The following is a 535792-nucleotide window of genomic DNA, read 5'->3' on the forward strand; positions in this document are numbered from 1 at the left end:
TAGGAGAGAATCCAAACTTCCAAAACAAGTATGAAAGGCCCTGGGTGATCAGGCCCCAGTGTCCTCTTCTGACACACTTTCCATGCTGTCACTGAGTTGGGAAAAGGCCCTTCATCAGCCAGGCCTGTAATTCTTGTTTTAAAACCTTGCACTCTGAGTTTCCTACAGCTTAGCAAACCAGGAGTCTGTACGGTGTAGAGGTTAAGACGAGAAGCATCAGACAGACTTGGGTTCAAACACTGTCTACCACTTCCTGATATGACCTCCGTCAAAGGATTTAACTTCCCTGTAAAATGGGTACAATACTATTAGTCACTGCGCAGTTGTTCCAGCTGTTAACTCAGATAATGTAAAGAACGCACTCAGCCAAGTGTCTTGTATGCAGCGAACATTCAATAAATAGTTATCTTCATTATTGCAGCTCTCCTTACTAGCCTTATTAGTTTGTTACAGTATAGAAGACGCATGGAACAACCCCACCCCAAGGCCCCCGTCTCTGCCTGAGGATATGTTACGGACAGGATGCATTGAGCGTCACATCCCAAATTATATCTCCCTAAGCACAGTCTGCTGGAATGAAATCCAAGCCTTTTCCCATGCACTTGTCTATTCAGTGCATTCTAGGAGAGCTTAAGAAGTAACAGTAACACCCTGATTCATGAGCAGCCGAGTCTCAGCCTCCTTGCGCCCAGTCATCTGTTGCAAATCCCTTTTTACCCCTTTGCCCCTATTGACTCTGGCTTTTGGAGGTCTCTCTTAAAACCCTCCAGGAGAAAAGTCCCTTGTGTAAAATACCCAAAGCCCAGCTGCATTGTCTAGTCATGCATTAATTAAAACAACAAGCCAGGAATCAAAAAGTAATTTTTAATTAACGTTTTACTGCAGTTTCTCTCCAAGAACACCAAAGAGGAAACACAGAAGAACTTGTTAGATATTCTCCCTTCCCTTTCATTCATTTTCAATTATTCCCAAACCCTGCAGCTGTCCCAAAGTCTCTCAGCCTTCTCTCTAGAACTAGGCACATGCACACACATACAAACACACACACACATGGCGTGCACACACGCACGCACACAGTCCCGAAGAAGTACGCCAGAGCCAGCTTGCACTAGCTTGAAAGAGCCGATTGTTAAATTTTCAGGAATTTTGCCAGCTGGTTGTTAAACATATCCATTATTAAAAATTAAATTATATAAACTTGCAACAAAATAGATTATAAACAAAGGTGGTAAACATGCAATAGACCGAGGAAAAAAGGACATGCCAAAACGTGAGTGAATCTGAAAATAATTATGCTGAAGCCAGGCAAAAGAAGAGCACACAGTCTATGATTCCTTTTAGAGAAAACTACTCTGTGGAGACTAAAATGCAGATCAGAGGTTGCCTGAGGGTGGAGGTAAGGAAAAGTGGAGACAGAGAGATTGCAAAGGAGAATACGGAAATTCGGGGGAGTGATGGTTATGTTTATCCTCTTGACGGTGATGCCAGTTTCATAGGTGTATACGGGTGTCAAAACTTTTCACATTGTCTACTTCAAGCACGTGCAATTCATTGTAAGTCAGTAAGCTGTTAAATAAACATTCAAAATCCGTCACTTTCTAATTATTTTACTACATTTCACCTCTATGCACACTCTTGAGGTTTCTTGACATCTTCGCGTCTGTATTGTGGAAATACTATATAACAGTGCTTCTTGGCATCCCTTCCTATTCTGTGTTCAGCGACATCCTGTCAGGAGCTTGAAAATTAGCCATGGTAAGAGCTTTTACACCATGGAAATCAACAAGCATTACAAATCAGGGCTTGATTTTTTTGTTTGTTTGTTTTATTGAATAGTTAGATTTAAGAAAGTCATGGGAAAATGCTAATAATACAGATTAACTCTAAAGTGCACTGTACCTATAGTCATTACATTATGAATAGGCATAAAATTAAGAAAATGTTCTTTCAGTATTCAAAAACTATTATCTGACCCACCGATCCCTCACTCGCATCGCTGAGGAATGAGTAAAGTTAAATGTATTCTTTTTTGTTTCCCCTTCTTAGGTCTAACTTGTTAACATCAATGAACATATTAACCAACGTTTATGTCAGAAGTATATTCATTTGTCAATTGCAATGGGTACCAGAGTTCAGTGAAAATCAAAAGAAGCATTCTGTGAGAATCAATTGTTTATATAGAATTTATAAGAGAGGGTATACATATTTTATCATTATTTGTAAACTGTGTGCTACACAATAAAATCTATGATAAACTTATGTATGTAAGTGATGCACACATGGTGTTTTGGGTTTTTTTTTTTTCAATATTTTTTTCAACATTTACCAGCACTATGTCATCTTACTGTCATCACGATGTTTGCAAGATAAGGATTCCATATTCCGGTTTCCCCTGCTCTGTTTTCACCTTGGTTCTCTACGACGAAGCTTTATGATACAGCTTTCTTTCTTAGGTAGATTGAGGGCATTTTGTTGTTTCCATTTGTTTTTCTTTTTTCTTTTATCTGTCCATTTTTCCCAATCTCAGAAAATAAGAAAGGAGGACTCTGGACTGGCCAAATAAGCAAGAACCTTTCCTATTTAGAAAGGATTGCAACCACTTTAATATAGTCTGCTTTCTTTTCCTTTATTTCTGCCGCATGCGTATTTTTGGCCTCGTGCTTTAGAGCTGACAAGGTGCTTACATGCAACTGTGCTTGCTTTAACACAGCTAGCTGCACTCACTTCCGCATTTCCCCCTAAGCTGCCTCTCTGGGGTCCTGTTGTAAAAGCTTGCGTGCATTTGCTGAAGGCATGGCAAAGAGAAGTACAGGTGTTCATTGCATAACATCGACCGAGCTTGGAGGTAACAAAGACTTGACCATAAAATCATATCAACACTCCGATTACAGAGATAGAAACATTCCAAAGCCCTTCCTGCCAGGCCTGGAAAGACACAAGAATGAAAGTACTCATTTGTTGGGGTGGTAAAAATGCAGGAGCCCTTTTGTCCTGTGTTTTGAATTTGAATTCTATCAATGCTGCTATGACAGTGCTGTTTGCATAACTATATCAATAATGAGAGGATTTATTTACGTACAGCATATAAAGACTTTGCTTTGTTCCTCTGTGTCCCAAGGCACAAAGTGGAGGACAGACGTCCTCATACTCACCTGACTCTGCGACTGTTTCTCCCGTTCTGGTTCTCTCCTGTTTGCTCCATACACATCTCCTCACCTCCCTCCACAACCACAGCTTTTGTTGACTCTCCTGCCAGCGGCCTGAGCAGCTGTTTCCTGACCCCTCACGCTCTTCACAAGCTCACCCTCCTCCTGCCCCTTCTGTAAGCTCCTGAACACGTTCCATTTCCCTGCAGAGGCTGCACAGTCATCAGGAAACAAAGCTAATATACCCAATATGTAGTCTGCTACAGTTACAGAGGCATAAAGTAGGCAGGCTTCCCCATAGAGGATCTACTTAGAGACCTCCCCTTCAGGAAAACTTGCTCAGATCTCCCTCATTTCCCAAGATGGGACTGGAAGCCCTTTCTATGTCCTCTCTTGGAAGCCCACCTGTATACTTAACAAGTGTGCTATCTTTGCCCATTGACTTGTCTGTCTCCGCCCTATATTGGAATCACTTTGGTATCCCCACTTCTGGCACTTTTCTTACATGGAGGACATGCTCAGTATATGTTTGCTGAATGAATCAAAGAATGAAAGTCCTGTGCATCTGGATTGCTGAGGAAGTACCAGTTAGCTGAAAGGAAGAGAAATGCTGTCTCCTAGGGTTGCTGTGTACGGTTTGAGAGGTGGTGCACTTCAGAGATTTAGGAAGGCATGATTTATGTCATGTGAATTTGTCAGTGAATGGCACCCCCAGGAACCACATGGGTTCCACCCCGAAATTATCATTCCTTGAGGCAGAGACTGCTTTATTCACTTCAATTCTGCAAGCAACATCTAGCACAGTGCTCCATGTCCAATAGATTCAACTGGCTTTTAGGAGAAGGGATGTGCATATTCAAATGAATTATTTTGAAGATTTTATTTGTATATCTATTGAGAGAGTGAGAGAGTGCGTGAGCAGGGGAAGGGACAGAGGGAGAGGAAGAAAGAATCTGAAGCAGACTCCATCCATGCTGAACACAGAGCCTGACATGGAGCTCAGTCCCACAGCCCTGAGATCATGACTGGAACCAAAATCAAGAGTCAGATTCTCAATCAATGGAGCCACCCAGGAGCTCCTCAAATGAAATTTTTCATAAAGCTGTGGTAGTCAAAGAAACACCCTTCTCTGTGTTAAAGCTATTTTCATCTTTAGATCTATGGTGAACATTCAAAAATAATGTCTTTTCCTCCCTACAGGAATTCACTCATTGAACAGAGTTTCCTGAAATATCTACTATGTATACAAGTACTGCCCTGGACACTGAGGATACAGCAGTGAGCAAAACAAAGTCCCTGCCCTCGTGGAGCTTACACTTGAGTGAAGAACGACAATAAACGTATTAGCAAAAGAAATGTCTAATATGATGTCAGCTAGTAGGGACTGATATGAAGAAATAACAAGATATGATTAATGACAAGTTAGGGGACAGAAGGAAACTGGGAACAATTTGAGATAAGTTGGTAAGAGCAGAACTCTGTGAGGGAGTGCTATTCAAGCATCCCTAAAGAAATAATATAATAGGGGCGCCTGGGTGGCTCAGTGGGTTAAACATCTGCATTGGGCTCTCTGCTCAGCAGGGATCCTGCTTACTCTTTCCCCTGCCTGCCTCTCTGCCTACTTGTGATCTCTCTCTGTGTGTCAAATATATAAATAAAATTTTTTTAAAAGAAGATTCACATCTTTAAAAAAATAAATAATAATAATTAATAATAATATTAATAATAAATAAATAATAATAAAGAAAGTGAAGAAGAAAGTCATGCAGATATCCAGGTAAAGAAATGCTTACAAGGCTGAGGACAGAGCAAGTGGAAAGACCTCAGTGTGGGAATGAGTAAGCCTGGTGTGCTTGAGGAAGGGCAAAGAGGCCAGCAGGAGTGAGAAGAGTGAGAGAAGAAAAATTCCAGAAAATTCTCACATTCTGCTCTCCTCTTACTAGGTTCCATGGAGATCATGAAAGCCTTTCCGTTAAAAATCAGTTGTTCTCTTTTAAGAGTGACTCCTTACCTCAGGCTAGTGGTTTTTATCAACCATTCAAAGATTTTTTTTTTAAACAACTTTACATTCCAGAGCTATGTTTTTTAAAATTAAATCCTAGATATTTAAAAGGAAGGAAGTAGGAAGGAAGGAAGGAGGAAGAGAGGGAGGGAAGAAGACAGAAAGAGTTTCATTTCTCCAAGCAGTACAAACTTTTTTTTTTCCCTTAAGGAATATGAGTGTGGAGGCTACTGCTTCTCCATGTGCTCACTCCTATCCTGAATAAGCCATCATATTTTTGCTAATTATCATTTCAAAAATGGCCTTTTCCTGACCTTGCCCCAATTTGTGAGCATCTCCTGTGTTCTGGTTACTGGCAGTTTGACCAAAAAGCAAGATGGCAGAGGCAAGAAGGAACAAGAGTTTCAAAATGAAAAATAAAGAGGGATGAATTTCTAGGTCTTTGCTTCTCAAAGCATATAATATAAAAAGACAATTTGCCATTGCTCCTTACAAAGAGAACTTCATTAAATATTACACTTTTCATCTTAACAGGGCATTCCTTGTGTTCCTTATTAACTGAGTCAAATCTGACTGAAGCATTTCTTCTCTTATTCTAGGAGGCAGGCAAAGTAATATATTGAAGGTGCTATTGTACTCTAGAAGAGAATCTCTACACAGTTTTTTCCTACCATAAAAGACTGAGCAGTCTGGTTACGTGAAATCCTTGATAATCAGATGGGTTATGCTGAGAATATTCTTTTCTTAGTGTGGACCAAGTCATAACACTGGAAAAAACCCAGTCAATTTCATTTGATCGCTGTGAAAGTATTTCTCTCTTTCTCACACCCCATTCCCAGAAAATGATTGCTTATTCGGTCAGTTGAAATAGGAATCACATTCAGATTAGAGCTTCCAAAGTATCGAGGATAAAGCGTACTCAGTGACCTTGCAAATAGTGGTTGAAACACTAATTAGTCTTTCATAAAAGCTGGACAGGAAGTGATAAAGAACACACCTCTCCCTTTGCTAGCCTAGTCCTGTGAAAAATGTGTAGCTCAGAATTTGGGATGCGGAAGAGAAGGTGCCTGAATTTTGAAAAAGCTCCCCGGATAGCATGATGAGTCTCTTACAACATTTTTCTTCCTTCTTCTATTGTTCCTCTGTTTTACAGCTATATTTATGTTTATCAATTTATTATTTATTTATCAAAGTATTACTTCCTTTTTTTTTAGGGAGGGAAGGCATAAATGGTGGGAGGGGAGAGGTGAGGGGAGTGGAGAGGCAGAGGGAGAGAGAGAGAAAATCTCAGGCTCCACACTCAGCTAGAGCTCCAGCTGGGGCTCCATCTCGCCACCCTGAGATCATGGCCTGAGCCAAAATCAAGAGTCAGATGCTCAACCAACTGAATCTCCCAGGTGCCCCCAAGAAGTATTGCTTCTTTATCTCCTACTTTACCATCTCAAATTTTGAAAAGGTATTGTTTCTTTCTTCTCTTATTCTCCTTCTGTTTTATTACTTTCTTCAATATTTCTGCTTTTTCCTTTTATTCCTTCTCTCACAACTGATCCTAATACAGAATTCAAGTTTATTTTAAAATAATTACTGTTATCTCTGAAATTAAGTTCCTGTTCCTCATTCTTCCTTGTAAGATCAGAGTTTGGAGGAGAAATGAACTACCATTTATGAAAGACTTTGGTGCCTCGGCGCCTGGGTGGCTCAGTGGGTTAAAGCCTCTGCCTTCGGCTCAGGTCGTGATCCCGGGGTCCTGGGATGGAGCCTCATATCGGGCTCTCTGCTCGGCGGGGAGCCTGCTTCCTTCTCTCTCTGCTTGCTTCTCTGCCTACTTGTGATCTCTGTCTGTCAAATGAATAATAAAATCTTAAAAAAAAAAAAAAGAAAGAAAGAAAGACTTTGGTGTGCTTTAAAGGCATAAATTCATTTAATCATTTTAACAGCCAGTGGTAGATCAGATTATTGTTCAGAAATATTCACTTCCTCCCCCTCCCTCTCATGGGAAGTATATATTTCCTGCTCCAGAGATGGTGGGTTTGTGTATATGACTTACTTTGGCTTCTGTTGGGCAGGTGTACTTCCTCTACCCTTGGCTTTCATCTCAGTTATGTCACAAGTGTTGGCCAGTAGAGTGTTAGTAGATGTGATACAAGCAGAGACTTGATATACAAAAAAAAAATATTCTTGGGAAGACCTCTGGTGACAGGAGGATGAGGCTCTCGGAGAACAAAACCACTCCAACTTATATTAGCAGACTCCCAGCTGACCCCAGGGCTCTACAGATGCGGGACCTCAATAAAAGTTTATTGTATTGTCCCACTCAGATTCTGGAACTTTTGTTACCTAGCAATAGCTAACCAATACACCGTTCTATGAGGTAAGTAATAGTATCCCCCTTTCTTAAAAGAAGATTTTATTTATATATTTGTCAGAGACAGAGAGAGAGAGAGGGAGTGGCAACAGAGCAGGCAGTGGGAGAAGAAGGTTCCCTGCTGAGCAGTGAGCCCAATGAGAGACTCAATCCCAGGACCCTAAGATCATGACCTGAGCCAAAGGCAGAGCTTAACCGACTGAACCACCCAGGCATCCCAGTAGTATCCCTTTTTAACCAAAATGGAAACAGAGTGAGAAACAAGCCCATAGTCACACAGCTCATATGCTGCTGAGCCAGGATTCACACCAAAGTCTGTCTGATCTCGAATTTGGTGTTCCTTTACCTATAGCATATGCTTCTTCTTCAAACTTTATATTCCTCTTTCCATAAATCAAAATAAATTTGATTTCTGCCTTGCCAGGATCTCTTGGAGGATTTTTACTGAGCTCAATAACCCCGCCCCCAGAAAGTCTCTTCATTCTCCTGCCCAGAAATTCGACTTCCCAGAATCATAGTTCTCTTTTATTCTGTGAGTTCTCAGTGCAGCCCTCTGATAACAGGAATAAAAACCTAATAACTGGTGATTCCAAAAATGTAATTTTTATATGCATGTAATTTGTTTTTAAGCTCAGAATTGATCAGATATGAAGAGCAAGTACATAAGTGATGGATAATCATTTCCTCCCTCTTCTAGCCTCGAGGCAAGTGGATGATAAATTGGGAGTATTCAGAGTGGCGGGCTCTGATAACACAGTCCTCAGCTCTCTCGCGGCGGGAATTGGTGGTGTTAATGCTGAGTCACATGCCATTATTTTTCAGAACTGATAGTGCGTGGAGAAACACCTGAAAAATGAAGGAATAGGACAAATACAGGGCCCATTGTTTTTAAGAGGCCTGAAGACTCCCCTGGCTCTTTGAAATTGATCAGTTCTCATAAATATCTGAAAAGGTATTAGAAAAAGATAGTTTGCAACCATGCTGTAGTCAACTCAATTGCCAGCCAGAAGGGTATTCACTTTGCTAGTTTAACCCTCTGTGGTTGATCTTTAACTATCATCCCAGGGGGTTGCAAAAGTCTACAGAAAATACTGCGGTTGTTTGTAAATCTATCTTTGGGATATAATGTAGTGTTTCTCTGCCTGGGCACTGTTGACACTTTGGGGACTGCCCTGTGCTTTATAGATGTTTAGCAGTATACCTGGCCTCTTCCTGTTAAAGGTCAATGTCTCTACGTGTTGCCAAATGCCCCCTGGGAGTCTAAAACTTGCCCCTTATTGAGAACCTCTCAGGCACTCCCTCTACTTACATAAATGTGGTGTAACACACTATAATGGGATCTTCTTTCTTTCAGCCTGACTAGCCTCTGAGTATGTGCTTCGCAAGACTTGCCCACACTGATGTTACACAGATAGTCCGCCCTGCTCAAAGCCCCAGAGTCTCAACCTGTTCCCTCTGAGAAATCAACAGGGGCTGTCCCACAGGCATTCTTGAAGAGGGCTTCAGGCTCTGCTAACACAGGGTGCTTGCCACTCTTTCCTTCTCTGCCCCAGCCTCCCTACCTCCAACCCCTGCCCTGGGCATCTGGCTCTCCCTACCCCAGGAAGCCAACTGAGGACACCTTCCTGGGTTAGTGCTGTCAGCGCTTGTCAGGATATCAGTGCTGTCTCTGGGAACATTCAGAGACACCAGCCCTGCAGATGGCAGACTGATCACACCTTCCCTGGAGTGCTCACTGCCCCACAATCATTCTGGGCTTCCTGGAAGACAGACTCTGTGGACCATGCTGCATCATCTGGGCACCAAAAGAATCCTATTTGTGCCTTGCCTTCCTCCTTCCATTTCACAGACTCTGTCAGGAAAAGAGTCCTTTGGGCCCGGTGGTTCTCAAGCCATTAGGCCTGTGAGTTTCAAAGTTAGTGTGTATTAAGAATCACCTGACAAGGGTGCCTGGGTGCCTCAGTTGGTTAAGTGTCTGCCTTCAGCTCAGGTCATGATCCCAGGGTCCTGGGATCGAGGCCCAAATCGGGCTCCCTGCTTGGCGGAAAGCCTGCTTCTCCCTCTCCCACTCCCCATGCTTGTGTTCCCCCTCTCACTGTGTCTCTCTCTGTCAAATAAATAAATAAAATCTTTAAAAAAAAAAATCAGCTGAGAGGGGCGCCTGGGTGGCTCAGTTGGGTAAGCAATGGGCTTTTGATCTGGGCTCAGGTCACGATCTCAGGTCGTTGGATCACACCCTGCGAACGAGCCCCTCTGCTTCTTCTCCTGATTGCTCCCACTCAAATAAAGAAATAAATTTTTTTTTTTAAATTCACCTGAGAGATTTCCTTAAAAGGAAGACCCTGATTCCAGGAGATCGGGAGTGGGGCTGAAGGCCTTGTATTGCTTGCAAGCTCCCAGGTGGGAATGGCCCTGCATTGAGTTTTTAGTAAGTGTAAGAATCATCTGGGGTGCAGATTCCTATGCCCTGCCACCCATAGAGTCTGATTCAGAGGGTCTAAGTGGAACCCAGGCATCCATGCTGTCAACAACCTTCCCTAGGCAGTCCAGACTCCATACTTTGAGAAAGGCCTCATTGCTGTAGCCCTTATCTTAGAAGACTGAGAAATACATTCCAGGGGGTAGGTCTATCCATGAAGCTGTGGAACTAGTTCCACATGAAGGTCCTCCTCCTGGCTGTAAAATCTCTCCCCACAGGCAAATCCCCTTGTGCAAATAGCTGTCCGTGGCCAGCATAGGTCATCCGATACACCCAGGTAAGTCCAAGCCGCCAGCAGCTACCTAGATCGCATGCCTGCTGGGTCTCCAGCAGACTGGGAAGAGGGAAGGATTGGATCTCCTTCTATGTTAGGACACAAGGAGAGCCTTTTAAATGAGAGACACAATTACCAACCCATACAGAATGTCTGCACATTATCCAGCCATCTAGAAATGTAGAGTTGCAAAATCCTGGGCCTTGTGAATGTTGAGCCCACACCTCGGGGCCTTCTAAATGAGCAGTTCCATCTGACACAGAAGGTTAGAGATGTCCATTGCCTGGAACCTCTTCTGGTGTCTTAGACTTTCAAGGTCAAATATGTCTTTTGAGTATTTATGGCAAGGAAGATGGTTTGGAAGAACCTCCCTAGGTTAAAATCCACAGAGGCTTCCTTCTCTGGTGTTCATCAACAGAATTCCCTCTTGGTACCCTTTACCCCAAAAAACTTTCCCCTCAAAACAGGCTGGCAACATAAAGTGAAAAACAGAATAATTCCAGCAAAGGAGAGAGAAAGAGAGAGGCCCTAGGGTTTAAGAGAGAGAGTAAGTAGTACAGTTTTATAATAACACTTATATTTTTGTTAAGATTTATTTACTTATTTGAGAGAGAGAAACAGAGAGAGTGTGTGCAGGGGGAAAGAGAGAGAGAGAGAGACAAGTAGACTCCCCGCTGAGTGGGGAGACAGACACACGTCTCAGTCCCAGAACCCAGAGATCATGACCTGAGCCAAATTCAAGAGCTGGATGCTTAACCAACAGAGCCACCCAGGTGCCCCTTTGATACACTTATCTACCAGGGGCCCCCAGGATTGACAGTAGAAGTCAGCAGGACTGGGAGTGAATGTTAAGAACAAATAGTGAGAGCCTACTACGTACCAGCCATCCTGCATGCATTACCTCTTATCACCCTCATGAGGAAAATGAGATCCCATCACTCCCATTTTATGTATGAAGACATAAAGTTCAAAGAATTTCAGTGTAAAAGAAAAGGAAACTATATTCCTGGCCCACAGGAGCTGCCCTGTCAGCCCTGTGCAGCATCCACAGAAACTTCTACCTCGTTTAAGCCACTGTCACGTGGGGGTCTTTCTGTGATGGTAGCTGAAATGTATTAACTAACTAATATGACCAGATTCTGCACCCCAAGTTACTAGGATATATATAAATATAGCATTTAAATGCCAATGATTCAGAAGATTTCTTATCATTTTTCTGAGTGTTTGCCTTCATAGCCTTTTTGCGCATGAATTAAAAAGGTGAATTATTCACTGCTGTGACCTTTGATCCTTCTCTAAGCTCACCCCCACATCACCATTAGCAGCTAACACCAATAATGGCATCTATCAAGTTCTTCAATAAATACAGTATACAAAGCAATGTCCTGACAGATTTGGCAGGACCAGGCTAAATCTACCCAGGAAGAAAATGTCATTTTCTATTTTCATAATCGACTTTTGAGGAAACCTATCATATTACTATCCTTCTTTATGAGAGCTGTATTGCAAAGGATGAACTACTAAGCCAAAGCAGGTCGATAAATACGCCAGTATGGTTCATCTCAATTCCAGTTTTCTCCAGTTCTAACTTCAAAATAGATATCCATCCCATTGCACACTATTTTTATAAGAAGAAATGATCAACATTTTATATTTGAGGCTATGACCCAGCCTCCTAATCTTATACGAAATATGGATACAGTGACCATATAGCCCAGATCTTCCAGAGTCAAACCGATTTCAAGTGTTTTTCAATTGTCATCCTTGGGTCCTGGTCTGTGGTTCACTTCTGCACCAGAAAATGCATTCTTTTTTTTCCCATTTAAAATAACAAAATAGAGATACCTCCCAATCTGAAAATGTGTGATCTCACACTTTTTCTGGAATGAATTTGATTTGGATGACATGAAACCTTCTTGAATCTCCCTGGACTTCCAGTTCTGTCTTTTCTTTTCATTCCCAAGGGCTTTCACCAACTTCTACCACATCCCATTTCTATTATTTATGTAATCACTATTATGATAGTTGCTCACTTTTGCTTTAGTCTACGTATACATTGGTATGTGTCTGTCTCCTTGTTTAGACAACGAAAACAGGGGCCTATGCTATTTGCTTTTGTATCCCTATGTCAAACGCATAGGCTGGTGTATAACATTTGTTCAATAATCATGTATTTTAAATTAACAAAAATTAATATGGTTTGGCTCATAGATAAGTGCAGAAGTGGGGTTTCTGGACACTACAGAGAACATTGAGTCTATTTAAGTTGGATCACCCAGGCAACATGAGTGGCTTGGAGCGGGGGACTCGGGGAGGAAAGGAAATACCGTGTTAATGGAGAAGATGAAAAACGACAAATGTTACCTTCATCCAATTTTGTCTAGAGCTCATCATGTCCACAGCAATCACAGAGAGCTAAATTTAACAGCTGGAAGCGAGGTCAAGGGCCAGGGGCAGACTTAGTGGAATTAGAAATTAAATTCTGAAGGTGAAGAATAAAGAATAAATGCTCTACTGCTATGCTCTAAGAACATCCTCAAGAAAAATAAGCCCCATTAATTTAAAGAACAAGAAATACGGTTCAAAAGAAAGATTATCTCCCTACTCTATAAAAAGCTAATTGCTGGACACTCTTATTGACCAATAACGTGAGGTGAGATCATGGTATATTGTTCTTTTCAGAGCAAATGTTTTCTTGGGGCTTTTACCAGGAAACTGGGGACCTCACATGGGATGCTTAACAAATTAAATCAGGCAAAATTTCAAGGGTACTCAAAAGACTCTTTTTTTTTTTTTTTTTTCATTTTAATCCTCTAGCATAGGGGATGCACAGGAAGGGGAAATTTTCTTCAAGTGATGTAGGAGAGCTTGGATCTGGGCCCTCAGACCTCACTTCCTATAGTGCCCTCATCCATCAATCTGAATTCATGTACTGAGCAGACAAAACTCACCAAAAAAGTTAGATTATTCCAGAGTTTAAAAGAGGTCTGCAGTTTGCATATTTCTTGACTTATTCAAGAAATCCGGATGCTTCCCCCAAGTTCCGATTTTTGATCTGTGATTTTTATTTTTGCCTCGGTTGACAAAAGATGGTACATCCTCTCTTGGCATTCTGCACCCCCAACTTAGTCACCAGAAGCAGATGGCTATGAACATGTGATCAAACTTATATTTTTAATGATTTCTTTTTTTACAGAGTCAATATATCAATACATGAAAGCAGGCAGTCTGGTAGCCTAAAATAATAAGCACTACAAAAACTTCCGACGTTTGAAGTGGAAACTTTGCTCTTGTGCCTTCCCTCCACCTCTAAATGCTCAGCTGCTTCAGCCTATAAAAGTTTGCCTTCCTTTGTTCACGCTGTTCATTAAGCTGAGGGCAGCACTGTTACCAAGTCTGCTCTCGTATAAAAAACCAACCCTTTGCCCTGGCAGTTTGATGCGCGTAGATTAGAATGGAGGCTTTTCCCTCAATGGGTAGCCTCCACTATGTTTCCTTTTCCTTTAAAGTAACGATCATCAGCTACTCGCGGTTATCCAGGTTTTTCTTGACGCTGTTGCCCACTCAGCTTAATTAAGTCCTTTGTTGATATAAATAAGGTTTGGGTTTCACTGAGCTCAGCAAAAGGAAAAGCGAGTTTGGGAAAGTTCTTTAGTTGAAAACAAGAGAAATAGAATTAGATGAGCTCAAGCTCACCAAGGAGAGGGCTTTATTATAAGCTGGTACCATCTTGGAATCATGGAGGATGTCAAAGTAGCAAGATACACGGCCTCAGGAGAGAAGAATCTGGGAATCAGAAAGCCAAGAGGACAGATTGAGCAAAGGTGTCTTCCACATTCTCTCTCCACAAACCAGGCTTGTCTGCAGGTTCAGCCAAGAGACAGACTGTCTTCAGCCTTAATCCCAAGTGCCAGCGGGACTGGCAGGCTGGGATCAGATATCCAGCCAGGTCTAGTGGCCATTGCCAGAGATGGGCTCACACAGAAGAACCGTGGGGGCTGGAGGACCAGGTTTTAAGATTGGAGTCGGTCGTGGGGAAAATGGTGAATCACCATCTCATTGGCTGCTCTGACATTCCCGAAAGAGTCCACCAAAGAATATCATCTTGTGGGATGCCTGGGTGGCTCAGTCAGTTAAGCCACTGCCTTCAGCTCAGGTCATGATCCCGGGGTCCTGGGATCGAGTTCCATATCTGGCTCCTTCCTCAGCGGAGAACCTGCTTCTCTCTCTGCCTCTGCCTGTCACTCTGCCTACTTGTGTTCTCTCTCTCTCTCTCTCTCTCTCTCTCTCTCTGATAAATAAATAAATAAATAAATAAATAAATAAATAAAATCTTAAAACGAAAAAGAATATCCTCTTGTTTAAAAATGAAAACAAAAAAACACACTAATTCATTTCAACACTCTGTGATCCTGTAGAAGGTGTACAGTAGAAAGTTTGGCAACTGGAGTAGAAAATGAGGAATGCTGTAGCCCAGTGTTTCCCATCATACCAAAAGGACCTTTTCCAGCTTGTCCTAGGAAAATAATGAGAATTTTGGACAGCTATCTAGTTCCTCTTGAACCTTATTTTCATAATGTAAATGGATTTGCTATTTCATTTGAAAGATTCTGTTTTCCCACGGTGTCAAACAAAACATATTTTAATAGCATGTAAAGCCAAACAAATATGACTTACAAAAGTGTGTTGTTGGATTTTTATTTTCTTCAAATTTCAAAGAACTGAAGCACGATCAGTGTGTCTCAGCCCATAAATGTAATAAAGATAACATTTTGAGACCCCACCCTCCCCCAGTAGTCCATTTCTTTGCTATGTCCTTTTCTTTCCAAGCAGTTAGGTGGGTTTAGGCTCATTGCCTCAAGGAAGGGATGAGCTCTGGTGGCAAACTGCAACAATAAAGCTTTCTAGGTTTGGGTTTCCAAAATCCCAGGCTCTGTTTTGTGGGATGAGAGGATAGATGGAGACTATCTTCAGCATAGACCGAGAAATTCCACGGTTGGAAAAAGGCAAGAGGTAAGGGGAGATTGTTTAGTTGACCCTCAGACTTAGAAAATTCTTCTTGGTAGGTCCAAGGGAGAAATCTAGGGGACAGATCAAACATTTGGCAAAGAGCAAGTCCTTGAGATTATGCACTTGTACCCTTTTTCCCAGTCAGAGTCCCTATAGGCAGCAAGACTTAAGGTAGATTTGTAGGACCAGGGGATGGATCAGGGACCAGAGAACAGACCTGCTCTCTGCTGCCCATGTGAATGAAACTGCCTAGGGACATGGCATGGCCTACACAATGATCTGTGGCAAACCTGTCTTAGAGTCCTAGGAACTTTGATCCTACCTGATCTTAGAGACCCCACCCTAGCACAGAAGCAGCTGCGTGATTTTCATGCTCCAAAACATAGTGCCAAAGGAGTAAAGCAGCCATAGAAAGAAGTGACATCTCAGTGGTCATTTGCAAGGATTGACTTCTGAGACAGAATGATGAACATTTCAGAGGAAGTCTGTGCAGAAAGATGACTCAAAGACCAGATGCTCTCCAGATGTGTTTTGATAATACATAAGCCCCCAGGATTTAGATGCAATCTTGGGAAAGATGAAGAGAGATAATTCTGAGTTAAATGAGGTTAAGTTTCAGCCGCTCAGCTGAATGGGGGCTCAAAATAGAATTAAGTTGCATTGTAGGAGACAAAGTTCTATATAATGCACACTTGAATTTCTGAACTGGGATATACCTCCACTAAATAAATATATAGGAAAACAAGAAAACATAAGAAGTAATTTCAGCAGACCTTTTAGAAGGTCCTTCAATGTCACTGAGGCTCATAGTAGATTTTCTTATTTTCTGGCAGGTATTCACTTTCTCTCCCTCACCCCTGTGGAATTCCTCTGGCCTAGTGATGGTGGATATGGAGAATGGAATGTTAGTAGACACGATGCAAGTAGAGGCACAGGCACTTAAAAATATCCTTTCACTGTTTGGCCTGATCTTTGTGTTTTAGATGTTTATCATGAAGACCAAGTCTCAAAGGACACTTGTCCTAGAATGAGGAGATATGTGGAGCAGACCAGAATCCCACCCATGTCCCAGGGAGTATCCCAGCTGACTCCCATCCCATGAATGAGAAATAAATATTTGTTGTTGTAAGCCACTAAGATCTCTGGATTGTTTGTTATGCAGCTCAATACAGTAATAGCTGGCGAATACACATGAAAAAGTGTAGCCCTAGGAGATCAGCTGCTGCTCTGGTGATGCCACCAAACCATAGGTGTGTATGTGCTCAGAAGTAGATGTCTACTATCTCTCACCTTCTGATTTTATGGCAACTAGAGTAAACATCAATGGTTTACTCTACCCAGAGTTTCTCCCTCTTCTTCAGGGAAATTTATCCTCTTTCTCTTGGAAGTTTGTTCTCTCTCTCCTATGCAAATTGTGAAGCTCTACTGAAGACTGACAACCTAGAGGACCCAGGCCTCCTGGCCCCACTGATTAGTGCAATGATGGTTATGTGACCCAAACAGGAACAATCAGAGACTTTCCCCAGTGTTCTTTAGTGTCAGAGCTGTAGGTGGCCTTGGCCCTTCTCCTTACACTGACAATAAGAGAGGATGAAGCAAACACTCTAAGGGAAACAAAAGTACAAGATGAATTTATTTTTTTTAAATATTTTTTTGTTTATTTGAGAGAGAACGAGAATGAGTGCACATGAGCAAGTAGGGTGAGGGGCAGAAGGGCAGTGGGGAGGGAGAAAGGGGGAGGAAAAGGAGGCGGGATAGAGACAAGCAGCGTCTGCACTGAGCACAGAGCCCAAAGTGGGGCTCAATCCCATGACCCCGGGATCATGACCTGAGCTGAAATCAAGAGTCAGATGCTCAACTGAGCCACCCAGGCACCTGAAAGATAGTAATTTCTGAACAGATTCAAATCTTGCTTCTCATCCTACCTCATTACACACCCAATCATCTCTACAGTATTAGCCAATAAATTAACCGCTTTTGCCTAAGCAAGTTCAAGTTGGGTTTGACTAAGAATCCTGACAAACACCTTTCTGCTTTTGCTTCCACAGCTGTGACCATGGTCAACTGACTATCTTCAATGTCCCATCACAACTTCCATACTAGAGCCTTCTCTTTGTTGTCTCTCTGTTTCCACGCTGCCCACCTCTTGCTGTATGTCTGCATTTGTCTCATATTCCAGCATCCTCTGAGAAGCCAGCCATGACCGAGGATAGATCCAGTCTACCTCTGAGACTGCTGGTATTTGACCGTCTTTGACCCTGGACCCCATCACTACCCCAGTCCCGTAAGATCTGGATGGTGGGCAGAGGGGGTGCATGATACAAAGCATGGCCTCTCATATGAAAAGGCCTCTGCAGAAAGGGATTACGGGTGTGGCAGGCACTCTGGGGTTTCTCAGAGAGGAATAATACAACCACCTTTCTTGCCCTGTCCCCTTGCTACTGCTCTGGTTGATCCACACTTTTGCTACATATTATACAGACCGGGAGGGTTAGCTGGAAATGAAAATAGAAACAGGCATCTATTTAGAGGATAGTATGGTATGGGAAACTTTTCTGGAAAATAACTGATTTTGAGCTACAACAAAGCCACTGGGAAACTTCTTTTTAGCCTTCAACTCTTCCATTTCCTGGTACCATTTACCTCGCTCTGATTTAACTGAATTCATAGTCTGATCGTTCTCATTTCTAATATCCTCTTCCAAACAGAAGGCTGGAGATGAGATCATTTGTTCATTCATTTATTCAGCAAACATTAATTAAGTATTGAAACACAGTTACTTTGGTTTTTAAACTATTTCTAATTTGATTAATAGTTCACCAATCACATCTTTTTTTCTCTCCACTTTTTCATATTGAAAAATGCCAAACTCACAGAGAAGTTGCAAGAATAACCCAATGAGCACCTACATGCCCTTCACTTGGGCTCACCGATTAACTTTTGTTGATTGGACTATTACTTACAGTGGATTAGACTGGGGTCATAAAAATGAAAAAGACAAAGTGAACCCCAGAGAAGGTGGGCAAGTTCCAGGTCTGGTACCAGACTATATCCTGGACCTCTGATTCAGATAATCTGTGGTAGGGCTCAGGAAACAGAACATAATAATAAACTCAGCAGGCAACCATAAAAAAGCCAGGTTTGAGGCTACTGCACCAGCAGAAGAAAGAGAAAACAAAGAAAGAGGAACAATATGCCAAATTCAAGATATGAAAATGTTCTGTGAAGAATGAGGCTGGGAAACTTCAGGTGGGGCTAATTGAAATTTCTCTAGTGGAACTGGATGAGAGTAAAACAGCTGTCCTCAGATCTGGTTCTAGAAACCTCCATATCCACTCTGGTATCCTCCTCTGGCAAGTGTAATAATGGTGGGTATTATGCCCTCCAATTCCCATAGCTCTTGGGAATTTCTAGATTACCGATCAAGAGACTTTCTCATTTGTAGAAAGTAGTTAATGCATGTCCCTATTTCTTTTCCAGGTTGGTGGTATGAATCAAAGAAAAGAAAGCTTACAAACATCCTTTGTTGTCTAGCAAGTGATTTATACACACAGAATAATTATTATCACCCTCAGTCAGTGGATCCTTTTTTTTTTTTTTTTTTTTTGCATTCACACCCTCCATATGTCTGAGTGCTCCTTCTCCAGGCAGATTTGTCACAGAATGTGTGAAAAAAGCACAGAGTACATGCAAAGTTTTTATTAACCTCATTTCAGACATAGCTGGCAACTAATAGTCAAGCTATAAACTTGTATTGACTAATTAATTGATAGGCTTTTCCCAATCACATTAATCTCCCCTGGAGATGAGTTGTTTGGAGTTGTTTGACATATTTCTGGTCTTAGACCATTTCCCCTACTAAATATATGATCTCACAGTAACAAGGAGATATTGATTCCTTCTCAAAGAAGATATAAATCCGCCCTGGGGTGAATTGCTTGAAATTTCCTCATTTCATATGTACTAGGCTGGAACTCCTTGTAAACCATTGATTTGCGGATCAGATTGTCTCCATTGTTTTTGTTTCCCAGTTCTTCAGATCCCTCGCTGTGGACGGAATAATCAGGTTCAGTCTGATTATTTTCCTGCGCTGGGCAAGCTCTTCCTGGTGACAGTTGCTGCCGCTACGGTATCTTGCTCCAGAGCTTTTCAGAGTAAACCCGCCATCAAGGAGCCTGCGTGGGATCACTAACTGGTTTGCCTGACTTTCTTTGTTTCTTGTTCAGTATCCTCAAAAGGGGGACACACACTGGAAGCCTGCTGTGTGTAATTAAGAGATAATTGTAGCTGTCTCGGCATTTTGTGCTACTATACCATTAGCTTATTTGCCAGTGATGCCTAAATGTGGTTAGGATGACGATTTCGAAAATGAATAAAGAATACATTTTGAAGGATGAAATGTGCGATAATTTGAAAGAGCAGTTTACCTTGTCTTACTAAGACAGGCTACATTTTAGCTGGATGTTTTTAAATTAAGCTTGAAGCTTTTAAATTAAAGCTGTCTTGCTTTAGTTTCCAGGAGGGATTGTCATATTTATTGTCCTACTGTGTACAGCGTTGAAGTATATTATTTTTGTACCATACCTTTCCTTCATCAGAGATGTGTAATGCCACCCCTGGACAACTGAGTATGATTAAATGCATCCTAGGAGAATGAATAATGACTCCCAATGAATTTTGGAGCAAGCCTATTCAATTTCATGAACATCAGCTAGATGAAGAAATTATCTGGTATTATCCTGGGTGTGACTTTTCACCATTCTACTATAGGGTAAATGCTAGTGAGTTATTTGAGGGGAGAAACTCCTAAAACAATACGCTAAAAATGTTCCTCTTCTCCCTGGATAGTGGATGGATGATAAGTCAAAGAAAACGAGCCAAAATTTGGAGAGTGGCTTAGAGTTAAACAATGCATTTAATTTCTATTTCATTGCTGTTTCCGCCATGAATTCTCTGCCACTTATTTTTGGATTGGCCTCTTTTCAGTAAGGTTTTTAAAGGTCCTCAGTCAGTTCTAAAGGGTAAGACTGAGCTGTGCATGCAAATATACACCCCAGATGGGCATTTGGTGAAACTATGTTGCGGTCTGATGGAACCATGCAGACATGTTGCTTTCTCCTTGCTTAGGCCCTTCATATGAATCAGGAATGTGAAAAATTGACAATGAACTTCAGTTCGTATTGAATACAATTGTATATACTTATCTTTCCCTAATAGTGCTCATCTAAATAAGACCTTTTATTCAGTATGAACCTTTAGAGAGAATTGAAATGGCACTTACCTTAAAAAAAAAAAAAATGCAGAACTCTATTTGTATTTGCTGTTTTGCGATAGTTATACCCCTCCGCTATAGCAATGCTTACCATAAATAGCATAATCTTAGAATTGTTATTATCAAATATTTATCAAGTCCTTCACTGCATGCATAGATCACAAAGATTTATAGAGTTGATTAGAAACAGCCAGTGTGGGGCGCCTTGTTGGCTCAGTCGTTAAGCGTCTGCCTTCGGCTCTGGTCATGATCCCCAGGGTCCTGGGATCGAGCCAGGGTCCTGGGATCGAGCCCCACTTCGGGCTCTCTGCTCGGCTGGAAGCCTGTTTGTCCCTCTCCCACTCCCTCTGCTTGTGTTCCCTCTCTTGCTGTGTCTCTCTCTGTCAAATAAATAGATAAAATCTTCAGGAAAAAAAAAAGAAAAAAGGAAAGAAACAGCCAGTGTTCTCAATCGTTTACAATTGATTCAGAAGAATATAAAAGACACTATTCTCTTGAAGCTTAGAATGGCACAATCTATCATTCGGTATTTCTCCTCTCCCATTGTCCTTCTAGAATCTCCTGTCCTGAATGGGTTTTCCCGAAAGCTCTTGAGACAGGAATTTGGTGGAAGTAGTTTATTTGGGAGGTGATCACAGGATGCACACTGAGTGTGGAAGTGAGGCAGAAAGGGAGGAAACCAATAAGGGGTGTGTTAACAAGCATGTGACTTCTGTGGGCAATGGGGCCTCAATCCTGCTGGTGACCCGCCAAACACCTGCATTGAAAATGACTTAGAATTGTCTCTTCTCCCAAAAGGGTGAGGAAATGCGGATATTTGTCTCTACAGGGGTGAGGGTTGCTAGAGGGGTTAAATCCGAGGCACTGGGGGGTGTCTCCTCCTCACGTGTGTCCAGAGCAAACTCATTGACAGAGAGATGCCGGAGGGAAGAAACTGTTTCGCAAGCATAGGAATTCTCCACTGAAACTGCGGGGGACCTCTGTGGGCAGCCAAGAGAAGGTAAGTGAGGCAAGAATAGTGTGGACTGCATCTCCTTGTTCCATTTGGGTGAAAGTGAATCCTGGTCCAGAGCCAAAATCACAATACCTAGGATTGAAAACATTTTTACCACTATTTTAAAGTACCATGTACTTCAGTTGTACTAAAAATTATGTAGTGTCTAATTCAGTCTTGAAAAACTTATCCTGATATTGAAAACCTGGAAATGAACACCCATATCTGGATCACTTTTTTTAAGGTCTTGATTTATTTATTTTGAGACAGAGAGTATGCACAAGTGGGAGGGAAGGGCAGTGGCAGAGGAAGAGAGAACATCTCAAGCAGACTCCACGCTAAATGCAGAACCCGATGCGGGGCTCCATCGGGTAACCCTGAGATCACGACCTGAGCTGAAATCAAGAGTCAGTCACTTAACCAACTGGGAAATTCAGACGCCCTGGATCATTTTTTATCACAAGTGTGGTACATTGCTATTTTGCTGCTGTTGTCATTTTTTTTTTCCTTATAGGGCAATGGGTACCTAAGAGAAGAAATTATCCTTCTTGTGTAAGAAGACAATTATCTCAGGGTGCCTGGGTGGTTCAGTCAGTTAAGCTTCTGAGTCTTGGTTTCAGCTCGGGTCATTATCTCCAGGTTGTGGGATCGAGCCCCAAGTTGGGCTCCGAGCTCAGTGCACAGAGTCTTCTTGGATTCTTTCCCCACTCTGTCTCCCTCCCTCTCTTCCTCCCTTGTTCGGCTTTCTCTCTCTCAAATAAATAAATAAATAAAATCTTCAAAGGAAGCATTAAAAAAAGAAGACAATTATCTCAAAAGAATCAAAGTTTAATCCGTGCTAAACAAAAAAGTAGGTACTTCAATGTCACCAAGCAAATGCATATTACATTTCTGAGGTTATATCAGTGCCAAACAGGTTCGGTCAAATTCAATTTAAGAAGATTAAATTCAATAAAATCTATTTTTAGAGATTGTCTTCATGACAAGGAATAGCCAGTTTTAAGATTTTCCCCAATTTTCCATGTGGATGACCTAAAGATTCAGTACATTTTAAATGGGCAAAGGCAAGTCCAGGCTAGGGCAAAACTAGCAAATACACAGCATCATCACACCCTTCTGGAAATGAGGCAGGGCAGCAGTGTATAAAGTAAGTAAATACAAGCAAACAAATATAATGGTCTTTTCTAAGCACTTAAAAGGAAAGACTATTAGAGCCTGGTCATGTGAAGGAAGCAGAAGGGATAATGGGCAAATCAGGACAACACTGTTTTATCACTTAGTCCCAACAAAAAATACAAGGTAAAAAATGAGTCATTTGAGGAGAGTTTAAAGAATGCATTATTTATAAAAGTGTGGACAGGACAATGTAAACCACAATGGCTTCGGGCTAATAACAGAGAAGGGGCAGAGCCTGAAGGGGCAGGGAGAGAGAAATTACTAGAAATCAGCGAGAGAGAAAGAGATGATGTGTGAGCTACCAGAAAGGAGCTTTTTCAGTGTGTCAACACTGCGGACCCCACAGAGAGGATGTCAGGGGAATAAAGAACCCAACCTCACCCGCCAGGACTCACCATGGGGCAACCCCAACCAGAAGCCAGGGCCAGGAACCATGTGGATGTCACCCATCTGGGTCAGCCACCAGGAACAGAAGGCATGGTGGGGAGTGGATCTGGAGGGCAAAAGGTGATAGCCAGGACCACCATTATATGAAAAGGGTTTGTTCAATTCATATACAAGCTAGATAAGAGAGCTCACCACCCTTAAATACCTTGTTCTTTCTGAATTGTCCTGACACCAACTTCAGAGGCAGCAAGTAGGAGGTCACCATCCCATCAGGCAGTAAGATGTCCCCTAACATCATGTGAGAGAAAGGATACTCAGTCAAGGCAATGGCAGAGAATCTAAAATGTCAGGATCCCATTTATTATCCTGAAGAGGATGTGTAACTCCCCGAGTTCCATTAATTTGTGACACTCAAAAAGAAGAGTCCCCATAATCATAAATTAGCAGCATCCCCCCTGCATACCTGGACATTTGTAGAATTTGACCTTGTGCTTTAGAAGCTTTAAGAGTCTCCGTGGTGCTCCCAAGCATAATTGCATTAGGCTGGTAGCAACTGCCTATAAGGCCCTGGGGGGAATGAATGATGTTCTGTAACACAGCTCTGCATCAAGTTAATTAAGATTTTTTTTTTAAATACACGTAAGTGAAAGACGCCTAGAGTTCTCCCATTTCCAGAACTTTCTACTCATGGCTACCTCAGCATCTTGTTGTAGGAAGATGGGCAGTAGCTGACTCAGATGGATTCTCCTCACCTCTGCTGGGTTGTAGCAACTTTTCTCACCATGGCTTAAGAAAATCCTGTATGTGTGTACTTTGGGAGGCGGCAGGTAATACTAAGCCTCAGAGAACCCGTGAAGCTTGGGCTGTGACGGCAATTCCCTTGCTTGAGAGGCACTCTCTGTTAGATAAGACATCTAGCACTCCTTTCTCCTCTGCCATATGGTGCTGCCATATAATTTAAATTCAAAAAGCAGAATTTCATAGCCTGGGAATTGCAGTTGGTAGACACTTCTAATCACTTTACTGATATAAGTAGGTATAGAGAAACATGATAATTTAAGTGAAAACCATGCTTTCAGAATCTGATAGGCAAACCTCCAAAGCTAATGTTTTGTATCTTCTGCTTCAAAGAGAAGATCCAGTAAAAAAGATGCAAAGGGAACAGGCTAGACAAATTGATACTATTAGTAAGGTGACTTAAAAAAATTTTTTTTAATAAAAAAAAAAAAGCTGCTTTGCTGACCAACTGTATAGAACCCTTTAAAACAAGACCTATTATGGCAGGGTACTCAGATGAATAGAAAAAAGAAATCGATTAAGCTCTAATTCCTGCAGATAGTGTTAATATTAATAAAAATCATAATTGAGAAAAAGGAGATGGGTATGCAGCCAAGCTATTTGATAGAGGAGTTTTTACTGAACAGCAAAAGAATTCCAAGAAGCACTTACTAAAGATTAAGCAAATAACCTAGAATAGGTAGTGTTAAGAATTCTAGCTTATAATTCTTAGTGGAAGTTACAAGTCAACATACTTTAAAAACTATAATCAAATCCGAGAAGGCAAGTTCTAAGAAACACAAGGAGTTCCCTTTCCTTTAGGCTGAAAGGAAATGGAGCATGGAGATGCATAATTTGGCCCCATAGGAGATCTAAGGGAAAACTCAGTTGCCATTCTGAGCAACTGGGAGGGCAATGAAGAACTTGAGAGGACAAAGGAATAAAGGTGACTTTATAGTTCTTTGGGAGAATCCTCCTTTCTGTACCAATCAAGATTATTTTCAGTTGAAAAAAAAAAAAGAAGAAGAAGAAGAGAGAAAGGAAGGAAGGAAGGAAGGGAGGGAGGGAGGAAGGAAGAAAAGGGGAAGGGAGGGAGGGAAGAAGGAAGGAAGGAAGGAAAGAAGGAAGGAAGGAAGGAAGGAAGGAAGGAAGGAAGGAAGGAAGGAAGGAAGGGAGGGAGGGAAGGAAGAAGGAAAGTTATTAGCTTAAGTGGAAGGGGTGATGGCTTCAGGTATAGCTTGATCAAGAGTTCGCAAGGTATCATTGATACCTATTTCGATCTTTCAGCTCTGCTCCTCAGGACAGACTCTATTCTCAGTCAGGCTCTCCTTTTGTGGAGATAGGGCAGAGGAAAAAGTTCATTGTCCTCCCATAGCTGTTTCCCCCTTGCTCTTTTATAACAAAACCTCTAATCTGTGGCTGAACACACAGCCTCCTGAGATAAAGACTACATTTCCATGCCTCGAATGCAGTTAAACATAGCAGTGTGACTAAGTTCTGACCAATGGGATATAAGTAGAAGTGTCATGAACAATTTTTAGAAAGTGTCTTTGAAAGATCCCTTTTTACCCCTTCCTTCTCCTCACAGCCTGGAAGCTCAAGCAGCCAACTGGGACCAGCAGGTAGAGCCAAGATATCAAAGATTAGAACAAGAAAGAACTCTCTGACGACCTTGGAGCTACCATGTAGCCCTGAACTGCTTACCTCCACTTAATTTTATGTGAGAAAAATACATTTCTCTCTTGTTTAAATTACAGTATACTTGGGTTTTCTGTCTCACAGCAAAACCTAGTATTAATTAATACACATAGCAGATTGCTTACCACAGCTACTTGGGTATATGATGTGAAGCCCTGTAGCATACTATGCCTTCCTCTTTGTCAACAGCCTCAGAAAGAGTTTCATTTGAACATTTCTGCAGCTCTGATTGGGTCATGGGCCAATCCCGGAACCAATCAGAGCGGCCTGGGGCTCTGACAGGTGTAACAGATGTGCCCACTGCTGGAGCTGAGTGGAATTCTCTCCATCTGAACTGCACAGACTGAGATTCAGGACGGTTTCCCGGGGGGAAACAACAAATGTCCACTCTGCTTCCGAAGCCAGATTTCCCCCCTAATTTTCTGATTTCTATCAAAAATACAATCATTCTTCTAGGCTCACAACATTTTATACATAATCCATTACTTCTCAGTATAATCTATTCCATAACATCTCCCAGGAAACAAAAACAAAGAGACACATTACTGTTTGATGGTGTAATCTTTAGGGGGTAGGGTAAATGATAAATGTGTGCTCATGATTTTCGGAGAAAAACATTTTTTTTATTTTTTATTTTTTTTAGTAAGCTCTATGTCCAATGTGGGGCTCAAACTCACAACCCTCAGATCAAGAGTTACATGCTTTACTGAGAAAAATATTTTAATAACTATTACAAATGCAATGGTTAAATGTTCACAAAGCTAAAAAAATAACAGATCAGTATTCTTCAAAAATGTCAAGGGTATGAAGGACAAGAAGACTGAGTAACTGTCACAGATTAGAAGCAATTAAAAAGATGTGACAGCTGTGCACGGGTCTGTGGAGACTAGTCATGATCCCCCATCCCTGGTGGTCAATCCCATCCCCTTGACTTGTTTCTAACCAGTAGAATATGGCAAAGGTGACAGGATGTCATTGCTGTGACTATGTTATATTATATGACTCCACATTGCTCACTCAAGAGATCTCTCTTCCCATCTGCCCTTGAAGAAACAAATGGCCCCCTCAGGAGGCTTACCTGTAAGAGCAGAGGGCAGCGTCCAACCAACATCCAGCAAAAAGCCAGGGTCTTCAGTCCTACGGTCTCAAGGGAACGAATTCTGCCAACACTTGAGTGAGCTTGAACTCAGACTCATCCCGATCTAGCCTCCAAATGAGACTGCAGCCCAGCTGACAACCTACTTGCAGTCTTGTGAGACCCTAAGCAAAGGATCTAATGAAGGTGTGCCTAAGCTCCTAACCTATAGAAACTAGAAAATAATTAATGTATCGTTTAAAGTCACTAAATTTATAGCAATTTGTTGTGTAGCAATACCTAACTGTCTTAACTCCAGCTGCTATAACAAAATACTATAAACTGGGCAACTATCAACAGCAGAAATGTATTTTTCACAGTTTGGGGAGCTGCAAGTTCCAGATCATGGTGCCAGCAAGGTTGAGTTCTGATGAGAGCCCTCTTCCCGGTTGTAGATGGCTAACTTTTCACTGTGTCCTAGCAGGGAGAAAAGAGCAAGCTAGTTCCCTGGCCTTTGTTTATAATCCCATTCATGAGGTCTCCACCCTCATGATCTAATTTCTTCTCCCAAGGCCCCACCTCCAAATATTATCACACTGGGGTTTAGTCGGGGGTTGCGGGGGAGGGCGCCCACAAACATTCAGTTCATAACAACAATGGCTGCAACAACTAAATGCAATGTGGGATCCTGGAACAGAGAAAAGGGTGTTCATTGAAAAACTAGTGAAATTCAAATAAAGTTCATAGTTCTTAGTCAAGCACCAAAGTCAATTCCTTAGTGTTACACTTTGTATTATGATTATATATGATGCTAACATCAGGGGAAGCTGAGGAATGAGTACATGGGAACTCCTGACTACACATTCAGAATCTCCAGATAAAAAGTTAAAAACCAAATACAAACAAATGTAAAACTACACAAATTGGCTCTAAAACTTGTGAAAAATAAGCCTGGATTCTGTTAGCAATGGTGTAAGAATACCAAAATGTTCATCAAGATGAAAAGAAAATAACAACTTGACACTGTGTATCCCTGTCTGATGCCCAGATTTCACTCTTGCCCAAGCTCATCTGCTAATATCTAGGCCCGGGCAGCATTTCTCCCCTTGGCACACAAATCTCATTTTTGATCATTTGTTATCTCACAGCTATAGTTAGTTGAAGTTTTATTCTTAGTTGCTGTGATTATTTGGAAACAATATTTATATAAAATTCTACCCCCCAACTGTTCCTACTCCCTAGAATTCTCTTGTTTTTGTCTTTCTGATATTTTCTTGCATAATTCTATCATTTTCTTTCTTTCCCTTCCCTATGTCTTTCCTCTCCCTTCACAATCTCTTCCTTGAGTGGCTTAGAATTTCTAAGGGAGGCTAACAGGAACCACCAATATAAGAGAGACAAAAGGTGCTGGCATATTACTGGGTTTTTTTTTTTAATTTTTATTTTTTATAAACATATATTTTTATCCCCAGGGGTACAGGTCTGTGAATCGCCAGGTTTACACACTTCACAGCACTCACCATAGCACATACCCTCCCCAATGTCCATAACCCCACCCCCCTCTCCCAATCCCCCTCCCCCCATCAACCCTCAGTTTGTTTTCTGAGATTAAGAGTCACTTATGGTTTGTCTCCCTCCCAATCCCATCTTGTTTCATTTACTTTTCTCCTACCCCCTTAACCCCCCATGTTGCATCTCCTCTCCCTCATATCAGGGAGATCATATGACCGTTGTCTTTCTCTGATTGACTTATTTCGCTAAGCATGATACCCTCTAGTTCCATCCATGTCGTCGCAAATGGCAAGATTTCATTTCTTTTGATGGCTGCATAGTATTCCATTGTGTATATATACCACATCTTCTTTATCCATTCGTCTGTTGATGGACATCTAGGTTCTTTCCATAGTTTGGCTATTGTAGACATTGCTGCTATAAACATTCGGGTGCATGTGCCCCTTCAGATCACTACGTTTGTATCTTTAGGATAAATACCCAGTAGTGCAATTGCTGGGTCATAGGGTAGTTCTATTTTCAACATTTTGAGGAACCTCCATGCTGTTTTCCAGAGTGGTTGCACCAGCTTGCATTCCCACCAACAGTGTAGGAGGGTTCCCCTTTCTCCGCATCCTTGCCAGCATCTGTCATTTCCTGACTTGTTAATTTTAGCCATTCTGACTGGTGTGAGGTGATATCTCATTGTGGTTTTGATTTGTATTTCCCTGATGCCGAGAAATAGACCCTCAACTCTATGGTCAACTAATCTTCGACAAAGCAGGAAAGAATGTCCAATGGAAAAAAGACAACCTCTTCAATAAATGGTGTTGGGAAAATTGGACAGCCACATGCAGAAAAATGAAATTGGATCATTTCATTGCACCACACATGAAAATAGACTCAAAATGGATGAAGGACCTCAATGTGAGAAATCAAAATCCTTGAGGAGAACACAGGCAGCAACCTCTTCGACCTCAGCTGCAGCAACATCTTCCTAGGAACATCGCCAAAGGCAAGGGAAGCAAGGGCAAAAATGAACTATTGGGATTTCTCAAGATCAAAAGCTTTTGCACAGCAAAGGAAACAGTTAACAAAACCAAAAGACAACTGACAGAATGGCAGAAGATATTTGCAAACGACATATCAGATAAAGGGCTAGTGTCCAAAATCTATAAAGAACTTAGCAAACTCAACACCCAAAGAACGAATAATCCAATCAAGAAATGGGCAGAAGACATGAACAGACATTTCTGCAAAGAAGACATCCAGATGGCTAACAGACACAGGAAAAAGTGCTCCATATCACTCGGCATCAGGGAAATACAAATCAAAACCACAATGAGATATCATCACCTCACACCAGTCAGAATGGCTAAAATGAACAAGTCAGGAAATACTACTGTTTTTTAATACTTGGGACAATACACAGAACCCCCTCCCACACCTCAAAATTTTAACTGTGTGGTGCTTAGACTCCATCTAGAATTCATCACTTTTGTCTACTTGCATCTTTACAACGGCATCTCATCCCCAGGGTGAAATGTGCTGGAGCTGTATCTTCTTGACCCCAAGTGGGTTTTATAACCTCAAAGGAAGTTTGTAATCCACTTTTTAAAATGTAGATCAGGTATACAGCTTGGCAAAGGAAATGAATGTGGAGATCCAGAAACAGTTATTAAAAAACAGAGTTCATTTTTACAGGCTATTGTTTGGAAAATAAATAGCTCAACCTGGATCCCAAACAAAACTAGAATAATAATGTGCCATTGACTTGGTGAAAATGTCCCGTATCTGGTTGAGACGGGCTTGAATATTAATTGAATGAATTCCTTACTTTTATCCTGGTCTGTAGAGTTAATTAAAAACCTCTTAAACGTATTGGGAACTCTCAGGGCTATTTGTTTCTACTGACTCTGGGTATTATGAATTCCTGGATAGAGCTTAATGTCATCCATGTTTGGTCAGGGTCTACTCTATGATCTGTACGTACATGCTCTGCCTTCGAGATGCTTAACTATTCCTCCAAAATCACAGATCCTTCTTTTGAAATGGAGATGGAAGAAGGCATCTTCTAGTACTAAAGCCGAGCCACAAAACCATAATTATGTGTAAAGTACAAAATAAATCTCTTTTCTTTAAAGGGCACAAAGATGAATAAGGAAAAACAGAGAAGAATTAAATGAAGGTCCTGTTTATACTCCGAGAAGTTACTATTTGCTGTTCATTATTTTTGTTAAATAATGTACATAGAAAGAGAATTGAATTTCTGCTTTCGAAAGTACTTGCTTTTTTCAAGGAAATTTTAAAGTGCATTCAGAGTCTTAAGGATTTTCTGATCTATGCGACCTAGGAAGCTTGGGGACACATGGATGTCATTGAGTGCTCTGCAAAAACTGAGTTCAAGCAGAAATAAATTTAATTCACAATTAATGCTTCGGATTTGTTAGCAGGCCTGGGAAAGATTTTATTCTCACAAATATTGGGTCGTGTTCTCAATATTGAAATGAAAGGGAGTCACCGTGCGTTCCGTGAAGGCTGACAGGTGGGACAAAGCTGCTTTGACGGGTTGGACAAACCATCGGTGGTTGGTTTTCGGTCCCAGACTCCTCAAGGAGAGAGTGATGAGTTCCTGGTGCTTGAGAATCCTGTGCAGAGTCACTGAGAAATCACCTTCCCTGGAGAGATGCTCTAGGAAAGCAGGAATGAGTTCAAGAAGTATCAGGCTTCTCTGGACTGTTTTCAGGGCTCAGTAGCCAAGGAGAGACTGAATATATTTCTTGTGCGTGTGTGTGACATGGGAGGAAGATAAATAGAGTGTGTATCTTTAATCTTGGCTTTATTTCTTGATTCACGAACGTTCGAAACCGTGTACAAATACATTCCATTGTCTACAGGATGCATGAGGAGGGATTATCAAGATGGAATTTCTTATGTGGCTTGTCAGACTTGTTGCTTTACATTTTGTACTTTGCACACAAGTGTGCACACATGCACTCACTTTCGCCAATCAAGACCACACAGCTTACCCTCTTTCAACTGAGCTTGACCTTTGAGTTGTTTTTTTCAGGAGCGGTTTGAGGTTTGCTCTGTTATCCTTCTCTTGTGGCTGCCTTTGTGACCCTAGGGCCCATGTTTCCACATCTTCTGACTGAAGTTACATCTCGCAGCTGAGAAAGCTTTACTCAGTGAAGCACAATTTAACTGAGCACTCCTGCTCTTAAGTGCTATCCTCATGCTATAAAGCAATGAACTCATTTAATCTTCATAACCCTGTTATGCAGACCCTGTTGTTAATATCGTTATTATTTCCTTTAACAAATGGACAAAACTGAGACACAGAGAGTTTGAATAACTCATCCAAAGACAAGCAGCAAGTAAAGAGAGCCAGGATACAATCTCAGGAAGTCTGGATCTGAGCCCCCCTCTCCTAATCACTACACCACTCTCACCACTGTGTTGTTTTTCATGTTTTCTATAAGGAAAATCTTGAACAATCGGTTCTTTGAAACAGTGAAATAAAATGTAACTAGGCAAAAAAGTCTATAGCTAAACGCAAAAGAAATTATGGTCTAATGGACAGAATTCCTGTTTTATGGCCAAAAAGATCTGGGATTGTCTCCATAGAAGTGATACTAGCTGCTCACTGAATACCCAAGTGCCCCCTACATTTTCTAGGCCTCCAGTAATTGGGAAGGCCATGGGACAAGTTCTGACTATTGGCTGTGAGAGTCATGCAGGCCACACTGCCACACTGAAAAATTTAATTCTTCAGTCCCATGTGTGACTCTGCAGGTCTCTCTCTGTTCACCTGTCATGGTGGTGGAGAAAGTCAGTTGATCCAGATGCTGTAGTTCTATGAGAGTAAAGCCTCAGCCAGCCTAGGTCTGCTAGCAATCGCACAGAGCAGCGTCCTTCCTAAACCCACTTGGACGTGAATCATGAGGGAGACATAAACCTTCATTCTAGGAAGCCACTGAGAATTCAGACTAATCTGTTTCTGATATTATCTAATGAATACAGTCTACAAGTTTTACCAGGTTTTCTATGTATTCATGGAAAGGTGGCAGACCTCTCTGAGCCTTGCTTCTTTATTTTTTAAATATAAACACTAATGCTTTTTTTTTGAAGATTGACATGAAGATTAAATGAGGGTGTCTTGGTGTGCTTGGTAAATAGGACTTGTTCAATAAATGGTTGCTATTGTCATTATTCAGTATTATGTTACATAAAAGTAACAGAAAAGCTCAACTGACACAGTGTGTAAGGAACATGAAGGACATTTTCTTAGCAGCGCTTATCATTGGATTCCTATAAATTGCTTATAAGTATAAAACAACTGAAGAATATTACTGGTACATATACACATAACAGGGTTGTAATGTGCACCCATTCTCTAAACACCTCTTGTTTTCACACCCATAATCCACACCACTGTTTATCAACTATAACCCAATTTCCCAGGGGAAACCTTCTCTTTCCCCTTTTCAGCCAAGTATGCTTCAGGTGGGGCTCCAGAATCAAGTTCCAGAATTAAGAATGGAACATGTGACTCGAGGTTAAGGCAATTATCAGTTTCCTGGTCATAGTGATTGGTTCAAGGATAGGAGCGCTGTCTGCTCAGAGCCACTGAGATGCAGTGAGAATGCTGGGAATCCTGCAAAAAAGATTATCACATTCTTTTCTCCTCTGAATGTGAGATGTGGAAATATTTGGAGAAGTGGCAGCTATTTTAAACTACAAGGGAAGAGCCTGTCTGCTTTATAGGAAACTACATGGAGGTGAATGGTACCAAATGGATATTAGTGATGGAGAAATGGGAGTCTAGTGACATTGTTCAACGCCCCCTGATCAAGCTGCACCTGAAACCAAAACAAACTCTGGGATTTTCAACTTTAGTGAGTTCATAAGTTATCTTTATTTCTATCCAGTTTGAAAATAGATTTTCTTTTTTCAGAAGTGTTACTTGGGTTGCCCAAAAGGAAAGTGTCTAATTCTGGCTAGTTGGTGTTAAAATTTGGATTGTACAACTTTATATGGTGTTCCTTCCCATTCTTAGAGTTCTATAGAGCTTTTTCTCTGTCATTCTTTCTGGATTCTGTACTGCCTTTATTGCCTCTAATTTCCATACTCTTGGATTCCAAACTCTTCTTTACCTAATGGTTGTGTCTATGATTAAATTAAGTTTAAACTAAGATTAAGAGTAAATAAAGTTTAGGCTTACACAACCTAAACGTTAAAACTCCTCATATAATTAAAATTTTTTAAAATGACAAGTTTACAACCAGAATATATTTCCTTTTTTCTCATTTAAAGCCTTGCATATAAGTAAAGCAGACACTCTTTAGAGGAGACATACATTTTGTTCAAGAAACATAGAACTTTAAATTAATATTACATTTCTTTATCTTAAAGAAGAGAATACATACAGCATATTGAAATTTATTTTCATGTTTGGCTCATAAATTTGCTGCATAGAGTTATATAAAGTACATTTTATGAACTATATGCTAATACCCAAACCACAATGTTATTTTTCATAGATTAGATTATTATTTTCAATTCGTCTTTCTCCTATAATATTATACATGCATTCTCTTTGCTTTTGAGGGTTTGCAATGATCTCAGGAGAGCTGGTCATACATGCAGACCCAGCTCATGGATGTTGGACTTGGCTGTAGGACTGATTTTGGTTAATGAAATATCAGCAGACATCACACAGTGGATTAACTGCGTTTGCATGATTTGTTTTGGTTCTTGAGCTTCTGACATCTGCTCTCAAAACAGATCTGAAGAGTGACTGAGTCCAAGGAAGCTGAAGAGACACATGGAAGAGACCTCGTCCTTCCTCATACCTGATGCTAAGCTCAGATGGCATCAGATAAGCCCAACAGAATCACAGACTAGTCACAGGCCCCTGAGTGAAACTAAATACTTGTCATAAGCCACTAAATGTTGATGCTGTTTGTTATGCAGCATTATTGTATCAGTAGCAGACTAATCACTATCATCCCAAATTATTATTTAAAAGTAATGTTCAAAATAACACTTCCCTTTCAAATGTTAAGGTGCTAAGTATTCTGTCTCTGATGATCTGTATTATCTTACAAACCTGAAACATATTTTGTGATCAAAACTTACTACTTCTGTCATGTGGTACTTAGTGTATTGAGTTGGAAGGCATTCATGTTATACTAGCAGTCACTAATAGTGAGTGGTGATCCTGGCTTGGCCACTAATAAAGTCTGTGTCTTTCACAAGTCACTTGGCCTTTCTGCACCTCTCAGTTATCTATAAAATGAGGGTTGAACTAGATTCTTTACAGGCAAAAATGTTAGGGTCATGGTCTTCAAATTCATTCACTTACATAAAAATTATATATAATGTTTCTTTTACATGCTAGTAGATTTTAGAATGTAAGAAAGTGAGAATTCAAACATAAGAATTCTGGGTACTTTTAATGTTCCTGAGTTTCCTATATAAATGAGACATAATAGTCTTCCTTCCTTTACCTGCAGTTTTGCTTCTCTATTATTTCAGTTGCTCACTGTCACCTGGGGTCCAAAAGCAGATGATACTCCTTCTGACATTTGGTCAGAAAGTCAACAGTAGCCTAACGCTGTATTACATGCCTACATCATTCACCTCACTGCATGTCATCACATAGGCTGTTTGTCATCTCACATCATCTTCCTAAGAAGGAGAATGAGCTCTGGACAATAAGATATTTTGAGAGAAAGTAAGACCACATTCAAGTAACTTTCATTACAGTGTATGGTTATAATTGTTCTATTTTATTCCTACTTGTGGTTAATCTCTTCCTGTGCCTAATTTATAAGTTGAACTTTATCATAGGTATGTATGCATAGAAAAATACATAGTATATATTTGGGGGTTTGGTACTACCCTCAGTTTTCAGACAACCCCTGGCGGGGGGCGGGGGGTGGTCGTGGAGCATATTCCCTGCAGCTAATGAGAAATTACTGTGTATGTGTTGGTAAATTTCTTGGATATAATCTGGCTGAATATTACCAGTTTAAGATTCTGTAATTTCAAAAATGTTTTGACTATTCTAGAGTAGCAAAAGTCACCTAAAAAATAATTTTATATATATAGATATAGATATATAGATAGATCACCTAGGTTGTACTCAGTACACATCTTAGTCAGCTTGCAGAATACCAAAAACCGGGTTACTAAAACAATAACAATTCATTTTCAACGTAGTTCTGGAGACTGAATGTCTAAGATCATGGTGCCGGAAGGGGTGGTTTCTGATGAGATCTCTCTCCTTCGATTACAGAAGGCTGCTTTCTCACCATGTCTTCTGAGATGTGATAGAGATATCTCTAACATCTCCTCCTCTTGGTGTAAGTACACCAAACCTACCTCATGATCTCATATAACCTTATTCACCCCCCAAAAGGCAAATATAATCCCATTGGGAGTTAGGGCTTCAACATGTGAATGTGGGGCTGACACGTTCAGTCCATAACAACACATACAGTGACAGAAGAATTTTGTAGAAAGAGCAGGGATTCTGGCTTCAAATATACAAGGTTTAGGATCAGACCTTGCTACTTCCTAGGGTATCTCTAAGTTGATTTCCATAGAAGAATGTCTTAAGATTTTATTCATTTATTTGTCAGAGAAAGAGACAGAGAGAGCACAAGCAGGCAGGGTGGCAGGCAGAGGCAGAAGGAGAAGCAGCCTCCCCGCTCAGCAAGGAGCCCGATGCGGGAATCAATCGGGATCATGACCCAAGCCAAAGGCAGCAGTTCAACCGACTGAGCCACCCAGGTGTCCCTCATAGAAGAATGTCTTATGGACAATTAAAACAAAACAAGGAAATCAGATATTTACTAGCTTCCATCTTTCTACAAGCAAGCCAATCCTTGGATTTGAAGGTGAAAAGTTGCTATTACCCTACCAAATGTTTCAAACCACCCTTCATGGAAAAGCATGGCCATTTCTGTACACAGCCAAGACCTGACATGCAAGGTCTACAGCTTGTTTTGGATAGGAGTGAACTCCAGACCCTCCCAATTCCTGCATTCTAAACTTGAGTTAAAAGCAACATTTTGAAATTCCATATGCATGCTCAGGTTATCCTACATAACAGACGGTGTTCTGGCTCACGTATGAGGTGCTGAACCTTCCCACCATCTCACCAAACACACACTACCACTCTGTCTGGAACAAAATTGCTGAACCCTACTTTGATCTCTTGATGATGCTCTCTTACCACCTCCTTCACTTTTAGCTTCATAGATTTGCTTGCGTAGACTGTTGCCTTTACACTCAGGTGTTTGTTTGTTTGTTTTCCTGGAAGGAATATAAAAGTATTCAGATTATAATTTTGTAGTCGACACAATTGGGAGGATGCAGTTAGCTTAAATGAAATCATATGTACAAAGACAGTATCTAGTCACAGACACCTTGAAATGTGCTTTAATTTGGTTGTAAACATTTTTGCAAGCAAGTAAACTTTCACATTGCAAACATAGGATTAGTGAAAACGCCCTGTTATGGCAAAGAACATTTGAGACACTTTCTGTGTTAGTTGTCTATAACCACAGGTGAATTTCTTAGCCTTTTAAAACCTCAATTTCCTTAAAAGTAAAATAACGCTGATAGTATCTATACTACAAAGCAATGGTTCTCAAACTTTGCTGTGCATCAAATCACCTGGGATGCTTATTGAAAATGCAGATGCTTGGGTCATGCCCCACATATACTGGGTATGGGGTACAAAAATCTGCATTTATAAAAGTACCCCAGGTGATTATATGTATTGTGGGGTCTTATTCTGAGAAATACTATTGTCAGAAGTAAATTACATCAGAAATTACCAACCACCTGTTCCCTTTCCTGTATGGGAGAAGTAATTACTATTTAGAACTCGTACTCATCCAAAAACTCAAATCTGAAATTAAGAGATGACGACTTGCTTTTGAGATCCACTAGATCAAAAAACAAACAAACAAACAAACAAATAAAAAAAAAACCCACAAGTAACAGTAACAAGTATGCATCTAGGTGCAAGTAAACTCAAACAAGATGAACTAGTCTGTATTAGAACAGACTGTGCAAGGTACAAGATTCAGGCCAGTTTCTCTGCTTTCTTTTAAGAGCCTTGGCATAACTGTCAGGGTTATAACCCCCTATAGTAGGTGACCATGTACAGAGGTGACCATGCACTGTAGCCATGTGACCCTACTACCTGAGCTGCAACGGACAAGAGCAGAGAAATGTGACTGGTCTAGATGTAACCAACAGCCTATGGAATGAGTGAGCCAGTACAACAGCCCAATAGGAGCACCTTACATGGGAGGATAACTTCTTTTTTTTAATCAATATGTAATTTATTATTGGTTTCAGGGGTACAGGTCTGTGATTCATCAGTCTTTTTTTTTTTAAGATTTTATTTATTTATTTGACGGGGAGGAGAGATCACAAGTAGGCAGAGAGGCAGGCAGAGAGAGCAGAGGAAAGCAGGCTCCCTGCTGAGCAGAGAGCCCGACACGTGGCTCGATCCCATGACCCCGAGATCTCAACCCGAGCCAAAGGCAGAGGCCCAACCCACTGAGCCACCCAGGCTCCCCCATCAGTCTTATATAATACCCAGTACTCATTACAATACATGCCCTCTTTAATATCCATCACCCAATTACTCCATCCTCTCACCCCCTTCCCTCCGGCAATTGTTTGTTTCCTATGATTAAGAGTCTCTCATGGTTTGTCTCTCTCTCTGATTTCGTCTTCTTTCATTTTTTCTTCTCCTCTCCTATGATCCTCTATCTCATTTCTTAAATTCCACGTATCAGTGAGATCATGTGATAATTGTCTTTCTCTGATTATCTTATTTCACTTAGCATAATACCCTCTAGTTCCATCCATGTCATTGCAAATGGCAAGATTTCATTCTTTTTGATGGCTGTGTGATATTCTTATATACATTATATATATAGTAGATATTAGATTTTTATTAATAATAAATTGTATATACCATGTCTTCTTTATCCATTCATCTGTCAATGGACACATCTGCGTTCTTTCCATAGTTTGGTTATTATGGACATTGCTACTATAAACATTGGGGTGCACGTGCCCCATCGGGAGGATAACTTCTTGACTCAGCAGATTGTCTCTCTCAGGGAGCTCCAATCTAAGCTGTATTTGAACATGAGAGAGATGCTGAAGCAATGCTCCCTCCATATCCAGGACCTTCAGGTCCCTCTCTACCACGTGCCTATGCTTCTGCCGCAGGCTTTCCCTTCAAATAACCAGAGAGCCTGAAGTGCCTAGAAGCTCATGCATTTCCTTGACCTTTAGCCAGTGACTGGCAGGTATAGAAGTAGCAATGCCCTGGGTGTTTGCCTCTTGTTTAGATGTCAGAGGCATAACTTACACTCCCAAGTTCCCCCACTGGAGTTATGCCGGGTGACCCTTCTCAGACTTTGCTAAGGCTATATCCTTGATGGACTTCGTCCCTTTCCTTGACTCTCTCACTCCCTTACCAATTTCTCTCTCCGGAGGGCACTACCATAATAAATTATACAAAAGTTCACCTCAGGGTCTGCTTCTGGGGAAACGGATCCAAGGCAGATGAGCAAAGATTTCACGAGAAACACAGACTTGTTCAACAGAGGGTTTTAAGTAGCAGCCCCAAAGCTGTAGGAGTCATAAGGAATCATGAGCAGTGAGCTTTTGAGAACAAGAATAGTGAGTGAGTTAGAGGGTAAAGACAGGAGAGGTAGTCACAATGGGAAACAACACAGAAGAGTGGAGTCAGCATACACACAGGGCCTGGTGTAGGAGTTGCTGAATGCAAGGAAGATGACAGGTCATTCTATTGGCCTAACAGAGTTTTGTTGAGCCACCACAATTGCTGTGTGTCCCAGAATAACTTCTTGTTTTCTGAGAGGTCTGGCTGTGCAGCTATGGAGATGTCTTCTTGTGTCTCTTACCCCTCTGTGCATCCTTTCAATAAATCCCATTAGCTGGGACCTCCAGTATATCTCTGCTTGTTGAAAACTAAGAGAGCCTAAGAAGCCCAAACTTTCAGAAATAAAATTAACACCCCAGTCATAAATGCATTTACAATGCTTTATATGTTCAGAATATTTTTAATGAGTATATCCCTTCAGCTCCTTTTAATTTTATTTTATTATCAAAATTATAATGTAGTTTTCAATTTTATAACTTCCAGCTAATGTACCTTCCATTCTCTGTTGTGTCACTAATTTAATAACCAATAAAATCTCTTCTAATTCCTTAGTTAATGAGTTTGTTTTCTGTAATTATTAAGTAGAATACATTGCTTCAGCATAATATTTATTGTACCTCCGTTTAAGTTAAACATTTGGGATATCAACAATTTACAACAGAAGGAAGTGAGAGTTTAAAAAAAATGTATACACAAATTCTGAAGCTCAGTACATATAAAATTCTCTTGTTAAGCAACAGAGAGCCCCTAGTTCAAGTTCCCTGTTTTTCTGACACCTCTAGGGTGAAATAATAGTATCTTCATATTTTATAAACTTCTTCTTTGAGCATTACTCTGACTTACTTCATGAGAACATAATTTAATAAATTCTCTTATAATGCAGTTATTGTGACTACTTGGATTAATATAAAAAATATCCCAAATGTATAAGATAGATGATAATACAGCATGAGAAACACTATAATTGTAATTGAAATACACTGAAAGAAAATATTATTTGCTAAAGTAACCTATTTACTCATCTATTCTTATAAGGCTGTTGGGGAGAGATGGACAGTTTAGCTACATATCAGGAAGGCATAGAATTTCATGACATAAAATGAAATGAAAAACCACCTTTCTACCAGAGGAGACGTTTGCTAACAGCGACTTTATCTTTAGAAAATTTCCACCTGAATTTCTTAATGCAGCATTAAAAAAAAATCCCTTTATTACTTTGAAAGTACTTTCATAAGGTACCTGATATAGAATAGATAATCTAGGAGATATGCTAAATTGAACAGCAGAAGAGTTTTGTGTGTGTGTGTGTTTTTTAAGAACAGATTTGCATGAATTCAGTATAGATGACCTCATTTTCTCAGCAACTGGCAAATAAAACTACACGTTAATGGTTTCCATAACATTGGAGCATACTACTTCAATAATTACACTTAAAGATATACAATCAGTGATGTCAATTCTGCCTCATTGAGGATGTGAAAAGATTGCCTTAAATATAAAACCAAATATCCTCGGCCTTACTCATAAGGGAAATGCAGATTAAAACTACCAATTTACACCTCACTTGTTGGCAAAAAGCCAAGAGTTTCTTACACACTCTGCTGGTGAGTTCCTAGGAAGGCCTTTCACACATTGTGGGAATGCAACCGATACAAGACTATATGGAGAACGATTTATCTACTGAAATCCCAAACATGCTTATACCAAATTTTACTTACAGTAATTTCTCCAGCCAACACTCTTACACTTGGGAACAATTACTTCTTTACAAGTCTATTCCTTGTATCCATGTTTGTAGTTGCACAAGATTGGAAACAGCCCAAACATCCACCACCATCAATTGATTATTGACTAAATGATTAAATGAGTATGGTACATCCATCCTTTGGAATATCATGAAGCGATAAAAAGGAATGAAAAATTTCAGGCAATAGTCAAAGGAATGAAATCCAACACACTAAGAGAATTGAATGTTTATTACCAGGTTCAATTGGTTAAACAGAGCTACTCTAGGTATTTCAGGAATAAAGGGTTTAATACTGATTACTTGTATGAATGTTGGAAAACCAAGGGGAACTAAGATCAGGGAAATTGCTGACAAAAAGTCATGGTCAGGGAAGTGAACATCGAAAACTTCAACCTGAAGGATTGAAGGAGGTAGTTCTCAAAAGCTTTCCAATCATCTCCAAAAAAACCTTCCTTACTCTGTCTTACTTGATGACAAGCAGTTCTCACAGCAGCTGAAAGGATGTTGTGAATCTTATGTTTGCTCATGCTTCTCCTTTTGTCTGAAGCCAACTCCCCCTCTTTTCTGTCTTCTAAATCTTGACTGGGCTCCTCTCAAACTCCAACATGGAACCATACATGGAAGAGGATCTGGGAAACACAGTTCTCAGCTTCTCCCAAGCAATGCAGAGGAGACCACGGAAGTGGATGAAAATGTGTTAACAGACAATGCAGCATAGAATGGAAAGACAGAAAGTGCTGAAGACATTTTTGAGCAGTGGAATCAATACCAGCAACTACCTTTCTCTGGACTTCATGGTAGAGAAGTCCTTCAGTCACCACATATTTATGAATGCCAATTACATGCCAGACTCTGGCTTTCCCTGCTATGCCCAGTGTTCAGGGCAAGGGTATGTGTCACACTGTTTCAGTTCCTTTAGGAAGAATAAACCTTCTCTTAGACCTGTGCCATTTCTGAGGCACATTATCTGCGCTTAAATCTTTTCTTGACCACACTGGGAAAAGCCAGGAGCTGAGGATCATTTTATCTTTTCTTTGTCTGACTTGGTTCTCTATGCGCTTTCGAAGCCAGACTTTTTTTTTTAATTAATTAATTTATTTTTTAAATTTTTTAAAATTTATTTTCAGCGTAACAGTGTTCATTGTTTTTTGCACCACACCCAGTGTTCCATGCAATCCGTGCCCTCTCCAATACCCATCACCTGGTTCCCCCAACCTCCCACCCCCCGCCCCTTCAAAACCCTCAGATTGTTTTTCAGAGTCCATAGTCTCTCATGGTTCACCTCCCCTTCCAATTTCCCTCAACTCCCTTCTCCTAACTCCCCATGTCCTCCATGCTATTTGTTATGCTCCACAAATAAGTGAAACCATATGATAATTGACTCTCTCTGCTTGACTTATTTCACTCAGCATAATCTCATCCAGTCCCATCCATGTTGATACAAAAGTTGGGTATTCATCCTTTCTGATGGAGGCATAATACTCCATAGTGTATATGGACCACATCTTCCTTATCCATTCGTCCGTTGAAGGGCATCTTGGTTCTTTCCACAGTTTGGCGACCGTGGCCATTTTTGCTATAAACAGTGGGGTACAGATGGTCCTTCTTTTCACTACATCTGTATCTTTGGGGTAAATACCCAGTAGTGCAATGACAGGGTCATAGGGTAGCTCTATTTTTAATTTCTTGAGGAATCTCCACACTGTTCTCCAAAGTGGCTGCACCAACTTGCATTCCCACCAACAGTGTAAGAGGGTTCCCCTTTCTCCACATCCCCTCCAACACATGTTGTTTCCTTCTAAAAAGAGTGGTTTACACTCCCTGCCTCCACATCCTTTGCTTCCAACCCCTCCTCACCTGCTGCCATCTGGTTTCTGCTCCCTACAACTTCACTAAAATTGACCTTGCTAAAGTAACTGGGGAATTGTGATTGCCAATACAAGGCACACTTTTCAGTGGTGTCATACATCACTTCTCTGCATTCTATGTCACTGCCGGTCGTACTTTATGCCTCTTTCTGGATTGCACTCTTCTGTTACCTCCCCCACCTATCCTTTCCTCTCTGGGCCCTACTATCCCCGTTTCAGCATCCAAAACACCAAGCAGGATCAAGAAGCTCAAGTGCAGTGAGGCAAAACAATATATTCGAGTTCATGCGCAAGCAAAGTCACTTTTCTATATTTGGGCTGGAAATTGAGAAGTCACCGTATTGCAATTTATTTTTATGGATTCCCTAGGGGCTCCTCCGTAATGCATTCCTCACAAAAGTAACCTCTGTAAGCTCAGATGTTGACACAGGTGGCCTGAGTTCCCTCTGCAACGTGTTTTTCACATTGCACTCTCTCGGTAATCTTTCCAAAACAGACAGCTGATGACACTCCATCTCATACACACCAAATTCTGCTTAAATCCCTTTTGGGTTTCTTCTTAGTCTTCCATTGAAACAAAACAAAAACACCTCTTAATATGACCTTACAATCTCTAGCCATTTACTGAACTCCTGTGTCACATTGTTTCGCTGTGCCGCAGCCATACTGGCCATTTTTGGGGTTCTTTGTACCCGCCTCCCCACACCTAAAGCAGGACCTTTGTATGTGCCTCTCTGTCTGGATAAGTCTTTCCTTTCTTCTTCCTCTGAATCATTTTATCCTTATCCCCGCTGCTGCTTCCCTGGGAAACATTCTCATCTTGTGCAGATCAAATCCCCCAGATGCCTCTCTTTGATAGCGTTTGTAGCATTGCATTTTGGTACTTAAAAATGTGACTTTATTCAGTGCCCATCTCCCTAGGAATGGCTGGTGACCTCTGTGAGGGAGGAACCACCTTTCTCATATTCCCTACTACATCCGTGCCCATACAGTACTTTGCATAAAGGAGTTCAATAAATACTTGTTGAATGCATTAGTGAGTAAGTGAATAAAGACCAAGAATAACAGGGTTTTTTCTACTGATTTATACTCACGGCTAAGCCGTGTTTGCTTATGATCCTTAACAATTTTTCAAAGTATTTTCAGATAATCTATCTCAGGTGGTATCAACAACTGACTTTCTAAGTAGAAGGGGTAACACATACAGGTGAGTCAGCCAATGCTACACAGCTTAGTAAGCAACAATGGGCAACTAGAACTGAGTCTTGTTACTTTTCAGACCAGGACTTTGGCAATTAAAACACCAAAAAGGAAGCAAGATAATGTATGACTTAATAGAAAGCATCTATACAAAAGATAGTAAAATAAATATCCAAATGAATTAAAATGAAAATATAAATTTTATTTTAGGTTGATAGAACTTTGGTTCATGGAACATGGGCCCAATACTCTAAATGCTGGCATTTTAGCGTGTACAGTTTGGCTCTGAGAAGAGGAGGTCACCTTTCTCCTACAGCAGGGCTCAGTTAATATTCTATGATAATTCTAACTAAAATTCAGATGTCCAATAAGCGTCAGCTTTAAATTGTTGGTGGGAAAGTCTACTTCTGGAAACCTTTCATCTTTTCCTTAATGAGACTATTTAGTTATTTTTGTTAGGAGACCAGAGAAAAGTTACTCAGGTTAAAAGAGTAGCTGTATCCATTAGTTTCAAAGACCAGTCTCAGACTAAGTATACTCATTCATTTATCTAACATTCTGAAGAGACCTACTGTTTAAACACAATTTCTAAATGCTTAAATTTGCTAGATGTGTTAAATTTCTTAATGGCTTTATAATTTTTTTCATAATATGCGAACACAGGCTTTAAAGTTCACGTTATTCACCTAAATAAAATGGACATTTACATGAAAAATGAATCGAATATGTATAGAATCAAAGGTCCATGTCCTTCACAGGGCGTATATTAGAGTAACTCTAGTCTCCTTGCTACCCCATTTATGTTTAAACTCATTCTGACTTGAATTTGGTCTCCCTGGTGGCACTTTCGGCGGGGCGGGGGAGGGGGGCAAGTAGAAAGTGGAGGAAGATATAAAAATACAACCTAGACGGGCAGAACTTGGTGGACAAGGATCTTCAGTCCGTTATTATTTACTAAAGAGACTTCAGTAACAGCTGACATAAAGTTTCACTCGTTAGGTGGACTGTATGCAGCCCAACTAACAATGAAGCCATGCATCGGCTCGTATTTCCAGTGAACAAACGATTTCTAATTTCCAATTAAAAAGAGACCAGAAGTGAAAAAAAGCGAAAGTCGCACTTTGCCTGCCCCCTAGGTAGGTCTTTTCGGAGCTAGGAGCCGGTTTTCTGCTCCGAAGAGTTTTCAGCGCCGGCAAAGTTGTTTTAACTCACAATATCGGGAGCAGCACACCCGGCACAGCCAGCAGGGTGGACCTAGGGGCCGCCACCGACACTAAACAGGCTGCGCAGACTGTGCCGGGCGACCTGGGCGGCAAACCCCGCCAGCCAGCCCCAAGCGCACAAGACTGGAGTAACGCGCCTGCGCGCTCAGTCACGTGACGGGGCGCTCAGCGCAAAGCGGGTTAAAAGTCACGACCGCCGCGAGCCCGCGAGCGCCCGGTGGGTCGGCGCGGCGCTGTTCGCCTTCTTTAGGACGATTCTGACGGAGGCTGCTCCGCCGTTCTCGATCATCTCCCGACCCCTCGTCCCGGCCCAGCTTCATGCAACGAGCAGAGCCGCCTAGCACCCTTCCTTGCCGACAACAGAGGCGCGCGAAACCGCGTCTTTCAACTGACAATGAAGCCGTAGCCGCGCAGCACGGCCGCCCGGGGCAAACCGGCGCGAGGAGGGAGTGGGAAGGAGTGGGGGAGAGCGGTTGGGCTACGCCCCGCCCCAGCTCGCGCCCCCATTGGTGGGCACCGTGGTTCTGGGCCCGCCCCCTAACGGACCTGTCGCATTGTGACAGGTGGAAGGGCCAGTTCCTGTTGGGTCGGGGGCGGAGTCAGAGGTAGCCTGAGCTCCGCCCGGACTCCAGGGGGCTCCTCCTCCTGCTCTTCACGGCGGGGCGGGCGACGGGTGTGAGGGGGGAATGTCATTGCTGTTCGGCGCTGTGGTGCCGCCTCCGTCTGCTGCTTCTTCTCTGGCGCCCTCGTCCCGTCGGCTTTCGCCGCTGCCGCAGCTGCACGGAGGATACGGATGGCTAGTGGGGCGCAAGGGCCATCCGAGTTGAGAGCGCGGCGGTCGCGGCCGCTGCTGAGGCAGAGACTCCCCGCCGCCGCCTCCACCCCCTGTCCCCCGGCCTCGCGGCGCTGAGGGCGGGAGCGCGCGGCGCTCTTCCCTCCTCCTCTTTTTTCTTCCTCCTCCTCCTCCTCCTCCGGGTCCCCGCCCAGCACCCCTCGCACCAGGCGGCGGCGGCGGCGGCGGCGGCGGCGAGGAGCGAGACCCGCCGCCGGGGCACAACATGGCGGAGCCCTCGGCCCCGGAGAGCAAGCACAAGTCGTCCCTCAACTCGTCCCCGTGGAGCGGCCTCATGGCCCTGGGGAACAGCCGGCATGGTCACCACGGGCCCGGGGCCCAGTGCGCGCACAAGGCGGCGGGCGGCGTGGCGCCGCCGAAGCCGGCCCCCGCGGGGCTGTCCGGGGGGCTGTCGCAGCCGGCCGGCTGGCAGTCGCTGCTCTCCTTCACCATCCTCTTCCTGGCCTGGCTTGCCGGCTTCAGCTCGCGCCTCTTCGCGGTCATTCGCTTCGAAAGCATCATTCACGAGTTCGACCCGTGGTAAGTGCCCCGCTGCCCCTCCCCCGCCCGCGGCCCGCGGAGAACCGGGACCGGCGCCTCTGCCCGCCGCGGCTCGTCCCGGACTTGGCGCCGCGCAGCCGCCGAGTCCGGCTCGCACCCCCGCCGAGGCGAGCGCGGCTCCAGGAGCTCCGGGCGCGCCCCCTGCCCGTGGGTGAAGTTTCCCCCTGGCAGCTGGAGGTGGGGTCCCCAAGTGGGACTTTGGCCCCCTTCCGGATAAGTGTGATGCCTCCCGGGAGGGCGAACGAAGCCCCTCGCAGCCCTCTTGCTTAGACCAGTCCGGAGTGGCCACGCCGGGAGCCGGCAGGGCGCTCCTCGGCCGACTCGTGGCGGACTCCCCGCCCCCCCCCCCCCCCCCCCCCCCCGCCCGTGGCTTTCGCGTTCTCTCATTTTTGCGGGCGCGTTTTTGCTGGTTGGGTTGGGATCGCCCAGGGGTTGCCCTGTTGCGGTTGGACGTGAGGCCAGATGTGCAGGAGCCCTGTCTACTCAGCCTCGCAGTTTTAGGTTTTTCGTGTTTCTCGGTTTTGCTCTCCTTATACAAGAAGGGAAAAAGAGTGTGAGGTCTTGTAGGAAAGGAAATAATATCCCTGAAAGTGATCTGAAAGCTGGGGACTCTTATTTATTTAACACTAGATATTTTCAGGAGTAGCTTTTTTCAAGGCCCCTGAGTGCACTCAGCACCTCACTGTTCCACAGTTATCTTGGGTTGCTTTTTAGAGCAAGAACATTACTCTGTTAGTCCAACTGTCACCCTCAGTATGTTGTGCACAATATCCGAAAGCATGGCATTAGTTCCTTTATTGGTCTCTGCAGGAACGTTTGTGGGTAAGAGAACAAACTATCACAGTGATGGGGAGCCTTAGGTTATAGTCCAGAAGTTACACATGGTATTCGCGACTGACCTGAATGTTTTAGGAAATTACCCTACTAAGAACGCTAGCTAATTTAGGCATTACGCTGGTTTGTGAATTATTGCTTTAATTTTTTCCCCAGCTTCCCTAGCCTTTTTGGTTTTGTTTGTTTTTTACCTTCTACCTGAGCCTATGCCTTTTAAACTGACTTAATTCATGTTGACCGACTTGTCAGCCTTGAGTTAATCTTACAGCCTTATAATAATTAGATCTAACTAAACTTTAAGATATTTATCATTTGAATACAGAAAGAATCTTCTTGAGAGCTGTTACTATATGGATGATAAATATTTGGGGAAGTGAATTACCCATATATTAAAATACTGGATTGAAGTTCTGTTAAGATAGAAAAATTGGTAGTGCAGCATCTATTGAACATGGCAGGGGCCTGCTCACCGAGAATTCATTTTAGGTAGACAGTTAATTACTGGGACATTCTTCGTGAAACGAAGAGGTTTTGATTTTTTTCTGACATTAAAAAATAACTTTATGTTATTTGGAATTACAGGAGAACATACTGTGAAGCCTTGGGAACTAGGTACAATGTTCTTAGTCTAGGTTTGAAACACTTAAGGAAATTAGATAAAAATGAAATTGGAACCGAAAAATGAAAACTGCTAATATTTTACAGAACAACAACGTAAAAAGAGAAAACTGTCTTTTTAGATTACAATAGCAGAAATGCATGGTGACTGAACATCAGGGATAGCAAAGGTTGTGAATAGTATTTCTAAGAGAGTATCGTTTTTACAAAGGCTGAATATTGTTTAATAGTAACTTTGAGGCTGCAATTAAGGATTTCAGAAAAATTCTCAACTGAATGGGAGACAATGTTATTATTTTTCCTTATTTTGAAGGAAGATTAGAAATCTGTGTCAAGTCAGCCCAGAATTACTATTGAAATTGAGTATTGTAACTATGAAGTTTTATCAAGTTACTTTACAGATAATATTCTTTTTTAAAGTATGACAAAGAATTAGAAGTTGATCTTTTTTTTAGGTTTCAGGAATATGCTTGGAGAGCATAACCGTTTTTTATCGACGTGAAAATTTGTTTCACTTCTATTTTTTTATGCATAGAAACACATTTCAGAAACACTGTCCTTTAGCTAAATGTATGAAATTTGAACTAAATTTAATTTGTATATGCTAATCTAAAGGTATATATATCTCTTCATTCATAAAATCTACTTTAGGTGCTTACTAATAGTTTTAATATTTACATTTTATTATATTTTATATATTGTGCATATCCTATAATGTAATATATTTTATATATTTTATTATATTCCTAATTAAATGCTTCTGTTCATAATATTAGGTAATTGTCATTAGTATTAAACAGTCCTTTTATAATAAAGGAATTGTCCCTATTCCTTACTGTGAACAGAGATTTGCCAAATATAAATTTGATGTCTTAAGTACAATTTGGGTTGACTTAATGAGAAAACTAGATTTTTTAAACAACAACAAAAAATCCTTTGCTCACTTTTGTTTTTGTTTTCATACCTCTTGAAGACCTCAGGTAGTTAGGTATCTCATTCTTATAATCCATTCTTGTTGAAAAATTTTGAAAAGGGTTAGATTGCCTATCATTACTACTCTGGATTTTTAAAGCAGTTTTCTTTCCAAGTTAATAAGAACACCAATGTTTTGATCTTTTAATCTAATACTCTAGTGTTATACTAGCTTGGGAGTCTCCCAGATTACTATTTTATAATGCAGCTATGACATGAATCTTTAATAATATTTAAATGTTTCTTTCAGATTTTATATCAACAAACCGATTTATTCTGGCCTTCTCTGTTCCCTTTTTTCATGTCTTTGTTACTGGCTTCATTTCTGAAGTCTTTTTAGTGAAAAGTTTACTTTTTCTGTTTGATTGTGAGTTATTTCTATGATTTACAGTAGTTCTTAAATTGCGTAAGACTCTAGTTAGTTGCCAGAGGTGACTCATTGTCACAAAGTTATACTTGTTTTTTAAATTTGTCACTCAATTTATTTTTTAAATCTTGCAGCTGTTATAAGGGGTGGTATATAATGTTGGATATTATATATTTATTGAATTTTAAAGTACACTATACATTTTTAGAACTTAGCAACATTTGTGGTATGATCTCCTCACCACTTCACTTTAGTAATTTCCTCCCTTATCAGTTGAGTAGATCAGATATGAGGAAGCAGTTCTAGAATATATTGTCTGTACTTGTCAAACATTTGGTTAAGCAACTATTTTAACAGCACCTAATTTTATCTTCTTTTTATCTGGAGCAAAATGTAGTTTCTACTTAATTTTGTTGTAACTATTAATACTTTTATATTAACCAGGTACCTTTTCCACCACTGTTATCTCATTGACTTACAGTGGCTTTTCCCATGGATGTGATGTGAAAGCTCCCTTTGTAAGGAGAGCTGCCCTTTTCCCTGCCTACACAGGTTGCAGTGGGTTCTCCCCAGAGCTCTAAAGAGAGAATTCTCTGAGCCTGAGTTTTGACTGCAAAACTGTAAAAGCTGTAAAAGGGCAGCAGATGTCTTTTTGCAGGGCAGAAAGCTGCAGTTTAGAATTGAAACTTGGAGTACAATTTTCCAAAGAAACTATGGTATAAATTGGTATAAATAGATTAATTAGTGCAAACATGTTTTCAAAGGATTGATAAACCTTTGGAACATAAGCTGTTTGTAAGCTGGGAACTAGTTCCTGTACTTTGCGGTCTCCACGTTTTTCTTCACTTTGCAGATGACAAAAAGAGGCTATTGACCTCAGTTCTGAAGAAGACAAAATGGATAACAAAACCAGTTTTAGAAAAAAAAAATCCCAAATCTTAAAAAGTTACTTTGTAGAATCATTAGCAACAGCAGTCCAGCTGCACTTCAGAACAGGTATACTGTCACTGGATTCATTGTAATTTACAGTTTTTCTAGCCTTGAGCTTAAAATCATTGTAAGTTACAAGAACACTTAGGGAGGAGGTGCAGGGAGTGTCTTGGCCTGCTGCACTGGATAATTGAATCGGACCTGCTCCCATCTGGTTTAAGTGTGATGTTCTTGTAGGTAGTAAACAGAGGTTTTATGAGGCGTACAGTATAGGTCCTGGGGTAGTTAGGATCTGTTAGTAAAGATTTTGGAACTTTTTCTTTTTGTTCCAGATTTTCATATTTTGCGGGCTAACTTGAGTAGACTGCAGATCTCTTACTGCCATGAATAGTTTGCAAAAAGTCAGCATTGATTGTAGAGGAAGCATTAGAAGCTCATTATGGGCTCTGACTCAGTTGTTAAAGAATATGAGGAAACTTATTGGCCTGTCTGTACTTAATCTACTATTGATTTTTTTGCTCTCTCTCTCTCTCTATATATATATAAGTGATGAGTACTTTGGGATATGAAAAATGTTAAAAAGTTCTCTTCGTTGTAATTTCTTAGTATTCATTAGTGCATACATGCTCTCAGAAAAAATGGAAAGATTAATATTCTTGAGTGACTGAATCATATTTGTTACTTGCTTACTTTAAAAACTTAAATGCTCTTAGAGACCATACTGCTATTAACCCAAATTATAAAAGCATCCCACAATTCAACCTATGTGTATGTTACGTTAAATTGTACATTATAAGAATTTCCAAATATACTGAAAAGTCAGAAGAATTTTATAGTGAACTCTCCTCTTCAACACCTACATTCTATAGTTAGTGTTTTAGTTTATTTGCTTTATCATATATTTCTATTACTGCTTTTGAATCCTGCTTGTAGACATTGATAGTGCCTCAAGAGTGTTATCTTTGTTCTCCAACTCCATAATTAAGAGGATCTCTTATTTCTGGACATTTTTTTTCTATAATACTTGAACTTAATGAGTATAAATACTGTTTCTGTATTACCCTCAATTGGACTGCAGGTTAGAATCAAGATTTAATCTTTCTAGGTTTTGGTTAATAACTTATCTGAGTACATCATAAGTCAATGCATGTCTGTTAAATGACTTGGCTTTGCCAAATCTGATGTCTCAGATGGAACTGTGAAGTGGTTAGAAGGATATTGATGTTGGTTTTACCGGACTTAATTTATGTGGAACACCTAAATTCTTTTTGGATTATTAGAAGCCTCTTATTGGTCAGCCTGTTGCTTACTCTGAGTCATATTTATGCTGTTTTATTGCCGTGTTTTGTCCAGATACTAGCTTAATTTATGTATAATTGCAAAAGTTACTTATTTCAGTCCCTACAATTAATAGGAAAAAATGAAAACATTTTCAAATAATAGAGAACCCCCGAAAACAATGTATGGGCCAAATTAATACTGTTGAAAGGGGAAAATGTGAATGGTTAACTTGCTACCCCATCTTAACTTCTTTACTTCCTTTACCTGATTCTGGTGGATATTTTTTGTTTTTAAATCACTTACTTTTTTCTGAATAAGTTTCTGTGTCCTCACTTGACCTAATTCTGACACAAATAATTTCCACGGACTTAGAAATTGATAGAAACTGTCAATACCATAGGATTTTAAAAAAAAAGTTTAGGTGGAGGTAAGGGTTGGAAGAGATAGGAGCAACTGCAGAGGCTGTCCTATTTTAGGTAAATGGAGGTAAACTAGCATTTGTTGACTTAGAATTTTAATTTCTTTGTAAAAACACTTTCAGAGTTTTAATTTTTTTTTTTTTTAATTTATCTGACAGAGATCACAGGTAGGCAGAGAGGCAGGCAGAGAGAGAGGAAGGAAAGCAGGCTCCTTGCTGAGCAGACAGCCTGAGGCGGGGCTCGATCCTAGGACCCTGGGACCATGACCTGAGCCAAAAGCAGAGGCTTTAACCCACTGAGCCACCCAGGGGCCCCGACCTTCAGAGTTTTAAATGAAAGGCATCTAAGCATACTTTGGAATATAACCTGCACATAGGTTGGTGAATGCCTTTATGTTGGTCAAGTTTATACTATTTTCAGAAATACACATTTCTAAAGAATTGTGACTGCTACACTAATTAAATTGATCATATCATTAGTGACCATTTTTTTCTTTCTGTGGAACTTAGTGTTGCAGGATAACTTTAATATGCGTTCTAAATGATAGTAGATGCTTAGTTTTTACAGTGTCTTACAACTTGATTTTAGATCTTAGAATTGAGATAAGGTAACATCTCTTCTGTAGATAAAAAAAAAATACTTCAATTTAGTATTCCCCCAAGAATTAAGTAATACAGTTCTGCTTGTCTCCAAAATCTATGTCCTTTTTACTGCATCCTCTGCCTTCAAGGCAGGCTTAAATGAAAGTGTCCTCCATTTAATTTATGTTTTTTAATCAGCTGCCCTGATTTAAGTCTTAACATATTGGCCTATCAGAATGCCTGGGCACAATCCATGCCCAGCTAACTAAGCTCACTAGTTGGATAATGGCTAATTACTTGTTTTGATGTAGGGAAGAGAGAAGAGTTGATGATGATTTAAAGATTTTATTTATTTATTTGAGATTGAGAGAGAGAGACAGAGAGAGAGCAGGAACTGGAGGGGTGGGGCAAAGGGAGAAGCAGGCTTTCCCTGAGCAGGGAGCCAGACCTGGGACTTGATCCCAGGAAGCTGGGATCATGACCTGAGCAAGCCAGGTGCCCCCCTGCCTTCAGGTTTTTAAACCTGAATGACTAGGGAGTTTTCAGGGATGGGACTTTTAAGGGGAATAGCTGAGTGAGAAAGAAAAGATGAATGAATCCAAGTGAATGTTGTTTTATTTAGATTTATTTTGTCTGTAAAAAGTTCATTATAATAAGGTTGGAAATATTAAGCCATTCCAGTTAAGGGAATTTTACAGGGTGGGAGTTTAGTAGATCCAGAATTCAATAGTCTACAGGGCTTCCAGAGTTTATGTTGGCTTGGCTTGTTATCAGGGCAAAGAATCTGACCAGTAAAGGGGGTGAAGTACTTTTTCTAAGGTTGCAGTTTGGCTAGATTCTCTTCTATTTTCTTTGTACCTTTGTTTGCATTACAGGCCGTTTTGTGAGAAGTTTGAAAATTGTTACTTGAGAAGATGAAGGGAAGTTTGTTTCTACCGTTCACTTTAAATTGACAGTATTGGAAATTGAAGTTTAGCTATGAAATGGTTTTTTGGTGTGTTTTTTTTTTTTTTTTTTAATTTTATTTGTTTGACAGAGAGCGAGCGAGAGAGAGCACAAGTAGGCAGATAGGCAGGCGAGGGGGAAGCAGGCATCCCACTGAGCAGAGAGCCCGTTGAAGGGGGTGGGGGCAGCTAGATCCCAGGACCCTGAGATCATGACCTGAGCTGAAGGCAGAGGCCCAACCCACTGAGCCACCCAGGCTCCCCTATAAAATGGTTTTTACGTGAAGTTTGACTTATTTAGAATTAGTGATACAAAATTTGTGTGCTTCGCTTATCTGTAATTTCATTGAGTTAATAGTTTTCGTGCTTTAGGTTTTCAATTTTTTTTTACTTTTTTTATTCATTCCTATTTGAAGGGAAGGACTCTTCATAAAATCATAAAGAAAACTTATGTTTATATTAATAAAGTATAAATGATTACTTTATAACTAAATTGGTAATGTTTCTTTTGAGGTTTTCTTTTAATTTCCTTTTTTATGCCCTACAGGTTTGTCAGCTGTTCTCCAGTAAAGACTTTTCTTCACCATGCAGTGTTCTTTTCTTTAGTGATATCTAGCAATCTTTCCAACCTACACATGACTTCAGATTAATTTGGTTTTTAAAACTTAAATTGTTGGATCTTTCTCTCCCATAGATAGATGAATAAATAATATTGTAGCATATGCTGTTTTCTATACTATTTTTAAGTTAAAATATAGTAATTCATAATTTCTAAAGTTCCTGTGTATGCACAGCTTAAATTATTGTTTGTTGCTGGCCAAGTGGGTGGACTAGAGTCTGTGAAAAGAATCACCACTGGGAAACTCACTTGTGACCACCATGTTTATTTCATCCTTATTCTTTTTTTTTAGATTGAAGTATAGATGACATTTAATAATTTCAGGTGTACAACATAATTATTTGGTATTTGTATACATTTTGAAATGATATTAAGGTGTTATTTGTCACCTTATATAAAGTTTTTTTTTCTTGTGATGAGAACTTTTAAGATCTACTCTCTTAGCAGATCGTGCCTATTCTTAAAATAACCAGTAATTTCCTTAAAGTAGAATAAATTCTATTTAAGTAGGTTTTATTATTAAGGTAAATTATTAAACCATCTTACTTGTATAATCCGCAAGAACAGTAATGGAGCACAGAATTATTGGAAGGCAGCACTCTTGAAGTTTTTGGGATGATATTTGAAAATGTCTTAAATGTTTATATAAGCATGAGGAAAATGTTCTGCAAAAGCTTTTGGTAAGAAAGTTTTTGGTTTCAGTCTTTTAAAAAAGTTTTTCTTTTATGGTGAAATATAACACATTCTATAAAGTATATAAACCTTATGTACAATGTAATGACTAATTATAAGATAAACACCCATGTGATCATCACCCAGATCAAGAAATAGAACGTTGCCACCACCTCAGAAGCCGTGATGTATGCTTGCCTCCCCTGCTCACCACTTGTATAGTAATTACATAATTGCTTTTCCTCACAGGTGGTGCAATTCTGTGTGCATTCCGAAATAATATAATTTAGTTTTGCCTATTTTAAAAATTGAGATATATGCATTTAGAGCTTTTGTGTCATTTTTTTTTTTCCTCAGCATTATGTTTAAGATTCATCTTCATTGATCAAAGGGTTGTGGAGAATATGTGGTAATAAGGTTTAGCAATCATTTGACTAACCAGGCTTACCCCACTGTGGAGGTTGCCTGCTCTTTCACAGCAGGAAGTACTTGTAGGAAAGGGAGAGATTCTTCTCTTCCCTTGAGATCAAAAATTATCTCAAGATGGATACTTTGAGCTAGAGTCAGCCTTGTCTCCAGATAACCTTGACAACTTTTCAAAAAGTACTAACTGGCCAAAGAGATTCAGTCTTTCAGCAGACAGAGACTATAAGGAAGGAGGGGCAGGGGGAGACATCACTGTCATTCAGGAGACAAATGATAAATAATCAGATAAATAAATATGATAAATAATAGTCCTGCAAAGGACTGGATTTTAAACTATAGCTTTTGCCAAGTATTGTTTACTTTAAAACATATTAAAATTTATATAAGGTAGGGAGTGGTTGTTAGTTCTTGAAAGAAAGGAGGAAAGCGAATGTTGGAAAGAGATCTGAACTGAAGGAATTTAGGAGAACCCTAAGAATGGGGTGTTTAATAATGTATTGGTATCTTTATAAAGGATAGCTCTGTATTCTTCCAGTCTTCTATGGCTACTACTGTTTTTCTTTACCCTGTTTTTCCTTTATTGATTTAGTAACTGTCTTGGTCTTCAGGAAGAATAGGAGAGGTTTGATAGTAGTTAAGTTCCTTTCAGAAACTGTCTTCAGGTGATAAAAAGTTTTTTTCAAAGAGTAACAGTCAGGCATTGAGTAATGTATACAATTGTCTAATCACTGTGTTGTACACCTGAAGCAAATGCAACATTGTATGTCAACTATACTTAAGTTAAAAGAACAATAAAGCAAATTATTTTCTATGTAGGATTCTACATGATTCTTTATATAGGAGCTTGAAATCTGTTGGGGTGTGGAAATTTGGCATTGTATGTTAGCGAATGATTAAGGATATTGGAAATGGGATTCTAGGCCATGACTGGCTAGCTGGATATCCTAGGAGAACTTTAAAGGAAGGAGATTTTAGTTCAGTGAGTATTTCTTCCAAGTAAGCTTTTCTTTTAATTAGAAAGCAGTTCTTAAGTGAAATAGTGAACAGGAATGTTCTCTAATGCATGTCTATTTATTGGTCAGAATGATTTTGATCAAATTTGATGGTATTTTTCTGCTGCCCATTAGTATGTAACTTATGCTACGTGAATGGATAACAGTTGTTTTCTTTTATAAACAAATAAAGCCTTGTCATAGTTAGTGCGGTGTTGAAGAATTTAAATCTAGGACTGCCTTTCTTCAAACTCCCAATTTAGTCAGCTAGTATTTCTACAGAATTCAAACTTAAAATATAAACCAAGCATCATAAGGAAGATATATACATACTTACTATTCCTTGTCCCCTATATCTCTTGTAATATGTGCCAGAGAGAAATATAAATGACTTTGAATTAGGCTGTATTTGGATAATGTTCCAACCTAATGATTTAAGCTTCTTTAATACCTCTAGTATTGTTCTTGTTTGAATTCCCCAGGGAAGTAGGGATATTTTTTTTTTTTGAAATGTATTAACTGTTAGGAAACATGCCAGGCATACTTCTTTCAGAAATAACAATCTAATATGGTTTATCTGCCTTGTGCGAGAGGTATAGATATAGGTTTTATTGATCCCAATATAGAACAAACTTACTTTGGTTAAATTTTGTTCAGGACTGTTCATTTAACTTAATAGGCTAGAGCTGTATTGAAGATTTTAACACCTGTAACTTAAAAAAACTCAAGGAGGTTTAAGTTATTTGTTCTTTGCCTAAAGTGGTAAAATACTGTTACAGTGATATGGTTCTTATTTCCCTCCCTAATTAATAATATTGATAACTTACTGTTACTATAGAGAGGTGAGATTGTTTAGGGTAAGAACATCATTTCTAATCATGCTAGAATATCCTACACTGTATTAGGAACGTAGTGGATTCAATTTATATTAACATGGATCCTTATCCTTAATGGTAACCACATTTTATGTTTCGGTGATGATAGTAATAGCACAGGAAGTCTCTGTTGTATATAGTTTGATAAACCTTGAATTTGACTGTGATGTCAGTAGAAACATGTGTAGTGATAGTGTGATCCCTAAGAAGCATATGTTTGGTCTTCATCCTTATTTCTGCCACAGAGCTCCTAAAACCTTTGTAATTATCTAAGTAATGAGAGCAAAAATTGGCATCTTTTGTTATGTTAATGCAGTGACTTTGGAAAGCCCTTAGGTCACCTAAGGATGGGAGCTGGTTGCTAATGGAACCTACCCTGTGATTAGAGGGTTGGAAGTTTAAGTCCTACCTTCTCACCACTGGGAAGGGCAAAGGGGCTGCAGGTTTAATCACCAGTGGCCCCAATAATTTAATTATGCCAATGTGATAGAGTCTTCATAAAAACCCCAGAGGACAGAGTTTGGGGAACTTTCGTATTTGTGAATATGAGGAGTTTTGGGGAGCGTTTGGTGTACTCGGAGAGAGCATGGAAGCCTCGTGCCCCTTCCACATAATCTTGCCTTATGAATCTCTTTTATCTGGCTGTTCCTGAGTTCTGTCCTTTTATAATAAATCTGTGATCTAGTAAGTTAAATATTTTCTCTCAGTACTGTGAGCAGCTCTACGAAATTAATTGAACCCAAGGGAGAGGGTCACTAGAATTTCTGGTCTGTAGCTAGTAGGCTAGAAGCACTGGTGACAACTTGGACTTGTGATTGGTTTGTGAAGTGGGAGATTGGGTTGCTGGGGAGGTCAGTCTTGTAGGACTGAACCTTTGTCGGATCTAACACTATCCTAGTTTCAGAATTAAGGTGATCTGTAGGATAGAGATGTCAGAGAAATGATTGTTGGTGTGGAAACTCACCACCCCCTCACTGGAATTGTTGGTGGATCTCTTAGTATGGAACATCATAATCTTACTCTCAATAAAGATGTCATTTTAATCTTATAGAGAAGGAAAAAATTGATGCAGAAAGGAAGTGATGATACTTCTAGAAGAAGGAAAGAATTGATGCAGTAAGGAAGTGATGCTTAAATGGAGAAATAATTTATGTGAGTGAGTGATTGCCATCTGCACTTGGTAAATGACTGGTTAGCTGGATAGCCTATGAGAACTTTAAGGGAGGGAGTATTTTAGTTCAATGAGTATTTCTTCTAAGTACAGGTAACTGTCTCAAGTTTTAACTCAACTGTTAAGGAATATTGAATAAGAAAAGACAGACCAGTTAATGCTGTTAACTTTTGAGCTGGTAAATAAAAAAGGACATGTCAGCAATAAAAGTAAGGTTTACAAGGTGGCATTTTGTTTGAATTTGAGAAATAGATCTTGATGTGGAGAAATAGTAAGATAGATATGAGCATTTGGGTATGTAGGCATTTAATTCATGCACATGATGAGTTTGGGTGGGTTGGATTAATAATCCATTTGGTTTCTTGGCTGTTGATTTAACTGTGATTACAGCATCCCTCACCCAAAAGTAGAGCATTCCAATGAAAACTTTAGTAAGCCAAAATGCATAAAATAAAGAACCATTAATTTATGTGGAAAAAATTGTTTTTGGTGTTCCCAGACCCCAAAAATAACCCTACACTTTTCTGATGCACAAGAGGCTTAGGCCTAAGGGACACACAAAATAAAGAGCTAAGGAATAGACAAACGCTTACAGATGCAGTTCAAAGCTGTGGTGGCTTGATGCTGAGTGTTGTTCTCAAGGGACAGAGCTTGATGGTGCCATTCTCTCGGCTCAGGGTGCAGGCTGCCTCCTTAATGTCATGCTGCAAAACAAATAGTGAACGCTGTTTTTCCTTTTGCCATTTTCTATAAAAATGAAAATCCTCTTTGATTCTTTCGGTTATTGAGAGTAGGTAACATAGGTTGGTGGTGAAGTTAAAGGCAAAGTGGCAGAAGGGGAACTTTGAAAAAGCAGGTGAAAGATAATCTGCATTGGTAATTAATTTGGAAATTAAGTGACACCTTAGGAAGCCATCACAGCTCTGACTGATTTCACTTAAACCTTCCTAGATAAGGTAGAAAAGGTTAGAGGATAATAAATAAAAATACTCATTGAGGTTTCAATCGCCTGTCTCCAGTAATATAGCTCTGCAGTAGAAATAGCTTTGTCTTTGTCTAATTACTGGGAAGATCTTTGAATATTGTAGATTCTGATAGTTGAATAAGCCAAAATATCAAGTCATTACCTTTTGTTTTCGTTATTATTTAAGTAATCTCTATAGCCCATGTGGGGCTCAAACTCACCACCTTGAGATCAAGAGTCCTATGCTCCTCAGACTGACCCAGCCAAGGTGCCCCAAGGCCTTGCCTTTTTTTTTTAAACTATGGATTGAACTCTAACAAAATGACTGGTCAGCTTTTTATACTTTTTTTTTAATTTTATTTTTTATAAACATATAATATATTTTTATCCCCAGGGGTACAGGTCTGTGAATCGCCAGGTTTACACACTTCACAGCACTCACCATAGCACATACCCTCCCCAATGTCCATAACCCCCCCAACCCCCCTCCCCCCATCAACCCTCAGTTTGTTTTCTGAGATTAAGAGTCACTTATGGTTTGTCTCCCTCCCAATCCCATCTTGTTTCATTTACTCTTCTCCTACCCCCTTAACCCCCCATGTTGCATCTCCTCTCCCTCATATCAGGGAGATCATATGACCATTGTCTTTCTCTGATTGACTTATTTCGCTAAGCATGATACCCTCTAGTTCCATCCATGTCGTCGCAAATGGCAAGATTTCATTTCTTTTGATGGCTGCATAGTATTCCATTGTGTATATATACCACATCTTCTTTATCCATTCGTCTGTTGATAGACATCTAGGTTCTTTCCATAGTTTGGCTATTGTAGACATTGCTGCTATAAACATTCGGGTGCATGTGCCCCTTAAGATCACTACGTTTGTATCTTTAGGATAAATACCCAGTAGTGCAATTGCTGGGTCATAGGGTAGTTCTATTTTCAACATTTTGAGGAAACTCCATGCTGTTTTCCAGAGTGGTTGCACAGCTTTTTATACTCTTTATACTATTCCATGTAATAATAGCAACATTCCTGTGAGTTCTAAAACTGATAGGTTGTAATGGTTTCGCCAGACGTTTTTGTGTACTTTTTAAAAAAAAAAACCTGTATCCATCAGTGTGTCTTTAAATCTGTTATAGTGAACAAGGTTCGTTGACTATATTGACAATTAAAATATTGCTTGTGTTTGGGGCGCCTGGGTGGCTCAGTGGGTTAAAGCCTCTGCCTTTGGCTCAGGTCTTGATCCCAGGGTCCTCCTTAGCAGGGAGCTTGCTTCCTCCTCTCTCTCTGCCTGCTTCTCTGACTACTTGTGATCTCTGTCTGTCAAATAAATAAAATCTTAAAAAAATATATTGTTTGTGTTTTTAATTTTTGAAAATTTAGTAAGTTTTATGGAAGTTTAATTTAATCCTAAATTCATTTTTACTCCACACCATAGCTAAAGAAAACTGTATTTTAATAGGCTAAGCAGCTTTCTGGCATTAGAAGGGATAGGATAATGAAACAATATGTGGTAGATTAAATAAATCTGATCTTAAATCTATAAAGGCCAGTTATTCATGGAAAGTAGAAAAATGAGCTTGAGAAGCAAGTAATTTTTTTTTTAAGATACATTTATTCATTTGAGGGGGAGATCACATGCAGGGGGAGGGGCAGAGAGAGAGGCTCCCCAAAAGGACTCCCCACCCAGTGTGGAGCCGAAAAAGGGCTGCAAACCACAGAAGGCTCCACCCCACAGTCCATGAGATCACCACCCCACCTGAAACCAAGAGTTCAACAATTAAGGGACTGAGTCACCCAGGTGCCCCGCAACTAAAATCTTTTTAAATCGTTTTTTGAAGGTTGTTAAAATGAGTGGGTCACTTCTTTAGAAAGGGAGATCATTCCTCTTGTTTAGTATACTTTATTTTGGTTATTTAATTTACCATATTTAAGTGTAATATAAACAGCATGTAAAACGGTTTTCCTTTTGAAGTAAAAATAATTCTAGATTTTTTAAAAGTTTATAATAAGTTCTTGTTATAATTGTTGGATATGAATTACAGCATAATATAAAGCTATAGAATTTTTATATAAATCAAACTATAATGGAAATGCAAATTACATTAAAGTAATATATATGTCATATTTGTAATTATGAACATAATGATAAACACCCATGTGAAACCCCTTCCCAACTATAGAACTAGGGCGTTAACAATTTCACATCCATCCATATTTCTTCTCTAGCCTGTCCTCCTGGTTTTCCTCTTAGCACTAAGAAAGCATTATCTGAGTGGTGTTTAACATCTCCTTTGTCATTATTAAAGTACATATATTTAGATATCTTTGTGTCTCTAGACAATGTATTGCTAAGTTTTGCTTTGGAGCTTTAAAAATAGTATTCTGTATATAATTTTCTTTGGTTTGTATTTATACATTTCCTAGTTGATGAATATTTAGGTTTCCAACTTTTTGGTTTTATGAATAATGCTACTATGAACACTAAAAACTATTTTCGGATGCATGCATATGTGTGGACGGTTGCTGGAGTGTATACCTCGGAATTTTGTGATAATTTTTGTTTCAATTCATAAAAATATAATATACCACCTCAAAACTTGGTGACAAAAAGCATTTCATTGTTTCACGATTCTGTGGGTGGAATGGGAGTTTTTTCTGCTTCGTGATTTCAGCTGTGATGCTGGGATGATTACAGTCATCTGGAGGCTCAACAGGCTACTATAAGCTGGGGCTATGAGTGCTATATGGCTTAAGAGTCCTCTGGAGTCTTGATTGCGAGCTCAGCTGCAGCTTTTAGCTCCTTCATGTGGCTGCTTGGGCTACCTCACAGCATGGCAGCTGAATTCTAAGAAAGAGCATTCCAAGAGCAAGAAAACTGCTTGTCCAATTAAGGGGTAGGCATGGAATGATCAGTGTCACTTCCAGTATATTTTATTGTTCAAAGTGGACACAGGCCTATCAGAGTCATACATACTGGTAGGGACAGAATTATTTCGGACAATCTTTGGAGACTGGTTACCGTATTGTGTGTATCATTTTTATTTCTTTCGTTCACAGAAGACTTTGTGCTTTTATGTTTGTGTCTTGGTCAGTTTTGTTTTTTTAACTCGGTTACTTTGTATTTGGGGGGAGGGATACTAAGTCTAGGTTAAATTTGTTGAAAATTTTAATGCTTTTTGTGGCTTAATGGTCCTTAAGCACTATAAGATATTTTATTACCCCTGTTTTACAGATAAGAAAAGGAAGTACTGCTTAGTGTGTTGAGAGAATATTTTGTGAAGTCAGAAGCCTCAGGTGATATTTTTGGTTTTAAAAACAGCAGGTACAAATGTGTACAATTATGAAATGGCATGATGCTCCATCCATCTACTTATTATACCCTTCCACTTCCAAAAGACTGAGGCTTGGAAAAACTTAGAAGTATTTTTTATCCACTTATGGCCTATTATAATATTTTTGGTAAAGTGCTAAGTGACTTGGCCAGAGTGACAGAACTAGTACATTCATCTCCCAAGTTTTTTCTAGCCCTATCTTGCCTATACCCACACTTGACAGTTTTTTCCCCACTAAATTATTCAGTTGGATCAGTTAGTCACTATCTGCCAACACATTTCAAAACTTGTGTTTTTGATAGCCGGACTAGTTCTTTTGAGGGTATGCTGGAGATCTCGGAAGACAGCGGTAAGGAATTGGCAGATATTTGAGATTTTCTTGGCTGATCCCACCTCCAAGCTTTATCGTGGAAATTAAGTTTCTTAAATGTTGTGGTCAGAATATTTTTTCAAAATAACAGAAGCCAGAGATTCACAACCAGTATTCAAATATTTGCTTTATGTACTTTAAAAAGCACACTTTCAGGCTTTGAGTGTAGTGAGTTGCTTTAAAACTGAAACTAATACGAACAATTCTGAATTCCATAATTCAAGGCTTTAAATAAAATGAGACAACTTTCTATTATGCCTGAACAAATACAAAATACACAGAAATAAACTTGTAGACACTTCCCAGCTCTCAAATTAGAAAGATTATTCTGTGTAAAAGTTCCCCATCATTATAGTTCTGTATGTTGAAGACCGACACTTCAGTACAGCTCTCTGGTGTAAAAGCAGTGCTTCAGGGAGCATGACTTATTTTCAAGTCCCTTCAGATTTCTTGGCTCTAAGATTCAAAGACAGAAATGAAAGTCATAATAATACTTCTGATTTTTTGGAGGAGTTCTTTGACAAGTAAAGGAATACAGAGCATCTTTAGACTTTGTCTCAGAAACCTTTTCTACCAGAGATACCAGACACTGTATGATCAAGCCTTTTACTCATTTTTATTCTTCCCTGCCCCAGATTCTTCCACTTTCAGTGTCATGCATTAGAATTAGTTACCTTCCTCAAGAAGTAAACTAAAGTATAATGTACTGGCAGTAATATTAATACAGTATTACCATGACAAAATATAGGTGTCAAGTGCAGTAATTTGGCAAAAAGCTAATGCCGGATTGCACCAGGTTGAACATAATGTTAACACCATTTGTAAAAAAGAAAAGGGGGATAGAAGAGGGTAAGTCCATTTAAAATTCAGTAAATGCATTTGCAACATTTGTAATTCTCAAAATAAACACATTTTAAAATAGAGTATACCCCAAACGTGATAATCTCTGAGGAGTTTAATACATGTTATTTTATAGAAATTGCTAAAGTTACTTTAGATATGTGAAGGATACCAAAGTTTTCATATAGTTCAGTATCTTCTCTTTCCTTCAACCCCTTTCAAATGAGAAGAGAAAACTGTTCATTCTTTCTTAGCCCCTTCTTGAGTTATGTTTTGCTGGTATTTTATGTTTGAAAAGTTACCGATTAAAAACTAAGTAAATGGAATAACTTCTGGTTTCTCTGGAACACAGAATGAACTTATGCCTAGAAGAGAACATAGGAATCATAAAAATTATTTGTTAAAGTGGTTGCCATAAACATGTTCTGCAGAATACATATCCCAGGAATTGCAGTTCAAAACAAATTCTGCTAATTTAAATTTGGAAAAACTGCAGATCCCATCCATTTGTTTATAATACATATTAGCATGTTAAAAGCTCAGATGTTCTTGAATACATTGTTAAATTTCTTTAATCCGGTGTTTACCATATTTAATTTAGGAATTACTATAGGATTTTTTAAAAAGAATTCGTGTTCCATACAATGGATACTTAATGGTTGTTAGTTGGAAATCTTATTTCTGTAGAATATGAATATATGTCCTGACTTAAATATATGTAATATACTACATATTTATATTTGTAATGCTTATTTGGAAATTTTATTTGTATAGTATAATGTAATTATATAATATCGATAAGATATATAATAAGTATAAATATGATAGGTTTATATATATGTTTGTTGGAGATCTTTTTTCTGTAATATATGAATGTGTGTCTGACCTAAATATGTATTACATATGCATGTATGTGTGCTATGTGGAGAGAAAGAGAATACATGCCAGGTGTGTGAAGCTCTTGCCTTTTGCCCAGGTGTTTTAGATTTCAGTATATATTGGATTTAACTAAGCAAAAAATAACATTGGATAGTTTTAATTTATCAAACCACTATCTTATTATTTTATTTCTTTTTTAAAATTTATTTATTTGAGAGAACGAATGCACTAGTGGGGAGAGGCACAGTGAGGGGAGAAAGAAAAAGAGAATCCCAAGGAGACTCTTACCTGAGTGCAGAGCCCATCATGGGACTTGAATCTCAGGATCCTGAGGTCATGACCTTAGCCAAAATCAAGAGTCAGATGCTTAACTGATGAGCCACTTAGGTACCCCAAATCTGCTATTTTATATGTGATCCTAGAATTTCTTCAGATTTTTTGAATGGCATTAAAATACTTTTATCAGTCTGTTACTTTTATGTAATTTTTTGGTGCTAACTTTTCTTTGTCCTTTCCTTTTTTCCAGTCAGTTTATTTAGTGCCCTTTATAAACAGTAGACTCTCATTTTTTGAATGAATACTTAAGAAAATTGATAGCTGTCACAGTCCGTTAAGGCAGTAAGAGAACTGTAACATGGATCTTGTTTTTTGTTTTTTAAGATTTTATTTATTTGACAGATACACAGCGAGAGAGGGAACACGAGCAGGGGAGTGAGAGAGGGAGAAGGCTTCCCGTGGAGCAAGAAGCCTGATTCGGGGCTCAATCCCAGAACCCTGAGATCATGACCTGAGCCGAAGGCAGAGGCTTAACCCACTGAGCCACCCAGGCACCACCCCCAATCTTGTTTTCAATTAATAATGTGTTTGGGAGAAGTTTTACTCTGTTCTTAGGAGTTCGATTATCTTTATTTGTAATGCATCTCATCTTAAGTGGGAAGGTACAGAGAGAAGCTCAAAAAAGTCTGCAGGACAGTATCCGCTTTGGAACAAACTTTTTTTTTTTTAAGATTTCATTTATTGTCAGAGACTGAGCACAGGCAGGGGATGCAGCAGGCAGAGGAAGAGGCAGTCTCCCTGCTGAGCAAGGAGCCCAATGTGGGACTGGATCTCAGGACCCTGGAATCATGACCTGAGCCAAAAGCAGATGCTTAATGGACTGAGCTACCCAGGTGTCCCAGCCATTGGTTTTGTTTTGTTTTGTTTTGTTTTTACCATATATTGCTCAAATAGAAAAAATAGGTAGTTTGTCCATCTGATAAATACAGCATGAACTCTGCTTTGAAGAGATCTTGAATCATTATGACTTATCCATCAGTTTTAAGAACAGAGAGGTTAGTGTGAGTAGTCTTAAGACCCAGTTGGAACTGGGGGCTCCTGGGTGGCTCAGTGGGTTAAAGCCCCTGCCTTCAGCTCAGGTCATGATCTCGGGGTCCTGGGATCGAGCCCCACATGGGGCTCTCCGCTCAGCAGGGAGCCTGCTTCCCCCTCTCTCTCTGCTTGCATCTCTGCCTGCTTGTGATCTCTCTCTGATTAAAAAAAAAAAAAAACAAACCCAGTTGGAACTGCTTGTATATAAATGAGTAGGTGATCTGGTGTCGTGGTAGTGGTCAATCTGTGTATTCATAGGTCTTTACAAACTTCAGAATTGACCTAGTAAAAGTAAAAGAGTAAAAAAAAAAAAAAAAAGACTTTATTCTGTATCATTAGTAGTTCTTTTAAATTTTCTTGTTTTGCTCTAGTTAATTAAACATTGATGAATCTCTTACCCTACTAGGCTTGAATATATCCTTGCATGAGTTTCCGTTGTTTAAGTAATAAAATTAGCAATGTGTTTAATGTGTTACCTAGATGGTATTTATATGTAGATGTGGTAGGACTGAGTTTAGATTGTTTGTTATAGTAGTTCTAATAAACTGGTGTTTTTTTCCTCCCAGGTGTACCTGCCTGTCAGTCTGGTATGCTTTTGTTTTTGATCCTGCCACTAGATGGCAGGAATAATAAATGGTAGATTGAAATGCCAACTTGAGCTGGTGGCCTTAGCTGCCTTTTTTTTTTTTTTTTTTAAGATTTATTTATTTATTTGATAGAGATCACAGGTAGGCAGAGAGGCAAGCGGAGAGAGAGGAGGACCAGGCTCTCCGCTGAGCAGAGAGCCCGATGTGGGGCTCAATCCCAGGACCCTGAGATCAAGACCTGAGCTGAAGGCAGGGGCTTTAACCCACTGAGCCACCCAGATGCCCCGGCCTTAGCTGCTTTGTACTTTACCTTTGTTGTTCTCTATTCCCAATAGTGCTGAATTTGGGGTATATATGAAGTCTCTCAACTAGTGGGATTTAGGTAAATCTGGTACTTTTGTAGCCTGAGAGTGTACCTAGTGACAGGGTAAAGGAGAAGGAACAGAAAACCTTTAATACTAGATATAATCACTGGTGTTCTAATACTTCGCTTTTTATTTCTATTTTTATTTTTTCTTTGTGGAATTCTGTCCTTTCTTGATTCTCTTACACTTACATAGGCATCCATAGTTGGTCATTTCTGTTGGTGGAACTAGTTGCCTTCTCCCTTATTAGGTGAATGTATGTTAACTTGGCCAATTTTGTAAAATGTTAATACTACACTTCGCAAACAGACTTGTTTGTTTGAGTCATAATTGACTATATGAATCTTTTCACAGAATGTATTATTTTCGAAGTAGCCTGCTGATAGCCTTTGAAAAGTAGAGTGATGGGCAATGTCTAGGGTGGTGGGAATGTAGCTTCCATGATTATGTTATGTAAGACTGTGTTGCTAGTTGACTTGTACCAGAGACTCCTTGCTAGCCTATGAAGTAAGCAGCCTTGTTGGAGGGGTCCCTGTACAAGGAATTGCAGGAAGCCTCTTAAGAGGCTCCAGCCAACAGCCAGCAAGAAACCAGGGCCCTTGGTCCCATAGCCTCAAGAAGATGTTCTGCCAGCAACCTAAGTGAGCTTGGAAGTCAGTTCATTCCATGAATGAGTCTCCAGATGAGAACCCAACACTGTTAACTCCTTGATACATGAAAAAAAGAAAATTTTTAAAGAAAATTAATATAGATACCTTTGATAAACCTTTCACATCCCTGAATGTTACCTATTTGCCAGGGTGTTGTAGGTACAATGGTATGAGCCCAAATAGACATGATTCTACTCTGAGGGAGAGATAGACTTGAAACCCTTAAGAATAATAAATATTCTGAAGACCTATGATGCCATAAGAGCATCTAATAAACATAAATACCTCTTTAGGACTTAACTGGTCTTTTTACAACTTACTCTTCCTAGGTGGTTTTCTCATTTTTTAGCATAATCTTGACATCACAAAACTTGATCTAGTTTTATTTCCTGTTAGTATTATGAAGATAACTTATGTGCATTTTTTCAGGCCTTGACATGCTCTTTCTTCTTTCTAAAACACTTCTGTTCTTTTCTGCCTTTTTGCTCAATAATCCATCCAGATTTAAGATAGATGTCAGTTAAGTTCCATGAGGGAGCTTTGTGAGGACATGTGTGTTCTGTTTCTCCAATACTTAGCACAGTGCATGTAGGCCCATTAAAAAAAAGAAAAAAAAAAAACAAGAAAAAACCTTGATAGGAAGTATGCATTACTGGTTGAGGTATTAAGTATTAATGGTACACCTACTTTGGAGAACTGTTTAATATTTTTAAATATATGTGTATTCTATAACCTAAGAGTAGTTATTGAGTGGAATGCTAAATATTTATTCAAAGAAAGTGGAATTGCTAAATATTTATCCAAAGAAATAAAAACATATGTCCTTAAGACAGAATTTATTGTATTCATGAAATGTAATACTACTCAGTAATAAAAAGAACAAACTGCTGCTACATGATGAATCTCAAAAATACGTTGAATGGGAAAAAAAAACACTTATTGAAAGTAGAATCTAAGATCTATATTTATTAATTTATTTTAAGGTTGTTGTTTTTTTTGAGAGAGCACGTGAGCAGTGCGGGGTGGGGGTAGGGAGAAGGAGAGAATCTCAGGCAGTCTCCCCACTGAGCAAAAAGCACAGAGCTCGATGTGGGTCTGGATCTCATGACCCTGAGATGATGACCTGAGCAGAACCAAGAGCCACTCAACTGACTGAGCCACGCAGGCACCCCTATGCTATATTTATATGAAATCTAAGAACAAAATGAATCTATGGTGAAAGAATTCAAAGTGTTTGGGAGGGAGAAGTGACAGAAAAGGTTCACATGGGAACTTTCTGGGTGATAGTTTTGGGTGATAGTTATGATAGATGGTATATATAAAATTGTCAAAACTCACTGAATCAAACATGTAAGATCAGTGTATATATATACATATATATATATATATATACAGATATATATATATATATACACACACACATATATATATATATATATAAAAAAGATTGTATTTTATTTATTTGACAGAGATCACAAGTAGGCAGAGAGGGAAGCAGAGAGAGAGGAAGGAAAGCAGGCTCCCTGCAGAGCAGAGAGCCCGATGTGGGGCTCGATCCCAGGACCCTGGGATCATGACCTGAGCCGAAGGCAGAGGCTTTAACCCACTGAGCCACCCAGGCGCCCCAAGATCAGTATATTTTAATGCTTAATATAAATTATTCTTTGGAAAAGTCTTAGATGTCCTTTTGTATCCCTTCTTTCCTTTCTCTGCTTGATTGCATTTATTACCTGTCCCTCCTGTCAGATTATCAAAGATTGTCAGCTTTATAAGGTCACAGACCAAATTTGCCTTGCTTCTTAGAATTGTGAACTTGTATGCATAATGCCCAGGCTTATCGACTCTGAGGAAAAAGTTATTTGTGAACTCTAATTTCTTCATAAGTTGGTATCTAAACTTTATGGTTGCATTTTCAAGAAAAATATTTGCATATTACAGAATCTTATATCCGGTGTTCTTTATGTAGCTCCTAGCTTTTTCTGCTCTAGGATGCACAAAAGACATCTGTTTAAGTGTTGGTAATCTTGCTCCAATTACAGCTTTGCCAACCACAGTTTGAGATATCACAGTGCTGTATTTATATACCAAAATTTAAAAATCCAATCTTTTTTTTTATAAATGTGACATTTTTTTATTCCTCTAAAACAAATGAAAACTAAATATTAATCCTGTTTTCTCCTGAATCTCTTTTTGTCATCTCTCCTTAATTTTTTGAGATTGGGCAAAAAAAGATAACCTATTATTTTACTTCTAGTACAGAAAGCCTTAGGTACCAGAGTAGTTTGAAAGAGAACCAGACAATTACATAGCACTTTGTCTAACTAGTGTTATCCTTTCTGGTGGTGGTATTATTTTTTTCCCTTATTAAAATAATATTGTTTTAAATGATTTAATGGCTGAAAAATAAGTATAGTCTTGATTTCCCAAAACTACTTCACTGGATCACCACTTTTCCAAACTATTGAACTATTTTCCAAACTATTGAACTGCTGTAACTCACAGCAGTTTTTCAGTGCTGGAAAGAAATGCCTTTCTAATATGACTTAATGTGTTGGGGATCTTCTAAAATTAAGTTTAAATTCTGCACAAGTTTTATGCACATTCTTCTGGTCAGAGAATCCATATTTTCATCAGATTCTCAGACTCTCACCCAGAAAAATTAAAAACCTATCTCAATCTCTGAGGGTTTTGTTGTTGTTGTTTGTGTTTTGTTTTTTGAGGCTTTTTTCATTGCCAGTCCCTGCTTTTGCCAACTTTTCAGAAACAACCAACTCTTAAGGTCGACAACTAATTCTTTCATGTTGAGTGTTTACCTGTACTGAACACTGTGAAAATATATTTGATGTCTCTGTTGGTTCTCTTCGTGTCTTCATTGTTGTTTTGACTGTTTTTATGACCTTTTTGGTTGTAGAACTAAATCATAATAACTGCCCTCTGTGCTTCTGTGTTCCAAACCATCCCAGATAGGAGTATGAGAATAATGAAAAAGAAATACTTCCTTTAGTAAACCTGATTTTTTTTTTTTTATATGGAATCTCTGGTCAGAAATGCCCGTTCTTACTTATTATACCAGTTTTGTGGGGAAAATGTATACTTGGCAAGATTTTTAGAAATCTCAAAATCTGAGACAGTGTGACTGCATACATATCTTATCTGTCACCTGATAACTTATTCTGTCCTGACTCCTATTTCTAATCTTGTTGCTTTTATCCTTGAGGTGGTACCTAGCTATAAAAACCTGTAAAAAGATAAAATAGCATAATTGCAAAAATTCAGAAAATTCATGTTAGAGTTGCTGCATTTTGATATCTGTATTCTATTTTATTTTAACAAATAGATTTTAGTATTGTAGCTAAAGAGCATGGATTTTTTTTTTTTTTTTTTTTTTAAAGTAAGCTCTACATCCAACTTGGAGCTTGAACTCATGACCCTGAGATGAAGAGTCACATGATCTACCGACTGAGCCAGCCTGGTGCTCCCTCCTATTTGGCTTTGATTCCTGGGAAATGAAGTTAGATTTAGTTTTTAAACTCATAGGCCCTTATGACCTACATTTTTGTGTGTTTTATGTAGTCTTGAATTTTTATATCTACACTTCTCTTGTCCTTTATCTTTCTTGTTACATTTATTACTTATTTTTGTGGAATAAGAAGAGGATAAATTAAGATGTCTTACAGATCTTAGGATTAAAAAAAAATTTATAGGCTTTGATTGCAAAAGCTTTTAGTACTAGTGGTACATTCAACATTTAACTCATTTTAATAAATATTTATTGTGTGATAACTACCAGGCACAGTACCAAGGATTAGGAATATATATAGGGGTCTCTGTTGTAGTGGAACTTATTTTCTGGCAAGTAATCATGGAAACAAAGATCTAGATAATTTCAGTTGTGATAAAGGCTATGAAAAAAAATAATATGGTAGCTAGTGTCTGGAATGTGGCTTTATGACTACCACTGTAGATATGGAAGTGAAGAGGCCTTTTTGAGGTGATATTTAAGCTAAGATCAAAATGACAAGGAGTTGGCTATCCCTGTGAGGATCTGAATTAAGAGCATCCCTCCAAGCAGGAACACCTTGGCACGTTGAAGGGGCAAAATAAGGCCCCCATTGCTAGGATATAGTGAGAAACATGGTATGGATAGTGTTAGGATAGGGCCAGATCAAGTGCTGAGATTGGTAATTATGGAAGTCAAATTCTTCATCAGAACTTAAAAAAAAAAAAAAAAAGAAGAAGTAGTGGAACAGAAATTCTTTTTGTTGCAGCAGAGGTTTTTCATTTCTGCATACAATACTGAATAGTTTTACGAGTGATGAAAGGCTTTAGAGGCCAGAACATAAAAAGGGACCCAAATGCATTGACTCCAGTATATGGAGTGTTCACACATGAAAATTTAATCAATTACACTATTTTTATTACCTTCTACCTGAATAGTATATTTTTATAGAAAGAATAATTTACCTTAGAGTGGGAGTTAAAATATTTTATACAACTCATAACCTCATATTAGCACTAACTCACTTAACTCAGGACATTTGCAGAAAATGTTTTAAAATTGGATCATATGTAAAATGTTCAGAGGCAGTTTAACAACATCTGTTGAACTTATTACATGTGAGGTACTGTGCTTGGTGCTAGGGGTAAGAAGAGTAATTAATTTATCTTTGCCTAGAGATCAAATCAAGTGAATAGCTTTGCTATTCATTAGTTGAATGACCTTGAGCAAGTTACTTAACCTCTTCATTTGTCTTCTCATCTGTGAATTGGGAATGACAGTAATACCTATATCAATAAGTTGTCATGAAGATTAAATTAAACAAATGAAGGTATTTAGAGCAGTGTATAATTCATAATTACTTATTAAATATTCACTGTTTGTTGTTATTATTTACTTAGGTTGGGACCTACTAATAGTAAATTAATGCTATTTAGTGTGTTGCTTTGAAAAAGGTAAAATGAAAAGTGCAAGATCAAGGTTTAAAGGGGGAAGTGCCAGTTCTTAATCTGAAAAGGATAGTTAAAGCTTAGAAAGTGGTGTCTTGAGTTAGGTCTTGAAAGATAGGTGTGGAAGGATACTAAAGGAGGATTTGCTCTTCAGGTAACAACAGCTTGTGCACAGATACGGAAGCATGAAAATCATCAATAGTATTTATTTAGTGAAAAACCTGAAGTTGAGGTATATAAGGTGAGAAAGAAGTAGGGAGGAGCCATTTCAGGATAAGGATAGGGAAGGGAGTCTTAAAAACATTAGGACTTTATCCTGTAGATTTTGGGAAACAGTTGAAGGATCGGTATAATCATTTTAGAAATTTTTCTATTGTGTGGGGGATGGATTCTAAAGTCAGAAGGAAATACCAGAAGCTAGGAAGTCTGTAAGAAGAAAAATGAAGTAGTCTAGATAAAATATGAAGAGAGTTTTAATGAGGGGAATTTAAGAGCTGGGTATAGGGAGTGAGGATTTTATGATTCCCATATAGATACCAGTGATAATGGTAACATTTTAACTAAGATAGAAAGCATCTTTTAAAAAAATTAATGTTTTTAGAGTAGGGGAGGTAGAGAATGAGAGAGAGAGAATCTTAAGCAGGCTCCACACCCAGCTCAGAGCCCTGCAGGGCTCTATCTCACTACCCTGAGATCATGACATCAGCCAAAATCAAGAGTTCGCTATTCAACCAACTGAGCCACTTAGGCACCCCAAGAGCTACTTTAATAGTAGAGGGCAGAGTAAATGATGAGTTCAATTTAGGTATGTTGAATATCCTATCTGTGGAGACGTCTACATAGTTGTTACTCAAGTAGGTGGTTCCATATATAGATTTAGAACTTAGAAAAAGGAATTGTGTACTTACCATACATTGTAGTCAAAGTTCAGGAAATGGACGAAGGAAAGAGGAGAGGTAATAGTGGAAAGAGAACAGTGAAGACCAAGCTTTGACATTGAGCATTTGGAGCAATTTGGAGCATCATGACTAAGAAAATCTGTCTCTGGAACTCAGTTTTTTTCATCCAAGGGATTTAAGGGCATGTGACACTTGTAAGAGAATGAATTTCAGACTCTTAGCTCTTTATATACTTTAAAACTGAAGTTTAGGCATCATGCTGATTTCCCCCCCCCCCCATATCATTGTAGTCATCCATCACCCATTTATAAGAGGAAAGCATATCACTCACCTGTTCTATATGTTGTTGCCCTGGTATGTGAAAATCCAGGGTTCCGAATGAAGGCACAATTCACAGTGTTAGTGTAGAAATACTGTGTTTTCTCTAAAGAGAACAAGTGAAAAATATGTTACTGAGGAAACTCCATGATTCTTTCTGACAATTTCAGAAGTTTGTTTACTGGATCATAATCTATAAAGATCAAACATAGCAAATTTATCTTTGCTACTGATTAATATATCTCTTAAGATATTTATGAGGGCAAGTAAAAAAATTATTCTAAAGCATGAGATAGAGCAGAAAAGTAAGTATTAAATGAGAAGAGAAAAAAGAACAGAGGTCAGCTTCAGGGATGGAAATTACAATATACATCTTGCAGTGCTTTGGTGAATTTTGTTTCATTTGAAATTTTGGTATTCAGATGGTCTTCCTTAGGACAGAGCCAACCTTTTATATAGTCAGCAAAGATTTTCTCATTTTAATAAAGCTGATCGTGGTTAAATAACGTTCTTTAGGAAATAATGTAGAATTCTAAAGTTAGTAAAATAGGCCTTTTCTGTAAAAACAGTACCTTCTTTAAAAAGACAGTGCTGGTGGGGCACCTGAGTGGCTCAGTGGGTTAAAGCCTCTGTCTTTGGCTCAGGTCATGATCCCAGGGTCCTGGGATCGAGCCCCACATCGGACGCTCTGCTCAGCAGGGAGCCTGCTTCCCCCTCTCTCTCTGCCTGCTTCTCTGCCTACTTGTGATCTGTCAAATAAATAACATCCTTAAAAATAAATAAATAGGGCGCCTGGGTGGCTCAGTGGGTTGAGCTGCTGCCTTCGGCTCAGGTCATGATCTCAGGGTCCTGGGATCGAGTCCCGCATCGGGCTCTCTGCTCAGCAGGGAGCCTGCTTCCCTCTCTCTCTCTCTCTGCCTGCCTCTCCATCTACTTGTGATCTCTGTCTGTCAAATAAATAAATAAAAAATCTTTAAAAAAAAAAAAAATAAATAAATAAATAAATAAAAGACAGTGCTTTTTCTTTTTGTGTTTTTGTACTGCAGTTTTTGCTGCAATAGCTGAAGAAATAGGAAAAGTATTTTTCTCTTAGGGAAGACCTAGACTGCTGCTAGGAAGGAAAGAGCCAAATTGAAATAGTTAAGTATTGGACATATGTAATAGAGAAGGTGAATTTCTATTGCTTCACTTAGGGTGGAGATTGTGTTTTTAGATAGATTATTAAAGTAATATATTACAGTAAGAGTGAAAGCCACAAGGAGCTTCAAATTAGCCACCTCTACAAAATTTTGGTGCTATTTTTCCTTCAGAAGGAGGGAGAATGACTTATCATAGATAAGCTGTTTTATAGACTTCATTTCTGAAGTGGGCATATGAATAATTTTCTGACTTGTTAGTAAAACAAGATTGTTTAAAGATTTAATGAAAAATGATGTAAAGAGTAAAATGGGATTTTAAAATTCAATAAAGAATGAGAAACAACCATATTTGAAATTCCTGTGGAATTAGAAAATACTTGATAACGGGAAAGAGGAGGAAATTCAAAACAACTTCTTTAAACTTTAAATCTCGTAAGTAGTCTGTTCAGTTCAAAATATTGTTGGATGGTGATAATAATGGAAGCTGTCTACCTCTTGGGAGATGTTGCAGTAATGGGCAATAGAAACAATAGAACTAACTTATTGTGTGTCTGTCTTGCATTCTTTCTTCTCATGAGAACTGAGACTTCGCTTTCTACCCAATAACTTTTTGATCCATGTGTATTATAAAAGTGAAACAGCCTGTTTAGGTCAAATAGGAATTCTTAGTTCTCTGTTTTATATCTTGTAAACAGTTTTAAAGCCACAAAGGAGAAAACTGTGTGAGAAAAATTACTTTCCTGTCCTTTCTCATTTGTTTTTGATACATTGCATATGCAGACATTATTTTCATGTTATCAGTAGACATTATCCCAGAGTAGTTGTTTAACGTTTATGTGGCAAGCTTGTCTATAAGGGAGGAGGAATTGGGGAAAATGTGCCTGTGTTGATAGTGGAAGAGGAAGAAGGGATTGCAAGTCTTTTAGAAAATTATGTGTGCCCGTGCTTACATATAACTTTTTAAGATGAGAGATAGATTTTGGAGGAAGTAAAGATTAGAAATTATTGCATACTAGGGCGCATAGGTGGCTCAGTCGGTTAAGCATCTGACCCTTGGTTTTGGCTCAGGCCATGTTTTTGGGTCCTGGGATCAAGCCCTGAGTTGGGCTCTGTGATGATCCTGGACTTAGCTTGAGATTCTTTACCGCTCCCACTCCCTCCACCTCTGCTCTTCCCCCTGCTTGTTTGCACGCCCTTTCTTTCTTAAGTAAATAATAAAATATTTTTAAAGAAAAATTACAGCATTCTGAGAAGAGTATGGTTATCTGGAGACACATAGTGGTTAAATCAATTAAACCACGCATATGAAGCATAAGAAAGGTGCAAAGGAGGGAAATTTGAGGCAGAGATAGGGACCACTTGCTTTGTATCTCCTTTGTGAGAGTGATATTTGTTGAAGAGTTTGATGAAAGCATTTTATAGATTGTGTATGATGGTGATAAGATGATGATGATGGTTATTATCAGCCAAACAGTACTTAATAACGTTTTCTGGCTATGATTTTCTTTTCTTTATCTAGACTTTGTGTGTGTGTTTGGGTGTGTTTCTTTTTAATTTTTTCCCCTTTTGAAATGTCCAGTTATTCCCATCCTTAACAGTCTCACAAATACCATATGACTCCACTTACACCTTGCTTAAAAAAGTCTCCACTCCTTCCTTCCTCTTTCTCTTCTTCCTGTTTTACTCTTTTATTTCATTCCTGTAGTTTCTTCCAAAGCTCTTGTTCAATCTATAATTACCTGGTTTGTGTTTGTTGCGCTTAAACTCCAGGAGAGCTGTGACTTTGCCTGTCCTTTTTAGTGCTCCATTCCTAGTGCCTAGCAGAAACCTGGTGCATATTGTTGCTCAAGAATTTAAAAAAAAAAAAAAAAGAAGGAAAGAAAGGAAGGAAGGAAAAGAAAAATTCGTCTTTCAAAAATGAAAACCATACTAATGCCCAGTATAGAGTAGCCACCTTTCGAGGCACATGCTGTTCTAGGCAGGAGTTTGGGGGAGGTTTTGAAACACATGGTATCAAATTGAGATGTGTTATCTATCCATAGAGGACAGCCCTGAGCCCTCACTTGGGAGTCCATGTATCCTTATTTTTGATAGGAACTTTAGTTAATCTGGTTTCTTATCTCCAAGCAAATTAAAAAAAAAAAAAATCACCGCTAGGGTGATTTGAGGCTTCTGTCTTCAGGGGACCGTGTTGAGATGTGATAATACTTGGTACAGTACTCCACCACCTCACTCTCCTTTTGCCCTGTCTCCCTCCTTTACCTCCCTCATTTGCTACTTGGATTTGTTGTTCTTTAGCACTGTCACTGATCAAAGCCGCTTTCCTCTCCTTTCTTTCCTCCTTTCTGTTTCTGATTGATTCTTCTGTTTCTTAGATTTTATTTGTAAAGGCTGAGCTAAACTAGACTTGTGTTGTCTTAAGAAAATTAGATTTGTGGACTGAACACTTTTGGGAGGTGGATCATCTTTGTCTCTCATCGCCTCTGTATTTAGACTGGTAACTTGTAGTTTGAATCTATTTTATAATCCTGGTTTCTAGATTTCTGACAGTTTCACTGTGTTTCCTAAAACTGTATCAGTCTTGTATCTGTAGGAAAAAGGTAGGAATTATTATAGCAGGCATTTATTGGAGACCATCATTTTAATGTGAGTGTTATGAAAGAGCAACATCGCTTGCCCTCACCGCCCTTCCCCAGAAATGTCAAATAGCAAACTTTAGTTAAAGATTTAATTATTTGTATGCATTTATTTGGTAGATAGTTTTAGAAAAGGAACATGGTTTAGGGAAAAGAATGGCAGAACTGGCCCTTGGAAAACTTGCGTTTTACTTTCAGTGCTGCCTTTAGTGCCTATCTTTGGGCTAGAACTTTGTCTTTTACTTCCTCCTTAAGAGGAGCTTTTATTTTTCTTAACTTTTCCAGTTCAAATTCTACACATATGTTTCAAAAGCTAGTGACAGTGGGTAAGTATTAGGTGCCTTGAGTTCGGTCATAACATTAAGGATAACAATATACTGTTCTTCTCCTTAATTTATTCTTAGGCATTTTCCAGTTATGTTAGTATTTTTTTAGGATACACTGCCATATTTTTGTAGAGAATTGGAAATGTTAATTAAACATACAAAACCCTTGCCCACCTCAGAGATTTCTGTTATTTCTTCTTCTTCTTCCCCTCCTCCTCCACCCCCCCCCCCAAAAAAGGTTTCTTCTCAAAGGTAGAAAAGCTATAGGTTAATTTTAGGACTGAGGCATACTTTTTTTTAAAACTTTAATATTAAGAGTGTATTGTATTTTGCTTCATAATCAGGAGATTTTGTTTTGTTTTGAGTGTACATTAGATATTTTACTTAGATGAAATAAATCCAAAGTCCAATGTACAAGTGGGTACATCAACAAAATTTATAGAAGGAAAATCCAGAGGCAGTGTCTTTTTCTTCATAAAGGTTTTTGGTACTAGTTTACAAATGGGATGGAATTTAGTGTTTGTTTTCATAATGAAACAATACAGTGTATGCTGGATAAACCTTAAACCAGCTTGTAAAATTCTTTTTAAGCTGTAATGTTTTGAATACAGCATTGTACTAATATCTACTAGAACCCAAGAAATACCACCTTTTCTTCATGAATAAGATTCCATCTCTTAATCTCATGTTACTACTTTAGGAGGTAGTCTCTTCTCCCTAAATCAAGTACATAAACTTTTCTTAACTTCTGAAGGGTTTTTTTGTGATGAAGAAGTAACACTGGGATTTGCAAGGATTTAAAAAATTAAACAGGGGCCTGGCTTCCAGAAGTAAGTTCTTTTTATTCCTATTTTCTTTTCATTGTTTCCTAGAGATACAGGGAAAGGCAGTTATAAAATGCAGCGCCTTTGAATAGCCAAAGGACACTTAGGTCTTACCTAAATATACATTGCAGAAGAAAACAAAATTAACATATCTTAGTTTTTGGGTAAAAGTGGATTTGCTAAAGACGTCTTTTAATTTGTAATATGGCTATTGCTCTTTATCACATTTAAAAATCACATTATACTCTTTCATCCCCACTTTTTTCTTACATTTTTTTTAAGATTTTTATTTATTTGACACAGAGATCACAGGCTGAACAGCAGAGGTAGAGGGAGAAGCAGGCTCCCCGCTGAGCAGAGAGAGCCCCATGCAGGGCTCCAGGCTCAATCCCAGGATCATGACCTGAGTGGGAGGCAGAGTCTTAACCCACTGAGCCACCCAGGCTCCCCTTTTCTTACATCTTTAAACCATCAGTTTGCTTGTTACTGGGAACTAGTAGAATTATCGATATGCTCCTTTCAGAAAGTAAAAATATCCAGATGAAAATTATTTTGTCTGTCTTAATAAAGTCATGTTTCCATACATTATTGGAATTGAAAATTGGCTCTAGAGATTGGGTTGAGAAAACTTGGGAGAGGCATTTATTATTTTTGCAAGAACTCATGAAAATGTTGCATAAACCTAAAAGTAAAACCATAGTGAACCTCATGTAGCTACCATCTGTACCTAATAGTTACCATTTTTGTCATACTTGTTTTAAAACTATTTTATTGAAGTTAAAATACTGAAAGTTACTTGACAATATAAATAAAGGAAGGGATACATGTAAAATCTGATAGTGTTCTGAGACTATTTTAAGATAGATGTTATTTTACCACTTGTGTTTCTTTTATTTCCATTTTATTTTGGTGATTTCTAACCTTTAATACATCATTTTTCAGTCTGTTTACCTAGTTTTACTTGGGGAGAACTATAATTTGGATATATGAGATTGTGTGTGTGATACTTTCCATAACAAAGTTTACATATATATGTATTGTGTATATTATGTATTCAGAGACTGTATTTTATTATTGCCTTTCCCTATATCCATAGGAAACAATGAAAAGTAAGAAAATAGGAATAAAGAACTTGCTTCTGGAAGCCACATACCTGTGTTTTTTTTAAATACATATATATGTGTTGTATTCCTTGTGTGTATAATTATGTAAATAATGTGTCTGTCTGTAATTTTATTACAATTAAATATATATCTGTGTGTATATGTAAACTACATGTATATACACACAATATCATGGACAATTTCAAACAACACAGAAGTTTGAAGTGCAGTAGCTTATTCCATTTTGGAATTTCATACTGTATGTCTTAACTATTTCAATTAACTTTGTTTACTTTGAATGAAATTAAAATTCTATTTTTCTGCTAACTGAAAAGATTGTCAGTTGTAAGGGCTAATAAATTGGATGGAACAAAATGGGAACAAACTATTACTTCTTACAACAGGGCTTTCAAAACCTGAAGTTTGCCAAGTAGTCTTTGACACATCTCTTTAACTGTCACAGGGAAGTTTATTGATTTTCAAATTTAGAGTCTGAAGGAATCTAGTGATAAATTATTAGAATTAATAAGCATTTCCAAGGTTTCTGGTTATAAAATCAATGTAAAAATATCAAGAGATTTCCTGTCAGTGTCAAACAGAATTTTTAAAAATTAAGTGAAGATACCATTAAAGATAGGAATAAATCTAAGCAAAGATGTACAAGACCTCTAAGGTTAAGTTGTACATTTTCTGGAGAGACATTAAAGAAGATTTAAATGAGATAAACTATAGGTTTGATGAGTCAGTTTTGTAAAGATATTAATTCTCCCCAACCTGCTGTGTAGAGTTAATGAACTTTCAGCCCAAAACCTCACTTTTTTTTTTTTTTTTGGTGGAATTGACAGGCTTATTTTAAAATTTATATAGAAATGCAAAAGGACAAAATAAACCACAGTTAAAAAAATGTTCTACCAGGTATCAAGATAACAATTTAAAGCTTCAGTAATGAAGGTTACATATTATTGATGTAAGGATAGACATAAAGACCACTTTAACGGTGTAGAGTCTAGAAACAGATCTGCACATTATGAACCTTTAATATACTATGGGGGTGGAATTGTAGAGCAATGGAGAAAAGATAGTTTTTGTTTTTTAAAGATTTTATTCATTTATTTGACAGAGACCACAAGTAGGCAGAGAGGCAGGCAGAGAGAGGAAGGGAAGCAGCCTTCCTGCTGAGCAGAGAGCCCGATGCACGGGGCCTCCATCCCAGGATACTGGGATCATGACCTGAGCCGAAGCGGAAGGTAGAGGCTTTAACCCACTGAGTTACCCAGGCTCCCCAAGGTAGTTGTTTTAATAAATGATGGTGGAATGATTCTTTATAAGGAGAAAATAAAAATAAAATTGAATCCCTATATCACACCATGTAAAATAACCTGTTGCAGGTATATTAAATAAGTAAGTTGAAACTGTAAGTTGACATAAAATAAAACAGTATCCTTATGACTCTGGGGTAGGAAAAGACTTTATTTTTAACCAGGAGGAAATCACTAACCCTATAGCAGAAAGTTGGTAAATTAGGTTTATGTCAGGAATTTCTGCTCTTTTAAATACCATTGCAAGTGAAAAGAGAAGCCACAGAATGAAAGATTACAGTTTATGAAAAATTTATCCAAATCACCTAGGAAAAAAATGTGCAAAGTATTTCAACACACACTTTACCCAAGAGGATATTTTAATGGCCAGTAAATATATGAAAAGTATTGAACCTCAGGAGTTATCATGGAAATGTCAAACATTGTTACCATTATTGGCAATATTTAAGTTTGGTAATCCTGTGTTGGTAATATTACTCAGCAGCAAGAACTCTCGGGTAGAGTGTCCCCTTTTTATTTATTTATTCCTGTAGTCATAGTTAATTTAGCTGTCACACAGGGCTTAGATTAGTTAAGTGGTGTGCTGTGTAGGGGGAAGGATGAGAATGGGGTACTTTATTATGGGTCTAAAAAAATAGTGACTAACATTGAATGTGCCCTGTGAAATGAGTGTACTGCCTTTTATAGTCCTGTTGTTTCACTTCCAAGAGGTAAGAGATGAAAGCCACAAGGGCATGCAGAAGAACATTCGTAGTGATGGGTTGGAAATTGAGTCAGAAAATGGTTAGAAAAACAAATGACAATTCAGGCAGGAGGAAGTTAACTGAATATCAAAGAGAATGTGTATGTAAGAATCCATAAGGGAGTTCTGGGAATCTTGCATACCAGGAGTAACTTGATCCTGGGGATAAAATGGGACTAAACACATTCTACTTATGTTTATGTTTATTTTTAAGTATCTTGACTAGGTTTTCAATAGCATCTTAATGAGCTTTCTTATTTGTTCTAACTTTTTAATTATGCCTTCAGGCTTGGGTCTCAGCAAATATATAGTTAAATCTGTCTTTGTCTTTAATTTGGGGATACCATTTAAAATTGGCTTTAGGTACCTATCAAGATAGCTTGATTGTATCTCACCCCCACTGAAAAACATAGTTATGAAATCAGTTATTCTTTTAACATTTTTGAGGCTACTGTGTGTTACATGCTGTACCAGATGTTGGAGACATAGTGGTATCCTAGTGGGAGTATTTATCTAGTAAGGTAAATATTAAGTTAACTAATGTGAAAATAGATCTGTGGCAAGTGCTAGGAAGCACACTGAACCGTTTCAGAACAGCATCCCTAGAAATGTGCTGAAGTTTGAAGGATGAGTTATTTAAGCTAAGAAGAGGGAGATACTAGTGATCCAGGGAGAGGGAATTAACAGTCTGAAGATCCTAGGAAGGAACAAAGTGAGTATGGAGAACTGATGGGTACAGCAGTCCCCCACTTTATCTGTGATTTCACTTTCTATGGTTTCAGTTAACTGGTCAACTGTAGATGATCCTCCTGTCAGAAAGTTAACAGTAGCCTAATGCTACTTCACAATGCCTACATCATTCACTTCACTTCTCCTCACATAGGCAGTTTATCATCTCACATCATTATATGAAGGATGAGTTCCGTACAATAAAATATTTTGACAGACCACATTCATTTTACTTTTATTATAATACATTGTTATAATTCTATTTTATTATTGTTAATCTCTAACTGTGCCTAATTTATAAGTTAAACTTTATCATCATAGGTATGTATTTGAGAAAATGTAGTATATATAGGGATTTGTACTCTCTGCAGTTTCAGACATTCACTGGGGGTCTTGGAATATACCCCTCACAGATAAGGGAGGGGCTACTATATATGGGAAGTAGGGAGATAGCAAGGTATGAAATAAGACTGTAGTGTTGTATAAAAGCTAGAGTGTGTGTGGCTTTATGTTAAGAAGTAGAGATTCCTTCCCTTAAAAAAATTTTAACTTGTGAGGGGAAACCTTTGAATAGTTTAGTAGAAGTTTGCAATATGATCATGTTTGTATTTTGAAAAGATGTTTTTTGTTGAGCTGAGTACAGATTGGAAATTTAGGAGATAGGCAAAATGGATCTAGGGAGATGAGTTGGAGACTACCACTATAATCTATTTAAGATGATAGCTTGGATTAGAGTGCTAGTGTCAGAATAGAAAGAGTGGACAGATTGTCCAGTTTGTTGGTGTATAATTGTTCATAGTAGTCTCTTAGGATCTTTGTATTTTTGTGGTATCAGTAATAGTGGATAAATTTCAGAGATATTTCAGAAGTAAAATGACAACTTGATTATGATTTGTGTATAGGATGTGAGAGGGAAGGAACTATCAAGGATGACATCTAGATTTTTGTCTTCAACTTAGATGGTAGAACACCCTGAAAGCAGTGTGTGTGTGTGTGTGTGTGTGTGTGTGTGTGTTTGGAGGAGTCTGATCATGAATGTAGTTGGATATTAAGTTTGAGATGCCTTGATGACATTGAAAGACAAAACCAAACCAAACCAAAAAAACTGATGTAGACAGGGAGAAAGATTGGTAAATTGTTGGGCATGCTGGTAATAATTACTGAAGAGACCCAGATGTAACTGACTCCTGGGGAGAGTTAGAGTTAATGAGAGGATCTTGGGTAAAGGAGGCTGCCTGTACAGAAATCAGGAAAAGGACTGGAGATGTGGGTTAAAAATCCAGAGACTTCTAATTATCCTTAGCATTCTGAAATTTATTGAGTTGTGTATGCGGTTTCTTTTTCCCAGTTAAGAGAAATGGGAAAACTTTCCGGATTAATTTTGTTTGTAATACTTTTTCCAGCTTTATTGAAATTTAATCAACAAAGTTGTATAAAATGACGATTTGATAGACCTACATTGTGAAATAACTACTGAAATCAATTTAATAAACACATGCATTTCCTCACGTTACTTTTGTTTAGATGAGGTTCCTGAAGATCTACTCAACAAATTTCAAGTATATAATATAGTATTATTAACTATAGTCATCAAGTTGTACATTAAATCCTTAGAATTTATTCATGTTATGACTGAAAGTTTGAACCTCTTGACCATCATCTCCCCAGTCGTCCCATTCCCACATCCCCTGGCAACCACTGTGTTAAACATTTTTTTTTTTTTTTAGTAGTCCACTTATAATTGATACCATATAGTATTTCTCTTTCTCTGTCTGGCTTATTTTTTCGTAATATAATACCCTCCAGTTTGATCGATGTTGTTACAAACCAAATGACAAGATTTCCTTCTGCTTTGTGGCAGATAAGAGTCCCTTATATATATTTACATTTTTTTCCCATTCATCCATTGACAGACATTTAGGTTGTTTCCATATCTTTGCTATTATGAAGAACGCTGCAGTAAACATGGGAGTGCAGATATCTCTTCCAGATACTGATTTTTTTCTTCAGGATTTATACCCAGAAATAGGGTTGCTGGTGGTTCCATTTTAATTTTTTGAGGAGCTTCCATACTGTTTTCCATAATGGACATCCCGATTTATATTCCCACCATCCCTGTACAAGGTTTCCTTTTCTCAAACCCTTGACATTTGTTACCTCTTATCTTTTTGATGATAGCCATCCTAATAGGTGTGAGGTGTATCTCATTGTGGCTTTGGTTTACATTTCCCGGGTAGATAGTGATGTCGAGCACCTTTTCATATGTCTATTGACCCTATGTATGTCTTTGGAGAAATGTCTGTTCAGCTCCATTATTAAATCAGATTTGTTTTTTATTTGAGGAGGTTTTTGTTGTTATTGAGTGGCATGGGTTCCTTATATATTTTAGAAATTAACCTCTTATTAGATATATGGTTTGCACATAAGTGACTCTTAATTTCACAAAACAAACTGAGGGTTGCTCAGGGGAGGGGGGTAGGGAGAGAGTGGTGGGGTTATGGACATTGGGGAGGATATGTGCTATGGTTAGTGCTGTGAAGTGTGTAAACCTGGCAAATGACAGACCTGTACCCCTGGGGCTAATAATACATTATATGGTTTTTTTTTTAATTATAAAAAGACATATGGTTTGCAATTTTTTTTTTATTCCATAGGTTGCCTTTTCATATTCTTTTTTTCTTTGCTTTGCACAAACTTTCTGGTTGGATACAGTCTTAGTTTTGTTGCTTGTGTTGCTTGTTTTTGGTGTCCCCCACCCCCCCACAAATAAATCATTGCCAAAGGCAGTGTTCAGGAACTTTTTTTCTGTTTTTTGTTTGTTTGTTTGTTTGTTTTAGAGTTTTATGGTTTTAGATGTTACCTGTAAGTCTGTAATGCATTTTGAGTTAATTTTTGTGTGTGATGTAAGGTAAGGGTCCACTTTTATTCTTTTACATACAATATCTAGGTTTTCCCAACACCGTTATTGAAGAGACTATTCTTTCCCCATTATTTGTTCTTGGTACCCTTGTCAAAGATTAGTTGACTCCATGTATGTGGGTTTATTTCTTGGTCCTGTTACTCTGGTTTGGTTTGTTTCTTTCTTTTTAATGCCAGTACCATACTGTCTTGATTACTGTTGCTTTGTAATAGAGTTTGAAATCAGGAAGAATGATTCCTCCATCTTTGTGATACCACCTTCTTTATCGAGACTGCTTTGGATAGTTAGTCTTTTGTGGTTCCATAAACATTTTTGGATTTTTTTTTTCTGTAAAAAATGTTTTGATTTTTATAGGGATTGCATCAAATTTGTAGATTGCTTTGGATACTGTGAACATTTTAACGATAATACTGGTTCAATCCAAGAACGTGGAGTATCTTTCTATTTACTTTGTCTTTCATTTTATAGTTTTCAGTGAACAGATCTTCCACTTTGGTTAAATTTATTCCTAAGTAGTATATTGACTTTAATGCTATTGTAAATGGGGTTGTTTCCTTAATTTCTCGTTGAGATATTTCACAGTTAATGCACAGAAATGCAACTGAGTTTTGAATGATGATTTTTTAGCCTGCATCTTTACTGAATTCTTTTTATTAGTTCTGACAGTTATTTGGTGGAGTCTGGGTTTTTCTGCATATAAGATTGTGTCTTCTGCAAACTGTTTTGCTGCTTCTTTCCCAATTTGGATGCCTTTTGTTTCTTTTTCTTGCCAGATTGCTTGGCTAAGACTTTAGCTTTGTGTTGAATAGTAGTGTAAGAGTGCTTTCCTTTGTCTTGCTCCTGATCTTAGAGGAAAATCTTTTAAACTTTCACCATCAAGTAGGTTGTTTAGCTATGGACTTGTCAGATAACGACCTTTATTATGTTAAGGTACCTTCCTTCTGCACCCAATTTGTTGAGAGTTTTTGTTGTGAAAGGAGGTTGAATTTTGCCAAATGCCTTTTCTGCATTTATTGAAATGATCATGTGATTTTTTTTCCTTCATTTTTGTTAATATGGTCTATCACATTGATTGCCATACATTGAACCATTCTTGACTGCCAAGGATCACCTGTTGATCACCTGTTGATGATGCTGTATGATCATGATGTATTGAAGAATGTGCTATTGAATTCGGTTTGCTAGTATTTTCTTGATTTTTACATGTATGTTCATCAGGGACATTGGCCTGTAATCTTGTATCCTGTCGTGCCCTCATCTGGCTTTGTTAGGACAGATCTGGTCTCAGGAAATGAGTTTGGAAGTGTTGTCTCTGATTTTTTGGAAGAGTTTGAGAAGGATTAGCATTAGTTATTCTTTGAATGTTTGGTAGAATTTGCCATTAAAGCCATCTTGTTGGGATTTTCTTTGGGGGATGCTTCTGATTACTGATTCAGTCTCCTTGTTATTGGTCTGTTTAGATTTTTTATTTCTTCTGGTTCAGTCTTGATGTAGGCTATATGTTTTTAATTATTCATTTCTTCTAGGTTGTCCGCTTTGTTGGTATATAATTGTTCATAGTAGTCTCTAATGATCCTTTGTATTTTTGTGGTATCAGTTATAATATCTCACCTTTCATTTCTGATTGTATTTATCTGAATCTTCTCTCTTTTAGTCTAGCCAAAGGTTTGTCAGTTTTGCCTATCTTTTCAAAAACACCAGTTCTTAGTTTGGTTGACCTTTCTTTTGTGTTTCTAGATTTTATTTCATTTATCATTGCTCTGATCTTTTTATTTCCTTTCTTCTGCTAACTTTGGGCATAGTTTATTCTTTTTCTAGTTCCTTGAGGTATAAAATTAGGTTATTTGAGATCTGTTTTTTTATTAATGTAGATGTTTATTACTCTAAACTTTCCTCTTAAATCTGCTTTTCATGCATTCTGTAAGTTTTGCTATGTTGCAATCTTATTGTGTTTATCTCAAGACATTTTTTATTGTCCCTTTTATTTCTCCTTTGACCTGTTGATTGTTCAGGACAATATTTTCAATTTCCACACATACGTGAATTTTCCACTTTTTTTTTTTTTTATTTCTAGAGTGTTACTATGGTGGCTGGAAAAGATACTTGATATAATTTCAGTCATCTTATATTTGTTAAGACTTGTTTTGTGACCTAACATATTTGTGAACTAACATATTCTGGAGAAAATTCTGTGCATGCCTAAGAATAATATGTGTTCTGCCACTGTCAGATGTAATGTTCTGTATTAATCTGCTGGATCCATTTGGTTTGAAGTGTGGTTCAAGTCCAGTATTGCCTTATCTCTCTTTATGTTCTATCCAGTATTGAAAGTAGATATCGAAGTCCCCCAATATTTATTGCATTGCTGTCTCTGCTTTTGGATCTGCTACATTTGCTTAATATATTTAAGTGCTCTAATGTTGAGTGTGTATATATTTACAGTTATTACATCCTTTCAGTCAGCTGTGGCTTGTCTTGGTCTCTGCAGATAGTCCTGTTTCTGCTTCCTATGGTATTCTTCCATTTGTTTTGATGGATAGCTTTCGTGTTGCTTACTTTTCTCCAGTGGGTGTGCTATTTTTGTTTTTGATGAAATTTATCTGAAAATGCTGTGCATTTCTTCTCATTTGTCTTTTGTCTTCCATTGACTAAATTTCTCATTCCTGAAGGTCATATTCTTGTTTTACATTGCTCTTATAGTTTATTTATACTTTATTCTCTTATGGTTCTAGTGCTATTATAATTTATTCTTTATTCCTATAATTTTTAGGGTTGTAGGATTGGAGGCAATCATGTCAAGTGTGCTCCTTTCATTTTGATACTGTCTTCTGTTAGTGGTTCTTAATCTTTTGAGAGTCATTGACTTGGACCATGTGGTGAATTGTGTGCCCTCACCTTTTTTTGTTCAAATGCATGACTGTGTACCACCACCTGTACTTTAAGCAATGGCCAAATGTTAATTTGAGCATTATTAATTTTGTAGGCGTGGCTTTTTTGAGGGGGAGGTCTTTGTTTTTGGTTTTATATAAGTGGTATAAGCCTATTCCTTGGAGAATAATGTCAGTTTCTATGAAAGAAATATGTATGTAGCCTTAGAGTTAAATATAAGGTTATTTACGTTTATAATAGAAAGATAGGGCTGTTTCTTTCTAGTGTGCAGACTTTCATAACATTTCCTTTTTTCCTCTTTCCTCTAGGTTTAACTATAGATCAACACATCATCTTGCATCTCATGGGTTCTATGAATTTTTAAATTGGTTTGATGAAAGAGCATGGTATCCACTAGGAAGAATAGTAGGTGGTACTGTAAGTATATCTGCAGTTATTTATGTTACTCATAACAGTTATGTTAATCATAAGTTTTATAGTTATTTTAGTAAATTATTAGTTGCTAAGGTGATGGAGATTCTTGAAACCTTTGTAGAGTTAACTAATACAATTTTCTGTGGCTGTTTAGTATTTAATATACTAAATCTCTTCTTGACACTCCCTTCTTCTCCCCCACCCCTTTCCCTATACTTATTTGGGTTATCTCACACTACCCATTATTTTTGGCAAGTGGAGTCTGGGAGGAGACATTTCTTATCACAGTACATCTTAAGGTTATTTGTGGTTTTGTTTTGTTCAATAGCAACTTTATTGAAAATAATACTTGCTGGAAGAAAATAGACATTTAGAAGAATCAGATAATTTTATTTATTTATTTTGGAGGGAATAGAGGGGGTAGACAGAAAGGGGGAGAGAGAATTTTAAGCAGGCTCCATGCCCAGTGCAGAGCCCAAAGCCCAGCTCGGTGTCACAGCCCCGAGACCATGACCTGAGCCGAAATCAGGAGTCAGACATTTAATCGACTTAGCCACCCAGGCACCCCCAGATAATTTTTAAATTTTAGGTCCTAAAGCTGCCCTAAGTTACTTTAGGTAATTGAGTACTGATCATAACTCATGGGGAGCTATTATATTCACAATATGACATAAGGGAAATATTTTTATGATCTGGAATGTAAGGAGAATGTTGAAGAGAAAGTACAAGATATCTTTTTTCTTTTTTAAAAGATTTTATTTATTTATTTTACAGAGAGAGAGAGATCACAAGTAGGCAGAGTGGCAGGCAGAGAGAGAGGGGGAAGCAGGCTCCCTGCTGAGCAGAGAGCCCCATGTGGGGCTCGATCCCAGGACCCTGAGATCATGACCTGAGCTGAAGGCAGAGGCTTAACCCACTGAGCCACCCAGGCACCCCGAGAAAGTACAAGATATCTTTAGGGAAATATGTGTTTAGTCTTATTTTTTCCTTGATATTTTGTCAAAGGTTTATCAATTTTATTAGATCTCTAAACCAAAGAAACTGGCTTTATTGATTATCTTTATTATGTGTTTGTCTTTTATTGTATTAATTTCAATTTATTTCCTTCCTTCCATTTTCTTGAGTTTATTTTGATGTTTTTCTGACTTCTTAATATAGTTTGCTCAATAACTGTTCTTTGTTATTAATCTCTTTATTTCAAAGCTATAAATTTCACACTAATCCCTGTTTTAGCTACATTTATAAAACCTAAGTTTTTGTTTTTTTTTTTAAGATTTTATTTATTTATTTGACAGAGACCACAAGCAGGCAGAGAGGCAGGCAGAGAGAGAGAGAAGGGGAAGCAGGCTCCCCGCTGCGCAGAGAGCCCAATGCGGGCTCGATCCCAGGCCCTGGGATCATGACCTGAGTTGAAGGCAGAGGCTTTAACCCACTGAGGCACCCAGGCGCCCCAAAGCCTAAGTTTTGATATATAATACTTTTTTTTAAAAGATTTTTATTTATTTATTTGATACTTATTTTTTAAGATTTTTATTTATTTATTTGACACAAGTAGGCAGAGAGGCAGGCAGAGAGAGGTGGAAGCAGGCTCCCCACTGAGCGGAGAGAGCCTGATGTGGGGTTTGATCCCAGGACCCTGGGATCATGACCTGAGCTAAAGGCAGAGGCTTTAACCCAGTGAGCTACCCAGGCGCCCCCCTATACTAGTACTTTTATTTTCATTCAAATTGAAATTTATTTCAGTTTCCATTATCATTCCTGCTGCTTCATGGATTATTTAGAATTGTGTTTAACTTTTAAACATAGGAGGACTTCCCAGTTATCTTTTTTTGCTTTATACTTATGGTTAGAGAACAAATTCTGTAGTTTCAGTCCTTTGAAATTTATTGAGACTTGAATTTGAAATTTATTGAGACTTGATTGGGGTATAGCATATAGCCACATTTTATAAATGTTCCCTCTCTGGAAAGAATATGTTCTCCATGATAGTAAAATATTGTTTCTAATCTGGGGACATTTTCTTATCCTTGGTGTAAACAGATACAGAAACAAGGAGAGGAGTCATGGTCTCCAGGGCAAATTAGAAAGGTATTGAGTGTTAAGAGATGTTGTGGTAGATGGCTATTATCTGCACTTCATCGTGCTCATCTTGTTATGTGCCTGATTATAATATTTGATGACTATAATTTGTTTCTGGTGTTTATAACTTTTTATTTTGAATTCTTCCTTACTGGGAGTTTGTTTTCTGAGACTCCTGGTGTCCTAGTATTTACGACCACTTCTATAAAAATCTTTCTCATTTGCTTTCACTAGAGCCCATAGGGGTTTCACTGGTTCTAGGACAGTTTTCAGAGGTTATTATTTCTTAGCTTGAAGTTTCTCACACCTGAGGTTGTTATAAATGTGGAGCCCATATTCACAAATGTATTGAATGAGTTTTTCTCATTTTGTTTCTATTCGAAGCTTTGGAAGTAAGACATAAAGTTCCTTACTACTTCCCTTGTGGATGGTTATAATCTGTCTAGTTTCATAAACAGGCCCTGGATTTGTGCTGGGAATTAGGCATTTTCTCTGATCCGTGTATTGAACAGTAACCCTACCAACCTCCAGCCCCTAAGGTGTGTATCCGGCCTGGAGTGGTTTTTTCCTCTTTTGGCATCGGTACCTACTTTGAATTCCCTCTTTATCTTTGGAGATTTCTCTTTCTTTTGAGCTTAAATATGGGTTTTTTTTGTTGTTGGGCAGGTTTTTTTGTATGTGTTTTGGCTATATTTTGTGTGTCAGCTTAGTCTGCCATCTTATCATGGATGTATTGACTACCTTTAGAGGTATTTTTGGATTTATTTTCATTTTCTTTGAATATGACTGTCAAAGCCATACACTGGAACCTGATATTATATGTGAAAAGGAACAAAATTTAATTTTTAAGAACTGTGATGATTGCCACACTTTACACCCTTCTTTAATTCGATTCTCCTTCCATGTAACTCAACGGGAATTGTGTGTCCATTTTGTGCCAAATCATTGTTCTGGGTGCTGAGGAAGATTTTCCTGCTCTTCCAGAGCTTATATTCTTGTGAGGGTGTTAATAGACAATAAAGTAAGTGACATAAAAAGTATGTGAAATAGTGATAAGTATGAAGGAGAAAAAGCAAGGGGAAAGGTCTAAAGACCATAGGGAGTTTGCAGTCTTAAATAGTATAGCTGGGAAAGGAAATTTACAACTTTTTTTGTAGTTCTGTGATGGAGAAAGGAAAGAATCTTTTAGGATTTAGATAAGGATGGAAATGTAATTACACATTTTAATCACCTGTGAATAGCTCAAAAATAATATCCTACTTGTTTTTCTCTGAATCCTCCTAATGTTTCTTCTTCCTCTTTTAGGATGAGGATAAGGAGTGTAACTGTTAACTGGCCTCTTCTGGTTTATTATTATTCTCTTCCATCCTTAAGTACCTTCAGTGGTATAAAAAAAAAACCTTCCAAGAGGCCCAAAATATTTCTTTGAATTCATCAGCTGACTAGGTTTTTCTTCCTAGCTAGAGTTTTTTACATCCCAAATCTTGGCTTTGAAAGGAGGGAAGATACATACGTAATATTGCACATAACTTTTATCTTTTTTTTTTCCTTATTCCCTTACATACATAAAAGTGTGGGCAAAAAATGTTAAAACCCCAAACTTAAGAGCAAGTTAGACTAAGACTCTGTTTTATAGTGACAAAATAGTTCATAGAATTAACAAGAAACTTGCCTACAGTTTTCCATTTCTAAACATTTTCATTTTTAATGATTCATTCTTTCTGATCTTCCTTTATTTAAATATCTGTCGCTCCATATATGAGCTTTTCCTTTGTATCCAATATAAAGGTTTAATTTTGTAGTGTAGGAGTATGGTGAAGAAGGCAAACTGTTTTGAGACCTTATCCTCAGACTTTTTACCGTAAAAAAAAAAAAATGAAAAAAATAAAAGAACTCATGTTAGTGTTTTGACCTACCTTATTTTATATGTAATTAAATTTTCCATTTTTATCTTCCTAGGTTTACCCAGGGTTGATGATAACAGCTGGCCTTATCCATTGGATTTTAAATACACTGAACATAACTGTTCATATAAGAGATGTATGTGTGTTCCTTGCACCGACTTTTAGCGGCCTTACATCTATATCTACTTTCCTGCTTACCAGAGAACTTTGGAACCAAGGAGCAGGACTTTTAGCTGCTTGTTTTATTGCTATTGTACCAGGTTACATTTCTCGGTCAGTAGCTGGCTCCTTTGATAATGAAGGCATTGCTATTTTTGCACTTCAGTTCACATACTACTTGTGGGTAAGTAACAATGTTTTACTTCCATTTAATATTCATGAACTTTGTATGGAGATGCGGTAGGTTGTACATATTTTTCCTTTATCAATTATAGTTCCCATACAGGGATCTGTTACTGTTCATAGTAAACTTAATAATGAATAACATTTTAAAATGTCTTGTACTGCTCCTGTGCGCACTCTCCCTCTCCTTGCTGCCCATGTGTATATGATCCATTTACATCAATTCTGTTATACCTGTTTTATAGATGATGATAATGTATCCTGACTTTATATGTTATATCTCCAAAAATGAGGCTGTCAAAAAGCCACCTAGCGATTTTGTTTCTTTTTGAGTGGGGAAAAGGGTCAAAAATACTTAGGAAAGTTGAAATGTGAGTTAATGGCTTGGGATTTTGAGTTCTGTTGCAAAACTAGCATTATTTTGCTGTTGCCAAGTTATTTCTTCCCAATCTATATACCTTTTATTGTCTTTTTGCATTAGCTAGTACTTCCAGCATGATGTTCAAAAGGAATGGTGAGGGGGGACATCCTTGCTTTGTTCTTGATCTTAGTGGGAATACTTTGAGCCTCTCAACATTCAGTATGATGTTAGCTGTAGATTTTTGGTAGATATGTATCAACTTGAGAAAGCTCCACTCTATTATTAGCTTGCTGATAGATTTTATCAGGAGTGGATGGGTTGTGTCAAGTGTTTTTTCTGTATTTATTGGTAATCCCCCCCTTTTTTTTATTTGATACATTAATTTTCAAATGTTGAATCAGCTTTTCGTACCAGAGATAAATCTCACTTGGTCATGACATATAATTTTTATAATACATTGCTGGATTTGATTTGCTATTATTTTGTTGAGGATTTTTACATTTATGTTCATAATATATATTGGTCTGTAGTTTTCTTACAATGTCTTTGCCTGGTTTTGATATTAGGGTAATACTGGTCTCATAGAATGAATTAGGAAAGTATTCACTTCTATTTTCTGAGAGATTATAGAGAATTGGTATAATTTCTTCCTTAAATGTTTGGTAGAATTCACCAGTGAACCCATCTTAGCCTGGTGCTTTCTATTTTGGAAGGTTATTATTAATTATGGGGTAAATTTCTTTAATAGATACAGGTTTGTTTAGATTGTCTCCTTGTGTGAGTTTTGGCAGATTTTGTCTTAAAAGGATTTGGTCCATTTCATTTAGGTTATCAAATTTGTGGACATAAGGTTGTTCTTAGTATTCCCCTTATTATCCTTTTAATAAACTGTCCATGGGATCAGTAGTAATATTACTTCTTTCATTTCTAATAGTAATTTATATCCTCTTTCTTTTCTTTGTCTAGAGTCTAATTAATTTTGTTGATCTTTCAAAGAACCAGTTTTTGGTTTCATTGATTTATCTCTATTATTTTCAGTTTTATTGATTTTCTTTGTAATTCTTTTTTCTTCTACTTCTTTTAGATTTAAATTGTCCTCTTTTTTTTTTTTTCCCCTTCTGGTTTCCTAAGATAGAAACTTAGGTTACTAATTTAGATCTTTCTTTTTTAATATATGCATTCAGTGCTATAAATTTCCCTATAAGCACTACTTTTTCTGTATGGCACAAATTTTAATAAATTGCATTTTTATTTTTATTTAGGTAATATTTTTAATTTTTTCTTGGGAGTTAATCTTTGACCTGTGTGTTACTTAGAAGTATGTTGTTTAATTCCAGTTTTTTAGTTATCTTTCTGTTACTAATTTTTTGGTTTGATTCCTTTGTGGGCTAAGAATGCACATTATTTGACTTTAGTTCTTTAAATTTGTTCAGATGTATTTTATGTCCCAGAATGTGGTTTATTTTGATGAATGTTTCATGTATGTGGCCTTGAGAAGAATGTATTATTTTCCTGGTTGTGAATGAAGTAGTTTGTAGATCCAGGATACCTAGTTTTTTGATGATTTTGAGTTCACCTATGTCCTTACTAATTATCTAGCTGCTGCTTCTGTCTGTTTCTGAGAGAGAGGTTTTGAAGTCTTCAAAGATAGTGGATTTATCTATTTCTCCTTGCATTTCTATCAGTTTTTTCCTTGCTTAGTTTGATGCTCTGTTGCTAGGTGTATAGACTTTAAGGGTTGTTGTTTCTTCTTGGAGAAATTAATCCCTTTGTCATTATGTATAATTATGTAATGCCTTTCTTATCCCTGATAATTTTACTTACTTTGAAGTCTGATCTGAAATTAATATAGCTACTCCTGCTTTCTTTCAATTAGTGTTAGCATGGTATATTTTTTTGCCATCTATTCATTTTTAAGCTATTATGTATCTTTATGTTTAAACGAGGTTTCTTGCAGACAACAAAAATTTGGGTCTTGTTTTTGATCTGTCAATTTGTTTTTTAATGGGTGCATTTAGACTATTGGCATGCAAAGTGATTATTGATATTGTTGGATTAATATTTATACTATATGTCTTCCTGTTTTCTTTTTGTTACCCTGCTCTTTGTTTCTTTTTTTGCCCTTCACTATTTCTCTGCCTCTTACAGTTTTAAGTGAACATTTTATAGGATTCTATTTTCTCTCCTTTCTTAGCGTGTCAGTTTTTGTTTTGTTTTTTACTGTTTTAATGGTTGTCCTAGAGTTTGCAGCATACATTTACAACTATTCCAAGTCACCTTTCAAAGAACACTGTACCACTTCACAGGTAGTTTGAGTACTTTATGATAACAAAATAATCCTAATTCCTCTGTCTTATTCCCTGTATCATTGCTGTCATTCATTTCATGCATATGTTATCATATATATGTAAGGTTATACTCACTAGCATGCATAATAGAATATGTAGTTGGTGTTATTTTCAAAAAACTTATGTGTTAGATCAATTAAGAATAAGAAATAGTTGTGTTTTTTCAAGATTTTATTAGAGAGAGAGATAGCATGAGCAGGGGGGGAGAGGCAGAGGGAGAAGAAGAAGCAGACTCCCCACTGAGCAGGGAGGCAGATGAGGGGCTCCATCTCAGGGTCCGGGAACAGGATGAAGGCAGATGCATTAACCAGCTGAGCCAGCACCCGGACACCCTGAAGTAGTTTTTATTTTTTACTTATTCCATCTTCAGTGCTCTTCCTTTCTTTATGTAGATCTCAGTTTTCTGATCTGTGTTATTTTCTTCTAAGAACTTTCAATGTTTATTGAAAGGCACGCCTACAGTCAACAAATTCTCTCAATTTTTGTTTGTCTGTAAAAGTCCTTATTTCTCCTTAAATTTTGAAGGATAATTTCACAGGGTACAGAATTCTGGGTTGGTGTTTTTCTTTCTCAGTTCTTTAAATATCTGATTCTGTTCTATTCTTGCTTGCTTGGTTGGTTTCTGAGTAGGCGTCATGTAATTTTTGTCCCTCTAGGTAAGGTGTCTTTCTTCTGGCTTTTTTTCAGAAATTTTTTTTAATTTTCTGTAGTTTGACAGAGATGTGCCTGGTACAGGGTAGTTAGATTTTTGGCATTTTTTCTTTAGTGCTTGAGTTTCCTGGATCTCTGGTTTGGTGTCTGACATTAGTTTGGGGAATTCTCTGTCATTGTTTCAAATACTCTATTCATTCTTTCTTTTCCTGATGTACTAGGTAAAAGGAATTATGAGATGGAAAGGGAAAGCATTCTGTACTTGTATGATTAGGTCTGAGTCTTTTAGTAAGCAGGATTGTGGACTTTGTAAGTGTGTTGCCGTCCTCCCCTCTGCCTCACTTAAGTAGACAGGGTTGGCTGGAGCTGACCGGAGTTGGATATTTCCCCTCCCCCACATACGTTCTCCAAGGACAGGCCCTGTTAAGAACAGAATGTTCAGACGTATTTCAAAATGGTTCCTTTCCCTTCCTTGTACTGGAAAGGGGATTTGTTTCTTATATTTACTTTAAGAACCTGATGGAGTTCCTGGAGGCAAACCCCACAGAATTGTGGGGGCCTTTGTACGAATGGGTTCACTCTGAACTTTTTAAAGTTTCCACACTGAGCTTCCAGCCTTTACTCAGACAGTTCAGGTTTCCCTATGTGCTGTGTCTCCCACTGTTTCCCATATCAGTTCCCACTGGTGTGACACTGTGTTTGCATGTATATCTCTAATCTTGAGGGCAGCAATTTGTCCTTTGTCATTTCCTCACAAATCCAGGAAGAGTTGTTGATTTTTCAATCTGTTCAGGTTTTTACTTTCTCTTAGGATAGAATGATTCCTTATATTTGGAACCAGAAACCAGAAGTATGTTGCCAAGTTACCTCAACTTAATGTTCTTTTTAACACGTAAAAGAATGTTACTTAGTACTCGCTTCAACTTAAAGCTTGCATTTGTTTTTTATTTTACTTGTAGCCTCTGCTCATACTTTTTCAATGTTGAAAACGGCCAAAAATTTTACATGTGAATACTTTTTTATGTGTTAAGTATATTTTTAGGTATCTAGGTGAATGGATGCATTATTTTTCTCTTTAATAATTACATCTTTTAAAATTACTTAGCTCTTGGGAATTTTTACTTTGGAAATTTCAGGGGAGAATGTTTTAGTCAACAATGTAGATGGTTGCTTGATTTCGAATTTCAGAAGAAAACACCCATGGAGATGAATATGATGACAAGCGGTAGGATGCTGCTAATGCTACTGTTTAAAAACAGTCTTAATTTTGTGCATAAAGGAAAAAACACAAAATTTGGAACATCTGTTTGAGGGCTTTTAACATATAATCTTTAAAATTTTCAAAGTATGTATGAATGTTGATAGATCTTTATAATATAATGACAAGTGGAAAAATAAGTTGAGGTGCAATATGTACAGTATGATATCTTTATTTAAATTTTAAACAGTACAAATCATACCATATGTTGTGAGTAAAAATATAGCATATATGTCCATCATGTACATCAACTTCATGGTAGTGGTTGTTCTCAATATAGTGTGAGTAAGTGATTTTTGAGGAAGGAGTTTTAAGGGACGTTCCACTATGCTGTTAAAATTTTTAATAAAATCATCTGAAGTAAATAAGTATTCTCATTTAGAAGTCTATTCTTGATTCTTCTATATATTTGAAACATTTTATAATTAAAAAAATAATATATCCTGGAGTGCCTGGGTGGCACAATGGATTAAGCATCTGATTCTTGGTTTTGGCTCAGGTGGTGATCTTTAGGATGTGGGATTGACCCCTGCATCGGGTTCTGCATTCACTGTAGAGTCAGTTTAAGAATCTCTCTCCCTCTACCCCTCCCCTCACCACACGCATCCTCTCTTTCTCTCAAATAAATACATTAATCTTAAAAAATAAATAAATAATATATCCTATTTGTTAGAAATTTGGAAACAGAAAAATAATGTACAGAAACTATCACCCAGATATTACCATTTGCATTTCATCACTTCTTTAATTTCTTTATATTTTTAAGAAACACTGAAGTGAAAAGAAAAACACAAAAGTGGTATTGTCTGTATAGTTTTGTATTTTATTTTTTAATTTTTTGGGGGAGAGCATGTGCAAGCAGAGGTAAGGAGGGGCAGAGGGAGAGAGAATCTTGAGCAGGTTCCACACCCAGTGCAGAGCCTGACATGGGACTTGATCTCACTACCGACCCTGAGATTATGACTTGAGCGAAATCCAGAGTCAGTCGCTTAACCAACTGAGCCACCCAGGTGCCCTTGTATTTCTTAGTTTTTTTGCTTTTTGTTGTTTTTTGACATATGAGTCTGAACCATAGCAAGAGTGCCTTAGCTGGTATTTTAATTACCTTTCAACATTTTAAAAATTTAACTTTTGGAAATTGAGACAAAACTCATATAACAAAAAAATCAGTATTTCATCCATTTTTAAAGTATGTAAGTTAGTGTTTTTTCATATCTTCTACTTATGTACAGAACATTTTATCACCCCGGAAGAAACTCGGTATTTTCCCAATTCCCCTTCCCTCCATTAATTTAATTTCTGCCCCTATAAACTTAACCAGTTCTAGATTTTTCGTATAAGTAAAACCCACGTAAAATATGTGACCTTTTATGTATGGCTTCCATTCACTTAGTATTATCATTCGTGTTGTTCACATGTATCAGTAATTCATTCCTTTTAATGGCTGAATGATGCATTATATGGGTATGCTGCATTTTATTTTATTTTATTTTATTTTATTTTATTTTATTTTATTTTTAGCCATCAGTTGTTGGGACAGTTGAGTTGTTCTTACATATTGATTATTATGAATAATGGTGCTAACAACATTGTGTACAAGTTTTTGTGTGGATGTATGTTTTCATTTCTCTTTAATACGTATGGAATTGTAGAGTTGTTTGGTTCACATGGTAACTTTGTGTAACTTTTTGAGAAACCTGAAGACTGTTTCCCTCAGTGGTTGTACCATGTGCATAGCATTCCTACCAACAATTTAGGAAGGTTATAATTTCTCTAAATCCTTGCCAATACTTTTTTCTGTGTTTGTGTGTTTTTAATATATCCCCTATTGGTATGAGGTCGTAACTCTTATTTTTATTATGGTAAAATACACATAAAATTTAACCATTTATAAGTACCTTAAATACATTCACCACTGCTACTATCCATCTCTATAACTTTTCATCTTAGGAAACTTGAAACTGTAATCCATTAAACAGTAATTCCCCGTTCTTCCCTCCCCTGTCCCGGACAATCACCATTCTGCTTTTGGTCTCTTTCGTTTTGATTACGCTGAGTATCTCATATAAGTTGAATCATACAGTTTTTGTCTTTTTGTCATTGGCTTATTTCACTTAGCGTAATATCATGTCCTCAGGGTTCATGCATGTTGTAAGCATATGTCAGAATTTCCTTCCTTTTTAAGGCAGAATAACATTCCACTTTGTTTAGATATACCACATTTTGTTTATGCATTCATCAGTTGATGGACACATGGGTTGCTTTTATATCTTAACAATTGTGAATGACATTGCTATGAACATAGGTGCACAAATATCTGTGAGATATTGTTTGCATTTCTTTGCAGTATCTACCCAGAAGTTCAATGCCAGATCATGTGATAATGCTGTTTTCTATTTTTTTAAGAACTACCTTTCTGTTCTCCATAGCCACTGTATCAATTTACATTCCCATCAGCAGTACACAAGGGTTCCAGTTTTTCTCACATCCTTATCAGCACCTGTTATTTTCTTTTTTTTTTTTTTTTTTTTTTTTGGATAGTAGCTATCTTAATGGGTACGGGTATGAGATGGTATCTCATTGTAGTTTTGGTTTGCACTTTCCTGGTACCTAATGATGTTGAGCATCTTTGCTTGTGGTTATTTGTATATCTGGAGAAATGTTTATTCAAGTCCTTTGCCCATTTTTGAATCAGGTTTTTCTTGTTGCCGTTGATCAGTTTTAGGAGTTCTCTATATATTCTCAATATGAATCCATTATTAGATACATCACTTCTGAATATTTTCTCTCATTCCATGAGTTGCCTTTTTATTATATTGTCTTGACAGTTTATAATTTTCCATGAAGTCCAATTTGTGAGTCTTTTCTTTTGCTGCTTTGCTTTTGGTGTCTTATCTGAGAAATCATTGCCAATTTAATGTGATGAAGCTTTTTGCCGTGTGTTTTCTTATAGGAGTTTTAGGTCTTACATTTAGATCTTTTTGAGTCAATCTTGTATATAGTGTTAGGTAAGGGTTCAACCTCATTATTTTGCACAGATGTCCAGCTTTCCCAGCACCATTTATTGAAGATTATCCTTTCCCCATTGAATGGTCTTAGCACCCTGGTTGAAAATCAGGAAGTATGTTTTCTCTAGCTTGAACTTTTTCAAGATACTTTTGGTTATTAGGGGTCTTTTGAGATGCTGTATGAATTATGGAATGGGTTTTTTACTTCTGCAAAAAACATCATTGGGATTTTGAATCTGAATACATCGACTTTGTAGATCACTTTGAGTAGTATTGTTATCTTAATACTGTCTTTCAATTCATGAATGAACATGGGATGTTTCCATTTATGTCTTTAATTTTGTATAGCAGTGTTCTAGAGTTTTCATTGTTAGAAGTCTTTCATTGTTAATTCATAAGTATTTTATTCTTGATGCTATTGAAATTGAATTTTTTCAGTAATTTCCTTTTCAGATTGTTCATTGTTGGTATAGAAATACAACTGCTATTTGTATATTGACTTTGTATCCTGCTTACTTAGCCAAATTCATTTATCGGGTCTGACTGCTTGTGTATGTGTGTAATCTAAGGTTTTCTACATATAAAATCATATTATGTACAAATAGGAATCATTTTACTTCTTTCTAATTTGGATGCCTTTCCTTTTTCTTGTCTGACTGCTCTGACTAAAACTTCAAGTACAGTTGACCCTTGAACAACACAGGTTTGAACTGTGTGGATTCACTTACGTGGATTTTTTTTTTTTTTTCAAGAGATAAAGTACAGCATATAAATGTATTTTCCTTATGATTTTTAAAATGCTTTCTTTGGCTTTATTGTAAGAATACATGGTAAAAACATGTAACATATTAAAATATGTTTCAATCAGCTGATTATGTTCAGGGTAAGGTTCCAGTCAATGGTAGGCTGTAGTAGTTAAGTTTTTTAGTGTCAAAAGTTGTATGCAAATTTGCAACTGTGTGGGGATCAGTGCCCCTAACCCCCCTGCATTGTTCAAGGGCCAACTGTATTATATTGACTAGAAGTGCAAAGGTAGGCCTTGTCCTCCTGATCTTTCAGGAAAAACTTCAGCCTTTCATCATTATGTTTGCTGTGGACTTTTCTATATATGGCTTTTACGTTATATGTTGTATATTAACAAAATGTTATAAGTGTGTATTAACACATATTTTGTATATTGATATTTTTAAAAATATTTTTAAAGATTAATTTAGAGCACATGTGCACATGTGCTTGTCGGGGGATGGGCAGAGGGAGAGAATCTTCAGGAAGACTCCCCACTGAGCACAGAGCCCAGTGTGGCCCAGTCCCACCACCCATAAGATAGTGAGATCAGTTGCTCAATGGACTAAGCCACCCAGGTGCCCCTTAAAATAGTTTTTATATATATTTCTCAGTTGGACCAAGGTATTCCTCTGGTACCTGCCTTAGGAAGGTCTCAAAGTACAGTATTCCTCAAGTCTTTGCATGTTTAGACGTGTTTTTCTATACTCTCATACTTGACATACTTGCTGCTGAATTTGTTTTTTAGTATTCTGTTGAGGATTTTTGCATCAGCGTTCATAGGTGATAACTGGTCAGTAGGTTTACTTGTAGTGTTTTTCTCTGGCCATTTACATTTAAAGTGCTTCCTGATAAGAAAGATCTTATTTCTAACATCTTGTTATTTATTTTTTACATGCCTACTAGCTTTTCTATCCCTAATTTTTTTTTTTTGGTAGTGAAATGTTTAAATATCTTTCTCATTTCCTTTTGGTATATATTATATTGCTGTTTTCTTTGTGGTTACCATGGGAGTTACATTTATCATTCTAATATTATAATACTCTTATTTCAGTTTATACTAGCTTATCTTCAGTAGCACATAAAAAAATCTCCTTACAACTGTGTTCCTACCCCTTTTGTCACAAAATTAGATTTTTATACATTGTGTGTGCAAAGACATAAACTAAGAATTCTTTTAGTTGTATTAGTCTCCTAAAGTATGTAGAAAACTAAATTTGGAATTATAAGTCAAAGTTAACATAATGCTAGCTTTTATACACTAATAATTTTTGTTTGGACATTTAGGGTCCTTTGTATTTCCATATGAATTTTGCATCAGGTTCTCCATTACAATATTCTTTTTAAGTGGCATAATTTTGTTTTATTAATTCAACAATACTTTTGTAGAACAGTGTGGACCTGGTGCTGTTTTATATGTTGATTATACAGAGTTAAATGAAGTTGATGAGCTGGTAGGGGCAATTATGAGTATCCTATTGCTTTTAAGAATGATAGTGTGAGGGACACCTGGGTGGCTCAGTGGATTAAGCCACTGCCTTCGGCTCAGGTCATGATCCCAGGGTCCTGGGAGCCTGCTTCTCTCTCCATCTCTGCCTGCTTGTGTGCTCTCTATCTCTCTTTCTCTCTGACAAATAAATAAATAAATAAAATCTTAAAGAGAAAACAAGAATGATAATGTGACAGAATGATAAAGCATACTCACTAAGGACTAAATTATTTTGCGAGGTTTTCCTTTGTTCTGTTTTTTCAAGCAACATATTTAAAATAGGTTTAAAGTAGAAGCAGCTCCAATATTTGAAATGAGTTGGTTTGGAGTTCTTACATAAGAACTCATTTTCTGACTTGGGGCAAATTGTTTGACAATTTACCTTCATTCACTTTTCTTACAAATGAAATATAAGAAACATTTTAGTTACAGAGTTTATTAATTACATTTATGTCAAATTCGATCTTTACCAGTTGAAAATAAACATAATAACAGCTCTGAATACTGTGAGAAGTTTTTTGGTAGCCAAATGACATGAAGTTGAAAACATTTTATGTCTAATCTCTAAAATGTAAATGTAAGTTGTCTACTACATTCCTCATTTGGTATGTTTCTTTTTAAACTGCTTAATGTCTCTTACAAGTTATGTCTTCAGAATTTTTTTAATGAAGTACTCTGTTTTCAAAGCACCATTTCCAAACATTTTTGAATATGCTTTTAGATTCGTGTCCTATAGTTTCTAAACTTTTTTTTTTTTTTTTTTGTCAGGGTCAAGTACTTAAGAGTAGAGTCTTTGGAGCCAAACTGCCATGGTCTGGTTTCCTCTTTCCTGGATTTCAGTTTTTATCACTAGGAGTTATTTAAACCACCCCCATGTCTATTAAATCAGCTATAAAATGGAAGTAATAATAGTATCTATGTTATATGCTTTAAATGAGTTAATGTGTAAAGCATTATAGGAACACAGAAGTTGATGAGTACATATTTGTTTTTACCTCTGTGTTAGCACTCACCAACGACAGAGCTGATGCAGATGAAATAGTACTGGGAACAATACATACTGTTGCCGCCTATAGAATTTTTTTTTTTTTTGATGGTTTTATCCTCTGCCTTTGTAATCAGTCCTCTCCTTAACCCATATTTCTTGCAACCGCAGATCTGATTTCTATCTACATATTTTTGGGAATTTGTTTTCCATAATGCCAAATTGTAGAAACATGCAGTAAAAGGTGGTTCTTTATGTATGGCTGACTTCACTTAGCATAAGACTTTTGAGAGTCATCCATGTTTTTGCATGTTTTAGTAGTTTGTTGCTTTTTATTGCTAATTAGTATGGTGTACTATATGGATATACTGTTTATTTTTCCCAATTTTTGGCATTTTTATGATGTAGTAGTTATAAGTATTTGCATACAGTTCTGCATATGAGCATATATTAGTATTCCTTTTGGACCGATGCCTAGGTGTGTAGGGGGGTTGCTGGTTTGTAATATAAGTACCTATTTAATTTTATAAGCAGCTGCCAAAACCGTTTTCCAGAGTGGCCATGTTATTTTTCATTCCTTCCACCAAAATATGAGGCATTGCATTTACTCTGCTTTTACCAGCATGTAATATGTTCAGATTTTTAAATTTCAGCCATTCGAGTAGGTATGTAGTGGTATCTCATGGTTTTAATTTGCTTCTCTCCAATGAGTAACATTGAGCATCTTTTCATGTGCTTATTTCGCATTCTGATTTTTCTTTGAAATGTCTCTTCAGACCTTTTGCCTGTGTTTTGCTTGGGTTGTTTTCTTATTATTGAGTTATAAGAGTTCTTTATATTTGGAAACAAGTTTTCTATCAGATGTATGTTTTGTAAACATTTGTTCCCAGTCTGTAGCTTGTCCTTTTATTTTTTTAACAATATTTTTCTAAGAACAGAAATTTTCTTGCCTCATTATACTGGTTGGAACCTCTAACAGTGTTCAGTAGAAGCAGTGAGAACTTTTTTATCCTTTCCTTCCTGATTTTAAAGGGAAAGCATTCAAACTTTCACCATTAAGTATGATGTTAGTTGTTTTTTATAGATGTCCTTTACCATAGCTTAAGGAAGTTTTCTTATATTTTCAATTTGAGAATACTTATCACGAATGGGTGTTAGATTTTGTCAATAGCTTTTTTGTATCTGTTGAGATGATCATATGGTTTTGTCCCTAATTATATTCAATATTTCTCTTCTTTGATACTGTTGACATTTGGGGACAGGCAGCTATTTCTTATGTTGCCAAGTGTTTAGTGTATCCCTTACATCCACACACTAGATGCCAGGAGTACTTTCTCCTTAGTCCACAGTTGGGAACCACTGCGTTGTTGTTGGTTTTTTTTTGTTTGTTTTTTGTTTTTTTCAGATGTTAAAACAACCTTGAATTCATGGAATCAATTCCACTTGTTCATGATACACAATCCTTTTTTTTTTTTTTATTGCTAGTTTTGTGTTGTTCATATTTTGTTAAGAATTTTTTTTTTTCCATCTCTTTCCACGAGGGATTATTAACATGTAGTTTTCTTTTCCTGTGATGTCTTTGTCTGTTTTTTTTTTTTTTTTTTTAAGATTTTATTTATTTACTTGAGAGAAAGCTTGCGCAAGAGCACAAGCAATGGGGAGGGGCAGAAGGAGAGGGAGAAATGGAGTTCAGCCCTGGGAGCTTGATCCCAGGACCCTGGGATCATGACCTGAGGCCAAGGCAGATGCTTAACTGACTGAGCTATGGAGGCTCCCCTGTCTGGCTTTGATCTCAGGGTTATACTGGGCTCTTAAAATATTTAGGGAAGTGTTTCTTCTCTGTTTTCTGAAAGTATCTTTATAGGATTGGTATTGTGTCTTCCATAACTGTTGATAATTTTCACCCAGTGAAACCATCTGAACCTGGGAAGATTTTTAATTACAAATTCATTTTTTATTTACATAATTCTGTTCTGATTTTGTTTCTTTATGAATAATTTGGTAAAATATTTCTTTTTTGAAAGTTTTCATGTATATGACCTGATTCATTGGCATAAATTATTCATCATACTCCTTTATAATTCTTTGAATTTCTATACAGTCTATAGTGATGTTACCTCTCTTATTCCTAGTATTGGTCATTTGTATCTTTTTTCTTGGTCAGTCTAGTTAAAAGTTTATTCGCCTTCTGGTTTTGTTTCTTTTTCTCTGTATTTGCTTTCTATTTCATTGAATTCTTGACTTTTATTATTCTATTTTGTATTTGGTTTGCTCCTTTATAGCTTCTTGGTGTTAAAGTCAAGTTGTTTTAGCTGTTTGTTTTTCTAATATGAAATTTAAATTACGCTTTTCATCAGTGCTTTAGCTATACTCCATATATTTCGGTATGTTGTGTTCTCATTGTCATGTAGTTAAAATATCTTTCTAATTCTTGATTCTTTGACCCATGGGTTCTTTAGAAGCATGTTTTTTAGTTTCCTAATATTTGGGAATTTCCCAGGCATTTTTTCCTCCTGATTTCTAGTTCCATTGTTGAAGAATTCTAATTCAGGAGTTTTAATATTAACATGTCAAAGACTGAGTTAAAAAAAAAAAAAAAACCCTATCCAAACCTACCATCGCTTGGCCTTCCTCTTCCCCACTGATGGGTTGTAGTGCTGCAAGATAGAAAACTAGGAGTTCTCAACTTTTTTCTCTACTACTCTCTAATTCTAGTAGTTCATCAAAAACATGTTCATTTGGCTTTGAACATAGCTTCTCCTCTATGTCTGCATTCCTGCCACTGTAAATTTGGACTTCAACACTCAGTCATATATACCATCCTCCCATCTTGTATTTCTGTTACCAACAGGTAATACAACAGGTTATAAATACAACAGGTTATAAGGACCTTATGCCACTCAGTGTCTATACTTACCATGTGGTCTCAGTCATACTGTGCTTTGACTTTAGTTCTTGCTTTTGTGTCTTACCTCTCCAGTTGGGTCATGACTTGAGTTATAATTTGTGTGTCCAGCATAGCCTTGCAGAGTTTTGTCTATTAGTAAATATAGCAGAATATGTTTGATTCCTTTTCTCATTCTCTCTCAGCCCACACAGTTGGTTTTAGGGTTTGAGGTAATTTTTAGGATATGGACTATACTTAGTATATTTTATAAGTATTTTTTGGTAATAGATTGTAGCAGGACTGGGCCCAGTCAGTCACAGTAGACTACATAAGGAGAGTTTTAGGAAAAGAAGTATTAACTATGATAGAAGAGTAATACAGAAGGAAATGCTATATGATATACTAGGGCTGAGGGAAGGTAGTCAAGGAAGGACAAACTTAGGATTCAGGTTTCATTAGAGAGAGTGTGGTTCCGCCCACCAGGCCCAGAGAACTTTGATGGTTAGCACAGCCTAGAGCTGCTTTGGAGCTGCATGACAGGTGATTGGCTACCCTCTGGAGTGAGGCATTCAGGAGTGGGGAGTTGGTAACCTATAGCATTGTGTGCAGTGGAAGTTTGGGTACCAGCAGGGGCAAGAAGCTTTTAGACTGTATTGTATAGGGCTTTTGGTTACCATGTCAAGAGGACTACAGAAAAGTTATTACTAGACCAAGGCTGCAGATTCATAGGAGGATCGTGTTCTGCTACATGGCCAGGGTCAGCACTACAAGATGTTCTCACACCCATACCACCAACACCAACGTACACCTGAAATGGTTGGAGAGCCTCTGCTACAGTGTTCCTTCAGCACCCTCTACGAGGAAACCTTAACATCATACTCACTTTGAAGGAGAAGTACTTAGTATTCTGTTGTTTATCATAGAATATATATTGAAGCGTGCATTTGGAGCTAAGACGCAATAAAATAACTGACACACAAATATAAAGCACTGAATGGTCATTTGCAAGTTTTCCCTGCCAACATTTGTCTTCTCTACCTTCAGTTCACTGAATAGCCTTTTTTTCTCAGTCGCTAGGTAGAATCATTTTTTTTTTTCTTCTTTGTTGATCTACCTGCCCTAGCCTTCTTGCCCCTGTTTTTGGGATTCCATTTTATTTCTGGAGCATCTCATCCTCTGAGAACACTATTTCTTCTAGTCTCCCCACTTAGAATTAGGCTTTTTTGGGACACCTGGGTGGCTCAGGTCATGATCCCAGGGTCCTGGGATCATCAAGCCCTGCGTCCTCAGGCTCCTGGCTCCCTCTGCCTACCACCCCCCCGCCATGTTCGTTTTCTCTCTCCCTCAAATAAATATAATCTTAAAAAAAAAAAAAAGAATTAGGCCTTTCTGAACATTCTTTTCATTCCCATTTCCCTGGTAGCTGTTTTCCTTTCTAAAAATCATCTTTGGTCTCTCTAATTTGTCTCTTGGTCTCTGATTTTGGTATTGGCACTTGGTTCCATCTCACTTCTCCACTCTCTAGAGATTGGCTATTATAAGAATAATTTCCAATCATCCCTGGAAATTTTTTTCACTTTTAAAATGTCAGTATTTTAATATACTACCTTCCCTATTTACATTTTAGCATAGATCAAACTAGTTTCAGTGGGGGAAAGGGGATGTGTTTTGTCACACATATACTACAGTGTTGAATTCAAAGCAATCTTTCATTACTCTAACAGAAGACAGCCTGATAATATATCTTTAAGCGCTGTAAACTAGGAATGTTTTCTCTTTCCTTCCTCTCCCCTCCTTTCATTCCTCGGGTGTGTGTTTGCTTTACAGTTCCCCCAAAGATTACATGTCACCTGTAGTTTGTTTTAATGTACTAGCAGAGTCCTTTTAAACGTAAATTCCTTGAAATCAGGTGTGTGTGTGTATATATATTTTAAATAAAGATGACATTTTTGCTCTTGGCATAAGTAAGTATTTAGAACTTGTGCATTTGAAACTTAAAATTCAGTTTTCTAAACCAAACCATTATTTTCAGAGGAGCATATAAACTTATCTGGGAATTATTTCTTAGGTTGGTTTTTTTTAGACAGTAGAGATTTGTCATTTTTTTGAGCCTTTCATTAATTGCAGGTTCCTTTTCTGATTCAGAGTCTTTGAGAATTTTACTGACATACCCTAGAAATTATTGTAGGACTATCAATTTCTTGAGGATATAGATTATTTATTGCTTATTGTTCTTGGTTATAGTGTATGAAAATTCCTGATGATAGGTTTTCAAAAATGGATGTTCATAATTAGAATTGTATGTAAGATATATATATTCAAATGATGAAAACTTACAGATTAAGGTGTTATGCCTAAGAAAACCAGTCACATATAAAAATGGAGATTTGCTGAATAAATTTATTTAGTTAAAATCTCAATTTGTTGATATTAATCATTTTAAAATAGAAAGTAAAGCAAATAGAAAAATATGATTTTTTTTTCTTTTAAGATGATTCTTTTTCCTGAAAACTGCATAAGAACAACAGAAAAATCAGGGCTATTTATAAAATGTCTGACTCTTGCCCAATGTTCTAAATACATATATTAAGTGGATCTGAATATCTGAATAACCATTGTACTTTCTTTAAGCATATAACTTTAGCTTTTTGTAGTACAAGTGTACTAAATATTTAACTTTGTTTATTTAGCAGGAACATTTATAAACATTTGCCTGTTTGTGTTTTAGGTAAAATCTGTAAAAACTGGGTCAGTTTTTTGGACAATGTGCTGCTGCTTATCGTATTTCTATATGGTAAGAATTCATATTTGAAACTATATGAGGTCTAGCAAGTATTTGGCAATTAGACCAATTCCTCTTCGTCATCATTTTCTTCTCATCTAGACTAGTTCTCCACTTCCTTTCTCCTGAAATCTTTAAGACGCTTAATGCATTCCTATTTATTACTGCCATCCTCTTCCCTACCTCCGTCCTTGGCGTGTGTATGGACTTTGTTTTAGTGGGAGAGCTAATATTCAACCCCTCAAATATAATATTTGCAGCAAGAAAAACAAAAATTTTCCTTTTCAGATGTTTAACTTTTTCTAAATAATGGTCCTATCCTCTAGGAACTATCTATATACATTTTACAATAGATTACTTAAGATTAGGAATCAAAATTAGGAATCAAATTACCAAAATTCATTCTCCTGCCTTTCCTCCCCACAGCACAGCCTATATAGTAGTTTTATGCTGAAAATTAGTGATAATTTTAGGTAAGCTTTTTTCCCATTTTTAAACAAATATCATGGAATATATGCATCCAAATTATCCATGCCCCTTTTAAAATGGTTAAAGCCTAAGACATATTCTGTGCTGTTGTACCCATTCTCTTTGAAGCTTACATTTGAATTTTGAAGGTAATTTGAAGTCCTTCAGTTAGGACCTGTGCTCAATCATAGTAACATTGTTTTTGGTGCGAAATAGCATGGGACTGAAGCACTAAACTGGTATTCCTATATGCATTGTACACTGAAGGTTGGTAGTTCATTACAAGTGGTCCTGAAACGTTTTAGACAAGGGTAGCATTGTTACAATATATATGTTAACATCTCTTCTCCTAATGTGACTTGGTAAAATGGTTCCTCTAAGCTTTTAATTATTAGTGCACACCTAAAATTTTTATCTTGACAAGAGCTTATTGCCTATTGAATGTACTCAGAAAAGTAATATTCTTGATTGAGAATAAACCTTATCTTTAGAATCTTTATTAATTTAGACCAGGACAGGGATGGCTGGCTGACTCAGTTGGTAGAGCATGTGACTCTTGATCTCAGGGTCATGGAGTTCAAGCCTCACTTTCCGCATATCGCTTACTTAAAAAAAAAATTAGACCAGAACATACTCAGTTATTCTGATTAAATAGAATCTTCTGATTTTATGATATATGCTAAATATTAAAATGGAATCTTGATTTGTAATCCATTAGTAGGAAGTAATTTCTACTCGAGGTAGCACTTTTATTTTGAATATCTCAAAACATATCCAGATTATCTGAGTGTTCCTCGTAATTCACTTGTTGGCTGGTGCTAACATTGATTGTTCTTATTCTCAGTCAAGCTTCTTGCAATGTAATTATCAAAAATGGGGGAAGTAAGATCCTTTTTTTTCTTTTAAAAATTTATGATCTATATCCAAAGAATCCTTACCCTCATGAAAAAGACTTTTTACTACCGATTGACAAATTATAATGTTCTTAGTGTTCTTATTTAATTTGACCATTTATCCAGTGAACATAGAATACCATGTTGGATTTATGGGATTGTGTTATTTTAATAATCAATAAAAATAAGTAGAAATAGTTTTTTTGTAAGTTATATAAATATTTTAAGCATATCTCAAAATTGTTAAGAATCGTATTTATGTCTGTTCATTATATGTTTAGATTGTCATGACAAATAAAACTTACCTAATTTTTTAAAGCAAACATCTTAAATTATTTAACTTTGCATTTCTTAACTCGTAGGTCTCTGCTTGGGGTGGCTATGTGTTCATTATCAACCTTATTCCACTGCATGTATTTGTGTTGTTACTGATGCAGAGATATAGCAAGAGAGTGTACATAGGTAAGTGATTTGACTTTTGAAATTTCGGCTTCTAAGAGATGTTTCATATACGTTCTTTTCATTGAACAGCCATTTCTGTTTGGCCATATTACTCATAAGAAGGTAAAAATAATTTTTTTTTTTTTTTTTTTGCATTGATAAGGTGGGTCGGCATTTTTACCCAGGTGCATTGCTACCAACTTTTCCTTGAGTTTTTCTTTTATTTTTGTAGAAATTAGTCTATACATACTAAATTTAATATTAGTTAGCCCAGCCTTTTTTGGGGGGTGGGAATGGGCATTCTATAATGAAATCATTTACATATACATATTATTCAAATTTGGCTTAGTCACTATGAGATTAAATATCCTCAAAATAAACAGTGTTATAAATTTTTGAAAGCCCTCTCTGTATAATATATGGCAGTATTAGTCTGTTTGGGATGCTAAAACAAAATACTACAGGCTAGGTAACATATAAACAACAGAAATTTCTCACAGTTCTGGAGACTGGAAAGTCCCAAGATTAAGGTACCAGAATGGTCACATTCTAGTGAGGGTTCCTTTCCTGGTTCATACCTGGTACCTTTTTGCTTTGTCCTTACGTGGTAGAAAGGCTGAGCTAGTTCTCTGAACTACTTTTAAAATGGTACTATTCCATGGAGCCCACAGTACCTTTATTACCTCCCAAAAGCTACCTCATAATACCATCATCTTGGGCATTAGTTTTAAACTTAAGAATTTGGTGGGGGGACACACTGATTCAGACAGTAGCATAGACTGAACCTTTTTTCTATGAACTTTATTTTCTCTCTGGGGTTTAAAACCTGTCTTCTGAATAAGATGCTTAATAGATGTTGTCTCATATCTTAGAGCTCATTTTCTATGACAGACAGAACTTTTATATGTAGAATTAATCAGAAAAGTTGTGGTCTGAACACAATGTCCTAGTAAAATAATACAATTCCATTATGGTAATGCTGTTGGTAAGCAGTAACACAAAGATATAAACTTATTTACTTAATTAAAGAAAAAAAATAGTAGTTTGGCATGATTAAACACTTAAACATAAGAGTTACCATATAAAAGTTTTAAACAGGAGCACTGTCCCAACTTCCCTTGAGTGTTAGCTCTAGGAACTAACTAAGGGTGAGAATTAAGAAACGATCTTGTATTTGATGGATAGGATTTCTCTGGTAACTTTACGAGAGTAAGTACACTATTAATACTGCTTTAGTTGGCTCTTGAAAATATTTCTTCTTTTCAGGGGGATAAAAAATACAGTAGTTTGGGGATACTATGTATGTGTGTGAAGTTAGATTAGTGAACGCCTCAGATAACTTGATGATATTCAGACTCTGTACCTCACCTTCCTTGTTCCTTAATCGCTTATTCCATTCATATAACTAAGAGTATATTAGGTAAGTTTTATGCTCTTTCATAGTTTGCTTCTAAATGGATGGAAAGTGATGGTATAGAACAATCAATTCTTTCTTTATCCTGAATGTATCAAGATTTAAGTTCAATTTAACCTAATGATCCTGAAAAATATGAAAGCATCATAAAATATATGTACAAGTTGTCCTCTCATTTTACCACATAACATTCTTTGTATTCTCTCTCCTTGTGAGCAGAAACATTTGGATAAAGAAATAATGATTGACAAATGGCAAACTCATAACCATACATTGATTGGGTTCTCAGTATCAAATTAAATGAAGTAAAAAATAAATCATTTGAAATAATTATGAAAATTATTTATCCCTTTCAGTAAATTTTTTCCATATGTCTTTAGAATATGTTGGTAAGCCAGAGAAAACTCAAGTTTGTTCACATGTGGAAAGGGGAGCACATGGAAGATAATATGGTTGTATAGGGTAGGTGTGGCACAGGAATGGAGTGAACTGGGTAGGTAAGGGAAAAGAAAAGCCCCTACTACTTGAAATTTGGGTGGGGAAGAATTGTTGTATAAAGTTAAATTTATTTTGTTAAGAAATATTTTGGACTTGGTATATGTAGCTATGTTGGAATGTGAATTATATAAAATTATGTTACAAGTAGGATTCTGATGTTTTAACAAGAAAAAAGAACACCCACATCTTATTTGCATTTATAGAAAGACTGGCTTGCAGGTATCACATAACGCTAATAAGATGTAAAATTATTTAAACTTTGTAAAAATTTATTACACTTTTTATCAAAGAAATTACTAAAGATATGGAGACATATTTAGGGGTGTTCACTATGATGGAAGTTATAATCGTGAAAATAGTTTAAATGCCCACTAGAGAAATTTTAATTTCTCTAGTGGACATTTAAATTACACTTAAATTATAGTGTTGCCATATATGAAATATTATGATATCATTAAAATTGGTATTTGATAATATAAGAAAATGTTAATAAAAAGCAGACAGCAAGGACTACTACTGATATTTTTTTCTTCATACTTTTCTCTGCTTTCCAGATTTTCTCTAATGAACATGTACTAAAGTCATAATAAACGAGACTTGCTCTTTCATTTATAGAAATGTGAATTTTATCTCTGATGGTTTATAATGGTCTTGTTAGACTAATAATTTAAGGAGAAGGAAGAAATTAATTTCTTAGTATTGATAAATGATTTTTAAATGTCACTGAGGAGTTTGTTTTATTGTCTGTTTTAGTGAAGTCATTTGAGTAAGGAGAGTAACAATCACATTTTTTGTAACAATTACTTTTTATATCCACAGTGTATTTTTATGGTAATATTTACTGATGGAATCATCCTATAACGAGTTAAGTATTATAGACATACTACATACTTTAGTTCTGTACAAATTATTCTAGGATTGTAAAGTTTGTGAGTGAAGAAAGGTAATCCTGCTATTGAGTTCATTAAAATTAAAACCAGAAGGGTGCCTGGCTGGCTCATTCCATGGAGCATGTAACTCTAGACCTCAGGGTGGTGAATTCAAGCCCCACATTAGGCATAGAGCTTACTTTAAAAAAACAAAACAAAATTTTTTTTAAAGACTTTATTTATTTGACAGAGCACAAGCAGAGGGAGCAGCAGGCAGAGGGACAAGAAGCAGGCTCCCCACTGAGCAGGGAGCCTGATGGCGGGACTTGATCCCAGGACCCCAAGACCATGACCCAAGCCAAAGGCAGATGCTTAACCGACTGAGCCACCCAGGTGCCCCCCCCCCAATTTTTTTGATTAAAAAGTAAAACCAGGGATGCCTGGTGGCTCAATTGGTTGGGTCATGATCCCTGGTCCTGGGATCAAGTCCCACATCAGGCTCCTTGCTTGACAGGGGGTCTGCTTCTCCCTCTGCCTCCCATTCCCCCTGGTTGTGCTCTCTTTCTCTGCAAATAAATAAAATCTTTAAAAAATAAAATAAAAAGTAAAACCCAAAATAGTAAAACCATAAATTTTAGGCATCATATTATACTTGGCATATATAAACAAAGCATACACTAAATAACAGAAGAACTTAAATATTGCATGTAAAAATTCTAGGATACAAAAGCTGGAAGCACTAGAATTTAGTTTGTCTAATTTTACCCTAGGAAATTTAAGCAAATTGGTTCACTAGAGAATTAAATGTTTAATAGATACTAAGTTTTGTGCTAGCCATTAAGATGCACAGATGATCAAAGATGGTCCTTTTCTAGGGATCTTATATTATACAACATAATTTCATTATTACAGTGTAATTCTAGCATATGAACAAAATGGAAATGAGAAGGAGTTTTAACTTTTGAGTTTCAGGAAAGTCTTGCCTTGTTAGGCTTTCCAATTGACTATGTCCTTCTGAAAGTTTTGGAGGTAAATCTTGATCTTGAGAGGAGGAAATAATATGGGAAATAGACTTAGAGAGAGTTTGTGATGATGTAACTATAAATGAGAGGTGCCGTATCAGGGTTAAGAGTATGAACTGCAAAGCCAAATTAACAGGATTCAATTCCTGGTCTAGTCACTTACTAGTGGTGCAACTTTGGGCAGATTACTTATTTCTTTATGTTCTAATGTCCTCACGTAAACAAATGGAGATAATGATTCCCACCTTGCGGAACTTTAAGATTAAATGAAAAGTGCTATTTAAGTGCTTGCCTCTGCTGTTGATATTTAAATTTATGAAGGAATAACTAGACAGGAAGAAAGAGTTCCAGAGGCTGAGAGGTGATGATAAAGACTGAGGGTATCTAAAGATTTTTTTTTTTTTAATGAAAATATACTTTCACTATATCTATTTTTGTTTATGAGAAAAATAGCAGAGAAATAACACTGGTATGTTACTTAAAATAACAAATAGCAACTAAAACACATTAATAGAGTGGTATGCTTATTTTTATTTATAATTTTAAAATTTAAGATAATATTGTATGTAACTGAGAAAGTCAAATATTACTACAAAGCTTATAAGCAAAATCACTTTTTTTTCCATGTTTTCCTTAATGGCTCACTCCCTAAATTCTTAAGTTGAGACAACCACTTTCGGTTCTTTCAGTTGTTTCTTTGGGTTTTTACCACTAATAAGCTTCTAAGGATTCTGGTCATCAGTTCCAACATGTGGGGGTGGTTTTCCTACACCATCAAACAGTTCTCTGATACTAGCTGAGTATCATAACACTCAGCTCAATTCTGATACTGTCTATCCTTAGGTAGTGTCAGATGTCACAGGTTAAGGGTTTAGTCCCACATGACTAGCCACTCTGCTTTATATGCCAGTCACAATTCCAGGTTGTTACTTGTGCTTTTGACCATATGGCTGTAAATCATAGGTTCCCATGATCCCCTCCTTGGTTTGATTAATTTACTAGAGTAATTATAAGATTGCAGATTTATTATAAAAGGATATAATTCAGGAACAGCCAGATGGAAGAGATGCATTGAGCCAGGTATGGGGAATGCCAGGCACTCCACTTTCCCCAGATCTCCACTTATTCAACCTGAAGTTTTTGGAACCCTGTCCTTTTGAAGTTTTATGGAGGCTTCATTACATAGTCATGATTGATTAAACCATTGGCCATTTGAATTTAATCTTTAACCTTTCACCCATACCTGGAGGTCAAGGGGTTGGGATTGAAATTCTGATCCACTAATGATGTGGTTGGTTCCCTTTGACAACCAGCCTTTATCCTTAGGTGAGATGCAAAAGTCACCCAGTAACATAATAAAAAACACCTTAATCATTCTCATCACTTAGGAAATTCCAGGTATTTGGGGGCTCTGTGCCAGGAACATTGGATCAAGACCAAATATATATTTCTTATAAAACATAGTAGCACAACTTGAAACTCCTATTTCTTGATTTTTATTTTCCAATTTTAGATGCTATCTGTTGATCATCTATTATTTCTACTCAGATTTAGCTGCCGTCCATTAATTTCTACTTAGACACAAATATACTTTCCTATCTCTGCTCCTGAATGCATTCTTGTCAAAAATAAAATCTGATGTCTGCTATAGGAAAGACTACCAATTTTATTTTTTTAAATATGTAGAATTCTTTGTTTTGGTAATGTCCCTTGAAAAACACTATGACAGGCTTTAATTTTGTTGGCTTGAGATCAGAAATGCCTCCCATTTGTTCATATGAAGTTTAATAGGTGAAGAATTTATGACATTGACTCTTTGTTGTTTGTACTAATACTTATCTTTATTAACATTTCCCATTCTAAAGCCTTGGGTTGTCTGCTGGAAAGAGGAATTAGGAGTGTTGCGAATTAACAAATACTACAGGGCAATAGCATACTGAGGTAGATGTATAGGGGTAATTGATGAAATAGAAGAGAAGTGACATTCCTCATCTTGCACATAACTTCTATTGTCCTGAAGGGTAATTTTCCCAAGAAATTAGAGTTACCTTCATTTTACAGTTAAATAAATGAAAACCCAGAAAAGAAAAAAATTACACCTGAACAAAGAATAGTTTTTTCTAAAATGCCATTTCTAAATCAGCTGAGAATTCGAAAAACAACCTAAGAATTATATTTCTTATACAGAAATGTTTTTTTTTTAATTGCCAATAACATTTTATGGGCTAGAAATGCTAAATATCAAAGTGGTGTCCTTGCCTTTTGTGCTGATACACAGTTATAGGTAATAAAATGTCTTTAAAAACCTACTCTAAGTAATTACTTATTACAAAATGACTCCTAAAAGGGATTCAGTATATAAATAAACTAAAATCATTTTGATAATTTAGATCTGAGATATTGAAATAATAAAAGGTTATACATTTTTATATTTGTGGCTGGTAAATATTTACCACATGAAAGATTACATTTATAGCCTATAAATAGATTTTTATAAGGAGTGAATATGTCTATATAACACTAAAGCATGATTTTCCCATGCTATCTAGAATGTTCAGTTTATCAGTGATGTTTTATCTTGCATTAATTGGTTTGCCTCTCTTCTTTATTGTACCTTCAAGAGAACATAAGCCAAGAGCAGACAGACAAACAGGAACTATCATAATTGCCCCTTCCCCCTAAATTTTTATATGAAGTCTTCATTTTAAAGTTAGAAATTGCAATATTAGTTCCATAAAGTGAGTTTTCCAGATGACTGTCCTGTAGTAGGCATTGAAACTAATTATTAGAAGAAAGAAAGGGGAAAATTTTCCTTAGACTAGTATATAATACTTAAGGATTCCTTTTACAACTTTCTCAGTGGGTACTTTAAAGTTTATTTGGGGGGAAAATTTTATACCTACATGTGCACTTGAAGATGCTTCTGCCATCTATATTGTTAATATGACTCATTATTTAGTTTTCAAAGGATTAGTCTTTTACTGTCTTCTTGTTTTAAGACCTAAGATCTATAGAACAAGAGTCTTAACTATGATTTAGCAGTAATCATTAGTTTAATCCAAAAGGTTTCTTCAGTGAATAGAAACAATGAATGTTCATTTTCTACAAACTGTATGGAAGCAGTAAATCATTTCATACTCTTATCTAGAAGAATAGATATTAGATTTCCTTTAAGGATCTGTTCTTACTGAATTTTGTTTCATAGTCCAGAAAATTTTTGTTTGTGTAGTATAAATTAACAGAGTCTTAGTCATATTAGTTATATAAATTTAGAAACCTAGTTAGTGATAGTAATTGACATTAAGAAAGAGCTACATTAAGAAGAACTTCAATTGCTTAGTTTTTTAGTAATAACATTGAACTGCATGGTTTAAATTCTTTGTTTTATTTTACTTAGTTTATGAGTGAATTAAGGTTACTGATATTTGTCTATTACTGCTTCTTTGCATATTAAGTTTAATAACTAATCTTAGCTTTAAAGGAGTTAATTATTTATCTAGGAACATCATCTGATACTTTTACATTATGTAAAAATTATATATATTTCATGAGTTCTTCATATAGTCTTTAAACACTTTATATTTTAATGTACTTAGGTAACTTATTAACCATTGGCAGAAATTAAATGAGTAATGTTTTCACATGACAGAAATAAAACTCAAACTCAGATGTATGTTTGTTTATTTTTCTCCTGTACTATCCTTGGTGTTATTTTAGGTATCAGTATGAAATATATATGCTGTTCTTAAAAGTTATATTGGGTGTCTCTCTGTCAAGTGTTTGGAACAAGTCATTGCTGCTTTTTGCAAATCGATCTTATAAAATATCTGTTTCAAAGGTTCATTCTCAGGGCGCCTGAGTGGCTCAGTCGGTTAAGCATCTGCCTTCAGTTCAGGTCATTATTGCAGGGTCCTGGGATCAAGCCCCATGTCAGACTCCCTGCTCAGTGGGGAGCCTGCTCTTCCCTCTCCTTCTCTCTCCGGGCTCGGCTGGTGCTCTCGCTCACTCTCTCAATCTCTAATGTCTATCTCTATCTCAAATAAATAAAATCTTAAAAAAAAAAGAAAAACAACCACAAAGATCCATTCTCTACATAGTTAATGATGAGCAGCATCTTTGGAAAAGAGAAATTTTCCTTATTATATATGTCTGTTAATCATTAATTCATATTTTTATGGGTTTTTTTTTTTCAGTTCTAAGCTTTAATTCATATCTTGTAAGTTTCTTACCATTCTTCATCCTGCTTATTTACCCAGGATTCACAGTAATCAAGTAATAAAATATCTTTATTAAAAGGCTTCAATAGTTTTATAGTCCTTCAATCATATTTGTTAATAAAGCAAAATTGGTTGGATTCTCAAATATTTCCCCATGGTGTTTCTTTTGGTTAATACTGTTTTGGTTGAGAGAGAAGCAGAATGGCAAAGGAATATTTTGTTAGACCTTTCCATTAAATATCAAACAGGAGATGAGGGAACTCAGAAATGCTAAGGTGATTTAATGGTGGATCATAGTTAGTGGAAATGCAATATTCATGAAACCTTTTCCAACTTTAAGTAAAAGGAAGTACAACAGTATTTTATAAGTCTAAACAGTACCATCGACTTAAGTCTTTGCTTTGTCAGGGAGAAGGTACTTAAAGGTTAGTTTGGTGAACGACGGGGGCTTCTTGAAAACTTAAAATTTTAATGGAGCTTGAATCAGAAGTTTCAGTACCTTTATTTTATAGAACAACTCACTTGTGTGCCTTAAGTAAAGGGCCGTAGTTTTCTATATAATTTTGTCCCTATCCCATACAGACCCTTAGATAAAGAATAAATAAAGTATTTTAACAGTAAAAGACATTTAGGCTCTGTTTAAAAGATTAGCATTTGACCCAAGTCAGAGAGATTTTCTTTGGCTAGAAATAACCAAACAGATTAGTATACCTTGTAGATACCTAATGACAATTTTTTCTGGAATTCTTCGAGCATATTGGGAATATCATATGCAGTAGTGAATGCCAGTAACTGTGCTTCCACAGGATGGCAGTGTGGTAACGTTTTCATGATGTAATAAATGATTTACAACATTATTGGCATTGTGCATTTTCTTAGAGTTCTCTACTTTGATGGTACGCTTTGTTCTTCTGGTTCAAAGGGTAAGAAAGGTAGGTTAGCATGGATGGATAGAAAGTTGTGATAGATATGGATAGTAAGTTATTTGAACAAGTTTCCTTAGAAAGTTCATGGGAAGAATTAGTGGGGAATGATTGCTATCTGTAGGTTTGTGTTGTGGTCTTCTAAGAACATTAGAGGATGGTAGAGATGGTGTCCACTGTCTTTTCAGTGCTGATGGCAAGAAGAGATCTCTCCCTCCTTGAAGTTTTTATAGAGCCAGGGTTTTTTCATTGATGTGCTTCATTGTATTGTAGTTATGTATGTCTCTGATTTTCCCAATTACATACCTAACTCTTAGAGGATAGAGTTGATCTTAATATAGAATGCCTTGACCATAATGACATAAAGTTTATATTTGAATGAATTAATTAGGTAATTTTTAAACACAGTGTTAGATGCTATTGTACAAAGCAACAAAATATGTTTTCACTTTAGTGAAAATTTTATTTATTTTTAAGAATTGAGAGTCACTTCACTATTTCTTTCTACCGAAGTATATCTAGTTCTTCTTTTCTATGTCTTAAAACATGGCTTTGTAAATGGAACTTAAAATGAGGTACAGAAATGTGTATTTAATTTTACACAGTCAAGGAGAAGGACAATATGAAACAATTTGAGTTTGTGATATTTTATATTACCTGGCAGGTAATCCTGACTTTTTTTTAATGGAAATACTTGTCTTTTTAATAAAAAATTCTGTGAGGAGGAACATATATCCCACTATGTAAACATCATAGGATCAGTGATCCAAAAAATATAAAAATAGAGAAAACATGAATCCAGTTCTCTTAGAAGAAAATGCTGCTCTTTGGATTTTTGTATATATCATTTACCAGCTTTGTATCACTGGTGCATATCTAATATGGATAAGGGCATTCAAAGGCAAAATATTGTTGAACTTAACTCTTTCTATTTATTCAGTTTTATTTGGCATTAACCAACGTTTACAAAGTAATACAAATAAAAGTCCTACCTGGTCTTTTAATGTTTTCTGAGATTGAGGTCCTTTTTCTTGAACAACTCTCCATCACTTTTATTAAATGGCTTGAATTCTAGTGTATCTTTTTTCTATATGAAGTTTTTTTCTTTACCAATGACCGTGTCTGTGGATTTGCATAAACTGAATTGAGACTATTATGAGGTTTATTCTTCTTTTTGAATAAGTCTGGAAATGAACTTGAATAGATCCCTGAGAGGAAACTTTGATAGTTCCCAAGCACGTGGTTGCTTACGCTTTTACATTGCCAAGCATAGTAATAGTCCAGTTTGAAGAGAGAGAATATGAATATGGATATGTTTATGTGTGCTCACCATACATTTTAGTAATTATTTCTGGAAAGTATGACTTAAAGAAGTAAATGGGCTAGAGACTTCCTACTTTTCATTTTTTTCTAAAACAAAAAACATACTACCTTGCAAATTAAAACCATAGAGACAAATGAAGATTTGTGTTTATCTGCACTCGGATGGGGGGAATGGGGAGCACTTGCTTAATGAGTGTGGGGTTTTCTTTTGGGGTGATGAGACATTTTGGGACTAGAGAGCCGTTTGTGAATGTACTAAATACCTCTAAAATACTCACTTTTAAATGATTATACATAAATATCACCTCAAGTTTTTTAAAAGGTTTTATTTTTTTATTCATCATGTGCTATTTATCATATTTAATCCAGATTCTGGGATAGTATTAAAACATTCAGTGTTCATTAGTGTTTATAAGAGAAGTCTAGCCTAAGGGGTGAAGATGCTATTCGGACATAAGTAGACTTAACTATAATTAAAATACGTAAATGACATAAGGTTTTCCCAGGCCTGGCCTTTCTAGTTGTGCCTTAGTGTGTTCAGTATTTGTCTAAGGTTTGATTTCTCAGTAATAAGTGTCTAATAAAAAGCCTGTTGGTCATAGAATCTTAGGTTCTTATTGTTAGGGTGGGGGTGATCTACAAATCTTTTTGTCCAAACCCCTCATTCTATAGTGAGAAAATTGAAAATTTTTTAAGTAGTTGTTCAAGATCAAGATCACTTGTTACCATTTTTTTCTGATTCTGCCTCAGTGACTCTGCCATGGCATCTACACAACACTGATAGAAACATGCTGATACTAGAAATCCCATTAACCAAATTGATTGACAGTTTAAGTCACATAATATAGAAATTCTGGTTCACTTGCCTTTTATGCATTTGTGTTCAGGTACCTCACTGAAGGTAATTCCTTCCATTATTAATACCTCTGGAATGTGCATTATTAGGTGGACTACTTTTGTAGTCTCCTCTAGACAACCAGTACTCCATTATCTTGAGCATATTGGAAACTTTCTTCACATACACTGGTCCTTCCTATTAAATTAACTTGAGCTTCTTACCTTTTCCTAACACTATAGTCCTCTCTTATCATACAGATTGGGAGACAGCTTAACATTTGAACCATTAGCCCATGGTTTACCTTCCATAAATGGGTTTCTTTTGAAACCAAATAAACATTCTTTCTCAGCTAAATTGGGGGAAAGAGAATTGTATGCTGAATGCTGAATAGTGTAGAATTTGGATAGATATACTTTTAACAGTTCTCTGCCGAACTACACCCGCCGTCTTCTTTCCTAATAGAATAGTTTATTTGCCAACAGCTATGGACTATGTTTCATAAAATGATGCAAATAAGCTCCCATTATAAATAGAATAATTTTCATATTGACTTACTTCAGTTGGGTTTTATCTTCATTTCTGAATAACTTCCGATTATAATGATTCCCAATTCTAACGTCTCTGTAATGAACTTAATCAAAATAGTGATCTGCGAACACCTAAATGCAAAACAAGTTATTACACAAATTCTAATCCCTCCCCATTTCCCTACATTTATGTTGATATAAGCCAAGAATACTATAGTATGCTTGATGCCAAGAGCAAATGGTTTTCCTTTATTAGACCCTAGTAAATTCAGAAACTAGTCTGTTCAATGGCTTGACTTTTGTATACTTTGTCCTTTTCTTCTTTTATGACAGAAAACTTAGTGGACAGACATGGGAGGGTTTTTTTGTTTCTTACTGAGAGGTAGTGTACAAAGTAAAGTGTTAGACTATAAAAAGGATGTGGAATACTTGAGAGTTTTGAGATGATAGCAGCTATTTGTATATGATGAGGATCAGTATTCTTTAGGTCATGCTTCAGAGTAATGCCAGTAGGAATAGCTTTTCATTAGTTATATATTTTATAGCTTCTGAGGTATGTCAGTTATTATTGATAGATTGAAAACTTGATTCCATTTTAGGAAAAGGAAAGCAGCACCAGTCTCCTAAACTATTCTAAATGATATTTTGCAAAGTAAAGTACTTTAAAGATTGGTAGAAAGAATTTTCATGATTTATAATATGCAATTAACTAGCAATTATATATCAAATAGAGCAGTCATTTCAAGATTCTGTTCTTAAAATAAGGTTCATTAAAACTTTGCTAAAAATATGAGCTATTTGTATACATTTACGTTTGAAGTACTTAATGGTAGTAGTAAATTATCCTTGTTTCCTATTTTGTCTTTATAGCATATAGCACTTTCTACATTGTGGGTTTAATATTATCCATGCAGATACCCTTTGTGGGATTCCAGCCAATCAGGACAAGTGAACACATGGCAGCTGCTGGTATGAAAAAATATCTGTTTTTCTTTTTCTAAAGAATATATGAATGCATAACCAGCCAGCCTTCAAAGGAATTAGTTTTTTTTCGTTTTCTTTTTAATTTTCATCTTACTGGTTTTAAAACATTGCCGCTATAAAATATGAAGTCATAGGTTTGGTTTTTTTTTAAACTTTCTGATACTGTGTTCCTAAATGTGCCTATGTTATTGCAAATCCATGTTATTTGCAAACACTAAATAACATACACTTGATTTAAACAAATATTAAACAGTGTATCTGTATATTGAGTTTCTGCATTTCAGTAAATTTAGATGGAGCATTTTATTTTTATGTCCCTTTCATCTCCCTAAAATATTTTATCTACTAACTGAAATTAATGGCTTTTATATTGATTATGAAACAATACAATTCCTTTCCATAGGAGTAGACTACTTTGCCATTATTAGTCTAGGTCACAATTAACAAGGTAATGGGAGACCTTTGAATAAAACTTTAACAAAGATTCTTAACACAAGGTCCATGACACCCACAGGACGTCTGCGGGTAGTAATTTTATTTGTAGCATTTTATAAATATTAGTATATTTAACTCTGATATGGTATTCCATAGCTTTTATCAGATTCTAAGTTAGAATCTTGAACTCCCTCCGCAAAAAAAGTTAAGAATCCACACCTTACTGTTACATAGCACTTTATGAATACTTTTACTTACATTTCTAATTTGATATTATAAAATTACCAAGTTGATTTTATATGCAAGAAATGTATATCCAGTTTTGAGTATATCCCCTTTATAGTAATGTGTATGAAGATACACAATCACCTAAAAACTTCAGTTGTATGGGTTATTATATTTTTGCTTATATTATGTCTGTTATATGGGTTATTATATTTTCTGAAGTCTAAATCTTTGATTATACTTAATCATTCTAAAATGGTTAAAATTCTAAAAAATAAATTTTTAAAAGAAAAATCAATATGCCATATGGATTTAGGATTCTCTCATGTCTTTTAGTTTTACACCTAGTGCTTTTTGTGTCATGTTTTATATATTTTAACAAAAAATACTTTTTGCTGTTACTGCTCTAATTTAGCATTCACCCTTACATTCAATAATTTAGAGTCTTATATAAGTGTGTAACTAAGATCACATCCTGTCACTCAATCATAAAGAGTAACTATCAGGATTCTCCTGATACAAGTCATTTGTATCCTTCAGTAAATCTTGGGTCTCTTTTTGTAATGACAGTTCTACTTTTTTTATCCCTAGAAAACATATCACTAAAATATGGGACAAGGGAGGAATGTAATGTGATAAATGGGCTCTAGTTACTGAAATGAGATTTTTCATATCTGGTCCATATGTGGGGATTCTGATCATTTTTAAAAATATATAGTAATTTCTTTGACAAATGAAATGTTGGTTAGATGAAATGACTAGTCCTTGATATGTTTGATACAGAGTATTCGAAGAAGCTCTTTAAATTAACCTTTTTAAGTATCTTTGGAAAAGTGCTTTGTTGATTATTTTTATCACCCTTTTCTTTAATTAGGTGTGTTTGCATTGCTGCAAGCTTATGCTTTCTTGCAGTATCTGAGAGACCGATTAACAAAACAAGAGTTCCAGACCCTTTTCTTTTTGGGTGTATCACTAGCTGCAGGTGCTGTGTTCCTTAGTGTCATCTATTTGACTTATACAGGTAGGTGTCATCACCTGTAGATTGTGAATCTTGTCTTTAGATTATTCCAAAAGGTAATTATTTTACAAATTTGGTACATTTTCTTTTTATCCTACTAGGTTAAATACTGTAGTTGTATTCCTTACAATATGAAAATAATAATCAGAGGTTCTAAAATCTGAATAGCACTACAAATTGTGATTTTTTTTAAACTATATCTTAATTTTAGTGCTTCAGTCCCAAATAAATACACTTTCAAGCATCCTTCTCTTGATAGGTGAATAGCCCCCAAAGTATATAAAATTCAGTTTCCATAGTTACCTACGATAAGCTTGCCCTACTCTGTGTGCATACACTCTTTCTCTTTCCAACTTTTAAACACTCAACCAAATCAGTTTCCATCTGCGTCTAGATTCCAAGTGACTTTCTAATCTGACTTCATTAGTTCCTGGAAACAAATCAGATTTCTCTCTAAAGGTCAAATTAATGTACTAGCCTAGCTCAAAATCAAGGATTAATTGACAAGAGTGAAGGCAAGAATGTTTAAAATCATTTTTGCACTTTATTTAAATTTGGCTACTGGATTAGATAATTTAGACATCTTTCCCCTTTGTAAATTATCAAATGTTATCTTAATGTCTTAGCTTTATTTAACTAGTGAACTGGAAGTTTAAAGAAGAATGGGAAAACTTCCTATAATTTTATCTGTCAACTTGTATTTCTCTGGAAATGTGATCTCCATAGATATTTGTTTTTATATGATTACTAACCTTACTTTATCTGACTGCCAGGTGTATGAAATATGTTGTCACCTACAAAAGAAAACTGAAATTCTTTTAATAGTAATTTACATTCGTTCCATAACAATCCGTTAACATAAACAATAAAAAGGCAGATTGATTTTCTCTACATTTTTCCTTCCAAGGTTACATTGCACCATGGAGTGGCAGGTTTTACTCATTGTGGGACACTGGGTAAGTGCAGATAAGTTATTTGTCCTAATATTATTTTAAAATACCTTTTTCCTCTGTTGCTGTATTATAGTATCTCTGTCAGTACTTGGGCAACATTTCTGAAGTACCTAGCATATGCTAGTTTAATAAATGTTGAATCATCCTTTGGAATTTATCTTTGTTTAAAATTCCTGTTTAGAGTGCACCTGTAGTATGATATATGTAAGTCATACCTTTCTGTTCTATGTGGTCAGCTCCTTATTTTAGTTCTGTTTGTCAAAACACTCTAGGTAACATTTGTACCCTTTTAATAATTGATTTTTAACCATTCCGTCTTTTAGTAGTACTTAATTTTTAATTCGTAAGGTTCTGTGTTATAAACACATAGTTTTTCTGTAGTTTTTCTAATGCCACATTATCTAAGTTCCTTGATATTTTTAGTCTATCAAATACATTAGAGGATATTTGTGCATTTTTAAAGAGTGCTACTGTAAAATGGAATGATTAGAAATTTTAGTTTTAAATGAGACAACTAGTTCAATAAAACTTTGTCCCTAAATGTTTTCCTGAGGATAAGAATGTAATCTGTTGATGACAGTTTATCTCTCTTGCCTCTTCCCACTGTTTTTCTTCTTTGTTACTCCCTATGTGGCCCAGTAAACCTGCCAATAAACAACTTACTAATTGGGCCTGCTTGGTGTGATACCAAAAAGGCTCATGCCCAGGTCTAATTAAGGGCATAAGCGGTTTATGTATAAATGACTGAAGCTAACATTTGGACACGTATTTCAAGAGATCAGCCTGTGGATCACCAAAAAGTTTGAGGAAGAACCCTGGTCATAGACAGTTATTCTTATTAGGTTAAATTATTAGGTCAAATTTTTATAAGTCATTCTTATTTAATTGACTATTTTGGAATCTCAGGGTATTTCAGGAACAATTTGTTCTCTCCTTTTGGTTTCCCTCACCTGCCTTTGTGCCATCTTGTTAAGAAAGGTATTGTGGCAATACAGGATAAGATATTTCTGCTAGTAATAAGTCTAAAAGATATGAAACTTGTTGATAACAAACGTAGGAAATGCTAATCAAAACTGCAGAAAATTCCTATTTGAACAAAGCTTTTGTATTAAAAGTCAGAGCCAACACTTTTATAACTGGCTTTTAGATAAGTCTTCCAATTTTAGGAGTGGCATATTGATTTTTGGTTTACCAGTGTGGACCAGATTTATTTCCATCTGTAGGTTACATTGGAATATACTTTTAAGCAAGAAGGGATGGGTGATAGGAACCATATTTACAGTCAAAGGAAATTTCTTCATCTAAAAGAGATTCCTGTTTTATTTAATTTTAAACAATATTAACTTTTTAAATGCCAGGTATGCAAAAATACACATTCCAATTATTGCATCAGTGTCTGAACATCAACCTACGACTTGGGTATCTTTCTTCTTTGATCTACATATTCTTGTGTGTACCTTCCCAGCAGGCCTATGGTTCTGCATTAAAAATATCAACGATGAAAGAGTTTTTGGTAAGAGATTTTTAATAAATACTTTGATTTGGAACAATTACTTACTTTCTTTATTGAGATTATCACTTTAAAGTTTTATCTTTTTTTGCTTGAGTCTATGCATATTCAAGATAAATTTCCTCTCATTTTGCGTGTTTTGTGAAGAAAAACTCAGTTTGTATTATATATACTCATTAAAGTGCTTTAAATTAACTTAGAGCAGTTATATAAAATTTTCATTTAATTGAGTATGTTTTCTGAGAGATTAATGTTACTTATAGTTTGTGACTGAAAATTGGAAATTATAACTTCGTTGACAACATAGTCTTTATTTTCTGAATTAGATATGTTTAAGTAGGAGGAAGTTCACAGCAGCATCCATTGTCCAAATTTCAGTGTAAAGTCATTTTGTAATGGAGTAAGAATCACTTTCAAGTTAACATCCTTTTCACTGATAAATTTATTTCCAACTAAGAAGGTGGTATTTTCAAACTATTTTAAAGCCAAATGTTTAAGATTTGACCTTCAAGATATAAGTAGACAAAATAAGCAGATACTAAAGACCTTTACATGAATAAGTCATCACAAGAAGTATCTGTTTAAATCTGAAACTTTAAAAAGATTTGTAACATACACACTTGAACTTGTACAAGTATGATGTTTGAACCATGAGCAACACTCAGGTTACTATTACAGAGTAAAGTCAGGAGAGAAAAATAGCACTTGTGTGAGTTATAACCAAGGATGACATTCATTTTTGTCTTGTTTATATAGATCAGTGACTTTGGATAAGGTCTTATTAATATTCTGTCACTCAGAAGAACTTAGTTTAAACATTTTCCCCCCTTATTAGTCAGCATTCCCAGTCCCAGGTATATATCCAAGAGAAGTAAGTGTGTATATCCAACAAAGGACATGTTTAAGAATGTACATAGCAACTTTATCCATTATAGCCCCTAATTAGAAACATTCCAAAGGTTATCAGCAGTGGAATAGATAAATAAATTCTAATGTACAATGTAATATATGACAACATTTAATAAAAGAATAGCATGGGTAAATAAAAGAAGCTAGTACAAAAGAGAACATTTTTATATAATTTCATTTTAAGAAGTTCAAGAATAAAGAAAAATGAATTCGTGCTTTAGAAGTTCAAATAGTGATTACCTTTTTTTATAGGGAGGAGGAAGGGCAGCTATTAACTGGGAAGAGGCATGTGGGTTCCTTCTGAGGGAGATATACAAATGTTCTATATTTTGATATGGGTAGTAATTACATAGGTGTGCACATATGTTGAAATTCATTAAGCTGTACACTTAAGAATACAGTATAATAAATCTGTGGTTAGAAAAAATTTAGTTTCAAATGATATAAGAGCTCTGATGACCATTGAAAGTCATACAGCCTTTAGCCAGAATTGGTGGAGCCTTCCCTGTGGTTAGCACATTATCTAGAAAGCTTTGACTGTTAAAAACTACTTTCACAAAAAGATTTTTTTAAGTCTCTTGGCAGTAACTTTCTAAGTTCCTCCTTTGGCTAATTATGTTATTCTCATCTCATTCCTACTTTAAAGCAGGCTTTATGCCAGATATTAGCATTGGCTTTTTATAGATTATTTGTTTTTGTAAACTTACTTTGCCTAATAATCTAATTCACCAAATATGTTTTCATCTATTAGCTATGGATTTTCAAATATGTGATGCTATTGACAAATACTAAATTGTCATCTTTCCCATAATAATTAAATTTGAATCATGATACATTAACCTAAAACTGTTGATAGGTAGTGTTTAGTCAAGTTGCCTTATAATTTCTGAGTATGACTATTAAATCAATTGGCCTGTATTATCAATTTAAAAATAATTAGCTCTTTATGAGATATTTGTCTCTTTTTAGTTTTGGTTTATAATGTAGTATTAAATACTGAGTTCAGTTTTCTGTAGACATTTTCTGAAGTGTTATAAGAGAACTTGTCTTTGCAGTTGCTCTGTATGCAATCAGTGCTGTCTATTTTGCTGGAGTGATGGTGCGGTTAATGCTGACTTTGACTCCGGTCGTCTGTATGCTATCTGCAATTGCCTTCTCGAATGTGTTTGAGCACTATTTGGGGGATGACATGAAAAGGGAAAACCCACCTGTGGAAGACAGCAGTGATGAGGATGATAAAAGAAACCCAGGAAATTTGTATGATAAGGTGGGAATCTAAATATAAGGCCTTTAAAATTTTTATGTGCTTTATTTTTCTACCATGGCAAGAACTATACATATTAAGAAAAATGATTAAGCATTTAGACAACCTGTGACATTTCTAATTGGTCTCTACTGTTTGAGTCAACATTTGGGTCGTCTTTGGTCTTTTAGCTTAGAAGAAGAAAATATAGTGTAATCAGAGAAGAAATTCTCTTTTCTTCTTGGTCAGGTTTTATCTGAAACCCCTCCACTTTTGAGAGTAAAACCTTCTGCTCTCCTTAGTTACACAAAATTTAGCACTATAAACCCTTCTGAGACGATGTGTACAAGCGTTAATCCTTTAGGTCCATATTCAGTGTAAACTTTTTAAATATTTTATTGAAAAGTAAAATAAAGGGAATAAATAGCTTTAGAAAAAAAAAAGAAGAAGCCTCTTGAGCACCTGGGTGACTCAGTTGGTTAAATGTCTGTCTTGATTTTGGCTTGGGTTGTGAGATAGAGCCCTCCATCAGGCTCCACACTAGGCATGAAGCCCACTTAAGATTCTCTCTCCCTCTAGCCCCTGCCTCATGCCCCCAGCTTGCACAAGTGTGTACACGTACTCTCTCTATCTTGTTCTCTAAAAAAAAAAAAAAAGCCTCTAGTTTGTTAGTAACAGGTGGCTGTCCAGTATAATGTAATTTACTTTTAACCTCTCACGTAACAGCAGGATTATATTTGGTGCAGGTGTAGAAAAAACTTGTAAGGGCACTTGTCTTTTTTTTTGTTTGTTTGTTTAGTCCCATGTTACTTATTTTCAAGAGGGGGGCAAAAAAGAACCTTTTATGAAAAAATATGGAATGTTTCATGAATTTGCATGTCATCCTTGTCCAGGGACCATGTTAAGCTTCACTATGAGTATTCACTAGGTTTTTAAATACCAAAAAGGAATGAAACTTCCCAGTATAAGTATTAAATTTGAAGTTCTTTCTTTCCTTATTATAGGTCCAATAGAATTCATGCGGATTTGTGTTAATAGAGCACATTCTTGCATTTGTGGTGATTATGTTTTGTGTTTTTGTTTTTTTTTAAACTGGCCTTGCAATCTAGAACTCTGACTCTTTTGGGATTTTGTTGTTGTTTTCAAAAATGTAATCTTAACAGGATTGTAATCTTAACCAAATAACAAGCCCGTTATTTTGAGGCTTTGGTAATTGAAAGATTACGATAATGCAGATTTTTCCTGTACTAAAATTACTACAAGTTTAAATTATAGGTGGACATTGCCATTTTCAGAATGATAAATTCAGATTTTAAAAGAAAAGGTTGCCAGAATGAGGCCAAAATAACCAGTTATCTCCTTTGTTTTGTTTTTTCCCTTTGTATTTAAGTAAAACATAAGGGCACCTGGGTTCAAAAGCTTTATACTAGAGGTATTTTACTTTGTGATCAGCTCCTGAATTGGGTTTAGTCCCAGAAATCCTTCTCATTCACTTTTGACTTTAAAATCTACCTTGATAATTTTTAGAAAACATTGTATCACCCACACAAGACTATCTGATGGTTATATATTTTCCTTCTCAAAGAATTAAATTGATTTAACATTCTTTCAACATTTTCCCTGAGTGCCTTAATGACACAAGTTAAATTATTAGTCTAACCAGTTTTTCTATGTTCAGGCAGGTAAAGTGAGGAAACATGTAACTGAACAGGAAAAAACTGAAGAAGGATTAGGTCCTAATATAAAAAGCATTGTCACCATGTTGATGCTGATGCTGTTGATGATGTTTGCAGTCCACTGTACCTGGGTCACAAGCAATGCCTACTCCAGTCCAAGTGTGGTCCTGGCATCCTATAATCATGATGGGTAAGAAAGTAAATTGGCAGAGCACCTGGGTGGCTCAGTCAGTTAAGCCTGCAGCTTTTGTCATGACCCTGGGGTCCTGGGAGTGAGCCCAGCATCGGGTTGGGCTCCCTGCTCAGTGGGGAGTCTGTTTCTCCCTCTCCCAATGCCTCTCCCTCTGCTTGTGCTCTCTCACTCTCTTTCTCAAATAAAAAAAGAAAAAGAAAATAACTTGGCTATAAAGGGAATTTTTTACCTATCCTTTTTTTCTATCTCAAAAGATAGAATTCAAAGATAGAATGATGTTTGTGAGACTCTGCATTTGAATCCACCATGTTTTTCTTTTACCTCTCTATGGACATTTCCGGCCCAGTCTAGTACACCAGAATCTGCTTTTTTTTTTTTTTTAAAGATTAGCCAAGTGATTTGTGTGCATATTACAGTTTAAAAAGCACTGTCTAGCTCTTAATGGCTCCCCCCACCCCTGTTGAGGATTTTAAAATGTGAAATTATTTAATGGCTTAGCACCTCAAGATTTTAAGTGATTCTCTTCACATTTAAGATCTTATTTAAAAGAATATTGTGATTCTTTTCAGCACCAGGAATATCTTAGATGATTTTAGAGAAGCTTACTTTTGGCTAAGGCAAAATACAGATGAACATGCCCGAGTGATGTCTTGGTGGGATTATGGCTATCAGATAGCTGGAATGGCTAATAGAACTACTTTGGTGGATAATAACACCTGGAATAATAGCCACATAGCACTGGTAAGAATTTGATAAGCAAAAGATGAAAAATTATAAATCTTTATAATTCTCAGTCTTTATATTTTGCTAAATCTTTGTATTTCACAATCAGGCTTCACTTTGTGTTTGAGTAGGGAAAATGTGGGTAAAAGTACTCTGCTGAATTCTCAAAATAATATTTCACTCATTTATTCAATAAAGTAAACTCAGGGTATGCTTATATACTTTGTTTTTAAGAATGGTATTATTTAAATATCATTCAGAAAAATAGGCTGATTTCTGGCACATCGCATGACAAATTTAGCTCACTGGAAAATCAGGCAAAATCTGAGACTTAACTATTGTTTAACTTGTATTTTCCATTTTTAAATTAAAATTATTTGCAAGTATGTAAAGCCAAATGTATTGCATTTTTATGGCCATGTAAATTATGTTCACTCTATTAAGTAAGTAATTTGCATAAATTAAGATAATCACCTCTCTGTTCTTTAAAGATTTTGAATAGATAATGGATGTTAAGCAAATGAGTTCTATTTGTGTTAGCATTGTAGCTAATCATCTGGTAGACCGAGAAGAAGAATATATTTGTATCAGTTAGATTGCTGGTCATCCTTGGCCTTGAAGTTATGAGAAATTGTATTTCTTTTAAGCTTGCCTGCTTTTATATTAAAATATTAATTCCATGGAGCTTAATTATTAGCACAACATTAGAACATATATTCAGATGTTGACATTCCTGCTATAATTGGTTGTAGTAAGTGAGGTGCTTATAGAACTTGGTAAATTTGTTGAATTCATAACAAATCATCTCTTAGAAAAGAATTCCATGTAAGTCGAACTCTTGTGGTGCATTCTGTCCAATATTCATTCATTTTTATTTTTAGTGTACTGTGGGACTAAATACACACATTCTCATTTTTCTATAGGTGGGAAAAGCTATGTCTTCAAATGAATCAGCAGCCTATAAAATCATGAGAAGTCTGGATGTAGATTATGTTTTGGTTATTTTTGGAGGAGTTATTGGCTATTCTGGTGATGACATCAACAAGTTTCTCTGGATGGTTAGGATAGCTGAAGGGGAACATCCAAAAGACATTCGGGTAAGAAACCTGACCATTCTACATGTGTGAGACAGCTGCCACTGTCCTTGTAATTGTCTTACCTTGCTAATTGTATCATATTTATTTTCATCATCTTATCCCCTAAGTTAGTCCCTTACTCTGACTTTACTATGTATTGAAATAGTAAAGCATTGAGCATTTTTCCAGGTTTAAAACTTTTGAAATTCACGGATACGACTGTTCTCTCCTGTGAAACTGTCCCCTCTCTAGACTCTTGCTTTTTACTCCTTCACAGCCTTTCAGTTCTGCCCTTTCTTTCCATTTACATTGCTTCTACTCTGATACTAACTAACCCTTATGATTATAAACCTGAAATGGGACAGTAACCTTGAGATTGTTCTCTTTGCCTCAGTCTTGTTTCCTGTCCCTAACATGACATTGATCATATCGTTGTCCAACTTAAAAGCCTTTAGTATATTAAGGGTTTTAAAATCAGAGAGATGGGAGTTAGAACTAAAACCCTGCCACTGTCAGCTTGGTGCTATGGGCAGTTTATTTTTGTCCAGTCAGCATTACATGCTTGAGGCATTAGGTCTCATTCTTGATTCTGGTGTTATAATGGTGACTAAGGTAGCACAGATTGTCACTAATGGACAGGCCAGGAGTAATTAATTTGTGGTGCTGTTATGAAAATTTGTAGGGATATAGATGAAGCTCAGTCTAGGGGTTGGTATGAAATAATCTCTACTGAAGCAGTGGTATAAAATCCAAACTCCTTTGCTTGAATGTAAAGCCCTTAATATTTTCCTTTATTTTTCTGGCCTCTCGTCCCTCTCAACTTTTTCCCATCCGTCAATCTACTCCAGCCTGTGAAGTTTGCCTTGTGGTTTCTTTCTTTGACTTATGTGATACCTGTGTTTATATACTCTTCTCTTTCTTGGAATACTTTCCCTACCACAGATTTATCCACTCTCCCAAAGCCCTTCTCTGGTGCATCTGTGTGTTTGTTTATCATCAGATCACATGCAGCCTGTCTCGTTCATAGATTCTAAGATCTTTCTCCCTCTCAGTTGTGAGCTCATAGAGGATGGGCACCCAGCATTGTGGTTACATGATGAAGGGACAAAAGACGAGAGTAAGATTCACCACTGATCCAGAATAAAAAAAACTTTTGGGAAAATGTATGTATGTGTGTCATATGACAGGGATGAAGTAAAGCTCCCAACTTTCTGTTCAGCTGTAAATGCTGTGATGGTTTCCCTTAACTGTGATTTTAAAACACTACTTCATTGTATTAAATTAATCTTAATTTTTCTAGTATGTGATTTCCATTTATGGGTTTGCTTTAGCAGTGTTAAAATTGTGACCTATGATCCAGTTTCCATGCTTTTGAGTATTTTTGAACTTTGAGAATAAGTATACATTCACATGATTCAAAAAATAAAAAACAGGGGCACCTGGGTGGCTCAGCTAGTTAAGTGTCTCAGAGTCCTGGGATCAAGCCCCTCATCTGGCTCCCTGCTCATTGGGAGTCAGAGAGTCTGCTTCTCCTTCTCCTTTTATCCCTCCCTACTCCCATACTCATGCTCTCATTCTCTCTTGTCCCAAATAAACTATTTTTATTTTTTTAAAGAGAGAGAATGAGCAGTGGAGGAGGAGTAGAGGGAGAGGAAGAAACCGGTTCCCTGCTGAGCAAGAAGTCCAACAACGAGGGGCTCGGCTTCATCCCAGGCCCCTGGGACCATGACCTGAGCAACCCAGGCATCCTATAAAATCTTTAAAAATAAATAAATAAAATATAAAGAGATATACAGTAAGAATTTATCCCCTCCCCCAAGGGAAAAAAAGTCCCATGTTTTATTATTTTCTTATGATTTTTATTTAAGCAGGTAACGAGTAGCAAAGTATATACTTTGTTTTTGCTTTTTTCACTTTGCCATATATCTGGGAGAACGTCCCATATTAGAATATGTGGAGAGCCTTCTTCATTCCTTTATTGTACATCTACACAGTGGTTGCTCAGTTGTGTCTGTGCACCATGATGTATTTAACCTTTCCCTCTTGATGGATATTTGGGTTATTTCCAGGTTTTTAGTCTTAATAAACAGAGGTATAACAAATAACTTTATATACTCATTATTTTGCCAATATATAAATATCTCTGTAGGATAAATTCCCAGACAAGAAATTTCTATCTGTATTTCCAAATTGACCCTCTTAGTGGTTAATCTATAAATTTTATGTAATTCCAATAAAAACTACCACAGTTTTTTTAGACATTCTCCTCCCCAACCAAAGAACTGATTATTTAGAGTTCATATGGAAAAATAAATAACTTTTAGGGAAACTATAAAAAGGTATAATTGGGTTGAGGATGGAGCAGTTAGTAAAGGGCTAGCCTACCTGGTATTAAACGATGCATTGGCACCATTCTTTTTAAATAATTGAGATTTTATAACATGGTTTATAATCTGCCCTCCCTCATCGAACAAAGTTCTTTTCTTGTGTTTTCTTAGACACTCTTGTTTATTTTTTATAAGTGATTTCTAGACCCAGCTTAAAAAAAAAAAAAAAAAAACCCTTGATAGTTTTTGCAGGTTTCTTTTAGAGGTCATGTTAAATTTATAAATTAATCTTTTAATACCATATTTTTTGAGATAACTAAATAATAGCTTTCTGAAGATCCTCAAGAGCTACTTCTTTATGAGGAAGTGAGAGGGGGGAACCTGGTAGCTTTGAATGTGTTAAATTGAACTGACACAGAAATTTTGATTTCTTTTCTTGTAGGAAAGTGACTATTTTACCCCACAAGGAGAATTCCGTGTGGACAAAGCAGGATCCCCCACGTTGTTGAATTGCCTTATGTATAAAATGTCGTACTACAGATTTGGAGAAATGCAGGTTGGTTACATCAGTTTTCCTATAATCTTTATTCAAAGGAATATTTTTAAAGTAGTCTTGTTTGCCTCCAGAAAACAGGATAATGAATGTTTTCGTTGTGTTGTATAGAAAAATATGCTATCTAAAGAGTCCACACACCCCCTTAAATTTAGATTTCTGAAACTACTATGTAAAAAGTTAGGGGGAAAATTTTTTTTAGAACAAAGATTTCTTTCCAAAATATTAATTAACATTAGGCTCAAATTCAGGCTCAAAGATGGCCTTTGCTTGCCATCTTAACTTTTGATCTCATGCTTTTGGAAGACATTTTTCTATTAAGGAGAGGTCTTCTAGGTAGGAAACCACATGATCTTTAAGTAGGCTACTTTGCTGTTCGGTGGTGAAAAGTCTGAAAGAGTCAAAATATATAGTCACTTCTGATACCCTCTCTATCTCTGTTCTGTTATCACAACTAGCTGGGACTATCTGGGTAAGAGTTTCCTAGAATATTAGAATGATGTGCATACAAAAGCTTAAGGGCCCCCAAAATTAGTGAATGTGTAAAGAGACTTTGTGGCAAAAAGAAAAGAGTGGACTTCCTGCCGTACTACCTGGATTTTAGCTCTGGCTCTGTCAGGTTATATAAACCTTAGACAAGTCACATCCTCCCTGGAGTCATTCTTTTCCTTGTCTGTATATAGTGGGTGTTGGACTGATGACTTGATTTCTGGGCTTCTTTGTAGCTCTTACATTATATGACTATAATATCAGGTTAGACCTTCATACTAAGATTTCATTACAAACCGCCTGATTTCATGTTGCTTTCTGGTTGATTACTAGAAGGTAGAGGAAAAATTGCTTGTTGAACTTTATATAGGAGTCAAGGTAATTATTATTCATTTGGAATTATACTCTGTAAGTGGCTTTTTTTCTGTTTCTGGTTTGTTTTTTTCTTTTTCTTTTTTTTTTTTTGGAAGTACAGTTGGCAACATAATACTGCATTTATTTCAGGTATACATTGTAGTAATTGGACAAGTTTAGACATTGTGTTCATAAGTGTAGCTACCATCTGTCACCATACAATGCTATTACACAACGACTGACTATATTTATATTCTGCAGGTGGCTTAAAAAAATAGACAGTAATTTTACTACAAGATTTAGGGTTTTGTTTGTATTTTGATTTTCTTTGAAGGTAACTCCATGGTCTCTAAACTCCTGTAAGAAAGAAGCACTTAACCCATGATAATTAGCTATCTCAGAAAATGGTTCAAAGATTATTTTTCTGGTCATAGTGATAGCATCAAAAGACTTTTTCTTGTGTGTGTCCTTTAAATTTATCAACAGTTTCAAATCATACTTCGGTCATGCATTCATTTTGATATCTTCCCTATTAAAGAATAATAAATGTTTAAGACATGAGTACAACTTTTCTATCTTATAGATAAGCAAGAACAAGTTATGCCCTCATTAGCATTTGTTTTTGTTTTAAAGTTGAATTTGCTCATGCTCTGTGTGAACATAAACTTAGTCTGAGAATTTCTTAAAATCTTCTCCCTTCTCCCCACTTTTTCCTTTTTTCATTCCTCATAAATCCTCCCGTGGTTTGGCTTTTCTAACTTCCTTTATAGTTTCCACTTTCTGGATGTAGTATCGCTGCTTACTTGTGCATTTATTTAGCAAATAATACTGGGGAGATAAAGCCACAGTCTGAATAAGATAAAGTCATCTTACAGCTTACATCCTGGTGGAGGATACAGGTAATTTTAAAAATACATAAAAAACTTTAGCAGTGAATGCTACAGAGTAAAAGATGAGGAAACAATGGAAGACACTTCTCAGTCACCAGTTTCAAGAAAATATTTCCCTGGTGTTTGGGCTGAGACCAAAGGATAGAGAGGAGCCAGCCTAGCAGAATGAAGGTGGATGAAGAACTTTCAGGCTGAAAGAGTAGACAGAGCAAGGCCTTGAAACAGAAAAGAAATCCCTTCTGTATGTTTCTCTCTGTATACCTATAATAAAGAGGGCTTTAATGGATTTCCTTTGGCTGGCTGTTTTGGTTTTTTATGCCCGTAGGCTGCTCATCTACTCTAAGGGTTCAGTGAAATTCTAATTCTGCTGTATTTAATTTCTCTCTTCCTATCTAGTTAGCAACATATGAGAAATGTTATGATATATTGCTCTGATTCTGTTTTCCTAGTTTAAAGGGAGAGAGTTTTGCTCTGATTTTAACATTTACTATCTTCTAATACTGAATGTTTTCCAGTATGGTTAACATCTCATACTAATGCCGCTTTTGCAGCTGGATTTTCGTACACCCCCAGGTTTTGATCGAACACGTAATGCTGAGATTGGAAACAAGGACATTAAGTTCAAACATTTGGAGGAAGCCTTTACATCAGAACACTGGCTTGTGAGAATATATAAAGTGAAAGCACCTGATAACAGGGAAACACTAGACCATAAACCTCGAGTCACCAACATTTTCCCAAAACAGAAGTATTTGTCAAAGAAGGTGGGTGCCAAGGGAAGTCATTAGTCGATAAAAGGATAACTCAGAGTTCATTGGTTTGTCTGAAAAAGTTACTTAAAATTACTAATAAATCTTCATTTGCCAGATCTTTGTAGACTATAGCTTATATACAAAGTAAGCAGCAGGCCTTTCTTTTAAAACTGAGCACTTGAGATAGCCCAAACAACAGCCTTTTCTGGATAGTATCATGATTATCGATGAACCAACCTGAGATTTTTCCAGAGGTATTCAGGCTTTAGTTTGGGTCATTCCCATTAGTAAGACTTACTTGAAAGTAAAATATACCTGTGGCCATCACTTTCTGAACTTTTGTTGAAAGTAAAAATGTGATTGGTTTCTCATCTTTTAGTCAAAGCAAATTTACATTGCATTGTCATATTCCATTCTTAGTATGTTGCTACAGTATTACTGAGTAAAAACTAAGTCTGAATTGGTAGTCTTGAATTTTAAAAAATCATCATAAGAATTATTTTTAAATGTAATTATCATGACAAAGGTAGACAGGAATTATGATGATGGGACTATTCTAGTCCTTTTGTAATAAATACTTAATAAGATATGAAGTATTTTATTGAAGGTCATTATTGCTCACTTAAGCCAAATAGATCTAATCTTTGCTATAATGGTCTACTAAAAATGAATATTTATATAGGTTGCTCTCTATATTAAGGTACTACCCTTATAATACTAATTATTAGACCCATTTCAGTTTTAAGTCTTGAAAGATGCTTAGGTTTACATTGCTTGGGTGAGGATTTTTTTTTTTTTAAATCATTAGAGCAGTTGTCTTTCTCTTTGAATTGCTTAAAATATATTCAAAGTACAGATCATTTATATAAATAGAAACTTTTTAAATTAATATTTTCTGTCAGGTATAAGTCACTGTATCTAGACTGATAAATTTAAATATATCACATGGAGCTGCCATGCATGTGTTAGTCATATCAAATTCACTGAACAGTATTTGCATCAAATGACAAATGATCTGGTTTTTCATAGTCATGTGGGCAGAGAAACTGGTGAGTCACATCAGTGCAGAAGTCAAAATAAATGCTGCTAGTCTCAAGGCACTTATTCCTAAGACATCTAAGCCCCGTTAAAGTCTACCCTTTCTGAGAAACAAGGCCGTTGAACTTGCTGATGATAGTGAATTTTCTAAATCTGACCTCTTTTGTCTTCCCGTGATTTCCCCCAAATCAGTAAATGAATCAATCAATAAAAATTACTTTCCCTTGTATGCCCAAAACCTATATTCTAGTAGCCAGCAACATGGGTTTTGAATCTCAGGTTTCCATGTCTTTATATTCTGTTTTATACTAGCACTAGAGGAATATTTGCTTTCCTCTCCCCACCCCAGTTTTTACTTTTTGGGACTGTGTAGTCATTTGAAAACTTACTTCTGCTACTACAAAGCTGACAAGGCTGAGGCACTAGGAATTGTATGTAGTCCAGGGCTGGAGAAAGATTTTTTGGCATGGGTTGTTGAGTTCTAGTTACATACTTACAGAGACCTGGGGCATTTTATAAGATCTTACAGAAAAGGTTTCATGTTAGAAATCTTTGAGTAATGATAAGGAAACTAACTCCTTGACCTGGTTTGAAGATTTTTAAATTGTGCCCTCTGAAATTTTTTACTTTTTTGCCTTTATAAATTAATAATAAAGTGGCATAAATTACGAACAAGTTAGCAGTAGCTAATTTTTATAACCTTAAGAAGGACTGCATTTGCCTGTATTCTTGTGCCTGTTAGAAAAAATTATAAATTGTTTTAAACTGACATCATAAATTACATGACATAGCATTTACCCTAAGTTTCTAAAACCACCTGTAAGAGTTGTATTTAAGTCTTCAGCCTCTAATAAGTGCTTTAAATTTCAAAGTGTTTGCTCTTTTCAGTATCTGTGGCTGTGTCAGAGTGGCAGACACATGGGTCTGTCTGATTAGTCTTCTAAGATTGTACCACAGCAAATACTTTTGCAGTAAGTTCTAACACACATTTGTAGTGATTTCTTACACCAGAAAACATCTGTTGAAAGTATTTTAATGGGATCCTGAAGTGTTTAGAAAAATGTTATTTTTTTTTAAATCTATGAAATTTTTTTCTTGGTGTTTGGTTTTGTTTTGTATTTCATTTTTTAAGTACTTAATTTTTACCTAAATTGGGAGACTATGCCAAGTAATTTTATTTCTTTCATTTTTGTAGATAGGTACCATCATCATCATTTTACACATAATGAAATTTCCTAAGTTATTTTGTATTTTTAATACACAGCTAATTCTTGGAGGCTAAAGCAGGAGCCACATTTAACATTTCCTGATTCCTTAGTCTAGTGTTACGTTCTGTTATGCCTGGAAATGTGAGTAATAATTATAGCTAAGCATTTAGAGGTTGAGAGGAGAGGAAAGAGTTCATTTACCCAATGGTAAGGAATATATGAAATACATTTGAGGAATACTGTGATAAGTGCTTTCATCCTAAAGCTAGGGACCTAGTCTAATTTACCTTGAATTTGTAAGCATACTTAGCATAGAGCTATTATTGATGCTCATTGATTGTTCAAGTCCAGCTATAGGATGAACTCTAAGGGCTTTATTAAGACAGTCTTCATAAAAATGCTATAAACCATGTGTGTAATATTTTTTTAATCTGTGGGAAACCTACACTAATATCATGTGTTCTGTTTTCTTTTTTAGACTACAAAAAGGAAGCGTGGCTACATTAAAAATAAGCTAGTTTTTAAGAAGGGCAAGAAAATATCTAAGAAGACTGTTTAAATACACTGTTCTGGTTCCTAACTTGAAGCAGTTGTCCTTGTGAGAACCGGTCTTTGCCTTTAGCTCATGTCATGTTTCACAACAGAGGGTACAGAACCATCACTGGTCCAGATTAATGTACAAAATTTTCTGGCAATGCCTGATTTAAAAAATAAAATTGGCTTATTGAGAACAGCTATTTTCTATTTGTAATGTGAAGCAAGACAGAGCACTGCTGTAAATGTCTAACAGCAGATTTTTTTTATTGGTACATATTATCCTTCAAATCTGCGAATTTGGACTAATTGCACCAAAGAACCCTCTAATTTGGTCCCTGGCACATGCATATTTGTCAATGTTTTTATTTTTTACAAGACCTACATTTTCTTTGAATTACCCAAATAGCAATATGTAAAATACAAATGACAAAATGTGATGTGAGTTTCTTGAACCAGTAAACTAGTACAGGTCAGAGAAAGAGGTATTAGAAAAATAATTATACTTCCTTGAACTATATTTATTTTCATGTTTCTCCAGTGCAAAGATTGTTTCATCAAATGTATATTTTCTGTTGCTTACTGTTTGCTCTGTCAAAGAAGAAGCTGCTGTTTCAAAGATGGACCTCCGAGTAACTAATTGATGCCAATAGTTTTTTATGTTGACACATTGCTGCTTTTAGCAGTTGTTTTCACCAGGTACTCAACAGAGCAGATCTCATGCATTGTTCGTTCATTCAAGGGCTAAATTTATATCCTTTGGAGGGCATGGCAACTGCACAGAATGTTGCTTACCAGGATGGGGTTTGGTATCACTGAGATTAGCACTATGTTTACATGCAGAAGATTAAGGAGAAAACCCTTAAAGTGGACAGGTATCCAAAGTTCCTTTTCTGTGACTCTTCAAAATGACAAAGGATTTGTAAACTTTGCCTGGATTTCTCTCATTTTATAATAGTTTCATCCATCACAATGATTTTATCCTCCACTCCATTTTTTTAAAACCCTAAAGCATTTGATGAAACACTCTTTAATGCTATATGCATTTTCTTACTTTTATTAAAAATGTGACAATTGTCAAAAAATGCACTAAAATATAAATGGAGATTGAACATGTTCATTTTCCAGCTTATAGGCAACTTTATATAGACTTGAAAATTTTCTCCAGTTGTTTAGTAAAAGTGAAAGAGAAAGGGTTTTTCCTGCCACAGGATATAACTTTTTTTTATATAAACAAGCATAACTTACCACTGCTTTTGGTGGAAAAGTACAGAATAGTATGTACCTTTTATGAAGAAAAGTGTAATTTACAATATTCAGTGAGAATGTTACTGCTGATTTTCTTTTCCAAAGTGTAGAATATTCTTTGATTTATAGAATTCATTTTTGACCCAGATGATGGTTCTTTTACAGACCAATAAAATGGCTGAACATTTTCACAAATAAAGTGTAACTAAATCTGGATTTCTGATACCTTGTCATTTGGGGGATATTATTTTACTTTGTTGCTTTAAAATTCAATGCAGAGAAGTTGTTGACTGTAGGGAAATAAAGTTAATTCAAATTTTGTGTTAAGTGTTGTCTTTCATAAAAATTTTATTTTTGAAAGGAGTTACAGAGTACTGAACACATAATTCCTTCCTTGTTCACTTTTACAAAGATTTTAGAGAGTATGTGTATAGTAGTCCTCCCTCTATGGCTTTCCTCAGTTTCAGTTTCCTGCAGTCAACTGTGATCCAGAAGCAAATGATCCTCCTTAATGATGCATCTTCAGAAGGTCAGTAGTAGCCTATCGCAGATCACAGTGCGTATTGTTCACCTCACATCATCTCATCACATAGGTATTTTATTATCTCACGTCATCATGAGAAGGGTGAGTACAATACAATAAGATCTTTTGAGAGAGAAACCACACATTAACTTTTATTACAGTAGGTTTTATCATTATTCTACTTTATTGTTAATCATTGTGCCTAATTTATATATTAAACTGTATTGTAGATATTATGTATAGGAAAATACAGAATATATAAGGTTGGGTACTGTCCGCATGTTTAGGCATCCACTGGCGGTCTTAGAACATGTCGCTCACAGATAAGGGGAGGACTATTGTAAGAACAAAGTGCTAGATTACTTCAACCTCAACCTACTGTTTTGTTTTTCCTTCTTTTTACTAGAGAATTAAAATCTCATTTTGACTTTTTATGAATAAGTGAAGGGGGGGAGATGCCTAGCCAAGTAGGAACTTCATCTCTTTTAAATGGAGATAAATGAGGATAGGTCTTTAACAAAAGCCCTGCTCCATAAATTATATAACCAGTCAAGTCTTTCATCGTAGAATTTTCTAATTAAAAGCAGAAATGATCTACTTTCTCAGTTTTAGGGAACACCATTTTGGTTCAGTGGTTCAGTAAAACACCATACTGTAACCCCATTTGTGGTTTTATTGTAGCACAAAAGTGAAATTATAACAGTTTAAATATATTGGAATATATAATAATTGGCTCAGAATATTCTTTAAATCTCTAAATTCATGTGTGATCACTAACACCGTACATCACAGAAGGAGGAGATCATAGCCTTGAAGTTTTAGGCTATAAAACGTCTTTTTTGTTTTTGTTCCACATTTTAGAATTGAACAAAGCTGAGTGCTTTGGAGTATAAATAAGGCAGTGAGACAGCAAATCCAGAGATAAAATTCAGTTTTCAAACTTACATTATTACCTACTTAAGTTTGCATTTGTGGAGATGTACTTCATTTGAGTCCCTAGGCCATGACCAAAAGGCCAGGGGGCTAAATAGTATAGAAGCATCTTCTAGAGTATTAGTTTTCATAGCCAAAGGGCCATAAGATGAGATTTGGAGCTATTGTACCTTATTCCCCTTTTTTAAAGTTTTGTTTGTGGCAAAAAATATATAACAATTTACTATCTCACATCTGTACATTTTTAAATGTACAGTTCAGTACTTTTGAGTTCTCTGTCATGCAACCAGTCTCAAGAATTAACGTCACCTGTCAGACATCTACCTTGCTGCCCATAATCCTCAGTTAAGGTAGGTGAAATAGTGGATAAATGGAGAGCTCAATAGCCATTGAAATTGAAATGGTGGGATATTGAGACAAACCATCCCTAAACAAATGATGATGTTTAATTTTCTTTTGAAGTAAACTTGTTACTGTGAAGTATAACACAAAAGAACACAAAATTGTATACCTTAGTGAATTACCACAAAATAAGCCACTTTGTAACCATTACCCAGATCAAGAGAATAGAACTGTGCCAGTACTCAAGAAGTTTCCTTATGCCCATTACACAGTCACTGGTCTGTCCCTCTCTCCTAGCTTTCATAGTAATTACGGATTTCTGGTTCTAATACTTCATATTTCTCTCTAAACATAAATACATACACATTTTAAACAATGCAAATGGAATCAAAGTATTTTTTATATTCAGTTTTTATGAAATTGATCCAGAGTGCTGCATGCAACTGCTTTATTTTCACTGTGATAAATAATACTCCTTGTGTGTGTGTCAGTTTCTCTACTGCGCTGCACACACATTCTATTGTTGGACATTTGCATTGTTTCCAGTTTGAGAATACTACAAATAATATAGGAATATCCTTTTACATCTCTTTCAGAGCATATATGCATACATTTTTTGGTGGTTATTTACCTAATAAAGTAGAATTTCTAAGTAGGATATGAAGGTTTTGGTAATTCTCACATCCTAATGAGCCTGTATTAATCTTTCTAATTTTTCCTTTCTGGTGGGTAATTTCTCATTTTGTTTAATTTGCCTTTTCTAGATTACTGGTGAGGACAGCCACTTGGAAATCATGAATTTAGTCCATTTTTCTGTTGGTTTTTCTTTTATTATTTGCCATAGTCCTTTATATATCTTGTATATAGGCCCTTCCTTGTTTGCATTGCAAACTGCTTAAGAATTTGTTTTAACGTAGCCTTATTTTTCAGGCTTTTGTGTGCCTGCAGCTTTCTATACCTTGTATAAAAAACCTTCTGAGATGTGAAGATAGTCTCTTATATTCTTTTCCAGAAAGTTTATCTTTTGTAACTAGCTTTGTAGTCTGCCAGGAATTCATTTGTTGAGTACAGTGTGAACTGTTTTGGGATGGTTTTGGGGTTTTTTTGCATATGTACACCTAATTATGCACCATTTCTTTAAAAAAAAAAATCCTTTTCCTACATCTCTGCAGTACTCCTATGTAGTATAAGTCAAGTGTCCAACAGTCTATTTCTGGAGTCTGTTACATAGAGTTCTTACTGACTTACTGTAGCCTTAAGATAATTAAGATACAGTAAGGCAAGTCCCTCTCCCATCCCAACCTTGTTCTTTAATCCTCCCTTGGCTGTTTATGGTCCTTTTCTTTTTTAATATAAATTTCAGAACCAGGTTGTTAACACCAAAAAAAAAAAAAAAAAAAAGGAAAAAAACCCTCTCACGATTTTGATTCAGCATTGAAACTGGAGAATAATCTGAACACCCTTAAAATATTGTGTCTTCTATGAACATGGGATATCCTTCAATTTATTTAGGGCTTGGTCATCTTTAATTTGTTTTCCTATTTTAAATAGGACTTGCACATTTTCATAAGTTTTATTACAGTGTATGTTTTTTGATGTCTTACAAATTTTTATTTTTGTCAGCATATAGAAAATACAGTTTTCTATGTTGAAGTCATACTCCACAACCTGTTGAATTCTAACAATTCAGATTATTATAAACCTGTGCCATCATAATTGAGGAATAATGGTAATTTTCTCTCTCCCTTTCTGGTGGTTATATTTCTTTTTCTTATGCTGCGCTGATAGGACATCTAGTATAGTACTGCATAGAAAAGGTAACATTTGTGTTTTGTCTCATCTCTTATGCGAAGTTTTGTTTTGTTTTCCCCAAGATTTTATTAGAGAAATCACTTGGGCACAAGTGGGTTGGAGAAAGAGAAGCAGGGAGCCTGACGGGCTCAGTCCCAGGACCCAGGGATCATAACCTGAGCCAAAGGTAGATGCTCAACTAACTGAGCCAGCCTCCCATTTTTTTTATTTTTTTAAAGATTTCATTTGTTTATTTGGGAGCTAGAGAAAGATAGCAACAGAGAGCATGAAGGAATACCAAGAGGGAGGAAAGGGAGAAGCAGGCTCCCCGCTGAGCAGGGAGCCCAGGGGCTGGGAACTCAGAGCTAGCTCAGATCCTGGAATCATGCATAACCTTTGCCCACGGTAGAAGCTTAACTAGCTGAACCTCCTAGGCTTCCCTCATATGGGAAGTTTTTGGTATTTTTGGTATTTTTCCATATGCTGAGTTTCCATCATGAATGAATCTTATCAAATGGGCTTTTTTCCCCCCTTCATTTACTGAGATGAGTGATTTTTCTCTTTTATTCTGTTAATACAGCGAATTAGAGACTTTTTGTTCACAGTTTTAAAACTAAATTTGCATGCTTGAAATTGATAGAATTTGCTAGTAAAACATCTGGGCCTAGATTTTTCTTTGTGCAAAGATTTTTAATTGCAGATTTAATTATTTTATAGACATAGGATTTTTTTTTACTTACACATAAAAACAAAACTGACATGTTTTGTTTAAATTGTTTTTCAAAGAATTTGTCCATTTCATCTAAATTTTCAAATAGGTTGACTATTGTTGCTCGTCACTGAATTTTAATGTTTGCACATTCTGTAATGATGTCCTTTTCATTCCTAACACTGGTTTTTTTTGTTGGTTATTTTTTCCCACCCCCTCACATCCCTGTGTGTTTGTTTCTCTCCTCTCCCTCAGTACCATGCTCATTTTCTTTGGCAGTTTTTAATTTTTGTTAAATTTTTTTGCTTTCCTTTCAGTTTATGGCTTTGCTGACACTTTCTACAGTTATGTTTTTTATTTGTGTCCATTTTTTTCTATTTCCTTGGACAGGAGGTGTTCTTTTTAATGTGTTGATTTCTTTTCCCACTATATGAATTTAAAGTTATAAATTTACTCCAAATATAGTTAAACTATATATATTAAACTATTCAGTTTAATGTATATTTTAATTTCCATTGTACTTTTCTTGAACCATGGGTTAGATGTACATTTCTTGATATTCAAATATGATTTTCTAGTTATCCTTTTATTATCCATTTCTACCTTAATTGCCTGTGGTCAGATTCTCTGATTTTTAACCCTTTGAAAATGGTTGAAATTTGCTCGCTGGCCCAACATATAGTCTATAGAGGTGTATGTATATATGTCCCTGAAATACACTTTCCAAGGATGATGTATTAAAATTGTAGGCTGTTAACAGATTTGCCTAAGCGTTCTTGAGCTGTCAACTTTTTCTTTGTGTGTTTTGAACCTATATTATTAGGTGTTACATACACTTGGAACTTTCTTGGTAAGTTGAACCTTCAATTTTTAGGGAATACCAGATTTTCAGTAACACTTTTTGTTACGACCTATTTTGTCTGATAATAGTATTATATCAGCTTTATAAAGATGATTGCATGATATATCTTTCTCGGCCTTATGTGTCTACTTCAGATTTGTTGAGGTTGTTGGTTTTCAACACCAAAGTTTAAAATTCTTAGTCCTCTCTTTAATTATTATTTGCTTCTCTGCCATTCTCTCTGCTGAGATTCTAAATATAGACACTATTTGGTTCTCTCCCTCCTTTTGCTTCTCCATTCTGTGTATTTTCTCCTTAAATTTCTCTCATTACTTATGGCTAATCTGATGTTAAACTCATTTATTGATTTATTTTATTTTTCCGTTTTTCAATTCTAGAATGTATCCCATCTGTTATGTTTACAGCTGACCCACTGACATTTTCAGTCTTTTATTTAACATAGTGGGCATAGTTGTTTTAAGCTTATATTGAATAAATCCACAGTCTAGAGCTCTGTGGATCTTGTTTCTATGTGTGGGATTTTTTTTCCTGTCTGTTGTTCATGTGACCTTATCCCCCCAATGTGCAGGAATTTTTCTGTGTTCTAAACATACTTTAAGAAATTGTATGAGGAAGTTCAAGGCCTAGTTTGTTTTCCCTTCTAGAGAGGATTTGGTTTCTGCCTAGTTATCTAGGAAACCAGCAAGCCAGAATTACCTTAATCCAATTCAAGAGATGAGATACAAAACTAGCTTGCCACCCCTAGGTAAGGGCTGGTTCATTGTTCCTAGACAGAAACTCTTCAAGGATCATACCCATGCAGATTTAAATATCAGCATTTATCCTCCTAGTTTTGTGAGGTTACTGAAATGATTGGTGTCTTCCAATTTCCAGGCGGAAATGGCCCCAAATGCCAAGCTTCTCTCAGGAGTTCCATCTTCCAGATTCTGGGCTGGTGATAATATCTTGGTTCTAAGAAGTCTTAAAGCAGATGTTATGTCTTGTCTAGCTTTTCTACTTGTTCTTAGCCAGAGAATTGGCCCAAACTCCCTAGTCTACCACAGTCAGAAGTAGAAATACTTAGAATATATGGAATTTTCTTGGAGAGTTATCCTCAAATCTTAAAAAGAACGTGGAGGTCTTTTGATTAGAATATCAAGTGTCTGCTTCTGTGAAATTTGTTTCAGTGAAAGCTGGAGATCAAATGGGAACCAGAGTGACTAAGTGTGACACAGTGCATTCCCTTATAACCTCAGCACACTATCTTAATTACTCAAGCTAGATAGATAAAACATCTTTTCTGTTTTTTGACAAAATGAGATGAACATGGATCAGAGCTCAGGCCCATATCCTGCTGAAGGAAATACTTTTTAAAATGCTTTTATGACCCTATCCACTGACAAAATGACTACAGTAGCAAACATTACAGAAGGCAAGACCACTTTCCATTTTGTATCTTTCAGTTTTATTAGAATTTACTTTTAGGTTTGTAATCTGTTACTTTTTGTATATGGCTTGAGGTGGAAGCCATGTGCAGACTATATACTAACTTTTCAGTAAGTCTTGAAATCAGGTAATGTGAGTTAGACCTTTGTGCAGTGGCCTTTTAATACTTAAGCCCTAGGACCACAAGCACACACTTGGTATTTTGGGCAACTATCATCGCCTAACCAACAACTGACATATCTAGAATTTGTGTAGTTCTTAAGAACAAAAGAACTCCAAATGCAGTATGTGTAAAGAACATACTATCAGGTTAGCTAAAATGTATAAAATAAGCGTTAGGATGTACAAAAAGTGTCCTGTATTGCTGGTGGGAACTTAAAACTGTTTAAACCACTCTGAAAATACACATTCCCCATTTCCCAGTAATTCTACTCCTAAGTCTGGCAAAAACAGCTGGTGGCAATATGTTCATATAAGGGAATAGTATAAAAAGAAAATGAATTACATTTATGAGGAATAACTGATCTTAATGTTAAAAAGATTATATAACATTTCATTTATATACAGTTCAAAAAAAACTAATACAGTGTTAAGGAATGTAATCTAGTATTAAAGCTATAAGGCAATGCAGGATGTGATTATTTTTTTTGTGTAGTGGTGGAAGGGATAATATGGGGGCCTTGATTACAAAATGGGTAAGTGAAGTGGTTCTGGAGTAATGACAGTGCTCCGTTTCTTGAGTTGGAGTGTGGTTTACACGTGTCTGCTTTATTACCCTGTACATTTGATTTTTTATTGTGCTTGTATTATACTGCACACAAAATGAGAGCAAGGTTGCAGACTAGGAACCTCCAGGCCCTCATTTCTTTTATATGAAAGCATTAAAAAAACAAAACCCACTAATTTTCCCAGAAAACCAGCAGTGGTTGATAGTACTGAATAAATTGTCCAGTCAAGACAAAGTCACATTCAAAATGTCATGTTTTTATTCAACCTTTCTCCACCCTTCACAGTGTGAAGCAGCCTCCCAGCTCCCATTGATCTTTCTCAAATAGGGAATAGGACAGACCTTATTTGCAACATTCTCATGTGTCTAGGGCTGCCTGAAAAACTGGTCTTGTTTTCACCTAACTTGGCTCAAGGAAAAGTGTTACAGGCTGGGGAAAGCTGCAGAAAGAGGGAGGCATGGCTTATAAAAGCTGCAAGGATACTACAGACTTGGAAATGACGGGGCAAGAAATTATGGGTCCAGGAACAAGAACAACTAAGGCCATGTATAAGAGGGGAATAAAAAAATAGCACATGGGCCCAGGGAAGACATGGCCAGAAAAGACCCGAGGTGGCCTTAAGTCTCCACCCTGGACTGATCCCAAGGTTCAGACACTGCAAGTTAGTGAAGGTCTTTCTGGCACAGAGCCAGTTTGAAAATACTGGAAAAGACTTATTTTTTCAGACGCCTAATTTTCACCAAAAAGATCACAAGGCATATAAAGAAACAAAAACATGGCTTATTCAAAGGAAGAACATAACGTGACAGGAAATCTCGTGTTAACAATCAGGCATCAGACATACTAAAGACTTTAAACAAACTGTCTTAAATACGCTAAAAGTAAAAACAGTCAAAACTGAAAACATGAACAAAGTATATCGACTTAGAGGAATTATCTTTTTAGAAAATCAAATTATGTGGCTGAAAAATGAAAAGTTGACTGGAGGTTTAACAACACTGGAACAGAAAAGTCAGGAAAACCAGTCAACTGAAATTACCTGGTCTCAGAACAAAAAAATTTTAGAAATCAGAAAACCACCTATGGGCCACCATTAAATGGAAAATATATTATGGGAGTCCCAGAAGGAAAAGAAAAAACTGCAACAAGTTTTGAAGAAACAGTGGCAGAAAATCCCCCAAATTTTAAGAAAGGAATCTACAAATTGAAGAAGCTCAGTGAACTCCCAAGTATGTTAAACCCAAGGGAACCCACAGACCACTGAGACATACAATCAAAAATAAAAGCACCAAAATGGGTTGCTATAAAAACAGTGCTAAAAGGAAATATATAGCTGTAGACACATTTGTAAAGATCTCATACCAACAATCTAGTTTTGAACCTTAGGGAATTAAGGAAAAAACTGTTGAAAGCCAAAAACAACATCTTGAAAGCAGCAAGAGAAGTGATTTATAACATAAAAGCCATTGGATTATCAGTGGATTTTTCATCAGAAACTTAGGAAGCAGTAGTACTGAATGAAAATAACTGTAAACCAAGAAATTTATACCTGTCAGCATTGCCCCTCAAAAATGGAGAAATTAAGAAATTTCCACATAACAAAAGTTGATTACCACTACCCTTGCCTACAAGAAATTAAGTCTTTTAAGTAGATACAGAAGGCTTTAGACAATTAACTCAAAGTGTACAAAACTATACAGGTAAATACACGGGCAAATATGAAAACCAGTATTATAATTTTGGTTCATAATTCCAGTCCTGGACTTGAAGTGCACAAAAATATTTTAGATCCGTGAATACACATATAAAGATGTAATTTGTGACATCAGTATTGGGTAGAACTGTAAAGGAGTAGAGTTTGGGACTGAAGTTGGTATTAATTTAAAATAGATGGTTATTACTTTAGGATGTTCTATGCAATCTCTCTAGTAACCACAAAAAAGACTAGAGAACACAGATAAAGGAAAATGAGAATGAAAATGTAGCACTACAAAAAAAGGAAGATAATTGAGGAAATGGGAGACAATGAAGTAAAGCATCCGGAAAACAAGAAAATGGCAAAGTAAGTCCTTATCTGTAATTAATTTTGATGATATTCCCCCATCAAAGGCCAATGCTGGCAGAATAGGCCCAATTATTATGCTGTCTACAAGAGACTCACTTAAGATCTATGGATACATACATTCAAAGTGAAAGGATGGGAAAATATTTCATGCAAACAGTAATCAGGATTGGCTATACTAATATCAGACAAAGTCAATCATAAGACACAAGGTCATTACATACTGATAAAAATTAATTTGCTACTATAACAAATATAGAAGCACCAAATATCAGAGCTCAAATATATGAAGCAAACATTTACAGAATGGAGGAAGAAACTGCCCTACAATAGGGGACTTCAATACCCCATGATCAATAATAAAACAACTATGCAGGGTCAATAAGGAAAGAAAAGACCTGAACTATTTTGTAAGGCCAGCTGGACCTAACAGGGCTTATACAGATGGTTCCACCCAGCAAGAACAGAATATTCATTTTCCCAAGTGTGTGAATGCAGTAACATTCTCCAGCACAGACCATGTGCTAGCTCACAAAACAAGCCAGTAAATTTTAAGACAAACCATACAAAGTACCTTTTCCAATTCAATGAAACTAGAAATCAACAGCAGAAGGAAAAATAGGTAACCCACATACATATGGAAATTAAACAACACACTCTCAACCAGTGGGTCAAAGAAGAGAAATTAGAACGTATCTCAAGATATAAAAATAAAAGCACCAAAATGGGATGCTACAAAAACAGTGCTAAAAGGAAATATATAGCTGAGGACACATTTGTCAAGATCTCATACCAACAATCTAGTTTTGAACCTTAAGGAATTAATAAAAATATCACAACCCACAGCTAGCAGAAGGAAGGAAATATTAAAAGATTAGAGCAGAAATAACTAGAGAAATACAAAAACGAAATTAAAAATTGGTTCTTTGAAAAGATCGACAAATGACAAAGCATTAGCTAGACTAAGAAAAAAAATCAAGTGAAAGTGGGGCCATTACAACCGATTTTTTATAAGTGAAAGGCTTATAAGAATAAACACTATGAAGAACAGTACTACATCAATAAATTGGATGACCTAGATGAATTATATAACAAAGGGAACAAATTCCTAGAAACATTACCTATCCAAGACTGAATCATAAAGAATCAAAATATGAAGAAATATCCAGAAAGAGATTGGATTGCAATTTAAAACTTTCCGAGAAAAACCAAGGACCATATGACTTCACTGGTAAATTCTACCAAACATCTAAAGAATTACCACCAATCTTCAACTTTCTTCCAAAAAAACTAAAAAGGGAACACTTCTTAATCCATTCTATGAAGGCAGTATCCTGGTACCTAAGCCAGAAAAGGACACTACAATAAGATTATAGATCAGTATCCCTTATGAATATTGATGCAAAAGATTCTCAGTAATAGCAAATTCAATAACATTAAAAATATTACATATGACAAAGTAGAATTCTCTGAATGCAAGAATGGTTCCAAATATGAAATCAATGTTATACACCACACTTTACCACAATGAAGGGAAAAACATATCTCGATAAACTGCAGGAAAACCGTCTGCCAAAATTCAACAAGTCTTTCATGATAAAAACAACAACTAGGAATAGGATGAAGTTATCTCAACATAATAAAGGCCATATATGAAAAAAGCAAACAATGAAAGATTAAAAGTTTTTCCTCTTAAAAGTCAAGATACCAGCTTTGCCATTTCCATTCACATACTCAAAGTTCTATGTAGAGCTATTAGGCAAAAAAAAGAAAAGTCATCCAGACTGAAAAAGAAGTAGTAAAACTTCATAAAAGATATGATTTTATATCTGGAAAACACCAAAGATTCCACACAAAATTGTTGGTATAAATACAGCAAAATTGCAGGATACAAAGTTAACACATTAAAATCAGTTGTTTCTGTATTCTAACAATGAACAAGCCATAAAAGAAATTAAGAAAACAATTCCATTTGCAATAGCATACAGTAAAATACTAAGCAATAAATTAAGGTAAGGCAAAAGTCTCGTATAGGCATACCTCAGAGATGCTGCACTTTCAGTTCCAGACTGCCACAACAAAGCATATCTCACTAAAGCAAATCAAATGAACTTCCTGGTTTTTCAGTGCATATAAAAGTTACATTATACTATAGTCTATTAAGTGTGCAACAGGATAGTGTCTAAAAAGCAGGGTACACACCTAAACTATACTTTTTGCTAGGGAAATGTTAATCATCTAAGCTTTCAGCAAGTCCTAGTTTTTTTTGTTTTGTTTTGTTTTTTGCTGGTGAAGATCTTGCCTTGATGCTGATATTGATGGCTGCTGACTGATCAGGATGGCAGTTGCTGCAGATTAGAGTGGCTGTGGCCAATTTCTTAAAATAAGACAACAATCAAGTTTGCTGCATTGATTCTCTCATGAACAATATTCTTTGTAGCATCTAATGCTATTTGATACCATTTTACCCACAGTAGAACACTTCAAAATTGCAGTCAATCCTCTCAAATCTTGCCACTGCTTTACCATCTAGGTTTATGATATTCTAAATCCTTTATTGTTATTCCAACAATTTTCACAGCATCTGCACCAGGTATAGGTTCCACCTCATGAAACCATAAGATTGTTTGCTCATCTGTAAGAAGGAATTTTTCATCCATTAAACTTTCTTCATGAAATTGCAGCAATCCAATCACAAATTCAGGCTCCACTTCTATTTCTAATTCTTTTGCTATTTCTACCACATCTGCAGTTACCGTCTGCTGAAATCTTGAACCCCTCAAAGTCATCCCATGAGGACTGGAATCAACTTTCAAACTCCCATGAGTGTTGATACTTTGACCTCTTCCTATGAATTATGAATGTTCTTAATGGTGTCTAGAACTGTGAATTCTTTCAAGGTTGTCAATGTACGATGTCCAGATCCATCAAAGGATTAACTATCTATAGCAGTTACAGCTTTACAAGATGTACTTCTTAATAAGACTTCAAAATTAAAATTAGTCTTTGATCCATGGGCTGCAGAATGGATGTTGTATGAGCAGACCGAAAAACAATATTTTGTGTATTTCCATCAGAGTTCTTGGGTAACCAGGTGTATTGTCAATGAGCAGTAACATTTTGAAAGGAATCTTTTTTTCTGAGTAGTTCTCAACAGTGGGCTTAAAATATTTAGTAAACCATGCTGTACTGACATGCTGTCATCTAGGCTTTGTTGTTCCATTGCTAGAGAATAAGCAGAGTAGATTTAGCATAATTCTTAAGAGCCCCAGAATTTTTAGAATAGTGAATGAGAATTGGCTTCAACTTAAATCACCAGCTACATTAGCTCCTAACAAAAGTCTCAGTCTGTCCTTTGAAGCCAGGCATTGCCTTCTCCTCTCTAGCTATGAAAGTCCCAGGTGGCATCTTCTTCCAATAGAAGTCTGTTTCATCTACATTGCAAATCTGTTGTTTAGTGTAGCCACCTTCAATTTCTTAGTTCCAGTCTTCTGGGTAATTTGCTGCAGCTTCTACATCAACATTTGCTGCTTCCCCTTGCACGTTAATGTTATGGCTTCAATTTCTTTCCTTAAATCTCATGAACCACTCTTTGCTGGCTTCAGACTTTTATTCTGCAGCTTCCTTACCTCTCAGCCTTCCTAGAAGAAGAGTTAGGGTCTTGCTCTGGATTAGGCTTTGGCTTAAGGGACAGTGTTGTGGCTGATTTGACCTCTCCAGACTACTAGAACTTTCTCCATATCAGCAATAAGGCTGTTTTGTTTTCTTATCATTTGTGTTCATTGGAGTAACTCTTCTAATTTCCTTTAAGAACATTTCCTTTGCATTCACAACTTGGCTAACTGGTGCAAGAGGCCTAGCTTTTGGCCTCTCTTGGTTTTCAACATGCTTTCCTTGCTAAACGTAATCACTTCTAGCTTCTATTTTAAAGTACGAGATGTGCACGACTCTTTCTTCCACTTCAACATTTAGAGGCCTGGGAGGTTATTAATTTTGATACTGTCTGTCTCAGAATAAGGAGGTCCAGGCAGAGGAAGACAGGCAGGGTGTCACATGGTTGGTGTAGCAGTCAGAACATACACAACTTTTAACATTTATCCAATGAGCTTGCTGCCTTACTGGGTGCAGTTCATGGCACACCCAAACAGTTACAATAGTAAGATCAGAGATAAGTGATCACAGATCACCATAACAATTAAAATAATGAAAAATATTAAAATATTGCAAAAATTACCAAAATGTGACACAGACATTAAAGTGAGCAAATGCTATTAGAAAAATGGTGCTGATAGCCCAACCTTAAGGAAGTCTGCCACAAACCTTCAACTATAAAAAAAGCGGTATCTGCAAAGCACAGTAAATACAATAAAATGAAAACTGAAAGCCACAAAATATTTCTGAAAAAACAGAAGATGAAATAAGTAAATGGGAAGATCACCTTTGTTTATGTATTACAAGACAATATTGTTAAGATGTCAATACTGTACAAGGTAATCTACAGAGTCAGTGCACAGCCTAACTTATCAAAATTCCAGTGATGTTTTTAACAAATCTAGAAAATCCCATCCTAAAATTCATATGGAATCTCAAGGGACCCCTAGTAGCCAAAACAATCTTAAAAAAGAAAAAAGTTGAAAGTCTCTCACTTCATATTTTCAAAATTTTCAAAAAGCTATAGTAATCAAAACAGTGTGCTACTGGCATAAACAGATATAGACCAGTGTAAGAGAATGAGGGGCCCAGGAATAAGCCCTTGCATCTTGATCAAATGCTTTTTGGTAAGGGTACCAATACCATTCAATGGAGAAAGGAGAGTCTTCCACAAATGGTCCTAGGAAAACCGGATATCCATATGCTAAATAATGAAGTTGGACCCTTACTTAATACAATATACAAAAATCAACTTAAAATGGATCAAGACCCTAAACATAAGAGCTTAAACTATAAAACTGTTAGAAGAAAACTTAGAGGAAAAGCTACATGGGGGCGCTTGGGTGGTTCAGTCAGTAAAGCCATCTGTCTTCAGCTCAGGTCGGCCCAGTGTCCGACTCCCTGCTCAGCGGGGAGAGTCTGCTTCTTCTTCTCCCTTTACCCCTTCCCCCACTCTTGCTCTCTCAAATAAAATTTAAAAAAGAAAAGGAAGAAAGCAAGGGAGGGAGGGAGGGAAGGAAAGGGAAGAAGGAAAGCTCCATAAAGTTAGATTTGTCAATGATTTCTTGGATGGAATAATACAAGCTACAAAAGAAAAAGTAGACAAATTGGACTCCACAAAAATTACTTTTGTATATCATGGACCCTTATCAACAGGGTAAAAAAATCAACCTACAGAATGGAAGAAGCATTATATATCTGACAAAATTATAAATCAGAAATTATATACCTAATAAAGACTATCCAGAATTTATAAAGAACTACAACTCAACACATAAAATCCAATTAGAAAAATGGGCAAATGACTTAAAAAGACATTTCTCCAAGGAAGATAGAGAAATGGCCAATAAGCACAAGAGAAGATACTCAATATCACTATCATTAGAGAAATGCAAATCAGAACCCCAACCAAATGGCACTTCACACCCTTTATGATCATTATTATAAAACAGAAAAACAAGTGTTGGGGAGGATGTGGAAAAATTCAAACCTTTATGCACTGCTGGTAGGACTACAAAATGATGGAGGCACTGTGGAAAGCAGTATGGCAGGTACTCCAAAGTTAAACATGGAATTTTCATGATATAGTACCTTTTCCTTCTGGATACGTATATCCCCAAAAGAACTGAAAGCAGGTATTACTCAGGTATTTGCACTCCCATGTTCACAGCAGCATTATTCACAATAGCCAAATGTTCACGGATAGGTAAAGAGATGAACAAAATATGGTATATATACATATGATGGAATAGGATTCAGTCCTAAAAAGAAGTTCTGGTGAGCTCTGAACACATTATGCCAAGTAAAATAAGCCAGACACAAAAGGATATGGGCAGAAGGATTCCATTATATGAGGCACTTATAGTAGTCCAATGGTGGTTGTTAAGGGTTGCAGAGATGGGGGGTAGGAAGGCAGAGTCTCTGTTTAATGTGCAGGGAGCTGCATTTTGGGAAGATGGAAACTATGTACACAGATGGTTGTGCTGGTTACACAACACTGGGAATGTATTTAATGCCAATGAACTGTATACTTAAAAATTGCCAAAATGGTAAATTCTATGTTACATACATATTTTGCCATGATGAAAGTATAAAACAAAATGTGAATTCAGCAAAAAAGAGCAGGAAAGCAAACAAATAGAGTAACTCACAACACAGATTGACCTATAAGCAAAATGTTAGCTCAGATAGGCAAAACCAAGCATGCTCTTTATAAATACACATAGCATGTATGGTAGTTAAAAAAAAAGTTATTCCAAGAATCAGGACAGTGGTAGTGTTATCTCTATGATCAAGGAGGGGGATACAATTTTGTAGGGACACAAATGTGGCATTTAAGGTACTAGCAAACTTGGGTATCTTCCCTTAAGCACTGAGTACATAAGTGTTTATTCTTGGAATTGTAATATATTTTATATAAATCCTCTGTATATATTTCACAATTTTTTAAAAAGGCAAATTGAACCCTCTCCCACCTAAAACAGAAAAGCAAGCAAACGTTGTCCATGTTTAATTTCCCAGATGGTTCACACTTTACCATAACGAAGACTGGAAAAATCTAAAACACTACAATGATTATTTTGCAGTCTTCTCTTTGAAGATTTTCTCCCTTGAAATAGCATCTATTCTGTTTTCCTTCTCAGAAATAAAATGGTTCCACACACTTTATTCTCCTAGATGTTTTAAGACTATGAACCTGAACAGGGCTACTATATTAGGACTTTGGCCGGTACTAACGTCTCACAAGCTAGAACATTCACTAGACAGGAGACAAATCTTCAAATGAACTTGTCAGAACATTTCCATAAATAATGTTTATCAGGTAGATTTTTTTTTTTTACTGTGTTTCAAACACTATTTTGATGTACATATGATTGCTGTTCACATCAAATTAGCAATATAACCAATAAAATCTGAGGTCATTCAGAACTACTAGTTCCAAATGAAATTTTGGATCCCTAAAAATAAAATAAAGACACACAGATAGGTATAGTACTTAATCGAAATATATTGTCTAATATCTACAAAGTGAACAATTGGTCTTAAGAAAGCAGACAAAAGGCACAAAAATCAGTATTACTACAGAGAAGCATTCATGCTACTGGATTTTTATAAATATTCTGAGTGGCACAGTAAAAAATAAATTAAGCATTGAGCAAAAAATCAAATACTTCATTTTTTTCCTTGCTTTATATTCTAGTCATATCTTGACCTCATTTGTAAAGGCTGAGGACTGAAATTCAACTGAAACCATGGAACGCTTTTGCAGTCTTTATGTGTGTGTCATTTAATCACAGTGGTTTTCTTGCTGAGTTTGGGTCAAACAAGAGAGGCGCACTTAAAAAAAAAAAAGAAGAAGAACCACAGACAGAAAATTCTTTTCTCTCTCCCCAAACTAAATACAAAATTGAGGCTGTGGTTGTGCAGTTTTTTATATGCATGTGTGTATTTAACTTCTAAAGCCCTTTTTCATCTGGGGCAAGGAGATGGGACGCTAATTCCAAGGTGGGCCTGCTTCTCCCAAAGATGCTCCCTCACGGAAGGCTCTGGCACAAACCCTTAATGGCTTCTTGCCCACTTGCCATTCAGTGGGAAACAGTTGCTCTTTCTTGAGGAAGGATAAAATGCTAAAGTGGGGAGGGAGGTGGGAATCACAAAAATAATTGTGAAGTGACAGCCACCTACACTTCCTCCAGGAATGAGCCACTTTCTACCATATGGACACCAACTGGGCCATGTCAGTTCACCTCTGTTTTGACAGGACTTGACTACACGAGAATACTTTTGTGAGTGCAAAACATTTTTGGCAAAGTGAAAAATAGAAAACTTCAAACCTCATTGATAAAAAGGAGCTCGTAATTACCCACTCAAATCTTGGTAAGTGCAGTATTTACATGTGTAATAATACCCAGCAGATATGTGTATATAGTGCACGTGTGTGAACATACAGTGTACTGAGAGCTCACACACAGACCGGTGCACACACACATGCCCCAAATGGCTCTTGAGTAAATTAAATCCTAGAGTGGTTTGGTGGTACATTTTCACAGTATATCATTTCCCTCTCAGGTACCATTTCTTGAATGATATCAACAGGTCTTAGTGAATACCAGGAGAACCCTGATACTGCACCACTTTAATTCCTACAAAAACAGGGCTCTTTCTGAAAGATCTGCACCACCACCCCATCAGTGTGCTTTCCAAAGCGGATTGAAGTACACCCAGCCGTCGCCCTGCAAGAGAAGGAAGGAGATATTTTATGACGACCTCTCAGCTGGGCAGGTGGGGGAAGCAAAGCTATTTCCCCAGCCTCTGCTCGGTTAGAAATGGAGGACCAAGCAAAGCAGGGCTCGGTTAGCATCTGTTCAGGACTGCCATTAATGCGTGTGGGGGCACCTTGTAGCTCCCAGCCATGCCACGCTGGTGGTTGCTTTATAGAGACCATAAATCTTCACATCTCGGCATTTCAGGAGGAAACCCCACAAAATAGCATAAAGGGGGGCTTTGTTGGTTTACATCACATAAGATTAGTTGGCCAGAAAAGCTCTTTGAAACAGTGGGGCAAGAGAAAAAAAGGGCTGGTCCAATGAACGGACAGGAGAGAGAAGGCAAGGCCTGCCTCTGAGGAATTTGCCCACACCCGGGATTTGCAGCCCACCGGCCTGGAGGGGAGGGCCCAACCCCGGCTCTCTGCAGCAGGAGGTGGCCACAGACCCACACACAAGACATGATACCAAGTATCAGGAAAAGCGCAAGAATCAAAATGGTATATACAATCTGGGGCTTACCTAGAAGGGGATGTACTGTTAATGGTAACAATTCTGGTATTGGGATGACTTTTATTCTTTATACTGCCTCCTACTTTCTGTTATGAACATACTGGCTCTTATTAAACCCAGGAAGAACTGTGGGGGGGGGTGGTTATTTTGTTGTCATCTCTGGGGTTTTTCTATGTCTAACTTTTCCCAGAAGCCAGGCAAACTAGTTGTCTCAGAGACACCAGATCCACCTCACAAAAGGATCCTTGACCGATTTTGTAATGGGTAATTTTGTGTATTAACTTGATTGGCCATAGTGCCCAGATTAAACAGGATCTCTGTGTCTGTGAGGCTGTTTCCAGACATGATAATAAGTGCCCTGCCAAGCTGATTTCCCTCCCTAGACTGGGTGAGCATGATCCAATCCAGGGCCTGAAAACAAAAAAAAGGCAAAGAAGGGAGGAATTCATCTTTTTTTTTTTTTTTCCTGCCTCACTTCTTGAATTGGGACAGCTCATCTCCTGCTTTGGGACTGGCATTTCTACCACTGGCTCCCCTGGTTCTCAGGCCTTTGCCCTCGAACTGAATTGCACCCCTGGCTTTCCCAGGGTCTACAGCTTGCAAATGGCAGATCCTGAGGCTTTCCAGCCTCCACAATCTCATGAGCCAAGTCCTCATAACAAATGTCTCTATATTCACATCTCCTGCTTCTGCTTGTGTTGTTTCTCTGGAGAAGCCTGGCTAATACAGAGTCACCTCACCTAGGCAAGGCCTCCAGACACTGTTCTCACTCAGGGCCTCCTAAGCAGTCTGCTCAAGCCGGCCTCCTGTCTGAACCAGAATCCAACCTTGAAGTCTCCGCTCCTGCCTGTGGGGAGAAGAGCAGCTCCTGTTCCTGACCAGAAGTCTACCTCAAAGTCCCTAGCTCTCCCTGTTGCCTTCCTGCTACACAGCGGAACCCTTCCTTGGAGCTGAAGTCAGACACTAGCAGCATCTGGGCCAAAGAAAGCCTAGACATCCTTCCATCGGCTCTCTGCGTTTCAACTTGTTAAAATTCCTGGCTACCATGTGAATACCCGATTTCTCACTTGTGAAGAACGGGACAGTCTGGGATTGCCTGGTGGTTACGTGGCCTCCACTCCCCTTAGGGACTTCTGGGTCTGCCCCAGTCCTCATGGGTCCTTGTCTCATTGATGCGGCCAGGATCCTGAGGGCCTGCATTGAAAACGGGGACTCCCACACTTTCGTTATTTCCAATTCTGTTCTCAGAAAGCTTCCCAACTGCTCTACAAACAACTTCAGAAGCGTAAGAAGCTCGGCGGGGCCGGTGGTACCTTGCCCGCTTGCTCAGGGGGTGGGCAGCCTGGTGACCAGTACTCTTTCAGTGTCACTTTCCTGGGGGACAGCAGCAGCCCTGAGGACACAGGACTCAGGCTGGCCTTTCCTAGCAGGTCCATCCCCTCTGGCTCATTCGAGGGCTTCACGGTTAACTTGTCACTAATAATAAAGTAGCAGGGACCATGTTTTTGGTTTTGTTTCTGTCTTTTAAAGAGGACAGCAGCCAGATCTCCACCCCATCCATACCTCGTGCTCCCTTTCAGGCTGATGAGCTACTCTGACGGAAGATGTCAGATGGGAAGTGTCAGGTGCTCAGTTCTGCCCCAGGAGGGCCGAGCTCAAAGCTGGAGCCAGAGCAGAACAGCCCCAAACCGCCCCAGGACCTCCCCTGCCCCATCCTCATCCATCCAAACGGCTGCAATGGCAAGACAAACCCATCTGCCCCTCACTTGGGACAAGTCCCCAAAGACAGGTGGCAGAGTTACCTCCTGGATAAAATACTTGGGCTGCCACGGTGTGTTGAGGTTCTCCCGTTTCCGTTCCTCCACCCGCTGCTTCTCCTCCAGGCGCCGCTTCTGCTCGGTGGCAGCATCGATGTCCCCCAGCCGCAGGTATCTGGTCACCTCCTGCCAGAGGTTCCTGGGGATGCACGCAGGAGAGGAAGTGGTCAGGCAGGGACAGCTGGCCTGACAAGGGCGGTTCCCAGAAAGAACTGAGGTGGGGAGGGCACTGGGGCAGGGGGAGTGCAGTCCAGGAGCCTCGAAGACCCCTAGAGCCAGGATGAGAATCCAGGGCCAACAGGTGCCCAAGTTTCCAGTCCCCTCTATGTCCCGGGCAGCAAGCCTCTCTCAGGGCTCTAAGGGTCTAGCAACTAAATCTAGTAACAGCAGTAGTAAGCAGTATTAATACGACCAGTATGACAACAACAATCACAGCAGACACACTGCATATCGTATATCTAACACTTTACATTCATATTAGCTCAAGTCATTGTCACAACCACCCAGGGGTATGGATGCTATATGACCATCCCCATTTTAAAGAGAAAGATAAGATCCACATAAAGGGATTAAAGGGATGGGCTCAAAGTCAGCAAGCTCATCAATACGAACCACAGCAGCTGATTCACAGAGGACCCCGCTATTAAGAAGTGTAGAGTGGGGTGAGTGGGCATCTGTGTTTATGAGGCAGGATCCATCAGGCCCCCCACATCCACATGGAAAATTACTTCTCTGCCTCACTCATTCATTCATCACAGAAGGCAGCCTAGACCAGCTTTCCCCCTCGGGAATGTCCAGGGACCATTCCTGATTCATATTCTGCTCTGGAGGAGGACAGGGACTGAGGATGTGCACATGCATCCCCTGTGTGCTTCTTCGTGTAAATGCATCAGGGCAATTTGGGATTTTTGCACAAAAGAAACTATCAGCATTCTCAACTGTGAGGACTCCCTCCCTGACTTTGGGGAAAAGATGCCTCTGCAGCCAGAAGCAAGCAGACATTCCAGAATTAGATCCACGGCCAGGGAGCGCTCCCACAATGGAGTACCCTTGGCCTCGTCCATGAGGGGGTCTGGAATGGCAGGAAGCACAGAGTGTTGGCATGATGAAGCCGAGAAAAGGCAGACTAGGCTGCCGGCCAAGTGGAGACAATGAGCAGCCCCTTCTGAGGGGAATCAGAACCAGCCAGGTGACAGGGGACGAGACCTGCACACCAGACCTGTTCGGAGCCCCACCGTACACAGCCCCAGGGAGAACAATGCTCTGACTCCCATTCTACCGTGGGAGAAACTTCTGGAACCAGACTCTAAAGCCAGGTCCAACAGACCAAAACAAGGAGGTCAGGGCAGGAAAGAGTGAGAGGCGGGTGCTGGGTCCAGTCATGGCCTTTTCATCACGCACACCCTGCACACTTATCTAAGCTGAGGGAGAAGCTGAACACAAGGACATCCACGGTGGGGGTGCTCTCGAGGGCAGGACCTCCCATGATGGTCTCATCATAAGCAAGTGGTCCCAAATTTAGAGGGCAGAGAACTCTAAAAGATGTTGGCAAACATTTTCTTCCAAGGGCCAGATAGCAAACATAGGAGGCTTTGCAGACCCTATGGTCTTGGTCGCAAGGGCTTAAATGCCATACAAAGGCATCCATAAATAAAATGTAAATTAATGATCAAAGCTGTGGTCCCCCAAAATTTTATAAAAATCAGCCATGGGCTAGATGTGGCACATGGGCCGTAGTTTGCTAACCTCCTGGACTAAAAAATTTAAAAGGGCATATTCTAAGAAGATTCTGCTTCTGTCCCTGCGAAAACATCCCTTTAAACGACTCCAGTAAAACCATACTGTGGAGTAGACATATTAATTTCGTGGATACTCCATAATCTACTTTAACCTTTTCCCTATTGTTGGGACAAGGTAGGTGGTTTCTTCGTTATTATTTAGTTTTCTTTTGAGAAAAAATACCCAACTGTATATTTAAAACCTTTTCTGAATTTAAGAATTCTCCTTCAGAAGAGAGCCCCAAGGATGGGATACAAAACTAAAGTGAATTCATGAGTTAGAAGCTACAGACCCACACCACTACAAGGCACATGCTCTCACTATAAGCTTCTGTCCCTGCAGAAAATCCAGAGTTGTCAGTTCGATCACATTCTTGCCATTACTGCATTTTTTTTTTAAATCATGTCGCTAATCTAATGAGAACAAAAGAGTATCTCATGGCTTCTAGGCACAGTTCTTAGATGACCAGCAACCCCTTATTTGACTCTACAATCAAGCAACAGACCACCTGAGCTGACGAACTCTTTTAGGATGAGCATTAAAAGTCTACTGTAGACCATCCTCAAACCCACCCCAATACTTACAGAAGAAGTAAGCTGAAAGCTACTAAGGATCTACTCCAAAGACACACGCAGTGAGAAATTCAAGTGACAATACTATTCGTGGTGCATTTCCGTTAGCTGAGCGCTCAGCGGCTACTTCTCTGTCCCCTGGGTCAGGAGCTGAGAAGAGCCAAGCCCAGAAGAAACACCCCGCCAGGCTCCCACCTGGACTCCATGGGCCCCTGCTTCTCCAGAGGTCTGATCTTCTTGGGGTACACTGGCAGTGTGGTTGTGTCGATGACCCTGGTCTCTCCGCTGTTATAGGTGAACTCTAAGGTACCGTTCCATTCCCCGTGGGCTTTACAAACAATGGTGTTGGTTGGGTTGTGCTTCACTTCGGCTGTGACCCTGAATAAACGAATGAATGAATGAGTCCAATGAACACGTTTTGCGAGATTATCAAAACAGAGGCTCACACTTCAAAAGCCGTACTCACAAGCAGAGATTCTTTTCCATAGGGTCGCGAGGGAGAGGGATTGTTTTTTGCCATTTTGCTTAAAGCCTGGCTCTGAAAATGTGACCTAATATTCTTGATCAGAGAAAGCAAGCATTGGTAGAACAACTGGTGAGATGTGAATGAAGTCTGCAACTTAGTTGATAGCAATGCAGCCATGTTAATTGCTTAATTTTGATACACACACAAAGGTGCTAAGCTTTTATTGGGGTGGAAATCGAGCAATTCAGTAGAAATGAAGTATACACTTCTCCCTAAAATAGCATCGAATACTGCTACATTTTACCCACCAAGAGGGCGTGAGAATAGGCCAAACAGGACTGCTCACAATCAGCCTGAGATCCCGTGGAAAAAGGAGGGAAATGCTCACGCTGGCATCCAAAAACTGAACGAAACCTCAGCTCACGGCACTGCACACCATCCCCCTGCCAGCCGCAGCTCCAAGGGCCCCCCTTTACAAGGGCCTTTGTGGAGCTCTGTGTCCTCCCCTGCTTCTCCTGCCTGGCCTGAGGGGGCTCCAGGTCTCCAGCCCCGGGAGAAAGCTGACCGCACCTCCCACTCCTTGAAGCGTGCAGTGCCAACAGGAGAGCCTGCTCGGAAGCGGCCAAGGGGAGGAAGGAACTAAGCTCCTCTCTTCCTAATGGCACAGCTCAGGCTGAACTTAGAGTTTCCAAACACACACTTGGAAGCTCCCTCCCTGTGAACACAGCCATGGCTCCTAGGTGCTGAGGCCAAGGCTTGCGGGGGGGAGTTTCGGGAATGTTCTGGCTGCATGTACTGGCAGGGTGCTGGTGGGGGGCTGGCAAAACTTTAACAACTGGCTCCCCAAAGGGCAAGACACCTGATCGGTAGCATCTATTATTGTCGGGGGTGCCCCCACAGCTGATCGCAAGCTCCTGACAGGGTCTGAGGGACAGCTTGTGCGAGCCAGAGTGCCAAACAGGCACTGCGGGCAGCCCCCTCCCCGGGTGACACCGGACATGTCGCATGAACGCTATACAGAACAACACCTCCCCAGAAAAAGGGCCAAGATGGGAGTTTGCTTAGATGGTGACCTGTAACTACAAGAACAACAACTTAAGGCTGCCCTCAAATAGCAGGCTTTCCCTTCAATTTCTTAGGATCAGTCTTCCCCAGCTTCTAAAGTGTCCTGATTTCGTAGATGATATGGGGTTCAGGATATTTCATGGAAATCAACTTAACATGAAATGAGCTCTCAGTCGGTTAAGCATCTGCCTCCGGCTCATGTCATGGTCCCAGGGTCCTGGGATTGAGCCCCACATTGGGCTCCCTGCTCAGCAGGGAGTCTGTTCTCCCTCTCCCTCAGCCACTCCCCCTGCTTTTGCTCTCTATCAAATAAAAGAGCAATCTTTTTTTTTTTTTTTTTTTTTAAGATTTTTGTCAGAGAGAGAGTGCACACAAGCAGGGGGAGCAGCAGGCAGAGCAGGCAGAGGAAGAAGCAGGCTTCCTGCCGAGCAGGGAGCCCCATCTAGGACTCAATCCCAGGACTCTGGGATCATGACCTGAGCTGAAGGCAGATGCCCAACCAAATGAGCCACCCAGTCATCCCAATAAATAGCAATTAAAAAAAAAAAAAAAAAAAGAGCTCTCAGGCAGTGTCTGAACTCACAGATGGAATTGTTTCAGAGCAGAGAAACGGGCTGTGTCCCCAGAAGGGAAAGGTTATCTTAAAAAATGGAAGCAGCTTTCATTCTCTGGTGTGGTTCCCAGGACTCTATCACCAAAGGATTTCACTGGAAGTGCAGATTGGGGAGGGCTTTAAAAAACTGCCATGTCGGGGCGTGGGTGGGAAAGAGGTGCCTCTTTTGAAAAAGATGTGTTCAGGGGGAGGAGTCAAGATGGCGGAGGAGTAGCAGGCTGAGATGACATCAGGTCTCAGGAGTTCAGCTAGATAGCTTATCAAACCATTCCGAACACCTACAAATCCAACAGGAGATAGAAGAGAAGAAGAGCAGCAACTCTAGAAACAGAAAATCGACCACTTTCTGAAAGGTAGGACCGGTGGAGAAGTGAATCCAGAGCGACGGGAAGATAGACTACGGGGGAGGGGCCGGCTCCCAGCAAGCGGCGGAGCAACGGGAACACAAAATCGGGACTTTTAAAAGTCTGTTCCGCTGAGACACATCGCTCCAGAGGCAAAGCCAGGGTGAAGCCCACACGGGGACAGCGTGGCCTCAGGTCCCACAGGGTCACAGAAGGATCAGGGGTGTCTGAGTATCGCAGAGCTCGCAGGTATTAGAACGGGGAAGCCGGCTACAGAGACGGAGCCGAGGAGTGAGCTCTCAGCTCAGGGTTACTTCAAACTGTGATCTGTGGCAAAGTCAGGACACTGCTCTTTGAGTAGGGACCTCACAAGATCCGGGGAGACCCCCGGAAGAGTACAGGGATCTGCTGGGTTTGGAGACTCCAAACGGGGCTGTGCGCCAGAGACAGAAACGCTCAGTCACAGGTGGGTGAGCTCAGAGCATGGATGGAGGCCAGAGAGACAGGAGTGATTGTCTGCTTTTCTCTGACGGCGCACTGAGGAGTGGGGCCCTGAGCTCTCGGCTCCTCCGGGCCGGAGACCGGGAGGCCACCATCTTCATTCCCGTCCTCCGGAACTCTACGGAAAGCGCTCAGGGAACAAAAGCTCCTGAAAGCAAACCCGAACGGATTACTCAGCCCGGCCCCTGGTAAGGGCGGTGCAATTCCTCCTGGGGCAAAGACACTGGAGAATCACTACAACAGGCCCCTCCCCCAGAAGATCAACAAGAAACCCAGCCAGGACCAAGTTCACCTACCAAGGAGAACAGCAGAATTCCAGAGGATGGGGAAAGCAAAGCATGGAATTCATAGCTTTCTCCCCATGATCCTTTAGTCTTACAAGAGTTAATTAAATTTGTTTAATTTTTTTTTCTTGTTCTGATTTTTTTTAACTTTTACTCTTTCCTCTTTTAACATTTTTTAACTAGGTTATCTTAACAATACTTTTCTTAAAAAAAATCTTTTTGAACCTTTATTATTATACTCATATTTTATCCTTCATTGTATCTATCTTTTGTATACACATAGGGTTTTTTCTTCTAAAAAATTTTTGGATACTTCTTCTAATAGATCAAAATGTACCCTAAATCTAGCACACAGTTTGTTCTAGTCTCCAACCTGAGAAAATTCTCTCCATGTTCATTTTCCTCCTTTTCCCAACCAACTTAACTCCTTTTTTAGAATTTTTTTAAAAATTTTCATCTTTAGAGTCATATTCCATCCCTTCATTGTGTTTACTTATTTTGGTGTGTGTGTGTGTGTGTGTGTGTGTGTGTGTGTGTATTTTTTTTTCTTTCTTTAAAATTTTGGGAGGTAGTTTCTTCTAAGAGACCAAAATACTCCCAAAATCAAGTGGGTGGCTCTGTTCTAGTCACCAGTCTAATATATATATTTTCTTTTTCTTTCTTTTTTAAAAAATTTTTTTAACTTCTTTTTACCCCCTTTCTTCTCCCCATGACTTGGGATCTCTTCTGATTTGGTTAACGCACATTTTTCTGGGGTCATTACCGCCCTTTTAGTATTTTATTCTCTCATTCATATATTCTTATCTGGATAAAATGACAAGGTGGAAAAACTCAACACAAAAAAAAGAACAGGAGGCAGTACCAAAGGCTAGGGACCAAATCAATATGGACATTGGTAATATGTCACATCTAGAGTTCAGAATGATGATTCTCAAGGTGCTAGCTGGGTTCAAAAAAGGCATGGAAGATATTAGAGAAACCATGTCTGGAGAAATAAAAGCCCTTTCTGGAGAAGTAAAAGAACTAAAATCTAACCAAGCTAAAATCAAAAAAGCTATTAATGAGGTACAATAAAAAATGGAGGCTTTTACTGCTAGGATAAATGAGGCAGAAGAGAGAATTAGTGATATAGAAGACGAAATGACAGAGGATAAAGAAGCTGAGCAAAAGAGAGACAAACAATTACTGGACCACGAGGGCAGAATTCGAAAGATAAGTGATACCGTAAGATGATACAATATTAGAATAACTGGGATTCCAGAAAAAGAAGAAAGAGAGAGGGGGGCAGAGGGTATATTGGAGCGGATTACTGTAGTATTGTAGAGAATTTCCCTAATATAGCAAAGGGAACAAGCATCAAAGTCCAGGAGGCACCGAGTACCCTCCTCAAAATCAGTAAGTATAGGTCCACACCCTGTCATCTAATAGTAAAACTCACAAGTCTTAGTGACAAAGAGAAAATCCTGAAAGCAGCCCGGGACAAGAAGTCTGTAACATAAAATGGTAAAAATACTAGATTGGCAGCAAACTTATCCACAGAGACCCAGCAGGCCAGAAAGAACTGGCATGATATATTCAGAGCACTAAATGAGAAAAACATGCAGCCAAGAAAACTATATCCAGCTAGCCTGTCATTGAACATAGAAGGAGAGATAAAAAGCTTCCAGGACAAACAAAAACTAAAAGTTTGTAAACACCAAACCAGCTCTACAAGAAACATTGAAAGGGTCCTCTAAGCAAAGAGAGAACCTAAAAGTAGTAGACCAGAAAGGAACAGAGGCAATATACAGTAACAGTCACCTTACAGGCAATACAACGTCACTAAATTCATATCTTTCAATAGTTACCCTGAATGTTAATGGGCTCAATGCCCCAATCAAAAGACACAGGGTATCAGAATGGATAAAAAACAAACAAACAAAAAAAACACAAAAAAACAAACAAAAAAAAACCACATCAATATGCTGTCTACAAGAAACTCATTTTAGACCCGAAGACACCTCCAGATTTTAAGTGAGGGGTGGAAAACAATTTACCATGCTAACGGACATCAAAGGAAAGCTGGGGTGGTGATCCTTTTATCAGATCAATTAGATTTTAAGCCAAAGACTATAATAAGAGATGAGGAAGGACACTATATCATACTCAAAGGGTCTGTCCAACAAGAAGATCTAACAATTTTAAATATCTATACCCCTAACATGGGAGCAACCAACTACATAAACAAATTAATAACAAGATCAAAGAAACACATCAACAATAATACAATAATAGTAGGGGACTTTAACACCCCCCTCACTGAAATGGACAGATCTTCCAAGCGAAAGATCAACAAGGAAATAAAGGCCTTAAATGACACACTGGACCAGATGGACATCACAGATATATTCAGAACATTCCATCCCAAAGCAACAGAACACACATTCTTCTCTAGTGCACATGGAACATTCTCCAGAAGAAATCACATCGGGTCACAAATCAGGTCTCAACTGGTACCAAAAGACTGGGGTCATTCCCTGGATATTTTCAGACCACAATGCTTTGAAACTAGAACTCAATCACAAGAGTAAAGTTGGAAAGGACCCAAATACATGGAGGCTAAAGAGCATCCTACTAAAGAATGAAAGGGTCAACCAGGAAATTAAAGAATTAAAAAAAAATTCATGGAAACAAATGATAATGAAAACAAATGGTTCAAAATCTGGGACACAGCAAAGGCAGACCTGAGAGGAAAATATATAGCAATACAAGCCTTTCTCAAGAAACAAGAAAGGTCTCAAATACACAACCTAACCCTACACCTAAAGGAGCTGGAGAAAGAACAACAAAGAAAGCCTAAACCCAGCAGGAGAAGAGAAATAATAAAGATCAGAACAGAAATCAATGAAATAGAAATAAAAAAAAAATAATAGAACAGATCAACAAAACTAGGAGCTGGTTCTTTGAAAGAATTAGTAAGACTAATAAACCCCTGGCCAGACTTATCAAAAAGAAAAGAGAAAGGACTCAAATAAATAAAATAATGAATGAAAGAGGAGAGATCACAACCAATACCAAAGAAATACAAACAATTGTAAGAACATGTTATGAGAAACTATATGCCAGCAAATTTGACAATCTGGAAGAAATGGATGCATTCCTAGAGACATATAAACTACCAAAACTGAACCAGGAAGAAAAAGAAAACCTGAACAGACCCATAACCAGTAAGGAGATTGAAGAAGTCATCAAAAATCTCCCAACAAACAAGAGCCCAGGGCCAGAAGGTTTCCCAGGGGAATTCCACCAAGCATTTGAAGAAGAATTAATTACTATTCTCCTAAAACTGTTCTGAAAATGGAAATGGAAGGAAAACTTCCAAACTCATTTTATGAGGCCAGCATTACCTTGATCCCAAAACAAGACAAAGACCCCATCAAAAAAGAGAGTTACAGACCAATATCCTTGATGAACACAGATGCTTAAGTTCTCACCAAGATACTAGCCAATAGGATCCAACAGTATATTAAAAGGATTATTCACCACGACCAAGTGGGATTTATTCCTGAACTACAAGGTTGGTCCAACATCCACAAATCAATCAATGTGATACAATACTTTAATAAAAGAAAGAACAAGAATCATATTACACTCTCAATAGATGCTAAAAAAGCATTTGACAAAATACAGCATCCTTTCTTGATCAAAACTCTTCAAAGTGTAGGGATAAAGGATACATACCTCAATATCATCAAAGCCAACTGTGAAAAAGCCACCTCGAATATCATTCTCAATGGGGAAAACCTGAGAGCTTTTCCGCTAAGGTCAGGAACCCAGCAGGGATGTCCATTATCACCACTGCTATTCAACACAGTACTAGAAGTTCTAGCCTCAGCAATCAGATGACATTTAATCAGAAATTAAAGGCATCCAAATTGGCAAGGAAGAAGTCAAACTATCACTCTTTGCAGATGATATGATACTTTATGTGGAAAACCGAAAAGACTCCACTCCAAAACTGCCAGAACTCATACAGGAATTCAGTAAAGTGTCAGGATATAAAATCAATGCACAGAAATCAATTGCATTTCTATATAGCAACAAGACAGAAGAAAGATAAATTAAGGAGTTGATCCCATTTACAATTGCACCCAAAACCATAAGATACCTAGGAATAAACCTAACCAAAGAGACTAAGAATCTATACTCAGAAAACTATAAAGTACTCATGAAAGAAACTGAGGAAGACACAAAGAAATGGAAAAATGTTCCATGCTCCTGGATTGGAAGAATAAATATTGTGAAAATGTCTACGCTACCTAAAGCAATCTACACGTTTAATGCAATCCCTATCAAAATACCATCCATTTTTCCCCAAAGAAATGGAACAAATAATCCTAAAATTTATATGGAACCAGAAAAGACCTCGAATACCCAGAGGAATGTTGAAAAGAAAGCCAAAGTTGGTGGCATCACAATTCCAGACTTCAAGCTCTATTACAAAGCTGTCATTATCAAGACAATATGGTACTGGCACAAAAACAGACATATAGATCAGTGGAACAGAATAGAGAGCCCAGAAATAGACCCTCAACTCTATGGTCAACTAATCTTCGACAAAGCAGGAAAGAATGTCCAATGGAAAAAAGAGTGTCTTCAACAAATGGTGTTGGGAAAATTGGACAGCCACGTGCAGAAAAATTAAACTAGACCACTTCCTTACACCATACACAAAAATAGACTCCAAATGGATGAAAGACCTCAATGTGAGAAAGGAATCCATCAAAATCCTTGAGGAGAACACAGGCAGCAACCTCTTCAACCTCAGCCACAGCAACTTCTTCCTAGAAACATCGCCAAAAGCAGGGGAAGTAAGGGCAAAAATGAACTGTTGGGACTTCATCAAGATAAAAAGCTTTTGTACAGCAAAGCAAACAGTCAACAAAACCAAAAGACAACTGACAGAATGGGAGAAGATATTTGCAAATGACATATCAGATAAAGGGCTAGTATCCAAAATCTATAAAGAACTTATCAAACTGAACACCCAAAGAACAAATAATCCAATCAAGAAATGGGCAGAAGACATGAACAGACATATCTGCAAAGAAGATACCCAGATGGCCAACAGACACTGAAAAAGTGCTCCATATCACTCGGCATCTGGGAAATACAAATCAAAACCACAATGAGATATCACCTCACACCAGTCAGAATGGCTAAAATTAACAAGTCAGGAAATGACAGATGCTGGCGAGGATGCGGAGAAAGGGGAACCCTCCTACACTGTTAGTGGGAATGCAAGCTGGTGCAGCCACTCTGGAAAACAGCATGGAGGTTCCTCAAAAAGTTGAAAATATAGCTACCCTACAACCCACAATCGCACTACTGGGTATTTACCCTAAAGATACAAATGTACTGATCCGAAGGGGCACATGCACCCGAATGTTTATAGCAGCAATGTCTACAATAGCCAAACTATGGAAAGAACCTAGATGTCCATCAACATATGAATAGATAAAGAAGAAGTAGTGTATGTATGTATATATATATATATATATATATATATACACACACACACACACAATGGAATACTATGCAGCAATCAAAAGAAATGAAATCTTGCCATTTGCAATGACGTGGATGGAACTAGAGGGTATTATGCTGAGTGAAATAAGTCAATCAGAGAAAGACAATTATCATATGATCTCCCTGATATGAGGAAGTTGAGAGGCAAAGTTGGAGGTTTGGTGGGTAGGGAAGGAAAAAATGAAACAAGATGGAATCGGGAGGGAGACAAACCGTAAGAGATTCTTAATCTCACAAAACAAACTGGGGGTTGCCGGGGGGAAGGAGGTCGGGAGAGGGGGGTGGGGTTATGGACATTGGGGAGGGTATGTGCTATGGTGAGTGCTGTGAAGTGTGTAAACCTGGGGATTCAAAGACCTGTACCCCTGGGCCTAATGATACATTATATGTTAGTAAAAAATTAAAAATTAAAAAAAAAAAAAAAAAGATGTGTTCACTCTATCTTGATTGCCAACTCCTCCCATGGTTGGAATACAAGCTCCCTCTGGAGGAGAGAAAGCCAGGGTATCCTGTGAAGGCAAACACACAGCCTCGGGGGCGGCGTCCTACCTGTGGACTTTCCCTCCGTAAAAAGGCTTCGTGTGGAATATGACTGTCGCCGAGTACCCCGTCTTGGCACAGCTGATGCTCACTTTGCCTCCGAGCTCCACCCAGGGGATGGTGAGAATGGACCTCGCGTAGGCACTGGGCAGGGTGAACACGTACTCCTCCCCATGTTCCAGGAGCCTCAGCACACCTCCAGGGAGAGAGGAGGAGAGAGTCAGGCACACAAGCTGAGGGCAGCTGGGGGTCAAAGACATGAAGATGACAAACCAAACACCTCCGGCAACAGATACCACATGTCCCGCCTCTGCAAAGGTGGGCTGCTCACTGACCACGTATGTATTTATCCCCTGCCCTCCTGCGTGCCAGACACCGCTGCGAATACAATAGTGAACAGACCCACTTGCTTCCTTCAAGGGGAAAAGGAAGGTTGACATTAATCACCGACTCTGATGAAAGGAGGGAGAAGGGCCCGGTGCCATGGAGGCCTCCAGAGAACAGAATTCTCCCTAAGGAAGGGCTGCTTGGACCCGGTAAGAGTTGTGAAGGAAAAGAGATGAGAGAAATAGTCCAGGCAGAGGGAAGAGGAGGTACAAAGGGCCTTGGTGGAAAGGAGACTGGTGAGCTGGGAAGGGTTGAGGGAAGGGCCCACGTGCAAAAGGGAGGGAGTAGGTGTAGGTGTGCAGGCTGGCCAATTCAGCAGGGCCCAGATCTTCTTTTAACCTTTGAAATAGCATGTAAAGAAGTTCTGCCTTCTTCTGAAAGCAGCACAGACCTTCACGGTTCTCATGAAGCTAGAGAACTGGACCCTGTATCAGCAGCCGGGCGCAGGCACTATCCACATGACCTCCCCACCTATAGATCAGGGGGTCTCCAACTCAGAGTCTAAGTGTCAGGTGTGGAGAGGTCTTAGTCCTCTGGAACAATGCAAAAGTGCGTGGGTTTGTCTACTTTCTAGGGAAAAGGGCCATGGGTTTCACCAAGCTCTCAAAAGCTGACATGAAAGCCTTGATTTAAACGCACAAACTCCCAGAGCCGGGAGTCTAGTTGTATCCTATTGTGTAGTTTATGTGCTGCACAACGTGCCCTCAAGGGCTGAAGTCCAGCCCTCACTCTGGCCCACCAGGCTGGGCACCCACACTCGAGGGGCAGCATTTCACTGCACCCTGAGGCCCATATAGGCCAGCAGAGGCCCCCGAACCAGGCTATGAGTTGACATGTGTTCTGTGCAAGGAACCTTCTCGGCCTCCCACTCCAGCCCTGGAGCTCAGGGACCTGCACGTGGCCTGGCCCTCTGTCCCAGCTCATTCCCCCAGCCATCTGCAGGTGCACGGTGCGTCCCAGGAAGGAATGTGCTGCCCTTCCGCCCACCTGGTGGCATCCCCACTCCCCCGATCCCGGGGTCAGTGGTGCCCGTGTGAGAGGGCACTTTCTGGCTGCCCGGCGTCCCTGGGGCGCTTCCCCATTATGTCCCTTAAGTTTCACAATGACCCCATTTAGCAGTACTTTTCATTTTTAAGTAAGGATGAGGAAGCTGAAACAGAGTTTAAGTAGTTTGGGCAGTGCTTCCCTCTGAGGCGAGACAAGCATCGGTATCAACTAGAGCTAGAATGTTCCCAGGAGAGACAGTGCATTTCTCTGATGTGCTGATGAGCTTGCCTGAGGTGCTGAGGACAGATGGGACTAAATCGTACAGTGGAGTCCTGAATGTTGAGTCGCCGGAGGCCCACTTGAAGGAGCGTATAACTATAATTTAATGTATCCTTGACCATCCCCTTACTCTCCGATGGGCTGCCGTCTGGAGATAGCCGACAAGGCTGGTCTGGAACCAGCAGAAACCCTCCCTGTTCACTCCAGGAAAGTCAGTTCCGCTGAGCCACAGAAACAGGGAGGGGGCCTGCTGTTCTGGGCTGACACACTCGCGTGCGCGTGCACATGTGTGTGAGTGGAGGGAGGCTTACGCAGGTGGGGCACACGCAGCAGCGGAGGTGGTGGGTCACTCACAGTCACGTGGGCAGGACTGGAGGACAGATATCGTGGCAGCATTTAAATCTCAATCTCTCTCCTTCCTTCCCCCCGCCCCCTGCCAGGAGTATAACCGAAGATATGCAACATAAATGCTATTTGTGCATTTACGTTATGCCAAATACGCTGAACATCAGAGCAGCCCTCCTCCCCACTTCCCCACCTTGCCTTAGCTCTTGTAACTGAATGAACCCAGCCCTGGGAAAGTCAAGCCCCCAGGCCAGCGAATGCTCTCCCGCGGATCCTTCTCCCTCCTCTTTGGGGCGGCCGGTAGACTCCCCAGATGCCCTGGGGGCCTTGCCCTGTGCGCCTACGGGGAGGGATGATGTGTCTGGCAAGAGAATTGCCCCTTGCTGGCTCAGTTCTTACAGGTTCTGAGCAGGACCCTTGGAGGAGAACAGTCGGGGCTGACACACGTTTTGTTTCAAAGCCCACTTTGTGTCTGACTTCCTTGTGTTTGGTTGCTGGAGGACATGGCCCAGAGCAGGTGGAAAATCACAGCTAATACCAGACAATAGGTAGGACGCCAACAGGCAAGGAGAATCAGAAGGAAAAGCTGAGGAGGGAGAGGGGTCACCTCAGACCTTCCTCCCTGGCCCAGTTCTACCCACAAGATTCCAGGTTCCCCGGGGCCAGCCACATTTGCAGGGTCTCTGGGTCTGTGGCAGCTGGGAGGGGACCCCTGGGTCCCCGCAGAGGAGGCTGTCCATCCCCAGGGGGCCTGCCTCCGAAGTCCCAGAGAAGAGGCTTCCCTGGCACCGCCCATCCCCAGACTCTGTGCTAACTAGCAACAGAAGCCTTCCCAGGTGGCCAACGTGTCCTCAAGGGCACCACCTCAGCTCTGACAGCTATAGCATCCCTGGGTGGTCAGCCCTTCCAGGCTTCAGGGGAAGTGCCCTGGGGGCTCACACCCTGCCACCCAGCCCGCCAGCAGCCTCTTCTCAGGCCAGGGCCACACATCCTGGGCTCCACGTGCCACACCTTCCTGGCCTCATTCGCCAACATCTACTTGGTGACATAGGGTTCTACAGCTGATACTCTCTTTACAACATATTCGCACGGATCCTAGGCCCCGCGTGTTCATAAAGGGCTAGAGGAGATGGAGATCTCTCAGGGGCCAGCGGCTGGTGGGGGGGAGGGGGTCCTTCCAAGCCCTCAGTCACTCATCAGCCTGGCAACTGTAACTTCTCTGTGCCTCAGTTTCCTCATCCGTGACACAGGGATGATGGCATCCATACCTCACAGGGCTGTGGTGAGGAGAAGAGGGTGATTCTAGAACTCAGCGAAAAGCCTCCGCCTGGCACACAGCTAGAATCTGGAGGTTTTATTTGCTAGCTACTCCTCCCCCTCTGCGGTGGCTCTCTTGGTGTGTGAACCCTGAGCTGGGGTATTTCCATTTGGGACTAAAGAGTGAATCACAAAGTGGCAGCGGGTCAGGCACATGATGGATGAAGAGAGAGGTGGGAGGCGTCCTCTTCCCACTCAGCTCTAGAAAAATGTCTTGCAGGGGCACCTGGGTGGCTCGGTCAGTTAAGCGTCTGACTCGTGATCTCAGAGTCCTGCGTTCAGCCTGTGCCGGCCTCCACCCTGGGTGTAGAGCCTACTTAAAAAAAAAAAAAAAAAGAAAGAAAGAAAAAGAAAAAAAGAAAAACCTCTTGCAAACCTGAAGTCCACAGACATCAGTGAGCCCCAACGTTGAGTTGATAGGAAAGCACTGGGGAGACCACATTCCTTTGGCTTTTCTCTAAAAATCCACAAATGTGTGCTTTCTTATTAATCACCTGCAATTATGCCTTCTCAGTCCTAACTCCTCTTCCAGGGCTGCATTTAAAAAAAAAAAAAAAAACAACCCTGTCCCTAATATGAATAAAAGACTGTATTAAAACCAGACTTACAGATGGGCTCACAAATGAAAGTCCCTTTCTAATTAGCCTAAGAGCTGAGAGAAGCCAAAAAAAGCCAAATAATCAATACTTCCACATCACAGTTAGTTTTCAAGCTGCAAGATTTCCATTTTAAATTCCACAGATTGATTCACCAATCAACATTAAGGCAACACATTAAGATTTCCAAACTGATACATCTGAAATAATTTCACACCTGCTCTCATTCTGAGGAACCCCAACTTTCCAGTAGGACATGGTCTCTGGGAAGCACCTTAGTGGCAGGAAGGAGCTCGGGCGGGGTCTGCAGGCCTGGCAGCATCGGGGCTCCCACTCACCAGGCCCATGCAGCATTCTCTTGCTAGAATGAGCTAGAACTAATTGCCTCTCCCCACAGACCCAATTAAGCTGTGCCATTTCCTGGGCTCTGGCCCTGGAGTTTTGGGAGGAGCAGGTTGTAAGTGCAGCTGAATATGCCTCAGCTTCCCCCCCCCCCGCCCCCCGCGAGAGTGGGTGATGAGTGGAAGGGCCTTGCTTCCCTGGAGAGAAAGCTGCGGGGGGTGGGGGGGCGCGGAACAGTGTGTTGTCAATTAGGGGTCTGAATGCAAGGGTGGAGGGACCTGGGAGGGGGGTCCCCCAACGAAGCACTGCATAACGGCATTTTGTCCTTGCCAAATATGGCACAGCCTCAAGGCAGTACTTTAAAAGATAAGCCCACGTATTTGCATATAAAAACTTACTTCCCGGTGGACCCATCCTAAGATCTAATTTTTAAGAAAGAGGGGGTAAAAAAAACCTTACTTCAGACCCAATCAACAAATGCATGCAATGTGCTAGATCAGTACGTGGATTTAGTGAGGGGGGGAAGGAAAATCTGGCTTCCCATTCCCCCAACGGACCTCTGAATACAGGAACCAGAACCTTTTGCTCCAAAATGTGGAGACACTTAAAAGTATTTTCTGGGGCATTGGGGAGGGCACCCGGGTGGCTCAGTTGGTTAAGCGTCTGCCTTCAGCTCAGGTCATGATCCCAGGGTTCTGGGAGGGAGCCCCACATCAGGCTCCCTGCTCAGCGGGAAGCCTGCTTCTCCCTCTCCGTGTTTTCTCTCTCTCAAATAAATAAAATTAATTTCTTTTTTAAATGGTATTTGCGAGGACACCAGGAATTAACAACACAGAAGAAAGAGTATGAGGACATAGCAAGAAGGATGACCCCATGCAAACCAAGGAAGAAGAAACCAAACCTGCTGACACCTTGATCTTGGAATTCTAGCTTCCAGAACTGTGAGAAAAAAAATTTCAGTTGTTTAAGCCAAAAAAAAAAAAAAAAAAGTATTTGCTAGGAAAAAATAAGGATCCTGGGTGTTACAGAGTGCACATTTAATTAATATGAATGGGGATGTAGCTTCTAGAAGGAATTGGGAAATTTAAGGCCTCACAAGCATGAGCCAGGGGTAGGTCCCCTGAACCCTCCCAGGTCCATCCACATCAGGAAAGCACTGGGTGGCCAGAAAGGGCTATATCCAGGGAGGACCCTTCCAGAGTGTCTCTCTAGAATTTTCTTCCCTGATTCACGCTCTGCTGAGAAGTTCTAAGTAGAATTCTCGAACAGGTAGAACTGGGAGCAGCAGATTCTAATTCTACTTGAGGGATGGCTCCAGTGAGGGTCTCAGGAGAGAGTGCTAGATGATCTCCCTCCCACTGCATTAAGAGCTTTGCCCAGCGTGCCCAGGGCTGTGCCAAGTGAATCCAAGGCCCCAGGCCCCATCCGCCCCCTGTTGGGAACAGGGGAGCAAATACCCTGAGACATCAGATGCCCCCACTCTGAGCCACTCTCACTCAACAACCACCACCAATAAGAGAAAGTGAAGGTGCTGGCTCACCTCGGTGCGGGAAGCAGGGGACACACTGGGGGTAAGAGGACCCACCTTTCTCAAGTAAAGTTCCAGAGGAGATGGATGTTGGTCACATAGGCTGCGGGGTGAAGGAAGGAGCCCCAGCCCAGGACAGAGCAGGGTAACAGAGCACCCAAGGAAGAGAGGAGAGAGGCGCATAATGTGCCGGAAGGGCCGAGCTAGCAAGACAACAGGACAGGCAACACGTCTGTACACAGCCTCCTCACCAGAGCCCACTCCTGAGGTAGACGGCTGGGGAGAGACAGAGTTTCATGGACTGAAGAACTCCCTAAATCCCTAGATTTGCAAATCTTCACCTTTATGGAAAATCTCCAGATCTCTGTCCAATGTCAAGAATCCTGACTCAGGGGCCCCGAGGCTGGGAGGTACCTGCCCGGTGCTCTCCTTTACAAATGTGTGACTTTGCCTTGGCCCTGGCATGGGGCAGCAGGCACGGTCTCTGAGCACAGGGGAATCCCCAGAAAGGCACTGGAATAAATCGCCCGTGTACCTGAAAGTGCATTTACCTTTATCAGAAGATCTTCTATTCATTGAGCACCTTACCCTGGCTAATGACAGACTGAAAGTATGTGTGGGGCAGAGGAGGGAGGAAGAGAAAAGAAAGGACTTGTCTGTGCCCCTGGGCCCTCCCTGCTCCCCCCTCATCAGTTCCAACAGCCCTGGGGATGGGTTCCAGCCATGTCCACTGTCCACGGACTCACACCTCACTCAGGGGAAAAGCCCGAGTCCTTGCAGACCCCCGAGCTAGCCTCCCGTGGCCCTCCTCTCTGACCTGTCCCCTCTCCTCCCGCCATCGCAGCCATAATGAAGTTCCCAGAACAGCCCTGTCTCACATGCTCACCCAGGGCCCCCGAGCCTCCTGCTCTCTCGGCCAGGAGCAGCCTTCCTCCAGCTGTCCACACGGCTCCTCTCTCACCCCTGGCAAGCATTTGCTCAAAGGCTGCCTTCTGGGGGCACCTGGGGGGCTCAGTCATTAAGTGTCTGCCTTCAGCTCAGGTCATGATCCCACAGGGTCCTGAGATCCAGCCCAGAATCGGGCTCCCTTGCTGGGCAGGAAGCCTCACCCTCTTCCCTCTCTCCCTGCTTGGGCTCTCTCTTGCTTTGTCAAATAAAAATAAAAAAATAAAAAATAAATTAAAAAAAAAAAAGGCTACATTCTTGTGGAGGTCTGTCCTATGAATAGCGGCAGCACGCCCTCGCTGGGCACCCCACTCCCTATCACCCCGTCCTGCTTTGTCTCGTCAGCACCAGTCCCGCGGCACGTTTCCTGCAGGTGCCTTGTTTTCTGTGACTCACGCCTCAGTCGTCAGCTGAGGGCAGGGCCTTCCATCTTGTCCCAGTCCCTGCGGTGTGCCTGCCACTGAAAACGGCGCTCTTCCTCTCACGAATGAACCAATAAGCGATCTGAACCACCCCATTAGCGTTAAGGGAGTAAACACACTTGAAACAGGTCTCTCGAGAAGGTGCCGCTGACGGACGTGGGTGGTGAGTGGACCTGAAGGTGTGAATGGGCTCCACACCCCACCTCCTCCCCCAAACCCGCATTTCACCCCCAAGTAATTCATCACACCGGAGACTTCGCATAAGGAATGAAAGAAAACGGGATGAGACTGGAATCTCCTGTACCCAGATTTTTGTTTCTTTTCTTTTTTTTTTTTTTTTATATTTTATTTATTTGACAGAGAGAAATCAACTAGGCAGAGAGGCAGGCAGAGAGAGAGGAGGAAGCAGGCTCCCTGCTGAGCAGAGAGCCCGATGCGGGGCTCGATCCCAGGACTCTGGGATCATAACCTGAGCCGAAGGCAGAGGCTTTAACCCACTGAGCCACCCAGGTGCCCCCCAGATTTTTGTTTCTAAATCAAAGGCCGTCCCAGCCGCCAGCGCATCCCATCTTGAGGCTCCCCTGCCCCAGCCCCACTGCTCCCCAGTCCCTCCCCGGTTTTCTTTTTCTGCACAGGACCTCACACCTTCCCACACAACCTACATAATTTTATTTACCAGGAAAACAGAAATAGAATGGAAGTTGAATGAGGACAGAGATTGCGGGGGGTGAGGGGGAGGGAGGGGTCTATTTTGTTCCTATAAGAATCCTTATCTCCTGACACAATGTCTGGCATCTAGTAGGTACTCAGTAAAAATGCCCTCAGTGAAGGAGACGTGTTCTCATCTCATGGGCTTTCGGAAACACTTCCAAGGAGTCGTGTACTCCCTGAAACTGAAGACTCAATTTTGCGTTGGGTTTTTTTCCTTTCCCCGAAAAGAGAATCCATAGTCTCAAAACCTCAAAGGAATCCATGACTCAGAGAAGTTGGAGAACCACGAACACAGACGCCTCAGTGTGACAAGTACTCTTACAGGTTTCTTCCAACAATGAATAAACTTCATTCACAGCTATTTGCTAAAATAGGAACGCAAGAGCCACACAGGGTGTGATTACATTGTTCTTGCTTCAGAAATCTCTAGCAGAAACCAGAGATTTGCCTTGGGAATGTTTACCAGCAGATTCGGAATAGGCAGTCTTGTTATTCTTCCTGTGAGCCAGAACACCAGAGAGAATGAACAAAAATGTGTCTTCACAGATTTGGAGCCAATTCTTAACATTCATGCAAAGCTGAGGGACACCTGGGTGGCTCAGTTGTTAAGCGTCTGCCTTCAGCTCAGGTCATGATCCTGGGATGGAGACCTGCATGGGGCTTCCTGCTCAGCGGGAAGCCTGCTTCTCCCTCTCCCACTCTCCCTGCTTGTGTTCCCTCTCTTGCTGTGTCTCTCTCTGTCAAATAAAACCTTTTTAAAAAATTCATGCAAAGCTGAAAATAAAAATAGTACAGGTGGGCCTCATAACACGTACAGTGTGGCAATGATCTAGGTGTATCCCACCTCACCTACAACCTGGGCCCCAGGGAAAAATTACCAGGGCCTTATCCCAAAATAACAAAACCTATCCCTCTTTACCACCTAGTCACCCCCAATGCCAAAACAAAATAAAAACAACTCCACACACACAGGCATCCATCATCTATCAGCTGTGCAAACATCACCATGTAAGAGCCAAGTTCCACCAAATGTATGATATGGCTTACCTTCCCCTATCATGGAGACCCCCACGGACATGCCCATGAACTTGCTTTTGGTCCATACATGAGTGTTGACACACAGTCTCTTTTCCTTGCACTCACAGTAGAAGCAGGAGATGGGGGGATGATGGGACACCTGCTCGGCCACAAACCTCAGTTTGTAGCTTTTGGAAGGGTCCTCAGCTGTCGGCTGTTCATGGCCAGCAGGAGAATGGGGGGCAGTCCTCTTTGGCTTGACCCTGTCTTTGGGAACCTCCCAGGAGCAGTGAAACGTCTCACCGATGATGGGGTTGTAGGGCTTCTTGGCCAGGGCCCCCTTGCGGCCCTCATGGAAGGCCGTGAGATAATATTCCACGAAGCAAATGACTCTCTCCTCTGGCGTGGCCCCGGCGGTGATGGCCAGCAGCAGGTCCGGATGGGCCATAAAGTCTGCATACATCTCCAGCAGGGATCGCTTCTCCAGGATGAACGTGGGAAGCACCACCTGTGTTAGCAGGGAGACAAAGACAGGAGACGCCGTGATTACGGAAGAGGCTGCAACCTCCACCTAGCAAACCCATCGTGGCTTCAGCCAGAGCACGGTTTCTTTGGACTCCTAGACAAACGACACATCAGGGGAAACTACGTCCAAGAAAACAAGATCGGAGACGTGGCTGCAGGGGTGGCATGGATGATGGGTGATGGATGCCAACCCGGTTTTGCGGTCGAGATGGTTCGGAGCGGCTCTCTGCTCAGCCGGGACTTGAACGGCGGTTTCTGCCTCCTGCTCCACTGCTCTCTGTCCTGGCACAAAACCCTCTTTTACTCCTCGTTACTTAGAGATGTGAAGAGAAGAGCTCGGAAGGACTTTGTACTCTCCTTTCTGACATCAGACACTACCAAGGGGTTTGCTCAGTGTGTCCCCACGAACACGGACACTGGGGGTTTGCGGGTGCCACATCAGAGGGGGTCCAGGCTGACCACCACACACCACCACTGAGAGGGTCTATTTGGAGATCTCTGTTACAAGAGTAGCATACAAATCCCGACATGATCAGGGCAGAGCAGGAGTGAGGAAGAGCCCCTGACCCAGGTCTCTGGGAGGGAAGGCCAGTTAGCGAGCCAGCAAATGTCCAGAGAGCTGCCACAGGGGAGAGGGGCTGTGCGTGAAGCCTGATCAGCAGGGCTGGGCCAGGAGAAATAAGCAGAGGTTACAAAGAAGTGGGCTGGCCCTTAATACAGAACCTTCTGGTAAGTGGACAGGCTGCACAGGGACTTTGGATTTAACAAGCCTTGGGAACAAACACCTCCAATCTAAACACTTCCATCTAAAAAGGAAAAGAAGCCACAAATGTCTCCATCTCCGGGCCTTCCCCAAACCACCCCATTTCCTGTCCCCTCCCTTCCCCGGCAGGGCCCCGTGATCATAAGGGAACCCGGGAGGGAAAGGGCAGAATTCCAAGGAGGGTGGTCAGCCCTGAGGGACTCGATTCCCATGAAGGGGGCTCCGTGGCCTTGGCTTGCATCCTTCTCTGCCCCTGCAGACTGGGGCTTCTCTGGCAACAATCCCAGCTCTGGACAAGGACAATTGTCAAGTGTGTTCTCGAGACTGAAATTATGAGGAAAGAACTGGCTACTGTTATTACCCTCTCGGTACAGACCTTTGAAAAGGGCAAGAACGTAAGACGGTTCCCCCCACTAGTATTTCTGAACTCAGAAGCCAAAGGATTAAAACGAAATAACAAGGAAAAAACTTCACTCGGCACCCCAAATCACTGAGCGCCAGAATGGAAAGGGACCCTCAGGGTGATGGAGTCCAATGCTCCAGTCTCACAGGTGAGGGGACAGAGACGAGGAGAGGTGAGGAAAGGCGCCACACAGGAAACTTGGGGTTCCCAACTGCCACCCAAATTCTTCCCATTACCCCTGACATATCACAAGTATCTGCTTCTGGCTAATGGCAGCATTTTCTTTCCCTCAGTGGACTAGGGAGGTAAGAGTTCACTGGACAGAACAACTGGGACAGCTGGGCCACCTCACCTACTTCCAGTGATTAATTAGTCGGGGGCAGAGGGTGCCTGAGTGACTCAGTCGTTTATGCCTCCAACTCTTGATTTATGCTCAGGTCATGATCTCAGGGTCCTGGAATCGAGCCCCCTCACTGGGCTCTGCTTCTCCCTCTGCCTCTGTTCCTCTCCCCCTCCAATTGCCGGTGCCCATGCTCTAAAATAAATTAACAAATCTTAAAAAAAAAAAAAATAAGTGGGAAGCAAGAAGTGGCCTACAGGAAAGAGGGGCCCATGAACCCCACCTTCTGGCCTATTCTACTCCTTCTGGAATGACTAGGCAATCCACCTGTCCAAAAATTACCGATTACCACAGGGAGGGAGATCATCCGCAATGAAGAAAGGCAAGCACGGCGCCCCCATCTGGAAAAGTGCGGCTATGGCTTCCCAACTGGCCTCCCTCCTGTCAGACCCGCCTTTCTTCCTTCTCCATGCCACAGCCAGGCCCATCTGTCTAGAATCTCTACAAGAGATAAATGAAGGGCACCTGGGTGGCTCAGTGGGTTAAGCCGCTGCCTTCGGCTCAGGTCATGATCTCAGGGTCCTGGGATCGAGTCCCGCATCGGGTTCTCTGCTCAGCAGGGAGCCTGCTTCCCTCTGTCTGTCTCTCTGCCTGCCTCTCTGCCTACTTGTGATCTCTGTCAAATAAATAAATAAAATCTTTAAAAAAAAAAAAAAAAAGAGAGATAAATGAAGTCTAGCCTGCCCCCTCCCACCTCCCTCTAGTGGGACATTATCCCTCACTTTCCACCTCCAGCCCTCCCCTTACACACCCCTCCCTACACACACACACACACACACACACACACACTCAAATCCTGTTTTCCTTTTTTCAGCCTCCTCCTGCCTTGTCCAAATGATGACCAGCTATTCCGCTCAAGGGTATCGTCTTCTGTGAAGCTTCTTCTGACGGCTCCTGCTTCCAAGACTAAACCAGCAACTCCCGCCTTCAGATCTTCACCACACCTCAAACATCTCCACCCTGGCATCCACAAGGCTTGTTGTAGCAGACAGCATCACGGGGGGTGGGGGGGACTTCTGGAGGGCTCAGTCAGTTAAGTGGCTGCCTTCAGCTCAGGTGATACCTGAGAACTTACCAATTTCCAAAGCGAGCCCTCCCCAGATGGCAGACCCAGGGAACGTGGTCTCACAGCCACCAGCAAGGCCAACCCCCCTGGATATATATTCTACACTTGAAAATGATACTGCAGCCTTGTCAGAGTTGGAAAAGGTACAATACCCAGAGAAATGGAGGAGGATGGATCGGCAGTGGAAGGACAATCTCTTCTTTCATCCCTTGTCGGTCTGTCTGTTTGGTGTTTGTGCAAAATACTAGATTTTTCTGATACTTTCAAAACCAGCACCCTGGGGCACCTGGGTGGCCTTCGGCTCTGGTCGTGATCTCAGGGTCCTGGGATCAGGCCCCGAATCAGGCTCTCTGCTCAGCGGGGAGCCTGCTTCCTCCTCTCTCTCTCTCTGCCTGCCTCTCTGCCTGCTTGTCTGTCAAATAAATAAATAAAATCTTAAAAAAAAAAAAAAACCAGCACCCTGAACATTTTAAGCATGATAATACGCTTTTCTCTAAAGCAGATTTCTATCCCTCATACGATCTTCCTGTCTTTTGTGTGTGTGTGTGTGTGTGTGTGTGTGTGTGCGCCTTTGCAAATAAGTCACTTTATCATCTGTGTCTTGGGCAGTGGACACTGGAGATACAGAGCCAAGAAGTGGCAGGTGCTAACTGGGCTATCTGCCTGCAATGGAGATGTGAGTGATGGTCCAGCTGTGCAGACCGACAGCATCCAAATGGCTGGGATTCCTACTGGAGAATTTATCGAGCCATCAATAAGGGCTGCCTTTTCTCCCATTAACGTAATTAAGACAATGAACTACTTTGGGGAAAGAGGAAAAAAAAAGATCTGCATTTGGGACTCAGAGAACAATTAATTACATTTAAACTTGTGTCAATCTAGAAGCAACTAATCTCCACGTTGGACTCTTAGAACTTCAAAATAATCAATCGCTGAGAGAGTCAGAGGGTCCAAAGAGAAAGTCGTAAGAGTCTCTTCCCCCGAACAGGGAACACAGCAGGCTTCTGCAAAGAAAGGCCAAGAGCTGGTGCAATTTTCTCCAAAGAAACATCCGTTCACTTAATAACCTTGAGAATCATCTATGTAACTCTGTCCTGAGCTTGGCAGACCCACCCAGTGCCAAGGAGCCGGCACAGATCCTTGGCTGAGACCACCCACCGAGACAGATCTCTGTAGTCCTTTAAGGGAGCCAGGGGAAGAACACGGAACTCCAACCTTACAAAATAAAGGGTGGATAATTCACATGCTAAAGGGTTCTTAGCCCACAGGACACTCCCCTGGTTTTCCTTAAAATGCCAGCTCCCAGAGTCCCAAAATAAAGCCCCATGTTGGGCTTCCTGCTCATTGAGGAGTCTGCTTCTCCCTCTCCCTCTGCCCCTCCCCCCACTCATGCTCTCTCTCGCTCGCTCTTATTAATAAATAAATAAAATCTTTAAGACAAAACAAAACAAGACTTGGAGAGAAGAGCCAAAGGCATCGGGAAGGCTAGTGGACACAACACTTGGAGGGAACAGGACACTGCAAATCCATAGCTACACCATTGGGGCTTCATTTCCAGGGGCAAACCCTGACTCTTCTGACCCTCCTCCTAAAAACCTCCCCGTTGGAAGGAGGAGCTGAAGTATAGCAACACTGATTCTTGCCATACCATGACTAAACCTGGAAATTTAGCCTACCGAAACCAAAGGAGAGAACCTGTATGCCCAAGATGTCTGGTCCCTCCTGCTAGGATAAAGAAGCCGCAGAGACAAACATGACCCATCACACTAGTAGCTGAGCACATCCAAGACTGTGTAGCAACTTCGTGGAAAGTTGCGCAGCCAGTCAAGAGTACACAGGCAAGGACAGTGTTCTCTTCCCCAAGCCCACCGGTGAGGGCATGGCTGTTTGCGTGGTGGGATCTGTGGGGTCAGATCCCACAAGAACTCCACCTGGTTTTACAAATGGTGCTACTGCAACAGTTCAAGTGATTCTTTCGGATCATAGAAATTTGCGAATTATCTCAGCCAGCCTCTCTCACAAAGAGAGAATCTTGTCTGCCGTAATTGCTGGTGGAAGCAGAAAGTGTTAGGGGTCCCTGGGAAAAGAAAGAGGAAGACCTAGCTTTCTTGACATTAGAAAGGTCATTTGAGGTGCCCCCCTCACCCCCCACTACCTAGTGAAAGAAGGTAGGACCTGCCCCTCTAAGACCAGGAGACAGCCTTAGTGTAGACAGTAAATCTGTGGTCAAACTCCCAGGGTGGATTCAGAGGTAAAAGTGGACTTGAGTAATCTTTGCAGGCCCTAAAGTCCCCTGGACTGGGTACACATTCTTGAGTCATCTTTGTGGGCTCTAAAGTCTCCCGGACTGGGTACACATTCTTGAGTTGTCTTTGTGGGCTCTAAAGTCCCCTGGGCACTCAGACACTGGCCCAAGAGGAGACAGAGATTTGGTGATGCTGACCCTTGCCGCCCTCCTGACTTTGACCTAAGCTCTGTCACCCTAAGATGACTTCCACCCCATTTCCATGCTGTCTTCACCAGTGTGCAATATGTATGCACCCTTGGTTTACAACTGCCCCAGATTCGTTGTTCGGGAAGACACTGCTTTGGGAAACATCCCTGGTGTTCTCCTTTACTTGTGGCAAGTAAAATCCTTCTTTCTCCTAGTCTTTGGCTTGATCATGTCTCTTGGCTTGACACTAAGAGGGGAACCCAGTTTCAGGTAACAATGGGATAGGCTCTGTGTACCTTCAGGAGAGGGACCTCCTCACCTGAGGAGAGCCCAATCCTCCTTCCCTTTGCCTTGCATGAGTTTTAACCACAATCTCTATCCCCCAGACTCCCACCTACTCTATGGACTCAGCTGGACCATCTGGAACAACACGAAATACACTGTTCTAGAAGATCTCCCTCTCACCTGATCCCGTAAAATTGGGAGTCTTGGCTAACTCCTCCCCCCACAGAGGAGTCCGGGTGGGTCACCTTGCTACCCACAACTGTGACCCTCCTCCACCTCAGTTCCCAGCATGCCACTCTCCACCCATTACCCCAGATGTCCCACCTCACTCCACCTCATCCCAGCCCCACCAAGACCAACAGACCAGCGACCCTGTTCTGTCCCCTACCTCGTTTCCTGCCATGTGGGCATGGAGTCCACGGCCCCGCCTTATACTTACCCCCTCTGATCCCAGCCCCCTGCCCCCAGGCTCTGCCACTTTCTCCCCCAGAACCTCAACTCTGCCATAATCCAGCTCCTCTCATTCTCTATGCCTCAACCTGCAGCTCCGCCTCCCTGGAGGGAACGAGACAACACACAGATGGGTCTCACTTTACGTCTGTGACCTAGAGCAAACTTAAGTGCCCCTGTGGGAGGGTATGGCCATCCTCCTACCTTCTAAGTTGCCCTGAGACCATCACTCCTTTCCTTGCTGCCGTGTCTGGCCTCCTCAAATCTCTCACAACCCTCCCTCCGTATCACACAATCCCCCTGCTTCTGTGGTCCCTGGGATAAGTGAAGCAGTGCACGGAGCGTGCCCACAATCGTCACAGAGCCAGCTCCCCTGCGGCACTCACCAGGCACCCCATAACACCTTCGTACGTCGGGTGCACATGCACGCAGAGCAGCCCCACGGAAGGTACAACTGTCCCGGGGTCACAGTAAGGAAACTGAGGCACTCAGGTTAGGGAACTCAGGCTCAGCCCTGACAGTCTGGCTCAGGGCCACCTGCTTCACCCTGGCTCTGCCTGCTCCCTGGAGGCAATGGCTGCACTGTCCTGTCCAAGGGGGACCCTCCGCCCATGCTCTGGACCCCCTGCCCTCCTCCTACTCAGGTTCCTGCAGCCACCACCCCTCTCCTCTCTATTCCCACCAGCACCGAGACACCTTCAGAAATGAAGCCTCCCAAGGCCAGGTCCCCCTCTGGCTTCCACCCAACTTTCTGCTCCCCTTTTACTATATTCAAAGCTCTTGAAACAGCCATCTTTCCTCTCCGCCATCACTGTTCTTCTTACTCTCCCTTGAAGCCACCCCATCAAACCTTGACAAAAACAAAAGCAACGGTCTGTTTCCAGGGCCAGTCTTTCTGGACACCCCGCAGCAGTTCCACACAGCCGACAGCTCTTCTCTCCCTGGAAGCATTCCCTTCCCGTGGCTCTGTGAACTCACACTCCTCTGGTTTCTGTCCTACCTTCCTGGCTGGCCCTCTCAACCTCCTTTCCAGGATCCTTCTCATGACCCAACCTCTACAAACTGGGGTATCACAGGACTCAGTCCTTAGACATTCCTTGTATCTTCACTCACTCCCCAGCAGGACTCATTCCCACCTCCTGGCTTCAAACATCCTCTGTTCCTTGTTTGTTCTCAGCCTTGTGCCTGAACCTCGCTCAGAACCCTCAGACTTCTATGCCAACTGCCTACACATCCTCTCTACTTGGATGCCCATCTCAGAACTAAGAGACCCATGAGGAATTCGTGCTATCCCCCAGCCTGCTCCTCCCATGGTCTTGCCCTACCGTGCAAGGGCGGTGGCCGTCAGGGGCACCACGTGAACCACGGCTCCTGCAAAGCACACTTGCTTTAATCAGTCCAGAGGCAGTGACACTGTGCCACTCTGGAGCCCAAGTTTTAAAAAGGTTCCTCTGCTGCACACTTGTCCTCCTGGGAACTTCGAGTCGCCCTGTAAGATGTCTGGCTTCCCAGCCAGAAAGACCATGTGGGAAAGACACACGGGTAGAGATCCTAAGACTTCATGGAGAGACAGAGAGAGGCCCAGCTGTCTCAGCCACGTCCAGCCCACCACCAACCTGCCAGCTGACCAGAGACATGCGAGTGACTATGGACCAGACAGACAGCAGGCCCACCCAGTCGAGCCCGGCCCAGCCCACATAGTGAGAACAAACAAAATGGCTATTTGAAGCGACGACTTTTGAGGTGGTTAATTCCTCAGCAATGGGTCACGGAGACAAACAGCAGTTCTAGTTTTTATTCCTGTAGGGGCTCAGGTCAGAATCCCAGAGTCATTCCTTACCCCTCTTTCACTCACGCTCCGCATCCAGGCCATACACAACCAGGACATCTGAATCCTGTGGGGACACCCAAAATCTGCCCCTACCACTCTGCCATCACCTCTCATTTCCTCTGTGTCTACCCCTCCCCCGCTGCCTGCAGCCCACTCGCCCGCACCCCTGTTCACCTTCCACAAGGGTCAAAACAATCCCTCACAAGTAGACTGTGTTTCTTCGTTCAAAACTCTCCAGTGGCCACCACGTCACTCAGTCCCAAGTCCTTACAGTGTTCTAGGAGCTCCCTCCATCGAGCCTTGCTCTGCTGTAGTCTTCTCTCTCTCTTCCTGTCTGCCTCCTCCCTCCCACGAGCTCCAGGAGGGATGCTGGAGGTTTGCTCACTGTTGCACTCCCAGTGTCTAGAACACTACCTGGCAGGTGCATGTCTCCATAAATATGTGAATGTACGAGTTACTGTCTTTGATATCCCTGAAGTGGAGGTTCAGAAGGTCACAGACCTCCAGTTCCACCCAGCATTCTGTGGTCCCTCTCCCTGGAGGCCAGGCAGAGCACAGTCCCTCCTCCTTTTATTTTTCGCCTACATCCAACTCTCTGAAGCTTTCTTGTTGCCCTCAACATCAAGTTCACCCTCCTTCACATGACCCACAAGGCTGCGCAGGATTTGGACACCGCTATCCACTTCAGGTTCAACTGGGCCCCTCACCAGCATGCGCTGGACTCCAGTCACACTGCCTCGTGCTCTCCGGCTTTGCCCATGCTGTTCCTTCTGCCAGGAATGCCCTCTCGCTCCTTCCACTAATGCCCATCAGCCTTTGGGCTCAACCTAAATATCCCTTCCTCAAAGAGCCCTTCTGTGGCCCGCCATCTTTCTGTGGTTCCTTCTCTCTCTCGTTTTCCCTTCTAGGCTACCCACAATTTGTGGAAATGGAGTCGGTAGTCACCAGCAACTTGGGGTTGCGGAAGTGTAGCTGAGGGGGAAAGGCAGCCAGGGTGCTTTTAGTGGGAGAACCAGCTGCATGTTTTGTGGGGGCAAAGTGAAAAATGAAAATGAAAATTCCCTTACTCAAAGTTATTAAGAATTTCAAGAGATGATGCCTGGGATGGCTCAGTCATGAAGCATCTGGCTTTGGCTAATGTCATGATCCTCGGGTCCTGGGATGGAGCCCTATGTAGGCTCCCTGCTCAGCAGGGAGTCTGCTTCTTCCCCTGCACAAACCACCCCCCCACGCCCAGCTCGTGTTCACACTCTCTCTCTCAGGTAAATAAATAAAAGTTTTTAAAAAAGAAAAGAAAAGAAATTCAAGAGAGCAACAGTAGAACATTCTATCGAGCACGGGCTGCCTCTGAGATGGGGGCTGTGGGACTCCACTGGTCACACACACATGAGACTGGCCCGGTCTGGGGACCACAGTTAATTAACTCGGGCACAACATCACATGGGATCCCCAGCCATGCTGGTGACCGGTGGATGGGTCAATCCTGGCCACCTCCTCAAAGATAGGGTGGTGTACTCGTTTTATGGAGAGTGACCAGAGCTCCATTCCTGAGTCAAGAAGAGCCAGGTGCCTGCTACGTTTGTTCCCTGCCAATCTGGTACAAACTCAACGTCATGACATGGGCAAACGCCAAGAAAAGAGAAGGGGATGGTGAGCAAAGAGAGACATTCCATCAACCTATCCACGATGCAATTGAAGGTTTACCTCTTCCTGTCACAAGCATTTCAGCTCATCAACTTTTCCCTTGGTTTTTGAATAATAGCTCCTTCCCAATAAATAAGTTAGTGCACCTCGGACTAGAAAAACTTTCCTTTCAAATAGCCAACTGAGTATTCGATAAACCTAACAGTTGCTCTTCTAGGAATAGACCGGGGCTCCCGAAATGCAAAGCAATTATATCCTAACAAAATAATAACAGGAGAGGCATGGCTCCTAGGATTTATTTTAAAACAAGAGAGCCATAATGTGAGGTCTCAGAGATGCTCAACCCACTGTAACGGAGCCCTCTTGCTATTTTATTGTGTTTCTCCACATCTGACCTGGATAATTTCAGTGTCTCTGACATTCTCCTTCCTAGATCATTCATGATTCTATGTCAATGTTTCACAAATATTTTTTCATATGATCCACAATGAAAATATGTTTTACGTTGTGACCCAGTACACACACATCCATAGAACTGAAATAAAAATTTCATGGGATGTACACGCGGAGATTTTCCATGGTGTTTTACTTCATTTTTGAGAAATGATCCTTCGACCCACTACATCGGTTTTACAACCTACTAAATGGGTCACGACCCACAGTTTGGAAATGTGGTTTTAGATCATACTAGCCTATATTACCACCCACATTCCTTCCACCAGATCTTAACTCAAGCTCTATCTGAAGTGTCCACAAATCCAAAAGAGTAAAAAAGTGGCTTTTAAAAAGGCAAGCATTTAGGGGCACCTGGGGGGCTCAGTCAGTTAAACATCCGACTCTTGATTTTGGCTCGGGTCGTGATCTCAGGGTCGTGGGATCAAGGCCTACATCAGGCTCCACACTCAGCCCCTCCCCTCCTATGCTCTGACTCTCTAAAATAAGTAAATCAATCTTTAAAATAAATCTATATAAATAAAAATTTAAATGATTCCTCTAGCAAAAAGGACAGGACCGTTCTAGAGCTAAAAGGCTGAATCGGAGGGAATGAGGCAGGATAACACAGACCAGGTCTTCATGGCACAGTGAGCACAGGGCTGAGAGCGGCAAAAGCAGGGAACCTTCTGAGGTCAGGCCTCCCCAGCATGGAGCCACCATTTTCTTTAGAGTGCTACAGTCTCCCAGAATATCAGACGCTCACATTTAAATGCAGAAAACATTCCACAGAAAAGGCTTTTCTGTCCTCTTGGAGGCTCCTGACTCCTTGGTCCCCCGTAAGTGGTCAGTCACCATTTTGTCATCTTCCTCTTCAAAGAATATCTCATACTCGCCCCTCCCCTCCCTCCTGGTTCTCTGGCCTCCAGCACAGTCGGAGATGAACCTGTGGTATCCAGACCCATCACGGCAGCCAAACAACCCAACCTCTCTGACAGCAGCTTCCACAGGGAAGTGCCTTCAGTGGCATGGACCATCTCAAGCATGTCCACCATTTTCTGGCTGGCCTTCAGATTCTAGAACCTCCATTTCCCAGCACACCCTCCCCCGGTCTTTCCCCAGTAGCTGTCCATCTACCATACCACACAGTCTCATCACACAGGAAGCACTCAGTAAGGTTAAGAGTGATGTCGCGCCTACTACGAGTTCAGCACTGGGCTGGGGCCCTGCTCGCTCCCTCCCATCTCACCGCACCCTCCCAGGGAGGCATCAGGATTCAGCATATGGCTAGAAATGTAACCAGGTGGGCACCAGCTCCCCACCCCGCCCCCTCCATGCCACCATGCAACCCTTCGGCTACATATAGAATTGCTTTCCTTGCTTGCCTCCAGAACGAAGCCATGGCTCGGGGTGAGGGAGGATCTCTAGGGACCCAACAACTCGCCATCAGTAGTCAGGATACCGGGTTCTCCTAATACTGCCCCCAGGAAGAATCCTGGCTGAGCACAACACCAGGAAGAGTCAGTTGCTCTTCTACCAAACAACAGGTCTGTTTTCTTGCAGGTGGGTAATGGGATCCGAGTTCCCAACAAGCTTGCCCTTTGGGGACCAGCCGTTAAAGCTAATGCCCATTGGCAGCAGGTTATGGCCAGGCTCACGGTGGCCTCGCTCCTGGCGCCGCCATTTTCCTTCCTCCAGTTGTTCTCTCTGGGGCCAACATGCCACATCTGTCTCTACATCTTCAATCTTCTCTAGAACACAGCAGGAAACAAGGAAATCTTATCTTGAATTTTCCCTATCATCTCCTGTGCTTCTTCAGATGCTAGGACAGCAGCTCCTCTAGAGAGTCCAACGCAACACTCATGCTCTGAGATGAGCACTGATACAAAAACACCCTTTCAAATTATCCCTTGGAATATCCATGCTCAGATGCCATTTTGGCCTTTTTCCCCACTCTACTTCCCCAGTCTCACCACGGTGATGAGAATGTGAATAGAAGAGGCTTGGGGAGGTGAGGGGAGACAGAACCCAAGCCACGGGCTGCAAACCCAGTGGGACATGCCAACCTACCTTGGTCAAATCCATTCCCAGTTTGAGCTGTGAAATGAGATGAAGAATTATACTCCGTTGATCCTCCATGACGCCCAGTTCTGTCTCTTCCTTATCTTCAGTGTCACTTTTTTCATCTTCGGACAAAACCAGTTCAGGGCCCGAGTTTGGCTAAAACAAGATCATCGAAAAAATCACCAGCTGGTCCAGCAGAAGTAGGGACCCATAAGCTCAGAAATGATTGAAGAGAAACAAAGTATTTCTCTGTAAGCCAGTCCTATTAGCCACAGGGTGGAAGAGGACTCTTTTGGGGTGTAGGTTCTTACTGGGGTTCTTTTTTAGTTCTTTCAGCTGTTGTGCATGCCCATTCATTTTCCCCATCATCCCCTATTACCAGACTTCCCCCCCTAAAAAGAAAATTTCCCACTCTTCAAAAAACTATATGGGTATGAGCTCCCTTACCTGGACTGTGCTCATATAATATTTTCCTTTTAATTTACACCACCCAGAAACACTTTATATCTAATGCAAACTTTTCTGTTACTAAGCAAAAGTCAGACACCCCTGGGACAGACCGAAATTACCTTAGTTATGAGAAAATTTACTCTGAGACTATTTCTACTCACATCAATTAATATCACTACACCAAGTGTGAAAAAAAAAAAAGCCTCAGAGCTGGCATTACTTTAGGAAGGGAGACAAAAATAAAAATTAAAGGAAAAACACAGAAATTTTATAATGCTGAAACTCATGCTAGCCAACAGACCTTGCTTTCCTCGATGCAAGTTTATTAATTCAATAGCTTGATTCTGATTTTTCCAATTACATAGTGAACAGGCAAGTTAATGAGCAGAATGTACAAGAGGGATTACGGAGCACAGCATTTTCCAAGACCCCAGTATCAAGAACTCCGGCCAAACATACACATGCTGGCCATTCCTTACCAACACTCAGTGGAAAAAATACAGGGCTCTTCTTCCCTGGGATAGGCATTTTAAAAATTTCCATCAAGATAGACATTTTCCATAGACATACTTCTCAAATTATTCTCAATCACCTCTGAATGACCCCAGTTCTGGAGAGACCACTGGGAAGACCTCAGTGAATCCCACAGTGGGTAGGCTTTCCCCCGGGCCAAGAGTTGCATTTTCCCCCATTGTGTGCCTCGTCTCCAACCTCATCGTAATGTGTGTTGTTTGACATCATTGGAAAATTGTGTTGCCAGAATATACTGAAATAACTAAGGACCCCGGGCCCCCATCCTGCTCCACAGGACACTCACCAGATGACTCTGGGGAGGGGAGAGCAGGCTGCCCTGGCTCTCTGCTAGGAAGTTGGAGAAGGAGGGGTTCCAAAGGCCACTCTGCCTCTCCTCCAGCTTCACCTCTTAGACACCCACCTGCTGTGTCTCAGTGCTGCTACCAGAATGGCTGAAAGGCTAGGAACAGTAGGGTCATCTTCGGACCAACCTGCCCCTCCTGACTCTTTTTTCTCCCTCCTCCGGAGTTCAGTTTTGAAGTGTACAGTGGTCTCATTTCACTGGGAGTTTACAGCACCAGTCAGACACCACTGAAGTCAGAAAGCTCAGACCCAGTCCCTTCCAAGGGCAAAGGTGCTGCTCTTGCCACTTCCTTTGTAGTGAGCTGGTGGGTAGTACTCTCTGTTAGTAGATTTTCCTTCAAGGCAGAGGTGGGGCAGCTGGGGAAAGAGAGGACTATGCCCTGGGCTTCTTGCTTTGGGAGGAAAAAGATAATCAAAAACAAATCAAGCTACCAGCATGTACCCACACTGGGGGAAGAGGGGACTGTGGCATGCCAAGTCCTTAACCGTCTCTACAGGAAAGGGAGCCACCATCTTGAGTACAATCAGTCCTACTTGAAATTAGTTGTTCTCACTGAGTACTGAATGCAGACTCAACAAATCAATTGCTCAAGTGAGGCGGCCAAAAGCTTTATGAAGCAGAACCATCCTTCCTTCAGAAGACGTGATCTCCCATTTGTCCACAGAGGAGCACGCAGGGAAATCTCCATTCTCCGAGCTCACCTTCTCACCTGCTGCAATGTGTTTACAGGACCACCTGAGACCACACTTCCTCCTGCTGTCTGCCTTACTTGGAAATTAAACCCAGCTTGTCCTGAGCTTCTTCAGGTGGCCAGGAAGTCTTTCTGCAAGATTCTGCCACGTGACTGATACGAAGTACACACATCAATGTGCACACAAACCTCCTTAGGTCTCCCGCTTCAACCCAACATTACATTTCCTCTATGTCAGTGATGCCTCTCAGAGACGCTTGCTCGAGCAGAGAGAATGAAGGCTGGTGCACAGGCCGCAGAAGCTGACTCACTCCAAGGCAACTGGAGGTCAGAGCTTGTGGGAGCCCTAAGGTCCTGGCAGGGGAAGAAAGGCCAGGAGGAGCCCGACACACATCACTGGATTGGATCCTCGGCAAACTTCCTCAGCTTAATCAAGGATCCACAGCACTTCTCTCTGCCAGAGCTTCTGAGAATGTGCCCTCCTTCTTACAGTATGATTTGCAAAAACCTCTCCTACCCAAAATCAAGTGAATAAACACGGTTAAAACAAGGGAGGTGGGTGCCTGGGTGGCTGGGTTGAGTGTTTGACTTTGGCTCAGGACATGATCGCAGGGTCCTGGGATCAAGCCCTACGTCTTCAGGCTCCCGGCTCAGCGGGGAGTCTGCTTCTCCCTGTGTCTCTGCCCCTCCCCCTGCTCATGCTCTCTCTTATAAAATCTTTAAAAAAAAAAAAAAAGTGGTTTAATTCATTACGTTGTTAGTGAATGTCTTAGAAGACACCCCCAATTCCAGTTCTAAAAGACTGGAACTCAGTCTTTTGCAGAAAGGCGAGGCCACCCTGCATTGTGGGTCAAAAATGAGGGCAAGAGGAAGGAAGACAGGAGTATCAAACTGGACAATCCCATGAGAAAGAGGTCAGCTGGCAACGTAAATACAGCTTGGTCAGCATCCACAAAGCACCCGCTGTTAACGGCGCTGCAAGAAATCCAGAATTTAGAACAAGGCTTTGTTGGCCTTTTAAAGGCAGAGAAACTTCCCTTTTCAGGTCAAGAGTTTGTAGATTCTGCTGTGAAATCCAAAACATCGATAAGGTCACGGGATCTATAGTCCATAATCAGGCCCACACGCCCCTTCCAGACCCTCACCCTCCCACTCGCAGCACTCTGCTTCTCTCCTGGGGGCCCCTGCAGGCTCACACCCTCCAGTCCCTTGGGATTTCTGCTTGTAAAGCCATGAGCACTGCCTCCAGGTGCTCCAAGGTGGCAGGACAGTGTTTCTCAATCTCAGAAGAAAACTGAAAATGAGAAATGGTTTTAGAAATGCTGGGAAAATTCACACCACTTACTAAGCCAGAAGAGTCATCAAATTCCCCCACCCCGCAGAGATCTCTGCAAATGAGCCAGCCTAGCCATAAAAACGAATGCCAACTTGTAAGACAAAAGGGAATCAGAATATGTTTTAAAGAGTAGCAGGCTTTGGAAAAAATGAGGTTTTTAATAAAAACAAAAATTGTGAGTCAATATTTCTACCCCATGAGCACCTTAGGGCTTACGGTGCTACTAAAAATCAAATGAGTCATGTCTACGAGCAAACAGGGGGAAGGACAAGTACATTTGAGGGACAGGAAATGGCTTCATGGCAGGCTGAGGCTTAGGGACACTCCTCCATGTGTCTACAACAGTGACTTGTGCCCCAGAGCAAGGGTTCTGAATCTGGGCACTATGGACACCCCTAAAGATATCTACCACTATCCTTCACATTTGAGGTGAAAATTGTACATCTGGGCATTTTCTGGAGCTGAGGCCCATGTTCACCTTGGATTCTTGGAAGGAGATGTGCCCCTGGGCTGACGTTGGGCCTCTCAGGGACCCAAGCATCTGAGATGGGCTCTCAGGGTGGGATGTGGTCTAACCAGATAGTCCCAGCATCTACAGACGTGTTCCTGCCTTCAAGCACAGACCCCTACTTCTTCTCTGGCTCGGGGAGAACATCCGTGAGGCACCAGCTGAGGGCCAGAACAAGAAGCAAAATGATGACTGGGTTCGGTTTACATGGGTTCCACAGTCCTCTCAAGGGGGCGGCGGTTCAGGGGAAACAATGAACTTCTCTTCCGCCCCTTCTTTTTAACACAAATCTTAATCCTGCAATACAAATGCAAATTCCAAGCGAGAGGGAAATTCCAATCCATTTTATTCAATACACACATGTAACTGAACTACAGTTTGGGTTAGTTCCAGGAAAAACCATAAACTAGACATTTCATCTTCAAGGCCCATTCATTTCCCTGTCACAGGCCCTGTTCCATCCCTGCACCCGCACCTATTCCCCCTTCCTCAGACAAGTGCATGCAACCCAGCCTTCTTTCTTCAAGACCATCTCTCCTTTCTTCACAGTCCTTCAGAGAAAGCAGAGGCCGGCATAAGCAATTTGATCTACTAATGTCCTCTTTATTCATAATAACTAATAACTAATATGCCTAATAACTTAGTGTCTAAACTCAAAGGTCTGAATCCTTAGATTTGAGGTATTATGAGAGAAGCCGAGGTGGCTACATGACCCGTTTCCTTGTGAACAGGGAGGAAGGCCATGCTAGAGCCCTTAAGTCACAGACATGCAGATAGGAGGGGTCCACGCTAGTGAAGCTTGAGATGGGTGCCCACTGCCATCTTTTGTCCAAATAAGTGTCCTAGAATAGGCTTTCCTAAGTAGATAATCTCTTCAACAGAAAACAAAACCCACTGAGCTCAAATGATCTGCAGCTATCTAAAAGTATACTCAGCCAAGGACAGAAAATAGAGGCAGCTAGAGATTGAACATCAAATTCTACTCCGTCAGCAAGCACGCCGCAGCCCAGTGCTTTGAGAGCCTGGCATCTCCCCCTACGCACTGGTACCTTGGCACAGAGACATGGGGTTAACTGAGCCACACCGAAGACCACAAGCATTGTCCAGATATCGTCTTTACGGGAGAAAGGGGAAAACCCAGCCATGTCAGAAAGAGTACCTGAGGGTCACAGAAAGCCAGAAGGTGGGGGCAAAGACCCAAAGCACCACCCTCAGATATCCACCCTCTAATGTGAGAAACGTCATGAGTACAGCCGCAGAGCAAAGGGGCAACCGGAAAATGGGCTGTCCTCCTACGTACCTTACCTCTCACCTCCGCGACTACACACGACACATGATAACATGCAAGACTGGCCACCAGCACAAGTATGCTTTTGTGCACCGCGGGAGAATAAAAGTCTACAGATGGTGGTTTGCTAGAAAATGAGAGGTTCTAGAAAAAAGAGGAATGTCAAGTTGAAACATTCAAGAGGCTAGAAGGGCAGAGAGATTGGGAGAGTAGGTAAATGGAAGAGAAAGGAGACAAATACAGTAAATACTGGAATACAAGCCTGGGGGTTTACACGTCTAAGAGTGTAAGTGTGCAGGGACCAACTACTGAAACTTATTTTTTTGTTCTAATGATAACAGCATTTCTGGTGTGGATGACGTTTATGGAATCCACAAAACCAAGTATTTCATCCCTTTTATCTCTAGTCATTTTTCTCATCTCAATATTTCTGGTATATTTGACCAAATTATCACAATCATTCCTTGATCCCCATTGTGTATGTACACATTAGTAATAGTTCACATCCTAATAAGTCCGATCTAACGGTCCAAGGTGCGGAAAACTGGCATAACCATATTCAAAAACCCAAACCAACTTCATACCCAAGGCGATAGCATCGGCATAGAGCAGGGCGTACAAAGATGGCCAGCAGTCCAGCAAGTTCACCCGGCATTTTTGTCCCTTATTCCCCAATAAGACAATTACATCGCAGACTATTAAGTGCAAGACACTATCACATGCTTAGAAAAATCATTTCCCCCAAGGACACACAGACATACAGTTTTGTCATATGAATGTAAAGTGGCTGCTGCTAATGACCTACTGTCCTTCCCACGCTTAGCACTGGTGGGATTTCTTCCCCAGAAGAGTCTCGTTTGTGCCTGTCTCCAATTCTCCAAAAGCAGGCCATCTTCGCTGAGCGGAGGGTCTCTTGGTTGAACAGACAGACGCTCTCCTCTGGTCAGAAGTCATGCCAAAGAGCTTGATGTCAGACATATGTCTTCCAATGATGTCTTGGACTCCTGACGCCCTTCGGCCCTGACGCAGGGCTAGGCTGCACACATGTACGATTTTCTATGCCAGGTGACCAACTGTGCCTTGAGGGCCACCACTGTAATTAGGGGACCTTATCTTGCCATTTGGAGGTAGGTACGATGAGGCCACTGTGCGAGGGGGGGAACCCGATGGATGAGATGGCTCTAATCCTTGACAGGTTCAAGTACAAGCATGTCCACACAGCAGACTGGTCCCTGCTGCCGTTTTGGAGATGCTGAGTTGGCTGCCACTGACATCACAATCCTTCTGCCGCCTCCCAGTGGATGCGCTGGCTTTCTGGCTCTAACCACACATACACACACATTTGCCACACTTGGCTCTCACAGACTGGAAGGACAGATGCTCTTCCTGAGCAAAGGGGCCGACCTGCAGAAAGGTTCATTTTCAATAAAACACACCCTGGAAAGTAGAAGGAAGTCACTTCTGGGAAGGGGGAGAGGACGGGGAGGGGCATTCATCATCAGCCAGGAAGATCAGGCACAATTATGCCAACAGGAAGCAACAAGTGATCCTTTAAAAAATATTTGAGAGAAGCGTTCATGGCAAACATCAGACCTTTTCTCATTCCCACGTAGCTGCTTGGAAACCATTTTGAAATGAAAGCAAAAAAGAAAGGAGATGAGAAGGTGCAAAGCAAACCTTAAAAAGTACCAAAAAAAAAAAAAACCAAGAAAGAAAGAAAAGAAAAGAAAAAAGAAAAGAAAAGCAGCAGCCGCAGCCGTGGTGAAGGGCAAGGGGATTATCGTTCGGCTGGGGCACTGGAAGCAAGTGTGCCAATGACCGTCTTGGTGGCCACATGCAGTCATCCGGAGGCCACATACCATGCTTCAGCTCCTCGGGCACCAGCGGCCACCAGGAAGAGTGGGATGGGCACATGCGTGACGAGAACGCCCAAGAGCCAAGCGCTGTGTCCCATGCTTTAGGACACTCTCTCAATCAGCAAGAGCCGGGAGCTTTGCAACCCAACCCAGCACTGAGTTACCAGCCCAGCCAAGAGCTCACCAAGACTGGGTGAGAGCAAAGCCGTGCCAGGCTGTGGGGCGCTGGTCCCCAAGGCCGGAGCTGCACGAATAGCACAGGCCACATTTCCAAACCACCCCCCCACCGCCACCACCGGAAGCTGGTGAGCACCAGGATCAAAATCTCGATCGAGAAGGAAAAGGAAGAGGGCACAAAACAGAGAACATAATTGCCGTGGCTCTGGGAGGCAGCGAAGCCAGGGGGATGGCCCCAATGGAACCCCAGAGTCCACTACCTTCCACCTGTCAGGCTCCGTCTCCTCATCCCTGAAATGGAGGAGGAACTATCCCACACCTCCGGCGGCCGCTGAGAGGCCTACAGAAGACAAAGCACGGAGAGCCCTGAACCCCGAGCCTGGCCCAGAGGTAAAGCTCAGTGAGCAGCCACCACGCTCGGGAGCCTGCAGCATATACACAGGGACTGGGTGGAACCAGCGGGCGCAGCGATCTAGAAGCCTCTGTTACAGCACCCGCATCCCCTTAGCCAGCCCTCCAGATGCTGTGTGACGCTGGCCCAGCTCCTCTGCTAGGTCATCCCCCGCAACAAGGACCCAGACGGCTCTGGGGCTGTAAAGATCCAGGGTGTCCTGCATAGCCCACGGCCTTGCCCATGAGGGAGCATCACTTCTAGAATCTTCTAGAATCACTTCTAGAATCCAGGGCTGCAGCAGGAAGGGATTCTGAGACATTCCAAAACAAATCTCAGCCAAGGATTACATGCAGATTGGAGAAGCACAGGGGACAAGTACAAAGCAGCAGAGTGCACATGAGCAGTGGGCTGCCATCTGCAGCTACTTGAGTTCTCTAGAAGGCCCAGGAGAGGGAGGGACGAACCTCGTGCCAGACCCATTCTAGCCTCCCTAGGTTCTGGTCTGAGGAAAAGCAAGGGCTTAAGACATAAAAGACCTCCTTCAGATGGGCAAAATATGGGGAGCAGGAGCCAGCATTTCAAGAATTGCCAGCCCCCCAAATGCCTTGAACACCCACACTAGATACTGAAGGATACTGAAGGATGCTTAAGATGCGGTGTCTGCATTTGACTGCCCCACTGCTTGTGGAGTGTACAGATCTCCCCTGGCTCCTACACCATTCCCGAGTGGAACCCGTAAGTTCCACCTCCTCCTTGGAGACTTTGTTCAACCACGCTTCCCAGCAGCAGAGCTGGTACCTCCCTCCTAACAAGGAATTCCTAGCTCCCTGCAGGTGCCCGATCTGGCTCTCATCACCTGGATTTATTGCGACTGCATATCTGCTTTCCCGTCGGAACTGGAATGTCAGAGCTCTCTCAGCAGAGGAACACTGATTATTCGGGCAGGCTACTTAGGGTTAAAGGTTGCCACAGACCTAGAAGCCACCTCTGATAGGGCACCTGGGTGGCTCGGTCGTTAAGCATCTGCCTTCAGCTCCGATCGTGATCCCAAGATCTAGGATCAAGCCCCTGCTTGGCAGGAAGCCTACTTCTCTCCTACTCCCCCTGCTTGTGTTCTCTCTCTTGCTGTGTCTCTCTCTGTCAAATAAATAAACAAAATCTTAAAAATAAAAAAGAAGCCACCTCTGGGATCTGGGAGAAAGAATGCTGTGATCAGTCAGTATCATCAGCCAAGAACTGAGGCACGGACTGCAGTGTCTCACGGTAGTCAGCTTACCCTAGCTGAAACTCCTTCGTGACAGTCTCCCATTAGAGCTCCTGTCTAATTCCAGTTTTTGGTAGCATCTCAAAACGAAGGCTGATTTTTATAACACACGCTCGGGAAGAAAACATGTTAAGGAATGAGTGAATGAAACTAAAGAAAAAAAAAATGGGGACAACCTGAACATGCAAGAACAGAATCCGGATTTAAAATGAGAAGGACAGGGGGTGCCTGGGGTGGTCAGTTGGTTAACTATGTGCCTTCAGCTCAGGTCATGGTCCTCGGATCGAGCTTCACATCAGGCTCCTTGCTCAGCGGGAAGCCTCTTTCTCCCTTGCCTTCAGCCCCTGCCCCACTCATAGCCTCCCTCTCTCATTCTCTAAAAAAAAAAAAAAAAAGAAGAAGAAAAAATCTTTAAAAAGAAAAGGACAGCCAGTCATAAAAGATCACATATGACATGGTTCCACTCTAGGAGACGTCCAGAACAGGCAGATGCATGCAGAAAGAAAGCAGGTTAGTGGTTGGCAGCGGCTGGGAGGATGGGCAGAATAAGGGGTGACAGCTGAAGGCTACACGGTTTCTTTTGGGGGTGAGGAAAATGTTCTAAAATTGACTGTAGTGATAGTGGGACTTATCTGCAAAAACAGTGAAACCCATGGAATGGTACATTTTAAATGAGAGAGGGGCACAGCATGTGAATTAGACCTCATAAAGCTGTTATGAAGAAAATGAAAATAAAAATATAAACAAAAGAACACACAATGCAAAGTCAAACAAGAGTAGAAAGAAGGTCGTGGCCTGGATGACCAGAGAGGCACACTCGGAGCTGTCACCAAACGGCAGTGCTCAGGGCAGCCAGAGGAAGGAGGGGACGATTTAAGAGAAGGAGCGGTACCGATGTCCAGGCACTTTGGCGGAGGTCGTACAGCACATGGCTTTAACCATATGGCTCAGACTCATTCCCTTGGGGAGCCCACCTGATGCCAGGGCTTTCCACCATTTATTCACTGATGACCTCTAATTTCTAGCTCAAGGTCAGCCTTGTCCTGGAACTCCACTTCCTGCATCACTGGCCTGCTCACCATCTGCCCCTTGAGCCACCTGCCGTAGACAGGATTATAGTGTCCCCAGAGGTCCATATCCTAATCCCGGGACCTGTGAATGTTACCTCCTGTGACAAAACAGGCCTTCTAGAGGTGATTAAGGGCCTTGAAACAAGGAGAGTGTCCTGGATTTTCCAGTGAAATCATAGGCATCCCGTAAACTGGAGACCCTTCCCTGACTGCAGTCAGAAGGGGGTGTGCCAACCAAAGGATGGTCCGCACGATGAAGACAGAGGAAGGAGCCACAGGCCAAAGAAAGCAGGCGTCCTCTAGAAGCCAGGAAAGGGAAGCACATGGATTCTCCCCTACAGCCCCCAGGAAGGGTCCCTCCTCTTCCTTCCTTAAGTAGGCACATCAGGCTCTCTGTGAGGCACGGTAGAGGAATACGAAAATGGTTGTAGTCCTCTTGGAACCCAAGGCCTTGCTGGGCAGACCGTGGTTTGGTTTTGGGGTCCCCCCATGGGATCACACGGTGAGCTATGACAGGGGCCCCGGGAAAGCAGTAAGATGGCGGCCGGCGGGTAAGGAAGCGAGCAAGCCCTGACGGCAGCAGGTAGAACCGGAAACAAACCTGGACTGGCCAGAAACGGCCTGCACATGGGAGTCACCAGTAGGCCACGGGCAGCATAACACAGTGCAGAAGATTCGTGCAGGCGGGCAGCATTCATGGGTGAGAAAGCCATCATCATCTCACCTTCCCTCCTCTCTCATCCAACACAGACCCAGGAAGTGCCCCACCAGCTTCCTGACTTCTCCACTTTGTTCACCACACTCCTGCCCCATCAACCAGACTTGAGACCTGCAGGTGCTTGGACACCTCCCAGCGCCCCACCATCCAGACACCTACCTGCCTGGTCAACACATCTCCCCCACCCTCATCTCTGCCATTGCACTGTAGACCTTAGACACTTAACTGTATGATCCTAACAGTGTGCAGACTCTTCTGCTCCTTCCTCTTACATGCTGCCTTGTGTTTTACCACTAGAATGTTCTTCCCCAAATACCCTCTTCTCTGTTCTAAAGTCTTCAATGCCATTCCACTGCCCGGAGAGGCCTACGATCCAGTCAGCCCAACATGTAAGTCCCTCCTCAACCTATCCCTTTCTCCCTTTCCTTCCGGCTCCTCACCAGAACTCCCTTCTGCCTAGACAATTGGCGGCATCCTTATGGCACCCACTAGCCTCTTACTGCCCAGGGTAATAGCCACTGGCCACACAATCAATTAAAAATAAATAAAATTTAAAATCCACTTCCCCAATGGCATTAGCCACACTTTAAGTATTCACCAGCCACACATGGCCAGTGGCTACCATATTGGTCAGCGTACAAACATTCCCGTCATTGCAGCCTATTGCGTTGGATAGCACTGCTCTATGCTTTTCATACCCTCCCCGTTCATTTCTCTGCCTTCTACCACTTGTTCTTTCTCTGCAAATACAGCTCCATGCTATGATACAGACTCCAGTGACTCTAGGTCAGGAACAATCCCTCCCTCGTCTACAACCCTATGGGTAAGCTTTGCCACGGTCACTCACAGGCCACTGCCAGGCCTATCTCTCCTTAACTCCTTGGTAATCTAAAGCTCACTGAAAAGAGGTCATTTTGGAAATCTGACAATTCCTAATAAAGCACAAAAGGACACTTTTATGAAAACTGTCACGTCAGAAACAAAATGATGAAGGAATGATGTCCTGGGGGGTAACCAAAAGGAATAAAAGGATTCTAGACCAAATAACTTAAAGGAATTCTACGATCTTATGATTTGCTTCTATTGTAACCATGGAGGGACACCAAGAATACAACTCTGACTTTCTCTAGCCACAGTTTAAATTATTATTGATTTTTGCTTCGTGCTGGGTGATGGATTTCTTCTGATTCTGCAGATGGTAAATACCTTTATTCAGAGAGTAAACGTAATGAGACTCGGGCCGATGGCACTATGTTAGAGAAGGCTTTCAGACTCTACACTTGACGCCACTAATTACTAGATTGCCTTGCTATTTCCACAAGTTCTGCACAGTTCTGCACCAGAATACTTGAAAGAGACAGAAGAAAGATGCAAAGTAATGAGGGCATGCAGAGCAGCTGTGAAAGAAGCTCTGACTCAGGCCTAGGGAATGTGTGGTTCCCGGACCTGTGGCCTTGGCATCACTAGGAACCAGACGACCAAGACTATCAAGAAAACCATCAGAGATAACCTAGTCTAGGGGCCCGTCCCAGACTTACAGACTCCAACTCTGGGGCCAACGAGTCCAGAACTGTAGATGTTTGGGGATTTTTTGGCTTCTGTTTTTTAACTGAAGTATAATTTATATATGGTGCAATAAGAGACCTTAGTGTATAGTACAACATGGGTTATGAGAAACCTATTGCTTTATACACAACTCATTTTTGTTTTGTTTTGTTTTACCATCTTAACTGTTCTTAAGTATCACCGTGTTACCTGTATTTATTCTGTTGTGCAACAGTTTTCTAGAAATTTTTCTTCTTCCAAACTGAAACCCTAAGCCCACTGGATAACTTCCCATTTCCTCCCCCACAGCCCCCCCCCCCCACCCAGAACAAGTATTCTGCCAAGCCCTCCAGGCGCTTCTGATGTGTTCCAGCATTGGAGAAGCACTGCTGTAAACACTGAAGGCCACAGGGGCTGCAGGGGACAGCACAGAAAAGCAAGCAGGCATGTGAGAAGCCTGGCACCCAGGGAAGACAGGCAGGAGATGGGACTACTGGCCCCTCTGGTTCTCCAAACCCAATCCTGAGTGCCTCTTGAGGACACAGCACCACCTTGGGCACAAGGGAACCCAAGCATGGACAGATGACAACTGTTTTTAAGAACCTGTGTAGGCACAAGCTGAAGAAACAAACCATCTTTTCTCAGCATTAGATCAGGTTCTGGAAATTCCACATGACAGCCCAAAAACGGAAATGGAAAGCTATAAACTTTGAAGGGAAGAGGGCGATGGTATCTTCATCAGTGGCCCCACCAGGCGGTCCTTTCATTCTGACGCTGAATTTCATCCGCCCATTTTAATCATTCATGCCTCTCATTTAGAAAATCCCAAATGATTCTTTCCCATGGAAATCTTGGAAGGGTATGATAACACAAAGGAAATAACCAGGGGCACTGCAAACCACAGAACAGTTTTGATTTACAAGTCATTAAAAGCATGAGGCATTTACTGTTCTTTGCAGGCAAAAAGGGCCTGCATCATGAATAATGGAAAAAGCAAAGTGCATCAAGGACTCCGCTGCAGACACTGTTCTCTGCAGGCCACACACACCCACGTTCACCAAGGATTTCCTGTGTCCCGAGGCACCTAACAGGATGTACACCACCGCATCCCAGCCCTCCAGGATCTAAATCATGCAAATCTACGCCATTTCACTCCAAAAGGCCGAGTTTCTGGATTATTATTTCCTGACTCTCAAAAGAGAACCAATGATTTAGTGCTCTAAGCACATCAGGAATTTTAGAAACAACGCAAAGCTTGGGCAATTTTGGACTTTTCCCTTAACTTAAAAAGAGCTCTAGTCTATTTCCATGACATCCAGATTTTGTAACTACTAACGAACAGAAAAGCATCCGGGAAAAACAGGTAGATAGTGTTTGTAGGGAAAAAAGAAAAAAAGAAAGAAACCAGAACAAAACCACCACAGCTCTTAATTCTATGATGAGGAAGCAGCAATGAGACACTATTAAAGCTACAATCTCCAAATCCCACTCAATACCTTCTGGCTCAAATAGCAGGCTTTTCCTTTGCTTCTTAATTTGCATTATGTATGTCCATTTCTCTAGCCACTGTGACCAAGGGTATTCAAAGGAAGTTTCTTTCTACTTTAATTCACATGTGAATTGATACTTAGGATCTAAGAGGGTAATTGTAACCGTTCATATTTTCCCCCATTATCCCCACCACCGTAAAATCCAAATGAGGCTTACTATGTCTTCTACTTGAAAAACTGTCACGTTATTGCACTCTGCATTGCCCCATTTTCAAATGCTTCATTCAGTGAAAACTTCAAAGGCAAATTTGTGAGACAGCTGTAGTCACCCTAGGGGACCATGAACACGTGCAGTGAGCACTATTAATGATCAGAACTGTGGGTTATCGTGTTTAGCACAAAAATAAGACAGTGAATTTTAAGGTGTACATGTACTCTGATGGGACCTACACTCTTCTAAATACTAAGCCCCTGTTTTTGTTGGTTGTTTTATTTTGTTTTCTTTTTAAGCTCACCCTGATGCAGTTTCCACTTCTATGTAACCCCAGCCCGCTACACGGCATCTTGAAGCTAGGATTTCTGTTACTCAGGTAGACGTTCTAACAAATGTTGTACTCTTGTACACTAAGTCTTCGTCCCATTCATAAAGCATGATCACAAAACAAACACTGCTCATGCAAGTTTAAAAATAACCCATGGTATGTGATGTTCTGCTGAAATTGATATTTAACTGGTTACTTTATCATGCCATCCATAATCTAAAGCCTTCAGAACTGAAAAAATGAACTTCTGATATTAAGGGCTCCATGGTTTTTGTTTGTTTGTTTTGTTTTAAAGATTTTATTTATTTGACAGAGAGACACAGCAAGAAAGGGAACACAAGCAGGGGGAATGGGAGAGGGAGAAGCAGGCTTCCTGCCAAGCAGGGAGCCCCATGCAGGGCTCGATCCCAGGACCCTGAGATCATGACCTGAGCCCAAGGCAGATGCTCAATGACTGAGCCACCCAGGTGCCCCTAAGTGCTTCGTTTTTGAGAGATGAACCACTGTAATTTTTTCCAGGTTAATTAGTATTCTGCATAAAACTGTCTTAAAAATCAGCAACGACAGACCCTGGATGGAGAGAGGGGGTCCAAACCAGAGCCAATGTCCACTGAGTCCATCTATATACATTTCCACATTTCCTTTAGGGCAAGGAGTAGCAGCAGGGAGGAGATGAGAGCGGGGATAGCAAGGGCTCCGTGTAGCCAATGTTCTTAATGAGAGGACCACTTGGTTCTTGCTAGAATCCTATTTCTAAGACAGACAAGCATCTGTCTCTACTCACGGGTATTCCGATAGCTACGGAACCTCCCCTCAAAGCAGCCAACACAAACACAGAGCACTATGCTGGTTCATCCCGGGGGTGTCCCTAGACAGCAACACACACAATTCTGGAGCCTCATTTGAAACTAACACTAGATTACGAAAGGATGTAAGGCAGAGTCTGACTCAACCCGATTCAAGCTAAGGGATCATCTTCACAGGAAAAGATTCTGCAGTAGTGACTGTAGCGGTAATTGCTGCCATTACTTCTTATCTCTGAAGTCACCCAAGACGTGGACAAAATACTGGGCCCACATTATGAAGAACTAATTGGCTTAATATAAAAAGAATGCTTATAAAATATTAATTAGAAAGTCCAGATGAATTGAAAAATGTGCAAAGGCTGTGAACAAGACACTTAAAACAAGAGAAACACAAATGGCTAAATGCGAAACACATTCTTCACTTCATTCATAGTATAAAAATAGAAAATTAAAATAAGACACCAATTTTCTCCTAAAATTAAAAACCGGAGGGGAGCCAGGCTGGCTTAGTCAGTGGAATGCATTGACTCTTGATCTCAGAGTCATGAGTTCAACTCCATGTTGGGCATAGAGCTTAAAGATAAATATTAAAAATAAAATAAAAACCGAAAAGAGGATGGGCACTTGATATTCATTTCTCATGGCAAAAGTATAGGAAAATAGTAGCCCTCACACACTGTTGTGGAAGTATAAATTTGTCTCAGTCTTTGAGAGCAATTTGGTAATACTTAGCAAAATCTTTTTTTTAAGATTTTATTTATTTGACAGAGAGAGATCACAAGTAGGCAGAGGCAGGCAGAGAGAAAGGAGGAAGCAGGCTCCCTGCTGAGCAGAGAGCCCGATGCGGAGCTCGATCCCAGGACCCTGGGATCATGACCCAAGCCGAAGGCAGAGGCTTTAATCCACTGAGCCATTCAGGCGCCCCCAGAATTTTTAATTCCCACATTTGTTGACTGAATTCCACTTAAATTCCACTGCTAGACAGTTCCGTTGTATGAGACATGGTTGCATTAAGTGTGAAAAATTTGAGCCGAGGGCCCCTAGGTGGCTCAGTCCGTTAAGCATCTGCCTTCAGCTCAGGTCATGATCCCAGGACCCCTGCTCAGCTGGGAGCCTGCTTCTCCCTCTCCCTCTGCCCCAACCCCTGCTGGTGCACGCATGCACACTTTCTCAAATAAATAAAAGTCTTTAAAAAAGGAAAAGAAAAATAGGAGCAGTACCTTATTTGTAAAAGAAAAACTGGACAACTAAATGTCTCTCATAAGGTCTGGTTAAATAAGGCACAGCGTTCCCTGAATCATGATACAATCCTAGGGTTGACTGTAGCTGTTAAAAGAGATACAATCTCTATACTGACATCGGAACATGTCAAAGATGTACCGTCCAATTAAAAAGCCACTTTACCTATACATTATCTGTAATTTCATAGTTGTTAAGAATTCCTAAAAGAATATATATACATACACATACATATATATGCATACACGTACATTTGCTGTCCACCTCACCTTACTTTTGCCCGGTGACCCGGGCCCAACCCGGGCTAGTTGATTTTAGAACTCCTCAAAGAGAACCCAGACAAGACACCAGCAACAAAACGGCCTTAATGATTATTAAATTAGCTACATCAGGAAAAGCCTATTTGAATGAGTCATTAATGAAAGCCCCTTGTAAATCTTGCCTCACCATACGAATGTATTTGTCGTCATTTACATGCAGACTACCCTTTTGAAAGACTAACAAAAGAGAAATGAATCTCCCTTGAGGAACCCAAGATAGCCCAGAAACATAAGCTCTTAGGCATCTCTCAAGACACTCATATCGCAGACAGGGATTCACAAAGAACAGTGTGAATAAGAGCTTACCACTGAGCACCTACTATGTACCAGGCATTGGGCTGAACACTGCAAGTACGTGATCTCATCTGTTTCTAACATGGATCTCCAGTTCTGGGCGCCTGGGTGGCTCAGTTGGTTGAGCCACCTGAGCCTTCAGCTCAGGTCGTGATCCTCGAGTCCCGGGATCGAGTCCCGTGTAGGGCTCTCAGCTCCACGGGAGTCTGCTTCTCTCTCTGACCTTCTCCTTGCTCATACTCTCTCTCACTGTCTCTCTCTCTCAAATAAATAAATACTAAAAAAAAAAAAAAAAGAATCTCCAGTTCTCCAGTATGTTGAATTTCATTTCCTAAAAGGTTATGGTCTCCTTTTCCTTCATGTGTCTGTCCTTCTCCCACTCTTCTAATACTTATTCACAATGAGGTCATTTGCTGGGATTAGCATAGCCAATAGAGAGAGCCAAATGGGACATCAGGACAGTCCAGTGTCCACTTAGCTGGCTGTAAGTGGAAGGCAGGGGTGGGGACAGAAATGATGGAGAAAAGGGGCTGGGGCTTTGGGGGAGGGATGGGAAAGCACTCTGTGGAAAGAGAAACAAGATGCCAGTGATGGGGTGTCACATGACACCTGACCACACTTGTCACCCCACAGAGCCCATCACATGACCCATGTTGCTTTAATATCCACAAGGGCCAGGGAGAGCTATGGCCCTGAGGTGAACTGGAGAGAGGATGGCCAGCCAACTGATTACTGGTAAAGTATGTTCACGTGTTAGAGACGTGGTCGTTTGAGTCTTGCATCCAGAGTCCAAAAAATCACAACCAGTTCTTTGTGCTACAGCTTTCTTATTCATGCAGACACACACACAATCTATATTCTGCCCGGTTAGTAACTCACACCTATCTTCATTACCAAAAACTTTAAAATTTACAATCTGGATTTAGCACCCAGTAAGCCCCCGCACTGTGTAGTACCACAAACCATCCACAAAATTCAATTCAAATTGCAAAAGGGATACAGAACTTACTGATTAATTCAGGTAAAGCCCAGAGTATATGTGAAAAAAGATTGTACTCTTTTCTTCCATAACATTCTTTCCCCCAAGATCATAAATCTCGGAGCGCTGACTTTCCATCTTAGGAAAGGGAACGTCATCTGAGGCAGTGGATAAATCACCTCGGAGAATAGTTATTCATTGTGGGCAAATAAAAATGTAAGCCAGGCAAATGGTGAAAAGCTCATTGCTCCTGGTATAATTTCATGGGCATAGGCCAGCAAAGGGAAAAGAGGAGTGGGTTGTGAAATCTGGGGCCACTTTATAGGAGGAGAGGAAACACCCCAAAAACCAGAATACTAAAAATCATCATACCACATCGCTGCAATCTCTTCAACTCTTCTCCTCTGGTTCAGATCTGATTTCCTCCCTTCGTGGCAACAGCAGTGATAGGAAAGCAGAGAGAGGAGGAAAAAACCCCTATGAAACTCGATAGGGTTTTAAGCCCCTTCATTCACTGGGTTCAAAGGGCTTAAACTTTTGACTACTGATGCAGAGTAGACTAGATTATACCACCCGGTACAGAATTTTTTCATATGGCTCCAGCTCACGCCTGTCAAATCCAACGTGGCTCCCTCCCCTCCCCAACACTCTGGGCGTGGGTGTTTATGTCACAAAGCCACACTGGCTGGGGGGGAGGGGAGAGAAGGGAGGCAACAGAGTGACCACTCCTAAGGCTACCCCCAAAGACCTGCTTATTTCAATGATGAAATCCTTTAAAAGTCCTCAGACACACCCTACCAGCCCCCTTGAAAGTAGATCTGGAACCTTCAGCTATATTCCACCTCTCTCTTATAAAAGCAACACCCTTGGCCACCTGGGTGGCTCAGTCGGTTAAGCATCTGATTCTATTTCAGCTCAAGTCGTGAGATCCAGCCCCACGTCGGGCTCTACACTCAGTGGGGAGTTTGCTTGAGATTCTCTCTTCCTCTCCCTCCAACCCTTCTCCGCTTCAAGATCTCGCTCTCTAAAAAACAAAACAAAACAACAAAAAACACCCAATCAAGAAAAAAACCTTAATTACCACCCACAAAAGGGGAGAGAGGAAGAGAAAGAGAAGTAGGATGGAAGGAGAAACAAGTTCTTGGAAAGGGAGGATAAACTGAAACGAATCCCCCAAAGCTGCAGAGGAAATCACACCGTCCTGCCTTGTAGTAGAAGAGCCCAATGATACCGCCAGAAACCGAGATCAAGGAGCCCTTGAAAAAATGCATACAGGGCTTAGTTCAGTGTGGTTGGTTATATTTGTTGTTGACATGTTAAGAAGAAAGGGCAGAAAAATGTAGAATTTTTTTTTTTTTTACAAGACCAAAAGGTGCTCTTAGCCATGGGAGGCAGAACAAACAGCCTTCTAGAATATCATAAAAGGGGGGTGGCTCAGTCGTTAAGCATCTGCCTTCTGCTCAGGTCATGATCCCAGGGTCCTGGGATCAAGCTCCGCATTGGGCTCCCTGCTCAGCGGGAAGCCTGCTTCTCCCTCTCCCACTCTCCCTGCTTGTGTTCCCTCTCTGGCTGTCTCTCTCTCCCTCTCTCTCTCTCTGTCAAATAAATAAAATCTTTAAAAAAAAAATACCATAAAAACATGTCTTCAACTTCCATGACATCTCACAGATGATCATCTTATTTGCTACAGGCCACAGATAGATTTGCAGTCACATACCCCCAGGACCTACATTGTCTTTTAATACTAACCTGGAAATGTCTCTTGGCTATAAACCATTTCTCCTGCTTCTCATCTCAAGACATTTAAAAAAAAAAATTCTAACTATTGTGAAATATGCAGGGAGTTAAGAAGCTGGGTATCTTAGTCTGCTCAGGCTGCCTTCACAAAATACCATGAACAAGGTGGTGTAAACAAGAGAATTTATTTTCTCACAGTTCTAGAGGCTGGCTGGAAGATGGAGAGCAGGTTACCAGCATGACTGGGTTCTGTGAGAGTGCCCTTCCTGGTTTGGGGGTCCTCACAGGGCAGAAAGAGAGATTTCTCCTCTTATAAGACTCCAGTCCTATTGGATTAGGATCCAGAATGAGGGCCCCACCCTTATGACCTCATTTACCTTAGCTGTGTCCTAAAGACACCACCTCCCTGATACTGTCATATCTGGGGTGATAGCTTCAACACATGAATTTGCAAGGGGAGGTGGGCACAATTCAGTTTCTACTACTAGGTTATGAAAATCTGCTAAACTAAGGAGTCCTCCATTCAATGTCCAGCACACAGTAACTCGATGTTTGATGAATGAAGAGACACCAGAGTAGACAGATAATTACTGTCTTACTATGCTGACACCCAAAGCAAACTTCAGAGGGACTAGTGTATTTCCACGCACAAATAAGAACTTGGAGCCTTCAGAGTCTTAGTAAGTCCTGAGGGCTAGTTAGCTAAGAGGCATATCTTGTACATTTTCCTGATGGATGGACTACTTTCCTTCAAGACCAAGAGCCAGAAGAGCAGAAGGAAAAAACCCTGATGATCAAGCCATGGCTCATTCCTAGTGTCAGAACCTACAGAGAATGCCCTCAGTGGTTATAGTAAGAGTTCCACATACGATCTCCACTACTACATTCTAGTACTTTGGCATAGGCGGTCAAGGCCAGTGGCTAGAAATGGACTGATGAGGTTGGTCCTGGAAAGGTCTAGGATGTTGGCCATTAATGAATCTTCTGTCACATCAGTGTATGTAACTCATATGCTACACAATAGGTTAAGCCTACTTCTACCGGGTATTCCAGAATCTCTAGGGAATGGTAGGGAATAGAGATGAGAACATGGAAGAAGCATATCCTTTAGTTAAGAACAGTACACATGGGCCATATCACTCACATTCATTCACCAAATATTTACAGAATGTCTATTAAGTGCCGAGTACTTTCCTGAATATTTTGGAATCTTCAAAGGAGAATCAAAGATAGGGTCTACCCTCAAAGAATTTGGCCTCTAAGATGAAATGGTTGGGTTAGAAAAGTCTTAGGAAGATGGAGATGATTTCTGCATGAAGAAAAGCTGTTTGGGGCAGACTGAGGGGTCCAACGGACACCATCTGTTACTGCCCTCTGTATCTGCAGATGCCCTCTTCTTCCTTGTTGAACAGAAAATCAATTTTGAGATTCCTAGGTCTTGAGATCCCTTTGACTCAGGTAAGGCACACTCTTCCACGGCCACAGACAGGGACTCACAATTACTCTGAAGCCATCAAGGAAATCCAGTTGCCATGTTGGAAATACCATGTTGCCATGTTGGAAATACCAACAGCAAGCTATAGATCTTGCGTGGGGACATGATCCAGTTTTAGTTACCATATAACAGGAGAAGTATATGGGGGCAGCGGTGGGGGAGCCACCCTTCCGACATAAAGAGTCTTGAAAACAATAAGTCTTTAGAAGAGCCTCCATTTCTTCCTACATTCTGAAGGATACCAGTGTGGGGATGTAATGCTTGGCACTGTAGCTGTCACACTGCAATCATGAAGTGACACATGTAAGGATAAAAAGCCAATAGCAAGAATAGAAGAAACCCACACATACACATGCATATTTAAGAAGAAGTAATCAACTTTTACATGATTAAAAACACATGAAATGTACCCTGTTGGCAAAGTTTTAGGTGTATAATATTATTAACTACACACATGTTGTTGCACAGATTTCTAGAACTTTCCCTTTTGCATGACTGGGATTCTAAACTCTTTGACTAGCATCTCTTCAGTTCTCCCTCCACCCCCCACCTCTCTGCCCCCAGCAACAAACAGTCTACTTCCTGTTTGAGACTGACTCCTCAGACACCTCATATCAACAGAATCATGCAGTATTTGTCCTGCGACCAGCTGACTTCACTCAGCATCATGGTCTCAAGGCTCATCCATGTTGCAGTAAGTGACAGGATTTTATTCTTTCTAAAGGCTGAATACCAGTGCATCAGATGTATATACCACATTTTCTTTATTCATTCCTTCACTAATGGTCATTTAGGTTGTTCATCTCTTGATTATTCTGAATAATCATCACTATCTGAGATCCTGGTTTTAATTCTTTTGGCTACATACACAAAATTGAGATATCTGGGTCATACAGTAGTTCTATTTTTAATTTTTTGAGGAACTTCCAGACGGTTTCCAGAAGCCTGTACCTTTGAGGCCCTCATGAGTTGCTATACCAAACATGTTAGTACTTATTGGCAGAATTCTCACTGTGTGAGAAGACTTTATTTATAACTTGAGCCACTAATTGTTGGATTCTCAGTTTTTGTAACTGAAAAGAACCCTACTAGATACAGGAGATGGTCTGGTGTACAGGAAAGGCATAGGCTTGGGAGAGAGGAAGTCCAGATACCCATCTTGTCTCCCACAGGCCAGTTGTATGGACTTTCGGCAAGAGTCAGCCACTCTAGTTGGAGTGCCATCCATTGGATGGCAACCAATGGAGAGTAGCCATTGGATCCCTAACGGTGCTTCTAAGATTAAGTGCTTCAGAGGCCATGATTCAAAGAGGGAAAAAGTCTGTTCTATAGGACCCAGGAAGGAGATACAATCAAACTTGTGACAGGATGGGGAGGGTGGTAGGGAGGGGAAATCTTATCACCCACAAACTTCCTTGTTACAAATTCTAACAAATGTGATCAACATTTCCTGTGTAATGACTGTTTGAAATTCAATTTTGCAGCATTATCATAGAATTCAATAAGGTGATTTTCAATTGCTGTAAGTCAGTGATAGCTGTCTCACTCCTTCATTAAATGGTTGGAATCAAATAAACAGGTGTCACGTATTTTGAACAAACGCATAAGGCCAAACATTTGTGTTAATTATTCAAAGGATCAAAACAACATATTACTTGATCTTCCAAAATTTATCACCATCCCATGCCTGATAAATACTCTCAGTCACTTCTACTCATACATTTATGTATTATAGAGATGAAGAGATGATAAAAATGGGCTGAGGGGATTATACTGGCCAGGTTTCAACTTGAATGTCAGAGGATGTCAAACTGCCAGCATCCTATGTCATTAAGTGGTTCAAAAGTTCAGTGCTAAAGTGACGAATCCACCAAGGGCATAGAAATTCTTCTTGAGGCAAAATTCAGCTGAATCTTTTATATCTGCCTCCCTTCTCTATCTGTAAAATAACCTCCTCCCTTGGGGGAGAGAGGGAGAGATTATGACATGCTTACTTAAAAATTCAATTTTGCAATTTTCTAACTGAAGCTCATTTGGCTACATGCTAGTGGTCAGTACTTAGGGGCATTATGAGAAGTCTCTCTGATCTTGCTAGATTGGGGGTGGGGGCGGTGTATAGGGCATGTGGTCTCTTGATAGCTTAGTTGCCACTGTAGTTCAGACAATTAACCAGGCAATGTTTATAAAGGAACAATCAACCCAGGAACTGACAGTGTGTTGTTGTTGTTGTTGTTGTTGTTGTTAAGATTTATTTCTTTTAGACTGGGGGAGAGGTGGGGAGCGGAGGGAGAGAATCTTCAAGCAGACTCCCCGCTGAGTGTGGAGCCAGATGCTGGGCTCAGCTACCACGACCCATAAGATCATGACCTGAGCGGAAACCGAGTCAGATGTTTAACTGACTGAGGCCCCCTTGGGGCCCCAATGACAGCATGTTCTTGAGGCACAAGCTTTAAAACCCTCGAGTTCAGGGTCTCCAATAGAGAGATAAATAGAACTGACCCTCCATCTTCTCCCTCCAGAACAGGGGTAGGTATCTGAGCACCAAATATTTGCCATATATGATTAATACAACATTATTTTAAATGCTTCCCTTTTTCTACCTTACCCACAGGGGATTTTAATAAGTTAAGTTTACCAAATACTCTTCAGCTGGTGAATGGATAAAAAACTCTGAATCCAATGGCTACTATTCAGCAATAAGAAGGCATGGACCACTGACCAATATAACAACATGGATGAAAGGCAAAAGCAAGCCACAGAACAAAAAGAAGCCCTACTAAAAAGGCTACATACTGTATGATTTCATTTACACAGCACTCCAGAAAAGGCAAAGCTGTATGGACAGAAAACAGAGGAGGACTTCTAAGGGCTTAACTATAAAGGAACACAAGGGAATTTTGGAAAGTGGCAGAATTACTCCATATTTTAATGTACTTAAAAGTGATAAAATCACATTTTAAAGGGGTGACTTTTATTATTTTTGAGTTACCCTCAATAAAACTTACTTTTAGAAATATTAAGGTTCTGTCCCTCTAGAATGGTAGGTATACATGGTCACGTTCACGATCGTCTCCATGTTGCCCTCCACCTTCTGATTCCAATGGCGCACTCACTCTTGATCCACAGCAGGAAATAGAAACCACACCAGGTATTTCAATGAGAAAGGGACTGGGTATGGGAATTAGGTGCTTACAGAATCTCTGAAAGGTATGGAGGAGCAAAGACCCCTTTAACTCCTTATTTCAAGGACACAGCACGGTAGGAAGTCATGGTCCCGGTGTCAGGAATTGGCTGCTGCTGCCTGCCCCAACAGCATGTCATGTCCGTATGGGTGAGCCTAAGGCCCCAGGACAATGCATGTGGCCCCTGCAAGTGCCTCAAACACCCACATCCCCATGACCTTGCCGACCAGTAGCACCAGCAGAGGAAACTTGGTCTCCATCTCAGCCTTCCAAATCCCACACAGATGCATTTATGGGACCTATCATGAATTCAGAAACACAGCTGTAAGAAATTCTGGGACATGTTGTTGGGTTTCCCATTGGGAGAGTGGAAATGAAGGTCAAGAGAGCCAATCCCAGTATCTCCCCATCACGGTTCTCCCTGTCCTGGCACAAGGCATTCTTCCCTGAAGACAGTATAACACAAACCTTTTTCTGTCTGATTTAAATTTCAAACGGTGCTAAGAGACTTGAAAAATTGTTCTGCTAATGGGTAAAACCAAGATCCTAACTCATTTCATTATGCAAGAATATTTCATTTTCACATATAGTTAGTTCTAGCCCCAGCAGAATAAAAATTTTAAGATCAATGCATTTGATAATAGAGCCAACCACAGTTCTGCTCTAACTCATGTATTAAATACACATTGGTCTTTGAGTTTTATTCTGCTGGGAATTAAACAGATGAAGCTTGAAAATGCATTAATTTTCCAGGTATCTGTAAGCTGTTTTACAGTAAAGCCAGCACTAGGGTAGGGAGTCTGACACCGTGATTTATAACAAGAAATATGTATTTGGTTTTGTCCCCATTCCTGGCACAGTGCTCCTAAAACTCTAGGAATTCCTAAAGGGATAAGAGAGGATGAAGGTAGGTGTCTTTTGTTATATTAATGAGTGATCTTTAGAAGCTCCTAGGTAACCTAAGTATGGGGACCGTTTCCAGGGGAACTAACACTGTGACTAGAGAGGGGTACAACTTTCAGTCCCAGCCCCTGACTTCCAGGAGACAGGGGAGGGGCTGAAGACAGAGTTCAGTTACCAAAGATTTAATCAATCTTGCCTCTGGAATGAAGCTTCCAGAAAACTCCAAAACAATAGGGTTCAGAGAGCTTCCGGCTTGGTGAACATGGAGAGGTGCTGCAAGAGGGGTGCTGGGGAGGGCATGGCAGCTCATGCGCCTTCCCCAAGCATCTCTTCCATCTGTTCCTGAATTATAACCTCTTATAATAAACTGGGAGGTGTTTCTCTGAGTTCTGCGACCCACTAGAGCAAATTATTCAAACCCAAGATGGGGGTCATGAGAACTACTGATCTATAGCCCATTGGTCAGAAGTACACATGACCTGAACTTGTGATTGGCTGAAAATGTGGGGGGCAGAAGTGGGGGGGGCAGGAGAGTCTTGTGGGGCTGAGCCCTCAGCCTCTGGGATCTGAAACTCCCCAGGTAGACAATGTCAGAGCTGAACTGAACAGTAGGATGCCCAGTCTGTGTCCAGTGAGAACTGGACTGAGTCAAATCGCTTGGTGGTATTAAAAAAGCACACAACTGTCAGAGGGAGGTATACGATTTATACCCTAATTATTGTTTCTAAAGATTTAACACGAGCAACAAACCAGAAGAAAATAGTTCGCTCAGTGAAAGTGCCACAGTAACTATGATCCTGAGTTTCACCGGCAATCACTCACCTAGGAAATCTATTCTCTATATCGAAGGGTTAAGGAAGATATTCATAAGGAATTTTTAGCCTCTAGGAATTTCACTTCCTTCTTGGGTTATTTCTCCAAATCCTGCAAAAAGGAGGTAATGGCAACACTTTCCTTTTTTTTCTGACAGGAAAAGAACTGGGTCAATATTGCTAGCTTCTTCAGTTCTTAAAACAAAAACAAAAAGTGACAAAGCACAATGACCTGAAGTAAAAATAGTATCCAACCAACACTCGCTGTTGGGGTTGTGAGAAGCATCTACCAGAGCCGTCGCTGGAAAGCAAATGAAAAGGAGTCTCATACTTTCCCTTCTCCGAAAACCATCAAAACACCACCATGCTCCCATTAAGTCCTCACTGCTATGAAGATTCACCCATGAACGCCTTACACCATTCTGACTGGGGTAAAGGTAACACGACAACCTATGCTGCTAACTAATGCTGTTCCTAACTTAAGGGGAAGAAAGTTCTTCCTAGTTCTTCTCCTTCGAAATACTATTAAAAAGTTGAACTTGGGAGCTAGTTATTTCTTGTGGACAATCATACACTCTTCTGCCAAGGCCAGTGACCACTAAGGCAAAGGGGGCAACAATTTTAAGTAAAAAGGACAGGCCTGGCCTCTCGAGCTTTAGCGTAACAGGAGGCGCTCTCAGGGAAAAGCAGAAGAAACATGAAGAAGGATTCACAGAATGGGAACGGCACCAGCCCTAATAAGTAAGCTTCTTAGGTTACGGCTTCTGTTGGGTTTTACCCAAGAATGCTGCCAGGAATGAGATCCTATAAAGTTGTTACTAAAGATCTAATGACATACTTCCCCTACTCTTAATTTTTCCCTAGAGCTAGATTTTAAATGTATTTATTATGATGTGAACCTCCAAAGGTTCTCTGCCAAGGGAATGGAGGATATTATTATAGGTTTCAACTCTTGAGCGGCTAAGCACCCACCGTCAAATGCCACCCCACCCAAGACTCTCTGAAGAACAACAGGGCGACAGGGCTCCTACCATTTACTCTGTCACCAACTCAACTGCCAGTTCATCTATACATCAGCTTCAAGTGTTTTCAACCTGAAACTCCTGGTACAGGTAAAGGGAAGTGCCTCGGAAAATCTCACATTCCCTACTCGTTTCATACCCCGAGAAGGCACCTTACAGATGTGAATGGAATGCCTGTAGTCAGGCTGATCCTACCTCCGTAAGAGCCAAGTTACCAAAGTCCCTGTCCCAGAATGTAATCACGGGAAGCCTGGAAAAAATTTTCAGTTGATAACCAAGATAACCGTTGGACCCAAGCAGCTGCCTTGAGGCTCTCGACCTTCCCCAGGAGATTTTATGAGCACCCTACATGTTTCAGGCTAAGGGTGTTCAGCTAGAATTAAGAACAACCTCTAACATGTGGATCTGGTATGGCTCCGCCTAGTTCACAAGGTCACATAGACAGAAGGTGCGCATCAAAATAAAAAGAAAATACAGAAGTTCCCTCGAGACACAAAGGAACACGCTGCATCTGGCTTCCTTCCAGTGGCCACTTGGGAGGCACAGTTAGTGGGGAGAGGCGTGTGGGCAGAGGGCAGTCCAGGGAGCCTGCGGAAGCCAGGCCAGTCAGGAAGCTCTGCAGGGGCTGTCCCCACCCCCACCTGGCAGGGCACAGGTCCCCTGCAGCTGGAGGGGAGGCCCAGGAGTCTCAGCCATGGCCCCGGGAGGGACGCTGGTCTGCTCTGGAACATGCAGGGGACGAGCATGTGAGGCGGGAGCTAGTGTTAGCACAAACCACACCAAGAAGCCATTATTCAGGGGAGCGACAATATATTGTAACTGCTCCCGGCATGTCAACAGGCATCATTTTAATGGGCGCATTTGAATTTCTCCCACTTGAAGTTAAAACGACTCCCATTTCAATGAAAATAGGAGATTTCCTCATTGGTAAGATCACATTTCAGCCGCGGCAGCTGCCAGACACGAGAACAGAAGTGCCAGGCGTGCCCAGAGCTGATTTTGTCTCTCCAGGCAAGGCTCCCATTTTATAATTTGTCTCCTCTTCAAACAAAGAGATGAGCAAGTTACAAATATAATTACTACGTTTCTGAACAAGCGAGAACACAAGCCACAGGAGTGCTAAGAGAAAACTAACGGCTCGCTTACCTCGGGCTCCGGTGGCAAGCTTTGCTCATCTTCAGCGGAGTTTGGTAAAATCGCCCAGGTTATGTTGGCACTGGCTGGTGGTAAAGAGCCAAGTGTCCCATTTCTCAGCTGCTCTGTGGAATGTGACTTGGGCCCGTGCCATCCCAGGATGTTTTCTGCAATAAAGACCTAGAATGATGCCAAGTATTTTCCAATTTAAACATTTACAGCTCAAAAAATATCTGTAACCCACTGTATAAGGAGACAGACTTGAAATGGGCCCAGTTTGGAGTGGACTGTGGTAAATTTAAGTGGGCTTGTTCTGAATGAGGTACCCAGTGTGGATACGGATCTGTTTATAAATTAGTCCCTATATGATGGCAGTGACCAGAATCACCATAGGCTGTTTCTTTCCCCATCCGTGGGGGGTGGGGGGGGGCGTGTCATATTCACCAAAGCCAGATTTTAAGTGTTTTTCTTAATTTTTTAAGAAAAAAATATTTACATAAAGATATTTATCATTAAAACATTAGAATAAACAACAAGTCAAACTTTATCAGAAAGTGGCTACTCAGATTGTGGTTTAATTACCAATCGCATGACCATAGCTCTGAAAAGTGGCTGGCATCATGTGGCCCCCCTCCGTGACTGCTGGGGCAGAAGTCAGGAAGCCCCATAACAAAGGACACGTGTTCATTCCATTCTAGCAAGAAACACATTTATAAACACCAGTCTGATAAACCAAAAGCATTTTTCTGATTCTCCCTCAACCCTGGGGTGGGGGGCGGGGAAGACAAAGACTCCATTAACTATAATACTGTTTGTTTATTTTGGAGTCAGATTTTATGCTTATTAGTGGGGACAGGAGTAAACACAGGGATTCCTTTCCCAATTCCACCACGGGAGTAAGAATAGGTCTCAAACTTAGCTGACCCTCCCCCTGAAGACTGTGTTCTTTGTCTCAGAGCAAAGATAAGGGATGAAGAAAAGGTAGACTGAAAGTGGATGCTGCTTTACATGAACTAGAACTTGACCAGCAGGGTCTCTGATGTTCCATCAGGATAGTAATCCTATCAAACCATTAGCCTTTTCATTAGAGTTACTCCAAGAAAAATCTACAAGTATCCCAGACATTTAATACCTTGGGAGACTCTGGTTGATGGAAACAAAGTAACAGAGCCAGCTGAGATGGCTGCATGCGTTCTGAGTGTGTGTGCTCCTCTCCAACACAAGCATATTTTTAGGCAGAAATTTTTTTTAAGAAACGTCAAGTGTTAGATCACACAGCTGTGGCTTAAAAGCCTCAAGTGGCTTCTCATGGCAACTGGAATGCGGTCCAACTGCCTGGCTTGTAAGACCATCCAGTCTCATTTCATTTTCTCCTCATTGCTCACTGCGCTCAAGTCATGGGGGTAGTTTTTCCATTCTCCCAGTGAGCCAAGTTCACTTAGGTCAAGAGCCTTTGGGCCACACCCTTCCATCTGCTCCGAACGCCACCCTCCCCCCCTCAGTTCTTCTACATGGGGGATAGGCCTCCTCCATAAATCCAGTTCACTCAAATATCACTTGCTCAGAGAAGCTCCCTGGGAGCTTCCCAGTCAAAGCATTGCTCCAAAGGCACCCCCCGTCCCATCGGTCAGTTTACTGTCTTCACAGCACTCAGTGCGATCTGAACTCAACCTGCTCATTAGCTGATCTACTGTGTTTCTCTCCTCCCTAAAACGTCAGCTCCCATCAGCAGAGATAGTATTGCCCTTGCTCATGTCTGGGTCTCCAGAACCTAGAATACGGTCTGGCAAAGAGTATGCACTCAATAATTATGTGCCAAAATGACTGAATGACTATTAAGATTTTTTTTTAAAGATTTTATTTCTTTGATAGAGACACAGAGAGAGAGGGAACACAAGCAGGGGGAGTGGGAGAGAGAGAAGCAGGCTAATACGGGGCTCGATCTCAGGACCCTGGGATCATGACCCCAGCTGAAGGCAGTCACTTAACGAATGAGCCACTCAGGTGCCCCGACTATTAAGATTTTCATAGACAGGGACTCCTGAGCGGCTCAATAGTTAAGCGTCTGCCTTCAGCTCAGGTCATGATCCCAGGGTCCTGGGATTGATCCCCGTATTGGGCTCCCTGCTCAGTAGAGAGCCTGCTTCTCCCTCTGCCTGCTGCGCCCTCTGTTTGTACACTCTCTTTCTCCCTCTGACAAAAAAAAAAAAAAAAAAAAAAAAAAAAAAGGTTTCAAAAGGAATGTGCATTTCACAACTTCTTAAAAATTAAGAAATAAGAGATGGCAAAAAGGGAGAAAGTAGAATGGATGGTGGTTGGTAGGGACTGGGGGTGGGGAGATGCGGACTTAGTGTTTAAGAGGTATGGAATGTGTTTCACAAGATAGTGTTCTAGAGGTTGGTTACACAACAATGTGAATGTACTCAACATTCTACTGAGCTATATACTTATAAACGGTTAAAGTGGTAAATTTTTGAATATGTATGTTTTATCACATTTTTAAATGGAATCTATATTATCAGTTCTTGATGTCATTTTTAAAAAGGTGAAAACTCACAATACTAAAATCCAAATTTTAAAAAAGGTGAAAACTCACAAGACTAAAATCCATAAGACTAAAATCAGTTCTTGATGTCATTTTAAAAAAGGTGGAAACTCACAATACTAAAATCAAATACTAAAATGGAAGAATCCTCATAAATAATAAGGCAGATGGGGCTAGACTAAGAAAACCAACCCAAGGTTCAAGACACCAGAATCTGCCATGAGAAAGGTACACCTGTCCTGCTGACCAACTCCTCACCAACTGCAAGTTGGATTCAGATCTTAAATACTGAACATCTGTCTCACCAATACAGGAGGACTACTTTTTCTAAAAAAAAAAAAAAAAATATATATATATATATATATATATACATACATACATATATGTATATATATATTTTATATGTATATATGTGTATATATATGTATGTGTGTGTGTATATACATATATATATATGTATATACACTTATACACTCACACATGCATGCAAGCAGTAAATTTCTTCTAGAGTAATTAGGAAAGCTTAAATAGCACTAAGGAAAAGATCTGCTTGCCTAAGTGATGGGGACAATATTCCCTCCATTACTTCCACACTTCAACTCTGTCCCTCCCACCCTCCATACCACCATCATTCAGAGATGATAATCCAGGAGATAATGGGGTAGGAAGTAGAGTCCCGCAGCCAGAGACACACTGCATTCAGGAATAGACACAAACCAGGACAGGAAGAGAGAAGGTACCAGTGCATGCTGGGGAATGTAGTTTTCTATATACTCTATGGATTCTTCGTATCAAAGAACCAGTGAGTGAGGACCAGAGAGAAGCCCATCCTAGACCAACCCACATGCTCTACCAAATAAATGGTCCCTTAGTTTCCAAGTCTGGATAGGCCTGCCTCATTTGAGGGTGAAGGAGGAAAATTCTAACAGAGTAAATGAAATAGGGGCGCCTGGGTGGCTCAGTTGGTTAAGCATCTGCCTTTGGCTCAGGGCATGATCCCAGGGTCCTATGATAGAGCCCCATGAGGGGCTCCCTGCTCAGTGGGGAGTCTGCTTTTCCCTGTCCCCCCCTGCTTTTGCTCTCTCTCTTGCTAGCTCTCTCTCAAATAAATAAGGAAAATGAAATGAAATTTAAGAACAGAGTAAATGAGATAGATTGAATAGAGTCTGAGAAAAGAAATGGAATCCTCAGAAGCTTAGAGGAGGAATCCATCTCTGAAACTTCTAATATAAGGCCTTTGGCTCAGGTCATGATCTCAGGGCCATGAAGTTGAGTCCCTTGTTGGCCACCACGTGGAGCCTACTTAAGATTTCTTCTCCCTCTTACTTTGCCCCTTCCCAGCTCTGAGCCCAGGAGGAGCAGAGTGAGAGGGAGAGAGAGAATCTTAAGCAGAATGTACAACAGAGATCCAAGAGACCCTGATGGACACAGATCAGGTTAATAAATCAGAAACAACAAACAATGACAGAAGAAACAGCCTGACCACAAAAGAGAGCTTGGATGCCGCTGGTACAGTCTACCACTTTTCAGAAAAGACAACGGAGAAAGACACATGTAGACACAGCTTGGCAATCTTTTTTTTTTTTTCTTGGCTTTTCATTGCTGAAATTTCAAACTCATATGAAAGTAGAGTATAATGAACTCCTAGCTCATGAAGTTTGGCAATGTTTTTAAGTAACAAAAATCAAGAGGATATTTTTCCAATCATTTAAGGCAGAAAATTAGACTTGCCTTAGAGGAAAACAAGCTAGTTTTGAATTTTTGCTACAACACTAGATATCAAAAGGTGAATAGGTGAAGAGAGGAATGCAAATAAAAGTCTACAGATTTGCGGTAGGGTGAGGGGCCAAGAGATAATGTTGTCTGTAGCCAAATGATCTTTCCTCTGTGAAGAAGCTCTTGCAGATAGCAAGGACTAACATATGCAACTAACATACAGTAACTCATCTAACCTGAAAAATGACCCATGAGGTAGGTCTTACTATTCTTCCCATTTGTCAGATAAAGAAAGAGAGGCCCAGGGGCGCCTGGGTGGCTCAGTGGGTTAAAGCCTCTGCCTTCGGCTCAGGTCATGATCTCAGGGTCCTGGGATCGAGCCCCGTATCGGGCTTTCTGCTCAGTGGGGAGCCTGCTTCCCCCTCTCTCTCTCTCTGCCTACTTGTGATCTCTGTCTGTCAAATAAATAAATAAAATCTTAAAAAAAAAAGAAAGAAAGAAAGAGAAGCACAAATAGCCAATAGGTGGGAGAATCGAGATTAAAACCAAAATAGCCTGGTTCTCGAGCCCAGATTCTTAAACTCTACACACTGTATGTTTTCCCAGAGCACCACAGAGACTCGGAAAAGTTTCTGCCTTCTGGGGGGAAAAAACTACTTGAAGACATGTACTGACATATGAAGAAGAGAAGCAGAATCAGGAACTCAAGCCTGGAGAAGTTGTGTATTAAAAGCACTGAACTCCACTAAACACAGAACTGAGTCGAGCTGGGATCAGGGGAAGTAAGAAGGACATTCCGCTTGGGTATAATTTTAAAGCGGCACCAACAAGACACTCAGTAATCAAGATAAATACATTTTCACACAATATTTTTAAAACCAGAATTAATGGAAAAAGTTTTACAAGACTTAGTCTTCCTTGACTTGCTGTGTTGAATCCTGTCTTAATTTAAAATTTTATATTTTGTTCATCCTGGATTATTTCTGCATTAATTTTGGTTTAAAGACATGTCATTAAAGAATCATTCATCTTAATTATTTGGCACTCCTTAAATTTATGCTCAGGGTGAGTGTCTCACAGACCTCACCCCAATCCCAGCCCTGGAGTGAACTGAAATAATTTTTCTGAACATAGTTACATGGGCAACCTGGGTGGCTCAGTGGGTTAAAGCCTCCGCCTTCAGCTCAGGTCATGATCTCAGGGTCCTGGGATCAAGCCCCACATCAGGTTCTCTGTTCAGCAGGGAGCCTGCTTCCTCCTCTCTCTCCCTCTGCCTGCCTCTCTGCCTACTTGTGATCTGTCTGTCAAGTAAATAAATAAAAATCTTAAGAAAAAATAAAATTAAAATAAACATAGTTACATGACTGAATATTACATTAAAATTATTTTAAAGAAATTCAATCATTATCAAATTAAGTATTAAATTAGTGTTAACATATTAACAATAGCCCCCATATTACATTACCAAAAATTGGGAAGCTTATCAGAAAAACAGGAAATTAAGTTTTCATCACTAAAGGAGAGAGTCAAAAAGAAGAGTCATTCTTGGGGCACCTGGGTAGCTCAGTGGGTTAAGCCTCTGCCTTCGGCTCAGGTCATGGTCTCAGGGTCCTGGGATTGAGGCCCACATCAGGCTCTCTGCTTGGCAGGGAGCCTGCTTCCCCTCTCTCTCTCTCTTCTTCTCTGCCTACTTCTGATCTCTCTCTCTCTCTCTGTCAAATAAATAAAATCTTTTAAAAATAAAAAAGAAGAAGAAGGGTCATTCTTGACTTTGATGATTAGAAAAATATAGGTTAGACCTATGTTTACTGTAGCATTATTTACAATAGCCAAATTATGGAAGTAGCCCAAGTGCCCATCCATAGATGAATGGATAAAGACAACACACACACACACACACACACACACACACACAGGAATATTACTCAGCCATGAAAGAACGAAATCTTAACATTTGCAACAACATGGATGGAGCTAGACAGTATTATGCTAAGCAAAATAAGTCAGTCAGAGAAAGACAAATATGTATGATTTCATTCACATGTAGAATTTAAGAAACAATTTAAGAAAACAAGCAAAGAAAAAAAAGAGAAAATACAGGTTAAAGAATGCTTATGAAAAACAATGTTGGGGTGTCCAGGTGGCTCAGTCAGTTATGCATCTGACTCTTGGTTTTGTCTTGGGTCATGACATTAGGGTCATGCGATCAAGCCCCAAGTCAGACTCTGTGCTGAGCACAGAGTCTACCTGTCTCTCTCCCTCTCCTCCTTCCCCAGTTTGTGTGCAATTTCTCTCCAAAATAAATAAATAAGAAAGATCCTAAAAGAAAACAAAACAAACAAACAAACAAAAAAACAGTGTCAGCTGGGTGGCTCCATTGGCTAAGCATCTGCCTTCGGCTCAGGTCATGATCTCAGGGTCCTGGGATGGAGCCCCACATCAGGCTCCCTGCTCAGTGGGGAGCCTGATCCTTCTTTCCTCCCCGCTTGTGCTCTCTCTCACTATCTCTGTTGCTATCTGTGTGTCTGTCTCTTGCTCCCAAATAAATTAATTAAAACTGAAACTTAAAAAAAAATAAAAAACAAACACAACTGCTCCAGGATCTATAAAGAACTCCTCAAACTCAACACACACAAAACAGATAATCATATCAAAAAATGGGCAGAAGATATGAACAGACACTTCTACAATGAAGACATACAAATGGCTATCAGACACATGAAAAAATGTTCATCATCACTAGCCATCAGGGAGCTTCAAATTAAAACCACATTGAGATATCACCTTACACCAGTTAGAATGGCCAAAATTAGCAAGACAGGAAACAATATTTGTTGGAGGGGATGTGGAGAAAGGGGAACCCTCTTACACTGTTGGTGGGAATGCAAGTTGGTGCAGCCACTTTGGAGAACAGTGTGGAGATTCCTCAAGAAATTAAAAATAGAGCTTCCCTATGACCCTGCCATTGCACTACTGGGTATTTACCCCAAAGATACAGATGTAGTGAAAAGAAGGACCATCTGTACCCCACTGTTTATAGCAACAATGGCCACGGTCGCCAAACTGTGGAAAGAACCAAGATGCCCTTCAATGGACGAATGGATAAGGAAGATGTGGTCCATATACACTATGGAGTATTATGCCTCCATCAGAAAGGACGAATACCAAACTTTTGTAGCAACATGGACAGGACTGGAAGAGATTATGCTGAATGAAATAAGTCAAGCAGAGAGAGTCAATTATCATATGGTCTCACTTATTTGTGGAGCATGACAAATAACATGGAGGACAAGGAGAGTTAGAGAGGAGAAGGGAGTTGGGGGAAATTAGAAGGGGAGGTGAACCATGAGAGACTATGGACTCTGAAAAACAATCTGAGGGGTTTGAAGCGGCGGGCGTGGGGGGTCGGGGGAACCAGGTGGTGGGTATTAGAGAGGGCACGGATTGCATGGAGCACTGGGTGTGGTGCAAAAACAATGAATACTGTTATGCTGAAAATAAATTAAAAAAAAAAAACCCACAACTGCTACTAGAATTTATATGCATATGGTTCCCAAAACACTAAAGATGATGAGCCAAGGAAGTACAACCTATGCAGCAAAATAAAGAGAAAACAAGAAACGCCACATGGAAGCAGAAAAACAAAAGGCAACAAGGACCTGCCAGGGAAACAAACAGCAGTTTAAAGAAATAAAGAAATGGACTGCATTACCCCACTGAAAGGCAGGCGCTCAAGATGGCGTCCTAAAACGAACGCAAATCTAGACCATCCATCCCTAATTCTAAGACACACCCATTTCACAAACACTCCTAAACAAGTTTGTCCTACAGTCCGATTTCAGTGGCAGCTGTTCTTTCTCAGCAGCACAGAGGACGATGGCGTGTTTTATTGCTGGTGGCGTCTGACAGTTGTGGAAATGTGCTCCACCTACAGAAAGTGACTCCAGTAGGAAGATGGTCAAAGACAGACCGGGACGTCCAAAGGCAAGGACAACTGGGAACAGCTATGAACTGTCAACTCAAGTAGCCAGAGATCCACCCGCTGTCTTTCCCTCTGGAAACACTCTAACGTTCATGAGCAGGGAGATCATGGAAGATGACAGAACAGAAGAGAACAGGAAGGTGGAGGCTGGTCCCCTAAACGGCAAATCCAGTCCTTACGAGAGGCATTTTACATACACCTGTAAGTCCTCACATGACACACCGGTGTCAACAGGACAACACAGGGAGGAAGGAAAGCAACTACAAGTGGTTTAGTTCCCCCGAACCAACTAGAAGCAGAAAGAAAGCAACAGGAGACTTAACTGTGGGCATTAAGGCCAGACTGTGGAGCTATTTTCATATGTCCTTGGCCATGAGCCTTGCTTGGAGTGTTGAGAGCTGCAGTCCCCAGGTTGGGGCTAAGACACCTCTACCCAGAGGCCAGTGACAGGTGATAGCACCTGTCCCTCATCCTACGACACAGTGACTTCATGCTTCCTATGCTCAGTAAACCTACGTTTTCCAAAACAGAGTAAGATGGATATTTACAAACCTGAAGACAGCAGAGGGCACATTGACAATGGAAAGTTACAATGTTACTATCTAACTGCTTTCTTCAGGGAGAATGTGTCACTCAAAATCTCTGTCTGTACAGTTCTAACAACAACAATGACAAAATCCACCCACCTGGAACCATCTACAAGGCTAGTTTTTCTTTTTTCTCCAATAGGTTATTTACTGGCGGAATCATCACGTTTCCATCTTGGCTTTTAACCACAAAATGAGGAAAGGGGATTTCTGTGGGGCACATTCTCACCAGAAGCAGAAGGTGTCTGGAAAGAAGGTGTAAAAGACTGAGATAACAAAGTGGAAAGAGAGGAACACCAGCAGTCTGAAGACGTCTCTGGAAAAAAAAGCAGCATAGCAGAAGGAAGAAGGCCCCCCAGCCAGAGAGGCCACAAAGGCCTTATGAGAGGCTCACCTATTTACCTTTTTTGCCAAACCGCCAAATGGAAAGGTCAAAGCAACTGGCTTCTAACTGACAAGCCCCACAAACCTTGTAAGAGAATGAAAAAGTTATTGGAAGGACAAGTTAAGAAAAGGATATTGAACTCTGCTCTGGTTCTCCTCTCCTCAGTGACACTTCTCTTGATCACTTGTCCTGATTTATGTCCAAGGGCACGTGGGTCACCTGCTACAATTTCCCAAGGCTCTGCTGTCACTTGCTCTGGCAGCTCTGATTCCAGCATGTTTTTCCCAGCATGCCTTGCACCGACCACGCTGTCAGCATCCAGCTCTTATCTGACTCTAGAAGGTATTTGTCTGGTTACAGGTGTCTGCTCTGACTCCTGAACCACGCTCCCTGGATCAAGACCTGCAAGCAAGGAATTAACCAGAAGCAATGCCAACAGGCGACTCTACACCCAAAAGCAGTCCAAAGGTCCAGTTTCTCGCCCACACTGGCAACCCACCCAAAGCCTAGACCCCCAAGTAGCTTTCAGAAAAGGGACAGCAAAGGCCACTGACTGAGGGACACACCTAGACTAGGGAGAACGGATGCCTACCTACCCACCCCATCAATCATTTGCCTCCACCAAGCTATTCAAGTAGATTTGCTAGTCTCCAAGACCAGAACTAGAGGAGCCCCGGCCAAGAGGGCAAGTTACTTGATTAATCTAAAATACAAACGTCTCCATAAACGGAAATTAAGGGAAACATTTCAGGCCACTATATCTTAGAGATAAGATCAGAGACGGGTCTAGGAGCCCCAAATGCATAAATGGTAGGCACAGGAATACTGCAGCATTTTTGGATTTCAGTGCAGTCACTCGAGAGCTTGAGATGAAATGAGTGTTAAGGAGCAACATTTACAGATAAAGGCTCCAAAGCCAACATGTTCCCCAGAAGATACGGTGAAATGCTACGGAAGATGAAATGCTACAAGCCCACAAATTAATTTTTGATTCAGAAAAGGGGCAGAAGAAATACAAGAGTGTGAGGGTCAGAAAGCAAAGAGGCCGGAATCAAGAACAGTGCATGTGGATACTCAGTGCGCTGCGGGCAATCTTGTGTCTTCCTGTCCATCGAACATTTAAAGGAAACCCTGATACAGTGGCACTTTAATGAGATTTTGATTCCCATCAACCCTGGCTGGCACTCCTTAGATATAAACATTAGGTTTTTATCCATGGGAGTCAGGCTATTGTAACTACTATCGAGTTCAAGAACACGGAGATTCTCAGGAAAGGTATCTTGTGGTGACACTCCCCCAGTTGCCACATTTTCCTCTTTGGCTAGCTGGAGATTCTGGAATTCCATTTTAAGGGCAGCCAAACATGACGTTTTGGATGCAGGAAGTGATTGAATGCTTCCCCCAATGTGTGCCATAGATTGAAAAGAACCAGCACAATGTTTTAAAACTTAAGGGGCTGTTATATGAAATTTTTAAGAGGGTTAAAAGTTAAAAGAAGACAAAACAAAAGAACCTTCATGATGCTTCATGCTCCTCCATCCTCCAACCCTCAGCCAAGTTCCTTGATAAAAATGGCTAAAGGAGGGGATGAGGTTGGGGAGTGGGTGAAGTAGGTGAAGGGGATTAAGAGGTATCAACTTTCAGTTATAAAATAAGTAAGTCATAGGGATGAAAAGTATAGCACAGGGAATAGAGTTAATAATGTCATGATATACTTGGGGCGCCTGGGTGGCTCAGTGGGTTAAAGCCACTGGCTTTGGCTCAGGTCATGATCCCAGGGTCGTGGGATCGAGCCCACATTGGGCTCTCTGCTCGGCAGGGAGCCTGCTTCCCCCTCTCTCTGTCTCTGCCTGCCTCTCTGCCTACTTGTGATTTCTCTCAAATAAATAAAATCTTTAAAAATAATAATAATAATAATATCATAAGATACTTAAGGGCATCTGGGGGGCTCAGTTGGCTGGGCTTCTGACTCTTGGTTTCAGCTCAGGTCATGATCTCGGGGTCATGAAATCAAGCCCCCTAGCATCTCATCCAAATGATGGGCATAATATTATCTAGTCTGTAAAGATTTCAGAAAAGGGGCAGCAAAGGCCATACTCTGACAGGACTGGAGCTCAGTAAATGAGGGTGGGTAGGACAAGAAGACACTTCTCTGGAAAACCAACATCTCTCTTAACCTCAGCACAACAAAAGGGCAAAGAGGACTTGAGAAAATGAAATACAGACTGTCACTCAAAGAAAAACCAGCTTTTCTTTCATCATCTAAGTTGTCTCATTTCCTGATTACATGTACACCAGGCAACAAAGCTCAAAGAGGCTTCTGTTGGTCTCTTCATTCCAATACTTTGTAATGACATTCAACGTGACCAACCTTGAGCTATGACGTTCATCTTCATCCCTGAATTTAATCTTCCCTAGTATCTTTGTATCTATTTATCGATTAAGTCCTCCTCCAAAAGGATTTAGGCCTCTTGAGGAAGTGTATTATTATCTCTAGCTTCTTGACAAAGAGCTAGAAATGCTTCTGGTAGGTAATGGAGAGGAAGGCTCACACAGGTCCAGGAGGAGGCATACAGGAGCCTGCTCCCTGAGCAGTCGTGGGCAGGGCCGAGCACAGGAAACAATATGGCTGTCCTTCTTCAGCATGTGGGGTGCATCATGGCGGACACCCATTGAGGTGCAGTTAGCAAAATGGGTGGTATAGCAACATCTCAGAAACACAGCACGGAGTGCCAAGTCACAAATGGAATGAGATACAGAACAGGATGCCAGCCAGCCTGAAAGCAGTTCCAAAGTATTCCTGTAAACACGTTTGTTAAATCTTTCGTGGGATGTTGTAGTTCTAATTGGCCAAAGCAAAAGAGATCCCAAACTGGGTCAAGAAGGAGGGAGGGACAAATGAAGAAACAGATGGAATAAATGGTCAGACAGGTAGAAGGTGGATATAGGGGACTGGAAGGAGGAAGGCCACGGGGGAAACACACACAGACACGCAGCCCAGATGCTCATCAGCACACACACCCGCCCGGAGGTCTTACCTGAGGCCCCCGGCTTGTGGCTGGGCTGGCCCACCTGCTGCACGCTCTGCTGGAGCAAGTGGAGGCACTCCCCAAGGCAGCTGAGGGTGGCGGCGGAGGTAGCTTTCAGGAGCAGCAGATCCTGGTCCAAGGCAGTGAGGGGGCCAGAGCCCGGCAGAGACTCGATGGCGTGCACGAGGTTCTTTTGCTGTCCTTCCACCTGGTTCATCATCTACAAAATGGGAAGACGGCAAGGAGGTGAGAGAGGACAGTCCTCCTTTCAGGAGGCTGGGAGCAGCTCTTGACACCCAGGGGGCTGGACAAGAGAGGTAAGAAGGGAGATGAAGCATCACCCCCAGACTACGGGTGGCGTGACAGTGCACTCAGGGGTGCTCAGTACACGTTAGCGCTTTGACCACACGGGCCTGGGTGAAATCTAAGTAAATCTCTTCGACGGCACACAGCTGCAGCTCTGATCCCAAGAGCATTTCAGAGCCCTGGAGCTAAAAGAGCCCATTAGGGCCATCCTCATGCATGTTACTGATCTTCAGAGGGTAAGTCAATGATAAATACAGTAAAGGCAGAGGTCTTGGGGCACCTGGGTGGCTCAATCATTAAGCGTCTGCCTTCAACTCAGGTCATGATCTCAGGGTCCTGGGATCGATCCCCGTATAGGGCTCCCTGCTTGGCAGAAAGCCTGCTTCTCCCTCTCCCACTCCCCCTGCTTGTATTCCCTCTCTCACTGTCTCTTGTCAAATAAATAAAGTCTTTTAAAAAAATAAAAAATAAAGGTAGAAGTCTTTGTGGGACATCATTAAGTTTCTTTCACTCCAAAAGATTATCGGAGACAGTGGATGAACTGTGGCTTGGTCTCAAAGCAATTCCCTACTTTTCCTCCAGCTCTAATGCCTATCTGCTCGGCAGTCTTTTTGAAGCTCAAGAAACAGAAGTGAAATTTTGGGCTGGCATTTGCATGAGTGAGATCACAGTGAAGCCAGGCACAGATCATGCCACCCCAAAAATGCTAAATCGGATGTGACTTTCACACCGTGTAAGATGCCAGGAGGAAGCGAAAACCCAGAAACCGTTGGGTTTCTGCCAGCCCTATCCTGCAGCTGAAACTCTGACGGCCCCAAAGAACCATATTTTGCGGACTGGACTCAATCCACAAGCTCAGATAAGCCACAGTCTACTTGCATCTTTGAACGGACAAATCAAGCAGAAAGGAAGTCAAGACCTAGAAAAGAACTTGATAGGTTAGCTTGTGAGTTTCATCTCCCTTATGTTCCACAACTTTCCAAAAAAGACGAAGCACATAAAGTGCATGCCCAGCAAATAAACAGTCACTCCAGGAAAGAGGAGGGGCAAAGTGACTCGCCGAGGTCCCAGGGCTGCTCTGCATCAGAAGCCGCAGCCAAAATCTGGTTTCTAGACTCTGGTCCGCTATTCTTTCAGCTCCCCACCCAAAAGCCATCTTTAAAATGTGAGCCCCTAACTCTGCCTTTGTCATCATCTTCCCCAGAAGATCCTGGTTACCCTCACGATGTCACCAGGTGGGGAGAAGCAATAATTCCTTAAGGAACCCCTGGAACTGGGCCACAAATCTCATTCCATGCTCAGCCTTATTTTTCGATTTCCTCTTTGAAAACAGACACCTGCTGTTTTCTATCATTCTGTGTCATTGGCTTTTATTAAAAAAAAAAAAAAGGCTCATCCATTGTAATCCTTTGTATCGAAATAGGTGCCATTACTTCAAAAAGATACAGTTTTTGAATCACAGGTAAGCCAACTGCACCAACCTGGCTTGGACTCGTCACCTCATTGTGCACAACAATCCTCTGGCCATGCAAATTATTTTTTGCAGATTACAAAGGTTATGCCTGGTGCTCTGGTTCTTAAAAAAAATAGGGGCTCCTGGGTGGCTCAGTGGGATAAGGCCTCTGCCTTTGGCCCAGGTCATGATCCCAGGGTCCTGGGATCAAGCCCTGCATCAGGCTCTCTGCTCAGCAGGAAGCCTGCTTCCTCCTCCTCCTCTCTCTCTGCCTGCCTCTCTGCCTACTTGTGATCTCTGTCAAATAAATAAATAAATAAATAAATAAATAAATAAATCAATAAATCAATCTTAAAAAAAAATACAAGGGGACACAAGAGGGGCTAAGTATTCACTTCTGCCTTCAGATCTTTGCTTAAAAGTCATCTTCTCAACAAAGCTTCCTGAGCCACATCATTTAGAACTGTATTTCCAAGGGCACCTGGCTGCCTCAGTTGGATCCTTGGATCTCGGGGTGGGAAGGGGGGAATTTGAGCCCCACCTTGGGTGTAGAGATTACATAAAAATAAATCCTTAAAAAAAAAAAAAAACTGTATCTCCAGCCAACCCTTGGCACCTCCCCATCCTCCTTACTAATTTTTCTCCATAGCACTTACCACCTTCCAACCTAACTTGTCATTTGCTTATTGTGTTCATTTGCACTAGTCATCGTTATCTGTGCTGTTCACTGATCTATCCCAAGTACAGCAAAATATGTGACATGAATAAATGAATCCCCAGTCTCACTCTTCTCTGAGGTACAAAGGAACTGATTTTTGACACAAAGTCTACAGACATCATTATACTCAATTAGCATAATAGGGCTGAAGATTTAGTAAAGGATAATACCTCCATTATGAGTCTAGGTTTACCAAGAATTACTCCAACTGGTTAAATTTAACTTGACACAAGACAAAATGTTTATGTGTTCTTTGACAGTTCTATATATAGAACTAACAGAGAGAAGTGGATTTTGAGCTATTTGTCATAGTCAACATTTCTGTAAATTCCCACCATAAAATCTCATCTTAGAAACATGAGGTGTTGAAAGGGAAGAAGAAAACGTAATGAAGAAACATGTAATACATTGTTCTTGACTATTACGGATGATACGCAATGCTTAAGAGAAAAGGTGAGTAAAATCAAGCCATTAAGCATATGGGATACACTTCTTTTTAATCAATAAAAAGAACTACATTCCAATTATATAGCATAGAATACTTGCTATTTTGCAAGCATAAAATATTACATATAAATTACTTGTTATATACTTGTTATGTTGCAAGCATAAATTATTACATATAAATTGCATAAAATTACATAAAATATTACATATTACATCTGTAAGGACTTACAGAATTTTCTACATCATTACAGCAGAGACACATGCCCAGAAATGGAATCCACATATCTGCTCTCTAAAAAGTATTCAATGTAATTGAGAGCCTCTTGCTAGCGCCTGAGGCAGGACTACCGGCTTGGGGTGGGGGTGGGGCATCTGAACCAGCAATGGGGGAGATTTGACAGTTACAATGATTTCACACTGAACAGTGGCGGGGGGTACGGGGATGCTTAATACCTTACAGGCCAGAGTACAGTCCTCCTAAAACATGTTCTGCCTTGCTCAAAAAGCCATTGAGAAACTCTGTGCTAGAGCTTTATCAATAACCAAGAACCCAATGGATTCCAACATCTTTCTGGGTAAACTGAGTCTAGCATAGTGCTTGACACACAGCAGACATTCCCTAAAGATTCATTTTCTCTCCCTTTTCCATGTGATACGAAACCAGCCCACTCCTTTAATGAGACCACTGATGTCATCTTCACTTTGTGTTAATTTCATCAGGCTCCACAAGAAATTGAAGGAACCCTCAAAGAGACTCAGGATTCATAGCCTTGGAGCTGTGTATCACAGTCATTACTGCTCTAACACTTCTGAGACTGAGAGGCACTGAGGAAGAGTCTTCGTCAGACTTTGGAAGAACATGTTTTAGCTTCTTCCACAATTAATTTTAATTAAGAGCACCTATGAGAAGATGAATATGGCACTGAAAAGCTGTATGCAACAATACTGATGGCAAATGCTTAAAGCATTCCCTCTCCCTTTCAAGGTTCTTTTTTTTTTTTAAAGTGGGCTCCATGCCCAGTGTGGAGCCCAACATGGAGCCCAAGGTGGGGCTTGAACTCAAGACCTGAGCTGAGATCAAGAGTTGGATGCTTAACCCACTCAGCCACCCAGGTAGGTGCCCAGCTTCGAGGTTCCCATGGGCTTATCAACAGAAGAGCAAAGCACAGGCATCGATGAGTAGGTTTACCTACTGCTACCAGTGTTTGAAAAAGTTGAAACCACTTACTTTAATTATGTAAGTTTCACATCCAAGCCCTTAACACTTTTTTCTGAAGCACATCCACATCAATTGCTTATGGTTTTTAAGAACAAAGTACCCACATTTCATCTCTTCCTGGCATTCCAGAATCAGGGATATCACCATCTTATATAGCACAGGTACAAAATGGGACCCCAAATGAAATTTCAGAGATCCACCCCTGAAAATGTCAACTCTGAGGTTATAAAATCAACCATATGTAGGTCACATCGAATTTCAGAGATAAGCAAATGTCATGGAGGAAAAAAAATCCTATGGCCCATTTTTTCATAGTACAAATAATGAACGGTGTATGTACCACAAAATCAAATCAAAGGAGTGAATGCTAATAAAATCAGTGGCTGCAGATTTTATTGCTTTATTTCAATAAAGCTGTGTAAAAGGAGATTTCAAAAAGGAGAAAGCAAGGCTAGCTAAGAAAGTCTCTTTAAAATGGGCTCAGGAGGGGCACCTGGGTGGCTCAGTGGGTTAAAGCCTCTGCCTTCAGCTCAGGTCATGAATCCAGGGTCCTGGGGTCGAGCCCCACATCGGGCTCTCTGCTCAGCAGGGAGCCTGCTTCCCCCCACCCCCGCCTGCCTCTTTGCCCACTTGTAATCTCCGTCAAATAAATAAAATCTTAAAAAATAAAATGGGCTCAGGAGGCTATCAGGGAGGAAGAATTGATGTGCATCCTAAGAACCGTGAACTTTTTGCCAGCTGCAAACCCGCAGCCTGGACTTAACTCCCTCCTCATGATGAGCCCTGAATCACTGGCAATCTCCACTTCAAAAAGAGTCAGTGGGATCTGACAAATTTCAACCCTCCATCTGCATGCTAACCCAACCAATTCCAGTTAACCTAGCTTCAACCCCTGTTTTGCATAGAGGACCTGAATGAGAACAGTACTCATTTTTCTGCCTTTATAACTCCACCCGCTTTGTCCCCTTTGAAACAAGAGTCAGGTTTCTACATGAACTGTGTCTCCCGAATTGCAATTCTCATTGCCCAAATAAATACCCGTTGGCTTACCTTTTGAATGAATTCTTTCTTGGTTAACAACTGAAACCACGATAAAAAGGCTAAAACCTAACGTCATTCAGCTCAACGAGCTCAGATCTGGCTAAAGAGAGACCTGAAGGGGAAAGCAGAGGCCCAGGGGCTTCCAGAGTCTGACTGTTCCAGACTTCTCAGAACTGCAAACCTTGGAGCAGGTTTTGAGAGATGCCTGAAAGGTCGAGTCCCAGCAGGTCAAATACCCAGGAACACCAGTTCATCCACTGGTAATCAAAGGATCAGCATCAGGCACTCGAGATACAGACTCCTTATCCTCAAGTTACCAGGGCTGCTTGCTCAGTTGGCAGACCCTCCTGGGTTCACAGATTTCCAGCACCTTCGGTAATTCAATCTGTGAGGCTTGGAAGAGACCAAGCAACGTGATGCCATTGTCAAGGTGGCCTTGGTTTAGCATTTATCCTCCGCCTGGTGGATTTCAGAAGCCATTTTTAAGTCTCCCTCTGGGTCAGGGGCCAGTCCTTGGCTGACTTTAGGCAGTTCACTTAGCCGAAGTCCTCAGCTAGGCTTGAAAGCCATGCTTCAAGGACCTTTAGAAGCAATACACACACACACAGCTTGCTGCCTCCCTTAACACATATGTACTATTCCACCGCCCTCATTAGCATTACTTTAATATTCCAAGAGACTGTCACCCCCCAAATGGTTTGACAGCTCATTAGAGAAACTTCCTAAAATATCCATCAACTCTGTAATGGAAACCATCAACAGTTTGTATCCTACAATCCTTTGAATGTCTTGCCTCAAAATCCTTGCCTAGTTGTTTAGACCAATCCTGAACTGTTGGATCTTGATGTGTACCTAATCCTAATCAATCAAGCCCTGGTATTACAAACCAAACTTCAAATTCTCAAATTCGGACCTTGCTTTCCCTACTCGGAGACACAGACAATCCCCTGTGGACGTGCTGTCCTCCCTTCCAGTGGTAAATAATAAAGCCATTTTGCTGGATCAACAGACTGCATTGCTGATACTTGCAGAGCTGGCATTCCAATCTCCAAAGACTTCCTCCAAATTCCCTAGTGTTGGGGCACAGTAGGTCTTGGCCTCACACCTGAACGATCTCTTCTTCCTGCTGACTTTCCTACCTGACATCCAATCTTCCTGCTGTACTCCCCAAGCTATGTCTCTTATTCTCTCCTGGCACAGAACCCACCTGGAATAATAACCTTTCTCTATATGTCCAAACACAGTCCTAAACACCTTATGGGCTTCCCCCAACTGTCTCAAGTCTTATTATGTGAGCAGAGAAAGAAAACCCTAGCTAGTGGACAGACCTTACCAAATCTACATTTCCCAGTAGGGTTAAGAGAGTGGACAGTGGCAATAAGAGACAAAGATGAGTGGGAGGAAATGGGGTCCATCTCCCAAGGTGGGGGAGGCTGCTGGCTACATGATGAGATTATAAAAGAAGAAAGTTTAAAAAGAGGATGAGAATGGAGACACCAATATAAGAAAATGAATGCTCTAAATCAAAGGAAACAAAAAGGGGAGGGGGAGAGAATATCTCCAAAAAGTTGACCATTATGTCTTTGATGGCCTTATTGCAGGGGTCAGCAAACTTCTATAAAAGGCCAGATGGTCAATATTTAAGGGGTTTAGAGCCATTGGGTCTCTGTGGCAACCACTCAACTCTGTCACTAGAGCCTAAAAGCAGTCAGACCATGGGTACACAGATGAGGGTGACCAGTTGTTCCCCTAAAACTAACATCTGACCCCTCTCAATTTTGGCATCAGATAATTCTTTTTCTCATTCAAGTTGTGACTTTACTGGTTCTTGCTATGACGAGATTTTCTACAGTATCCCAGTCATTCTGGCTGTCACAGTGGAGATTTTAGGTCTGACTGGGATTATTTTCTTATCAGGCTACCAAGTTTACTATGTACAGCACACAGGCTCCTAGCCTACTTTTATGGCCTGTGGTTTCAATAACCATCTAACTTCAGAGCTTTTGTGGTGCTATCTTGACCTGCTTGGTTTATCTCCTGTCTCAAGGGCCTCGACTGGTCCCCTCTAGGGCTGAGAGCACAGAAGAAGGTTCCCTACCCGTGGTGCCTCCAGGGGAGAGAGAATGTCTTTGGCTTTCTCCACGAGTGCTTGTCTTGGCAGGAAACCCCCTTGCCCTCAGCTCTGGGTGGTGGAGGGGAGAATCTGGCCTGAAGTCATTGTTATGCCCGCGGACATAAAAGTCTACCTTCTTTTCAAAGGTATGTAAGTGCAGACATTCTATTTCTACGTCCAAGTTGAAGACTGCTTCATAAGCAGATCTAACTGACCAAATGGAAGGTTGATGTGCACTATCCATTCATCTTCTCAGTAACACAAGCGACTCTTCCTTTTAGAAAATTGACAGGAGAGAAGCATTCATCATTTCTAGATTTCTGCCTACTTTCTAGATACATACCCACTTTACTTTGGGCTTCCGGGTGTCATCACGGAGGCTGACCATCATGAAATAATGAAGCCGTGGTTCCAGATTTCTCCATCCACCCCATTCCTGAGAGACAGGACAGGCTAACAGCATTTTTAAATTCAACACTTTGACACCTGGCCTTTATCATATGAGATGAGGGGGATAGGAACCAAAGACAAGAGTGGTTGAAAGACCAATCCAGAGATGAAGGTGACCCAAAGTCTGTTCTGGTCCCTCCATAGCCTCAGTAAACATGTGGCTGCTATCTAGAAGTTTCAGTGCTGTTCATAAATGAGCCCATGCTGGCAAGAGCCAAAGGCAAAGGCAAAATTCTGAAATGTGCACACACACACTCAAATAAACAAAAAAAACACTTTCTAAAGATGTGGGAGGGGGTCTGCTTTTTTTTTTTTTTTTTCTTTTTAAAGAAGGGAATGGCAGAGGGAGAGAGAAAGAATCCTAAGCAGGCTCTATGCTCAGTGCAGAGCCTGACACAGGGCTCAATCCCACAATACCGAGATCACGACCTGAGCTGAAATCAAGAGTCAGACACTTAACTGACTGAGGTACCCAGGCACCCCAAGTCTGCTCTATTTCTTAAAAACAGATTCCTTTCTGTCCTACCTTCACCTTTGGCTTTTCTACAATTATTTCCTCACCAGCCCCAATAATAACTCCATACTGCACACACATGAAGTACAAATTTTATCCTGACCAGTTCCTAAAAACCAAACCATGTTCAAGAAATACGAGATAACAGCAACCACAGCCAAATAAATCTAGGGTTCCGTTGGTCCCCCACTTTCATTTACCCAGTAGGAACTCTCCAGTCAGAGAGGCCAGGTGTCCTGGCTGAGGTCACCTGTCACAGCAGTCCCCACACTCCAGGGCCCTCTCCACTAGAAGACACAATCCTGTGTACTTCCTCCTCATCCTTTCTTAGATTCTGGAAGTAAAATAACTACCTCCTGCCCCAGAAAACAACTATGACAAAGTTTCTTCCACAGTTTCTTCCTTGCCCCACCCTTTCTCACCACCTGGAAACAACTTGGGCTTTTTTGTTGTTGTTTTGTTTTGCTTTGCTTTCTGATTGCAAAAGGCTGGCTTACTCCATCAACCACCATCCCAACGAAATCAGTCAGTGAAAACAATTACAGAGAAGGAAGTAAAAATTAATCGCAATCCCACTTCCTAGAAATAAATAAGCACTGTTAACATTCTTGTATTATTCTGACTCTTCCAACTCAAGCATGCACCCACGAGTTATTTAATTTAGAAAGATCATCCCTTACAAATAATTGTGTAACTTTTTGTCACTTGGAATGTATCACCTGTAATGCCTGGGATTGACTTCAAAGTAATCCAGTTTGGGGGCAGAGCAGGGAGTGGGGAGGAGTAAGGATGAAATAATATTGGCTTTGGGGTGCTGAAACTATTAATGATGACAAGGAGATTCAATATTACCTTCTCTGATTTTTTTTTTTTTTTTTTTTTTGGACAGACAGAGATCACAAGTAGGCAGAGAGGCAGGCAGAGAGAGAGGAGGAAGCAGGCTCCCTGCTGAGCAGAGAGCCCGATGTGGGGCTCGATCCCAGGACCCTGCGATCATGCCCCGAGCCGAAGGTAGAGGCTTTAACCCACTAAGCCACCCAGGCGCCCCTTCTCTGATGTTTTATGTTTGAGATTTCTTCTATTGTTATTTTTTTTTAATAAGGGGAAAATACATTGCTATGGGTTGAATTGTGTCTCTCCCCATTCCAAATCCCTACGTTGGTATCTTAACCCCCACTAAGTCAAATATGACCTTATTTGGAGACTGGCTCTTTACAGAGGAAATTCAAGTTAAAATGAGGTCATCAGAGGGAACTGTAATCTAGTATGACTGGTATCTTCATAAAAAGGGGAAATTTGGACGCAGACATACATAGAGGGCAGATCAGTCCTCTCTAAACCAAGGAGACAGACCGGTGCAGACTCTTCCCTCTAAGACCTCCGCAGAAACCAATCCTGCCAAGTGCCTTGATTTTGAACTTCTAGTTTCCAGAACCATGAGACAATAAATTTCTGTTGTTTAAGCCACTGGGTTTGTGGTGCTTTACTAGTGGAGCCCTGGAAAACTAATATAAACACCACAGATATCTTTCCACTTCAGTAATGACAGACATTTTAATGGCTGCTTTGTATAAGACTTTTAACTCCCAGCAAAGTAGACCCTGGCTTTAGAGCCAAAGTTCCTTCGATGCAAACCCTCTAACACTTGTTCACATGTAATTCCTGCTACAGGAAAAACTGAGGTGGAGAAAGGATTTTCAGTATTATGTAACAGAAGATGCCTACGCAAAGGTTAAAAGCTATTCTTTTTTTAAATTCCAGTGTCAGTACCGAATGTTAACATGTTGGTAATGAGGGGCGCATGTGATACAAGAAGAATCCTCTCACATCTTCTTCCCAAAGAGCACGTGCTACAGGCCACAGAAGGATCTGGGGTGGAAGGGGAGGGATCAGAAAATAATCTGTCTTAATCACTACTCATTTATCTGCACCCTCCGCCTCCCACACACAAAGCAACAGAGAAGAACCGGGTGCTGAGCCCAGAGGAAGGAGTCCTCACTCTCCCTGGAGACAAGGTTGGCTTCCATGGCATGACACTCAACGACGGGGCTCCTGACTAGCTCTGCCCACAGCCGGCGACTGACTCCCCACTCTGTCCACTTTGTTTTCTCTGAAAACATCTTTCCTCCCTTTTTTTCCTTGTACGTAAGTGATGCTTACCACAGAAAAAAATAATCAAAAGAAACAATACCATAAAACATCCCAAACCAGAGAAAATATATGTTCAAATCTTGGCATAAATACTTACATCAATTTTATGCATGCATATGTGAATTTTACTTTTTATGAGAACAGTTGCACATCCTAATACTGCCTGTAACCCTTTTTATTCCATATACCATGTCAATACATTTTTTTCAGGATTTTATTTATTTGACAGAGAGAGAGCACAAGCAGGGGAGTGGCAGGCAGAGGGGGAGGGAGAAGCAGGCTCCCCACTCACAAGGGAGCCTGATGCAGGACTCGATCCCAGGACCTGGAGATAACAATGACCCGAGCCACAGGCAGACAGATGTTCAACCAACTGAGCCACCTAAATGTCTTCATGTCAATAAATTTTGACAATACTATTTAAAAGACTGCAGACTAATCTGTTGCATAAACATGCCTCAAATTATTCTTTAATTCCTTACTGTTGGACAGTATGAGGAGATCGTTTCTTCCCTGTGACAAATGACAATTCAACAAACTTGTCTGTGGCTAAATCTCAGCATAAATTTATAATGATTTTCTTAAAATAAACTTCTAGAAGAGGAATGGCAGGATTTAACAGTACTCAACATTAATTTTAAATTTTTGAAAAATACTGCCAGCTCACCCTTGGGCGGGGGTGGGGGGGGAGCCTGTCTTCCCTCAGCAGTGTACCAGCTGTCCTTTCTCTATATATAACCTTTTTTTCTTAACCAATTTCATCAACAACCCTCTCCCCACCCCCACTCCCATCAAAAACCAGTATCTCATTGTTTTAATTCACTGCGCGTGTCCCTCTATAATGTGAGGTAAAGAAAGATGAAGAAGTTTCCCTATCTGGCAACAAGTAGTAAATAAGCCCTTGAGAGCTACTACATAGTATGGCGAATATAAACAAAAATATGGTACTATAATCATCCAACTTGCAGATAGTCTAGAACTTAATTATTCCAAGTACTAGAAAGAAAGGATAATTACAGAATGTGATAGAGGCGCTAAATATCATTAAAATGGCAACCACATTACAATACAGAAATGCATGAAATTAACATGTTGTACACCATAAATTACACAATGTTATATGTCAAATGTGTTCAATAAAAAAAGAAGCTTCCCTATCCAGTACAGAACGTTTAAGCAAGTAAGACTAACAGGAGTCCAGAGTGTCTCCTTCCTCAGGATGGAGGCAGCAATGTGGATGGCAGGGAGGTCCCCACCAATAGAGGGGGAAGCTCAAGTCCTGAGGAAAGGGAGCAGAAGGACTACTGGGAAAATCACGTGGATCCAGAACGCTCTGGAAGACACTAAAGTTCTCTCCTAGAAGATCCCAGGACAATGGAATGATGGGAAACCATTACAGAGCACCCCAAACCCTCCCAGTGACAGAGAGAGCAGTTCTACCTGAACCTTGTCCATCTGCCTAGTTAGTCCGTCCCCAGAACCCACCAGACAAGGGGAGGGCATCTGTCCCCCTTCTCCAAGCCTGCCCAAGGCCCACGTCTGAACTGAACCCAACCCTGAAGCTGAAGAGCTAAGCAGAAAGCTGCCCTTTGCTTTCCCCACACTTCCCCTTCTCACACTTTTCCCTTCCTCCAGTATAAAAGCCACAGTAACAGCCCGATCGTGGATAAGAGAAGCAGGGCTACTCTATATGGCAGGGGAGGGGAGCTCTACAGTGTACAAAAATGCTTTCACAACTGAAATCTCCTGTCCTCCCAGCTCTGCCCTGGCCATGGTTATTGAGATTATCCTTTTACACAACACTGGGGCCCAGATCATAATTATCATAGAAGTGCAGAGGTCATGACTAGAATCCAGTGTCCTGGGTCCAGATGGCTCTGCCCTCTACCTCATTCCCAGGAGACACAAGAATGCCACCGCGCATGCCCATGGTGTGATGCCACCTAGCACAGACTTCTACCTAAAAGGGAGCAGAGGCTTGCAGAGTGAGCTGACGGATCCATGGGCCAACTCACCATGAACTGAACAACCACAGGTTAGACCACAAGCTCTGGGTAAAATGCCCAATGGGGGGGAAAAAAGTGATCCATAAACAGAAACTATATCATCTAGGTAAGGATTGTCCTGCAAAAGGTGTGGAAGCTTCACTGGAGTATTTAAGTTCCTCTTAGCCGTTCTCAAGTCAGAAACTACTTAACCTAAGTCATGTAAAAAGCAGAAATCAAAAGGGGGTTTTATTGAGGTCTTTAGAAGTCTGGTTGATCTGCCAGTTCTCAGCAAATGCTAGTTGGTGTATCAGTTTTTTTAATCTCTTGGAGAATGCAACTTCACAAACCAAAGATCAGCAAGTACGAAATTAAACCATTTTCTTGAAATTAAACCATTTTCTTGAGCCCGCTTTATCTTTGTTCGCTCATATCCCACATGCATGGCTCAGCCTTTCTCAAAGAACTTCTAAGTGTCTGATATTTAGTCTCCATTTTGGGAAATTCTTTTATTTTGCAGAGAGAGAAGGCTGTTTTTAAGAATTCCTAAAGAAAACAGGCCAATAGACCTCTATATTCTAACTTCAACTCGGTAGCATGTTGTTTACGTCAAACCAAGCCCTGTTATCTCCACCTAGGAAATGCGTGCTGCTTTCTTTCACAATTTTTTGTTTTTAGTTCAAATATCTATCCAGAGTAGCCGACAAGGATATAACAACTCTGCTCTCTTTTCCAGCTAAAATTAATTTCACTAGTGCCAATTATTTTCAGGAAAGAAATGCATCTCCAAAGGGCACTTGAAAAGGGGGAAAAATTGGACAAGAATTTTATGCCTCTAGGCAAATCCTTTATAGCATTTGAGCCTTGGCAAATGAAACTCTGGAGAGACAAATTCATTTATCAGGAATCTGCTTCATTAATCTGACAAGGAAAATTATGTTAGGGGATAAGCCACCAGTAATTAATATTTATTGTATCTCCACTGAGTAAATGATACGGCAGTCACCATTTTACAGAAGAGAGAACACAATTCCTGCACACAAACTGCTTACAATGTAATCCTCAAGATGCTCAAATAGGAGATAGAATAATGATACAGAATACACTGTGCTTTACAAACAAGCTAACCACTCCTTGCAGATGCTTGCCCTGGAAACTGCTTTCCAGAGATGGAATGAACTGGCATGGGTCCATCCCCACTCTTCTTCACTGCCTCGAGACTCTGATGTACAATTTTTAAGAAAGTTAAGGGTAAGAGTGTGTAAAACATGGCCACTATTCATATAAATAAATGTACAAAAAGACCTTAATAATTATAATTAGCTCCATACATGCCTAACTCCAGGACCCAGCCTACGAACCAAATCATCCATTCATCAAAAGACTCCTCATGGGAGATGCCTGACAAATGTATGTTGGGTAGATGAATAGAGAAAAGAAGGAAGCAAGGAAAAGAGAAAGCAAAGCAAAAGAAGGAAGGGGGAATGAAGGAAGGAAGATAGGGGGAGAAAGATGGCAGAAGAGGAAAGAAGAGAAGAAAGAAGAGAGAGAGAGAGGGAGGGAGGGAGGAAGGGAGGATCGAGCTCCAAGGTCCTAAGAAGAAGTTTTAACAAGCTGGCATGAGTTCTCCAGCAAATCCAAGAAAACCCTTCTAATGCCCCAAGTCTGGTGTTACTATTTCCACTCAAAGAAGAAGGTATATTTTCCTTTTTGTCCTAAGACCTTGGAACTTTAATCTTAATTGTGAGTCTCCCCCAATACCAAAATCCCAGAGGAAAAAGGACATTTTAACTACACATTAGACATCTCTGAGCACACAAAAGTCCCAAGTTCCTTTGAGTTCCTAAAACAATCTATATGATACTGGGAAAAACAAGGCCCTACCTGAATGGGTTCCAGGCTCAACTTCTAAGCAGTCCATGGAACGCCTTTCTCCTGGTTAATTTTTACTCTTTCTTCAGACCTCACCTTATAGGTTGCTTTTACCCAGTAGGTTTCCACCATCTCCCCAGAAGGTTATGGTCTCCATCACCCACAGAACCCATCCTGGTTGTAGTTAAGTCATGTGTTATGGTACCCATTGGTTAATCTGTCCCACCCTTATAAGGCTCTGAGCTCCATGAGGATGAGGACTTGTCTCCCAATCTTTCCCTCTCTCTTTTTTTTTTTTTTTTTTTTTAAAGAAGGGGAGAGAGTTGGGGAGAGGCAGAGGGAGAGAGAGAACCTTAAGCAGGCTCCAACCCTAGCGTGGTGCCTGACATGAGGCTCTATCTCAGGACCCTAAGATCATGACCTGAGCTAAAATCAAGACCGGACACTTAACCGACTGAGTCACCCAGGCGCCCTGAGGACCTTGTCTACATTTTGTTCACTGTTGTTTTCTTAGCACCTAGGATGGGGCCCGGCAAACTGTAGGCAAAAAATATTACTTAAGAAAATAAGTAAATGAATATATGAAAAAAAAAGCCCCCAGACATCTCCTTAAGAACTGGCCATTTTCCCCAATTCCTGGCATGAAAGAAGATAAGATCAGAATGCTCTGAAGAGAGGTATCCAGAACAAACACAGCAAAATTACATCTAAATGTCAACCAGCGGGCCTTTAAAAGCTGACAAGTGAAAGAAGTACAATACCAGCCCTGAGTGGGTTGATTTTTCAGAGCAAGACAGCATCAGTAATCGAGGACAAGGTTTCATACTTTTCCTGCATGTCTCCCCGGGTCCAGGGGACCACCAAAGAGCATTCATAGTGAAGAGTAGAAATCCACCCATGCTAGCTAGCTCAAGAAGGGGATCTGTTGCACGGCTATGGGAAGGAGGTACCCAGAATCTACTAGAAAGGGCTGCTCCCTCTGTCCTTCAGAGATCTCCCAGTTTCTTATCTCTATAGTTTCCCACCTTCCCGCTCTCTCTCCTCTTGCTCAACTGAAAACTTTCCCAACCTGTCTAAATCCCAGCAGAGCCATGGGGGAGCCAAATCTATGCAGTTTCATAGGTCTGGCTTCCTTTTTCTCTAAATTCAGATTTGAGAGAAAGTCAATGTGATGAGTTGGCCATAAACAAGATGCCTAGGCTGGTGCAGTCAGCCAACATGGATACCTCTTCAGTACGTGAGCTCCTCTCCACCACTTCTCTTTGTGATGTTTAACCTGATCTAGGATTCCGATATTCATGAGATATAAGGATGTACACTATTTGCAAATATTTTTGAAAACTCCCTTTCCTGGAAAACTTATGTATCCAATGGGACATCAATTGACTGATGTCATCTGTAACAACTAGTCAAATAATGAGGGATTTCCCAAAACTTAATGCTGGTGTGACATGAACATCAAAGTTACACAGCTTCCTGACAGGGGGTTCTAGAAGTATACTAACTTCTTAAAAATGCTATGATAAACATCCAGCTTCAAATGAGCCCAGACTACCCCCCTCTTTCAGTGACAGTACTGATGATGTAAGAAATGTCAGGGTTTGAAGCTGATGGCCAAGAAAGAATTCTTGAGACGTCTTCAGTGCAAAAAGTTGGTTTTTTTAAAGCATGGGGACAGGACCTGTGGGCAGAAAGAGCTGCACTGGGGTTGTGATGGGTGACTGACCATATACTTTCAAGCTTAGAGGAGGATTAGGGACAGCACAAGCCTCCCAGGTGTTTTGGAAACAAGGTTTCTAGGATTCTGAGGGGGTTAGCCCTTGTTAGGAAAAGGACCTTTATTACCATTTAGTAAAAACTCAGTCATGAGACCCTTCAGATGTGTGTCAGTAGGCCATATGCTTGGAGGATGACTGCTAACATGTATCTTTCAGAGTAGAGATAGGAAGTTTCCAAAGGAATTTTTATATGTTAAAGAAGACTTACAGGATGCTGGGGGGTTGGGATAATGTTAGGCTAAGATTGCCTTTTGCCCTTAGCAAAGTGTCAACATCGAGGCAGCTGAGCTCTCAGAGGAAGGTCGCTCTGCCTGTTTCAGGGACTTGTCAATGGGCTTTAAGTAGTAAGGAAATTTAATTTTTCTTCTTCCTTTGTTTCCCACATCATTACCATGTAATAATGCAAAGCCCCCCAGTCTAAAAGGAGTTTAGAAGACATAAGGGCTCAATCCACAGTCCCCTCTCAGTTTATACCTTTTCTGATTATTTCCAGTCTGGAAAGCAACCCAATTAGCTATGTTACCTCTTTTCTCATATCAGGTTCACAGGTCTAACACATCTATTAACTTTGTGGAAGTGGATTTTGCTACATTAGCCAACTCTCCCTCAAGAGCCCTCTGCAGTTTTCCCTATGCAGCTATGATTAAAACAGTTCTCTCTTTCACAGAAGTTCTTCTCTTCCCATGACCATCACCAAACCGGAGACATAAAAAATGTCTGGTCCTGACAATGCCCTGGAAAGTACAGCTTCCCAAAACAGAATTATGTGTGATTTTCACAAAACGTGGCTCATATACCTTGTCCCTACCTTCTCATGAACACACTACCCACTTGGGCAACCTGGCACCTCTTGACTTTCTGTCAGGCAACATCTTGCCTAGAAATCCTTTCTTCCTCACCCTTCACAGTCAAAATCCTACTAGGTTTACAGTGCCTGGATCAAGGCAGTGCCTCTCCATGAAGCTCGAATTTCTCCATGGAGAAGTTACCAGTCACTATACCCTCAATCTCTCCAAGGCCCTGCCATGAGCACCTACCTTTCTGTCTTTAAGTTCTTGAGGTGTGGGAGCAGCCCCATATTCCCTGCACCTAGCTAGTACAGAGAGATGTTGATTAAGTGTTCAGCGCCAGAAGGCACCTGGGTGGCTCAGTGGGTTAAGCCTCTGCCTTCAGCTCACATCATAATCCCAGGGTCCTGGAATCGAGCCCCGCATCGGGTTCTCTGCTCAGCAGGGAGCCTGCTTCCTCCTCTCTCTCTCTCTTTCTTTCTGCCTGCCTCTCTGCCTACTTGTGATCTCTCTCTGTCAAATAAATAAATAATATCTTAAAAAAAAAACAAAAAACTTTTCAATGACCCACTAAATGCATCCTTCAGGCTTTGGGCCATTGCTTCAAGTCTTCAGGTTTGTTCTCTTCCAGTGAAAATGTTCTCTCTTTCAGTTGTTATATTTGTGCCAGAGCTGGGGCTGCCTAATTTTGGCTAATCTGAACATTTACAGAAGGAAATTGCATTTTCTCCTTCAGTTCAGAAAATACTTAGTAATGACTATCTCCCTTTAGACTTAGCTGGGTACTGTTAACTCACCATCTTTAAACTAACCTTTTAGAAAATGTGTAATATTAGCTCCTCTTCCAGATACCTTCTCAGGATTCCCCACTGTAAAATAAACACATGCTGTAATTCCTTCCATAACTAAAATGTAAATACATATTTCACTCTTGGGATAAACTGGCTTTATTTTCATGTAAATTCAGTAGCAATAAAAGGTAACGGCTCAGCATGAGGAAATGCTGCTCCCTGGCTCACTCAGAAGCTTCTGACTATCTGTGTTACCTTCTACCCCACCCCAATGCATCAAAAACCAAAAATATCTTCTTCAAAATGCAATTCCTTTAGTAGGAAAAAAAAAAAAAAGAAAAAGAAGAAGTTTAAGATATTACTTCAAACTGAAAAATATGCTACATTTTAATAGACCTGCATTTATGTTAGAAACAATTCCCTCAGCTTGCTCATTGGGTAGATATTAAGGGCTGTACAGCTCTGAAAAGCCTGGCAAGGCTGAACAATGACCATTTTTTACCCACTCCCTTGCTGCCCCCTGCTGACAAAAGGTTGGACACCTTTGCCAGACACTGCTCTCTCCTGGGACAAGGGCAGCTATAGACACATACACCCACTGGTCTAATGGGTACCAAACCCCATCGAGAACAAGAAAGGGCCAATAGACATGGCTCCCTAAAGGTTTATAAGAATGAATAGAAGAAACAAAGCATTCGCATAGGAAATCATGCAAAAGCAGTATAAAATTATACTGTTAAATTTATAGAGTAAGGGTTGTCCATTCTGACAGGATTCTGGGAAGGGTCAAACCAATGAAGATGGAGGCCCCATAGAGGTTAGTGATTCCCAATCTTTAAGCCACTAAGGAACCCCACCTCAGTCAGCATGGACTTCTCGCTTTCCATAATTGGCCCACATAATAAATCCAAAGTAGCAGCCGCAAATAATCATCCAAACATTTCAGGCAAAAGCAAAGAAACATAGATGACTGCTTGACTTCAGTCAGGTATTTTTAAAGGGTGATAAAAGCTCATCAACCCCCTCAGAGAGACGGTTCTAGAATCTTCTCTGAGAACAAAGGCAAGAGAAATATAGACAAAATTAAATTTCCTTAATTTTGATTAAGGAAATAAGGTATTGATAAATACCCAAAAGATGCAGGTGTGTCGTTCCTCATGGAGCTCAATGGACACCTTAATGCTGACGTTTTGCTAGAGACTAAAAGCAACCTTAGCCTGACAGGAGCCAGACCTCCAGCATCTCTAAGTCTTCTTGAGCATACGGAAATTCCTTTAGAGACTTCCTTTATCTCTACCCCCCTCCAACTTAAAAGTATATAATCAAGGACTCCTCACAATCCCAATGCGGGTCTTTCTGCCCAGGGGCCCTATCCCCGTGCATTAGAATAAAATCACCCTTTTGCACCAAAAACATCTGGAGAATTCTTTCTTGATGGGATCGCTCAGCAGCCCCACATCAGAATCCATGAACCCTAGGATGCTTCTCAAGGGGCTTCTCAGGAGATCTGAGAACACCCACAAAATGTATTCACTGGCAGGTAGGTGCCTGGGAGGCTTTTCCTCAGGAGGAAAGAGTCCTTGGCTTTCATTAGATTCTCAAAGGGGCTTATGGCCAATAATAAATTAATCAATAAACAAAGTTAAGATCTGTAGGCCTAAGGATGCCAGGCTAGGAGCTCCTTGTACAGATGAGGAGAAAGGAGGCCGACAGCAGCTCTGGGAGAGACGCCATATTCACCGATTCCTAACCTGAGAGGGCCCCACGCAAGTTTCACTGGAAGGACAAGCATCTCTTCTTCTTCTCTGTGCGAACTCCCCCGTACTTGACTACCACAGGTCACGTCCCATTGACAATTTTAAGGTAAAGAAAAGGCAACTCCAACAGGCCATAATGCTTAACCATTTATCCTGTGTGGGCAGTTCTCCTTGACAAACAGGTCAGTCTCTATTTGCAAAGCCAGTTTGCGAAACTGATGTTTTTCGTCCCACGCTTGCCATGTTACAGTCCGTTACAACTGAGCAGATGAAGTACGGGCAGGCACTAATTAATCTGAGCTTGGCTGCCTGGAAAATTAATACATAAAGAGAAAGTGGAGAGCATGTACAAATTCCCAGTGATTCGGTTTACTGGTGGAAGGAGGGCCTTCCCCATTCCCCCACACCTCCCCAACTTGGACTGCCCAAGCTCAGCACCATGAAGCGTAACTTTGGGCATGTGGTTCCATATTTCTGGACCTCAATGTTCTTATCTATAAAATAGGACTCCTAATAGTGCTTATTGTATATATATGTTGTGAGGAATGAATCAGTCAATCATCGCTAAGCACTTGGAAATGGTCCTAATACACAGCAAACGTTGCAGAAGTGTTGGCGGTTGCTGCGGTTCCCGCCATGGCCACTACTACCATAATTATTATGGGGACGATTAAATGAGACTACGTGTAAAGAGCTTAAAATAGTGACAGGCATGTTGGAAACGCTCAATAAATGTGAACTACGGTGATGATGAACACCAGTGGGAAAGTGAATGGATCAGGAATTACTATACTGTTATTCTAGCCAGGCATCGTTAACAGCAGTGTATTTAAGAGGCCATATATTCAATAAAAACCATATTACACCTCTCTTGCAGAACCGTTTGCCTTCTCTGCTGTAAAAAGCAAATCATTGATTTATTGATCGTATTTTTTATTTTTTTAATTTTTAAGTAGGCTCCATGCCCAGCATGGGGCTTAAACTCACGACTCCAAGATCAGGAGTTGCATGCTCCACTAAGCCCGCCAGGTGCCCCAACTGATTTATCTATTTTTAAAAATAACTTTACCAAATCAATTACGGTTGATTCTCCTTCACAGTAGTCAGGTTCCACAGTCACCAGGAAAACACTGAACTATCACGCTTAAGGGAAATACAAGGGGATGTTCCTGGGAGCCTCTAGAGACACTATCATCAACTAAATACCATTTGTGTTGTAGAGGTTTGTTTGCCAATGTCCCGTAAAAGAAGCCAGTGTCATTAGCATTGAAAACTGGCTTTTCCATATCATCCTTTTCCTGTATAACACTTAGGCAGTACAGTAAATTCTCATTATTCACAGTAATTATGTTCTACGAAGTAACCATGAACAGTGAATTAGCAACAGGAATCAGTAGCGGAGTGTGTGTGTGTGTGTGTGTGTGTGTGTGTGTGTAACAGCACTCCAGCCGGTCTTAAACCCTTAAACACTCCTTCCTCGCTGACCTAAGGCCCTTAGTCTGTAAGAGAACTAATTTACTTTCTTTGAGATTTGCAGACCATTGGCCTTGAGAAGTGAAGAACTAGAACCTTCCCAGGCTCCAGAGGCCAGCAAGTCTGTTTGAAGCCACCTCAGCTTCCTATCAGTCCAGAATTTTTTTTTTTTTTTTAAGCAAAATGCTTTTCTTTTTGAGGTCACACAAATGAGTTTACTAACCTCCCTTTGTGTATCTGTAGACCTTGCCCTGCTTTGCAGAAGAGAGTACTGGGGCACATCACAAAACAAGAACCAGACCTCCCCCTCCCCCACACAACCACGGAGCACTGAGATAATGTTCACAGCTGACATCATCAAATCCGCATGTGACCAAGAAATGCTATAGGCCACTGTGCGCTCTTTGCCCATTGACTACCCTAAACCCCTTTAAATCCCTGTGGGCCAGGCAAAAACCTCAGAGTGGGCATGAGGACAAGAGTCTGCCTTCTTTTTGGGTTGCCAGCCTCCTGAAAAAAGCTCAGATTCCTTTCCATTCAAAACTTGAGCAATGTTCCTTCCAGCAACACGCAGCCTAACTTGGGTTTGGTAACAGGCAGGCACACGCATACCGGCGCATGCGCATACGCATCTATACCATAGATGATAACCTTAAATGCTAAAAACGCCTCATCCTGGAAGATTTTTTTTCTTTCTTTCTTTTCTTTCTTTCTTTTTTTTTTTTTTACTTTGCAAAAAAGAAAATGGGGTTCACGACTCTTTAATTCACTTGCCTGGGGCCGCCCCACTCACAGGCTCCAGAGTTGGCCCTCAAACCCCATCCAGCTGGACCCAGAGGCAGAACTGCTTGCTCTATAAGGAGCTCCTCCCTCGGGGATCCATCTTCAGCTCTCCTCTGCATGGAAGCAGGAACAACAGGCAGACCATCACCTTGTGTGACTTCCAGCTAGGAATGGCTGCACTGGGTGACACATTACGGGATGTTTTACAAGTCTGCAAATGACTACAACTGCCCCTCGAGTTATCAATTTGGGGCTTACAAATAAACTTTAACAAGTAGGAGAATCTGTAAATAAAGGATCCATGAATAATGAGACTGAGTTTCCTTCATTCTTAATTTTTCATTAGTCTCTTGATCTTCAGAACCTGTCTCACCTGCAAATTGAGCATATTTCAGGCTGAACTGTGTTTTGAAATGTGCAAAGCAGCCAGCACTCAGCTGAGAAGGGTTTAAAATTTTCCTAACCCTGGGTGACATGCCTGAATCTTTGACCTTCAGCCCCACAGCAATGCTATCCATTTGTGCTTTTTGATCTTAATCAGTTGTCATCTCATGAATCCACAAAGTTAGCCGCCTTTCCATCTTTTCCACAGTTTCATCACAGACTACAGATGTTACTTCAGAATTTTCCAAAGGAGGAGGGGGTGAGGAAAAAAAAATTTTTCTCCAAAGTAGCCTCACATACAGATCAGCGAATTTCCTCTTTTTTCCCAGATGCGCTGTATTTTGCTTCATGAACATGGAACTCACAGCCAAGGGCGCTGGAACACACACCTGAGCAAAGCTCATCTAACACGTATATTCTCCATCAGGCACAGCCCAGCTTTCATGCGCTTAGACACACAGCACAGCACTTGGGACCCACTTAAAAGAGCAGTCACCAACGAAAAGTACAGACAAAAACAGAACAAAAATCGAGTACTGATTCCAGAGTTACAGATAAAAGTAGCAAGGAGGCAAATGTGCATAAACAGAATCCCCGAGAAAGGAGGACCAATTAGACATTTTTAAAGTAAAATATGTTTAAAGCTTAGGGCTATGAAACTAATGCAAACAAACTTGAAATCCAACCAGAAACACAGGATGCTGCCTGCATGCGCCCACATGCCTGGTGATAGGAGACCACTCCTTGCTATTCTGTTTCCATGTGATTCCAGGCCTCCGATCACCGAGAGAAGAGGGACACTTCATACTCACGGCTATATGCTTCCAAACAGGCAAGTTCACTTCGTTCAATTATTTTAAAGTTCTGTGATGAATAGTAAATTGGGACAATCTTCAGCACTGCAGTTACCCAAGTTCAGAAAAATATACTCAAAGACATGCCCCTAAAGCTTTAAAGGTATTGATTTTGATGTAGAATAAAGTTTCTCAAATACCTTTTGGGGGAGGGGGAGTTGGTGAGGTAAAAATCATTCTCCAGGCAGCCTTTATACAACAAATTTTATTGGATTTCACAGATCAAATTGTCATTTCAGTGGCTAAATGATGTTTACCTATGGATTCCATTCTGCTACCTTTAAGTGGTGTCATTTACTCTACAAGTTTACAGAGCCAATTTTTTTTAAGGCTAAAATTTCTGGGAAGAAAAATGAGATATATCTTGAGCCATGGAGGTTTAAACCGAGCAAGGAGTATAGCAGTGAATGAACCAACGGAAATCCCTGCCCACAGGAGCTGATGTTCTAATAGAGGAAGACAGACTATGTAGATAAGCAAGTGTGCAAGGTCAGATGTAATGACTCTTCTGGAGAAAAATCAGGCAGGAAGAGAGCAAAAAAAAAAAAAAAAAAAAATGGGGGGCAAAGGGTTTGCCATTTTAAATAGATGGGGAAGGTCACCTGGGTGGTTCCATCAGTTAAGTGTCTGCCTTCAGCTCAGGTGTTGATCCTAGGGTCCTGGCATCAAGCCCCACATAAGGCTCCCTGCTCAGTGGGGAGCCCGCTTCTCCACCTTCTGCCTGCCACTTTGCCTGTACGAGAACTCTCTCTCCCTCTATCAAATAAATAAAATTTTTTCAATAGATGGGTAATGTAGGAATTCCTCACTAAGACCTTAAATACCTCAAGGAAGTAAGAAGTCATACATGGAGCCAAAAGAAAGTTTCTAGAAAGGGAAGGGCAACAGAAGTGCAAAGACCCTGAGGCAGGAAAAAGCCTGGTGTGGCCAAAAACATCAGTGCCGGGGAGACTGGAGTTGGAGAGGAAGAAGAGATGCAGAAGGCCTCAGAGGCAAGCAGGGGGCTGCTCATGAGAGCCTTTCAAACCCTAAAGCCCAGGCTTCATTCTGTGTGAGGGGGGGCACATTAGAAGCTTTGTTTCAAGTGCCATCCCTGTATTATTCAGAAACCTCCAAAGAATAGAAACCCACACACCTGCCAGCACGATTCAACAACTGTTAACATGTTGCCATATTTGCTTTTTGTCTTTCTATAAACATTTTAAATTAAGTTACAGATATCATGATACCTCACCCCAGAATATTTCAGCATGTGTCCCTCAAAAGCCACAACATTCTTCTGCTTCTTCACAATTCTACCATATCACTTCTAAAAATTCAAAATTAATCCATTAACTGATTTAGTACATAGTCCATATTCACATGCCCCTCAAGGTCCAAACACTACAGTCCCTATATAGAATTTGGTTGCTATTCACAGAAGTCTCTGTCCATTTTTCCTATTTAAAGAGAAAAGACCTATGGTTTTATGGAGGTCCCACATTCTAGATTTGTCTGATTGTTCCTCACGGTGGTGTTGAACCTGCTTCTCTATCCCCTCTATTTTCTGTAAACCATAAGACAGGTCTATAGGTTGGATTAGATTCTACATGTTGCCAAGAATGTCACATTGTACCATATCAGCAGGTACAAGTCAAGTCAAGCCACCATAAGTGAGGCTAAATGAACACTTAAAGAGGAGCTGTCAGCTACCTTCCTTGGAAGTTATTTTTTAAAGACTTTTTAAAACACCTCTAGATCCAATGTGGCACTCGAACTTACAACTCCGAGATCAAGAGCCGCATGCTCTACTGACTCAATGAGGTGCCCCTTGAAAGTTACATTTTCACATTCATAATTCCCAAGTAGTCCTTGGCATCTTACAAACACACACACACAAACCACACATAGGCCTGACAAATACCCCATTCCCCAACAACCCGCACCTGACAGTTTTGGCATTCCTTAATGCTCTTTGCCCAAATCAGTGATTTCTTCAGGAATTGCAAAAAGCATTGGTTGACATTCTGCCTTCCCACCACCTGCCACTTTTGTTTTTGTTCTTACCACAGCCTCGTGGGTTATCTTTTTTATTCCAAATGTTCTAAACTATTACAACTATTATCTTTTTGACACACGCCCATGAGCCTTTGAGCACTTCCTTTTCAGGTGCTATTTAATGTCCCAGACATATTATACTTTCCCCATTCCAGCCTGAATCAACCGTTTCACCATTGGCAGGTTTTGAATAAAGGAGAGATATCACCGGAATTTTTTTAAAAAGAATCTCTCCAGCTGCTAGATTGAGAATGTTGTTACAAGTGAGGTCATAAGTAAGGAGAGCAGTAACAATTCTCTTTCATAGGCATCCAGGCAAGAAGCTGGTAACAGTGGCTGTCATCATACAGGTCAGATTCTGGTTACATTTTGATGGAAGAGACAACGCTATATTCTTACAGGTCTAACAGAGAGTATTAGAAAAATTGGAATAAATGACAAAGAACGACCTTGAGATTTGGAGTCTGAGCAACTGGGAGGACGGAGTTCCCATTTATTAACACAGGAAGATGGAGGAGTGAGCTTTTGATGGTGTTTGTGGGTCAAGAGAAAGGGATATGGAGAAGTTGATATTCCATTTTAGCTACATGAATGGAGTTACTGTGACACACCCAAGTGGAGATAAAACAAGGCAGCTGGGTCCATGAGCATGAATCCATCAGACTGTATTTACAGCTAAAACTTTGGAAAAGGTCACCAAGGGGATGACTAAAATGAGAGGAGAGAGGAACTCTGGAGACACGAGGAGGAACCAGCAACAAAAGTTAAGAGGAGTGGTGGCCTGTGAGGAGAGAGCAGATCGGGAAAGCAGTGTCCTGTGTCCAGGACAGTGTTTTAAGGAGGAAGTGGCTGTGGGATCCAGTGCCACTGATGGGCCAATGGCATGAGGACTAGGACAGTGGACCACCCACTCCATTTACCTACCTAGAGATCACCAGGTGATCTTGATGAGAACAAGTTTCAGTGGAAATTGTGGAGGAAACGGCTATCACAGGATAGGTTTAAGAAAAGACCAGAGACACCATGGACAGTACTTGAGGGGACTTCCTTCAAGGGGAGCAGAAAAACATGGCTCTTGAGAGAGAGCATGCGGTCAAGAGAGATTTTGAGAAATGGTCTCTTTGTACACTGATGGAAACAAAGCACAGAATATACCACCACAAAATAGGTCCCTTTGACATAAGGACCCTTTTAAGCCAAGTGCAGGTGAGAAGAAGCAGAAAAGAAAAACTCTCTTCCTTCTACCACGAAGGGTAAGATGGTTCTTCAGCGCCTGACATTCTAGACTCTTATCAACCAGGGATGGCACTAGAGGAATAACCATCAACCAAACCTAACAAACCTTACTAATTATCCCTTGTCATCACTTAACTTCCCACATATATTATCTTTCCACAGGCTGCAGCCCCTAGAAGCTCAAAGTCCTTTTCCTTTGTCACTTCATTACAAAATTTATTTTTCTTTTGGTAGGATGTTATACAAGCCCCAGTTCTAGCCACTCCTTTCATGAAGATTCTAGTGTGTATGCAAGACGCAGGGCTTAATCTAATTTTTTTTTTGACAAAAGAATGGATTAACAAGAGAAAAACCATCTAATTTATAGGGCTGCTGCCAGAGAATTTAGGAGGATAAAAATGCCAAGCTTTTTCTCTCTTACAGGAATAGTCCAATAGATTGACAGGAGAGAGAAGGGAAAATTTCCAGAACAATGTCCTCAAGCAGGCGAGAGGTGGGATGAGCGGAGGGATTAGCCTAGAGCAGACGTGGTGGAGAGCAGAGGCAGGTGGGCGGGAATCTTTACTGATTCTGCTGGAGGTTCCCTTCTGATTCTTTTTATTTTCTCAGTGACACAGACCTAGGATCACCACTTAAATGTGAAGATGGGGAAGGAAGTGCTGGAGATTCAAGGTCGAACTAGGGTTTGGGTTTGGTCAAGGTGAGTATAGCCAGGTAAGAAAGGTAAAGCAATGGAAGGGAGTCTGCAGGGGTCGCTTACACTGACAGGCAGATTAAGGAGCAAAATTCTGGAGAGAGTGATGGCAGTTCACCATCTTAAACCATGAAGAGATAAGGGGAGGGGGGAGAGATGACTTGTGGCAATGACATGAGATTCAAAGGTGGGTGCTTTTAGGGAAGGGAGAGACAGAATGTTCTGGAAGTGGCAGAGAGGAAACAAGGAGGTCACTTATTCCACCTCTGTGTCCCGAGAGGAACAGAAGAGAAGCACCACCGCGTGGGAGGGCTGCAGGGGAGAACCACACTCCAGATAAAGAAGGTGAAGGAATCGTCATTTCGAGAACGGACTGAGGATGTAGAGGATTATGTCTGATGATGGAACATGAATCCCAAGCAGCTCATAAAGGGGATTTCAGGAGTTAAGGAACAGAGTCAGAAGAGGCCATCAGGAAGCAAGTCAGGAGGAGGGCTTGATGTGGAGACCTGGGACTTTTATGATGGCCGCCACCTTGTGGGCTCATGGGCATGACAGAATTAGACTCAAGGGTCTCAAGCAGGTCGTCGTGGGAAAATAGAGTGTTAGGACTTCAAGTGGAGATTAATGATACGTAGAAGTTAAGCAATTATCCAAGAAGCATGTCAAAGAAATCTTCATCATCAGTCTTAAAGAAAAGTGCAAAGCAAAACCAGAGTGAGATACCACTTCCCACCCACTGGGACAGCTATAATCAGAACAGTGGAAAATAAGTGTTGGTGAGGATGTGGAGAAAAGTAGACACTACTCGTGAGAAAGGAAAATGGTACAGTCACCGTTAACTGGCAAGTCCTCAAAAATTTTAACCCAGAATTACCACAGGACCCAGAAACTCCACTCCTGGGTATACACTCCAAATAACTGAAAACAGGTATTCAAAAAAATACACGCACATGCCTGTTCAGAGCAGCACTCTTCACCAAAGCCAAAAGGTGGAGACAATTCGAATGTCATTAACAGATGACTGGACGGATTATGGCAGAACCATACATGGGCTTTTATTCAGCCTAACAGAGGGTGTACTAGTAATACATGCTACAGTGTCAGTGAACTTCCAAGACTATGCTACATGAAAGAGGCCAGACACAGAAGCTCCCATATTACAGGATTCCATTTATACGAGCTATGAAGGAGCATAAATCTACAGAACCAAGATGGGTGGCTGCCAGCAGCGAGGTGGAGGGGAACTGACCGTGTAATGGGTATGGGATTTCTTCTGGGGTAATGAAAACATTTCAGAACTGGGTAGAGGTGGTGCTTGCACAACTTTGTGAATACACTAAATGTTTGTGTTTAAGTGGTTAATGTTATGATACCACCACCAAAGTAAAAAATATTTTTTTAAGATTTTTTATTTATTTATTTGAGAGCGAGTGAGCAAGCAAGCAAGAGCATGAATGGGGGAGGGGAAAAGGGAGAGGGAAGATGCGGGGCTTGATGCCAGGACCCTGAGATCATAACCTGAGCCGAAGTCAGAAGCTTAACTGACTGAGCCACCCAGGTGCCCCTAAAAAATAAATCATTGGGGCACCTGGGTGGCTCAGTCGTTAAGTGTCTGCCTTCTGCTCAGTTCATGATCTCAGGGACCCGGGATCGAGCCCCACATTGGGCTCCCTGCTTGGCGGGAAGCCTGCTTCCCTTTCCCACTCCCCCTGTGTTCCCTCTCTCGCTGTATGTCTCTCCGTGTCAAATAAATAAATAAAATCTTTAAAATAAATAATTGTTGAGAGAAAAAAATAATTGAGTAACAATTTACCCATCCCAAGATCAGACTAGCCTCAATATTGAACTAAAAATAAATATTAAAGAAAGGTGAGGTTTATATCAATAACAAAGAACACCAAGACTTGGGAGCAAGATGCCACTGAACTAGGTTTTCTCAACACCCAAAGCATTCCGGAAACTTTAAACTACAAACCAGACTGTGAGGGGTCTCTTCCAGTTCTGAACAGCATCTCAGGTCCACACTTTGCCTCATCTTTTATGGCTCACAGGAAACTTCCAGCAATAGTGGCAAAGCTCAGCATTTACTATCCAATTAGTTGTCAGAGCACAGCAATTTAAATTATTTTTAAAGCCCAGTATTTTTTTTTATTTTCATCCACAGAGAAATGTTCCACTCTGTTTGAGAGCAGTGAGTAACCTGCTACCGTCCCACTAGCCTGGTGGTCACTGAAGAGAATCTGATTCAAGGGGCTCCTGGGTGGCTCAGTCAGTTAAGAGCCCAACTCTTGATCTTGACTCAGGTCATGATCTCAGGGTCATGAGATCAAGCCTCATGGGGCTCTGAGCTGAACATGAAGCCTGCTTAAGTTTTTCTCCCTCTCCCCTTCTGCCCCTTGCCATTCTCTCTTCGAAAACAAAAACAAAAACAAAAAAACAAGTATTTGATTCAAATTAGTAGACTATATAGAAGGTGCTGAAGTCCTTTTCTCTGTAGCCAAGTATGGCACATGGTAGGCATTTGACTGAAATTTGCAGACGAGAGAATGAAAGACAGGAAAGGAATCAAGATAGAACTCGGGTCTAGCCAAGCAATTGCTAAAGAAATCATTTCCGTAAAGAAACTTCCAGACCTGAATCCATTGATCTTACAGCTATTTCGTTAGGCCCAATCCTCACTTGTAAGCACAAAGCCAAGGAGGGAGTTTGGGAATGGCAATTAAGAGTTCACCTCAACCATTAACATTGTGTGGGTCTCAACAAATCACCGACCTCCCTGAACCGTGCTTTTTCTCATCTATAAAATGAAGAGGTTGAACTAAATTAACCCCAACATGTCTCTCAGTCTTAAAAATCATCCATTCTGGGATTTCTTCGTAAGGCTTGTCCCTTGAGCACTGGGAAAGACTGGATAATACTTGTTCATTGACAGACAACCGTGCCCATATAAAGTCCTGTCCCTTCCTCAGTAATTTGCTTTCTGAACTTGGGAGAACTAGACCTTTGGGATGGTGGTTAAAGCTTCTGGACATAAGACAGCCATAAGTTAAGATTCCTAGACTGGGATTCAGAAGGGCTCCACCCAAATTTTTCAGCATTACAGGGAGAGGTACGTTGCTAAGAAGTTGGAGGGCCCAAATTTGGCTTTGGAATCAGAAGCCTGTTCTAACCTGACAAGGATGGAAGCAAGAGGGGCACCTGGGTGGCTCAGTGGGTTAAGCGTCTGCCTCTGGCCCAGTCATGATCTCAGGGTCCTGGGATCAAACCCCACATCAGGCTCCTTGCTCAGTGGGGAGTCTGCTTCTCCCTCTACCCCTCCCCTTGCTCATGCGCTCTCTCTCTCTCTCTCTCTCTCTCTAATAAATAAAATCTTAAAAAAAAAGAAACCAGTAACCTAGTAAAAATAAAAATAATAATAATAATAATAATAATAATAATAATAAAATGCACCATAAAAATGATAAAATAAAATGCTCTCAGGTAACTCCCAGTTACTACAAACTAGAGTATTGCAGATGTGAGTGGCAGGGGCCAGACCAATGGCAGAAGCTTCTGAGATTGAACAGACACAGATAAGAACCAGCACACTCCCTGATTAGCTGAGACTTGAGGCAAACAATTTAAACCCATCCAGTGCTCAACAGCCTCTTCCATAAGGTAGAGATGACACTACCTGTTTACCAAGTTTGGAATTAAATGAGGCAACTATGAAAAGGCATTTTGTACAATACCCATCATAGAATAAATAGGTGGTCAAGATAGAGTGGGTTGCCTCCTTCTTGGTTCACTTCCTTTAGTCTATTTGCCTTTTTGAATAACCTACTGCTTATCAAAGGATATACAAATATCACAGGAAGCTCGACTTGTCGATTTTCTTTCTCAGAAAGCCATAAAAAAGGGGATTTGATGGAGGCTAAAATTAGGCTTTAGGTTTATTTGTGGATTGATTTAGCTATAGTAAGTCAGGTTCGTTTAACCATCTATAACAGATTTGAAAGAGGATACATTAATAGTGTATGTCCTTTGGGAAGCCAACCAGGTCAGCCACAACCATCCTGTTGATCAACGAGATGACAGAACAAAGACAGAGCACTCACCCCCAGACTCATTCACAGGCTACATACCTCACATGGGCCACAACTAAGAAACTTCTGAGATATAAATGCTATCTATACACAGTATTAAGATCATTTCCAAAATGAAGATTTTAAATGCCAAACAGCCTAAACACCCGAGAGAGTAAGTACAGTTTAAATTATAGGAAAATATGATAATTTTAAATAAATAGAATCTTTAAAATATAGGGGCACCTGGGTAACTCAGTTAAGCCTCCGTCTCTTGATTTTGGCTCAGGTCACAATCTCGGGGTTGTAAGATCGAGCCCCCCAGTGGGCTCCGTGCTCAGTGGGGAGTTGGCTTCAGATTCTACCCCTCTTACCTCTGCCCACACCCTGCTTGTGCTCTCTCTCTAAAATGAATAAATCTTTTAAAAAACTAAAACATATAAGTAGACTATAAACAGAAAAGTATATTAAGTGAAACAGACCAAGTTTTCTGGCCACAAGCATAATATGTGTATGAACAATATTTATGCAAACTGACAGGTGCGCCTGGGTGGCTCGGTTGGTTAAGCATCTGTCTTCAGCTCAGGTCATGATCCAGGATCCTGGGGTTGAGCCCCACATCTGGCTCCCTGCTCAGTGGGGAGTCTGCTTCTTCCCTCCTCCTCTGCCTCTCCCCCCAACCCCTACTCGTGAGTATGCTCGCTCTCTCTCGCTTTCAAATAAATAAATAATCCAAAAAAAAAAGTACTTCTGCAAACTGACAAAGATGAGAAAATGTTACAAAAACATTAAAATAGGGTTTTTTCTTTTTTTATTTCCTGTCACATTATTATGTTCTTTCTTCCCCAACAAAGAGGATTCTGGAGTAAATTTTTTAAATTGTCTGGGCAACAGCCTACATCTAGACTTCAGAGAGGCCAGCACTCTAACCCCAGCAGGTCTACATATTTTATTTTTCTAGATCATCGACATGCATAAAAATAAGAAGTTATTATGCCAAGTTTTAGCCTATGAAAGGATCACTTGCCACCATGTTATTTAATAGAAAACTTTGATCAGTTTGGAATAAATGTCAAAAGGAGCATCAAACAAATTACACAAGAATGATTTTCCTCAGTTCTTTTTTTTTTTTTAAAGCAGGCTCCATGTCCAGCACATAGCCCAGTGAGAGACTTGAACTCACGACCCTGAGATCAAGACCTGAGCTGAGATCAAGAGTCAGATGCTCAACCAACTGAGCTACCCAGGAACCCCTCAGTTCTTCATTCAACCCAGCCCTTTGCAGAGGCCCATCTGCTAGTGACAGATAGGCACAGAATGCTTGATCTTGTTTTGCAAATTTGGGGTGAGTTGTTGAAGTTGGAAGAACTAAAAATTATAGATGATCCCAAAAGCATACTACATCCCATCACTCATTCCCCCCACCTTTTTTTTTCAACATTTAAATAAATTAAAGGAAAAAACCCTATTAAAAAGAGGCTTGTCAAAATTAATAATAGTATCATATAGACATAGTAGGAAATTTGGAAAATACAGAGGAGCATGAAGAAATAAAACTCACCTATATCCCCATTAATTCCAGAGAAAAGCCAACATATTAGTGTATTTCCTTCTAGTTATTTTTATTTTGTATGTGTTTTTAATGAAATATTGTCAGGTGTAGTTTCATAACCTAGAACTGTGTGGTCTGAAATCTGTCATCCACAGACTCAGCGGAAGGCACACAGCAGTCAGGAAGAGGTTGTGGACATCACCAAGGAGTCATTCTTCCAGTCTTAAATGAGTGCACCATGGAGCAAGTAGCCGCCTCAGTGTTTTGGGGAAGAGAAATGAATTCTGAATTTCCTTACCACCTGAACACAGCTTGGAAGTAACTACAGAATCTTCCCATACTTCCCATACGAAGAAACCACAGAATTTTCCCAATGTACGAGGGTACGAGGCACAGAGGACTGAGGGTGTGGCAAGCCCCACGCGGCAAGGAAAGGACTGGGAACTTAGCACCTGCCTGCAGGAGGAGTGGTGGGAGCCGCTCTGACAGCCAGGAGCACAAGGACAGGAGTGACACTGCCTCAGGAAGGACACTTCAAGGGAAAGAGGCCAGTAAGGGTGGATCGGGATGCGACGTGCAACCCCACAGGAAACGGAGGCTCTACCCCATTGTACAAGGACCATCAGCCCTGGCAGAAATAAGAGAATGGGCTGGAATGGACTAAGATGCTCTGGAAAGTCCTCTCCCCTCCTTCCCAGAGTGGAGGATCACCAGGGTGACTGGGCCACTCACCAAAAATAAAGACCATACTTTTTCCTTGTAATCAGAGTTGCAGGGTGTATAAACGTGGGACTCTTAACATCTAGAGGCCGTGTTTATGTCATTCAGAGGTTTATTAACTTGCAAGTCTGATACACAATTTTTCCTAATATTCTTTCAGTTAATATATTACGGATACTTCACAGTAATATTAAATATACATTTTTTAAAGACAGATTTATTTATCTACTTATTTATTTATTTATTTATTTGAGGAGGGAAGGGCAGAGGGAGAGAGAGAATCTCAAGCAGACTCCCCACTGAATCTGAAGCCCAATGCAGGGCTCAATCTCAGGACCCTGAGATCATGACCTGAGCTGAAATCGACAGCTGGACACTTAACCAACTAAGCCACACAGGTGCCCCTTATATGAAATTATTAAACATAAATAATTTATTAAATTACATATATAACTATTAAATTAAATTAAAACATTAAATATGTTTTTTAAACATGATCTTATGGGATACCTGATCATACAGCTGTTCCTTAACTTCAGCAAGTGGAAATCAGTGAGATAAAACTAGAGGCAGGAACTCTTGTGTGCTGTTGGGGGGAATGTAAATTGAGGCAACCACTGTGGAAAACAGTATAGAGGTTCCTCAAACAATTAAAATAGACATGTCAACCTAATAATTACCCTACTGGGTACTTACCCAAAGAAAATGAAAACACTAAATGGAAAAGATATACACATCCCTATGTTTATCGCAGCATTATTTACAATAGCCAAAAGAGGGAAGCAGGCCAAGGGCCTATCAAGAGACGAATGGATAGGGGTGCCTGGGTGGCTCAATCATGGAGCATCTGCCTTCAGCTCAGGTCATGACCTCAGGGTCCTGGGATCAAGCCCCGCATTGGGCTCCCTACTCAGCAGGAAGCCTGCTTCTCCCTCTCCCACTCCCCCTGCTTGTGTTCCCTGTCTCACTGTGTCTCTCTCTGTCAAATAAATAAAATCTTTAAAAAAAAAAAAAAAAAAGAGATGAATGGCTAAAGATGTGGTATATATATCACATGGTATGTCAAATGTAATATCACTCATCTGTAGAAAAGAATGAGGTCTTCCCATTTGAGGCAATATGGATGAGCGTAAAATAAGAGAAAGACAAATACCATATGATTTCACTTACACATGGAATAAAAAAAAACAAAACCAAAAACATACAGATTCTTAGATACAGTTTTAGTGGTTGCCAGAGGGATGGGTGGAGATGGCCAAAATAGATAAGGGGGGTTTATTATTATTTTTTAAATTCCCAGTTATAGGGTACCTGGGAGGCTCAGTGGGTTAAAGCCTCTGCCTTCAGCTCGGGTCATGATCCCAGGGTCCTGGGATCGAGCCCTAAATCGGGCTCTCTGCTCAGCGGGGAGCCTGCTTCCGCCTCTCTCTCTCTGCCTGCTTCTCTGCCTACTTGTGATCTCTGTCAAATGAATAAATAAAATCTTTTAAAAAAATTCCCAGTTACAGGATAAGTAAGTCATGGAGATGGAAAGTGCAGCATAGGGAACATGATCAATAATACAATAACATTGTATGCTGACAGGCAGGTGACTACACTTATCACGGTGAGCATAGTGTAATATACACAATGACTTATCCCTATGTTGTACACCTGAAACACACAGTGTCAACTGCGCTTGCAATAAAAAAAAAATGTCTCTATATGTTGACATTAACAACAAAACTACGAGCATGTGTTACCTTTATTAAAAAAAAAACACAAATTTTTTAAGAAAACACGCTTGCCAAGATAAAAATGACGGATCATCAATCAACACGTGACATTTTTCAATAGCACAAGCAATTAAAGAAATGCAAATGAGGATGACAAGATGCTTTTTTTCCGTCTGCTGCGCAAGTTGGCAAAAAACCTTAGATATGATAATCCTCAGAGCTGGCAAGCGTTCTAGCAAGTGAGCAGTCAAACTGACTGCTGGCCAAGGGTGTAAATTAGGATGACTCTTCTCCGGGCCATTTGGCAATATGTTCCCAAAGCCTTTAAAAGACCATTTGTGTGTGACGGTACTGGCGAACCCCTGAGTAGGTGCTCGACAAGAAAGGTGTCCGGAATTACCCCCAAATAGTTTAAAAGCTGCTTTACATATCACATATATCAAACTCTGACGTCTCTGAATCACAGATGTTAGGATCCACCATCTGCCGATTACTAAATACTGATGGAGGATAAAGATTAAAGGGGCCACTGGAGGGATCCTGTGGCATTCCCCTCGTCACCTGCCGGCCGAGGGGTCACTGACTCTTGCAGAGCTGGGATGTTCCTCAGAACTGGGACCAGTCCACAGAGTCGGACCCCAGAGCTTGCGTTTGAAATTTCAAAGCCCAAAGCACCCGCTGCCACCTGGTGACCCTTGCAGTGAACACAGCACACGTACCCACAAGACATGTGACCTACACCACGGTCTCTCCTGGGTAATAAGCTTACATCATTCAAATCAGATCAGCGAGTCCAGACAGGAAAGACCTACTACATATGTGTCGGAAGGCCAGATGGTGCAGAAAACACAGACATGCTTGTTGGAACTCATTTTAATGTTATCCCCCAAACCTAAGCCATATGGCAGAGGGTTCCCTGGCTGGCTGGCATAAGGAACTGGACATTTGAGACTCATAAACAATTACCAAAGGCAGAAGGAGAGAAGGATGGAAAGGGCTTGATTCTGGTCCACTTGGATCATTAAAATAAATGTCATGGAAAAAAAAAAATACCTGCGTGACCTTTTTGCAAAACAAAACAAAAAACATTTTTGTTGCAAAACAGAAGTGTCATTTTTAATGCTGGAACAGTTTGTTCTTCTAAAGATTTGGCTCTCAAAGCTGGGTGAAAAATCTTGTCATTTAAAAACCATAATGCATCTTTTCAAACCTCAGACACTGGGAGTATGTAAGTGGTGGCTTTTAGGGGAAAAATTAATGTGGAGGGGACTTTCTCAGACTAAAAACTCACATTTGGTAAAAGCCAGGTGGCCAGTGCATGTATTTAATACGCATCTGGAGGGGACAGAAGTCTCTGCAACAGAGTTATAAAGAATTAACACCAAATGAAAATACAGATGCACTTACCCTGAGGTTCTGGCATTTTCTGATAGCCTCACATTGTTTTTAAAAGCATTTGTGCAGGGTGAATTCCATCTTTCACTCTGGAACGAGTTTACTAAACTAGTACCTAATGTGCATTTGCCTTGACGCCGGCAAAAACTGGAGTTCTTGTTGGCTCATGTGAAAGGGCACACTACTTACTTTTACTTGACAAAGCTTTATTTACTGAGAGGAGCTGTATATGGCCAACCTAACTTAAAAATCCATTAAAACCTTATCTTTATGCCCTAAAGAGCTAGTTAACCCCTGACTGGGAAAAACAGATCATTACGTGATTCATTAAGATCTTATAAGTGCCTAGCACTTAAAATGAAAAATAAGATTTCAAAGAGTTCCACTTATAAGAAGGAAAAAAGAGAACACGGAGTACTCCAACTCGGTCCAACATCTTCTGAGCCATACAATGCGTACAGCAGTGGACAGAGGTGCTGTGAGGGATTAAAAAATGAGCAAGACAGAGGATCATCTGGAAACTCGAAAAGCATTCTGTGAGCCTGCAAGCAATCAGACATTATGTGTCACTTTCAATAAACACTCAGGAAGGGAAAAATCATGATCAAGTGCAAAACTGATCATTTCCACAAAGTTTTCAAGTTTTCAAAAAAGCCAAGGTCAGCTTTCAAACATCCCATTTTGCTCACGTTGCAGATTGGTTCCCCTCCCCCCACCACCAGCCTATAAGACTCCTAAAAGGCTTGCCATCACCTAAAAATGAGAGACAGACCCCAGTAGCATTTTTGTTTTGGTTTGGGGGGGACGGGTCTGTGTGCATATGGGAGTTTTAGATGCTCCCCTCTCAAGACCTCCTCACTGTTGCAGGAAGTCATAGGGACTGGCTTTGTCCCAGAGAACTCACACAAGTTAGAGTTCCCGGAAGATGAGCGGGAAAAAAAGCTTTATTAGACTCTTTCTATTGTTTCTGCTGAGGGCAGAGAGAAAAAGATTAATTTGGCCCATTTCACCAAGTCCATTATATCCCCCCAGCCCTCCGGATGGGCAAACCAACCAGAGACGGCAGAAACACCTTCCTAAAGAACCCCCTTTTTTGTCCTGCCCCCTCTTCCCTGTGCAGGTATACCTCCACTCTCCGCCAGCCTGGGAAAATGCCCTCCACTGTCTCTCTGCCTAAAATAGCTACAAGCAGAAACAGTTTGCCTCACTAGTGCTCACGTTTTTAGGACTATAGTCAAGCGTCCGTTTGTAGGACCCCTGTGCCATAACTGACGCAGAAAATTAATACCTTGGAGAGCTTTTTAAAAAATCTATTTCTATGCTTAGACATAATGTAATTAGCAATAAATGTCGGATAACATAGCTGCTGACTGCTTATTTACCAGCTGTTTAGCTTCAAGACTATGCAGGCTGAAGGAGGGAAGGTCATATAGGGGAATTATGCTAACAACCCCAAACTAAGCACCAAATACAAGTTCATCGTCTTTACACAAGAGACTCTCATAGATAGGACTGATTCTCCTACAGTCTATTTAAAAAGCACCTCTGGTTTATTTAAAAAAAAAAAATTGAATTATGACAACTCTCTAAGCTTCCCAAGCAAAATGCAACCGTCATTAAAGTTATGCTTGTGAGGGGCACCTGGGCGGCTCAATGGGTTAAAGCCTCTGCCTTCGGCTCAGGTCATGATCTCAGGGTCCTGGGATCGAGCCCTGCATCGGGCTCTCTGCTCAGCGGGGAGCCTGCTTCCCTTCCTCTCTCTCTGCCTGCCTCTCTGCCTACTTGTGATCTCTCTCTCTGTCAAATAAATAAATAAAATCTTAAAAAAAATAAAAAGTTATGCTTGTGAATCATCGTGTTAAGAAGACTTATGAGCATAGGGCACCTGGTGTCTCAGCTGGTTGAGTGACTGCCTTCCGCTCAGGTCATGATCCTCGAGTCCCAGGATCAAGTCCCACATCAGGTTCCTAGCTCCATGGGGAGTCTGTGTCTCCCACTGACCCTTCCACCATGCTCTCTCACTCTCAAATAAAATCTTAAAAAAAAGAAGACTTATGAGCATAAAGAAAATAACCTTGTTCAAATACACAGTTTCGATGTAAATGAATTTTGCCCCTTTCTCCTGTAACTCAGGGGTTCTCCGCCTTGACACTGGTGACACATTAGGCCACGTAATCGTAGGGGAGTGTCCTGTGTGTTGAGGGGTGTTTAGTGCCATTTAGCAAATGCCTCCAGACATTGCCAAATGCCCTGGGGTGGCTAACCACGGCCCTAAAGGATTTCTTCCAGCAGACTGCTCTTTTGGCACAGGAATACTGCTTGGTGAGGGCTCCCACCCCAGTGCCCCAAAACAGAAGTGTCGACTTCATTCCTGATCTTTTCAAGCAGTGATCCACCCCTTTTCTGCCTGCTGTGGCAATGTCCCCCATTCTCAAACACGTTCCTTCCAGAGAGCCTGGCAAACCTGACACACAATTTCAGGGCTGGATGTCAACTCAAGGGGAGTTCTCAAAAGACAAAGTTAAGGTATTAACCTCGCCCTGGCACTTAGATGGAAAGTCCTCTTGGCTCTGTGTTTTAAAGCCTCTCATTCCCAGAATCATCTTCTTTTGATGGCAAAAGCATGGATGCTACAGGTCAGGAGACCCAACTCTTCGACCTCATGAAAACCATTTAACCTCCCTGGTCCATAGGGCCCAGGGGAGAAAATGAAGTTAAACCAGCTGATCGCAGAGAAGGTATCCATTTCTCCAATCTACAATTTTGTGAACTCTGCAAAAGGTCACTGCTATTTTTCTACAGGAAAGGGTATACATTAAAACACACACACAGTTCTCGTATAGGAAAGATGAGATGACTCAGAGCTGAGTTTCGCCATGTCTGCCATACAACGTGCTAAAGAGATCGACTGTGCTTGAGTCACTCTCTGTGTGACCTCCGACATCTTCCTGAGCACCCAGGCCTTTGAAGGAGAGCAGATTATGCCCTAAGATATGCCACTTGGGCCTAAGGATTATTTTGAGCTACAGGCAATTGGGAAACAGACGCAAGAAAAGCTCCCTGCCCTCCCTGTTTGCCAAAAGGTAGGACATGCATTTACAAAGGTGTCCCTCTCCTCTCTACCGAAGATAAAGGTTAATCCCAGGACAACCTTAGACACTATCAACCTGGACAGGCTCCAGAGACATCTACCTAACAAACTATACTAGCTAGCCTCTATCTCTGCCCATGGAACTCTAAAGCCACCACCTTTTGTTCTGTCATTTCTTTGCAAATTTATTGATCTTTGTTGAAGGTGCTATAAAAAGTGGAATTCTAAGCCACGTCGTGGAGGTGATCATTTCTCCTTGGGTACCACACTTGTAAACACGAGGTAGACATGTTAATAAATTTCCACTTTTTCTCCTTTCAATCTTTCATTATAAAGGTTCTCAGCCAAGAACTCGAAAGCATAAAGGGAAAAGTCTTTTTCCTCCCTTACGCTTTCAAAATAGAGTGGGGGAGGAGGAAGCTTTCCTTTAAAAATAACTATGATTCGGGGCACCTGGATGGCTCAATCAGTTAAGCATCCTGGTCTCAATTTCAGCCCAGGTCATGATCTTGGGGTTGAGAGATCAAGCCCTGTGTTGGTCTCCACACTCAGAGTCTGCTTGTCCCCTCGCCCTCTGCTCCTCCCCCCCACTTGTGGTCCCTCCCTCCTTTTCTCTCTCTCTCAAATAAATGAATAAACTAAGATTCCTTCCAGTACTCTAAACTCGCAATCCACATACATTCACAGTCTGGGTATAAACCGGAACAGTAAAGACTGCTTTATTCAAACTGTTCTAGACTCTTGGTCCAGACGCAAGAAGCTGCTGCAAAACTATCGATACATTTATCCACCAATAAAGGCTATCCAGTCCAGTAGCCTCTAATCACCTGTAGCTTCTGAGCACGTGACATGTGGCTGGTCCCAACAAAGATCTGTGTGGTATGTATAAAGTGTGCATTGAATTTCAAAGACTTAATATAAAAAAGAATGTAATGTGTCTCCATCTTTATTATTGATCATATGGTGAAATTATAATATTTTGGATATAGTGAGTTAAATTTTAATAAATTTAAATAAACTAAATAAATTTAAATTTATTTAAAATTTAATAATTTATTTTATTAAATAAATGAAATGAAATTTCATAAATGAAATTTAATAAATTTTAATAAGTGTTATTAAAATTTATTTTACCAGTTTCCTATAACTTTTTAATGTGGCTAGAACAGTTTTTATCATGTGTAGTTTGCATTGTATTTCTACTGAGCCATGCTAATCTAACCCTCCCCCAGTTAATCAGTTGGTAGAAAACAGGTTTCCCCAAGTCCTCTCTACATTGTGAGCCTGCAGGGTCTCAGAAGTCAATGGGTCTTTTACACAACAGGCCCTCCCAGAATGGGATCTGATTCTTCACATGGGCTATGTCTGCAACTGAGAGGGTGGGCCTAGAGCTCAACCAGCAGCTTGGAGCTCCAGCTTCACATTCGTTGTCCACCTGACCTTGGGTGAGTGACTTGCCCTCTTGATGCCCCCAGCACCTCACTTGTCAAGAGATAATCACAATGGCGCCTGGCTCATAGAGCTGTTGGCAGAGCTGAAAAGTACTCAGCACAGTGCTTGGTACATGGTGAGCATTCCAGAGATGAGAACCACAAAACATTCACCAACCTCTTTTACTACATAAGGAAATGAAGGCGCAAGGAACTTAAGCCGCTTGCCCCAAAGCACACAGATCCTAAGGGGCAGAACCAGAAACTTACCAACAAGGACACATTTAAGAAAACAAAACAAGGGGCGCCTGGGTGGCTCAGTGGGTTAAAGCCTCTGGTTCCGGCTCAGGTCATGATCCCAAGGTTCTGGGATCAAGCCCCACATCGGGCTCTCTGCTCAGCAGGGAACCTGCTTTCCTTCCTCTTTCTCTGCCTGCCTCTCTGCCTACTTGTGATCTGTCAAATAAATAAATAAAATCTTTAAAAACAAAACAAAACAAAAAACACCTCTCTGCCTGAATTAGAGGTGATCAATCAAAAGAGAAAAGGGCAAGACGTTTTGAGCAGGAGATGATCTTAGGAACTGTCCAACTTGTCACATTAACTTGAATCATGTCGATGACAGCTCCGGGTGCTATGCACTCTTGCGTAGAAACCACAGATGTTTTTAAAATGGAATGTCCTCCCACATTCTCTGCTGTCCTGGATATCCTCAATAATATTTCAGATCAATACACGGGCATGCTGGTCCACCAAATGGAGTAGCAATGTTTCATTTCAACATTTCTTGCACAGTGTGGTCTCTGATCATATGCAACTACAAGTGAAACTCTCTGGAAGAAGAGAGTGCTGGGCCCAGTGCAGACACCAGACTACCACAGGGCTCTTGGGGCTGTCACACGTGGCATGTGTCCCAACCCCCCTCGAGCAGGCTACTAAAAAGACTGCCAACTGTTTTCATAGTCATTCTAACTGATGTGAAGTGGTATCTCATTATGGAAAGAACCTAGATGCCCATCAACAGATGAAAGGACAAAAAATATGTGGTATATATATATATATATACAATAGAATACTATGCAGCCATCAAAAAATGAAATCTTACCATTTGCAACAATGTGGATGGAACTAGAGGGTATTATTATGCTAAGCATAATAAGTCAATCAGAGAAAGATAAGTATCATATGATCTCACTGATATGAGGAATTTGGGAAACAAGACAGAGGATCATAGGAGAAGGGAGGGAAAAATGAAACAAGATGAAACCAGGGAGGGAGACAAACCTTAAGAGACTCTTTTTTTTTTTTTTTTTAAGATTTTATTTATTTATTTGAAAAAGAGACAGTGAGAAAGAGCATAAGCCAGGAGAAGGTCAGAGAGAGAAGCACAGGGAGCCCGATGCGGGACTCAATCCCGGGACTCCAGGATCATCTCCTGAGCCGAAGGCAGTCATCCAACCAACTGAGCCACCGAGGCATCCGAGACTCTTAATCTCAGGAAACAAACTGACGGTTGCTGGAGGGGAGGCAGGGTAGGAGGGATGGGGTAGCTGGGGGATGGACATTGGGGAGCATATGTGCTATGGTGAGTGTTGTGAATTGTGTAAAAGTGATGAATCTATATTAACTATATTAACCTATATTATATTAACCTATATTAACAATTAACTTAATTAACTTAAGGTAACTTAATTAACAATTAACAAAAGACCTATATTAACAAATAACACATTATATTTTAATTTTTAAAAACATTTAAAAAATAAAATAAAAATAAAAAAGACTGCCAACTAATGGTAAACCCCCAAGCAAAGCATCTCCTTTTCTATCCTTTCTAGCACGTTCTCTCACTGAAAGCAAATGAGTAGGCAAAACACCACTCCTTATAGGCAAACACCACTAGCAGAAAACCATGCAGGGATACAGCAAAGAAAGGCATTTACTTAATGAGGCATATTTTGGGGACAATTTAAAATTCACAACCATACCATGAAATTCAGTATACTACAAAAACTTACGGTACACATTTAATTTTATTTTAAAAAGAAAACCGTACTGATAACGCTTACAGAGACATCAAAATCACAGGAGTCCATAATAAGAAAAATGTTATCCGAATTATTCAGTTTATAATGTCCTTTGGCTTTCACCATGAGGTTTTTCTGAAGTAAGCCGAAAATAGGGACTGTGTCTCAGGCTTTATTAACTTTCTTAGATTTCAATTCAGCTACAAAACAATCCTTTACTGTCCCCACTACCCTTTCCCTGACTGTCCTACCCTCCCCCACCCCCTTCCCCACCAGAAAAAGTCAGCCTCTTAAATGTTCTTTTCTTTACAGATAAAGATAAGGCTACTGACATTTCCATACCTCCAAGGTTGGGGGGGAGGACTTAGGATTTAAGCCATCTGGACTATTCTATAGCCTCTGGATGCTGAATGTCAGGCACAGTGACCTTCTAGAGGCATGGGATGAGGACTCACTTTTTTTTTTCTTTTTTTGTTGGCAGATTTTATTTTTAAGTAATCTCTACATTCAATGTGGGGCTCAAACCCACAACTCCAAGATCAAGAGTCACACGCCCTACCAGCTGAGCCAGCCAGGCGCCCAGGACTCACTCTTTTTAGACAAAGCCAAACTGGTCCACATCGGTCTGCACAGACGTCCCCCCAATGGAATGATGGAACTGTTGTGGCCCCCAAGTCCCCAGTTTCCTACAGACACAAGCTGCTGACACCATGTGCCCAGAGGAAGGAGGGAATGGATGTGAAAAGTGGACGTTGGGGGAAGCCTGGGTGGCTCAGTAGGTTAAGCATCTGCCTTCAGCTCAAATCATGATCCCGGAGTCCTGGGATCGAGCCCTGTGTTGGGCTTCCTGCTCAGTAGGCAGTCTGCTTATACCCCCACCACCACCTCTCCCCCTGCTCAAGCTTTCTCTCTCTCTCTCTCTGTCTCTCTCTCTCTCTCTCTCTCTCAAATAAATAAATAAATAAAAACTTTTTAAAAAGTGGACATTGGGCCAATGAGGAAATGGACTCTCGCCCCCCCGCTCCCCCTCGTCCAGAGGTTCTGGCTTCTCACCTCCCGACTTACCAGGCTCTAAATGGCCTCCCAAGTCTGCCCAGTAGCTTCTGAGTCTTCACCATGAGGCGACGGGACTCAGGGGTCAGTTTCTGAACAGAGCCTCCTACAGCAACCGGCCCATGAGGTCTGTCCCTCCACAGATCAAATCAAATCAAATCAAAGCCTCATTCACACTCAGGGAAAGGACACAGGTCTGGACCCCAAAAGGTCTTCCTCCAGAGCAAATGCAACTCCCTCGTAAAGAAAGAAAAAAACCAGCTGAGGTGCATTAAGATCCATGAATGCCCTCAATAGTAGATTATGCTAGGAGACCCACATGAACTCCTTATGCCAGTGGGCTATGATCAGGCTATCAACCCTTCAGCTCAGAAGAGCACATGCCTTCTTTGCTCAGAGGTAATAAGGGGTAGGGTTGAATGCACAGGCAACATTTTCCAGACTGCTCTATACAACTTCTCTGAACCGTATAAATCACAGAAGGTACTCTGGGGACAGGGACTGCTACTGCTGCCCCACTATCTAGTCCCCTTTTCTTGCTTTTGATGCCATCCATCCCCAGGTTTTAGCAGGGTACCTGGTCATGCACACATCACCCAGACTCACTTGCATGCAAAGGTGTGACCACGTGGTCAAGTTCTTGCAAATGCTTTCTGAGCAGAAGCAAAATGTTGGAACTCCTCATCCTGCCATTAAAACAGTGAGGAGCCTATTCCCCTTTCTTCCCACTAGTTGGGAAAGGGGACAATGGTCGATCAGGTCTGACCCAGGAAAGGAGACCCAGCCAGCCCAGGTTGGTAACCTCCAGACCACAAGAGGAGCAAACCTAAACCTAATTTAGACTCTGGTATTTTACGTCCCTCTCCGTGGCAGCCTCTAAGTCTGAGCTAAACCAGTATGCTTTTTCAGTCTACAAAGTGGCGTTCCTAAAGTGACACATAACTCAAACAGAGTTCATCCAATAATTGTTGCTGAATCTAGGAGAGTGCTCTGTGAACATCAGCCACCCCCTGGAGATGCCATTTTCCTAGAAAGAAGGCAAGAGGAAGCAGGTTCTGATGGTCCCACTCCCAGCTTCCAAGCAGAGGTCCATTGAGTCAATCCGGAATCTTTGACTCTTAGAGGGGTGTGGGCTGAGGTCAGCCTGAGGGCCTAAACTTTCATAGGGAGACACAGTACTATTCAGCTGTCCAAGGACATGACCGCCAAGCCTGTAACCCTAGGGCAAAACAGAAGAGCACCTTCTCACATGTTACAGAGTCATGCTAAGTCCCTGGCAGAACCAGCAATGTCTAGAACCACCGTATCCTCCAAACCAAAAGAAATAGCAGGAACAGCAATCACCAGCGATGTTTCCTGAGCACATACTATGCTGTGTACACTCAGAGTCTCCACATGCGTAATGGATTTTAAAAATCATCTTATTTTGAAATAATTCAAGACTTACACAAAAGTTGCAAAACAATCTGTACACCCCTCACCCAGCTTCCCCTAAGGTGAGCGCCTCACGTGAAAGTTTACAACTGTCAAAACCAAGAAATTCACAGGGACGCAATACCATTACCTAAATCTACAGACTCTGTTTGGCATTTCACCCATTTTCCCCCACTGATTTCTTTTTTTCCTGGATGCTGAATGTCAGACACAGTGACAATTATGTGGACAATCCCATCCAATCCATGATCCTGCACTACATTTAGATATCATGCCTTCTTCATCTGTTCTAATCTAGGATACTTTTGACAAGTCCAGGCCAGTTATATTCAAAATATCACTCTTGTTTTTGAATTCTTAAATCGAGGTTATACACATTTGGGGTAAGAAGACCACAGTGTGTCATTGTGCTTTCTCAATGCATCCTATTGGTGGTGGCGGGGGGAACATGACATCATTATGTCTTATTATCACTGGTAATAACCTTAATCACCTGGTCATGGGGGCATCTGCTGAATTTCTCTACCATAAAGGACTATTTTCTCTTTCTCATTAACAAGTATCTTGTGGGGAGATACTATGAGATTATTCAAATATCCTGTTTCTCATCATACTTTTTTTTTAAAGATTTTTATTCATTTATTTGAGAGAGAGACACAGAGCACAAGCATGGGGAGCAGCAGGCAGAGGGAGAAGCAGACTCCCTGCTGAGCAGGGAGCCAGATGCGGGACTTGATCCCAGGACTCCAGGATCATGACCTGAGCCAAAGGCAGTCACTTAACCAACTGATTCACCCAGGTGCCCCTCATCCTACTTTCACTTACTAATTTTAGTATCCACAGATGGTTCTTGCCTATAATAGTCACTACTATGGTTTTGTCCAGTGGGCAATCTTTTATTTCTCTCATTCCTTCTACATTTATTAATTGGAATTCTATTCCAAGGAAGAGCAATTTCTTCTCTCATTTGTTTATTCAATTTATTTACAGCAGCAGGAATCATGGATACTTACTTTATTCTGAGGGCTATAATCCAATATTATCCCATAATACGTTTTTAATCCTGTTCATTATTCTGATATTATCTCCATTTTACAGAATAGGAAAATGAGGCAGGAAGAACCTAAAAACCCTCCCAAGATTACCCAGCAAGTCTGGAGATGTGAAGCCAGTCTGACTGACAGCCCAGTTCAAGTCCTCAATTAGCAAATGATCCAGCCTTTAGGGTAAACAAAGTGATGTCATCTCAATTAGCAAAAAAACAGAAGGCGATCTACCAACTAGTAAGCATATATGTGGACAGAAAAGGGAAAAAAATATCTGAAACTCCTCATCTCAACAAGCAGAATTACTTACTCCCAAATTCCGTGTACCATCATCCCAGCCACGTGCCCCACGCCCAGAGCAGACACCCAGAAAGGGCTTCATGGGGCCTCAGGGTGCTTCTACCAACACGGCCAATGGCAATAAATAGCAACATCAGTGATCTCTATGAAGCTTCCAAAATTAAGCTGTTTCAGAGGTTATTCAACTTAAATAAGACATCACTTTCCCACCGGCTACTAAATCTGCTTTGGTCTGCGATTTATTTTGGTTGTGATGATGATGAAGGGTTCTCACTCTGGGTTTGCTCCATGGGAATGATTTGGATTCTGATTCATCAGGCCATACTGCTCCCAAGGAAGCAGCTTACGACCTGATGGCTCTTAAGTTCTCACTAGGACACCTGACTCTTCTCTGGTTTCTGATATTGCTGACAAAATTCATGCTGATGATGATGATTTTATCTAAATGGTGTTCAGGGTCTGCTGTATCACTCTCAGCTTTAAGATTGTATCTTTTGCTCACACTTTAGGTGAATCAGCATGGATTACAATTTTCTTTAAAAATAAACTATGGGGGGCCCCTGGTTGGCTCAATTGGTTAAGCAGTTGCCTTCGGCTCAGGTCATGATCCCAGGGTCCTGGGATCAAGCCCCGCATCAGGCTCCCTACTCAGCAGGAAGCCTGCTTCTCCCTCTCCCACTCCCCCTGCTTGTATTCTCTCTCTTACTATCTCTCTCTCTCTGTCTTCAAAAAAAAAAAAAAAAGAATTATGGGGAGCCTGGGTGGCTCAGATGGTTAAGCGATCAACTCTTGGTATCAGCTCAGGGCATGAGATCAGGCCCTGTGTCAGGCTCTGCACTCAGCAGGAGTCTGCCAGAAGATTCTCTCTCTCCCTCTGCCCCTCCCCCTTCTTACTCGTGTGCTCTTTCTCTCTCTCTCTCTCAAATGAATAAATAAAATCTTTTTTTAAAAATGAACTTTGCAAATGATTTCCTGCAAGAGACTTCAGGCTCCTCCATTAGAATGGACCCTTAAGACTAATGCATACTCTGCCAAGACATTAATGTATGTTGAACCCTTTCTGGGACTTTGCGGCCCTCTCCCCTCCCCCAAGGGCCTGCACTAGCAGAGAAGGGCTGAGCAAGCAAACCCAGGCATGGCTCCCAACACCCTGTCTGGCCCGCTCATCTGTGGAGCATCCTTCCAGGAGCCCATGGTGCCAACTACATGGCTGGTTACGAGGCAAAGGAAAACCGGTCATCGGGACCAGAAACTGCCTTCTATTCCTCATGCTCCCACAGTTGCAGGGGGTACAGTCACACTGGCTTTTAGTTATGCAGTCTGAAACAATGCACGAGTGGGTTCTCTCTGTCACGCACACCCAGCTAATACACTGGGCCTCCCTGCTCTTACGGGCCAGGCAGAAAGAGCAGCAATCCCCATTAGAGAGCAAGGTGTGGCAAAATGGCAGATACAGAGCAAGGTAAAATGACCATGGACCCTGAATGCTTAGCCACGACATATACTGCCATTGTGCCACCCACCACCCCCACCATACTGCCTCGGACACGCAGAGGAAGGACAGGAGAGCCCGCTGCCTGTGGTCCCTCACCCTCTCTGGAACCCATGGCAGAAGCCCTCCCTTCCACACCTCCACCAGGCTCTGCCAGGTTCACTGGTCAACCTGAGGAGGTCCTGACATGTGGACCAATAAACCATGTTCCTACCTGACTAAACATGTCCACAGAAAGCAACCACCCCAAAATAAAATGTCTTCCTGAAAACTGAGCTCAAGTGCGTGAGTGCAAGAAATTCTAGGTGACTAGTCTTCATTCATATTTCTCTACTTGACTCACTCAGCGGACAGTCAAACCAAAAATTACAAGGGTTATTCATTTGTTCAGTAAATATTCACTGGGCATCCGCTATGTGCTGGCAGTGACACGACCCAAAAGTCCACAAAGCTTGACATTCCAGTGTGGGACAAGCAGGGAGCAAAAACCTAAATCATGTAATGTCAGATAAAAGTAAAGTAATAAGCACTATTTAAAAAATAAAGACAAGGGGCTAGAAAGCGATGGGAGGGGTTGGGGGTCTACCTTACAAAGAATGGTCTGGAAAGGTCTCTCTGAGAAGGAAGTATTTGAGCAGCGGCTTGGCAGAAGTGAGGATGTTGAGGGTGGCTGTATGGGGGAACAGGAAGTCCACAGGCCCTGAACTTGGGAGTGTTGTGGCCTGTGAAGGGGACAGCAGGTGGCCAGGGGCCTGGGACCCAGGCAATGAGGGGAGTGTAGAAGAGGTCTGAGAAGAGCCAGGGACCTGGTCATACAGAGCCCGCAGGCCACTGATAAGACTTGGGGTTTATTGTGGGTACAGTGGAAATCCATTGGAGCTTTTTAAGAGTTACATGCTCTGACATGACTATTAAAAGATTCCTCCTGGCTGCGCTGTGAGAAATACAGCATGGGGGCCAATGGCAGACGTAGGGGGAGTTCAGAAGCAAGGGACAGTGTTTGGGAAGAAAGCAGTAGTGGTGGGGGTGAGGAGACGGGTGTTGGCTGCATTTAGAACCAAACTCGAGGAAAGAAAGCGGCACCAAGGACTGGGGATGCAATAAGAAATTATTTAAGAATTGCAAAGTGTCTAAGAATTAGGATGCCTATTTGGGCCATAAGGCATTAACAACCTCATCTTTCTGTATAGAGACCACCACACAGAGCATATGCTAAGTGAAATAAGTCAGAGATAAAAAGACAACCACGTGATCTCACTGATGTGTGGGTTCTTCAGCAAAAAAAATACAAGTTCATAGATACAGAGAACAGACTGGCGGTTGCAAGGGTGCAGTGGTGGGGTGAAGGAGGTCAAAAGTCCCACACTTTCAGCTATAAAATAATTAAGTCCTGGGGATATGATGTACAGCATGGGGACTCTGGTTAATGATACTACATGGTATACATGAAAGTTGCTAAGAAAGTCATCTTCCAAGTTTTCAGCATAAGAAAAAAAATTCCTAACTACATATGCTGACAGATGTTAACTAGACCTATCGTGGTGATCATTTTGCAATACATACAAATATCAAATCATTACACTGTACAACCAAAACTAATATGGCAATTATAACTCAATTTAAAAAAACAAAAACAAAAGACCACCACAGAGGACAGAGGGAGTCACATGGCACGAAGAAGTCACGTGGCCACCATCCATGTTTCCACCTTGATTTTGTCAACTGAGCGACGAACTACAATGGCAGACTCACATCCAGGATGCATCACCTGGAACCAGACTGTGGGGGGTGGGGACTGGAAAGAAAAGAGCCAAGGTTCCGCACTCATCCTGCAAGACTAACATCGTTTCCATTTTATTCCTGCCATCCCAGCAGCTCTGACAGTGGACTGGAGGAGGGAGGGGCAGGGAGAAGAAGCCAAGGCAGACATTTCAGCAGCTGGCCCAGAGAGAAAAGGGACACGGACGCTGCCCAGGCCTGGAGTAGTAATGCACAGAAAGCTGGTGGCCAGGGATGCTCACGGGGACACGGAGATCCTGTCAGGTGTCATGTTTGCAGAGTGTGGTCCTGGAATGTAGCCAGTTGCCTTAGCAACAGTGTTTCTATCCAAAGTGATAAATTAGCCTGCTCTTTAACAAATTCAGTTCATTTCTTCCAACAATCAGTGTCCTGGAAATAATAGGAGAACAAGCAAAGGCAACCAGCAGACCAAGAGGGCAAATTACTCACTGGGTTTGCACTGAAGTCCCCATGGCAGGAGAAAATGCTGGAGACTGAGGCTGGGGAAAGGGACTATGGTTCAGGAGAGCAACTGTATCCCATATTTCAAATTAAATTTTTAAAGATTTTATTTAATTATTTGACAGAGAGAGCACAAGCAGCCAGAGTACCAGGCAGAGGAAGAAGGAGAAGCAGGTTCCCCGCTGAGCTGGGAGCCTAATGCAGGGCTTGATCTCAGGACTCTGGGATCATGACCTGAGCCAAAAGCAGCTGTTTAACCAACTGAGACACCCAGGTTCCCCTCAAATTAATTTAAAAAAAAAAAAAAGCTAATAAAAAGACACTTAAAAATGCCAAATCCCTTTGTGATCATCTAAATAAATTCACATTATTCTCTATCCCTCTCCTCGCTTTATTTTATAGAACCCAACATTTATCAATTATTTGATTTTTGTTCTTGTCTGTTCCACTATACTTTGAGCTTCTTGACAGCAAGGCTCTGTCTCTGTTTCATATCCCATTTTATCCCCAGAAATAGAAATATACCTGGAATATTGCAGGCCCGCAGTAATATTTACCAAATGAACAAATTAATATCTCTTCCAGATTTCTAAAAACTCTTACTAAAGTAGTATATATCTTATATGTACATTAAATAGTAGATATTATATATACATACATTTTATATAGATATATTCCCTAATAGGGGAAACTAGAGGCATTTTCAGAAAATAAGCTTAAGGCAAGAATCATCACACTACTTCTATTTAAAATTATTTTGGATGCATTAGTCAATACAATTGTTAAAAGAAATTTGGTAAAAAATGAAAGGGAGGTAAATGGTCACTATTTGCAACAGATAAGTCTGTATACTTGCGCAACCCAAGAAAATCAACAAAGAAACTACCACAAATAACAACAGAATGTATTTACATTTTTGGGACTAAATTCAAACCACCAAAAAGAAGAGACTTCCTTTTCACAAGTCACCCAATCAAGTCACCCAGTCAGGTAGAAAGTATTATAGGAAAAAAATCCCACTTGCAATAATTACGAAAGGGACAAAATTAACTATTAGAACAAACTTGCAAAATCTATATGCTTTAAAATGCTCCAGAGGGACACAAAAGAACACAATGTGAGCTGAAAAATGGACAAACCACTCCTCTCCCATTCAAATTCTTTTCATTTTTTTAATACTTACTTTTAAGTAAGCTCTAGACCCAGTATGGGGCTCGAACTCACAACCCCGAGATCAAGAGTCGCATGTTCCACCAACCGAACCTGCCAGGCACCTCCATCAAATGTCAATTCTTAAATAATGCATAAATCTGATGCAATCCTAACAAAAAAGGTGATAGGGTAGTGAGAACCAAGAGGTTTTTAAGACCTAAACAAGCTGCCTCTAAAGTTCTTATGGAAAACAACCATCCAGGAATGGCTGAAATGAACTGGCCCTAAGGTCAATCGGGCTATATAGGCCTTACCAGATCCCAGCACATTTCTAAAGCAGCAACACATAAAATATCATAGCATGAGTAGGCCGGCAAATCAATGGAAAAAAGAGAGAGAGAAAGAGAGAGAGACCAGAGATCCACCCAAGTAGTTAAATGAACTAAATTAGTATGCAACGTAGATGGCATTGCCACATTGGTAGGGAAAAGATGGGCCATTCAATAACCGTGTTGAAAAATGAATACATACAAGGAAGAAAATGCAGATTAATGCTTCTCTCACTCCTCACACCAAATAAATTCCAGAACAAAAATTCAAATATAAAGTATAATTCTTAAAAAAAATTTATTTCTTGTAGAGAGAGCACAAGTAGGAGGGGGAGAGGTCAAGAATCCCAGGCAGACCCCATCCACAGCACAGAACCTTACACAGGGCTCAATTCCAACCCTTGAGACCATGAGCTGAGCTGAAACCAAGAGTAAGATGCTTAATTGACTATACCACCCAGGTGCCCCAACACACACATAATTTTTTTTAAGTATTAAAACAGGGGCACCTGGATGGCTCAGATGGTTAAACATCTGCCTTTGGCTCAGGTCATGATCCCAGGGTCCTGGGGTCAAGCCCCACATCAGGTTCCCTGCTTAGCAGGGAGCTTGCTTCTCCCTCTGCCTCTCTCTCTCTCTCTCTCTCTCTCTCTCTCTCTGTTTCTCATGGATAAGTAAATAAAATCTTTTTTTAAAATATTAAAACAGGGACGCCTGGGTGGCTCAGTTGGTTAAGCGGCTGCCTTCGGCTCAGTTCATGATCCCAGCATCCTGGGATCGAGTCCCACATCGGGCTCCTTGCTTGGCGGGAAGCCTGCTTCTCCCTCTGCCTCTGCTGCCACTCTGCCTGCCTGTGCTCACTCTCTCTCTCTCTCTCTCTCTGGCAAATAAATAAATAAAATCTTTAAAAGAAATTTAAAATATTAAAACAAAGATAAAATAGTGATAGAAATGTTCTAAAACTGGACTGCAGCCATATTACAGAACTATATAAATTTATTTGACTTCACTGAACTGTACATTTGAAAGAGTGAATTTTCTGGTATGGAATAGACCTCAATAAACGTATTTAAAAATGAAATCATGGCATTTTGAAGACATGGTTATTATTTAATAATCCTAAAGTAGAAAAGAATATTTTTAATCATGATACAGAGCTACAAATCTCTAAGGATTGGTAATTTGACCAGATAAAACTCAAAAATTTCAACACAGAATAAACACATAATTCAAAGGCCAACTGACAAATTAGGAAAGATGAATTTCCTTAATATATAAAGAGATTCTATAAATCAATAAGGAATACATACTAAACAAAAATGGGTAAAGAACAGGAACAGTTATCAGAAAAGGAAATACAACTGTTCCTACAGACATTAACTGATGATGTTCCACCTCACTAAAAATAAGAGAAATTAAAATTCTGAAATACCATTTTCCCCCTGGCCAACTAGTAAACGCAAAAAAGCTTGATAACATGGCAAGTCCACAGGGTGTAAAAGAAACTGTCATTCCCAAACCTCACTGGGGATGGTGTAAATGGTCCCATCAAGCAATTCTCCATTCATGATCCACTTCTAAGGATCCACCTTAACTTTTATTAAATAGCGCATGGACATAGATTTTTCCCTTCAGCATGGTCTGTAAGAGCAAAAAACAAACAAAAACAAACAAAACAAAAACAAACAAACAAAGAAAAACGAGAAACACCCTAACCTGTTCATCAAGAGTGCCAAGAGCGGAAATGTCAGGTGACAAGGAGATCAGGACAACAGGCCAAACCAAAAGGAACAATTCGGCCTTTATCTACTTACTTTAATAGTATAGGCAGGAGGCAAAATAGGAAAAGGGAGCATTTTCCCTCATACAACAGCCAAGGTGAGGGTCTGACACATCAATGTAGCTGGTGGAGGAGGTGACCTCCTCACTGCCTGGGGCTGGGGGTGAGGTGGTGGGCAAAGAGCAGAAAAGGACTGAGGACTGAGTCTGAGTGCAGAGGAGTGTCCTTCAGGCCTCCCCTCAGGAGCAGATCTTCAGAGAAGTGCCTGGGAAGCAGGGCCTTAGCCAGGGCCGCTCCATAAGACAGTCCCCTAAGGAGGGTACCACGGCCAGCTACACAGACACAGGTCAGCGCATGACTGGTCCCTGGTCCTTGGCAGCAACTCCCTCCAGACCGTGCATCCAGGCTGGTGTGGGAAGACAGCTTTCCCCCCATGGGGCCTGACAGGGAAAGCCTTTCTAATGGCCTGTGGTCAGGTCTGAAAGATCACACTCAAGATTTTGGACTAGAGCAGACTCTTCCAAGAGAGGAATCCTAAATATGTCGTGGCTTATCCATACAGAAGAGTACTCTGTGGACATTAAAAAGAACAAGTTCTTGTATGCGTGGATACAAAGCCATCTCCAAGTAGAAGAAAGCAAGGTTCTTAACAGGATATAACAAGTATTTACCAATGTATATAATACAATACAGTGGGTTTTTTTTTTTAAAAACAAGACTTTTCTCATAAAATAAGAATATACATATACGCACATATAAATATGTGCCAACACGTGTATAGAACACACAAAAAGCAGATAGCAGTAGTCACCTTTGGTCACAGTAGGAACCTAGGAGAGAGGAGTCAGTAAGACCTTTGACAACATACGGCCAACACCCATCTCTATAGACAGACATGTACCTTCTAAATCTGATCTCATGTGTACTTATTAACAATTCAAAACTCTGATTTGTTTAAAGGAGTTAACATGGAAGCTACTTCTGAATAAAAGTAAAGAGATGGCAAGTCTCAAGTCGCCAGGTTCTTACCACACACACAATTCAAATCCCAGCTAACCTCCCCCCCCAGAAAGGGCTGGAAGGCGGCTTTCCCCTCATCCAAATTCTGGTTCTTAAATTATCTCTATCAACAGACTCCAAACAGAGTTTAATACAACTGTCACATCTCACAAGTTGGTCTATAAATCCTTGTAGAATCAGAAATGAGAGGCACTGTGTAATTATGAGGTATGACTGCTGTGATTTATGTGCCCAAATGTTAGTAAATTCTAAATAACATGCCTTACTGTGATAATTTCTCTGCCAGTGAGAAATCCTCTCCTCCCCTTCTCACTTCCTGAGTGTTAATCTGATAGATGTTTATTCTGCAGACATGCTGGATCAGTTACACAATAGGAAAGAAAGAAAGAAAAAGCAAAGAAAGATTTCCCCAATAGTAGCAGGTCAGGACAATTATTTTTATGTTAGAGACAAAAATCTGTGCTCAAATGATGGAAGTTGTATTTTTGTTCTCCCAAAATATAGGGCCAAAGTTTTTTATTTATTTTTACGATTCTTATTTCATCCCTACTGGACAACTAGTGTAAATCACATGTTTTACATTGGAATCGCTCCTATATAAGGAATAAGGAATATATTACATAAAGAATTCCTCTGAAAATAAAAATACAGCAATGTTTCCTCACAGACTTATTTTAGAACTATATTCTTACACTGGGAGAGTAATTAAGCAAAGAATGCAAGTAAATGGAGGGAAGAATAAGCCGAAAGAAATCCTACTGTGTCCTTTTCACTGTGACATTAAGCTTTGATTTAAAGAAAGCTGTAGGGTCTTTGAGCCGATGACCCAGCCAGGTGCCTTCTTTTGTAAGTGGGGCAAAGGTCATCGCAGATGTAGTGAGTTATGATGAGGTCATCTTGGACTTGGTGGCCCCTAAGTCCAGTAATAGTGGCCTCATAAAAGGAGGGACAGAGGCACAGACGCACTGGGAGAAGGTCATGTGAAGGAGTCAGATGCTGGAGAAATGCATCTGTGAGCCAAGCAAGGCCAAGGACCACCAGCTGTCACCAAAGGCAGGAATAAGCATATCCTCCCCGCAAGCCTCCAAAAGGAGCCAGTCTTGCCATATACCCTGCTTTCAAACTCTTAGCCTCCAGACTTGTGAGACAATAAATTCAAGTTAAGTCACTCAATGTGTGGTACTTTTTGTGGCAGCCTTAGGAAACCAATAAGAATCCAAATCCTGCAAGCAAAGGACCACGTAAGGGATATGGGGCTATTTTATCTCCACTAATATATGAAAGACACACAAATGGCTGACTTGGTAGATTAAAGATGGGCGCAATTTTTTTGTCACTACTCCAATTAAGGGGTAGGATCTCTATCCCTACCCCGTAAATCCAGGCAGGTTCTGTGAGCCAAAAATATGGCAGGAATAACAAAGCACCCATTTCCACTTCCTGTCTTCAAAACACTTGATCTTGGGGCCGTGAGCTACCACAGAAGTCTGAAGGCACCATGCTAGAGAGCCCCGTGGAGAGGCCCCAAGACCCATGAAGACAGGGAGGGGCCCTGGCTATCCCGGACCTTCCTGCCCCGAACCACCTCCCCCCAACCCCCTGCCCACCAACCAAATGGCCCATTTCTCAGCAACCTAAAGGACTACAGTTTAAAGCAGCCAAGTTTGGAGATGTTTTGTTACACAATAAATATTCGGGGCTATTTATGACATTCAATCTCTAATACAGAGGTAGAAGTAAAAGATGTTACACTTTAAAAATGAACTAGAGAGGAGTGCCTGGGTGGCTCAGTTGGTTGTGTGTCCGAGTCTTGATTTCGATTCTGGTCATCAATCTCAGGGTTGTTCTGCTCCATGCTCAGCAGGGAGCCTGCTTCTCTCCCTCCCTCTCTGCCTCCACCCCTCCCACCCTGCTCTGTGCATGCTCTCTCTCAAATAAATAATTTTTTTTAAATGAACTAGAGAAAATGTAGGGGTTCAAATCCCCAGTTAATGAATAAGTCATAGGGTTATAATGTATAGCATAGCGATGACCATTAATAAAGTGTATCCTTATCTGAAAGGAGGTAAGAGAATGCATCTGCAAAGTTCCCATCACAAGGAAAAAATAAATGTTACTAGGTATGGTGACAGATGTTAAATGAACTTCTAGGGTGGTCATTTTGCAATACATACAAATATCGAGTCATTACACTGGACACCTGAAACTAATGTTATGTCAACTGTACTTCAATAAATAAAAGTTTTTCCATGGGGCACCTGGGTGGCTCAGTCCGTTATATGTCTGCCTTTGGCTCAGGTCTGGGATCAAGACCTGCATTGGCCTCCCTGCTTAGGGAAGAGGCTGTTTCTCCCTCTCCCTCTGCCTGCTGTTCTGCCTACTCGTGCTCTCTCTCTCAGTCAAATAAATAAATAAAATCTTTAAAAACAAAATTAAATAAATAAATGTATGGTTTTTTCAATAAAAAATTTAAAAAAAAAATAAAAACAAAAGGCTTGGGAAGACCCAAATAATGATATGTGCAAGGCCCTGAGATTCGAGTTTTTGTTTTGCTTTTTAAAGCTCTCTGCCCAGTGTGGGACTTGAACCTGCAACCCTCGAGATGAACAGTCATATGCTCTACCAACTGAGCCAGCCAGGTGCCCCGTGATGCATGGTTTTGATTAGGGCTGGAATCACACATCCTGGAAATTAAATGGAATTTAGGGCTCTCCAGGGCTATTCAGTGTTCAGGCCTCCACCTGGATTCAGGGCACAGCTGTCTCGCAGCCTTCCTGAGGTAGCTTTAGCCAAGTTATTATGCAAGATAGCATCTACTTGCTATCTCCAAGCAAACCCATGCCTCCCTACCTCACAGGTTGGGACATAATGCTTTACCTTTGTTGGTTTTACATTTACAAAGGGCTTCCATAATATATGTTAACATTTAACCCTGCCCATTATTCACAGAGGAAGGAAGGGGCACTCTTAGATTACAGTCTGTGCGCAGGAGCAGAGCTCCTTATCTATCACGGGGCTGCGGGCTGTCCGACTTTGTATTGGGAGAGCGAATCCTGAAAAGGAGGGGGAAAGACACTAACGGGCCATCATATGAGGCATTCTTCTGAAGGCACTCCCTTTCCTCTACTAAGACCCCAAATTCCACCAGTTCTGGCCATTCAGTGCCCAGAATATGCCATGACCTTCTAGAAGAATGTTTCTATCCATGCAGGAGTCATCGGCTCAAATTGAAGTGCATCATATGGAAATTATTGAAGAAGTGGTCGTTAGAGGAGATTGGTTAGTAGATTGCTACACTAATTCATGGGAAAATTTTTAAGATACTGTGAAGTTCAGAACACTACTATAGGTACTCTAAGGGATGAAATAGAGAATAATAAATAATCCCTTCTCCAAAAATCTTACAATGTAGCAGGAGGTCCTCCAGAAGGGAGGGGAAGATTTTGGAAACAGAGTAGCTCTGGGAAGCAAAGAACAGTGATATAAATAAAAAACCTTCGTAGAAGATGGATGTGATATCTACTTAGAGATATTTATTTTGCTGCATTAAGTACGGGGATGGGTAAATTGAACACGAAGCAGGATAGATGAGCTGTTTAGTGGCACATCCTACAGCTAAGATGTTCAATGGATAATACATAACTGCTCTGTGCAGATGTCATACGAATTTTTCAAAATAGATAAGATGGCCCTAGGGCTGTGTTTAAAAAGAAAAAGAATACAAGATGCTGATAAACCAAAAAAGACACAAATAAATGGAAAGATATTCTATGCATATGATTGGAGAAAAAAGTATTGTTGAGATGTCCCTACTACCCACACAATCTACAGTTTCAATGCAATTCCTTTCAAGATTTCAATGGCATTTTTCACAGAAATAGCCCATATAGTTCTAAAATTTCTATGGAACCACAAAAGACTTTGTATAGCCAAAGCAATCTTTAGAAACAAGAACAAACGTGGAAGGACTGTGTTCCCTGATTTCAAAGTACATTACAAAGCTCTAGTAATCAAAATTGTCTGGTATTGGCATAAAAACAGACACATAGGTAGTAGAAGAGAATACAGAGCCCAGAAATAAACTCAAAGCTATATGATCAATTAGTTTATAACAAAGGCGCCAAGAATATATACTGGGGAAAGGACAGGCCCTTGAATAAATTGTGCTGGGAAAACCGGACTGCATGGACCAAAACAATAAAGAATAAAACTTGACTACTATCTTAAACTATACAGAAAAATTAACTCAAAATGTATTAGACTTAAACATAAGATCTGACACCAAAAAATTCCTAGATGAAAAGCAAAGGTGCTAATAATCTCCTAGACATCAGTCTTGACACTGATTTTTTAATCTGACACCAAAAGCAAACTTAAACTACTGGGACTACGTCAAGCTAAAAAGCTTCTAGACAGCAAAGTAAACCATCAGCAATAAAAAAAAAAAAAAAAAAAAGCAACTTACTGAATGGAAGAAAGTAACTGTAAATCACATATCTGATTATATATCTAAAATATATAAAGGACCCATACAACTCAATCGTTAAAAAAATCCAATTAAAAAATAGGCAGAGGAGGGCGCCTGGGTGGCTCAGTGGTTAAAGCCTCTGCCTTCGGCTCAGGTCATGATCTCAGGGTCCTGGGATCGAGTCCCGCATCGGGCTCTCTGCTCAGCGGGGAGCCTGCCTCCTCCGGTCTCTCTCTGCCTGCCTCTCTGCCTACTTGTGATCTGTCAGATTAAAAAAAAACAAAACAAAAAAAAAAATTCTTAAAAAAAAAAAAAAATAGGCAGAGGATCTGAATTTCTCCACAAAGAAGATACACATAGGACCAACAGGTACATGAAAACATGTTAAATGTCACTCACCATCAGGAAAATGCAAATCAGAAACCAGTGAGGAATCATCTCACACATGTTAGAATAATTATTATCAAGTAGACAAGGGTGTTAGAGAGGATGTGGAGAAAAGGGACACCTTTTGTGCTCTTAGTGAGAAGATAAGCTGGTGCAGCCACTGTGGAAAACACCATAGAAGTTTCTCATAGAAGAATTAAAAATAGAACTACCATATGATCTGGCAATTCCACTCCTATTTATCCAAAGAAAACAAAAATACTAACTCAAAAAGGTTTCTGCACCCCCAGATTCACTGCAACATTATTTACAATAGCCAAGATACAACAACCGCCTAAGCGTCTATTGACAAGTGAGTAGATAAATATCACAAATATGTAAAGGAATAGTATTTGACCATAAAAAAGAATGACATCCTGGCATTTGTGACAACATGGACAGACCCTAAGGGCATTATGCTCAATGAAATAAGTCAGAAAAAGAAAGACAAGTATTATATGATCTCACCTATATGTGGAACCTTTAAAAAACAAAACAAAAAAACAGGCTCACAGATAAACAAACTAGTGATTGCCAGAGGCAGGGGGTGGGGAGTAGGAAAAATGAGTAAAGGGGATCAAAGGGTACAAACTTCCAGTCATAAAATAAACGAAGTCATAAGACGTATTACACAGCTTGGTTAACTATAGTTAATGTGCTGTACTGCACAGGCACCTGGCTGGCTCAGGCAGAAAAGCATATGACTCTTAATCTCGGGGCCATGGGTTCAAGTCCCAGATTGGGTGTAGAGATTAGTTAAATAAACTTTAAAAAAAATAATACTGTACTGCATATTTAAAAGTTGTTCAAAGAATAGACCTTAAAAGTCTTCATCACAGGAAAAAGAAACATCCCATTAGGTATGTACAGTGTCAGTTCTTAACTAAACTTATTGTGATCATGTCACAATATATACAAACATCAAATTATGTTGTACCCAAGAAACTAATATGATTGTCAATTATACCTCAATTTTAAAAAATTTCAAAAAGAGCAGTTCAAATATCAGCACATAGAGACCTAGTCCCCCTCAACAGCTGGTAGAATTGAATTCATGAGTTTTGAAGAAGGTAATATACAAAAAAGTTAAATTGTGGGGCTGTAAAATAGGAAAATTCTATATTCTGCACAAATATAGAGAACCTAGACTATATAGGAGTAGATCCTGAACCATGATGTCAGAGATTGAAGTAAATCTGATTTCAGTAATATGTTTTAGTTTTGTTAACATGAAACTAATTTTTAAATCAACTTTATTGAGACTCTACAATAAAACAAACCCAATTTAAGTATATTTCAGTAATTGATAAATTTATCTAGCTGTGTAATCACCACCACCATATAGAACACTTCGCCACTTGAAAAATTCCATTCCCCTGCCCTGACCCCTCAAATAAATGACTGAGAGAAAATTCAGATCAAAGCAACTAAAATGATCATGGTCATGTAGGGGTCGGGGGGGGGAAGAGGTGGCTAGAGAAGGTCAGTAGCTGGCTCAGTTGGAAGAGCACATGACTCTTGATGTCAGACTCATGAGTTCAAGCCCTACATTGGATGTAGAAATTACTTAAAAATAAAATCTTAAAAAAAAAAAATGGGGTTGGGAGGGCATCTGGGTGGCTCAGTCAGTCAAGCATTTGCCTTTGGCTTAGGTCATGATCTCAAGATCCTGGGATCAACCCCCAAGTCCGCTGGCTCCTGAGTCTGCTTCTCCCTCTCCCTGTGCCCCTCCCCCCAGCTCATGCTTGCTCTCTCTCTCTCTTTCCACCACCCCCCAACTCAAATAAATAAAAATCTTAAAAAAAAAAAAAATACTAGGAAGAATTGTTTTTAAAAAGGGGGGTGGGTAGTTAAGGATACTCCTGTAATTAACCTACAACTTTGAAATACACAAATACCTAACAGGGGTTGGAGAAGGGAGTAACCACAGTGCCTTACTTCTACTACCATGAGCCTCTAAGAAAAGAACCACATCCTCCACAGAAATCACCAAGAATAAGATCACAAAACACACAAGTTCTGAGGGGGGCTTGAGTACCAAAGGAAGAACCTGGCCAACTTCCCCCTTTGTCTACTCACTCAATACCCAAAATGTATTATTATCTCAAGGCTGTAGAGCACTTACAGAAAGCCTTCTTGTATTAAATTGCCACATGAAGTGAAAACAGGCTGAAGTCTTTTATGTCACAGAACTGTGACAGAAAATAATCTGCCAGTTAGCTTCCTTTTGATTGCAAAGCTTCACTAGTATCTGAACCACGAATTTTCTGTGAACCTGAGACACTCAGAGATAGTGAGAGCTTCCCTCACTATACATATAATCCTGTTCCTCAATATTCTAATCACAGGTGGAAAAGTTTGTGAGGCATATATTCAGTCAACCCAGAGGATGAATCCAACCAAGCGTGACTCTCCTAGGGGTCCTGGTGGCTTTGGAGCCCAGAAGGTATAGGTATATATGAAGGAAAAGCTAGTTGCCACTGGCCTTACTTCTGGCGAATTCCTATCACCACTAACTATTGTAGTACCGAATAATTTTCATATTAGCTTAACCAACCACCTAGACCCCTCAAATCCCTGACCAACAGCCAGGGCTGCATTCCATCCCCCACATCAGAGACACAGCACTGGGCCCACAGTGGGCACAATAACCAAGCATGGGATGACTGGTGGTAGTCAAAGTCTGTTAGCTTTCCAGAAACAGGCTCAGGGGTCTCAGGGGACACACACATACAGTAAGACAACAATGGGGTGACCGTGTAGGATGCTTATGATTAATTTTGTGTTCACTTATCTGTGCACCATGGCTCAGCCATCTCTACAAACTTTATTCTGGATGTTTTTGTTAGAGGGTCTTTGGTGGACTTTGAACAAAGTAGACCATCCTCCATAATGTGAGTGGTCCTCATCAAACCAGCTGATGACCTGACTAGAACAAAAAGACTAAACCCCCCCTGAGCAAGAGGACATTCTGTTAGGAGATGGTCTACACACTTGAACTGTAACACTGCCTCTTCCCTTGGTCTCCAGTCTGCCAGCCTATCCTCTAGATCTTGGATTGGCCAGCCTCCACAATCACATGAACTAGTTCCTCAAACTGCTCTCACTCTGTGTACATAGAGCTAACCTTTGAATAACACAGGGGTCAGGGGTGCTGACCTCCTGCACAGCAGAAAATCCATGTGTAACTTTTGACTCCCCAAAACTTTACTAATAAACTACTGTTGACCAGAGGCCTTATCAATAATAGGCAATTAACACATATTTTGTATGTTTTATGTATTATATACCATATTCTTACAATAAACTAGAGAAAAATTGTTATTAAAATCATAAAAATGTTTACTACTATACTGTGTTTATTGAAAAAGTCCGCATATAAGTGGGCCCGGGCAGTTCGAACCCATGTTGTTCAAGGATCCATATACATCTACACACCCCCCCAGCAGTTCCACTTCTCTGGAGAATCCTGACTAACACACCATAGTAGCTCTCACAGCAACCTCTGGGAGGCCGCCATTGTATAAGCATGACTTAGGTGCTTATACTCGGTTGGCAGCAGTTAATTTCTCTACCTCTTGACACCTGTGTGCTTCCCATTCATGCCCTGAAAGCATGGTGAATCTCACTCTGGAGTTCCCACTTAAGCCCACCTCAAGTTCCAATGGCCAGACTGCAGGACAAGGGTGACAGCTGGTCTGAAGAGCTTTGGCCGGGATGGTGGAGTCCTATGGCACAAAACTCGGGAAGCTGGCTCGCATGAACCACTCAAACCTCACCCCTCTTTTTTAAACTGGCAAGACGAGAGCACCCAGGGTTTCCATCAAACCTTCATCTGACCATTTCTGTGAGGTGTTCTACAGATGTGATTAAAACCCATAAGCTATTGACTTTCAGTAAGAAAGACTACCTACATAAATCTGGGTGGGCCTGATTTCTTCTGTGAAGCAGTAGCAATTTTATGTGGAGATCTTCACTTCAGACAGTGTCTGAGGGTTCCCGTCTGCCCTGTGATCTTGAACCTGCCTATACAGGACCCAAACCTGCCCACGAGCCAATTCCTTGCAAATAATATCTTAATATGGATCTCCTACTGGTTCTGTTTCTCTGGTTGAACCCTGGCTGCTACACTTTTTTTGTCTTACCCTCGTTCTGCCTCAGTTTCTGTAAAACATCTGTAAAACAGAGACAACAACAATAGTATCTACTTCAAAGAGTTAACCTAAAGATAATGCAAGTACAGCAGAGCTTTGGTACTGGGCACAGAGTGATGTCCCCATAAGTACAAAATATCAATGTCCACGTAACTGTCACTATTGCTGATGAATCCATGCCTTTCAAGAAGGAGTTTATACTATTAGTGGGGAGATTAAGAAAAATAATTATAACAAAGATATCTGTTAATAATGTAGGTAGGTATAAAGTGCACCAAGGATTAAGGAAAGAACTACCCAAGCATGCCTGGGGCATAATGGAAAGTAGTCTCCACAAGTACATAATACAGTTGGGCCAAATTCCACATTGCTCCTGCTCTGGAACTGTGAGTCTCCCAAAAATATGCTACAGAGCAAGAAACTCCCTCTTCAGCAAAAGGTTTTAACCAAATCAGTGAAGGAGTGTTTCCCAATGGCTAGGATTCCCTTCATGGAAAATCATTCATTTACTCAAATTTTTATTGAGCACCTACTATGTGCTAGGTGCTGTCCTAAGGGCTAAGGAATAAAGAGGTTAAGAAAAAACAACCACCACCACCACCACTTCTATATGGAGGGACAAGAAATGTCAGATAATAAATAAGTAAATGCCTAATTTCCAAATGTACCAAAGTAATAAAAGAGTCTGACAAGAGACTCAAGTGAGAGCCCCACATTGGGTGGAGCCTATTTTACAGATGGGAATTGAGGCCTAAGGAGGTTAAGACAAAGAGGTATAGCAGCCAGGGTTCAACCTGAGAAACAGAGCCAGTAGGAGATCCGTATTAAGAGATTTATTGAAAGGAATCAGCTCATGTATAAAAAGAGGAGAACTGACTGAAAGAAAAGTGGGATTGACATTACAACCAGCTAGGCCAGAACTTAGCTTTCAACAAAGCAAACACTCATGGCGAGGAAAAGAAAATTATGAACGCTCCTAACTTTCTGGGAGACCAGGCAGTTAGGTCTTCTGTGGTTAAGTCTGCGTCCAGCCTCCCCCCTCTTCGACGACACTCCAGCGAGTCCTGCCCTGAGCCAGCTGAGACACCAGACCATCCTTCTTCCAGAGCAGCAGATTGGGAGACAAGTTAAAGGCTGACTGGGGACACTATCTCATCATTTTGCTTGTGTTATTGTTCACCTGAAATGCTATTACCGCCAAAATCCAGTGACTCAAAACAGAGGACCTCCAAGGTATTTCGCGGACAACCCAAACGTTTGTTTCAAATGGCAGAGACACAGAGCCTGATGAAAGATTGCCACAGTAGTCGTGAATCCTCCCCCTATTCCAAGTCAACTTGTTTCATCATCATCAATGCCCATCTTACCTTCCAAAGTAAATCTGTACTCATAAAACATTGTTCTTACATGGTAAGGATCTATAGTATTTCTATTCAAATGACACTCTACTGCTTTTAAAACATTGGGAAACAATGGCTATCAATTAACTCCACACTACGATTTTTGAAAACTGAAGTCTGGAGCAGACCTACCTTGAAACATGGCAAATTGCTACTAAAAATGCATGCACAGGTTACTTGTCATCATTTATCCAAAAAAGTGCACAGAAGAATTAATTCAGGACTTTTCTTTCTCCAAATAATCGTTCTGCTCACACAAAGGATAAATGCACTTTATCCCCTAAATGCAGTTTCCCCGGTGATGGGACTGCTCACGTTCAATGCCGCCAGCACTGACTGCTACCTCGAAATTGATCAGCTAATAAAATTCGTTAGGGAGATCTTTGACAGTTGCTGCTTCCATAGCAAAGGCTATACACGAATCAAGGTTTCTATCCAGGTATTCATGACATCCACGTGCACCAGGATCAAACCAAACTACCCTGAAGGGAGAGAACACTGGGCTGGTATCATTTATAAAGATGGCGCTTTCATTAAAGGGCCTTCCCTTGTATGTGTATTAAATAAATATGCAATTACATGGAGAAACATATTCACACAGCAGGAACTGCATAAACACATCTGCAATATATCATACTCCAGAAGGTTTATTTAAAAATATATTAAATGACACAGCCTCGATACAGTTTACCTACCCAGCGTAAACCAATGCAATACACACAGCTCTCTCTTCAAAAGGGTATGTGCCTAGAAGCAAGCTAACAGTAGTGTAAGGGAAGGATAATTCCTACATGTCAATAAATTACCACTGAAACTTAATTTACCACTGAACTTAATTTATGCCTCACACATACCCATTACAATTCAACAGCATGCATGACCTTTTCCGTCATCAAGCTACAGAATCCAGACGTGGTCTCCTAGTGGAATTAACTGGTTTTTGGTGGTTGTTTTTTTTTTTTTTTTTAACTCTCAAATGTCACAAATGAAAACATTATTTGGTCAAAGGCACAAGAACCTGGGCTCTACCAAGTTTATTCTGTTTCTCAAATATTTGGTATGTCCAAGCCCCTGACCATATTTGTATTAAGAGAACTTCATTAGTAGGTATGTTCTTTAGAGAATTTTCAACTCTAATCCAAGGAAGAAAATAGTTAAAATAAGACCCATATACACCACACATCACCCCACACATGCACACAAATCCATACATGTACATAAAAACATAGACAGGCTCTTATGTTTGCAGACACACCAATCATTTCTTTAGTGCTCACTTTCAGGAAACAGTAATGACTTAGGAAAAGAAGAAACATCTTGACTTCCCTACTTCATACTCTTATGCTCAGTTCATGGGTGTATGCCTATGTCTATGTATACACATGCACTAGTATGAACATGTACTAGGGTTGTATTTTTTCAGAAAGCACCTAGCAGGGGCGCCTGGGTGGCTCAGTGGGTTAAAGCCTTTGCCTTCAGCTCGGGTCATGATCCCAGGGTCCTGGGATCGAGCCCCACATTGGGCCATCTGCTCAGTGGGGAGCCTGCTTCCTCCTCTCTCTCTGCCTGCCTCTCTGCCTGCTTGTGATCTCTGTCAAATAAATAAATAAAATCTTTAAAAAAGAAAGCAAGCACTGAGCAACCAAGAATTTTATAAAAATCACATTGTACTTGTACCAGTGGAACTTGTGCCCATTTAAATAAACATAAGCCATGTGAAAACCCATTATCAGGTCACTAAAGTATTAAAGTTAGTGTAAGGAAGTGCCATAATTTCAGTCATCGTATACTTAAGCAGCTGAGGGCTCAAATTGATTTTTAAAAATATTTAGAACCTATTTATAAAACAATTCCAGTGGCTCATTCAGAGGCTCGCACCATCGTCACTTTCCCCTTAGGCACCCAGACAGGAATACCCACCCCACCCCACCCCCCACCCAGTGCTCTCATTGTCAGACGAAACCCTGTGTGTCACTATCCACTGTGTATGGGTACCAAGCAATCCACGAATGCCTCCACAGTCTGTTTCTAAACAATTCTACCTGCTAGAGAATGGGTCCTCAAGTTGGTTTGTCCAACCAACATGCCCAGGAGTTGTGCCAGGGCTAGAAGAGGCAAAGATGAATCGGACATGGCTTTTAGCATAAAAATCCAGTCTGGGCGCCTGCTGGCTCAGACAGTTAAGTGTCTGACTTTGGCTCAGGTTGTGATCTCCGGGTCCTGGGGTCAAGCCCCACTGTTGGGATCCACAGTCAGCGGGGAGTCTGCTTGTCCCTCTGTCCCTTCCCACTCACAGCTTGTGCTCGTGCACACATGCTCTCTTTCTCAAACAAAAAATCCAGTCTGGCATGTAGTAGGCACTCAGTACCTGTCAGATAGATAGAGGAGAGCGGAGTGAGCAAGCCCACAACAGAGGGCAGTGCTATCTAAGAAATACAACGCAAGCCACAAACGAGAGGCACATAATTTTAAATTTTCCGGTAGGCACACTTAAGAGAATAAAGGACAAGATACTTTAATATCTTCAATTTCACTGAACCTAGAAAATATCTTCATTTTTACAAGCAAGGAGTATTAAAACAGTATTAATGAAACATTTTACCCTTTCTGGCACTACTTGGAAATCTAGTGTGCCTTTTTACATTCACAGTACATCTCAGTTCAGACTAGCACATTTCAAGAGCTCATTAGCCCCATGTAAGTGGTGGCTGTCCTAGACAAGAATGCAAGGTACAGAGTATTTCATTCATGGCAGAAAGCTCTCCTTGGCCAACACACCTCCCAACAGAGGGAGACCGTAAGTACATGGTGGGGATGAGCAGGCATGCTGAGAGCAGGACACGGAGATGGACAGACTATGGAAGGCCTTGTTTGCGGTGCTCAAGAGTACAACCTTTATTCAATGGACAGCAAGGAGTAAGAGGGTGATAGGATGAGGGAAAAAAAAAAAAAAGCCAGTGGTGATCAATGGTTTAAAAAACACAGATTCATAGGCTAGAATCAATCCATGATGAATAATACTCTTCCAATTCAAGATAAAATATTAGTAATGGGTGAAATTCAGTATGTTTTTCATTAAACTAAATTTATTCAGAGCAATGAATGGCTCTTTATTCAGAGACTACACGCCTTGGAGATGGCAGGGGAGGGGGCGTTCAACGTGCTTTTCCGAGATGGTAGTAGTCACAGACTGTCACTGTGCTTTAAAAACGTCCTTGCTGGTCAAAATTTAATAGTTGCAGCATCATGTTCCTCCCCAAATTCTACTTGTACATTTTAGTTTGCAAGTAAAATCCAAATTCCGGAACTGCCAGTTCTAAACAATTTCTGGACTTTATTAAGAGGGACATGGGGTCCAATGTGCACATATTATTCTGTATCCTGATTTCTTATTTCCTACACAAGTCCATGTAGTCATAATACTTACACATGACTGTTTCTTTCTTTTTCTTTTTCTTTTTTTTTTTTTTTTTTGAGTAGGCTCCACACCCAACGTGGGGCTTGAACTCATGACTCATGAGATCAAGAGTTACATGCTCTACCGACTGAGCCAGCCAGGTGCCCCTCTTACACATGACTTTTATCTTAAGTTGCTACCTGGTAATTCAGTATCTGATGTGAATTATTGTTTGTTTTGTCATTTCCATGATGTTTTGTGTTGGATCTATTACTTTATTATTAGGAATAACTTTACCCAAATTAACGCTCTTCCTCCCACCCCAATCCCGTGGACTAGTTCCTCAGCATATAGTTCTCAGTGGGGAATTTATGGGTCAATGGCCATGAACAGCTCTGTTTTGTGTTTAATTCTTATTATAGATCTCCAGGCTGTAGCAAAAAGACAACATGCAACACTACCAGTATTTCTTAACACCATAACCTATAATGGGCCATATTTAGTTCTGATTAGGCAAAGTAGCCCTAATTTTCATTTCTTAAATTGCTAACAGGGATATGCCTGTGTTTCAAATTCCCTATATTCATCTCTCCTGACCACTTCTAGTGAGGATTTTCGGTACTGAGCTTTGAGATCTCAATTCTTTATATTTTGGATGATAACCATTTAGTCTTTTAAACTGTCCCATTACCTTCACCCATGCTATGGAATTTCATTTAATATTCTACTGCCTCTGGCCAGGCTATTTTTCTTTTTCCTCTTCAAATACTCGGGCACATCTGTCTTATATATGACAATTTTCTTCATTGCTTCAGTGGTCCTAAGTTTATATTCCCTATACAGCTGGGTTAAAAATGCTATTCCATTTTCCTCTAGTTATTTTATAGATAAATACAGTGGAATCCAGAGCCAAGGCCTTTATACTCTGAAATTAATATACTTTTAAAACTGAAGAACTTCCTGGTATGAGTGAAATTATCTCTGATTGTTCCCAAGGTGGATCTGTCCACATCATAAAATGACAGAGATGTCATCAAACAGCTACCATTCTCTAACCAGGAAGGAAGCTGGACAGGATATCAGAGAATTGGAACTTTTAACTCTTCCCTCAGAGGTGTTCAGCACCCCACAATTCTCTCAACTGCCAATGTTGATATATACGTCTCAACAAGCTCACTTAAAATTAGATTTCAGCAAGAAAGATTATCAGACAAAAGCAACAGCCTGAAGAAAGAAATGATTACCCAGGAATACAAAAATCAAATCACTATATAGCTATGGAGGCATCTTACCTATTTTTCATATAACAAAACTTCATGGGAAATTTCAATAATTGCCCCTCAGGGGTGGAAAATGGAGAGAAAACAAGAGGATAAAGAAAAAAAGGAGCACACATGTCACTATTGATGAACTTTAGATCATACTATGTAAGTTTTACTTATCTGTACATGAAACATACAGAAAAAATAACCCAAAAGTAAATCCACTGAAAGCTTAAATAATGGTTATCTGAAAGGAGATAGGACTATGGGTAATTCTGATTTTCTTCTTTTGACTTCTTGTGCAACATGTACTTGCATTATATATTTTACTAATTATTTTTACATGCCTATGCTTCAAGAACACACTTTTATTCTTTTAAAAACAACTTCTTAAAAATGGAGGAAGAAAAGATTGGGGCATTAAATTGCATCATGTGCTACTAAAAATTAAGCCAAGTTCCTCAACTTTTATTCAGGCCACAGCTCATTCCATGCAAACACCCCCACTTTTTTCCACATACTCCAGGCTTCCTAGCATCACATGTAAGAGTAAGTCTATCAGACAGTCATCACAAAAGAATTCGCACAATGCCATGAACTTTCAACCTGCCTTTTTTCTATTTTCTTTCTTTTTTTTTTTTTTTAAGGTTCTCATCTCTAACATACTTGCAAAAATACCCACAGTGAGGTTTACATAAAAGCGACTATGGTGGTGTTGTGGTCAAGTTGTTGGTGGTTTTTTTTTTTTTTAAGTCCTTATTTGTTAGATAATATTAAAGCATTTACTGGCAATGATAAAAATGATATAACATTTATGATTTCCTTGAAATACTTCAGCGCAAGGAAAAAAAAAGGTGGTAGAGGGAAAACATGAACGAGAACAACAGAAAGTTGGAACTGCTGACGCTGAGTGAAGGGTGCCACTCTTCTGTTCTGCTTTGGGTATGAAGTGTTTCTCTAATACAGTTTTTCTTAAGATGCTATGAAAACTGAAAAATACAAGTGCACGACCTTTCCTCATATCATCCAGTGTGTCAAGGTTAAGCTCAGAATGAAACATCATTAAAAAAAAAAAAAATCAGGGTGACTGTATCAAAGGTAGCATTTGACTCTGTTTCTTCTCTTTATTAGGCAAGAGAGAGCACAGGCATGTGTAAATCCATCAGGAAAAATAAGTCTTTCATAGGCATCTACGGATTTGGCTCAGAAGAGGTCAGATTTTCTGTCCTGGGCCAGAGTCAGACCAAGACAGCGGGCGGACCCAGCACTACTTAGCTTGTGACATTTAGAAAAGAAAATGAGCGGCGTGCTGACTTGAGCAATCAGACCCTATGCTAGGAGGCCCACCGTGCACCTCACCATGAGCCAGCGCCCCGCTGCTTCCCTCAGAGTAAGGGCTGGTCCGCCCACAGGCCAGCCGCAGGGCCACAAGTCTCCACACATGTTAGGCACCCAAGACCACGGTCATTCACTTCATAGAGTCCATTCCTGAGGACAGTGGCAAACCATGACATGAACACGAAGAAAGTGGGATGCCCAAACTGATGACTCCCCAGTGGGTCAAAAGTAAAAACAAAGCATAGTCCTCCATAGGTTCATAAGGCACTTACAGCTGAAAGGCTTTCAAGTGCACAATCACAATGAGCCTCAAATCTCCCTTGAGAGGAGGGGAAGGCCTGGGTTCTTTCCATCCTACAGAGGCAGAAACTCAGGTTCAAAGCTTTGCAAGACTCACTTCCAAATAACAGTCTTCCAACTCGAAGGACAGTGCTCCTTCACGACCCAGCACTCTGCTGAGAGTGGTCTGTGATAGGAAGACCAAGGGAGGCACCTCATGAGTGAGGCAAGGCTGAAAAAAGGTCTCACACATCCTGAGATTCAGAACCTGTTATTTCCCAGCCACCCTTGACCATGTACTGTCTAGGCTCTGCCATGAGCATGGAGACTTTGACTTGACTTCAACTTGTACCCCTGTGTCTGTGGGCTGGCTTTCCCTGCTTTCTAAGCTCTCAAAGGTTTCCTGAACACCTCACTTCACCTCACCTCACACAGAAACAAACGATTTTCTCTATAAGCGGGAAGCAACACCGTCATGGTTGTGTGGCTGGGAGGCGCGCTGGGGGTCATCTCTTCATAATCTAGATGATACAAGGGAAGGGAAGTTGGCAGCCCAGTGGTAGTGGCCCTCAGCGCCCAGGGACCACTCAACCTAGTAGGAGAGCAAAGCCTACCTCTCTGACTTCATGAAGCTGGCCAGGATACTGACTCTTGGCTCTTCGGGCAGCTGCAGGCGACTTGTGATGCGTGATTGTGACAACACCGGGGGCCCCCGCGCCGAGGTGTCTCTGGCTACAGGGAGATGCAGGATTGGGCGTTCCATGGGGGAGCAAAGTGAGACTGCGGCTTCGGGAACTTGGAGTCGTCTAGAATAAGCAACAGGTGTCAAAACTCAGCAACCGACGTGCAGAACACAGCTAGGGGTTGGCTTCCATTTATCTGGGACCTCTTCTCTTCATCTTTCCCCTTTGTCTACTTAAAGGGATGGAGGAATGGGGGAGGTACAGCAACACAACATGTCCAAGGCCCCCAGGCACTTAAAAGAGACAACCACCATTAACTACACTTCTGACCTCGTTTGGACCATGTCCCTTCCCCTACTCTATTGAGCATGAGAGGCAACTGAGTCCCTCCAAAGGCCACAGACTCATACAGATCTGTGTCTGTGCATAAATTAGCTCCTCTTTCTAGAATGTTCTTACTCTCACGCTGGCAAACAACAGTGGAACCTTAAGATTCAGGTCCGTTTCCTGATGTGGGCATCCCCTCCCTGTCTGCCACAGCCTCCCTGCTGCTCCTGTTCCCCTGCGGGGAGATTATATCCATTGTACAGCTAACTTCTTAAGAGATTTTTCCAAACTCATCTTTGTATCCCCAAGACCAGGCCCATCAGGACTGCCTAATCTATTAGGTTCTTACTAAATGTCTGCTGCGTGACTGGAAGTCCTAAGTTACCCACCAATTAATCCCCGTTTGTTAGTGTGGTGTTCTTATTTCATCTTAGAAGAATGTATAACCCCAGTAACCATTCAGTGTAGGATAAAGATGGCATTTCAATTTTTGGAGATGAAAGGGCTCAAGGAGTTGGTCTGGAAAAAAATCTCTGCACTGGAGAAGTGAAAAAAGCAAGGTCCAGAACTGTCACCTAGTAGGCAAAGTTCTGCATCAAAATGTGAAAAATGAGTATTTTTATTGTTATTCACTTACAATTATTTGTTTCTTTTTTGAAGATTTTTAAATTTCTTTATTTGAGAGAGAGAGAGAGAGAGAGAGAGAGAGAGTGCACAAGCAGGGAAGAGTGACAGAAGGAGAGGGAGAAGCAGACTCTCTGCTGAGCAGGGAGCCCAATGTGGGGCTTGATCCCAGGACCTTGAGATGATGACCTTGAGATGATGACCTTGAGATCATGAAGGCAGATGGCTAACCAAGTGAACCACCCAGGTAGTGGTTTAAAACAGAAAAATACCCCAGAAGAAGACACACAGAACTAAAAAAGTAGTTACTTATTTGTGGAGAAGCAGAGAATGAGAGGAAGGACAGGAAGGGAGATTTTTTGTTTCCCAATGGTTTTTTATGTTCCTGCCTTTTGAACCACGTGAACATATTACTTATCCAAAATGTGTTCAATTCTACATACAATTTACATTCTGAATGTTCCTATCCTTCCCTCCAACTTGAAAGAAGGCTATGTTAACTCAGGCCAGCTTCTGAATTTCAGGGTCCATGTATTTACTGAACACCTACTGTGTGCCCTTGAGAATATCTACCGGGTGGTCTCCAGGAGAAACAGAAGATGTACAAGACAGTCTTCTATCACAGATGCTTACAGTATTGCTGGGGATAGAAGATACACACAGAAACACACACACACACACACACACACACACACACACACACACAGAGTAAGGAAGTGCAGAGCAAGGTGTTAATTTGGCAACAGAGCCAGAAAATGCCAAAGGAGGAAGAGCTTGAGCTGACCTCATCACAGAGAGTGTGTGACCTGAAGCCTGAGCAGGACTGGGGGAGGATACCGGGACAGGCAGCAGTGTACAAATCAACCCAGACAAGTTGGCACCTTCAAAGCAGACTTAGCTTCGGGCCCCAGGTAACAGTCAACAGCTCTAAAAGCTGTTAAATGTTAATGATCTGTAATTTTCAAGCTGCCATGGGGTTGGGAGTGGGGTGGGAGGTAGTATAGAAGTCAGAACTTTGTATCGCCCTGCAACCATCAGAGGAGCTTGAAAAAGTTCTCTGGATTGAACTTGGATATAATTAATAAGACAAAGCTGAAAAGCAGTGTGTTGCTTTTAAATAACTTTATATACAGGCAATTGGAGAATTTTTCGTCTAAGAATTGCATATACCTTGATCACAATGAAATACAACAGGCATCTACTTTCTGCTTTAATGTTTTCACTTGGAGTGTGGAGGATGAAAGAAGCTATTTCTTTAATCCTTTAATGACCGTGAATTTCCCTAAGCATTAAGAGTCTACTGAAAAACATTTTGATTGTTTGGGAGGCTTATTTCCAACCCAAGAAAGGGCAGCTTTTTCACTGGGCTTTTGAGATACACAGCTGAGGTTCCCTCCCCCAGCTGTACCAGGTTCTAGCTGTGTTGACTTCAGTTGAGTTATTTAAGCTTTCTTATTAAGCATCAATTACCTAATCTTTAAAAAAGGAAAAATAATATTGAACCTTAAAAGCCATCATGAAGATTAAATTAGATCGTGCACATAAAACATTTAGCACAGTAGGAAACTGCATGGCCAAAGTTTCTTTCCTTCTATCACTTAAACTTGATCAATAAAGGCCATATTGATTTTTTAAATGTTAAGAAGTCACTTAGTTCAAAATCATAAGCAGGGAGCAACCTCTTTTTTTTTTTTTTTTAAACTGGATCAAAGTGGTGATTGGAGTCTGAAATATAATTAAATACTTACTGGAGAGTCTTTATGGTCAGCCACTGCATTGCAAGACTGCAGGGGGAGAAAACAATTCTAGATGCTGAGAATGAGGACCCATTTGAAATCCGAGAAGAAGACAACTGTGGCAGAGAGATGCCTTTGCTTGGAGCACTGTCACTGTAAATGGTAATAAATCAAGAAAACTCGCCCAGGAGCCAAATTATTCCACTGCGAATGTATAACTTCATGATCATTACTTAATGGCTGTCACTTGAATTCACAAGCAGTAAATCTGAGTTGAAAAAACCTTTAATTTCCCATTAACTGTGGTACTCTCAACAGTTTAATTCACACCAGTGCCTCCTCTCAGGGTAAATAGGAACAAAAAAAGCCTCACTCTTGGTACACTGCATAGGTCATCAGGCTCCGGGAGAAACAAAGGAGACCAGCCCACAAACTACAATCGCTAGGAACGAGAAGGCTCTCTTTCCACAGGCAGCCTGGGGAAAACTCCAGGCTGTGTTTTTAGATGGTGTTTCGCTGTCCTACACTCATCCCCGCTACTATTTTACAACAAAACATTATCAGGAACAACAGGGCAGGTTTTTACTCCAAATACTTAATTCAGGGAGAGCAACTAGAAAAACCAAGTGCACCATCTGTGAAAAATTTGGAATCAAGGGTAATTTTCTTTCTGGAAATAAGATGTACCCTTTACCTCAAAGAATCAGCCCTTGTGTCCCCTCTCCCAAACAGCGCCTGCCTGACAGATGGGGTGAAGCTGAAGAAGAGAAAGTGGGGCCCCCGGTGAGACAAAGTGCTGAGGCTCAGACCCCGCCCAGACATTCGACACGCAGTGGGATTTCTTGGGATTTACAACCTCTTGGTTTTTCCTGCTTACTTCCTCAGATCCATGCAATTTCCCAAGTGTGCAAGGAAGACACGTAGGCATACTCTCTGTACTTACTGGCTAAAACGAGCATGAAGGAAAGCACGACTGAAAAGAGGGAGAAGGAAGATGTCCAGTAAGGGAAATCAAGCAGGGAGCTGAAAGACAGAGTCCAGTCTGGGAAACTTACAGCAGAATCGAAGGGCTATCCAGAGGCTGTGGGAGGGGAGTGGTTAAGAGTCAATGGCCTGATCAGGGAAATAAAATTAAAACCACAATGAGATACCACCTCACATCAGTCAGAATGGCTAAAATTAATAAGTCAGAAAACTAGAGATGCTAGCGAGGATGCGGAGAAAGGGGAACCCTCCTACACTGTTGGTGGGAATGCAAGCTGGTGCAGCCACTCTGGAAAACAGCATGGAGGTTCCTCAAAAAGTTGAAAATAGAGCTACCCTATGACCCAGCAATCACACTACTGGGTGTTTACCCCAAAGATAACGAAAGTAGTGATCCGAAGCAACACATCCACCCAAATGTTTACAGCAGCAATGTCTACAATAGCCAAACTATGGAAAGAACCTCGATGTCCATCCACAAATGAATGGATAAAGAAGATGTGGTATATATATATATATACAATGGAATACTATGCAGCTATCAAAAGAAATGAAATCTTGCCATCTGCAATGATGTGGATAGAACTAGAGGGTATTATGCTAAGCAAAATAAGGCAATCAGAGAAAAAGAAGTATCATATGATCTTACTGATATGAGGAATTTGAGAAACAAGACAGAAGATCATAGGGGAACGGAGGGAAAAATGAAACAAGATGAAACCAGAAAGGGAGACAAACCATAAGAGACACTTAATCTCAGGAAACAAAATTAGGGTTGCTGAAGTAGAGAGGGGTAGGAGGAGTGGGGTCACTGAGTGATGGACATTGGGGAGAGTATATGCTATGGTGAGTGCTGTGAATTGTGTAAGACTGATGGAAGCACAGACCTGCACCCCTGAAACAGATAATACATTATATGTTAATAAAAACAAATAAAATAAAACTGACACACCAGACAAAAACTGTGGAAGGAAAAAAAAAAAAAAAAGTCAATGGCCTGGGTTCAGATCTGAGCTCCAGTGTTCATGAGCAGGGTGGGCTGGTAAGGGGCATGGGGCTCTCACTCTGGAATTCTTTTTTTTTTTTTTTTCCCCAATTCTAAAATTTCACTATTACCTACCTTACTGGTTGTTGGAGAATGAAATGAGAAGACGTAAGTAGGACACAGGCCTCGTACTTAGCATGAAGTGTCATCACTATCATTTGTAAATTAAAATTAGGACTTGACGCACCAACACAGATGAACGATTATTAAGTGGTCCCAGAGTCATATACACGGACTTAAGGACTTTTGTATTCATCAACACTGCTTTAAGCAGACAGTTTTACCACTTCCTTAACTTAAAAAAATAATAAATTTAAAATAAAAATAAAGAATAATCATCCTAATTACTAAAAAAAAAAGTTTGCTTCAGAGAAAAAGTACCTTTAAAATATGATTTCACATTTTAAAAAATACATCTATTATAGATTAAAGCGCCTGTGGATAACGCCAATGCTACATGCATACTAAAAGTAAAGAATTAGCTTAAATAAGTAATAGGCAAGTTCCCACTAATATTTTGGAATGAAACAGAACCTCAAGTTGTAAAGACCACCTGCTGGTCCTAAAAACCTCTAAAAACAAATATTAGAACTTTATAATTAGGCTTGTCAAAACTGAAATTTAAAAGCTGAAAAGGAATAAGGGGGAAAATATATAAACATTTGTGGTAACCCCTTGTATAGATAATTTTTCTGATGGAAAAGAATCGTTGAAAGTCAATTAATTGGAACAGCATTCAAATGACATTTAATTTGGAACCTATTTTCCTCACTTCCTTGAATTCTGTCATAGTGAAGCAGGAAAAGACACCATATTTCGGAATAAATAGCCCAAGGGAGATGAAAAACCAAACTAGTATGGTTGGTTTTTTTCTTAAAGATTTTATTTATTTATGAGAGAGAGAGAGACAGAGGGGGCACAAACATGGGGAGAGGGAGAAGCAGGATCCCCACTGAGCTGGGAGTGTGATACAGGGCTCGATCCCAGGACCCTGGGATCATGACCTGAGCCAAAGGCAGATGCTTAACAGACTGAGCCACGAAGCGCCTAGCATTTTGTTTTGTTTTAATTTATTTATTTTAGAGAGAAAGCGCATGCAGGAGGAGGGTCAGAGGAAGAGGGAGAGAGATCTCAAGTGGACTCTAGGCTGAGGACTCAATCCCATGACCTTAAGATCAGGACTGAGCCAAAACCAAGAGTTGGACTCTCAACCAACACCACCACCCAGGCACCCCGGTTGCGTATTATTGAAAAACAAATTCAACCAACTAAAGCCTTTCATTACATTCCTTTCTCTTCCCCCAAACAAGAAAAAAATCAAGGTATCATTTTTCTAAATATGTGAAAGCTAAACGAAAAAAAATGTGATTTATTCCTTTTCTTCCAAATGTAAGCATACTTCGATCGCCAAAACTGGAAAAGCCAACAGTTTTTAAAATAGTACAATTCAGGACCTTAAAATTATTCAGAATTTCATTTTTCTGTTAGTCAATATCTAAATGAAAATAAATGGTATCATTTTTTTTTTCAAGACCCAACATGGGTCTTCAACTAATAATGACCCTAAGATCAAGAGTCACATGCTCTATGGTCTGAGCCAGCTGGCAGCCCCAAAAATTTATGGTGTTTTTAAAATTAATATATTCCACTATTTTGCTTAATAATGACTAAGGGATAGGTGGGGGGAGGTTGGAAGAGATAAGTAGGGGTCTCCAGGATCCCGCTAGCAAAAATCCCAAAAATGTGGAGGTGTAAAGAAACCAGAGATAAGTCAACAAATCAGACCATCCTGTCCTAGGGGTCAGAGGTGGGTTCTTGTTATAACAGCTACATGTGACCAACAAAGAATTACCTGATCCTAAAAAAGGAAGTAGACCATTAAAGGTGTTATCACTAGTCCTTACCCAATGGTGCCTATCAATAGAGAGGTTAAAAGGATTTAACTTTCCAGGTTTGCTTTCTATAAAAGACCATCCCTAAAAGCCCCCAGTGGCAACCCAGTCAGGACCCCTCTCACTACTGAGAGGGTTTTCTATATCTCCATTTAATAAAACTCTACTGTTTTACTCACTTTCCTTTATCCACAAGATTCATTCTTGGACTCCTAAGATAAGAACTTCGCTCCCCTGCTTCAACAGCTGTATGGACCTTTGCATTTGCTTTTGATTTTGTTTTTTAATATTCTGTGATCCTAAGTTTACAGCAGATCCAAAGTAGAAATAAAAGGTTTTAAAACTGGGTTATTTTCCAAGTTCATTCCCATGGTTAACATTTCAAAAAGTATACTTCACTTGCTCTATTTTTCCAAATTCCTGTCTTCTTACAGAAATAAAAGTTTAAACTTTAAGTTACCAGGTCAGGAAGTCTAGGGAATTTCTTTCACTTTATTTTTTTATTTTTCTTAAGATTTTATTAATTTGAGAGAGAGAGAGATGCTCACAAGCAGGAGGTAAGGGTAGAGGGAGAAGCAGACTCCCCACTGAGCAGGGAGCCCGAGGAGGGACTTGATCCCAGGACTCTGGGACCATGACTGAAGCCGAAGGCAGATGCCTGACCGAATGAGACACCCAGGTGCCCAATTTCTTCCATTTTAATCTGAAAATCCATAATATATCATAAACATTTCCCACTAACGATACCAATACCCTCTCTTAACACACACACACAAATATGTGCCAAAGTGTGCAAAGGGAAAAGAATAGTTTTCTCCAGAGAGGCAGTCTCTAGCCTGCTTCTAATCATACTGCATGAACCTTTGATATACCTGCCAATGCCAGATCTTTGAAAAACAAAGCAAGCAAATGCATGTATTTCCATTGCCTGTAAATAGAGGAAAAGAAAACTGGACATTTTTAAGTTTGCCTTGTATCTCAACGTTTTCAGCCCGCAAATAAATCCTCTAACAGCTAAGCCAGTACTCCAGAATCCCTAACCATGCTCTGGCCAGCCTTCATCTAGATCAAGCTTCCAGGTCTCCTGCACTTGGCCCCTTACCACCCACCACCCTTCTCCCCCAGCTCACATCTGCCAGCTCTCACCATCTTCCAGATCCACCCAGAAGCAGTTATGCGTGACTTCAAAACCTTCCATACATCTGCCCTCCTTTCAACTACTCTCTACATAATGTGTTTGGGAACTTGTAATTCAAGGACCAAGACTCCTTTTGGATGCTTTCTTCTGAAAATGTGAAGATTTTCTCTACCGACCAAGCCCATCTCTTCTCATGCTGTAAAACTATAGAATTTTAGAAAAGGAAAAAAAAAAAAAACCAACAACTCAGTCTAGTCTTCTCTTTTTATAGATCTAAAAACAGCCTTAAAAGGATAACATTACAAGCGTCATTCAAAATTCAACTAAAAAAGCCTGATTCAAGGCTCAGCCTCTCCAGGTGGCCTTTCTCAATTACATGAGGATCTAGTTATTTAAATAGAGTGTCACACAAAGTTTGATGTAAAATATTTGATAGCAGGAAAGCAGATATCCATTTTACATTTCTACTTATCTAACACTTCAACCCACTCACCTATCATAAAAATATACGCACAACAGGCCTTTGAAAGGATAATTGTATACTATATTCTCTTGGAATTGCAGATCCTCAAAGAAATAATTTTACTCTATAGATGTTGTTTGCAAATAACAAAAAACCAAGACTTTTTAATGCCAAATTGCCATTTTAATAAAAAAAAATCATTTCTGAACAAGGACTAGGAAGAAGTTTCCACAACTTAGTTATATGCCAAAAATATAGAACACCCCCAATACTTAAAGATGTTTAGCTTCATTGCTTTTAGTTTCAGAAATAAGGATTGCAGTACTATCACTGTTTAATACAGTACTGGAGGCACAAGCCAACAAAACAGGACAAGAAGAAAAGAAGAGGTAGAAGGATAAGAGAGGAAGAAATAAAATGTAACTAGCCATAGATGTGATTTTACAAAAAAGAAAAAGAAAGCAAATAACTCCAGCAAAGTTGTTAGATGAACTTAGAGAAGTCCATAACATTTTTCTGTATCAGTAATAACTAGGAAATGTAATAGAAAATAAGATATTCACAATAGCAATAAAAACTATAATCGTACAGACATTAATCCAATAAGGAATACATAAGACCTTTATGGAAAAGGTATTTTAAATCTATGAAGAGAAATCAGTAAAGTACGGGGAAAACAGAGATAACACACACCAGGTAAATGAATAAGACAACTTAATATTGTAAAGACATCTGTACTCCTGCATTATAATTATTCTAATAAAAATCCCAGTAGGATTTTTTTGAGCAAAGCCACAGATTTATTCTAGTATATAAATGGAAGAATAATGGTTTGTGAGGGGCCAAGTTAATTCTGAAAAAGGAGACTCATCTTACCAGATACAAATATTGAACAACAAAGCCACAATGAGTAATGATTATAGGATATTCAGGCAGGAAGAAGAGACAAGACTAAAAGCTGGAAAAGAGGGCATATATTTAAAAAATATGAAAGTTAGTAATTAGAGAAGCAACCCAATAAACCAGTAAAGGAGGTAACTGATAAGGGGAAAGCAAACATAGCTGACTCTAATCTCATATCATACACAAAGATAAAAAAGGTAAAAATCTAAACGTAAAAAGCAGAACTACAAAAATAACAAAAGGAAATGTAAGAGAGTGTCTGTGCAACTCTGAATGTACAAAAGCTTTCCTTACAAGACCAAAAGTACATATCACAAGTTTAACAGAGTGATGGGTTTGACTACATCATAAGGGTTTCTCTTCAACCAAGGACATTTTAGACAAAATTAACAGATGTGTGGAGACTGCGAGAAGACAGATTACTATCTAGAATATAAAAGGAATTCCTACAAATACAAACCAGACAACACTATAAAAAACAGACAAAGGATAAGAACAGGCAATATACCGAAAAAGAAAGATGCATGCTTACCAAGTATATCAAGGTAATCAGAGAAATACATTTAAAATAGCTAGATTTCACAACCACCAGATTTACCAAAAATTAAAGAGTAAAACAGCACCAAGGAATGGCAAGGGTGTAAAGATTCTGGAACCTCTTGCACTCTAGTGGGAAAGACTGGTACAGCCATTTCAGTAGCAATACAGCAGAATTTAATGAAAATATATGCACGTTCCTATGACCCTGAAGATTTCTACTGGCAGGTACACAACAAACATGCTCACAGTTGCCTGTATATACAAGGATATGTTCAAAGATGTTCACTGTTGAGGGTGGGGAGTCTGAGGCAAGTCAGGCGTACATGAGTAAGAGTTTGTATAAATTAAACATGGACTGCACACACAGTAAATATACACCCATCAGTTAGAAGTAATGACATAGAGATAGGTACAGCAACACCGATAAAACCTACTGCTAAGTTAGAAAAGTCTAAAAAGGACAAGATCTGCAGGACGATGTAATGGCCACAGATTTAAAACACAGATACAGGAAAAGACCCATGCAGAGCCAAGGCATTGGTGCTAAGGAAGAAGAGGGGGATGGGAGCAGGGGAAAAAGGAAGGAAAACAACTATAAGAGTTCTTAAAAAGTTTTTTTTTTTTTTTTTTTTTTTTAATAAAAGGCCTTGTTGGGACTGGTAAGTTTGCCATAATCCAATAATGATGGCAATAACTTTAATTATAAGTATACTTATAAGTATCATGTGAATGAACTATGGACCATAAACTGTCTTAATATATACACACTTTAAATCATTTAACCCCCCCCCCAAAAAAAAATAATTTAACCCTGTTCATAATCTCGTAAGGTAGGTACTAAAATTGCCATTTCGTAGATGAGGAAAATGAGGCACAGAAAGAATCATCTCTGTCCCCAGGTCATGCAGCTCATAAATCTAATAAATCAGGGGGCAGGGATTCAAATTCAGGGCAGCTGTTCCCCAAGGCCATGCTCTTGGCCATGACACTACACTGAGTGCCTAGATGTGATTCACCCATTCTCTTCAACTGAGGTCCCAAACAGCACAATTCTTTACAGAACACCATGACTGACAGCTCAGTTAGCATTTTGGGGGGAAAAACGACTTTTTAATTTCAAAGTCCCATAGTGCATACCAATTCTCAAATACTTAAAACAATAAGCTCATTAAGCCAAAGCTACATGAAGCTAATACTTCAAATTCTTTAAATGTTTAATTACCCATAACAAGGCCAATGTTTGATGGATCATACATCTACAGATGTCAAAGATAAGATACAGTGCCCAACTCTCACAGCACTTAATGTGTTTTATCCACACATCTCCCTCCGTGTCCTACTGTCTCCCCTAACTTGTGACAGCCCCCGGGCCAGAGCTTCTGACTAACAGCCACTGTGTACCCCGTGAAAACTGATACAGGACCTCACCTTGCAAATGCTAGGAACACAATGAAGACAGAGCAATGAGCCCTCCACCAACCTCACCTTCCAACAACCGGTTAAACCACTGCTCCTTCCCTGCAAAGCTAATTTTTAAAAAATACTAACAATGATTCACTGATAACTCCTCCCCTTTTCCAAGAGGAAGAGTCTGGAAAAGATAAATCACACACAATTATACACAAACACAAAATGTACAAAAAGGAAACCTGGTACAATATCAACCAACACACATTATTCAGAGCTATCTGTAAGTATTTCCCAGGCATCTACTATGTGCCAGGCACTGACAGAGCTGTAACACTGAACGAAAAGACAAATATCCCTGCCTTCGGGAAAGTGGCATCCTGGTGAGGCAAAGAGACCAAAATAAATAAATAAATCGGGAAAATAGAAACTGTTTTAGATATATACATACAATAATAAAAAGCAGGAACAATATATATTAACATAAAGCAGACAACAAGAAAGATGGGAAGGCTTTCCAGTTTTCCATAAGTGGGGAGAGAAACCCTCATGAAACCGTGACATTTGATTTAAAGACCTGAATGAAGCCAAGGAGTGAGCTATGCTGACATCTGGGAAATAGCATTGTATGTAGTAACTCAACAGGTACAAAGGCCCTGGGGTAGAAGTCTATCTGGCATGTTTGAGCAAGGAGGAAAGCATGGCCAGAGTGGAAATGAGCAAGGCATAAAGAAGTAGGAATTGAGGTCAGAGAGGTAACGGACTGGAAAGGTAAGCTCCTGATTTAGAAATTACAAACAATTGCTGGGCAAAGCCAGAGTACCCTGGTATCACCTGGGGCTCATTCACACACTCAGAATGATGAGCCAATATGAACAATGGGTTCCAATAAGCTTCCTTCCTCAGGGAAGCTTACTGGAACCCATTGTTCAAATTGGCTCATGTATTAAATTGTTATTTGCATACAATTTACATATGTCTACACAACATGTATCATCTCTATTGGATAATTTTCATGGTAAAATTGTATTACTGCTGCCCTGAAGATGGCCATTTCATGATTTATTCTATTCTTTTTCTTCTCACGTCTCCGTATAATCGAGCCAGAAGATATTTTATGCCTGAAATGAATCACGGAACAAAAGGAGACCACATGCCAAGGAATTCTATAAATGATCACTCTCTAATGGGGGGGGGGTGGAGGGAAGGGCTCTTATTTCATGTTTAAACTTCTGTCACCTACCAGTGGGTCAAACCAGCCATGGGGATGAAAAGTCCAAGGCAACTCTAAGACAGAACATTTTAAAAAGCAAATTTGATTTTCTTATAATCAATAACTAATCTCTGACAGAAGCACTCTTATCTATTTAGAAGAGATTATTATCTCCTTTCCAAATGCTCGAGCGCAGAAACTTGAAGCTCAAAAGGGGTCCTACTTGTGTCTCAAAATGCTTCCCACTAAAAAAATTAAACCTCGTCAACATGCCTCAGGTGCACACAGAATCCAACAGGATCTGTGCAATAAATCCCACTAATTACTTCTTCCAGGCTTGGTATTACTGGTGAGGTTAAGACAGAAATGCAAGATTAGCTAATAACTCAGGCAATCAGTAAATAGCCCCCTACTAACCCACTCTGGTGGGGGGCAGAGGGGCGGTGAGAGCCACAGGAAGCAGCAGAAACCTTATAAAGCCAATGCATCAATTAGGAAGTTTCCTGCAAATCCTTTATTGGACCAGACCCTTAGAAGTGATTAGTGTTGGGGCACCTGGGTGGCTCAGTGGGTTAAAGCCTCTGCCTTCGGCTCAGGTCATGATCCCAGAGTCCTAGGATCAAGCCCTGCATCAGGCTCTCTGCTCAGCGGGGAGCCTGCTTCCTCCTCTCTCTCTGCCTACTTGTGATTTCTGTCTGTCAAATAAATAAAAAATCTTAAAAAAAAAAAAAAAGGAGCGATTAGTATTTGCCTTCCTCTTTCCTGCTGCACTTTTCATATGTATGTAACACACAGGTGTATCATACATCTGCATGGCCCTTCCTTAATTCTCCCTAAGGCACTTCTTGCCAGAGCAGAAATAAACCACAGGTTTGAAAGCTTATGCTAACACTATGCGAGGCTTATTTTTAAACATGAAGGAATTTAGATTTTGTGTTTTGGATTTTTAAGAATCCAGACAAAACACTTAACATGTATACAGAGCCAACCAAAAAACATATATTTTTTTTCTTTTTTCTTTCTTTTTTTGCTTGCAATTAATTTCTGGATCACAAAGGAAAGAACCTGATTCACTCTGTTAAAAAAGCTAAAGCAGGGGCTCCTGGGTGGCTCGGGGGTTAAGCCTCTGCCTTTGGTTCAGGTCATGATCTCAGGGTCCTGGAATTGAGCCCCACATCAGGCTGTCTGCTCAGCAGGGAGCCTGCTTCCCCCTTTCTCTCTGCCTACTTGCGATCTCTCTGTCAAGTAAACAAATAAATAAAATCTTTTAAAAAAAGATAAAGCAAGCCCAGGTTGGCAACGTTTACCCTCCAAGACAGGAAACCAAGACTTAATTACAGTTTCAACCTATGGGGGGGGGGGGATATGACCTTTCCAAAGTCGATCTGAAATTTCGTGATGGGCTTGAGTGAGGTAATCTATATAATCAAAACCCTCTCTGGCCAAGAAAGTCCTTTTCTTTCTTTTGCTAAAAACTCTTTGCTTCATCCTCCTTTCTGTAAAACCTTTCCAGCTTGTCCAATTCCTTGGAGCTCCCTTCTACTTGCTTGACGGGCTGCTGCCTGGTTCATGGATCTCTTAATAAAGCCAATTAGATCTTCAAATTAACAGGTTGAATTTTTTTTTTTTTTTTAACTCTCAGAGGTCTCAATTTTTACCAAAGAATTAACAACAGGGAATCATTAGAAGAGTAAATGGCTTAAGGACTAGGCCCCTTGTCATTCCAATCACTGAATTTGACATAATCCGGCCTGTCATATAATTATCTGGCAAAGTTGGAAAGCCCAATGGACCTCCACTGGTGTCAATAATTTCCATGCAGGAAGTGTCTCAATGGAGTCATTAGAGGCAACCCAAAGAGGTTTAGATCGTATTATAGGTGAGGATATTTGCACTGCCCAATCTCAGGGTATCAAGTAGCAAAGTTAGAAAAGTTATACAGATGCTTTCAATGTCCCAGTTTAACCAACTGATTAGATTTCCCACTGTTTTTCATGCCTTCCATAAACACCACGGACATGCACACAAAGGACTGATGATTGCCTGTGGCTTATCTCTCTCGGGTTATGCCTACACGCTTGTACCCCGACCAGCAGAGCGAGGTATCTACAAAGGGCCAACTGTACTAAGACCTGACTCTGCTTATGCTAGTGTACTTACTGTTTTAACTGCATCATTTAAATAATAAACTGATAAAATATAAACATGAAGAATGACTGTCTTTATGCAACTAAGCCGCATAACCCGAAAAACATCAATAGAAAAGCGATGCTAGGAACTGCTATAGAATTAGGTGTGGGCAGGACAACCATACAAGAATAGAAACCATTTATAAAAACCTAGGATTCCATAATGAGCTTGCCCTGTTCTTTAAAGAAACCCAAGCAGATACAACTGAACACCCAAAAAATAATCCAATTAAAGATGAACAGAAGATGTGAACAGTCTTCAAAGAAGACATCCAGATGGCCAACAGACACATGAAAAGATGCTCGGCGCCACTCGTCATCAGGGAAATGCAAATCACAACTATGATGAGACGTCACCTCACACCTATCAGAAGGGCTAAAAATCAACAGTACAAGAAACAACAGGTGTTGGTGAAGCTGTGGAGAAAGGAGAGCCCTCATGTATGGTTGGTGGGAATGCAAACTGGTGCAGCCACTGTGGAAAACAGTATGGAGATTCCTCAAAAAGTTAAAGACAGAATTTGATCCATATGATCCAGTAATTCCTCTGCTGGGTATTTACCCAAAGAAGACAAAAACACTAATTTGAAAAGCCATATGTGCCCCTATGTTTATGGCAGCACGATGTACAACAGCCAAAATATGGAAGTAGCCCAACTGTCCATGGATAGATGAAGGGACAAAGATGTGGTATACAAATACAACAGAACACAAAGCAGCCATTAAAAAAAGAATGAAGTCTTGCCATGGACAACAAGACAGATGGAACTAGAGGGGCACCTGGGTGTCTCAGTGGGTTAAGCCTCTGCCTTCGGCTCAGGTCATGATCCCAGGGTCCTGGGATCGAGCCCTGCATCGGGCTGTCTGCTCGGCAGGGAACCTGCTTCCCCCTCTCTCTCTGCCTGCCTCTCTGCCTACTTGTGATCTCTATCAAATAAATAAATAAAATCTTTAAAAAAAAAAAAAAAAAGATGGATGGAACTAGAGAGTAGAATGCTGTAGGGTTCTGGACAGGCACTCCCAGAATGTGCCATTTCAACATGTGGATTCTCTTGAACCGAAGGCATTGGACACCCTGTGGGCTTAAGAGAAACTTCTGTCCTCCCTTAATCACACAGAAGAATCTAAATGACAGGTCTTTCCCAGAATACAGTTTATTAACAGACATAAATTTTAACTGGATGACCCATCTGTATGGCTGGGCAAACATCTAATTACCAAACATCTGTTCTGCATTCCTTTCCTCTGAAGTTCCAGATGTCTCCCCCTTTCTCCTTAATTCAGAAAGGCATACACACCTCATTTTGCCTGTCTTTGGAATCTCCACGTCTGTGTGGATTGGATTCCCCTGTATGTATGCCTATTAAATCTGATTTTCTCCTGTTTATCTGTCTCACATTGATTTGATTCTTAGTCCAGCTAGAAGGACTTCAAAGGGGACAGGGTTTCTTCCTCCCTGACAGCGCTAAGTGGAAAAAGTCAGAGAAAGACAAATACTATAGGATTTCACTCATGAGTGGAACTTAAGAAACAAATGAACAAGGGGGGGGGGGGGGGAGAAACCTGAACAGGAGTTTATAGATAACCTATTAGAAACACGCTTTCTACAAAAGAGACGATGTTCGATTTCTACCACTTGATCTATGCTTGATGAAAGTGACCTGGAACGACATCTGAAGATGGGGGAGTGAGGATTTTAAGTTAAAATGGCTTAAGGTGGGCCGCCTGGGTAGCTCAGTGGGTTAAGGCCTCTGCCTTTGGCTCAGGTCATGATTCCAGGGTCCTGGGATCAAGCCCCACATCGGGCTCTCTGCTGAGCAGGGAGGCTGCTTCCCCCTCTCTCTCTGTCTGCCTCTGTGCCTACTTGTGTTCTCTGTCAAATAAATAAATATTTAAAAAAAAATAATAAAAAATAAAATGGCTTAAGGTTTGCACACATCACGTTTATGATTCTCTTCTTTAGCCAACTGTTTTTTATTAAAGGACAGTGTCTCCAAATCATGAGCTAAGACGACGTCTCCTGGAGTCTCAGCCGCAGGGTGACAGAATGCTGGAGCGACCTGGCCTGTCTTCCGATGCGTGAACTGCAAGAAGACAGTGGGCAGAAATTAACTGGCACAAGTACGAGCTAAGCCAGTAACTCCAGGGTTCATTACAGAAGTGGTATATGTTACAGGTAAGCTCTATGTTACTACTCTGGGGGCAGGAAGGAAGATGGTTTTAGATCCTCGGCAGTCTTTGGAGGTCTCAGAAACTCAACAGTTCCTGCTAGGACTCAAAATGTTTGAGCCAGCATGTGACTGTCCTAACCAAACTCTAGAAGACATGAAGGAGAACATTAAACTCATCCCTCCCTGTATGAGAGTACATGAGATGTTTCCCCTCAATTCTCCCCATCTCCAGAGATTCTACTACTGGCTGAAGAATTGAAATCATACATTAAAAAAAAAAAAAAAAAGTCTGGTCTCGTATGAAGATCTAATTGGATGCCTACAGCTTTAACAGATTTAGTAGTGGCCTTAACTCCAGCAGATAAACTGGCCTCGTTCCATCAAAATGACTAATGGGAGAAAAACAAGAGGGTGAGGAGACTGGAAGAAATATATGACCTTGTGAGGAGCCAAGCTGAGAAACTTCCCCATGGCTGGATTATGATATTCCTAAAGCTCTGGGAGAGGAAGTGGGGGCCTCCAAAAGAAAGACGGAAATTACACGTGCCAGACACACATGTGCCCTGTCTCACACCCCCTCTGTCCACCTTCGATGTCCAGTGCCTGCTAAGGCAACCAGGCAGTGCCCAGACATGAGCCCCAGGCCATGGCTATACAGTCTACCCTCCTGCCTTCTGACCTGGGGCTGCTCTCTGCAAGCCAATTTGGAAAATCATTTGGGATGGACTTTCAAGAACAAGACCAAGAGCAAACCTGGAAGTAAAAGTGAGAGTTAACCCCACAGGTTGATCAATGGAAGTGAGAAACCAGTGGATAGTAACGCCATCTTCGGTACACAGGGTGGAGAGTTCCGAAACACAGTCCATATGGTTCCTATAAGGGTGGCCAGTGGGATTCTGCTTTAATAGCCCCCAACAGAACTAGCACAAAAGGTTTGGGCTTCCTTTGTCTCTTCCCCTTTTTCACACTTCTGGATCTCCCTACCCTCCACTTGCCTGCGATCACGTTCCTACACTCAAGCCTTCACCACCTCCAGGCTCCACTTTCTGGGGGAACCTACCTAAAACATGGGAACACGTTGTTTCACTGGGTGTAAAACAGTAACCAAAGTGGTACGCTTGCTTTCTGTCATCCCGTATCTGTTGGTCCTCTTCTTTTCCTGCCCATCTAGATTTACTCTCTATGGCTAAAGTTCCAATTGGCATGATGTCAAGTTTCATTGCCTCCTCCAATCTTTCAAGAACTAGACTGAGGAATACATAGATAGGTTTCCAGACAAGAGCCCAATCTAGACACTGTAAACAGAGCAGAACTGATTAAAAAAAAAAAAAAAAAAAGTTCATGGTTATGAGTTTCTAGAACATGTACCCAGTGCTCATGGGGGTCACATGGTTAACAGCTCCATGGTCACTGCTAGCCCTGGATTGTCAGATCTGAAAGGCAGCAACCACAAGTTCTCATGCCCTGTCTCAGCAGATAGAGAGCAGACAAGGTAATGACAGGGACTCCAGGATCTGGGGCTATGGAACTAGAATCACCAATCGGGCAGAGCAGTAAAAGACTGGTTTAACCCAAACTGAGGGTTGCTCGGGGGAGGGGAGTAAGGAGAGAGTGGCTGGGTTACAGACATTGGGGAAGGCATGTGCTATGGTGAGTGCTGTGAAGTATGTAAACCTGGTGATTCACAGACCTGTTCCCCTGGGGCTAATAATACATTATATGTTAATAAAAAAATTAAAAATTATTTAAAAAATAAATACAGAAAAAGTATGTGTAAAAAAAAAAAAAGATTGGTTTAACCATGAGCAATTGTGACAACAGCGACGAGATTCTGTCTTAGGTTTTACACTGTACCTATAAGATGCTGAACTAGGATTCCTGTCAACACCAATCACCTCCCATCGGGCAAAAGAGGTTCCATGTGACATTTCTGGAATCCCAACCAAATCAACGTAAAGCAGAGAAGGGCTTTGCAAGAAGCAAAACGTGTGAGTGCCAACCATGAGCCGCCATGATCTCAGTGGACTGCCTCAACCGATGTATTTCACAACCTAGGGAGTGAGGAACGAGATCGACATCTCATCCAAGAGAACTGAAAACAAGCACTCAAACAAAAACAGTACATGAACAACAGCAGCATTATTCACAACAGCCAAAAGGAAGGAAAAACTCAAATACCCATCAACTGATGAATAGATAAACATTCATGTGGTTTTTCCATACAATGAATTATTATTCGGCCATAAAAAGGAATGAAGTAGTCATACTTGCTCCAATGTGGCTGAACTCAAAAACATTATGCCAGATGAAAGTCAGACTCAAAAAGTCACATTGTATAACTGCCTTTATCTGGAATATCCAAAACAGATAAAAACCACAGAAATAAGAAGCAAACTGGTGGTTGTCAGGGACTGAGGGAATGGTTACAGGGCTTTATTTTGGGGTAAGGAAAATATCTTGGAGCTGGATAGAAGTGGTGGTTGCATAACATTGTGAATATACTACAGTTCACTAAATTGAGCACTTTTCAATGTTTATTTTAGGTTATCTGAATTTCAGCTCAGAGAGAGAGAGAGAGAGAGAGAGAGATTAATGGCTTAAGGATCAGGCCAACCTTCTATCGTCTGTCTGGTTCTCTCCACTTCATCCTACCCATCCTGAAAGGACTTCCTTTCTTTATTCCATGTTGATGGAACATATTTTTTTTTTAATAAGGCTGGTCTTATTTCCCCTAATGCAGGCAGAATGATATACCTAGGATATATCTGGATAAACACTGGGAGGCATGCTAAAGAATGGCTCCAATTTTCTTATTAAAATAGGAAGTGAGTCCCCCCACAGAAGGATAAAAAATACTTGGGCAAACCACCCCAAATTATTAACAGTGGAGGTCTTAGAGTGGTGAGACCATGCTGTACTTGCCTCTGTTTTCCAAATTTTCTTATATGCAATTACGTTGCTTTTATAATAAGAAAAAGTTAATCCAATGAATTAGGTTATTCTGGAATTTCCTTATCACACAGACTGTACTACACACACGGAGCACAGCCCAGTAGGAAGCAGTTCTCTCTCAGACTTTATCCCAAAGGAGCTGCAAAGCATGAGTTCCAGTCAGCACATATTAAAATTTAAATAAAAATTTTTTAAAAAGCAAAAGCCAGGACTATATCATGTCCAGATTTTAAATTCTCTGTGTGTGCCCCAGAAAACTGGAGATAGGAGCAAACGAATTCTTTTCAGAGATCCCAAAACCTCTGTCAGAAGCAGCCAAGCAGGCTCCTTCCGGTCCCTGGATGGCAGTCACTTGGCTCCCAGTGGCTCATCTGTGCATGACTTCCTTGACTCCAAGGGGAATCCTACACAACTGAGGTCAAGGCCTTGAGAAGAGGAGATGCATGCCTTGCAGAGGGCAAATCTGAAGCAATTACATGGTGACATAATGAAGAGATGGCTATTTTTAAAATCCTATTTGGAACAATTAATCTAATCCGGGTGGCTAAATATAAACAGACAACTTTCTTGACCTTCCTCGGGGAAAATCCAAAGGCTTCTCCCCAATCACTCTTCTTTATTTCTCTGCAGATTTTGGTGCTGGTGAGTGCTGGCAACTTTCAAAGCTCCTGGAATGACAGACCGTGCCAACTCCTCTGCATCTGAGTGCACAACCTTTATCTCAATGATGTCTTCCATTTATCTTCCACCATCCAACTGTGGGTGAATCCCAAGGTCCCATCTTCAGTTTTACGTATGCACTTTTCCCCCCACTGAGAGCTTTTGCTCACTTGCATCTTCTAAATGTCACCTGTTCTCAGAGGAATCACGAATCCTCAAGGTCTGCCCTCAAAATAACCCAGATTTCCAATCTTCTATAAAATGCTTTCAGGTACAGGGTCCCCCCAACCCTGTGCCTCATTCTCCCTATTACTCCATCTTCCCAGGCACGGGTGGTTTCTCTTCTCCTAGCCCAGCCTCCATGCACAAGCCATCCTAACTTGTCCTCATTCTTTTATTCCTCACACTATGGTAACCGTTCTCACCTCATTTTCCTCACTAGGGACTGTCCATTCCTTGTTCTTCTCACTGTCACCACCCCAATCTGTCTCTGTCCTAAGAAAGAAGTCACCCAAATGAATGGTCAAAATAGGGACCCCCCAACACACACTGAATTATTGGGACAAAAGTATATTTTGAGACAAAATAGTTCCAGTCATGGGGCACCTGGGTGGCTCAGCGGGTTAAAGCCTCTGCCTTCAGCTCAGGTCATGATCCCAGGGTCCTGGGATCCAGCCCCACATCGGGCTCTCTGCGCCGCAGGAGGCCTGCCTCTCTCTCTCTGCCTGCCTCTCTGCCTACTTGTGATCGCTCTCTGTCAAATAGATAAATAAAATTTAAAAAAAAAATAGTTCCAGTCAAACCATCAGAAATCTCTCTCATAAATTTTAATTTCTGGAAAATGGGCTATAGAGCAGATAGAAGAGCAAAAAGAACAACCAAAGAAAGAAAGGTGGGGCAGTCTAGCCACCTGTCACATCAGGAAATAATTACAACCTCTAGGGCAGTAGAAGTTATGGGAAGAGACATGGAAGAAGAATCCAGAAGCTAAGGGCCCACCCGCAGGAGACAGACATGCATGTTCCAGTATATCTATGTATAAAAGTACATAAGTCATGGTACAAAAAGTCATGGTTAAAAACACCATATTATTCTGATTTCAAACATGAAGAACCTGAGTTCCACTACTTAGTTCTAGGTCTACCCAGTGACCTTTTTCTTCAGTCCTATTTAAAACTCATGTTCTACCCTTCCCAAACCTCCTACTGTTCTTCAAACAAAAAGCAGCTGAGGCACCTGGTGGGCTCAGTCAGTTGAGCATCCGACTCTTGATTCATCACCTTAGGGTTGTGAGACTGAGCCTGCATCAGGTTCCACACTGGGGTGGAGCCTGCTTAGGATTCTCTCTCTCTCCTCCCAACCCTCCCTCCCCCACTGTGTGCTCTCTCTCTCTCTCTCTCAAAATAACAAAACAAAAGAGATGCCTGGGTGGCTCACTCAGTTTAGCATCTGCCTTTGCTCACGTCATGATTCCAGGGTCCTAGGATCGAGTCCCACTTTGGGCTCCTTGCTCAGCAGGGAGCGGCTTCTCCGTGTGCCTGCCATCCCCTCTGCTTGTGCTCTCACTCATGCTCTCTGGCAAATAAATAAATAAAATCCTTTGAAATTATAATAAAACAAAAAAGCAGCCTACATTTTAAAGACCAACTGGTTTCCATACCAAAGCCCATCCCTTTAGTTGTGCTTTTACTCCAAAATAGATGGGAGCAATGCCTGTCTCCCACATGCCCGCACCTTGCTGTCACCTCTCTGCCCAAGTTTTAGGATTAACACAAAAACTGCTGAACAGCATTTCTAGCCAAGAGCCAAGAATGTCAGGCCATCTAAAAGCATGGCAAGATGGTCGATATTATTGCCCCACACATTAAAATGGAATAGGATGAAAGGTATACCTTGTTTCTCTTCTTTACTTAACTATACCCCCTATCAGGATACAAATAGTGTATCAGTTAGAACTCTCTAGGTTGCAAGTAACAGAAAACTGACTGACAGTGTCCTAAACTTCAGGACCCTTCTTACCACTCAGCAAAAAGTCCAGAGTTCACTCTGCACCCTTATCACTCAGCAAGAAGTCCACAGTCAGCATAATGGCTCCTTTCACTCTTCTATTCTGTATCCTCTCTGCAGTGGCTTTGGCCCAAACCCTCATGGTAACAAGATGGCCGCCACAGCTCCAGGTGCCTTGTCATCACAGATCAGTACCCAGAGTAGGAAGAAAGGGAAATGAGGCCAAGGCACTTTCTCCTTTTAAAGTGTTCTCCTTTTACTAGAATGAAAATATTCTCCCCCTACTCCTGGCGGCCTTCTCTTTATGATCTACTGGTCAAAACTGGGTATTGTGATCATCCCTACCCACAAGAGGGACTGCTAAGCAGATACCCCGCCAAGAGGAAACTGCTTAGTCATGAGGAGCTCATATCAAGGACAATGCATCCCAGGGCTTGGGACCATCACAGCTATGAAATGAAAAAGGGACCTAGGGGCAAGAACAGAGAAGGAGTGGCTATCGGGCTGTTGATAGCTTCTGTCAGGCAGTCTCCAGAACGGTTTCTAGGCCACCTGAGAGAAAGAGCACATTTTGAGTACATTATAGTATGACAGAATTCCCCTTCCTTAGGCTTTCACGGCTATTCTCAGGTACTTCCAACTCATCTTGGAAACAGCCAAGTTTGAATAAGAAGTAAATATTCCATCTCCAGAACATGTTTTCTATAGGATATATATGTATCAGACTCAAAAATGCCTCAGAAATGAAAGAACAACAACAAAAAAAAAATACGCTGCCTTCTTGTCTTCCCGAACATTCAAGGGCAAATTCAGCGGAAAGATTGAACTGGTTTATTTTCATCAAAAAGAAAACATTAAAGGAACTCTTCAGCCTGTCTGGCCCCATCGTTTTCAGTGACAATAGAAGCACGTCTTGGCATGGCCCAGTCACAATTTCCAGTCACATTTATGATGTGATATCATATCTACTATCATATCTACTTTCTACACTTGGGCCTTCCAGACCCCATGACTGTGCTGGGCTTGAGTCCTTTGGTCTTTCCAGGGCACAGGACCTTCAGTTGTGCTGGTTGAATCGTAAACCTCTTCCCATGTCCATTCTGGTCCTTTCCTCAATAAATGCCAACTCATTTCTCCTACTAGAATCAGCCCACCACAGTCTTCTCCAACCCTCCAGATGAAATTGGTGGGCCACTCCTTCAAGACTGCAGAGTACTGCATTTCTATTTCAACTAGAAACACTTGTCTTTTGTTATAGTTCATTGGTTTCACTATCAAATCCCACATTAAACAGCCTCAGAAATTGGCCATGTGGAATTTGTCTTTTTAGCCCTGGTGTTGAGCAACGTAGCATATACATAATAATGGTCCAAGGGAAGGTGTTTTGTTCTCCTCTTTGTTTTTTTTACCAAGGGCACTTATCACTGACTGGAAAACCTTGAAATCTGAGTTCAGTTTCTGGCTGTTCCTTCCTTTTTCCTTCAGTCTTTCATTGTTCCAAGGCTCAGTCTGTAGGCTATGCTAGTCTAAAAAGCAACCACAATACTCCACAATTCTTCCCATCAAGAGATGGGGTCTACCTCCCTCCCTCCTGAGTCTGTGTGGTCTTGTGATTTGCTCTGACCTATGGAATGCACAGGAGGGGACACTGGGTCTGTTCCAAACCAAGGCTTCAAGAGGTCTTTCCTCTTCTGTTCTTGCTACATTTGGAAGCCTGTACAGCCACATGTAAACAGACCCAAGATGGTCTGCTACAGGATGAGGGACACGTAGTTCATTAGCGTTGCCCCATCCTTCAGTTGCCCAGCCAACCAACCACCAAACACACGGGCAGGGCCACCTAGGAATACCGAACCCAACCCATTTGTGAACTGACTGCAGACACCTTAAGTGGGCCTAAAGGAGAGATCGTCTGACCTCAGTTCAGAAAAGAATGCCCAACATAACTGTAAGCCAAGTGGTTGTGGTTTGAAGACACTAAGTTGTGAGATATTTGATGTAGAACAGATACCTAGTACACAGATCTCCAGATGAATTTATAACATTTGAAGTTGGAGAGGATCTAAAAATACCTTTAGCTCGAATCCCTCTTTTTAATAAGAAAGTGAAGCCCGGGAGGCACCTGGGGGGCTTTTGGTTCAGCGTCTACCTTCAGCTCAGGCCATGATCTTAGGGTCCTGGGATTGAGCCCCATGACAGGCTCCCTGCTCAGCCGGGAGTCTGCTGCTTTCTCTGCCTCTGCAGCTCCCCCTGCTTGTGTCTCTCTCAAATAATAAAAAAGTAAAAGAAAGAAGGAAAAGGAAAAGAAGAGAAGAAACTGAAGCATAGAGAAGCTAAGCAATTAACTCTAAAGCACAGAGCCCAAGACTCAGAAGACACTCTTATTCTAGATCTCACCCGGTCTTACCACTTCACGCCATAACAAGGGCTTTAACAAGAGTCTATTACGTTCCCCAAAAACCCATCAAGAGACTGTTAAGAGGATTGTATGTATCCCATTAAATAACATAAAAATAATTTTAAAAAATCAGCTGCATATTTTTTTTAAAAAGATTTTATTTATTGCTTTGAGAGAGCGCCCGAGTGAAAGAAAACATGAGAGGGGTCAGGGGTAAAGGGGCAGAGGGAGAAGCAGACGCCCCACTGAAAAGGGAGCCCGATGTGGAGCTCAAATCCAGGACCCCTGGATCATGACCTGAGCCAAAGGTAGGTGCTTAACTGACTGAGCCACCCAGGTGCCCCACAGCTGATTTTTTTTTAAATGACAGACTGGCTCACATACATGTATACAGTGGTACGGAAAGATCTCCGAGAATATTATGTTAAAAATACCAACAAAACAAAATACAAAAGACAACAAATCACAAGACAATTTATAACATATAGCCCCATTGCCCTCTCTTGTTGAAAATAAGACACTCACGCACGCGGCTGGAATGGTTACTCTGGGAACGGATGGGCAGAGAGCAAGGGGGCAGCAAAGAGCATCCAACACATTGGGGGTAAAAAAAAGGCAAAGCAAAATTCTACCAAATTAAAATGAGCATGAAAGAGAAAGTGTCTTCATTCTCTTCCCACAGCAGCACACACGGGCCAGGAGCAGAGCACCCCCAGATCAGGCTCACTGCACCTTTATCATCAAAAGCTGGCAATTATACTCATCACCATATATAATTATGATATTAATAGCTACTTTGATTAAGCTGCTCTGAAAGTATTAATTTACTTATCTGAGCAATGTCTCCATGAAACCCAAGAGAAGAAATGTGCCACCTGTCTTACAAAGTTAAGAAATGGAGGTACCGGGGCACCTGGGTGGCTCAGTGGGTTAGGCTTCTGCCTTCGGCTCAGGTCATGATCCCAGGGTCCTGGGATGGAGCCCCCACATTGGGCACTCTGCTCAGCAGGGAGCCTGCTTCCCCCTCCCCTGCCTGCCTCTCTGCCTACTTGTGATCTCTCTGTCAAAAAGATATATACAATCTTTTAAAATAAAGAAAAGAAATGGAGGTACAAGAAAAGCAATAAGATCAAGGCCAATTGGTAGAACCATCAGAACACTCCAGTTTCCTGACTTTCGGTCCTGACTTTTCAGCACCATGCCCACTCATGTAGTGTTGTCTGCATATTATTTGTGATAACAAAAAAAAAAGCACAGACAGCATGGTGATGGGAGATGGACTCAAAAGCCAGCAAATCAAAGCCATCAGAGGAGCTCTAAGTGGTAGAAAACAACTCATAAGAGAAGTGATGGGGATTTTTTTTTTTTATTATTTCAAAAGTCAACCAACTCTTGCAGGTTCTTTTATATTTCAAAGACCAGACTCTAAAGAGACATCTGCTCAAGCTCGGCCAGTCTAGACTATGCATCCCACTAGGGGAAAGAATATTTATGGCCACAATGCAAACAGAAATCCTGGATGCCCTGCGAGCCTATGTCTACACTGTCTGAAGAAAGAAGGACTTCTTTCTTCCTCAAGGAGACATGAAGAAGAGCTGATAATAAATGCACCCCTTCACTCCCACTCCCCAGGTCCCAGGACCCCATTTACCTGAGCCGACCAGGGGTGAGGGAGTTGGCCAGCCCCACTGTCAGCATCCCACAGTGGCAGAAGGCAGGAGGAGGCATTGCTCCGGATCCTCACGGCGCCCGAGTGGCTGCAGCCCATGAGGGCCAGAGGGCACCCTCAGCTGGGGAGCTGCCAGTCCTGCCCCGCACCAGCACAGCTCACACGGGCTGTCAGGCTTCAGCCTCAAGCGAACATTTTCTCGGGTGTCTTCTCCACTCTGTCAGTGCAGCACAGAGCGGGAGGGTAGATGAAACTTCAGAAACACAGGATTCGCCTCTTCAGCAGTAACACATGCCCGTAGGGCCACCCAGCTTTTCTCAGATTTGTGCAGAATTCTGGCAAAGGGAATACAAGGCTGCAAAGCTTGGGGTCCCCTTCACTCCACGGCCAGGCTTGCGGACCTCCTGAGCTGGGCCGCCAGAGCATTCTCAGCTTCGCTGCTAAAATCTCACTGGGGAAGCTGCCCAGAAGTCTCAGAGACGTGATGGATGGGCTGTCTCTCACCTGGCAAGAGAGCAGGGCCTTTCCTAAGAGCAAAAGCTCTGCTGCAAAACAACCCCACCATCCCGGCTTCTCCCTGCATGCTGAATCACAACTTCCCAGTAGCTGAGGTCCAGAAGAGCATCATAGGAAGAGCCAAGCACACGGCCATGGCCTCAAGTCTCAGTTTCGTCGTGTTCTGGCCACGGAGCCAGTTTCCTCATCCGCAAAAGGGAGAGAAGACCTGCCTAACAGGATTACTATAAGATCTACAGGTGGCCGTTCTCAAGGAGGGGTGATTCTGCACACCCCACAGGAAGCACTTGGCAAATTCTGGAGACTTTTTTGGTTGTCGCAATGGATGGTGGGTGGTGCTAGTATCCTCAAGTGGGTCCAAGCCAGGGATGCTGAACATCCTACAGTGCTCAGAGCAGCTCCTCCCAACAAGGAACTACCTCACCAACAATGCCAAGGTTGAGAAACCGTGGGGTCAGGTGACAGGTGTGGAAGGAACACATGAACTACAGCGCACCATTGAACAGCAAGAGAGAAAAACGTGTTCTTGTGGCATTTGAACTATTCCCACGGGACAAAAGTAGTTTCCTGTATGCTTTTTTTTTTTTTTTTTTTTTTTTAAAACATCACTACAGGAGTATACCTGGGAACTTCAAGCTTCTGTGATAGGAGCTGGAAAAGAGAGCGCACCAAGGAGAGTATATTACATAGGCTATAAATGCATACTGTCTGGTACACAAGAGCTTTTGAATCCAAAGAGGTATGCAGATCGGCAAGTAGCAGGGCTTAAGGAGGACCAAAAGAAGAGGTCAAGGAAATAAGGCACCTAGTAGATGACTGAAAGTAGCTATCCTAAAGACAGGTATCAGGCATCAGCAACCTTTCCAGCTGCTGACCCCACCAAGGAGGATCCAGGGAGAATGAAGATCCTGAAGGCAGTGCCAACCTATTAGTGGAACTCAGGGTTTCAATGACAATGTCCCTGGAACTTAACCCCAGCAGGCTTCTTGATAATCTGTCCAAGCCGTCAAGAGTAGGTACCAAGGAGTCTGTGGAGGGTTGTATAATCAGCAAAGAGCAGAAGAGGATGCGGGTAAAGTCTGTAGTACAGAAAACAATCACTAAATTTGTAGCTTGAGAGGGTGAGGATGTTGATGCCTAGCAGATCCCAAACACTGAAAGTCAGGGTTAGACAGCCAGCTTGGGAACACAGCTCAGGGGGATGGGTAGGCAGGCACAAGGGAAGGTAGAGGGGCAAGTAGGGTGGATAGATAGGATATTTTATGCAGCCCAGAATTGTTCCTACTGACATTAACCCTAAAACACTCAACTTCCCCCAATCACTTTCATTTCCTAGGTAACCTATCAAAGATCTGTTACTTAAAAAATCTTTCTTCCCCTCTTGAGCTGAAAAGTATCATTTGACTTCTTGCACATTCCAGAAAGTGCCCCATATGCTGTTCTGAGGTATTGGAGACAAAGTCTGCTCATTCAGGCTGCAAGGCCCCTGCGTCGGGTCGCAGACATGGATGGCAGCCCACTCCATCGACGGCAGCGTCTCAGTGACCTGGGTTCAAAATTGAGCCCCTTATCAGGTATGTGACATATAACCTCTTAGGCTTTTATTATCTTCACTTTCTATTAGGAAACTAGGATGTGGCTTGTTAAGAATCTTGTTAAAATTAAATGCAGTGATGTCTATTAAAGTACTTACCACTGTGCCTAGCATTTTGACTTATTTTGGTAGCATTTATATAAAATATTAGTATTGGTTGTCCATAACCTTCTTTTATGATATGTGAATTCTATATCAATAAAGTTGTTTTTTTTTTTTTTTAAGGTAAATACCCAAGACAGCATATCAAATGGGCTACAGAGCTTGCCCAACCATAAAGGCCAACCTTCAACCCAATGCTAGTTTATCACTGGCTTGCCACAACCTTCCTTTCCAAATCTGTCTTCCGTGACATGTCATCCTCCCTACTCCCCAAGGCCTAATATTCCAGCCTGACTATAATGACCCTACAAGGATTCCTTTACCTAAATTCTCTTTAATGCTTAGAAAACCACAGAGTTCTTTGGTGGTTAATCTCAACTAGAGAATAGCAAATGAATAATCACTTTCCTTAAAATTCATACTAGTGGGTAAATAACTTCTAGAAAGTTTCTCCAATTATTAACATTTTACACTGTTTGTCATTTGTTCCCTCTCTTCTCTCCCTTCCCCCTCTATACACACACACATGTAAATATAATCATATATATAAATATATATATAAAACTTTTTCTGGAATAAAAGACAATTTAAAGTTAATTCCCCCCCCCAAAAAAAAAGACTTTTTCCTAAACCACATGAGGGTAAGTTACATATATCATGGCCTTTTTATCCTTAAGTATTAACTACTTCAGTATGTCTTTCCTAAAAACAAGGATATTTTCTTACATAATCATAATAGAGTTATCAACTACCTTTATTGAATCTGCTGATATTCTAGTTTTGTCAATACAAAAATCAGATCCAGTTCAGGGTCCCACTGCATCTGGCTGTCCTGTCCCCAGGCTCACTTGATCTGGAAGATTTTCATAGCACTCTCAGATATTGCCATTTTTAAGAATGCAGTATACCTGGGGTAGATTTTTGAGTATAAATAGCTTAAAATCCTATTTTCTAGTGTCTGACCTTGCTTTATTTTTCTTCTTGGAACCTAGCATCAATGGACATACACAGTACATATATTTGTTGACAGTCTTCCCCGTAAAAGTGTTAAATTCCATGTGGCCACTCTCCATGGCCCACTACCACACCGTCATGGCAATGAAGCATTCAGTATTTGCTGAATACTCCTTCCAAAATGACCTCCTTCTAAGCCTCTCTTCCAGTGTCAGCAAAAGAGGAATCAAACAACCCCGCTGTCAACAGCCGACTCCAGCCATATGCCCAGATCAGCTGTTCCTTGATGTGCACCTTCTTACCTGTCTACAATGAAGTTCAGGGCAGGCATGGCCTCAGACGAAGAGCTGTCTATCTTGCCTTAAATTAAAACTTCCCACAGAAGCCTATCTACATAAAATCATCCACCAATATTCTAGGCAGAAAACAGCAACTAAATGATTTATTCTAGAACGAAGCCCTATTTAAGCACAGATAAACAGTGGAATTGGTTCAACTGAATCAAAACAGCATTTTTTTTTTAACCTGAAGGTCCCCTTGACCCAAGATCACTGGCAGCACTAATACTTTCCTTCTGGGCAAGGCAGGCAGTCCAATTTTAAAATTATGCTTGAGAAGGTACACAAAATTGTTACACTTTATTAAGACAATAAAAAAATCCCCAAACTTTATCGTTCTAATAAAAGCTGTTCTTAAATTGTGTTTTATTTACTTAATTTGATGGTGTGTTTAGGAGGGTGATGTTTTACACTTAGTTTTAAGTACCCAAAAGGTAATTATCTGTGAAAAACTCTAGAAGAAAAATGGCTCAGAGCTTAATATAACACGAAAGTAAAATTGCCCAACAGCAGAAAACGGGAAGATAGAGCCAAGGGAAGAGTAAATCCTCAGATGAGCTTGTCCAACTTTACTTACTGAGAGTTTATCAAGCTTAAACCCAATGTATTCTATTCCCCCAAAGACTTGCTACTTAGGAAAACAGATAGTAGCCCCAAAACACCTTGCTTTTCAACTTGGGGCACTTTATACCTCAAGGTCTCAATGGGAGATGCAATTTATCTTGTTTCTTTACCCAGCAATTTGGAATAAGTTAATAAAATATTTCTAAAATATTAAATCAGGCTAGTCTATTATACCTGTAGGAGTTTTTTGAGACCCCTGTGAAGTCTTTTTTTTTTTTTTTTAAAGAGTTTATGGGGGGCGGGGGAGAGTGAGTGAGCATGGGCACATGAGCAGAGGGAGGGGCAGGGGCAGAAGCAGACTCCCCGCTGAGCAGGGAGCCCCATGCGGGGCTCAATCTCAGAACTCTGGGATCATGACCAGAGCCAAAGGCGGATGCTTAACCGTCTGAGCCACCCAGGCACCCCAAGACCCCTGTGATTTCTAAAAACATTTTCAGGTAGGGAGACTTAAGGGGTTCCATGAGGTAGATGGTACCTCACTGTCATCTGTAAACAGAGAAGCTCTGTTCCCAGGACCCAGGACAAGAGGTAACTCTACTCATCAGCCAACTGCCCCAATACTAAGGCGACTCCATGTTCATCACTAAATTCTGTTTAATTCAAATAAAAGGGGAGAAAGGAACACTTGCCCCAAAGAGCATTAAAGTTTAAACACTTCAACACGTATCAAGTAAAATCAATTCCAAGTAACAAGAATAGAAGCCTAATCTGAATTGGCAGGAATTTGGAATTATTGGATATCTTCTAGGACTTTGGTTTTAAAGACTTTCAAGTGAGGGATATAATGAGAGCAGGTTTATCAGTGACTGCCCTATGAAGAGCTTCTCCCTGAAGATAAAAGGACCAACTTGACAGGGGCCTGAGACAATACAGCACTTAGCAAAATAGCCTTGGCTCCATTTAAACATTTTTGTAAATTTAAATTTTAACCATTTAAACAACTACATCAATTATATATGTAATTAAGTCAATATACAATGTGAAAATTTCCAATAGTATCAAAAGGATACACCTAAATCTCTAATTTCTTTCAACCCTGAATCCCCAGTCCCACCTCATCTGGGGCAAACACTGCTACTATCTTGCTTGTCCTTCCAAATACTGAGAGTATGAGTATATGTATATGAGAGAGCGCTCAAGCATATATGTAGATCTCTGTTTTTTTTGGTTTGAGTGGTTCACTGGTTCCACAATTATACACTTTCCCCACCCACCCTTTTCATTTTTAGGTTTCATCAATTTTAATGTTTAGTTGTTGAAATGGTTTCAAAGTTTTCTCTTCTGATTATTTTTGTAACTCATTTATCAAAAATACCCCATTTCACAAGTTGTGCATTTCCAGTTTTGGTCACTCTGGTACTATCCATTCCCCAGGGTGATCACTTTATGAGGCCCAACTTGGCAGGGTTCTCCCCCAAACCCCCCAACCCAACACCTCTTACAGAAACTAACTCAGCATCTGGCACTATGGTACACATGCAACAGATGTGATCTCATTTAATCCTACCCACAACCCACAATCCCATCTTCCTACCAACGATTATTAGCTCCGTTCATATATGGGGCATGAAGAGAGCCTTGACCCCAGTGGCACTACAGGGCTAGCTTTGAACCCAATATGGTCCACCCCACAGCCTCACAGAAAGTACGATCAGAGCCCCTCACCACACAGTATCAACAAAGCCAAACTGGCTAAGTCTGGATTCTACCAGAGCTTTCTGATGCACAGAAAGTATGATCATTTGAGCATCTAGCAAACCTTTGCAGGGGAGAGTTATTATAATTTGGTTTTAGGGGAGGGTCTTAGATACTCCCCCAGGTCCATCTTCAGGTGCAACCTAACTCAAAAAGGGTTACCGGTCAGAGATATAGCAGGGCTGGATGAATTCATGTTATAGAAAGAACTGATATTTGTGACATGCTTAATGTCATTTAACTCTAAAGACTATGCTGTGTGGTTGATGCCATTATTTTAACCAATTTATAGACATGGAAACTGAGGTTAAGAAATATTACGTTACCTGAGACTATAAGACTAGTTAATCGCTTGTAAATATCCTGGATAGCCAAAAACAAGTCCTTTGAATCCAATTCCTTACTCCATCCACAATACCAGAAGCTCCACTTGTTCTAAAAGACTGTTGTTAAGTCAAAAAAGAGGAGAAAAGTGAAGACAAGCCATAGAAAGGGAGAAAATACATGAAAATCCTGTATCTGGTAAGGGTCTAGTATCCAGAACATACAAAGAATGTTGGGGCATCTGGATGGCTCAGTCGGTTAATTGATTTCAGTTTAGGTCATGATCTTAGGGTCATGGGATCGAGCCCAATGTTGGGCTCCATGCTCAGAAGGGAGTCTGCTTGAGATTCTCTCTCCCTTTCTCTCTCTGCCCTCCCCCCAATTCATGTGTGCTCTCTCTCAGTCTCAAATTAAAAATAAATTTAATAAATTTAAATAAATTTTTAAAAAAGCTGTTAACCTCAGCAATTAAAAATAAATTATTATTAAAAATAAAAAGTGACAAAGGATTTAAGTGGACATTTCTCCAAAGATGATATATAAATGGCCAAGAAGTACATGAAGAGATGTTCAACATCATTAGCCATTCAGGAAAACACAAATCAAAATCACAGTGAGGGACGCCTGAGTGGCTCAGTGGGTTAAGCCACTGCCTTCGGCTCAGATCACGGTCTTAGGATCCTGGGATTGAGTCCTGCATCGGGCTCCTTGCTTAGCAGGGAGCCTGCTTCTCTCTGTGCCTCTGCCTGCCACTCTGCCTGCTTGTGTGTCCTCTCTGACAAATAAATAAAATCTTAAAAAAAATCACAGTGAGATATGACTTCATACCCACCAGCATGGCCATCACAGAAAAGACAGACAATATAATAGTATTGACAAGAATGCAGTAAAATCAGAATCCTCATACACTGCCAGTAGAAATGGAAAATGGTAGAGCTGCTTTGGAAAACAGTTTGGCTCATCTCAAAAAGTTAAATGGAGTTACCCTATGACCTAGCAGATGTTTTTAGGCATATACCCAAAAGATCGGAGAACAGTTATTCTCACAAAAACTTGTACACAAGTGTTATACATTTTTCATAATAGTCAAAAAGTGAAAGCAAGCCAGATATCAATTAATAAATGAATGGACTGAAAAATCCATATAATGGAATCCATATAATGTCCATATAATGGAATATTATTCGGCCATAAAAAAAGGAATGGTGTGTTGATTGGAGCTACAACATGAAGGAATGTTGAAAACAATTTGCGGAGTGAAATAAGCCAGACGCAGAAGGCCATAGTATAGGATTCCATTTACATGGAATGTCCAGAATAGGCAAATTCTTGGAGAAAGTGGCTAGTGGTTTGCCAGGGGCTGGGGAGAGATGGTGGTGGGTGGGCAATGAGGAATGACTGCTAATGGAAACAGGCTTTCTTTTGGGGGGTGATAAAATATTCTGGAATGAATTAGCAGTGATGGTTACACAACTTTATAAATACATTAAAAACCACTGAATTGTACACTTTAAAAAAGGTAATTTATTGGTATGTGAATTGGATCTCAAATCTTTTAAAAAAAAAAAAAAAAAGGCAATCATCTGCTAGCTGTGTGAACTTGGGCAGGTATACTACTTACCTTCCCTATGCCTTAGTGTCCTTGCCTATAAAATGTAGTAATAGTAGTAGCTATCTCATAGGACTGTTGTAAGAAATACATAAGATAATCCAAGAAGGGGTGCCTAAGTGGCTCAATCAGTTGAGCATCTGACTCTTGATTTTGGCTCAAGTCATGATCTCAGGGTCATGGGATTGAGCTGTCCATCAGGCTCCGCACTCAACAGGGAGTCTGCTTGAGATTCTTTGTCCCTCTCTATACCCCCTCACTAATAAATAAATAAATCTTTTAAAAAAGCTGTAATCCAAGAAAAGTTATTCCCACAGTACTTTCCACATAGAAATGTGTTGATAGATGCCATTTATTATTTTCCTTTCTCAAAAACGTGCTCCTTATGATTATTTTCTTCTCTCTTAAATAATTCTTCTCTCTTAAAGAAAGAACTTAGCTTGAATGTTATGCTAGATTGATTTTCAACTGCCAGACACTAATAGCTTTCTTACATTAAAAAAATCCTCAAACATCTGATCTAAAATATAGAATTTTAGGAAACTACGATAATTTGGATATCATTTTTTAAGGAACCCAAATCCAACCCTACACCACCACCACTACTAACACTGTCCCTAATGGAGTGAGGGAGGAGGACGTAGGGTTGACATTTAAAATGTACAATGTGGGGCACCTGGGTGGCTCAGTTGGTTAAGCATCTGCCTTCGGCTCAGTTCATAATCTCCAGGTCCTGGGATCCAGCCCCATGTCAGGCTCCCAGCTCAGGGGCAAGTCGGCTTCTCCCTCTCCCTCTCTCTCTCTCAAGTGAATAAATTTTAAAAAAATAATAAGAAATAAAAGTAAATAAAATGTATGAAGTGTTTGACTGCCACCATCATGTCAGGTAAGATACAGCTAAGACTTCCCTGTAGTCTGGGATCTTAAGGACACACAGTCAATCCTGAGGATGCATGCACACACTCACTCACATACACACACCCTTGGGAGAAGGGATGTGTTTACAAGTGAGTACTGGTACAAACAGGAACACAGAAGAGAGAAGATCCACTCTGACCAGGAAGGTCAGGAAGGCATCCCAGAAGCATATCAGCCTTGAAGACCACATGTGTATTTGTCACATGAAGAATGGAGAAGAGGACCCATCCCAGCAGAGGAAACCACATGAACAAAGGCAAGGAAGTGTGATGATACACACTGTGCTGGGGACCTGCTTTTCTACAACACTGAGCTCATGAGGTAGAGGGAAAGATACAGCACCTGACATGTGGTGGGCATCCCACGGCAAGGTAAAGTTCGGGACCTTGTCTCAGGAAGCAGGCTGCTATTGAAGGTTGCTGGAACCAGGGGGTGGCATCGTCAGCAACCTTCCCTCCCTCCTCTGCTCCTCACAAAAGCGCATACTAGAGGTTCTTAAACAACTGCAGTGGGGGGAGCACGTAGAGAATCTGCCGTTAAGAGAACCCAAGATGCTGCCTTCACACCAGGAAGATGGATATTCCTGATGCAAAGACAATGTAACTAGAGAAGTGAGTGATCAAGATGTTTGATGTCAAGGGAATGGAAGAGACCAGAACTCCTGAGAGGAAGCACAAGCAGGGAAGCACAGAGGTTTGGAGGATCGGGGGAGACACCACTCATACTTTTTAGATAAAAAATTTAAAAAATAAAAATAAAAAGTCCATAGCACAAGAAGAGATTAAGCTAGACCCTGGTAAGTTCCCTCCTCAGAAACCATCAGAACTTTCTGTGATGATGGAAATGTTCTCTATCTGTGCTGTCCAATATGGCAGCCATCAGCCAGATGTGACCACTGAGCTAAGTGCAACTAAGGAACTCAATTTTGAAAATTTAATTTCGGTTACAGTGGAACCTTGAACAACATGGGTTTGAACTGAGCAGGGGTCCACTTACATGTAGATCTTTCTCAATACAGTACAGTGCTATATTTTCTCATCCTTACAATTTTAACATTTTCTTTTCTCTAGCTTACTTTACGGTGAGAACACAGTCTATAACACAAATAACATGAAAATGTGTTAGTCAATAGTTTACCTTGTATATAACACTTGTCAACAGGCTATCAGTAAAGTTTTAGGAGAGTCAAAAGTTGTAAGTGTATTTTTTGACTATGGGGAAGGAGGGCTGGATAGCACCCCAACCCCTGCATTGTTCAAGGGTCAACTGTAATTTAAATTTAAAAACCCTCATGTGGCCAGAGGCCTCCATTTTAAGACAGCAGTTTTAGAACCTACTTTTGTCCTTATTTCTTACCTCTATTGTTTGTTAGACAAGTGGAACAAAAGGAATTTGGAATCTCTTCCCACTTTCTAATCATTCTATTACTTCTAAGTTATTGTAAAATTCTCAGAGGCTCCAAACCAATGTCATTTGTCAGACTACACCCCAAGATTCTCAGCATTTTACCAGTGAGTTCTTCAGTCACTTCTCTGAGTGACTAAAATTGGCTATTGTTTTGAGGACAAACAACCCGTATGACCTCATTATTTGAATATTTGGGTAGCATTTTTGCTGAAATAGTGAGAGGAGGTGGGGCCAGGATGCTGGACTCGATGGCATCTGATGTCCCTTGTGACCACAGGGGGTCAGATTCTACAGCTGTCCCTGGGTTCGTCTCGGCAAGCAGGTGCTTCCTGTTATGATACATCCCTAACCAAGACATGAAAGCACCTCGCCCAAGCCCTCTGGCTCACACCCCAGCATGGCAGAAAGTCAGGGAAGTTATAAGCTTCTGCCTTCAGAAACCTAGAGTGCCAAGAGAAACCATTACACGGTGGCTCCAAATCTTCTCCCCCTTTACACTGGCCTGTGGATTTAACATTCAGTTAGAATTCCCCTCTCATACCTCCCCTCAACAGACAAGCCTTTTGATTCCCCAGAAGTAGTCCACACATCCCCCACGCCACCCCAGAGTAGGTCTCCGAACATCCCCAAGGCAGGGTTCTCTGTACCCAGCAACCTGCGAGAGGGGCAGAGTCACAGTAGGGCTTCTTGACCCAAAGCACACCGCCCTTGGGACAGAAGGCACCCACAGACCATGCTCTCACCAGCCCAGCACCAGCCTCTTTGCCAGGTCAGCCCATCACTCTCTCGTCTCCTTTCTCATTGTCCGGAGTCCCATCAAACCCAACTGAACCTCTAGATCACTGGGGAGTCATGGCAAAAGCAGAGGAAGGGAGTCAGGAACTATTATCACAGGTGACTGGTGTCCACTGTCTGGGGGAGCTGTAACTTGTGCAAAAACATGGGCAGGCCCTTACTCGGCATTACCTTAAGAGGACGTCCACCTCCCAGACACCAGAGGAGACTGATCTCTAATACCACAAGTTAGTACGCCAACTACCATTTTAGGGGATAGCAAAAAAACAAAAAACAAACCAAAAAAAAAAAAAAAACACCTGTGATCTGGGCCTCTTCCAGCATGAATATTTATATATATATATACACTCCTTGAAACTCAGCAGCTTTTGCTGCTCATCCAAGACCTCCTAAGACTAATAATGAATTTAAAATCCCATATTAGTCATCATATTCCTCTATGACCAAATATGCATAAAAGACTGTACCCTGAAATGTGCATTTTAATTTAGAATTACCTCCCAAGGACCAGGAGTCCTAACCACACACCAATCGGATCTGACCACAGTGTCTTCAAATGCTCTCCACAGACAAATTCCCTGGGACCTACTGACTTCCTCAGTACATGTGGACACATGATGAAGGGGAGGATTCAGAAGGAGTGGGATCTCTGGACCCCAAAGGAGTAAATAAAAGGATGAAGTCAGGCCTGAGGCCCTGACCCAGAGAAAGAATTTCAAATACAATGACTAGTGTTAAGGATTTCAAAAGTATCCAATTTCAACATTTTCTTACCTAATGTCCCCATAGATTTTAAAAAAAAAAAAAAATCTACATTTTCCATGTTGTTCAATGGGTAAATACACCAATGGAGATGGACCTTCAGTTCCTCAACTTCCCCTCTGGAACTGAACAAGAGCAGAACAAAGAACATGGGTGTGAGAAGTGACCAAGACAGAAGGGCACGTTGCTCACCGGAAGCAAAACACAACGTAGACCCCAGAAATGCTCTAAGAAACAGCAAAACACTCACACAGTCCTTTTAAAGATAAAACAACCCCAACAGAGAGAATAGGCCTGTGGCCAAAGCCTGACCCCACAAGTCCACCCTCATGGGGAAGCTAAGCTACCCACAAAAACAAATTTGTGTGATTTCTGTGCATGTGAAGAGCTAGAAGAAGGAAGCTCCAAATGCAGTCGTGTGACTTCCATTTGTCCACACAGAAGTGTGGAGAAGGATGTCCACCCAAATGGTGTCATCAGAGATTAGGTCTAGACTGGGATTAGGAGCCATTTTTTTCCTTTCTTTAGATTTTCCTATCTTCTGAACGCTTTCTATTGAGTATAGGTAATATTCATAATTATTTTTAAATGATGCTACTTACATTATGGCGGGGGGAACCTCACAATTGTCAGCAGTGAATTCATAACAAGAGTATGTTTGTGGTAGGGATGGGGTGCAGTCCGAGAGAGGCCAGCTGAGCCAGAAAGAGGAAGCTGTAAGCTCCATTAAGCTTTTAAACGACTGCACTATCTCTCACCATAGTGTACTCGCTGGAAAAGTGATAAATTGCTACCACATGTCACACATTATCTTTTAGGGTTGAAAGTCAGGGGAGAAGGTATTAATGCTCAATTATCAGAGTAGACTCGTGAGCTCACTTACAACACAAGTCACCCCTGCCCATCTCAAGTGAATCCACCCTTCCATGTCTGGATAAGGAAAAAAAATTTTAAGATTTTATTTACTTATTTGAGAGGGAGAACACAAGCAAGAGAGGAGCAGAGGCAGAGTGGGAGAAGCAGGCTGGGACATGGGCCTCGATGCCAGAACTCTGGGATCATGACCTGAGCCAAAAGCAGACGCTTAACCAACTGAGCCACCCAGGAGTCCCAAGATGAGGGAAAATTTTTTAAAAAATAAAAAATAAAAATATTGAAAAACAACAGTTTCCATCAAGCTTAATCTTCAAAAACTTCTCTCACTCGGTCACAATAAAAGCCGATGAAACTAAAATTTTCAAAATTTGAATGTCCTTAAGTGCTTTCCAATCAGCTTGGCTCCTGTCCCCACTAGCCTACTTTGCCCCACAGGTCAAAGTCCCTTGAAAACAGCATTATTTGTGTCTCAGCTCCCTACGTCCACATATGGACTTCCACAGATTTTGAATGACCCTGAGTTCTCAGATATGGCTACTTACAAATCACAGGGCCTATCTGAAAACAGACACATAACCACAAAGGGACGAAAAAGCATGCTTGTTCTCCTTGAGGGTTTTGTCCAAGAATTAAGGGCAGCTGAGATGCTGGCCTTCCAGGCAGCAGGCTTACTAAATAAACATCAGCACGAGTTACTGGAGTTACTGAGCCCATAACTCCGTGGAGGGCTTCCTGTGGACAACTAGCTTTCACCTGCTTTCCCTTTCTTGTGCCTTAAGACCACCTCAGGAGACAGACGTTACCATTTCAAAGATGAGGGCAGAGGACCAGAAAGAGGAAAAGTGACCTGAGCAGGTTTGCTCCATACATCATCAGCAGAGCGGGGATTTTAAAGTAGGACCTCTCACTGTGCACTCCACAGTATTTCTTCTAAACCAGAATTCCTGAGCTGAGACATACACGTACTCCATCAGAAGACACTTTTTATTCAAGGCTTGTGGGGGCTTGCCAAAAGTACTTACCATTATGCGATGACATCACAAAAAGATCACTGCAAAGGGCCAATGTTACTTTGGAGCCAAGTCCCTGAAGAATTCAGGGATCAGAGTCTACTTAAAGGACTGGAGAAGGGTTCCATTGAGTACATAAAAATTACAGGTGTCCTATTCCGAGCTGTCCCCCCACCCCCCACAGTATGAAATATAGAGTTCATGGCAGTAGAATACCATCCGGAACCTTCTCATGGCTCAAGCCAGGAAACCAGAGGAAGGAGGACGGAGAACTCCGGTTCTCATCCCCATCCACTCACTTAATGGCTACGTGACATTGAGCCTACCACTGACGTTCAGTTGGCCTCAGCTTTCTGTCAATGTGGGGACTACCTCACAGGACATCTGTGAAGCATAGCATGATCCCAAGTGATGGTCACTCACACAGAAGGTATTAAACATCATTACTTCTGTCAACAGACAGTTCCTTTCCCATGCTCAGTGCTTATCATAGTCCCCAGAACACCACTGTGCCCCCCTCCTAGGAGTTTTGAAACACCACCTACTGAATGAAAACTAGACACTCACGCTTACATTCGATCCTTCAAAGTCACACCCTAGTAAATTCTCAAGAGGACAGTTCCCAACAGCTCTCTCTTAACCCTTTTCCAATCAGGGTTTTATGCTGCGTGAATTTTTATACTGAATTAAAAATAAGAGGTTTTGTTTTGTTTTTGTGTGTTCTCAGAGAAAGTCAGTGTTCTAATCTTCCTAGCAAACTCACCTCACACCCTTGCAGGGGCACCTTGAATAACAACTAGAGGCTGCAGGATGAACCCAGGTGATGTCAAGAAAAGGGGATTATCGGTCTTTGGCAGTTTCTGTCCATCTAGAAGCACCAACTGTCCAAAAAGGGGCTCCATCACCCACGGAAGGTAAGACAGCAGCCCTGGCTGACATGTGTGAGGTAAGAGCAGGAAGTCAGAGACCTGATCTCAAGCCTTGGCTCCATTGCCCTCCCAGCTGGAGCTTCCCTACCATATGGAAACCATAGGGCTTGACTACTAGAGAGCCAGAACCTTAGGTTTCAAAAACCAGTACTTTTTTTTTTTTTTAAATCTGGGAATGGATCTGGAAATCTTTTTAACCTGAGAATTTTTGAATTTAGAGGTTAGTAATCACTTTTGATTTTTGAAAAAAGATATTAAGAACAAAAAGTACCACATAGTCACTAAAGTAGCTAAAATTTAAAAAGAATCAACTACTGATACACCAGCACAGGTGAAATTCAGAAGCATTATGCTAAGTGAAAGAAGTCTGATGTGAAATGTTATATAATTCAGTTCATAGAACATTCTAGAAAAAAGCAAAACTACACATAAAAAAATGGATGGGTGGTTGCCTGGAGCTGAGGCGGAGGGGATGCGCCACAACAGGGTAGAGAGGGAACTTTTGGGGGTGACAGAATGATATTTGTGGTGAAGGTTACATGACTGCATGCAGCCATGAAAAACATCACACTTAAAAGGAATGAATTTTACTTTATGTAAATTATACCTCAATAAACCATGAGTCCATAAATACTCTATCTTCTACAATAAAAAGAGTATTTTAACCCTTAAAAAGCAAAGCAGTATAATTTCTGAATAAAGAGCCATCCTTTATATTGACTAAAGCTTACTTCAGGCACCTTTAGGGAAGGTTTTTCTCATTTCACTTCGAGACTGGGGAAAACCTCCTCAGGTACTGACTGGGACAGGTCTGGGTTTCAGAACTGGTGGACGGGTCCTCCATGAAGTCATCTGCAGGTTCCATGAATATGGTTCTCCTGCAGTTCTCACCAAGGGGAGTCAGAATGATAGCTCCATTCCATCTGCCTCATACTTGTTGCAGGGAACACTTGATTTTAAATTTAAAAAAAAAAAAGTTTCTAAAAGACAAACTTCCAAGCAATAACAGGGAGGCTATTCTCTATAATTTGCTGGAGAGGGATCTGACCTGCTGAGAGGGAAGGAGGAAGAACAGAGCAAAGAGAAGTTTCCGGATGTATTCCTAATAACCTTGATGCAAGGTAAATACCCATCGTACAGTTAAATGGACATTGAGTTTATAGTAATGGTAAGCCCAACTTCATCTTCAAGACTGCTTTTGCCTAAGCAGACCTGGACTTCATAATGCCTCTGCTGAACAACCAGGTCTGTTCACAATGTAAAAATTACGATTCCCTAGGGGATCACAAGAGCTCTGTTATAGATGAGCAATGGTCAGCAATTTCACTTCCAGTCTCAAATAGGAAATCCTACAGGCCCCGCCATCTAAATTATTATTTATTTGGGTTCTGCATTAACAGGTTAATCTGTATTCTCGAAACTACCCAGAGAACACATCAGTAAATCAAATTCCCCTTCAGAGAATCTTTAAATTCCCTTCCTATCTCTTACTACCATGAAGAGGTCTTTACCTTTCCTGGTCTCCAGGGATTCATTAAAACATCAGTGCACTTCAAGCTGGTTTCTCGACCTCGATTCTTACACCCAAAATAAATTCAAGATGAACCAATGATTGAAACACGATAATTAAAGTACAAATTCACTGGAGGAAAACACCAAAAAATGTTTTCATCATTTTAGAACAAAGAAGCCTTTACTAAGCATAATATACTACCAAATGCCAAAAATGAAAATATTCATAAATTTGACTGCAAAAATTAACTATCCTACATAGCAAAAAATGTACCCCAAGTCAAAATACAGGTGGCCTAGCAGGAGAAAAGATTTATAATACAAATGACAGACAAAGGACAAATAATGCTCAGTTTACATCTACTTAAGTGCAAATCAAGGAGGAAAAAAAGAATTCAGTAGAAAAAGGGTTGAAGGATAAAAATGGACAGATCACATCAAAGAAATACATGTGGCGATCAATATTTGAAAATGTACTCAGCCCCAGTCATTTTAGAAGTGATAGGATTAATTTATTAATTAAATTAATTTTTTAGCCATAAGACTATTAAAAATGGAATGTTAGAAGAGCCAACATTAGAGGGGGAAATGCATCTTTACACACAAAACTGGTAGCACTACAACATAGGACAACCTTTTTAGAAGACAATTTAGCAATGTCTAGGAAAACAGCACAGACACAGTCTATGACCCAGCAATTCCACTGAATGTAGTTTCCTGTGTACACCTAGAGGCACAAAAAGATATATATACGAAGATGTTTGCAATAGCATTATGTCTAACAACCTAAATGTCCATCAGTAGAGGATTCCAACAAAGCAGACATCTATTCCTTAGAACACCATCCATCCATCCTAAGAAAGAGTACAGTAGATCCCAGACACCTAATAAGATCTCCAAAAAGATCTTATTTTAAAGATCTTTTTTATTTTATTTTAAAAGATCTTATTTTAAAGATCTTACTTTATCTTTAAAAAAGGTGGGAGGGACTATATGCATGATACAGTCCCATCCTTGTAAAAACCACAAATACAGATAAGACATATATCCTAACACATGCCTAAATCTACTTGAATGATGTGCAAGAACTATTAAGTGTAGTTATCTCTAATGAGATACGAGGCAATAGAGGGGGATCTGTCCTTTTTATTTTATGCCCTTCTGTTGAGTTAAGATTTTATTTATTTTTTTGAGAGAGAGAGTGAAAGCACAAGCCGGCAGAGAGGCTGAGGGAAAGAGAAGCAGGCTCCCCGGTGAGCAGGGAGCCCAACGTAGGGCTTGGTCCTAGAACCCTGAGATGACATGAGCTGAAGGCACATGCTCAACCGACTGAGCCACCCAGGTGCCCCTGTTCTGTTCTATGAAAAAAGAAAAAGATACACATAAAAAGTAAAAAAAATCTAACTGCCCTTAAGAGTTTATAAAATACTGATGAAATGTCCAGAACTTCTACCATAATTCCTAGAAAATAAAGCAAGCTAGAGAGAAAAAAAGCTTTAGAAATAGGGCCCTACCTATGATAACCCAGATTTTGCATGGGGATGTCAAAAAGGGTGAGAGCGAAACAGCAGTAAGCAAGTCAAGGAAAAGGAGGTCTCTTAAAAGAAAATTAACAGTGAACAAAATCATTATGAAGAAATCAGTTCAGGTTGTACTTGGAGGCAGAACAGGGAGGTGTAAGTAAGCAAGACATTTCCTATGGCCTTGGGCAAGACAGCAGACTGGCTACCAGATTAAAATCATCAGAAGTTTCATATGTGGGTCTTTCTTTTGGATGCACAGAATGTGGAAAAACACTGTAATCAGGTACCGTGCCTAAATTGGAATTAGTGATATAAAAGGGGTAGTCCTTTGAGTGCTGAGGTCAACAAATATTTATTGCCCTGAATAAATTTATTTTGCAATTATTTCCTATAGTCTAATGTTAGGAAATTCTCCAAATCATCCATGAAAATGCCTACCTCCTGTCTCCCGCGTATCTGATCTAAGACCTCCAACCGAATCCCGAATTCACACTTGGATGCCAAATTACCCAAGAATGTTCCTATACTTGGAACCCTTAAGCTCCTTGCAGGATACTTCATCAGTATGGGGTCTAGGTTTTATTTAAGGATACTGATAACGACGAGTCTCCATGAACAGGAAATCGGACTCTCCTAGCGCTACAGCAAAATCATGCACTCGGGCTTCTCAACAGACATTAACCGCTGCTGAAACTGACAAGGCGCAAAGCAACAGAAGGGTCTTCCCGGAAGCAGTTCCAGTGAGGTGCCCACAGGCCTCTTCCTTCTACCTACCAGCTAAACCTACTACTCTCCTCTTGGTTTTAGATTTAAATGCAGCAGGACAATATGAATTCCAGTACAGTGGGTTACTTCAAAAACAGCATGAAACACAGGTTCCCCAAAGAAACAGGTTAATTGGGCTAAAGGGCAGCTAATCCAAATTATTACTCCAATGCTTCCTTGCTCCCCGGTGATTACTTACCTTAGAACTCGTTTCCATGTGGTATTTGGCACAAGCTCGAAGCTGAGTCACCCAAAACTGTTTCTCCCTTGCATCGGCAGCTAAAATAGAGAAGAAACCGCTTGTAGAGATTGTTCCAAAATGTATCCAACCTACTTCTACACCCACCTAAGCAGGTGGGGGGGGCCAGGGAGTGAGGTGGAAAGAACAAAGGGAAGAAGGAAGGCAGATCACAATATTCTCAAGCAACCTGTGCCTACACCAAAACAAACACACAGCAAACAAACAAACAAAAAAAAAAAAAAAAAAAGAAATTTCACTTAACATCAACATTCCCTCTCAAACCACATCACAAACGTACTCCAAGATGTCTAAGAACAATTTTGTCATTTTTTTAACCTCCTCTGAAAAAGTCATTTCTTTTTTTTTTTTTTCCTAAGATTTATTTATTTGACAGAGACAGAATAAGAGCACAAGCTGGGAGACAAAGGAAGAGGGAGAAGCAGGCTCCCCGCTGAGCAGGGAGCCCCGATACAGGACTCAATCCCAGAACCCTGAGATCACGACCTGAGCCAAAGATGCTGCTTAACCAACTGAGCCACTCGGGTGCCTGATCATTTCTACTTATTTAAAGAGGCAGCAGAGGGGCACCTGAGTGGAGCAGGACAATGACATCGAGCCCCATGTGGGGCCCTATGCTCAGGAGGGAGCCTGCTAGAGTCTCTCTCCCTTTCCATCCCCATCTACCCCCTTCCCTGCACTCTCTCTCATCAATAAAAATAAAAAGCAGGGAAGGGAAAACGTGATTATTTTTAAGTGCCTCTATATGTGTAACAAAGAAGAGGCTCAGAGGATAGTTTTTCAGAGCCTTTGGGCATTTCCAGCATTGTACTGTGGACTTACCAGGATCTACAAAATAAGCATTCAATTGAATTATTTTCATGTGTCCTCAATGACTCATGTTATGATTGGACAGAACATTCCAAATGCTGCTTTAGAGGTCCTCAAATTTCCCCCAAAGAGACATTAAAATACAGGCCAAGTGTACGGTCATTATCTTCCATCTACACTCCCACGTCTCAAATAGATCACATCATTTTCTTAAACGCTCATGGACACATAACAGGTTCTAATAAAATCTAAGTCATCAATTTCACTGCATAACTAACTACATAAATAGTTTAATGTAACATTAACTGCATGAATGTGGACTAGGCAGGAAACAAAGATTCCCTTGGAAGTTATAATTGTTTACAAAAAATGGGCCTCAGAGTCATTTGTCAGTACAACTCAACTTCAGCTTGAACTTTCCGGTGAACAAATCTGGAGGGGTAGACCAGCGTTAAGCCCAGGTGAACTTGACTTCCAAAGGATTCTGCAGAAACTAGAGCCTTTTTCCTTTAGGAAAGGTGAAGAACTGCCAGTTCGTGGCACCAAAAACACTCTCAGAAGCCGCGCAACTACTGACATCAAGACTCATTCAACTCTACATGTAGGTGAGATGTGCTCGAGTAAACCAACACCCAGATCCTCTGGGGATGAGGCAAGGACCAGCCATATATCTGCCGAAATTTATCCCACCTTTTCTGCAGTTGCTAACTTTAAGCTAAATTTAGCCCTTGCGATAATGTCACACAGATAAAACTTTTGTATTTGCTATTAAAGCTACCCTTAAAAAAAAAAAAAAAAAACCAACCAACAAACCCCTGGGGTTTAATAATCCTGAGAATAGTATCAACTCTTAAAAGGCAAAATGAGATGGAGCAATTGTCCTATTCGTTGGATTTTTCTTCATTTGTGTGGGTTTGTGTCATTTTATAAACCACAGGCGGCGAGGGAGGGGTAGGGGGAGGTCGGTGGAAGTGCCATTAACCTGCTTTGGTTTCTGCTCTAACAATTTATTAAGCAATAAACAAAACGAAAGCAAGGACCATATAAATCTAGCCAGCTGGAACACACACTGCGTTAATCTCCAAAGAGAACATGAATCTTCCCACGTTTCCAGAAACTGAAAAACTTTTTTCAACTGTAGGCATTTTTATTTCATAGGTTCCTGGATTGTTTTATAGATTCTGATATATGACTTGTGTATAGATAATAAAGAAACATTAGCTTATTCCGTCTCTTGACAGTAAAGCTTGGAAGTGGAACCATGAAAACTGGACTCAGAGGCAAGGAGGCTGGGTCCTGGGTCTGGCTTTGCAGAGGCCAACCTATCATCATCAGTTCCTTGGGGTTAAGGGGAGAAAGAGCCTATTCTTTGTACTGAGCCCCTACCTGGACAAAGAAAAATATAAGGTAGGATTCTCAACCAACTCCCAACACTTAATACATACAAGTTCTTCCCTTCCTCAGACCTTAATAACACTGACTCAGTGTGTGTGCGTGTGTGTGTCTACACGTACATGTGCAAGCACACACCAACATGGGCATTTGGATTTTTGTTTTTGTTATTCCATTAGAAGAAAACTGACAATTTTCCTGGCAATGCAACTATCATGGAATGATGGAAGAATGATCTAGCCATCCAATTAAACTGCTACAGTCAGGCCTGGCATTGCTAAAAACCTGTATGATGGACGTGCCTAAGGGGTGACAGGACCTACAGTTACAGCTCAATGAGGGGCTTCCTATAGGCTTCAGTTTTCAAGAAGCAGAGAGAAGGGGAAAAAGCAAGACAAAAAAATTAACTCCACCCCAAGCAGATGGCTTCCTCACCAGACTCTAATACCATACCAGAATAAATACAATGTAAGTGACAGGGCCCTTTGCTAAGAGATGGTTCTAGAGGAATTCGGGGCGGGGAGGGATGCCTTGACCCTTGAAAGGCTTGTTTTGTCCTCACAGCATAGCCCCACAGGGGACTGTAGTGAAGACTCATACTGTAAAGTCCAAGAAAATACACACTGAACTAAAAGGAAAAATCTGAAATCTAAGAGTTGAGCTGGCTTTAGTGTCACTCCCCTTTCATCTGTCCTTAATTCTGCAGTTATTCAAGAAAGGCAATTCCTAATGTCAGCTCCATTTCCCCACCCCAGGCATTAAGAGAGACAGTGTCTGTTACCACAGAGTTCTTGAACACAGAAAACTGTTAAAGATGATTAAAACACACACACACACACACACACACACACACACACACACACAGGAGAGCCATCCCCATGATAACTAGGGGTGCAGCACCTGAGACCCACGTGAAGAGTTGGCAGGAGAACATACCTCTCAGTTTATACATCTCTCCGTTAGCGGAGTACACCACCAGCATGTGGGGGGCTTCGTCGCTCAGGGACACTATGGCTCCAGACAGAGATAGGGCTCCCCGAGGCTTCTGGTGTTTGCTTTGCTCGTTCACAAAATACTGCAGGATGCCAGCCTCAAAATCCAGCACAAAGTACCTGCGCAGAGAAACCACAGTGCATCACTTTTCCTTCTTTAGCCCACTCCTCATGGCAAAGGAGGAAAGCAATCCTTAAATCAATGCCACGGCTCTCAACTCAAGAAGGTGGAAACCAAAAGTCCCACCCGGGCACCCCAGAGAAGTCAGCCCATGAGCACGGAGAGAGTCCTGGGTTCTTAGGTCAGAATGGTGCTTATAATGGGCCACTGGGGCAAGGCAAGGGCTGAGTCCATTCCGGATTGTGTGCAATGCCCATTACCTTGCCTGGTGCCCAGGATACCACCGTAAATCCCCAAATGACCCCTCCCCCCCCCAAAAGGCAAGCAGATGCACTGGGACACAGCCCCAGGTAACACACTCTGTAGGACTTCACAGGAACAGCTGGCATTTCTAAGCCTCTAAGAGAGGCTGTTTTACACTCAGGGAACAGCAAGCTGAGCCCTGAGTTTCCTGCCAGTGGCCTGGGTAACCCTAAGGAGCCCGAGCTCCAGGGGTCACCTGTCAGAGAACTAGGTGCACACGCCAGCAGGTCCTCCAAGAACTCGCTCTGCTTCAGGAGGCCATGATGCCATTGCAAGGTAAAAAGCAAAGGGACAGCAAGTTGCCTAAGTCACTCAAACAGATCTTTGTACCTATACATCTGGCCTGTTTATCCGCTCAACCTATCACCTAGGAAGTCACCATAACAACCTCCCCTTCTCTACCAGGAAAAAAAGGTCTTCGTCTGAGACGCAAGTTCTTCCTGCAGTCTAGAGGCGCACAACAGCCCCTGCTGGTTTTTCCACCTTCTTGCTTTCTGTTCCACTCACACCAGCCTTTCCTCTCCGCCTTCAGAGTCCCCAAGTCATCTCCCACACCAAAGGACCATGGATCATGCCGTTCCTGTCTAGAACAGTTACTCCAAGCGTGGCCTACAGATTGTTTCCAGTCTACAGCTTTGCAGTTCGGCTTTGCTTCAACATCCGACCACCCGATGGGTGGGTCAGTCTCATTGAACAGCCTGGATGTTGCCCAACACACATGGCACATACAAGCTACACACTAGTCACAAATCAACTACAATGTAACTGAGGGGAGGAGGAGGGGGTCCTTCCCTAGTCTGAAAAACACCCTCCCAGAATGCTATTCTTTCTGCCTAGATGGCAGCTTCTTTGCCTTCTTGCCATGTTAACTTCTCAGCCTTCGGGACCAACTCAAGGACCACCAACTTGAGAAACCTACGGATACTCAACTCTTCCTCCCACAAGCTCTCATCATAGCACCTTGAAATCGTCCTTCCCAGCCTGTCCCCAGTGGGAGTCTATACCTGGAGCCTCTAATTCCACATCGACTAGACTCTACACCCTTTGGAAGCAGAAGTATGTTCCCCCCCAGTGCCCAGTACAGTGCCAGACATTTCACTGATATTCAGTGAACTTTTGTTCAATGAATCAATGAAGGGGGGGGGGACCCCACCCACCAAATTCCCGTTCCAAGCCAGGCACCAAAGCACCTGGTCACTACGGTGAACTCACAGAGGCACTCCAAAAATAGTTTATGTTTTTGAGAGATAAGTGGCAATACTCAACACGGGTCAAATGCCGTACACGTACTAACTTAGGTTGTTTTCACAGGTTAATGTTAGATCGCACTATGTTCCCTGGAACAACATGGTAGCTTTCGCAAAGTAGGGTTTCCAGCGGTGCTGGGATAAGAAGCAAATATCATCGTGGAACAGGACAAGAGGGCAGTGATGCCCAACAGGATTCCAAGCCTCAAAAGCCACGTAGGGACCGCAGGTGCACACGTCCCATCCATAAGTAACTGGCATTCTTTAAACAAATAGATTTTTTTCCATTCCTGTTTATTATTATTTTTTTCAAATACCGAGGTGCTGAAACATAAATATGTATGAAGTGGTTTGGAGCTAACCAGTTAATAAAGGAAACAGGGACTTCTTCACATGGAAGCGCCATGAACCAAGAAAGCTTACAACCCTCTGATCTAATTCATCCTCACAGTAGCCCAACAGTTAGACGTGGTCATTCCCAATTTACAGATATCCTGAGACCCAAAGAAACTCACAGTGCAAGGGCAAGGCTTGGTTCCCTCCAGCAATCATAAACCCCCTTTGATTGTCGTGCCAGCCCTCCCTTGTCCCTTTCTCCAAGCCGCCGCTCTTGAGTCACCTCTCCCAGACTTGCTTAGGTACTTTATTCTCCCCACCTTCCTGTTCCAGCAGAGCCAACCCAGCAAGCTGGAAGCTCCCTCCCACAGCGTAAGGTACCCGACGCCTCAGGTCCCAGTCTTCCAGAATTCCAATTCCTCTAAGAAATCTTCCTCTCATAATTATTTCTAACCTTCCGAATAGCCCGGCCAAGGCAGTTGGCCTCACTTACCCATCTCCTTCCCTCACGCACCTTAGAATGGGATGATACGGACCGACCTCTGGTTTTTAGGAGGAGCGTGGATAAATCAGACACGGAAATGCGTCAGACAGGACTATTCCAAATTAAAGTCCCTACTCCATCAGCACCCACATCACTGGGGAGCTTGTTTGAAATGTAAATTCTTGGGCCCCACTCAAGACCTGCTGCATCTGAAACTCTGGGGGAGGAGCGCAGGAAGCACTGTTTTCAGCTTCCAGGTGAATCTGAGGCAGCTCAAGTTGGAGAGGCACTGAACTCCACGCTACCTGCCTCTTCTAGGAGACACCGCTAGAATATATTCCCCAGATTCCCCTGCACTTAGGGTGTTGCCATTTGAGTTTTAGCCAGTAGGATGTGAGCAAAAGCAATGCAGGCTTGACCCATAAAACACACATTCTCTCTCCCACCCACGGACATACACACCCACTCTCACATACTCATTTTCTCTCTCATACACACACACATACACAGGTTGGAAATGGAGACAACCTGCAGGCAAACTTGGGAACCCCGCAACAATTATGGCAAAGAGATAAGGGACCTGGGTCCCTGAATCTCTACCTGGGAGTCATCTGCTAAGAAGCACCCACATCAGGCTGGTATAGGAATAAGAAAGTTCTGCTGAATTAGGCCATTATGATCAAGATGTGTTACAGCAGTTAGTCTTACAAATTCACATACAAACAAACAAAAAGTATTTCTATTTTCATGTCCTACTTAAAAAACATTTTTTTAAGATTTTACTTTTGAGGAATCTCCACACCCAATGTGGGGCTCAAACCCACAACCCTGAGATCAAGAGTCACACACTACACTGACTGAGCCAGCCAGAGGCCCCCATCCTATTAAAATTTGCTCCAACTTGGGGACACCTGGGTGGCTCAGTCACTTAAGCATCTGCCTTTGACTCAGGTCCTGATCCCAGGGTCCTGGGATGGAGCCCCACATCAGGCTCCCCGCTCAGTGGGAAGCCTGCTTCTCCCTCTGCCTGCTGTTCCTCCTGCTTGTGTGCACTCTGACAGATAAATCTTTTTTTTAAAAAATAAACTTCTTTAAAAAAAAAAAAAGAAGAAGAAGAAGAAGAAGAATTTGCCCCAACTCTGTGTGGCAAAAACCAAACTCCCCCCACCCAAAAAATCCTCCTTCGACAAGAGAGCAGGGTAATGTCTGAGCTGCCAATGATCAAATTATTTAAGTGCTGACCCTGCACTCTTCTTAGGGGCAAATGGGACACTGGGCTCCGACCACAGCACTCTGTGTCCTTCCCACCCTCCTGGGCCAGAACTGCAGCATCCCCCATCCAAAAACATACCCGCTTTCCTGGGGGAAGTAGAAGAGGAAAGGGATCTGAACAGGCTTTAAGAAAGAGGCATGCACCATTGGCTGGAAGGGAGAAAGGGTTTGACATCTTTCTCCTTATTGCTTCTACCAACTCCTCATTGATTAGGAAGCTGTCAGCTTTCCTTGCTCCCAGAGGCAGCTTCCCAAATGCATCCTGTTTAAACAACTCACTGTATATTTGCAAAGACATTATTCAGAAGCTGATGCAAAGAAATGAATTCGATGTTGTTCTTTTGCCCAATAGGGATGACAATAAGCAAATGATGTCCCATTATGCAGGATATGGGGATACATTAATGATTTTTCATAATACGTATTTCAAACCTACATCTTAATTTTAACCTGTCACAGATGGGGGGAAAAAAAAAACACTTCTACTGCGTTCTAAAATAGTTTAAATGCAAATGTGCAGGTTTGAATCATGAGCACTAAAGAAGGTCATCAATAATTTACTCCCCTTCTAAAGACAACGAGAAATTATCGTGTTTGGAGAGAGGCAATCGAGTACCAGCAGATTAAAAACTATAGCCAGCTCAACAAAGTGTCCCTTCAGGCCGGCCTCTGAAAGGTAAGTTAGCTTGTGTCACAGAAGGAGAGAGCTGTCCATACAGCATTAAGGAGGGCAATCCCGGTTGGTCACATCCCCTGGGAGGAATGAAATTAAATTTGGTTTCCCACTGGGTCATGGCTCTGTCAGTTACTGCTGTTCAGAGCCTGGAGCAGTATCTGAAAGTCACAGCTTTCCTGCTAAATAGGAAAAGTTAACCATATTTCTAAATGAGACTTCCTAAGTCCAAGTGAAATTGCTAGATAAAATCCTGAAACATTCTTACAGGTCTTTCCTTCTAGAGAACTGATTAAGACAAACCTAATTCCTACTCTTTTTTTTAATTAGTGTCTTCAGGCTTTAGTGTGCAACCGATGTGAAGGTAAACTTCACTGTACACAGAGCGAGCCTGTTATTTTTTGCCGCATTAACAAAGCAAAGAACATGGTGGGGAGAGAAAACCAGGGGAGAACATAAACCCGTTTGGAGAGGCGTCTTCACTGCTGGCAGGCCAGCTTCCTGGGGACACCGCTGGCCAGTTCCAAAGCCAGGAGCCACGGCACGCAGCAGGTGCCTTCCCTGGAAGGAGGAGGACCAGCCCCTGTACTGCTTATGCTTCAGGCAAGCCTCACTACTTTAGAAACACCACACACGTGCATGCACGCACTCCACCCTTCGTATACACACTCGCAGATGTGGACACTCACATGTTCCCACAAACGTACCTGCACACACTTACACAGATACTCGCGTTCATACCTCTGCACTCATGTCAACATTCTTGAACTCACACCACACTTTTACCTACTCGGACATGCACACACATTCACACTCCCCTGCACATGCACTGACTCTCTCTCTCTCTCTCTCTCTCTCTCTCACACACACACACACACACACACACACACACACACACACCAGTCGCAGCCCTTTCCTAGCACTGCTTTCCAATTCTTGCATCCCCCAGGTTATCTGTCTACACCTGTAGCTTCTTGATCTCACCCAGCTGCCTGACAATTTCATTAAGGTCCAAGCTTAACATCTGAAAGTTGAAAAATCCATTTTTATATTGGGAGCAGGGAGGAACGGACTCTAAAAGCACAGCAACGGCCATGAGGCCAAACTCCAGCCGGGAGCAGAAATGTCACGGGAAAGGTTGGGGGGGGGGGTGCTTCGGGAAGAAGTTCATGGATGCAGACAGACAGAAGGTGCAACCAAACCACAAGAGAATTATAAAGAGAAAAAAATGCAGTGGAAAAAACCTTCCTTTGAAGACGAACTTAGTAGACAGGCTGGTCCTGACAAAAAGCTAAGTCACTCCATCCAAATTGAAAGGTGAAAATTAAAACGACAAGAGTAAAGGTCCTAGGAAGAAGAGGTGCTCGCCTCTCGACGGCAGCGGAGCAGACACCTTTCATACCTGTGTTATCTCCAATAGGCTGTCAGGACTCTTCTCGTCTCCCCGGAGGCTCAGTCCCTCATCTCCACGCCTGATGCTGGGGCCAGAACCTCAGGGACCCCCTGCCTGCCAGACCCACCACCCCCAGCCCCACAGGAATGAGGAAGGAGGACCCAGCTCCCGCTGCCCACAGGTAGTCAGGCGGTCCTTCCCACTGAGATGGGTCTCACCTTCCTCGGGCAACCGGTCTTGAGAAGCACCTGCCCCCACTGCTGGAACTCACCAGACACGGCAGGCTGGGGACGTCTGAGCAGCGGACTTACCCCCACCAAGGACAACACTGACCTTGGTCTTCCACTTAAGATGCCTTTCTGGGTTGGATTATTCGCTGCCCGACTCTTTGGGAACCCCAGAGCACACCCCACTGGCACACCAAAATGGCAGAGACAGAGGACCCTCTCGCAGAAGCTGGATTTCTCCGCCTTGGGCATCCTCCCCTCCTCCATGGGCCACAAGAGAACTTGACAGGTGCAGGCACAGAGCTCAAGGAGCAGTTCTTACCAGCCCTACACACACTGATTACTCAGGTTTCAGCTGCCCCACCCACACACCCATTCCCTTCTATCAAGTGAAATATCACTATTTCTGTGCACCTGGGTGGCTCAGTGGGTTAAAGCCTCTGCCTTTAGCTCAGGTCATGATCCAGTGTCCTGGATCGAGCCCACATCAGGCTCTCTGCTCAGCGGGGAGCCTGCTTCCTCCTCTCTCTCTGCCTGCCTCTCTGCCTACTTGTGATCTCGGTCAAATAAATAAAATCTTTTTAAAAAATAAATATATAAAAATAAAAATATAATAAAATACCACCATTTCTGACACCTAGAATCACATTTCTAAAACTTCCAATCTACTGTTTACAGAAAAATTAAAATGAAAATCTGCAAAGCAAACTCAGTATGTGAAGGAGGAGGGGAAATAAAAAACTGTAGGTGTATTCTCCTAAATTCACCTTAAGTCTTCAAACCTGACACCGTCTGTTGACCACCTCCAATGAGCCCTTCTCATCTCCAGAGAGCAGCATATATAATTTCTCCACACGGAGTTGCCTCCTCAGAAGTGCCAGTCACACATGAGAGGGTATTCATGCATCCCAGGGGGGCCCATAACACCTGATCATGGTGGTCTCCTCACGGGGAAGGGTTCACACTCATAATCCTTAGTTTCTGACTTGAACAGAGAAGGGAAATCTTGTAGAACTTCTCCCATGATAACCTGGAGAGGAAGCGCCAAAACCTTACAAATTCCAAGGCCTCCTCAATCCTAGCCAAACTTGAATGTCTGAGATCTGCTCAAGTCTTGTAACTTGGGGAGATGATGGGATGGCCAGGTTCTATCAGTGAATTCCCAACCCATTCAGAGATTCCCGGATGTAATGTGAAACCTTAGCTTAAGGAGGGGGGCGCCTGGGTGGCTCAGTGGGTTGAACCTCTGCCTTTAGCTCAGGTCATGATCTTAGGGTTCTGGGATCGAGCCCTGCATCGGGCTCTCTGCTCAGCTGGGAGCCTCCTTCCCACTCTCTGCCTGTCTCCTTGCCTATTTGTGATCTCTCTCTCCCCTCTGTCAGATAAATAAAATCTTTTTTTAAAAAAAGAGGACAGAGAGGGACTTGAGGGGCTGGGCCCCTCCCAGTGGGTAGGTGGCAGTTTAATACTCAAAGAGAATTTACACAGGAGGCCTGCCTTGGGCAGCAGCAAAATGAATCCACATGCCCGCCCTCCAAACTTAAAGGTCACGGATACCACGCAGGTGTTCTTACTATCACACCACCATCTCAAGTCTGCATCCTTGGAGCAGCTTCTGGGAGCAGGAAAGGGCGCAGAACCGACATCCCTAGGACAGGGGAGGAGCTGAGAGGCCTCTGAATGCCCGGGTCCAGCTCATGGGGTCAACTGGTGGTCACATCCTCTTGATGACCATTCCAAGAGTCTCCACTACTATTTGACTTATGACCAGAGAAGTCCACCACTGCCACTTCCATGCCCCAAAAGGCAGAGATTCCAACATCCTCCAGAAGGTGCTAAGTTGTGAGAGGGCCTTAAGGCTCATCACCAACCAGGGGACAAGCAGAGCTATCACAGAATTACAGAAAGACTCCGTCATTCCCAAATATCTGGGCATACGATACAGGTCCAATTGCAAATCGATCAGAAAAATTTAGCAGGATATGGACTGTCTATAGCACAACCATTATGTTAGTTTTCAGAAATCCTAAAGATAGAGAAGCTGAATCATTAGTAAAAACAACTGCTAATCTTCACAGAGCACTTTCTACATGCTGTGGATTATTACTCATATTAACTCATTTATACCTCCCAGCAGTTCTGGGAAATAGATGTGATCATAACCTCTGTCTACAGGGGAAAAAATTCAAGTGAAGAAAGAGTAACTTGTTCAGGATCTTACAGACAGGAAATGATGGAGCTAGATTTTAACTCAGGCAATCTAGCGATATAGTTCATAGCTCTAAACCGTTAAGATACTCCTGTGGATTAAAATAGTTTTTATTGCAAAGAAGCAAAAACAGAGGATCAAAAATACATAAAGCAAACTGATAGAAATGCAAAAAGAAGAGAAAATACAGTCAGATTGGGAGGTTGTAGAATCCTATCACCTATTAATTCTGTAGGATTGAACAGATATGCAGAAAATACGGACATCCAAGACAACAGTCAGTTTTATTTTAGATTTTTCAAATAATTATATACACTGGCAAAAAAATGGGGTTTTCAAGATTTTATTTGAGAGCTAGAAAGATTGAGAGAGAAAGAGAGAGAACTGAGCAGGGAGCCTGATGTGGGGCTCGATCCCAGGACCCCAGGATCATGACCTAAGCCAAAGGCAGACACTTAACTGACTGAGCCACCCAGGCACCCGATAGGACTTTTTAAATGTGCATGGATAAACCTTCCAAAACACTGCCCAAAAACCATCAAGTAGTAGAAATGTTATAGGTCACACTCTTTACAGATCACAGGAAAATGGTATGTTAAAGACTTCAGTTTTTAAAAAGTAAATAATATTAGTTTTAGTAATATAACATTTAAATGTAATTGGCATATTAAGATTTGATATTCATTTAGGAGAAAATAGGTTAATAGGAAAATTAGGAAAAACTAGGAGAATAGGTTAGAGTGGGGAGGGCATGACAGAGGCAAAACCATAATAAAAGTATGGGCACATATTTCTAAATTTAAAAAATCTCTAGGGGCACCTGGGTGGCTCAGATGGTTAAGGCTCTGCCTTCGGCTCAGATCATAATCTCAGGATCCTGGGATTAAGCCCCACATCGGGCTCTGCTCAGTGGAGAGTCTGCTTGTCTCTCTCCCTCTGCCTCTCCCCCTGCTTATTCTCTCAAATGAATAAATCTTTAAAAAAAAAAATCTCCAAAGTAAAAAAAAAAAAAAAAAAATCCATATATAAAAGTAACAGACAACTAATAATGTATGGTTTTAAAAAATACTGCGGTATTTTGCCTTCTAAAAAGAATGTGTCTTACAGTTTGGGTCGACCACTTCCTGCTTCCCAAACAGTTAAGCAGCTTGTTAAAAATGTGGATTTCTGACTCCAACCCACTCCTAGAGAATCAGCATCTTTGCAGATGAGGTCAGGAAATCAGGAACGCGAAATTTCAAAGTTTCCCTAAAACGCCCTGCAGGAGAGGAGCCAGCGCAAAGTTACAGATGGAAGAAAACCTCACGGGTGTTGCTCAGGAGCCTGGTTTTCGGCTTCCCCCACCATCACTCACGCAGCAAACGCCTGAGCACCCACACGCCCAGACAACCAAACAGGATTTATTATTTAAGTGTGCGACGACCTCATTTTGTCTGCGTCTGAATGAGCCCCACCCTAGCTCCGAAATCACAACCACCCAGGCAGTGGATTTTCTTGGCTCTGTCCCTTTGGAAGTATTTTTGAGAAAAATTTAAGGAAAAGTTCCAAAACTACCTGGCAGAAAGCTCCCACGTAATAGGATCATCAAGCAGCATTAGGCAGGTGCTCAGCTGCTTGTAGAGGCCTGGGCTGAAAGACCGACCTGAAGATTAAGGAGGGAGCTGCCCAGAGGCCTCGAGAACCACCTAATAAAGCACCAGCATAAGTCAACGTTAACTTTGAACACGAGATTTGATGCACTGAGCTTGGATTTGATCTATGATGAGATTCAATCTGCTTTTAGAGACGGGGTGATTTAATTCCAAAAGCAAGAATGGAGACCTGTCTGACAAGGATTAATACAGGCTTTCAGAACAGTGCCTCTCACCTTCCGAACTATTAACACTTTGAGTTTCCAGGGCCTTCAGGGAAGACTCTAACACTGTAGTAAGGAGACTGTAAAATATCAGGAGGTATCGTAAGGCACATAGCTGCCGTTTACACTCTCGCCTTTGAGGACACAGGTTATTTACCCGAGGATACTTACAATGGGCGGAGTCTTGATTCAGGTCCCTCTGTGGACTGGAAGGCTGGACACACACATCAAGTCACAGTGAAAAAGATTCTGGTACTCGCTAAAGCCCTGGGGTAAAGAAGGGTGGGCGTTCCCAGCCTGGCTCCCGTGGAGATGAAGAGAGCGGAGACTCCGGCCCAGGGAGACCCACCTGGGGAAGCAATTCAGATTCCCAGGAATCTCAGTTTTGTCCCCAAATACCCAACTCAAGTCAAGCCCTAAACTCCACTGTCCTTGGATCAAAGGATCTTGCATCCTTCCTAGGGTGACGCAGCACAAAAGAAACAGGTCTGACTTGGTGGTAAGTGGCCTGACTATGGCCTAGACCCGCGGTTTTCAAGCTTCAGCTGCATTAGAATCACCTGGAACCTTATTAACCTTATTAAGACCTTAAGCAGCTCGCTGGGCCCTCCCCAGACTTTCTGATTGCGGAGGTCTGGGGTGGAGCGTGAGAATGTGAATTTTTTTTTTTTTAAGATTTTATTTATTTATTTGAAAAAGTGATAGAGAAAGCTCAAGAGAGAGTGCCTGCACAAGCAGGGGGGAGGGGCAAGGGGAGAGGAAGGAGCAGGCTCCACACTGAGCTGGGAGCCCGACGTGGGGTTCAATCCCAGGACCCCGGGATCATGACCTGGCAGATGCAGATGTTTAACCGACTAAGCCAACCATGTGTCCCAAGAATTTGAATTTCTAACGCCTTCCAGGGCTGAGGCTGATGTTGCTGCGATGCCCACACTTCAAGAACCACTGGTTCTCACATTGGTGACAAAGTCCTTTATCCACTCTGAGCTTTGACGTCCAGTCCTGCAAAAGCAGAAAGCCAAATGACTCTCTTTTGCAGACTATCCCACCGTCACTGGGCCTGAAGATCTGTCTGGTTATAAAACAAGAGCTTCCAAAGCATACGTCGCGTTTCCAAACGCAAACAGTAAATCGTATTCAATGCTGACGTTCGTATTACATGGTGTCAGCAGTTTAGTTAATTGACTACAATGCCAACAAGGCAGAACTTAAAACAAGAGCCTTGATTTGTTCTTTGGTCGACATGCCATGGAAATCTTATCGGGCAAGGACTAGCACCTGATTCTCAACATGGTCAGCGGTACGAAGGTTCTTTGATGAGGACTTTTTTTTAAGGTTTTATTTATTTACTTGAGATAGCAAGAGAGCACAGTGGTAGGGAGGGGGGCAAAGGGAAAGGGTGAAGCAGCCTCCTCACTGAGCATGGAGCCTGATGCAGGACTCCATCGTAGGACCCCAAGATCATAAGCTGAGCCCAAGGCAGACGCTTAACTGACTGAGATACCCAGGCACCCCAGATGTGGATAGCTTTACCCAGGGTTAAAGAAAAGAGAGTCTATGTAAGTCCAAATTTCTGAAAAAAAAAAAAAAAAAAGGAAGAAAAGCTAGTTCCAAAACTAGGTTTTATTTGCAAGAATTGACTCATTTCTTTAAAAACAATCCTTTTGCACTGAGTACCTACAGTGTGCTAGGCACCCTGTGCCAAGGGCTAAGGCTACACTGGTGGGGAGGGGGGTATGGACATGGCCCCTACTCGAATGCAGGGTGGGGTGGACAAATGACTCCAACACACAAAATAGTCACTAAAATAAATGGCAAAATTATAGCTGCGGTGAGTGTCTCCTGGAGAAGAGAAGAGAATGTGACCTGGTTAGGGAGTTCCTAAGGTCAAAATATCCAACCGCTGGTGAAAGGATAAGCAAAATGTGATCTATGCATACAATGAAATACTATTTAGCAATTAAAAAAATACTGATACATGTGCTACCCCACGGGGTAGCCTCAAAAGGCTTATGCTAAGTAGAGGAAGCCAGGTGCAAAAGATGAAACGTTATATGGTTTCGTTTATATGCAATGTTCAGACAAGGCAAATTTACAGCAAGAAAAAGCAGACGAACAGCTGAGAATGGGAGCGGGATAAACAAACCAGCTAGAGGGAATTTTTTTCAGTGATAGAAATATTCTCAAACTGGATGGTGAATTTAATGGTGTGTAAATTATACCTTAATAAAAGTATTTAAAATAAAACACTTCAGGGACACCTGGGTGGCTCAGTCCATTAAGCATCTGCTTTGGCGAAGCTCAGGTCATGATCCCACGGTTGTGGGATCGAGTCCTGCTTTAGGCTCCTTGCTTGGCAGGCAGCCTACTTGTCCCTCTGCCTGATACTCCCCCTGCTTGCACGCATGAGCTCGCTCACTCTCCCTCTCTCTCTCTCTCTGACAAATAAATAAATAAAATCTTTAAAAGAAAACATTTCAGGGGCGCCTGGGTGGCTCAATGGGTTGAGCCTCTGCCTTCAGCTCGGGTCGTGGTCTCGGGGTCCTGGGATCGAGCCCCACATGGGGCTCCCTGCTCGGCGGGGAGCCTGCTTCCCCCTCTCTCTCTGTCTGCCTCTCTGCCTGCTTGTGATCTCTCTCTGTCAAATAAATAAATAAAACACTTCAGTGTTCCCCGGCACTAGGTTTGGCCAGCATGGAGCGGCAGGCTTACCACAGGGGCGCCATTGACAAGACTTCATGATGAACAAGGAATTATGTCTGGGGAATTCTGCACCTGAGAGACCTTTACAGTTTCCAAGAGACGTCCGTTAGCAGCTGGATGAATAGGGCTGGAGCCCAGAGGAGGTCTGGGCTATGGCTGTCAAGTTGAAATCACCTGTACATAAGGAGACACGGAGGCCAAAGGCGTGTATGAGATTACACAGAAAGAGACGAGAGGAGAAGGGGAGGCAGGGAAGAGTATTCTTAAAACCAAGATGTGGGGGGATCTAATCGTGAACAGCAAAAGAGACAGAACCCGAGGCAGACAGCTAGGAGGAAACCAGAACCCCAGAAAGAGAACGTCTGGGAAAGGAAGCTATGACCCGCTGTGTGAAATGCTGACAAAATGTCAGTGAGATAAGAACTGAAATGTGCTGTTTGTGACCATACGCTGATGTGTTTACTTCAAGATTCACAGAGTGCCATGACCCTACCTTACTGTCAAGCAGATCGGTCCTTGTTGATGCAGCAAGCCCAAGTTTACCAGATGTTTCCCAATACCCATGTTCCACTTTTACTGGGAGCAGTGGAAAGATTACTCGGTTGAAACTAGGGTCTGCAACCTCCATTCTGGCATGGTCTGAAACCAGATGTAGCAGAGACCGCTGACTGCCCGACCCAATATGTATTTTCTCTTCTCTCTTGAATCAAGAGGACTCCAATTTTTTGCTGGGCACAGTAGGCCATGCCTGAATGCACTTCCCAACCTTCCTCTCAGCTAGAGGTGGTCATGTGACTGAGTTCTAGCTAACGAGGAACGATGGTGTATTAGATTCCTTACCCTGCCTTTTCAGAAGATGGATATCACGGCTGAAATTTCCACATTCCAACTTTGAAGGCCATGACCACAGCCTGCGGATGGTGAAGCAGGAAGTGAGAAGGAGCCTGGGTCTTTGAAATCTGTGGAACCCCCCACCCAGCCCCCACAACTCCAATCCTAAAAAGTTTACCTCCAAACTTTTTATGTGACATAAAAATAAAGGCTGCATATCTAGTTATGGATTGAAGTTATGGTGTTATGGATTGAATTTTGTCCTCCCCAAATTCATATCTAGAAGCCCTAACCTCCAACATGTCTGTATTTGGAGACAGGCCCTATAAGGAAGAAATGAGATTTGAATTAGGTTATGGGTGGGGGGGGTTGGGGGGAAGGACCGTTTGGTCTGGTAGAATTAGTGTCCTTACAAGGAAGAGACTGCAGAAAACAAGCTCGCTCTCTCCTTGTGCATACAGCAAGATGGCGGTCATCTACCACTCAAGAGAAGAGGCCTCAGAATGAAACCCACCTTGTTGGCACCTTGCTCTCAGACTTCCGGCCTCCATAACCGAGAAATAAATTTCTGTTGCCTAAGCCACCCAGTCTTGTTATAGGGGCCCAAGCAAACTAAAACCCCTAGTTCCAAGGTCCACTCCCCTACGCATGCACATAGACCAATTAAATCGGAATTTCTGGGAGTGAAAGCCAGGCATCGGTAATTGTCCAAGCTCCCTGGGTGACTGCAACTGAGGTCAAACTTGAGAGCCAGCGGCTGATGCCACCTGTTAATCACAGCTGAACACTATTCCTAACTGACACACCAACCCATGTAACCCCTCTTCCTGGGCCAGCCAGTCTGCAGGTTGTTAAAACGGGATTATAACGCTCACTGCTCCCACCAACATTTAGCAACCCTACTATATGCCAAATGCTGAGGATACACTGGTCAACAGGTCAGTTTCTGCTCTCAAGAAGCCTATAGTTATGTTATCTGAAAGGATTCTGTGAGCAAAAGCAACAAATTATGTACCTGTTATAATTATTTGGGTTAAACACAATGCAGAATCCAGAAAAAGTAACATGGATGAAGACCAATCATATCACCATATTAAACAAAAGGTAACAACCTATTATAAACCTAAAGAGTGTTTCAGAAATCACTCAATAATTGCTGAGAATAATTTCACATCAATGATATATTCCCATTATACATACATATATACCACACACACCCAGCATGAGAAATTGTGCTTAATATATCTACATTTCTTACTTATGACCATGAGGAACAAGGCCATGTTAATTTCAAGACACTCAAACTTTAAGAACTGTATGACAGAAATGTGAGTGAAGCGTTCACCATGGATCATAAAGTTTTCAGAACAGACTTCCTTTAGGGTCCCACACAATGGATCACCATCACATCTGTAGAGGATAAAGAGTTACTGTATCATTTTCAGACTTCACACAAAAACAATAGTTACTTCCCAAAGACTGTTTAAGACTATGCCCATTTGGGGATCAAACGCTCCGGGTTCTACGTGCAATGGCCCCACTTTCCAAATGATCTAATCAAATGGGAAGTACTTGTGTTTTCTGCAAAGGATAGTATTATTTCCTTAAAAATCTATTTTCTTCCCCTATTTTCTTCCCCTTTCTTTCTTCTTTGTTCAGGTGGAGAACAAGCACATCATCTGGCTCTCTCCTCAGAACCCAATCCTAGAGATGCCACAGAACAGAAAGGATGTTGAGAGACTGGGGTGCAGAGCAGAGGTGCACAGGTTCCCAAATGCAGGGACAGCCTGGGGCCAGGGAGCACGAGGGCCATAAAGTGGGCACAGTTTCAAGGAAGAGTCCTCCAACTCGACCACACATGTCACTATTACTGCCCAGGTATGTAGAAGCATCAACTCAGGGGCTGCTGTGGTATCTAGGTAGTGCCTGGCTTTGGGGGGTCCATAACAAGAGCAAGTACAATGGAGCTAGCCAGCGGCTGACCCTCTGCCTTCCCACCTCAATACCTCTCCTAAGCCACAGTCAGGCAGCGTTAAGAAAGACTCGGGTCAAGGAAGAAGAAAGAAGACAGAGATGAAGAGATCCAGGCTGCCCTTCGGTCCTAAGGGCATCTTCCCCCACCAAGTCAGCAGCTAACCATCACCAAGTAATAAAGGTACCTGACAGTGGCAAAAAGAAGCAGAAATTAGAGAAGCATGTGTGCCATAAAAGGAGGTGGGAGAAAGAATGGAACAGTTCACAGTGGAAAAAGCAGGCCTAATGGGAAGAAAACTTAAATAATTTAAACAGCTTCAGTGAGCTATGGGAGGCAACCAGAAATGGGGAGTAGAAAGAAACAGAACCACCAACTGAAAATACTGAGTTTGGAAAAATAAGTTTTGAGGACACCTGGGTGGCTCAGTCATTAAGCGTTTGCCTTTGGCTTGGGACATAATCCCAGGGTCCTGGGATCAAGTGCTACTTCAGGCTCCTTGCTCAGTGGGGAGCCTGCTTCTCCCTCTGCCTGCTGCTCCCCTCTCTGCCTACTGCCCACCCCTCCCCTTGTGCTCTCTCTCTCTCTGACAAATAAATTTTTTAAATCTTAAAAAAGAAAAAGAAGTTTTGTAAAAGGGCACTTGAAGGATTGGGAGGAGAGCAGAAAGAGGTGGAAAAATGAATTGGTGAGCTAGAAGATTCATCAGTGCACTCTTGCTGAAGGCAACAGGACCAGATTTTAAAGGTGGAAAAATGTGATAAAATAGAAGTGTCAACATCCACCTCACAGTAGTTCCATATGGAAGAAAAAAGAATAAAAGGTGAAGGGGAAATATTTAAAGAAATAAAAACCAAAAATTTGCCACAGCTAAAGAAAGAGTTAACACTTCATATTAAAAGAACTCACAGAATGCCAGAAAGACTGAATGAGAAAAAGCCACACCTAGATCTATTAGAGTAAAATTATGAATCAAAGAAAAAGAAGAAATTTAAAAGTTTCCAGAGGGAAAAAGCAGAAAACCTATAAAGAAAGAAAAATACCAGACTGACACCCGAGTGTCAACAGCAACACTGGATGTCAGAAGACAAAGGAATGCTTTCAAGACACAAAGGAAAAGATCTTGGAACACAAACTTTGGTGTTCAGGTGATTCTCATTAAATGTGAAGCTGAGAAAGTCCTTTCATTTCTGGTATCATGGGCAATGGGGGTTTTGAGGAATCTTCCTGCTATGATAACTGAGTTCTAGACACTATGTAAGAAATCTCATAGGAAACCAAGAAGGCTTCTAAGGAAGGCCCCACACATATGTGCCCATGTGGTACCAGGGCTGTGGGCAGCTGGGGACAGCAGGGTTGGCTGTCTTGAGGGCAGACGTTGATAGTAGCATGCTACTGCGATAGTGAGCCTTGGACTCAATTTCTCCCAGGTTTGGGAGAAGCCACACCTGGGATCCCCTTTAAACCAAGACCCTCAAGGAGGTCTTAAATGGTCTCAGATCAGCACCCCTCTGTCTACTATAAGAAACAAAAGTAAATCCTCTCTGGAGGAAGCATACCTAATGTATATTGTCATGTAGTTAAGTTCAAGCAACATATTCACAAAGATCACCAAGTACAAAAGAAGGCAAGCCACTAGGAGTGAGTTTTGGCAGCAAAAACAAAAAAACAAAAAACAAAAAACAGAAGCCACAATGCATTCAGATCTCCAAGAATAGCAGATAATTGAAATTGTCAGAGAGTATATAATAGCTGGGTATAAAATAGTTAATGAAATAAAGTATACAAATACAAAGATGTACACATAACAAAAGACTATCAGGAAAGAAGAGGCATATTTGAAAACAAAATGCAACCGCTATACATTAAAATTATAATTTTTAACCCACTGAGCCACCCAGGCGCCCCTTATAATTTTTTTAATTAAAAGATTGTATAGCATAGGGAATGTCATCAATGGTACTGTAATGGCATTGTAGTTGTAGGATGAGAGATGGGAGCTACACTTGTGGTGAGCATAGCATAACATACAGACTTGTCAAATCACTATTTTGTACACTTGAAACCAATGTAACACTATGTGTCAACTACACCTCAAAAAAAAATTAAAATAAAAAAAATAAAAGAATCTCTGGATGGGTAAAGCAGTAGATTAGAAACAGCTAAAAAGAGAGTAAGTAATCCGGGGGTGCCTGGGTGGCTCAATCGGTTAAGTGGCTGACTCTTGATTTTGGCTCCAGTCAAGATCTCAGAGTGCTGGGATTGTGACCTGCATCAGGCTCTGAGCTCAGCAGGGAGTCTGCTTCAGGATTCTCTCTCCGTCTGCCCCTCCCCCTGTTCCCTCTCTATAAAAAACTGAATGAATAAATATTTTCTTAAAAAAAGAGAGAGAGATGGCTGGGTGGCTCAGTCATTGGGTGTCTGCCTTTGGCTCAGGTCATGATCCCAGGGTTCTGGGATCAAGTCCTGCATCAGGGTCCCTGCTCGGTGGGGGTCTGCTTCTCCCTCTCCCACTCCTCCTGTCTGTGTTCCCTCTCTCACTGTGTGTGTGTGTGTCTGTCTGTCTCTCTGTCAAATACATAAACAAATATTTTTAAATCTTAAAAATAAATAAAAATTAAAAAACAGAGAGAGAAAGAGAATAACTAACCTGAAAGATATACTCAAAGAAATTCCCCCAAGTTTCAGCAACAACAGAAAAGATACACTGAAACCACAGGAGAGACATTAGGAGATCAGGAGGCCAAACACTGATCTGCATCAAACAACAGAATGGAGAGAATGATGGGAAGACAATATTTAAGGAAAAAACAGCTGCAAATTTTCCAAAATGGATTCTCGTGTATCTCAAGCATGACAAATAAAAAGAATTTCACAACTAATCATGTCATAATGAAAATCCAAACACCAAAGCAAAAATCCCAAAAGCAAAGAGAAAGGACAGGTCTTCCACAAAGGAATCTCAATGAGAATGACGGCATGTTTCTTCAAAAAAACCATGGTGACCAGAAGGCAGTGGAGTATCTGCAAAACAGAGAGAAAAAACAGTTATCAAATTAAAATTGTGTGCCCAGGGAGGCCTGGGTGGCTCAGTGGGCTAAGCATCTGCTTTTGTCTCAGATTATAATCCCAGGGATCCTGGGATTGAGACCCACATTGGGCTTCTCCCTCTGCCTACTGCTTCCCCTGCTTGTGCTCTCCCTCCCTCCCTCTCTGTCTCTCTGTCTCTCTGTCTGACAAATAAATAAATGAAATCGTTAAAAAAAATTGTGTGCCCAGAAAAGTTGCAGAATGAGAATACAAAGGACCTTTACAGGTATATTAAAACACCCAGAGACCTACAATTAAGGAGCTTTTATTTTATTTTTATTTTTTTTAAGATTTTATTTATTTATTTGACAGACAGATCACAAGTAGGCAGAGAGGCAGGCGGCAGGGAGCGGGGCGGGGGAGCAGGCTCCCTGCAGAGCAGAGAGCCTGATGTGGGACTCTATCCCAGGACCCTGAGATCATGACCTGAGCCAAAAGCAGAGGCTTAACACACTGAGCCACCAGGGGCCCCAACAATTAAGGAGCTTTTAAATTTCTTTAGGGAAAAAAAAAGAATCCTAAAGATACATATCTGAATATCTGATATGCAAAAGGAATGACTAATGAATAAAATGAGAAGCAGAAATACTGTCTGTATAGAAATAAAGATGCCAAACTTGTGCGATTTTTTAAAGGATAGAACTAAAATGATGAATGACAGCATGTAAGATAGGAGGGGTCACTGAAATTATTCAGCTGGGTTTGGGAAGGGGATTAAAATAGTTACCTTTATACTTTTTAAAGCTCAATATACAATTTCAAGAAAAACCACAAAAATGAAAGTGTGTAAATTCCAAAACAATGGAAAGAAAAATATGGTATATAAACAAAAGAACAAAAAACTCAATCTATCCCCCAAAAAATAAGACAGGGAGGGAAAAGCATAGAAAAAGTAAAACCAATAGAAATTAGCTATTACAACAGCCCAAACAAATCTAAATGTATCAGTAATCACAAAATTATAAATGAACTAAACTTGATAGTTAAACAATAGATAATGCAAATTAAACAGATTTTTTTAAAAAATCCAAACATGTCCCTAAGGCATAAGGACATGAAAGTAAAAGGGCAGAAAAGGTTGTAAAACAAAAACAAAAAGAAAAATGTCTTAAATTTTTTAAAGAAATTAAGAAAATGTATGATTACCTTAATAAATGCAGAGAAATAATATGTGAAACTTTAATACGCAGTTATGGGAGAAAGAAAAAAATCCTTAGCAAATCAGAAATAGTAGAAAACTGCCTTAACAGATAAATGGTTTCTAAAACACACACATACACACACATCGCCTCTAAAACTAAAAGCTGAAAATGTTAAGAAGCTTTCCTATGAAAATGATCAATAAGATAAGAATGCTCACAATCGTAATTACTTCTACACAGTATCCTTACTGCCATCCTAGTATAGTACAGGACTAGTAGGACTAGTATGGTAATAAATGAAAAATAAATTGAAACTCTAAATATTAGGAGAAATATGAGTGTCTATATAAAGCTCGGAAAAAGATTCAACAGAAAACAACCACAATTAAAAAGGCCTTAGTGGGGTGCCCAGGGGGCTGGGTTAATTACATGTCCAGACTCTTGGTTTCAGCTCGGGTCATGATCACAGGGTTGTGGTATCAAGCCCCTTATCAGGCTCCCTGCTCAGGGCAGCATCTGCTCCCTCCACTCCTTTCCCCACCTCACCCCTGCACACAGGTGTGCATGCTCTCTCAAATAAATAGATAAAATCCTTAGGAAAAAAAGACCTTAGCAATATACTAAGAACTATTTTTAAAGTGGTATTCTATAAACCAACAAAGTTAAAAAATGAAACTTTGAAAAAAAAATCATTTACTATAACACTGTCTTTATCCCTGCCCCCACTGAAATCTCCACCTCTGGTCTCTTGACCACCAGGAGTGATTTCTCACTGGCCAGTTGTCCTACTCTTCCTGTATTGTTCTCCAAGCTCTCTCTCCTCACTTCTCAACTTGGCCCTCCAAAGAAAAATTATACAATACTGGAATCAAACCTACTGCAATCATTGGCATTTAAGGCAACTATTTTATCTCTATTACACTGGTACAGACTTTTATTTTTTTAAAGATTTTATTTATTTATTTGACAGAGAGAGACATAGTGAGAGAGGGAATGGAAGCAGGGGGAGTGGGAGAGGGAGAAGCAGACTCCTGCTGAGCAGGGAGCCTGATGTGGGACTCGATCCCAGGACCCTGGTATCATGACCCAAGCCCAAGAGAGATGCTCAATGACTGACCCCCTGGATTCTTTTTTTAAGAAATCCCTGCCCAATGTGGGATTCAAACTCATGACCACAAAATCAAGAGTCATATCCTCTACCAACTGAGCCAGCCAGGTGCCCCTTGAAATACTCTTTTAAACCCTGAAGTCAAAACAAAGTTTTTCTGTGGATCTTCCCACATCCATTCTCACTCACTTCTAATCCATTTTCCTCTATTTAACATAATGATTTTTCCTAAACTACAAATGAGGTCAGCATGTACTCCTGATTAAAATCCTTAATGGCTTCCTATGGCATTCAATATAAGATACAAAATCTTTAACGGGCCTAAAGATCTTGCATGATGTAACTTCACTCACCCACTCACCTCTGTGGTATCTTCTGCCAAGCCTCTCCCCATTCCCTCTGCTCCTGCCACACTGGCTATTTTCCTGCTTCCATGTCTTTCCTGCCTCAGGGCCTTTGCTCATGCTGTTCCCACTGCCTAGAAACCTCTTCCCTACTCTTAACATAGGTGGTTCTTGTCCATTCAGATCTCAGCTCCAAAGTGTCTGCCGTTCAACGAAGCCTTCCTTCCCCACCAATCTACACGGCATCCCCTGTCACTCTGCCCCACAGCATACTGTCTCCCAAGTACTCTCACAAGCCCCTTTCCAGTCCTAATGCAGCCCACCAAGTCAGTCACCAGTGCCTAGGCGACCTTCTAGAAAGTCTCAGTTTCCACAGAGAGCAGAGAGGGAGAAGAGTCAGCTCAACAACGCAGAAAGCGGACAGTGTGAAGAAAGATGAGGATTTATTAGTTCTTGTACTTTCCCAACATTTCCAGTTCCATGCCTTTCCTCCTTGGTTCTCTCTCTATTCAAAGATACATGGACTACAAGAGGCCCTAGCAAAAAAGAACATTAACATAGTCTTTCCCACATGGATTCATTCAACAGTTAGTTGAGCACCTACTAAGGGCCAGGCACCATTTCCGGGGTCGGGAATGGGGATGGAGTTGGAGGACAAAAATTCCTGCCTCATCCTATGGTCCCACTATGGAGGAGAGCTGGGAAGGCAGAGAAGAAAATAATTGCTAAGCTTTGTCTAACCCTCTGAGGTAAATATCATATTACCCCTTTCTTTAAAGACAGGGAAACCAAGGCGCAGAGGGGCTCTCCCACTTACCAGAGTCACACAGATATTCTGCAGTAAAGATGTAAACCTAAGCGATCTGGCCCCCAACCACAACTCTAGAACATACTAAATCTTTCCCCTCAGAACAAAGGGACTCAACTTGAAAGAATCTAAAAGCAGGGTCATGGAGTAGGAACGAACACTGGTGAGGAAATGGCAAATACGCAGCCCGGACGTCAAAGGTGTGATGTTTGCTTCAACCAGTGAGCTAAGCCTGCCCTTGAGTCATTCCTCCTCCAAGGGTTCTTCGGGCAGCTGACCCCTGGGGGAAGGGAAGGCCAGGAGATGAAAGGGGGAAATCCGAACCTCACTGTCCATGGGCCATGGGGCTTCACCAGGAAAAATCCCATAACAGACCTCTTCCGGGACCCAGAGCGCTGGCTCGCTCATTCCCTGCTCCCCCACACCCAGTCCCTCCACACCCACTCGAATCCGCTTTCTCCTGCCCAGTTTTCACTTTCTGGCTTGACTACCTTCCCTCATGGGATCCCAAGCCTCCCAGACGGGCAAGAAACCCAAAACTCAGCAGAAACACACCAGCCGCCCGATCAGCAGATCTCAGGGCTGGGGAGAAAAAAGGGAGCAGGCCTGGCAATCACTCGCAGGCACTAACGTGAGAATTAAGCCAAAATGAGGTATGGCCATCCAATCAAACCACCATGAAGGGCCCTGGAAAAACACACACACTTCCGAAATGAAATCCACTTGTTGGCTAGCTCTCCCTGGCATTTAATTCAACCAACCCGAAAGGGTCAGACGCATCAAAAATGCACCCCCAGAAAGATTAAAATCTCCGCTGTTCCTGCAACACAGGCTCCAGAGCCAACATGCAACACAACCCACCATGAGCCCAACACCCAGTCCGAAAACAAAGGCGCCGTGAGGTCACCCGGGTCCTCCCAGGCGGCTGCGGACACACACCTGCTCTCTGGGGGAACACATAATCCCAAGCGGAGGACACTGTGGGCCGAAACCTCCACACACCCTCAATCTCCACAACCTCTCAGGGAACCTGAACCAACATCATTTCCAGCCTGGTCTGACCTCGCGGGAACAGCTGGTGTTTTGTCACTGAGCTCAAATAAAGCTGGAACTGCCCCGATTTTCGTGGAAGAAGGAGGCAGCAGTGAATGGACAGAAGTCTCTGTTTTGAGGTTTTCTTCAAAGAATTGTTCTGAAATCAGAAGCAGCTACAAACACGTGTCTGTAGCTGCCCGCTGAACCAAACACACGTATCAGCAACCAAAGGATCAGGTAATAAAACTATCTACCTTGCAGGACCTCGGTGAGGGGCAAACACATTATTATTTATAAAATGCCTGGAACATGGGGCGCCTGGGTGGCTCAGTGGGTTAAGCCTCTGCCTTTGGCCCAGGTCATGATCTCAGGGTCCTGGGACTGAGTCCCCGCATCGGGCTCCCTGCTCAAAAGAGACCCTGATTCTCCCTCTCTCTCTCCCCTTCTGCCCCTCCTCCCTGCTCCTTCTCTCTCTCTCTCTCTCTCAAACAAATAAATTCTTTAAAAAAGAAATAATAAATCAAATGCTTGGAACAGCGTCCAGCCGATAGCAAGCATATACTTGTCAAGTAACACAAATTAAGGAAATATTCACCCATTACTCTTTTTGAAAACCCTACACAGGCCTCCTACATAGCTTATTTTTCTAAGGGCACGTGCTTGTGATCACATACTGGACACACGAGTTGTGACTTGCTGTTGCTCAGATTACAGGATGACAGCAAACTTACCAACGTGCTAAAGAGCATGTGACCGTCCATTAAAGTTCATCACGTCAAAGAACCCGGTGACTGCTCATCTCAATAATAAGAGAAGGCCTCGGGTGCCTGGCTGGCTCAGTCATTAGGGCTTGTGACTCAGTCTCGAGGTCATGAGTTCAAGCCCCACACTGGGTTGTTTAGTATACTTACTAGAAAACTAATAATAAGAGGTGCCTGGGTGGCTCAGTCAGTTAAGCCTCTGCCTTCAGCTCAGGTCATGATCTCAGGGTCCTAGGATGGAGCCCCGCATCAGGCTCCCTGCTCAGTGGGGAGTCTACTTCTCCCTCTGCCCCTCCCCCAGCTCATACACACCCTCTCTCAAAAAAATGAATTAAAAAAAAAACTGAAAAAAATTTTTTAAAAATTAAAAAACTAAAAAGTAATCATAATAAGTTAAAGCCTAATGGGAGAGAAGAATGGAAATTAATGAATACCAACCAAATTCCAAACATCAACTATATTTTCCAAATCGGGTTTGAAATCTCGATCACACCGCCTCCAGAAAAAGTATCAAAGATTCCTTAGCAAGAGAGTGAAACACTTCCTGCCAAGAAACCATGGCCTGGATAACCGTGCTGGCTCCTCCCCTCCCTTCAAAGGAGGAAAAGTCAGGAGAAAAAGAAGCAGGAAGGGGCTGTGTTGGCCACTGATGGGAACGGTCTAGCCTGAGTTTTGAATGTCGGCTGCCGCTATTCAACGTTACGAATCTATGCTGCCGTGAAGTGACATGAGCTTGAGGGGGTGTCCTCGGAGACTGTTCTAGATTTCACAAAGGGAACCTGAGACCTTGTAGCCAAAGATGTGACCATGTTCGGAGGGCACGCCCTTCCGAAGCTCTGTCCCGTAGATTATCTGTCACTTCTCTCAGCCAGACTCCAGCAAACAAAACACTCCCTTCACCAGGAGGGAACCAAACCACTAATGTCTTTCCGCTTGGTTCTTTGAATTTATTTCTCAGCGTCCCCACAACTACCTCCTAAATTGCTTTTCAGAAAAATCTATCTGACCTTCCACTCCCACCAGTCCCAGCCGGAAGTCATCCCTCTCTCATCAGCTCGGTCACCGGCCAACTGATGGAGCTGAAACAGTGGCAGGTCATCTGGGGCAGTGGCTGCTTCTGCTCCTTTATTATTAATTATTATTATTAATCATTATCGGTTACGTGACTATCTCTGCCACCTAACCTGGAAACTCCTTTGGGGCCATGTCACTTGATAAAGCAGCCCTCTGGGCCTAGGAGGAGGTGGTGTAATTCTTGTTCCCTAATGGGCCCAGCCTGAAGGACCAGTGAATAAAAATTTGTCCCTTCGTTGTCACCACCCTCATTTATCTGTTATCACCACTGTCACAACCAGAACACAAAGCTCCTTAAAGCCAAAATGATTCTCCAAACACACAGACTTTTTAGCTACTCGAATATTTACAAGGCTCTGCGCCAGGATCGGAGAAAGTTTACAATCACTGATTCTGCATCTTATCCAGCATACTTACTGCCGGTCGAAGTCCAGCCAGCTAACAAAATAATCAATTCCCAATCGTGCAGGGCCTAATGTATCGATCTGGGGACTGTCCTGAGCCTCCTGTCCTCTTCCCTCACTGGCCATCCCTCCCCTCAGAGCAGGAAGAGAAGGTGGGGGCCAGATCTCCCACGGATGGCTGACCATTAGCGGATCTGACGCGCATTTCAGAAACCAAAGGGGCTGTACCTGATGGTGACGACGATGTTTCCAGATCGTCCATGGCCAATGAAGAACTCACGGAAGTAAGACTGGATTCTGAAAAAGCATCGCTGAAGTCATGGAAGACAGCTTGCCTGCCAAACCCACTTCTGTAGGTTTTATGTCGAAAGAACTTTTACGGCTCTAAGAAGCCCAACATCTCTCCAACCCTCTGGAGAAGCAGTGAAATTACACAGTCTGACTCTGAATTATTGATGTCATAATTTATGGAGAGGTCTCCATTAGGTCATAGGTCACACCCCCGATGTGATGCCATGCACCCACCCGAGGGTCTGTGACCCAGGATCAAAGCAAATTTGAGCCTACTGTTTGAGAACATCCATTGTATGCAAAGTTTTAAGCCAGATAAGGGGGGGAGGCTCCTGGAGGGCTCTGACACTTGAGAATCACTCCAGAACAAAGCTCAAGTGAGTGGGTCAGAGAAGTAGGTAAGTCTACAAAGAGCCTACTGCAACAGTCCACGCAGAGATTTATGTGCACAAGATAATATATAACACGTACGGACAGGTCCCACAGAAGACTTCCCCTGGCTTATTGTCCAGCCCCCTAAATGAGCTACCACCCCCTTTTCATCCACCTGCAGCCCAATAATTTATTCCTCTGTGATCTGATTTAGAGGCAAGGTGGCCAGCTTGGGACGATGCCACCAAGTGTTCTTCTCATGCAGAGGGGCTGCTCGCGTCTGCTGGGGCTCACTGGTGAGGAGGAGGTTAAGGACAGGGAGGAACAGGAAAATCGGCACTGACTTTGGTTTCCTATTACTTTAGGCTGGTTACTTGCCTCTAAACATTCTATGATCCTCTGGGTTGCGGCAATCAATTCCCTGATATAATACTCCATTTCCATAAGCCAGGGTATTTTTTAAGTATGTGGTGGTTATTGATTGGTTACAGATGATGGCACTTTAGGGCAAAGAGCTGGAAAGAGAAGATGAGCAGCTCCCACGTGGCTCGAGCAAGGGGCACTGCTTGATTGGGCTTTCACTTAACTGGTGATTAGCAACCAAAAGGAAACCATAGAATCACCTCTCCAACAGCACCCGTCAGAGGATGGAGGCCGGTCAAGGGCCCTCCGAAGACGCCAGGTCGCTTGGAGGGACATATCACCCCACTTAGAAAGAGGGATCTTGGGGCGCCTGGGTGGCTCAGTGGGTTCAAGCCTCTGCCTTCGGTTCCAGTCATGATCCCAGGGTCCTGGGATCGAGCCCCGCATCGGGCTCTCTGCTCAGCAGGGAGCCTGCTTCTTTCCCGCTCTCTCTGCTGCCTCTCTGCCTACTTGTGATCTCTGTCAAATAAATAAATAAAATCTTTAAAAAAAAAAAAAAAAAAGGGGGGGGATCTTAAAAGAATAGAATGTTGAAACGTAGATGGCATTCATCAGGATTTTTAACAACGGTATGCTTCCTTTGCCTTTCTCTAGACTGAGATACGGGAAACCTAGCTGGCGGTTGGTGAATCAAGTAACTGGAGAGCTGACATCACCTCTCCCAATGGCATGCTCGGCCCTCTGGCGGCATGTTTCCAGAACCACTGTCCTTTATACTTGGAACTACTGATGTGACAGCTAAGTCATTTATCACCAAGACCTACAGTTTCTAAATAGCGTTCTCGACCAAAAGAAGTATATTGGCTTTCAGCCGGAATAGCAACTTGATTTGGTTTCTGGTCTTCTGCATCGTGTTTTGTGGGGCCACTTTGGAAGGCACCTGGAGCTCAGTCCTGGGAAAGAGAACTAAGCATAATAGAAAGTAAAAGACTCCATTAACTCTACGACTCTTGTGGCTAATGAAAGCTATAGCTGGTACAACTCAAGGTTAAAAAAAAAAAAAAAGGAGAGGGAACGTCTCACTAAATCGTCTCTTCTCAGCAAATTATTTCATTAGCAAAAAAAATGCAAATTAACATTTCCACACTGACTCATTGACTCAGCAGACTCATTTTGGCACCCCAGCAATTTCAGATCAAATGAGCGTGCTGTAACACCCACAGACCCTCAGCGTCCACATTAGCTTTTTTTTCCAGGGATATTCCCCACATCCCAGGCGAAACAAATGCTACTCTGCCGTCTGTGAACTTCCCATCAATCTACTTGAATGGCTCCTACTCTGAACAGCAGCTTTGAAACCAATCACCTAACACCTTAAAAAAAAAAAAAAAGAAAGAAAGAAAGAAGCTGAGAAGTTGAAGACACTCAAAAGGCAAGTTCTGGAGCACCCAAGGGGCTGCTTGCCTTGAAGATGTGGAGACAACCACTTGGCATCGCTGCTCTCTGGCCTTCAACACGGGGGCACAGACTTTGGTAATGGACAAGGCATTTGCAGAATTCAGAGGACTGAAATCCAGAGACTCTCTCCCCTTGCTGAACTTCTTGGCAAACAGAATGTATGACAAATCAAAGGTGGTATTTGAATATGGCTCGGTCTTACATTGCAAAATGTAATGAGCAGCCGTCACTTCCTTCAAATGGACCCATAAACCTCCCCAGCCTTACAAATATTTATAGCATGCTTAAATTACCTTCCTAATAAATACTTCATGAATTAAAGGGACCCTACTTCCTTTATTCAAATCATTATGTAAGCCAGTAGGCTCTTTTCTCAGGCATGGTCCAGAATAAAACGTTCTCCTAAATCAGAGAATACTGTTTCAAGGTTGGCCATACCCCTGGGCTGTTATTTTGATTCTTTTCACTGCGATGGCACAGTCTCTCAGGACACCAAAGCAGGGTCCCTATTAATAAACACATCACACCCAGGGAACTCAGATGTGGCCCATCCTCTTCAGCTCTCTGTCTAAGGTAGAACTCTAAAGACACACACAGCTGATAACATTCAGGGCCTATGGCCGAGCTCCTAGAACTTTCTGGAAAGGACCAGAAAGTAAATACTTTAGGCTCAGTATGCCAGTCTGCTGCAACTACTCCATTCTGTTGATGTGATACCAAAATACCCATAGACCACAGTAAACAAATACCCATGTCTATGTCCCAATAAAACTTTATTCATAAAAAAGGCAATGGGCTAGATTTGGCAGATAATCTCAGAGCTACTGCTTAGCTGACAGTGACAGTGTTCTGAGCTTTTTATCACCTTTCCCAAGCCAGTGATTACAGGTCTGATGGTGAAATCCCACTCGCCCTCATGGGAGTGGCAAACATCATTCAGCTTGGGGTCATCTTCCAACTCCACACTTTTCTTTTGCCTTGTTTGGGACATAAAGTACCACAAGCAGGGAATATGCAAATGTTAGTCATTCTCCCTTTGTATGTATGGCTATTCTATGGAAATAGTTGACTTTGGCTGGCAGGTCTTGCTTATGAACAACTGTCTTAACTTAATAATACAGAAGAAATTCCAAGTGATAGAAGATCAGGCCCCATTGGGAAATTCCCTACACGCTCCATGCAAACAAGCTCGATTAAAATGGTGGCAAAATAATGTGAAGGGACTTAATACCACAGATAGTTAAAATGCTTAGAAATAGTTAAAACAATTAATTTTATGTACATTACCACAATAAAACAATATTTTCTAAAAACCTGTAAAAGGAAAAATATTGATAGTCACAGGAATTAAAAAAAGGCAAACTGGAAGTAAAACTGGTAGTCAAGGAGTTCCGAATGGCAGAAACAAGCAAAGTTTTCTAACCTGTTCGAATGAAATGCCAAGTTAAGGAAACCAAGAAACTCTGGCCCTACACCAAGGCCAAAAATCAAGTTCATCATACACATTTTTTTTTATTGAAGTCTTTACATATTTTGAGCCTATGAGGCTAAAATTCATTAGCCTACAATACACTGTTTTACTACAGTGAAAACTCTCAATAAAGCTGTCATCCAAGGAAAGAATTTCAACACCAAAAGGGACCTGGGAAGATATACCCCTCGGCAGCTCTAACCTTTTCTTGCCGCATCCGGCATGATGGATGGCGTTCACAAGCGTGATGGATAACAGGAGATCCACTCCCATGGTTTGCTCATGCCATTGCCCTCTCCACTGCTCAGGAAAGTATTTCAGAGGACAAAGAAGAGTGGCATTATTATATGAATAACCTTGAATCCGGTCTAGTTTTCCTTTTCTGTAAGGCACTAGCAAACTTAGATACCTTATTTGTGTGTGTATATACAGGGACACATGCTCAAACACCCACATACATAACAGCATGAGTGAGAACCGGTATATGATTCAATCTAACCAGAATTCTTAAAATACCATATGGGGTCGATATGTCCTAGACTCTGTGATTTTAATTTACACCAAGTAGCTGAGGGAACTTAAGTAACTGCCACAGAGCCCACATAGGTCTTTATATATCAGTCAGAAGGTGAAAATGGCCGTATGAGTAACTAGTTTTATAAATCCAAACAGAAAAGCAAAATCAAACAGTTCAGCCTCTCTGTGCATGTATTAATTCAGACTAACTCAGATCACAGGCTAGCTTAGAACAACTTAGTAGGGGCGCCTGGGTGGCTCAGTCAGTTTAGCGTTTGCCTTCGGCTCAGGTCATGATCCCAGGGTCTTGGGATCGAGCACCGTGTCAGGCTCCCTGCTTGGCAGGAAGCCTGCCTCTCCCTCTCCCACTCCCCCTGCTCGTGTTCCCTCTCTCGCTGTCTCTCTCTCTCTCTGTCAAATAAATAAATAAGATCTTTAATTTTTTTTAAAACGAGAACTTAGAAAACTCAAGACAAAGTGAACAAAACCCCATAGATATCGATCTATAGATTGATCAAACTCTCTGAAGATTTTAATTGTTACTAAAAGCAGCAAATGTATTCAGTACCCAAATGTATAATATGTGGTTCTATGCCCCTGATCTTGTCACATTTCTACCCACCCTAATCTAGGAGAGTGGAGGGATTCTCACATTCTTGAAAAATCAAGAACCAAGTAGAAACTTGTCTTAGTCTATTCAGGCTGCTATAACAGAGTCCCATGGACTGGGTGGCTTAGAAACAGAAATGTATTTTTCACAATTCTGGAGACTGGAAAGTCCAGAGTCAAGGCACCTGCAGAGTCTGTGCTGGGTAAGAAAATGTGTCCTGGTTTGTAGATGGCTGTCTTTGTACTGGGTCCCCGCATGGTGTAAGGGGAAAGCAACTTCTCTGAGGTCTCTTTTATAAGGGCACTAATCACATTCAGGAAGGGTCCACCCTCAAGACCTCATCACCTCCCCAACACCGTCACACTGGGGATCAGGTTTCCACATATGAATTTGGGATGGGAGATGGGGACCACAATCATTCAGTCTATGGCAAAACTATAACCATTTCTTCCTTTGGTGTTTAAGCCAGTCCTAAAGCTAGCTCAGCTGTCTCCCTAGAGTGGCACTGCCCAAAGTGTTTGTATGTTGATTGGCGTCAGGGAACAAAAGGGTGCTATCAACAGCTACGTTAAAGAAACCCGGCCATACTGAAACTGAAAGAAGCATCAATTTCATTACTATGTGACTTATCAGAGAAGAAATATGCCAGTGCTCATTGTCTAGCCCCAGGAGAATATGACAGCATGTAGTGTTACCAGCCATAAGAAGATTTTTAAGCAGAGATGCCTGGTGGCTCAGTCAGTTAAGCAACCAACACCTGGTTTTGGCTCAGGTCAGGAACTGAGTTGTGGATCAGCCCCAGATCAGGCCAAGCTCAGCACAGAATCTGCTTGCGATTCTCTCCCTCTCCCTATGCCCTTCCCCCATTCACTTTCTCTCTTTCTCTCTAAAAGAAACAAATAAACTTTAAAAAAAAAATAGTAAAAAAGAAAAAAAAAAGTTTTCTGGGGCAGTGTATCTCACGGAACTAGGGTCCCATGGAACTCACTTTGGGAAATGTCAGAGCAAAAATATATCCAAGATAGGACTCTCATTTCCCAATATGTGGAATTATTTGAGCCTGGCACTCTAGCCCTCAGTATCAAATTTTTCTAGTTTCCTGGAGGCTAAATAGGAAGACTATTAGGTCCATGTGAACCACTGTAACTATGCTACGTAAGGAGTCACTAGCCACATGCAGCTACTTAACTCACATTGATTAAAATCAAATAAAATTTAAAATCAGTTCTCCAGTCATGCTAAACACATTTCAAGTGCTCAATAGCCTCATATGGCTACTGGCTACTGCACTGCACAGCACGCCTCTGGATCATTTCCCTCATTGCAGAATGTTCTAACAGACAGTGCTGCGCCAGAATGTAAGTTCCCTGTGTTCACAGATGTGTCTGTTGTGCTTTCTCCTGTATCCACAGCTGCATCCAACAGTGCTCTGAACACAGCATTTTTGCAGGAACAGTTGTTGATAGTCACAGGAAAGAAAACACCATGAATAAGATTTTCCCTGCTCTGCAGCTATCCTAACCACTCCCTCCCCTCCCAATTCCTGTCCTCAACTTCTCTGGTGACCAACCATGCAACATCACCCCCACACAGAGGGACCTTGAGGGCATCACGCTATACGGAGTAAGTCAGAAAAAGATCAATGCTGTATGTCCTCACTTATATGTGGACTCTAAAAAAAAAACCAAACTCACAGAAAGAATAGATTAGTGGTGGCCAGGGCTAGGGGATAGAAGAAATGCAAGGATGCTGGTCAAAGGGTACAAACGTTGAGATATAAGATGAGTAAGTTCTGGAGATCGAACTTCCAGCAGGGTGACTTCAGTAAACAACACAGCACTACATACTGGAAAGTTGCTAAGTGAGTAGATCTTAACTGTTCTCACCACAAAACAAACAAAAGCTAATTTCAATTGCGTGAGTGATGGGTAACCTTATTATAGTAACCATTTTGCAATATATCCAAATGGTCACATAGTACAAATCATCACATAGTACATTTTAAATCTATACAATGTTATAATGTCAATTATATCTCAATAAAGCTGGAAAAAATATCTCCTCAGCATGGATCCAGCAATGTCTCCAGCAAGTCAGTAATTAATGCACACTAAGTTTTTATTTCCTCTCATGGACATCATTCAAATTCTGTCCAAAGGGCTAAACCACACGGTTTAACTCTGAGGGCCTACATTTCTAGAACATTTTAAAATTAGTCAACACGCAAAAGCCAAGGGGCATGTGTTTTACATCTTCTTGCTCCTATATTTCCTCAATTCTAAAGTAAGAATAAAATGCTCCTTAACACTTTGTCTTCCTGGTTGGGTGGATCTGGCTGGTGGAAGGAGAGTGCGAAACCCCCTCCCCCTAAACACAGGAGGGCCCAGTGTAGTAAGAGATCTGTCCGAAGCATTAGGAAGCCTTTGCTCTCCCAAGCAGAGCACAAGCGAGGTATCTCACACCTGCTTTGTGCACCAAACCTCCCCCTAAATTGACTCACCCTTTTACCACCACCCCCCCAAAATGAACATTTTCCACAGTCCACAGCGCTGCAGTATGCTAATCAGTGCAATAAAAATGTAAATGTTTGCTCCACTCAATACTCTTACAGATTGAAGTGGACGTTTTCACAATCACCTTTCTCCCCTAACATAAAAGCTCTATAAATCCATGATTAATTACTTCTCAGGCACCTGTTAATCTCTCTCTTTCCCAAGAACAAAACCAAAATCGGTGGCCTTTTGTCTTCTTGTCAAAGAACTCAAAGGCGTTGATTCATCCACCTTGCCCTTTCCCAAAAATGGCGGCTTATCTCTCCTTTTGCATTTTAACTCTTCTGTGTAACAAATGTTTTTATTGTAAGCCTCAGCTCCTATTAAGAAATACGCAGACAAATATATGTTGTTAAGTACATCTCTTTTGCTCTAGTATTTAGATTTTGAGACATCTATCTCAAGCCTGTCCAAAAGCATTAATTCTAAATAATGTGAGTCTGTCTCCTTGCATCCCATTACTTCGCTTGTGCACATCGATAATGTGACTCCGGGAAGGAAGACAATAGGACACTGGAGGGTAAGAGAAGACAAAGTGGGAGTCACTGCAGCCGGGGCTCAGCATCCCTGGGGTCCTGAAATCACAGGAGAGGTCCTCGGAAGCCATGTCTGGTGGGAGGGGGCAAGGCAGCCAGAAAGGAATGGAAACCCAGAGCCTGCTCCTAACCTCACTGCAACTGATTAAGTCCCAGCTGAAGGATAAAAACCTAAACCTCCTACCCACTAGGAAATTTTGTAACCAGCAAGCTCCGGAGATCTTCACTGGACAAACAGACCTAGTAGGCCCACAACAGTCAATCCATATGTCAAAGCACATAACCTTGACTGAGCTAAGGCAAGCTCTTTTCTTCTTGGTATTGAGTAGGATTATGGCGTTCTGGAGAAGATATAAAAATAAGCCTAAAGGTCATAAGGAAATAAATTTAAAGCCCATGTCCTCAATGTTTGTGCTAGTTTTGAGAAGAGGTGAGTTCTGAGTTACTTCATGAACACTTTCCAGATGTCTGAAACATTTAAGAAAATCTGTTCTACTAAATGGATATATGTGATTTATTAATTCTCCAGAGTTACTAAAATTCTGCAGATCAGTTTGTTTCTTGGTTTTCTTACCAGCTTTAGTGACGGTATTTAAAAGGAACAGATTCTTTAAATTTGTGATTATAGTTTCAAATGTCAAAAGAGTTTGATTTAATTTGTAAGGTTCTAAAAGGCTTAAGAATGTTAATGTGTTAAATTTAGAAGTTAAGTGAGTGTTAGCTGATAAATAAGCAAAACCACTTTTAGCATAAAAATTGCCAGTTTATAAATAAAATAATATCTACAAGTTGAGGTTAAGGTTTAAGAAATATTACTTGTTAAAATTTATAATTTTAATAAACTGAATAATAATTGAACAAGAACAACTAGCCATAGATGTTCCCTTCCAAGCATAAAAGTCATCCTTGGTGAGTAAATAACACACTGATAACTCACTTTGCTGTTATTATTTTAAACCTTCTTTTGGGATTTTTCGGAAATACTAATAATAAACCAACTGCCAGTTGCCAGAAGGGAGGTGGGTGGGGAGCTGGGTAAAATAGGTGAAGGGGAGTAAAAAGTACACTTGTCATGATGAGTATATCACTCTTACATCAGTAGTGACATACAGAATTGCTGAATCACTCTATTGTACACCTGAAACTAATATAACACTGGGTTAATAACACTTGAACTGAAAATAAATAAATAAATAAAACAAATAAATAAAAAGCCATCGTCAAAAAAAAAAAATCGTAATAACAAAGTAATAAGACAGCAAGACAAGTCCCCTGGAAAATTAAAAAGCCCTCCTAGAAGACAGATGCAAGAGCTGTTTTTCCTCTAAGCATTTGGAATAGAAAACCCCCTCAGAAAGGAAAAGCATTCACAAGATGGTCAGGTGGTATCCAGGTTGGAACCCTGCCGAACTGGAGGGAACCAGAAGTAAGCAACTCCCTGTCCCACTGCCTCCACTGAACCTGTAAGGAGTAAGGATGAGGGAGGCAAAGTCAGTGGGTACAGCGGACCAGCCAAGACCAGGGTCACGGGGCACTCGCACCCTAGTACATAAGGCCATGTGGAAGACAGACCCACGGATGCTAGATGATCTAATCTTCCAGAAAATTCTGAACAGTGATGTTTACATATATACACCCAGATTTTTAAGTGAAAGCATCTGATTTTTAAATCATGACAACTAATGACTGAAAACATTTATAGAAGCAAAACAAAACATATAGGTAGGCCACAAATGGCCTTTCCAAGGCCTATCTGTGGCGTCTGATCTACGGAATGAAGTTAAACCCCACAGGGAGCCTCTTATAACCTGATCCTGCCCGCCCCCCAATGCTACAACCCCAGCCCGATCCCTCCCTAGTCCCATGTCCTGCAACTCCCACAGATCATTCCATGCCCTCACTCTGGGCCTTTGCTCATCCTGCACCTCCCAGGCAGAATGTCCAGACCAGCCACCAACAAGATAACCTCTTTCACAGACTCGGTTCTACTGCCCCAGGTAGGTTCCAGGGATAACATATCCCCTTCTCTTGGAAATGGTGAATCGGAGACACAGATCAACAACGTAGGCATCTGACTGGAAGGGAATATCATTATCAAGGGCCCATGGGAGGCAGTTCACAAATAAGGAAGAATGGCTTCCAGACTGTGTCTCCAAATGTGCTCACGATCCTGGGCTTAGGAAAACAAGGTTGCGCAACACACACAAGGCAGGTCTAGCCACCATCACACTGGGCAGTGCAGGAAGCCTGAACAAATGCACTTTTTACTGGAGGATATTGACAAAACAGCACAGACTACAATACAGGGAGGGCCTGACAAGGTATTACATACCAGCTATCATAATTATCCTCTACTTGATTCCAAAGAGAAGTCTAACTTCCCGTACCTCCCAGAGCAGCAGAATAATCACTCTGAATAGCTGGTCATCCTCAGAAGGTACTCACCTAAGAAATTCAAATAGATCCAAATAGAAAGAATTTAAAAAATGAGCAGTGGGAAACATAACACTAGAGAGAAGGTACACAGAGTAGTGGTTGCCAATGGTTTAGGAGGGAAAGGGAAGGGACACACAGGTGGCACATGGGGCATTTTAGGGTGGTAAAACTATCACGTGGGATACTAAGATGGTGGATACATGACAAGCATTTGTCAAAACCCACAGAGCCGTACCACCCAAAGAGTAAACCTTGACGGTCTGCAAATTAAGAAAGGACATAATACAGAAGGTCACGGGATCCCAGGAAAAAAATCCCAGCTGGCAAGACAATTCTATGACAAATGTATGAAAGAGCCTAACTAAAGGGAGTGGGGGAAATGTACTAACCGGAGTAAATTTGGAAATGAACGCTTGTAAGACTAAAGTTGTAAGAAACAACACGTAAGCACCGTGCTCTCTCCCTGACAAAGGTGTTTCCCACGGGGGTACAGGTTAACATTCTGATACTGCCATGCATGTACACTGGAACTGAACAACTAAGTCAAGGGACATCAGAGGGTATAAACCAATTTTCTCACCATTGAAGAGGGAGTTTACAAATAAACAAGAGGAGTCTAGAATGATCCATGTGGTAATGGGTCAGAGTTGGGGACATCAGTATGATGCACATGAGTTAAACTCATGCACAGATATGGATGGTTGGTTACATATGGAAAGATTCATAAATACGGGTCTATATATACAGGTTAGCATACACACATTCTTCCCTCTGTCTGGGGAGAGGACCTAAAAGAAATCACACCCCTACACCCGCCAGCACACTCAGCACCCAGATCTTGGTCTTTAGCACCATTCTCCAATAAAAGGCACCAGGGCTCCTTGGAGAAATGGCTGATTCTAGGACTGGGGCAGGAAATACACAAGATGAGCCTGGAGGGTCTGACAGTGCCAGAAAGTAAGGAATTGCTCAAAAACAAACCAGAAAAGGCCACAAACAGTGGGGGCATGTGAACGTGACACAGAAGCCCACTGAAAGAGTTTCCAATGGCCAGACCTGGCACATGTTTAGCAACCAAAGAAAGTCATACTGGACCATCACCCAAAGTAAAAAGCAAATACCTGTGTGATTCCATACCGACATGAATAAATGAATGGAGGAAAAGAAACAAATCTCCCATGCAGAAGAAGTCCTAATAAATGATGTAAACACTCTTCTCTCAAGGAAGTGGAGCAATATTCCCCACTGCTTAAGTGTGAGCGGCACATAGCGACTTCCTTTCAAAGAGTACAGTATGGGAAGGGCAGGGAAAGCACAGCCTTGCAGTGGAGGAAATTGACCGACATGACTCTAGCCAGGTCATTCGTGAACAGCACTAGGCTTCAATCCCATAGATACGTGGACCCCTGATACTAAGGGCTGAAAATGGCATTTGACCTCTGTGGTCTTCCTCTCCAACCCGGAACCCCATCTCATCATGAGAAAAACGTCACACAAATTCCAGTCAGGCCCCTCCTACAGTGCACTGCCCAGCAGTCCATAGAAATGACCTAGTCAGCAAGATCAAGGGAAGTCGGAGAGAGACATGGTCACTGTCAACACCAGCCTAAGGAGGCATGACTACTAAGTGCAATACGGTATGCAGGATGGGATTCTGGAATGGAAAAAGGACATTAGGTAAAAAAAAAAAAAAACCTAAAGCAATCTGAATAAACTATATACTTTAGTTAATAATAAGGTGCCAGTATTGGTTCATTAACTGTAACAAATGTACCACATTAACATAAGATGTTAATAATAGAGAAACTCTGGGGGTGGGGGGGGTATGCAGGAACTGTCTGTACTATCTGCTTCATTTTTCTGTAAATCTGAAACTGTTCTAAAAATAAATAAAATCTATTAGTTTTGTTTTGTTTTGTTTTGTTTTTTAAGGGAGTAAAGAGGAGAAAGGCACACCGAGGACTCAGGAAGGGGGGTGTTCGTTTTTGGAGAGGGTGACAGTGATGTGGTTGCCCCGCTGGCTTCATGTGTGGCTCTGTCTCGCTGGGGTGGAAGCTTCCTCTCAGCCCTGCACACAGATCCGGACAAAACCTCATTAATTCTAAGAGATAGCTGCTGGCAATCAGCGACAAGAACTTTCTAGAGCACAAAAGAGAAGCTATTTTTAAGGGATCCCAGGGATTTCCAGACAAATCTCAAGAAGTTAATGTGAGGGTTTCATGGGATATAAAAATCACTTGGGGCTTTTAAGGAGCAAATAAAAACGGAAGGAAACCCTCAACGTGAGTACTTCACAAAGCAAGAACAACGGGCAATGTCCAGGACCATAAATGACTAAACAGCATTCTTCATTTATCTGGTTTCCTAGGATAGCCACACTCCTTTTATTGAAGAACCCCTGACTGCAAGCGGCCAGATTCCACAAAAGAGCTGAGCTATCCAGACTGGCAGAGGCAAGGGGGCAAGGTCACCAGTTCGGGTTCCTTCACAAGATGTTCCTGGCGAACATCTTGCTTTCCCTGGCTATTTCTCCAAAGGTCCAGTTTCCACTCAACACCAGTATATGACTGGACACAAATCAGAGAGCAAGGGTCACTCCAAATGCAGGACACAAAGAAACATGGCCGCTAAAACCAGGACAGACCACAGAGGTAGGAGGAGGAAAGGCTCTAAGGCCAACCAACCAACCAAACACCTCTTTTTCATCTTGTATTTTTTAAAGCTAAAAATATTCTCAAACACACACATTCATGTAAAACAACACCTTAAAAAAAAAAAAAAACTTTAAATTGTGAAATGTATTTGTCCTTTCTGGCTTTGACTCTGGAGTTGAGAAAGGAAAGCCGCCAGACACGCCGCGGGCCCTGGGAGGGAGCGAACACGCCATGAGGCCTTGGCAGCGTCTCTGTGGGAGTTTGGTAACAGATCCAGGGAGTCAATTCTAAACCTCCTGGAAGACAGAAAAAGCCAATTTCTAGAGCTTTATGCCTCTCTTAGGTAAAATCCTGAGTAGCACAATTACTCCTGTATGACTGAAAACATGAGCCACCACCACCCCCCTCCCCTTGGAACAAATACATGTACTGAACACAGGATAATTTAGTCCATTCACAGAACTATCTCAAGAGTAAACATGGGGAAAATATTTGAGAGATTTACTGATTTTATGAAAAAAGTTATCAAATTCAGTTGGATCAAAGTTTGTCATTGGAAAGCCAGATAGCCATTTTAGGCATTTCAGGTCATGCTGCATCTGGGCAACTATGCAACTCTGCCTTTGTAGCATGAAAGCAGCCCTTGTTGACAGTAAACAAATGACTGTAGCTGTGTTCCAATAAAACTTTATTGACAACAACAAGCAGCAAGTTACATTTCACCCATAGGCCATACTTTGCCGACTAATGAGTTAGATAACTCCATCACTATTTCTGTCTTCAACTAAAACAGTCACCAACCAGTAACAGAGCTAAACTCCTTTCATTCATAAATCAAGAAAAATCAACATGAATCCCCTAAAAATCTCCTTTCTACATTTCTTAAAGAAACTCAGCTGCAAGTCACACAGTTGGGAACAGTATCTGGATATAATCAAACAAAACTGGGCCAAGGATAGCTTCTCAGGAAACTATATTCTCTAAGTGGAAGTGTTTGGGAGAAGCACGCACCATATGGATCAAACGGAAACTTCTCAAGGATCCAGAAAGCTTATCTTCCCTGTGGTTGTCCTCTCAACACACTCCCTTACCTGGAAGCTTTGAAACGGTTCCTAGAACGTCCAGGATAAGCCCAGTCTTCATAAAAGAGCATAGAAGACCCTCCAAGACTTTCCACAACTGGTTCCAACCTCAACTCTGACACATCTCTTTCTACCCCCAAACTATACTCTGACAACTAAGAGGATGCACTATACCTCAAATATATCATTTGCCCTCATGCCTTCAAGTCTCCAAGCCCTTACCAGATTGACCATGTAATTTATTGTCAAACTGGGGTATTTTTTTTTAATATTTTATTTATTCATTGGACAGAGAGAGCACAAGCAGAGGGAACAAGGAGAGGGAGAGACAGACTCCTCACTGAGCAGGGAGCCCAACACTGGACTCAATCCCAGGACCCTAGGATCATGACCTGAGCCGAAGGCAGTGCTTAACCAACTGAGCTATCCAGATGCCCCCAAATAGGGCATTTTTGAGAGTGAAAAGAGTTTTATTAGTAACTATACTGGGACAAAGAGCATAGCACAACACAGACCATAATGTAGAGTCGTTTAGCCTTCACTCATGATTTATCACTCTGTTGTGAAATCATTGCAAACTCACTCCAACTCCTATTCATCTTTCAAGGCCCAGGTCAAATATCACCCCTCCCTTTTTCTTTTGCCTTTCTGACCTCTTTCTGACAGAGGTAACCACTCCTTCAGCTTTGTGTCTGTTATGGCCTGTATCACATAATGTTATATTTACCTTTTCATGGGTATGTTGTCTTTGAGGACAGGAATGCTTCCTCTGAACAACTGGCTTTGTGCTGGAATTGTTTTATTTTCTTTTTTAAAGATTTTATTTATTTATTTGACAGAGAGAGATCACAAGAAGGCAGAGAGGCAGGCAGAGAGAGGGGAAGGGAAGCAGGCTCCGTGCTGAGCAGAGAGCCCAATGTAGGGCTCAATCCCAGGACCCTAGGATCATGACCTGAGCCAAAAGAGAGGCCTTAACCCACTGAGCCACCCAGGCACCCCTGGAATTGTCTTAGAGTTAGTGCTCAATAAATGTTTATTCATTTTCTTATAAAAATGTAAACTACGTATTTCCCTTCAAAACCATTCTTTGCACAGCATAAACTACTGGTTCTCAATCAGGGGTAATTTTACCTCCCAGGGGATATTTGCAATGCTTAGGAACTTTTTTTTTTTTTAAGAGTTTATTTATTTGGGGCACCTGGGTGGCTCAGTCGTTAAGCATCTGCCTTCGGCTCAGGTCATGATCCAGGGCCCTGGGATCAAGCCCCGCATCAGGCTCCCTGTTCGGCGGGAAGCCTGCTTCTCCCCTCTCACTCCCCCTGCTTATGTTCCCTCTCTCACTGTCTCTCTCTCTCTGTCAAATAAATAAATAAATACCTTTAAAAAAAAAAGATTTTACTTATTTATCTGAGAGAGCATGCAAGCAAGCACAAGCAGGGGAAGCGGCAGAGGGAGAAGCAGCCTTCCCACCGAGCAGGGAGCACGAGGTGGGAACATGACCTGACCCAGAGGCAGATGTCTGCTCAACCCACTGAGCCACCCAGGCACCCTGTCTAGGAATATTTTTAGTTGTCACAACTAGGGGAACTACAACTGGCATCTAGCGAGTAGAGGTCAGGGATGCCGCTGAGCATTCTACAACACTCAGGACAGTCCTCCACAACAAAGAACTATTCAGCCCAAAATGCCAATAGTGCTAAGGTTGACAAATCCTGTAATAAAACTCAAAACTTCAGCTCCCTTCCTCCTGAAGTTACTACACATTCTGGATTACAGAAATAGAATGTCATGAAAATTTCCTGCACATATGCCATAGACATATTCAGAAAGCCAACACATTCGGGGATTTCGTATAATATAAGACAAGGAAAGACGGCACAGACTTACCGTAGAGATTAATGAATCCGTCTGAAAAGCAGTGTGGATACACAACATTACGCAGAGCGCTTGAAATGTTATTTTCATGCAGAGTTTATTAATCCGACACCTGGCTGATACAGACCACATGCAGCCGGAGAGGAGAGAACATCTTTGACCACATACAAAATCAAAGCTGAAATAAAAGCCACGAACACTGGACCATGTCGAGTCACTGACATTTGCAATCTGAAGTACAGATTAAAATTGTATTTGTTACAGAATCTGAATCCCAAACTTTGTCAGTTACGACCGGAACCAAATGCCACTACTCCACGCAACAGAAACTGTAGAATACATAGTGGATATTTTCAACCATGTAATCTGATAAAATTAATTTCTAGAGGAAAAACGTGGCCACCCATTATTTGGCTGCTTCCACTAGCACAAATTTATTCATCTTCCCTGTGAACAGAGAGCTGCACTCCTCAATCTTTGCTGGGTAAATTTTCCTGATTGCTGAGTGGGAAACATGCCACAGAGCTCTCTGCCCTTCATAAACAGAACAAACTAGGTCAAATCTGCTTTTCCTGAATGCCCAGGGTGTCTTAACTACTTTTAATATTGTATTCTACTAATATAACCCTCACAGCCTACTGAAAAGAGATGGAAGATTTGCCCCCTTCGCTAACTGGCCACAAATGGCCTGTTTCCTTCTGTTCTAAGGTCGGGACCCCCCCCCAAGCTGCAATGATCATTCCTGTTGCCATTGGGGTGCACGCCTCTGGCCTTCCTCTCCAGCCTCTTTTCATGTAGCTCTTCTGGAAATCTGGCATGAAGTAAGCAGTCAGAAATGCCTTGGGGTGCCCGTGTGGTGCAGTCAGTCAAGCATCCGAATCCTGGTTTCGGTTCAGGTCATAATCTTAGCCCCACGCCGGGCTCCACACTCAGCGCAGAGTCTGCTTGAGATTCTCCCGTCCTCTCCATTTGCCCCTCCTCCTCGTGTGATCTCTCTCTCTCAAATAAATAAATCTTTTCTTTAAAAATATGGTAACTTTCAAAGAAGAAGAAGGAGAAGAAGAAATGCCTTATGTAAACCCTGGGTAAAAGCACTGAGTAAATGCAGAGTTAAAGAGCTGTTCCACTAACACCAGGCAAAGAGCTTTGTAGCCTGTGAATTCCCACATCCCTGTGTATTCATGCCTTGGATGTCCTCTTGTCCTTAACCCTGTAGTCAGGAACAGGGAAAAAGCCACACAGAATAAGAAAAAAGAGCCCCAAAAGGAGAGTCTGCATGGACAAAATGAGGGGGGGGGAAAGGAGAAAAAAATTAAACAAGAGCCACAATCAGTAAAATACGGTCATTAAACTCCCATGGCTTGAGATCAAGTTACTTACATTTATAACAATCACCTTCTAATCCTAAAGCACGAATACCTTTAAGAAAGTAAATGAGACTTGCAGATATTATTTAAAACTCTACAGAAAATGAGCACTTAAGTACTTACAAAACTTTAATTCAAAGGTATTGATTTTTTAAAACAGGCAACATATAACCAAAGCATCCTGTCCATTTGGCATCTATCTTAACCTGCCTGGAAAAAAAACCACTAACTGAGAGTTTCAGGAATGACTCATATATCAAGGTGACTTTTAAAAAGTCCATCTGCATGCGCCCAGACAATAATTATCGTTGTGTGAGCCCTCTCTCCCCACCTCCCAATATTCAGATGACGCCCTACCATCTACCTCAGCTGCACAACACAGAATGCCCAGAACGCACATTTACCCCCACTAAACTTCCTCTGGACCGGAAGTTTAACTTGAACCCCTACCAAAAGGTGCTGACCGATGACAAAAATATAAAAATCACTATCTGATGTTAATCTATTATCAAGTCTGTGTTTATTAAATATTGGTAGCATTTGATAAATGGGATGAATTGTTAAAACAGCATCACAGAGAAACTCAACCCTGAACCATCTCCTTTACCTCTTTACATCCAGCTTGGACTCTTAAGAAATCTTTTAGATGACAGATCATACCTCATTGCCACGGGCACTGAAAAGGCATCCTAATAATCCATTCTTGGAAGAAAAAAGAAAAGATAAAGATGGAAACAGACACTTTTCTAACATCATAAAATATATATCAATATAAAAGCAAGCATCACACTTAACAGAGAAAGTCTAGTCAGTACAAAAAAAGGATGTAATATATCACCAATAGTCTTTGAGATCAGGAGATTCCTGTCAATGTAATAAGATAAGAAAAAAAGTTTACTAATACAAAATTAATATAGAAAAAAGGTAGCTTGAATACAAACAAAAAGAACCAATTCTAAACTATCTAGAAAAGAAAATATAGAAGAAAAGAGTTCATTCATGATGGTTACAAAATAAAAAGTAAAAATTCCAGCAATAAGCTTAACAAGAAATGTGCAAGACTTATATAAAGAAAACTTTAAAATACTCAAAGCCATCACTAAAAAAGACTTCAATAAAAGCAAGACATACTATGTCTTAGGGATAAATTTCACTTCAGCAAGGTATTAATTTTCTCTATGTGAATCTATAAACCCAACAAAATTTCAATAAAAGTACTACAAGATCTTGGGGGTGGGGGGATTGGCACTGAATGAGAACATTCTAAAATTCATATGAGAAAACATACAGAAAAGAATAACAAAAAAAAAAATCAGAAAACATAGGTAATAAAAAGATAATAGGCCCATCAACTATCTGAACAAATATAAAGCTTCCACAACTGAAAATGTGTATAATTAGTATATGGCCAGTGGGTCAGACCAGTGAAGAACAGAAAGTCCATAAATAAATCCAAATGCATGTAAGAATTTAGGGCTCTTAGAAATGGCATCTTAAATTAATGAGGAAAACACAATTTATTCTGTAAATGATAATGATGGAGGGACAACCAGGGAACCATTTGAAAAATAAATAAGGCTGGGGCGCCTAGATGGAGCCCTAGTTGGTTAAGCGTCTGACTCAGGTCAGGTCATGATCCCAGGGTTCTGGGATCGAGTCCCACATTGGGCTCCTTGTTCACTGGGGAGTCTGCTTCTCCCTCTCCCTCTGCCCCTCTCCTTGGCTTGTGCTCAAGTGCTCACTCTCTCAATTTCTCTCTTTCTTTCTCAAATAAATAAATAAAATCTTTTAAAAAAAAACAAAAAGAAAATAAAGCTGCATCCCTATCTCTTACCTCATATAAGTCAAGTTAGACATCAGAATAACACCAGGATAAATTCTGAGTCAATGAAAAATTTCCACATGAAAAAATGTAAGTAATAGATAACTCATAGGTCCTTCTAATAAACCTGAAATGGAGAGGGTCTTCCTAACTGTGGTATAAAAAGTCTGATAAATGTGATTAGACAAGAAATTAAAATTTCTGCATTAAAAAATCAACAGCCCAAAACAAGAAAAGCAACTGCAACTCCTATCATAGACACAGAACTAATTTTCCTACTATTTAAAGCTCCAACTGAGAAAAGACCAAAACCCTAAGAGAAAAATGGTCAAGCGATGTGAAGATCACTCATGGGTAAGGAAATATAAATGGTTCTTGTAGATAAGAAAAAAGATTCACCTTCATTCACAATAAGATAAATGCAGATGACAACAGAACTGAGAAGCAATTTGCTAATCTCAGAATGTCAAGAATCTGAAAGCTTGACAACATACCCACTTGACATACACTCTCATATTCTGCGGATGGAGGTATGCAATCTTTATGAAGAGCAATTAGATAATGTATAGCGGAATAAAAAATGCACATAACCCCTGACTCCGTATTTCCTGTCTCAACATTTACTCCACAGAAACAGTTGCACATGTGACACATGAAGTATGTACAGGTACTGCAGTGTATATTCTTTGTAATACCACAACCCTGGAACTAATCTACATAGGCATCAGTAGGGAATGCTGAACAAATCCGAGAACATCCACACAATGTACACAGCCACAGAAAAAAAGATGAGGGAGCCTTTTATCTACCACTTTGGAATGCTCCTCCAAAATACTGTTACATGAAAAAAATGTGATTGGGTAGCATAAAAGATGGGAAAAGAGTACCCATACTCACATATCTGCTTATATAAGCATTAACTATCACAGGAAATTGGTAATATTGGTGACAATCTTTGGGGAGTGCGACTTCAGACTATAGGACACATGGAGGAGGGAAAGAGTTCCATACCCTTTGGGTATGAATGTAATGACCCACGTGAACAAAAAGTGAATTCAAACTTTAAAATGTTTAAACCTTAGTAAATACTCGAAGCACTCCCCCTCCTGAACTCTCAATTAGTTATTAAGTTCTGATGATTCTCTTTCCAAACCATGCCTCATTTATCATCTCCAACTCTGTGACCATAATCCAATTCAGTTCTTGGGGTAACGGTCAGGAGCCTCCTAGCTGGTCTCTCTGCCTTCCCTCTCTCCCCATTAGAGAATGCATCTGACCCTTGCACCTGGCCCTACCACCACATTCCTCTCTTTAAGGAAATCGGTGTCACTAGATCGGATGAAATCCCTTTTCTATGAATCAATGTAATAAAAGCCCGTTCTCCACACATCAGTAGATGATGACTGCTACAGATATGTGCGCTCCTAACTAGGCATTTAGACCCAAACTCTTTTTCTAGCTCTATTTCCTGAGTGTGTTTTGTGCTAATTTTTTAAACTTTCCAATTACACTAGAAGTTTCTTAAAGGTCAATTATTGTCTAACCCATCTTTTTATTTTCAAAAACTCTTAGCATGGCGTCTTACACACAGAAACTACTCAAGAAATGTTCTCTGAGGAGCGCCTGGGTGGCTCAGTCAGTTAAACAGCGGACTCCAGATTTCTGCTCAGGTCATGGTCTCAGGGTAGTGAGAGCAACACCGCACTGGGTCCACGTTCAGTACAAAGTCTGCTTGTCCCTCTCACTCTGCCCCACCTCCTGCTTGTGCACTCCCTCTCTCTCTCTCAAATAAATAAATAAATATCTTTAAAATGAAATATTTTAAAGAAAAGAAGAAATGTTCTCTGAATCCATGAACACACAACATTAAATATTAAATTAACAGAACTTAAATATCTGATTATCTCATACAAAGAAAAGAATGAAAATGAAAAAGTGTGGTTTCTCATTCAAGCAGCTGGACGAAAAAGAAGTTAGGAAAACCGAATATTGTTAATGATGGTAAAAGTTTCTTTTGAAATAGTCTGCTTCACCAGACTTTCAGCTCCAAACACGTTCTCATTCCAATCTCCATTCTCATCTCCTCGTCGCCCCACTTCCCTGAGGTGCTTTCCTCACCCTCAAGATGACACTGCCTCGAATTCAATATCCCACATGACCTGATTTTTTTTTTTTTAAAGATCTTATTTATTTGAGAAAGACAGAGACAGCAAGAAAGGGAACACAATCAGGGAGAGCGGGAGAGGGAGAAGCAGTCTTCCCGCCAAGCAGGGAGCCCAATGTGGGGCTCGATCCCAGAACCCTGGGATCATAAACCTGAGCTGAAGGCAGACGCTTAACTACTGAGCCACCCAGGTGCCCCGCAAGTGACCTGATTTCAGAAGGGATACAAATGGCTTAAGTATCTTGATGTCACTTATTCGGATAATGGCCTTAGCAATAACAATGTAAGAAAAAAATAACAATGTCAAGAAGTCATACAATTTATTTCATTGATCTGAGCTGCAGCTTCTCTACCACTGAAACCTAATAAATACTTCATCTTTGTGAACCCAAAGGAAAAAATCTGTAGTGTTTTAAATCGCACATAATCAAAGAAAGTTCAGTCTTTAGAATTCTTGTCTACCCCCTTTTCTTCCACCTGAATACTACTAAGGGACAATACATGTTCTCAATATCATAAAGAGGCTATTTAACATCATTTTAAAGGTGTTAAAATCTTTTTCTTTAAATTTTTTTTTGGTGTCAGCAAAAAGAAGAGAATATGTTTAACAGCTTTCACGAAAACCATACATGAATCTTTAAAACAGTCACAAAATATTAAGATTTTAAAAATCTGAATAAACAAAAAAAAATTCTTACAGGAAATGAGAATATTGATTTCTTTTTTCCCCCAGATTCGTCCCAGAATTACTGCAGGAGCTATACCATAACAGACAACACCAGACCTTTGATTTCTAAACAGGACTTTTTTGTTGTTGCTATTGTTAAAGATTTTATTTACTTATTTGACAGAGAAAGAGAGAGATCACAAGTAGGCAGAGAGGCAGGGGGAAGCAGGCTCCCTGATGAGCAGAGAGCCCGATGCAGGGCTCGATCCCAGGATGCTGAGACCATGACCTGAGCCAAAGGCAGAGGCTTAACCCACTGAGCCATCCAGGCACCCCCTGGACAGGACTTTTAAGGGCCATGCAGACAAATTAAAGCATGATTCCTAAGCGTTCTTTTTTTCTTAAGTTTTAAAAAATTCCTTGTAAAGTTTCATGTCATCAAATTACATTTGGTAGCAAGAAAAGAAAAGGCCCAAACTGACCACTCTACCTCATTTTATCACCTAAGCTGATCGATTTAAGAAGTGACTAGAATGAGTTTTTTAGATGGCTAACCTCTCTAATCATCAGTATCCTTACTTGCAGTTTTGACTCTTTCTTTCTTTCTTTTTTTTAATAGGCTCCACACCAAGCTTGGAGCTCAATGCAGGCTCTGAACTCATTACCCTGAGATCAAGACCTTCATCAAGATCAAGAGTTGGATGTTCAGGGACACCTAGATGGCTTGGTCGTTAAGCATCTGCCTTCGGCTCAGGTCATGATCCCAGGATCCTGGGATTGAGCCCCACATTGGGCTTCCTGCTCTATGGGGAGCCTGCTTCTCTCTCTCCCACTCACCCTGCTTATGTTCCCTCTCTCACTTTGTCACTCTCTGTCAAATAAATAAATTAAATTAAATTAAATAAGAGCTGGATGTTCATCCAACTGAGCCACCCAGGCACCTCCCTTACTTGCAATTTTGAGATCCATAACAATTAATTGAGAGCATTTAGGGGGAGACTAAATTATATATTGTATGTAAATCACTCAGCCTGTCTGGCACATAATGAGTGCTACATAATGAATGATTATTGTTCTTATTTATAGATTCAGAAAAAGCATTTGACAAAATTCAAAATCTACTTGTGGTAAAAACTCTCAACAAAGTAGGTACAGAGAGAGCATACCTCAACAGAACAAAGCCCATCTATGACAATCCCACAGCTAACGTCACAGTCAATCATGGACAGGCAAAATCTTTTTCTCCAAGGTCAGGAACAAGACAAGGATGTCCGCACTTGCCGTTTTTGTTCAACATAGTATTGGAAGTCCTAGTCATGGCAATTAGGCAAGAAAGAGAAATAAAAAGCATCCAAACGTAAAAAGGAAAAAGTAAAACTGTCACTATTTGTAGATGACATATTATATATAGATAATCCTCAAGACTTCACCAAAAAACTTAGAAGTAATAAATGAATTCAGTGAAGTTGCAGGATATGAAACCAGTTTACAAAGATCTGCTACAATTCTATAGACCAATAATGAACTATCAGAAAGAGAAATTAAGAAAAAAATCCCATTTATAATGACATCAAAAAGAATAAAATAGCTAGGAGTAAATTTAACTAAGAAGGTAAAACACCTGTACATTGAAAACTGTAAGACAATGATGAAAGAATATGAAGATGACACAAATAAGTGAATAAATATTCTGTACTCATAGACTGGAGAACCTAATCTTGTTAAAATTTCCATACTACCCAAAGCAATCTACAGATTCAATGCAATCCCTATCAAAATTCCAATGGCATTTTTCACAGAAATAGAACAGACAATTCTAAAACCTGTATGGAGCCACAAGAGACAAGATTTTTAAAAGATTGCCACAAGCAATCTTCACAAAGAAGAACAAAACTGGAAATATCATGCTCCCTGATTTCAAAGGATATCAACAAAGCTAGAGTTATCAAAACAGTATGGTATTGGCATAAAAACAGACATACAGATCAATGGAACAGAACAGAGAGTCCAGAAATAAGTCCAAGCATACAGAGTCAATTAATTTATGACAAAGGAGCCAAGAACATACAATAGGGAAAGGACAGTCTCTTCAATAGATGGTACTGAGGAAACTGGAAAGCCACATGCAAAGGAATGAAACTAGACTACTATATTACACCATACATAAAAATTAACTCAAAATGGATTAAAAACCTGAATGTAAGACCTGAAACTATAAAACCCACAGAAGAAAACATAAGCAATAAGCTCCTTGACATTGGTCTTGGTGATGAGTTTTTGGATCTGACTCTAAAAGCAACAAACACAAAAATAAACAACTGGAACTACTTCAAGCTAAAAAGCTTCTGCACAGCAAAGGAAACCATCAACAAAACAAAAAGGCAACCTATTGAATGGGAGAAAGTATTTGCAAACCATATATCTGATAAATGACTAATATCCAAAATATCTAAAGAATTCATAAACTCAAGAGCAAAAAACAATCCAATTTAAAAATGGATCTGAACATTTTTCCAAAGAAGACATACACATACATGAAAAAATGCTCAACGTCCTTAATCATCAGGAAAATGCAAATAATCAAAACCACAATGAGATATTAACCTCCTACCTGTCAGAATGGCTATTATCAAAAAGAAAGAAAAGAAAGAAGGAAGGAAGGATGGAAGGATGGAAGGAAGGAAGGAAAGAAAGAAGGAGAAAGAAGAAGAGAGGAAGGAAGGGGGGGCAGGGAGGGAGGAAGGGAAGGGGCAGGACAAACGAATGAACAATTGTTGGCAAGGATGTGCAAAAAAGGAAATCCTTGTTGGTGGCAATGTAAATTGGTAAAGCCATTATAGAAAACCATTCCCAGGGGCACTTGGGAGGCTCAGTGGGTTAAAGCCTCTGCCTTAGGCTTGGGTCATGATCTCAGGGTCCTGAGATCGAGCCCCGCATCAGGCTCTCTGCTCAGCAGAAAGCCTGCTTCCTCCTCTCTCTCTGCCTGCCTCTCTGCCTACTTGTGATCTCTGTCTGTCAAATAAATAAATAAAATCTTAAAAAATAAATAAATAAATAAATAAATAAATAGAGAGAGAGAGAGAAGAAAGAAAGAAAGAAAGAAAGAAAGAAAGAAAGAAAGAAAGAAAGAAAGAAAATAAATAGAAGAAAGAAAATTTAAAAAAAAAAAAGAAAACCATTCCCAAAACACTAAAAATGGAACTATCATATGATCCAGCAATTCCACTTCTGGGTATTTATCCACAGAAAATGAAAACACTAACTTGAAAAGAGACATGTACCTACATGTTTATTGCAGCATAATTTACAATAGCCAAGATATGGAAACATCCTAAGTGTCCATTGATGAATGAATGAACCGATACAGAAGATGTGAGATATATGTGTGTGCGCGCACACACACACACACACACACCCACAGAGGAGTATTACTTAGCCATACCAAAGAATGAAATCTTGCCATTTGCAACAACATGGATTGACCTTCAAATCATTATGCTAAGTGAAATAAGTCAGACAAAGACAAATACCATATGCTTTCACTTATATGTGGAATTTAAAAACAAAAATAACGAGCTCATAAATAGAGAGAACAGCAGTGGTTGTCAGAGGTGGGGGAGGATGAGGGAAGGGAGTCAAAAGTCGCAAACTTACAGTTATAGAATAATTAAGTCATGACTATATAATGTGTAGCATGGTGATTATAGTTAATAATACTGCATTATATATTAGAAAATTGCTAAAAGAGCAGATCTTAAAATTCCCCATCATAAGAAAAAAATATTTTTTTGTGACTGTGTGTGGTGATAGATGTGAACTAGATTTATAGTGCTGATCATTTCTCAACATATACAAACATTGAATCATTATGTTGTTCACCTGAAACTAATATATTATATGTTATTTATACTTCAATAAGAAAAATGAATTGGTCTTCCCTAAAGAAACATAGACTGGCAATGGAACTAGGAAAGGAAAAACTATGTACTTAAAACTTGTACTTAAAGTATACTGCTATGGGCAATCTGCATGCAAATAATTGGAACTGTATTATTACTTCATATTAATCAAAAACTGTAGACTTCTCTAACTTTATAGAATGGTGAAAATGCTCTCTCTTACTTGTGGTAGTGCTTTCATAAACCACATGCATTTGTCAAAAGTCAATCCAACTCTACACATGAAAAGACCCAATTCTACGTACTGCAATTAGCCTGAATTTTTTTTTAAGATTTTATTTATTTATTTGAGAGAGAGATCACAAGTAGGCAGAGATGCAGGCAGAGAGAGAGGGAGAAGCAGGCTCCCTGCTGAGCAGAAAGCCCGATGCGGGGCTGGATCCCAGGACCCTGAGATCATGACCTGAGCCGAAGGCAGAGGCCCAACCCACTGAGCCACCCAGATGCCCCTAGCCTGAATTTTAAACATGTAAACTCTTCTGAAGCCAAATATCCTTCTTTTCCAACAAACATGGTACACTAGGAAAAGTACTGAATTCTAAGCAACTCAAAATAGTTTAAAGATTTTACTATAAATTGGGTAAACAAGAATGTATTCCAGTTTTACTAATGGAGAAACTGAGGCCCCCTCAGTGAAATGATCTCTGTGACTTCCTACATTGTGACCTTCAGGCACCATCATTTGAGAGCTGAAGTCATGGCATGGAGCCCACTGAGCCCCATTTTGTGGATCCCCAATGAGGCCATTGTGCCATCGTTTGCTCAACACCAAAGGATTAGGCAAATTCTCAGTCCCTTTGGCTATGGAAGGAGGAAGTCAGACTTCTGTGCTGAGGTCCCCCCCACCCCGTAAACTTTAACATGCTGATTTTATAAATATATTAGAGATTTGAAATATAATTTAAACATCCTTTAAAAAAAACAAGATTTGAAATTTCCTTAGTCAAAGAACTGAGCCTAACAGTATTATAAAAGAAAAAAAAAGGCCTAGAAAAATCCAACTTACAGAAGAAGAGATAGATAATCATGGAGTGTACAAAGATTGCCAAATTCACAAAAATCATTCGCACAAAGAACTTCCCTAGGACATTTAGGTGTTGGTTTACACAACATTAATTTTGAGAAAGTAGACAGAAAAGGTGGTAATCAGCACAGTCAAAAATAAAATTATTCAAAAGAAACTAAACATCTCTGATATTATGATAGAAATAAATGTACATCTGAGTCAACTCACCTACGAATTTTGAGAACAATTCCACCGTGTAAAGAAGGCCTGAGACTAGGCTAATACAACCATCTCAGTTTTTCAAAAATCTGACATATAAAGTGCTTTGGTGAGGCACATAAAAATTATAGTTTTCTTTTTTGTTTAAACTTCTCAGATGAGAGGAAGAGGTAAGAACAGAAGAAAAAAGACAAAATTCAGAACTCTCAGTCCACAACACACAACAGAAAATGTATACTTGCAGAAAAGGGGCTAAAAACACACGACTATCTTTATACTCATATTTTTTACAGCATCATTTCCCAAAGGGTCTCCTACGAACTCTCCAAAACAAAACAAGTTTTCATGGCTAAAATCAGTTCCGTTACCGCTGACCACATTCTCTGCGGATGAATTAGGATTACACTCCGCTGCATGAAACAGAAACTCAACTGTAAACGTTCCACCGAATCGGACTTAACGTTTCTACGAAAACAAAGTCCAAAGATGAATAGCTCAAGGCTGGTAGAGGAGCTTCTTGAGGCCATCAAAAATTCCGTCAATCCTTGTGATCTACAAATCCTAGTATGTGGCTCTTGTTTTCATGGCACAAGTTGGCTACAGCTCCTGCAGGCAGAAGAAAGGTGGGCGCTGGCAAAGGTGTGTGCCAGCCTCTTTAGGTCCTATTTATCAAGAAACCAGTATCTTTCCTAGAAGTCCCCAGTCTGCAAAGACTTGGACTTCTTATCTTACTGGCCACCACTGGGACACATCCAGTGGCAAAGCAGCCCGGGGAGGTGAGAATTTTTAACTAGGGACCCTGCCACCTAGAGGAATATCAGAATTCCAAAAAGAAACAAGGGACTGAAGGTTTGTTTAGCAATTTAAAAGGTCCATCTTATTTATCTCAGAAACCCAAAACGCCCGTTTGACTTTAAGGGCTCTGAGACACCATAAAGAAACCCGTCTCCCTTTTTTAAACACAGTACTTCTCAAACTTCTTTGAACACCAAATACCGTATTTCCTTTGAATGGCCTGTTGAGACACTGTTTGGTGCAACACATCTTGGGAAATACTGATTTGGGAACTAAAAGAAAGCGGGGAAAAAAGTCTGCTCTTATGAAACAGTCTGTTCTCATACTTAGAAAGGTAGAAGGAATAGGTTGCCTTTAGACAGAGGGTTCTGGAAACAGAATGACTGAAGTGATAACAGAATTCTACAATCAGGATCTGATGTGTTTCCATGTTCTCTTATAAAGTCACAATTCCAGTGAGAAAAAGCTTTTCTCATTCTCCTGCCTCAAGAGGGTAGGCCACGCCTCATCTCTTACTCTCCCATTCACCCCTTCTCAACTCCCCCAACTGACAGTTCCTTATGTAACTTCCCTGCATTCTCATATCTCGGGCTGGCCTTTCAGTGTCCCTTCCAGAGGGACTCCAGAGTATCACTCAGCTTTCTTCTCCCATTTTCTTGTCATACCACCCGAATACTTAGGGACTTGCCATTTATTTGAACCAACCTTTCCTGTCTATTTCCTACTCAATCTCTTCCACCACCAGTCTTTGATAACTCCCAGAGGCTGCTGCTAATTAAACACTGTCATAAATGCCTATATCACTTCCAAAGAAAAATGTCCATATTTTCAGAAATAAAGCAGAAAAAAAATCAAAACATTTTTCATTTTGATACTAAAGTGCTCGAAAGAAAAGCCATTCATCCTACCCAGTTCCATTAAAATATTCGTTTCCTTTCATTCAACTTGATAGTTTTTAAAAAAAGGAGAGGGTAGACCACATTTTTCACATTTCCCAACACCATCCATTTCCACAGTGCACATAGAGATTACTTTGCCAAAAAATCCAATGCACCTCTTTTTCTGGAAGGGAAGTGAGAAAATGCCATCTTTTATTTCGTGAAGAAAAAAAATTAAATAGGTCAAATATATAAAGCTTTTGTGAAAAAAGGCAACATTTCATTTAAGCCATTAAAGGGAAATGTGTTTAAACCCCCCAGTGCAATTCCACACTCCCTAAAAGGAAAGGATTATTCACTTCTGACTTTAAGGAACCAGACATAGCTTATCATACCACTTTATGAAGGCACTGAATGGAACTGAACCCCACAGGTCTCTTATCCTTCTGTTTTCTAGAAACCATGGAAAAGAAAAGCAATCGAGAACATTCACTCCTCCAGTAGACAGGCCTCTAGAAAGTCAAAGGACCACATAACATTCAGATGCCCTAAAAAGACATTTCGTGCCACGGCCTGGCTAAAGGGATTGTCCATCCTCTTCAGAGGCCATCGTCACTCACAAGAGAAGGCACGGCCAGCTCTTTCCAAGTCAGAAATTTGGGCAGTATCACTTCCAGTCCAGCAGGTCATTTCCCAGATTGCTTCCAGAAAGAAGACTGGATCCTCCCAACCACCAAAGGAGCCGGTCCCTCCGATCACGCCACTCAGCCTCACACCACACTTAGTTGCCTATGACCCCAGCCATCCTTTCCCGTGATTTGACACCCACAGCCCCATCCTCCCATGCCACCTTTTTACCATACCCCTTAAAACCACATCTCACCCCAACCTCTCTTCCTGTTTTGGCTGACACTGAAACACTTGGTGGAAACCCACTGCAGACTCTTCTTCTCCAAAGCCAAAATAACCATCCCCCACCCCTGGCACAACGTCCATCTACAGCTACAGATCCTTAGAGAAGTCCTTGAAGACCTTATCAAATGGCTCCATCTTCCTTGAGACACCAAGGGCAGCTGACTTTCTGAATGGCCTTAGAATTCACCAAACACACTGCTTGGTCCATTCCTGGTCCTCATTCTGTCACCTCCTTCTCTGCACTACAGCCTTCCTCTCAAAGAGCCATCCTGGACTTTCCCATCCCCACTCAGAACTGCTCCACATCTGACCATTCCCCCAGACATCTCACCCCACTGTCCTTTCATCCTCTATCATTTCCTTCCCCCTCAGTTCTCTCTCACAGCTTCTCCCCCTACACCCACTCTCCCAGCTCCCTGTCGGCTCCATTTTGGCAATCCTTTTACTTTCTACTTCTCTGACCAGACTCTGTCTTCACCTCCTTTCTCCCTCTACTCATCTCCTCCCATTTCTCCCTTCAGGACACTCAGCACCACGGGAAACCACACATCCACTAAAGCTGATGTCTTAACAGATTCATGGTCTCCATTCTCAAGAGGCCCTCAGAGTCGCCCAGCAGTCCAGCTTAGCCCTTCACCCAGTCTCCTCAAAGGCTACTTCAAACCTTCTCCTCCATTTTACCTGAGCTTCAGAGACCCTCCCCTCCAACTCTCCCCACTGCACCCTCAGAAAATGCACCCAGAATGAAGCAAGAATACTTTCAACTCCTGCTCACCCCCAAATTCACCTGCATCTGTATCCTTCTTCCTTCCTCCTACCTCAAACCAACATGCACCCCTCCTTGCTCAGGACTCTCCTAACTTCCCAGGCCCCAGCTCCACTCACTAATTCTCTCTTACACCCTCACACTTTCCTCTCTACCAGCTCCTCCCATCATCATTTTAACATGCCAATGTTCTACCATCTTGGGAAGGAAAAAAAAAATCCTGCTGCAAACCTCCTACTCTGTTATTCTTTTCTTCACAGACAAACCAAGGTTTCTCCCATCTGCACTCCCCACTCTACTAGTTTTGGGCTCCTTCCCCACACCCCCCTAGCCACAGTCACCAGCAAGGTCTTAGTTACCAAACTCCACAAATATATTTCAAACAATGCTTCACTCGCTCCTCTGGAATATCGTCCCTCAGCTTCCTATGAGCACAGACACTCCTGGTTTTCCTTGTATCTGCCTAGCCAATCTTTTCCCCCGCCAGACATCCCTGCTTCCAAACTGTATGTCTTCAATGTACATCAGGAAATCAGCTTAGAGCAGGGTCTCTCAACGTTGGCATTATTGACATTTGGGGCTACAGAATTCTTTGTTGCAGGGGAGGGGTGGCGTCCTGTGCCATCCAGACTGTTCGGCAGCCTCCCTGGTGTCTACTCACTAGATGCCAGTCATGACAATCAAAAATGTCTCCAGACATCATCCAACTGGCATCACTCCCAGTGGAGAACCACTGACTTATTAAGAGCACAACCAATATATATTTTTTAATGAAATGAAATAAAATAGAAACTACCAGGATGTATCTTCTAAAAAAAAAAAAAAGACAAAGATCATTCCTGCAACTTTTGTTTCTTTGTCTTATATTTGTATACATGAATACATGTAGAATATAAAATTTCTTTCTCTGGGTCAGAATCAAAAGACTTTAAATTCACTGCCTTATACGTTAATGTCCCAAATGCTCTGTTCTGTCCCTTTTTAAATCATTCAGCAATGCAAAAGGGCCTAAAGAGACACAGGAGACACTTAACGATCTCAGTACCTGCTCAAGAAAACAAAGCATTATCAGGGGCACTTGGGTGGCTCAGTGGGTTGGGCCTCTGCCTTCGGCTCAGGTCGTGACCTCAGGGTCCTGGGATCAAGCCCCACATGAGGTGGTCTGCTCAGAAGGGCGCCTGCTTCCCCCCTCTCTCTCTGCCTGCCTCTCTGCCTACTTGTGATCTCTGTCAAATAAATAAATAAAATCTTTTAAAAAAAAAAAAAAAAGGAAGAAAACAAAGCATTATCAACCAGATGCAAGACCCCCCCGGGGTTGCCACCCCTGCCCCATACTCACGGTAACTACAATTCTATTTTGGCATTTTCCCCCTATTTCTACTATGTTTGGATGTGGGTCCTTAGATAACACATCCAGTACAATTTTGTTCCATTTAAAAAAAAATTTTTTTTAAGATTTTATTTATTTGACAGAGAGAGAGAGAGATCACAAGTAGGCAGAGAAGCAGGCAGAGAGAGGGGGGGGGGGAGCAGGCTCCCTGATGAGCAAATACCCCAATGCAGGCCTCAATCCCAGGACCCTGAGATCATTAACTGAGCCAAAGGCAGAGGCTTAACCCACTGAGCCACCCAGGTGCCCCCCATTTAAAATGTTTTAAAAGAGCAGCATGCCATAAACACTCTTCTGCCACTTGCTTTGTTCTCTTCACATTACGTCTGAGAGATTTACCCATGTCCGTAGGCGCTGTTCAAACACGTTTGTTCTCACTGCTGTATGGTATTCTGCTGAAAGACTACACCACAATTTATTCATGGATTCGTTCTTCGGCTGACGGACACTTGGACTGTCTTCCTATCCGTGGGCATATCAACAATACTACTCTAAGCCTCTGCGTACAGAGGGTCCAGCGCAAATGTGTGACAGATCTACTTGGACATGCCCAGGAGAAGAATTACTACCCCCCTCCAGGGCACGTTCATCATTATCATTGCATAAAACAAATTGTCTATAGATTCCATAGAGGTTGTACTTGTCTGTACCCTCATACTGATACTTAGCAATCCTTCAATATACTCTGAAATCAAATGCTGCCTCGATGATGCTGTGCCATAAATATCTTCTCCCCGTCCATGGGCCTTCCACCCTCCTTGGTGATCTTCTCCCCTCCCGTAGCCTCTGTTACCTCCTCCATGGAGACCACTGCCTGCTCTCCGTACCTGCAAACAAGTTCTCTTTTCTGGCCTCCAGATCTATGGGGCCAGTTTCCTCCTGGCCATCTCTCCTGCCTGCAAGTATTTCAAACTCAGCTGTCCCAAACTACATCTATTGCTATCCTCCCCAGCCTGAGAACCCCTATATTCCCTGGCTCAGGGAAAAACACCATCATTCATTCTCACGTCCAGTGATCCTTTTCTCCCTTGTATCAAACCTGTCCATCACCTAGTCTTGTCAATTCAACTTTCACATATCAGGGATTTTTTTTTCTTTATTTTTGCACTGCTATCCACCTCCAGTATAAAATTACCTTATTTCTGAGCACCATCTCTCAGTTGGATTGTATGCCGTGGGCTCCTTGTTCCCAGTCTTTTGACTTCAATCTGTTCTTTAAAAAACAGCCAGTCCTAGGGGTGACCGGGTGGCTCAGTCGGTTGAGCAACAGACTCTTGATGTTGGCTCAGGTCATGATCTCAGGGTCGTGGGATCAAGCCCCATGACGAGCCCTGCACTTAGCACAAAGTCTGCTTGAGATTCCTTCTCTCCCTCTGCCCCTCCCCCAGCACGTGATCTCTAAATACAAACATACATACATACATATGTAAAATCCTCAGACAAAAACAAAAACAAAACAAAACAGGGGTGCCTGGGTGGCTCAGCTGGTTGGATAGCTGCCTTCAGTTTGGGTCATGGACCCGGGGTCCTGGGATTGAGCCCCACATCGGGCTCCCTGCTCAGCAGAGAGCCTGCTTCTCCCTCTCCCTCTACCTGCTGCTCTGCCTGCTTGTGCTTTCTCTCTACCTGTCAAATAAATAAATAAAATCTTTAAAAACAAAACAAAACAAAAAAACAGCCAGCCTAGCAACCCCACTATTATTTATCCAAAAGAAATGAAAATACACATCTAAAAAAAAACTTGTATAAGAATGTGTATAGCACCTTTATTCATCAGAATCAGAAACTAAAAACAACCCAGATGTCCACCAACAGAAATTGAACAACCATGATTGTTCCATAAAATGGAATACTCCTCAACCATAAAAAGGAGCTAGTACTTAGAAATACAATGATGTGGATGGGTTTCAAATTATGCTGACTGAAAGAAGCCAGACACAAGAGAGCTCCCGTTGTGAGACACCATTTACGTGAGAGCCAAGGGACTTCGGGAGGTGGGGGTTGGATGGTTGAATGGAAAGGGACACAAGGGAACTTTCTGGGGTAATGGAGATGTTTTGTTTTGTTTTGTTTTTTTAGGATTTTTTCATTTTATCTATGTATTTTAAAGAGAGACAGAGTGTGCAAGCAGGTGAGAGGCAGAGGGAGAAGGAAAGGATCTCAAACCAACTCTGTGCTGAGCATGAAGCCCAAAGCAAGGATTTGATCCCACGACCCCAACATCATGACCCAGGCCAAAATCAAGACTTGGACATCCCACCCTACCTCCTAAGCCACCCAGGAGCCCTGGTAATGGAGATGTTCTAGATCTGGTTTGGGGTGGTGGTGACAGCAGTATACAATGAGCCAAATTCATCAACTGAACAGCCATTGACTAAGATCTGGCCATTTCTACTTTATGTGATTATATCTCAAATAGACATATTGATCTACTTATTTATGTTTAAAGCCAACTAGAACAAACTTGCCAAAATTAAAATCTGACCAAGTTACTTCCCCGCTTAAATTTTTTTCTCAGAGCCCCATGACTTTGTGACAAAGGCCTTTGAAAAGCATATTTACGTACGCTCCAACGTCCACTCTCGTCCTTCTTCCCGCAACTTTCCTCAGGGGCTATGCTCCTCTCATGCTGAAGTTCTCGTATTTTCCTGAGCAGATGATGTCCTCTTTCACCATTGGCCCCTGTGATTACCCCTGATGTGGCCAACTCCTGCTGTCTTTGAAGCCTCAGTGTGCATTTCACTTCCTCCAAGAAATTGTCCCAATCCCCCAACACTGGATTAGGGATCTCCCCTGGGTTCCTGCAACATCCTGTATTTATGGATACCACAACCCTCTTTACTGGAAATTTACTTGTCCATCTGCTCCAGCAGAACATAAACTCCATGAGGACGGGCCAACTGCTGGATGTGCCTGGAGTTGAGGACGGCATGCATTCAATTAATGTTTGTTCAAGGGGCGAGTGAAATACTCAAAAACTATTTTCTCCTCAAGCTAAACACAGAAAGATAGAAACTCACAATATCAATATTTAAGGAACTATAACTTCAAAAGAGGAAAAGGTAAATATTTTATAGTTAATACTTCAGTAACCACAGGAACACAGGAAATTGTATTGTATCCAGATCTGCCTGCAAACAAAAAGGAAAAAAAGGTAAGACAAACAGATTCGGCCAACTCTTACTCCAAAAGTGAAGATAAAAGGAAACTGGAAGTCATCCTGGGTAAATAAATAAATCTCAGGAAAGGCACATTGAGCAAAGCGAAGACTTTTTGATGAATACGAAAGCAGTCACTCCTTCAGCTGACTTTAGGGCAGCTGAGAGTTAGTCCAACAAACCTCTCAGAACTGTGTAAATTCTAACAGAAGCAGGGGAGCCAGCAGTGATCTGGAACCATACCAAGAGTTCAAAAGCATCAAAACTAGACACCTCAAATTCCCCTGAGAGGGATCTGGCAGCTTGCCTATGGCCAAGATCCCTGCTGACCCCAATTTCTTACTTTCCATCATCGTTTTTGGATGGATCACTAAGAAGTCAACTTCAAGAGAAGCAGTTTCAGCCACCATCTTTCACATCTCAGAGGGGCACCACCCGTCCTTTGTCAGGGAAAGAAATGGACTAGTGTTAAATGGAAAGTGAAATGAATTCCTTAAATATCAGGAAGCAGAGACTATAAGTAAAGTTCTTCCTTTAGCACTTCTTGCTGCCAAATGAGTTCCCAAAGCAAAGAAGTGCTGGCTGTATTTCTTCAAGTGCTATTTGATTTGCCAGAATACTTCAGAATATTCCAGAACCGTTACCGGCTGCTGCTTATCAACAAAGCTTCTCTTTCTTCCTCCTCCTCCCCCAATGTATGGCCCAATACTAAAAGTGACCCATTTCCCCTTATAATTTCTTTTAAACACACCTAGATGCCTGTGCTTCCTTAACCCCCTGGCTCCATGATCAATATCTGAGCGTGGCAGCCAAAATCTTCAAAACAATACACTTACAGGGTAGACTTATTTGTGGGATAAAACTGAAAAGCAAAAGGAGACAAATGAACCAAGAAAGTGACCACCACTGTCATTCCAAACAAACACACACTGTGTCACACAGTTTCAGAGAGCAACTACACATCACAACAGGCTAACCCACAGTTTTGTTCACTTCCATTTTTTTTTATTGTGATTACACACATGTAACGAAATTTACCATTTAGCTATTTTTAGGTGTACAATTAGGGGAAATTAATTACATTCCCAATATTGTGCAACCATCATTATTATCTACTTCCAAAACTTTTTTATCGTCTCAAACAGAAACTCTGTAACCATTGGCAATAACTCATTCCCCCTGTTCCCAGGCCCTGGAAACCTCTAGTGCCCTTTCTGTCTCATGAATTCATCTAACTGCAATCATGATATTTTTGGCTTATTTGACTTAGCAGAGCGTTTCCAAGATTCACCCATGATGCAGCCTGTGTCAGAACTTCATTCCTCTTTGTGGTAAACAATACCGCATTGTAAGGACACACCTTACATCATACATACACCCACACCATACATCTGTGGAGGGACACTTGGGTTTCTCTCCACTTTGGGGCTCTTGTGAATAATGGTACCATGAACATCAGCGGACAACTGTCTGAATTCCTGTTTTCAATTCTCCTGAGTTTACACCTAGGAAGGGAACTGCTAGATCATGTACCACATAGCTTTTCATAAAGTTCATTTAACAGTTTAACAGGAAAAAAATTAATATTTTTCCTAATTACAAAAGTATTGCATTTTCATGGTGGGAAGTCTGAAAACTAATTATACCACCCAAAGAAAAACATTATTAGTATTTTGGAATAGTCTCTTAAAATCTTACTGTCTGGTTACATGCATACACAAAGTCAGACACCCATGGACATTTTACCCAAAACCAGCTTTTTTTTCCCCACTTAACATTGTATCAAGAGCATTAATTCCACCGCCATTAAATCTTCTTCAGAAACATCACTCAAGGGGCGCCTGGGTGGCTCAGTCGGTTAAGCATCTGCTTTCAGCTCAGGTCATGATCTCAGGGTCCTGGGGAGTCCACTTTCTCCCTCTCCCTCTCCCTCTGCCTCTCCCCGCTGCTCGTTCCCGCCCCCCCAAATCTTTTTTAAAAAGAAGAAACATCACTTAGTATCAGAATGATATTTCATCAGGTGGACACAGCATAACTTTCCTAACCTTCCCCCCATTTAAGCTATTCTCTCATTTTCATGATCATAAATAACACCGCAATGAATATCTTCCTGCATCGCTTCTTGCGCACATCTCTGACTGCTGTCTTAAGTATATTAAGAGCAGAATCAAGTAGAATCACCAGGTCAAATAGCATGAACATCCTTAAGGCTGTAGATAAAGATTATCCATCTGTCTTCCATAAAAGTCACATGAATCTGCATTCCTACCAGCAATGCTAAAGAGCTTTTAATATAAAAATAATGAAAATAAAAATATTTTAAACATTAATAAAATATTTAAAATAAAAACAAAATACTATTTTAAAAACTGCTTCGAACCTTGTAAGACTGTATGGTAACAATTTTCTTTCCTACTTTCCTAAGACAGGATGAGCTCAGTTGTTAGACATCTATGAAAATAAATTTACAAATGGTAATCCCTATTTTAATTTAGCAAACCTATTCAAGCATTCTTATTTTCACATACAGATATGTGGAAAGATTTATATAAAACTGTCACCTTCCTGATGGCCGCCCTCAAGCCCAAATTTCCCCCTGTCCTCTTCACTCAAGCCTGATAAGACGAAGAGGCAACACCAACGTCTAGAACATATGTACTTAGGAAAGATCCAGTACTTGGGTTTTAGTAGAAAGGGCAGGTCCACCTCTATGACTTAACCAACAAACACATAAAAGAACCAAATGGTGATTTAAAAAAATAACCCAAAATCCCACTTGCAGCACTGACTTGTGGTTCAGAGACAGCATCCCAACCCCCTTCCCCTACCCCTTCCCCGAGCTAATTGGGTTGCTTTACGTGAAAAGAGGAAACAAGCCACACTAACCAAGGAGACATCAAAGAAGTTGTTTCAGGAGGAGGTGACTCCCCAAATTTCCCCCCTTCACCAGCTAAGGAGATCTCAAATTCTCACCACAGGACTTCTAGTCCAACATGACAGTCCCCAGCCACAGGCACCAGCAACCACGGGCCTCAGAGTCCCCACAAACGTGCTCAGGGGACACCATCTGGACCACAGCCTCCAAATGATGGTCAGCGGAAGACCCAGGATCCAGCCTTCCAGGCCATTAGTCCGTGGGGCTTGGCCAGAACAGGACTTTGCCTTTTGCTTTTATTTTGGCGTGGGTTTTTTTCTGTGTGTGGGTTTTTGTTTTGTTTTCTTTTGGGGGGCTTTTTTGTTTTTGAATTAGTTGCTTTTCTTTAAAAACAAAACAAAACAGAGCTTCTTCTAAAAATCTGTATCTCTGTTTCCTCTTGAACTATCTGAGGATCTCCGCACCGGGCCCCGTTCACCAACCACAGGGCAACAACAGGCCAGAGCTGAGAAGCAGCTGCCTGTCCCATGCCAGGCGTTCTCAAATGCTCAAGCCACAGAGCCCACAGTGTGTCTAACACCCTTGCTTCTGTGAGGGCCTGGGCCCCGCAAAGCATCTGCGCCTTAGTGTGACCCTTGGACTTTACGAATAATGTGTTATGAACATAAATGCAGTTATTTCTCAAATGTCTGCAGGTCCTGCTGTGACTAATAAAACCCAAAGTCCTCAGAAGTATCACTCAATTCCCACTTGCCATCAGGGATTTCCTGAAACAGACGCTATTAAGTACTATTAAATGGAGGGTGGGGACTCAGAATGTTTTATTTTACTCACATCAAAAAAAGATAAGAAACCTTTCAATTAGGAATTTTTTCAAGTTTTTTTGCTTTTGTTTTTTCTTCTTGCCTACCCTGTACAAAACACGGGGCTCCCTGCTCTTGACACCACCTCGGCCACCAATGGCAGGTGGAGGGTGCAGCTGGGTGGTTCCGTGGGGTGACACAGGCCAGGCTGGGTACAGTGGTGTCAGCACCTGGCAGGGAGCGGCACACTGGCCCTTAGGAGGTGACCCCGGAAGCCTCTGTCAAGGGACAGGGCATTTGCCTGGCTGTGGGGAGGGACAGGAAGCAAGGGACCAGTCAAGTGGTGAGAGTGGGGCTGGACACTGGGCATCATTTTAGTAGAGGCTGGATTTGGTTCCAAGGTCCTGGGAGACCACCTAAGAGCTTTAAGGAGTTCACGCACTTTGGGAAGCTCCCCACGGGTGACGCTGAAGATGGTCTAGAATGGGAGGAGCAGGGCTCAGGGAGAAGAGAGTCCAGGCCAGGGCGAGGGGCATTTGGCCAAAGGCAGGGAAGGCAGTCACAGTGAGACACTCAGGAGAGAATGAGACAACAGGAATCAGAATGAGGCACAGAATTTCTGGCTCTAGCAACGCGGTGGTCATCAGAGTCCTCTAGCCAAGATGAGAAACACAGGAGGGAGAGCAACCGTGGAAGGGTAAGGGGGAACTGAGGAGACAGACGGGGGCCCCATCTGCTGAGTGTGGCAGGTGTGGACCTAGACACAGCCTACACCAACTTTCTCACTTCCACCTGTGGATCCAGGCTGTCCACAAGCACTGGGCTCAGCACCAAAGCCTGAAGCCCCTTCCTCCACCCAACTCACCTGCCAAGGGGATCGTCAGCGGCGTCACTGATAGGGAGAAACTGAATGCCGTCTTCCTCACAAGCATGTTTGTTTGCAAGTAATCTCTACCCCCAGCGTGGGGCTCGAACTCACGACCTCAAGATCCAGAGTCACACCCTCCACCGACTGAGCCGGCCAGGCACCCACTTCCTGCTTGGGGGCGGTGTCCACGTTCCCACAGCCAGGTCCTGCACCCACAGCAGAAGTCCCCTCCCTGTCCTTCTCCACCTCTGCACAGGCCACCTTCCCTCCCTCGATGAGTCCTCTGACAAATGCTGCCTGTCCTATAAGCAGGCCTGGAGTTAGGAGACACGGTGGGAGTCTAAAGACCAACCCTGAGTGAAAGCAGCCCTCAGAAGAACCCCGCAGGCAGGCACGAGTCCGGTGTCAACACTTGACACACTGAGCGAAGTGTGAGGGCCAGAGGAGAGAAACAGAATGTCTTGCGCCCTGTCCCCTGGAAGAAGAGCCCAATGTGGGGATTCCCTGCAAATGAGTGCTTGGGGGAGTACGCTTAGGAGAACCTAGGAGGGAAGCAAGGGAGGGAAACTGTGTAAGAAAGAGAAAGATGGGGGCTGTGTGGATCCCGCAGAGCACTCTCTAGACTTCCTGCAGCCCGAGGCAAAGGGCTAGGTTTTATACCCCATCACCGACATCATTGATATTGGTCACTGGGTAGGGGCCACCCCAAGGTGGGGAGTGAGACACTGGCCCAGGCCTCTCTGGGCCGGCAGGCTCCTATCTGGCAAGGCAGAGTCTTCCAGCGAAGCATCCACGTGTGAGCTGTTAGCAACTCAGTCTGCAGTAGCTGAGGGCTGGGTGCGAAGGCCAGGGGATGGGCCACCCAGGCAGGGCACCGGCAGCATCCGCACGGAATCCATTCCGGAAGTCCACAAGAGCATATGTGGGTAGGGAAAGCAAGCGGGGTCATTCTTCATTGAGAATCTTTCCATATAGGGGCGCCTGGGTGGCTCAGGTCGTGATCCCAGGGTCCTGGGATGGGGCAGGAAGCCTGCTTCTCCCTCTCCCTCTGCTGCTCCCCCTGCTCGTGTTCCCTCTCTCGCTGTCTCTCCCTGTGTCAATTAAATAAATTAATTAAAATTAAAATTTTAAAAAAATCTTTCCATCTTCTTACCTCCCTGGAAACTGTCCAAGACATTAAAGAAAACTCGCCTCCACCAGGTAGTTGAGCACCTGGGAAAAGCCTCGGGCCTGGAGTGTGATTTTATCACCCAGCTGCAGGGTCCCCTCCCAGGCACTGGGTTTATTGCTCCCCATCAGGAACAGCAGCCTGCTGGTCCACCGGCCTTCTGCCTCTAGCCTCAGGGTGAGCCTCCCGACCACACTCAGGCAATAAAAGGGCAGTCATCCTCAGCCATAGAACTGACAACATCCCTTCAGTTTTTATGGGGCTTTTTATGCTCTCTTTATAAAGTTTCATGTTTTACTTTCCAGATTTCATTGTGTGTTCCCAATGTGCCCCAGGAGTGTAGCTAAACAGTTTTAATTTTCCAAGAAGTATTTCTCTGCCTCTCCTTTCCACAAACGCATGGCTAAGAAATTGGAAAAAATTCCCCCAATGCAAGTTTGCTGTGCAACATATACAATCTGGCCCAAGACATTCAAGCAGGAATTAACTTAAAGAACTTCATCCGGCATAAGAGCTGAAGCCCCCCACCACCTCTCTTTGTGTACTTAGAGGATATATCTATGGTGATACAGAGCTGAATAAGCAAATTCCAAAGTAACAGGATTAACCATGCAATAAAAAGCTATCTGATTTTTCAGGGCAGAGGGAGAACATCTTTGGTAAGATGCCAGAGAAATTCTGACTCACCAACCAGGTCCAAAAGGAAACAAATGTTCAAATCAATTAACTCATTTAATTGTGATTTACTCTTTGATTAAACTCACAGATGAAGCTTCTGACAATACTACGGTGTGTTGGGGGGAGTTCAGCTTGGTTTCTCAATCAATGCAAACCCGCCTCGACGATCATTCCTGAAATGGACACAGTAACGACTTTGTGAAGAAAGGCACCAATCAGGGCACCTGACTGGCTCAGTTGATAGAGTGTGTGACTTTTGGTCCCAGGGTTGTGGGTTTGAGCCCCACACTGGGTGCAGAGATTACTTAAAAACAAAAATCTTAAAAAAAAAAAAAAAAAAGGAGAAAAGAAACTCATCAGTCAACTAAAAACAAAACAAAACAAAACAGGAAACTAGAGGTTAAAATAGCCACACACATAACCTTTACAAGGTTCCTTGCTGGTACCCTGAACTATTCCATTCTCATGAAAACACTGTGCCAAACAGTAAATATTAAAGGATATTAGCTTCATACTTCATATTCAGACACCAGAGTCCAGATTAAAGATTAGACTTAACTGAGTAAAGTAAAATCTTAAAACTTTCAGCAGAAAATACAGACTACCTTTTTATCTAACCATAAAAGAAAATACAGAAATCTTGCCATATTAAAATGAAGAACTTCTTGACCTGAGGTCCTATCTATAGACTGACTCAGCTTGAATCAGCTGGGAGTTGTTCTCAGTGAAAAATCGGAGTTGTCAGTTGTGCTGGGTGTTGAAATAGCAATCTGAGAGTTAGCAATTTCTTTGAAAGTAGATCTCAGTTGGGAAATCCTACGTAGGTCTGCTTGTATTGGTTTCCTAGGTGTCTGAGATGGGCCTGCCAGGAGTGATAGCTATTTCTGTCAGTGAATGGAGCAGCTGTCAGGAGTGGGAAGCAGAATAAAAATAATATAAAAAATAAATTAGGGTTTGTTTTTCAAAAGCATCACAAATAAAATAAAATGACAAACAATGAACTAAGAAAAAATATCCGTAGCATATATATTCAACAAAGGATAAGTATTCAGAATATATGAAGAACTCCTACAAACTAATGTGTAAATAGATAAGTAACCTAAAAGTAACTGGGCAAAAACACACAAACTGGAATTTCACAAAAGGGGAAGAGAAAATGACCCTTAAGTATATAAAGGGCCCCTCTTTTCCATACTCAGGGATACACAAATTAAAACACCAATGACATACTATTTGTACCCACTAGCCTGACAAAATAAAGAGGTCTAACATAACCAAACACCAAAAGACGCAGAACAGTGGGAACACTTATACTCTGCTGGTAGATATTAAACTGGTACACCCACTTTAGAAAACAAGTTAGCCTTATCTTATAAAGTTGAGCATCCAGATACCCTAATATCCCAAAATTCCACTTCTCCCTACACATCACCAAGAAATTCTTGCATGCATACACAAGCAGGTGCATAGCAGCAGCACTGCTCACAGCAGAAAAAGTTAAACAATCTAAATGCTCAGAACCAGGGTAAGTAATTGGTGACATATTTACACAATGGAGAGTGTTACATACTTTTGAAATGAATGCACCATAGCTCAGCACAATAGGGGTCAATTTTGGAACATTAATAAGCAAAAAAAAAAAAATACAACTGCAGAAGACTATACAGAAGTGGGGATCTGGGTGATTGAGTTGGTTAAGTGTCTGTCTTCAGCTCAGGTCATGATCTCAGATTCCAGGGATGAAGCCCCTCGTGGGGCTCTCTGCTCAGGAGGGAGTCTGCTTCTCCCTCTCCTTCTGCCCCTCCCCATTTGTGTGCTCTCTCTCTCTCTCTCTCTCTCTGACAAATAAACAAAATCTTTAAAAAAATTTTTTTTTACTTTTTAAAAAGACTGGAGCATACTTAGAACATACTTTCTAAAATATATAAAAGTGAAAACAAATGAAACTAAATCATATTTTACCTAGAGATATCATGTATATTTTTTAAACATGTATTATCATTTATATTGTTATTTATAAAAAGGCAAAGGAATGATGAACTCAAAATTCAGAAATTAATGATTACCTGAAAGGGGAGGGTTACTGATTTGGAGGCACACACAGGTAGATGAGCTACTAGTGGTAATATTCCCTCCTGGATTGAATGATGTGCTCATGCCTGTTCATTTTCTTATTATGTTTACAACATGATGTATGTAATTGCATATATTCTTTTGTATAAACCAAATTTTTTTAAAGATTTTATTTATTTATTTCACAGACAGAGATCACAAGTAGGCAGAGAGGCAGGCAGAGAGAGGGGGGGAAGCAGGCTCCCTGCTGAGCAGAGAGCTCAATGTGGGACTCGATCCCAGGACTCTGGGATCATGACCTGAGCCGGAGGCAGAGGCTTTAACCCACTGAGCCACCCAGGCGCCCCTAAACCAAGTATTTTTAAAAGACAAAATTAGTTAATGTATTCATTCTATGACAGTATAAAATTACAGAAATGAAAACAATAAACAAATGATTTTTAGAAAAATAAGGCTTTTTTTTAAAGATTTTATTTATTTATTTGACAGAGAGAGACACATCAAGAAAGGGAACACAAGCAGAGGGAGTGGGAGAGGGAGAAGCAGGCTTCCCACCGAGCAGGGAGTCCCATGCAGGGACTCTGGGATCATGACCTGAGTGGAAGGCAGACGCTTAACGACTGAGCCACCCAGCCGCCCCATATATAAGTATTATAATTCTCATTTTACTGATGAGGAAACTGAATTTTAGAAAGGTAGGGTAACTTTCATACATTCAGTTAAGTGAAGGTGACAAAGCTGGGCTTTTAACTAACTTGAAAACCCATGCTTTTATAATGGGACTAGTTATAATGCCGCCATTTGTGACAATACAGATGAACCTAGAGGGTTTTATACTAAGTGAAATAAACCAGACAGAGAAAGTCAAATACCATATGATTTCACTTACGTGTGGAATCTAAAAACAAAACAAACAAACAAAGCAGAGAGATTCTTTTTTTTTTAGTTTTTTTTACTAAATTCAATTAATTAGCATATAATGTATTATTGGTTTCAGAGGTAACAGGTCTGTAATTCATCAGTCTTATATAACACCCAGTGCTCATTATATCACATGCCCTCCTTAATATCCATCACCCAGTTTCCCCATTCCCCCACCTCCCTCCCCTCCAGCAACCAAAACAGATAGACTCTTAAAATGGAGAACAAAGTAGTGGTTGCTAGAGGGGAAGTGGGGGAGGGGGAAAGGCATGAAACAGGTGAAGGGGGTTAAGAACCTCCAGTTATACAATAACTAATGTCATGGAAATGACAAATGCAGTCCAGGGAATACAGTCAATAACGTTTTAATAATATTTTATGGTGACTACCATATCGTGGTGAGCACTGAGTGCTCTACAGACAGAACTGTTAAATCAACATACTGTACACCCGAAAGTAATATGACATTGTATGTCAATTACACTTCAATAATTTTCTTAAAAATTGAATATTGTGGGGGGAAAAATGTTTTTAACATTATGCTATCCTGTTAACGTTGACACGGGGCCGGGGGGAAGGATAGAAATAATTTACAAGATTCTGGAATCTCTGCCCAAGACCCCTTTGATGTGCCACTCTTCTTACAGAATTCCTTGGAGCACCTGTGCCTTCCATGAGTGGTGAGACATAAACATTATTTATTCAGGATTTCTTAGCTCTAAACTCATAAACTGATTTATATCTTCTTCTAGTCCTGGTAAACAAACAAACAAAAAAAAATGAATAAAATCCTTGAAAATTCAATGAGTTTTTTCTTTTTTTAAAGATTCTATTTATTTACTCACAGAGAACACAAGTAGGCAGAGAGGCAGGCAGAGAGAGAGGGGGAAGCAGGCTCCCCGCTGAGCAGAAAGCCCGATGCGGGGCTCAATCCCAGGACCCCAAGATCATGACCTGAGCAGAAGGCAGAGGCTTTAACCCACTGAGCCACCCAGGTGCCCCTCAATGAGATTTGCAATGTAAGCATTTTATCTCATTTTGCAAAGGCAAACAAGGACCCTGGTGCAAAATGAAAAATCATGTTTTATGGTACAATGGGTAGGTTGAGAAATAGCTTTCTTCAGGGAAGCCCATCAGTGCAGGTGACTCAGTACTTGGTTCCAGATTCTCTTCCTCCTTGCTTTCAGCTGTAAGGTTTCTTTCACCTACCCAGGGAGCCCATGCTTGCTCTCTCACACCTCTTGGTCTTACCTAGATGGTGCGTCCTCCCGAAAGAGTCCCCTGCATGCGAATCCTGTGAGACGAGTCTGGACTCTCCCAGAGCCCTGGCTGTGCCACGGGAGCCTCACCGGGCCACAGCTTAGCCACCCAGCCACTAGGGCTCCTTCCTAGGTCATCAGCTCGGAGGCAGGGCTCACCAACAACATGGCCCAGGGGACTTCCGGTCCCAGGGTGGCACATGGTAAGTGACTAATGAAGAACTGAGCAAAGGAATAAACCCTCCCATTCAGAGTCAGAGGGAACACAGAATAAGGGGAAGAATGTGGCATTTGCCATCCGATGGACCCACATGATCATGTCCACTTCAACATCCGTTTGCTTGGCTAAAGTAAGAACCTGCCTGCCATGGGTGGTTAGTAGCATTTATGGGGATACTGTGTATGAAGACGGGTCCTGAAAGCACTCAAGCAGTGATTTTAAACTGTGGCTGGATGGAAGAGCTGCCTGGGGGTAGGGGCCCACATTCTGATTCAACTGGTCCAGTGTGGAAGCTGACAGTGGTGCTTCTGCAGTATTTCCCCAATCCTTCAAATGTGCAGGAACGTTCTAGAACCTCTGCACAGGACAGAAACAAGGAAGGAACTAGCACTTCGGAGCCTTGCTGTGTCCACCTCTTGGCGGCCACACGTTCTATTATTTAAGAGCTGACCCCTGCGGAGTGGTTACTGCCTCCCTGGGAGCAAGGAGTGGTCAGCCTCTCAACCCTCTTCCTTCCCCCCTCAAGCATGTCACTCACCTTCATGAAAGATCTACCTTAAGTTTTCAGACAAGTCCCTACACATAAGGATGTTCAGTGGGGTGTATGAGAGACAGACAGAGACCGATGGAGGAGGAGGAAGGAGCAAGGGACGGAGGGAGGGAAGAACTGAGAACAAAAGGCAAAAGAAAGAGTCCTTTTCCAAACATCAGAGAATTCAGCAGCCTCAGAGTCCCGGCTAATTCATTAACAGAAAAGGAAAAGAGGAGCTGTTTCCAACTCCAGGTGTTCTGGCCACTGGGTCCTATATTTCTAGCGTGAACTCAGCACAACAAAAAGCCAACAACTAAAATCACTAGGACATGGCTGAATTCATCCTTCTTTTAACCATAAAATAATTAAATGTCTCAGGTGCCTGTGCACTGGCCCGGTCACTTCTCATGCACATAAATTCCCGCTAATGCGAGTCCTGAGAGGGAGCAGACGGGTCAGAGGGATGGCTGTTCTGGCCAAGATGCCAAAGACTGGGACAGGAACTGAATTAAATGCTCTCTGAGCCCCTTTAACTCAAAGTGTCTACAAAGAGCCTTTGTGCACTGATAACCTTAAGCAGGAAAGGATAAAGAAGAAACAATGTCCAAGTTCCACAAGGAAGGCGAGTGGGTCCGCCTTCTTCACAGCCATCAGGCACAATTTTAAAGCCAGCCATCTCAGCAATAAAAAGAAATCGTTTGACTGATAAGACATGATCACATGGATGAACCTCAAAATGTTATGTTGACTAGAAGAACCCAGACACTAATGAGCATGTGCTGTGTGACTCCACTTACATGATATGCTAGAACATGATAGAACAGGCAAAACCCATCTATAGTGGAGGAAAAAATCAGGATGGTGCTTGCCTGCCATGGGCAGGGCATGGGCACTAGGGAACCTTCTGGGGAGGTGCCATGCTCTATACCTTGATGGAAGTTTAGGTGACAAGTATATGCAGGTGTCCAAACTCAGCAAGTGTACATTTACGATTTATGCATTTCATTGTGAAATTTTACATCAAGAGAAAAAACTGAAAATAACATAATGGTATTTGTTGCCAACGGGCATGCTAAAATATTTATGAGGAAGTGTACCAATGTCGACAGTTTACCGTAAAACATACAAAGAAATAAAATGGGTTGATTGTTGCATAAATGGAAAAATATATGGTAAAGCAGGGAGAGTAGAATGTTAACTGTAGAGTCCAGGTGACAGACATGTGGTGGTCACTGTCCAATTCTATCCAGTTCCCTGTATGTTTGAAATTTTTCGTGATAAAACTTTCAGGGCACAGCAGGGAAAGGAGGCATACAGGGGATGGGAAAGGTAAGCTAGCTGCTAAGAAAAAGCCCAGGGGCACCTGGGTGGCTCAGTGGGTTAAGCATCTGCCTTCATCTCAGGTCATGATCCCAGGGCTCTGGGATTGATCCCCACATCAGGCTCCGCAGGGAGCCTATTTGTCCCTCTCCCGCTCCCCCTGCTTGTGCTCTCTTGCTCATTGTCTCTGTCTCAAATAAATAAAGTCTTAAAAAAAGAAAAAGGAGAAAAAAAAAAAAAGAAAGAAAAGGCCTAGAAGCTATGGTATCCACTGGGTAGTAAGGCAGCTGAGAGTCCTTTGGACAAAGGGGAAAAGAGAGAGATGGCAAAGTTGGACATAATAGTAGTAATATGGAGGACAGCTACTCTATATCAGAGGCATGTGGTAAACAGTCACATGCTACCTGATTTTATCACCCCAGTCCCCCCTAAAAGGTAGGCACATCCATTCCCATTTTATGATAAACAAGACTGATCCTCAGAATGGTTCAATAACCTATTGTGGTTCCACAGGCTAGGATCTGAAAAGGACTTTCCTAGCTCAAAACTCCAATGCTGCAAAGCACCACGAGCCCAGCCTTTCTTCTGTCTCACCAAGGACCACACCAAGGGCATGGGCATGGCACAGCGGCCACAAAGACCCAGCATGCCACCTGTCACACAGTGGGCAGCCACCATCCAGTAACAGCCCTGATGGCTACACTGAATCCCAGTCACCACTTCTCCCGACAGCCTTCATGAGTCTCTTACGCTCAGTCTTCTCCCCGATGCTCTTATCACTGCAAGAGTCACCCACCTGTGTGCACAAATATGCCAGAGTGCCTCATTCCACACCATCTGACAGCGTTCCTGCCCACCGCCTCCCCGGTCTACAGGGCTAGAAAGCTAACACGACTCCATTGCAGCCAAATCCTCCAAGCAGACATGCACGTGCAAGATACAAAGGCAGCAACAGGGGGCAGCGGCCACAGGCTGGGCAAGAGATTCCTTGGAGCCGCTGTGGCATGTGGTTTCGTGCTCTGCAGTAGTGTCATGGTACTGGGGCGCAAGTGAGCTAGAACCACGTTATGGTGGGGATCTGGTGGGAGACAGGCTGTGCTGTTGCTGAACAGACAGCGTTGAAATTTTACTTTCCCAGAAATACAGTCAAATTCCCGCAAATCCCCTGCTTCACAGGCTGCTTCAGAGGAAACTTCTGCCTGCAATTAAGTTCCTAACAGGCACGAGGCCTTCGAAGCAGCTCTGAACCCGCCTGCTAAATTATGAACCTACACTCGGGATGCCTGGGTGGCTCCGTCAGTTAAGCATCTGCCTTCAGCTCAGGCCACGATCCCAGCGTCCTGGGATCGAGTCCCACATCGAGATCCCTGCCCAGCAGAGACACCGGCTTCTCCCTCTGCCTGCCGCTCCCTCTGCTTGTGAGCTCTCTCTCTCTGTGTCAAATAAATAAGTAAAATCTTAAAAAAAAAAAAAAAAAAAAAAAAAGAGGGGACACCTGGGTGGCTCAGTTGGTTAAGCTGCCTTCAACTCAGGTCATGATCTCAGGGTCCTGGGATCGAGTCCCCTATCAGGCTCCTTGCTCAGCAAGGAGCCTGCTTCTCTCTCTGCCTGCTGCTCCCTCTGCTTGTGCTCTCTCTCTCTCTGACAAATAAATAAACAAAATCTTAAAAAAAAGAGAGCGAGAGAGCGAGAGAGAGAGAGAGTTAAGAGCCTACACAATAGCCTGCCAGACAATAAAACTCCCTCACTCAGACATGAACTATCCCCTTTCCACATCAGAGGGATGACACGGGAGGACAGTAAGAGTAGGGAGAACATAAAACGGTCTATCAGCTTCTAGCAATATATGCACAATATCTCAAGAAAGCAAACCTAGAAGAGCCTTTCAAATGTCCAGGTAACAGGGAAAAGAGAGCACATACACATGAAGGCCTTTTAAAGACCTTTGCACGAGACCCTGGGTTTGGAATAAAACAGGTCAATTTTGGAAGCCAGCCCTGTCAGGATGATCTCATTCAAAGGCCATGTTGGCATGGCGGTCTGGGGACAGCCCAATGATGTTTGAAGGCACGTTTTGTTTTTTTTCTGTTTTGTTTTGACTATCCCAACTTCTACAGAGAAATAATTATTTTTGTTCCCTCTGGAGAAAGACCTTCAGAGGCTCCTAGCTAATGGTCATGACCCACAATCTTTAGCTCAGCTGAGACAAATCCATTTCCTCTGAGCATGGTTATAAGATCTGGAAACAGCCAAAAGCAACTCGGAGCCACGGGCAGAGGCCAAGGCGAGGGAGTCGTGCCGGCTAATACCATTTTTAGTCAAAAATGAGGTAAGACTACGAAGCAGGCAGACTTCTCTTCCACCGTGGCTTGAAACTTATTCAGAAATCAAGTCCAAAAAAAGAGCTTCAGAATATTTTAAGCAATGATAACACTGTTGAGAAAAAGAATCTTTGCCCTTCTCGGATACAGAGATTTGGAAATTCCTGCTCAGAAAAACACATCTTGAGAGTCACACTGTATAGAATGAGACTGAAGGTCTGTTTCGTGGTTTGTTGCGTGTGCCCCAAACAGGAAGAAGGAAAAAATTAAAACTTGGCTCTGGTCTAGCCTCTGTGGCCCTGGGGAAGGGTGCAGTAACTCTCACACTGGTCTGAAATCTGGGAACCACATCGTTGACTTAGAGCTAAAGCATCATGTGCGTCTGAACAGCCAATTACCTGAGTGACCTTAGCGCTGACCTGATTTCTTCCCACAGGTAGTCGTCTGTTGTGTGGCTATTTTGCAGGGTTTAAAAGTGAATTATAACTCTGATTTGTTTTAAGCAAATCACTTTTTTTTCACTAACAATGGTATTCTTTAATTTATTTATTTTTGAGCATAGTTTACGTTAATTCCAGGTGTATAATACAGTGATTCAACTTCTTCATATGTTATGCTGTGATCACCACACAACAGTATATTCAATATTAGGGACTTTTATTCCCATGACTTCTTCATTCCATAACTGGAAGCCTGTATCTCCCACTCCCCTTCACCCATATTACCCATCCCCCACATCCCCTTTGCCTGGCAACCATCGGGTTTTTTCTCTGTATTTACAAAACTCATCCTATTTTCTGTTTGTTCATTTATTCGTTCTGTGTTTCGGATACCCCATATGAGTAAAATCATATGGTCCTTATCTTTTTCAGTCTTATTTCTCGGACTTATTTCACTCAGTGTAATACCCGAAGTTCATCCACATTCTCACAAATGAATTATAACTCTAATATTGAAAGAGTCAAAAACACAGAAAAGTGCTCCTCACAAATCAGTGCTTAAAAATATCTTCTCTGCTGAATCGCATTCATATCTTTTTAGGCTTCACTAGATCCCAACGTGCTAACAACTGTCAGATATGTGGGTACATTATGATCTTTAATAATACCAACCCGCATATAGACACACTGGGGCTTTGCGAAAGTACATATCCAGGTGGACAGGACTCAAATGTGCAAAAAGGAAAACACAGTTATGTTCAGAGTGGTGGGATTAGAGGCCATTTTTCACCAAAGAAGTCTTTATGGTTGTCAGATCAACTGAAAAATTATTTGAAAATAATACAAAAGCGTCTTCCCCACCACAGATGCTAAATCTCAATCGAGATGTTTACATTCTAACTACTAAATTCTTTTCTCCACCACCCACAGAAGCTAGGGGTCTTTCTATCTTGTTTTCCACAAAGCCACTAAACCAGGGGTCAGCAAACGATGGTCCATGGGTCAAATCCAGACCACCACTTGTTTTTGTAAATAAAGTTTTATTGGAACACAGTCATGTCAATTTGTTTCCATACTATCAATAACAGCTTTCTTGGTACAACAGCAAAGTTGAAATGATTTACTATCTGGCCCTTTAGGGTAAAGGTTTGCTGATCCCTCTCCCAAACCAAAGTTAACATCCACCAGAGCATACACAAAACTCATCAATACACCACGGGACGTGTCCCCCAAAGGTTAAATATCTCTATTTAGGGCCAGCACCCTAAAAAAAAAAAAAAACACTTTCTGTAACTATGGTCCAAAAAAGCAGTTCCTCAGGAGCGCAGGAGCGTGCAAGGGAAACCAACAAATTACATTTGCTAACATGCCAAGATCCAGGCTAGAACTGTTCCCAAGCAACTGAAGAACTCAGGAATGCAAGACAGTCCTATGCCCAGCACACCTGGCTGTTGAAGCCACGAGGCCACAATTACCCAGCTGCACTGAGCTCCCCCAAGCACCCTTCAGAGTATACATTCTTAAAATTGATGTCCTGCAATATCTTTGTAATGTTTGAGTTAAAGCAATAGTACCTACAGAGATCTCTGTGAGAGAGATGCAGTCAATCAATGTTGATATTCTAAAATCTGACTCGGAGTTAGTCCAGACCATCAGACGACCATGTACCTGAACTACACTGTATTCCCAGGCAGTCCCTTTTCCCCACTGTTCCCACGTTTTCTTTTCTATGTTGGCTTTCAACATACTACTATGTTACATTGGCTGTAATTTTGTAATGGGAGCTACTTTTCTCAAAGCACGTGTGTTAGAATGTTTGTGTAACTCTGCAACCTCATTTTCTACCCTTATTGTTCCCTGTCAATCTTTTCTACCTATTTTTTGCTTATTTCATATGGTTATTTTTACATTTTGGTCGTTATCTCAAGTCACTTTTACTAATAAGATAGATTTTATTTTTTTTAAAGATTTTATTTATTTATTTGACAAAGACAGAGAGAGATCACAAGTAAGCAGAGAAGCAGGCGGGGGGTGGGGGGGAGGAAGGCTCCCTGCCGAGCAGAGAGCCCGATGCGGGGCTCAATCCCAGGACTCTGAGATCATGACATGAGCTGAAGGCAGAGGCTTAACCCACTGAGCCACCCAGGTGCCCCAATAAGGTAGATTTTAAAGTGGGAATTAAAATCAAATGAAAATGGGGCACCTGGGTGGCTTAGTTGGTTGGGCATCTGCCTTCAGCTCAGGTCATGATCTCAGGATCCTGGGATCTAGCCCTGTGGTGGGCTCCCTGCTCAGTGGGGAGCCTGTTTCTCTCTCTCCTTCTGCCACTCCCCGCTGCTTGTGTTCTCTCCCTCGCACTATCTCAAATCCTTCTTAAAAATTAATTAATGTGCACAAAAACATTTGGTGGAAAAAAGACTATTATATGGAGCAGTTTAGGCTCACAGCAAGATCGAGCAGAATTACAGAGTTCCCATATTTCCGCTGCACTTTCGCCTACCATCACAGTCTCCTTACTACATTTTAAGTTAGAAAAACAGCAGCTCTCCTCCAAAGTAGAGTTCAGAGATGCCAGTCTTCTGGCCTCTGGTAGGTCTCTTTTCTCCCGCAGCCTTCCCCGGCTTCCTGGCTAGTACAGATCCCTGGAATTCGGGTTCTCCACGCCTCCTTGTCTGGCAGCTCACAGCACACTCTTGCCAGGCAAGGCAGTCATGGGGTTCATGTTTGCTTCATCAGTATTTGATGGTTAAGCCAGTGAGTGGATTTGCACAACCTCAGAATTGGGTTTTTTCTGGACCTGCTTAGAAGTGGTCCTCTTGGGGTGAGTTCCCCAAGAAGAACACAAACCAGCTCTGGCAGATGAAGAACCGAGCTCTGGCTGCTTGATTAAACAGGAACAGAGGAAGGTGCCCCAGCACGTTCATGAACCACCAGGTGGTTTACACCATCTCTTAGGCAGCCTTCCCAAACCAGAAGGTTGTGCTCGGACTCTGTGTGGGTGAGGTTTTCGGACCTCGAAATGTATTTTCCTTTCGAAAGGAAGAATCATGATTAAAGAGGATGGCGCATGCGAGAGAAAGAGAACAGGTAATTCTCCCCAGGTGGTGGGCAACACAAGGTGCAGAGCTGATGCCCCTGAGGGAGAATGTTCAGAGATGCTCATTCAGTTGCTAAGCCAGTGACAGGTGAGACAGACAGACACAAGAGCAAGAGTGACTCCCATTCTTACTTGGAGATGGGTAGTTTTCCACTGGGGAGGGCACACAGTATGCCAACCAGCTTGTAGTTTTCTGGTGGCCATTTTGGCCTTGCTTTCTCATTTAGGTCAGTTGGATCTAAGTCAGGAATTGGGCCAGACAACCAAATATTTAAACGGGTTTCCCCTATCGCGTCTCATTTCCATAGTCTTGTTTGTAGTCCTAATTGATGCAAATGCTCTTGTTAGCTTGAATGTGAACTGAATGCAGCATTCTGATTTGTTTCATTTTACATCATGTTGTTCAACAGGGGGAGTGTAGCCCAGATCTGAATGACAAGCCCGGAGTATGGCTGATATTAGCCTTATTTTATGTGGTACCGCTGGCATCCTGGGCTCCAGGGAGAAACTACCTTTAAGTAAAAGGTTAATAAAACCCAAAACAAGTTCAAGAAAGGACCCCTGAGGCTCCCTATTTGCAGGACCCCTGTGTCTTGAGCTGTTTATTGCTCATGGAAGCTTTTTTTGTCTGTAATTTCTTAAACATTCAGCACCGTTGTACAGTAGAATACATCAGGCCTCAGGAGGGAGAGTTTTATTTCTTTTAACCGATGGGTAGCTTTCATTCTCTGCATTATTCGAGAGGACCTGAATTTGAATAGCCTTGTGGCCACAGGTCACAACTTCCAAATAATCCTGACATTTGACCCAATAATCTTGACATTTGACTGATGTCCTCTTTCTGAAAGCATTTTCCAAAATCAATGAAGATTGCTTAACAGTAAAAGGGAGGGGAAGGCCAATGCTTTCCTTCTCAGGGGTATTCTGGGGCCCCAAAATGATTTGCCCCACCCTCATTTTACAGGTGAGGAAACAGCCCCAAAGGGTTAATTCATGGTTCGAACTAGAAACAGGATCTCGGCTCCTCAGACAGTTTTGGGAAAACTCCAGTAAAAGTAATGGCTAAATTCAGTCTTGACATCCTGCGGTTCTATTATATAGCAAAGAAAACCCACACTGGCTTCTCATTATCTGGCTAATGTCCTGAGACTCATTTGATGCTCTGGTTTATTTATTAGCTGTTTTGAGTGAGGGAGAAACCCTTCAAAATGTGCAGAGAGCTTTTCTTGAACCCTGTGTTCCCGGGATATTAAAAGATTGTGTTTAGGATATCTTATCTCTGAGTCTGATGCTAATTTCCTCTAACACATGGCAAAGAAACTCAGTTTCATAGTAGCTTCCAGTAGCCAAAATTGTTTTTATTTTATTTGCCAGGTTGTGAATAAAGAATCAGCCCTTAGGCGGGTTTCTAATCTACCAGTAGATAGAGCACACTGCCTACGATGCCGCGCAAACAGGAGATGTGCTTGTAAATTCAGGAAGGTGGCTAGCTCCATTTGATTAGACCGCATTAGAAATGGGAGACTCTTCTCTGTGGGCTGCTGTTTCCTGGCAGTTCTCTAGGTCAGAACGTGCTCTGGTGGCTTGGGAGCAGCTCTAGCCTGAACCTTGTCTCATTGACAAACGCAGCCTGTTTGTCTCCTTGCACGCTCCTCGGCTCCTGAGGCTCTGCTATTTGGGGCTATAATTGCTAAAAGTGTCTTTTAGGACCCTGGCCCTCAAGACGTTGGATTTGACCTTTGGGAGACACTTCCTACAGCGCACTGATGAGCTTTCCATGTGGGGGAGTGGGTATTACTCCATGGGGTAGCAGAGACCACCCCATTCTTGTCAAGAGAGCACCTGTGACAAGCCAAAAACTATGCTGAACACTTGAAATCTAAGCCAGTGGGACTTCCTGACTTTTTACAGTCTTTGTTATGAAAATGTAATCAAAGATGAAGATATTTTGAAGTTATTACCTTGGAAACAGTCCTTGACTCATTTATCCACAACAGCCTATTTTTAAAAAGAAACAGAATACAGTACTAATAATGTTGGGGGGGAGAGGGGCTGGGCAATTATTCCTGTCTTTTGTTTTCTCTTCAGTCTTTCCTGAATTTTCCAAGTTTTCTCTGAGGAACATGAACTAATACCTATAACTAGGAAAAAATAAGTTATTAAAACAATGACTTTTTAAAAGGCGATGGATTTATATTTAGCAAAAGATAGGAATGTCATCAAATCATACACTGAAAAAAGGTACATTTATTGTTAATTATGCTTCCATAAGGTTAATTTTTTAAAAATTTTAAGGGGTGCCTGGCAGGCTCAGTCAGCAGAGCACATGACTCTTAATCTCAGGCTTGTGAGTTCAAACCCCACGTTGGGCATGCAACCTACTTAAAAAAAAAAAGAGAAGAACGAGAATTTCTAAAAATCCTTACAGTTCTTCAAATTTTATTTTCAACAGTATCATAGTGTAGAAGTTGTAATCTTTAGGCGAAGTTAATTTGTGTAAACTGGCTGTGGATGTGTAGGTTAAATTCCTATATGTTTCCTTTCATGATAATTAATTAAATTTAAGTTCCATAATTTTGGCTCCACCAATTTTAGATTTGGGTCCTGTAGCCTACTATTGCTAAAGGTAGCAGGTATAATTCTATAGAACAGATGGTTTGCTAAACAAATGATAACAACAAAATTATTGGGGTTTTTAAAAAGATTTTATTTATGTATTTGACAGAGAGAGAGAGAGAGCAGGAGCAGCGGGAGTGGCAGGCAGAGGGAGAGGGAGTAGCAGGCTCCCAGGACCTTGAGATCAACAGCGGAAAGCAGATGCTTAACAGACTGAGCCACCCAAGTACCCCCAACAAAATTACTATTTAATGATACAGAGTTTCAGTCTGGGATGATGGTAAGTTCTGGAGACAGTGATACCGATTTCACAAAAATGTGGATATACTTAATGCCACAGAGCTACACACTTAAAAATGGTTAAAAATGATAAAACTTTATGATATATATATATTACCATAATCAAAGTAACTTTAGCTTCTACCTAAACACTTCTGGGGGGGAGATTTCATACTTTTAAAATGGGAACCAATCCAGGAGAAATGTCATAAATGTTCTGCCTCATCCCTCAGGGTGCCTTTACCAGCAAGAAGTCTAAAATTAGGGCTTCAATTTCTTCCATTACACTAATTGTGATGCAAGGTCCCCGCGATGGAACTTTTCCATTTGGTGATTTTCATGAAGTCCAGAGGCACAGAAAGGCATGTCGGGGGAAACACTTCCAAATCTGTCAGGTGTGGGGCCCCCGTGCAATGGGAAAAGCCCAACTCCCAAGTCACTGTTGCTCTGATTTCCTTCATTCAAACAAATACTACTGTGTGCCAGGCACCATGCTAGAACTTACGTCTAACACCTGCTCCCTTGGATCCTACAATACAAGGACCTGCTCTCAGTCAAGCTACTTCATTATTGGGCAAGTTCTAATAACATCACAGGACACGGTGTGACTTGCATTTCTCAAAGGGGCCATGTGTTTTCTTGTTCCCTTTTTACTTTTTTCTTCATACTTTGAAATGATTCAAACTTGCAGAAGAGTTGCTAGAATGTTACAAAGAACTTCTGCATATCCCTCCACCCAGATCCAACCATTAGTCATGTTCTGGAACGTTTGATTTATCATGCACTGTAGCCCCCCCCCCTCTTCCCCACCCCTTCCACTCCTTCCTCCCCTCCCCTCCTTCCACACTCCATCTAGCTCCCTCTTCTCTCCTTATATAGTTTTTCTGGAACCATTTGGAGTCAGTTGTAGACATCTTCTTTTATCCCTAAATATTTCATTATGTATTTTCCTTGTTCTTTTATATAACCACAGTACAATTATCAATCTCTGGGAGTTTCACATTGATTCAATAGTATTATTTATGATAAAGTCATACTCAAATGTTGCCACTTATCCAAATGGTGTCTGGGTTTTTGTTTTTGGTTTTTAAGTTTTATTTATTTATTTTAGAGAGAGCAGGAGCAGGAGGGGCAGAGGGAAAGGGAGAGAGAATCTCAAGCAGACTCTATGCTCATCGCGGAGCCTGACATGGGGCTGTCTCACCACCCTGAGATCATGACCTGAGCCAAAACCAAGAGTCGGAAGCTTAACCAACTGCATCACCCAGGCGCCCCATGGGTTTTAAGATACCAATTGGAGGGACGCCTGGGTGGCTCAGTTGGTTAAGCAACTGCCTTCAGCTCAGGTCATGATCCCAGGGTCTTGAGATCAAGTCCTGCATTGGGTTCCTTGCTCAGTGGGGACCCCACTTCTCCCTCTCCCTCCGCCTGCTGCTCTGCCTGCTTGTGCTCTCTCTCTCTCTGACAAATAAATTCATTAAATCTCTAATTAATTAATTAATTTAATACCAACTAGAAGGCTCCCTCCTCAACCACCCAACAGACTGACAGCACCTGCATTGACCCTGCTTACTTCCTTGCTTTTCACAGGACCTTTCCTATAGGACTCCAGGCAGAAGGAAATCTTCATTATTTTAAACTCATTCCCCCATGATTTAATAGAGCTCTCTGACAGCTGTAGCTGCCTCACATTTAACCTGACTTCTCCTTGATATGATTTGATCCTATTTCCTTTTGTTTCAGTCACAGAAAATCTTTGCATAAAAATATTTTCTTATAAAATTTTGTGGCATCACCTTCCATATCCTCTCAGTTAGAACCTGTTCACATCCGTGGGACCCTTCTGCTCGGCACCTCTCTCGGTATCTTCAACATAAAGCAGTATTTCTCAACCATTTTATCATTCTCAGTCCTTGAGGGAGCATTTCTAGATAATTTTTCCCTAGTAACACCCAAACAAAATTAACATGGGGTATATATTTGTATCTTACAAATAGCAACCCTGATGAAATTTATGTAAGAGATACATTTATATACTGTATCTATCTCTGTCCTTCCTATATAAAGAGAGTCAGATATTTTACCATCACCCCAGGAACCAATTTTTACTGCCCCATTGAGAATGCCAGTATAAAGTCGCTCACAACCTGGGCTGGGGGTAAGAAGGACAAAGAGCAAGGTGTTAACCTGTGTGAAATGAGATCAGACCCCAGCTCAGCTCAGGCTCCTCAGCCGGGTCAAGTCTTAACAAAGACCCAAAACCTCTAGCTGTCCCTTCTGCAGACTTATTCTAGCCACCCTGGATACACTGTAAACTCAGAATATTATGGAAGATTCTGCATATTCAAATCTAGAGTGGAAGTCTTAAGGGATACAGGTAAATTGCTCTCATAAAAAGGTAGATGAGCTTGGATTATCTAACAGTTCCTTCCTCAGGAACACTAAATAGAAAAACAAGGCCGTCTGGGAAAGGCGAAAACCGGAATCTGTATGACCAACCATGAGCAGGGCTTGTGCTTCCTTTCTAGACCACAGCTCCAAAATTATAAAATAAAATTTCTAAAAAAAATCAGTCAGGACACAGAAGACCTGAACGTCAACAAAATGGATCTAACTGACATTTTGAGAACAATTCTCCCAATGACAACAGAATACAATACATACTCCTCTCTAAGGATATATGGAACAGAGGTCATAAAACAACCTGTAACAAAATTAAAAGAAATAAAATAATAGAGAATATGTTCTCCGACCCTAAGAGAAATGAGTGACAGAAAGGTAATAGAAAAATCTTCAAATACTTGAAAATTAACATACTTGTAAATAATTCATGACTCAAAAAGAAAAAGTCAATGGAAAATAGAAGATATTTTGAACCAAAATGAAAAAAAAAAAAACCAATATATCAAACTTTGTGAGGGCAACTAAAGCAGTGCTTAGAGGGAATTTATAACATTAAATGTTTATATTGTAAGAGAAGAAATAACAGTAATTTAAGGGTCAGCCTTTTAAAAAAAGTAGGAAAAGAAGAAGTGAAACATAAAAAATATTAGAGCAGAGATCAATTACATTGAGGGGCACCTTAGTCAATGAAGCTTTGGACTCCTGATTTCAGCTCAGGTCACGATATCAGGGTCATGGGATCAAGCCCCACATCGGGCTCCAACTCAGCATGGAGTCAGCTTGTCCCTCTATCTCTGTTTCCCCCAGCTAGTGTGTTCACGCTCACTCACTGTCTCTCAAGTAAATAAACAAAATCTTAAAGAGAAAAAAAAAGAAATCAATTACATTGAAAAAAAAAATAGGGGCCCCTGACTGGCTCAGTGGGTGGAGCATGCGATTCTTGATCGCAGGATTGGGGGTTCAAGCCCCACACTGGGTGTAGAGATTACTTAAAAATAAAATATTTAGAGGCATCTGGGTGGTTCAGTCAGTTAAGCAACCAACTCTTGATTTTGGCTCAGGTCATGACCTCAGGGGGGCAGGAGATCTAGCCTTTGTTGGGCTCTGTGCTCACTGGTGAGTTACCTGCCATTCTCTCAACCGCCTCTCCCTCCGCACCTTCCCCTCACTCATGCTTTCTCTCTCTCAAATAAATATATCTTTTATAAAACAAATAAATAAAAAAATAAAATAAAATCTTTGAAAAGAAAAAAACAATAAAGACCATCAATGAAACAAAAATGCTGGTTCTTAGTAAGATCAATAAATTGATAAACCTCTTCTAAGACTTACAAAGATGAAAAGAGAGAAGATATATATGACCAATATCAGAAAAATGGAAGAGGGAATATCACTAGAGACCTCAAATATATTAAAAGGGTAATAAGGGAATACTTCAAGCAACTCTACCATAAATTTGATAATTTATAAGAAATGGGCCAATTCCTCAAAAGGTGTAAGCTACCAAAAAAAGCCCAAGATGCAAGATGTTCAGATAAGCTGAACAGCTTTGTAACTATTGAAGAAATTGATTTTGTAGTTTAAAACCTTTCCAGAAAGAAATCTCCAGACCAGATGGTTTCCCTGGTGATTTCTACCAAATATTTAAAGAAGAAATAACACCAAGTCTACACAATTTCTTCCATAAAATATAACAGGAGGGACACTGCCCAAGTCATGTTAAGGCCAGCGCTACCCCGATACCAAAACTAGACAAAGACAATATAAGAAAACTACAAACAAATATCTCTCATAGACATAGATGCAAAAATCCTTAACAAAATATTAGAAGACTGAACTTAGCAACGTTAAAAAAAAGAATATGCCATAACCAAGTAAGGTTTATCCCAGGACAGCAAGGTTGTTTCAAAATTCAAAAATCAGTCAGTGCAATCTACCACAGACATAGTTGAAAGCAGGGATCAGTAAAGGGCCACGTAGTAAACACTTTAGTCTCTGCTGGCCACAAAGTCTCTTTCTCAACCACTCAACTGTGTCACTGTCCAATTAAAGCAGACATAGACAACACGTAAGCAAATGGGCATGAGGGTGTTTCAGTAACACCTTATTTATAAAAACAAACAGCAGAGCCTTTTATAATAAAAACACTCAACAAACTAGAAATAGAAGAAAGCTCCGCTACACAGTCAAGGTCATTTATGTCAAATCCACAGTTAACATTGTATTCCATGGTTAAAGACTGAAACCGTTCCTTTTCAGATCAGGAGCAAGGCAAGGATGCCCACTTTTGCTTTTTATTCAGCAGCATATTAGAAGTCCTAGCCAGAGCAATCACACTAGAAAAAGAAATAAAAGACATCCAAATTGGAAGGGAGAAGTACAATGATCTGTTTGCAAATGACATGACCATATGTATACAAACCCCTTAAGATTCCACACAAAAATACTGGTTTGAACTAGTAAATGAATTTATTAGCAAAGCGGTAGGATACAAAATCAACACACAAAAATCGGTTTTGTTTCTATACACTAAAAATGAACTGCAAAAGGAAATTAAGAAAACAATTCAAAAACATGGGCAGTATTCTCCTGGACATCAGCCTTAGCAACATATTTATGGATATGCCTCCTCAGGCAAGAGAAACAAAAGCAAAAATAAACTTTTGGGACGATACTAAAATTAAAAGCTTTTGCACAGCAAAGGGCACCATCAACAAGATAAAAAAAGCAACCAGTAAATGGAAGATATTTACAAATGATGTATCTGATAAGGGGTTAATATCCAAAATAAGGAACTTCTATAACTCTACATAAAAAAGAAAAAAACAAATAATTTGATTCAAAAATGGGCAGAAGACCTGAATAGATATTTTTCCAAAGAGGACATACAGATGGTCAACAGACACATGAAAAGATGCTCAACATCACTAATCATCAGGGAAATGCAAATCAAAACCACAAGGAGATGCCACCTCAAACCAGATGAAATGGCTAATGTCAAAAAGACAAGACATAACAAGTGTTGGAGAGAATGTATATAAAAGGGAACCCTCATGCACTATTGTGAAAATTTTTATACTGATGCCATCACTGTGGAAAACAGTATGGAGTTGTGCTAAAAAAAACTAAAAATGGAGACACTATACAATCCAGTAATTCCACTACTGGATATTTACCAAAAAAATCAAAAAACAATAATTTGGAAAGATATATGCACCCCTACATTTATTGCAGCATTATTTGATACAAAAGCAAACTAACTGTCCATCAATAGATGGATAGATAAAGAAGATATGGTCACACACACACACACACACACACACACCACCCCACTGGAATATTACTCAACCATAAAAAAGGAAACCTTCCCATTTACAACAACACAGATGGTTCCAGAGGATATCAGGCTAAGTGAAGTAAACCGGACAAAGTCAAATAACATATGACTTCATTTATATGTGGAATCTAAAAAAAAAAAAAAAAAAAAAAAAAAACACAAAACAATGGGGCGCCTGGGTGGCTCAGTGGGTTAAGCTGCTGCCTTCGGCTCAGGTCATGATCTCAGGGTCCTGGGATCAAGTCCCGCACCGGGCTCTCTGCTCAGCAGGGAGCCTGCTTCCCTCTCTCTCTCTCTCTGCCTGCCTCTCTGTCTACTTGTGATCTCTCTCTGTCAAATAAATAAAAATAAAAAAAAACTTTTAAAAAAATAAATAAATAAAAAATAAATAAATAAAAAACAAAACAAAACAAAAGCAAAAAAAAAAAAAATAGAAACTCATACACAGAGAGAACAAACTGTGGTTGCCAGAGTGGAGGTAGGCACGGGTGGAGGGGGTGGATGAAATAGATGATGGGGACTAGGAGGTACAAACTCCCAATAAGTAAGTCATGGAGATGAAAAGTAGAGCATAAGGAACATATTCAGTAATATTGTAATAACATTGTATGGTGACAGATGGTGACTACACTTAACACAGTGAGCTTTGCATAATGTACAGAATTGCTGAATCACTACATTGTGGACCTGAACCTAATATAACATTGTATATCATGCACATAAACTTAAATAATAATTTTTTAAAAGAAAACAATTTCATTTATAATAGCATTAAAAAGAATAAAATACTTAGAAATAAACCTAACCAAAAGACTAGTACACTAAAAACTAGTACACTGAAACAAATTGAAGACACAAAGAAATGGGAAGCCATCCCAAGTGTCTTTGGATCAGAAAACTTAATATTGTTAAGATGTCCTTACTTCCCAAAATGATCTATAGATTTAATCCCTATGAAATTCCCAGCGGCACTTTTTTTGCAGAAATAGAAGAATTCATCTCAAATTCATATGGAATCCCAAAGGACCCTGAATGCCAAAATAATTTTGAAAGAAAAGAGTAAAGTTGAAGGACTCACAGTTCATGAATTCAAAACATATTCAAGGGGCACCTGGGTGGCTCAGTGGGTTAAGCGTCTGCCTTCAGCTGAGGTCATGATCTCAGAGTCCTGGGATCAAATGTGACATCATGCTCCCTGCTCAGAGGGCAAACTGCTTCTCCCTCTTCCTCTGTCTCTCCCCCCTGTACATGCTCTCTCTCTCTCTTAAATAAAAAAAAAAAAAAGAAAAGAAAAAGAAAAAGCATTCAAAGCAAAGCTACAGTAATCAAAACAGTATGGCACTGGCATAAAGACAGACAAGTAGACCAATGCAACAGAATAGAAAGCCCACGTGTTATCTGGTCACATGTACAGTCAAATGATCTTTGACAAGAATCCCAAAAATACCTAACTAGAAAAGGACAAATGGTGTTGGGAAAACCGGATGTCCATATGCAAAAGAATGAGGTTGGGCCCTTGACTTAAACCAGGTACAAAAATGGACTAAGACGTAAAACGGTAACACACCTAGAAGCAAGCATAGGAGAAAACTTCCTGACCTTGGACTTGGCAGTGATTTCTTGGATATTGCACCAGAAGCACGGCAACAAAAGCAAAAATAGATGGGACTACTCCAATTTTTTCAAAAAGTTTTGTACTTCAAAGAACACAATCAACACAGCGGAAGGGCAACCTATGAAACGGGGAAAAACATCTGTTTTTTTAATAAGTGAGAAGAACACATTTCACGACACATCATGAAGAGGTAAGCCGTGCTTCTATGGCTACATAAGATGCTCTGTGAGATGACGGATGACAAATGAGCCACACACTGGCCCTTGCCCTTCACACATACTAACTCATTTAACTTAACCCTCATGGGGGTACCTACAAGGTAGGTACTCTCCGTAGCCTCATCTTACAAATGAAGAAATTCCTCTGCTGTCCCTGCATACTGTCTCGATGGGCACTGGTTGGGAATGGCAGTGCTAGCCCGACCAGGAATGGAAGTGGGAATAAAACCCCATCAACTTGGCACACTGGATGGCCTTCTTCCCAACCCTCTGAAACTGTGAGTTTTCCTTGTTTTGCTCTTTGCTTTCTCTTATTGTAATTCAGAGAGGCTGGAATGACAAGGTTATCAGGGTTAGGTTTATAAGCTCTTGCCACCGCTGTGACTATATAACAAGAAAAGAACATCTGGTCCTTTCTGAGCAGCCCATCTGCAGGGCCTCTCAGGAAGCATATTGCTACCATCCAGCCTGGTCAGTGGGGAAGCTCATGCTGCTGGGGCTCCATGTAGAGCATGCATCTGATCTCCCAGAGCACAGAGAAGTGACAGAGGATAACTCTGGTTTTTTAGAAAGAGAGAGCAAAATGCCTCCAAGATGCTGAGAACACTGACAAGGCAGACCTCCTCCACCAGGGGACCACCCCGTGAACATTAGACTCCAAGACGCCACCGACTTATGGTTCAACTACAAATGTCTGCCAGCTTGACCCCAAGGAAATACTTGAACTGACTTCGAGTCCCAAAGTCTTCAGCCGTAGGGCCACCAAGGGTACAACAGAGGCTGCTCTCAGAAACTGGCCCAATACCACACAAAAATTCCCAAGACAGTGTCCTCTTTATTCAACAAATGCTTTACAGACAATTTTAAAACAGGTATCACCACAATTGTAGACGATAAAATTACATAAAAAGTTGTAGGTTTAAAAAATGCATATGAATGATAATTCGTTCTCATTTTCCTAATATTGGAATAATGGGGAACAGGCAATATGCTTCCCACTCCATCAGGTTTATAGATGACAAAACTGGTTGACATTGAGATTAGCTAAAACGACTGAACAGGGAAAGGATCTAAACACTAATCTCCCACACCTTTGGTTTCACGATCTTTCGGTAAGCTTGTAAACATGCCAGATTTACGTAGTTTAATGGATACCTGCTCACAGCCACCAACAAATTCAATTTCATCATTCCGAATGGTCTAATTTACCACACCTGGAGCATCTTCTGAACTGGTCTGGAATAAGTGTTCCAGAATGGATACCCCACCAGCCACTTTAGGAGACCAGCCTTAAAGAAGAAAGGATTCATTAGCTTCATTAATCATTAGATACATGCTACATTCAGCCAGGAAGTATATTCTTCATGCCCCATAGCCTTGTTTTTTAAAATAGACCGAAGGAATTTTTGTTAACTTTTTAATATAATTTCCAAGTTAATAGAAAAGTCATAATAGGAGATGCAACATGGGGGGTTTGGGGGATAGGAAAAGAATAAATGAAACCAGATGGGATCGGGAGGGAGACAAACCATAAGTGACTCTTAATCTCACAAAACAAACTGAGGGTTGCCGGGTGGAGGGGGGTCGGGAGAGGGGGGTGGGGTTATGGACATTGGGGAGGGTATGTGCTATGGTGAGTGCTGTGAAGTGTGCAAACCTGGGGATTCACAGACCTGTACCCCTGGGGATAAAAATACATTATATGTTTATAAAAAATTAAAAAAAAAATTATTAAATGCAAAAAAAAAAGTCATAATAGTACAAAGAATTACTTACTGCTAAAGAACTATTAACATCTTACCATAGTTGTTTTATCACCATACATATGTCTCTTGAGAGTAAGTCGCCAACAAATGTCCCTTTACCCCTAAAAACTTCGACGTACAACTACTAAAATCAAATAATTTACAAGGATACAGTACTATTACTTACAGACCTTATACAAATTTTCCAGTTGTCATAACACTATCATTTGTAGGAAAAGAAAATATCAGATCATGAGTTCTATTTAATAGTTGCAAAATGTACGTTTTGTATGATATGAAGGGAATTTATAGTTTCAAACTCAAAAACAAAGCAAAAATGAAGACGGAAACAAAACAAAACAAAAAGAAAAACACTAAAAATACCGGTAAGTGCTCCAATGCTACAAAGGAAAAGGAAGCAAGTGTTTAGATAAACAGAAATTCAGACAATTCCACGACACGAATAACTACAACTTAGCCTCCTCCAACTGAGGTCATGCTTTGCTTTTGTTCAAAAACACTATCCAGACTTAAACTTGATTTCATGGACGTAAGTTGGGTCCTCTTCCTTTAATATGAAGTTTTCTGAAGCATCTCTATGTCTACCCTGTAAAAATGGCCTATCTTTCTTACTCAAGCATGAGGAAGCCCTGGTGTTTGGGCCATTCTTTTACACTATCTTCCTGAGTTTCCACAGACTCTGAAGGAATCCTGAAGATGGACATTTGACAGAAATACTTCGGTTACGGGAATCTCTGAATTAACTAAGTGACTGCAAGAGTGATAAAACACACTTTGGGCCAAGGTAGCAATGGCGGACTTCTCATAAAAAAGCAAACAGCGCACACCAGCCAGGCCCATAAAAATTACCGCGAAGCATTTTGCTAGTCCAAAGAGCGACATAAACGTGAGCTGCTGTAGAATAAACGTGCAACAGAGCTCTCTGGACAGTGCTTCAACTTGTTAGGGACCCGTCCACTGAATGAGTCAGCTGGAACGTGCACACAGGAAAGTTGCGTGCTGTGCTGTTAGCCAAGGAGGTCAGGAGCCCCATTTTTAAGGTAGTAGTAATAGGGTGGGGCTCAGATACACAAGAATCTGAAAAGTGGTGTGTTCAAAATATGTGACCCCTTTCGGCCAAAGTGCACACACTCAGCTTAATGAACCTGGAGGCTTCTGTGTAAATCAAGATTCGTCTGCCAGTTCTTACAAAAGCCAAAGGGCCAAGGAGCCCCCCTCCACCAGCCCTAAAAGCCCAGGTGAAGAAAAGACAGGACAAGCAAGCAAAGTCATTACTAAGGAGGATTGTGAAGGCTGTGAACATGGCCCTGAAGCAGTGATGCTTCCTGACCAAGGAAAAGGACCACCAGACATCAACTACTCACAGAACGAGATTCTGCCCGTGGGAGGGAAACAAAACCACTCATTAAACCATGAGGCCCCCTTTTTTGGGAAGGCCACAGCAGGAGAGCGCGAGTGAGGGATAAAACACAATAATGATTATCTCCGGGCGAAATAAGCTAGTACAGGTCTACCCTGAGGCAAAGCCCTCCATGATCTCATCCATGAAATGAGGGGGTTGGAGATCTCCAAGTTCTTTCCAGAGCGATGGAAAGAAAACACACTTTGGAGTCAGACATATTGTGGCTCCGCAACTTACTTACTGACTGTGTGACACAACTTACTTTCTGACTGTGCGACACATAAAGACTGTGAGTCAATATATGCCTCAGTTTCTTCATCTGGGGAACAGAGATTCTACCTGCATCAGTTAAGGTTAGATCTAGCTGTAAATCGTGGCTTTCAGAAAATGCTTATTCTCCCTATCATGGAAAATTCCAGTGGCAGGCAGCCCAAGATTTGTGAGATGGCTCTGACCAACAGAATTGTCAGAGGCCAAGTCTCTTCTGTCCTGATGGCCTTCATCTCAGTCACCTCAAGCCTCAAGATGGCTGCCGGAATTCCAGCCACCACGGCTGTATTCTGGTTGCAGCCATATGTCTATATTCCAAGAGCAAAGGGAAAAAAAGGAATGGTCCAAAGACACTTCCGGAAGACTAGTTTGTGAGAACTCTGCTTATGTTTAGAATATAATCACATGGTCATCCCTAGCTGAGAGGGAAATGAAGGATGCAAATATAGTTTTCTCGGGGACAACTGTATATCTAGCTAGACCCTGGTGTTCTGTGACAACAGGAGGAGGAGAGAACGGACAGATCTGCAATAGCCCCCATCTCCTTTGAAGGGTTCAACTTAATAACAGATGTAAAATCTGATGCTTCCTGGACCCACAAATGTACTCCTTCCAGTAACACTGACAGCTTACGATCTGGGGTCTCTCAGCCACATAAGAGGTCCTTCATGCAATAGCCTCCTACAGCCTCGCCTCTGGTTGCACCCCACAACCCGCACTGCAGCCACACAAACCTACCTTCTCCTCCATCCTGCTTCCAAACCTTGATCCTCAGAAAGCCTCCTCCCGGGGAAGCCCTCCCTGGGCTCCCATCTGCGGGATGAAGCCCTCTCGTCAACATTCTGGGTCTTGCTCACCCGCCCCTTCCCCTCTGTCCCCAGGCAGAGCTGGCGTTCTCACTGATGGGTGCTTCCCTGACGGGAGAGTCCCCAGCTGTACGCTACCCACAGCTTGCCAGTTGCTGTCCTCAGCCCTTCACACACAGTTTCTCAGCCGACCCCAACGACCCTACGACATGGACGCTTTATCACCCCCATTTCACAGGTAAAGAAACAGAGGCACACACGGAGAGGTTGTTACAGCTTGTCCAAAATCAAGCAGGTAGGAAAGAGCCGAGGCAGGACTCAAGCCAGGCCCAGGACCACAGAACCCGTCCTGCACTACTTGATTAAGGGGCCGGGTGTCATTTTAGAGCAGGGATGGTCAAACTCCATCCCACAGGCTAAATCCAGCCCACCACCTGTTTTCGTAAATAAAGTTTTGTTGGAACACAGACGCACCCACTTGTTTGCCACAGGAGCATTGCAGAGTTGCCACGGAGACTGGAGAGCCCACGAAGCCTGAAATATTAACTACCCAGCCCTCAAAGGAAGAGTTTGCCCACCCCTGCTTTAGGTGGTCGGCTCCTCAAAATCTGGCCTGTGTTTTCTCGTTCCTGCGTCCTCAGCGTCTCACCTGGCATTTGGCACACACACAAAAGGGGCCCCACAAATACGCGGGGTGTGAACATTCCAGCAGGCCTAATTACAAGTGAAGAGGAGTACATGTGGGGGCTGATACTGCCTGCCTACTCAGGACTTGGCAAGTTTCCCGAGTCCGTCCAGATTCCACTTCACAACCAAGACGCCCCGGAAAACTGTGGCAGAGGTTTCCATTGTGTCGTTAGCAGCGCGCCCCCAACCCACGCCTCGGACAGACTGACCACTGCAGAACGGTTTGAGGGTCTTCTGTCTTCATCACCAAACCCATCTGAGTCTCCTGAACAAGTGGCTCAGATGGAACCCCAGGTCTCCCACACGTGGGAGAACGTAAATCCTACTGCTTCCGAGGCAGTCCTAATCCCACAGTCCTCCCCTGCTCACAGGGCACTGATCACATAACTGGCTTTGCAGGTAAACACTCAACACATTCTAGAAAAGAGTCATTAAAACTGATGCTGGTCGCCCTTCAACTTGTTGTATTTTCATCAAAATATTTATAGGAAGGGACCTAACCACATGAAAACATAAATAGCCCTCTGAAAACTATAGCACAGCATGAAAAGGTTATTCATGGCTCAAATGCCTCCTTTGACCTTCAGAGAATAGGCTTGCCACAGGACTGTGTATAATGTTTCCTAATTTTATCATAATTATTGATGTCACTGCACGAGGCACAAATAAAGCACTTTCTTTCTGGGTTGTGACCATATTCGATCCAGTCTGGGTTATCAAAAGTCACATTCTGGATGGTTTTCTTGTTAATTCTGTCTTGGCCTGGTCCCAAATCACATCAGGCAGGAGCCAGGCAGAGCAGCAGAAAACCTCCCACATTTCCGGAGCCATTGCTTCAAACCTCCTTTCGGGACACAAAGGCTGCATCTCTTCTTTTTCCCAGAGTTTTCAAACAACTGTCCACTAGAGCAGGCTCTGAGGAATCCCAGGCTCCACAGGAAAGGAACAGAGTCATCCAGGAGACAAATCAAATAATTTGTCACCTAGGTCCCCGTGCAGAGGAGAAAGGGCTTAGAAAAACCTGCCTATTTGCTAAGGTTGGGGTCTAAAACCCCAACCAGCTCGTCCCCACGGTTCCACAAAGTTACCCATCCGTCTAAAATATAGGACTCCCAGTAGACAAACTTTCACCGAGGACCGACAGAGCACTACCCACTGCACTAGACCGCCCGTGACAGCCTCACAAAGGCACTACAAGGTTACGGTCATTGCACAGATGAGCAAGCCAGGGCTGGAAGAGCTAAGTGACTTGTCCAAGGTCACCTCACAAAAAAAAAAAAAAAAAAAAGAGGCTAAGCTGGAATGGCAAAGAGGTCTAACCACTTCATTACCCTGTGTTCCCACAGGTGGCCCTCTCAGAAGCTGGCTGGGATGCAGAGCAACCCATTCATTCCCACAGGGCTGGTGGAGTGGGAAATGCTTCAGCCTCTCTGGAGAACACTCTGGGAGTTTCTCCATGCCCCATCCTATGACCCTGCAATTCCCTTCTCTAGGACATTCAGAGAGAAGAAATAAAGAGAAATAAAATATAATAATAAATATTAAAATATAATATTTATATTAAATATAATAAAAGTATTAAATATAATAAATATAATATAAAATAAAAAATAAAGAGAAATAAAAGCACATGCCCACACAAAGGCTTACAACATACAACAGTTTTATTGGCAGTAGTAAAAAATGGGAAACAGCCCAAATGGCCCCCTACAAGAGAATGGATAAACTGTGGTATAACCCCAGAATGTCAGATTACTCGACAACAACGACAACAACAAAATTATAATCTACTGATAGATACAGCATCATGGAGAAATCTCGAACATCAGGCATACCAAAATAAACCAGACTCCAAAAAGGATATCCTGCATGGGTTCCTCTATATGAAACCCAAGAACAGACCAAACTAATTCACAGCAATAAAAATCAGAAACAGATTACAGGGGAAGGAGAGCTGACTGGCAAGGAGCACAGGGAAATTGCGGGGGGGGGGGGATCAGAGAATGTTCTGTACTTTCTGAAGCAGGGCTTACATGGTACAGTTGTCAAAATTCATCAAATAGAACACCTGAGACCCGGTTCTTTTACTGTATTTAATTATACTTTTTAAAAAACAAAAGTCCTCAGGCTAATGAGTCATTCAGATGACAAAATGGAAGACACAGATTATTACATGTATACTTATTTCCAAGGTGATTACTCAATGGTATTTACAGAAAGCCCAAAGAAAGTCTCATTCGCCCATGAAAGCAAATTGGGTTTGCTCCCTGGCATTAGAAAGAGTTTCCTTCACAATAATGCCTACCTTGCATTTGCCCAAGGGGTCTGTCTAGCAGACAGAGATGAATGAATCCACCAATCCTTACTGACCAGCCAACTTACAGTCATGACAGCAACCCTTTCAGGACAGAGACGGCTGTCACCATGGCAACCAGGGAAGGGTGGGAAAGGTGGATGGGGAAGGGAGACTAGAGAGATTCAGAACCTCCTCAGAATTATGACTCTGTGGATGCTGTGCATGCCATACCTGACCCCCACAACGTCCACATCCTAATCCCTGGAAACTGCGAGTGTTACCTTATAGTGCGTATGGCACCCATGATTCAAGGAAGGATTTTAAAATGGGGAGATTATCCTGGATGATCTTGGTGGGCCCTAAATGCAGTCACAGGAGTCCTTCCAAGAGGGAGGAAGAGGGAGACTTGACACACACAGAGGAGAGGGCAATGCAGAGACAGAGGCAGAACCTGGAATGAGGGCTTATGAGCCAAGGAATGCCGGCAGCCACCAGAAGCTGGAGGAAGCAAGAAATTAATTGTCCCTTACAGTATCTGGTGAAAGCGTGGGCCTGCCAAGACCTTGATTTTGGCCCAGTGGAACTAACTTCAGACTTCTGGCCTCCAGAGCCGTGAGAAAATAAACGTCTATTGTTGGGAGCCTCCACATTTGTTGTCATTTGTTACAACAGCCATATGAAACTAATACAGATCGGGAGCCTTAAGTCCAGGATTGTTTCTGTCAGGTGTCCACACTCCTCCAATATCAATTCAAACTTTTAAGAAATATTCAAATTAATAAAAGGGATTTTTTCCCTTGAAAGAATACATCAGAGAATAGCCTCATGACAGTGGATCAGGCAAAGATTTCCTAAACAGGACTCAAAAAGAACTAATCATAAAGGAAAAAAAATTTATTTTTTTAAGATTTTATTTATTTATTATAGAGAGAGAGGGTGGGCACTCGAGCAGGGAGGAGGAGCAGAGGGGGAAGGGAAGCAGGCTCCCCACTGATCAGGGAGCCCAACGCGGGGCTCAATCCCAGGACCCTGGGATCATGACCTGAGCCAAAGGCATACACTTAACCAACTGAGCCACCCAGGCACCCCAGGAAAAAAAATTTTAAATGTGACTATATTAAAATTTAAAATTTGTGTTTATCAAGACAAACATGGCAAAGAGATGACAAAACAAAACATAGTGAAGGTATCTGCTCTCTCTATGCGGTGCCCACATGCACGTGTACATATACCCATCAACAAACTTGTATCTGGAATCTATAAAGAACTTTCCCAAGTCAATATGAAAAAGGCAGACACCCCAGTATACAAATGGTCAAAGATTTACACAGCACCTCACGAAATGTGAAATCCAAATGGCCAGAAGGCAAACAAAAAGATGTAAAACTTTATTAGTCATCAAGAAATTAAAACCATAATCAGATGCCACCACCCACCCAACAGACTGGCTGAAACAAGAAGAGACACTATCAAGTGTCGATGAGGACGAGGAGCCCCTGGAACCCTCATACACTTCTAGTGGGAATGTTAACAGACACAACCACTTTGTAAAACCCTCTGGCAGCCTCTAATAAGCTGGACACTTGCAAACACTGTCACATAAGATCTCACTCCTAGGTATACACTCAGAGAAATGCATACATATGTTCTCCAAACCATACAGCAGTGTTATTTGCAAGGAAAACCCAGGAAGAGGTCAATCTGTGGTCAATGTCAGTGTGTTTAATATATCCACACGGTGGAATTACAAACGGCAGTGGACGCAGACTTACAATTATACACAGCAACATGGAGGGGCTTACAAGCATGTTAAGAGTGAGATGCCTGGCACAAAAGATCACATGCTGTACGATATGAAAGTCAAGAAGAGGCCTAGCTCATGCAAGGTACTGCAAGTCAACAGTGGAGGCCCGGTGGGGGAAATGACTGGAAAGGAGGCGGGAAGGGGCTGGCTGCTGGTTCTCGATCTGGGTATGTCCCATTTACAAAAACCCACGGAACTCTGTACACTTAGAAGTTGTGTACTCTTCTGAATGTATGTTAAATTTCAACCTTACTCTCAAAAACTAGTTACTCAGAGATAGGTAAAAATTTTTCCCCCTCTGTAATTTTCAGACTGCAGATGGATGCAAGTTCACCTCAGGGAAAAAAAATAATAATGGGGGAAAAAAGGAGAAATAGTATCACCCACCACCCACCAACAAAGGAAACCCATGGTCATCATTTGGCATATATCTCCTCAGATACACACAATTTTCAAAAGGGAGAGGAAGAGCGCATCCCACAGGGAGGGGTTAACTCAGGCAGGTCCTCAATAAATATTGTGAACCATAAGTGAATAAATCACATTATATGTACTTGTGTAACCTAGGCAACCACCCCTTTATTATCGCTGTCTGTGAAGTAATCCAGCGTCCCTAAAGGATTTGAGTACACAGGCTCACAGCAATCCGGCAATCCAGACAGCAAGACGTGTGAATACTTTCTAAGTACATGTGGGCAAGAACAGAAAACCCAGAGCCACGATTTTTCAACTCTGGTATCACCAACTGCCTCTAAAATTTGCAGAGTACTCAAAAAGCATTTATTTTAATTCAGAGTGGTTTTAAAAGTTAATATATACCCCCTCGACTTCTCTAAATGAGCCAAGTAGCCCCAAAACCCTGGAAAACCATGACCAGAGGCTAAACACTGCATTCCCAAAGCATGTCATTAATGCAGATTGGGTCAAAACCAAGCCCTGGATATTTGGTCACTAAAGGCCCACACTAGGTGAGCAGCGGTGGGCCCTAAGTCAGGGAGGGCACATCACAAGATAAGTCAGACTTGCTGACCCGGAAGATAAAACCCAAAGTTTGCAGACAGCAGAGCAAATGAGAAGACCTATGAACTCTGGGAGTCCACAAGGCCATAAAAGCAGGCAGAGAACCAAGAATTACAACAACAGTAGCTAACACTGGCTGAAACACAAGTAAACTCTGGTTTAACTTCTTCTCTGTCATTCATTCAGTCTCCTAGTTATTCGATAGTATCTACTGAACCCTTATTACATGCCAGACTCTGTTGTAGACATTGGGGATACAGCAGTAAATAAAGCAAATTATTCTCTGTCCTCAGGGAGCTTACATCCCGTGCAGAGACCAGAATAAAATATGGAGCGTGTCAGACGGTGGTGATTATGGAGAAAAAGAGAGCAGGGAAAGGAGACAGGGATCTGAGGCTGGAGGAGGGGAGTAATTCACTTGCCGTAGTGATGCAAATGTTTGCTGGGTTCCAAGTTTTAAAATGATGCCTTCAAAACCAAATCCTCATATGCTCGCCAAAGAACTCTGGGATAATTATGTTAATGGAGTCCCAGGGTAACCACAGCATTCAGAAAATAAACCAAGAACTTTATGGACCAGAAAGGATCCATTTAAGAGGGACAAACTGAAGATCCAATATTAGCCTCCAGTTCTCCAGATCTTGCTATGCACTGTTCTCAGCCACTTACAGACCAGTATCCTCACGTCATCTTCACACTGAACTAATGAGAAGGGTAACATCTTTTCTCCATTTAAGAGATGAGAAAACAGAAGCCCAGAGCAATTAAGGAAGTGCCCCAAGGTGACACGCGTGCTAAATACTGATGTCAGGGTTTGGCCCCAGGGTCCACACTCCCCTTACGTTCTAAATAAATGGCTACTGCTGGCCTGAGGTGTTATTTTGCTCATACTACCTTACTTATTCTATTCAAGACTTGCCTTTAAATATCTTTTTAAAGATTTATTTATGTATTTGAGAAAGAGAGGGTGCACATGTGAGGCGGGGGGGGGGGGCGGGGAGTCTTGAGCAGGCTCCCTGCTGAGCATGTGGGGTTCGATCTCAGAACCCTGAGATCATGATCTGAGCCGAAACCGAGACTCAGATGCTTAACTGACTGAGTCACCCAGGGCACCCCTTGCCTTTTAATACTTTAGAGTTCTTACAACCCCATTAATCTCTCTCTCTCTCTCTCTCTCTCTCACACACACACACACACACACAGGAGGTGGGTTTCATATTTGTAATATCTTCTTTTCTCTAGATAATAAAAACTGAATGGCAATGAGGACCCTCAAATATTTAAATACCACTTTTTAGATCCAATTAGAAATTACTTTCTCAAACACCTGTTGTTATGAGCAAACCCAAAATAGTTCTCTTGGGTGAGACTAAAATTAGCCTTAGGGCAAATTAGAGTTCATATAGCCAATTTCTCACTTGGTGTAGACATCTCAAACTGAACACAGCCCAAAGGGAACTCCTGGTTGTCCCCTATCCTCCCCTGTGACCCTCATCTCTATAAAGAATACCTCAACATCCCAAGTCTCTCAGAGCTCCAAACTCAAAAGTTCTCCCTGGCTCCCCTCTCTCTCTCACCTCCTCATCCAACCTATCAGCAATTTCTAGCCTCCCTACCCCAAAAATGTACTGTTCCTCCACTTCCCCTATCCCCCAAGGGCAAGCCACTGGTATCCTCTGTTTAGACCCCCGCGAGGAGCTCGTCAATGGTCTCTCTGACTGACCCTTTGAAAACCTCATCTCCACATAGTACCCAGAGAGAACTTTTTTTTTTAAGATTTTATTCATTTATTTGATGGAGAGACAGAGCACAAGCAGAGGGGAGCAGCAGGCAGAGGGAGAGGGAGAAGCAGTCTCCCCGCGAGCAGGGAGCTGGATGCGAGCCTCCATCCCAAGACCCTGGGATCACAATCTGAGCCTGAGCCGAAGGCAGATGCCTAACCGACTGAGCCACCCAAACACCCCTGGAGTGAACTTTTTAAATCACAAATCCAAATGTCTCATCTCTCCGCCTAAAATCCTTCTGGACCACCAGAACACAGCCTCGAATTCTTCCCTTGGCCTACAGGGCGCCGTGTGACCTGGCACTGGCCTGCATCTCCTAGCTCTTGGGATTCACTCTCCCCCTGCTTCATTCCCTATGAAAACCAAAACAGGAGTGAACAGATAGTTCTCTAGATTAAAACATGAGTAGCAGTAAAGACACTAGATCCACACATATCATTTCCACAAATACTTATTTTTCATCATTTTTTTAATACTGTTGACCCTTGAACAACAGGGGTTCAAACTGTGCAGGTCCAGGAAGACACAGATTTTTTTTTTTTTACATAAATACAGCAGTACCGTAAGTATATTTTCTCTTCCTTATAATTTCCTTAATAACATTTTCTTTTCCCTAGCTTACTTTATTGTAATATATAAGACACATAACAGTCAAAACATGTGTTCATCAACTGTTTATGTTATTGGTAAGGCTTTTGGCTGACAGTAAGCTATCAGTAGTTAAGTTCTGGGGAAGTTGAGAGTTATATAGGATATTCGACTGTACAGGGTTCGGTCCCCTTAACCTCTTGGTTGTTCAAGGCCAACTTTATTTTTTTCATCTTCATAGCACCTGCCACTTATGTGGTTGTTTTGTTCATCTGTTTAGATGCATTCCCTCTTTAACACCATCTTATAGAACTACACCTTACTGTGATACCAGAAATATTTTCCCTTAGCTGTAATGATTACAGAGTCTCCTCGGTGTACCTTTTCACCATGCTCTGATCTATTTCGCACTCCCTCAGCCCATGGGTGTGAGCCCAAGTACTCTGGATGTACTCTCCTGACTTGAGTGTGTCCCATCACGTGCAGCCTTCTCTCCTGGAGCCTCTCTATCCGTCACCTGGTTTATGCTCCACCCCAAACTGCCTTCCTGGAGGAGTGGCTACAGGGCCAAGCGTGCTACCAGTGAATGGTGGCAGAAAATGACACTGAGTGTTAGAATATACACTCTTAGCAACGTGAGGTCCCCCAAGAGGACACTTGAGTAAAAACTGCTCTCAGATGATAGGTACCACATCCTGGAAACTGGTGAAGGGCGCAGTCTGGAAACACATGCTAGCCAAGAACTCCGTGGCTAGAGATTTGTCGTGAACCGTAGGCAACTTAAAAAGTACTGCCAAAAGAATATACCACGAGGTCCAAAAGAGAAGGTAATTTGCATGGGGTCACCCCACTGTTTGTACCCTAGACTAGGGAGCTCTGGACTCCTTCCTCTCAATTCTGCATGCCCTGCGCTACTTCAAGGGAAGACGCCTATGCATTCTGCACACTGGAATAGCTCCAGCTCAGCACTTCTTGGCCTTTGGCTAAGATCAAGTGGAAGAGCTCCAGCCTAGCACATAGTAGGTCCTCAATAAATTTAGTCTCTGAATAAACAAACTCATGAACAAGTGAATGTATTCCTTCTCCTCTTCTCTTTTCCTTTTCACTGTTCCAGACCTCTCCTTGAGAGGAAAAAAATGTGCAATCACTGAATCATCACAAATCCTCTCCAGACCACTAACGGACCCTCGGCCACAGTTCAGAGAACGCGGATGTAGGGAACAGAGACCTGGCCACTGAGACATTAACCATTAGAAAGAGACAATGCTCTGGGAGTCAGTGGTTACTGAGAAAATCATGAGTGTACTGGGGTTAAGAAGAAACACTGGCAGCTATAGACCACAGTAAACAAACTCAACAAAGCTAAGACCTCACCAGTGTATGCAGTGCATTTCACCTACACAGCCTGCTATTATTATTCCTATTATTATTATCATTGATTTCCTATTCCCGATCTGGCATAACCTAAATACCCCAGTGGATTTAAAATTATACAAAAGCATGAGTGACTCCAATTCCTCCTAAATCCACAGCAAAGAGCAAATCCTTTAATATGCATTGCAGGTAAAATACCGTCCCCAAGTGAAACAACTGTAATCCAGGGTAAAATCTCTGTTGGCCTCATAAGCTACTTGTAAAAAAAAAGAGAGAGAGCAAGAGCACTTTAAGTGACTGCCCAACACACAAAACAGACGCTGTCACCAACACGGCACAATTACCAAGAACTGAAATCAGATTTAGTCATCTCATGTCTCCCTCATCCTACACACTCTACCTGTTCTTTTTCAGCTTTCAAAAATTGAAGGAGGAAAAGAAGAGGCAACAGCACACAGCAGGTCTATTTTGAGAAATAAAAAGATTCAAAAGTTACAGTGCAACTTCCACTGACATAGTAGCAGATCTCCGAGGAAACCCAGGTGACTCAGAAAGTTCTCTGTCTCTAGTATCTATACAGAAACAACTCAGTGTCCATACTTAGGGAGTCATCTTCCTCCTAGTTGAGTTTCCTGTTAAGTAACTGCCTGATCAAAGTTTCCTCTGGAAGCAATCTGAACGTTTCCAATCCATCTGCAGGGAGAGAGCACCAAGGAATCTAGTCTAATCAGCAGAGAGAAGCAAGAGTTCCCAGGGTCAGGTTCAAACTCCACAAGCATCCTTTTAAGAACTCCAAGTCCTAAGATCCAAGGGCTATTAAGAGCAGAACAAAAGATCTAATCAACAAACTCTCCAAAAATCCCCATTCCTCTTGCATGGACGTTTGTATCTCCCTCTGGCTTGTTTTTGAAAAACAAAGTATTAAAAAACAAACTTAAGAGAGAAAGAAAGGAAGGAAGAAAGGAGGAAAGAACTGTAAATAGCAGCACCACATCCGCTCCATCCAAGTCTTCCTCACTATCCTTTCTATTGAGCCCCATATATTTTCACCAATACAAGTGCGCTGGGAGCTCCTTCCCTTGACATCCCCATCCTTCCGCCTGGCCATAACTAGGTTTCCCAACTGTGAGGGTAGAGTGAGTGAGCAAAGAACTTCAAAGGCACCTAAAGCGGGGGGAAATAACAATTTAAATAGCAAACTGTCCATTTCCAAAGGGGAGAGTTTGTTTAAATTTAAAAAAAAAAAAAAAAAACTAAACTTCTGTTGCAGAGATTGGAGGTCTCAAGCCTCCGACGGGGCAGGAGGTAGCATGCGCTCTGGAAAGCGCCGAATAAGTGGAAGGTTTTGTCGGTGGTGGTGGTGTTTTTAAACACTAAAGTTGTAAAGGAACTATATTACGGAGAGTATTGTTCTGATGGGACCGGCTGTATTAAAGCTTTTTCAGCCAGGCACAAAGCACGACCCCCCCACCCCCCCACCCCCGCCTCCCTTCCTCAGCCATTCTTCAGGAGTGCGGGAAACCGCTAGCAGGCAGGCCTGGGACCAGCGGGCTCCTCCCGCCACTCCAGTCCCTGCAGGTGCCGGTGCAAAAGAAAACCGGGGCTCTCGCCCCCCCTTCCCCGCCACTGCGGTGCTGGGGTGGGGTCACAGCGCGCCCCATGCCGGGCGCCGCACCTGGAAAGGAGCGGGGGCGCAGGAAGAGCCCCCGCCGCGGCGGCTCCCGCTCGGCGGGTAGCACAGTCGCGCACGCACACACACACAGACACCGAGAGCAGCGCGCGGGGAGGGGCGCGCGGTGGCGCGGGCGGCGGGCGCGTTACCTGTTCTGCCAGCCCTGGAGGAGGTTGGTGTATTTGCTGAGCACGCCCTCGAGCGCCGGCTCCCTCCTGCGGCCACCTCCTCCGGACGGACTAGCGGCCACCGAGCCCGGGCTGCTCCGGCTGCCCCCGCCGCCGAACCCCGCTACCGCCGACCGGCTGGAGACCCCCCGGCCGGCCAGGGAGCAGGAGGGCGAGGAGCCCGCCGAGGTGGCGCGGCTGCTGCTGCGGCTGCTGCTGTTGCTGCCTCCGCCGCCGTCTGCGCCTTGGGCCGCCCTCTCCATGGTCCGTGCGCGCCGGGAACGCGGGTGCCCGCCGCGGTGGCGGCCCCGGCGCTGGAGCTCCTGGCGCGGCGGCGGCGGCTGCTGCTGCTACAGCTCCCGGCGCCCGGGCCGCGCGTGGCTGCTCCAAATCCCCGGGAAATGCCTGACTCATACAGGAGGAAGAGGAGGAGGCGAAGGAGAGCTGGGAAGGAAGCCAACGGGGCTGGATGCAGCTGCGGCCGCCCCTCCTCCAGCCGCGGCCCCGGCCCGGGCCCCTCCCTCCGCACTAGTTTCCCCGGCAAGTTCGGAGCGGGTGGCCGGTTCGGCTAGCCTTCCTCGGGTTCCTCTTCCTCTTCTTTCGAGTCCCCTCAGCCGTTCGGTCCCGGGGGCGGGGGGCGCTGCCGGGCCCCTAGCCGCAGGGTGGGCACGCCCTGTCACCCTCGCGTTCCTTCTGCCGCCCCCTCTCGGATCCGAAGGGGCGACAGGGAATCTCCGCGCGTTCCTCCCCACCCCCAACCCACCTCGGGACCTGGAGGGAGGGGCGGCCCCACCCACCCGGTCCAGCCGGATATGGACCCGCCCGGCCTGACACAGGCACACACGCACAGTCCCTCTCTCTGCCTTCCGCACCGAGCCTGGGCCAGATACACGTACACGGTAACCTGGCAGTGAGCCTCACAGGCCGAGTAAAGTCACAGGGCGGCAACGTCTTCCAGGTTCTCCTGCCTGTCGAGTAGGGGAGGGAGGGCAGGTCGAAATTTCTTTCTTGCAGGTGAGCTCAGCGCCCAGCGTTTTCACGCTGCAGAGTTACGGTAAATGCATCATGGACACCAGGGCCCTGACTGAAGTGGGGCCAGAGAACTCAGGTTCCTGCCAGTGCCTCCTTACGCTGAGTGCTCTGGGTGCCTCACTCGCCTCACCCTAATCCCCACACTGATGGACCCATAAATCTGGCAAGTCAAACCTAGGGAGCCGTGTTACCATAAGCACCTAACCCTGGGAACCAGGGAACCTAAAACTGGTTAGAGTGCACTAAAGGTAAAGGAAAGTAACAGACAGATTTACAATCATAGTGATGTGTTCTCTGCTGGCTATAACTTCTTCCCTGCACTCCCCACCCCAAGACAAGCCGAGCTGCTGCAACTAGGTCTCTAAAACTAAAATTGTTGCTCTTTGGTAAAAGGAGATGAGTTGCACTCTCTCCACCACTAATAATTTTTGTGAGTATAAATATCCAATGCAATCTGGAAGTTTCTAAAATTACCTAGAAAAATAGCTTTGAGGAGCTCAGACACCACACACACACAGTGATAGATTGATAGGTAATCCCTGCCTAAAGGATCCACAAAGCCATAAAGCAGATAAATAATTCAACAGTTTAAAAAAAATTACTAAATGGAATAGAGTCAGCTCTCGTAGATGCAATTCCTCAAGCCCCACCCCTTTCTATAGAAGCTTCATATCCTTCCAGAAAGCTTTCTAAGGTGGTTTACCTCTAGAAATTTTCATGGAGAAGTTTCTGGGGCTGATTAGAAGTGGTTATGCACTGAATAAATTACAATTCCAGGTGCCTATACAGTGTAAAAGGAGAAAAGGTCCCCCAAAAAGATTCCATGGTAGGAAAGACTGACTCTGAAGCCAGATGGAGCGGAGTAGGAATCTATGACCTCCATGGAGTTACCTCTTTTAGGCTTTGTTTTCTCACCCACAAAATGAGACCAAATGGTACTACTGGCTGTGAGACTATTTATTTGTTCAAGATATTTACCACCTCTCCCTGTGGGAGTATCCTCCCTCCTGGTTGACCTCAGGCTTGGCCATAGGGCTGCTTTGGCCAGTGGAATAGAAACAGATGTAACATACACCACTTCTAAGCATAAGCTTTAAGAGCCATCATGTGGTTCAACCATCTTTCTCTTTTCCTTCTACCAGGCAATCTGCATGTCCCAGATAAAGGATCCCTTCCAGTCTGGGTCCCGCATGGAGAAGACCTGTGGAATTCGGCAGAGCCAAAGCCAGTTAGCATTGGCCATGTCACATGCACAAAATGTCTGTTATAAACCACAGAAATTTTATTTTTTTTACAGATTTTACTTATTTGAGAGAGAGAGCAGAAAGCCCAAGTTGGGGGGTGAAGGTGGGGGTTGGAGGGAGAGGAATTAGAGGGAGAGGGAGAAGCAGACTCCTGGTGAGCAGGGAACCTGACGTAGGACTCAATCCCAGGACTGCAAGACCACAACCTGAGCCAAAGGCAGATGCTTAACCAACTGAGCCACCCAGATGCCCTGAGATTTTCTTTTACGATTTTTAAAAATTTATTTTAAAGAGAGAGGGCATGTGCATTCAAGCAAGGGAAGGGGCAGAGGGAGAGGGAGAGAGAGAATCTCAAGCAGACTTCAAGTTGAGTGTGGAGCCCAAGGGGCTCAGTCTCACGACCCTGAGATCACTACCTGAACTGCAATCAAGAGTGGGATGCACTACCCAGTCGCCCCACCACTGAGATTTTAGGAAGCATTTTTACTACAGCACGCTTCTCCTAAGCCACCTGTTACGCAGACCAGTCTGTGAGTGTCCATGAGGTCCTTAACTGATACGAACACTAAGAAGCTGGGCACATACAGGACTATGAATATCAGTCACGATATGCCAGAATAACACCCCTTTTCATAGGAGTCTGCACCCTAAGTTCCCGTTCAAAGGGGAGAAGTGCCACCATTTTATTTCATATCATCAACTCTCTACCACTATTACTCCCTCCTACCCAGCTGACCTGTGACGGGATGAGCTGGCGGAGGGCTATGCTGAAAGGGATAGTCAAGGCTAATGTGTTAGTCTGTTCAGGACTGCTATAGCAGAAGATCATGGCAGGTGGTGTATCAACAACAAATGTATTTCTCACAGTTCTGGAAGCTGGAAGTCCGAGATCAGGGTGCAGGCATGGTCAGGTCCTGCTGAGAACTCCGCAGGGCCCGGATTTATTGTGGAGGAAGGGGCTAGGGAACTCTTGGGGCGGGGGAGGGAGGTCACTTTTATAAGAGCATAAGCCCATTCATGCAGGCTCCGACTTCCGGGCTTGGGCTCCTCCTAACAGCCCCACCTCCTAAACCATCACGCAGGGTGTAAGGATTTCAACATATGAATTAGTGAGAAACAAACATTCAGACCATAGAGGGCAGGATGGGCCAACAACAAGTCAAAGTTGTGGGATCACACACGGCCAAGGAGGGAAGTCAGCAGCAAGAAGTAAGTGGAGCAAACATGGTGGAAGTGGTAGTACCATGGGGGAGATGAGGCAGGGATGCTTGGGTGGTTCAGTTGGTAGGGCGGCTGCCTTCAGCTCAGGCCACGATCTCAGGGTCCTGGGATGGAGTCCCACATCAGGCTCCCTACTCAACATGGAGTCTGATTCTCCCTCTGCCCCTCCCCCAGCTTGTGCGCTCTCTCTCCCTCTCTCTCTCTCTATTTTAATAAATAATTAATTAAAATTAAAGAAGATAGAAAGAAAGAGATGAGGCAGGTGCTCTCCCCCCCCACCCAGCAGCCCTCTTCCCTGCTCTCCTGGCATGGTTTGAGCTTCTCACCCATGGAGTTTTGAATTAAAAGTCACTTCTTACAGAAAGCTTTCCTGACCCACCCTAATGTAGCAAGATACTTGCAAAAGAGACTTGCAAAATTCTCTTTGGAAAGTCTTCATGTTAGAAAAACAATTTGAGAACAAAAGACATAATAAATTGGCAAAAAAAAACCAAAACACCTTGGCATATATATGATAAAAAAAAATTTGCAAAATATATATAAGGGCCCAAAATAAGGGCTTTTCAATTTACCCAGATTGCATAAATCATTAAAAAATAAATAAAGATACAGATGGAATGACTGGAAATCTAACAGTTATTTTAGAAACTGTACATGATTGGTGCAGTCAGACAAACAAACCACACCTTTTAAAATAATGAGCAGTGGGGTGCCTGGGTGTCTCAGTCTTTAAGCATCTGACTTTGGCTCGGGTCATGATCCCAGGGTCCTGGGATTGAGCCCCACATCAGGCTCTCTGCTAGGCAGGGGACCTGCTTCTCCCTCTCCCACTCCCCCTGCTGTGTTCCCTCTTTTGCTGTGTCTCTCTCTGTCAAATAAATAAATAAAATCTTTTTTAAAATAAAATAAAATAAAATAAATTAAATAACGGGCAGAATCAGCAGCCCCTAGTAAGGAGCTGACTGCCCCCTCATCTTCTCCATATGGGTCTGGAGAGCTGGTCTGGAGTTCCAGTACTACCTTCAGAAGCTCCATCCTCTGCCTAGGAATATCATTCTTGCCAATGGCACATAAAGCCTTGGGAGGATGTTTGCAGACTAGGGAGGGAGTAGGTGGACATGGACCTAGTTGGCCAGATGACAGGAAGGAAGCCACCAGTAGAGAGAAAACTGTCACAACCTGATCCCCCTCTGACATCAGCTTGGTCATATTTGGATTATAAACCAATGGTCCAGGGGCAGCTGGGTGGCTCAGTCAGTTAATTCTGCTTGAAGATTCTCTCCCTCTGCCCCTCCCCCCACTCGCACGCACACTCTCCCTCTGTAAAATAAACAAATCTTTAAAAAAAAACAAAAAAAAAGCTAGTCTGATGTGTTCTCCATCCCAGGTAATATTTTTTAAAGATTTTATTTATTTATTTGAGAGAGGGAGAGAGAGCGTGAGGGGTGGGGCAAAGAAAGGGAGAAGCAGACTCCCTGCTGAGCATGGAGCACCGCCCCCCCACCCCCAAACCAGACCCCCCCCTCCCAGGACACGGGGCTCAATCCAGGACCTTGTGATCATGACCTGAGCCAAAGGAAAATGCTTAACCAACTGAGCCACCCAGGTGTCCCTCCAGTCCAGATAATAAAAATAATAGGTAATATTTACTGAGCACTTACTATGTGTCAGGCAGGCACTGTTCCAAGTGCTTTTAAAATAGCAAATAGGGTGCCTGAGTGACTCAGTAGGTTAAGCAGCCAACTCTGGATTTGGGCTCAGGTCATGATCCCAGGGGCCTGGGACGGAACTCCTTGTCAGGCTCCACGCTCAGCATCTGCTTGAAGATTCTCTCCCTCTTTCTCTGCTCCTCCCCCTGCTCACGCACGCATGCTCTCTCTCTTTCTCTCTCTAAAATAAATAAATCTTTAAAAATAAATAAATAAAACAGTGATGTATTTAATCCTTACAACAATCACAGAGGTATGTACTATTCTTGTTCCTATTTTTATAGATGGAGAAAAACTGGTTCAAAGACATGTTAAGCAATATCCTCCAAATCCTGATGGAGGTAGGATGTGATCTCTGGCAATTTGGGTACTGAGCCTGAGTTCTCAGCCACTACATTATACCACTTACTTCATGATAGATCCAGTCTCATCTTTTCTACTTAATAAAACCACTAGCAGCACAGCTTGGCACCTGGAATTCCATTCCTGTTTTATTTGTGTTCATTTCGGGACTGATTCTTCCATCACCACTTTGAGGGAAGCAGGGCAAGAGCTGGGGCCCCTGGCACTTAGCCACAGGGCTGGCATGCAGTAATACTCCATAAATGTTTATTGTTTGGTGAATGAAGCCCAGTTTTACTGAGGGAGAAACACACTCAAAAAGGAAGAGCTAAGACTGAACCTGAACCAAGGCCTCCTGACTCGAAGTCCAATGTTCTTGCAAAGAGTGTCTGCTGACTGTTGCTGTGATGTGTACATGCAATTTTACCATCCAGTGGGAGGAAGGAAACACTGCAAGTAGGGTGTGGACAGTCCATCATCCTATGAACAAGCAGCTCCATCAGGAACACCCCAAGGGTTACATCCAGGGAAATTAAATGGAGTCATATGCAACTTTGTAGTATAGCCGTATATATTATACTAAAGATTATACTAATATTTATATTACTTGTATTAATATATAACAAATATTAACATTATAAATATTAAATTTTATATAATATATATGATTAACATTGATGTATATTTTATTTACCTTTTGTATATACTATATACATTGTATTAAAACATTTTCCAAAATGTAAATTATGTTATTGTTTTGATGATTAATTTTATTAAAATAGATGCTTATTGGAGTAACTGGGTGGCCCAGTCAATAAAACATTTGACTCGATTTCAGCTCAAGTGATGATTTCAGGGTCATGAGACAGAGTCCTGTGTCAGGCTCATGCTGGGCATAGACCTGTTTAAGATTCTGTCTCTCAAAAATTCTCATCAAGATACTAGCCAATGGGATGCCTGGGTGGCTCAGTTGGTTGAGCGACTGTCTTCGGCTCAGGTCATGATCCTGGAGTCCCGAGATCAATTCCCGCATCGGGCTCTCTGCTAGGCAGGGGGTCTGCTTCTCCCTCTGACCCTCCCCCTTCTCATGCTCTCGCTCTCTCAAATAAATAAATAAAATCTAAAAAAAAAAAAAAAAAGAAGATACTAGCCAATAGGATCCAACAGTACGTTAAAAGGATCATTCGCCACAACCAAGTGGGATTTATTTCTGGGCTGCAAGTGTGGTTCAACATCCTCAAATCAATCAATGTTTTACACTACATAAATAAAAGAAAGAGCAGGAACCATATGATCCTCTCAGTAGATACAGAAAAAGCACTAACAAAGTATAGCATTCTTTCTTGGACAAAACCCTTCACAGTGTAGGGATAGAGGAAACATACCTCAATATCACAAAAGCCATCTACAAAAAGCCCACAGCAAACATCATTCTCAATGGGAAAAACTGAGAGCTTTTCCCCTAAGGTCAGGAACACGGCAGGGATGTCCATTATCACCACTGTTGTTAAACATAGTACTAGAAGTCCTAGTCTCTGCAATCAGACAACAAAAAGAAATAAAAAGCATCTAAATTAGCAAGAAGAAGTCAAACTCTCACTTTTCGAAGATGACATGATACCTTATGTGGAAAACCCAAAAGACTCCACCCCACAATTGCTAGAACCCATATAGGAATTTAGCAGAATGGCAGGATATAAAATGAATGCACAGGGCTCCTGGGTGGCTCTGTGGGTTAAGCCGCTGCCTTCGGCTCAGGTCATGATCTCAGGGTCCTGGGATGGAGTCCCGCATTGGGCTCTCTGCTCAGCAGAGAACCTGCTTCCCGCTCTCTCTTTGTCTGCCTCTCTGCCTACTTGTGATCTCTCTCTGTCAAATAAATAAATAAAATCTTTTAAAAAATAAAATAAATAAAATGAATGCACAGAAATCAGATGCATTTCTATACACTAACAATGAGACAGAAGAAAGAGAAAGGAAGGAATCAATTCCATTTACAATTGCACCAAAAGCCATAAGATAGGTGGGAACTAACCAAAGAGGCAAAGAATCTGTACTCAGAACACTTATGAAAGAAAGACATTGAGACAAACACAAAGAAATGGAAAAATATTCCATGCTCATGAATCGGAAGAAAAATATTGTTTAAATGTCTATGCTACCTACAGCAATCTATACATTCAATGCAATCCCTATCAAAACACCATCAACTTTTTTTTCACAGAGCTGGAACAAAAAAATCCTAAAATTTTATGGACCCAGAAAAGACCCCAAATACCCAAAGGAATGTTGAAAAAGAAAACTAAAACTGGTGGCATCTCAATCCTGGCCTTTGAGCTCTCTTACAAAGCTGTGATCATCAAGACAGCATGGTATTGGCACAAAAGCGGATACATACATCAGTGGAACAGAATAGAGAACCCAGAAATGGACCTTCAACTCTATGGTCAACTAATCTTCAACAAAGCAAGAAAGAATATCCAATGGAAAAAAGACAGCCTCTTCAACACATGGTGTTGGGAAAATTGGACAGCCACATGCAAAAGAATGAAACTGGACCATTTCCTTATACCATACACAAGAATAGACTCAAAATGGATGAAAGACCTCAATGTGAGAAAGGAACCTTAAAAATCCTAGAGGAGAGCACAGGCAGCAACCTCTTCGACCTTGGCCACAACAACTTCTTACTAGACATATCTCCAAATGCAAGGGAAACAAAGGCAAAAATGAACTATTGGGACTTCATCAAGATCAAAAGCTTTTGCACAGCAAAGGAAACAATCCAAAAAGCAAAAACAAAGGACAAACGACAGAATGGGAGAAGATATTTGCAGAGGGTATATCAGTTAAAGGGCTAGTATTCAAAATCTGTAAAGAACTTATCAAACTCAACACCCAAAGAACAAATAATCCAATCAAGAAATGGGCAGAAGACATGAACTGACATTTCTACAAAGAAGACATCCAGATGGCCAACAGACACATGAAAAAGTGCTCAACATCACTCAGCATCAGGGAAACACAAATCAAAACCACAATGAGATACCACCTCATACCAGTAAGAATGGCTAAAATTAACAAATCAGGGGGCACCTGGGTGGCTCAGTGGGGTAGGCCTCTGCCTTTGGCTCGGGTTGTGATCCCGGGGTCCTGGGCTCGAGCCCCATGTCCAGCTCTCTGCTCGGTGGGGAGCCTGTTTCCTCCCCTCTCTCTGCCTGTCCCTCTGCCTACTTGTGATCTCTGCCTGTCAAATAAATAAACAAAATCTTTTAAAAATTTTAAATTAAATTAACAAGTCAAGAAACAACAGATGTTGGCAAGAACGTGGAGAAAAGGGAATCGTCCTACACTGTTGGTGGGAATGCAAGCTGGTACAGCCACTCTGGGAAACAATATGGAGGTTCCTCAAAAAGTTGAAAATAGAGCTACCCTATGACCCCAAAATTGCATTCTAAGGATTTACCCCAAAGATACAAATGTAGTGATCAGAAGGGGCTCTTGTACACCAATGTTTGTAGCAACAATGTCTACAATAGCCAAACTACGGAAAGAGCCCATTCATGTCATGTTCATTGGCAGATGAATGGATAGAGAAGACGGGGTGTATGTGCGTGTGTGTGTGTGTGTGTGTGTGTGTGTGTGTATATATATATATATATATATATATGTATATATATATAGAAACAGATGCTCATTTTTAAAGATTCACATGCCCAAAGGTACACCTTCCCAGAAAAAGCCCATTAATAATTTATGTATATTCTTCCAGACACTTTTCTATTGAAAAACATGGTTATATATTATCTTATTCAAAAACAAATTCATACTATAAAAGCATATAGAATGAACGGTTTCCTTTAGAGCTATATCATCATTTGTTTCTTCTGTTTTTTGTTTTTTTTTTTTAAGAATTATTCACTTATTTATTGGAGAAAGAGAGCACAAATGAGGGGAGGGGGAGCAGAGGTTAGGCAGAGGGTCAGGGAGAGAAACAGGCTCTCTGCTGAGCACAGAGCCCAAGGGCAGGTTTGATCTCAGGTCATGACCTGAGCTGAAATCAAGAGAGGGATGCTTAACCAACTGAGCCACCCAGATGCCCCTATGATATATTTGTAACAGAGTATTACATTGTTTACTTGTAACCCCCCCATTTTAATCATTTCACCATTGATTAATGCTAGGGTGTTTCAAACGTTTGCTATTACAAAAAAATGTCACTTACATAACTTTTCCCATTAAATGATTTCCTTAGAATAAGAGATTGAAGTTATAATGACTGGGTCCAACTGCATACATATGTTACAAATATGGCTCAAACATTACAAAATTACTCCCAAAAAGTCTGAGTCCACTTTTATTATGGCGATCCCGAGGGGGTCTTCCCACATTTGAGCACTGGCTGAATGGTCCAGGATGGCCCTGGCTGGGACAACTGGGCTCTCTCCCCTCCACGGGGTCTCTCACGTTCTGGCACCCTAGGCTGGGCTTGTTCTCACAGTACTGAGACTTCCAGAGACAGGAAACACACAAAGCTTCCTGAAGCCTAGTCTGGGAACTGGCATCAGGGTTATTTCTACCACATTTCAACAAACAGTGCTATCTCTGCACCACGCAGGGAGGGGTCCATATGGCAGCGTTTTGGGTCCCTGCAGTATCTTAAAGGGAAATTTTCCCAATGTGAGGAGCCCTTGAAGTCCTAAATTTCCCTGAAGCAGAAACTCATTTCAGCTCTTAAACAGAAAATAAATAAAAGATTAATGAGAAATAAATAATTCTAAAAACAAGCAACCAAACAAATAGTGCTGGAACAACTGGACGTTTATATGCCAAAAACAAAAAGGCCTATACCTCACACTTTAAGTAAAAATTATCTCAAAATGGATCAAAAACTAAAATGTGAGCAGTACCTGGCTGGTTCAGTTGCTGGAGCATGCCACTCCTGATCTTGGGTTGTGAGTTTGAGTCCCATGTGAGGTATAGAGCTTACTTAAAATAAAATCTTAAAAAAAAAAAAAAACCCTAAAATGTAAGATGTAAAACTATTAGATTTTTGGAGGAAATGTAGGAGAAATTTATATAAACTTGGGTTAGGAAAATGGAGCAAACTATGTTAGCTTTTGTGAAAAGGGAAGGTTGACAAGGGGGGACAGAGCCAAGGGTTTGAAGAGGGGTGTCAGGAACGACAGAAAATTATCCCTAGGGTTGAGACCCAGTCAAGGAATTTGCAACTGGACTGCAATTTGCCCAGTGGGGTTTTAGAATTGCCTACTCCCTTCTGTTGGCTCCTTTTTTGAATAGGAATATTTAGAATAATTACTCTATGCTTGTTTCGCCACTGCATGTTGGGGTAGGGGAGCAGATGACCTATTTCTTCTGTTTCAGGAGTCCTAAGAACTACACTCAAGGAGCTGATCTTGAGGAGCCTTCTTCCTGGGCCACCTTTGGATGACAAGATTCTGGACTTCTGGCTGGAGTAGGGATGGGATGAAACCCTTGAGGACTGGAAGAGTGTGTTTTGCGTATGAGAGGAATATAAATAATTTGTGGCGTGAGCGTGGCCTATAGTGCTTCAAAGGTATGTCTACACCTTCTGTAATGAGCTGGAGCAAAATTCATCTCCACTTGAGTATAGAATGGACCTGGTGGCCCACTTCCAATGAGAAGAAAATGGCTGAACGGACGTGATATCACACCCTAGGTCAGGTTAGAAAAAAACAGTGGTTTCTGTCTTAGATGAGACCACCTCCCCTTTCTTCACACCTTCTAAGGGAGGCCAGCTGCCATGACAGAGGGACACTCACGCAGCCTAGGGAAAGGCCCACGTAGGAAGAATTAAGACATGCCAGCTACTGTGTGAGTCACCCTGGAGGGAGATTTTCTGAGGTCAGCTAATAGCCACACAAGTGACCTTGAAAGTAGATCATCACTGGGTCCAGCAGGGGAAAGACCGCAGCCCTGACAGACAGCTCGTCTCCAGCTCCCTGACAGACCCCGCACTGGAAGCACCTAGTCAAACTGCTTCCAGATCCCTGCCCCTCAGAAACTGTGAGGTAATAAATGTGTGTGTGTGTGTGTGTGTGTGTGTGTGTGTGTGTGTGTGTGTTTTAAGATTTTTCATTTATTTATCTGAGAGTGAGAAAGAGAGTAGTACAAGCATGGGGAGCGGCAGGCAGAGGGAGAAGCAGACTCCCCACAGAGCAGGGAGCCCAACACCGGACTTGATCCCAGAACCCTGGGATCATGACCCAAGCTGAAGGCAGACGCTTAAATGACTGAGTCACCCTGGTGTCCCAGTAAAGGTGTGTTGTTTTTAGGCCACCAGTTTTGGGATGATTTGATATTCAGCACTAGAGAACTAACAAGGATGGCTACCTTGAAATGGGTCATTCTGTGATTTTGATCTCTTTGTTTCTTTCCCACGATCACTGACCAGCTTTTCACATCCTGAAAATATAGGATATGAGTCAGGGAAAATAAGAGAATTCAGGACAGCTTAAAAAATATATATATCAGTGTGGTATTGGTAAAAGCATAGACACATAGAAAAATGAAACAGACTAGAGTCTAGAAATAGTTCCATGTAAATACACCCAATTGATTTTGACAGAAGTGCAAAGGCATTTCAGTGGAGCTTTCTCTATTTTTTTTCTTTTCCTGCTATAAAAGATTACCACAAACTTAGTGGCTTAAAACAACACAGATTTGTTATCTTGCAGTTCTAGCAGTCAGAAACCTGAACTTGGGTCTGAAGGGCTAAAATCAAGCTACCAGCAGGGCTGTGTTTTTCTTGACAGCTCTCAGGGAGAACCAGTTTACCTCTTCCAGCTTCTAGACACCACCTGTATTCCTTGGCTCATGGTCCCTTTCAGCAATGACATCACTCCAACCTCCTTCTGTCATTTCATCTCCTTCTCTGACTCTGACCTTCCTCTGTTCCTCTCAGAAGGACCCTTGCAGTTACATTGGGCCCACCGGGATGGTGTTTTCAACAGGTGACCCTACAACAACTGTATCCTCATATGCAAAAAAAAAAAAAAAAAGAAAGAAAGAAAAGAAAGAAGAAGAAAGAAAGAAAGAAAGAAAAGAAAAGAAAAAGAACCTTGACCTATCTTCACACCTTATACAAAAATTAACTCAAAATGGATCATCAAAATGTGGAAATGAAGCTCTGGAAGTTTCAGAAAAAAACACAAGAGAAATCTTTGTGAAGTTGGATTAGGGAAATCGTTCTTAGATGATACTACATCAAAAGCACAATCCATTGTTAATAATAGAAAAATTAGAGGGGCACCTGAGTGGCTCAGTGAGTTAAGCCGCTGCCTTCGGCTCAGGTCATGATCCCAGGGTCCTGGGATCGAGCCCCGCATCGGGCTCTCTGCTCAGCAGGGAGCCTGCTTCCCTTACTCTCTCTCCCTGCCTGCCTCTCTGCCTGCTTGTGATCTCTCTCTGTCAAATAAATCAATAAAAATCTTAAAAAAATAATAATAATAGAAAAAATTAGACTTTGTCAAAATAGAATGGGGGAAATATTTGCAAATCATATATCTGACAAAGGACTTGTCTCCTGAGTATGTAAAGAACTCTTGAAACGCAGAAATAAGAAAACAAACAGCCTTCTTTTTTAAATGGTAAATGATTTAAGCAATCACCTCACCAGATTAGATGTACAGACGGCAAATAAGCACCATGAAGAGATGCTCACCATTGTTAGTCTCTACGGAAATGTAAATCAGAACTATAATCAATACAATACACCTGTTAGCATACAATACACCTACACACACGTACACACATGCGCGCACACACACACGCATGTCACAAAAAAATCAACAGTATCAAGTACCGGTGAAAACTCAAACTGGAATAACTGGAATTCTTTTTCTTTTTAATCTTTTTTAAAAGATTTTATTTATTCATTTGACAGATAGAGACAGACAGGAGAGAGGGAACACAAGCAGGTGAGTGGGAGAGGGAGAAGCAGGCTTCGGGCCAAGCAGGGAGCCTGACGCAGGGCTCCATCCCAGGACCCTGGGATCATGACCTGAGCCGAAGGCAGACGCTCAAAGACTGAGCCACCCAGGCGCCCCGGTAACTGGAATTCTTATACGTTGCTCCTGAGAATGCAGAATAGGACAGCCGATGTGGAAAACTCTTTGGCAATGTCTTTTCAAGTTAAACATACACTTACCATATTTATCTAAAGGTAATAAAATCTATGTTCGTACAATAAACCTGTATGTGAATGGTTAAAACAGCTTTATTCATAATGGCCAAAACCTGGAAAAAACCCAAATATCCCTCAGCTAGGGAATGAACTAGAAACAAAATAAAACTGAAAAATTTGTACTATGAACAACTGCTTGGCTATAAAAGAGAGTAGACTACTGATCCGTGCAAGAGCACAGGTGAATCTCAGATGCCTTCTGCTAAGTAAAAAAGCCATACTCAAACACACGCTATATGATTCCGTTTATATGACATTCTGGAAAGGCAAAAAAATGTAGGGACGGAGAACACATCAGTGGTTGCCAAGAGGTAAGGGTTTGACTATGAAGAAATAGCTGGAGAGAATTTTTTGGAGGAGGGTAGGGGAATAGAGCTGCTCTGTGTCTTGATGGTGGTAGTGGTTACAAGGACTCCATACACTTGCCAAAACTCTTAGACCGTCAACCAAAAAGAATATATTTTATTTTTTTTAAAGACTTTTAAATTTATTTATTTGAGAGAGGAAGAGTGAAAGAGCATGAGCTACAGAGGTAGAGGAAGAAGCAGACTCCCCACTGAGCAGGGAGCGATGCGGGACTCGATCCCAGGACCCTGGGATCATGACCGGAAGTGAAGGCAGATGCCTAGCCAACGGAGCCACCCAAGAATATATTTTACTAAATGTCAAATTTTAAAAACAAAAAAATTTAAAAGAAGAAGAAGAAGGTATATGAGGTCAAATGTCCTGTGTTGTCTTATGTTAGGGAGTGGGTTCCCTATGTCAGGGAACAAAGGATAGATGGATGGATAGATGGGTGGATGGCTGGCTGGCTGGCTGGCTGGATGATGTGTGCCTGTCTGCATGCTTATGATCACCTGCTCACATTCTTGGGTTCCTCAGGTGATATTACTTAGAACTTCTGGGCAGAAGTTGCAGGTGTCTTTTCTATACACCCCCTCAGCTTATGGTACAGTGAGCATCTGAGGCTAAATGAGACACCAAATGTGAAAGCTCTTTATGAAGTCGAAGTGTACTGCCAGCTGTGTCGCTGCTGAAGGAACAGTTGACACATTCATTTGTTCTGCAGCAATGTTGAGGCTCCTGAAACCAAATACCACAGGTTAAAAAAAAGTCTATAGAGGGGCGTCTGGGTGGCTCAGTCTCTTAAGCTTCTGACTCTCTATCTCAGCTCAGGTCTTGATCTCAGGGTTATGAGTTCCAGCCCCGAGCGGGGCTCCATGCTGGGGATGGAGGCTACTTTTAAAAAAACCATAGAGAATCCTGGTCCAAGGATGAAGAGACAGGCAGGTAGGCAATGGATACACATACAGTGCAAGGTCACTACTAATGACCACCTGTAACCTGTCTCCTTTCCAACTTGCCACCTGACAAAATGCTCTCTGGAGGATTAGAAACAGAGGATGAATCCAATCTCCAATTTTGTGACTGGGAAAATGAAATCTGGAAAGGAAAGGAGATTTCCCCAGGATCACACTGTGAGCTGGCCAGGGATGTGGGACCCCAGTCTCATGGTAGAATGTTCTTGACTGTATTCCCTTCAATTGCTGCTTTAAGGGGTGTGCACACAATTCTTCTAATTCCCCAGCAGCCTAGCCCAAATAACCAGCATGACAGATTACTGAACTGGGCAAAATATTCCAGAGACATAAAAAAGGAGAAAGAACAGCTTAAAGTTCCTATAAAGGAAAACAGCTGTGCAAAGAAAACCATTTAAATTTAACAGAGAATTGTAACTTTCTTTTTTCTACACTCTGCTGGGGAGCACTTGATTTCTCTCTGCTCTCCTATGCCAGACAAAAATGACATGATTGTGGGTTATTTTACTTGGAGTGTTTCTCAGCCTCTAAATATGAGCCAACCGATGCTCTGATCAGAAGAATTTTTTTAAATTTAAATTTCCAAGGAAAGAAGGGGATTAATGGACCTGAAGGCTTTTATCCATAGGTCTAAGAATTGGTTTTCCCCACAGTTTAAAAGGAGACAGGAGCACTCTACAGAAAATCTGTAATGCACCTTTGTAGTCCTCAGTCTAAGGAAAGGGAGGGAATTCCAGAAAGAAGCTGCTGCCACATGTTGATGTCTCTTTCCAGATTAAACCTAACATTCAAGTCGATTTCTGTAGGCTGGAAACTGCTGAAGAAAACAAAAGTATCTGAACCAGAAAACCAAAAAGCAGTAAAACAAAGAGATCCTACTTTCTCCACTCCAGAGGGCATGGAATTAAAAAACAGAACAAAACAAATTAAAATAAATAAATAAATGAAAACTTGACCTGTATCTCTGGACAAGCATAAAGCTCATTTTTTTTTAATTTCTTTTCAGCATAACAGAATTTATTGTTTATGCACCACACCCAGTGCTCCATGCAATACATGCCCTCCTTAATACCAACCACCTGGCTCCCCCAACCTCCCACCCCCCCCCGCCCCTTCAAAACCCTCAGATTGTTTTTCAGAGTCCAGAGTCTCTCATGGTTCACCTCCCCTTCCAATTTCCCTCAACTCCCTTCTCCTCTCCATCTCCCCTTGTCCTCCATGTTATTTGTTATGCTCCACAAATAAGTGAAACCATATGATACTTGACTCTCTTTGCTTGACTTACTTCACTCAGCATAATCTCCTCCAGTCCCATCCACGTTGATACAAAAGTTGGGTGTTCATCCTCAGAAAGCTCAGTTTTGGGAGAACTGTATTCCAACCAGCAAAGGGATAGTGAATCTTGGAGAACTAAGGCAAAATAAAAGGGTTTCCACCCTTCTCTTCACAGAGCTTCCCACCCGCATTGGGATAGAACACAAAGGAAAGGAAATTGCTCACGGAAATTCATCTTCCTGCAAAGGTGGCTGACTTTATTTATACATACCGTGCTCTTCTTACAGATGAATGGTTTACTTCCTGACAAGACACATTTAGGATCATCATCTGCTTGAATTTACTAGCAGGTATTATGGTAAATTATTTCGGGCTATAAAACCATGCCCGATTTATGTGCATAGCAGAGCCTAAAAGTATGACTATGACAATGTCAATAAAGAGTGTTTAAGTTCTAATAGTCTTCTTATGAGCATTTATGAACATCATTCATTTTTAAGGAGACAGAGAAGAGTTAGTGAATTGGCAGATGTCAGACAGAAGAAGAATTTTCAATTTTGCTGTCTATATCGAATAGTCTGCTTACAACAAATTTCATCAAACAAGCGTTTGGGGATGGGAGATGGGAAAGCTGTGACACAGTGGGCATTGGGGGTCCGGTGGGCTTGAGTGGGCATTTGGCTTTGTCTCTTCCTTGTCATGAGGGCAACTCTCTTGGAGCCTCAGTGTTTTCTTCCTTCCTTTTTTTTTTTTAATTTAATTTAATTTTATTTTTTGTGTGTGTTCCAAGATTCACTGTTTATGCACCACACCCAGTGCTCCATGCAATATGTGCCCTCCATAATACCCACCACCAGGCTCACTCAACCCCCCCCCTCCAAAACCCTCAGTTTGCTTCTCAGAGTCCACAGCCTCTCATGGTTCATCTTCCTCTCTGATTTCCCCCAACTCACTTCTCCTCTTCATCTCCCCATGTCCTCTGTGTTATTCCTTATGCTCCACAAGTAAGTGAAACCAAATAATAATTGACTCTCTCTGTTTGACTTACTTCACTCAGCATAATCTCCTCCAGTCCTATTCATGTTGATACAAAAATTGGGTATTCATTCTTTCTGATGGAGACATAATACTCCATTGTATATATGGACCATATAGTCTTTATCCATTCATCTGTTGAAGGACATCTTGGTTCTTTCCACAGTTTGGTGACCATGGCCATTGCTGCTATGAACACTGGGGTATTTCAAGCTTTACTACAAAGCTGTGATCATCAAGACAGCATAGTACTGGCACAAAAACAGACACATAGACCAGTGGAACAGAGTAGAGAGCCCAGATATGGACCCTCAACTCTATGGTCAACTAATCTTCAACAAAGCAGGAAAAAAATATACAGTGGAAAAAAGGCAGTCTCTTCAAGAAATGGTGCTGAGAAAACTGGACACCTATGTATAAAAGAATGAAACTCGACCATTCTCTTACACCATACACAAAGATAAACTCAAAATGGATAAAAGACCTCAACGTGAGGCAGGAATCTGCCAAAATCCTAGAGGAGAACATAGGCGGTAACCTCTTCAACATCGGTCACAGCAACTTCTTTCAAGACATGTTCCCAAAATCAAAGGAAACAAAAGCAAAAATGAACTTTTGGGACTTCATCAGGATCAAAAGCTTCTGCACAGCAAAGGAAACAGTCAACAAAACAAACAGGCAACCACGGAATGGGAGAAGATATTCGCAAATGGCACTACAGAGAAAGGGCTGATATCCAAGATCTATAAAGAACTCAAACTCAGCCTCAGTGTTTTCATTTGAAAAAGGTGGATGACAGTATTCACCATGTGACGCTATTGTAACACTCATGGAAATTTATGTTTTTAAAAAAATCCTTCAGATCGTCGTAGCATAGGTTGGCTTATATTTAGAGGCAGAGAGTGGCTCATATTTAGAGGTTGAGAAACACTCCACGTGAAATAACCCACAATCATGTCATGGTTATCTGGCATGGGAGAGCAGAGAGAAATCAAGGGCTCCCCACAGACTGTAGCAATAAGAAAGTTACAATTCTCAGGTAATGAAAAGGAGGAAAGGAGGAATGTCTTCACCATCAAGTTATACTTCCCATCAGCATATCTCACCATTGGTGCTACACTCTGTCAAGTGAAAACTATTCGCAAAATGTCACAGAATGCTGAGTCTGTTGATTTCTTGCTAGCAAGAGAGGAGTGTTAACAGAATCTGAGCAGAGAGCCCTCAAGCGTTGGATTTATTTACTCTTTGGAAAGGAACTTTACCACTGTATTAATTTATAACTGCGATGACTGAGCTAGTTCATTCTGTCACCTGCAAAACCCGTAAACAAATTCCAATGTCCTTATTTGTCCCTTTCATTGGATATTTTTTTCAGGAATTTTGATTGGTAAATGCCAAACAGGGTCCTTTAATAATTTGAATTTCCTGGGGTGTTTTTTTTTAAATTTAATTTAATTTTTTCAGTGTTCCAAGATTCATTGTTCATGCACCACACCCTGTGCTCCATGCAATCCGTGCCCTCTTTAGTACCCACCACCAGGCTCACCCATCCCCTCCCCCTTCCAAAACCCTCAGTTTGTTTCTCAAGAGTCCACAGTCTCTCATGCTTCATCTCCCCCTCCAATTTCCCCCAATTCACTTTTCCTATCCTTCTCCTAACGTCCTCTGTGTTATTCCCTACGCTCCACAAGTAAGTGAATTTCCTGTTTTAGAGCTGTTCTTTCCCTAATTGGCTCCCAATCATTTCAGTTCCTATTGGGAATTCCACTCCCTCCTTATCTGGCCCTAGTCTCCTATTCCTGATTTTTCTTTATTATACCGTGTCTATCGGTTTTTCTACGCATATTGAGTTTTTTTCCTCTTTGGTTACAGTAGATCTGCACCATTAATAGATAGTTTCCAACTATCTCAGTTCTTTTTCCAACTATTTTGGATAAAAACATTTAATTTTCCAAATGAGTGTAATTGATGGCTTTGAGGGTTCACTCACACCTCATTATAGATAGATCCTTACCATCTAGTTAATTTGCGTTCATAAGAAAACATAAAATGCAAGAAGATGCATAAAAGAGGAAAAATAAGGGACATAGTTTTCAAACTGAAATCAGCCGATGTGGATGATAATCTCCTAAGAGAGGGCCTAATTTCTAGTTTTCACTCAGTCCCATCTGCTGTTACCACTGTTCTAGGACAATAGGCTTGATCAACTGTCGCCCCACTGCTCTCCGGCTGGTATTACTTTAACTTCAAGGACAGATACACTGAGGCTGTAGCAGCCACCTGGAGTGTGGCAGCTGGCAAAGGTATCAGTCTTCCCTGCCTCGCCAGCCCCTCCCCCTGCTTAGGTTCCCTGGTGTCAATGCTGCAGACATGGCTCAGACTTCTTTCTTTCTTTTCAATAAACGTGATTATCTGGGGGTGCCTGGGTGGCTCAGTGGGTTAAGCCTCTGCCTTCGGTTCAGTCAGGATCTCAGGGTCCTGGGATCGAGCCCCGCATCGGGCTCTCTGCTCAGCAGGGAGCCTGCTTCCCACCCCCCTCTCTGCCTGCTACTCTGCCTGCTTGTGATCTCCATCTGTCAAATAAATAAATAAAATCTTTAAAAAAAAATAAATAAACGTGATTATCTGTTCCTGCCCTAGATTTGTTCAAAGAGCGGTATCAACAAAATCACTTTAAAAAAATCACTTGTCTTTCATAAGTCTTGCTTTGGGGTTCAGAAAATATGGTTGTCTCAATGAGGCCCAGATCTCAGGAATGGAATCACTTCTCCGATAGCTTCGGTATTTCCAGGACTTGCCCACCAGCTGGTGAAATGAGAGCTCGGGCATTCTGTTTTATAATGGAACTTTCAAAGCTGATTCAAAGGAATTTGACTGCTGTCGCAGAACCAGCCCTGAAGACAGAGCATTAAAAGGGTCATTTGATTCCCTCACCATAGGCCAGCACTGTAAAGTTCATGAGTGGCCTCTTCTAAGACAACTTCCTTTCATTCAAGCATATGGGTCTGGCCTCAGCTGTTACTCAAGGTCCAAGTTTCACGGTCTAAAGACTACCTCTGTAAGAGAAGTATCTCCCTATTAGACATTCCAGCCTTCATTTCCCCCTTCCCTAATCACACTGGTTTGCCCGATTGGAGGCCTTCTTCCTGTACCCAGTAAGTGAGCACTCATTTGCCTGGGTCTTATGCAAGGGTCAGCCCCACGGTCTTTCCATAGGCTTTCATTGTGGCATGGTTATTCTGCTCAGACCAGTCAGTACTCCAGAGAAAGGAAGATAATTAAGAACGGAGTCATGTCCAAGTTATATCCTAATATATGCTTATAAAACCCAAAGTCCATTCCATTGCCTCCAATTTGGCTCTGCTACTTCAGAGCTGTATGACCTCTCTGGGCCTCCGTGTCCTTAACTGAAACTGAGTGGGAAGTGAAGGCTACCCTGCCTCACCAGTGGGCGTCTGTGAAGGCTAATGGAGATTTGTAAGGAGGCCAGGATTCTGGCTAGCATATACAGGATCATTAATATATCTATATGAGCCCATTGCTTCTCTAACTCACTGGTCAGATCTTTACACAACATATTCTGTGCAAAATCATGGTGCTGCTCTCAGCACCATGTATTAGCCCCTACCCTGATGTTCCTGCTACCCCTCACCTCCACAGCTTACCCCCTGCAATGCAGTCTGACCAGTTCTATGTAGGTTACACTTCAATTTCCAAGCCAGTCATGAGAGGAGGAGGAAGGAACGTTCTGACCTCTCAGATGAACAATCTGGCCCTTCTTCCCAGATCTGCTCCCTCCCCAGCTCCACCCCTGTGGTTCTCATGACAAATATATTTTTCTTACATGGTCACAACGGAATGTTCTGAGATGGGCAGCTTTCTAAACTAGACCGCTTAGAGTCATTCTTGGAACACTTCAGAACTACATTGAGAAAAGAACATCTTTCTCTCCTGGTACAAGAAGTCTTGGGGAGGGAGGCCGGGAGCTATGGCAGCCATGTCCCTGGCTGTGGGGACAAGGTCAGTGTGAAGGCATAGACAATCAAGCCAACAAACCGACAGATGTGAGAGTTGGAGGGAAAGCGTCTTCCCTAGGCAAGGAAGATGTCTCCAGATCCCTGTGCTGTCTGCTCTTCCTGAAGCCTGGCTGTTGAACCTGTGTTTTGTGGTATAAGCACCCCGTCCCTGCCCATCATTGCAGGTGGGGTTCTGTGCTTGAAACCAAGAGACACCTAAGATGAAGGGCAAAGCTTATCCACTCAGCCAGAATCTGTCCTCAATGGCCTCGCCTGTAAGCCTTGGCTTGGACTGACTCCTAGGTCTAGTCTATGCTGATCTACTAGCATGTTCTGTCTACTACCTCAATCTACCAAGGAAGTAATCACCATAACTATTTCTCAATGGTCTCTAACAGAGTAAGCATTTTAAATCTATTGCTGCTCTTCATTATGCTAAACTATCTATCTATCTATATATATATATATATATACATATACATTTTTTTTAAGATTTATGAATTTATTTGAGAGAGAGCACACACATGGAGGGAGGGGCAGAGTGAGAATCCTGAAGCAGGTTCCCAGCTGAGTGCGGAGCCGTATGCTAGGTAGATCCCAGGACCCTGAGATCAAGACCTGAGCCAAAATCAAGAGCGGCCAGCTTAACCAATTGAGCCATCCAGGTGCCCCCTAAATTGTAATTTTTAGGTAAATTCATGACTCAGGTACAAATGTGGAATAAACATGTCAAAAGTTTTATTCAACTCATTAATTAATAGGAATCCAGTAAAATGATTTTTTTTAAAGATTTTATTTACTTATTTGGCACAGAGAGTGAGATCACAAGTAGGCAGAGAGGCAGACAGAGAGAGAAGGGGAGGCAGGCTCCCTGCTGAGCGGAGAGCCCCATGCGGGGCTCTATCCCAGGACCCTGAGATCATGACCTGAGCTGAAGGCAGAAGTTTAACCCACTGAGCCACCCAGGCACCCCAGAATCCAGTAAAATGTTAAAACTGGTTCAAATAAGAAATGGAATTATATAAATTTATATTTTCCACCAGGCAAAATTAACTTGCATTTTTATGAACAGGAATCACTTGTATTACTATGAACAGGAAATGTTACCACTGGTTTTCTCAACTTAATTTCTACCCTTAAAGAGTTGTTTGGGGGGAAAAAAAAAAGGAAAGCCTCGAAGAGATTATGCTGAGTGAAATAAGTCAAGCAGAGAAAGTCAATTGTCATATGGTTTCACTTATTTGTGGAGCATAACAAATAGCATGGAGGACAAGGGGAGATGGAGAGGAGAAAGGAGTTGAGGGAAATTGGAAGGGGAGGTGAACCATGAGAGACTCTGGACTCTGAAAAACAGTCTGAGGGTTTTGAAGGGGCGGGGTGGGTGGGAGGTTGGGGGATCCAGGTGGTGGGTATTGGAGAGGGCACGGATTTCATGGAGCACTGGGTGTGGTGCAAAAATAATGAATACTGTTATGCTGAAAAAATAAAAAATTAAAAAAGAGAAAAAAAAGAAAAGCCTCGGCAACTGCAAGTCAAATACACAACCGAATGGAATCAGGTATCTTAGAATCTCCCCCACACAATGGCCAGCATTGCCCTGAACGGACACCCAGTCATCTCTTTTGCCCATTTCCAATTCTTGGACGATCTTTTTTGACAATTACAACCTTGTAAGAGAGAGGTGATTATACGCAAGAAAACATCATCACCACTTTGGAGAGGAGGAAACCGAAGGTCATAGAAGGAAGAAATGTATTTTGATCACATGCTTTCGTAAAATGGCAAGCTGGGATTCAGACACTGCTCTGACTCCAGGGTCTTCACCAAAACTGTCCAAGGTAGATAGGGCCTTAGGCACATTTCCTGCCTCACTAGGGGAATGCATCCCTCACTCACTCTTTCACTCATAGACACTGCTTTTATTAGGTGCTGTGATGAACTGTTTGCTCTCTTAACTTAATCAGCTCCAGACCACCAGGAACAAACCTCGGTGTGATGAAGTCAGGTTCACTGACATACTGTAGGAAGTGCACAATTGAGGACACATAGGGTGTCCCACCAAGTGAAGGAAAAGAGAGAATTACAGAATTAGGAGGAAGGAAGGAGTTTAGGAGGATGTCAACAAAACGGGATTTTGCAAACTCAGAGCAAAGCAAGGCTGTGCATTAAGGTATCATAATAAGTCTTGGACTGTGACATGGACCAAGGGACCCCTTTCCTTGGAAACAATAAATTTACAATGGTTGTGCAATGTTGTGTCCTGATCCCACGCTCCTCGCCTAGGTTGTAAACTCGGTACCTGGGTCGTAAAAAGAGGCTGTTTCTCTATGTCAATGACTTTGACCCCTCCAGGCAAGAAGAGGATGTTTCTTTTTTAACATTTTTTATTATGATTGACATACAACATTGTGTGACTTTAAGGTATACAATGTGTTTGCTGATTTGTATGTTTATATACTGCAATATGAATACCACTGTAGCTTTAACTAACACCTCTCTTGCTTTGCTTAATTTTAATTTTTGTTTCCTTTTTGCAGTGTATGTGTCATTTTTACTAACACAATTCCAAACCTGTAAGTTTCTGGTAGTGTGTGATTTTAGAGAAAAGTTTCCCCAGGAATAATGGAGCAGTACTCACTCCAAGACAGGATTTCTTTCTTTCTTTCTTTCTTTCTTTTTTTTTTTGAGGCACTTTATAGCTACAGTGTCCTTGAGAGAAATATCTATTAACATTGGAACTGATTTTTCCAATGTCTTTTATTCCAGTCTGATGAACGGCCAGGCAGACTTTGAAAAACCAAGCTAATATTAACTTCCTCACATCTCAGTGGAAGCCACAAAGAGATCATTACAACACAGCCCAAGAAGGTGCTATAATAGGGGATTTAACTTAGACTTAATTTAGGTTAAGGAAGACTGCCTGTAGGAGGCAGACCTCTCCACTGGGTAAAGCAGAAGTTGGCCAAAGCAGGGTGGGGAAGAGGGTACAACCCAGCAAGGACATAAGCAAAGAGAATGAGGGAAAGGGTGGCAAATTGGAGGAATGGCAGGTACTGGTAAAAGTCAATCAACAGGATGTCTGGAATGCTAGGGAGAATGGCAGTTGATACCCAGACTCCCCTACATCCAGACAGAAAGTACCGGTGACCTTGGAGTGTGTGTTCTTTGTTCAAGGAACAGTTCTTTGAGTGGTCTTCCTATGTATATACAAATGAAAGGCAAGTAGCCCTGTGAGGGGAGAGTGCCAAGGGAGGATTCCATTTCCTAGGGTCCCTGCTTATTTAGCAAATCTGATACCAGCCGAGGAAACAGGGCCATGTTGTAGACTTGGCATGGAGTTTTCCTCTCCTGTTCCCTGAGAACATTTAGGGGAGCCAGGCTGGCCTTTAACCAAACCTGCATTGCTGAAAAGGGCAATGAGACTCGAGAGAGAAAATCGCCACAAAGAAATGGGATGGCCTCCCAGGAGAGAACTGGAGTTAGCCAAGGGTTGTATCATTCCGGGTCCTGAAAGAGAACAGATCTCATATTGCAACAGGCTAATCCTCCTGCTGTCTCTTCTCTGGCCGAACTCAATCAGAAGCCGAGGGTGAGGATGCCTGGGGATGCTTTCCCAGGAGGTCAGCCTGCCAGGGCCTGAAGCAGGGCGGAGATGGGAAAGCAGTGCCTCTGGAGGGACAGAGCTGAAACTCTCAGCACAGGGGTTAGGGCTGAGAGCACTTTCGGACCTGTTCACACTGGCGTGTGGTTGTTTCTCTGCCAAACAGTTCCGGAAAGTGAAAGGAGAGGAGTTGTTACAGCCGAGCAGGGAGGAGGAGACCCAAGGACACTGGACCTGGTGTCTGCTGCAGACTGCCACGGCAGGAGACAGGCAGGCACAAGAAAACACTTCCAAATGACTTCCTTACTTCGTTTTCATTTTAACTCTTTTGTTTAAAATAATTTGTTATTGAAATTTAGAAACTGAAAGGAGTGACCGTGGGTGTACTCTTCATCAAAGAAGATCCTATTCCTTCAAGTGCCAAGAGCAAGGGGTTGGATAGCTGAGCAGATCTGGAAGGACTTGAACGGCAGGTAGAGACGTTATCCTGAGCCACAGTCTCTTCAGGAGAGACTGAAGCACGGAGCGGCATTTTTAATGGGCCTGATGTTGCTGGATTATTGCTGTGATAGCAAGCTCCTGCCCTCTCATTTATCCAACCAGGAAGGATTACACATTAATTCCATGGCCAATGGACTTTCCCGCCCAGAGGGAGAGGACAGCCAAGAACCCTGGGAACCAAGAGAAGGCAAGGAGCCAGTGAGGGGAAATAGAAAATAAGGACAAAAACAAGCAGGAGCACCTGGGTGGCTCAGTCAGTTAAGCGACTGCCTTCTGCTCAGGTCATGATTTCAGGGTCTGGGATCGAGCCCCACGTCCGGTTCCCTGCTCAAAGGGGTCTGCTTCTCCTTCTCTCTCTCCCTCTGCCCCTCCCCCCCATACTGTCTCTCTCTCGCTCTCTCTCACATACACACACGAATAAATGAATAAATAAACCCAAGTATTTACTTTTCAATCTTGAGCCTTGAAAATAATGCGGTAGAGTTAGAATATCTTGTTTCTAGGTATCACATTCTTTGGTTCTACGTTTCTAGGCTTTTGAGGAGTGTATAAGCTGGTTTCAAGAATGTTCTGAGGTTTTAGTCAAGAAAATGATTTATTCCCTGCTCTGGGCCAGGTACCAAGAGAACAAGAAGGAAGTATGGGTACTGCTCTTGAGACCCTCACAGACTTGCAGAGCAATAGATACATAAAAAATTAATTAAGGTGCGTGTTGAGCCCCTAATGTAGGACATACTGTAGACACACACACACACACAAGACAACTAGAATTTTAAAATTTTGTTTTTAGAAAGCAGGTGCAGAAAGTTGAGTTCATTACATTCCTCGATACTATCTACAGCATCTCCCATCATCAGTCTCCTGGTTTTTTATTTAATCTAATTTTTTATTTTGAGAGAGCAAGAGTACAAATGGGAGGCAGGGCAGAGGGAAAGAGGAAGAGAGAATCTTAAACAGGCTTCATGCTCAGTGGACACGGGACTCAGTCTCCTGACCTGAGCTGAAATCAAGAGTCAGTCACTCGACCAAATGAGCCACCCGGGCGCCCTGTTCTTCTGTTTCCTTTTCTCCCATTCAGTTCCCTGAAAAAGTGGGTAGGCACCCACTTTAATGGACATGATAAGTAAGGAGGAGCACCTCCTCCTTCCCTGACCTTGCTGGCATACTTGTAAAAATATATAGAAGCCATACTATGCCATCAATCTTCGTCTGCTTCTTTCAGTCAACTCCCTGATGTAAGTTCCATCCATGATACATGTGCATATCTAGCTCACAGCACCTAATGACTGAAAAGTGTTCCATAGTACGTGCCCCATTCCTCCACCAATGAAAGCTTGATTGCCTCCAACAGCCCCACTCCCACACAGAAGCCAAAGGGAACATCTGTCCATTCATGGGCTGGAAGCAAGTTTCTCTGGCATATTTATTTGCCCAGGAGCAGGCTGGATGGGTCGTGGAATATATGCCAGGTCCCTAAGTACTGGTATACTGCTCTCCAGAGACCCACACTTGGTTGTCTCACTCTCTACCCTAATGTTTGCCAGCCCTGTGGCTCTAAAGTAATGTTTCATTTTTATTTTGTGTTTCTTGGTTACCTAATGAAGTTGAGCAATGTTAGCCTTTGTGCATTTTTCTATTGGATTTACTTTATAATCTAGATTTTATTTGTGTCACTTTTTAATGATGTAAAACTTCCCTATCTGTGCCCCAATTGTCAACTTGCCTATTGTAGTTTATTCAAAATAAATTCTTTTTTTAAAGAATAATCCAGTAGTTAGCATACAGTGTTATATTAGTTTCAGGTGTACAATGTACTGATTCAACACTTCCAGTAACACCCCGTGCTCTTTACAAGTACACTCCTTAATCCCCATCACCTATTTAAAATAAATTCTTAATCTAAATGTAATACAATCTAGTAACTATTTTAACTTGTGGTTGGTGTGGTCCTGCTTAAGAAATTTTTCAACCCCACCCTCATCACAAAGACACTCTCCTACATTTTCTTCTTTTAACTTGATGGGGTTTTTTAAATTTTAATTTTTGTTTTAATTTTAATTTTAATTTTTTATTTGACAGACAGAGATCACAAGTAGGCAGAGAGGCAGGCAGAGAGGAGGGGGGGAAGCAGGCTCCCTGCTGAGCAGAGAGCCCGATGTGGGGCTCGATCCCAGGACCCTGAGATCATGACCTGAGCCGAAGGCAGAGGCTTAACCCACTGAGCCACCCAGGCACCCCTTAACTTGATGGTTTTATCTTTCCATAGGAAATTGATCCATGTATATAGGTCCCTTATAGTTAGTGTGGTACCAACTTTATTATCTGTCAAGTTCTCCTACGTACAAAGGTATATTTCTGAGTTCTCTGTTCTGTCCCATTGGGCTAGTCTATTCACCCACAATTACCATACTTCTTTTGTTATTGCGGCTCTATGATATGTGTTGATATCTGGGAAGGTGAGCTTGCCTTGTAGTTCTTCCGTATTTCAGCATGAATCTAGATATTTATGGACATGTGTCCTTTCTTAGACATTTTACAGGAAGATGGTAGAGATCCCCCCAAAAATCCAACCGGAATATTTCTTGGATTGCATTGCATACATAGACTAATTGGAAGGAAACTAGCATCATTACAATATTAAATCATCCCGTTCAGTACTGTGCACTGTCTCTCCATTTATTCAGATTATTTTCTATTTCCTTTTTTAATGTTTTCAAATTTTCTCCAAAGAGGTTTTAAGTGCCTCTTTGGTACTTTACTTCCTCAATACTTCCTAATTTTTGTACTCTTATACCTTGTAAGGTGATATTTTTTTCTAGCGACCTTGTTAAACTCATATATTTTAATAGTTTATTTGTTGATTTTGTTGGGTTAGGGTTGAGCATATAATTTGCAAATACTGACAATTTTATTTCTTCTATTATTACCCTTTTACCTTTTAAGGTCCTTTTAATGCCTCTTGGCATTGACTAGAGCGATCAGTGTTGTGTTGAACAGTAGTGGTGTTATCAGGCATCTTTTCCTTATTTCTGATTTTATAATAAGGAATACATCTAATGTTCTTCTTTGGAATATAAAATATTGATGAAAGAAATTGAAGATGGTGCAAACAAATGGAAAGAGATACATGCTCAATATAATGAATTGAATTGAATTGAAAGAATTAATATTCTAAAATTATCTATACTACTTAAAGCAATCTACAGATTCAATGCAATCCCTATCAAAATACCAATGACACTTTTCACAGAACTAGAACAAATAATCCTAAAATTTGTATGGAAGTACAAAAGACCTCAAATAGCCAACACGATCTTGAGAAAGAAGAACAAAGCACAATCCTATATTTAAAGATACACTACAAAGCTATAATAATCAAAACAGTATGGTAGAGGCATGAAAAATAGACGCACAGATCGATGGAACAGAATAGAAAGCCCAGAAATAAACTCACAATTACATGGTCAACTAATTTACAACAAAGGAAGCAAGAACATACTAAGGGGAGAAGACAAAAATCTTAAATAAATGGTGCTGAGAAAATTGGACCACTTACTTACTCCAGGCACAAAAAAACCCTCAAAATGGATTAAAGACCTAAACATGAGACCTGAAACCATAAAACTCTTGGAAGAAAAAACAGGTAATAATCTCTTGGACATCTAGAGCCCAGAACACTTTGGAACCAGACTTAGACCTCTCTGCCTAGGAGCCATCGCTCATGAGCCAAGGGGGTCAGTCAGCCCCTGGACAGCAGGGCACTGAAGAACATTGGGACAGCTGCCTGCCACGCCTAGCTCTTAGCCAGATCCATCCAGCTCTGAACACACCTCTGTAGACTAAGATCTATGTGGGTGGGAACTTCCAAAAAGATCCTGTCCTCCCCCACCCCAAATACAGGCTACTCTGGAACTGTGAGCCATGACCATTTGGTCTTGGGAAAGCTGAGAGATCAGCCTGGGAACATGTATTTTACAAATCCTCTTCTTCTTTTTAAGATTTTATTTATTTATTTGAGATAAAGAGCATAAATTGGGGAGGGGCAGAGGGAGAAGTGGACTCCTTGCTAAACAGGGAGTCCTATCTGGGGCTCCACCCCAGGACAACAGATCACAACCTGAGCCAAAGGCAGACGCCCAACTGATAGAGCCACGCAGGCGCCTCTGCTCATCCTCTTCTAGGGAGACTTTGCACTTATAAAATTCTCTTCATTTAGTCACTAATAAGACAATAATGTTTTTATAGGCCTTTAAAAAAACAAAATCCCATTAGCAACAATTTTCTAGATCTGTCTCCTGACACAAGGGAAACAAGAGCAAAAATAAACTATTGGGACTTCATCAAAATAAGAAGTTTTTGCACAGTGAAGGAAACCATTAACAAAATAAAAAGGGCAACCTACTGAATGGGAGAAGATATTTATAAAGGATAGATCTGATAAGGGTTCAATGTCCAAAATATATAAAGAACTTGTACAACTCAAAACAAAAAACCCAAATAATCCAATTAAAAATTGGACAAGGACCTGTAGAGTCTTTTCTCCAAGGAAAACATCCAGATGACCAAGAGGCATGTGAAAAGATGTTCAGCATCACTCGTTGTCTGGGACATGCAAATCACAACCACAGTGAGATACCCCTCATGCCAGCTGGAATGGCTGGAATCAAAAACACCAGAAACAAGTGTTGTCAAGGATGTGGTGCAAGAGGAATCCTTGTGCACTGTTGGTGGGAATGTAAATTGGTGCCGTTACTATGGAAAACAGTATGGAGGTTCCTCAAAAAGTTAAAAATAGAACTACCCTGTGATCCAGTAATTTCACTACTAAGTATTCACCCAAAGAAAACAAAAACACTGATTCAAAAAAAAATAAAACAACCCTTTATTTACTGCTGCATTATTTACAATAGCCAAGATAAGGAAGTAACCCAAGTGTCCACTGATAGATGGATGGATAAAGAAGATGTGATATATATATATCATATATGTATATGATAGATATGTGTATATATGACACATATATGATATTACATGTATATATGATAGATATGTGTATACACACATATATAATGTAATATTCCTCAGCCATAAAAAAGAATGAAATCTTGCCATTTGCGACAACATGGATACACCTAGAGGGTATTATGCTAAGTGAGATAAGTCAGATAGAGAAAGGTAAGTGCCACATGATTTTATTTATATGTGGAATCTAAAAAACAAAACAAACAAAAAGAAGATATTGACCCATAATTACAGAGAACAAATGGATGGTTGCCAGCGGGGAGGGATGGAGAGATGGGCAAAATGAGTGAAGGGCAGTAGGAGGTACAGATTTCCAGTTATGGAATGAGCAAGTCAAGAGGGTGAATGGTACAGCATAGGGAATATATAGTCAATGGTACTGTGATGGTGCTTTGTGGTGACAGATGCTAGCTGCATTTGCAGTGAACACAGCATAACATGTAGAGCTATGGAATCACTGTGTTTTTAAACCTGAAACTAATGTAACATGTGTGTTAACCATACTTCAATTTTAAAGAAGAAAAACAGCAGCGTCTGGGTGGTGCAGTCAGTTGGGCATCAGCCTTTGGCTCTGGTCATGGTTTTGGGGTCTTGGGATCGAGCCCTGCATGGGGCTCTCTGCTGGGCAGGGAATCTGCTTCTCCCTCTCTCTCTCTCTCTCTGCCCTTCTGCCTGCCTGTGCTCTCTCTCTCTCTCAATAAATAAATAAAATCTACAAAAACAAACAAACAAACAAAACAAAGTTCTTCCATTGAATAAGATGCTTTCCATGGGCCTTGGATAGAGAGACTCCTAGTTGTTCACCATAATCCAGCCTTCCCCTCTTCCGTGGTGTCCCAGCACATTTTTCCTGAAAAACAACACCACTTACATGCTATCGCTCTAGTGGGGAGATGAGCAACCCCAGGGGGGTAAAAGTCAGGGAAGCGAGGCAGGAGGGGGAAAGTAATGGAGGAAAGTGTTCTCAGGCTGTCATAGCTTCCCCGGAACAGCTGCTCAGATTCCTCAGGACGTTTCCAGAGAGGCTGTATGAAATGACCGAGTCACAGAACAGTCTGGTAGGGTGGGAAGGGAACTCTGTTTCCGCTGGTATCCTGCCATGTCCTATCTCCTCGGGGTGGAGGTCAGCCTGGGAGGCCTTACCCGCTTCGTGTTTGGATTCATCACTCATTCCCCTTGGTGGCTTCTGGGAAACTGGCCAATGTAGCTAAGAGACATTTGGGGACTTCTCGGATCATGGAAGCAGCACTGCTCAGCATGCTTTCAAAAAAGTGTCAGGTCAGGACTCACCATGACTCACTCAGGTCTCCTCTTTTTACCTCTTGGTCACTAAGGCCCCAGCAATGACGTGAGCTGTCAGCAGGGAGTACCCTTGCAAGGGACGAAGGTAGGCATAGTCAAGCAACTCTGGAATGGTGCATAATGGTTGTGTACACATGAAAACTGAGTTAGAGCTTGGCATATTTCCTAGACTTGCTTACAGTTTGATGAGGCCATGTGTCTACATTATCATCATTGGAATGTGAAATATCAGTCACTCTGGGTCTGGTACTTAAGACAATGGGCGTGCCTCCTTCATGATGTCTTTCCTTCTAGCAGCAGGAACCTGCTCATGGCAGCCACCTAGCTTCCACCAAGACAATGACATCTCTGTGGGATGGTAGAACTATAACTTGGAAGAAACTTGGAACCCCTAATGATGCCATGGAACTGAGCCATCCATCCTCCTGGTCTGGACTACTCACAGTGAGATGAGTACGTGAGAAAGAAAGAAATGGTTTTTAAGCCATTGTTTTAGAACTTTTTCTTTCTTTTTTATTTTTTAAATATTTTATTTATTTATTTGACAGAGAGAGAGAATGTGAGAAAGGGAACACAAGCAGGGAAAGTGGGAGAGGGAGAAGCAAGTTTCCCACCGAGCAGGGAGCCTGATGGCGGGGCTCGATCCCAGGACCCTGGGATTATGACCTGAGCTGAAGGCAGACACTTAACAACTGAGCTACCCAGGTGCCTCTAGAACTTTTTCTTATAGCAGTTCACTGTACCCTAACTAACATGATAGCTTTTATTTAAAAAAAAAAAAAATTACCATCTATTCTAGTTTTCTGGGAGTTCTTGTCATAAGAGTTGCTTAATTAGATCAATTTTTTTGTATTAATGGTATTTTGTGACTTTTTTAGTCCATTAATAGAGTCAGTTGCATATAGAGATTCTCTAATGTTGAAGCATCCTTGCATTATATATACATATGCACATACACACATATACATATACATACTGTTAGATTTGGTTGACCAATATTTAATTCAAAATTTTTGCATCTATATTTATAAAGTGAGGTAAGCCCTAAATTAGTCCAGGTTAATTGCAGGTAAGAAATCATAAAAGCAAAAGGGCTTATATCTAAGGCACTGGATAAATAAATAAAACAGTAAATTAGATCTTGTCACTGTGATGCTTGGGTGGCCCAGTTGGTAGAGAACCTGCTTTTGATCTCAGGGTTGTGAGTTCAAGCCCCACCTTTGGGCATGGAGCCTACTTAAAAAAAAAAGAAAGAAAGAATGAAAAAAGTAAATACAGGGAATGGGTGCTCATAAAATTATTAAAAGGGAAGGAAAAGCTAGCTCTAGGCAGAGTCTCAGAAGAGACCCTCAGAACAGACCAGAGAGCTGTTACCACTCCCTTAGATGGGGAGGGGAGGATGCAGAGCTGGCTGCCAGAGGTCATCAGACACTGTGATCCTCAAAGTTAGTGACTGGACGCTAGACTAGTGGCTAGTCTCCTCCGTGTTGCACCCGTCACGTCCCCGCGATCACACTAAGCAAAGCAACGGCAGGAGCATTAAGAAGATGGCCTGCCTCACACTCTGCACTTCTAGATTTCATCCAAATGCATCTGATTGGGGGAACTTAATCACATCAAGAACTCCAGCTGCAAAGGAGACTGAAAGGGGTTGTATTTAGTTGTCCAGGTTTTGCAGTATGGGTGGGCACACTGGAAGACCATCGGAAGGGACAGTGAGCATTAAGTGACAATTGTGTTGGCCAGGGTGCACTAGATTACACCGTAATAGCAATCCCCCAAATCACAGTGGCTTAAAATAGCAAAATACCTATGTCACCTGGCTATCACAAGTCAGCAGGGATGTGATTCTGCTCATCGTTGCCATTGAGAGACCCAGGCTGATGGGGCAAGTGCCATCTCACACATTGCTGGTTGCCGCCACAAAGGCAGAGAGAACCCGGGAGTCTTAGACCAGCCATTGAGCACCCCGGCCTAGGAGTAACACACCACTTGAGCTCATAAGGCATTGGTCAGAATCTAAGAGGCCCCACCAAACCTCACGCGGGTTATTAACACACCTGAAAACTGGGGGAAGACCTGAAAGTATTGTAATTACCACAATTCCATCTACCCACACCTAGAAATGTCTTCTCTTCTGCTCTCCTGATATAGATTTGGAACTGAGTTTATGCTAGGCTCAGAAGATGAGTCAAACAGGCTTTCTTATTTTTCCAGTCTCCGGAACAATTTGTGTAAAATGAGAATTATATACTCCTGGAGAGATTGGAGGAATACATTCATAAAACCATCTGGGCCTGTGATTTTTAATGTGCATAGGAGGAGATCTTCGAGATACTTTTTCTCAAGAGATTCATAAGTCTGTTCGAGGTTCCTATTTCTTTTCAAGTCAATTTTTTGCCCTTTATATTTTCATGTATGAAGTATTTTTATATTCTTTCATTGTGTTTAAATCTCTTATATCTGATTTCCTGCTTTTCACTCTGGGATTTGTTTATTTGCAGGGTTTCTCCCTTGCTCAGTCTTTCCAGAGGCTTGTTTACCTAATTAATTATATTGGTGAAACACGGGCTAAGTTAAAATACTCTTTTTTTTCTATTATTCACTATTTCACTGATTTTTACCTTTTTATTTATTACTTCATTTTGTTTCATTTTTTCATGTTTGTTTTGTTCTCTAGGTTGATTCTCGACTTGAGTGGGTAGGACATTTAGTTTTAGTCTTGATTGTTTTTGCTACACATTTTTAAAGCTATAAAGTCAAAGGCACACATTTTGTTATGTAGTACATGAATCCATTTGGAAAGCATAAATATTCTCCTTAAGCCCAATGAAGTGTTTTGTATGTCTGTTATCCTCTGCCTCTGATACCCTATTTCTTGGAATCTGTCCTACAAATATGATTGAACAGCAGGTAAAGCTATAAGTACAGGCTATTTATTATAACTTGTATTCATAATAGTGGAAATACCCCAAATGTCCATCAATCAGAGACCTGTATTCTTTTCTTGAAGCTGCTGTAACAAATGACCACAGACCCGGTAGCTTAAAAGAACACAGGTTTCTTCTTTCACAGTTCTCTAAGCCGGAAGTCTGAAATCACTAGCCGTGGTCTGAAATCAGGAGTTGGCAGGGCTGCACTACCTCTGGAGGCTCCAGGAAAGAACCCAGGTCTTGCATCTTCCATCTTCAACTCATGCAACTCCTGAATGACTGCTAGACTTAGCTGGCTGGTGGCTGCCACACTCCGATCTCTGCCTCTGTCCACACATCACCTCCACCCCACTGGTGTCAGATCTTCATCTGCCTTTCTCTTATGAGGATGCCTGTGATTCATTTAGAACCCACCCAGATCATCCTGGGTAATACCCCATCTCAACTCAATCACATCAGCAAAGACTTCTTTTCCAAATAAAGTAACACTTTCAGGTTCTAGGGATTAGGATATTGGCATTTGGTGGGGGACGACCATGATTCAGTCTACTATAGGAATGGTTAAATATGGGGTGCCTGGATGGCTCAGTAGGTTAAAGCCTCTGCCTTCAGCTCAGGTCATGATCCCAGGGTCATGGGATCAAGCCCCGCATGGGTCTCTCTGCTCAGCAGGGAGCCTGCTTCCCTCTCTCTCTCTGCCTGCCTCTATGTCTACTTGTGATCTCTTTCTCTGTCAAATAAATAAATAAATAATTTTTAAAAAAAAGGAATGGTTAAATAAATCACAAGGATATACCTATCCCTACAATGAAATATTTTGCCATCATTATGAAGAGTGAGATGGAACTGAGCTTATTAATATGAAAACATATCAACGACAAGCTGCTAAGAAATTAAAAAATACATTGCAGAACAATAAGTATAGTATTACCCTACACTATAATTTACATATATTATACATGGGCTTAAAATATATTTCTGAATGCATACTCAAAAGTAGCAATAATTGCATCTGAAGAATGCAGTTGGGTCAGCCAGATGAGAGCATTTACTCTTCTTTTGTACTTTTCTATATTGCTTAGATTTTATTTTATTATGATTATGATTATGATTTTTTTTAAAGATTTTATTTATTCATTTGACAGACAGAAATCACAAGTAGGCAGAGAGAGGCAGGCAGAGAGAGAGAGGAGGAAGCAGGCTCCCCGCGGAGCAGAGAGCCCAATGCGGGGTTTGATCCCAGGACGCTGGGATCATGACCTGAGCCGAAGGCAGAGGCTTTAACCCACTGAGCCACCCAGGCGCCCCATGATTATGATTTTTTAGGGAGGCTCCATGCCTAGTGTGGAGCCCAATGCAGAGTTTGAATTCACGACCTTGAGGTCAAGACCTGAGCTGAGACTAGGACTCAGACACTTAACCTACTGAGCCAGCCAGGTGCCCCTAGATTCATTTTTTTTTTTAAATCAGGGACAGGTTATTTTTATAATCTTTACCACTGTAAAGTGTATTATTCTAAAATATTCTCTAGCCCATATGCCTGCAGGGCCCTGGCCCTGCCAAGCAGGACTCTGCTTTTCCAGCAATCCTGTTTTACAGGAGAAGCAGAGCAAAGCAACCATCTTCCCCTGCCTTTTGAAGGTCAATAGTTTTCCTCTTTTGCCACCTGTTGTTGAACCTCCGGGGACAAGTCATGATGGGAACGGAGAAAGAAAGTGATGACGAATCAGCTTTCAGAGTGAGCAGATCCACGAGCTGTTTAGTTAATTAGCACCCCGACCTTCAAATCCCCATCCTCTTCAGGCCATGTCACTTACTGGCTGGAGAAACTTAAGCAAGTGACATAACTTCTCAGACATCTTTATCTATTATATTACTTGGAGGATAAAAAATTAAATGGATTTTTTTAACAGACTGAATTGTGCCTATCTCCCCAAAATTCATCTGTTAAAATCCTAGCCCTCTCTATGATTGTATTTGGAGATAAGGCATTTAAAGAGGTAATTAAAATTAAATAAGGCCATAAGGGTGGCAGCCTAATCCGGCAGGATTGGTGTCCTTATAAGAGAAGGAAGAGAGGTGACATTAGTAAAAGGGTTGAACAAGAAGTCTCAGCCCCCATTTTCCCACAAAAATAACTTTCATGAAGAAAAACTCCCAATAAACTAGTTATAGAAATAATCTACCTCAACATAATAAAGGACATAGATAAAGAAGCACACAGCTAACATACTCAACGTGAGAAAATGAAAGCTGTTTCTCTAAGATCAGGAAAGGCAAACATGCCTACTCTCACCACTTCTATCCGATGTAGTACTGGAAGTTCTAGTTAGAGCTATTAGGCAAGAAAAAGAAATAAAATCACCAAATCAGAAAGGCAGAAGGAAAATTATCTCTGTTTACTAATGACAGAGTTTTTTTTATATGTAGAAAACCCTAGGGGCGCCTGGGTGGCTCAGTGGGTTGAAGCCTCTGCCTTCGGCTCAGGTCATGATCCCAGCGTCCTGGGATCAAGCCCTGCATTGAGCTCTCTGCTCAGCAGGGAGCCTGCTTCCTCCTCTCTCTCTGCCTGCCTCTCTGCCTATTTGTGATCTCTCTCTGTCAAATAAATAAATAAAATCTTAAAGAAAAAAAAAAAAAAGAAATCCCTAAAGATCTCACACACACACACTGTTAGAGCTAATAAATTTAGTAAAGTGGCAGGATAGCAAAGCAAACTACAAAAATCACTTGCATTTTTATCATACTAACAAAGAACTATCCAAAAGAGAAGTTAAGAAAATGATCTCACTTAAAATACTTGGAAATGAACTTCACCAAAGACATGAAAAACTGATATGCTAAAAACTTTAAAACCTTGATAAAAGAAATTAAAGAAGATACAAATAAATGGAAAGATATCCTATGTTCATGGCTTGGAAAACTTAGTATTATTAAAATGTCTATACTATCCAGGGGCACCTAGGTGGCTCGGTTCATTAAGCATCCAACTCTTGATTTCAGCTCAGGTCATGATTTCGGGGTCCTGGGATTGGGCCTCACATTGGGTTCCATGCTTAGAGCAGAATCTGCTTGAGATTCTTTCTCTCCCTCTCTCTTTGCCCCTCCCCCCAATAAATAAATAAATAAATCCTTTTTTAAAAAGTTTATACTTTCTAAAGTGATCTACAGAATTCAGTGCTATGAGCAAAAACATCCCAATGATATTTTTCACAGAAATAGAAAAAAAATAATCCTACAATTGATATGGAACCATTAATGATCCCAAATAGCCAAAGCAATCACGACAAAGAACATGCTGGAGGCATCACACTTTCTGATTTCATTTTTTTTTTTAAGATTTTATTTATTTGTTTATTTGAGAGAAAGAGAGAGTGCTTGAGCAGGGGGGAGGCATAGAGGGAGAAGCAGGCTGCCCACTGAACAGGGACCCTGATGTGGGACTAGATCCCAGGACCCTGGGGTCATGACCTGAGCTGAAGGCAGACACTTAACTGACTGAGCCACCCCACATTTTCTGATTTCAAAATATTTTACGATCTATAGAAATTAAAACAGTTTGGTAATGGCATAAAAACAGACAGACACACAGATGACCCACAGAGGGAAAAAGTTGCTTCAGCAGATACTGCTGGGAAAACTAGACAGCTGCATACAAAAGAATGAAACTGGACCACTTTCTAACACCATACACAAAAGTCAACTGAAAATGGATTAAAGACCTAAATGTGAGACCTGAAACCATAAAATTCCTAGAAGAAAACATAGGCAGTAATTCCTTTGACATCAGCCGTAGAAATATTTTCCTAGATATGTCTCCTCTGGCAAGGGAAACAAAAGCAAAATTAGACTATTGGGACTACAGCAAAGTAAGAGCTTCTGCACAGCAAAGGAAACCGTCAACAAAACAAAAAGTCTACCTACTAAATGGACAAGGTATTTGCAAATGACATATCTGATAAGGGGTTAATATACAAAATAATAAAGAACTTATATAACTCAACACCCCCTCCAAAAAATTTTGATTAAAAAATGGGCAAAGGATATGAATAAACATTTTTCTAAAGAGGATGTACAGATGGCCAACAGACACATGAAAAAATGCTCAGCATCACTAATCATCAGCGAAATGCAAATTGAAACCACAATGAGATATCACTTTACACCTGTCAGAATTGCTAATATCAAAATCATAAGAAATAACCAGTTCTGGCAAGGATATGGAGAGAAAAGAATCCTCATGCACTGTTGGTGGGAAGGCAAATTGGTACAGCCACTATGGAAAAACCAGTGTGGGAATCCCTCAAAAAATTTAAAATAGAATTACCATATGATCCAGTAATTCCACTACTGAGTATTTAACACAAAGAAAGCAAAAATACTTATTTGAAAAGATAATGCACTCTTGTGTTTATTGTAGCATTTAGAATAGCCAAGATATAGAAACAAGTGTCTCTAATAGATGAAAGGATAAAGAAGGTATGGGATATATATATATATATATATGTATGCAATGGCATATTACTCAGCCATAAAATGAATGAGATCTTGACATTTGCAACATGAATGGATCTAGCAGAAATGAAATAAGACAAAGAAAGACAAATACCATATGATTTCACTCATATGTGGAATATGTGGAATTCAAGAAACAAAACGAATTAAAAAGGAGACAAATAAAAAACAGATTTCTAAATACAGAGAACAAACTGGTGGTTGCCAGGTGAAGGTGGCAAGAACAGGGATGGGATAAATAAATAAAGGGGATTAAGGTTATATTTATCTTTAAAAAAAAAAAAAAAAGACACAGAGTGCCCAGAAATAAATCTATGCATATACAGTGAACTGGTCTTCAACAAGAGCGCCAAAAACACATAATGGGGAAAGAAGCCTCTTCAACAAATGGTCTTGGGAAAACTGGATATCCATAGGCCAAAGAATGAAATTGGACCCTTATATTACACCATACACAAAAATCAACTCAAAATGGATTAAAGACTTAAACATATGACCTGAAACTCTAGGGGCACCTAGATGGCTCAGTCAGTTAAGCACCTACTTTGGCTCAGGTCATGATCAAAGGGTCCTGGGATCGAGCCCCATGTCAGGCTCTGCACTCTGCACTCAGTGGAGCATCTCCTCTCCCTTTCCATCTGTCCCTCTCCCTCTGTCCCTCCCTTCATTCATGCTCTCTCCCCCTCTCTCTCTGTCAAATAAATAAAATCTTAAAAAAAAAAAAAAAACTGTAAAATTTCTCAAAGAAAACAGGCGGAGAGCTTCTTGATGTTGGTCTTGGCAATGATTTTTTAGATATGACACCAAACACAGGCAGCAAGAGCAAAAACAGGCAAGTGGAGCTACATCACATCAAACTAAAAAGTTTCTGTATGGCAAAGGATACAACAGAACGAAAAGGCAACCTATGGAATGTTAGACAGTATTTGCAAACCGTATATCTACATGAGGTTAATACACAAAATACACAAGGAGCTCCTAAAAGTCGGTATCAAAAACACAAATAACCCAATTATGAAATGGGCAAAGCATCTGAAGAGTCATTGCTCCAAAGAATACATGCAAATGGGCAGCAGGTATTTGAAAAGGTGCTCGGTATGACTAAGCCCTGGGGAAATGCAAATCAAAACCACAATGATATTATCTTACACCTGTTAGAATAGCTATTATCAAAAAGGCAAAAGGGGTCAAGTGTTGGCCAGGATGTAGAGAAAAGGGGAACCCTTGTGCATTGTTAGCGGGAACGGAAATTCACAGAGCTATTATGGAAAATAGCCTGGAAATTCTCACAAAGCTTAAAAACAGAACTACCATATGATCCAGGAATCCTATTTCTGGATAGATATCCAAAATATTGAAATCAGGATCTCAAAGAGATAGCCACACTTCCCTGTTCATTACATCATTATTCATAATAGCTGAGATACGGAAACAACCTAAATGTCTATTGACACATGAATGGAAAAAGAGAAAATGTGGTATATACATAGAATGAAATGTTATTCAGCTTTGAAAAATAAGGAAATCCTGCCAATATATCAATATGGAGAAACCCAGTCATGTTAAGTGAAATAAGCCAGTCACAAAAGAACAAATATTGCATGACTCCACTCATATGAAGTACATCATAGTCAGCTTCATAGAAGCACAAAGGAGAATGATGGTTTCCAGGGGGTGCAGGAAGAAGGAAATGGGAGTTATTGTTCAATGGGTAAGATGAGTACGTTCTAGAAAGCTATGTACAACATTGTACCTACAGTTAATGATCTTTTGCACATTGTTGAAAGAGTAGATCTCATGTTAAGTGTTTTTACCACAAAAGCAAACAGTGTTCTTACCACAAAACATAAAGAGGTAGAGCTACCAGGGTCGTATGAGCACAGAGGAAAGGCCACGTGAAGACACAGGGAGAAGGTGGCCGTCTACAAGCCAAAGAGAGAGGCCTCATGAGAAACCAAACCTGCCAGCACCTTGATCTTGAACTTCCAGCCTCCAAAAACGTCAGGAAATAAATTTCTGTTATTTAAGCCACCCATCCTATGGTATTTTTTAATGGCAGTCTAGACAAACTAATCCAGGATTTAAAAGCCAATATGATAGGAACTTTATTTGAAAATCTTCAAGAGATTTCATGGACTAGCTAAACATTAAAAGGGCTCGTCTTGAAATAAGTCAATCAGAGAAAGATAATTGTCATATGATCTCTCTGATATGAGGAAGTTGAGAGGCAGGGTGGGGGGTTTGGGGGGTAGGAAAGGAAAAAATGAAACAAGGCGGGATCAGGAGGGAGACAAACCATAAGAGACACTTAATCTCACAAAACAAACTGAGGGTTGCTGGGGGGATGGGGAAGGAGAGGGTGGTGGGGTTATGGATATTGGGGAAGGCATGTGCTATGGTGAGTGCTGTGAAGTGTGTAAACCTGCGATTCACAGACCTGTACCCCTGGGGCAAATAATACATTATATATTAATAAAAATAAGTAATTTTTTAAAAAAGACTCCTCCTGGCATCATAAAAGCGATAGATGTTATCTCTTATTGGTTCTGGAAATTAGGATAGGTTGTCTAAATCTGGGTTTTAGTTCTCCCAATTTGGAGAATTTCCGTTTGGGAAGCAGAATTAAGATAGCACGGTAAAATAGTATGGTCTGGAGCACTCTGGACCAGGATGAAGGTGCTTACCAGCAGGATGACACCTGCTCAGTTACTTAATCTGTCTGCATCCAACTACTCTGATCCTACCTCACTGGATTAGGCAGTGAACGAAATTAAATGACAGACTGTGGCAGGTGCCTGGCTGGCTCAGTTCAAAGACCATGGTCATGATCTCAGGGTCTTGAGTTCAAGCATGACATCGGGTGCAGAGATTGCTTAAATAAATAAACTTAAAGAAAATGGCAGACTGTAGAGATATAGCAATCTCACACCTGCTTGGTAGCTATTACACTTATTTGACAATGATAGGTCGTTACTGTTACTTTCCTTGAACACCTCATTACTTTGGAAAGAAAATATTTTCTTTAGAAAAAAAAAAGATTTTATTATTTATCTATTTGAGAGCGGGAGAGAGTGTGGACAAGAGCGGGGGGGTGGGGAGCAAAGGGAGAGGGAGCCCAGAGCAGGGAGCCCAACTGGGGCTCCATCCCAGGACCCTGATATCATGACCCGAGCTGAAGGCAAACGCTTAACGGACTGAGCCACCCAGGCACCCCAGAAAATAATATTTTCTAATAAGATATTTCCTAGACTAAATTGTTTAGATCAGTGTTTTGCCCATGAAGGGGTCTGACCTTCCACTGGAAGCTGGAGAGGATGGTGATAATAGCATCTATTTATTGAGCTCTGACTTGTGCACCCAGCACATATGAATTTTTCATGCATTGTTTATTCAAGCTTCTAGATATCCTAACAGGGAAATATTGTTATTATTCTCACTTTACAGATGAGAAAACTAATACTCAGAGCAGTTAAATCACTTTCCAAAGGTCCTACAACTACAAATATCAGCTATTCAACTCCAAAGATCACTTTTCTTAGCTCTGATGCTGTACTGGTCTCAAATATACAATTACCATTTGTATTACTACACGTTTTTCAAATGCTAAGTACTTTATGTGTTTAATGTTCCTACCAACCCTATAAGGTAGGTACAAGATTTTATCTCTGTTTTATCTACCAACCCTATAAGGTAGGTACAAGATTTTATCTCTGTTTTACAGATCAGGAAACTGATGGTTATATAACTTACCCAGTGTGATTTAGCGATTGCCAGAGCTGGGACCCAAACCTGGTCTGTTCAAGTCCAAGTTTCTGGCTCTTATTGCCCTACTTTATTGCCTCCACACTGTGCTCAGACTGTACAAAGCAGTGGAAAGTACAAGAAACTGGAATTCAAGAGAGCTCGATTTTGAACTTGGCTGTGTGACATCAAGTCATTTTGCTTCTGAGCCTCCATTTATCATCTGTTAAACAAAGAACTTCAATTAGACCACCTGTTATTCCCTTTGCTTTAACATTCTATCATGGCAGGTGAATTTTGAACAATTCCATTTATTATGTTACTAAACTTAGAGAAAAACGTGATTATAAACTCCTGAAAGGAAGCTATAGTGATTAAACAATTATGGAAAAGAAGTTCGACCCCTACACTTCAGAAATCAGCTCTGTACATGGATTGGGGCACCAGTTAACTGACAATGGCAATAAAGACTCAATTGAGTATCTGTGATTCCAGACAAGTATTCTTCTTACTCTGCTTTGGTTTACTTTTCGGTTGAGTGACAACCATGCTAATACCTACATGTAAGTTCATCTTAGGAGCACTCCTTCAAGTATTAAAAAAGGAGAGAGAGGGGTGCCTGGTTGGCTCAGTTAGAAGAGCGTACAACTCTTGATCTCAGGGTCATGAGTCGGAGCCCCATGCTGGGTGTAGAGATTATTGAAAAGATAAAGAAATAAAAACTTTGAAAAAGAGGGAGAACTGGGACCCCCTGGGTGGCTGAGTCAGTTAAGCGTCTGCCTTCGATTCAGGTCATGATCCCGGAGTCCTGGGATGGAGTCCCCACATGGCATAGGGCTCCTTGCTCAGCAGGGAGCCTGCTTCTCCCTCTGCCTGCCGCTCCCCCAACTTGTGCGCTCGCTCTCGCTCTCTCTGACAAATAAATAAAATCTTTGAGAAAAAAAGAAAAGAAAAAGAGGGAGAATAGACAGGAAACAACATAGGGGAAAAGTTAATAAAAATGCAATACACTGAGGTGCCCAGGTCGTTCAGTCAGATGAGCAGCTGACTCTTGATTTCAGCTCATCATGGTCTCGGGGTCTTGGGATCAAGCCTCATGACAGACTCACGCTCGGTAGGGTGTCTGCATGAGATTCTCTCTCTCCCTCTGTCCCCCCAGCCCATGTGTGTGTTCTCTTTCTCTCTCTCTTTCTATAAGTAAATAAACCTTAAAAACAAACAAACAAAAAAGCAAAGCACTATCTTCGAAGAAGTCTTTTTCATCCCTGGAACTGGACATGAGTGGCTAAATTTGCTGTCTGATCCACTGTGTCCACTGAACAAAAGAGAATTTTAAAAATGATGTTTTCTGTATGATCACATTGCAAATGGTGGAATATAAAGCAAAAATCAAAAGGAAACCACAATTTCAAAAAAACTGAGTAGTGAAAAGTGGAGAACAAGATGAAGAAAGAAAAGGATTAAATTGGTGGATATGAGGAAATAAATAAAGGCCCACAGGGAGAAAAAGGAGAAAGTGGGAGGAAGATGAAGCGTAGGAGAGAAATGGAAAAAATGAGGGGAAAGGGTAATTTCCACCAAGAACAGTCCTGAGCCAGTCTTGGGTTTTGGGAGTGTGCAACATCACCGCATTCCAATCTGAGAACATCACCCTCCAAAGTCTCTTGAACTGAATTCCGCAATCTGAGCCCTCCAAAACCCACCATGGTTTGAGAAACTAGGAAAACACCCTTTAGCAAAATTTAAAGTTGTTTTCCTCTTCTGCCACTAGGGGGTAGTACATTCCATCCAATTCAACCAGCATTTAGAGGTTTTCTAGTGCAGAGTGCCCTAGAGGCTACCCCATGGAATACGGCACCATTCTTTATACTCAAGCATACTTGATAGTATACTTACACAAATAATTACCACTCAAGAAGTGACCTGTGGAGTTGCATTTCAGCTAAAACTTCAAGACTGGGTGGGAATTCATAACAAGCAGAGATGTGTGGTAGGAGGAAGGTTCTAAAGAAAGGAGTACATTTGGAAGGAAAGATTGGTGACAAAGGTCAACTAAACTTCTATTATAGTTGGAACAGAAAACATTTTCTTAACTTTCTTTTTTATACATTCAACATCTACAGACAACTTAATGGGGATTGTTCCCACAGGTAAATAACTGAACAGAAGTAAATTACTAAAAAAAAAAAATCCAAAAGAATTTATTTAATTTATTTATTTTTTTTTTTTTTTAAGTAGGCTTGATGTGGAGCCTGAAGCAGGGCTCAATCTCACGACCCTGAGATTAAGACCTGAGCTGAGATTAAGAGCCGGGCATTCAATTGACTGAGTCACCCATGAGCCCACAGGACTTTTTTAAATGCAACTATGAAAATTTCTGTTTGACTAGAAAATATAAATCACAATTACAGATCTTTGGCTATGGTAGCAAGGGCCTCTGGTTCTGACAGTTGGTTCTAGATATCTGGATCAAACATAGACCCCAAAGTTATGGAAGGATTTCTCTCCAAATTCTACTCACTCTGCTGTGTGGAAGGGTTAATGAGACTATCATACAGCACACCAGAAATCTAGATGCCAACTTCACTTTTAGGATACAGCTGGCTCTGATAGTCAATTTTCATAGTTTTCATAGCATTTGAATTTTATCTCAGGTTCTTTTTATTATTTATAGTTTTACTGAGATATAATTTATATACCATGAAATTCACCCGTCATAAGTATACCATTCCATGGTTTTTAGTGAACTTATAAAATTATAAGATCACCACACTCAAATTTAATTAATTAATTTATTTTTTTAACTTTACAAACATTTTATTAAGTTTTAATTATTTAATCAGTAACTTTCGAAGACCATTCTAAGCCTAATAAAAAACACTCGTTTACTCTGTAACGATTGTATACTTCCTAGAGAAAGTCCTAGAAGATGATCTAGGAATCTAAGAGAGTCATGAGTTTAATTCTAGATTTTCATAATAATTTTTTCATTTTTAAAGATTTTATTTATTTATTTGAGAGAGAGAAAGAGAGAACACAAGTAGGGTGAGAGGCAGAGGGAGAAGCAGACTCCCCGCTGAGCAGGGACTTGATCCAGAGACTCTGGGATCATGACATCAGCTGAGGACAGATGCTTAACCCACTGAGCCACCCAGGCGCCCACACTACAATTTCAGAACACCCCTCTCCCTAGTTCCCGTGAATCCATTTGCAGACAATCTCCCTTCCCCACGCAGCCATAGGCAACCACTGATTTATTTTTCTGTCTCTCTAAATTTGTCTCTTCTGGACACTTTATAGAAATAGAATCACATTATATGTATTTTCTGGCATTTGGCTTTTTCCCACTTAGCATAATGTTTCTGAGATTCAACCATATAGTACATGTACGATTCTTTTTTACTGCTGAATAGAATTCATTGTGTGGGTAGGCTACATTTTGTTTACCGATTCACTAAGTTGATGGACGTTTGGATTGTTCCCCAAAGTTGTTTAATAATGCAGCCAAAAGTAATTGTGTACAAGTTTCTGTTATGTGAAAGATGGAATGCACTGGACTCTCAGGGAGATGATTTTAGTCAGGCTATTGCCATCGGGAGAACATTCATTAGTGAGAAATATCTCCAAGAAAAGGAAGAGGGTCTGGGATTTTTATAGAGGCAGATAAACAAGGGAGTCATCACTGGGTCTCATTAGAATCTTTTTTTTTTTTTTTAAATCTGCATGTCTGTTTTATTTCCATTAGAAAAATATTATCTGTTAAAATTGTGGTCTACTTTCTTCTCCTTCACTTCTACCATTCAAATTTTAGTACTTTAATTTTACTCAAGTAAAGCAGAATTATATAGCTCATGTGAGAACTAAGTATTTCACATCATTCAATTAACAGGATTTAACTGAATTGCGTGTGCTCTTAATTATCAAGAATAGTAACCCCTCTTTCCTACGATTTATTTCCCTTTCCTTTCATTTATTTGTGTAAAGATGTAATGAGCATCTCTTTCCCCACATCCAGGAACATGAGTGTGCGTGTGATTTATGACACCAGTAACTGGAGTTGTCATCTGATCCCCAGTTCAGGCTTAATTCCCCTTATTATATGGTATTTCCATAATGGCCTCAAATGTTTTAAGTCAATCATACGCTTTCCAACGTCAACTGTAAAAATTAAGATGTTAATCTGAAAACATTGTTAAAATTCCAGACTAAATATCGCTGGACCCACTTCGAGCGATGCTGTTGTCAGAGGTCCTTGGACAGCCACTGCCTCAATCTCCACACGGCCTCCTTTGGGCAAAGCAGCAACCTGGTAAGCAGCTCTTGCAGGAAAACTACCCTTGAAATACTGTTTGTAGACTTCATTGACAGTGTTGAAGTCATTCATGTCAGCCAGCAAAACAGTTGTTTTTATCACGTTAGTGAAGTCACAGCCTGCAGCTTTCAGAATTTCGCCCATGTTTTTAAGAGCTTGTTTGGCTTCTTCTGCCACCCATCCTGGCACGAGCTGTCCACTTGCAGGGTCCATGCCCAGCTGTCCCGAAATGTAAATGGTCCTGTCGACTAACATGGCTTGACTGTAGGGACCAATGGCCCCTGGGGCTTTTGCAGTGCTGATCAACTTTCTTATCAGAGACGCCATGGCTAACCCTTTTAGCTTGCTGTCCCTCCAAGAGAACAAACCCGTACACCGCCTCTAGTAGCGTCTCACCAGGACCTCATTAGAATCTTAAGGAAGGATGGAAGGCACTATGCAAGGGGATGGGATGCAAAGGCAATCAGCTTGCTCAGAATACAAAATGGTGGAGGGATTTCTCCATGCTGCTGCTTTCCAGGAGCATAGCTCTCACAGAAAAGCTCAAAGGATCCGTGAGGACTTGTGTATTCGTTTTTTTGGGGGGGGGGGGGGGGGGGGTTAGGTCCCTAGGAGAAGAATTGCTAAGCAATGTTTAACAGTTTAAGCAACTGCTTTCTAAAATAGTTGCACCATTTTACATTCCCAAGAATAATGTTTCTCCACATCCTGGCCGGTACTCAGTAATTACTTTCTTTTCCATGATGGCTAGTGGTTGGGAAGCGGTATCTCACTGTGGTTTTAATTTGTATTTCCCTAATGATTAATGGTATCGAGCACCTTTACAGGTACTTACTAGCCATTTGTACATATTGGTGAAATGTCCCTTCAAATCTCTCCAAATTGCCCAATTTTAAATTGTTAAGTTGAAGGAAATTTTGTTTTTATTTGTATTTATTTATTATTATTATTATTTATTATTTATTTATTTTTTAAAGATTTCATTCATTTATTCTAGAGAGAGTGGGGAGGGACAAGCAGATTCCCCACTCAGTGTGGAGCCCAACTTGGGGGCCCAACCCCCATACCCAGAGACTATGACCTTCACTAAAAGCAAGAGCCAGTCGCCTACCTGACTGAGCCATCCAGGCACCCCAGGTTGTAGGAATTTTTTTAATATATTCTGTATATAAGCCCTTTATCAGATACACGATTTGCAAAAATTTTCATTCAGTCTGTATAACTTGTCTTTTTAATTTTGTTAATAGCATATATTGAAGGGCAAAAATTCTTTAATCAAGTTCAGTTTATCAATTTTTTTCTTTTATTCCTATGCTTATGATGTCCTGAGAACTCTAACTCGAGGTTACAAAGATTTTCTATTTTCCTCAGGAAATTCTATAGTTTTGGCTCTAAAATGTAAGTCTATGCCTAATTTTGAATTAATTTCTGTGTGCGGTATGAGTTAAGTTTGTTGGTTTGTTTATTTTTGTATATCGATATCCAGTCGTCCCCACACAATTTTCTATGAAGACTATCCTTTCCCCATTCAGTTGTCTTAGAACCTTTATTTAAAATCAATTTAACATAAATGTAAGGGTTTATTTCTGTTCTCTCAATCCTACATCATTCCTGTATATGCCCATCCTTTGCCAGTACCCTAACAGGCATAGTTCCTTATGCCATACCATCCTGATGACAAGTAGCTTTTTTTTTTTTCAGATTATATTTATTTATTTGAGAGGGAGAGAGCATGAATGGAGGGGGGCAGAGGGAGAATGAGAAGTAGGCTCCCCGCTGAGCAGAGAACCCAATGCAGGGGTGGAACGCAGGACTCTGGGATCATGACCTGAGCCAAAGGCAGACACTTTACCTGACCAAGCCACCCAGACACCCCAACAAATAGCCTTAATAGTAAGTTTTGAGATTGAGCAATACAAGTCCTCCAACTTTGTTATTTTTCTTCAAAACTGTTTTGGCTGGCTCTGAAAAGTTATTTACACTTCGATATAAATTTTGTAGCAGATCATCTATTTCTACAAAAAAATCATTTGCTGGGATTTTGATAAAAATTGTGTTGAGGGTGCCTGGGTTGCTCAGTGGGTTAAGCCTCTGCCTTCAGCTCAGGTCATAATCTCAGAGTCCCTGGATGGAGCCCTGCACTGGCTCTCTGCTCAGCAGGGAGCCCTCTGCTCCACAGGGAGCCTGCTTCTGCCTCCTTGTGATTTCTCTCTGTCTCTGTCAAACAAATAAATAAAATCTTAAAAAAAAAAAAAAAAAGAAAAAATTGTGTTGAATTAAATCCATCTGGGGGAAATTGCATTTTAACAATATTGAGTCTCCCAATCCATGAGCGTATAGTATCTATTTATATTGTCTTTAATTTCTTACAGCAATATTCTGTTATTTTCAGTGTATCTATCTGACACTCCGCTTAATAAATTTCTAAACATTTTCTTTTTGATTATCTTATAAATTGAATTATTTCCTTAATTTCATCTTCGTTGCCAGAATATGGAAATATAATTAACTTTGTATAATATTGCTCTTGTGTCCTGTGACATTACTGAACAAATTTATTAGTTCTAGACTTTTCTTGGTGGGTTACTTGGGGTTTTCTACATAAAGGATTATGTCATCTGTAGATAAAAAGTTTACTTCTCCCTTTCCAATAGGAATAGTTCTCACTCTCTTTCTCTTTTTCTTTTCCTCTCCCCTGCCCCATCTTCTCTTTTTTTCCTTATTGTACTGGCAAGGACCTCTAGCCCAGTACTGAATAGAAGTGATAAAGAGTAGATAGTATTTTAGGAGGAAAGCATTTCGTCCTCCACCATTAGGTCTGATGTTACTGTAGATTGTTCCCAGATGCCCTTTTCTAGTTTAAGAAATGCCCTTCTATCTGGTTTGTTGAGGGTTTTGTTTTTTTTTTTTTTATCATGTATTGGTGCTGATTTTTTCTGCCTCTATGAAGATCATCTTTTTTTTTTTACTTTATTTGACTTAATTTGACTTAATTTATATGGTACATTAAATTAATCGATGCATTAATTCAAGCTTTCATTCCTGGAACACAAGATAAACTGGAAATACACTAGGTTAGGATGTAGGGGTTTTTTTTTTTTTTTATGTTGATGACTTTGATTTGATAGTGTTTTGTTAAAGCTTTTTGTGTCTGTGCTCTGGAGAAACATTGATGCATAATTTTATTTTCTTGTCATATCTTTGCCTGGCTTTGGTATCAGGATAACGGTGCTGTCAAATGTGAGGGCTCTTTATTACTGTAGCCTAATCTACCCTAGCATGACTGATATAGTTGCAGAAAAGAATGATGTAGCTCTTTTTGTTTTTAAAGGATTTTTAAAAGATTTTATTTATTCACTACATCAAAAACTAATGTACTGGATGGTGACTAACATAACAAAATAAAAAATTAAATTAAATTTAAAAAAGATTTTATTTATTTGACAGAGAGAAAGAGCACAAGCAGGGGGAGCAGTAGGCAGAGGGAGAGGGAGAAGCAGGGAGCCTGACGTGGCGCTGGATCCCAGGACCCCAAGATGACCAGAGCCAAAGGCAGATGCTTAACCAAGTGAGCCAGCCAGGTGCTGCTTTAAAGGATTTTTTAAGAAAAATTATTTATGTATTTGAGAGAGACACAAGTGTGGGGAAGGGCAGAGGGATAGAGAGAATTAGAGAGAGATAGAGAAAGAGAGGGAGAATCCCCAAGCCAACTCCTCGCTGAGTGGGGAGCCCTATGCGGGGTTTGATTCCAGGACCCTGAGATCATGACCTGAGCTGAAATAAAGAGTCATACACTCAACAGACTGAGCCACGCAGTCACCCCAGAATAATGCAGCTCTTCATTTACAGTCTCCAAGATACAGTGTTAGGTGTTAAAAGCATGTTATAGACTATCTAGTATATGTTGTGTTATCCTTTGAACAAAGAAAAAAAACATATATGCATATGCATAGCATTTCTCTGGGAGAACACAAAAGGCATTGAAAAGAAGATTGCCTTTGTCAAAGAGACATGAGCCACAGGGATAGTGGGAAGAAGACTGCTTTTTCTTGTTTAACCTTTCATACCTTTTGAATTTTGCACCATGTACAAGTATTACCTACACACACACACACACACACACACCATGTCCATGCTTTTATTTTATATTAGAAAATATATTTCTATTATAAGTAAGCATAGCCACCAAAGCAAGATGAAAGTCAAAAGAACAAGCTTTCTCTAAGAAGCTAACCTAGGGCACCACCTCTGACTCTTGCTTGATAAACCCTTCTGATTACAATTTGATTTGTCTTGGAGATCTGTCTGTAGAGAGAATGTGTTATCAGATCCCCTTGTTATATATTGTTTACTTCTAAATGAATGAATGGACGGCCAGGGTTTTGTACATTATGGCGATTTTCTTCTTTTTTTTTAATACATAAATATCGGGTTTTTTAAAGGTTTTATTTATTTATTTGTCAGAGAGAGAGAGAGAGCACAACAGTGGGAGCAGCAGGCAGAGGGAGAGGAAGAAGCTGACTTCCTGCTGAGCAGGGAGCCTGATGTGGGGCTCAATCCCAGGACCCTGGGATCAGCCACCCAGGAGCCCCGCAAATTTCCATTAATGAAAGTCTGCTCCTGAGAGGTAGTGCCAACACCTTGAGTAACTAGGTGTTCAAGACTGAGGACCAGAGCCCAGGCCGTGGTGACTTCACCCAGGTTATCCGGTCCCCTTTGACCTTCCATGTGGTCAGCTTCTCCCCACCTCTAGTTATATCTGACTTGCTACATAGTCTTTCCTTCTAACAAAGCACTTGCCATTCGTAACATCTGTCCTGTTTATAGCTTTATCCAAGCACCTGTATTGTATTATATCGTGTGTTGTATTATATTATGTTGCATCACATTGCACTGCTTTTTACTTAAAGTATAATATACCTACAGAACAGCACCTAACATGCAAACTGAACGCACCCAAGTAGCCATGTCTAGATCAAGAAACAGAATGCAACCCACACTTCAGATGCCACATTCTTGCCCCTTCAACCATGACTGCCCCAAGGGTAAATGCTATTGTTATTTCTAATACCGTAGATTAGTTTCATTGGTTTTTGAATTTTATACAAACGTAATTGTACAGAATGTACTGTTTCCAAGCTTCATTCACTCCACATTGTTTTCAGATTCATCCATTCTTTTCCATGTTGTAGTTCATCCTGGATGGTTATATAGTTTTTACCATGTGAATTCTCAACACTGATTATATCCATTGTACCATGCGCCTGAGTGGTTTCCAATTTGGGAACACAGTGCTGCCATGAATGTTCTAGCATACGTTGTGATGAGCAAATGTGTGCCTTTCTGTTATGTATACACCTTAAGAGTGAAACTACTGGATCATATCATGAGTGTATTTTCAGATGCAGGAGATTATGGTAGTCAATTTTCCAGTTGGTTGTGCCAACTTATGCTCTCACCATCCTCTGGGTACTGTTCATGGCTTCCTGGACAACTAGCCTAACTCCCTGGGCCCCACAGAGATTTCATAAGAACCATAATATTCTTTTTTTTTTTTTTAAAGACTTTATTTACTTATTTAACAGAGAGAGAGAGAGAGAGAGAGAGCACATGAATGGGGGGAGGGGCAGAGGGAGAGGCAGACTCCCCGCTGAGCAGGGCTCAATCCCAGGACCCGGGGATCATGACCTAACACCTAGGCACCCCGAACCTTAATATTTTTAAGAACTTATTTTAAAGTTTTATTATTTAAATAATCTTTATGCCCAACATGGGGCTTGAACTCATGAATGACATCAAGAACAAGAGTCACATGCCCTTCCAACAGAGCCACCCAGGTACCCCAAGAACCTTAATATTCTTTAAGAAGTTCCTTCCCTGCTTAATATAGCTTTGGGTCTGTTAATTTCAACTTAGAACCCAGATGGATGTGATTTCACGGATGTCTAGCATAAGGAACAGCCAAAGGAACTACTGTATATGGTTCTAAAAGGACCCCAAGTGCATATTCCCTACACCAAGGTGCCTCTTACTGAATGCACCACCGGTCATGGGAGAAAGACACATAAAGTCCTTCTACCAGCCATACTAATGTTCCCTTCATTTCAGAATAGGGGGCCCACAGCTGTGTTGTGCAGATGGTAAAGAGCTTCCACTATTTTTAGGAGAGATCTCTCTAAGCTGGGAAAACAGACAAGGAACCAAAATTCCCCCCAGAGCCCGCTCCACTTCCTCAGCAACACCCTTCAGTTCTGGGCCAGACATGCCTGCACAAGCATCCACCCAGATTTCCATCAGTGCCTCAGCAGGGCTGTTGTCACACTCTGAGAGAGCATAACTTTGGAGTAGTAGGGCTCCTGCTTGGTAGATGATAGCCACAGCCAGTGGAGGAGTCATTTATGAATAAAAAGATATGTGAAATAATGATGTCTGAAAACTGTAGAGTATGGATTGGAAGATACAGATCAAGCAGTACGGATGGAAGTGAGGACACAAAGAGGGAGAGGATGGGGTTGGGTGGTGGTTAAAGAAACGTGAGCTTCGTCTGTAAGGTTTCATATTTGTTAATGGAAAGATGAAGCCGTGACCCAGGCTTAGGGAACAGTAATACAAAGGCCCTGAGACAAATCACTGGAATGTGACTGATGCAGTGAGTTCCAGGAGGGAAATAGTCTGTGCAGGGCAGACTGGAGCCTGGGAAGCTGGAAGAGACAAGGAGGGTTTCTCCCCTGGAACCTCTAGAGGGAGTGCAGCTGGACTCCAGCTAGACCTCAGCCTTCTGGCCTCCAAGACTGCGACAGAATACATTTCTGTTGTTAAACGCCATCCAATTCGTGGCCATTCGTTATGGCAGTCTTGAATACAGGTACATAACCATTTTTCTATTTTTTTTAATTGCTCACATAATTATCAAGTGGAGGTCCTGGATTTCATAGCGACTAGAGTCATTGATGAATTGTATGTTTATTCTTCACTTGTAAAACAAGTGGTGTTGGTTGTGCATAAGTGAAGTAAATGTTTTCTTTCTATCTTGTTTGTTTATGTCTTTCCGTGGTGAACTTACTTATCAAAGTCAAAGCAAAAATAAACATTAGCCTACTACAAAAAAAAAAAAAAAAAAAAAAAAAAGGAACAGCACAAAAAAACCCTGGAAGCAAATAAGACAAATGTTAACAGTTATTACTATTAATTCTTGATGTTGGAAATGGAGTATTTGCTAAATTTTTCTATATTTTTTTAATGTGGTTAGCTCAAAAAAATGAGAAAATAATCAAAAGTTGAATGTGTTCAGATTTCTTTTTTAAAAGATTCAATTTATTTATTTAAATATTTATTTATTTATTTAAAGAGACAGCAAAAGACAGAGCATGAATGGGGAGAGGGACAGAGGGAGAGAGATTATTTCAAGCACACTCCACGATGAGCGGGAGCCCAACACAAGGCTTGATCCCAGGATCCCGGGATCATGACCTGAGCCAAAATCAAGAGTTGGATCCTTAACCAAATGAGGCACCCATGTGCCCCAAATATGTTCAGATTTTAAGTAAGAGACACCTCTGCAAGAAATGGAGATAGCCCTTCAGATGTCATAATTTCGATTTTTCTCACAGCAACACAAGACCTTGAACTTTCTCCTTCTTATGCTTTTTCTGACAGAACTTTGGTGAGAATGGAATAGCTTTCCCAATCCATTAGCCATCTCGGGGTTTCAGAAATAACTAGCCACTGGGTCCTGGAAGTGGGCTCAGCCTTTTCATGATGGGTTTGCCACTTCTTTGGGTCCACCCCGTAGGTGATGTCTTTGACCCATCTCTCAGCCCAGACCTTACGTGGCTCGTGCTCAAGGAGGAGGACATACACACACTCTCTTTTACACACACATATGTAAATGGGGGGTTTCTCGATGTCAAATGTATTTCTAACTGTGGGTATAATCAAAGAGAGTTTTACTGAGAGTCACTATCCTAAGCAATCTAACCACAACATGGCCAAATTAGAAATCTTCATTTCATTGACTTTCTTTACTCTGAACTTCTAAAGATTTTCCTCCTCCATTTTCTCCATCTCAATCAATGGTACCATCAACCAACCCAGTTGCTTAAATCAAAGGCTAGAAGTTATCTTGGCTATCTTCCCTCATCTCTACATCCCAGCCCTCAGTTACAGAATACATAATATATAATACATGCATGGCAAGTATTGGTTGGGAAACTTGTGTTTTGGACACATATACACATGCCCATACACGTAATATGGACACTGAATTGCAATATGCTTTTATCTCCTTTTCCCTGAATGGGGAAAATGTTACAAAGAGGGTTTTTATACTTTACCCTCTTTAAGGAGCTTGGAAACATCTGGAGCTCATAGATTCTCAATCTCTTTTTTTGTATTTTTAAAATTGTTTGGTATCCTCCTTGTTCTGTTGTCTTTCCTTTTCTACTGCTATGAATCTACTCTTGTGATAAATAATTGATGGAAAGTAGGAGAAAAGAGAGAACACAGAAGAGACAGTGTATTTTGACTGTGTTATTTCCCTATCAATAGGTGTGAGGGCCTAGTAGATAGTCCATTCTCCCTTCTGGATTTCAACAGCATTCCATCTACGGCATGTACCATTTTGACCTTGTGTTTCAGCTACTGGAATACAACTTTTAACCTTTCTAGTTATCTGTACCCTGGTTGGGGAGAGTTCCTTCTATATTTTACCTCTGTGTTTCCACCCCACCCATCCCATCCCCCAAAAACCTAGCACAGTCCCTTAGAAAAAGTCTTTGGAGGGACTGCGTAATTGTAACTTCCTTTCCTCTCTCCCTTCCTTGTCTGCCTGCCTGCCTGCCTGCCTTCCTTTCCTCCACTCTTCCTCCTTTTATTTCTTAGTGAGCAGGAAAACTGCTTTGGAAACTCGGCTTTCAGCTGGAATTGGGTACAAAAGGGGCAAGACCTTTGGTACCTGCCATTGAATGGTCCGGTCAACTGGCCTGCAGAGAATGCAGTGCACAGTGGGAGTGAGCAAGCGGAAGAAAGGCCATGCTTACTTGCTCGGGTGCAAACAGAGTTTGTCAAGTGTCCATGCCAATGTTACAAAAGAAATCCCTTTATTGCATTCCTGTGGAGAAGTTTCTCTTCCAGTGAGTTTTGAATGCCTCTAATCTCCAAGGTTATTTCCAACACCTACAAATTTGAGCAATGCCAACGTAATGCAGGTCCTGGAATCATGAATCAATGTTATGCAAAGGTCATTCGTGTACCTTACTCCTCACAGGGAGTAGTTTCCTCTTAGAAAGTTCAACTTAACTGCTAAGGATACTTGTGGGAAGCGAGCCAATAAAAATAACGTGAAAATGAATCATCTCAATCTAAACTGTGTCCATTCCCTAAAGGAGAAAATACTGGAGGTAGAGCCAGAGGAACCAGATAGGGATGTATCGTTTTTATTTGCCAGATATAGAGCTAAGGGCAGTGATTATGGTGTCTTTATGTCTCACATTGCTCCAAATACAACCACTGGCAATCAACAAATAATTTTTAATAATACTAATAATGTTATATCCGAGGGCAAGAAATACTCCAACACAGCCCGTTAAAAGTAGCCTGTAAACCATTTCTTGAAATTGCTTTCCAGCCAGTTTCAAATATGACTCTATTAAACCATTAAATGAAAGAGAAGACACTATGTCATAAAATGAGAATAAGTATTATGTCAAAGAATGTTAGAGGCTAAATTTATAGTATCTAAATTTTCTTAAGAAAGCAAGTGATAAAATTTTACTAAGCACCATCCTTAAGTTACATAAAATATTCTCACGTTGAAATCACATTTTGTCCAATAGCAATTCTTTATCTCCAGAGAGTGATAAGATTATATGAAATATTTTAACAGGGAAATAGAAAGATTGAAAATAATTGAGAACTGAAGTGAACTTCGCCTACAAAAAAAAGTACAGTAAAAAGAAGTAAAATGTTTCATAAATGGAAAGTAAATGGGTTTGTCCTAGCTGAATATATCTTCAGCTCACAGATGAAAATAAGATTGCTGTAATTTAGAACTTTTTTATTGTCATATACTGGATATAATTTTTTAAGATGTAATTTGGGTCAGAAGCCTAATTCTATCTAAAAAATTTTGGGTTGTCTTCAATTATTTAATCTGAAAGGCTCTGAATATACTAATGCTGATGTTACTTTTTTTTAAGTAGGCTCCACACCAAACATGGGGCTTGAACTCACAACACCAAGGTCAAGAGTCAAGACTTGAATGCTCTTCCGACTGAGTCAACCAGGCACCCCTGAAGTTAGCAACTTTTAAAGGAAAATTGAGAGACAGACTCAATTTCTCTTAATATGGAAACTGCATAGGAATTGCATTTTCCCATAAATAAGAGCAAAGAGTGAGAAATATGAAATATAAATGCAACAGAAAAAAGAGTCTGAAATCTTAGAATTTTTCAGAACTCCTTGCAGATATAAGGGCAAGAGAAATCATTTTAAGAATTATTCCGTTAGGGGCACATGTGTGGCTTAGTCGGGTTAGGGTCTGCCTTTGGCTCTGGTCATGATCTTGGGGTCCTGGGATTGAGAACCATATTAAGTATTGGCCTTTTGGTTTTGGCTCAGGTCATGATCTCATGTACGTGAGATAGAGTCCCACATCAGGCTCACACTCAGTGGGAAGACTGCTGGAGATTCTTCTTCTCCTTCTGTCCATCCCCCCACTTGTGCTCTCTCTCCTCCCCAAAACAAATACATATATCTAAAAAAAAAAAAAAAAAAAAAAAAAAAAATTACTCTTTTAAAATCTTAAGGCAAGCCATATATTTTGTTTTGTGAAATAAGTTCCTTCTTGCATGACATTCCTCCCTTTTCACCCATATACACACAAAAAAAAAAAGCAGGAAAAGGAGAATGATGAAATTTTAGTTTCTTTACATTGAAATGTCATCTAATCAGGACAGTTTCTTTGGTGAATATGAAAAGAAACAAAAACACAAGGTTTACTATATCTCCAATATTTAATTCTATTGAACAGCTGACTCAAGTTGAGTTAACACTAATAATTCCCATTTCTTTAATGTCTCTGAAGCAGAGAATTACATGTCAGCCTTCAACTCAATAGATGTATGTTTCAGATTCTTATTAACAGAACAGGAAAACCAATAGGAAAAATTGCATCTGGCACACTCCCAAATAGACTCTCCATTAACATAGAATTTTATAAGATAAGATTAGTTGTTGTCGGAGGTCCAGTGAAAGAAAATTCATGTCTTTACTCAAGAATATCCCATGTAACTTCTAGTAGCATAAAAAAAGTCATCTGAATTATAAATGTCTGTGGTCAGCAGTCATGTTTAGGGGATTATCAAACCACAATTTATGGGTTTCCTAAAATAGTTACTTAGAATTAACACATTGTGTGTTACTGAACATGTCCTTTATTATTTCCAATACCCTGAAACAATTTGAAATGTATATTAAAGCTCAATGTTTTGTTTGTTTGTTTGTAGAGTCATTCTGGCCCAACCTGTCAAAATTTGAAGATCTTAAAAGCTGTTTCAATTCCAAGAAGGCTTTCAAATATCTGTATTAATCTTGTAAGATTAATTTTCATCTTAACAGGAAGTCTCATTTTTTTAGTGCCTAGAATTAATTAACTTGAACCTACATGATCCAGTAGAATTTAAAGTCTGGCAAACCATCGACACCAAGTCCTAAGGTTAAGAATTTAATTATAAAGTATCTGACACCTAAAAGAGTACTCAATGAATACTTGTCAGAGGAGAGAATGGAGTGGAGGGGTACCTCCTGGCTAATAAAAGGGTGATATCATTCTGAATTGCAGCCAATGAACACTCTGTTAGAAAATACCTAAGAATATTCAGATTCTCATTTCATTGTCAGCTATAAATGACATCAATTTCCACAGCTGGTGTAAAAAAGAGAAAGATTCCATTAAAACCTCTTTGTACCATTTCTGATCGGTTTCACGGGACATTTAGCCCTGAGCGAGAAGATGAGCTGCCCTCAAGACAATAGGGCAATGAACCTTTGTTACTATTGGATTTTCTTACTCCATCTGTACCGCAAAAAAGAAACTTAAGCATTTCTATCAAACATAAATGTCTTCGACTCCAAAAGTTCTAAGGTTCTCCAAGAAAAGTATTCAATAATTACAGAGTCCAGTCAATTACAAGCTCTGGACCTAAAGAAGAATCAACACCAAGATTTCACAAGTGGTCGAGGACAACAATCATTATAGCACTTTCTGAGGAAACAAAAAACTTTCCTGTTCTGGATCCACACTGTGAAAGAGTCTTATTGTCTCCAGTGCAGTACCCAACACACTTAGTCATTCAGTTAACCTCGGTCAAGATACTGTATTTGCCAAGAGAGACCCTGTCAGTGTGAGTTCTGTATTGTTGAGCTTACAACTGTATCTACACTGTGCCAGAGTTAGTTGCTATGAGAATGAACCTTCATCAGTGTATGGTCAGTCAGGTTAGAGGTACAAAAATGTATAAAACACATCAAAATAAACACAGGCTACACAGCTATTCCAGAGCCTAAGAAAAAGAAAAGATATATATATATATATATGCTGAATATATATTCGTATAGTCACAGGATGATAATGCTGGTAACAGGAAAGAATTTTAGTAGCTGACCATTGGGTTTTCTTGTAACTGCTACTGAGCTTGTTTTATGGAAGCTGAGGTATCTGGTGTCTATATTCAATCTCCTCAGATGCACAGCTAGTCACACCAGAGAGCATTTGCAGACAGGGAAGTGGGGATATACTGTAAAGGCATTTTCTAGAAAAAAATATGTTATAATAAAATCTCACAACTCTGAAGGAACCAGACTATCGTCCGTAAAGTAGGATCAGATACTGATGTTCTTTTTAAATAAAAATATTGAGAAAAACAATGTTTGGAAGCAATCTTAAGAGAATACCCATTCTTTTTTATCCCTCAGCCTTCTGGCAGGAAAGGAACTTAAGCTATCAGCACAGATTTAAAAAACAAAGAATAAGAGGTAAACAGAAATTAGAATAGAGGTTAAACAGAAACAGAAATTAGAATAGAGGTTAAAATTTTATGTTATAAAATTTACCATTTTTAAGTGCATAGTCTTGTGGCATGAGATACTTCCTCGTTGCTGTGTGATCATCACCACCATCCACTTCCAGAACTTTTTTCATTTTCCAAAACTGAAACTATGCCCATTAAATACAAACTCCCCAGCCCCTTCCCCTGGTTCCCGGCAACCACTGTTCTACTTTCTGTCTCTAGGAGTTGGATTACTCTAGGTATCTCATTATGTTATCTATATTTTACCACACAAATCTTTTTTCCCCCTAGGGGAAAAATAAGAAAGTATTCATTCTTTTCCATTCCAGCTGCACTGCCCTGGCCAGGCCACCACTTTGTTTTCCACAGATGATGATGGCAGCCTCCTAAATGGTCTCCGTCCCTGTGTCCCAACTCTGACGTATGGCCCACTCAACTCCCCTCTCCACACTGAAGTCAGCAAAGGGTTTCTAATTCCTATAGATCTAAATACAGAGTCCTTAGACTGCCTCCAGGCTACCATCGCCCTTCCAACTCACTAAGATGCCACCCTGACGGACAAAGACCACCCACCAAAGTCCAAAAGACAGTCCCACTATGTGCCATGTGTTTGGACACTAACTGCAACTAATAGAAACATGTTCCTAATGATACACACTCAGGCTCAGAATGAAGGACAGCTGCAGACAAGGCTACCTGTCCTCATCCTGACCAGACAAGTAGACCCAAGTCCTGCTCATATGGGCAAGTTAGCTTCATCGAAACTGATCTGAACCAAAGTTGCGCCTCACCACTCCGCACCCGCATGAGCCAGCTTCATTTCTCTAACCATTCAATGACAACAACCACCATTGCTCGATACACCACTGCATCTTGGGAGGGGAGTCCCCCCCAGAACAGCAAATGTCTCCCGGGTACCCCATTTGGCTGAGAGAACGGGAGCTTCAGGCTCCCTTGGAGAGCCGGGCGGAGCAAGCAGGATAGAGTCATGGCCCATTGCTCCATTGCCCACTGCGGAGGCTCTCACTCCACTAGACAGCTTCTTGGACTGGTTCTGCACTCGGAAAATCCTAGAATGTGAGCCCAGGGAAAAGTTCTGCTTCTGTCACAAAAAGCCTGATAGGCACCAGAAACTGATTCTGTCAGCCTGAGAGGAGAAATCTGAAAGCTTCACTTTGGTGAAGGAGGGTCCAAACAGCAGGTCCCCTGCCCAGGGACCATCCCCAGCCTCTAACAGACCTTGCCTCATTCACAGAGGAGAGGATTTTTACATCCTAGGCAAAGATTCTGTAGCTTTTAAGGGAAAGGAAATGTTGTCTGGAGGACTCAGAGAAAAAACACTGCTGGGACAATGTTTTTATAAAACAGCAAAAAAATTGTCTACAAAATATCTAAAAGGTATGGAGTGATATATCAGAGATAAGGGAGTTGTCCTGAGAGAGAGGTCCAGAGATTTGCAAAAGGTCCTCAAGTAGTCTGGAAAGGTGCTGGTTTCTGTGTGCCTTAAGAGGGAGCTACCTAAATCTAAGAGATACCACCAGAAGGGGTAGGTGAACATATCTAAAACATCCGGGGGCGCCTGGGTGGCTCAGGGGATTAACTGTCCGAGTCTTGATTTCAGCTCAGGTCATGATCTCAAGGTTGTGAGATGGAGCCCTGCTCGGAGCCTGCTTAAGATACTCTTTCTCCCGGGGCACCTGGGTGGCTCAGTGGGTTAAAGCCTCTGCCTTCGGCTCAGGTCATGATCCCAGGGTCCTGGGATCGAGCCCCGCATCGGGCTCTCTGCTCAGCGGGGAGCCTGCTTCCTCCTCTCTCTCTGCCTGCCTCTCTGCCTACTTGTGATCTCTGTCAAATAAATAAATAAAATCTTTAAAAAAAAAAAAAAGATACTCTTTCTCCCTCTGCCTCTCCCCACTAAAAAATTTAAAAAATAAATAATAAAGCATCAGAAGTACTGACATGTTGATGGCTCTCCAAAACGTGATGCTCTGTGGAAGAAGTCAGGCACCAAGGACCGTATATTATATGATTCTGTGACATGAAATGTCCAGAAAAAGCTAGTCTATTGGCAAAGAAAGCAAACCAGTGGTTGCCGGGGGCTGGAGCAGAGACTGAGGACTGAATATAAACAGGCATGGGGGGAGGGGGTCTATTCATTCATTCATCCATTCATTCATTCACTTTCTTTTTAGTTGCCTTATTTATGGGGAGATATGATCATCATTATTATTATTATTATTTTAGATTATTTATTTGTTTGTTTGAGAGAGAGAGAAAGGGGGTGGGGAAGAAGGACAGAGGGAGAAGCAGAATCCCCACTGAGAGGGAGCCCACCACGGGACTCCAGGATCCTGAGATCATGTCGTGAGTGGAAGGGTCCCGTGCTGCTTTAACCGACTGAGCCACCCAGGCGCCCCTATGGGGAGATCTTTTCAGATAATAGAAATGTGTGGATTGTAGTGATGTGTGCACAACTCAGTACATTTACTGAAAAGCACTGAATTGGCTGTTTAACCATGGATAAATTTTACAGTAAGCTAAATCATAACTCAATAAAGCTGTCCAAACAAAACAAAACAAAAACAAATCCTAGGCAAGAAAAACAGAATAAATGGACAGAATGCTTTATCTAGAAGTCAAAATGGCCTAAAAGACTACTGCAAAGACAGAATAAAAAAATTATCAATTGACAAACTGGAAAACAGTGAGGTTAATATAAAAATTTTAGGAGCTATTGAAGACATTATAAAGAGATAAACCTATGAAAAAGTGTAATTTTTTTAAAAAATGTAATTTTAAGAAGGAAGACAAGCAAACAGAAATTCTAAAGGAGATGTTAAAAGATAAATGGAGCATATTAACATCTTTAAGAGTTTGAGCAAAAATCAATTTGAATCAGGCAACATCTGATGTAGCAGACAGGAAGAAGCTCTGGAGACCTGTACAAAATGAAAGACTTCTACACCAGAAGGGAGATATGCTAGGCTAAAAAGTGGGTCTGCCATTGCACGGTCTCTTCCCTTTAGTGGGGGTCAGGGGTCTATTAGGCAGATGATAGAACTAGTGTTGATCAGGTGACTCCAGATTGACTGGGTTAAGACTCCATTTTCCTGGAGAGCTGAAACTGTTATTAATTCTTGGTTTGGGGCAGGAGTTGTTTTTAGCATAAGCATTCGGGCTCTTAGCTTTTTTTTTATATGCAGGATTTTTTTTTTTTAATTTAAAAGAAAACAGAAGGAACACCCTCTCCTTAATGTTAACACCAATTCTCTCTCTCTCAGTTGATTATAAGTGGTTCTCATTTCCTCTCTTTTCCAAAGTTCTTATAATAACACAATTTTGATCATAAAATATTATCTGTGGGCATGTATTTAAAAGGTAATGAATTTGAACATTTCAATGAAATGGATTATCTTCTAGAAAACAAAAATCAGCCAGTGTTTTAAGAAGAAACCACACACACACACACACACACACACACACATATATGTATATATAAAGTTTATAATTCAAAATGCTCTTATGTCTGTAACTATGTATTTTTTAATTTTGGAGAAACACGTCATTCCCATAACATATAATGCTGCAGAGTACAGAAGAAAATGGGACACTAACCAACTTATGAAGATGACATAATCCTTTTACAAAAGCCTGGAAAGAATGCACACAGAAGAACCATAGACCTGTTGTGTCACTTACAGTCATCAATGGGAAAATCCTAACTAAAACCCTAGCAGAATCAAATTCAAGAGTATAGTAAAAGAATAATGGATCTCAGCCCAGGAAGGACATGGGCCAGCTGTGTGTTTGAAGGGCCCAGGATCAAGTGACTCCATCCCCACCACTTTCCATCTCCTAATTTAGTTGTCCCTCACCATCATCTCTTACCCCAATTTTGATACTCTGACTAATAGGCTCTCTGTTACATTTTTGCCTACACGGTGTTAGTAACCTTTTTTAAAGCACATCATATTCTATGTTGCAAACCCTTTTAAGCAGCACTTTGCTTTCGAAATAAATGCCAACTTTTCTGCCAAGTTGTCACAGGTTGTGTTTTAGGGAAGGCAGATGCTGAGATGGGTAGGTATTCAAAAGATTTCCTGAGGAGCAACACTGGCAAAAGATAAAAGGAGAGGGAGCAGGATTGGGCATCAGTGACTGTGATGCAGACCTGACAAATTTCTACCAGTCCAACAGGGATCTTTGGAGCAAAGATTGCCTTAAAAGCAGACCTGCATAGGACAGAAACAGCCAAAAGTTTCTACCACTGTCCTAGCCAGTCATTAGTCAAGGGGATGCCCCAGCAGCAGGGATCTCAATTTAAAAGCTGAGGCAAGTATCCTGACTATATAAAGAACTCCTACAACTCAATAACAAAAAGACAATCCAATTTTAAAAACGGGCAAAGGACCTGAATAGACATTTAGCCAAAGCTACGCAAATGGCCAGTGCAAAGAAAAGATGGTGAATATCATTCATCAGATTCATCGTTTGTCATCAAAACCATAATGAGGGCACCTGGGTGGCTCAGTCAGTTAAATGTCTGCCTTGGGCTCCAGTCATGATCGCAGGGTCCTGGGATTAACTCCCACACAGGGCTCCTTGCTCAACAGGGAGTCTGCTTCTCCCTCTACCTCTCCACCCTGCTCATGATCTCTCTCACTCTCCCTCAAACAAATAAATAAAAATCTCTAAAAAAAAATAATAGAACAATACAAAACCATAACGAAATACCATTCCACACCCACAGGGTGGCCATAGCCAAGACACTAGATAGTAAGGGCTGGTGAAGACGTGGAAATGTTGGAACCCTTATACACTGCTGGTGGAAATGTCGAATGACACAGCCAGTGCAGAAAACAGTCTGGCGGTTTCCCAACATGTTAAGCATAAATAACTCTATGACCCAGCGATTCTATTCCCAAATTAATATACCCTCAAAGAATTGAAAACAGGTGTTCAAAGGAAACCTTGTACACAGATGTTCATGGCTATTCACAATAGCCAATGAATGAGCTTTGAAAACATGCTAAGTAAAAGAAACCAGATCCAAGAGGCCGTGTATTCCTTTTATATGAAATGTCCAAACTAGGTAAATCCACAGGGCTTGGAGTTTGCTGGGGGTTGGGGTGAGGGGGCAAGAGGGATCAACTGCTTAATGAATAAGGGGTTTCCTTTTGTAGTAAAGAGAATGTTCTGGAACTAAGTAGGGTTGGTGGTTTGCATAATATCATGAGTGTCCCTAGGGCTGTTCTAAGTGTTCTATCACTGATGGAAAATTTTATGTTATGTGTATTTAAAAAAAAAAAAAAAAAGCTGAGCCAGATTCGGAAAAGGAGAGAGGCAGGAAGCTGTCCCACAACCAGCCATACTTCTCAGAGCCGGGCACCCGGCTCGTCCTTGAAGGGGGATCTGAGTGCACCTCTGTGTCTGCCCTTGGGTTTATGATGATAATTGTTTCAATATATAAGAAGATCAGGGTGCCTGGGTGGCTCAGTCAGTTGAGTGTCCACTTTCAGCTCAGGTCATGATCCCGGAGTCCTGGGAATGGGCACTGAGCATAGAGCTTTCTGCTCAGTGGGCAGCCTGCATCTCCCCTTCCCTCTGCCCCCTCTCCCCTACTCATGCTCTTTCTCTCTCTCTCCTCTCTCTCAAATGAATACATAAATTTTTTTCAAAATATAAAATAAAATAAAATAAAAGCGTACTTCAATGCAGCTTCTACGCTGCAGGGAAGGGAACCTAATTTTCAGAGCAAAAGAGAGCGAGGGGGTGCTGCCAGATTAAGAGGTTCTAGAGGGGAAGGGTCTGATAGTCACAGCCCAAGTGGAGGTCCCCAAGGTCTCCAGTCTTAGAAATGTTTCAGCTCAGGAATGAAACAAAGTAAGTAGACTGAAGAGAAGCCAGACAAACTCACAGAATTCCTGCAGCCCCAGAAAAGGGCAGGAGAGCAGCCACATTTTCCCTGTGTCCCAGTGAAGGGCACAGTTTTAGCTGGAATAGAGTGGACCTCAAGGAGCCCTACAGTAAGGGACAGCACAGTGGGACCCTGCTGCATCACCAACTCAGGACAAAAAATGGGTGCAGGCACATTTGGGCAGACGCCAGCTTGGACAGAAATGAGCAGAGAACCAGCTCCCTCCCATTGCAAATGCCCCAAAGGAAGGAAGAAGGAGGACTGAGCTCAGACCAGGCAGAATGGCAGAATTTTACCCCGGACGCAGATTTTCTCACACCCCGATGTAATTTCTCAAAAGAAAAAGTGGACTGACTTGTAAAAAAAACAATTTTATTTCTTCCGTGACATATGGCTTAAGATAGGGTGCCTGCCACAAAGGCAGGGAAGATTTTTCACACGATGGCCCCAATCTACATTTATGGGCCTGCTGTCTGCCACTTTCTACCCCACACTCAATATTCCAGCAGCACCAGACCACCCCCTCCCTGCAAACACCCTATGTGCTCTCATGCTTTCTTGGCATAGCCGCGACATTTTTTTCCCACTGGCCATTTGTCTTCCTATAAGAGGTCAGAGTCTATGTCCCCTCTTGCAGAATCTGAGCAAGGCCCACCAGGGTCCCTTTTGTAGCCCAATAGAATTTGGTGGAAGCAATACCATGTGACTCCCAAAGAAGTTAGTCAGAAAATACCTTGTAGCTCCTGCCTCATCGTCCGGGAACACTCAATTTAGGATCCTTGAGCTGACAAGTTAGGAACGCCACCATCCTGAGGCTGCCATGCTGTGCGGAAGACCAGGCCACAGGGAGAGGCCTCAATTAGGCACTTCTGCTGACGGCCCAGCGGAGGTCACATCCACTAGTCAGTGTCAATGGCCAGACATGTGAGGGGAGATGCTTCCAGATAATTCCAGCTCCCACTTGTGGGATCACCCCCACCCTCCAAGTCTTCCTAGTTGAGAAGCCAGATAGTGTGGTGCAGAGACAAACTGTCCCCCTTCTACTCAGGCTAAATTCGTGACCCACAGAATCTGTGAGCTTCATGAAACGGTTAAGTTTTAGGACAGTTTTAGTTTAAGTTTTAGTACAGAGTAGTAGTAACTGGAATGTAGTCTTCTCCATTCTGAGGGATCAAAGTCCCATTTATTTTATTTTTTTTTTTTTAAGGTAGGGGGAAGGGGATAGAGAGAATGTTAAGCAGGCTCCCTGCCTCGGGGGGAGCTGACAAACCGTGAGATCATGACCTGAGCCGAAATCAAGAGCTGGACACTTACTTCACTGACTTAGCCACCCAGTTGCCCCCAAAGTCCTGTTTATTCTTGATGGCCCCGGCAAAAGCGTCCCCCCACTCCCCACCACCGCCCCCGAAGTCCCTGCTCAGTTCCAGGGTCAAAATCAACACACTGGTCAGACTGTTGTAATATTCAGGTCCACACTGTTCTGCCTCTCCCGCCTCTAAGGTCAACACACAGTGTGAGCTGCCATTAGCAGGCAGGCCTGCCCAGCGTAGGGACTCAAAAGATATTTGCTCAAAGAATCTTATTCCTCAGCTTTAGGTGAAATACTAATTCAATGCATCCCCTGCTTGAAATTTGCAGGGAAGGGAACAGCTGTTTAAAGGACAAACCATGCCTACCTTGAAATGATCCCCCGGCTTTGAAAGGCTCCAGAGTAACTGAGCTCCGTCTTTCTCCTAAAATGAAGTTGCAGGGGCAGAGAGCCTACAGCATTTCATGTCCCCGAGCCTGCATTTTGTTTGTTGCAAGTCTCCAAAATCCTAGAGGTTGTGCCTTTTCGGATGAGATGGTGGGTGGGGCCCTGAGCTGGTGTGGATGGGAAGGGGTCTGGACGGAGCTCGGAGTGGGTTTTTTAAAAGGCAGTTCAGAGTATAGTTCCCATATGGCGCTGGCATTCTGCCAGAGAACATGCTGACCCCCTGTGAATGCTGCCTCCGCTGAGCTTCTCGCAGATGCAAGAAAGCACTTGTGAGCCACGACGAGCCAGATTACACTAATGTCAACTGTAAAAGTAAATTTTATAGCAGCTGTTACGGTGATTGTGATCAGAGTAAACTGATAATTGAGTTTATGCTAACAGATCAATCTGCAAAAACACTGCGAGGACTGTTGGGAAAGAGGGTGTAAAAGGTGAAGCTCTGTGTACACAGCAATAGTCAGGAAATAAAGGCAAGATCGATAATGGCATGACTCTGAGCTTCACTTTCCACCCGAGGGCGTTCCAAACCGACAGCATTGAGCCCACAGTCCAGACTGATGAGCACTTTTATTTATTTATTTTATTTTTAATTTTTTAAGATTTTATTTATTCATTTGAGAGAGCGTGAACGAGAGAGAGAGAGAAAGAACACGAGCCCAGGGGGAAGGGGCAGAGGGAGAGGGAGAAAGCAGGCTTCCTGCTGAGCAGGGAGTCCAACATCCGGCTCCATCCCAGGACCCTGGGATCATCACCCCAGCCGAGGGCAGATGCTTAACCGACTGAGCCACCCCGGCGCTCCAACCAGCATTTTCAAATGTAAGGGCCTATTCAGCCAGAGCAGACCCCCTCGGTCGAACAGCCATTTTGTTGCTTACGCAGCAAAACTTACATTGACCCTGCCCCCCTCCCCCCAGGGGAACTGACTTAAAAGCAAGTCCGGGAAACCAGTCCCAGGTAACAAAGCCCAAATACAAGGGTGGGTCAGGTCAGGTGGAGATCACAGCCGAGTGCGCAGGTGAGTTGCGTCAGGTGGAGACATCCAATCAGTAGAGCGCACATACTGTCTCCCTAGCTACCAAGCCGTGTGGGCCCCGCCTTTTGGGCGCCCATTCTGACCAAGGTGATAGGCTAGTTCAGATGTCTACTATAGGGTAAATTGTAATTCAATTGGTCACTTATGTGTGACCTAGCATGACTGTGCCGCTTTCTCTGTGTGTTACAATCTCATCGGCCACCTGTGTGGCCAACCACATGGCCTTTGCTCTATAAAAGTTAGTCTGTGAGGCAGGGAGGGGTCGCCCTCTCTGTAAGGGGCGGGCCCCACCGGTCTGTTTGGCAGTGGGTTTGATTCTTGATGCTTGGCACGAAGTAAAGCTGTGCATGACCTTCGCTTTGTATCAGTCTCACTCCTTTGACCATGGACCCATTATTGAGGGACCCAACACAAAGATAGTACTGTCCCCTCATCCCGGACTTGAAAACAGATCTCCCACAAAAATCTCCTAGAAGTGAGGGCTGGCTAACAATGTGAAACTAAGCTTCTATCTATTTTAGAGACAGAAAGAGAGGGCATGAGCAGGAGGGACAGAGGCAGAAGGAGAGAGAGAATCTCAAGCAGACTCCGCACTGAGCACGGAGTCCAATGCAGGGCTCCATCTCATGACCTTGAGATCAGGACCTGAGTGGAAACCAAGTCTTGGATGCTTAACTGATGGCACCACCTGGGCGCCCCTATTCCACGTTTTTTTGTTTGTTTGTTTGTTTGTTTTAAAGCAGATTCTTAGGTCTACTGTTTGTTCTGAACCCACTTTCCTGGTTTTTTAAATTTCTTAGTTATTGTATGGAATATTTTTGTATTGCAAAAATAGGATGCTCCATATATAAAAATACTGCTTGCTTTAAAAAGCTGACACTCAGCAAAATCTGTTTTGGGTTTACTCATCTATTCCTTCTGTGTATCCCCTACCCCTAGGGGCTTTATACTCTCACCTTTAGTTTCCAGTCTTCTCTATCCTTCCTTTTATTTTGATACAAAACAGAAAAGATCAGAGATCATACCTGCACTGTAAAGGAGATCTTCTTACTCTGATACAGTAACTCTCCCAGGCATCTCCAATTTAAACACTCTTCTTTTGCAAAGTAAGTGATTCAATTTCATATTAAAATAATATTTCTGCCACAGCAGGCAGATGAGAAAGTGGGGAGGATGGGGGGGGCATGAAGAAGTGGGGGGGGGTTGAGAGAGAAAAGCAAGAGATCTTCCCTGTAAATAAACTGTAAATGTCTAAGACTGGCCCCAAAGCTAAACCAATCAAGCTCTCATCCATCCATTTTATAAACCTTTGCCACACATCAACCAGGAAAAAAGAGATTCACTCTTATTTATATGAATTCATGTTTCTCACAAGAATAAAATGGAGTAAATACTATTATCCTCCCCATTTTACAGATGAGGGAATTGAGGCACAGAGATTCAGTGAAAAAAAAATGTATAGCTCATGAGTGCCTGAACAGGGACACGGACATAAGTGGTCTGAGCCTGTGTCTGCTCCTCTAACCATTGCACAGGGGAGCTGCTACCAATTTTCCTTCCTTTTCTTCTCCTTTTCCTTAGTCCTGGTAATTCTGCCTCCTATCTCTCTGCCCCAAATATCCAGTGCTTCAAGGATCCAGAACCCATACTTATGCACTCCTTCTCTCCTGGACACCATTACTGTAGGCTGGCTCTGTTCTCCACCCGTAAACACCATCCCAATGCCCTTGGGACTAGCAATATCTGTTCTTCACTGCGTACCACACCAGACCTTCCAGCCTCCCCCACCCCCCCTGGGGTGGGGGTAAAGGGACACACAGAGCCTGGGAAAGGGAGAGGGCCAAGCCTGAGAGAGAATCAGCTGAGACACACTTACTTGGCTCTGGTGCCTGAGGAAGGGTAACTTATGCAAAGAAACTGGCAAGGGTGACACTGATCTTTGAGTGCTTGGACTGATGTGGGTATCTCGGTAGGAATAATTCAAAACATTGAGAATTGACGGTGTTATCAGGAAATGAAAACACTGACATTCAAAACTTATCTACTAGTACTCTTAAGATCTGTGCATTTCACCGCATAGCATTTTTACCTAAAAAAAAAAAAACAAAAAACCCATAAACAAACCTTGAATTCTAGTTAGTGATGTAACTGTGGATGTATTTAGGGATGAGATACTCTGAGGTCTGCAACTTTAAAGTCCTTTAAAAAAATAAGATAAAGTGATAATAGGCTAAGTGGATAGATACGTGATAAAGGAGCTTTAGCAAAATGCTATCAACTACAGCATCTAGTCTGTGGGTAGATGGGCGTTGTGAGCTTTTGTTTGTTTGTTTTCTTTTGTTTTTTAAGTAGGTTCGAATTCACGACCCTGAGGTCAAGACTGGAGCTGAGATAAGAGTTGGATGCTTAACCCATGGAGCCACCCAGGTGCCCCAGGTATTTGTATAATTCTTTCAACCTTTCTGAATGTTTGAATATTTTCATAATAAAACGTTGAGACAAAAATCTTCATATAAATATGATTGTAGATAGCTAAAACATTTTTAGTGTTTTGACTATAGAAAAAGTCCTATTTTCCAAACACGAAAATGTATTTTTTGTGTCCTGATGACTTCTATATATTTTAACTGATTCCAAAGTAGTAAGCATGCATGAAACAAACTTTTTGGGCTATTTGGTTATAACATTATACTCTACACATACAATTTCCACTTTGGGTAGCATGATATCTGCCCAGGCAGATACTCTTTGCTTGGCACCTTAAAAAAAATGCCAAGAACTCAGAACTCAGGACATTAAAGGAAAACAGCAAAGAGAGACATCTCTGCAGTGAGGGGAAACTAAGAGTCCCAGTAAATTAAAGACATTAAAATGCATGGGAACTGTTAAAATGAGCACTGATCTGATTAAAACAGAGCGTGAGTTTAAAGTGTAAGAGATGTGACCAAATGACAAGGGAATGACGAGAGAGCCTACGAATGCTGAAAAGATAAATAAGTCAAAAAGGAAACAGTTTAAAGAATTAAATTTTAAGAAAACAACCAACACCTGATAGAAAAATGGGCAAAATATATAGGAACAGAAATTTCACAAGGTGAGGAATACAAAAGGCACTGACCTTGGGCCCATGAGGGGAGCCAGCCCAGAGGATAAAGACAGCACCCTGTGGACTGCCCAGGAGAAAGGAGGGAAGAAGAGCCTCGGTAAGAGCTTTGGGCCATTACCTTAATCAGGGCTGGAACCGCTTGCTTCTAGACTTCCAAGTGAGATAATGAATGTCCTTACTGCTCAGGCAGCTTTTAGTTGGTACTTAAGTTACTTGCAGCTAGAAAACATCGCTGATATACTGGTACCATTTTGAGGTTATTTATGAAGACTTTATTGCCGCATTGTCTGTGATAACAAATGATGGATACAACCAAAATACCAACTGGAGGGGATTGGTTAAATAAATTATGGTACATTCATACACTGGAGTAACACATAGTCATTTAAAAGGATGAGTCAACACAAGAGATTACATACTGTATGGTTCCATGCATATAAATTTTTAAAACAGGACAAATTAATCTAGGGTCAGCCAGGACTGTGGGTAGTGACTAGAAGGTGCATGAGGGAGTTTTGGGGAGATCTGGTAGCATTCTGTGATCTGGGTGGTGGTTACACAGATGTAAAGTTATCTTTGTGCAAAGTCAACGAGCTGTATATATACTTTCATTATACATACTTTTCTATATGTGCCTTCTATAACAATAAAATACAAAAAAGAATGAGAGCTTTGTATGTGCTAATTAGGGGATAATATCCAAATATGTATGTCCTGAAATAATTTAAGAACTAAGAAGACAACTAGATATTATTATGTATAAAATGTAACATTGATGATCACATTTTTAAAAAACTAAATATATAAGTAAATGCTGTCCAAATTCCACAAATAAGTAAATGCAGGCGAGATCTGACCTTCTCTGCACTGGTTAGCTCCTCCCTGTTCCCCTTCCTGTATGGATATAGGCTAATCCAATGTGATTCCAACAAGCTCACCGTCTTTTTTTCACAACCCAGCAGATGCCTGAGCCAGACACCATCATTCTCAATCCCTCCCCCTTCCCTAACCTACATGCACACTCATCATACTCCAAAAACATGTGGGGTTTACCATTTATACCTATTTCAAATCTACCCAGGGCTTTCTGCCTCTACCCCAGACAAGGGCATCATTTTTCTGGAGTTATGATAGATAGCCCTACTTCTTATCTCCAGTTGTCCCTCATCCTTCTCTCCAATTGCAACCATAATTATTGGTCAAAAAGACAAATTTCACGGTGTCTCTCCCCAGCTTAAAAAACTGTAGTGGGGGATGCCTGGGTGGCTTAGCCGGTTAAGCCACTGCCTTCAGCTCAGGTCATGATCCCAGGATCCTGGGATCAAGTCCCACATCAGGCTCTCTGCTCACCGGGGAGCCTGCTTCTCTCTCTCTCTCTCTGCCTCTGCCTGCCACTCTGCCTGCTTGTGCTCTCTCTCTCTCTCTGACAAAT

At 41.3% G+C, this 535792-nt stretch overlaps 3 protein-coding genes and 1 non-coding gene across 8 annotated transcripts; 1 reads left to right on the forward strand and 3 right to left on the reverse strand.

The window, feature by feature from the left end:
* Nucleotides 1–45804: 45804 nt before the first annotated feature.
* STT3B (STT3 oligosaccharyltransferase complex catalytic subunit B) lies at nt 45805–143549 on the forward strand. Of its 2 annotated transcripts, XM_032861031.1 has the most exons (16): nt 45805–46285; nt 88469–88577; nt 92613–92900; nt 109398–109463; nt 111175–111274; nt 123755–123853; nt 125403–125549; nt 126454–126502; nt 127858–128012; nt 129974–130185; nt 131840–132027; nt 132600–132771; nt 133677–133850; nt 136599–136712; nt 138994–139206; nt 141919–143549. In XM_032861031.1, the coding sequence occupies exons 1-16, from the start codon at nt 45972–45974 to the stop codon at nt 141997–141999; spliced, it is 2481 nt and encodes an 826-aa protein (XP_032716922.1). In that variant the 5' UTR covers nt 45805–45971; the 3' UTR covers nt 142000–143549. The 2 variants fall into 2 exon arrangements, with proteins under 2 accessions (XP_032716922.1, XP_032716923.1); XM_032861032.1 differs by lacking the exon at nt 138994–139206.
* Nucleotides 131010–131112, reverse strand: LOC116869841. The gene has a single exon (XR_004383119.1). It is a non-coding gene; the product is annotated as a U6 spliceosomal RNA (small nuclear RNA).
* A 17306-nt stretch (nt 143550–160855) lies between the features above and the next one.
* On the reverse strand, nt 160856–462877 carry OSBPL10 (oxysterol binding protein like 10). 4 transcript variants are annotated; one of them, XM_032861033.1, is made up of 12 exons: nt 462117–462877; nt 356686–356861; nt 353488–353567; nt 308649–308840; nt 236632–236842; nt 224391–224545; nt 196256–196405; nt 183983–184460; nt 175086–175272; nt 165891–166073; nt 163330–163483; nt 160856–160981 (listed from the first exon to the last, which is right to left on the reverse strand). In XM_032861033.1, exons 1-12 carry the CDS (start codon nt 462395–462397, stop codon nt 160937–160939), a joined length of 2292 nt encoding a protein of 763 aa, XP_032716924.1. In that variant the 5' UTR covers nt 462398–462877; the 3' UTR covers nt 160856–160936. The 4 variants fall into 4 exon arrangements, with proteins under 4 accessions (XP_032716924.1, XP_032716927.1, XP_032716926.1 ...); XM_032861036.1 differs by lacking the exon at nt 462117–462877 and adding an exon at nt 382362–382546; XM_032861035.1 differs by lacking the exon at nt 462117–462877 and adding an exon at nt 363565–363735.
* Nucleotides 462878–508964: 46087 nt separating this feature from the next.
* On the reverse strand, nt 508965–509870 carry LOC116869685 (2-iminobutanoate/2-iminopropanoate deaminase-like). Its single transcript, XM_032861037.1, has one exon. The coding sequence runs from the start codon at nt 509806–509808 to the stop codon at nt 509362–509364; it is 447 nt and encodes a 148-aa protein (XP_032716928.1). The 5' UTR covers nt 509809–509870; the 3' UTR covers nt 508965–509361.
* Between the last annotated feature and the right edge of the window lie 25922 nt (nt 509871–535792).

The sequence above is a fragment of the Lontra canadensis genome, unplaced genomic scaffold (assembly GCF_010015895.1).
Source record: "Lontra canadensis isolate GAN:19392208 unplaced genomic scaffold, GSC_riverotter_1.0 scaffold20, whole genome shotgun sequence".
Taxonomy (NCBI): domain Eukaryota; kingdom Metazoa; phylum Chordata; class Mammalia; order Carnivora; family Mustelidae; genus Lontra; species Lontra canadensis.

Coding starts and splice junctions, on each gene's coding strand:
- STT3B (XM_032861031.1), top strand. CDS start 45,972: ATGGCGGAGCCCTCGGCCCCGGAGAGCAAGCACAAGTCGTCCCTCAAC. Junction 109,464..111,174: donor GCTTATCGTATTTCTATATG/GTAAGAATTCAT, acceptor CTTAACTCGTAG/GTCTCTGCTTGGGGTGGCTA. Junction 123,854..125,402: donor TGAACACATGGCAGCTGCTG/GTATGAAAAAAT, acceptor TTCTTTAATTAG/GTGTGTTTGCATTGCTGCAA.
- LOC116869685 (XM_032861037.1), bottom strand. CDS start 509,808: ATGGCGTCTCTGATAAGAAAGTTGATCAGCACTGCAAAAGCCCCAGGG.
- OSBPL10 (XM_032861033.1), bottom strand. CDS start 462,397: ATGGAGAGGGCGGCCCAAGGCGCAGACGGCGGCGGAGGCAGCAACAGC. Junction 356,862..462,116: donor CTCCAGGGCTGGCAGAACAG/GTAACGCGCCCG, acceptor TTCTCTGCGCAG/GTACTTTGTGCTGGATTTTG. Junction 184,461..196,255: donor TGGGAATGGATTTGACCAAG/GTAGGTTGGCAT, acceptor CTGCTAACACAG/GTGGTGCTTCCCACGTTCAT.